This window comes from Ranitomeya imitator, chromosome 3 (assembly GCF_032444005.1).
Source record: "Ranitomeya imitator isolate aRanImi1 chromosome 3, aRanImi1.pri, whole genome shotgun sequence".
Lineage (NCBI taxonomy): Eukaryota > Metazoa > Chordata > Amphibia > Anura > Dendrobatidae > Ranitomeya > Ranitomeya imitator.
The window spans coordinates 434,214,891-434,791,606 of NC_091284.1; the positions used below are offsets into that span (position 1 = coordinate 434,214,891).

Genomic DNA, 576,716 nt, shown 5'->3' on the forward strand with positions numbered 1-576,716 from the left:
ACCACCTGGTTCTTCACTTTAGCCTCTGATGGTGTGGTTAGACTTGAACCCAAGTGGATGCCAGGTGCTACTCCAGGAAAGACCCCGGAGCCATGGCAGCTGACCCCTAAAGGGGCAGGGAAGCAGGCCTGGCCAGGAACTGGATCACAGAGGGATATATGGCTGGAGAACAGAACAAGTACTGGATCAGGAAAGGACAGGATAAGTTCAGAAACACAGGGCGAACTCAGGTACAGGATACCAGGTGCAGATACAGACTGGGCTGGTGGGGGTAGAGGTGTAGGTTCAGACAAAAGGGATCAGACTTTGGACTTGATAGAGGCAGGATGGATTTAGGAACAGGTTATGGCAGGGCGGACAGGAACCAGTTCAGACAGGGCAGGCAGGATCGGGTCCAGACAGAACGGACAGGATCTGGTTTAGACAGGGCAGGTATAGGGACTAGTGATGAGCGAGTATACTCGTTGCTCAGGTCTTCCCGAGCACGCTCGGGTGATCTCCAAGTATTTGTGACTGATCGGAGATTTAGTTTTCCTTGCCACAGCTCCATGATATGCGACTGTTAGACAGCTTGATTACATGTGGGGATTCCCTAGCAACCAGGCATCCCCCACATGTACTCAGGCTGGCTAGCAGCCATATATCATGCAGCTGCCTTGACAAAAACTAAATCTCCGAGCAGTCACAAATACTCAGAGACCACTCAAGCAATGAGTATACTCGCTCATCACTAATAGGGACCTTACAACTTGGTAGCAGGAAACACAGGGAAAACTTAAGTTGCTAAGGAACCTCTCAATATGGGAGGGTGCCTTAAATATTACAAGTCTCCCCGCTATTGGCTGGGGACATATTCAGTAGTGTGAGCAATATCGCTTTAAGAGGCTGGGACTGTGTGCACCCTAAGCACACTTCCATTAGACCTACGTGTCCTGCACAGGTCTTGGAAGGAAACAGACTTCCTGCTGGGAAAAGGAAGGGGACTTGTGTAGGGGTGTCGGTGCTGTTCTAACACCACAAATCCTATTACAGTCCATGCTGGAGTAAGATTTGTGGGGCAGCACACTTTGCTGCTCATCATTTGATGAGTGGGGATTTCCATATGCCCATCCTGCCCTAGGTCCACCCACTTTGTTAGAGCTCTGCAAAATGGCGTGAGAATGCCGAAAGTTGCAAAATTTTAGCAAAGCCTCGAGTTGCGCAAACATTATGCAACTTTTCAAATCTTTTTATGCCAGAATACTAATGTAAAAGCTTTGATAAATTGGGCCCATACAGTAGAGAATAACACAGAAACAGTAGTAATGTAAGAAGAAAGAAAAAAGAGGATGGAGATTTACATACAAGGAATTGGGAGGGCAGGGTAGCTTGTGACTCAGTGTAACACTGTTATAATAATGGTTTGAGAATATGCAATAATACAATTAGTTAATTGCTGACAAAGAAATTAAAGAAGTAGACGTACAGGACCATCTCACTCCATAACAAGATCAAGAGGTCAAGACTGCAAACAGGTCAGTTTCGACAATATACAGTTGTGCTCTAAAGTACCCCGGCAGAATTTTTGCTTCATTGACCTTTTTTCAGAGAATATGAATGATAACACCAAAGTTGTTTCTCCACTAATGGTTGGGTGAAGCCATTTATTGTCAAACTACTGTGTCTTCTCTTTTTAAAGGGACTCTGTCACCTGAATTTGGAGGGAACAATCTTCAGCCATAGGGGCGGAGTGTTCAGGTGTTTGATTCACCCATTCCTTACCCGCTGCCTGCATGCTGGCTGCAATATTGGATTGAAGTTCATTCTCTGTCCTCCGTAGTTCATGCCTGCACAAGGCAATCTTGCAGCCAGAATGCAGCCAGCAGGTAAGGAAAGGGTGAATCAAACACCCGAAAACCCCGCCCCTATGGCTGAAGATTGTTTCCTCCAAATTCAGGTGACAGAGTCCCTTTAAATCATATTGACAACCCAAAACATCCAAATGAACCTGATCAGTTCAAATACCCCATTTCTCAATACCGTGTATTGCCCCCTCCAACATCAATAACAGCTAGAAGTTTTTTGTGATAGTTGTGGATGAGGTTCTTTATTTTCTCAGATGGTAAAGATGCCCACTCTTCTTGGCAAAAAGCCTCCAGTTCTTGTATATTCCTGGACTGCGCTTGAGATCTCCCCAGAGTGGCTCAGTGATATTGAGGTCAGGAGACTGAGATTGCCACTCCAGAACCTTCACTTTGTTCTGCTGTAGCCAATGACAGGTCGACTTGGCCTTGTGTTTTGGATCGTTGTCATGTTGGAACGTCCAAGTACGTCCCATGCGCAGCTTCCTGGCTGATGAGTGCAAATTTACCTCCAGTATTTGCTAATAACGTGCTGCATTCATCTTTCCTTCAACTTTGACCAAATAGTTTCCTGTGCCTTTGTAGCTCACACATCCCAAAACATCAGCGATCCAGCTCTATGCTTTACAGTAGGAAGTGTGTTCCTTTCATCATAGGACGTGTGGACCTCTCTCCACATGTAACATTTATGGTTGTGGCCAAAAAGTTCAATTTTGGTCTCATACTCCAAATTACCTTGTTCCAGAAGTTTTGAGGCTTGTCTCTGTGCTGTTTTGCGTATTGAAGGCGAGATACTTTCTGGCATTTGCGAAGTAATGGCTTTCTTCTGGCGTCTCGACCATGCAACCTATTTTTCTTCAAGTGCCTGCTTATTGTGCATCTTAAAACAGCCATACTGCTAGTTTTCAGAGAGTGTCTTGTATTTGACCTGATGTTATTTGTTTTTTCTTTGCATGCCGAACAATTATCCTGGCAGTTGTGGACAACATTTTTGTTGGTCTACATGACCGTGCTTTTATTTTTACAGAGCCCCTGATTTTCCAGTTGCTAATCACAGTTTGAACACTGTTGACTGCCATTATCAATTCCTTGGATATCTTTTTGTATCACTTTCCTGTTTTATACAGTTCAACTACCTTTTCCCGTAGATCAGCTGACAATTCTTTTGCTTTCCCTATGACTCACAATTGAGAAACATCAGTAGCTGGATGAAAGATGTTAGAGTCTGTCTGGATCCCAGAAACTCACTCAGATTTTAAGAACACACTGATTACAAGCAAAGAGGTCACAGGTGAGGATGTTACCTTTAGTAGCCATTAAAACCCATTTGTGTCAACTTGCATGCATGTTAACAGGCCAAAATCACCAGGGTATGTAAACTTTTGATCAGGGTCATTTGGATGTCTTGGAATGTCATTATGGTTTAACCCCTTTCTGCCCTTGGATGTACTATCCCGTCGAGGTGACATGGGCCCGTATGACCATTGACGGGATAGTAATTCATACGCGATAAGCTGCGCTCACGGGGAGTGTGGCTGATAGCGGCTGGGTGTCAGCTGATCATTACAGCTGACAGGCGGCACTATGTGCCAGGAGCAGTCATGAACTGCTCCCGGCACTTTAACCCCCCAGAATACTGTGATCAAACAAGTTTGCAGCATTCCAGTGGCATAGCATCGCGTAGGGAGGGGGCTCCCTGCGTGCTTCCCTCAGACCCTCAGAACAAAACGATGTGATCGCGTTGTTCCGAGGGTCTCCTCCATGCAGGCCCCTGGATCCAAGATGGCCACGGTGTCCTTCCGGGTCCTGCAGGGAGGTGGCTTGTCAGTGCATGATGAGAGCAGGTGCTAAGAAGCCTCCTACACTGCCTATCAGATCGCTGATCTGACACAGTGCTGTGCAAAGTGTTAGATCAGCGATCTGACTTTATACAGTGATGTTCCACCTGGGACAATGTAAAAAAGTTTGAAAAAAATATATTATACTGTGTAAAAATATATATTTTTTAATTCCTAAATAAAGAAAAAAAATATTGTTCCAATAAATACATTTCTTTATGTAAATAAAAAAACAATAAAAGTACACATATTCAGTATCGCCGCATCCGTAACGAGCCGACCTATAAAGTGGTCCCACTAGTTAACCCTTTTGGTGAACACCGTAAAAGAATAAATAAAAAAACAAGTAAAAAACCAATGCTTTATCATCATACCGTCAAACATAAAGTGGAATAACACGCTATCAAAAAAAGTATGTAAATAAAAATGGTACCGCTGAAAACATCTTGTCCCGTAAAAAACGAGCTACCATTCAGCGTCACCAGCGAAACAATAAAAAAGTTATAGCCCTCAGAATAAAGCGATGCAAAAAGAATTATTTTTTATATAAAATAGTTTTTATTGTATAAAAGTGGCAAAACATAAAACAGATATAAATGAGGTATCGCTGTAATCGTACTAATCCAAAGAATAAAACTGCTTTATCAATTTTACCACATGCGGAACAGTATACCGTATATACTCGAGTATAAGCCGACCCGAGTATAAGCCGACCCCCCTAATTTTGCCACAAAAAACTGGGAAAACTTATTGACTCGAGTATAAGCCTAGGGTAGGAAATGCAGCAGCTACCGGTGAATTTCAAAAATAAAAATAGATGCTCCATACCGTTCATTATTGCCCCATAAGATGCTCCATATAAAGCTGTGCCATATATAATGCTCCATACTGTTCATTATTGCCCCATAGATGTGCCATATAAAGCTGTGCCATATAGTGCGCTGCACCGTTCATCATTGCCCCATAGATGTGCCATATAAAGCTGTGCCATATAGTGCTCTGCACCGTTCATTATTGCCCCATAGCTGTGCCATATAGTGCTCTGCACCTTTCATTATTGCCCCATAGCTGCCATATAGTGCTCTGCACCGTTCATTCTTGCGCCATAGCTGTGCCATATAGTGCTCTGCACCGTTCATTATTGCCCCATAGATGTGCCATATAAAGCTGTGCCATATAGTGCGCTGCACCGTTCATCATTGCCCCATAGATGTGCCATAAAAAAGCTGTGCCATATAGTGCTCTGCACCGTTCATTCTTGCCCCATAGCTGTGCCATCTAGTGCTCTGCACCGTTCATTATTGCCCCATAGCTGCCATATAGTGCTCTGCACCATTCATTATTGTCCCATAGCTGTGCCATATAGTGCTCTGCGCCGTTCATTATTGCCCCATAGCTGTGCCATATAGTGCTCTGCACCATTCATTATTGCCCCATAGCTGTGCCATATAGTGCTCTGCGCCGTTCATTATTGCCCCATAGCTGCCATATAGTGCTCTGCGCCGTTCATTATTGCCCCATAGCTGCCATATAGTGCTCTGCGCCGTTCATTATTGCCCCATAGCTGCCATATAGTGCTCTGCGCCGTTCATTATTGCCCCATAGCTGCCATATAGTGCTCTGCGCTGTTCAGTATTGCCCCATAGCTGCCATATAGTGCTCTGCGCCGTTCAGTATTGCCCCATAGCTGCCATATAGTGCTCTGCGCCGTTCAGTATTGCCCCATAGCTGCCATATAGTGCTCTGCGCCGTTCAGTATTGCCCCATAGCTGCCATATAGTGCTCTGTGCTGTTCAGTATTGCCCCATAGCTGCCATATAGTGCTCTGCGCCATTCAGTTTTGCGCCATAGCTGCCATATAGTGCTCTGCGCCGTTCAGTATTGCCCCATAGCTGCCATATAGTGCTCTGCGCTGTTCAGTATTGCCCCATAGCTGTGCCATATAGTGCTCTGCGCCGTTCAGTATTGCCCCATAGCTGTGCCATAGAAAGCTGTGGCATTGCTGCTGCTGCAATAAAAAAAAAAAATGCCATACTCACCTCGCTGCTTGCAGCTGCCAGCGTCCGGTCCCGGCGTCTCTCCGCACTGACTGATCAGGCAGAGGGCGCCGCGCACACTATATGCATCATCGCACCCTCTGACCTGCACAGTCAGAGCAAGAGGACGCGAAGACAGAGCGGCGCCCGGCGTGTGGAACGGGGACAGGTGAATATGACATACTTACCTGCTCCCGGTGTCCCGCTCCCTCTGCCTGTCACACGGTCTTCGGTGCCGCAGCCTCTTCCTCTATCAGCGGTCACCGGAACCGCTGATTAGAGAAATGAATATGTGGCTCCACCCCTATGGGAGGTGGAGCCGCATATTCATTTCTCTAATGAGCGGTCCCACGTGACCGCGGACAGGAAGAGCTGCAGCACCGAAGACCGTGTGACGGGCAGGGGGAGCGCCAGGATCACTGGGACTAGGTAAGTATACCTCAGTGCCCTCTCCCCCTCACCCGCCGACCCCACCGCTACCGTGACTCGAGTATAAGCCGAGATGGGCACTTTCAGCCCAAAATTTTGGGCTGAAAATCTCGGCTTATACTCGAGTATATACGGTAAACGCCCCATCCAAAAGAAATTCATGAATTGCTGGTTTTTGTTCATTCTGCCTCCAAAAAGTCATAATAAAAATCGATCAAAAAATGTCATGTGTCTGAAAACATCAACTCGTCCCGCAAAAAACAAGACATCACATGACTCTGTGGGCCAAAATATGGAAAAATTATAACTTTCAAAATATGGTGATGCAAAAATTATTTTTTGCAATAAAAAGCGTCTTTTAGTAGAGTGGGATTACCTATGCGACCTACTTTCATTCAGAGAGTTTGGCCCGAGGTTTTGTGAAGCTGTTAAATCAATTTATAAACAGCCACTGTCCAGGATGTCCGTGAACAACGTATTATCTAGACCCTTTGAGATTCAGCGGGAGACACGTCAGGGCTGCCCTTTGTCTCCACTCTTGTTTAACATAGCATTAGACCCTTTCCTGAGAACACTACAGAATGAGGCGAAGTTTGAGGGGGTGGGGGCGGGAGCCACAGCCATAAAAATCTCAGCCTTTGCAGATGATGTTCTTTTATTCATTTCCAACCCAGCGAAGGCAATCCCGGCCATCATGCTTATTTTAGAAAGATTTGGTAAATGCTCTGGATTCAAGGTGAACTATAGTAAATCCGAAGCCTTGGCGATTTTCAGGTCTGGGAGGCTGGGTGATCCCTCATTCCCATTCCACTGGTGTCAGGAATCTATCAAATACTTGGGGATAAGGTTGCCTGCAGACCCATCTATAAACCACTAATCTCCTCCATAATTAACCTCCTTCATTCATGGAAACACTTCACACTGTCATTTTCTGGGAGATGCCATTTAATTAACCCCTTCATGACCCAGCCTATTTTGACCTTAAAGACCTTGCCGTTTTTTGCAATTCTGACCAGTGTCCCTTTATGAGGTAATAACTCAGGAACGCTTCAACGGATCCTAGCGGTTCTGAGATTGTTTTTTCGTGACATATTGGGCTTCATGTTAGTGGTAAATTTAGGTCAATAAATTCTGCGTTTATTTGTGATAAAAACGGAAATTTGGCGAAAATTTTGAAAATTTCGCAATTTTCACATTTTGAATTTTTATTCTGTTAAACCAGAGAGATATGTGACACAAAATAGTTAATAAATAACATTTCCCACATGTTTACTTTACATCAGCACAATTTTGGAAACAAAATTTTTTTTTGTTAGGAAGTTATAAGGGTTAAAATTTGACCAGCGATTTGTCATTTATACAACGAAATTTACAAAACCATTTTTTTTAGGGACCACCTCACATTTGAAGTCAGTTCGAGGGGTCTATATGGCTGAAAATACCCAAAAGTGACACCATTCTAAAAACTGCACCCCTCAAGGTACTCAAAACCACATTCAAGAAGTTTATTAACCCTTCAGGTGCTTCACAGCAGCAGAAGCAACATGGAAGGAAAAAATGAACATTTAACTTTTTAGTCACAAAAATTATCTTTTAGCAACAATTTTTTTATTTTCCCAATGGTAAAAGGAGAAACTGAACCACGAAAGTTGTTGTCCAATTTGTCCTGAGTACGCTGATACCTCATATGTGGGGGTAAACCACTGTTTGGGCGCACGGCAGGGCTTGGAAGGGAAGGAGCGCCATTTGACTTTTTGAATCAAAAATTGGCTCCACTCTTTAGCGGACACCATGTCACGTTTGGAGAGCCCCCGTGTGCCTAAAAATTGGAGCTCCCCCACAAGTGACCCCATTTTGGAAACTAGACGCCCCAAGGAACTTATCTAGATGCATAGTGAGCACTTTGAACCCCCAGGTGCTTCACAAATTAATCCGTAAAAATGAAAAAGTACTTTTTTTTCACAAAAAAATTATTTTAGCCTCAATTTTTTCATTTTCACATGGGCAACAGGATAAAATGGATCCTAAAATGTGTTGGGCAATTTCTCCTGAGTACACCAATACCTCACATGTGGGGGTAAACCACTGTTTGGGCACATGGTAAGGCTCGGAAGGGAAGGAGCGCCATTTGACTTTTTGAATGAAAAATTATTTCCATCGTTAGCGGACACCATGTCGCGTTTGGAGAGCTCCTGTGTGCCTAAACATTGGCGCTCCCCCACAAGTGACCCCATTTTGGAAACTAGACCCCCCAAGGAACTTATTTAGATGCCTAGTGAGCACTTTAAACCCTCAGGTGCTTCACAAATTGATCTGTAAAAATGAAAAAGTACTTTTTTTTCACAAAAAAATTCTTTTCGCCTCAATTTTTTCATTTTCACATGGGCAGTAGGGTAAAATGGATCATAAAATTTGTTGGGCAATTTCTCCCGAGTACGTCGATACCTCATATGTGGGGGTAAACCACTGTTTGGGCACTCGGCAGGGCTCGGAAGGGAAGGCGCGCCATTTGACTTTTTGAATGGAAAATTAGCTCCAATTGTTAGCGGACACCATGTCGCGTTTGGAGAGCCCCTGTGTGCCTAAACATTGGAGCTCCCCCACAAGTGACCCCATTTTGGAAACTAGACCCCCCCAAGGAACTTATCTAGATGCATATTGAGCACTTTAAACCCCCAGGTGCTTCACAGAAGTTTATAACGCAGAGCCATGAAAATAAAAAATAATTTTTCTTTCCTCAAAAATGATTTTTTAGCCTGGAATTTCCTATTTTGCCAAGGATAATAGGAGAAATTGGACCCCAAATATTGGTATACAACAAAAACTTGGTGGCGCAAAATATCAATATGCTAAAAATCCCTGCAGCGACACCAACAGACCTCCACAAATAGTCTGTAAAAATATATGTAAAAACTGTAAAACCAACGTATACACCTAAGTGCATACAGGTACGCGCTGGGTATTAGCAATACAACCGTTACCAAATGACCTAAATAACAATCTGCAACGGTGCAATTAGGGTCATATGCAATCGAATAAATAACACTGTGACATAGATAGCAGACCACTGGAGAAAATAAAGTGCAAGAGTGTATCTACGTCTTCCTACCTCCGGTAATAGGTCCTTGAAGCACAGCAGGGCTGAAGTAATGCCGATATGACTCCAGAAAGTCTCCCCGTGTCCTTCCAATAGATAAGGAGAAAATCCAAGACGAATAACTGCCAACATGCAGGGAAAAAGTCCAAGACGGGTGGCTGCTCCGGCCGGTAGCAGCCACCTAAAGCAGATCTCCGGATAATAGCGTGGTCCGATGAAATCAGAATGCCGCCGCGTGTAGTGAAAGCGGTGCGCAGGACCTGCGTGACGTAACCAGTCACGTGACCGCTTACCCGGACCCGCAAGTGAAAAAAAGAGAAATACGGAGTGCTGTGAGATCAATCAAACCGACGCGTTTCGGAGACAGCTGTCTCCTTCTTCAGGGATGATCTCAGCTCCATAGTCTACGTCCTTATATAGTCTGTCTCCCATATTGCAGATTGCTTCATTGGAAACCAAAAAGTTCCGTGCCACTATTCAAACCTCTTGGCACAATCGTATCCAGGATGAAGATCCATTCGGTTTCTATTCTAGACATCGCTTTAATGTAGTCACCGCCCCTCCAGTGGCGGCGTACCGTGGCTATGCCCGAGACTTTCATCATATGTGTTACTCCTTTATGATGTTCTATAAAATGCTGGGAAAGTGGGTGTCCTAAAAATTGGTTCTTAATGTTCCTCACATGCTCACCAATCCTAGTTTTTAAAGGACGTTTTGTCCTACCCACATATAATTTCCCACAGGGGCACTCTATAATATAGATTACCCCTGTGGTGGAACATGTGATGAAGTCCTTGATTTGGATCTTCTTGTCTCCATTATTAATATTAGTGCATTTATGTGTAATGGTATTTTTGCACATGTTGCATTTATGGCACGGAAAAAATCCTTTGAGTTTGTTATCACAAATGGAGGATTGTACCATGGGGAGGGGCTTCTTCTGTATCGTGGGAGCAATTAGATTTCCCAAATTATGGGATTTTCTATATACAAAACGAGGCTTATGAGAAATAACCTCGCCCAGGATCTTATCATTCTGTAGGATATGCCAGTGTTTACTGACTATCTTTCTCAGGAAATTGGAATTAGTGTTATATCTCGTTATGATAGGAATAAATTCCACATTATTTGTCACATTTTTTGTCTCTCTGGGGACTGGATTGATCAGTTCTTGTCTAGATCTGATCACAGCCTTTTCTTTCGATCTTTCCAACATTCCTTTATCGTAACCCTTTTCTAAAAATTTTTTTGTTAGAGTTGACGACTCTACTTCAAAATCCTGAAGTCTCGAACAATTGCGATAGATCCTGGTAAACTGGCTGTTCGGGATGTTAAGCAGCCAGCTTGGGAGATGACAACTGTCTAAAGGGATATAACTATTCGTATCCGTGGGTTTAATAAAAGTGCATGTTTGAATTCTAAAATCCTCAATAAAAATCTTCAAATCTAAAAAATTGATCTCAGTGGTACTGGTGGTGGAGGTGAACTTTAAAAAATACTGATTTTTATTAATATCTATTAAAAACTGATTAAGAGTATCCCAACCACCAGACCAGATAAAAACAATATCATCAATAAAACGCTTCCAGAGGACCAGGTTCGCGCGCAGGCAGCCTCCTGGGTATATAAACTCTTCTTCCCAACTCCCCACATATAGGTTAGCATAACTGGGCGCGAACCTGGTCCCCATAGCGGTCCCCCACTGCTGGGAGTAGTAGTCCTCCTGGTATATAAAGTAATTATGGGTTAAAATGAAGATCATCAATTCACCTAAAAATTCTATCTGCTCTGGAGGTACTTTAGACAATTTATTTAAAAAATATTGAGCCACCTGACAACCTTTATTATGATCAATAACCGTATAGAGAGAAGTTATGTCCAAGGTGCCCATAATATATCCCTCACGCCAATCAACTGTTTGTAAAAGCTTTAGAACATGTGAGCTGTCTTTGAGGTGAGATGGCAACAGTGGTACAATGGGCTGTAAATGTAGATCAACAAGCTTGGACATATTCGCTGTTAGACACTGAATGCCTGAAACAATAGGCCTACCAGGGGGATTGGTCGCGTCTTTATGTATTTTGGGTAAATAATAAAATACTGCTAATTTAGGTGGTCCGAAATTCATAAATTCAAACTCCTGTTTATTGATGAATCCCAAATCCAAACCTTTTTTTGTAAGAATTTTCATTTCTTTCACATAATTATCAGTGGGATTTTTATTTAGTTTTTTATAAGTACGAGAGTCATCAAGTAAACGGAGAGCTTCCCTATGATAGGCTTCCTGATCCAATATAACCACCCCCCCTCCTTTGTCGGCTGGACGGATGATCAATTCCTTATTTTGTTGCAGGGAGATAATAGCTTTTCTTTCTTTATTTGTTAAATTAAATTTAAACCGTATAGAGAGAAGTTATGTCCAAGGTGCCCATAATATATCCCTCACGCCAATCAACTGTTTGTAAAAGCTTTAGAACATGTGAGCTGTCTTTGAGGTGAGATGGCAACAGTGGTACAATGGGCTGTAAATGTAGATCAACAAGCTTGGACATATTCGCTGTTAGACACTGAATGCCTGAAACAATAGGCCTACCAGGGGGATTGGTCGCGTCTTTATGTATTTTGGGTAAATAATAAAATACTGCTAATTTAGGTGGTCCGAAATTCATAAATTCAAACTCCTGTTTATTGATGAATAATTTAGGTGGTCCGAAATTCATAAATTCAAACTCCTGTTTATTGATGAATAATTTAGGTGGTCCGAAATTCATAAATTCAAACTCCTGTTTATTGATGAATAATTTAGGTGGTCCGAAATTCATTTGTTAAATTTAATTTAACAAATAAAGAAAGAAAAGCTATTATCTCCCTGCAACAAAATAAGGAATTGATCATCCGTCCAGCCGACAAAGGAGGAGGGGTGGTTATATTGGATCAGGAAGCCTATCATAGGGAAGCTCTCCGTTTACTTGATGACTCTCGTACTTATAAAAAACTAAATAAAAATCCCACTGATAATTATGTGAAAGAAATGAAAATTCTTACAAAAAAAGGTTTGGATTTGGGATTCATCAATAAACAGGAGTTTGAATTTATGAATTTCGGACCACCTAAATTAGCAGTATTTTATTATTTACCCAAAATACATAAAGACGCGACCAATCCCCCTGGTAGGCCTATTGTTTCAGGCATTCAGTGTCTAACAGCGAATATGTCCAAGCTTGTTGATCTACATTTACAGCCCATTGTACCACTGTTGCCATCTCACCTCAAAGACAGCTCACATGTTCTAAAGCTTTTACAAACAGTTGATTGGCGTGAGGGATATATTATGGGCACCTTGGACATAACTTCTCTCTATACGGTTATTGATCATAATAAAGGTTGTCAGGTGGCTCAATATTTTTTAAATAAATTGTCTAAAGTACCTCCAGAGCAGATAGAATTTTTAGGTGAATTGATGATCTTCATTTTAACCCATAATTACTTTGTATACCAGGAGGACTACTACTCCCAGCAGTGGGGGACCGCTATGGGGACCAGGTTCGCGCCCAGTTATGCTAACCTATATGTGGGGAGTTGGGAAGAAGAGTTTATATACCCAGGAGGCTGCCTGCGCGCGAACCTGGTCCTCTGGAAGCGTTTTATTGATGATATTGTTTTTATCTGGTCTGGTGGTTGGGATACTCTTAATCAGTTTTTAATAGATATTAATAAAAATCAGTATTTTTTAAAGTTCACCTCCACCACCAGTACCACTGAGATCAATTTTTTAGATTTGAAGATTTTTATTGAGGATTTTAGAATTCAAACATGCACTTTTATTAAACCCACGGATACGAATAGTTATATCCCTTTAGACAGTTGTCATCTCCCAAGCTGGCTGCTTAACATCCCGAACAGCCAGTTTACCAGGATCTATCGCAATTGTTCGAGACTTCAGGATTTTGAAGTAGAGTCGTCAACTCTAACAAAAAATTTTTTAGAAAAGGGTTACGATAAAGGAATGTTGGAAAGATCGAAAGAAAAGGCTGTGATCAGATCTAGACAAGAACTGATCAATCCAGTCCCCAGAGAGACAAAAAATGTGACAAATAATGTGGAATTTATTCCTATCATAACGAGATATAACACTAATTCCAATTTCCTGAGAAAGATAGTCAGTAAACACTGGCATATCCTACAGAATGATAAGATCCTGGGCGAGGTTATTTCTCATAAGCCTCGTTTTGTATATAGAAAATCCCATAATTTGGGAAATCTAATTGCTCCCACGATACAGAAGAAGCCCCTCCCCATGGTACAATCCTCCATTTGTGATAACAAACTCAAAGGATTTTTTCCGTGCCATAAATGCAACATGTGCAAAAATACCATTACACATAAATGCACTAATATTAATAATGGAGACAAGAAGATCCAAATCAAGGACTTCATCACATGTTCCACCACAGGGGTAATCTATATTATAGAGTGCCCCTGTGGGAAATTATATGTGGGTAGGACAAAACGTCCTTTAAAAACTAGGATTGGTGAGCATGTGAGGAACATTAAGAACCAATTTTTAGGACACCCACTTTCCCAGCATTTTATAGAACATCATAAAGGAGTAACACATATGATGAAAGTCTCGGGCATAGCCACGGTACGCCGCCACTGGAGGGGCGGTGACTACATTAAAGCGATGTCTAGAATAGAAACCGAATGGATCTTCATCCTGGATACGATTGTGCCAAGAGGTTTGAATAGTGGCACGGAACTTTTTGGTTTCCAATGAAGCAATCTGCAATATGGGAGACAGACTATATAAGGACGTAGACTATGGAGCTGAGATCATCCCTGAAGAAGGAGACAGCTGTCTCCGAAACGCGTCGGTTTGATTGATCTCACAGCACTCCGTATTTCTCTTTTTTTCACTTGCGGGTCCGGGTAAGCGGTCACGTGACTGGTTACGTCACGCAGGTCCTGCGCACCGCTTTCACTACACGCGGCGGCGTTCTGATTTCATCGGACCACGCTATTATCCGGAGATCTGCTTTAGGTGGCTGCTACCGGCCGGAGCAGCCACCCGTCTTGGACTTTTTCCCTGCATGTTGGCAGTTATTCGTCTTGGATTTCTTCCTTATCTATTGGAAGGACACGGGGAGACTTTCTGGAGTCATATCGGCATTACTTCAGCCCTGCTGTGCTTCAAGGACCTATTACCGGAGGTAGGAAGACGTAGATACACTCTTGCACTTTATTTTCTCCAGTGGTCTGCTATCTATGTCACAGTGTTATTTATTCGATTGCATATGACCCTAATTGCACCGTTGCAGATTGTTATTTAGGTCATTTGGTAACGGTTGTATTGCTAATACCCAGCGCGTACCTGTATGCACTTAGGTGTATACGTTGGTTTTACAGACCCCAAATATTGTTGTCCTGTTTGTCCTGAGTACGCAGATACCCAATATGTGGGGGTAAACCACTGTTTGGGCGCACGGCAGGGCTCGGAAGGGATGGCACGCCATTTGGCTTTTTAAATGGAAAATTAGCTCCAATCATTGGCGGACACCATGTCACGTTTGGAGAGCCCCTGTGTGCCTAAACATTGGAGATCCCCCAGAAATGACACCATTTTGGAAACTAGACCCCCAAAGGAACTAATCTAGATGTGTGGTGAGGACTTTGAACCCCCAAGTGCTTCACAGAAGTTTATAACGCAGAGCCATGAAAAAAAAAAAAATTATTTTCTCAAAAATGATCTTTTAGCCTGCAATTTTTTATTTTCCCAAGGGTAACAGGAGAAATTTGACCCCAAAAGTTGTTGTCCAGTTTCTCCTGAGTACGCTGATACCCCATATGTGAGGGTAAATCACTGTTTGGGCACATGCCGGGGCTCGGAAGTGAAGTAGTGACGTTTTGAAATGCAGACTTTGATGGAATGCTCTGTGGGCGTCACGTTGCGTTTGCAGAGCCCCTGATGTGGCTTAACAGTAGAAACCCCCCACAAGTGACCCCATTTTGGAAACTAGACCCCCAAAGGAACTTATCTAGATGTGTGGTGAGCACTTTGAACCCCCAAGTGCTTCATAGAAGTTTATAATGCAGAGCCGTGAAAATAATAAATACGTTTTCTTTCCTCAAAAATAATTATTTAGCCCAGAATTTTTTATTTTCCCAAGGGTTACAGAAGAAACTGGACCCCAAAAGTTGTTGTCCAGTTTCTCCTGAGTACGCTGATACCCCATATGTGGGGGTAAACCACTGTTTGGGCACATGCCGAGGCTCGGAAGTGAAGTAGTGACGTTTTGAAATGCAGACTTTGATGGAATGCTCTGTGGGCGTCACGTTGCGTTTGCAGAGCCCCTGATGTGGCTTACCAGTAGAAACCCCCCACAAGTGACCGCATTTTGGAAACTAGACCCCGAAAGGAACTTATCTAGATGTGTGGTGAGCACTTTGAACCCCCAAGCGCTTCATAGAAGTTTATAATGCAGAGCCATGAAAATAATAAATACGTTTTCTTTCCTCAAAAATAATTATTTAGCCCAGAATTTTTTAATTTTCCCAAGGGTAACAGGAGAAATTTGACCCCAATATTTGTTGTCCAGTTTCTCCTGAGTATGGTGATACCCCATATGTGGGGGTAAACTACTGTTTGGGCACATGCCGGGGCTTGGAATTGAAGTAGTGACGTTTTGAAATGCAGACTTTGATGGAATGCTCTGCGGGCGTCACGTTGCGTTTGCAGAGCCCCTGATGTGCCTAAACAGTAGAAACCCCCCACAAGTGACCCCATTTTGGAAACTAGACCCCGAAAGGAACTTATCTAGATGTGTGGTGAGCACTTTGAACCCCCAAGTGCTTCATAGAAGTTTATAATGCAGAGCCGTGAAAATAATAAATACGTTTTCTTTCCTCAAAAATAATTATTTAGCCCAGAATTTTTTATTTTCCCAAGGGTTACAGGAGAAATTGGACCCCAAAAGTTGTTGTCCAGTTTCTCCTGAGTACGCTGATACCCCATGAGTGGGGGTAAACCACTGTTTGGGCACACGTCGGGGCTCAGAAGGGAAGTAGTGACTTTTGAAATGCAGACTTTGATGGAATGGTCTGCGGGTGTCACGTTGCGTTTGCAGAGCCCCTGGTGTGCCTAAACAGTAGAAACCCCCACAAGTGACCCCATTTTAGAAATTAGACCCCCAAGGAACTTATCTAGATATGTGGTGAGCACTTTGAACCCCCAAGTGCTTCACAGACGTTTACAACGCAGAGCCGTGAAAATAAAAAATCATTTTTCTTTCCTCAAAAATTATGTTTTAGCAAGCATTTTTTTTGATTCACAAGGGTAACAGGAGAAATTGGACCCCAGTAATTGTTGCGCAGTTTGTCCTGAGTATGCTGGTACCCCATATGTGGGGGTAAACCACTGTTTGGGCACACGTCAGGGCTCGGAAGTGAGGGAGCACCATTTGACTTTTTGAATACGAGATTGGCTGGAATCAATGGTGGCGCCATGTTGCGTTTGGAGACCCCTGATGTGCCTAAACAGTGGTAACCCCTCAATTCTACCTCCAACACTAACCCCAACACACCCCTAACCCTAATCACAACTGTAGCCATAACCCTAATCACAACCCTAACCACAACCCTAATTCCAACCCTAACCCTAAGGCTATGTGCCCACGTTGCGGATTCGTGTGAGATATTTTCGCACCATTTTTGAAAAATCCGCGGGTAAAAGGCACTGCGTTTTACCTGCGGATTTTCCGCCGATTTCCAGTGTTTTTTGTGCGGATTTCACCTGCGGATTCCTATTGAAGAACAGGTGTAAAACGCTGCGGAATCCGCACAAAGAATTGACATGCTGCGGAAAATACAACGCAGCGTTTCCGCGTGGTATTTTCTGCACCATGGGCACAGCGGATTTGGTTTCCATATGTTTACATGGTACTGTAAACCTGATGGAACACTGCTGCGAATCCGCAGCCAAATCCGCACCGTGTGCACATAGCCTAATTCTAAAGGTATGTGCACACGCTGCGGAAAACGCTGCGGATCCGCAGCAGTTTCCCATGAGTTTACAGTTCAATGTAAACCTACGGGAAACAAAAATCGCTGTGCCCATGCTGCGGAAAAACTGCACGGAAACGCAGCGGTTTACATTCCGCAGCATGTCACTTCTTTGTGCGGATTCCGCAGCGGTTTTACAACTGCTCAAATAGAAAATCGCAGTTGTAAAACCGCAGTGAAATGCGCAGAAAAACCGCGGTAAATCCGCCATAAATCCGCAGCGGTTTAGCACTGCGGATTTATCAAATCCGCAGCGGAAAAATCCGCAGAGGACCAGAATACGTGTGCACATACCGAAACCCTAACCCTAGCCCTAACCCTAACCCTACCCCTACCCCTAGCCCTAACCCTAACCCTAACCCTACCCCTACCCCTAGCCCTAACCCTAACCCTACCCCTAGCCCTAACCCTAGCCCTAACCCTACCCCTAACCCTAACCCTACCCCTAACCCTACCCCTAACCCTAACCCTAACCCTATTCTAACATTAGTGGAAAAAAAAAAATTTCTTTATTTTTTTATTGTCCCTACCTATGGGGGTGACAAAGGGGGGGGGTCATTTATTATTTTTTTTATTTTGATCACTGAGATAGATTATATCTCAGTGATCAAAATGCACTTTGGAACGAATCTGCCGGCCGGCAGATTCGGCGGGCGCACTGCGCATGCGCCCGCCATTTTGGAAGATGGCGGCGCCCAGGGAGAAGACGGACGGGACCCCGGCTGGATCGGTAAGTATGATGGGGTGGGGGGGGACCACGGGGGGTGGGGATCGGAGCACGGGGGGGGGAATCGGAGTGCGGGAGGGGTGGAACGGAGAACGGGGGGCGTGGAACGGAGCACGGGGGGGCTGGAACGGAGCACGGGGGGTGGAACGGAGCACCGGGGGGGGTGGATCGGAGTGCAGGGGGGGTGATTGGAGCACGGGGGGGTGATTGGAGCACGGGGGGAGCGGACAAGAGCACGGGGGGGAGCGGAGCACTGGACGGAGGGGAGCCGGAGCAGTGTACCGGCCAGATCGGAGGGCTGGGGGGGCGATCGGAGGGGTGGGGTGGGGGCACACTAGTATTTCCAGCCATGGCCGATGATATTTCAGCATCGGCCATGGCTGGATTGTAATATTTCACCCGTTATAATGGGTGAAATATTACAAATCGCTCTGATTGGCAGTTTCACTTTCAACAGCCAATCAGAGCGATCGTAGCCACGAGGGGGTGAAGCCACCCCCCCTGGGCTAAACTACCACTCCCCCTGTCCCTGCAGATCGGGTGAAATGGGAGTTAACCCTTTCACCCGATCTGCAGGGACGCGATCTTTCCATGACGCCGCATAGGCGTCATGGGTCGGATTGGCACCGACTTTCATGACGCCTACGTGGCGTCAAAGGTCGGGAAGGGGTTAAAATGATAGTATTTCCTAAATTGCTATATGCCTTTCAGACGTTGCCACTTCTCTTGTCCCGGTCGGATCTGGGCTTGTTGAACCTAAACTTTCGAAAATTTATTTGGGGGGTTGGAGGCAGAACATGCATAAGTCTTGCAAGATTACAGGCGACGAGACTGGAGGGTGGTATAAATTTCCCTGACTTGGGAAGATACAACTTAGCGGCTAATTTTAGATACGCAATTGACTGGATCAGGGGTATCTCTCACTTTGCAAATGTTGACTTAGAACAACAATTCTACCCACATATCTCGTTGCCTGCTTTATTACACCTGAGTGGGGAGGATCTCCCAGAAGGAGTTCGGGAGCACCCATCGCTTTGGCAAACGTTGCTAACTTGGCGACTGCAGAAAGATTTGTAAACTAAAATACAATTTATCCCCCTACCAGTCCTTTTTGGGAAATCCTGGGTTCTTGAGGGGCTCTGCACCATCTTTTTATAAACTTTTGGCTTCCCAGGGATGTAGGCAGGTAATAGATCTCATGGATCTTAATTTTTCAATACTGTCCTTCGAAATGGCGTCACAACGCTTCCCACTATTTAGCAACCGACCGTTCCTATTTCTCCAGGCACGCAGCTTGGCACAGAAATGTCAATCGACGGGAGGGGTGGTGGAGGGGAGGTCTAACCTAGATAGGTTTATTCGAAATGCAAAATCCCATCTGGCATCTATAAGCAACATTTACTCAATATTACGTAGAAAATGGGTGGGGGAGGGGAAACCCACCGGAGTGGCAAGATGGCTGAGGGATATGCCATGCCTGGAGGTGGGAGATCTTTTTGAGGCCACTATGGCACAAAGAAAGACTCTGCCATACAGCAGCTATACTGACATGGCACTCTTAATACTACACTGAGCCTACATTACACCTTTCCTGCAATCTAAGATGTCCCCTCACACCACTTATTTGTGCTCTAAATGCAAATCTCGCAATACCGACATATACCATCACCTATGGAGCTGCACTCATATTCAGAGGTTGTGGGGAGAGGTACACAATGAATTGCAGAGAATGTGCGAAGTTAACTTCACGCTTACCCCACAATGGGCTATTTTTAATATTCTAGACGAGGCATCCCACAAAATACCTAGACACGTTAAAGCAACACTTATGATTTGGGCCTCGGCAACCAGGAAAAGCATTTTGCACCAGTGGTTGAGTCCAATGGTCCCTTCGCTGTCTTTCATCCACACTAAAATCCAGTTCATATTCAGGATGGAGTGGCTGGACGCACTGACTAACAGAGAGAAACAATCGGGTAGATTCTTATCCACGTGGGCTACTTTCATCCCTTCGCTTCCTCTAGAGACTAGGGAGAAACTGAGAGTACACTTTGAAAATACTCAATGGTATCTTTTGCAGCGGATAGGTGGCAGATTGGCAGATCGCCAATTCCATAAGACACCTCTATGGTTTCGCGCATGCAGAGTACGGGGTCCTCTGGATTTGTTTATGTGGGGGGCGGGGGAATTGGGGTTACAATATCATTCAATATTGTTATTCTTCCATATGACCTATGATGGTAATGTTTGGTTTGTATTGTATTTACAAAACTTTAATAAAAAGATTTAAAAAAAAAAAAAGCGTCTTTTAGTGTGTGACAGCTGCCAAACATAAAAACCTGCTATAAATAGTAAATCAAAGCCCCCTTTATCACCCCTTTATTTAGGGAAAAATAATAAAATAAAAAAAATGTATTTATTTCCATTTTTCCATTAGGGTTAGGGCAATGGTTAGGGTTGGGGCTAAAGTTAGGGTTAGGGTTGGGGCTAGAGTTGTGGTTTGGATTTGGATTATGTTTATGGTTGGGATTATGGTTGGGAATAGGGATAGGGGTGTGTCAGGGTTAGGGGTGTGGTTAGCGTTATGGTTAGGGTTGGGATTAAGGTTAAGGATGTGTTGGGGTTAGGGGTGTGTTGGGGTTAGAGGTGTGGTTAGGGTTTGGATTATGGTTAGGGGCATGTTCGGGTTAGGAGTGTGGTTAGGGTTATGGTTAGGGTTGAGATTAGGGTTAGGTGTTCTGTCCCCACATGAGGCGAATGGAGGCGTCGTTGACTAATAAGGGTTGTGCAGCGATGTGGTATAATACACAGAGAGTCTTTATGCACAATGTGGTATGAGGTGATGCTGCAGGAGATTTCTTAGCAGAGCAGGGCTGCAGTATGTGAGCAGGAAGAGCGTGGGCACATGGATAGGGATATAAGGATGATTCTGGCTGGGCTTCAAGGCAGTCTTTCGACTGCTCTGTCCCATATGAGGCGAATGGAGGTGTCGTTGACTAATAAGGGTTGCGAGAGATAATCGTACTTTCAGTTTTCCTCGCTATAGGGAAGACAGGACCAATGCTGCTCAGCGTCTGAAGAGATGATGCACACCAGGGATTGTGCAATCCAGACTTGTTTATTTGGAAATCTGGACATACAGCGTATAACTGGTAATACAGTACTTTCTCCAGAAATGCAGGTGTAGACAAGGTACAGTAAGATGTAGCACCAAGTATGACTGCAAGTGTGAGCAGCAAGAGGTCGAAAGACTGATGCCTTCCTAAGCCCGGTTCAAGCGTGTCCTCTCACAACAGCAAGTAAACTGAAAATGAAATGGCTGCCAGAGGAAGAGAAGACTTGACCCCTGAACCGGAAGTGAAAGACATGCCCACAAGAATTAGTGAATAACAAGCTGCCATACGGAAAAGGGCCATTGGGTGGCAGCAGAGTAAAATATGATAACATACATGGAACAGCACATTAGGGGTGTGTTTGGGTTAGGGTTGGAGTTAGAATTGGGGGGTTTCCACTGTTTAGGCACATCAGGGACTATCCAAATGCGACATCGCGTCCGATCTCAATTCCAGACAGTTCTGCGTTGAAAAAGTAAAATGGTGCTCCTTCCCTTCTGAGCTTTGCTGTGTGCCCAACAAGTGGTTTATCCCCACATATTAGGTATCAGCGTACTCAGGACAAATTGGACATCAACTTTTGTGGTACAATCTCTAATGATACCATTGGAAAAATAAAAATTTGGGGCAAAATTATTTTTATGGCTCTACATTATAAACCTCTGTGAAGCACTTGGGAGTTCAAAGTACTCACCACACATCTAGATAAGTTCCTTAGGGGGTCTACTTTCCAAAATTGTGTCACTTGTGGGGGGTTTCCACTCTTTAGGCACATCAGGGGCTCTCCAAACTCGACATGATCCGATCTCAATTCTAGCCAATTTTGCATTGAAAAGTCAAACAGCGCTCCTTCCCTTAAGACCTCTGCCATGCACCCAAACAGTAGTTTACCCCCACATATGGGGTATCTGCATACTCAGGACATATTGTACAACAACTTTTGGGGTCCAATTTCTCCTGTTACCCTTGGTAAAATAGAAGAAATTGGATCTGAATTAAATTTTTTGTGAAAATAAGTTAAATGTTCATTTTTTTAAACATTCCAAAAATTCCAGTAAAGCACCTAAAGGGGGTTAATAAACTTCTTGAATGTGGTTTTGAGCACCTTGAGGGGTGCAGTTTTTAGAATGGTGTCACTTTTTGGAATTTTCTATCATATAGACCCCTCAAAGTGACTTCAAATGTGGTCCCTAAAAAAATGGTGTTGTAAAAATGAGAAAATAGAGAAAATATTTAGGCTTCAAATCATCATTGTGGTTTCTCCAGTTAGCAGGATAAATTGGTTCTTTTTTAGTATTTATATTGAATTTTCATTAGTTTTATGACACTTTTTAAATGACCTTTCTTATACTATTTTTAAAAATTTTTCTCGATAACTGTGGTTATCCAAATGTTTTAGACAGATTTATAAATTGCGACTTTTACCAAATATCAAATGTTTTCAGTGCACCTCACTATAGTCCCTACCAACCCCTAGAGTAAATTTTCTTAAGGAGTTTTCAATTTTATGCATTTGGTACTATAAAGTTACAAAAACTGGTTAAAGATAAAAAAGAGGATTTTGTGCCAAATTTATGAACTGTGTGTGCCATTTTGAAGAATCCGGCCCTTGATGTCAAAATCGCTCCTGTCAAACCAATCTAATCAGTTTTTATGAAGAGGTAAGCTATAGGCTGGACCACGGTGAGTCATTGGACGTGGTATATCTCGATTTTTCCAAAGCGTTTGATACCGTGCCGCACAAGAGGTTGGTACACAAAATGAGAATGCTTGGTCTGGGGGAAAATGTGTGTAAATGGGTTAGTAACTGGCTTAGTGATAGAAAGCAGAGGGTGGTTATAAATGGTATAGTCTCTAACTGGGTCGCTGTGACCAGTGGGGTACCGCAGGGGTCAGTATTGGGACCTGTTCTCTTCAACATATTCATTAATGATCTGGTAGAAGGTTTACACAGTAAAATATCGATATTTGCAGATGATACAAAACTATGTAAAGCAGTTAATACAAGAGAAGATAGCATTCTGCTACAGATGGATCTGGATAAGTTGGAAACTTGGGCTGAAAGGTGGCAGATGAGGTTTAACAATGATAAATGTAAGGTTATACACATGGGAAGAAGGAATCAATATCACCATTACACACTGAATGGGAAACCACTGGGTAAATCTGACAGGGAGAAGGACTTGGGGATCCTAGTTAATGATAAAGTTACCTGGAGCAGCCAGTGCCAGGCAGCAGCTGCCAAGGCAAACAGGATCATGGGGTGCATTAAAAGAGGTCTGGATACACATGATGAGAGCATTATACTGCCTCTGTACAAATCCCTAGTTAGACCACACATGGAGTACTGTGTCCAGTTTTGGGCACCGGTGCTCAGGAAGGATATAATTGAACTAGAGAGAGTACAAAGGAGGGCAACAAAATTAATAAAGGGGATGGGAGAACTACAATACCCAGATAGATTAGCGAAATTAGGATTATTTAGTCTAGAAAAAAGACGACTGAGGGGCGATCTAATAACCATGTATAAGTATATAAGGGGACAATACAAATATCTCGCTGAGGATCTGTTTATACCAAGGAAGGTGACGGGCACAAGGGGGCATTCTTTGCGTCTGGAGGAGAGAAGGTTTTTCCACCAACATAGAAGAGGATTCTTTACTGTTAGGGCAGTAAGAATCTGGAATTGCTTGCCTGAGGAGGTGGTGATGGCGAACTCAGTCGAGGGGTTCAAGAGAGGCCTGGATGTCTTCCTGGAGCAGAACAATATTGTATCATACAATTAGGTTCTGTAGAAGGACGTAGATCTGGGGATTTATTATGATGGAATATAGGCTGAACTGGATGGACAAATGTCTTTTTTCGGCCTTACTAACGATGTTATTATGTATGTTACTATGTTACTATGTTCAGTTAGTCACAATGTACCTTGTCGTAGCCATACGAATATACTGCAATACCTTGTAAACCTGTCTAAATTTAAGACTGACTAAATATTCCAAAAATTCCTGTGAAGCACCTGAAGGGGTTAATAAACTTCTTGAATGTGGTTTTGAGCACCTTGAGGGGTGCAGTTTTTAGAATGGTGTCACTTTTTGGAATTTTCTATCATATAGACCCCTCAAAGTGACTTCAAATGTGATGTGGTCCATAAAAAAATGGTGTTGTGAAAATGAGAAATCCCTGTCAACTTTTAATCCTTATAACTTCCTAACAAAAGAAAATTTTGTTCCAAAATTGTGCTGATATAAAGTAGACATGTGGGAAATGTTACTTATTAAGTATTTTGTGTGACATATGTAAGGAGGTGAAACACCAGAAGTGTCTGGGGGCGGTTACCTTCTCATCTCTGTGCCTGGAACCATTGAGCTGTGCTGCGGGTTCCCCTGGGGGCAGACTTAGAGACTTGGACAGGAAGGAAGCGGGCAGAGAGCGGGAAAGGCACGGGCGCAAGGGACAGAGCAGCGTGAGCAGCGGTCAGAGCAGGGTGCAGCTGCGCTCCGGGAGAGAGAGAGCTCCCGGTCTGAGGACAAATACAGGGAGACTCCCCAGAAAGACTGCATCTTGTGAGTACTTGAATGCGGACTCTGCTGTGACTGGAGAGGGGCAGTTTGAGACCCGTATAGAGACATTGGCCCGTGCAGGGACTTCGACCCCCTGGTCCCCAAGGTATCAGTACAGAGACTGTGATTTCTGGTACAGAGACTTAACAGCACAGAGCCCCTGATTCCTGGTACAGAGACTTAACAGTGCAGAGCCCCTGATTCCTGGCTGTGCTGTAAAAGCTAAAGACTCATAGCCTGTGCATGCCACATTAACTCCCGAAACCCCAGGCAGCAGGCTCCTAGAGACTACTCAGCCCACGGGCAACAGAGGGACGACAAGTGCCGCTGATTCTCGGCGCCTACGTTGGAGAAGACGACCCTTCCAGCAAGTCCTCATCAGACTGATAAGTGTTCTTTTCTCAAGAAATCTTGCTTACTTCTGTTACACTGTTTGACTCCCATATTTTTGCACTGTTTTATTGCTAGTTGTTTTCCATTGCTTCCTCCCTGCGAGGAGAACCTGATTCCTGTTATTAAACCCCTCAACTGTTGGTCTGTCTGTTCCGTGGTGACATACTCAGTACCTGCGTACTATTACATTTGGCGTAGTCGGCAGGATGTCACACGGTAGCGTGGACAGGGCAGACCAAGCAGCTGGGGAAGTTCCCAAGTCTAGCATTTCCCTGGGAGCCATGTTGAATAATTTGCCACGGTTCACTGGGAACAATGTAATGCTGTGGAGTTGGACGGAGCGTATCCGGGGAATGATGAGGATGCATCCCATGACACCAGCCCTGGAGGCAGAAATTGCATTGATGGCCCTGGAGGGGGAGGAATGGGAATCTGTCATGCATAGGTCCCCCCCGGGAGAGATACCCTGGACAAAGTGCTGCGCATACTTGAGGAGACGCATGGGGAACCCACTGACGTAGGGGAACTTCGCATGCGACTGTTTCACCGGGTACAACGGGAGGGGGAGACCGTGACCCAATTCATGAATGCCCTACAAGAGCTTCACACTGCTATCAGACGAAAGGATGGTGTAGGGGTTGGGTAAGTTGATGTGGTGCTCAGAGATCAGTTGGTGACGGGACTGCGTGACGCAATGATGAAACAGGCACTGCGAGAGCGCATGCGAGTAAAGCCAGAGATGATGTTCTCTGAGGTTGGCAGTGAGGCGCGTGTGCGAGAACAAGAACAGGGAGTGACGGGGCTAGTGGGAAGGGTGCAGAGCAGGGAGGTAACCACCAAAGTAGGCAATATCCCCCAGTGGGTGGAGGACCTGAGAATGGAGATTAGACAGGTCCGTGAAGAAATGGCAACCTCCAGAAGAACTCTGGCAGAAGGGCCCGGCCCTCTGGTGCGAGACAGAGAAGCTGCCCCCCAAAGGGAGGGTGAAACTACCAGGAGGAGAAGCCCTCTTACATGCTACAATTGTGGAGAATCCATCCACATTGCTCGATGGTGTCCCCGGCGGAGCCGACCATCCCCGCACCCTCCTTTAAACTAGGTGGCTCTGAGCTTGAGGGGCACCGCTCAGAGCGTGAAGAACAGAGGAGGAGTAGTAAAAGTCCCCACAGCCTTGTTTCCACGTGCCCTTTGGTCTGGGCAGAAATTAATGGAAGAGCAGTGCGGTGCTTGATAGACACCAGCTCACAAGTGACCACCATGTCTGAGAGATATTTCCCCCGTCACTTCACAGAGGCGCTACGGCCCGAATGGGGCCCTGTAATCAAACTTATGGCAGCTAATCACTTGCCCATCCCGGTCGCAGGGGTGGTATGGATGAACATAGAGGTCTGCAGAAAAGACCTCGGATGAAGAGGAGTGGTACTGGTGGATGGAGAGGTAGCTAAAGACCATACCGTGACCCTGGGCGTGAATGTGTTAAAAGACCTCGGAAGCCTGGTTTTTAACGAGTCCCCGAAACAGTTCCTGCAGCAATGGAGTGACCAAACCCCCCAGAGAAGGGTCCTTCAATAACTGATATGGACCGCCCAGGTCCGGGAAGCATACAGCGACGGAAAGGAACTCGGCAAAGTCATCGCCCCTGCCTCAGTCAATCGAGTGTTGCCCCCTGTGTATAAATTGCATTATTCTGAAAATTTCATAAACTACATACATATTCTAGAATACCTGATGTGGTAGAATCGGGCCACCATCCAGTATAATATAATAGTATTTCAAAATTTTTAGATTGGAGAGGTATAAACTAGGTCATGGTCCAGAGATAGGAAAAATGGAAAGACAGTGTGGAATACATGGTGGTGGTGGTGCCTAAGTGACTGGAAGCATTATTCGCTATCCAACCACAAACCGTTCCACACTACTCTGGCTTCAAAAGTGGTGTGCTGGAGTCCCCTAGAAACTGGGACAGGAAGCTCAAGCAGGAAGATGTGGGTCTTTGTTGTGGCCAACTTTCAGCTTGGCCATGGCCTCCTCCCCTGCATGCACCATCAGTATCACGTCCACTTCCCATTCCTTCACCCCTTGCCTTGCCCATTTTAAATGGAATACTGAAATATTTGTAAAGCTCAATACAAATTGATTTATTGGGAGAAAAATTATATGTGATCAGTATGCCTGAAAAGCAAGTATTTGGAGACCAGAGATACACCTAGCGTCTGTTAGGAGTCGAGTTTCCTCTGCTGCACAGGGGGAATCTCGATCCGTCTCCGCTGTGGTCTCCCATTCTCCTCCAGCCGCAGTGGAGTCTGCTCAGCAGGGACGTCGCTCCCAGTGTCTTGCTCGCTCTCACTCTGTACAGAGAGTTACTGCTGCTTCTTCAGCTCCTGCCATTAAAGTCAGTGCTGGTCAGCGGCGAGCGGACTTCCCTGGGACTAAGTCCTTGTTTGCGCACACTTAGCATGCCCAGAACAAGATCTCCCGTTGGAGATCGAGGATCATGTGCTCTGGCTCTGCAGCGCATTCCATTGGTCCTCTTGGCAGGCCCTGGAAGGGCAAAGTTTCTGTGGCCACTTCCTGTCCTGCAATTATATAAACTGCGCATGACCGCACGGCCATGCGCTAGTGTACATTTGAATACGTGTGTTTGTTGTGAGTGCAAGTCGTTCATTAAATACCCCTACCCTATTGTATGACTGTTCGCGTATGGAGTATGGCTGCTATCTAGCGCCCGACAAATCACTCAACGTGTCACACACGTATCAGCGTCTATTGCTGTGACCGCCAGTAGTGCGCTTCCTGACCCACGTCTGGGTGCTTAGTGGTGCCTGCCAGCACGGCACAGTTCGCACTTCGGTGCTCTAATTATAAGATTTGCCTAACACACCCTGTTGCGGTGTTGTGTCAGCAAGTGGTCTAATCGGACTTCAATCCTAGTTGGGGTTAAGTTCGCTGACTGCTTGCTCGCCTTCTATGTGCGGTACCGCGATCCTGTGACGCAACAGGATCGCTTCCTTCACGTTGGGTGAAGTTTAACCCACGCGAGTATACTTATGAGTACCACCATATAGTCCGTCATTACTCAGCAGCAGGTTCCATCTCTGCACGGTGGACCCCGGGCTACGAACGCACCGTACACTATCAGTCTTATTAGTTGGTGCGTTCCGCTAGCCCTAACATTACACTAGCGCCAGGGTCTGGCTAGTGATGACGGACAAACAGCAATCCCTGCGGTATATACAGCAGCTGGAGGGTAGGTTGGCGGCTCTCGAGAGCGCAACCTCAGCTGTGGATGTTACCGCAGTTGCTGTACAGGCTGCCAGCGTGGCTGCAGCAACTTTGTCCATTGCCACCCCTGTTCCGACATTTTCTCGCCTCCCGCTGCCAGAAAAATTTTCTGGTAATAGCAAATTTTGTAGGGGATTCGTGAGTCAGTGCTCTATTCATCTCGAGCTTCTGGCTGCACGTTTCCCCACAGAGCGAGCTAAGGTGGGATATATTGTGTCTCTATTGTCGGACAGGGCGTTGGAATGGGCTACGCCGCTGTGGGAGCGTGGCGATCATGTGGTGCAGAGTGCTCCTCTGTTTTTGAGCACTTTAAAACAGGTCTTTTTAGGACCTCAAGTCACCCATGACACGGCGCTCCAACTGCTGGCATTAACTCAGGGTGAGTCCTTGGTCAGTCATTTTGCCGTCCAATTCCACACTTTAGCATCTGAGCTGGAATGGTCGGATAAAGCTCTTATCCCCATATTTTGGAGGGGCTTGGCTGACCATGTAAAGGACGCTCTGGCCACTAGGGAGATTCCTGCCACACTGGAGGAGTTAATAACAGTCTCCACTCGAATTGACCTCCGTTTTAACGAGCGGAGGTTAGAGCGAGCCCAGTGTAGGCAGAGGTTTCGGCTGGCTCCTACTTTCGCCAAACCTCTGGAATCTCCGGTCCTGGTTCCTGAGTCACATGAGGCCAGGGAAGTGTCACAAGCGGGACCTAAGGCCCGGACCGCTTGTGCACTCAGGGTCTGTCATGTTTGCCAGCAGTCTGGACATTTAGCCACCAGATGTCCTCAGCGGTCGAGGAAACGTCAGCGTCTAGTGGTCGTAGGTGGAGGTACACTAGACACGGCGACGTTTGCCTCTAAATTGTCCTTTAAGGGGACAATTACTATAGGCTCATTCTCCCACTCGGTAGAGCTCTGCGTGGATTCTGGGGCGGAGGGCAATTTTATGTCTTCTGCCTTCGCCCAACGCCACGCAATACCTCTGGTTATGCTAGCTCAACCTGTAACGGTACGAGTGGTGAATGGGTCGACTCTGCCCTCACAGATAACTCACCAGACCATCCCTTTTACTCTGTCCATGTCGCCATCTCATCAGGAGATTATTTCCCTGCTAGTCATTCCAGAGGGAATTGATGAAGTCCTGTTGGGAATACCTTGGCTACGGTACCACTCTCCTCATATCGAGTGGTCCTCAGGCAGAATTCTGGGATGGGGTGAATCTTGTGGGGGTAGGTGTCAGAGGGAGTGCGTTCAGGTACCTACAACTGAGGTACCCGCAGATCTTTCCTCTCTCCCCAAGCAGTATTGGTCGTATGCAGACGTATTCTCCAAAAAGGCGGCGGAGACCCTTCCGCCCCATCGCCCCTATGACTGTCCTATTGACCTCTTGCCTGGTGCTGAGCCTCCCCGGGGTCGAGTCTATCCGCTATCTCTCCCGGAGACGGAGGCAATGTCACAGTACATCCAGGAAAATCTGGCAAGAGGGTTCATCAGGAAGTCAGTGTCACCTGCTGGGGCAGGGTTCTTCTTCGTGCAGAAGTAGAGTGGGGAATTGCGTCCTTAACGCCATCACCGTTAAGAATAAATACCCTTTGCCTTTGATATCTGAACTGTTCGATAGGCTTCGGGGAGCAAGGGTATTTACTAAATTAGATCTGCGGGGTGCTTACAACCTGATTCGCATCCGTGAGGGGGACGAATGGAAGACGGCTTTTAACACCAGGGATGGGCACTATGAATATCTGGTGATGCCCTTTGGGCTCTGTAATGCCCCAGCCGTTTTCCAAGACTTTGTGAACGATTTCTTCCGGGATATGCTTTCCACCTCGGTCGTAGTCTATCTGGATGATATTCTCATCTACTCTCCAGATATTGACTCCCACCGGAGAGATGTTTGCAAAGTCTTCGACCTCCTACGGGCAAACTCCCTCTATGCCAAGTTGGAGAAATGTATGTTTGAGCAGGAGTCCTTACCTTTCCTAGGCTACATCATCTCAGCCCAGGGATTGGCTATGGATCCTGCCAAACTACAGGCTGTGATGGACTGGCAGGAACCCCATTCTCTTAAAGCGGTGCAGCGCTTTATGGGGTTCATCAATTATTATCGCCAGTTCATCCCGCATTTCTCAACTTTGGTAGCTCCCTTGGTTGCCCTCACCAAGAAGGGGGCGAATCCCAAATTGTGGTCTGAGGAGGTCTCCAAGGCTTTTATCTCTATAAAGTCACACTTCGCTAGCGCTCCCATTCTTCATCGCCCCGATGTTGATAAGCCATTTATCATGGAGGTGGATGCCTCTTCTGTTGGTGCTGGAGCAGTCCTCTTCCAAAAGGATGCTCAAGGTCGGAAGCATCCTTGCTTCTTTTTCTCCAAGACCTTCGCACCAGCAGAGAGGAATTATTCCATCGGGGACAGGGAGTTGCTAGCCATGAAGTTGGCTTTCTCGGAGTGGAGACATCTCTTGGAGGGAGCACGTTTTCCCTTCCAAGTCTTCACAGATCACAAAAATTTGGTGTATCTGCAGACAGCTCAGCGGTTGAATTCTCGCCAGGCCAGATGGTCCTTGTTCTTCTCCCGGTTTCATTTCACCCTCCATTTCCTTTCTGGGGAGAAGAACATTCGGGCCGACGCTCTCTCTCGCTCCGTTGTGTCATCTGCGGAGGAGGAGGAGGAGCCTCGGCTTATTGTCCCCACCGAGAGTTTGAGAACCGTGGCCCCGGTTTCGCTGGAGTCTGTGCCCCCGGGCAAGACTTTTGTTCCATCTAGTTTGCGACCGGAGGTTCTCTCTTGGGCGCACTCGTTCAGGGTGGGTGGACATTTTGGTACTAAAAGGACATCAGAGTTACTGGCGAGGACATACTGGTGGCCGCATATGGCTCGTGATGTCGCGGAGTACGTTCGGGCGTGTGTCTCTTGCGCCAGGAACAAGACTCCTCGGCAACGGCCAGCTGGGTTGCTTTATCCTCTGCCCGTGGCTGACAGGCCCTGGGAGATGGTCGGGATGGACTTTGTGGTTGGCTTACCCAAGTCTCGTAATTGCACCATTATCTGGGTGATAACCGATCATTTTTCCAAAATGGTGCATTTGGTGCCTCTTCCACGTCTACCATCTGCACGGGCGTTGGCTGTCTTGTTTATCAAGCATATCTTTCGCTTACACGGTATGCCAGACAAAATTGTTAGTGACCGGGGTCCCCAGTTTGCGTCTCGATTCTGGAGGGAGCTATGTCGTCTACTCAGTATTGAGTTAAATCTCTTTTCGGCATATCATCCCGAGACGAATGGGTTGGTAGAAAGGGCCAACCAGACCTTGGTCACATATCTGCGACATTTTGTTTCTGCCAGACAGGATGACTGGGCATCCTTGCTACCGTGGGCAGAGTTTGCACTTAACAATGCCGTAGCCGACTCTACCGGTCAGACTCCATTCCTCTTAAATTACGGCCAGCATCCGCGTGTTCCTGTGCCCATGCCTGTGTCTTCCGCTGATCCCAGGGTGGCAGACTGGGCTGTGGAGGCACGGGACATTTGGGATCGCACGCAGGATGCCATTCGGGCCTCCAAGGAGAGAATGAGGTTCTCCGCCGATGAACGCCCCGCTCCGACTTTTGCCCCTGGCGACTTGGTGTGGCTCTCCGCCCGTAACATCAGGCTGCGAGTTGAGTCCACTAAGTTTGCTCCTCGCTACTTGGGTCCCTTCAAGGTTCTCGAACAGGTTAATCCTGTGGTCTACCGCTTGGCTCTTCCTCCACGCTTGGGTATCACCGACACCTTTCATGTGTCCCTCTTGAAACCCGTATATATGTCCCAGTTTTCCGAGTCATCTGCCGGGACATCGGGTTTATGGTCCAGAGGACAGGTCTTGGGAGCCTGCTGAAAACATTCGGGCCCCACAGCTCATTGCTGCCTTCGAGCGTAGCGAGGCCCAAGGAGGGGGGGGGCCCTAGGGGGGGGTAATGTTAGGAGTCGAGTTTCCTCTGCTGCACAGGGGGAATCTCGATCTGTCTCCGCTGCGGTCTCCCATTCTCCTCCAGCCGCAGTGGAGTCTGCTCAGCAGGGACGTCGCTCCCAGTGTCTTGCTCGCTCTCACTCTGTACAGAGAGTTACTGCTGCTTCTTCAGCTCCTGCCATTAAAGTCAGTGCTGGTCAGCGGCGAGCGGACTTCCCTGGGACTAAGCCCTTGTTTGCGCACACTGAGCATGCCCAGAGCAAGATCTCCCGTTGGAGATCGAGGATCATGTGCTCTGGCTCTGCAGCGCATTCCATTGGTCCTCTTGGCAGGCCCTGGAAGGGCAAGGTTTCTGTGGCCACTTCCTGTCCTGCAATTATATAAACGGCGCATGACCGCACGGCCATGCGCTAGTGTACATTTGAATACGTGTGTTTGTTGTGAGTGCAAGTTGTTCATTAAATACCCCTACCCTATTGTATGACTGTTCGCGTATGGAGTATGGCTGCTATCTAGCGCCCGACAAATCACTCAACGTGTCACACACGTATCAGCGTCTATTGCTGTGACCGCCAGTGCGGCGCCACGCGCCAGTAGTGCGCTTCCTGACCCACGTCTGGGTGCTTAGTGGTGCCTGCCAGCACGGCACAGTTCGCACTTTGGTGCTCTAATTATAAGATTTGCCTAACACACCCTGTTGCGGTGTTGTGTCAGCAAGTGGTCTAATCGGACTTCAATCCTAGTTGGGGTTAAGTTCGCTGACTGCTTGCTCGCCTTCTATGTGCGGTACCGCGATCCTGTGACGCAACAGGATCGCTTCCTTCACGTTGGGTGAAGTTTAACCCACGCGAGTATACTTATGAGTACTGCCATATAGTCCGTCATTACTCAGCAGCAGGTTCCATCTCAGCACGGTGGACTCCGGGCTACGAACGCACCGTACACTATCAGTCTTATTAGTTGGTGCGTTCCGCTAGCCCTAACAGCGTCTGGCAGAGATAACATACATGTAAAAAATATATATTTCTCCTTCGCCTCATTGGGGGACACAGGACTGGGGGTGTATGCTTCTGCCGCCAGAAGGCTGACACTAAGTAAACTTAAAAAAAAAAAAGTTAGCTCCTCCTCCAACGTATACACCCTGACACTGGCTACCAGAGACTCCAGTTTATGCTTAGTGTCTCAAGGAGGCACATCTCTGGGTCCGGGATTTTTTTTTTGGACCCGACTTTCAACTTTTGGATTGAGGGGGCGACGGACCTTTTTGAGGGTCCGATCTCCCCAAATCATCAACGGGCAAGCACGTGTGATACTGCTCCACGTTTCCTTTCCCGCTACGTGGGATTTTTCTCTGGACTTGGCCCTGACCACCCTGAGGTATCTAGACCCCAGGCTGTACAGGTGCTCCTAGACGTCCGTATGTTCCCCCCTGTTTTCTACACCCCTGCCGGGGGTGTTAGCTGGGGTGGAGGACGGTCCCTCTCCTTATCCTGGGATAATGGAGTTTGGGTGCCTGCACCGTCATTTTTTCCACCCCTCGCTGAGTGTGGTGTGTCAGGGGGGGCTCCTGAGTACCTGTTGCGCTGGCCCTGGGTAGTGCGGTGGTCCGGCTCCGGGTGAGGCTGGCGTCCTTTTTTTGTGGATCGGCGGTGGTCCAGCGCTGAGGCGCCTGCGGCTCTCTGGAGCGGCGCCACGGCATTCGGTCGGCGGCGCCGCAGCGCTCCGGAGCGGCGCCGCGGTGTAGAGAAAATCGGCGCCGCTGTTCCTCCGGAGGCTGCGGCTTTGCCTGGCTCACGGCAGGCGTGGGGCTGTTCATGGAGCCCGGGACTTCCGGGCAGCAGACCGCGCTGCGGGGCTCCGCCCCTTCCGGCGCGTCATGTCCGGTTCCGGTTTCTCCGGCCTCTGAGGGGGAAATTTAGGCCGCGGCTTCGGGCCTGCTCTAGGCTGCGGTTTAGTTTGGCGATCCCTCCCCCACTATAGCCTGCTGGACATATAAGGCAGCACGTTTGGAGATAGTGCTGTCAGGATCCATTTCGGTATTCGTGGGGACACAGGACTGGGGTAAGTGCTTCTCTCTCCAGCTGGACTGAAGCATTCCTTTAGACTCACACGGTTCTTTTTACCGGTTGTGTATCTTGTAATGCCCTTTTTCCGCACGCCCAAAGTAATCGCCTCTGTGAGGCCTGTGACCCTGAACATGTCCAGGAGCCCCCCCCTGCCAGTCCTCCAGTAGTCTCTCCAGCCCCGGTCCCTCAGCCAGATGCTGTGGTAGCTCCACCGGAATGGGTCACGTCTTTGTCACAATCCATGGCGTCCCTTACTGAAGCGATCAAATCACTGCAGACCCCGGCGGTCGGGACCGGTAATCCGCCTGTCTCAGAGAGGGCCTCGGGGTCTCAGGAATCTGCGGCCTGCAGGGGGCGCGCTCTCACTCGACAGACGCATGGAAAGCGGATTCGCAAAGCGTCTCCCAGGCACTCAGGTGCTTCCGCATCCTGGAGTTCCATATCTCGCTCTCCTTCCCCTGCAGAAAGCGGTGAAGTTGAGACTGACTACGAGTCAGAAGGGTCTCTTAATTTTGATAAACCTGGGTTTCAGGAGTCAGTAGACAGCCTAATTGAAGCTGTCAATCAGTCTTTGGGGATAGAAGACGAGCTCGTCTCTTCTTCTGATCATAAGGTCTCATTTAAGCGGTCTAAACGGGCCCATAGGGTTTTTTCCTCTCATCCTGAGTTCGAGGACCTGATTCGACGCAATAGGGAGCACCCGGACAAACGCTTTTCAGGGCAAAGAGCTCTGAAGGCTAGGTATCCTTTTGTTTCGGAACTTTGTAGTGATTGGGCAGAAAATCCTTCTGTAGATCCTCCAGTGTCCCGTTTAGCCTCTAACACGTTACTATCTCTCCCTAATGGCTCATCGATTAAGGATCCTACGGATCGTCTTATAGAGAGCTTTGCTCGTTCCGTCTTTGAGGCCTCAAGCTCAGCACTTTTTCCTTCTTTTGCGGCAACCTGGGTTGCCAGGGCTATGATATCTTGGTCTGACTCGTTATCTAAGGCTCTCCAGGAAGGTAATGTGTCAGCAGAATTGGCTGAAATGTCTTCTCAGGTAGCTATGGCCGGTAGCTATCTGATTAACGCATCTCTGGATGCGGCAGATTGTGCTTCCTCGGCTGCATCTAATGCTATTGCCATCAGAAGGGCCCTTTGGTTAAGGTCCTGGCGGGCTGATTCTACCTCTAAGAAATCCCTTACATCCCTGCCGTATCAGAGTGGTCGTTTGTTCGGAGAAAAGCTGGATCAGCTCATTTCTGACTCCACAGGAGGGAAAAGTAAGTTCCTTCCTCAGCAGAGGGCCAGACAGCCTTTTCGGCGCCATTTTCAGGCTCGCTTTAGAACCTTTCGCTATGTCAGATGGGCCCCAGCATCAAGTTCTCCTGCGCAGGGTCGGCCCAATCAGGACCGAGACGGTCGGACCCCTTATACGGCCAGCCAGGGGGGAAGAATGCGTCCCCAGTCTTCTAGATCTAGAGGATCTAGGACGCAAAGATTTTCGGCCAAGTGACTGGAGGCCTCTTCCGGGCATTTCCAAAAGGGTAGGCGGACGTCTACTTTTATTTTGCCAGGTCTGGCTTCAGGTAATCCACGACCAGTGGGTGGCAGAGCTCATATCTTCAGGTTACAAAATAGAGCTGGTCGGTCTTCCTCCTCCCCGGTTCTTCCCATCCCGTCTTCCCAAGTGCAAATCTCTTCGTCAAAGCTTGTTCAATTCCATAGAGTCTCTCCGTATCAGCGGTGTCATTTCTCCTGTTCCAAAGGAAGAAATATTCCAGGGCTTTTATTCCAATCTTTTTGTAGTGCCCTAAAAGGATGGAGCAGTGAGGCCTATCCTAGATCTCAAACTCTTAAACAAGTTTGTCCGCGTTCGACACTTTCGGATGGAGTCTCTGCGGTCGGTCATCGCCTCTCTGGAAAAGGGAGAATTTTTGGCCTCAGTAGACATTCAGGATGCTTATCTTCATATTCCCATCTTTCCGCTCCATCAAAGATTTCTCCGGTTTGCCGTAAACAATTTACACTTCCAGTTCACGGCATTACCTTTCGGTCTAGCTTCCGCTCCCAGGGTGTTCACAAAAGTCATGTCGACTGTGGTGTCCATTCTGCATTCCCGAGGTATTGTCGTCTTGCCATACCTAGACGATCTGCTGATCAAGGGACCAACATTTCAGTCTTGCAAGGAAAATGTCGACATCACTCTGGACACTCTTTCCCGTCTAGGTTGGTTGGTAAATTTAAGGAAGTCATCTCTACGGCTGTCTCGAAAAATCTCTTTTTTAGGCATGATTTTCGACACCTCTCAAGCCTTAACTATCCTTCCCCAGGACAAGGTCCTAGCCCTTCGGCGGGAAGTGAGGAACCTTCTACAACCATACCCTCATACGATTCTGTCCGGGATGAGGGTGTTAGGAAAGATGGTTGCAACCATAGAGGCGGTTCCGTTTGCACAGTTTCATCTTCGACCCCTCCAACGTGCAATCCTATCAGCATGGAACAAAAATCCTCTCTCTCTCAAACGCAAATTTCGGTTGTCTTTCCAGACCAAACAGGCTCTCGCTTGGTGGCTAAACAGCTCATCTCTACTCAGGGGGAAGCCCTTTCCCCCAACCAATTGGCTAGTGGTCACAACAGATGCCAGTCTCCTGGGTTGGGGAGCAGTGTTCTTCCATCACACAGCTCAGGGACGCTGGTCTCCTCGAGAATCAGAACTCTCCATCAATATCTTAGAGATTCGAGCGGTCCGGCTAGCCTTGTTACGTTTTCACCATCTTCTGGCGGGTCGCCCTGTCCGGATTCAGTCGGACAACGCCACAGCGGTAGCTTATATAAATCACCAGGGGGGCACCCGCAGCAAGGCAGCCATGCAGGAGGTAAAACAGATCCTACTCTGGGCAGAGAGAAATCACTCTGTGATCTCAGCGGTCCACATTCCGGGCGAAGAAAACTGGGCGGCAGATTTCCTAAGCCGTCAGGGTCTAGCCTCCGGGGAATGGTCTCTCCACCCCGAGGTATTTTTGCAGATTTGCCATCTTTGGGGAACTCCAGACGTGGATCTAATGGCGTCCAAGGTGAATGCCAAGGTGCCCAGTTTTGTCTCTCGGTACCGAGATCCCCAGGCTATCGCCGTGGATGCGCTGGTACTGTCTTGGAACCAATTTCATCTCTCCTATCTGTTCCCTCCTCTGGCACTGCTCCCGAGAGTAATCAAGAAGATCAAATCAGAGAGAGTGCCGGCCATCCTGATCGCTCCGGATTGGCCACGACGGACCTGGTATGCAGACCTGGTACAACTTCTAGCCGGGGTTCCTTGGCGGCTCCCCGATCGGCCAGATCTTCTATCTCAAGGGCCGATCTACCACCAGAACTCAGAGGTCCTACGTGTGACGGCCTGGCCGTTGAATCTTGGGTTTTAACTCAGGCTGGTTTTTCTCAAGAAGTAGCTGATACCATGATCAGTGCTCGTAAGTCCGTTTCGGCCCGGATTTATTATCACACTTGGAAGGTGTTTCTTTCCTGGTGTAGAGAACGCGGGCTGCCCCCTCTGCGTTTCTCCGTTCCAAACATTCTAGCCTTCCTTCAAGCAGGCCTGGATTCTGGGCTTGCTCCGAGTACCCTTAAAAGGCAGGTTTCGGCTTTATCAGTACTTTTTCAACGCAGGATTTCTCCTAATCGTCAAGTCAGGACTTTTTTCCAGGGAGTCGCTCATAAGGTTCCTCCTTATAAGACTCCTTTGGAAGCTTGGGACCTTAATCTGGTCTTAAGGGCTTTACAGGACGCTCCTTTTGAGCCTCTTCAAAAGGTTTCTTTGATGTTTCTCTCTTGGAAAGTTGTTTTTTAGTGGCCATAACGTCCATAAGACGGGTATCGGAGCTGGCAGCTCTTTCTTGTCGTCCTCCTTTTTTGCGATTTCATCAGGACAAGGTGGTGCTCAGACCAGCACCGTCCTTTTTGCCGAAGGTTGTTTCATCATTTCACATTAATGAAGATATTGTTCTGCCCTCTTTTTGTCCGGCACCTACGCACCGTGTAGAAAAAGCTCTCCATACGTTGGATCCGGTGAGGGCTCTGAGGAGGTACGTTTCCCGTACGGCCCCCTTTCGCCAGACGGATGCTCTGTTTGTCCTTCCGCAGGGTCGCGGGAAGGGATGCACGGCTTCAAAATCTACCCTGGCCAGATGGATAAGGGCGACCATTCAGGAGGCTTATCGCTCCATGGGCATGACGGTTTCGGCTGAAATCAAGGCTCATTCGACTAGAGCAGTGGGGGCTTCCTGGGCCGTTCGGCACCAGGCCTCAGCAGAACAGGTTTGCAAGGCTGCGACCTGGTCTAGTCTGCATACATTTGTCAAACATTATAATGTCCATTCCCAGACCTCTGCAGATGCAAGTCTGGGTAGAAGAATTCTTCAAGCGGCAGTGGCGCATTTATAGACAAACATTATCTGGATGTCTTTTTCTGGTGAGTGATTTTTCCCACCCAGGGACTGCTTTAGGACATCCCTCAGTCCTGTGTCCCCCAATGAGGCGAAGGAGAAATAGGGATTTTTGGTTACTCACGGTAAAATCCTTTTCTCCAAGACGCTCATTGGGGGACACAGCTCCCTCCCTGGTAGCCTTATGGCTGCTTTGGTTATATCTGATTACATTAGTCAGTAGGATCTTTTCTAGACATAAGGTTTCTGTATTTATGCTGTTATATTATTTTTTGTGTTCTCCTACTGCTTTCTGCACCAAACTGGAGTCTCTGGTAGCCAGTGTCAGGGTGTATACGTTGGAGGAGGAGCTAACTTTTTTTTTTTTAAGTTTACTTAGTGTCAGCCTCCTGGCGGCAGAAGCATACACCCCCAGTCCTGTGTCCCCCAATGAGCGTCTTGGAGAAAAGGATTTTACGGTGAGTAACCAAAAATCCCTATTTTTAAAAAATAATTATTAAACCAAAAATAATGAAGAGACCAAGGCTAGCAGACCAAAAAATACAACGTATGACTGCAAGCCGGATTTTGACACCACTGATACACCAGGCGTCAACCAGAGATAACAGACTGATGAAAATGTGGCCTTCATTTTTTTTTTGCACACCAAACAACTTGGCTATGACACTAAAAGAAAAAATGGAGTACTAAAATTGTAAGATATTTAGCGCAATGATATGTGGTGCATGTGGCATACAACTCACAGTGATAAATATAAGAACTGTAGCTAAAGATTTTTGTGCCAGCTACAGATTTGAGGGGCAGCAAAATGGTGTAAAAAATGTTGTAAGGCACTATAAAATATTACATAGTACCTAGTGATGAGCGAGCACTAAAATGCTCGGGTGCTCATTGCTCGGGTTGAGCAAATTGGAATGCTCAGGTACTCGACCCGAGCAACGAGCCTAATGTAAGTCTATGGGAAACCCGAGTATTTTTATCGCGATCCCCCCTGGGTATCCTTTTAAGGTCTAAAAACGTCTGAAAATGATGGAAACACTGTTTAAGTGACTCAGGAACATTATGGGGATTGCCCCTGGAAGCATCTCTGACTCCTAGGTCACAGCTATAACCAATGTTGTCAGAGTTTCACGCCATTTTTACAGGTGCACCAAAAAACATACAAAAGCTAAACCAAAATGGATTTTACTGGGAAGTATGTTAAGGTACATCCTTTCCAGGGCAATGACTTGTATGTAAGGCAAAATATTTAACCCCAGACCAAAATGTTCCTCCACCACTTGGGCTATGTTCACACGCAGCTTTTTTTTTAATGCGTTTTTTAACTTTAACATTGCTTTCAACCAATACAAATGCATTCACTGGGAAATGTCATTGTCATTTGACAACCCTAGATGGGCATGTGGTGTGTGACAAATAGAGAGACACATCTTGTTTCATTTCTGAAGGAGGGACTCTCAAAGTCACAAAGCCTATTTTTGAGGGGCATCAGGAGGCATTAATATTCTTAAAGGGCCATTATTAAACAGTTGATCTCCTATGCTGTTATTGCCTATGCATTGAATGGCTGGGCTGCCAAGAATTACAATGCACCCCAATACCCCTTTCCCGAGAGGTACAGGAGGGCCTCCTGAAAATTGTTGCATTGAATGCAAGGCCTGCCCTGCTATCAAGTCATATGCACCCCAATAAGCCTTTGAACCCAGATACTGGAAGGCCACAGGAAAGCCCAGTTCACAGTCTTCAGTTGCTCCTGCCATACAGTTTCCTTTTGCATTGAATGCAAGAACCGTCTTGACCCAAATTTGCACGCACCCCAATCCCCCTTGGAAGAAACATGGAGGAGGGCCTTCTAAACAAAACTATCCCATAACCAAGGAGCATGTCTCCTAGACTCGTACTGCCCATAGACTAAGTGTATGGGCTGACCAACATTTCCCCACGGGCGTGACAGTTTTAAAAATTTATTCATGGGTATTATACACACCTTTGCCCAAAAATTAAATGGCTGTAGCAGCATAAAACACGTTCACCATGGTGTTCGAGTGGTGGCGAATGTTGATATGTGGAGGAAGGCATTATTAAAAACTAGGCCCAATGTTAAGGAGCGGATCTGCTAGACAAGTAATTAGCGTTGAGCTACTTTTACTTTTTTCGGATCGAGTCGGGTGTCAAAAGTCGGGTCAGGTGAAATTGGCCGATTATTGCGAAAATTCGGTGGCCGACTGAAACACAAAACCCAATGCAAGTAAATGGGGAATCAAAGTCGGCAGTGAGTGGAGGACAGGAAAACACCTACAGTGCCCATTTTAATGCAAAAAACATCAATTCTTATTACTTAAGCTTGTCAATCTTAATTTACTTTATAATAATAGTTAGGCATTGAAAACTGGGGGTCATTTGGCTAATGTTGTGGGGTGGTAGGGCTGGCTCAAGATTTTCGTGGGTCCAGGAAACGCGGAATACGTCACAGCGGTGGAGCAGGGAGAGGTAAGTATTTCAACTTTGCAAGTGCTGTGATCCAGAGCAAGCAGGGGGGCCCACTCATTGGCACTGGCACAGGGCCCCTCATAGTACGGCGGTGTGTTTGACGGCGGGTGGCACCTCCCACTGGCAGAGACACTTTTGCGTACTATGAAGGGCCCTGTGAAAGTGACGTCGCCAACGAGTATGCCCCCTGTTGTGAATTCCGCTCTTGGGCTCCCTCCGGTGGTTGTAAGTGGCACTTTTGTGAGTTCTGCTCTTGGGCTCCCTCTGGTGGTTTTAAGTGGAATGGCTGCTCCTTGGATTTAGCAGTCTGCAGCTGCTTCCACTGATTGTCTTTCTGCTCGGCTATTTATGCCTGGCTCTTCCCTTCAGCCAGTGCCACTTGTCAATGGTTCCTGGTTGGATTCACATCTCTCTTGGATTTCCCTGATATCCTGACCAGTTCAGCAAAGATAAGTCCTTTCTTTGCTCTTTTCTGTCCACATATTGTGGACTTATTCGTTCTGTGCTTTCTATGTTTTGTCCAGCTTGTCAGTATGGATTAATTCAGTTTAGCTGGAAGCTCTGGGAAGCAGATTTACCCTCCACACCTTTAGTCAGGTGTGGAGATTTTTGTAAACTCTGTGTGGATTTTTGTAGTTTTTAATATTTTTAGTAGTATTCCTTCCTGTCCTATCTATCTAGCTAGACTGGCCTCCTGTGCTACATCCTGGTTTCATTCTAAGTATGTCTTTTCCCTCTCCACTCACAGTCATTACTTGTGGGGGGCTATCTATCCTTTGGGGATTTTCTCTGAGGCAAGATAGTTTTCCTGCTTCTATCTTTAGGGGTAGTTAGTTCTCAGGCTGTGACGAGGTGCCTAGGGAGTGACAGGAGCATCCCACGGCTACTTCTAGTGTTGTGTTGAGCTTAGGGACTGCGGTCAGTACAGGTACCACCTCCTTCAGAGCTCGTCCCATGTTGCTCCTTAACCACCAGTTCATAACAGTACAAGTGGCCAAAGAGCAAAGAAAGGACTTATCTTTGCTGAACTGGTCAGGATATCAGGGAAATCCAAGAGAGATGTGAATCCAACCAGGAACCATTGACAAGTGGCACTGGCTGAAGGGAAGAGCCAGGCATAAATAGCCGAGCAGAAAGACAATCAGTGGAAGCAGCTGCAGACTGCTAAATCCAAGGAGCAGCCATTCCACTTAAAACCACCGGAGGGAGCCCAAGAGCAGAACTCACAAAAGTGCCACTTACAACCACCGGAGGGAGCCCAAGAGCGGAATTCACAACAGCCCCCCCATCTGATGAAGGAACCTGCACTTTCATCTGCACCTTCCTCTTTGTTCCCGTGTAAGGTGGTATAGTATGCGGGAAGGGGAACCTGACTTTCAGCAGGGTCAGATTCTGGCTGTGTAGAGTGCAAGGGGAATGTAGTGGTCTGGGTCAATGTACCAGCAGACTCATCTAGCAGTGGCTGGGCAATGGGCAGGATGAGAAGGAAACACAGATATAGGCCCAAATGATAAAGTAGGCTAAATGTAGTTCAAAATTGGTAACAGGACTAAACAGGCGGCATTGCTTTGTTCAGTGGAAGACAACTGTAATAAGTGGCAGAAACAGTTAGTAGGCCCAAATAATAAAGTAGGCTAAATGCAGTTCAAATTTGGTAACAGGACTAAACAGGCGCCATTGCTTTGTTCAGTGGAGGACAACTGTAATGAGTGGCAGACACAGTTAGTAGGCCCAAATACTAAAGTAGGCTAAATGCAGTTCAAAATTGTTAACAGGACTAAACGGGTGGCATTGCTTTGTTCAGTGGAGGACAGCTGTAATGAGTGGCAGACACAGTTAGTAGGCCCAAATACTAAAGTAAGCTAAATGAAGTTGAAAATTGGTAACAGGACTAAACGGGCAGCATTGCTTTGTTCAGTGGAGGACAACTGTAATGAGTGGCAGACACAGTTAGTAGGCCCAAATAATAAATATCACCAAAAAAAACCCAAGAATGTTGTTCAGGGCTCAGAATGTTTAGTTCAAACATGTAAATTTTATTGATCCATAAGAAAAAACTTTATAAAAAATACATAAAATACAACAATTGTACATGTACCTCCAATCCAAATAGAACAACAACTGACATGTGCTTAATAATGGTACCTGACATGCATATGCCCTTGAAAAAATATAATAATCTATTGTAAATCCAGTTTGTTATATAACAATGCTATGCAGGCTCTAGATTATTGTTGCAGCAGGTGACTGCTTTAAAATCACTGAATCACTAAAGTGCCGATGTGCCTAGGTGCTTATTTATGTGCTGGCATTTGCCGGCCAAAGCACCAATGAGATAATCCTAATATAAATATATAGGTGTCATAAGTACAACACTACTTCTTTGGCTCAATCTCGCTGGAAAGTCCCTTCCTAGTCCTGCACATACTCGGTTAGAATGTTACGATGGTAAGTATAAAAGTTGAAAGCATATTCACCTGCTGAAGCACACTCAGGTAAACCCCTACGCGCGTTTCGATATTATCTTCATCCGGGGGCGTGTAGAATGGAGGGTAAGCTGGGTCTATTTACATCCACCTCTAGCCAATCGCTATCTTACTACTAACATCCAATGGTTATCCCCGTACTGAAAATTACTGCCCACTTCCGGTGTGTAATGTCCGTATCTATAAATAGTATTTCTGCTCCTTGCTATGATGTTTGCTGTAACTACCGATGAGTCTGTGTTATTAATCACCGCGCAACAATCTTTGCTGAGACCGATGTGAAAGTCTGTATATATCGTGCGGCATCTAGATTGGGCACATACGTTGCTTAGCAACATAATGTATGGCACCGCGCAACTGCGGAAGTCTAAAGGAAAAGAAAGACTGTGCTATATTCTAGCAATGAAATGCTAATAAGTAGCCGCTGTATACTACAAAAGGAACTTGATTCATAAAACTTCATCACCATATTGGCAGTAACCTTCAACCTGTACCGCAAAATAGAATACCACACGCTTATAATCCCGGGGACCCAAACAAGCGTTGCTTAGCAACATGAACTACACAGCTCCCAAGTTGGAGAAAACAAGACAAGCTTCATTCTATTAGGTGATGGCAACCGTGGCAGGTAAGGGGCGATGTGTTAATCGAGCTAACATCTTGCCATGCTTCAACATGTGAAGCATAGCCCACCACTCGATACTGAATGATGTTTTTACGCTGTGTGGAAACTATATTGCCTAGGCAACACCTTGCCGCGTATGTGCTATATAATGGTACACTACCCCGAGACTGGTGCCAGTTCCATATACCCTATGGATTTATATTGCTACAATACAGAGATTAGTAAAGGAAAATTATATAGGAGAAATATAATGAAAAGTAGAAAATAATATTTGACAGTGCTATTCTAGAGCTTGTCCCTTGAAGAATCACTATTGGAACAAAAAAAGGGGATATACATTCATATATAACCATATGGTCCATGACTGTGACATGAAAAAAGTGTGTAACCTGTGTAAATACAAAGTGACTGTGTGACATATGAGATAAATATATACGGTTTATGACCCTGGACACAGGGTCAATATCACCATGGTGATTGGTGAACCCATAAATTGGACATGGATGGGTGCAATCGGCGCATGCCCCATGGTGTCCGAGGCTACAGGATCCACACACCATCGGCTGTGGCATAACCCATGACTTGACCCAACTGAGTGGGGGAGGACAAGAGCCCGACCCGTGCCGACGGCAGGAAGATCCGCCCCCTAACCACGCGGGGCATGCGCACCACCCCCCGTCAACCCTAAGGGAAACATTATATGTGATGTATACACTAATGTATGTGAAACTGTATAATATAACTTGCACGTGCTAATTCCAATACATAAGGTTCAGACATGATATGAAGTGCAAAAATATGCAGTGATATATTCATATACAAAAAAAAATAAATAAATAAAATATAACCATTGGATGTTAGTAGTAAGATAGCGATTGGCTAGAGGTGGATGTAAATAGACCCAGCTTACCCTCCATTCTACACGCCCCCGGATGAAGATAATATCGAAACGCGCGTAGGGGTTTACCTGAGTGTGCTTCAGCAGGTGAATATGCTTTCAACTTTTATACTTACCATCGTAACATTCTGACCGAGTATGTGCAGGACTAGGAAGGGACCTTCCAGCGAGATTGAGCCAAAGAAGTAGTGTTGTACTTATCACACCTATATATTTATATTAGGATTATCTCATTGGTGCTTTGGCCGGCAAATGCCAGCACATAAATAAGCACCTAGGCACATCGGCACTTTAGTGATTCAGTGATTTTAAAGCAGTCACCTGCTGCAACAATAATCTAGAGCCTGCATAGCATTGTTATATAACAAACTGGATTTACAATAGATTATTATATTTTTTCAAGGGCATATGCATGTCAGGTACCATTATTAAGCACATGTCAGTTGTTGTTCTATTTGGATTGGAGGTACATGTACAATTGTTGTATTTTATGTATTTTTTATTAAGTTTTTTCTTATGGATCAATAAAATTTACATGTTTGAACTAAACATTCTGAGCCCTGAACAACATTCTTGGGTTTTTTTTGGTGATATCGGATTTCTTCGAATGTGTTCTAGTAACGTTTATATGGACTAATATGTATAAATGCTTGGTTTCTGTTTCTAAACAGATAGTCCACTACAATATAATGGATTACAAGGCCAGGGAATCAGCCTGGCGCAAAAAAGCAACCAATATGTTTAACGTAGGTGCCTCCACATCCAATTTGGATACTTCAGTATCAGACAAGGAAATGTTTAGACAATATAAAAATGGGATGTACAAGAAGACTAGACTTTGGTGGACGAGAACTACCTTGGAAAATTACGTCAGTCAGGAAATAGTGCCCAGGGGACTAAGGGTTCAACTTTACCCCACCTTTGAATTGAAAGACGAAAAACTCATAAAAAGATGGTCTAATGCTGCCACCACCTGTTCCCTTGAATTTTTGAAAATAATTATTGACAGTAATATTCAGGCAATAACAGAGATTGAGAGTGAGTTAGAAAAACTGGAAGAACTCATGAAAAAAGAAATTAAAAAAGAAGCATTGGAGGCATGGTCAAATGACTTTAATAACGATATGGAGAAATGGGACGATGAAATATGCCAGAGAAAAATTAAAAAATATCAAAGAGACGTAAAAGATTATGAGGAAAATAAAATTTATAAATGGCAATGGAAAAAACATAATACTGATACTAAGAGGCAGCGACAATTGTCACTCAGTTCCATGTCCTCCACATCAGAGACTAGCACCACTGCCAATGACTCGGGAACAAAAATGGCTACCAGATTCGGGACACGCGGAAATAACTATAAGGGACAGGCTGACATCTTCCCTAGGACACCGAGACATAGGGAGGATAATTTCAAGGTAATCAACTTATCTCATCATTCCCTTACAGAGACCCAGAACAGGGTTTTGGCGAGAGGATTGACCTTTTCCCCATCCCAATATCTCGACCCATTTACAGTGATCAAGGATCTCCATCTTTTATCAAGGAAGATGATCCTGAGAAGAATGCATTACAGAACAGACTTGGATGACATGCTTCCATCGACTCAGGACAGAGAATTATTGGCCAATCTAGAAGCCCTTGCTGAGGAAAGTGGTTCCACCTCGGTAAGCCAAAAATTTCCAACATCCCTATTAGGGAAATCTAAAAAATTCCCTCCTCTCAGTCTTTGTCCTGCAGTTGAAGTATTCACGAAATTGGTCACCACTGAGATAGAAGAACTAAGCCAGCTAGGTTATGGCAGTTCCAACTGCAGCAAAGACGAGAGAGAGGCAATTAAGACCCTATCTGAGCTTACCGATGTGGTGTTCAAACCCTCAGACAAGGGTGGAAATATAGTCATTTGGCCCAATGCTATGTATGAGAGGCAGGCCATGAAATTGTTAAATGACAAAAATTGTTATCGTAAATTACCTAACAGTCCCATGCATTCTTTTCAGGACCAGTTGGTCGGGATATTGGAGGATGCCTTTCTTAAAGGCATTATCCCCAAAAAATTTGTTGATGTTGTCAAGGACATGCACCCACGGTTACCAACCTTGTATCTAATTCCGAAAACGCATAAGGATATCACCGACCCGCCCGGCAGACCAATAATCTCCGGAAACGGTGGACTATGTGAGATGGTCACCAAAATCATTGACCATTACTTGAAACCCCTGGTGAGTGAATTACCGTCTTACATTCAGGATACAAATTCGGTGTTACGTAGAATTGAGGGTATGCAATTAAATGATACAGCAGTAATGGTGACAGCAGACGTTGAAGCGCTGTACACCTCAATTCGACACGAAGATCGTCTCCGGGCGGTGCGGTGGTTTCTAAATGCTAGTAATATGGATAGGGACATGGTACATCTGCTAATGCAGTTATTGGAATATGCATTGACACATAACATCTTTGTCTTCAAAAACTACGTATACCTACAAACACAAGGCACAGCCATGGGGGCCAGTTGTGCCCCCTCATATGCCAATCTGTACTTGGGAGCCTGGGAACGCGAAATTTTTGTCAGTGAACCAATACCTCATTCCGGCCTGGTTTCAGGCTGGATGAGGTATATTGACGACATATGGTTCATTTGGGAGGGCCCCAGGGACAGATTGGATATGTTCATGAATGGCTTAAATAACAACAATATTAATGTTAAGCTCACATTTACAGTTGGCAGACAGGTCGAGTTTCTAGATCTTAGTATTGGGGCGGATAAAGATGGGTACCTGTATACTAATCTGTATAGGAAACCGACCGCCACAAACTCTTTTCTGTATGCCACATCCTCGCACCCGCAAGCCACCATAAGGGGCATCCCGGTAGGCCAATTTCTGAGGGCCAAAAGGATATGTTCTCGACCAGAGGACTTCCGGGATCAGTCTAGGGACCTAGCTGAACGCTTCCGAGAAAGGGGGTATAGTAAGAGGAGTATTAGGAGGGGGTACAAAAGAGCAACCCAATGTGACCGAGTCAACTTACTGTATGGGGGAGCTAAACAGAAGACTATTGACAACAAAGATTCTGATGAAATAAGGATGATTACCACCTACCATAACAAGTGGCCTAAATTTAGGGAGGTTATAAACAAACACTGGAATGTTCTCTTCACTGACCCAATTTTAAAAAAGTACTGCCAGAAAGACCCCAAATAACAGCACGTAGATCAAAAAATTTGGCCGATACATTGGTACACAGCTTTTACAATCCAAACACCAGGCACACAGGATCCAATACTATGGGCTTCTATCCGTGTGGCCTGTGCAAAGCGTGTACCAACACGGTCAAAACTAAGGTGTTCTCAAATTTTGATGGTACTAAAGAACACAACATCAGAAAGTACATCACTTGCTCTACAAAGGGAGTCATATATCATGCTACGTGCCCTTGTGGCAAAGTTTACATCGGTCTAACCACCCGAGAATTAAAAATACGTATAAGGGAGCATTGCAGAGATATTGTAAAAGCAAAAACCACTGAGGACGAAACAACCCTCAAAACCCTACCCAGACATTTTAGAAAACATCATGCTTGCAGCACTCTGGGGTTAAAGGTAAGGGGGATAGATTCTGTCACAATGGGCATTAGGGGTGGTGACATGAGTCAAATATTGTCACAAATCGAGAGCCGATGGATCTATAGGCTAGGCACTATGGCTCCGCAGGGGCTTAATGAAAGCCTTGGTTTTGGGGCTTTTCTGTAAGGATAATGGGCACATTTTTGTAGTTCTAGAGTCTTGTTACTAATTTCCTTGTTCTGATACGGTTTTATGGGTTAGGTGGGTTTTGTGTGTTAGTTGTTTTAATATTAATGTAGTCTTTTATTGATTTCCACATACTAGCAAACGTTACGCAAATAAGAGCATTCATCCATGGCCACTGGTATCCCGGATGGGGAATGAAAGCCTTTTTTCGGACTTTTTCATCAAGTGAATCCGTTACCAAGCATTCTGGAAAATCAAGGTTTATGAATACAGATGAAACTACCCAATAGACATCATTAATACGGTCCATGGTCTGAATACTGCCTCATAGCACTTTGTCTTTGTCAAGATGTTGTATTATATATTTTTTTTTTATTATTATTTTTTTTTTTTTGTATATGAATATATCACTGCATATTTTTGCACTTCATATCATGTCTGAACCTTATGTATTGGAATTAGCACGTGCAAGTTATATTATACAGTTTCACATACATTAGTGTATACATCACATATAATGTTTCCCTTAGGGTTGACGGGGGGTGGTGCGCATGCCCCGCATGGTTAGGGGGCGGATCGTCCTGCCGTCGGCACGGGTCGGGCTCTTGTCCTCCCCCACTCAGTTGGGTCAGGTCATGGGTTATGCCACAGCCGATGGTGTGTGGATCCTGTAGCCTTGGACACCGTGGGGCATGCGCCGATTGCACCCATCCATGTCCAATTTATGGGTTCACCAATCACCATGGTGATATTGACCCTGTGTCCAGGGTCATAAACCGTATATATTTATCTCATATGTCACACAGTCACTTTGTATTTACACAGGTTACACACTTTTTTCATGTCACAGTCATGGACCATATGGTTATATATGAATGTATATCCCCTTTTTTTGTTCCAATAGTGATTCTTCAAGGGACAAGCTCTAGAATAGCACTGTCAAATATTATTTACTACTTTTCATTATATTTCTCCTATATAATTTTCCTTTACTAATCTCTGTATTGTAGCAATATAAATCCATAGGGTATATGGAACTGGCACCGGTCTCGGGGTAGTGTACCATTATATGGCACATACGCGGCAAGGTGTTGCCTAGGCAATATAGTTTCCACACAGCGTAAAAACATCATTCAGTATCGAGTGGTGGGCTATGCTTCACATGTTGAAGCATGGCAAGATGTTAGCTCGATTAACACATCGCCCCTTACCTGCCACGGTTGCCATCACCTAATAGAATGAAGCTTGTCTTGTTTTCTCCAACTTGGGAGCTGTGTAGTTCATGTTGCTAAGCAACGCTTGTTTGGGTCCCCGGGATTATAAGCGTGTGGTATTCTATTTTGCGGTACAGGTTGAAGGTTACTGCCAATATGGTGATGAAGTTTTATGAATCAAGTTCCTTTTGTAGTATACAGCGGCTACTTATTAGCATTTCATTGCTAGAATATAGCACAGTCTTTCTTTTCCTTTAGACTTCCGCAGTTGCGCGGTGCCATACATTATGTTGCTAAGCAACGTATGTGCCCGATCTAGATGCCGCACGATATATACAGACTTTCACATCGGTCTCAGCAAAGATTGTTGCGCGGTGATTAATACCACAGACTCATCGGTAGTTACAGCAAACATCATAGCAAGGAGCAGAAATACTATTTATAGATACGGACATCACACACCGGAAGTGGGCAGTAATTTTCAGTACGGGGATAACCATTGGATGTTAGTAGTAAGATAGCGATTGGCTAGAGGTGGATGTAAATAGACCCAGCTTACCCTCCATTCTACACGCCCCCGGATGAAGATAATATCGAAACGCGCGTAGGGGTTTACCTGAGTGTGCTTCAGCAGGTGAATATGCTTTCAACTTTTATACTTACCATCGTAACATTCTAACCGAGTATTTGCAGGACTAGGAAGGGACTTTCCAGCGAGATTGAGCCAAAGAAGTAGTGTTGTACTTATGACACCTATATATTTATATTAGGATTATCTCATTGGTGCTTTGGCCGGCAAATGCCAGCACATAAATAAGCACCTAGGCACATCGGCACTTTAGTGATTCAGTGATTTTAAAGCAGTCACCTGCTGCAACAATAATCTAGAGCCTGCATAGCATTGTTATATAACAAACTGGATTTACAATAGATTATTATATTTTTTCAAGGGCATATGCATGTCAGGTACCATTATTAAGCACATGTCAGTTGTTGTTCTATTTGGATTGGAGGTACATGTACAATTGTTGTATTTTATGTATTTTTTATTAAGTTTTTTCTTATGGATCAATAAAATTTACATGTTTGAACTAAACATTCTGAGCCCTGAACAACATTCTTGGGTTTTTTTTGGTGATATCGGATTTCTTCGAATGTGTTCTAGTAACGTTTATATGGACTAATATGTATAAATGCCCAAATAATAAAGTAGGCTAAATGCAGTTCAAAATTGTTAACAGGACTAAACGGGCGGCATTGCTTTGTTCAGTGGAGGACAATTGTAATGAGTGGCAGACACAGTTAGTAGGCCCAAATAATAAAGTAGGCTAAATGCAGTTCAAAATTGGTAACAGGAGTAAACAGTCGGCATTGCTTTGTTCAGCGGAGGACAACTGTAATGAGTGGCAGACACAGTTAGTAGGCCCAAATAATAAAGTAGGCTAAGTGCAGTTCAAAATTGGTAACAGGACTAAACAGGTGGCATAGCTAGGTACTGGGGTTGGCTCCCCTGCTGAGTAGTAGACAGTGGTAGTAGGCGCAAAGTATTAACTGGTCTAAATGGAGGCCAGGGCCCCTGTATATTTTAACTAACATCTATTATTTCAACAAATTTGTATTGGCAGTGCCATTAAAGGATTTAACAGCACAGACTACACAGTGGTGGAGCAGGGAGAAGTAAGTATTGCAAGTTATAGAGCACTGTTCGAGCTGGGGGGAACACTCTCTCGTGGGCGGCGGTACTGGCACAGGGCCCCTCATATTACGACGGTGTGTCTGACGGTTGTGCACCACCACCATCAGAGACACTTCATTGTACTATGAGGGACCCTGTGCCAGTGCCGTCACCCAAGAGTGGGCACACCCACCTGTCCAGGCAAACGACACTCGCACGGGTGCTTGTGCTAGGTGGTGACCAAGGCCCTGTGGGGGGAGTCAGCCCATTTAAGGAGGTATAAAAATGGCCTATGGTGGACATTCAGCAGCTGAAATTGGCGGAATTGGAGAAGTCAGTAAGAGGAGGCCAAAGCAAGACATTTTTCAGGCAAGCTACGTGTCAGCAAGGGAAAGTGGGGCAAAATAATTTGAAATCCATGATTGGTTCATTTTAATGAAGGTTAGATCATAAACATTCTGGGTAGCCAGACGTGTCCTTTTTTCGGTCAGTATTAAACCAGCAGCACTGAAGACTCTTTCTGATAGCACACTAGCAGCAGGGCAAGCGAGCTCCTGTAATGCATATTCTGCCAATTCTGGCCAGGTGTCTATTTTAGATGCCCAGTAATCAAAGGGGAATGACCTGTGAGGGAGAACATCGATAAGGGAGGAAAAGTAGTTCGTAACCATGCTGGACAAATGCTGTCTCCTGTTACTTTGAATCGATGCAGCAGTACCAGTCGTGTCAGCGGTCATTGCGAAATCACTCCACAAACTGGTCATAAAACCCCTCTGTCCAGCACCACTTCGGATTTGTGCACCTCTAACACCTCTGCCATGTTGCCCCCTACAGCTCGTGTGAGAACCATCACCGCCGCTGTGTGCTGGGAATGCCTGAACCAAACGGTCTACAAGAGTTGCTTGTTTGGTAGCCAATATTTTCTCAAGGTTCTCATGTAGCATGATATTTTGTAATTTCCCTTTATATTGTGGATCCAGGAGGCAGGCCAACCAGTAATCATCATCGGTCATCATTTTGATAATGCGGGGGTTCCTTTTTAGGATACGCAAAGCATACTCAGCCATGTGGGCCAATGTTCCAGGTGTCAATTCACTGCTTGTGCTGGGTTGAGGAGCACTTTCTTGCAAATCAACATCAGTTGTGTCCCGCAAAAACCCTGTACCTGATCTTGCAACGCCACCATTTTGTATTGCCCCCTGAGAAGCATCCTCCTCCCATAAATATTCATCCCCATCATCCTCCTCCTCTTCATCTGCCACCTCATCCAGGAGAGTTTCCTGAGCAGACAATGGCTGACTGTCATCAAGGCTTCCCTCCTCCTCGGCTGTAGACGCCAGCTCCTTAATGTGCGTCAAACTTTGCATCAGCAAACGCATTAGTGGGATGCTCATGCTTATGATGGCTTTGTCTGCACTTACCAGCCGTGTGCATTCCTCAAAACACTGAAGGATTTGACAGAGGTCTTTGAGCTTCAACCACTGCACACCAGACAACTCTATGTCTGCCATCCAAGTGCCTGCCCGTGCATGTGTATCCTCCCACAAATTAATTACAGCACACCTCTGTTCGCACAGCCTCTGAACCATGTGCAGTGTGGAGTTCCACCTTGTTGCAACGTCGATTATTAGGCGGTGCTGGGGAAGATTCAGCGATCGCTGATGGTTTATCATACGGCTGGAGTGTACGGGCGACCGGCGGATGTGCGAGCAAAGTCTTTGCACCTTCAGGAGCAGGGCTGGTAACTCCGGATAATTTTTGAGGAAGCACTGCACCACCAGGTTCAAGATGTGAGCCAGGCAAGGTATGTGTTTAAGTTCTGAAAGGGCTATGGCAGGCATAAAATTCCTACCGTTATTACTGACTACCTTGCCTGCCTCAAGATGTACACTGCCTAGGCATGACTGAGTTTGTTGCTGCAAGTACTCGGTTGGTACCTCCGCGGTGTGTCTGTTGTCGCCCAAACACTTAATTTGTAACACAGCCTGCTGACGCTTACCACTAGCTGTTCGATAATGGGACACCTCGTGTGCAACACTGGCAGCTGCGGATGGAGTGGTCGTGCGACTGCGCTCTGTGGACAAGCCTTCGCTTCTGGAGGAGGAGGATGAGGGGTGGCGAACGTCTACAGCCAACTGTTTCCTAGACCGTGGGCTAGGCAGAACTGTCCCACTATGGCTGTCCCATGTGGACACTGCATCCACCACATTAACCCAGTGCGCCGTGATGAACACGTAACGTCCCTGGCCATGCCTACTGGTCCATGCATCTGTTGTGAGGTGCACCTTTCCACTGACTGATTGTCTCAGTGCATGGACAATGCGGTCTTTGACATGCTCGTGGAATGCTGGGATGGCTTTTCTCGCAAAGAAGTGCTGACTTGGTAGGTCATTGCGTGGTACTGCGTAGGCCATCAGGTCTTTGAAAGCTTCGCTTTCAACCAACTGGTAGGGCATCATCTCTAATGAGATTAGTATAGCAATGTGGGTGTTCAAACCCTGTGTCTGCGGATGAGAGGATGAGTACTTTCTTTTCCTAACTAGAATCTCTTGTAGGGTGAGCTGGACTGGAGAGCTGCATGTGGTGGAACTAGCGATGGTGGTGGTGGATATGGCGGATTGAGAGAGGGTTGGTGATGGTATTCTTGATGTTGGCCCACATACAGTGTTTCCTACCAATAACCTTGTGATTCCCTGACTGCTTTGGCCTTGCGACGATATCTCCACATTTGCTGCTGGTGGCTGTCCTAACCAGTGGCCTTACAGTGAGGGAAGCAATGTAGCGTTGCTGACTACCTTCATTCTGAGCAGGTGCATCAACCGTACGGGACATTTGGTTATAAGTCCAGGCTTGCAAGTGCATGCTGGCTAAGTGTCTAAGCATGCACGTTGTATTTAAATTTTGAAGATTCTTCCCTCTGCTAAAGGTCTTTGAGCATTTCTTACAGATAACTTTTGACTGATCATTCGGATCTTGGTTAAAAAATTGCCACACTACACTCTTCCTACTATGGAATACCTTTTCAGGCATTACACGCTGTGCTACTTTCACCGGATGGTCACGCTGTCCTAAAACTGTTTTTGTTTTTGACAAATGTTTTTGGCCTGATACGGGCCTGCCAGATGACAGCTGTTGCAATGTAGATGGCTGCTGCGGATCATCCTCCTCCGCTTCTGAGCTACTGACAGCGGCACCCTCTTCCCCCAATAGCTGCCAATTTGGGTCAACAACTGGGTCATCTATCACCTCCTCTTCAATGTCATGTGTACCTTCCTCTGTGTCACCGTGTAAGGTGCTGTAGCGCTTGGGACGGGGCACCATAGTCTCAGCAGGGTCACATTCTGGCTCAGTACACTGCAAGGGCAATGTAGTGATCTGAGTCAATGGAACAGCATAATAATCTAGCTGTGGCTGTGCATCAGTGCACTCCATGTCCCATTCATCTTATAATGGGCAGTTAACAATTTCCCTTTCTAACCCAGGCACGGTATGAGCAAAGAGCTCCATGGAGTAACCTGTAGTGTCGCCTGATGCATCCTTCACTTTTGGTTTGGGTGAAGGACACAAGGAAACATCTTGTTCCTGATCGGGAGCATCCACTGACGACTCGCTGCTTTTATATTTTGAACTTTCTGAAGAGGAGGCGAAAGAGCTAGAGGCTGAGTCAGCAAGGAAAGCCAAAACTTTTTCCTGCTGCTCTGGCTTTAAAAGCTGTTTTCCTACTCCCAAATAAGGGAGCCTTCGAGGTCTTCTGTAGCCAGACGATGACGCTGGCTCAACACCTCCAGCCTTTGGTGCTATTTTGCTTTTGCCACTACCACCAGATGCACCACCACCACCACCACCATCAGTACCAGCTGGCAACCACCGCCCACGGGCTCTTCCACCAGACTTCCTCATTTTTTGGAAAATCTAACCAAAATAACAACCGTTATATGGTACTGTAAAACAAGGTAGAAGGTGTATATAAACTTGTTGAGAATTGAAATCTCCCTTTATTTGGGGGGGGACTGAACCAAAACTCAGGCCCTGTGCATAAAACAACACAATGTAAGTGGCAGAAAGTGGCTGGCTTATATATGACAAACTAACAGGACTGAAGTATATCCACTTTGTGAGAATTTGAATCTCACTTTTTTGGGGGGAGACTGAACCAAAACTTAGGCCCTGTGCATAAAACAACACAATTTAAGTGGCAGAAAGTGGCTGGCTGATATACGACAAACTAACAGGACTGAAGTATATCCACTTTGTGAAAATTAGAATCTCCCTTTTTTTAGGGGAGACTGAACCTAAACTCAGGCCCAGTGTATATAACAACGCAATCTAAGTGGCAGAAAGTGGCTGGCTGACATACGACAAACTAACAGGACTGAAGTATATCCACATTGTGAGAATTTGAATCTCACTTTTTTGGGGGGAGACTGAACCAAAACTCAGGCCCTGTGCATAAAACAACACAATGTAAGTGGCAGAAAGTGGCTGGCTGATGTACAACAAACTAACAGGACTGCAGTATATCCACTTTGTGAGAATTTGAATCTCACTTTTTTTGGGGGGGGAGACTGAACCAAAACTCAGGCCCAGTGTTTATAACAACGCAATCTACGTGGCAGAAAGTGGCTGGCTGACATACGACAAACTAACAGGACTGAAGTATATCCACTTTGTGAGAATTTGAAACTCACTTTTTTTGGGGGGAGACTGAATCAAAACTTAGGCCCTGTGCATAAAATAACACAATGTAAGTGGCAGAAAGTGGCTGGCTGATATGCGACAAACTTACAGGATTGCTGTATATCCACTTTGTGAGAATTTGAATCTCACTTTTTTGGGGGGAGACTGAACCAAAACTCAGGCCTAGTGTATAAAACAACACAATGTAAGCGGCAGAAAGTGGCTGGAAGATATATGAAAAAATACAAGGACTGTAGTACAATTTCAATCTCCCTACAATGATCTCAGGAAAAGTATGGCAGCAATAAAAGGACTGCTGCACAAAAAAAGTGTGGACAAATAAACAAGATAACTGTGCAGAAAGGAGCAACAGGATTTTTGCTTTTAAAAAAGCAGTTGGTTTGCACAGCGGCGTGCAAACAGCAATGCAGCTATCAGGGAGCCTTATAAGGCAGCCTAATAAGCTACAGAGCTGATGCACAAAAATATAGCCTCCACTGTCCCTGCAAAAAAATGGTGGTGTTGGACAGTGGAAATTGCTACAGCACAAGCAGTTTGGGGGTTAATCTTTCCTCCCTAACTATATCCCTTCTTCTCATGAAGCTGCAGCAACCTCTCCCTATGCTAAGATCGGCAGAAGTAAGATGGCGGCCAGCGTGCACGCCCCTTTATAGCCCCTGTGATGCCGCAGAAAGCAAGCCAATCACTGTCATGCCCTTCTCTAAGATGGTGGGGACCGAGACCTATGTCTTCACGTTGCCCACACTCTGCGTCCTCCTTTATTGGCTGAAAAATGGCGCTGAAAGCGTAATACGAAACGCGACTTTTGCGCACAGATCGCCGACCTCATGGCCGATCCCACACTAGGATCGGGTCGGGTTTTATGAAACCCGAATTTGCCATAAGTCGGCGATTTTTTAATTTGTCCGATCCGTTTCACTCAACCCTTCAAGTAATGCCCATACACATAATGCTTGGCCTGACAAACATTTCCCCATGGGGGTTACAGTTTAAAAAATGTATTCAAGGGTGTCATACACACCCTTGCCCAAAAATGTAATGGCTGTAGCAGCATATAACTCGTTCACCATGGTGTTTGAGTGGCGGCGAATGATATGTGGAGGAAAGCATTATTAAAAGCTAGGCCCAATGTTAAGGAGTGGATCTCCTAGACAAATAATGCCCATACACAAAGGGCTTGGGCTGACAAACATTTCCCCATAGGGGTTACAGTTTAAAAAATGTATTTATGGGTATCATACACACCCTTGCCCAAAAATTGAATGGCTGTAGCAGCATACAACACATTCACCATGGTGTTCGAGTGGCGGTGAATGATGATATGTGGAGGAAGGCAATATTAAAAACTAGGGCCAATGTTAAGCAGTGGGTCTCCTAGACCAGTAATGCCCATACACGAAGTGCTTGAGCTGACAAACATTTCCCCATGGGGGTTACAGTTTAAAAATTGTATTCATGGGTATCATACACACCCTTGCTCAAAAATTGAATGGCTGTAGCAGCATACAACACGCTCACCATGGTGTTCGAGTGGCGGCGAATGATATGTGGAGGAAGGCATTATTTAAAACTAGGCCCAATGTTAAGGAGCGGGTCTCCTAGACAAGTAATGCCCATACACGAAGTGCATGGGCTGACAAATATTTCCCCAAGGGGAAGGGCCGTTTTTAGAGTTTCTGTTGCCCTAGGCACTTTTAGTGCTGCCTCCCCCTCTGGTAAGTATGACACTATCAGCAGTGACTTTGGCAAAAATCGCTGAATTGAAAGTAGCCTTTTGCAGCAGATCGGGCAGTTTTTCCGCATCTGCCACGTAACGGATCACTTACGGCAATACTGCGTTCGGCCTCATTCATTTTCTATGGGATTTGTGGACATTTGCGGCACTTGCCGCGATCCGGCAAATGCGGTATCATACCTCCCAACTTTTGAAGAAGGGAAAGAGGGACAAAGTTTGCGGCACGCTACGCAGCAATTTTTAGGCCACGCCTCTGACCACACCCATTTCACAACTAGTCACACCCATATCCACAACCCAACCACACCCATTTATTACTGCTGATCACACTGTTTCATAAACAATAATTATAAACAAAAAAAGTGGCCACACAGTGCTCCATACTGTATAACAACCCCACATGATGCTCAATACTGTATAATGGCCACACATGATGCATCATACTGTATAATGGCCACACATGATGCTCCATACTGTGTAATGGCCACACAGTGCTCCATACTGTACAATGGCCACACATGATGCTTCATACTGTATAATGGCCCCACATGATGCTAAATACTGTATAATGGCCACACATGATGCTCCATACTGTATAATGGCCACACATGATGCTCCATACTGTGTAATGGCCACACAGTGCTCCATACTGTACAATGGCCACACATGATGCTCAATACTGTATAATGGCCACACATGATGCTAAATACTGTATAATGGCCACACAGTGCTCCATACTGTATAATGACCCCACATGATGCTCCATACTGTATAATGGCCAAACAGTGCTCCATACTGTATAATGACCCCACATGATGCTCCATACTGTATAATGGCCACACATAATGCTCAATACTGTATAATGGCCACACATGATGCTCCATATTGTATAATGGCCACACTGTGCTCTATACTGTATAATGGCCACACATGATGCTCCATACTGTGTAATGGCCACACAGTGCTCCATACTGTATAATGGCCCCACATGATGCTCAATACTGTATAATGGCCACACAGTGCTCCATACTGTATAATGGCCCCACATGATGCTCCATACTGTATAATGGCCACACATAATGCTCAATACTGTATAATGGCCACACATGATGCTCCATACAGTATAATGGCCCCACATGATGCTCCATACTCTATAATGGCCACATATGATGCTCCACACTGCATAATGGCCCCCTCCCTCCCATCTTGTATGCATGGTTCATCTCCCCCTCCCATCTTGTATGCATGGCTCATTTCCCTCCCTCCCATCCTGTATGCATGGCTCATCTCCCCCCTCCCATCCTGTTTGCATGGCTCATCTTCCCCCTCCCATCTTGTATGCATGGCTCATCTCCCCATCCCATCCTGTATGCATGGCTCATCTCCCCCCTACTATCTTGTATGCATGGCTCACCTCCCCCTCCCCCTCCCATCCTGTATGCATGGCTCATCTCCCCCCATCCTGTATGCATGCCTCATCTCCCCCCCATCCTGTATGCATGGCTCATCTCAGCCCCCTCCCATCCTGTATGCATGGCTCATCTCACCCCCCCATCCTGTATGCATGGCTCATCTCGCCCCCCTCCTGTATGCATGGCTCATCTCACCCCCCTCCCATCCTGTATGTATGGCTCATCTCACCCTCCTCCCATCTTGTATGCATGGCTCATCTCACCCCCCTCCTGTATGCATGGCTCATCTCACCCCCCCTCCCATCCTGTATCATGGCTAATCTCACCCCCCCTCCCATCCTGTGGTCGGTCGGGAGTTGACCCCAGACTTTAATTTAAAAAAAAGGAAAAAAAAACTTTCTCAGGTGCCGCCCCTTCCCCCTCATTGTCTTGCCCTAGGCACGTGCCCTCAAGTGCCCAGTGGCAAATACGGCCCTGCAAGGGGGATACATTTTAAAAAAATATACTATGGGCATCATAGACACCCTTGCCAAAAATTGGACTACCTATAGCAGCACAGAACACAGAGTGGTGATCTAGTGGTGGAGAATGAGGAGACATTGCTGAAGGCCTCATTAAAAACTAGGCCCAATGTAAAGGAGTGTGTCTCCTAGACTTGTAATGCCTATACACGCAGTGCATTGGCTGTAAAGCATTTCCCCACGAGGGATACATTTTTTAAAGATGTACTATGGGCATCATTGACACCCTTGCTAAAAATTGGACTGCCTATAGCAGCACAGAACACGTTCAGCATGGTGATCTAGTGGTGGAGAATGAGGAAACATTGCTGAAGGCCTCATTTAAAACTAGGCCCAATGTAAAGGAGTGTGTCTCCTAGACTTCTAATGCCCGTACACGCAGTGCATTGGCTGGCAAACATTTCCCCAAGGGGGATACATTTTTAAAAGATATACTATGGGCATCATTGACACCCTTGCCAAAAATTGAATTGCCTATAGCAGCACAGAACACGTTCAGCATGGTGATCTAGTGGTGGAGAATGAAGAAACATTGTGATAGTACCCCTTGCCTCTGTGCCGCCATGATGGGAGGGTCTGAGAAAACTGTCCCATAACTTTGCCATTGTTCCCCTGCCTGAGCTGGATTGTACTTCTGTCTCTCTCACTTGGACTCCTTGGTTGCACAACAAACTCTGACGTCTGCTGCCAGCGTTCTCACATGGGTATTTTCTAAGTAATTGCGCTACAAGGGCCCTCAGGTACTGCAAGATTTTAGTACACCTCTCTGCCTCTGGCAGAAGAGATTGAAAGTTCTCCTTGTAGCATGGGTCTAGAAGTGTCACCAACCAGTAATTAGTGTCACCAAAAATTTTTATAATGCGAGGGTCACGTGAAACGCAGTGCAACATAAAGTAAGCCATGCATGCCAGACTGCTAACAGGCAAGACTTCCGTGTCCTCACCACCAGGACAACTGACCATGCTGCCCTCCTCCTCATCCTCATCCTCATCCTCATCCTCCTCCTCCCTGTCCTCAGGCCATCCCCGCTGAACAGATGGTATGACAGTTGTGCTTGTAGTACTATCTATAGCGCATGAAAGTAGCTATTGTTATTCCTCCTTCTCCAAATCCTTATTGCCTATCAATCCACGTTGAGAAGACATGAGGCTGGGCTGAATGTAATACCCCTGTATGGTTCTGTGATTCATGTCCTCGTGCTCTGCCTGCAATGCATCATCTTTAATTGTGAGCAGAGAGGTTTTCAGAATGCTGAGAAGGTGGATGGTGATGCTAATTATGGCATCATCGCCGCTCACCATCTTGGTGCAGTCCTCAAAGTTTTGTAGGATGGTACATATGTCTGACATCCATATCCACTCCTGATGTCTTATGTGTGGAGTCTGAACTGAATATTGACGGCCGTGTTGATGTTAGTAGTCAATAACTGCCCTCTTCTGTTCACAAATCCTTTCCAACATATGCAGTGTAGAGTTCCAATGCGTGGGGACATCACACACCAGTTGGAGAGCCGGAAGCTGCAAACACAGCTGAAGCACGGCAAGGGCAGCTGAAGCTGTAGCTGACTTTCCAAAATGGGCAGACAGATGGCGTACTTTCACTTGCAGATTTGGCAGCTCTGGGTAGCTTTTCAGAAAATGTTGAACCACGAGGTTTAGCACATACTGTAGGCCAGGCAAGGTATGTGTGTGAGCTCATCTTGCCTCAGAGCCGCCGCCAGGTTCCGGCCATTGTCACACATGACCATGCCTGGCTGTAGGTTCAGTGGTGTCATTCAAATATCTGACTGCTCTTTCAGCTCTGTCCACAACTCTACTGCATTGTGCTGTTTTTCACCTATGCAGATTAGCTTCAGCACAGCCTGTTCCTGCTTTGCTGAGGCAGTGCTGCAGTGCTTCCAGCTTCTGACTGATGTGTTGATTTCAAAGATGGAGACTGAAGAGGAGGAGGAGGTGCAGGATCTGTAGACTGTGGGGGCAACCCTGATTAATGTAGGGCCCGCAATCCTCGGTGTGGCGAGAACATGTTCCATCCCAAGGTCCGACTGGGTCCCGGCTTCCACTATGTTAACCCAGTGTGCCGTCAGTGAGATGTATCGTCCCTGGCCTCAAGCACTTGTCCACGTGTCCGTGGTTAGGTGGTTTTTCCCAGTAACAGCATTGCTGAGGGCACGGGTAATGTTGTGGGACACATGCTTGTGTATTGCCGGTACGGTACACCGGGAGAAATAGTGGTGACTGGGGACTGAGTACCTTGGGACGGCAGCCGCAATAACGTTACAGAAAGCTTCCGTCTCAATGAGCCTAAAAGGCAACATTTCGAGCGCAAGCAGAAGAGAAATGTTAGAATTTAAGACTGTGGCCTGTGGGGCATTGGCTGGGTATTTCCGCTTGCATTCCAATGACTGGGGTATAGACAACTTAAGGCTGTGCCTGGACAAGGATGTGGACAGGCTTGATGATGGTGCTGCTTGACTGTAGGCAACAACAGGTGCAGGGCTAGAGGCATCTTCACATGCACGCTGGACTGGGGATTGGATTCTACACAAAACAGTGGAAGAAGCAGTGGTGTCACCTGCAGACAGTGTTCCTAAAGCCTGGGGTTTGGCCCACAAAGTCTGGTGCTTTGCTCCCATGTGCCTGATCATGCTGGTGGTGGTCAGGCTGGTAGTTTTGCTACCCCTGCTGATGCGGGCATGGCAGGTGCTGCAAATGGCCTGTTTGGGGTTATCAGCAGAGTCTTTAAAAAATAACCAGACTCGGGAAGATCTAACAGTAGGAATTGGAACTTCCCTCATGTTGGTGTTGTGGTTGCACGCCTTCTGTCTGTGGCCACTACACTGCTTCTTCCTGCCTGTTTAGGTGATATGCCTCCTTCCCCATGTGTGCTGCTGTCCTCGCTCTGCATGTCCTCCTGCCAGGTTGAGTCAGTCACTATGTCATCCACCATCTCGTCTTCCACATCGACACCCTGCTCCTCCTCCTGACTTTCTGGCAATTGTGTCTCATCATCGTCCACCTTTTGTGACACTTTCCCACCTTTGCCTTCGTGTGACCGTGGCTGTTCAAAGTTTTGGGCATTGCTACATGCGATCTCATCTGGTCCCACTTCAAGTTGACTGGTCGAGAGTCCGGAATCTTGAAAGGGAAAACCGAACAGCTCTTTGGAGTGTCCAAGTGTGGGATCAGTTGTCTCAGGGCACTCGGCATGGTGGGAGGAAGGAGGATCAGTGTGAGGAATATCCGGTCAACACTCATGGCTACCCCGACTTGACCGTGTGGAAGATATGGTGGTGGTGGCTAAGTGACTGAAAGCATTATCCGCTATCCAACCAACAACCATTTCACACTGCTCTGGCTTCAATAGTGGTGTGCTGCGGTCCCCTAGAAACTGGGACAGGAAGGTCGGGCCGAAGATGTGGGTCTTTGTTGTGGCCTACTTTCAGCTTGACCACGGCCTTGTTCTCTGCATGCACCATCAGCATCACGTCCACTTCCCCGTCCTTTTGCCCCTTCCCTTGCCCATTTTAAATGGACTACTGCACTATTTCAAAAGCTCAACACAAATGTATTTATTTGGAGCTAAATTATATCTGATCAGTATGCTTGCAAAGCAACGATTTTTCAAAAACAGAAACACCAGGCCTCAGTCTGACATAGAGAAAACCAGAAAAAAACTACCAAAAGTCCAAGATGATACGTATTAAATAACATAAAGTTTATTTATAAATCAGGTAGATCATAACAGAAAAAAAGAGACAATGCAATATATTTAAAAACGGTGTCCATATCTGAAGGGCACAACCAACCAGGAATCACAATACATATATGCTATTGAATAGAAAATATGTATAAAATCTCCAAAGGTATGTGAATAAATAAATAAATATTGATAGCAAATGTGCATGTCAAAAAGAAATTCAATTAGGCATTTAAATACAGTGTAAGTATAAAAGACACCACAAGGTGTCAGTGTGGGTATTCATGAATGAGAGCGACCTAGAGAAAGAGATTACAATAAAGTGTAAATAGTAAAACCCCAGTTGAAAAATTCTTACAGTGATAGTGCAGTCTCGGTTTCCTGGATGGCGCCCTCCCCAACACGCGTTTCGGCACCGGCGCCGTTTCGCTGCTCGCTTCTTCCGGGGGCGAGCAGCGAAATCGCGCCCGTCGGGCGGGAGGGTGAGCACGGTCCCTGAGCACGCACCCAGATTCATTATTGGCTAGTAACACGAATCTCAAGGTAATGGCTGATTTATTTTGACCTATTGGGCACATTTATTTTTGACCTATTTGGGCACACTTATTTATTACAAAGCGGTTGATATAATTGACATTAGGATACCTGGTATGATATATTGATTTATTGATACCGTTATATCAAATCTATTGTGCATTGCCCGCCAGTCTTATTAATTTCTCTGGGTAAATATTGGCTATATATTTAACAAGGTATTAACCCATTGCCATTTTTATCCATTGCCCTCTAAATATATGTTTATATTTACTTTCTTTATTAGTAGCAATTGTTGTTACTTTTTGTGATTTACCTGGCTTATAGGGAATATTGTTTTCTCAGGGTCTTCATTGCCCTATACATTTCCATCATAGTACTTTTGTAATTTTTTTCCGTGCTTTCACCTTCAATTTGGAGATTTTTTGCCCTGTCTGTTTTAAATATTTATTTTTTAATCATATATTAATAAAATTGATCTTTTATTGATTATATTCTGTTGGAATCTCTTCTTGTCTGGTGACAATTAGGCCACTTACAGACATTTGTTGATGTATATTAAGCTGAAGTGTCTAACATATTACGTATTCTGGACATATTGATAAAATCAGCCAAGCAGTCTGAACCCCAAGTCATTCAGCACTCTCTTCTGCTTTTGATGACTCCGCTAGCTGGAGCTCCGTGGAACATCCAACTGGCCCTACCTCAGAAGTGGAAGAGACTGAATGCACTGATGCTCAACCACTTGTTATGTTGGAGGATGAGTACATACCAGGGATAGTGCACACAGTTGGCAGACCGCTGCAGCACGTCCCAGAGGGTGATGAAACACAGGTGCCAACTGCTGTTTCTTTCTGCAGTGTGCAGACTGGCAAGGAGGGTTGGGGTGAGGAGTGGGTAGTAGATGATGTGGGGATGATGAGGTCGTAGACATGTTAGCAGCCATGTCTGCTAACTATAATTCGGCCAGCACAACACTTTTGCACACTTAAAGGCACAGTGCTATTCCCGCCCATGAAGACACAGGGAGCAGAGCGTCCCTGCACAGCTGCTGTTCGAGCGGCCCGGGGCGAAAATACGTTCCTCTGCTCCCCCAGCCAAGGCAGCCCCTGGCCATAATCTAAACTATTTCAGAATATTCTTCAGTGAAAAATTTGATAAACTGCTTTTCTTCTTTCACTTTCTTTTTCATGTTGCGTCGTTTGAGAATCTCAGTGCATGCTGTGTCAGAGAGGCTGTGGTCACTGATGCTCTTTTCAGGGGCTGGACTAGTCCCAGCGTGATGTGCATTGTGTGAGATGCACAGTGACAGTGTTCTCTCTATTGATAGCTCAAATAAGCAATAACGATCTGGCAACAAAGCGCACTGTCAGAATACCCATTGTGCAGAGACAAGTGATGTTTGTGAACTCGCCTCTGAGACTTTTTCTCTCTGTGCTAGCGGTGAGCTCACCGAGGTCACCGCAGTTCATTTGCACCAACTGGGAATGCAGCCTCAGTGACCAGCAGTAACCTCGATGACATCCCAGCTGGTCACTGATGCTGCGCTTGCACAGCTCATTCTTCAATGGTTCTCAGCCTGGATGGTCGCATCTTGGCACAGTGCCTTTTGAAAACTGTTTATCCCTCAGACATGGATTACGGCATGGGACAGAACGACGGACAGGTGATGGATATTGTTGTTTTTCATTTTTGTTTTATTACAGATGAAGGATTCAATGGAATGGGCGTTAGGCGAGTATAACTATGTTTGTTATTTTTAAATTAAAAAGTAAACATGTTTTGTTTTATTTCAAATAAAAGACTTTATAATGGCTGTGTCTTTAATTACCATAAAACTTTAGGATTAATAATGGATAGGAGTCTTACAGATGCCTCTCCACTACTAAGCCGTGACCTTGATTTCCCCGGACAATAAAATAGTGACACCAACCCCACAAATATGAAACCCACTTGCCACTGCTTCTGGGCAAGTGGAAAGAGCTGGGCAAAGGGCCAAAATTAGTGCATCGAATTGATGCGCCTTTTCTGGGAGGCTGCGGGCTGATACTTTTAGGCTGGGAGGACAATATTTATGGCCCCTTCCCAGCCTGAGAATACCAGCCCCCAGCTGTCTGCTTTAGCTTGGCTGGATGTTAAAAATGGGGGTGGACCCCATGCCATTTTTTTAAATTATATATTTAATTAAAAAATACAGAGTGGGGACCCCTCTGTTCTTGATAACCAGCCTTGCTGAAGCTGACAGCTGATGGTTGCAGCCAGAAGCTGTGAGTTTTGCCTGGCTGGTTGTCAAAAATACAGGGGAACCCACGCCGTTGTTTTGTTTTTTAAGTATTCATTTACAGTGCAGGCACCGGCTGATGAATACTCCCATCAGCCGATCCTGCTCTCACTGTTATTAGTGGCAGCAGGCATCTGCTGATGGTGGCAGTAGTCCCATCAGCTGATACCAGTGACAGAGGTAAACTTTATACCTCCGATCACAGCTACGTGCTCACGCTGTCTTTTGACAACGTGTGAATGGCGGCTGCTTGACCGGCGGTGATGATTGTACAACCAATCAAAAGCTGTGTTTGCCGCGCTATCATGCACATTTCCCCATTTCAAAGACATACTAATAGGGAATTTTAATTGTGAGCCCTAATGGAACATGATGGCACTTTATAAGAAAAGCATAATAAATAAATAATATGTACATCTCAGCATTCTTATGTCCAATCAGTGGTGTAAGAAAATTGAAAAATGTGCAAATATATCTCAACTTGAGGCGCACACAAAAATGTCCTTTTCTTTATATGTGTAATTGATAATACAGCAATGAAAAATCTATTCTAAACAGACACATGATATCAATAGTTGAATATTACTTAACATGAAAAAAGGATAGAAACACTTGCGGATACTTTTGTATTCCCTTTATTACATTTTTCAATGGAATTCCAGGTACTTGTGACCACTTATGGATCTCAGTGAATTACAACATTTACATAAAAACATAATTATTAGCAAAAGATTCTGCCCCACACAAGGGTATTAACAGAGAAATTTAAGTGTTTTTGATCCAGACTTACATCGAGTGTTTACTGAACCCCTTTCCCTTATTACAGAATATGCTTCCTCTAGGTATTGTAGAAGATAATTCATTTTTCAGATATATCCAACTATAAAGCTAAAAGTTATCAATCAAGCATGTCACAGTTTGAACCTTTTTTATTGTGCCTTAAAGTGATTTCCTTATTATAGCTTTATTCCATAAATTCATCCTAGTGGCCCCATACCTAACTGAACAAAAAGCAGCCCAAAAGACAAATTATGTTTAGTCCAGTAACATGAGCTGTAAAACAATCATGGCTGATCCTGTGCTAATATCCCACACATAGAACACTGTAGAAAAAGTGAAAATAAATGTCAAGCTGTCAAAAAGGTAAAGGGTTAGAGGAGGATAATATAGTTGTTTTGCTAACCTAGGGATTCAGAAGAAATTTTAGAAGGAAGAAACACACAAAAATAGAACATTTAATTTTTTATGTAGCAGTGCGAGGGTTACACTGATAAATCAAAGGATAGAAGAGGAATTGATGAGAATCCGATCTAACAGGCATCATTTTGCTGTTCAAAAAACTAATTGAAAACTTTTTTAGGTTCTGTAATACGGGTTTGTTTCTTTGGTTTTGTTTTACATCGTTTACTGTCCAGTAAATATTACACTACATGTTTATGGGGTTGTCCATGCATGGGGTGTAAGTATTCAGTTGCTCTATATTACTGCAGACTTGTGAATCCTCACACCACGCACAGTGCATACTGTCAGGATTCTCCGGTGCTAGTGCCAGGAGTGGGCAGTCATGGGACTTGCAAGTATGCGATTTGCATATCTGCAGCCACATTCTGACTAGACATGTCTAGCCTTGCTCAATTCACTTGTAGTGAGATAGGTTATGCATGTCTTATTGGCACGTGAATAGAACCTCACATTTATGAAAACCCAGCCTCATATAACCTTGTGCCAAAAATCAGCAACCATGGGTTCTTCTAAGCAGCTGACTAGCCCATGTGAACCCAGATATAGTTTTTTTGCATGCATTTGTTCTTCCCTGAAGACCCACCAAATGAGAAATGCATTGTCAGGCACATAGGGCTTTGTAAGGCATTATTTCCAGTAGGGCAAGCTGTAGACTGTCCTTGTAAGGGCGGTAGTCTTGGGGACCTGGTGCTGACTAGTGCAGAAAAGGGCACATTAGGGCCAAGCCCGGACCTCTTTTCCCACCTATACCACAAGGTCAGCTGCTGATTGGATATTTGGCCCAAGGACATCATCTCTAACAAGAATTTGGTGAGACAGTTCTATTTTTTAGATATTTACTATAGTACCTATCCAGCAGTCATTCAGAGGCATGGAAAAGAATTTGATTCGTGTAATTCAAAAGTGCTTTGGATTTGTTGACCACTGTCATGATAGCAGACTGGTTTTGTGAATAAGATTCTTACTTGACTCTGTTTTCCACCACTATAGTTTAAATATAGCGAAAAAACTGATAGGAATTTTTGGTGTTTTTTAGAATTTTGTATGGTAGCGATGTTTTTATTCAGATTAATTAAAAGTTGTATTTTGATATTTGCACTGATTTTGCTGCAAAATAATTGATTTAGTGGTACTTACAGGAATCTGGACAGATATGTAGCAGCTGACCCCATTTTTGTAGCTAGTGTCCACCTTGCTAAATAATGTAGACCTCAAAATAGCAGTGCATGCAAGACGACCCAGGAATCTCACAGAACTAGAAGAATTTTCCAAGGAAGAATGGATGAAAATCCCTCAAACAAGAACTGAAAGACTCATGGATGGCTCCAAAAAGTGGATACTTTAAAAGGGAGTGCTACTAGCTGCTAACCATGCAGGGTGCAGAAACTTTTGAATTGGCCCATATTCCTTTCTGTAATTTTTAAAATGCAAAAGATGAAAAAACATATATATTGTCTACCCTCTCCTACTGTTTCATCACCCATCCCCTGCAGACTGTGAGCCCTCGCGGGCAGGGTCCTCCCTCCTTATGTACCCGTGTGCCTGTTATCTGCTCATGTTTAATGTATTTGTCTAGATTTGCCTCGTATTCACATGTAAAGCGCCATGGAATAAATGGCGCTATAAAAATGTATAATAATAATAATAATAATATATTGTTTTGCCTAAAATACAAAGGAAATGTGTCACCTTTAACTTTAGGCCTTTTAGAGATCATTTCATCTTCAACTTACTTAACTGTTCAAAATAACCATAATTTTGACCAGGGGTGCCCAAAACTTTTACGTGCCACTTCAACTAAATTATTAGCGCTGTTCTAATGGATAAACTCAGATCTCGCCTTCTCCGCTTATTACCAGGAGAGGCTTTCCAAGAAGAGAAAAATCTGAAACTTGGAGAAGGCTAAAAACTGCAATTCAAAATCAGAAAAGAATGAAGATTGCAGACTGAACGTTAGCGTAATTTTATCAAAGTAATAATTACTTTAAAAAATAGAAGTGTTAACAATTTATTTTCATTAATTAACAAGATGCCAAGTGAATTAACAAAAAATTCAAATCAATATTTGATGTGATCTCCCTTCAATTTTTTATGTGTAAATATATTTTTATTAAAGAGAAGAGAATTTTACAAGAAAAACAGTAGTTAAAAACTGCGACAATGAGCAAAGTAATTTTTCTTATAATATACAATTCGAGAAGAGTAACACAAAAAACACTCGTTCACAAACCTTGCATAACTCTTACATAAAAGAGAGAAAAGAAAAAAAAAAAAGAAAAATTAGAGGGAGTAAACCCTCTAGAATGACTACGGTAACTTTAACTTATAAACAATAACTCCTTGCCCCCGCAACAGGCGAGGACTTTCAAAACCGTAAATAAAAGAAAGCATACCTAAAATCAGTTCGCCCATGTCCCCAAGAGCGAGACATGCACGCAAATAGTATCATTATAATTATAAAAGTAACTGGTAAATCATGGTACAGACCTATAACACCGAACTGATGGAAGGAGAACAGCTCACCCAGGGGGGAGATAGAAAGAGGAGGAAATAGAGGGGGGATCCCAAGTAGGTGGGGCTCAAGAAAAGAAATATAAAATGAGAATACGAAAAGAAAAGAAAAATAACTTAGTAATCAACTGTAGAATAGACAGGCGTATCAGGTAAACAGGTCCTCCCTTCAATTTTTTAACAACTTTTTGAGTTTTAGATACCACCGCACTGTAACACAAAGCACGTAATACTCTATGGATGACAAATTCAATCAAGAAGCAATATAAGTATTATGAAAACGTAAGTATTTAAAAAAGAGTAGATGATGTACTCCTACACTCATAAAGGCTTTGTGCAAAGCCAAGAAAAGATTATAAGGAGGATCATGCATAGACCCTTGAAGGCACCAACTGTAGTTCCTCATTCAAATATTATAAACAAAATGTATCTGTGGTACTTCTACACTCATAAATTCTCTGCACACAGTGAAAAACCTGCCAAAAACTATCAGCAGGGTCATCCATATACTCTTTAAGGCGCCAACTGTAGTACGTCATTCAAATATTAGGAAAGTGTAGTTGAGTTACTTCTACATCCATAAATGTCCTGCACACTGTGCAAAGGCTGCCAAATATTACAAACCGGTTCATCCTAACACCCTTCAAGGCACCAACTGGCGTGCCTCGTAAAAAAATTAAGCAAGTGTAGTTTTGGCACTTCTACACTTATAAAGGCGTTGCACAAAGTGCAAAGCCAGGAAAAATATAAGGAGAGTTATCTAGTGATCCATAGACCCCTCAAAAGCAATAACTGGTGGACCTCATTTAAATATTTTAAAAGTGTAGTTGATGTGCTCCTACACTCATAAAGGCTTTGCATAAAGTACAAAGCCAGGAAAGAATCATAAGGAGGGTTATCCAGACATCCATAGACCCTCAAAAACCAACAACTAGCAGGCCTCATTTCAAATATTTTCGAAGTGTAGCTGATGTACTCTGTCTCTTACACTCATAAAATCTTTGCATAAAGTGCAAAGCCAGGAAAAAATATAAGGAGGGTTAAATGGTAATTAACTTCAAGTATCTGCTTATTATTCTTCCTCGGGAGGCTGAGGAGACTGCCTTTACCTGCTTCCTGGAGCCTGATTCCCAGGTGCCTGGGCTATAAGTATCCTGATTTCTGGTAGTGCTGGTGCCCCCAACCTGTTGAAATGAGCAATAGCCCCCTGTGTCACCTGCACCATCGCCTGCTCCCGCATAGAACGTGGGGAACCCCAAGGACAGTCAAATCTCTCGGGGTGATAGCAACACCTCGATGAGCCTTTCCCAGGCCCATTCATTTCACAAGAAGGGTTAATCCTGCTCCTTTCTTTGCAGGTCACACCCACCACATACCAACAATGTTGCCCCTTCATTTGAGGAACCTGTCCCTGGTCACAACCATCAGAACTTGCAGCCTTCGAGGCAAAGGTTCAGTCTCTACTGCCTGCTGGTTGAATGAAATGTGATGACAGGTCTTAAACTCCTCTATGGACCCTGTATGTAATGACTTCTCCCTGGGATGCCAACTCTTGGTACCTTGCATCTAGCAGGCCCACTAGCATGACTCCAGCCCTGATCCTGGCCCGCCTCTTTCTTTCTTCTGCCCAGCCTAGGCTACGCAGTTCTGTCACTAGTTGCTGGATCCTGACTTTCCCATTGGCAGTCCACAGGAATGCTAGCCATGAATTCTGCGGACTGGGTTCAGGCCTTCGTGGCTCCCTCCAGCAAAGCAGCCTGTTCTGAACCACAGACTCCTGCCATCTCCGCTATTGCGCCAGCTTGGTCTGGCTCCAATATTCCTCTGGTCACTCCCTCAGGGCTCTCACTGGATTCTGCCATCTTTGTCTCCCTATCGCCTATTAAGCACATAATACTCTATGGATAGCTAATTGAATCCAGAAAAAAAATTTCAATGCCTTTTTGGAGTGTTATATACCACCAAAACTTAACAGAAAGTCCGTAATACTTTGTGGATAACTAATTGAATAAAAAAAAAATATTTTCAACACCTTTTTAGAGTGTTGTATACCATTGAGTATAGGGCTACGCATCAATAATGTCTATTAGGCAAGCAAGGTAGAAGTAATTATTAAAACATAACTTTTAATGATACATTTTAAAATAAGAGGCCCTCGAACTGACGAAACTAAATTATGACATACAAAATAGATAACATGCTCCTGAAGCTGTCCCTAGGTTAAATGCAGAATGTATTGCATAGAAACAGAAAAAGAACAAGGTGAGCTCAAAGTAGGACGGGTAGTATGATGGTTCAGCTTCAGTACCAGTATCAACACTACAGGAGTCTGATTCATTAAACTGTGCACACACAGGCGTGAACAAGTATTCTCTCCCTCCAATAACAACTGGCCCTGAGCTGTACAATGGCATCAGTGTGTCATGTGTGGTGGCGCCTGCTCTTTTATAATCTCTGATGAGGTAATGTGGCCAGTCAATCAAAGTAATTCCACTACCAAAATGGCTACAACATTACAGTGACCGGCAGACAATCCCTGCATGTTTATTGGCTTTGTAACAAGCGCCAAAAACATGCAGGGTGGGGATTTGAGCTTCAAATCCGAGCAACAGTTAATGCTCGCCGAGTGCCAAGCAAATCCAAATTCTCAGTTACTCAAATGATATCCGAGTATCACTGAGCACGTTCGCTGATCCTTACTATCCATAATTGCCACCACCTCGCCTTTTTCCGATGGTTTCATTGCTATTTTGCTTTCATTAGTTAAATCTATTGAAGCTCTGTTTTCAAGAATCGATAGATTATCTTTAGATTTTGATCACAAATTATGCTTCAATCGCTCAATATCAGTTTTGACTAACTGTATATAAGATTCAACAAAATTATTGTTGCAAGGGGGTTGGAAGTTACTTTTGTTGCAGAGTCCAAAATCCCATAGCTTGAATGTAGATGAAGAACCCTTAGCAGTTATTTGTCTTTTATTTGTCTTTATTCCATAGACATACTGATAGGGAATTTAGATTGTGAGCCCCATCGGGGACAGCGATGTGTGCAAACTGTAAAGCGCTGCGGAATATGTTAGCGCTATATAAAAATAAAGATTATTATTATTACAGGATTATCAGCATCACAATACGAAGATAGGCAAAATCTCCTAAAGAAAACATACAAATTATTCTCAAGTTGAAACCAGTCAGGTATATTGGAGGGGCAAAAAGACAGGCCCCCAGATAACACATCAAGATGAATGTTTGTCAAGGGCATGGAGGAAATAATTACCACAAGTTATCTATACTCATGCATCCTTCCTCCTCCCCTCCATTTCTTGCAGTTAATCTTGTAGTCCTCTGTTCCCGGGCTATTCCTCTTCTTCCTCCTGTGTTTCCAACCATTTCTTTGGCATCTCCTTGGTGCATCACCTTCTCCACCATTCTCTTGCATGAAAAACGGGTAGAAGTACCCATACTTTACTCATCTGTTGACTCATAGTCCGCAATTGTAAAACCCAAATCCTAGAGATTCCTATCCTGCAGTTTACGTTGTCTCCGTATCTGAGTAAATCTACCACATCTCTGAATTCATACAGACGGAGTCATTAGTTGCCAATTACATATACAACCAGATTTATAATCCTCCACATCATTAAACCATTTTGTGCATCACTCTGATATTTATGCAAGATATATTTTCGGTGTCATATTGAAGGGATAAATACAGGGTGGGACATTTTTATGGATACACCTAAATAAAATGGGAATGGTTGGTTATATCAACTTCCTGTTTGTGGCACATTAGTATACGGGGGGGAGAGGAACTTTTCAAGATGGGTGGTGACCATGGCGGCCATTTTGAAGTCGACCATTTTGGATCCAACTTTATTTTTTCCAATGGGAAGAGGGTCATGTGACACATACAACTTATTGAGAATTTCAAAAGAAAAACAATGGTGTTCTTGGTTTTAATGTAACTTTATTGTTTCATGAGATATTTACAAGTATATGACCACTTATAAAATGTGTTCAATGTGCTACCCATTGTGTTGTATTGACAATGAAACCCTCTTCTCCCACTCTTGACACCCTAATAGCAACACTGCAGAAAAAATGCTAGCACAGGCTTCAAGTATCCGTTGTTTCAGATGCTGCACATCTCGTATCTTCACAGCATAGACAATTGCCTTCAGATGATGCCAAAGATAAATGTCTAAGGGGGTCAGATTGGGAGACCTTGGTGGCCATTCATCTGGCCCACGATGACCAATCCACATTCCAGAAAACTGTTCATGTAGAAATGCTCGGACCTGACACCCATAATGTGGTTGTGAACCAACCATTCCCATTTTAGGTGTATCCATATAAATGGCCCAGCACTTTGAACACATTTTGTAAGTGGTCCTAAACTTGTAAATAACTCAAGAAAGAATAAAGTTACGTTAAAACCAAGCACACCATTGTTTTTCTTGTGAAATTTCATGTTTCACATGACCCTCTTCCCATTGAAAAAATACAGTTGGATCCAAAATTGTCGACTTCAAAATGGCCGCCATGGTCACCACCCATCTTGAAAAGTTTTCCCCCTCCCATATACTAATGTGCCACAAACAGGGAGTTGATATCACCAACCATTCCCATTTTATTTAGGTGTATCCAGATAAATGGCCCACCCTGTATACCGATTTAAGGGAACAGATTGCTATGTTTTCTGTTCTAAGGTTTCCATTTATAATATATAAAATATAGTAGCTCAGTTCCTCTTATTTTGTAAACCGCGCCCCTAAAGGTATACGCTACCTGTAACGGGTGTCTAATCGGCCTGATTAAACAATTGGTGGTGGTATCTAGTAGTTCTTTTAGTTATTGTGGAGTTGGCAGTGACCGTATCGGGGTATATTATACAACAATCGAGAGTTTGACAATTGCAAAACTAAGGGTTTCGTGTACATGACAACATCTGGGAGTCTTCAAAACTGTATCGGGAAAACCAAAAGGGAGTTTTGGAGGAGAGTTCTCGAACATGTTGGTTACATCAGAAGAAAGCAGGACACCGCACTATGATGATAAATGTTGACGAGGCATTCAAACCTTCCATTTGATCTTCAGTTTCAAGTTCTGGAAGTAGTTTGTCCTCCTGTGAGGGGTGGAAATTGGGATAAACTTCTATTACAAAAAGAATGCAGGTGGATTTATCGTCAACGTTCTTTTAGTCCCTGGGTGTCAACAAATCCCTCTCAGTCACATCTTTTATGGAGGGTTGATTTTGTTTAGTTTTTTTAATCCTCCTGGTAGAGGTGACCAGTTGCTGTGATATTCTGTTGTGTTTTTAATAATACCTATTAGGTTATGCGTATCTAATCATCATCTACACATTTACCCCCTTTTTATGCCAATTTGAAATATGTGTAGGGTTCGATATAAATGATCAATGAATTGCCATATACTTTACAATATGCACGGATGGTTGCAGTTAGATGTTTTCATAGTATATTTATCATCATACTTATGACGTAGTCGCCATTATTGTACTTATAGCATTGTTTTGAGTGCGCTGTAAACAGCCCCGATGTACAAATCATATAGTTAAGGAAGAGTAACCATTTCCTTCTTGAAATGTTGTTGTGAGTACTAACTCCTGCTTAGATGCTGGGGTTTTTGAATTTTGCAAGTTTATGATTATGATTATTTGTCACTTGTATTATTTACCTCCGCTCACATATGCTAATGATTGAGTTTAGCCAGCCTGTTGGGATGATGCGGAAGGTTCATACTGTCTGATTGGTTTAACATGCTCGTCGGGATGGTGCTGAGGTTTTGCATGGTCCTATTGCTATAGTAACTAGTGACGTAATCGTGACATTGGCGACTCTGATAGGACAACGCAATTTTTTAGTAGAACGGTCTGATTGGACTATGCAGACAGGCCTTTTATCTGTTCATTGGCAGGGCAGATCATTTGTGATTGAGCCCCCGCAATGCGATTGGCTAAGGTGTGTCCGGGAATCTGGTGAGGTGGGAAATCCCTACATATATAAAGATGGTGTTTTAGCCACTGAATGTGGCCAGCAATCATGCTGACACATTATCATTACTGTACATCATGAGATTCAATACACTTAGTTCACTTTATTTACTGCTAGCCCCTGATAGCTCAAAGAAGTGATAGATTATGAAACGCATAAGGATAATTCTCTAAGGTGCTGATGTCTAATATACATACAACTAGTCTTGGCACTATCAGTGTACACTACAACTAGTGGCCACTTAAATAGAGGTTTAAGACTAGTGGTTATGTTAAGGATTTTTTAGGGTGTTATTCAGTGACACCAATAGGTGCTCCTGACAATTAGTGGCCGCCACTAGTATTTTGTATGACTATACTTATTTAGTGGTGTTACTTAAGAATTCATCAATAGACATTATTGGAATCAGTAATAATAATAATAATCTAGTTACTGTGATGAATTACCTGCAATAATTATTGCTGCTGTATTTTATACTTACCTAGCTCCGTGACAAAATATGTATATTATATTGCTTGGTGCATTTTGGCTTTAATATAAATAAATATTAAAAGTTATTACTAACTAAATTGCATACTTTTTTCCCATGTTTTGCTTACACGACCCCCCAACAACTGCTCTACTGTGCAAAGAAAAGCAAATACTTTTAAGGGTAAGGAATGTGGGGCAAATAAATCTCAAGTCTTTCAAGCATGAATTGGAGAAAACGTATCATTAATGAAGTGGTATATACAGTTAGGGCCAGAAATATTTGGACAGTGACACAAGTTTTGTTATTTTAGCTGTTTACAAAAACATGTTCAGAAATACAATTATATATATAATATGGGCTGAAAGTGCACACTCCCAGCTGCAATATGATAGTTTCCACATCCAAATCGGAAAAAGGGTTTAGGAATCATAGCTTTGTAATGCATAGCGTCCTCTTTTTCAAGGGACCAAAAGTAATTGGACAATGGACTCTAAGGGCTGCAATTAACTCTGAAGGCGTCTCCCTCGTTAACCTGTAATCAATGAAGTAGTTAAAAGGTCAGGGGTGGATTCCAGGTGTGTGGTTTTGCATTTGGAAGCTGTTGCTGTGAGCAGACAACATGCGGTCAAAGGAACTCTCAATTGAGGTGAAGCAGAACATCCTGAGGCTGAAAAAAAAGAAAAAATCCATCAGAGAGATAGCAGACATGCTTGGAGTAGCAAAATCAACAGTTGGTTACATTCTGAGAAAAAAGGAATTGACTGGTGAGCTTGGGAACTCAAAAAGGCCTGGGCGTCCACGGATGACAACAGTGGTGGATGATCGCCGCATACTTAATTTGGTGAAGAAGAACCCGTTCACAACATCAACTGAAGTCCAGAACACTCTCAGTGAAGTAGGTGTATCTGTCTCTAAGTCAACAGTAAAGAGAAGACTCCATGACAGTAAATACAAAGGGTTCACATCTAGATGCAAACCATTCATCAATACCAAAAATAGACAGGCCAGAGTTAAATTTGCAGAAAAACACCTCAAGAAGCCAGCTCAGTTCTGGAAAAGTATTCTATGGACAGATGAGACAAAGATCAACCTGTACCAGAATGATGGGAAGAAAAAAGTTTGGAGAAGAAAGGGAACGGCACATGATCCAAGGCACACCACATCCTCTGTAAAACATGGTGGAGGCAACGTGATGGCATGGGCATGCATGGCTTTCAATGGCACTGGGTCACTTGTGTTTATTGATGACATAAGAGCAGACAAGAGTAGCCGGATGAATTCTGAAGTGTACCGGGATATACTTTCAGCCCAGATTCAGCCAAATGCTGCAAAGTTGATTGGACGGCGCTTCATAGTACAGATGGACAATGACCCCAAGCATACATCCAAAGCTACCCAGGAGTTCATGAGTGCCAAAAAGTGGAACATTCTGCAATGGCCAAGTCAATCTCCAGATCTAAACCCAATTGAGCATGCATTTCACTTGCTCAAATCCAGACTTAAGACGGAAAGACCCACAAACAAGCAAGACCTGAAGGCTGCGGCTGTAAAGGCCTGGCAAAGCATTAAGAAGGAGGAAACCCAGCGTTTGGTGATGTCCATGGGTTCCAGACTTAAGGCAGTGATTGCCTCCAAAGGATTTGCAACAAAATATTGAAAATAAAAATATTTTGTTTGGGTTATGTTTATTTGTCCAATTACTTTTGACCTCCTAAAATGTGGAGTGTTTGTAAAGAAATGTGTACAATTCCTACATTTTCTATCAGATATTTTTGTTCAACCCTTCAAATTAAACGTTACAATCTGCACTTGAATTCTGTTGTAGAGGTTTCATTTCAAATCCAATGTGGTGGCATGCAGAGCCCAACTCGCGAAAATTGTGTCACTGTCCAAATATTTCTGGCCCTAACTGTATAGTATGATAATGATGATGCAGAGGAAAGCAAATAACATTTTGAATAGTTTACCTGTAGAAGCAGATATCAAAACTACCATTAGTGTGAATTTCATCATGTTGATAGGTTTCAAACTAGCTGAATGCATTAGGTGGACAAGACATAATGTCTCCTAATTGCTTAGAGCCATAAATCGTATGAGCTCAATATGCCTGACAAATTTTCTATAAAGTATCAAGCAAAGCGTATGGCAGTAAAGTAAAAATAGTCACTGAGTCACATTAAAATCGCTGAATGGAAGTTCTGAAAGTATTGGTATAATTTTCTTCACAGCTTGTTGGAAAAAAATATTAAAATACTATCTCCCCATGACAGTGGTTTTCCAAATTCAAACCAGGAGGGAAAAATCTGAACTTCATAACTAAAGTGTAATCTTGAAAGTTTAGTATTATCACTCTAAATCAAGACTTAAATAATTTGGGTCTTTTTTCTTTCCCTGCTGTTTTTTTTTTTTTTATAAATGTTACTCAGTATTTTTTTTACAGGGGTCCTAAATGTGCTCTAAAAGCTAATGCATAGTAAAAAAAAAAATAAAAAAATAAAACAAATGAGAAATGTTAAAGTACTGGTATTAAAGAGAATTTTTCAGCTGGTTTTTACTATATAATGTGAGCGCAGCATAATGAAGGGTAAGATATTCCAATTGCAGAGATGTGTCATTTAGCAGCTTGCTGTACTTTCAATACCATCTGTATTTTATCAGCAGGAGATTATCACTGTCAGACTATTGCAAATCAGACCAGCTAATCTGTGTAATCTCAATCCTTCCACTGATTGGCAGCTAGCAGACAATGTACAGTGTGCACAAAAACAACCACAAAAGAGAGCCGAGTAGCAACAAGCCACAATATGGATAAAAATGAAAACATTTTATTGCACACTTAGAATAAAAACAAGTCATACAAAATATATATAGACACAATATAATTAGACAGAGGAAACATGAAGGTAGCTAGGGAGTGGGTGAGAGGTCAAAACATAAATGGACTTGGGAAAGCTGGATGGAAAAAATACTACAGATATGCCAGGGCAATATTAGATAGAAATCAATAGTAAAATGATAGAAAAATACCCATGTAAAATGGCCATAGCAAAAGTGTATCACCCTTTAGCAAGCTTACCCATGATGAATCCAGACCGAGACAGCACCCCCAGGTAGCCCTTGACGTGCGTTTTGCGTATTCGGCTTTATCAAAGGGGTTTAAGTGTTGTGTCCCATCTCCCTAACTCCATTTATCTAGACAAAATCAAACAGTGCCGCAGATTACAGCACATGTGCTCCGGGATCCAACCGGCCGTAACGGCAATTCTTTCACCGCCGTCATGCTGCACTGTGCATGCGGGCATCAAAAGCCCAATGATGTCAACCGTAAGGAGACATCTGTGAATTCCTTATTACATGCCTCCTCAGCACACACTCGTTCAGTTATTAAGGCCATCCCAGTTCCTCAGGAACAGGCGGCTCTGCTCTACAAAGGCCCACATCGAGAGACAGTCCGCTATTCTTACTGAAAGAATTAAGGCCAGGGGGAACAGTGGTCAGTGTATAAAGGCGGGCTATAGAAGGGCTAGGTCCATTGGAAGGAGTGATTTATTGACACAACTTAAAAGAAAAATGCAAAGTAAGAATTTTGAATTGAGTTTCATCTCCACCTCAAAATGATGGAGATGGTGGGGGAGGAGGAAATGATGGAAGTGGTGGAATGGGCAATGATGGGGGTTGTGGGGGAGGAGGAAATGATGGAGGTGGTGGATTGGGCAATGATGTGGGTGGGGGAGAATGCAATGATGGTGGTGGGGGAGGAGGAAATGATGGAGGTGGTGGAAAGGGCAATAGTGGGGGGTGGAAGGGGAGGAACTGATGGAGGTGGTGGAATGGGTAAGGATGGTGGTGGTGGAAAGGGCAATGATGGTGGGGGAGGAGGAAATGATGGATGTGGGGGAGAAGGCAATGGTGGTGGTAGTGGAAAAGACAATGATGGGAATGGTGGGGAAGGAGGCAATGATGGATGTGGTGGAGGAGAAAACCGTGATGGAGGTGGTGGAAAGGGCAATGATGGAGGTGATTGAGAGGGCAATGATGGGGTGGTAGGGGAGAAAGCAATGATGGAGGTGGTGGAAAGGGCAATGAAAGGGTGATGAAAAATAAAATGATGGGGTGGTATGGGAGAATGCAATGATGGTGGTGGTGGAAAGGACAATGATGGTGGTGGTGGAAAGGGCAATAATGGAGGTGGTGAGGGAGGAGGAAATGGTGGAGGTGGTAGAATGGGCAATGATGGGAGAGGTGGGGGAAAAGACAATGATGGGGCAGTGGGGGAGGAGGAAAATTTAGGCCACACCTCTGACCAACCCATTTCACAACTAGTCACAACCATATCCACGCCCCAACCACACCCATTTGGCACTGCTGATCACACTGTTTCATCTATCTATATAATCGTCTAAGGGGTACTTCCATCTGTCTGTAACGGAATCCCGCGTCGCTGATTGGTCGCGGCCGGCAGGCCATGACCAATCAGCGACAGGCTTAGTTTGGCCATGAATTGGCCCCTCCCTACTCTCCTCCAGTCAGTGCCCTCTCCCTACTCCCCTCCAGTCAGTGCCAGTGTGTCGTGGGTGGGTGGGTGTGTTGTGTGTCGTGGGTGCTATATATTACGTAGGCTGTGTTATATACTGCCTGGCTGCTATATACTACGTGGGCAGTGTTATATACTATGTGTGTTATATACTACGTGGCCTGTGTTATATACTGCGTGGGCTGTGCTATATATTACGTGGGCTGTGCTATATACTACCTGGCTGTGTTATATACTATGTGGGCTGTGTTATATACTATGTGGCCTGTGTTGTATGGTGCGTGGGCTGTGCTATATATTACGTGGCTGCTATATACTATGTGGCTGCTATATACTATGTGGCTGTGCTATATACTACGTGGCTCTGCTAAGCGCGATGTACATACATACATATTCTAGAATACCAGATGCGTGTTATATACTACGTGGGCTGTGCTATATATTACGTGGGCTGTGTTATATACTGCCTGGCTGCTATATACTACGTGGGCAGTGTTCAGGGGTGGATTAAGGGCAGCCAGGGCCCCGGGCTGTTCAGACACTGTGGGCCCCCCTGGTCATGTGACGGGGGTCATGTGATGGGGGTCATGTGACGGGGGTCATGATATACCCGAACCAGATTATTCCAGAAAAATGGCCGGGCCCTACTCTACTGTAACCTATTAAATATTTGTTAAAATCTGCAATACAATTTAGGTATATTTTGACCAATAATATCACATACAAGGAACAAATACCACCGCACCATGACCAGACCACAAATTACAACCACAGTGATCGAATAATATCACATACAAGGAACAAATACCACAGCACCATGTCAAGACCACATATTACCACCGCTTGGTGACCAAATAGCACATACAAGGGACAAATACCACAACACCATTTCCAGACCACATATTACCATCACATAGTGACTGAATACTACCATACTGATCAGTAATAAAAAAAACACAATACTATCACCATAAGTGCCAGTATTCACAGGAGATCTGTACTGCAGTGTCTGTGTAGAGGTAATACAGAGATTGCTGGTGGTATTATACACAGGAGCTCTGTATATAATGTATAGGTAATACAGTGATCACTGGTGACATTGTACACAGGACCGCTGTATATAGTATACAGTGTATAGTGTCAGTGTATAGGTAACACTGACTCACCAGTGACGTCTCTAGGTGAAGTCCTTCATCTTTCATCCAGCACAGACCGCCATCATTTCTTCCAGCCAGGACTCGTTTCTGCAGGAAATAACACAGTTATCTCGAGCTCCGCTTGTAGAACACATTACTTAATTTTTCACAACTTCTACATTACAACACGAAGAAAAAAAGGCGATATAGTGTCAGTCTGCACAGTAACAGGACCGCCCCCCATTTAAAACAGTATACTCAAAAAATAAAATAAATACATCACTGCAGTAATAATATCCCTTAATTAGCCCCTACGGAAATAATATTCCCCACCCTGGCCCCGTGTATCTCATTCCTGGCTCCTGCAATATGTGCGCGCATCCTGCCCTCTTGAGTATCCATTCTACACCATATGATCTCCACATCCTGCCCCATCTGTCTCCATCCTGTCCCATGACAGTGTGTTCAACAATCTGCCCCAGTGTGGCCAGCATATTATCCCCAGTGTGTCCAGCATATTACCTCCAAACAGTGTATCCAGCAATCTGCCCCAGTATGTCCAGCATTGCCCCCAGTGTGTCCTGTCCAGCAATATGCCCCAGTATGTCCAGCAGTCTGCCTCAGTGTGTCCAGCAATCATCTGCCCCAGACTGTGTCCTCCAGCATTGCCCCAGTGTCTCCAGCAATCATCTGCCCCAGACTGTGTCCTCCAGCATTGCCCCAGTCAGTGTCTCCAGCAATCATCTGCCCCAGACTGTGTCCTCCAGCATTGCCCCAGTGTCTCCTGCATTGCAGTGTGTCCAGCAATCATCTGCCCCAGACTGTGTCCTCCAGCATTGTCCCAGTGTCTCCTGCATTGCCCCCCCAGTGTCTCCTGCATTGCCCCAGTGTGTCCAGCAAATGCAAACTGTGTCCTCCAGCATTGCCCCCCCAGTGTCTCCTGCATTGCCCCCCGCATTGCCCCCCCAGTGTCTCCTGCATTGCCCCCCGCATTGCCCCGCCAGTGTCTCCTGCATTGCCCCGCCAGTGTCTCCTGCATTGCCACCCCAGTGTCTCCTGCATTGCCCCCCAGTGTCTCCTGCATTCCCCCCCAGTGTCTCCTGCATTCCCCCCCAGTGTCTCCTGCATTTCCCCCCAGTGTCTCCTGCATTCCCCCCCAGCGTCTCCTGCATTGCCCCCCAGTGTCTCCTGCATTGCCCCCCCAAGTGTGTCCAGCAATACTAGCAAATGCAATCATTTGAGGCCCCCAGTCCCGACTGTGTCCTCCTCCAGCATCATTGCCCCCCCAGACCCAGTGTGTCCAGCAATCATCTGCCCCAGACTGTGTCCTCCAGCATTGCCCCAGTGTCTCCTGCATTGCCCCCCCCAGTGTCTCCTGCATTGCCCCAGTGTGTCCAGCAAATGCAAACTGTGTCCTCCAGCATTGCCCCCCCAGTGTCTCCTGCATTGCCCCCCGCATTGCCCCCCCAGTGTCTCCTGCATTGCCCCCCGCATTGCCCCGCCAGTGTCTCCTGCATTGCCCCGCCAGTGTCTCCTGCATTGCCCCCCCAGTGTCTCCTGCATTGCCCCCCAGTGTCTCCTGCATTCCCCCCAGTGTCTCCTGCATTCCCCCCCAGTGTCTCCTGCATTTCCCCCCAGTGTCTCCTGCATTCCCCCCCAGTGTCTCCTGCATTGCCCCTCCCAGTGTCTCCTGCATTGCCCCCCAAGTGTCTCCTGCAATAGCAAATGCAATCATTTGAGGCCCCCAGTCCCGACTGTGTCCTCCTCCAGCATCATTGCCCCAGTGTGTCCAGCAATCATCTGCCCAGCCAGTCCCCAGACTGTGTCCTCGAGCATTTCCCCCCCAGTGTCTCCTGCATTGCCCCCCCCCCCAGTGTGTCCAGCAATACTAGCAAATGCAATCATTTGAGGCCCCCAGTCCCGACTGTGTCCTCCTCCAGCATCATTGCCCCCCCCAGACCCAGTGTGTCCAGAAATCAGACTGCCCCAGTCCCAGACTGTGTCCTCCTGCTCCCAGCAGTCTGCCCCTGGCCCCCCCATCAGCAGTGTCCGACTCCTCCGCTCCGCCTCCACCGTTATAATTATATCTCCAGGTTATAAAAAAAATAATAAATTCTCCAGTCCTCACCTTACCAGCGATCCAGGCGGTGAGCTCCCTCCAGCAGCGCGCACTCGCCAGCGACTGACAATGACGTCAGACGCCGGCGACGTGTGTGCTGCGCTGCGCCTGCGGCCGACGGCTGTTGTTAACTATTGCCGTGCGGGCGCGCCCGCACGGCAATAGGAAACCGCCGCAGGCAGCGCCGCTAGGGGCCCGGTGAGCAGATGATACGGGGCCCGATGCGGGCCCCCTCTCTCTGCCCACCGGGTCCGGGGGGGCTCCCCGGCACGGCATGGCAGTGAGAGTGACGGCACGCAGGGGCACGGCGGCCGGCCGCACGGGCCCGGCACATAAATCAGGATTCAGGAAGAGGAGGTTAACGCGTCGGCGCGTCGCCACCGCGGCGCTGGCAACACCAATCTGACAGGGGCGGGCGGGCAGCTGATGGGTCACGGCCGGGGGTGCCACTGTGTCACTGACTCACTGTGCTGTCATATGATACGCATAATGCCCTGATGATGGCGGCGGCCGGCGGGCAATCTGTGCGGTAGCCCAGGGCCCCCCCACACCACTGGGCCCTGGGCTACCGCCCAGATTGACCCTCTTATAATCCGCCCCTGGCAGTGTTATATACTGTGTGTGCTATATACTACGTGGCCTGTGTTATATACTGCGTGGACTGTGCTATATATTATGTGGGCTGTGCTATATACTACGTGGCTGTGTTATATACTATGTGGGCTGTGTTATATACTATGTGGCCTGTGTTGTATAGTGCGTGGGCTGTGCTATATATTATGTGGTTGCTATATACTATGTGGCTGCTATATACTATGTGGCTGTGCTATATACTATGTGGCTGTGTTATATACTATGTGGCTGTGTTATATACTACATGGCTGTGTTATATACTACGTGGCTGTGCTAAGCGCGACGTACATACATACATACATATTGTAGAATACCCGATGCGTGTTATATACTACGTGGGCTGTGCTATATATTACGTGGGCTGTGTTATATACTGCCTGGCTGCTATATACTACGTGGGCAGTGTTATATACTACGTGGTTGCTATATACTATGTGGCTGCCATATAATTACGTGGCTGTGCTCTATGCTATGTGGCTGTCTGTGTTACGTGGGCTGTGCTATATAGTATGTGGCTGTTATGTACTATGTGGCTGCTATATACTATGTGGCTGCTATATACTATGTGGCTGCTATATACTACGTAGCTGTGCTATATACCACGTGGCTGTGGTATATATTACGTGGCTGTGGTATATATTACGTGGCTGTGTTATATACTACATGGCTGTGCTATATACTACGTGGCTGTGCTAAGAGCGACGTTCATACACACATATTCTAGAATACCCGATGCGTTAGAATCAGGCCACCATCTAGTAAACAATAATTATAAACAGAAAAAATATGGCCACACAATGCTCCATACAGTATGATGGCCACACATGATGCTCAATACTGTATAATGGCCACACATGATGCTCCATACTGTATAATGGCCTCATATGATGCTCCATTCTGTATAATTGCCCCACATGATGCTTGACCTTGTATAATGGCCCCATATGATGCACCATACTGTATAATGGCCCCAAATGATGCTGCATACAGTATAATGGTCACACATGATGCTCCATACTGTATAATGGCCACAGTGTCCCATGCTGTATAATAGCCCCACATGATGCTGCATACAGTATAATGGCCTCACATGATACTCCATACTGTATAATGGCCCCATAAGATGCTCCATACTGTATAATGGCCCCACAGTGCTCCATACTGTATAATGGCCCCACATGATGCCCCATACTGTATAATGGCCACACAGTGCTCCATACTGTATAATGGCCCCACATGATGCTCAATATGGTATAATGGCCACACATGATGTTCAATACTGTATAATGGCCACACATGATGCTCCATACTGTATAATGGCCACACATGATGCTCTATACTGTATAATGGCCACACATGATGCTTCATACTGTATAATGGCTACACATGATGCTCCATCTATGTACATAATTGTCTAAGGGGTACTTCCGTCTGTCTGTCCTTCTGTCACGGTTATTCATTCGCTGATTGGTCTCGGCAGCTGCCTGTCATGGCTGCCGTGACCAATCAGCAACAGCCACAGTCCGATTAATCCCTCCCCTACTCCTCTGCACTCACTGCCCGGCACCCGCTCCGTAATCCCCTCCACTCACCGCTCACACAGGGTCAATGGCAGCGGTAATGGCCCGCGGTGTAACGCACTCCGTTACCGCTGCTATTAACCCTGTGTGTCCCCAACTATTTACTATTGATGCTGCTTATGCAGCATCAATAGTAAAAATATGTCATGTTAAAAATAATTTAAAAAAAACAAAAAACCTGCTATACTCACCCTTCGCCGCCTTTCTCGCTCCTTGCCACGCTCCCGGGACCGCTCCATTGCAAGCGGCAGCTTCCGGTCCCGTCCCAGGGCTGGTGTGTGACAAGGACCTGCCGTGACGTCACGGTCATGTGACCGCGACGTTATCATAGGTCCTGCTCACACCAGCCCTGGGACCGCAAGCTGCCGCTTGCAATGGAGCGGTCCCGGGAGTGTGGCGAGGAGCGGGAAAGGCGGCGGATGGTGAGTATAGCAGGACTTCCAACGGGCCTTCAGAAGGTGAGTATATGTTTATTTTTTTTTTTAAGTCTCTATACTACGTGGCTCTGTGCTGGGCAATATACTACATGACTGAGCAATATACTACGTGGCTCTGCTATATACTATGTGGCTGGGCAATATACTACGTGACTGGGAAATATACTACATGGCTCTGCTATATACTATGTGGCTGGGCAATATACTATGTGACTGGGCAATATACTACGTGGCTCTGCTATATACTACGTGGCTGGGCAATATACTATGTGGCTGGAAAATGTACTCCGTCGCTAGGCAATATACTACGTGGCTGGGCAATATACTACGTGGCTCTTCTATATACTATGTAGCTGGGCAATATGCTACGTGACTGGGCAATATACTACGTGGCTGGGCAATATACTACGTGACTGGGCAATATACCATACTACGTGGCTCTGCTATATACTATGTGGCTGGGCAATATACTACGTCACTGGGCAATATACTACGTGACTGGGCAATATACTACGTAGCTGGGCAATATACCACGTGACTGGGCAATATACTACGTTGCTGGGCAATATACTACATCGCTGGGCAATATACTACGTGGTACGTGGCTGGGCAATATACTACGTGACTGGGCAATATACTACGTGGCTGGGCAATATACTACGTCGCTGGGCAATATACTATGTCGCTGGGCAATATACTACGTGGTTGGGCAATATACTACGTGACTGGGCAATATACTACGTGGCTGGGCAATATACTACGTCGCTGGGCAATATACTACGTGACTGGGCAATATACTACATGGACATGCATATTCTAGAATACCCGCAGCGTTAGAATCGGGCCACCATCTAGTACTGTATAATGGCCCCACAGTGCTCCATACTGTATAATCGCCCCACATGATGCCCCATACTGTATAATGGCCACACAGTGCTCCATACTGTATAATGGAGCCACATGGTGCTCAATACTGTATAATGGGCACACAGTGCTCCATACTGTATAATGGTCACACAGTGCTCAATACTGTGGCAATGCCAGTGTACCATCAGGGCTGTAGATGTGTCCCAGCAGCTCTGCTTACAATGCAGGCAAAGATTTTACCACCTGTTGCTGTCCACACTGCTGCCTCACAGATCCTGCACATTGCAATGTATCTCAGCTCTGCGAACTCTACATGAACGCAGACAACACCACTATCTACTGGCTCCACTCCATAACTGCTGTAGTATATAAATGATACATATATATATGTATATATATATATATATATATATATATATAATAGAAAAATTGGAACAGCACAATGCTCACCGGTGGGTGCCTGGCCTCCTGGGCAGAATGGTCCACTCATCTGCCCACATGTATACAAAAATCAGCAAGAGAAGGCAGCACTCCAAGTCCTTTTGAAGGTGAAAAAATGTGACGTTTATTGAACCCACATCTCTGTGCGACGTTTCGGCTCACACTGAGCCTTTTTCAAGTGTGAAACAACTGAAAATATGTCTTATATTTTAGGTTCTTCAAAGTAGCCACCTTTTGCTTTGATGACTGCTTTGCACACTCTTGGTATTCTCTTCATGAACTTCAAGAAGTAGTCACCAGAAATGGTCTTCCAACAGTTTTGAAGAAGTTCCCAGAGATGCTTAGCACTTGTTGGCCCTTTTGCCTTCACTCTGCGGTCCAGCTCACCCCAAACCATCTCGATTGGGTTCAGGTCTGGTGACTGTGGAGTCCAGGTCATCTGGCGTGGCACCCCATCATTCTCATTCTTGGTCAAATAGCCCTTACACAGCCTGGAGGTGTGTTTGGGGTCATTGCCCTGTTGAAAAATAAATGATGTTCCAACTAAACGCAAACCGGATGGAATAGCATGCCGCTGCAAGATTCTGTGGTAGCCATGCTGGTTCAGTATGCCTTCAATTTTGAATAAATCCCCAACAGTGTCACAAGCAAAGCACCCCCACACCATCACACCTCTTCCTCCATGCTTCACGGTGGGAACCAGGCATGTAGAGTCCATCCGTTCACCTTTTCTGCATCACACAAAGACACAATGGTTGGAACCAAAGATCTCAAATTTGGACTCATCAGACCAAAGCACAGAGTTCCACTGGTCTAATGTCCATTCCGTGTGTTCTTTAGCCCAAACAAGTCTCTTCTGCTTGTTGCCTGTCCTTAGCAGTGGTTTCTTAGCAGCTATTTTACCATGAAGGCCTGCTGCACAAAGCCTCCTCTTAACAGTTGTTGTAGAGACGTGTCTGCTGCTAGAACTCTGTGTGGCATTGACCTGGTCTCTAATCTGAGCTGCTGTTAACCTGCGATTTCTGAGGCTGGTGACTCTGATAAACTTATCCTCAGAAGCAGATTTGACTCTTGGTCTTCCTTTCTTGGGGCGGTCCTCATGTGAGCCAGTTTCTTTGTAGTGCTTGATGGTTTTTGCAACTGAACTTGGGTACATTTTCAAAGTTTACCCAATTTTTTGGACTGACTGACCTTCATTTCTTAAAGTAATGATGGCCACTCGTTTTTCTTTACTTAGCTGCTTTTTTCTTGCCATAATACAAATTCCAACAGTCTATTCAGTAGGACTATCAGCTGTGTATCCACCAGACTTCTGTACAACACAACTGATGGTCCCAACTCCATTTATAAGGCAAGAAGTCCCACTTATTATACCTGACAGGGCACACCTGTGAAGTGAAAACCATTTCCGGTGACTACCTCTTGAAGCTCGCCAAGAGAATGCCAAGAGTGTACAAAGCAGTAATCACAGCAAAAGGTGGCTACTTTGAAGAACCTAGAATATAAGACATATTTTCCGCTGTCTTACACTTTTTTGTTAAGTATATAATTCCAAGTGTTAATTCATAGTTTTGATGCCTTCAGTGTGAATGTACAATTTTCATAGTCAAATAAATACAGAAAAATCTTTGAATGAGAAGGTGTGTCCAAACTTTTGACTGTTCAGCTGACTGGTAATAATGGTAGGCGTTTGGACCATTCTGGCTAATATAGCTCAATTGGTGTTGCTTGTTTTTAGTTTTTCATTGCCTGTGATCAAATTGCAATATGTGTTACGTGTTTGAGCAGGGATTTCCAGGGCTATTAGGGTGAGCCGCTGTGGAGCGGGGGCGCCATTTGCGTTTGAGATACGGTGCCAACCTCCGCTGTCAGGCAGGGTTTTGGCAGAGGCTACTAGAGCTATTAGGCCTACCCAATATACTTTGCAGGTCAGCTTTTTATAGCTGCCTGGTTTTTGCTTTTTCACATTCTGTTTTTTGGATGGTTTTAACCATTATACTCATTACTCAAATTACTTTTCATAACTTTTCATAACTGAACAGTCCCAGAAATCAGGGTAGGGTGGGGCAAAAAAGTACTAACGTACCCAAATTATCAATAATATGCTAACAATATGGTCACAAAATGGTAACAAATCCAACAACAACCACAAAAATACACATTCCTTGTGAAGAACATATTATTTTAATGTCCAAAATGAAAAGATGGAGGGGGGGAGATGGAGGGGGGAGTGAAAAAATTTACCGTCCACAGTCCCTATTTGCAGAGTCCCTTCCTGGCTGCAGAGGGTGGCACCCTAGATTGAAACGCAAAGTGGCGCCCCCGCTCCACGAAGGCTGCCCCTAAACAAATCCAAACAGGTCTCACTTCAGTAGACACCCAAATATAGATGTTACCTCATAAAGGGACAGTGGTCAGAATTGTAAAAATTGGCCCGGTCATTAATGTGCAATCAGAGAGATATGTCATGAAAAATAGTTAATAAATAACATTTCCCACATGTCTACTTTACATCAGCACAATTTTGGAAACAAATTTTTTTTTTGTTAGGGAGTTATAAGGGTTAAAAGTTGACCAGCAATTTCTCATTTTTACAACACCATTTTTTTTTAGGGACCACATCACATTTGAAGTCATTTTGAGGGGTCTATATGATAGAAAATAATGAAGTGTGACACAATTCTAAAAACTACACCCCTCAAGGTTCTCAAAACCACATTCAAGAAGTTTATTAACCCTTTACGTGCTTCACAGGAACTGAAACAATGTGGAAGGAAAAAATGAACATTTAACTTTTTTTTTGCAAACATCTTAATTCAGAACCATTTTTTTTATTTTCACAAGTGTAAAAACAGAAATGTAACCATAAATTTTGTTATGCAATTTCTCCTGAATACGCCAATACCCCATATGTGGGGGTAAACCACTTTTTGGGCGCACCGCAGAACTTAGAAGTGAAGGAGCGCCGTTTGACTTTTTCAATGCAGAATTGGCTGGAATTGAGATTGGACGCCATGTCACGTTTAGAGAGCCCCTGATGTGCCTAAACAGTGGAAACCCCCCACAAGTGACACCATATTGAAAACTAGACCCCTTAAGGAACTTATCTAGATGTGTGGTGAGCACTTTGAACCCCCAAGTGCTTCACAGAAGTTTATAACGTAGAGCCGTGAAAATAAAAAAATCGCTTTTGTTTACACAAAAATGATCTTTTCGCCCACAAATTTTTATTTTCACAAGGGTAACAGGAGAAATTAGACCACAAAAATTGTTGTGCGATTTCTCCTGAATACGTCGATACCCCATATGTGAGGGTAAACCACTGTTTGGGCGCACCGCAGAGTTTGGAAGAGAAGGAGTGCCGTTTTACTTTTTCAATGTAGAATTGGCTGGAATTGAGATCGGACACCATGTCACGTTTGGAGAGCCCCTGATGTGCCTTAACAGTGGAAACCCCCCACAAGTGACACCATTTTGAAAACTAGACCCCTTAAGGAACTTATCTAGATGTGTGGTGAGCACTTTGAACCCCCATGTGCTTCACAGAAGTTTATAACGTAGAGCCGTGAAAAAAAAAAAATCGCATTTTTTCTACAAAAATGATATTTTTCCCCACAAATTTTTATTTTCACAAGGGTAACAGGAGAAATTAGACCACTAAAGTTGTTGTGCAATTTCTCCTGAGTACGTCGATACCCAATATGTGAGGGTAAACTACTGTTTGGGCGCACCGCAGAGCTTGGAAGAGAAAGAGTGCCGTTTTACTTTTTCAATGTAGAATTGGCTGGAATTGAGATCGGACGCCATGTCGCGTTTGGAGAGCCCCTGATGTGCCTAAACAGTAGAAATCCCCCACAAGTGACCCCATTTTGGAAACTAGACCCCCCATGGAACTTATCTAGATGTGTGGTGAGAACCTTGAATGCCCAAGTGCTTCACAGAAGTTTATAATGCAGAGTCGTGAAAATAAAAAAAAAAATTTTTTCCACAAAAAAGATTTTTTCGCCCCCAAGATTTTATTTTCACAAGGGTAACAAGAGAAATTGGACCCCAAAAGTTGTTGTCCAATTTGTCCTGAGTATGCTGGTATCCCATATGTGGGGGTAAACCACTGTTTGGGCGCACGGCAGAGCTCGGAAGGAAGGAGCGCCGTTTTGGAATGCAGACTTTGATAGAATGGTCTGCGGGCATTATGTTGCGTTTGCAGAGCCCCTGATGTACCTAACCAGTAGAAACCCTCCACAAGTGACCCCATTTTGGAAACTAGACCCCCCAAGGAACTTATCTAGATGTGTGGTGAGAACTTTGAATGCCCAAGTGCTTCACAGAAGTTTAGAATGCAGAGTCGTGAAAATAAAAAATATTTTTTTTCCACAAAAAAGATATTGTAGCCCCCAAGTTTTTATTTTCACAAGGGTAACAGGAAAAATTGGACTGCAATCGTTGTTGTCCAATTTATCCCGAGTACGCTGATGCGCCATATGTGGGGGTAAACCACTGTTTGGGCGCACGGCAGAGCTCGGAAGGGAAGGAGCGCCTTTTTGGAATGCAGACTTTGATAGAATGGTCTGTGGGCATTATGTTGCGATTGCAGAGCCCCTGATGTACCTAAACTGTAGTAACCCCCACAAGTGACCCCATTTTGGAAACTAGACCCCCCAAGGAACTTATCTAGATGTGTGGTGAGAACTTTGAATGCCCAAGTGCTTCACAGAAGTTTAGAATGCAGAGTCGTGAAAATAAAAAATATTTTTTTTTTTCACAAAAAAGATATTGTAGCGACCAAGTTTTTATTTTCACAAGGGTAACAGGAGAAATTGGACCCCAGAAGTTGTTGTCCAATTTATCTCGAGTATGCTGATGCCCCATATGTGGGGTTCCCACTGTTTGGGCGCACGGCAGAGCTCGGAAGGGAAGGAGCGCCGTTTTGGAATGCAGACTTAGATAGAATGGTCTGTGGGCGTTATGTTGCGTTTGCAGAGCCCCTGATGTACCTAAACAGTAGTAACCCCCCACAAGTGACCCCGTTTTGGAAACTAGACCCCCCCAAGGAACTTATATAGATGTGTGGTGAGAACTTTGAATGCCCAAGTGCTTCACAGAAGTTTATAATGCAGAGTCATAAAAATATATATATATATTTTTCCACAAAAAGGATTTTGTAGCCCCCAAGTTTTTATTTTCACAAGGGTAACAAGAGAAATTGGACCCCAGAAGTTGTTGTCCAATTTATCCCGAGTATGCTGATGCCCCATAAGTGGGGTAACCCACTGTTTGGGCGCACGGCAGAGCTCAGAAGGGAGGGAGCACCATTTGACTTTTTGAGCGCAAAATTGGCTATCGTGTTTGGAGACCCCCTGATGTACCTAAACAGTGGAAACCCCCCAATTCTAGCTCCAACCCTAACCCCAACACACCCCTAACCCTAATCCCAACCTGATCCATAATCCTAATCACTAACCCTAACCATAATCACAAACCTTACCCCAAAACAACCCTAATGTCAATCCTAACCATAACCCTAATCAAAACCCTAAATCCAACACACCCCTAATCCTAATGTCAACCCTAACCTCAAACCTAACCCTAATCCCAATACACCCCTAATCACAACCCTAACCTTAACCCTAATCCCAAACCTAACCCTAATCCCAAGCGTAACCCTAATGCCAACCCTAACTCTAATACCAACCCTAATCCAAACCCTAACCCTAATCCCAACTCTAACCCTAACTTTAGCCCCAACCCTAGCCCTAACTTTAGCCCCAACCCCAACCCTAGCCCTAAGGCTACTTTCACACTTGCGTTGTTTGGCATCCGTCGCAATCCGTCGTTTTGGACAAGAAACGGATCCTGCAAATGTGCCCGCAGGATGCGTTTTTTGCCCATAGACTTGTATTGCCGACGGATCGTGACGGATGGCCACACTGTTATGAACAGGTAATTCAGAACCACAATGGACCTTGAAGTTCAGAGCACACAAAGTGACCTGCCAATTACCAAAAACATAGGACGAGCTCTGAGACGTGGGAACTCTGCTGACCGCAATCCCTAATCCAATCACACCACACTAGAGGTAGCCGTGGATTGCGCCTAACGCTCCCTATGCAACTCGGCACAGCCTGAGAAACTAACTAGCCCTGAAGATAGAAAAATAAGCCTACCTTGCCTCAGAGAAATTCCCCAAAGGAAACGGCAGCCCCCCACATATAATGACTGTGAGTAAAGATGAAAATACAAACACAGAGATGAAATAGATTTAGCAAAGTAAGGCCCGACTTACTGAATAGATCGAGGATAGGAAAGATAGCTTTGCGGTCAACACAAAAACCTACAAACAACCACGCAGAGGGGCAAAAAGACCCTCCGCACCGACTAACGGTACGGAGGTGCTCCCTCTGCGTCTCAGAGCTTCCAGCAAGCAAGAAAAACCAATATAGCAAGCTGGACAGAAAATATAGCAAACAAAAGTAACACAAGCAGAACTTAGCTTATGCAGGAAAGACAGGCCACAGGAACGATCCAGGAGGAAGCAAGACCAATACTAGAACATTGACTGGAGGCCAGGATCAAAGCACCAGGTGGAGTTAAATAGAGCAGCACCTAACGACTTAACCTCATCACCTGAGGAAGGAAACTCAGAAGCCGCAGTACCACTCTCATCCACCAAAGGAAGCTCATAGACAGAGCCAGCCGAAGTACCACTCTCGACCACAGGAGGGAGCTTGGCCACAGAATTCACAACAGTACCCCCCCCCCTTGAGGAGGGGTCACCGAACCCTCACCAGTGCCCCCAGGCCGACCAGGATGAGCCACATGAAAGGCACGAACCAGATCGGCAGCATGGATATCAGAGGCAAAGATCCAGGAATTATCTTCCTGACCATAACCTTTCCACTTAACCAGATACTGGAGTTTCCGTCTCGAAACACGAGAATCCAAAATCTTCTCCACTATATACTCCAATTCCCCTTCAACCAAAACCGGAGCAGGAGGATCAATAGATGGAACCACAGGTGCCACGTATCTCCGCAACAATGACCTATGGAACACGTTATGGATGGAAAAAGAAGCTGGAAGAGTCAAACGAAAAGACACAGGATTAAGAACCTCAGAAATCCTATATGGACCAATGAAACGAGGCTTAAATTTAGGAGAGGAAACCTTCATAGGAATATAACGAGATGACAACCAAACCAAATCCCCAACACGAAGTCGGGGACCCACACAGCGCCTGCGGTTAGCGAAACGTTGAGCCTTCTCCTGGGACAAGGTCAAATTGTCCACTACATGAGTCCAAATCTGCTGCAACCTATCCACCACAGTATCCACACCAGGACAGTCCAAAGACTCAACCTGCCCTGAAGAGAAACGAGGGTGGAACCCAGAATTGCAGAAAAACGGCGAAACCAAAGTAGCCGAGCTGGCCCGATTATTAAGGGCGAACTCAGCCAAAGGCAAAAAGGACACCCAATCATCCTGATCAGCAGAAACAAAACATCTCCGATATGTTTCCAAGGTCTGATTGGTTCGTTCAGTCTGGCCATTTGTCTGAGGATGGAAAGCCGAGGAAAAAGACAAATCAATGCCCATCCTAGCACAAAAGGCTCGCCAAAACCTCGAAACAAACTGGGAACCTCTGTCAGAAACGATGTTCTCTGGAATGCCATGTAAACGAACCACATGCTGGAAAAACAATGGCACCAAATCAGAGGAGGAAGGCAATTTAGACAAGGGCACCAAATGGACCATCTTAGAGAAGCGATCACAAACCACCCAAATGACCGACATTCTTTGAGAGACGGGGAGATCCGAAATAAAATCCATAGAGATATGTGTCCAAGGCCTCTTCGGGACCGGCAAGGGCAAAAGCAACCCACTGGCACGAGAACAGCAGGGCTTAGCCCGAGCACAAATCCCACAGGACTGCACAAAAGAACGCGCATCCCGCGACAGAGACGGCCACCAAAAGGATCTAGCCACCAAATCTCTGGTACCAAAGATTCCAGGATGACCAGCCAACACCGAACAATGAACCTCAGAGATAACTTTATTCGTCCACCTATCAGGGACAAACAGTTTCTCCGCTGGGCAACGATCAGGTTTATTAGCCTGAAATTTTTGCAGCACCCGCCGCAAATCAGGGGAGATGGCAGACAAAATTACCCCCTCTTTGAGAATACCCGCCGGCTCAGGCAAACCCGGAGAATCGGGCACAAAACTCCCTGACAGGGCATCCGCCTTCACATTTTTAGAGCCCGGAAGGTACGAAACCACAAAGTCAAAACGGGAGAAAAACAGCGACCAACGAGCATGTCTAGGATTCAACCGTTTGGCAGACTCGAGATAAGTCAAGTTTTTGTGATCAGTCAAGACCACCACGCGATGCTTAGCTCCTTCAAGCCAATGACGCCAGTCCTCGAATGCCCACTTCATGGCTAGCAACTCTCGATTGCCAACATCATAATTTCGCTCAGCAGGCGAAAATTTCCTGGAAAAGAAGGCGCATGGTTTCATCACCGAGCAATCAGAACTTCTCTGCGACAAAACAGCCCCTGCTCCAATTTCGGAAGCATCAACCTCGACCTGGAACGGAAGGGAAACATCTGGTTGGCACAACACAGGGGCAGAAGAAAAACGACGCTTCAACTCCTGAAAAGCTTCCACAGCAGCAGAAGACCAATTGACCACATCAGCACCCTTCTTGGTTAAATCAGTCAACGGTTTAGCAATACTAGAAAAATTAGCGATGAAGCGACGATAAAAATTAGCAAAGCCCAGGAACTTCTGCAGACTCTTCAGACATGTTGGCTGAGTCCAATCATAAATGGCCTGAACTTTAACAGGGTCCATCTCGATAGTAGAAGGGGAAAAAATGAAACCCAAAAATGAAACCTTCTGAACACCAAAGAGACACTTTGACCCCTTCACAAACAAAGAATTAGCACGCAGGACCTGGAACACCATTCTGACATGCTTCACATGAGATTCCCAATCATCCGAGAAGACCAAAATATCATCCAAGTATACAATCAGGAATTTATCCAGGTACTCTCGGACGATGTCATGCATAAAGGACTGAAACACTGATGGAGCATTAGAAAGCCCGAATGGCATAACCAGGTACTCAAAATGGCCTTCGGGCGTATTAAATGCTGTTTTCCATTCATCGCCCCGTTTAATACGCACAAGATTATACGCACCACGAAGAACTATCTTGGTGAACCAACTAGCCCCCTTAATCCGAGCAAACAAATCAGACAGCAGCGGCAAGGGGTACTGAAATTTGACCGTAATTTTATTTAGAAGGCGGTAATCAATACAAGGTCTCAGCGAACCATCCTTCTTGGCCACAAAAAAGAACCCCGCTCCCAATGGCGACGATGACGGGCGAATATGACCCTTCTCCAAAGACTCCTTCACGTAACTCCGCATAGCGGCGCGCTCAGGTACAGATAAATTAAACAGTCGACCCTTAGGAAACTTACTACCAGGAATCAAATCGATAGCACAATCACAATCCCTATGCGGAGGTAGGGCATTGGACTTGGGCTCATCGAATACATCCCGGTAATCAGACAAGAACTCTGGGACCTCAGAAGGGGTGGATGATGAGATAGACAGAAATGGAACATCACCATGTACCCCCTGACAACCCCAGCTAGACACAGACATTGATTTCCAATCTAATACTGGGTTATGGACTTGTAGCCATGGCAACCCCAACACGACCACATCATGCAGATTATGCAACACCAGAAAGCGAATATCCTCCTGGTGCGCAGGAGCCATGCACATGGTCAGTTGGGTCCAATACTGAGGCTTATTCTTGGCCAAAGGCGTAGCATCAATTCCTCTCAATGGAATAGGACACTGCAAGGGCTCCAAGACAAACCTACAGCACCTAGCAAACTCCAAGTCCATCAAATTCAGGGCAGCGCCTGAATCCACAAATGCCATGACAGAATAGGAAGACAAAGAGCAGATCAAAGTAACGGACAAAAGAAATTTCGACTGTCCCGTACCAATGGTGGCGGACCTAGCGAACCGCTTAGTGCGCTTAGGACAATCGGAGATAGCATGAGTGGAATCACCACAGTAGAAACACAGCCCATTCTGACGTCTGTGTTCTTGCCTTTCAGCTCTGGTCAAAGTCCTATCGCACTGCATAGGCTCAGGTTTATGCTCAGATAATACCGCCAAATGGTGCATAGATTTACGCTCACGCAAGCGTCGACCGATCTGAATGGCTAAAGACATAGACTCATTCAGACCAGCAGGCATAGGAAATCCTACCATGACATCCTTAAGGGCTTCAGAGAGACCCTTTCTGAAAATAGCTGCCAGCGCACATTCATTCCATTGAGTGAGCACGGACCACTTTCTAAACTTCTGACAATAAATCTCTATCTCATCCTGACCCTGACACAGAGCCAGCAAATTTTTCTCTGCCTCATCCACTGAATTAGGTTCGTCGTACAGCAATCCGAGCGCTAGAAAAAACGCATCAATATTACATAATGCAGGATCTCCTGGCGCAAGGGAAAATGCCCAGTCTTGAGGGTCGCCACGTAATAAAGAAATAATGATCTTTACTTGTTGAACTGGGTCACCAGAGGAGCGGGGTTTCAAAGCCAGAAATAGTTTACAATTATTTTTAAAATTCAAAAACTTAGCTCTATCTCCAGAAAACAACTCAGGAATAGGAATTTTAGGTTCTAACATAGGATTCTGAACCACTAAATCTTGAATGTTCTGTACACTTATAGTGAGATTATCCATCAAAGAGGACAGACCCTGAATGTCCATGTCCACACCTGTGTTCTGAACCACCCTGATGTAAAGGGGAAAAGAAAGACAGAACACAGTGCAAAGAAAAAAAAATGGTCTCAGAACTCCTCTTTTCCCTCTATTGAGAAACATTAGTACTTTGGTCCTCCAGTACTGCTATGAACAGGTAATTCAGAACCACAATGGACCTTGAAGTTCAGAGCACACAAAGTGACCTGCCAATTACCAAAAACATAGGACGAGCTCTGAGACGTGGGAACTCTGCTGACCGCAATCCCTAATCCTATTACACCACACTAGAGGTAGCCGTGGATTGCGCCTAACGCTCCCTATGCAACTCGGCACAGCCTGAGAAACTAACTAGCCCTGAAGATAGAAAAATAAGCCTACCTTGCCTCAGAGAAATTCCCCAAAGGAAAAGGCAGCCCCCCACATATAATGACTGTGAGTAAAGATGAAAATACAAACACAGAGATTAAATAGATTTAGCAAAGTAAGGCCCGACTTACTGAATAGACCGAGGATAGGAAAGATAGCTTTGCGGTCAACACAAAAACCTACAAACAACCACGCAGAGGGGCAAAAAGACCCTCCGCACCGACTAACGGTACGGAGGTGCTCCCTCTGCGTCTCAGAGCTTCCAGCAAGCAAGAAAAACCAATATAGCAAGCTGGACAGAAAATATAGCAAACAAAAGTAACACAAGCAGAACTTAGCTTATGCAGGAAAGACAGGCCACAGGAACGATCAAGGAGGAAGCAAGACCAATACTAGAACATTGACTGGAGGCCAGGATCAAAGCACCAGGTGGAGTTAAATAGAGCAGCACCTAACGACTTAACCTCATCACCTGAGGAAGGAAACTCAGAAGCCGCAGTACCACTCTCATCCACCAAAGGAAGCTCATAGACAGAACCAGCCGAAGTACCACTCTCGACCACAGGAGGGAGCTTGGCCACAGAATTCACAACACCACACGTCGCGTCCATCGTGCACTGGATCAGTGTTTTGGCGGACCGTCAGCACAAAAAACGTTCAATGTAACGTTTTTTGTACATCGCATCCGCCATTTCTGACCGCGCATGCGTGGCTGTAACTCCGCCCCCTCCTCCCCAGGACATAGATTGGGCAGCGGATGCGTTGAAAAACTTCATCCGCTGCCCACGTTGTGCACAATTTTCACAACGTGCGTCGGTATGTCGGGCCGATGCATTGCGACGGCCCCGTACCGACGTAAGTGTGAAAGAAGCCTAACCCTAAATTTAGCGCCAACCCTAACTCTAAATTTAGCCCCAACCCTAACCCTAAATTTAGCCCCAACCCTAACCCTAAATTTAGCCCTAACCCTAACCCTAGCCCTAACCCTACCCCTAGCCCTACCCCTAGCCCTAACCCTACCCCTAGCCCTAACCCTACCCCTAGCCCTAACCCTAACCCTACCCCTATCCCTAACCCTACCCCTAACCCCAACCCTAACCCTAACCCTACCCCTAACCCTACCCCTAACCCTACCCCTAACCCTAGCCCTAACCCTAACCCTACCCCTACCCCTAACCCTACCCCTAGCCCTAACCCTAATTTTAGCCCCAACTGCTCTTCTCCTGCCGGCCGGCAGATGGAGACAGATGGCGGGCACACTGCACATGCGCCCGCCATTTTCTTTTGCCCAGAAGATGCCGGCAGCCAGGAGGAGCAGCAGGAGGACCCAGGGACACAGGTGAGTATGGCAGGGTCCCCGAATCTTCCTATTTCTCTGTCCTCTGATGTGCGATCACATCAGAGGACAGAGAATTACACTTGGACTTTTTTTTTTTTGTGGTCGCCGGTAAACAGTTAATTACCGGCGATCGCAAAACAGGGGTTGGTAAAACCGACCCCGATCATGCTCTACCCCCGGCAGCCGAGACCCCAAAGATTCTCCCGGTGCCGGCCATTTTGAAGATGGCGGCGCCCACCGGGAGACACGAGGAGCATCGGGGAAGCTAGGTAAGTATTGGGGAGCCACCTGGGACCCCTTTTCTCTGTCCTCCGATGTGCGATCACATCGGAGGACAGAGAAATTAAAAAGAGATCGCGTTTGTTTGTTTTTTTTGCGATCGCCGGTAAACGGTTAATTACCGGCGATCCCAAATGCGGGGTGGGTTAAAAACCCCCCGAATCATGTTCTCTGGGGTCTCGGCTACCCTCGGCAGCCGAGACACCGGAGAAAATCCGACTCTGGGGGGCGCTATTTACTTTTTCCACAGCGTCGTTAATTAACGGCGCTGTGGTTTAAGTACTCTTAGCGGCCGCCGTTAAAAGGTGTATCGGCGGTCGCTAAGGGGTTAAAACTGGCCCTGCATGAAGCGTAAATGCTGCATATTTTCTGCTTCTTATTTTTGCACAGAAACTCTGCTGTGTTTAATTTCTTCAGAGGTTTCTATGTGGAGCCTGAAAAAACATTTGAACACTGCAGTTACTTTTTTAAGTGCAGAATCAAAGCTTTTCTGTACTATAAAAACACATTAAAAAATGTTGCTTCACATGTGCATCGGAAATGTATCAAATAAGGAGGGAAAGGCATAAAAACGTTATCAGAGAAAATTATTATTGTGTAATTTGGCCCTGATGCTGCAGAAATCAAAGAACACACTATTTCTGCAACGTGTGAACATGGCCTTACAGACACACAAGAGGCAGATGAAGCTACATAAAGATGAGAAAGTTCTGGTGGCTCCAACTGTGAATGAATCAACAAAAAATAAATCCACAAGTTCCAACTAGAGATGAGCAGAACGCACAGATGACGTCCCTCTAGTCCTGGCTAACTGACAGCAGCTCCGGGGACACCAGAAGGTAAGAGATTCATGGTCCCCCGTCCAGTCACCAGGTACCACTGATCTGGACGTAAATTGATCCACTCATCTCTAGGCCAAACCATCCCGGATACAGCAGACAGTCCTGGATCTGGATCTACGCTCTGCAGTCTCTGACGTCTGCTGAATTTCCCTCACTACCACCACCCTTCTGACATGTCCTCCTGCCAGGGTAGAAAGAAATGGTAAATGGGCGTGGATTGGGTGTGGTCAGTGGAAGTGATCAAAATTTAACACATCATGTTGCATAATTTGTCCCTTTTTCTGTTCTTCAAAATCTGGGAGATATGGCATAATGATGTGTGTGAGGAAAGCTGTGTGGATATTGCTGTGTATAGGTTGGTTCACGTAATAACTGAATGTGCATCCTCAGACGCACATTCAGTTGAAATCTATTGCCTGGCAGGAACCTATCAAAAGTTAACAGACGCCATCCAATCAGAGGTTGGCAGCAGATGTTGGTGCGTACGTCACCGGCGTATGGTGTCACTGTCATGTGTGTCTGCCGCTTCGAATGGATGAGGAAGAGGATGCCGCTGGACCATGGCCAGGTAAGGAGAAACCTTTCTTTTATGTTTTGCACTGAAAGGCGCAATATGGGGACAGGGTGGAGACACATAGGGCTAAGATGGGAGAACATATGGGACCTGGATGGGAGGACATATGGTGGCAATATGGAAACACATGGGGCCAGGAAACGAGAACATATGGGGGCAGGATGGAGACACATTGGACCAGGATCGGAGAACATATGGGGCAAGATGGAGACATATGGGGCCAGGATGGGAGACCATATTAGGGCAGGATGGAGACACATGGGGCCAAGATTGGAGAACATATGGGGCCACGATGGGAGAACATACAGAATGGGGCAAGATGGGAGATCATATGGGAGCAGGATTGGAGACAAATGGGGCCAGGATAGGAGGATGTATGGGGGCAATATGGAGACGCATGGGTCTAGGATGCGAGATCATATGGGGGCAGGATGGAGACACAGGGGTCTAGGATGGGAGAACATATCAGAGCCGCCATATACAATCAGAGGCTGGCAGCTGACGGTGTGCACGTAGCTGGCGTATGGTGTCACTGCCATGTGCCGACACATCTGCAGTTTCAAATGGACGAGGATGCCGCTAGACCGTGGCCAGGTAAGAAGAAACTTTTTTTTTTTTTTTTTTGTACTGCAAGCTGCAATAAGGGGACAGGGTGGAGAAATATGTGGCTAAGATGGGAAAACATATGGGGTCAGGATGGGAGGACATATGGGGCAATATGGAGACACACGGGGTCAGGATGGGAGAACATATGGAGGTAGGACGGAGAACATATGGGGGCAGGATGGAGACACATTGGACCAGGATGGGAGAACATATGGAGGCAAGATGGAGACACATGGGGCTAGGATGGGAGAACATATGGGGCAGGATTGAAACACATGGGGCCAGGATTGGAGAACATATGGGGCCACGATGGAAGAACATATGAGGCAGGATGGGAGATCATATGGGGCAGGATGGAGACAATGGGGCCAGGATGAGAGGACATATGGGGGCAATATGGTGACACATAGGTCCAGGATAGGAAAACATATGGGCTCAGGATGGAGACACATTGGTCTAGGATGGGAGAACATATGGGTCAGGATGGAGACATATGGGGGCATGATGGAGACACATGGGGCCAGGATGGCAGATCACATAGGGGCAGGATAGGAGTTCATATAGGGGCAGCATGGAGACACATGGGACCAGGATGGGAAAACATATAGGGGCAGGATGGAGATACATGGGGTCAGGATAGGAGAACATATGAGTCAGTATAGAGACATATGGGGCAGGATGGAGACACATAGGGCCAGGATGGGAGTTTATAAAGGGGCAGTATGGAGACACATGGGGCCAGGATGGGAAAACATATAGGGGCAGAATGGAGACATATGGGGCCAGTATGGGAGAACATATGGGGGCCGAATGGAGACACAAGTGGCGAGGATGGAAGAACATGTGGGTGCAGGATGAAGATGCATGGGACCAGAAAAGAGACAAAAGGGGCCAGGAAAGGGGCACATGGGGTCAGGATGGGGGACATTATTACAGGAAGGGGCCATGATATGGGACAATATTACTGTAGGGGCTAATTAAGGGATATGATTACTGTTGTGATGTATTTTATTTTTGAGGATACTGTTTTCAGTGTGGGTGGGGTCCTGTTACTGTGTAGGGAGGAACTATGTTCCTTTTTTCTTAATCTGGTGTAGTGTAGAAGTTGGGGAAAAATTGGGGAATGCACTCTGGAAGCGGTGCTTTAGATAACCGTGTGTTATTTCTTGCAGAGACGAATCCTCGCTGGAAGAAGTGATGGTGATCTGCGCTGGATGAAGAAAAAAAGCGAAGATGAATATCTTCAACTGGAGACATCACTGGTCAGTGACTGTGTTACCTGTACACTTACACTATATACAGAGATCCTGTGTATAATTTCACTGGTGATCCCTCTATTACCTGTACACTAATGCTAGATACAGAGCTCCTGTCACTGGTGCTCACTGTATTACCTTACACTATACACTATATACAGAGCTCCTGTGTGTGATGTCACTGGTGATCCCTGTATTACCTGTACACCGACACTATATTCAGAGCTCCTGTGTGTAATGTCATTGTTCATCCCTGTATTACCTGTACACTATACACTGTACATAGAGCTCCAGTGTATAATTTGACCAGTGATCCTTCTATTACCTTTACACTATACACTATATACAGAGCTTCTGATTGTAATGTCACTGTTGATCCCTGTTTTACTTGTTCACTGATACTACATACAGAGCTCCTGTGTATAAAGGCACTGGTGAGTCATTGTATTACCTGTACACTGACACTACAGTCATGGCCAAAAGTATTGACACCCCTGTCATTCTGTCAGATAATACTCAGTTTCTTCCTGAAAATGATTGCAAACACAAATTATTTGGTATTATTATCTTCATTTAATTTGTCTTAAATGAAAAAACACAAAAAGAATTGTCCTAAAGCCAAATTGGATATAATTCCACACCAAACATAAAAAGGGGGTGGACAAAAGTATTGGCACTGTTCGAAAAATCATGTGATGCTTCTCTAATTTGTGTAATTAACAGCACCTGTAACTTACCTGTGGCACTTAACAGGTATTGGCAATAACTAAATCACACTTGCAGCCAGTTAACATGGAATAAAGTTGACTCAACCTCTGTCCTGTGTCCTTGTGTGTACCGCATTGAGCATGGAGAAAAGAAAGAAGACCAAAGAACTGTCTGAGGACTTGAGAAACTAAATTGTGAGGAAGCATGAGCAATCTCAAAGCTACAGTCCCTCTCCAAAGACCTGAATGTTCCTGTGTCTACCGTGCGCAGTGTCATCAAGAAGTTTAAAGCCCATGGCACTGTGGCTAACCTCCCTAGATGTGGACGGAAAAGAAAAATTGACAAGAGATTTCAACGCAAGATTGTGCGGATGTTAGATAAAGAACCTCGACTAACATCCAAACAAGTTCAAGCTGCCCTGCAGTCCGAGGGTACAACAGTGTCAACCCGTACTATCCATCGGCATCTGAATGAAAAGGGACTGTATGGTGGGAGACCCAGGAAGACCCCACTTCTTACCCCGAGACATAAAAAAGCCAGGCTGGAGTTTGCCAAAACTTACCTGAAAAAGCCTAAAACGTTTTGGAAGAATGTTCTCTAGTCAGATGAGATAAAAGTAGAGCTTTTTGGGCAAAGGCATCAACATAGAGTTTACAGGAGAAAAAAAGAGGCATTCAAAGAAAAGAACACGGTCCCTACAGTCAAACATGGCGGAGGTTCCCTGATGTTTTGGGGTTGCTTTGCTGCCTCTGGCACTGGACTGCTTGACCGTGTGCATGGCATTATGAAGTCTGAAGACTACCAACAAATTTTGCAGCATAATGTAGGGCCCAGTGTAAGAAAGCTGGGTCTCCCTCAGAGGTCATGGGTCTTCCAGCAGGACAATGACCCAAAACACACTTCAAAAAGCACTAGAAAATGGTTTGAGAAAAAGCACTGGAGACTTCTAAGGTGGCCAGCAATGAGTCCAGACCTGAGTCTCATAGAACACCTGTGGAGAGATCTAAAAATGGCAGTTTGGAGAAGGCACCCTTCAAATATCAGGGACCTGGAGCAGTTTGCCAAAGAAGAATGGTCTAAAATTCCAGCAGAGCATTGTAAGAAACCCATTGATGGTTAGTCGCAGTTATTCGGAAGTGGTTGGTCGGAAGTGGTTGGTCGCAGTTATTTTGGCTAAAGGTTGGGCAACCAAGTATTAGGCTGAGGGTGCCAATACATTTGTCTGGCCCATTTTTGGAGTTTTGTGTGAAATGATCAATGTTTTGCTTTTTGCTTCATTCTCTTTTGTGTTTTTTCATTTAAGACAAATTAACCCCTTAGTGACAGAGCCAATTTGGTACTTAATGACCAGGCCAATTTTTGCAATTCTGACCACTGTCACTTTATGAGGTTATAACTCTGGAATGCTTCAACGGATCCCGCTGATTCTGAGATTGTTTTTTCGTGACATATTGTACTTCATGTTAGTGGTAACATTTCTTCGATATTACTTGCGATTATTTATGAAAAAAATGGAAATATGGCGAAAATTTTTAAAATTTTGCAATTTTCAAACTTTGTATTTTTATGCCCTTAAATCAGAGAGATATGTCATAAAAAATAGTTAATAAATAACATTTCCCACATGTCTACTTTACATCAGCACAATTTTGGAAACAAATTTTTTTTTGTTAGGGAGTTATAAGGGTTAAAAGTTGACCAGCAATTTCTCATTTTTACAACACCATTTTTTTTTAGGGACCACATCACATTTGAAGTCATTTTGAGGGGTCTATATGATAGAAAATAATGAAGTGTGACACCATTCTAAAAACTACACCCCTCAAGGTTCTCAAAACCACATTCAAGAAGTTTATTAACCCTTTACGTGCTTCACAGGAACTGAAACAATGTGGAAGGAAAAAATGAACATTTAACTTTTTTTTGCAAACATCTTAATTCAGAACCATTTTTTTTATTTTCACAAGTGTAAAAACAGAAATGTAACCATAAATTTTGTTATGCAATTTCTCCTGAATACGCCAATACCCCATATGTGGGGGTAAACCACTGTTAGGGCGCACCGCAGAACTTAGAAGTGAAGGAGCGCCGTTTGACTTTTTCAATGCAGAATTGGCTGGAATTGAGATCGGACACCATGTCACATTTAGAGAGCCCCTGATGTACCTAAACAGTGGAAACTCCCCACAAGTGACACCATTTTGGAAACTAGACCCCTTAAGGAACTTATCTAGATGTGTGGTGAGCACTTTGAACCCCCAAGTGCTTCACAGAAGTTTATAACGTAGAGCCGTGAAAATAAAAAATCGCTTTTGTTTACACAAAAATGATCTTTTTGCCCACAAATTCTTATTTTCACAAGGGTAACAGGAGAAATTAGACCACAAAAGTTGTTGTGCAATTTCTCCTGAGTACGCTGATACCCAATATGTGGGGGTAAACAACTGTTAGGGCGCACCGCAGAGCTTGGAAGAGAAGGAGTGCCGTTTTACTTTTTCAATGTAGAATTGGCTGGAATTGAGATTGGACGCCATGTCGCGTTTGGAGAGCCCCTGATGTGCCTAAACAGTGGAAACCCCCCACAAGTGACACCATTTTGGAAACTAGACCCCTTAAGGAACTTATCTAGATGTGTGGCGAGCACTTTGAACCCCCATGTGCTTCACAGAAGTTTATAACGTAGAGCCGTGAAAAAAAAAAATTGCATTTTTTCTACAAAAATGATCTTTTTGCCCACAAATTTTTATTTTCACAAGGGTAACAGGAGAAATTAGACCACAAAAGTTGTTGTGCAATTTCTCCTGAGTACGTCGATACCCAATATGTGGGGGTAAACCACTGTTTGGGCGCACCGCAGAGCTTGGAAGAGAAAGAATGCCGTTTTACTTTTTCAATGTAGAATTGGCTGGAATTGAGATCGGACGCCATGTCGCGTTTGGAGAGCCCCTGATGTGCCTAAACAGTAGAAATCCCCCACAAGTGACCCCATTTTGGAAACTAGACCCCCCATGGAACTTATCTAGATGTGTGGTGAGAACCTTGAATGCCCAAGTGCTTCACAGAAGTTTATAATGCAGAGCCGTGAAAATAAAAAAAAAAATTTTTTTCCACAAAAAAGATTTTTTAGCCACCAAATTTTTATTTTCACAAGGGTAACAAGAGAAACTGGACCCCAAAAGTTGTTGTCCAATTTGTCCTGAGTATGCTGGTACCCCATATGTGGGGGTAAACCACTGTTTGGGCGCACGGCAGAGCTTGGAAGGAAGGAGCGCCGTTTTGGAATGCAGACTTTGATAGAATGGTCTGCGGGTATTATGTTGCGTTTGCAGAGCCCCTGATGTACCTAACCAGTAGAAACCCTCCACAAGTGACCCCATTTTGGAAACTAGACCCCCCAAGGAACTTATCTAGATGTGTGGTGAGAACTTTGAATGCCCAAGTGCTTCACAGAAGTTTAGAATGCAGAGTCGTGAAAATAAAAAATATTTTTTTTTCCACAAAAAAGATATTGTAGCCCCCAAGTTTTTATTTTCACAAGGGTAACAGGAGAAATTGGACTGCAATAGTTGTTGTCCAATTTATCCCGAGTACGCTGATGCGCCATATGTGGCGGTAAACCACTGTTTGGGCGCACGGCAGAGCTCGGAAGGGAAGGAGCGCCTTTTTGGAATGCAGACTTTGATAGAATGGTCTGTGGGCATTATGTTGCGATTGCAGAGCCCCTGATGTACCTAAACTGTAGTAACCCCCCACAAGTGACCCAATTTTGGAAACTAGACCCCCCAAGGAACTTATCTAGATGTGTGGTGAGAACTTTGAATGCCCAAGTGCTTCACAGAAGTTTAGAATGCAGAGTCGTGAAAATAAAAAATATTTTTTTTTTCACAAAAAAGATTTTGTAGCCCCCAAGTTTTTATTTTCACAAGGGTAACAAGAGAAATTGGACCCCAGAAGTTGTTGTCCAATTTATCCCGAGTACGCTGATGCCCCATATGTGGGGGTAACCCACTGTTTGGGTGCACGGCAGAGCTCAGAAGGGAGGGAGCACCATTTGACTTTTTGAGCGCAAAATTGGCTGTCGTGTTTGGAGACCCCCTGATGTACCTAAACAGTGGAAACCCCCCAATTCTAGCTCCAACCCTAACCCCAACACACCCCTAACCCTAATCCCAACCTCATCCATAATCCTAATCACTAACCCTAACCATAATCACAACCCTTACCCCAAAACAACCCTAATGTCAACCCTAACCATAACCCTAATCAAAACCCTAAATCCAACACACCCCTAATCCTAATCTCAACCCTAACCTCAAACCTAACCCTAATCCCAATACACCCCTAATCACAACCCTAACCTTAACCCTAATCCCAAACCTAACCCTAATCCCAAGCGTAACCCTAATGCCAACCCTAACCCTAATACGAACCCTAATCCAAACCCTAACCCTAATCCCAGCTCTAACCCTAACTTTAGCCCCAACCCTAGCCCTAACTTTAGCCCCAACCCTAACCCTAGCCCTAGGGCTACTTTCACACTTGCGTCGTTTGGCATTCCGTCGCAATCCGTCGTTTTGGACAAGAAACGGATCCTGCAAATGTGCCCGCAGGATGCGTTTTTTGCCCATAGACTTGTATTGCCGACGGATCGTGACGGATGGCCACACGTCGCGTCCGTCGTGCACTGGATCAGTTGTGTTTTGGCGGAGCGTCGGCACAAAAAAACGTTCAATGAAACGTTTTTTTGTACGTCGCATCCGCCATTTCTGACCGCGCATGCGTGGCCGTAACTCCGCCCCCTCCTCCCCAGGACATAGATTGGGCAGCGGATGTGTTGAAAAACTACAGCTGCTGCCCACGTTGTGCACAATTTTCACAACGTGCGTCGGTATGTCGGGCCGACGCATTGCGACGGCCCCGTACCGACGCAAGTGTGAAAGAAGCCTAACCCTAAGTTTAGCCCCAACCCTAACCCTAAATTTAGCCCCAACCCTAACCCTAAATTTAGCCCCAACCCTAGCCCTACCCCTAACCTAACCCTACCCCTACCCCTAACCTAACCCTACCCCTAACCCTACCCCTAACCCTACCCCTAACCTAACCCTAACCAAACCCTAACCCTACCCCTAACCCTACCCCTAACCCTACCCCTAACCCTAACCTAACCCTACCCCTAACCCTAACCCTAACCTAACCCTACCCCTAACCCTACCCCTAACCTAACCCTAACCTAACCCTAACCCTAACCCTACCCCTAACCCTAACCTAACCCTACCCCTAACCCTAACCTAACCCTACCCCTAACCCTACCCCTAACCCTACCCCTAACCTAACCCTAACCTAACCCTAACCCTAACCCTACCCCTAACCCTAACCCTACCCCTAATTTTAGCCCCAACTGCTGTTCTCCTGCCGGCCGGCAGATGGAGACAGATGGCGGGCGCACTGGGCATGCGTCCGCCATGTTCTGCTGCCGGCGGCCAGGAGGAGCAGCAAGAGGATCCAGGGACCTAGGTGAGTATGCTAGGGTCCCCGAATCCCCCTATTTCTCTGTCCTCTGATGTGCGATCACATCAGAGGACAGAGAATTACACTTTACTTTTTTTTTTTTTGCGGTCGCCGGTAAACGGTTAATTACCGGCGATCGCAAAACAGGGGTCGGTAATACCGACCCCGATCGTGCTCTTTGGGGTCTCGGCTACCCCCGGCAGCCGAGACCCCAAAGATTCTCCCGGTGCCGGCCGGCGGGCGCACTGCGCATGCGCCCGCCATTTTGAAGATGGCGGCGCCCACCGGGAGACACGAGGAGCATCGGGGGAGCTAGGTGAGTATTGGGGGGCCACCTGGGACCCCTTTTCTCTGTCCTCCGATGTGCGATCACATCGGAGGACAGAGAAATTAAAAAGAGATCGCTTTTTTTTTTTTTTTTGCGATCGCCGGTAAACGGTTAATTACCGGCGATCGCAAATGCGGGGTGGGTTAAAAAAACCCCGAATCATGTTCTCTGGGGTCTCGGCTACCCTCGGCAGCCGAGACCCCGGAGAAAATCGGCCTCTGGGGGGCGCTATGGACTTTTTCCACAGCGCCGTTAATTAACGGCGCTGTGGTTTAAGTACCCTTAGCGGCCGCCGTTAAAAGGCGTATCGGCGGTCGCTAAGGGGTTAAATGAAGATAATAATACCAAATAATTTGTGTTTGCAATCATTTTCAGGAATAAAATGAGTATTATCTGACAGAATTGCAGGGGTGTCAATACTTTTGGCCATGACTGTATATACAGTACATAGCTCATGTGTATAAATTCATCAGAGGTCCCTGTATTGCCTGTACACTATATACTATATGCGGAGCTCCTGAGTGTAATGTCACTGTTCTTCCCTGCTTTACCTGTACACTGATACAATATACAGAGCTCCTGTGCATAAAGGCACTGGCAAGTCACTGTATTACCTGTATACTGACACTATACATTGTATATTATGCACAGCGTTCCAGTGTATAAAGGCATTTATGGTAATACTAGATGGTGGCCTGATTCTAACGCATCGGGTATTCTAGAATATGCATGTCCACATAGTATATTGCACAGCCCACGTAGTATATTGCCCAACCACGTAGTATATTGCCCAGTCACATAGTATATTGCCCAGCTATGTAGTATATTGCCCAGCTACGTAGTATATTGCCCAACCACGTAGTATATTGCCCAGCGACGTAGTATATTGCCCAGCCACGTAGTATATTGCCCAGTCACATAGTATATTGCCAAGCTATGTAGTATATTGCCCAGCTACGTAGTATATTGCCCAACCACGTAGTATATTGCCCAGTCACATAGTATATTGCCCAGCTATGTAGTATATTGCCCAGCTACGTAGTATATTGCCCAACCACGTAGTATATTGCCCAGCCATGTAGTATATTGCCCAACCACGTAGTATATTGCCCAGCCACCTAGTATATTACTCAGTCACGTAGTATATTGCCCAGTCACGTAGTATATTGCCCAGCCACGTAGTATATTACCCAGTCACGTAGTATATTGCCCAGTCACGTAGTATATTGTCCAGTCACGTAGTATATTGCCCCGTGACGTAGTATATTGCCCAGCTACGTAGTATATTGCCCAGTGACATAGTATATTGCCCAGCCACGTAGTATATTGCCCAGCCACATAGTATATTGCCCAGCCACGTAGTATTTTGCCCAGTCACGTAGTATATTGCCCAGTCACATAGTATATTGCCCATCTACGTAGTATATTGCCCAGCCACGTAGTATATTGCACAGCGACGTAGTATATTGCCCAGTCACGTAGTATATTGCACAGCGATGTAGTATACAGCACAGAGCCATGTAGTATACAGCACAGACACATGTAGTATATTGCCCAGTCACGTAGTATATTGGCCAGTCATGTAGTATATTGCCCAGCCACGTATGTAACAGGTTAAAAAATAAAAAATAAACATATACTCACCTTCCGAGGGCCCCTTGTAGTCCTGTCGCCTGTGTGCAGTGCACGCGGCAGCTTCCAGTCCCAGGGTTGGTATGAGCGCAGGACCTGTGACGACGTCGCGGTCACATGACCGTGACATCCTGGCAGGTCCTTCTCGCATAGCATCCTTAGCACCGGAACCTGCCGCTTGCACTGCCGAGGACAGGACGCGAAGTCGGAGGGTGAGAATAACCTTTTTTTTTTATTATTCTTATTTGTAACATTAGATCTTTTTACTATTGATGCTGCATACGCAGCATCAATAGTAAAAAGTTGGTCACACAGGGTTAATAGCTGCGTAACCGGAGTGCATTACACCGCGCTCCGGTAACGCTGCCATTAACCCTCTGTTAGGGCTGACTGGAGGGGAGCATGTGCAGCGCCCCAGGGTCCTGGTCATTGCAGTAATGTCATTCTTCCACCAGGGGGGAGTGATATTACGTCTTAAGGCAATAAAGGAGATCTCTTTACCAGGTATCACAAACCACACAACACACTTCACAATCCAGGCCGCAAGGGGGAGCCATGTTTCTATTTATTAGGGCACGCCTCACAATTAGGTAAAACTGGTGGTCTGGATAGGAAGTGAGAGAGAAACGAGCTGGGTTTCACCCAGGCAGCACCAGTCTGGCGGACGCTGGCTGGGCTACACTCAGTAAGCTGCTATCTGAGCTCTGCTCGGATAGTGGGACCCTGACAGGGGTGGGATCTTGTCAGAGGCCTAGACAGAAGGATACGGAGCTGCGCCTGCTTACCAATGCGGCAGCATCCAAAGGAAGAGAAATTGAAAGGAATTGCATTGCTGAGAGAGAGAAACAAAGTCATAGCAAAAGGAGAGAAAACCAGAAGGAGTTCTGCCCTGTAAAAGGCTGCCTCCTTCTGAGGCGCAGAAGCCGGTAGCCGGAACAACGAGGGAGTCATCGTCTCCAAGCCTGGCTCCAGAGAACGGCAGGACAGCTAGTTCCATATTAGTTGCACGACCTTATACCCAGGAGGCATGGTGGCAACTGTGGGGGCCGGGGCGTGGTAGTGTCCCTGTAAAAAGCCTCAGGCCATCAGTCATACGGGCTTGTCCTATTCTATCCATCAGGGGGACAGAGAGAGAAAGAGACATAACATCTAGAACATCTGCAACAGTTGTGAGGACCTTACCGAGACGCACAGCAGGGAGGTACTACAACACTCAGGCGCTAGAAGAAGGCTACTGATTTCCACCTGGATAAGGGGACTCTGGATTTGCCTTCGGACTCTGCCAGCCCTGTGATCTGGTGCTCTGGACTGTGGACACTGAAGCCTTCAGTAAAGGTAAAGAGACTGCAACCTTGTGTCCTCGTTCTTCACTGCGCCTCACACCATCCACCATCTACACTCTGGGAAGCCCTGGGGACATACTTCACCTGTGGGAAGGTATACCATCTAGCTGCTATCACATCACCCCAGCGGACCCCTAAGCAGCGTCAGTCACCCTGACCGAATACCACAGGTGGCGTCACGAACATTATCCCTTTAAAGACCTTTCCCCCTTTTATCAACGGACGCCCCTAGGGCCACGGACCAGGTCAGCCACCGTGACATCTCCCTTGAGAACCGAAGGGCCCGGATCCGTGTACCCCACTGCCCTACTGGGGGCACTCCATATGGAGCGGGCACTGACTGCGGGGAGAAAAGAGCGGCCATATTGCCGCCAAACTGTGGCCGTCGTTGATTGGTCGTGGCAATGGTCGTATCAGACAGACAGACAGAAAGACAAACAGATGGAAGTGACCCTTAGACAATTATATAGTAGATTAGAAATGTATTTATTTATTTTTTTTCAATTAAAGATCAGTATTGTAGTATTCAGTCACTGTGGGGTGGTAGTATGTGATCTGGTCATGGTGTGGCGGTATTTGTCCTCTGTATGTGGTATTATTCTGTCACTATGTGGTGGTACTATGTGGTCTGGTCATGGTGTGACGGTATTTGTAGGTGGATAATGATTTGTATAGGGGAAAGCTGGATACTAGTGATTTGTATGAGGGTAAGCTGGGTGAATAGTGGTTTGTATGGGGGAAAGCTGGGTGAATAGTGATTTGTATGGGGGAAAGCTGTGTGAACAGTGATTTGTATGGGGAAAGTTGGTTGAAGTGATTTGTATGGGGGAAAGCTGGGTGAATACTGATTTGTATGGGGGGAAAGTTGGGTGAGTAGTGATTTGTATGGGGGAAAGCTGCATGGATACTGGTTTGTGTGAATAGTGATTTGTATTGGGGAAAACTGTTTCACATTGTATATGTTCTGCTCTCCACATTCCGTACGGTTACAAGCAAAACATGTATAAGTAGCAGTATTGACCAGCTCTTTAGGCTGCCATCACACATTCAGTATTTGGTCAGTATTTTACATCAGTATTTGTAAGCCAAAACCAGGATGATAAATACAGAAGTGGTGCATATGTTTCTATTATACTTTTCCCCTGATTGTTCCACTCCTGGTTTTGGCTTACACATACTGATGTACACAAGAAAAAGAAAAAAAACGAACTACAAGGATCAACACAGTAATAGAAAAAAACACATGATAATGTATAAAGTAGTCCAAAAAATACTTTATTGGTAACAAATAGAGACAAAAGAAGGAGAAAGAGATGGCAATGTGGCGCTAACCACACACAATGTGTATCAGCCCACACAAACACCACATACACATACCATGAATATATAAATACTCAAATGTACATAATGTAATAAAAGGAGAAAAAGTGACATATATCGAGAATATATACCCTGTAAAAGTGGATATAATAAAGGGGCATATACATGTACATGTACAGGGGGCGCGTTTGCTCGCACTCACCACTATACTCAGGTAAACCATTCCCTCTATATTTACATGTTGTGACCGCTATTTATGCAGCTGCAGGTTACGATATGGTCCGGTCTCACATTGAGCTATGGATACTATTTAGATGTATGATCCATGTGTACTGACTATTTCGACTCCTGGTTTCCTGACGTATCTCTATGTACATGTATATGCCCCTTTATTATATCCACTTTTACGGGGTATATATTCTCGATATATGTCACTTTTTCTCCTTTTTTACATTATGTACATTTGAGTATTTATATATTCACTAGATTGTGGCCCGATTCTAACGCATCGGGTATTCTAGAATATGCATGTCCCCGTAGTATATGGACAATGATCATTCCAGAATTCGCGGCAGACCGTGCCCGTCGCTGATTGGTCGAGGCAACCTTTATGAGATCATCGTCGCCATGGCAACCATTATGACATCTACGTCGATACTGTGCCCGTTGCTGATTGGTCGAGGCCTGGCGGCCTCGACCAATCAGACGCGGGATGTCTACGTCCTTTATGACATCATCGTCGCTGTGCCCGTCGCTGATTGGTCGAGGCCTGGCGGCCTCGACCAATCAGAGACACGGGATTTCTACGTCAATAATGTGCCCGTCGCTGATTGGTCGATTCCTGGCGGCCTCGACCAATCAGAGACGCAGGATTTACAGGACAGACAGAAAGACAGACAGACAGAAAGACAGACAGACGGAAAAACCCTTAGACAATTATATATATAGACTAGATTGTGGCCCGATTCTAACGCATCGGGTATTCTAGAATATGAATGTCCCCGTAGTATATGGACAATGATGATTCCAGAATTCGCGGCAGACTGTGCCCGTCGCTGATTGGTCGAGGCAACCTTTATGACATCATTGTCGCCATGGCAACCATTATGACATCATCGTCGCTGTGCTCGTCGCTGATTGGTCGAGGCCGCGGGATGTCTACGTCCTTTATGACATCATCGTCGATACTGTGCCCGCCGCTGATTGGTCGAGGCCTGGCGGCCTCGACCAATCAGAGACGCGGGGTCTCCAGGACAGACAGACAGACAGAAAAACCCTTAGTCAATTATATATATAGACTAGATTGTGGCCCGATTCTAACGCATCGGGTATTCTAGAATATGCATGTCCCCGTAGTATATGGACAATGATGATTCCAGAATTCGCGGCAGACTGTGCCCGTCGCTGACTGGTCGAGGCAACCTTTATGACATCGTCGCCATGGCAACCATTATGACATCTACGTCAATACTGTGCCCGACGCTGAATCAGAAACGTTGGGTTTCTACGTCCTTTATGACACCATCGTCGCTGTGCCCGTCGCTGACGCGGGATTTCTACGTCGATACTGTGCCCGTCACTGATTGGTCGAGGCCTGGCGGCCTCGACCAATCAGAGACGCGGGATTTCCAGGACAGACAGACAGACAGACAGAAAGACAGACAGACGGAAAAACGCTTAGACAATCTAATATATAAAGCTGAATGTGTGTATGTGTGTATGTGTGTATGTCTGGGATTGACATCTGCACCGTCGCAGCTACAGCCACAAAGTTTAGCACAGTCACACGTCTGGACCCCGAGAGCGTCATAGGCTATGATATGATGCGAAATTTTAACCCCGCGCGTTCCAGTTCACCAAACAATTTTGCCCCTATCTACATAATGGGGAAAAAGTGAAAGGAAAAGAATTGGAGGCGAATTGACAGCTGCCAGATGTGAACAAGGGGGACTTAAAGAGTGAGAGCGATGGCGCCAAAGAGTATATACTGTACAGTTGCTAAGGTGGGGCCCCGACATGGGATACTCACCAACACACGGGGATATGAACACACACACAAAATGTGCCACAAACCACCACGTGCTTGAACACATAAACCACCCTCAGCACACATTTCACCACACATACACCAACCTCGAAACATAAAAGTCGAAACACAAAAGTCGCCGCTCAAAACTCGCCACGCGCAAAACTCGCCACATGCAAAAACTAGGCTCACGCAAAACTCGCCACATGTGCAAAACTCACCTCATGGAAAACTCGCCACACACAAAACTTGCACACATGGAAAAATTGCCACATGCACAAAAGTTGCAACACATGCAAAAGTTGCCTCACACAAAACTTGCACATACTCAAAACGCACCACACATAAAACTGCCACATGCAAAACTCGGCATGCGCAAAACTTGCTGCACACAATATGCTACACTAACCTGTCGCATGCAACTCGACACCAAAAAACTTGCTACACGCATGTCGCCACACAAAACTCATCTCACAAAAGTCGCTACATGCATGTCGCCACATGCAACTCAACACACACAACTTGGCACATTAAACTCGCCCTAAAACACACACAAGTCTGGTATTATCCTTCAAAAACAAAAATCTGATTAATAAGCATACTACAAGAGCAACAAATGTACCATATAGGAAATACGGCAGCTGTCAGTCACATGACCTGTCTATTATGTGTATGTGTGAGCTAATATATACTGCAAGGGGGGAGGGCTTCCTGTTGGCTGGGGATTTATCAGGCTGCCAATTTAGCTTACAAATACTGAGGTAAAAATACTGACCAAATAACGTGTGAACGCGGTCTAATACAGGAGGAGATGACATACAGATATATACTATATACAGGGGAGATGACACACAGATATATACTATATACAGGAGGAGATGACACACAGGTATATACTATATACAGGAGGAGATGACACACAGGTATATACTATATAAAGGAGGAGATGACATACATGTATATACTATATACAGGAGGAGATGACACACTGGTATATACTATATTCAGGGAAAATGACATACAGGTACATACTATTTACAGGGGAGATGACGCACAGGTATAAACTATATACAGGAGGAGATGACACACAGGTATATACTATATATAGGGGAGATGACACAGGTATATACTATATACAGGGGAGATGACACACAGATATATACTATACACAGGGGAGATGACACACACATATATACTATATACAGGGGAGATGACACACAGGTATATACTATATACAGGAGGAGATGACTTACAGGTATATACTATATACAGGAGATGACATACAGTTATATACTATATACAGGAGGAGATGACATACAGGTATATACTATATAAGAGGAGATGACTTACAGGTATATACTTTATATAGAGGAGGAGATTACATACAGGTATATACTATATACAGGAGGAGATGACACACAGGTATATACTATATACAGGATGAGATGACACACAGGTATATACTATATATACGAGGAGATGACATAAAGTATATACTATATACAGGAGGAGATGACATACAGGTATATACTATATAAGAGGAGATGACTTACAGGTATATACTTTATATAGAGGAGGAGATTACATACAGGTATATACTATATACAGGAGAAGATGACACACAGGTATATACTATATACAGGAGAAGATGACTTACAGGTATATACTATATACAGGAGATGACATACAGGTATATACTATATATAAGAGATGACATACAGGTATATACTATATACAGGAGGAGATGACATAAAGGTATATACTATATATAAGAGGAGATGACTTACAGGTATATACTTTATATAGAGGAGGAGATGACATACAGATATATACTTTATACAGGAAGAGATGACATACAGGTATATAGTATATACAGGAGGAGATGACATACAGATATATACTATATACAGGAAGAGATGACATACAGGTATATACTATATACAGGAGGAGATGGCACACACATATATACTATATACAGGGGACATGACACACAGGTATATACTATATACAGGAGGAGATGACATGCAGGTATATACTATATACAGGAGGAGATGACACACAGGTAAATACTATATACAGGAGAGATGACACATGTATATACTATATACAGGAGGAGATGACACACAGATATATACTATATACAGGAGCAGATGACATACAGGTACATACCATATACAGGAGGAGATGACACACAGGTATATATTATATACAGGAGCAGATGACACACAGGTAAATACTATATACAGGAGGAGATGACTTACAGGTATATAATATATACAGGAGGAGATGACACACGTATATACTATATACAGGAGGAGATGACATACAGGTATATACTATATAAAAGAGGGGATGGTATATAGAGGAGGAGATGACATACAGCAGGTATATACTATATGCAGGGGAGATGACATACAGGTATATATATATACAGCAGATGACATACAGGTATATGCTATATATAGGAGGAGATGACATACAGGTATATAGTATATACAGAAGAGATGACATACAGGTATATACTATATACAGGAGGAGATGACATACAGCAGGTATATACTATTTAGAGGGGAGATGACATATAGGTATATACTATATACAGGAGATTACGTACAGGTGTATACTATATATAAGGGAGATGACAAACATGTATATACTGAGGGGAAAATGAGAGGTGTGAGGTGAAAATGAGGGGTGTGAGGTGAAAATGAAAAGGTGTGAGTGCAAAATGAGAGGAGTGAGGGAAAATAGTGGAGTGATCGGAAAATGACAGATGTGAGGTTGAAATTACAAGTGTTAGGGGGGAATGAGAGGAGTGAGGGGGAAAATAAGAAGAGGGAGAGGGAAAATGAGAGATGTAAGGGAGAAAATGAGAGATGTGAGGGGGAAAATGAGAGGCGTGGTGGGAAAATAAGAGAAGTGAGGTGCTATAACTAACCACAGATATTTACTATGCCCAGGCAACGCCAGGCTCTTCAGCTAGTTATATATTCATGGTATGTGTATGTGGTGTTTGTGTGGGCTGATACACATTGTGTGTGGTTAGCGCCACATTGCCATCTCTTGCTCCTTCTTTTGTCCCTATTTGTTACCAATAAAGTGTTTTTTGGACTGCTTTATACATTATCATGTGTTTTTTTCTATTACTGTGTTGATCCTTGTAGTTCGGTTTTTTTCTTTTTCTTGTGTTCCTTATAGTTGCCGAATGGTCTGCCATTTTTTCCTTTTATTTTTTCTTTTCCTCCATCAAGCTTTGTGATATATGGTTGTTTTTACGCTTTCTTTTACATTGCTTGTGTAGTGTGTATTTTCTTACACACTGATGTAAAATACTGACCAACTACTGCTAGTGTGACGGCAGCCTTATTCTGAAGCACGCAGCTTGTGATTTCCCACTGTGAGGAATCAGTGCTTTCCTTCTAGAAGGCCATAGACTCTGCAGCCAGAAGCCGCACTGAGCCTTCCTTCCATTCACTCCGCAGGTTGGCCCGACGTCACGACCCTGTGACGTCACAGAACTCCAGCAGCCCCCCGGAGAAGTGTAGAGACGAGGTCCTGCTCGTGAGCACTTGTGGCCCCGCCCCCGGGCTCCTCCGCCGCTGGCTGCTGGCTGGTATTTCCCTGCAGTCACAGCAGTACCTGCTCACCGGAGGACTAATGTGGAGGGAGCCGGGGACGGGAGCGGGCTGCTGAACCCTCAGCCATGGCCAGACGGAGCTCCCTCTTCATTCGGGTAGTGGAAGGGAAGAACTTACCGGCCAAGGACATGTAAGTAGCTGCGGTGCCCACAGAGGTGCGGAGCAGCTGTCGGCTGGGGACATGGGCAGCGGAGGAGCGGGCTGCAAAGTTCAGGAATGAGTGTCCTCAGCTGGTGACTGGATGAATGCAGGCTGTACAGGGTTGTGTACTGCGCTGCGGACTATGGCAGTGCTATGGAAAGAACACACATTGCATTCTGGAGGGCTGGCAGAACACGTGCCCTGGCTGCCAGGAGGTGCCTACAAGACACTGCCTTGGCACCTGCAGGTCGTGTTTGTAGGTACATGGTAAGAGTGTGCCAGCCTCCTAGCCACTGGCCAGTAAATAGGACTGTGACCTTCCTTGGCTGATGAACACCTCCAAAATGGGGTGCTAACCTAATAGATACAGGGGTCATCTTTGCCCCAGGAGAAGGAAAGCCCAGTTCCAGCACTATCCTTCCATATGATGCACCACAGATATAGTGATTTCATGTATTGAGACATCATGAGCCAAAAAACACATTTATGGTCCATTGTTTCTATAGCGCCAACGTGTTGTGCAGACAGTGCGGCCCCTGTGCCAGCGCTGATCACAAGCTCAGTACATATGGATTGTAGGGTCAGGTTCTGTGCGATTGGGCCAGGAATTTAGTATCCATTATTTCTATAGTATCGGAGTATTCCGCAGTGATCACGCTCCCACCAGCCCCTGCCCCAGTGCTGACCCCAATCTCAGCCCTTTATATGTACAGACAGACTATATAGATGTGTGTAGGGTCATGTCATGAGTGATTGGACCAGGATTCTGCTTATCATCCATTATTTCTATAGTACCGGGGTATTCCGCAGTGATCACTCTCCCACCAGCCCCTCTCCCCAGTGCTGACCCCAATCTCAGCCCTTTATATGTACAGACTATATAGATGTGTGTAGGGTCATGTCATGAGTGACTGGACCAGTATTCTGCTTATTATCCCTAATTTCTATAGTACCAGGGTATTCCGCAGTGATCACGCTCCCACCAGCCCCTCTCTCCAGTGCTGACCCCAATCTCAGCCCTTTATATGTACAGACAGACTATATAGATGTGTGTAGGGTCATGTCATGAGTGACTGGACCAGTATTCTGCTTATTATCCCTAATTTCTATAGTATCGGGGTATTCTGTAGTGACCATGCTCCCACCAGCCCCTGCCCCAGTGCTGACCCCAATCTCAGCCCTTTATATGTACAGACAGACTATATAGATGTGTGTAGGGTCATGTCATGAGTGATTGGACCAGGATTCTGTTTATCATCCATTATTTCTATAGTACCGGGGTATTCCGCAGTGATCACTCTCCCACCAGCCCCTCTCTCCAGTGCTGACCCCAATCTCAGCCCTTTATATGTACAGACAGACTATATAGATGTGTGTAGGGTCATGTCATGAGTGACTGGACCAGTATTCTGCTTATTATCCCTAATTTCTATAGTACCAGGGTATTCCGCAGTGATCACGCTCCCACCAGCCCCTGCCCCAGTGCTGACCCCAATCTCAGCCCTTTATATGTACAGACAGAGTATATAGATGTGTGTAGGGTCATGTCATGAGTGACTGGACCAGTATTCTGCTTATTATCCCTAATTTCTATAGTACCGGGGTATTCCGCAGTGATCACGCTCCCACCAGCCCCTCTCTCCAGTGCTGACCCCAATCTCAGCCCTTTACATGTACAGACAGAGTATATAGATGTGTGTAGGGTCATGTCATGAGTGATTGGACCAGGATTCTGCTTATCATCCATTATTTCTATAGTACCGGGGTATTCCGCAGTGATCACTCTCCCACCAGCCCCTCTCTCCAGTGCTGACCCCAATCTCAGCCCTTTATATGTACAGACAGAGTATATAGATGTGTGTAGGGTCATGTCATGAGTGATTGGACCAGGATTCTGCTTATCATCCATTATTTCTATAGAACCGGGGTATTCCGCAGTGATCACTCTCCCACCAGCCCCTCTCTCCAGTGCTGACCCCAATCTCAGCCCTTTATATGTACAGACAGACTATATAGATGTGTGTAGGGTCATGTCATGAGTGACTGGACCAGTATTCTGCTTATTATCCCTAATTTCTATAGTACCAGGGTATTCCGCAGTGATCACGCTCCCACCAGCCCCTGCCCCAGTGCTGACCCCAATCTCAGCCCTTTATATGTACAGACAGAGTATATAGATGTGTGTAGGGTCATGTCATGAGTGACTGGACCAGTATTCTGCTTATCATCCATTATTTCTATAGTACCGGGGTATTCCGCAGTGATCACGCTCCCACCAGCCCCTCTCTCCAGTGCTGACCCCAATCTCAGCCCTTTACATGTACAGACAGAGTATATAGATGTGTGTAGGGTCATGTCATGAGTGACTGGACCAGTATTCTGCTTATTATCCATTATTTCTATAGTATCGGGGTATTCTGTAGTGACCATGCTCCCACCAGCCCCTGCCCCAGTGCTGACCCCAATCTCAGCCCTTTATATGTACAGACAGAGTATATAGATGTGTGTAGGGTCATGTCATGAGTGACTGGACCAGTATTCTGCTTATTATCCCTAATTTCTATAGTACCAGGGTATTCCGCAGTGATCACGCTCCCACCAGCCCCTGCCCCAGTGCTGACCCCAATCTCAGCCCTTTATATGTACAGACAGACTATATAGATGTGTGTAGGGTCATGTCATGAGTGACTGGACCAGTATTCTGCTTATTATCCCTAATTTCTATAGTATCGGGGTATTCTGTAGTGACCATGCTCCCACCAGCCCCTGCCCCAGTGCTGACCCCAATCTCAGCCCTTTATATGTACAGACAGACTATATAGATGTGTGTAGGGTCATGTCATGAGTGATCGGACCCGGATTCTGCTTATTATCTATTATTTTTACATTGTATTTGTTCCCTTTATTCTCTCCTTTTTAGATCTGGGTATGTGTTAATGATTGCCATCTTAGGCCATAACAGAATGTTATGTTGTTATTTCCATTATTTATATAGAAATTCTTAGTACACTGTGATTGTGATCAGGTCTGACCCTGGACTCTAGAGGCTCTATGGTAATGATGCACTATTTGTATATCTCCAACATAGACTGAACTCCAACCACCAGTCCTTATACAATCCATATACCTTCAACATACTGTACATTATTATTATTATTATTATTATTTATATAGCACCATTGATTCCATGGTGCTGTACATGAGAAGGGGTTACATACAAGTTACAAATATCACATACAGTAAACAAACTAACAATGACGGACTGATACAGAGGGGCGAGGACCCTGCCCTTGCGGGCTTACATTCTACAGGATTATGGGGAAGGAGACAGTAGGTTGAGGGTTGCAGGAGCTCCGGTGTTGGTGAGGCGGTAGCTCCGGTGTTGGTGAGGCGGTAGCTCCGGTGTTGGTGAGGCGGTAGCTTCGATAGTGATGAGGCAGCAGCGGTGTCAGTGCAGGCTGTAGGCTTTCCATGGACATAGAGGCACATTTAGGGGTAATTGTGTTACAACTCATCATTTTAATGCAGGTCCATAATCTTCAATTTGATATTCAATTATATATTAGTAAAATAAAGCAGTGGAATGTATTAGGCCTCCTTCACACGTCCTGATAATTGCGGGACTGGAAAAACCAGTACTGGTGCTATCCATGTGTCTATGTGTGTGATCCATATGGCATCTGTGTGCCGACTGTATGCACCATCTGCGTCATGCTTACTGGAAAGAATGCAGAACTGAAATGACAGATGTTTAGGTATTAGATGTGCAAAGATCGATAGATTTGGAGTAGATACAGTGGGGAAAAATAATTTGATACACTGCCGATTTGCACATTTTCCCACCTAGAAACAATGGATAGATCTGTAATTTTTATCGTAGTGTGATGCAGTGACCCCTGTTACAGGTAGGGGGCGGTGCATGGTCTTCCCAGGATATGCAGGCGTATTGAGGCCGTGAGAGTGCATGGCAGTTTCACGCATAAATATGATGGTGAGACAAAGTCTGGCATTGTTGTGAATGGCCGGTATGTGTGTCGCAGAGGAAGTTGCTCTGCGCTGTCAGCTTAAAGCAATGTTGTTGTTCTGGGACCTGTAGTCCCACAAGTATAGTTGTTGGTATAATTTTGAAGGGAGGCTGGCAGGGCTAGTTATGAGATGGGCGGGTCGAACTAGCCACACACACACTCCCATCTACTGTATGGGAGTGGTTACAACCATATAATGTGACTGAGGTCTGGTCACATGGTCTCTGAGTGTGGACCTGAATGGTTCATGTACTGAAGGTCCTGGAGAGCCTATGTGTTGGGAGTGCTATCTCCCTGAACAGCATATGCTGGGGCTTTGGACCAGGTGGCCTGGGGTGTTGTCCTGAATAGCACCTGGACAAGCCACATGCCTGTGTGTTGGACGGTCCCAGGTGGGATGGACATCCTGAACAGCGCACTGTGGAAGGCCCCTGTGTTGGGAGGTCCTGGGAGTAGGACTAATCCCTGAAGAGCAGAGTGACAGTGGTCCTGGACGGTCTGTGTTGGAAGCTCCTGTGAGTGGAGTCTTCCTGCCTGGAGCACCTGAGAGACCGTGGACCTGGACGGTCTGTGTTGGGGAAGCTACCGTCCTTCGGTGGCTCTGGACTGACTGATGTGTGCCTGCCAGGCAAGTTGGTGAACCCTTTAAGGCAGCTTTCCCAGGAGAGAGGACTGACAAGGAGTCAGCAGGAGGAGCAGTGTTATGATCTGGTGATTAGGGAGCGACATGCGTCTAGCTCTGAGCAGGTGGCAACTATACTGACCGCAGTCCCTAAGCTCAATACAACACTAGAAGTAGCCATGGAATGCTCCTAACTCTGCCTAGGCATCTCGTCACAGCCTAAGAGCTAACTACGCCTAAAGATAGAGGCAGGAAAACTATCTTGCCTCAGAGAAAATCCCCAAAGGATAGATTAGCCCCCCACAAATAATGACTGTGAGAGGAGAAGGAAATGCCATACGTAGTATGAAACAAGATTTAGCACAGGAGGCCACTTCTAGCTAAATATAAATAGTACAGAACAGAACGCTGTGCGGTCAGTAAAAAAAACTAGAAAAAGTCCACCGCAGAGAAATGCAAAAATCTCCACACCTGACTAAAGGTGTGGAGGGCAAACTCTGCTGCCCAGAGCTTCCAGCTTAACTGAATAGATCCATACTGAAAAGCTGGACAAATGAACAAAAACAAAGAAAGTGCTGAACAACAAAGTCGACAACAAGAGAACCGCAAAAGGACAAGCAAGGACTTAGCTTTGATGAACTGGTCAGAGTGTCAGGAAAGTCCTAAGAGCAATGACTCCAGGCAGGAACAATTGACAACTGGCATTGAATGAGGGATAAGGCCAGACTAATATAGCCGAGCCAGAAAGACGATCAGTGAAAACAGCTGCTGAAGCTAAATCCAAGAAGCAGCCATACCACTAAAAACCACAGGAGGGAGCCAAAGAGCAGAACTCACAAAAATGCTACTTACAACCACCGGAGGGAGCCCAAGAGCGGAATTCACAACAGAGCAGGAGCTCCCGTAAGGTACCATAGACTGTTGGTGCTTATGATACTCTATGAACTGTGCGGTCACCCACGGCAACTGGTCAGATAAGGATCAGCGTGTTTAGTGTCGCAAGCTAATGATGTGAATTCTGATGTAAAGACTGTCCATCTGTTGTTGGTTTTGGTGGTTTATGCTATAAGAAAATAAACCCACATAGACTGTTCAAGTGAAAAACCGTGCCCGTGTACATTTATCCCCTTGCCAAGCGAGTATTCCCCTACCTGTTGGTGAGCGAAATGTCACAGTAGGTACACTTCAACTATGAGAGACAGAATCTAAAAATAAAAAAAATAAAAATCACGTATGATATAAGTATTTGATCGCTTACCAATCAGAAAAGAATTCTGGCGAGTGTACTCGTTGCTTGGGTTTTCCCAAGCACGCTCTGGTGACCTCCCGAGTATTTATGACTGCTCAGAGATTTAGTTTTCATCATGGCATCTGAATGATTTACAGCTACTAGACATGCTGAGTACATGTGGGGGTTGCCTGGTTGCTAGGGAATCCCCACTTGTAATTGCAGCGCCCCAGAGTCCTGGTCGTTGCAGTAATGTTATTCTTCCACCAGGGGGAGTGACGTTACGTCTGACGGCAATGAAGGAGATCTTCTGTCCAGGTATCACCACCACAATACACACTTCACACTCCAGGCCACCAGGGAGAGCCATGCTTCTATCTATTTAGAGCAGTCCTCACAGTTAGGTAAAACTGGTAGTCTGGACAGAACATTAGAAGGAGGAGAGGAGAGCAGACAGAAGGTCTGTGGGAGAACGAGGGTTCACGGAGCTGCGCCTGACCCATGTGTGGCAGCATCCAAAGAAAGAGACATTGAAAGGAATTGTGTTGCAGTAAGTAGTGTTGAGCGATACCGTCCGATACTTGAAAGTATCGGTATCGGATAGTATCGGCCGATACCCGAAAAATATCGGATATCGCCGATACCGATATCCGATACCAATACAAATCAATGGGACATCAAGTATCGGAATGTATCCTGATGGTTCCCAGGGTCTGAAGGAGAGGAAACTCTCCTTCAGGCCCTGGGATCCATAGTGAGGTGTAAAATAAAGAATTAAAATAAAACATATTGATATGCTCACCTCTCCGGCGGCCCCTGGACATCACGCTGGTAACCGGCCGGCTTCTTTGTTTAAAATGAGCGCGTTTAGGACCTGCGAATGACGTCGCGGCTTCTGATTGGTCGCGTGCCGCTCATGTGACCGCCACGCGACCAATCAGAAGCCGTGACGTCATTCGCAGGTCCTTAATTCCTAGAATTAGGAGTTTAGTGAATGAGAATGACGTCGCGGCTTCTGATTGGTCGCGTGGCGGTCACATGAGAGGCACGCGACCAATCAGAAGCCGCGACGTCATTCGCAGGTCCTAAACGCGCTCATTTTAAACAAAGAAGCCGGCCGGTTACCAGCGTGATGTCCAGGGGCCGCCGGAAAGGTGAGCATATCAATATATTTTATTTAATTCTTTATTTTACACATCCCTATTGATCCGATACCGATACCCGATACCACAAAAGTATCGGATCTCGGTATCGGAATTCTGATACCGCAAGTATCGGCCGATACCCGATACTTGCGGTTACGGAATGCTCAACACTAGCAGTAAGTGAGAAACAAAGTCATAGCAAAAGGAGAGGAACATCAGGGGGAGATCAGCAAGAAGCAGGTTGCCTCCTTCTGAAGCGCAGTACCGGTAGCCAGAACACTGAGGGAGTAAGGATCTGTATGCTTTACTTCAGAGACTGGCAGGACAGTTGATTCCACGTTGGCTGCCCGACCATATACCCAGGAGGCATGGTGGCAACTTGTAGGGGCCGGGGCGTCTCTAGGGTCCCTATAAAAAGCCTCAGGCCATCAGTCATACGGGTTTGTCCTATCCGTCAGGGGGACAGAGAGGAAGAGACTTAACACCTACAATAGTTGTGAGGACCTTACCGAGTTGCTTAGCAGGGAGGGACTACAACACTCAGGCGCTAGAGGAAGGCTATTGAATTACACCTGGATAAGGGGACTCTGGATTTGCCTTCAGACCGGCCGGACTCTGCCTACCCTGTAGTCCTTATCCTGAACTGTGGATGCTGAAGCCTTCAGTAAAGGTAAAGAGACTGCAACCTTGTGTCCTCGTTATTCAATGCGCCTCACACCATCCATCATCTCACTGGGAAGCCCTGGGGACACACTTCACCTGTGGGAAGGTATACCATTTAGCTGCCATAACATCACCCCAGCGGACCCCTAAGCAGCGTCGGTCACCCTGACCGAATACCACAGGTGGCGTCACGAACACTATCCCTTTAAAGACCTTTCCCCATTTACAACGGACATCCCCTAGGGCCACGGACCGGGTCAGCAACCATGACATCCCTGACGAGAACCGAAGAGCCCGGTACCGAGTAACTCCTAGCCCTTGGGGGCGCTCCAATATTTTGGCGTCACGAACAGGATCTACTTAAGCCTTTTTAGCCCCCAACCCCAAAAGTTGTTGTCCCATTTGTCCTGAGTACGCTGATACCCCATATGTGGGGGGAACCACCGTTTGAGCGCATGGCAGAGCTTGGAAGGGAAGGAGCGTCATTTGGAATGCAGACTTAGATGGATTGGTCTGCAGGCGTCACATTGCGCTTGCAGAGCCCCTAATGTACCTAAACAGTTGAAACCCCCCACAAGTGACCCCATATTGGAAACTAGACCCCCCAAGGAACTTATCTAGATGTGTTGTGAGAACTTTGAACCCCCAAGTGTTTCACTACAGTTTATAACGCAGAGCCGTGAAAATAAAAATCTTTTTTTTTCCACAAAAATTCTTTTTTAGCCCCCAGTTTTGTACTTTCCCAAGGGTAACAGGAGAAATTGGACAACAAAAGTTGTTTTTGTTCAATGTGTCCTGAGTATGCTGATACCCCATATGTTGGGGTAAACCTCTGTTTAGGTGCACGGGAGAGCTCGGAAGGGAAGGAGCACTGTTTTTCTTTTTCAACGCAGAATTGGCTGGAATTGAGATTTGATGCCATGTCGCGTTTGGAGAGCCCCTGATGTGCCTAAACAGTGGAAACCCCCAATTATAACTGAAACCCTAATCCAAACACACTCCTAACCTTATTCCCAACGGTAACCCTAACCACACTCCTAACCCTGACACACCCCTAACCCTAATCCCAACCCTATTCCCAACCATAAATGTAATCCAAACCCTAACCCTAACTTTATCCCCAACCCTAACTGTAGCCTTAACCCTAGCCCCAACCCTAACTCTAACCCTAGCCCTAACCCCAGCCCTAACCCTAATGGGAAAATGGAAACAAATACATTTTTAAAAATTTTTTATTTTTCCCTAACTAAGGGGGTGATGAAGGGGGGGTTGATTTACTTTTATAGCGTGTTTTTTAGTGGATTTTTATGATTGGCAGCCGTCACACACTGAAAGACGCTTTTTATTGCAAAAAATATTTTTTGCGTTACCACATTTTGAGAGCTATAATTTTTCCATATTTGGGTCCACAAAGTCATGTGAGGTCTTGTTTTTTGCGGGACGAGTTGATGTTTTTATTGGTAACATTTTCGGGCACGTGACATTTTTTGATCGCTTTTTATTCCGATTTTTGTGAGGCAGAATGACCAAAAACCAGCTATTTATGAATTTCTTTTGGGGGGAGGCGTTTACACCGTTCCACGTTTGGTAAAATGGATAAAGCAGTTTTATTCTTCGGGTCAGTACGATTACAGCAATAGCTCATTTATATCATTTTTTATGTTTTGCCGCTTTTATACGATAAAAACTATTTTATAGAAAAAATAATTATTTTTGCATTGCTTTATTCTGAGGACTATAACTTTTTTATTTTTTCTTTCATCATGCTGTATGGCGGCTCATTTTTTGCGGGACAAGATGACGTTTTCAGCGGTACCATGGTTATTTATATCCATCTTTTTGATCGCGTGTTATTCCACTTTTTGTTTGGCGGTATGATAATAAAGTGTTGTTTTTTGCCTCGTTTTTTTTTTTTTTTAACGGTGTTCACTGAAAGGGTTAACTAGTGGGACAGTTTTATAGGTCGGGTCGTTACGGACGCGGCGATACTAAATATGTGTACTTTTATTGTTTTTTTTTTTAATTTACAGAAATAAATGGATTTATTGGGAATTTTTTTTTTTGGGGGGGGGGATTTTTTTTTTTTTTTGTACATTCTATTTTTTTTTTTACTTTCTAACATTGTCCCATATAAATAAATGTGATAGATAAAGAAATGTATATATAGGAACAATATATATATATTTTTTTTAGGAATTTTTTTAATTTTTTTTTTACACATGTGAATATTTTTTTTTTATAGTGTAAGATTGCTGATCTGACACTTTGCTGTGTACTGTGTCAGATCAGCGATCTGACAGGCAGTGCAGGGAGGCTTCCCGGCGCCTGCTCTGAGCAGGCGCTGTGAAGCCAGCTCCCTGTAGGACCCGGATGCCGCGGCCATTTTGGAAGCGGTGAGAGACCCTCGCAGCAACGTGATCACATCGCGTTGCTCCAGGGGTCTCAGGGAAGCACGCAGGGAGCCCTCTCCCTGCGCGATGCTTCCCTATACCGCCGGAACAATGCGATCATGTTTGATCGCAGTGTTCCGGGGGTTACTGTGCCTGGGGCGGTCTGTGACCGCTCCCGGCACATAGTGCCGGATGTCAGCTGCGATAGTCAGCTGACACCCGGCCACGATCGGCTGCGCTTCCCCCGTGAGCGCGGCTGATTGCTCTGGACGTATTATTCCGTCCTTGGGAATTAGGGCCTACCCCACATGGACGGAATAGTACGTCCAATGGCAGAAAGGGGTTAATAGTATCCACAAATTAGCAACAGAAACGTTTCGGTCCTAATAATGGACCTTCATCAGTCACCGTTATAGTATATGTAGAGATATGGGTGGACCCATGTGATCACTTATTGTTAGGGGTAGTCAATCCAGGCTATTTGTGAAATTACTGCCTTTATTGTGGTGTGAGTGGTCAGGATAGGGGCTGACAGATCAGACCATGTAGTAGAGTGCTGCCTGCATACTGAGGAGGAATGACCTGTATGAGGGCTAGCCGATCTCCAGAAAGCATGGGTAGTGTGCGCCTGCCTGGATGGCACGGACGAGCGGTGGATACCGCTGATAATGTTGATGATTATGGCTTACAGCCAATAAAAACCCAAAAGTCATTATCTCAGTAAATTAGAATAATTTATAACACCTGCTTGAAAAATGATTTTAAAATTCGAAATATTGGCCTACTGAAATGCACTCAATGTTCGGAGCTAATTTTTCATCAATTACTGCATCAATGCGGCGTGCCATGGAGTCGTTCAGCCTGTGGCACTGCTGAGGGGTTATGGAAGCCCAGGTTGCTTTGATAGCAGCCTTCAGCTTGTCTGTGTTGTGGGGTCTGGTGTCTCTCATCTTCCTCTTGACAATACCCCATAGATTCTCTATGGGGTTAAGGTCAGGCGAGTTTGCTGGCCAATCATGCACAGTGATACTGTTGTACTGTTGTTTTTAAACCAGGTATTGGTACTTTTGGCAGTGTGGATGGGTGCCAAGTCCGGCTGGGGAATTAAATTTCCATCTCCAAAAAGCTCTTCGGCAGAGGAAAGCATGAAGTGCTCTAAAATTTCCTGGTTGATGGCTGCACTGACTTTGGTTTTGATAAAAGCACAGTGGACCTACACCAGCAGATGGCTTGGCTCACAAAATCATCATTGATTGTGGAAACTTAAACACTAGACCTCAAGTAGCTTGGATTGGGTGCCTCTCCACTCTTCCTCCAAACTCTTCGACCTTGATTTCCAAATGAAATGCAAAATTTACTTAATCTGAAAACAGCTTGGAAAACTGAGCAACAGTCCAGTGCTTTATCTCCTTGGCCCAGGTAAGACGCTTTTGGCGTTGTCTATGGGCCATGAGTGGCTTGACACAAGGATTGCGACACTTATAGCCCATGTCCTGGATACGTCTGTGTGTGGTGGCTTTTGATGCAATGACTCCAGCAGCAGTCCACTCCTTGTGAATTGTCACGCTCGCGCCCTGACTGGTGGGCGTGAGCTCGGGGGGTTTGTGGCCCCACTGTGCCACAAACCAGACTACCCTGGAAGGGGCGTGACTATGACAGCTGCCTGGGTTTTCACTGGAGCCTCTGATGGTGAGGACAGGCTTGTGCAGCAGGCAGCTGCCAGGTGCTACTCCAGGGTGGTGTCTGGCTGTGGCTGCTGATCCCACTTGGGAGACAGGAACACCTGGATTGGTGCGGGCAGAAGAGCACGGCTGGAACACAGACGAGTAGGCTGACACGGCTGAGACAGGGCTGGCAGAGACACGGCAGAGAACTCAGGGCTGGCAGAGACACGGCAGGAAACAGGACTGGCTGGGACAGCAGGAACACAGGACTGGAAGGCAGGGCAGGAACGGCAGGACTGGCAGGAACACAGGATTGGGAGGCACTGCAGAGAACACAGGACTGGAAGGCAGGGCAGGAACGGCAGGACTGGCAGGAACACAGGATACACAGGACGGGTTGATGTGGTGTATGAATCAGGCTGCACTCTGATGACACCCGAGTGCAGTCCTATTGTGAGTGTGATGAAGGAACAAGTAGGGACCTGTACACACAGAAGATGCAGGTACGGAAACAAGCCAGAAGGAAAGGAGAATGAAGGAACCGGTAGGGACCTGTTCACACAGGAGGACCAAGTAACAAGTAGAAGGTGGAACTAAGAGAAGAGAAGGAGAAGGCAGAGCCAAGGACGGAGCCGCAAGAGGCGGAGCCAAGGGCGGAGACGCTGGAGGCAGAGCCAAGAGCGGTGAGGCTGGAGGCGGAGCCAAGAGCGGAGACGCTGGAGGCGGAGCCAAGAGCGGAGACGCTGGAGGCGGAGCCAAGAGCGGAGACGCTGGAGGCGGAGCCAAGAGAGGAGACGCTGGAGGCGGAGCCAAGAGAGGAGACGCTGGAGGCGGAGCCAAGAGAGGAGACGCTGGAGGCGGAGCCAAGAGAGGAGACGCTGGAGGCGGAGCCAAGAGCGGAGATGCTGGAGGCGGAGCCAAGAGCGGAGACGCTGGAGGCAGAGCCAAAAGCAGAGACGGAGCCAAGTGCAGAAACACAGAAGGCGGTGCCAGATAGTACCGCAAAGAGCGGAGCCAGATAGAACCGCAAAGAGCGGAGCCACAGAGCAAAGCCAGAGAGTGCGAAGCAAGGTCTGAGTGCAGAGCCGCAAGAGTGCAGAGTGAAAGCAGACAGAAAACACAAGGAAAGAAAGCAGGGAAGAAAGCCACAGACAAGGAGACCGAGAAAAGACAAAGTACAGACAAGGCAATAGAACAAGACACAGGGACAAAGACACAGGGACCAGGATATTCTGCCTCCTGGAGGGCGGACTACAAGAACAAGGCAAAAGCACAGAGAAAAGCTCAGAGGGAATAACTCAGAGCAAGGCCAGGCAAACTCAGCAGCTAAACACTAACTGAGCTAACACATTGCACAGGCCCAGAGCACAGGGTGGAGCTGCACTATATACAGGAGGCCTCTTGGTAATTGGTCAGGAACTGATTGGACAGATGCACCTGATTCCTATAAGAACCAGAGAGTTCAGGCGCCGGCCCCCTATACACATAGCCATGAAGCATGCAGAGAGCAGAGACACAGAACATGGAGCTGGCATTAAAGAGAAAGCACATCATGGCCTGGAGCAGTGGGTAAGATTGTGTGAGAGATGTGAGGCCATGCTGTGATGCCAGCAGAGTTGTTACATGAATCTCCTCCAAATTTTTGAATGGCCTTTTTTAACGATCCTTTCAAGGCGGTGGTTATCCCAGTTGCTTGTGCACCTTTTTCTACAACACTTTTTCCTTCCACTCAACTTTCCATTACTATGCTTGGATACAGCATTCTGTGAACAGCCAGTTTCTATAACAATGACCTTTTGTGGCTTAACCTCCTTGAGGAGTGTGTCAGTGACTGCCTTCTGTACATGTGTCAAGTCAACAGTCTTCCCCATGTTTGTGTAGCCTACTGAAACAGACTAAGGGATCTTTTTAACTCTTAAGATGTTACGGAACTGCATACTACGAAACAATGTCCGTGGGAACCCCATGGAGCCTGACAATCTTTCACAAATGCCTTAGCTAGAGTCTTGGCGCAGGGTAATTTATTTAACGGAACCAGATGACACATCTTACTAAACCGGTCCACAACAACCCAGATGACAGAAAAACCCTCAGACACCGGCAGATCGGTGATAAAATCCATAGCAAGATGTGACCATGGCAAACTAGGAACCTCCAAAGGGCACAGCAACCCTGCAGCTGGGGCATACAAGGCCTTCGACCTAGCGCACACAGTACACTGATGCACCCACTTGATGATTTCTCTTTGCCACCCTGGCCACCAGAAACTTCGACCGATTGACTTTCTAGTTTCCTAAATCCCTGGATGACCCGCCAACCGAGACTCATGACATTCAGCAAACAAAACTCTCCTCAAGGCTCTAGGCACAAATAATTTACCATACGGAGTGTTAGTTGGTGCAGCATTCTGGGCCTCTAGGATGCTACTCTCCAACTCAGAACCCAATGCTGCCACCACCACCCCTCTCTGCAAAATACATTCATCCTTCTCAGTATTAACTACTGGAGAGAAACTACGTGACAAAGCATCCGCTTTAACATTCTTTGTCCCAGGGATACAGTTAGGTCCATATATATTTGGACAGAGACAACATTTTTCTAATTTTGGTTATAGATATTACCACAATGAATTTTAAGCAAAACAATTCAGATGCAGTTGAAGTTCAGAATTTCAGCTTTCATTTGAGGGTATCCACATTAAAATTGGATGAAGGGTTTAGGAGTTTCAGCTCCTTAACATGTGCCACCCTGTTTTTAAAGAGACCAAAAGTAATTGGACAGATTCAATAATTTTAAATAAAATGTTCATTTATAGTACTTGGTTGAAAATCCTTTGTTGGCAATGAAGGCCTGAAGTCTTGAACTCATGAACATCACCAGACGCTGTGATTCCTCCTTTTTGATGCTCTGCCAGGCCTTCACTGGTGGTTTTCAGTTGCTGTTTGTTTGTGGGCCTTTCTGTCTGAAGTTTAGTCTTTAAAAAGTTAAATGCATGCTCAATATGGTTGAGATCAGGTGACTGACTTGGCTATTCAAGAATATTCCACTTTTGTGCTTTAATAAACTCCTGGGTTGCTTTGGCTTTATGTTTTGGGTCATTGTCCATCTGTAGTATGAAATGACGACCAATCATTTTTCCTGCATTTAGCTGGATCTGAGCACACAGTATGTCTCTGAATACCTCAGAATTCATTTGGCTGCTTCTGTCCTGTGTCACATCATCAATAAACACTAGTGACCCAGTGCCACTGGCAGCCATGCATGCCCAAGCCATCACACTGCCTCCGCCGTGTTTTACAGATGATGTGGTATGCTTTGGATCATGAGCTGTACCACGCCTTCGCCAGACTTTTCTCTTTCCATCATTCTGGTAGAGGTTGATCTTGGTTTCATCTGTCCAAAGAATGTTCTTCCAGAACTGTGCTGGCTTTTTTAGAGTTTTTTAGCAAAGTCCAGTCTAGCCTTTTTATTCTTGATGCTTATGAGTGGCTTGCACCGTGCAGTGAACCCTCTGTATTTACTTTCATACAGTCTTCTCTTTATGGTAGATTTGGTTATTGATACGCCGACCTCCTGGAGAGTGTTGTTCACTTGGTTGGCTGTTGTGAAGGGGTTTCTCTTCACCATGGAGATTATTCTGCGATCGTCCACCACTGTTGTCTTCCGTGGGCGCCCAGGTCTTTTTTCATTGATGAGTTCACCAGTGCTTTCTTTCTTTCTCAAGATGTACCAAACTGTAGATTTTGCCACTCCTAATATTGTAGAAATTTCTCGGATGGGTTTTTTTTTGTTTTCGCAGCTTAAGGATGGCTTGTTTCACCTACATGGAGAGCTCCTTTGACCGCAAGTTTACTTCACAGCAAAACCTTCCAAATGCAAGCACCACACCTCAAATCAACTCCAGGCTTTTTATCTTTAATTGAGAATGACATAACAAAGATATTGCCCACACCTGTCCATGAAATAGCCTTAGAGTCAATTGTCCAATTACTTTTGGTCCCTTTAAAAACAGGGTGGCACATGTTAAGGAGCTGAAACTCCTAAAACCTTCATCCAATTTTAATGTGGATACCCTCAAATGAAAGCTGAAAGTCTGAACTTCAACTGCATCTGAATTGTTTTGTTTAAAATTCATTGTGGTAATGTCTATAACCAAAATTAGAAAAATGTTGTCTCTGTCCAAATATATATGGACCTAACTGTATATGTTACTGAGAAATAAAACCGGGCAGAAAACAGTGCCCACCTAGCTTAACGGGCATTCAAACGTTTAGCAGCATCCAGATATATCAGATTCTTATGATCAGTAAAAATCTGTATCGGATGTCTAGCCCCCTCAAAAAAATGTCGCCAATGCTCAAACGTGAGTTTAATAGCCAGCAACTCTCTGTTCTCAGCATCATAGTTGAGCTCAGTCTCCGAATTTTTTTTAGAAAAGAAAGCACAGGGATGTACCCCATCCTCTCCCTCCTGGGACAGAACTGCCCCCACCCCTACTGAAGAGGCATCAATCTCTACCAGAAATGGCTTGATCAAAACAGGAGCAGAGCTAAACCTCTCCTTGAGATGCTCAAAAGCCTTAACAGCCTCAGAGGACTATTGGACAGTATTAGAACCCTTCTTAGTGAGATCAGTTATAGGTTTAGCAATCACAGAAAAATTCTTTATGAATTTTCTGTAATAATTAGCAAACCCTAAAAATCTCTGAACCGACTTCAAACATTCAGGCCTAGGCCACTCCAGCACTGCCTGAACCTTCACCGGGTCCACCTCAAACCCATTACTGGAGACAAGGTACCCCAAAAAACTCATTTTCTGTACCGCAAACTCTCACTTCTCCAATTTAGCAAAGAGTGAGTTTTCGCTCAAAATCTGGAGAGCTTCGCGGACTCTCTGCCAATGCAACTCCAGATCAGGTGAATAGATCAAAATATCATCCAAATAAACAATAACACTCCTACCGATCAACAACCTCAGAATGTCATTAATGAAATTTTGAAAAAACGCAGGTGCATTAGTAAGGCCAAAAGGCATCACCAGACACTCAAAATGACCTTCCGGGGTATTAAAGGCTGTCTTCCATTCATCTCCCTCCTTCACCCGCAGCAAATTATATGCCCCACGAAGGCCAATCTTAAAGAACCACTTTGCTTCTGTTAGTTGGTTAAACAAATCCGGAATTAGTGACAACGGGTAAGGATTGCGCACAGTGATCTTATTAATCTCCCGAAAATGCAGACACGGCCTAAGGCCCCATCCTTCTTTTTGACAAAAAAAGAATCCTACCGCCACAGGGACTTAGAGGGTCTTATATGACCTGCAGATAAACTAGTCTGAAGGTATTCCTTTAAGGCCTCCCTCTCGGGAATCGTCAGATTAAATAAACAACTCTTAGGAAGGGTGGCACCTGGGACAAATTTAATAGCGCAGTCGTAATCTCTATGGGGTGGTAGAGCTTGCGACTCGACCTCCGAAAATACCCTCCAAAAAGACTGAATGTCTTCAGGTAGCTCCTTCTTCACAACAGCAGCAATGTGAACATTACAACAATTACCATAACATCTCTGACCCCAGGACCTTATAGTACTAGACGACCAGTCCCGCAAAGGATTGTGCATTTTTAGGCAGGATGACTGGGCAAGGTAATTTAGCAAGGACAAGCAAGTCTATACACTTCTGATGTTCCATATTCACAATAAGTGGGAACCCGGTAACCTTTCGAGAAATACACCCATGTTACAGAGGAGTGTTATCAATGGCCACAACAGGAATAGGAGATGACAACTGTTTAGAATCAAACTTATATTTGTCTAATAATTGTTGATCAATCAAATTAAGTGCAGAACCACAATCCATCATTACCTGAAAAACAATGGAATGACCATGATATGTGGTATTACCAGAAAAAAAAAACTCCTGCTGACCGTAAAAACGCGATACGAACTGGAGTGTTACTCCTACTGACCTTTTTTTTATTTTATTTCTTTCCTTATGCGAACCTCACATTGCTTAATAAAATGGTCAGCCTTACCACATTACCAGCATAGCCCTTCAGAAAACCTTTTCTCCCGCTCCTGGGAACGAGAGGACATCGCCCCAAGTTGCATCGGTTCCCCACTGTCGACGGGGCCATCCTGAGAGACTGGGTCCAGCATTATAAGAGCCTTCTCTTCATTCTGTCTGTCTCTCAATCTTCTGTCCACATGGATAGCTAACTGCATAGCAATTTCCAAAGTATCAGGTGCAGGCTATGCAATCAGCAAATCTTTAACTCTTTCACTCAAACCTGCTAAAAACTGACTCTTGAGCACTGGGTCATTCCACTTGACCTCTGCGGACCATCGTCTGAACTGGGTGCAATACCTCTCAGCATCAACAGAACCCTGTTTAAGCCATCTGAGCTCTGCCACAGCTGATGTGACCCGATCAGGATCATCATATAACAAAACCATGTCAAACAAGGATCATCAGGATGTAATGAAAATGCCCAGATTTGGGGTTCACTTTGCAATAAAGACATAATAATCCCCACACGATGTAATTCACTCCCTGAGGATCTGGGTCTAAGCCGAAAATATAGTAAGAATGCATTTTTAAATGTAAAAATTCCTGCCGTTTACCAGAATAAAACTCAGGTAATCCTACCTTAGGTTCTTCAGAGCGTGCTCCAGAGTAATTTCTCAAGGGCTGTTGCAGGTTGGCTACTTCCGAAGTTAACCCTTGCAAGCGTTGAGCAAGTTCCTGAACGCTGCACATATTGAAGGAATCCGGGAGACTTTTTTTTTTTTATATGTGTGGCTGGACAAACTGTTCCGGAACTGCAACACAGAACTAGGATAGATGGGGCAAAACTGACCCTGCACTGAGACTAGGCTGATACCCTATGATGGAGTGGGCGACCCATTCCTTGCGAATAGACCCTCCGACGATCCTAGGTTAATCTCAGCGAAGACCTATAGCTAGGGGGAAGGAGGTCCCTGAAAGATCTACCGTAAGTACTGGGTATAAAAACAGGTCACCTCCTAATAGAAAACACAGAGACGGTTGCAACTGAAAACAGAAACAAAAGATAGCAGAAGCGGGGGTCCCAGAACTGCACAATATCAAACACAGAAAGCTATCAAAGCACCTAGCCAGAACTCTAGCGGATTAACACTGTTGTCCAGCAAGGACTGGGAGGCAGGTGCTGGGTAATAACGGGTGATACAATCACCTGACCTAAGACAACCCAGCACCAGGGGGAAAAGACCAGCAGCTAGAAAACCACAACAAGATGGCAGATGGTCAAAAACAAAACAGATTCTAACATAAGAATCATTTGCAGGTGTTTTTTGTTAATTGTTCTAATTTACTGAGATAATGACTTTTGGGTTTTCATTGGCTGTAAGCCATAATCATCAACATTAACAGAAATAAGCACTTGAAATAGATCACTCTGTAATGACTCTATATAATATATGAGTTTCACTTTTTGTATTGAAGAAATGAAATAAATTAACTTTTTGATGATATTCTAATTTTGTGAGAAGCAGCTGTATATATTGAGGATCTGTGTATGTGTGATCATGCTCCAGACATATCTATGATGGTGAACTACAGAGATATGACCAGACCCTGCCATGAGGGATTGGAACAGATATTGATTGAGGATCTGTGTATATGGGATTATACTCCATACTGTATCTGTGAACCCTATGATCATTGCTAACCATTTATTTCATTGTAGACTGTAAATGACTGTTCATTTCTGGACACAAAATCATTATATGAATAACTGTGTGTAAACTAAGATATATATATATATATATATATATATATATATATATATATATACATATATATTTATATATATATTATTATTTATTTATTTTTTATTCTTTTAAAAAAGGTAAGCATTACCCTTACCATTACCATTAAACAAATTGTAATCTCCTAGAAACAGGATGATGTTGTGTAGCTTTCAGCAGTTGGAAGGGTACTGAAAGTGCTAATAGCAATAGAAAGATATGATTTCGAATAGTATAAGGCCATTACCTGTAATTGCCTGTTATCTTGGTACAGAATGCTCACGGAAATAGCAACAGTCCAAATAACCCTAGCAAGCATGGAATCACAAATGTATTATTTCCTACTAAGTGAGATACTGGTGTGTATCTGCAACGGTTATAGCAGCATACAAGTGTTTAGCCCTGCAGCACTATAGGGTTACCTTATTATACAGTATTTGTCCACCCCTGATATAGGCAGGCTTGGTGCTTGTGCATACAACCCTACCTTTCCTAAGAAAGAATAGTATTGGCACTTTTTGACCAATATTCCTCCTTTTATTTGCTAATGTTGTTGTCCTCTTGAAGACAGGAATTACAGCATAATTTTTACACCATCTGTGGCAAGTAGAGAAGAGACTAATGTTAGTGACAGAGGGCCCCATAATTTCCATGCAGGCTGACTCTGGTGTTCATGTGACCCAGAAAAAAAACTTACGGTACTTTATTTGCGTGTACTAGATATTTTTTGTCAAGCATACATCATTGATGGATAGGTCATCAATACATGGGTGTAACCACCAGAATAGAAGGCATAAAGTGCAATCAGTGAAGACTGTGAACAATAGAATGGGGTGTAGAAAAAAACCCCTGCAACCCCAGTTTTTGTTTGAAGTCCCACTGCCACGCTGCTGTGTGCATTATTCATTCTCTGTGATGTGCCAATCACAGCATTATCCCATTGTCTGTATAATTCTTGTGCTGTATCAATACCCACGACTGTACACAATATCTTACTATTGTGACATCACATGTTGCGATGTTGGGCTTGCTGATCATGGTGATCATGGAAAATCCCTTGTTGTATTTTTGCCTGAATATTGCCTGGTATTGAACATCAACCTTATTCAAATGAATGGAGCAGAGTTACAATACCAGACACAACCAATGGGCAAGAGTGTCACTGTTTCTGGTAATAAAGAGTCCCTTTATTAAATCTAAGGGTATGTTTCCACGGTCAGGATTGCATCAGGATTTGACGCAGGGAAAATCTGCAGGTGAGGTCACTGGCAGGTCACCTGCATTTTTGATGCGTTTATACATGCGTTTTTCGTGCGTTTTTCATGCGTATTTTTCACGCGTATTTGTGTGTGTTTTTGTAAGCTAAATAAAGATATACAAAAAAAAGAATTGTAATGTCATTTCTTGTCCAACCTCTTCATTTACATACTCTATTGAAGAATAATGAAATCTGCGTTAGGCCGGGGTCACACTTGCGAGAAACTCACACGAGTCTCTCACCTCAGTACCCGGCACTGCCGCCGGCACTCGAACCGGAGCGTTCAGCTACATAGAAATACATGCAGCCGCACTGTCATGCAGCTGCAGTGCAGTACAGCGCAACCTCCACCAGGGGGAGCCTGGTAGGGAAGCCAGACTGCACAAACAGAGCAACTGAACAGACCCCACCTAGTGGCGAGAGCGAGGTCAGGAAAACCAAGTCAGAGCACAACAGTACAAAAGGATTTAGACAGAATGGATAGTCAGGACATAGCAAGGGATCAGTAAACCAGGACGGGCAAAATACGGTACAATAGGGACAAACTGAAACGGAGTCAAAAAGCCAAGCCAAGAGATCAGAACCAGGGAGTCAAGCAGATATGCAGACAAACAAAGAGACACTGGGAAAGGGCAGGCAGGGGGAGATAACAGACACAGGACAAGTGAGGGTTCACAGTAGTACAAATCAAGGGCTTCCAGAGTCAGGTTCACATGCCAAAGACAGAGCTATAGTTGACACCACCCTCTGGATACCTGGAAGCTAAATAGCAAACCCGAGCCCAGAATAAAGCAGAGCAAAGTTAACCCTTGACATGATCCACCCAGAGAAAGAGCAGACAAGACTAAACACCGGAACGGATCATGACACGCACACTCTGTTCCCGAGTGCAGGCGGCAGTGACGGGTATTAAGGTGCGAGACTCGTGCGAATTTCTGGCAATTGTGACCTCGGCCTTAAACGCAATGACTGTTTAATGTAAAAAGAAATGAAAAAAAAATGACGTGGGCTCCGCGCAATTTTCTGCACCAGAGAGGCAAAGTCAGTGACTGGGGGCCGATGTGTATAGCCTAGGAAGGGGTTAATACCCATGGATCTTCCCAGGCTATGAATATCAGCCCGCAGCTGTACATTTAGCCTTTACTGGCTATTAAAATAGGGGGACCCCCCCAAAATCCACTCCACCACAGCTGTCTACCTCAACGAGTATAGCAAGCCCTTAACGGGATTCTTGTACCATTTGTGCACAATTTCTCTTCATGACCTTCCATATGAGCAAGGTTTGAAAAAGACCAAAGATAGGGTCGAAACGTTACCTTTGCCTTCCTCATTTGACCTGACTGCAGTGAATTTACTGCACTTTTTTGTGATTGAAATAAATCTTTTTCTTTACTAAAGATATGATTGTTTGAGTGTGACTGTTTATCTTTAGGATGTCGTTTGTGGATTAAATCCACTTCCAGTCTGCACCTCCATTGCAGCAAGAGTGCGCGTCTTTCTCTCCTTAATGTATTTTGTCCAAAAAATTTTTGGCTTTTTAGGGAACCTGTAATGAAGATGTATGAAAAATGCCATAGAATAGAGAATATTCTACTTTGAAAAAATACTAGAGAATCAAAAAATGCAACTTGTGTGTGAAAAAGCACCACGAAAAAGGCAGATTTTAATCATTGGCATTTTTCCTTATTGACAGCAAACATCTGGCACCAGTTTTTGACCCCACAAATGCTGTTTTGCAAAACAACCTTGTGTGTAGTGTGTAAAACCATCATTAAAGGGGTTTTCCTGCAAGCTAAGTACATTTTAATTAATAGATCTTGGAATAAAAATAAGATCCACAATTGGATGTGTTAAAACAAATGTTCCTGTGTTGAGATAATCTTCTAAATGTTCTTCAGCTATCTGCTGTGTAATGTCTGTGTCTGACCATACAGGAAGCAGCATCTGCCATCCCATGCAGTAATGTATAATGTCTGTATACTCTCTTTTGTTTCCTACCCTGCTCAGGAGATGTGGTATGATCAAACTATTGTAGTGAAAAATTAAAAATCCAGTAGGACATCTCCATCACCCTCACATTGAACATCTGGGATTAATTGAGGCTGAGAGAAACAAATTATAACTAAGACGAGATAAACTTAATTAAAACAGGGGAAGTGAGAGAGCTGACACTTCCACCTCCATTGAAGTAGAAGCCTACTGCAGTGGGACCAGGTAACTCTAGCAGGGATCTTTGCTGGGAAAAAGACACCAGAGCTGAGATTTGTTTACAAAGAGCAGTGGAAGTACGCTTCCAAACCAAAAAGCTTCCTCAAATAATCTTTGTGAGACACTTTAGAGCCAGTAATCAGTGATGAATATTGGTGGTCTCAATCGATGGGATATTTATGGGAGATATATTTTCATCGTCTTAGCGAAGGCACAACCCTAGCGTATTCCCATGATGACAATATCTACCGCATGAGACCTCCAGGGGCAAAGATATCCTGTAAATTGGGGATTTCATAACATTTTGAAAGACCCAGCACATCCTTCAACCAGCCACCACATAACCTCATCAAGGGGAGGCATGTCGGCGTAATTTTGATCTAATAAAAAACAAATTGGATTTGAACATTTGTCAGTCCAGGAAGGTACAGCTTGCTGTAGTTCTGCCCGTTTTCCTAAGGAGTACCTTCCTCCGCTAAGCTCTGAGCCATTTCTGTGACATCAGGTTTAGTAATTCTATTTCGTTATATCTTTTTATTTTATGTAATTGTATATATATCGTATTGTTGTGTTTCCATTTTGTATTACCTTTATATATTTTTTATAAACCCTGTCTACCGTTCTTGATTAAATATATAAAATTTAATAGCTCTGTTCCTCTTACTCTGTAAACCGCACCCCTGAAGCCATACACTACCTGTAGCAGGCATCCAATCGGCCTGTATAAACGATTGGTGGTGGCAGCTAGTATTGGTTCCTTGGAGACCATACCGGGGTATATACATAGGTATATATACCACATTCTCACAGTGAGTTCCCCAATAACTGGCAATGTAGTCGAAGCAGCTTTAGCTTAATTTGTCACTCAATTGCGAAATTGTCCTGACAATTTGAGGAAGCAGAGTTGCATCCCTTGAGAACTAGTGACAGGTGTGGGATCTACGCGCCAACCCCCACCCCCTGATGATATCCATACAACTGGTGGCAGTGGTGGGATCTATGCAACCCCCACCCCCCACTGTTATCCTTGACATAGGACATGCACATTTATGACCAGGCCAATTTTTACAATTCTGACCATTGTCACTTTATGAGATAATAATAACTCTGGAATGCTTCAACGGTTCCCACTGATTCTGAGATTGTTTTTTCGTGACATATTGTACTTCATAAAGTGGTAAAATTTCTTTAATATAATTTGTGTTTATTTGCGAAAAATACGGAGATTTGGCGAAAGTTTTTATAGTTTAGCAATTTTCCAACTTTGAATTCTTATTCCCTTAAATCGGAGAGATATTTCACACAAAATAGTTGATAGATAACGTTTCCCATATGTCTACTTTACATCAGCACAATTTTTTAAACACAATTTTTTTTGTCAGGAAATTATAAGGTTTTAAAGTTGACCGGTGATTTCTTATTTTTCTAACAAAATTTGCAAAACCATTTTTTTTAGGGACCACCTCATATTTGAAGTGACTTTGAGGGGTTTATATGATAGAAAATTCCCAAAAGTGGCACCATTTTAACCCCTTCCTGACATGCGCCGTACTAGTACTGCTCTGCGGGAACTGAGTTCCCGCAAACCGCAGTACTAGTACGGCAGCACAATCGCACGGCCTCACAGTGAGCGCCGCGGCGATCGCGTGCAGGTGTCAGCTCTATGACAGCTGACACCCCGCAGCAATGTCCACGATCGGCGCTAGCGCCGATCGTAGGCATTTAACCCCTCTGATGCCGCTGTCAATAGTGACAGCGACATAGAGGGGCATCGCACAGGGACGGGGGCACCCTGTGCTTCCCCACTGGAACAACACGATGCGATCGCGTTCTGGTGTTCCGGAAGGTGTTCCCGGGTCCAAGATGGTCGCGGGACTCCTTCCGGGTCATGGAGTGAGGTGGCTAGCCGGCGCCTGCTCAGAGCAGGCGCCGGAAAGCCTCCTGCACTGCCTGTCAGATCGCTGATCTGACACTGTGCATAGCACAGTGTCAGATCAGCGATCTGATCTAATATAGTGATGTCCCACCCTGGGACAATGTTAGAAAGTAAAAAAAAAAAAAATAGAATGTACAAAAAAAAAAAAATCCCCCCCCCCAAAAAAAAATTCCCAATAAATCCATTTATTTCTGTAAATTAAAAAATAACAATAAAAGTACACATATTTGGTATCGCCGCGTCCGTAACAACCTGCTCTATAAAATTATCCCACTAGTTATCCCCTTTAGTGAACACCGCAAAAAAAGAAATAAAAAACGAGGCAAAAAACAACGCTTTATTATCATACCGGCGAACAAAAAGTGGAATAACACGCAATCAAATAGACGGATATAAATAAACATGGTACTGCTAAAAACGACAACTCGTCTCGCAAAAAACAAGACCTCGCATGACTCTGTGGGCCAAAATATGGATAAATTATAGCTCTCAAAATGTGGTGATGCAAAAACTATTTTTTGCAATAAAAAGCGTCTTTTAGTGTGTGACGGCTGCCAATCATAAAAATCCGCCAAAAAAAGCTATAAAAGTAAATCAAACCCCCCTTTATCACCCCCTTAGTTAGGGAAAAATAATAACATTTTAAAAAATGTATTTATTTCCATTTTCCCATTAGGGTTAGAGTTGGGGTTAGGGTTGGTGTTAGGGTTGGGGGTTAGGGTTAGGGTTGGGGCTAAAGTTAGGGTTGGTGTTAGGGTTAGGGTTGGGGCTAAAGTTAGGGTTTGGATTACATTTACAGTTGGGATAAGGGTTGGGATTAGGGTTAGGGGTGTGGTTACGGTTATGGTTGGGATTAGGGTTAGGGGTGTGTTTGGGTTAGGGTTTCAGTTAGAATTGGGGGGTTTCCACTGTTTAGGCACATCAGGGGCTCTCCAAGCGTGACATGGCGTCTGATCTTAATTCCAGCCAATTCTGTGTGGAAAAGCTAAAACAGTGCTCCTTCCCTTCTGAGCTCTCCCGTGCGCCCAAACAGGGTTTTACCCCCACATATGGAGTATCAGCATACTCAGGACAAATTGGACAACACATTTTGGGGTCCAATTTCTCCTTTTACCCTTGGGAAAATACAAAACCGGGGGCTAAAAAATTATTTTTGTGGAAAAAAAAAGGATTTTTTATTTTCACAGCTCTGCGTTATAAACTGTAGTGAAACACTTGGGGGTTCAAAGTTCTCACAACACATCTAGATAAGTTCCTTGAGGGGTCTAGTTTCCAATATGGGGTCACTTGTGGGGGGTTTCAACTGTTTAGGTACATCAGGGGCTCTGCAAATGCAACGTGATGCCTGCAGACCAATCCATCTAAGTCTGCATTCCAAACGGCGCTCCTTCCCTTCCAAGCTCTGCCGTGCGCCGAAACAGTGGTTCTCCCCCACATATGGGGTATCAGCGTACTCAGGAGAAATTGGAAAACAACAATAGTGGTCTAATTTCTCCTGTTACCCTTGGGAAAAAAACATTTTCTGGGCTAAAAGATCATTTTGTGGAAAGAAAAAATGATTTTTTAATTTTCGCGGCTGTACATTTTAAACTTTAGTGAAACAATTGGGGGTTATAAGCGCTCACCACACATCTAGATAAGTTCCTTTAAGGGTCTTCTTTCCACAATGGGGTCACTTGTGGGGGGTTTCCACTGTTTAGACACATCAGGGGCTCTACAAACACGACACGGGTTCCGATCTCAATTCCATCCAATTTTGCATTGAAAAGTCAAACGGCGCTCCTTCCCTTCCAAGCTCTGCCATGCGCTCAAACAGTGGTTTACCCCCATATATGGGGTATCAGCGTACTCAGGACAAATTTAACAACAACTTTTGGGGTCCAATTTGTCCTGTTACCCTTGGGAAAATAAAACATTTGGGGCGAAAATGTCATGTTTTGTGAAAAAAATATGATTTTTTTTTACTGCTCTACATTATAAACTTCAAAGTGCTCCCCACACATCTAGGTTAGTTCCTTAGGGCAGTGATTTTCAACCTTTTTTGAGCCGCGGCACACTTTTTATACTTAAAAAATCCCGAGGCACAACACCAACCAAAATGGCACAAAATGGTGCGTCCAGGTTTGAGATGAAAGTCTGCAGTCATTCTATGTGACTGCAGGCTTCTGAATTCTCACAGCGCAAGCACTGCACACTTTCAGGATTCTCCCTTGCCGGTGGCCAGAGTGGACGGTCATGACAGCACAAGTATGTGATTTGGATACTTCTGCCCACATTCTAACTAGACGTGTCCGGCCTCAGTCAATTCATTTTCATTGAATGAGGCCACACGTGTCTAGTCAGCACGTGACCGCATGTATGTAAATCACCAACATCAGAGAATTATGATAGCAGTGTGCACTGTGAGAATTCAGAAGTCTGCAGTCACATAGTATGACTGCAGACTCATCACAACCTTGGACATCCCCTTTAATGTTCCTAACAATTAAAAATGAGAATTAGTATCACAAAAAAAACACATTTACATCCAGGTACCTGATAGATGACGTTGTTTGTGGAGTCGCTTCTTTCTTTTCATCTTCACCTTGTCCAGATGCCATGACTCTTCTCATCCACCAGCAGAGCTCGTTTCTGCAGACTTCCATCTTCTCCTGTCTTCTGCAGCACATCCCGACACAACACCCTTAAAGATAGCAGTGTTATTATAATGCTCCGGAATAACAATATCTGCCCTAGGCTGAGCCCCTGAGTAAATAATTGCCCCTCACTTTATTCCCAGCACATAATATGACCCTCACTGTCCCTCTTATGGTACATGCCATCCACACTACCCTCTCTCTCTTTTCCATACTTCACACTGCCTTCTCATACGGTGTCCCTCATAGAGAGCCCAGTCTCTCTACTGTGCCCCTTCATTACACTCCTCCTACTTGGCATACTGTCTCCTCCTGGCTGTTACCCTCACACTACTCAGTATCTATTATGTGTCCACTCACACTTTCATCCCCCCATACTGTCTGCACACATTTCTAATAGCCTCCTCCTGTACATCCCCCCCTGCTAACATACCTCTTTGCTCTCTCCATATTTCCTCCTCACACATTCCCCCGACTCCCCATACTGTCCTCACACATCCCATCACCGTTGCTCCCAGAACTGTCAGCACACATTTTTCCCCTCGCTACTGTGTCCACCCCCATCTCCCCACTCACCCCCACAGAATATATCCACTGCCCTTCCGATAGAATAAATCCATCCCCTTCCACAGAATAAATGCACCCTGCCCCACACATGCTAAATAAATTTCAGCCCCCCCCACGTACACACTGAATAAATCCCCCCCACACACTGAATAAATCCCCCCCACACACTGAATAAATCCCCCCACACACTGAATAAATCCCCCCCCACACACTGAATAAATCCCCCCACACACTGAATAAATCCCCCCCACACACTGAATAAATCCCCCCCACACACTAAATAAATCCCCCCACACACTGAATAAATCCCCCCACACACTGAATAAATCCCCCCCACACACTGAATAAATCCCCCCCCACACACTGAATAAATCCCCCCCACACACTGAATAAATCCCCCCACACACTGAATAAATCCCCCCCACACACTGAATAAATCCCCCCACACACTGAATAAATCCCCCCCACACACTGAATAAATCCCCCCCACACACTGAATAAATCCCCCCCACACACTGAATAAATCCCCCCACACACTGAATAAATCCCCCCCACACACTAAATAAATCCCCCCCACACACTGAATAAATCCCCCCCACACACTGAATAAATCCCCCCACACACTGAATAAATCCCCCCCACACACTGAATAAATCCCCCCCACACACTGAATAAATCCCCCCACACACTGAATAAATCCCCCACACACTGAATAAATCCCCCCCACACACTAAATAAATCCCCCCCCACACACTGAATAAATCCCCCCCACACACTGAATAAATCCCCCCACACACTGAATAAATCCCCCCCACACACTGAATAAATCCCCCCACACACTGAATAAATCCCCCCCACACACTGAATAAATCCCCCCCACACACTGAATAAATCCCCCCACACACTGAATAAATCCCCCCCCACACTGAATAAATCCCCCCCACACACTGAATAAATCCCCCCCACACACTGAATAAATCCCCCCACACTTAATAAATCCCCCCACACACTTAATAAATCCCCCCACACACTTAATAAATCCCCCCACATACTCCCCATAAACCCACCCCACGCTGAATCTTTGGTGTCTTCAGCTCCACAGCACAGGAGCACTTACCACCAAGTGTCTTCTGTCTCCTGCGCGCCGGATAGTGACGTCAGCAGCGTGATCACATGACTTGATCACGCTGCTGGCGTCGCTCTGACCCAGCGGTCAGAGCCTCAATTGTACTCGCAGCTGGTAGATGTCTGCGAGTACAATTGATCTCCGGGAGCCGGCGCGCTGCAACTTCTCTGTGCCGGCTGTCAGCTTGACAGTCGGCACAGAGAACAGCTGACTCCCGTTCCCCGCGGCACACCCGACCATGTGTCGCGGCACACTAGTGTGCCGCGGCACACTGGTTGAAAAACACTGCCTTAGGGGGTCTACTTTCCCAAATGGTGTCACTTGTGGGGGGTTTCCACTGTTTAGGCAGATCAGGGGTTCTCCAAATACGACATGGTGTCCGATCTCAATTCCAGCACATTTTGCATTGAAAAGTCAAATGGCGCTCCTTTCTTTCCGAGCTCTGCCATGTGCCCAAACAATGGTTTACCTCAACATATGGGGTATCGGCATACTCAGGACAAATTGTACAACGACTTTTGTGGTCCAATTTCTCCTGTTACCCTTGGTAAAATAAAACAAATTGGAGCTGAAGTAAAAATTTTGTGAAAAAAAGTTAAATGTTCAATTTTTTTTAAACATTCCAAAAATTCTTGTGAAGCACCTTACGAGTTAATAAACTTTTTGAATGTGGTTTTGAGCACCTTGAGGGGTGCAGTTTTTAGAATGGTGTCACTTTTGGGCATTTTCTGTCATATAGACCCCTCTAAGTCACTTCAAGTGTGAGGTGGTCCCTAAAAAAAATGGTTTTGCAAATTTTGTTGTAAATATGAGAAATCGCTGGTCAATTTTTAACCCTTATAGCTTCCTAACAAAAAAATATGTTTCCAAAATTGTGCTAATGTAAAGCAGACATGTGGGTAATATTATTTATTAACTATTTTGAATGATATGGCTCTAATTTAAAGGCATAAAAACTAAAAGCTGAAAACTTGCAAAATCTTCAAATTGAAGAAATTTTACCACTATCATAAAGTACAATATGTCGCTAGAAAACAATCTCAGAATCACCAAGATCCGTTGAAGCGTTTCAGAGTTACAGTATGACCTCATAAAGTGACAGTGGTCAGAAATGAAAAAAATGGCCTGGTCAGGAAGTTGAAAACAGGCTTCGTGGTGAAGGGGTTAAAAACTGCACAACTCAAGGTGCTCAAAACCACATTCAAAAAGTTTATTAACCCTTCATGTGCTTCTCAGGAATTTTTGGAATGTGAAAAAAAAGAACATTTACCGTAACTTTTTTCACAAAAAATTTACTTTACAGTAGATCAAAATTATTTTATTTTCACAAAGGTCACAGGAAAAATTGACCCCAAAATTTGTTGTGCAATTTCTCCTGAGCATGCTTATACCCCATATATGGGGTAAAACCACTGTCTGGGTGCACTGCAGAGCTCAGAAGGGAAGGAGCGGTATTGGACATTTTGAATGCACAATTTGCTGGAATAATTAGGGAATGCCATGTTGCATTTGGAGAGCCCCTGATGTGCCTAAACAATGAAAATCCCCCACAAGTGACAATACAATTTGTACTCCAATTTCTCGCATATGAGGGAGAAAGCTAATGTTTGGGCGTACAGCAGAGCTCAAAAGGGAAGGAGCGTAATTTGACTTTTTGAGCTCACAGGATAAATGTGCGCCAATCCTTACTATAATCTTTGGGAGGCAGAATGAACAAATCAACAGCAGGTGAATAATTGTTTTTCTATTTTTTTTATTCTGTTTTTCATGCGGTAAGTGATTAGGCAACTTTATTCTTCGGGTCGGTGCGATTAAAGCGATACCAGATTTATATCACTTTTTAAAGTTTGGCTGCTGTCACACACTAAAAGACACTTGTTATTGCGCATCACCATTTTGAGAGCTATAATTTTTGTATATTTCAGCCTATGGGGGCTTGTTTCTTGCAGGGGTAGAGTTAACAATTTTATTGGTACTATTTTCAGATTTTTGGGAGGCAGAATGAACAAAAACCAGCAATTCAGGTAAAATTGTTTTGAAGAGTTTACACAATAAAAACTATTTTATAGAAAAAATAATTATTTTTGCATCGCTTTATTTTGAGAGCTGTAATTTTTTTTATTTTTCAGCTGATGGAGCTGTATGATGGCTTGTTTTTTTGCAGGATAAAATCAAGTTTTCAGTGATACCATGTTTATTTATATATTTATCTCGTTTTATTCCACTTTTTGTTTGGCAGTATGATTATAAAGCATTGTTTTTTTGCCTTGTTTTTTATTAATTTCTTTTACGGTGTTCACTAAAGTAGGTTAACTAGAAAGACAATTTTATAGGTCGGATTGTTCCAGACGCAGACATACCAAATATGTGTACTTTTATAGATTATACATTTTTTTTTCATAAAAATATTTATTCATGGGTTCAATATATATATTTTTATATTTTTACATTTTTTTTTAAAAACTTTTATTTTACTTTGTCCTACTATGGGACTTTCATTTTTTGCTTTTATAGCTTGTATAGCATAGCATGGGGATGCATTAGCATCCCTATACTATGCAAACTGTCAGCGCTGCCCTGCAGGCAAACATGCTCTGAGCATGGATCAAGCAACTTTGATAGCTCTAGTGACCTGGATGTCTTCATGATGACATCGGGTTACCCTGGCAACGATCTGAGTCCCACGATAACATCGCGGGGTCTCCAAATCCAAGGGCATAGGGGCTTTCTTTCCTCCTCCCAAAATGCTGCGATCGAGTTGCTGCAGCAGCTAACTGGACGGTCAAAGGCATGGGTGCGCGGTACAGAATTGAAAAGACAAGATGTGGTCAGACTGTAGGATGCTAGCAGGTGCATAGGATGCAGTGACACACAGGAGACAGAGCAAGGGTTAACAGGTTATTTATACAAAACAGTGTTGGAATAAGCAGAGGGGGAAAGGATATGAATTTGCAGATGGGGAAAGACAAATGCAGCAGGTAACAAAAGGTTAACTTATCAGTCTCTGTGCACTGGAGGAAGGTGGCAGGAAGATCCCTCATTGGCACAGTAGGAGGCACGAGATGTCTCCGATCGGGTCCTGCAGAAAAACATTGCACTGTCTCCTTGCAGTGATGAATCTTCCAGGTCCTTCGGCACGTGGTCTCTGGTCTCTTGGTCCAGTCACGCGGTGGAGTAGAGATGGAGGTCCACAGCACAGCGGATGAGGCAGAAAGTTCAGTAGACAAGGCCGCAGTAGAAACACACAGTCCAACTGACACAACCACAGGTGCGGTCCGGTTCTCAACGGGCACCGCAGGGATATGACTAAGCGGTGCCTCCGGTGGTGAGCGGAGCAAATGTATGCCCTCTGTACTGGTCACTACATGGGGCAGATGTCTCTCTGGGCTGTGGGTAGCACGTCTTAGCAGTTTTGCTAGCCGGGTGTGAAGGCGCAGCTAGCTGGCATGGGCCCATCGAGAGGGAGTTAACCGCCTCTCTGTTCACAAGCTTGTTCCCCGCCAAGTGTCCCGTCTTCCCGTGCACACTGCTATTTAAGTCGGACCCGCCCCCATCAGTCAGGTGTCCTGAACAACTCTGGTCAGAAATCTCTTCCCCCCAGAATAATGGTGACAGCCCCGATAGTTCCAGCCCAGATACGCAAGAGTGACCGTTAGCCTGGCTCTCCTCCCTACAAGACGGGCAAGTAGCACAGGGTCAGTAAGAATAGCCAGGGTCAGGAACGGAGAGGTCAGACAGGACGACAAACTAGCCAGGGTCATTAACGAACAGCAAAGTATGAAGACAGGTATACAAATGGACTACTGGGGCAGGAACAAACGTTTGGGCAAGAAGTAGTGGGAGGAGCTGCCAAAAACAACCTGCTGACACAGGATTGGCCGAGGAACCTAATCTCTGCAGAACACAGCAAAGTTGCAGAAACCGGCCACTCCCCCTAAGGCCAGGTGGACACACCACGCAGATGCAGCAGACATGAGAAAATCACATTGTGAGCAGAGTGGTGCTAAGGGGTCCTATGAGTCATGACAGAATAGACTACTAGAAAACAGCAAAATAGGCCACCCGTGAAAACAAGATGAACTATCAGAACGATGGAAATAGAAAATTTATGTTGAAGGAAAGGAATGGATGATGTTCCGAAGCATACCACATGATCTGCTAAACATGGTGGATGCAGTGTTAGGGTATGTGCACACGATGCGGATTTTGCTGCGGATCCGCAGCGTTTCCGCAGCTGCGGATTCGCAGCAGTTTCCCATGAGTTTACAGTACAATGTAAACCTATGGGAAACGAAATCCACAGTGCACATGCTGCGGAAAAAAACGCGTGAAAACGCAACGTTTTATTTTCTGCAGCATGTCAACTCTTTGTGCGGAATCTGCAGCATTTTTACACCTGCTCCAATAGAAAACTGCTGATGTAAAACCGCAGCGGAATCCGCAATAGAAACCGTAATAAATCCGCAGGAAAAACCGCAGCGGTTTTGCACTGCGGATTTATCAAATCCGCTGCGGAAAAATCCACAGAGGAGCTTTCTACGTGTGCGCATACCCTCACAGTATGTGTTATGGCATGGGCATCTGTGTCTGGCAATGTAACCGGATCACTGGTATTTACTGATTATATGGATGCAGATAAATGTAGCAGGATAAAGTGTTTTTATTATCTTTTTCATTTAAAGGGAATCTGTCACCCTAAAATTTGCCTATAAGCTACGGCCACCGGCATCAGGGGCTTATCTACAGCATTCTGTAATGCTGTAGATAAGCCCCCGATGTCACCTGAAAGATAAGAAAAGCAGGCTATATTATACTCACCCAGGGGCGGTCCCGATGAGGTCCTGTCTGATGGGCGTCGCGGTCCGGGTCCAGCGCCTCCCATCTTCATACGATGACGTCCTCTTCTTATCTTTCTGTAGTGGCTCTTGCGCAGGCGTACTTTGTGCGCAGGGCCTCTCTGACCTTTCTCGGCGCCTACACACTGCAGTACTTTGCTCTGCCCTCAACAGGGCAGACAAAGTACACCTGCGTCGGAGCTGCGGCAGGAAGAAGAGGACGTCATCGCATGAAGATGGGAGGCGCTGGACCTGGACCGCGACACCCATCGGACCGGACCGCATCGGAACTGCCCCTGGGTGAGTATAATATAACCTGTTTTCCTCATCTTTCAGGTTACATCAGGGGCTTATCTACAGCATTACAGAATGCTGTAGATAAGCCCCTAATGCCGGTGGCCGCAGCTTATAGGCGAATTTTGGGGTGACAGATTCCCTTTAACCATTTTTAACAAGAAAAATGTAACATTACATTCTGGTGCACATTGTAAAAATCAAGAGAAAGATGTTCAGTCATAAAATTCAATAACTATCTAAGTCATACTTGTAGAATGTGATCTCTACATCACCAGAACATTTTAAAGAAATTACTCATAATAATAGCATAATGATAGCAAGGCAAGGAGTGGGAAGATAGGAAATATCCTCCCAATGCAAAAGAAATAGAGGCAATGAAAAAATGGAAGTGGGAGGTGGAGTGAAGAAAGCTTTATTCAGCTCTACTGTGAGTGGTGCCAGGATTTAAGAAGTATATTGTATGTACCTATAAGTGAAGAATTATGATCCGTCATTGTGATGATCTCGTATCTTGTTAACCCCTTAGTGACAGAGCCAATTTGGTACTTAATGACCAGGCCAATTTTTGCAATTCTGACCACTGTCACTTTATGAGGTTATAACTCTGGAACGCTTCAACGGATCCCGCTGATTCTGAGATTGTTTTTTCGTGACATATTGTACTTCATGTTAGTGGTAACATTTCTTCGATATTACTTGCGATTATTTATGAAAAAAACGGAAATATGGCGAAAATTTTTAAAATTTTGCAATTTTCAAACTTTGTATTTTTATGCCCTTAAATCAGAGAGATATGTCATGAAAAATAGTTAATAAATAACATTTCCCACATGTCTACTTTACATCAGCACAATTTTGGAAACAAAATTTTTTTTTGTTAGGGAGTTATAAGGGTTAAAAGTTGACCAGCAATTTCTCATTTTTACAACACCATTTTTTTTTAGGGACCACATCACATTTGAAGTCATTTTGAGGGGTCTATATGATAGAAAATAATGAAGTGTGACACCATTCTAAAAACTACACCCCTCAAGGTTCTCAAAACCACATTCAAGAAGTTTATTAACCCTTTACGTGCTTCACAGGAACTGAAACAATGTGTAAGGAAAAAATGAACATTTAACTTTTTTTTGCAAACATCTTAATTCAGAACCATTTTTTTTATTTTCACAAGTGTAAAAACAGAAATGTAACCATAAATTTTGTTATGCAATTTCTCCTGAATACGCCAATACCCCATATGTGGGGGTAAACCACTGTTAGGGCGCACCGCAGAACTTAGAAGTGAAGGAGCGCCGTTTGACTTTTTCAATGCAGAATTGGCTGGAATTGAGATCGGACACCATGTCACATTTAGAGAGCCCCTGATGTACCTAAACAGTGGAAACTCCCCACAAGTGACACCATTTTGGAAACTAGACCCCTTAAGGAACTTATCTAGATGTGTGGTGAGCACTTTGAACCCCCAAGTGCTTCACAGAAGTTTATAACGTAGAGCCGTGAAAATAAAAAATCGCTTTTGTTTACACAAAAATGATCTTTTCGCCCACAAATTCTTATTTTCACAAGGGTAACAGGAGAAATTAGACCACAAAAGTTGTTGTGCAATTTCTCCTGAGTACGCTGATACCCAATATGTGGGGGTAAACAACTGTTAGGGCGCACGGCAGAGCTTGGAAGAGAAAGAGTGCCGTTTTACTTTTTCAATGTAGAATTGGCTGGAATTGAGATCGGACGCCATGTCGCGTTTGGAGAGCCCCTGATGTGCCTAAACAGTAGAAATCCCCCACAAGTGACCCCATTTTGGAAACTAGACCCCCCATGGAACTTATCTAGATGTGTGGTGAGAACCTTGAATGCCCAAGTGCTTCACAGAAGTTTATAATGCAGAGCCGTGAAAATAAAAAATATTTTTTTTTTCCACAAAAAAGATTTTTTAGCCACCAAATTTTTATTTTCACAAGGGTAACAAGAGAAATTGGACCCCAAAAGTTGTTGTCCAATTTGTCCTGAGTATGATGGTACCCCATATGTGGGGGTAAACCACTGTTTGGGCGCACAGCAGAGCTCGGAAGGAAGGAGCGCCGTTTTGGAATGCAGACTTTGATAGAATGGTCTGCGGGTATTATGTTGCGTTTGCAGAGCCCCTGATGTACCTAACCAGTAGAAACCCTCCACAAGTGACCCCATTTTGGAAACTAGACCCCCCAAGGAACTTATCTAGATGTGTGGTGAGAACTTTGAATGCCCAAGTGCTTCACAGAAGTTTAGAATGCAGAGTCGTGAAAATAAAAAATATTTTTTTTTCCACAAAAAAGATATTGTAGCCCCCAAGTTTTTATTTTCACAAGGGTAACAGGAGAAATTGGACTGCAATAGTTGTTGTCCAATTTATCCCGAGTACGCTGATGCGCCATATGTGGGGGTAAACCACTGTTTGGGCGCACGGCAGAGCTCGGAAGGGAAGGAGCGCCGTTTTGGAATGCAGACTTTGATAGAATGGTCTGTGGGCATTATGTTGCGATTGCAGAGCCCCTGATGTACCTAAACTGTAGTAACCCCCCACAAGTGACCCCATTTTGGAAACTAGACCCCCCAAGGAACTTATCTAGATGTGTGGTGAGAACTTTGAATGCCCAAGTGCTTCACAGAAGTTTAGAATGCAGAGTCGTGAAAATAAAAAATATTTTTTTTTTCACAAAAAAGATATTGTAGCCCCCAAGTTTTTATTTTCACAAGGGTAACAAGAGAAATTGGACCCCAGAAGTTGTTGTCCAATTTATCCCGAGTACGCTGATGCCCCATATGTGGGGGTAACCCACTGTTTGGGCGCACGGCAGAGCTCAGAAGGGAGGGAGCACCATTTGACTTTTTGAGCGCAAAATTGGCTGTCGTGTTTGGAGACCCCCTGATGTACCTAAACAGTGGAAACCCCCCAATTCTAGCTCCAACCCTAACCCCAACACACCCCTAACCCTAATCCCAACCTGATCCATAATCCTAATCACTAACCCTAACCATAATCACAACCCTTACCCCAAAACAACCCTAATGTCAACCCTAACCATAACCCTAATCAAAACCCTAAATCCAACACACCCCTAATCCTAATCTCAACCCTAACCTCAAACCTAACCCTAATCCCAATACACCCCTAATCACAACCCTAACCTTAACCCTAATCCCAAACCTAACCCTAATCCCAAGCGTAACCCTAATGCCAACCCTAACCCTAATACCAACCCTAATCCAAACCCTAACCCTAATCCCAGCTCTAACCCTAACTTTAGCCCCAACCCTAGGCCTAACTTTAGCCCCAACCCTAAGGCTACTTTCACACTTGCGTCGTTTGGCATTCCGTCGCAATCCGTCGTTTTGGACAAGAAACGGATCCTGCAAATGTGCCCGCAGGATGCGTTTTTTGCCCATAGACTTGTATTGCCGACGGATCGTGACGGATGGCCACACGTCGCGTCCGTCGTGCACTGGATCAGTTGTGTTTTGGCGGAGCGTCGGCACAAAAAAACGTTCAATGAAACGTTTTTTGTACGTCGCATCCGCCATTTCTGACCGCGCATGCGTGGCCGTAACTCCGCCCCCTCCTCCCCAGGACATAGATTGGGCAGCGGATGTGTTGAAAAACTACAGCTGCTGCCCACGTTGTGCACAATTTTCACAACGTGCGTCGGTATGTCGGGCAGACGCATTGCGACGGCCCCGTACCGACGTAAGTGTGAAAGAAGCCTAACCCTAAGTTTAGCCCCAACCCTAACCCTAAATTTAGCCCCAACCCTAAATTTAGCCCCAACCCTAGCCCTAACCCTACCCCTACCCCTAACCCTACTCCTAACCTTTCCCCTAACCCTAATCCTACCCCTTACCCTACCCCTAACCCTAACCCTACCCCTAACCCTACCCCTAACCCTACCCCTAACCCTACTCCTAACCTTTCCCCTAACCCTACCCCTAACCCTAACCCTAACCCTACCCCTAACCCTACCCCTAAACCTAACCCTAACCCTACCCCTAACCCTACCCCTAACCCTACCCCTAACCCTACCCCTAATTTTAGCCCCAACTGCTGTTCTCCTGCCGGCCGGCAGATGGAGACAGATGGCGGGCGCACTGGGCATGCGTCCGCCATGTTCTGCCGGCAGCCAGGAGGTCCCCGAATCAGCTAGGGTCCCCGAATCCCCCTATTCTCTGATATGTGCGATCACATCAGAGGACAGAGAATTACACTTTACTTTTTTTTTTTTTTTTGCGGTCGCCGGTAAACAGTTAATTACCGGCGATCGCAAAACAGGGGTCGGTAATACCGACCCCGATCGTGCTCTTTGGGGTCTCGGCTACCCCTGGCAGCCGAGACCCCAAAGATTCTCCCGATGCCGGCCGGCGGGCGCACTGCGCATGCGCCCGCCATTTTGAAGATGGCGGCGCCCACCGGGAGACACGAGGAGCATCGGGGGAGCTAGGTGAGTATTGGGGGGCCACCTGGGACCCCTTTTCTCTGTCCTCCGATGTGCGATCACATCGGAGGACAGAGAAATTAAAAAGAGATCGCTTTTTTTTTTTTTTTTTGCGATCGCCGGTAAACGGTTAATTACCGGCGATCGCAAATGCGGGGTGGGTTAAAACCCCCCCGAATCATGTTCTCTGGGGTCTCGGCTACCCTCGGCAGCCGAGACCCCGGAGAAAATCGGCCTCTGGGGGGCGCTATGGACTTTTTCCACAGCGCCGTTAATTAACGGCGCTGTGGTTTAAGTACCCTTAGCGGCCGCCGTTAACAGGCGTATCGGCGGTCGCTAAGGGGTTAAATAGCATTTTGTTTGTATAGATCAGGAATACGGGCATAGTGGTTTTTACCAGATAGTGAACCACAGAGCACAAGGGAATATCACAAAGTTGCAGCACCAACAAGGCTGGACTGATTGGCAAACAAAGAAGACATACAACAGAATTGATAGTTCAGGATGAATATTTATTCAAACATAACGTAAAAACAATTCTTCAGATGCAATAGTACAGGGTAGGCCATTTATATGGATACACCTAAATAAAATAGGAATATTTTGTGATATCAGCTTTCTGTTTGTGGCACATTAGTATATGGGAGGGGGAAAACTTTTAAAGATGGGTGGTGACCATGGCGGCCATTTTGAAGTTGGCCACTTTGGATCCAACTTTATTTTTTTCAATTGGAAGAGTGTCATGTGACACATCAAACTTATTGAGAATTTCACAAGTAAAGCAATGGTGTGCTTGGTTTTAATGTAACTTTATTCTTTCATGAGTTATTTACAAGTTTATGACCACTTATAAAATGTGTCCAAAGTGCTGCCCATTGTGTTGAATTGTCAATGCAACCCTCTTCTCCCACTCTTGACACACTGATAGCAACACTGCAGAAGAAATGCTAGCATAGGCTTCCAGTATCCATTATTTCAGATGCTGCACATCTCGTATCTTCACAGCATAGACAATTGCCTTCAGATGACCCCAAAGATAAAAGTCTAATGGGGTCAGATCGGGAGTCTTTGGTGGCCATTCAACTGGCCCACGACGACCAATCCACTTCCAGAAAACTGTTCATGTAGGAATGCTCGGACCTGACACCCATAATGTGGTGGTGCACCATCTTGCTGGAAAAGCTCAGGGAACGTGCCATCTTCAGTGCATAACTGAACAGTTTCTTGGAAAGTGGATTGGTCATTGAATGGCCACCAACGTGTAATGAATGTAAACGGAGGCACAGATAGTAAAGTTCACATTCGTTTATTGAACATTAACGTGGAACCTCTGGATCATGGTCTGGGGGGCTCCGAAGGGGGCGTGAATACGTGAGCCCCAGACACCCATGGTAAGACCTCTCGAACAGGGTCAGAATGGGATACCTGGGGGACACGGGTGCTACCTCCAGTTGGACCCGGGACTCGTGGTAGCTGACCCAGCGGGACAGATGGACAAGCAGGGTAAGTGGGTGACGTAGAGCTAACCGGTGGGTACCGAGGGTATGGGTAGAAGCTGGTTCCAGCGGTACTGACGTTGTCCTGAGGTTCAGGTGACTGAATGGCGACGAGACAGAACTGGAGTAAGCAGATTGGAGATCGTTCTGGAGAGTCAGGTAATGGGCAGCAGATAGTCTGTGGAGACAAACAGTGTAAGCGGAGCACTGACAGAGACTTCAGAAACAGAAGCACATGCTAGTAGGAACCAGAAGATAGCAACTGAGGATACTTGTTGCTCCGAAACTCTCCCTATGGTGGAGGGGCTAGAAATAGTAATCATTAACACACCATTGGTCAGAAGCACCTTTTGGAAAATGCACGCTGTCTCTTTAAGCTTAAGCTTTCATGCGTCTTGGCATGCTTTCCACCAGTCTTTCACACTGCTTCTGGTGCAAACATTTAAGCAGTTCTTCTTTGTGTGATGGCTTGTGACTATCCATCTTCCTCTTGATTACATTCCAGAGGTTTTCAATGGGGTTCAGGTATGGAGATTGGGCTGGTCATGACAGGGATTTGATGTGGTGGTCCTTCATCCACACTTTGATCGACCTTGTTGTGTGGCATGGCACATTGTCCTGCTGGAAAAAACAGTCCTCAGAGTTGGGGAACATTGCCTGAGCAGAAGGAATCAACTGTTTTTCCAGGATAACCTTGTACGCGGCTTGATTTATACGTCCTTCGCAAAGATTAACCTGCCCAATTCCAGCCTTGCTGAAGCATCCCCAGATCAACACCTAGTCGTCTAATGGTTAGACCGAAACCTGGAGAGCTATACAAGCCACAGTGTCTTGCACCCACTGTGAAATTTGCTGGTGATCGGTGATGATCTGGGGATGCTTCAGCAAGGCTAGGATTGGGCAGGTTGTTCTTTGCGAAGGACATATGAATCAAGTCGCATGCAGGATGATGGGACTACTGCTGTCTCATGCTGTCACTGTTGTGTGACAGCAGACATAGTCGGGAGTAGTAGTCCTATCAGACGATGCCTGGCTACACACACACACGCAGACAGACACCCACAGACACAGACTCCCGCAAACGGACACACACAGACGCCCACAGACAGAGACAGAAAGACCCGCAGATATTCTCCGCTCACACATAGTCTCTGCCCACACACATAGTCTCCGCCCACACACTCTTCCTCCTTCCTTTCCACAGCGTTTTTGGCACTCAAATCCGCAGCTAATCCGCAGACCTTTTTACACCTGCAGTTTAGCTGCGGATTTATTTGATTCAGTGTAAGTCAATGGGTGCAGAAACGCTGCAGATCCCCAAAAAGAATTGACATGCTGCGGAAAATAAAATGCTGAGAATCAGTGCGGACTTTTCCGCAGCATGTGTACACCAATTCTGAATTCCCATTGATTAACATTGCTTGAGCTACCCTTTGCGGATTTGGTGCAAACAAATCTGCAACGTGTGCACACAGCCTTAGAATTATAAACAAGCAACAATTGAAGACGGCTACAGTAAAGTACTGGCAAAGCATCTAAAGAGAGAGAAGTCAGTATTTGGTTATGTCAACAGGTCACAGACTTCTGGCAGTCTTGAATGTTTGACTTCCATCCAAGTATTAACATTAATCCTTGTCTTTATAATTATGTTGCTTTATTTAATAATCTTTGTGTCTGTGAAAATGGAGGAAAGAAAAAATGTTCCATACCTTTCCTGAATCCAGTGTCTGATTCTCCGTCTTCCTCCTGCCTCAGCCAGCTCTCTCTGCTTTTCAGTGTGCTACTGTATCAACCCTCCTTGACCCTATAGACTGGCTGAGGTACCAGGACACTGCCTGAGTATTCAGGTAGTTGGTGTCCACATCTCTACTAAGGACAACTTCCATGTACCAGATCCTGTAAGGATTCCGGACTTTCCTGGCGTCTGTTTGCCCTGATCCAAGATGGAGTCTTGGATGTCGCCCTGTCATGGAACTTCCTGTCTGTCCTGACTATTTAAGTCCGGGTCTTGTGTTCACCTGTGCCTGAGTATTTTGTGCTGCTGGCTCTTGAGCATCTGCCTGTTTGCTTGTTAACTCCCTGCTTCTGCTGCTCACTACTCGGTGATCTGCCTCACCCTATCCAGCTACCTCTCGCCTCTGGAACTGCTGCGACGGGCTGCGCACCAGTGGAAGGATCTCCTTTGTTTACAAAACTTTTCCCAGTGTTGTGCCTCTTTGCACAACCACACCAGGTGAGCAAGATTCAAGCTGTGCTTTTCTCTCCAAGAAAGATCTACTCATCTACTACGCTTAGATAGCGCTCTCCCTCTTTCTCCCCTCGTCCTCTCTTTTCTAGGACGTCATTCACATGACGCATCATCTGTGAACAATTGGTCTTCTACTAACAAGTACTGTGCACACGTGTGAGCAAGTTTTGCTGGACTTCATCATTTAAGTACTATGTGCATTCGCACTAATAACCTTATTGGACTTCCTCGTTTAAGTGTCTTGTTTGCTTCCACATCATTTCCTTGCTGGACTGGTTCACATTAGCGGTCGCGCCCCGCTACTCTGTTTGCTGTGATTTTCTATATAGAGCTGAGGACCTCGTTACTATTGCAGGAATATCTGTACTATGTTTTGTTCGCTACTCTGTTTGCTGTGATTTTCTATATAGAGCTGAGGACCTCGTTACAATTGCAGAAATATCTGTTAGTTCTGTTTTTGAGTAAATACATTTTTTGTTGCAACTTTGCTCTCAGACTGGCTTTATCCCATGCTATCAGATTCCGTAGTACCCATATAATTATTACAGATCCTCATGAACCTCCTGACAAACCCATCTCTGCCACAATGCCGGGTCATTCTGCTTTACTGTTGGCCTTGCATCAAACATAGCTGTGCTATATCACTGAATCATCTCTGCCAGCTCTGCATTGGACTGTGTAACAAACTAAGCTCTGCTTTATCACAAAGTTAGCTGTGCTATTTGGGTGCACACTAAGCTTTGCTCCACCAATTGTTCATTACGTAATCTAGTCTATTTCTTGGGATCCTGTGATTTCTGTAGCGCCTCTTGCTGATTTTGTTTCACATCCTTTGCAGCGGTGTATGAGAACTAAGTCCCTGTCCTATTACTTCTGAACCTGGAGTATATGGCATTTTATGAACATTTACAGATGTACTGAACATCAGCTCTCAGACGCCCCAGAAATGGTTCATCTTATAGATGCACCAATTCTGGCACTTAGCCTCGCTCTTCCCAGTCGCCCTGTAGTGGTGGCAAGTGGGGTAATATTTGTGGGGTTGAGGTCACACCCACGGATTAGTAATGGAGAAGCGTCAATAAGACACATATCCATTACTAATCCTATAGTTATATGTAAATAAACACACAGCCAGAATAAAGTCCTTTAATTGAAATAATCACAAAGACTCCTTTATTAATCTTAATTTACCATATTTATTGCATCCCCTAATTCCTGAATCCCTCGATCTCCTGCAACAAAAATAAAATAATAAACCAACATATCATACTCTCTTTCCACCGTAATCCATTTACCGAATGTCCCACGACAATCTTACGTGTAGAACAGTCACATCAGGAGATGTGACCGCTCTACCCAGCCTCCAGTGAAACATTGTCATTTATGAACATTTACAGATGTACTGAATTCACTGTGGTCACATGAATTGAATAAACCGCATATAGTTTTCTGTAATTTGGTTGCTTTTCAGCTTTTCTGTTTATTTTATGTCTATTTCCCTTTACTCCAAGTTTTGTAAATAGGAATATACTAACAGCATATTAACAATGGGAACCAAAGGCATAACATGTTTAGAACCAGAAAACATTAGTAATGAAAAGCAGGGTAATCCTTTGTGCACACATTTCAGGTAAAGGACCCATGTTGTAATATTCTGACAAGAGATCTCCATTTTTGGCACAGTAGAGATGAGGACTGTTAGGTTTTCCTGGAAGCTAGGGCATTTCTGTATAAATTACAGATCAGGTAGAGATAATCTGCATCCAAGGTTATTAATCAAGTGTTTTTGTGTAAAGTGAGAATGTAGTATGAATCAGAATTTAAAACATGAAGTACATTTTTTTCTATGTGATTGCATATGCAGTTTTCTACAGAAAAAGTTGTAATAATAATAATAATAACTTAATAATAATAATTTTATTTCTATAGCACCGACATATTCCGCAGCACTTTACATTTTAAAGGGGACTTGTACAGGCAATAAAATACATTACAGCATAACAATAATCACATAAATCAACAGATACCAAGAGGAATGAGGGCCCTGCCCACAAGCTTACAATCTATGTAATCTATGTAGTTGTAAGAAATGTAAGAACTGGTTATTTATATTTGAGCTGCCGTGAGCCTGCAGGCTACTGGAAGGATCCTTTAAGAAGCATTCTCCTGTACTGCTGGTGGCACGCATTTCTACATTTGAAGCAGCATGGCAAGCTACATTTTAATTTTTAAAGGCGGTAGGCTGGCATCACACTCAGCGTAGGGAAATACGGTCCATATTTTACAGGTGTAATTTGCAGAAATGATCCCAAGACAGGGATCCGTATGTCATCCGTAGGCAGGGTGTGGCTGCGTATTTTGCGCATGTAAACCTCCTTATGTAATCCGTATGGCATCCGTACGGCGAGATTTTCTTGCCGGCTTGCAAAATGGAATGGATGGATAGAATGGATCCATGGGCTCAAATATTTTTGAAAACATACCGTATTTTCCGCTTTGTAAGACGCACTTTATTTCCCCCAAATTTGGGGGGGAAATGGGGGTGCGTCTTACAAAGCGGATATACCACTTACCGTTACAGGCTGGGATGAGGGGGTGTCCACCGCTGCCCACCACTGCTGTCACCTCGCCCGCCACCGCTGTTGCCCCGAGTGATGCTGGAGGCTCTGGTGCTGCGGGGGGCTCTGGCGACATTTTGTAAAAGACCAGAGCCCCCCGGCAGTTCGTCCATGCGTTCCTGTATGACTGACTCCGGGAAAATGGCCGCCGGAATCTCGGGAGATGAGATTTCAGCGCTGAGATCTCATCTCTCGAGATTCCGGCGGCCATTTTCCTGGAGTCAGTCATACAGGAACGCATGGACGAAGTGCCGGGGGGCTCTGGTCTTTCACAAAATGTCGCCAGAGCCCCCCGCAGCACCGGGGACAGCCCTGCAGCATCGGAGCCCCCCTGCAGACCCCCTCATCCCAGCCTGCAGCACTGGAGCCTCCTGCAGCAGCGGAGCCCCCCTGCAGACCCCTTCATCCCAGCCTGCAGCACAGGAGCCCCCTGCAGCACAGAAGCCCCCCTGCAGACCCCCTCATCCCTGCCTCCAGCAACGACCCTGGGACCCTGATCCACCGCAGCCACAACCCCTGGTAAGTAATAAGATGCATGGATTATAAGACACCCCACCAATTTATTAAAAAAAGTTTTTTCCTATTTTTCTCCTCAAAATTTGGGGTGCGTCTTATAATCCGGAGTGTCTTACAAAGCAAAAAATACGGTATATACAGTCTATCTATCTATAGAAAAAATAGGAACAGCATCCAATACTACCTCAATGGTGTGCAAAGCTCTCCCAACCAGCAGTCCAAAAAGCTTCCAGTCATAGTATCAGAAAAAGAAAAGCAGCACAAAAAAATAATACTAAAAGTGGACTTTATTGCCTGAGCGGCGTGGCAATAAAGTCCACTTTTAGTATTATTTTTTTGTGCTGCTTTTCTTTTTCTGATACTATCTATCTATCTAATGTCAGTGAGACACATATATATATATATATATATATATATATATATATATATATATATATATATATATATATATATATATATATATATATATATTTATATTTCATTCAGCGCTAGATACCAGAAAAGCCGGTAATTCAATTGCCGGCTTTTGCTATCTCCTTCCCAAACCTGACACGATGTGAGACATGGTTTACATACAGTAAACCATTTCATATCCCTTTTTTTGCATATTCCTCACTACTAATGTTAGTAGAGTGTGTGTGCAATATTTGGGGGCTCTAGCTGTTAAAATAAAGGGTTAAATTGCGGAAAAAACTGGTGTGGGCTCCCGCGCAATTTTCTCCGTCAGAGTGGAAAAGCCAGTGACTGAGGGCAGATATATTTAGCCTAGAGGGACCATGGCTATTGGCCCCTCCTGGCTAAAAACATCTGCCCCCATCCACTCCAGAAAAGGCGCATCTGTAAGATGCACCTATTCTGGCACTTAGCCACTCTCTTCCCACTCCCAAGTAGCAGTGGGATATGGGGTAATAAGGGGTTAATGCCACCTTGCTATTGTAAGGTGACATTAAGCCTGGTTAAAAATGGAGAGGTGTCAATAAGACACCTATCCATTATTAATCCAATAGTAATAAAGGGTTAAAAAACACACACATTAGGAAAAAAGTATTTTATTGAAATAAAGACAAAGGGTGTTGTAATAGTTTAGTATACCCTCAATCCAAATGACGACCCTCGTTCTGTAACAAAGGAAAAATAAAAAAACAACAATATCCCATACCTTTCCGCCGTTACAGTCATGTCCCACGATGTAAATCCATTTGAAGGGGGGGAACGTAGCATCTTAGACTTGCAGTGCCTCGCCCCCTGCTGGCATAACCTCATATGAACTCTAGCGTGGGAATTTTTCTGAATATTTTCTCACGCTAGAGTTCATATGAGGTTATGCCAGCAGGGGGCGCAGCACCGCAAGTCTACTAAGCTACTGTTCCCCTGCATTCCATTCATTCCCCAGTTTTACTGGTGGGGCGGCTGCATTATATATATGTGGGAAATAGGGGCTGCCCCATAGAGAATCATTGGTCCGTGTGCAATGCGTAGTTTTTGCGCCTCTCATACTTCCGTAAAACTCTGTAATGTGACGCCGGCCTTATGTGCTTTAGACAACACCATTAACTAGGCTTTGTTGATGCAATGGGTCTAGGAAAGGATTTTTAGAAATTTGAGTGATGCGGTCATATGCTGCAGCAGCTAAAATGCAGTGAAACTTTATATAAATGCGCTATAAAGGTGTTTTGGAGTACATTCAATATACACGCAGTCTTTTGTTTTTTAGGGAAACTGATTTTCTTCCACAGTTCAACCTGGGATCATGCTCTTCCTCTTTATTTATACAGTTGCTGTATGAAGTTTATTGTGTTGTAAATGTCTGATAGTTTATCGATTTGTGTTGGAGGATTGTTTAGTGTGAACATCAGCATACATGCACACATATAGAGTGGCAGGTTAAAGGGAATCTGTCACCCCATTTTTTGCCTATAAGCTGCAGCCACTGGCATCAGGGGCTTATCTACAGCATTCTGTAATGCTGTAGATAAGCCATAACCCCCTCCCCCCCTGATGTATCCTAAAAGATAAGAAAAACATGTTAGATTATACTCACCCAGGGGCAGTCCGGTCCGATGGGTGTCGTGGTCTGGGTCTGGCGCCTCCTATCTTCATATGATGACGTCCTCTTCTTGTATTCACGCTGCGGCTCTGGCTCCGGCGTACTTTATCTGCCCTGTTGAGGCAAGTACTACAGTGCGCAGACACTGGGCCTCTCTGACCTTTCCGGCTCCTGCACACTGCAGTACTTTGGTCTGCCCTCAACAGGGCAAATCAGTACACCTACGTCGGAGCCGCAGCGTGAAGACCAGAAGAGGACGTCATGGAATGAAGAGGCGCTGTTCCGGACCTGAGACACCCATCGGAGCAGGACCGCCCCTGGGTGAGTATAATCTAACCTCTTTTTCTTATCTTTCAGGTTATATCGGGGGGCTTATCTACAGCATTACAGAATGCTGTAGATAAGCCTCTAATGGCAGCGGCCGAAGCTTATAGGCGAAAAATGGGGTGACAGATTCCCTTTAAAAAGAGGGCAAAGAGAGAGAGATTGGAAACCTTAGAAGAGCATCACACTTCCGATAAAAAAATATATTGGCAACTGTAATCTACATACAATTCCTGATTCAGCTGCAAGACCTTAGTGACGTGATGTTGATAAGTCCTGTAGTTCTACAGGCAGAATATGGTACATTTACAGGGAATATCCACAATTTAAAAAGGATATATCAGCCTCACGACTGTCTTACTAAATATTAGTATGTCAAAACAGCAGGGGCAGACACAGACTGCAGAGGGCCCCTGTGCAAGAAATATTCCCGGACCCCCCATACCACAACAAAGTTATGTAAACCTTGTATAGGTTGTAATATTTATTACAAGTCTAGAACACAACTATGAAATCTACATAATAAATATCAGTTCCATATTTAACATCTGAATATAACACAAAGCAGTCATACAATTGATACATTCATACCTGGCATATCTGCATGTGCTTATTGTGGCCTATGACTTATCAAACAGCACAGCCTGTTATTACTTTATAAATTGGAGGAGATAATACTATAGTGAGGAGAATTTGATTTTTTTTCTTCAAAAGCTTATTTTTAGCAGGGGAAGTGTTTTAATTGTTACCATTTTGGGATAGATGACATTTTTAAATTCTTATTACAGCATTTTTTGTGATATTTTTTGCAGTCATTTTGATGATCTTGATATTTTTTTTTGGTTTTCAGTGTTTACCGATTGGGTTATTTATATATTTTGATAGATCAGACTTTTCTGAAAAATGTTTAACTTTTCACTATTCATAATTGAAGCTTCAATCGTCTGATTGCTTGTGCTATATACCTCGATGCCACAGCATCGCTGTATATAGTAAAAATCATGGTCTCCTTGAAACCCGGCTACAGGCAGGATTTCAAAGGAGCTCCATAATGACAAGAACGGAGGTCTTCAGCAGACCTTCCGGTGTCATAATAACCTTTGGTGACCCGCAATCACACCATGGGCATGCTGATGTGCGCTTAGAAGGATGGGCCCCTCCAGTGCATGTTAAATGTGGCTGTGAGAGTTTGACAGTGACATTTAACAGGTTAACAATTGTGGGTGGAGTGGCAGGTCCTGGCTGTAACATGCAGCCATTACCTGTCGGGTATGGGGGGAGCACACGTCTTGATCTCTCCCCTACACCCGCTTCCAACTTGCGCTGTACATGCGCAGCAAATGTTGTGAAGGGGTTAAGGGTTGTAACAAAGCTCATTCAAATAATTGTATATTTGGTCAGTATGACCTAATAACCAGTGTACCAGGGGTCATGAGCGAATCTTCATACTGACCTCTGGCCTATGTGAAAGAGATCGCAGCCAAAGACCAGGCTGGTGATGTCACTAGCAGGTCACTGTGCACAGAATATGAGGATATGTCACTTTCCTTAGGTCACCGGCATTAGTGATGAGCGAATGTGCTCAAATAAGGTGTTATCTGAGCATGCTTGTGTGCTGAGGGTCTTCGGCGTGCTTGAATAATATTCTCGACTTCCCACCGCTTCTTGTCTCACGACTGTTCAACAGCTGCAACACATGCAGGGATTGTCTACCAAACAGGGAATCCAGCACGTGTTGCGACTGTCAAAAAGCCACGAATCATGCAGCAGCGGAGACGCAAACATATTATTAGAGAACGCTGAAGATGCTCTATTAGCACTTGAGCATGCTCAGATACCGTCTTATCCATACAAGCTCGCTCATGACTAGTAACCACTACTCCAAACATGGTTCATTTATAAATTGTTGTTTCTTTATTTTTCAAAAACAATACTGTATTGTATGCTTACAAGATTTCCACAAGGCAGCAAAGATGCTGTCAGCCTCGTCCACACTCGTCCTCTGCAGCAGCTTCCCACTCCAAGCTGCGACTCCAGTGCACAGTAGACACTTGCAGATCATCCTGTCAGCCAATCACAGATGTGCTTGTAAGGCAAAGTGTGTGGCTGGCTGAGAGGTAACAATGCACAAATGTCACTGTGCAGTACATATAATCTTCTATATTATACCAGGGGGCGCTCTGTAGATCTCCATCCCATCCCCCTATATAGTGGATCATTTTAATACATTTATTCCCTGCCCTTCTCCTACCTAACCTAGTGATCCCTCCTCACCTCCCCATTTTCATGTATCCCAGTCCTGCAGATCACGGAGAGACGCTGAGAAGAGTGTGCACGCGCACAGCAGCAGCAGCGAATCACAAACAGAGCTGACGCTTCAGTGACTCACTGAGACTCCCTCCCTATCTGTCACCCCTCTCTTTCTGTGTCTGCCGTCACCATAGATACCGCACCACACCAGTGACAGCCGCATAATGAATACTATCAGGTGAGGTGAGGAAGGGGGCCCTTTTGACCATCATATCATATGCGTGCAGCAGAGCTTCTCCTGTTGGCAGTAATACTGCCGCCGGCTGTCATTCACCACATTGCTTTCTCTCTCCTTCGGGTGCCCCCTCCCGCTCGGGGCCCTGCTGCAGTTGCATTGGTTGAACCGGCGGTATGTCCACCCCTGCATAACAGAGCAGGAGCATGTTTTCATCAAAATCCATGTTGTGGTGTTTCGCTGACATTACACGCGGAAATGTGTGAACAAATTTACAACTGTGTGTTACAATTTCATTTACTAAAGTGGGTTGTGCACACATCCCTGTCCAGCTGGTACTGGCAACATAGTGGGACTATTTTTAGACATGTTATGCGCTGTATATCTTGATGTTATTGAACAATATTTTTCTGGACATTGTAGTGTCACAAGGGTGTCATGTCCCCCTGGAAGACCTGGAGTTAGACAGTCATGTCGGGTAATGAATCACAGGAGGTCTTCTTTAGAAATGTGATTTGTGTCCCATATTAAATGGGTTTTGTTTCCTTCGATGCTGAAGAGGTTAATAACCTTTTCTGTGCTGGTCAGAAACATGCATCTCCATTTCAGCTGCTTCTGATCTGGTCATTACCTCTTCCTATAAAACTAGCAAGACTTTGTCCCTGCCAGTGAAAGATTTGTCTTCCTGTGCTGATTGCTAAAGCTAAGTGGTTGGAGTAGAGTTGTTCTAGTAGTGTTCTGTGGTTTGCTGTTGTACGTGTGTGTGTTTATCTCCTGGTCCCTGGTCCCATTTAGTTTATTGCTCCCTGTTCCTATCCTCCTCCCTTTTATTGGTTAGTGCTTTTGTATGTTAGAGGATTTTCTGTTATCCCTGTTTTGTCTTTGTGTCTTGTTTACCTTACATTTCTGTCCCATGCCTCATGGTGTGGGGGATGAGACAGATCAGGGTTTAACAGGCGCATAGTAAGGTCAGAGACTTTGGTATCTCTACCTTTAAAATTACTCATGGGAAGGGTATAATTAGGGTCCCAGTTCTAGGGACAGCTTGTGGTCCCCCTTCCTAACCGAAGACCATCATAGTGTGATAGGCGTGACATGTATACACTAATTATTTAAAAACTATTCTGATGCACTATTTGTCTGGATTCTATATGCACTAATTTTCTGGACTCTGTATGCACTATTTATCTGGACTCTAAATCCATTTTTAATATCATCATTATTATTTATTTTTCAGGGTTACATACAAAATACAAATACATTACAGTAAAGAAACTTAGCAATGAGAGACTGGTGCAGAAAAGAGAAGGCTCAGCTCTTGCGGTTCTACAGTCTACAGGATAATATAGTAGGTTGGGGAGTTGCAGCAGCTCTGGCGTGGTGAGGTGGCAGCTGGGTAATTGCAGGCTGTAAACTTTCTTGAAGAGATGGGTGTTCAAGTTCCATCTGAACATTCTGAATGTGGTGGATAATCAGATGTGTGGGGCACAAAATTCTTGAGGATGAGGGATACTCAGTAGAAGTTTTAAAGGTGATTGGGTGAGGAAGGTGTAAGGTCTTGGGAGGACCGGAAAAATTGTGTGTGGGAAGATAGGAGGTTATTTCAGAGATATACAGAGGAGACAGATTATGGATGGCTTTGAAGGTCAATGTTAGTAGTTTCAACTGGATACATTGGGTAATTGGGAGCCAATGAAGAGGTTTACAGAGGGGAGAAGTGAAGGAGTAGTGAGGTGATTAGTCAGACAGCAGAGTTAAGGACAGACTGGAGAGGTGTGAGGGTGTTGGCAGGGAGGCCACAGAGGAGGATATTGCAGTAGTTAAGGCGGGAGATGATGAGGGCATGCACTAACAGTATAGGGATCCTACACTGATCAAACAATACAATTTCCACAGACATAACATTGATTTTCTCAATACAGTGGCCAATTGTAAGGTCGTTCAAAGGCTGGGATACAGTATAAAACAAGTGAACAGTTCTGAAGTTGGAGTATTGGAAGCAGGTTAAATGAGAAATCTTAAGGATTTGAGCAACTTGCATAAGGGCCAACTTTTGTCAGTCAGATCATTTCCAAAAAAATAACAGGTATAAGGTGTTCCCGATATAAATTGGTTAGTACTTGCTAAAAGACAACTAGTGGCAGAGTCATGGGCCCTCAAGTAAAGGCTAGTCTGTTTCATATCATAAAAAAGGCACTGTAGTACAAGTTACTGAAAAATGTACTACTTTTGTGTTGAATACACCTATTATTTTCAGGTAGCAAAAGAAAAAAAAATGCAGACCCGTTGAAGCGCAAGGACCGCGCGAAACGGCCGTCGTCTCCCCTGCTCGCACGAGCTCCTTTTCTTCTCCCCCGGCCATGAAGTTTTAATTGTGAAGACTCAATAAAATTTGCTACTTTGAAGATTGGTGAGTGCATCCTGCTTTTTTCTTTTGCTACCTGGGACACATATGTTATTTCATGGTTTTGCACCCGATATCTTTTTTGCCATGGCTGTTGCTGACATGATATAGCTTTCTAGTACCGGCTTTCCTGAAGATTATGGATTTAGTTGGGGCAGTGCCGTCCATATGCCGTCCATATGCTATTTTCTCTCTTTTACACCTATCATTTTATTTGCTCTTTTCTAGTAGCATTATTTGGTACAAACTAAATATTATAGGATGTGCATGACTGTATGTGAAAATAGTCACACAATGTTGAAACTATTCATCAACGGGCGTGGTTTGCCAAGGGACAGGAGTGAACGTGCTTTTGCGGGGCTCCTGTTAATTCCTTATTTGCTTATGATTAAGCATACCCAAACGTGGATTATTTGACTCCTCAACACACAAGAATATGCCAGGAACGAGAGGGGAGAAGAAAAAAGCTGGCACACCGACGAAAACTCCCTCATTGGGGCAGAGAAGTCCCCGGGAGAAATACAATGGCGGCAGGCCTCCCTCTGGTGAGGGAAGAAGTAGTCCCGTGAGTCAGAGTAATGGAGCTGTCGGCCGAAATCTGGCAGACCTGCAGCCCCAAAGAACACTGACGACCACCCGGACAGCTGCATGGAAGACCCCTGCCCCGCCTCAACCCTGGTGCAGACTGAGGGAGAACTGGTAAGAAGCAGAGAGACCGCGGAGATCTACTGTGCAGCGATGCGGCGGAGGGATATACCAAATAACCCAGCGACGCGGTGGAGGGATATGCCAAATAACCCAGCGACGCCAGCGACGAGAATCCCTGCTCCCATCAAGACATCGAGGCCAGGTGGAGAAGATGGAAAGGAGCGCCGAAAGATCACCCCTGCACCGCAAGCTGCGGCGACACTGAGGGAGCCGATGGACGATACACCGGCAGCACCGCAGCCCAGCCGCGAAGTGATCTCCCCATCACACCGAAGCATATAAAGGTACGACGCACAGGAGTTCGTACCTGGAAATGAAGGGGGCAGAAAGTGTCAGATGCCAGGAATGGCGGTAGAGGACAGGGAAGTCAGAGCAGCAGCGAGGCCCGCTGGCTGCACTTCACTCCGAGGGAGGGCATTCTAGATACCGCAAACCTCTCCAGTACAGGGGGGAAAACCATTATCTGATAAGAGAAGCGGCAATAACTATAACACACCAGATTGGGACAGACTCCTTCAGGATGGGGCAGAATCAAACCCACAACAGGGGCACCGCCACAGGGATAACCCCCTATCACCACCATTGCTGAGCCATAATGAGGAAGAGATACTATCTCTGGAGCTGGGGATCCAGCTCAACACCACCAATGACTGTTTATCCCCAAAAAATAAACCCAACCTGCGTGGGAATAAATTCCCCTTAATTAGAGAGACAACAGAACAGGCTGCATTGATGTCAGTCTCAGACACTTATTGAGTTGCTCACCTCACGGTTTGCGGAGAAACTTGAGACCCTTACTAGAGGGAAATTTGATGAACAGTCCAACACTGACAATTTTCATTTGGTCCCCGATCCGCCTATGTCACCATTAGATGAGAAATGTGCAGACCCTGGCAACTATATGGACTCTTCAGTCTCCTCTGACCAAGACTACAACGACTCCTTTGACGACTTGGATTCTGAGGGTCTAATATATCCATTCGTCTACTCAGAGGGGTCCAGCGACATTGAGGACTTGAGCGGCTCAGACAATATATCAAAAGCATCAAATAGCGATATGGAACAGGAGCAACCTTGCTCTGAGGTCACTGATTACTCCCTGATAGATAAAATCCCTGCCTCTGATGCCTACCCCTCAGTGAGATTTATGGTCAACCTATGTAAAGCTCTCCTAATATCTATGGACTTAAAAGGAACTAGAACAACTGAGAAAATCTTCAAAAAGCTTTTTAAAGACCTATTTTCACAAATAAATACTGTCCCACTCTCTAACTTTAATAGGACCTCTTACAAACCTCCCAACACCCCAAAAGAATCTAACCCTCCAAGTAAACATCACGAATCGGTGTCTTTTAAAGATATAGGGGGTGCTTCTGTGCGACCGGATCCTCTGGTCAATCTAAAGAATGATATAGCCTCATTCAAGAATAACTTAGCAGACTTTGAGAACTTTAAAAGAAAAAAATAACCTGAAAATCCGAGGCATCCCGGAATCGGTGCGAAAATCTCAGTTGGGAGATTACGTCTCCTCTATGATATCTTACCTGTTCCCGGATGCTAAAGGGAAAAATCTAGTTGTGAAAGCATTCAGGATATGCAGACCACCTTCTCAACCGTCAAATATAGCTGCAGATGTTATTGTCTCATTTTATCCCAACTGGCTAAGAGACTCATTGCTTAACATCGCAAGAGAATCAAAATTCCTCTCTTCTCCATACGGTCACTTGACCTTCTACAGGGATCTGTGTAAGGATACCTTACAAAAACGAAAAATGTTTCAGTACACCACCAATAGACTGCAACAGGCTGGAATACAATATAATTGGTACCAGTTCTCTAGTCTAAGATTCTTCTTTGCGGCAAAATGGCGTACCTTTCCTTCTCCAACAGAGGCGGCGGACTTCTTGAACCGTGCGGGTATAGGTCCTCCCGGATCTCCTTCTGGCCCTACTTCCAAACCCACACCAAATTCTTGTTGAAAATCTTGAGGAATGTTTCTCCATGTAGTCCACGTCACAGCATGTGATTGAACCGAACTTTTTTGCCCAACTAAGTCTGAGGACCATCGACGATGGTCCGGACTTGACAGGCTATCATATAATCCCTACATTTATGTCAAATAATGGTTATACCAGTACTTTACAGGGTCTATTACATTGTTTTAGCTATACTAATTTGTAGTACTACATGTAGCTTTAACTACTGACTTAAACTAATCTGTTAATTCATAGCCTACTGCAACTTTAAAGTTAATTTAATTGTCCGATACTATCTAGTATAAGAGAGCTACACATAACATTTCCCATGTCAACACATATTTTACTCAATTCTTTCTTAAGTATTATTTTTATGCTACACCTATCTTTTAAATTCTTACAGTATTATGTGATTGCTTGTCTCCCCTATTTTCATAGGGGTTCGTTCCCTACTCTCATATCCCTTCCCTTACCCTCATATCCCTTCCCTTACCCTCCTCCCTCTCCTTGTCTACCCTTCCCGGTTAAAATATAAAACCCAATAAAACTTTTGAAAAAGAAACTTATTCATCAACAATAAGCTGTGAAAATGAAAAAGAGAAGCTTTTTCTTTTTGCTTTTTTAACATTTTCTCTGGACTTTCGTTAAAGTAAAAGATTAAATTTATACCAAACAGATTCAAATTAAGAAGCTATATTAAAAAAGACTGGTACGCAGAGGAAACGATACTGTATATACTCGAGTATAAGTCGACCCGAGTATAAGCCGAGGCACCTAATTGTACCTAAAAAAAAAAAAACTGGGAAAACTTAATTACTCGAGTATAAGCCTGGTATGCATTGTCCCCTTATCGCCATCCTGGTATGCACAGGGTCCTCATCCCTATCCTTGTATGCATGGCTCCTTCCTTATCTGTGTATCATGGCTCCATTCCTATCAGTGTATACATGGCTCCATCCCTATCCTTGTATGCATGGCTCTATCCCTATCCTTTTATGCATAGTTCCAGCCCTATCCTTTTATGCATGGCTCCATCCCTATACTTGTTTGCATGGCCCCCATTCCTATCCTTGTATGCATGGCTCCATCCCCATCCTTGTATGCATGGCTCCATCCTTATCTTTGTATGCATGGCTGCATCCATATCCGGGTATGCATGACCTCATTCTTACCCTGGTATGATTGGACCCCATCAAAAAATATAAAAAAATAAACCGTAACACTTACCTTCCTGTGCTCCCTCACCGTCTTGTTCCGGTGCTAGCAGCTGCTTTATGCTTGTAAGCAGCACATGGCAGGGACGTCAGACGCCGCTCACAAGAAGAGCACAAGTGATAGAATACTCACTGCTCCCCACGCCGGAAGTGTAGTGAGTATTAAGTAGCGCGCACAGTGTCAGCCGCTGGACAGTCACATGTGCCGCTACTTAAGAGAAATGAATATTCACCTCTCTCCACTTCCATGGCAATGGAGAGAGGTGAATATTCATTTGTCTTGAGTAGCGTGCACCCGTGATAGTCCGGCAGTTGCAGGAGCCGGCTGCTGCGACTGACACTGTGCACGCTATAACAGAGAAATGAATATTCATTGTCAGTGCAGTGAATATTCATTTCTCTTTAGCAGCAGGCACAGGAGTTAGACGCAACAGCCGGCTCCTGCCTCGTGTGACCCGCTGCTCTGTGGCTGCCCCCCTCCATGTTCTGGACACCTCACTTGAGTATAAGCCGAGGGGGGGCGTTTTCAGCACAAAAAATGTGCTGAAAAACTCGGCTTATACTCTAGTCTATATGCTATGTCTACCTTGTGGGCCACTGGGTAGGAGTGGGCTCCCCAACCTCCTACTTAGCAATAGTTGGTACAATACTTCAGATTCTTTATGTAAAGACAATGGCAGCATCTCATCATTCATTTGACAAACCACCCAGTTCATTTTTACATAGAAACATAGGCAAAATTGTAAACGGGAGTAATGCAATATTAGCATGTAGCAGTGGGGCCCCAGAGTCAATGTTGCTGGTGGGCACTTGGCACTCCAGTTCAACACTGTATACAAGTGTATATAATGCTATTGGTTTTAACATATGTTTAACCCCTTAGCGACCGCCGATACGCCTTTTAACGGCGGCCGCTAAGGGTACTTAAACCACAGCGCCGTTAATTAACGGCGCTGTGGAAAAAGTCCATAGCGCCCCCCAGAGGCCGATTTTCTCCGGGGTCTCGGCTGCTGAGGGTAGCCGAGACCCCAGAGAACATGATTCGGGGGTTTTTTAACCCACCCCGCATTTGCGATCGCCGGTAATTAACCGTTTACCGGCGATCGCAAAAAAAAAAAAAAAAGCGATCTCTTTTTAATTTCTCTGTCCTCCGATGTGATCGCACATCGGAGGACAGAGAAAAGGGGTCCCAGGTGGCCCCCCAATACTCACCTAGCTCCCCCGATGCTCCTCGTGTCTCCCGGTGGGCGCCGCCATCTTCAAAATGGCGGGCGCATGCGCAGTGCGCCCGCCGGCCGGCACCGGGAGAATCTTTGGGGTCTCGGCTGCCGGGGGTAGCCGAGACCCCAAAGAGCACGATCGGGGTCGGTATTACCGACCCCTGTTTTGCGATTGCCGGTAATTAACTGTTTACCGGCGACCGCAAAAAAAAAAAAAAAAAAAGTAAAGTGTAATTCTCTGTCCTCTGATGTGATCGCACATCAGAGGACAGAGAAATAGGGGGATTCGGGGACCCTAGCATACTCACCTAGGTCCCTGGATCCTCTTGCTGCTCCTCCTGGCCGCCGGCAGCAGAACATGGCGGACGCATGCCCAGTGCGCCCGCCATCTGTCTCCATCGGCCGGCCGGCAGGAGAACAGCAGTTGGGGCTAAAATTAGGGGTAGGGGTAGGGTTAGGGTTAGGGGTAGGGGTAGGGTTAGGGGTAGGGGTAGGGTTAGGGGTAGGGGTAGGGTTAGGGCTAGGGTTGGGGCTAAATTTAGGGTTAGGGTTGGGGCTAAATTTAGGGTTAGGGTTGGGGCTAAACTTAGGGTTAGGCTTCTTTCACACTTACGTCGGTACGGGGCCGTCGCAATGCGTCGGCCCGACATACCGACGCACGTTGTGAAAATTGTGCACAAAGTGGGCAGCAGCTGTAGTTTTTCAACACATCCGCTGCCCAATCTATGTCCTGGGGAGGAGGGGGCGGAGTTACGGCCACGCATGCGCGGTCAGAAATGGCGGATGCGACGTACAAAAAAACGTTTCATTGAACGTTTTTTTGTGCCGACGCTCCGCCAAAACACAACTGATCCAGTGCACGACGGACGCGACGTGTGGCCATCCGTCACGATCCGTCGGCAATACAAGTCTATGGGCAAAAAACGCATCCTGCGGGCACATTTGCAGGATCCGTTTCTTGTCCAAAACGACGGATTGCGACGGAATGCCAAACGACGCAAGTGTGAAAGTAGCCCTAGGGCTAGGGTTAGGGTTGGGGCTAAAGTTAGGGCTAGGGTTGGGGCTAAAGTTAGGGTTACAGCTGGGATTAGGGTTAGGGTTTGGATTAGGGTTCGTATTAGGGTTAGGGTTGGCATTAGGGTTACGCTTGGGATTAGGGTTAGTTTTGGGATTAGGGTTAAGGTTAGGGTTGTTATTAGGGGTGTATTGGGATTAGGGTTAGGTTTGAGGTTAGGGTTGAGATTAGGATTAGGGGTGTGTTGGATTTAGGGTTTTGATTAGGGTTATGGTTAGGGTTGACATTAGGGTTGTTTTGGGGTAAGGGTTGTGATTATGGTTAGGGTTAGTGATTAGGATTATGGATGAGGTTGGGATTAGGGTTAGGGGTGTGTTGGGGTTAGGGTTGGAGCTAGAATTAGGGGGTTTCCACTGTTTAGGTACATCAGGGGGTCTCCAAACACGACAGCCAATTTTGCGCTCAAAAAGTCAAATGGTGCTCCCTCCCTTCTGAGCTCTGCCGTGCGCCCAAACAGTGGGTTACCCTTACATATGGGGCATCAGCGTACTCGGGATAAATTGGACAACAACTTCTGGGGTCCAATTTCTCTTGTTACCCTTGTGAAAATAAAAACTTGGGGGCTACAAAATCTTTTTTGTGGAAAAAAAAATATTTTTTATTTTCACGACTCTGCATTCTAAACTTCTGTGAAGCACTTGGGCATTCAAAGTTCTCACCACACATCTAGATAAGTTCCTTGGGGGGTCTAGTTTCCAAAATGGGGTCACTTGTGGGGGGTTACTACAGTTTAGGTACATCAGGGGCTCTGCAATCGCAACATAATGCCCACAGACCATTCTATCAAAGTCTGCATTCCAAAAAGGCGCTCCTTCCCTTCCGAGCTCTGCCGTGCGCCCAAACAGTGGATTACCCCCACATATGGCGCATCAGCGTACTCGGGATAAATTGGACAACAACTATTGCAGTCCAATTTCTCCTGTTACCCTTGTGAAAATAAAAACTTGGGGGCTACAATATCTTTTTTGTGGAAAAAAAAATATTTGTTATTTTCACGACTCTGCATTCTAAACTTCTGTGAAGCACTTGGGCATTCAAAGTTCTCACCACACATCTAGATAAGTTCCTTGGGGGGTCTAGTTTCCAAAATGGGGTCACTTGTGGAGGGTTTCTACTGGTTAGGTACATCAGGGGCTCTGCAAACGCAACATAATACCCGCAGACCATTCTATCAAAGTCTGCATTCCAAAACGGCGCTCCTTCCTTCCGAGCTCTGCCGTGCGCCCAAACAGTGGTTTACCCCCACATATGGGGTACCAGCATACTCAGGACAAATTGGACAACAACTTTTGGGGTCCAATTTCTCTTGTTACCCTTGTGAAAATAAAAATTTGGTGGCTAAAAAATCTTTTTTGTGGAAAAAAAAAATATTTTTTATTTTCACGGCTCTGCATTATAAACTTCTGTGAAGCACTTGGGCATTCAAGGTTCTCACCACACATCTAGATAAGTTCCATGGGGGGGTCTAGTTTCCAAAATGGGGTCACTTGTGGGGGATTTCTACTGTTTAGGCACATCAGGGGCTCTCCAAACGCGACATGGCGTCCGATCTCAATTCCAGCCAATTCTACATTGAAAAAGTAAAACGGCACTCTTTCTCTTCCAAGCTCTGCGGTGCGCCCAAACAGTGGTTTACCCCCACATATTGGGTATCGACGTACTCAGGAGAAATTGCACAACAACTTTAGTGGTCTAATTTCTCCTGTTACCCTTGTGAAAATAAAAATTTGTGGGCGAAAAGATCATTTTTGTAGAAAAAATGCAAATCTTTTTTTTCACGGCTCTACGTTATAAACTTCTGTGAAGCACTTGGGGGTTCAAAGTGCTCACCACACATCTAGATAAGTTCCTTAAGGGGTCTAGTTTCCAAAATGGTGTCACTTGTGGGGAGTTTCCACTGTTTAGGTACATCAGGGGCTCTCTAAATGTGACATGGTGTCCGATCTCAATTCCAGCCAATTCTGCATTGAAAAAGTCAAACGGCGCTCCTTCACTTCTAAGTTCTGCGGTGCGCCCTAACAGTGGTTTACCCCCACATATGGGGTATTGGCGTATTCAGGAGAAATTGCACAACAAAATTTATGGTTACATTTCTGTTTTTACACTTGTGAAAATAAAAAAAATGGTTCTGAATTAAGATGTTTGCAAAAAAAAGTTAAATGTTCATTTTTTCCTTCCACATTGTTTCAGTTCCTGTGAAGCACGTAAAGGGTTAATAAACTTCTTGAATGTGGTTTTGAGAACCTTGAGGGGTGTAGTTTTTAGAATGGTGTCACACTTCATTATTTTCTATCATATAGACCCCTCAAAATGACTTCAAATGTGATGTGGTCCCTAAAAAAAAATGGTGTTGTAAAAATGAGAAATTGCTGGTCAACTTTTAACCCTTATAACTCCCTAACAAAAAAAAATTTTGTTTCCAAAATTGTGCTGATGTAAAGTAGACATGTGGGAAATGTTATTTATTAACTATTTTTCATGACATATCTCTCTGATTTAAGGGCATAAAAATACAAAGTTTGAAAATTGCAAAATTTTAAAAATTTTCGCCATATTTCCATTTTTTTCATAAATAATCGCAAGTAATATCGAAGAAATGTTACCACTAACATGAAGTACAATATGTCACGAAAAAACAATCTCAGAATCAGCGGGATCCGTTGAAGCGTTCCAGAGTTATAACCTCATAAAGTGACAGTGGTCAGAATTGCAAAAATTGGCCTGGTCATTAAGTACCAAATTGGCTCTGTCACTAAGGGGTTAAAGAAATATAAGCACCCTAGTAAATATTTTCAGGGTTATATTTACCACGTATTTTTAATTTAAAGGGTTTTTCCCACAAACAAAGTACATTTTAATAGATCTTGGAATAAGAATAAGTTCTACAATTGGATGTGTTAAAAAAATGTTCCTGTGCTGAGATAATCTTATAAATGTGCCCCTGCTGTGTACTGTGTAATGGCTGTGTCTGACCGTACAGGGACATGGTCTGATCATATCACAGCTCCTGGGCAGGGGGTACGAGAGTATAGAGACAGGACAGCACGGGATCACAGCTGATTCTTTCTGTGAGGCAAAACATTTCCCTGATTGTTTTTAAGCAATTTTTACCTCAAAAAAGCAATCCGCTCTGATCCCATGTGATCCTGACTGTTTTCCCTCTTGTGTCCTCCCCTGCCTAGGAGATGTGATATGATCAGACCATGTTCCTGTACGGTCAAACACAGTCATTACGCAGTACACAACGGGCACATTTATAAGAACATTTTTTTTTAATGTCCAGTTATGGAACATATTATTATTCAAAGATCTTTTGATTATAATGTTGATTAAAATTTACTTTGTGAGAAAACCCTTTAAAGATACAAATGTATATATCTGACTTACTGACCAAACACAGTATGAATATTTGTTCTGCAGTGATCTTTCATCTGTCATTGTACAGTTTCCAGAAAGAAGCTGTGTGTCCTTGTATACGCTCAGCTGAACATTTGCCAGCTTGTGTACACATAAACCCTGAACCAGGGACCTCCAGATGCATTCAGCAGGCTCTCTGCTTTCTCCCAGTTGCACGTTTTGTGCTTATAATATACTAATTTCTGCACCAACAGATTCAGGCTCTGAAGGAACCATAATAATTGATTGTGCTGTAAAGCGACATGAATAGCAATGACTATACATGTCCATTAGGCTCTGGATGGACTTTGCTGTGCTGTATATCTGTGTCAAACTTCTCTTTTACAGCTTGTAGGCTGTTACTGAGTGCACTGATAATGTTAGTGGTAATAAAGATAAAACATACGGTATGTATGATTGTGGCTACATTATGGAGTGGTGTTGCAAAGAACTGCACACATGTATTTAATCATAAATGTCCTATAGGTAATGTGCAGTATTGTTTATGTGAGTCTACATAGGTTTACTTGAGCAGTTGTATCAACTTGCCCACCCCGGCTGCCAACACACTCCATGCTTAGATTTAGTAGGAAGCATAATACAATGTGCTCTGTTGCCGGTTTGACACTGTTGATCTGAGTCGGCAACAGAGAGTGTGCTGGCATTGTGCACATCGCCCAGTGCTCATTGCGCAGGGATCAGCCCAGGAACCAAGTGTCCCCGATGAAGCTTGGTTTCAGCCTCTGCCTCCTGATAGCACTTTATGTGATTATCTCAGCGTTTACTGGGATTTTGAAATGAATCATCATCAAAGAGGAAGTGTGAAAAAATCACAAAAGCAGTTAGATAGTGTAGTTAGAAAAGTATAGGGAATTTTTAATTCAATTATATTAGAAAATAGTTTAGAATATGGCATTAAATAGATAGGAATTTAAGATAAAAATTAATTCGGACTTCGGACCATTAAATACACTACTCAACATTGCAGAACCTAGATCTAAAAGTGATGGAAATCGCAAGATGGTTATACATGTTAATAATATGCAAATGATAAAAAACTGTAAACAAAATATTCAAAACATCTCTATTATTATAGTATAAAGTATGAGTTCCAAGTACAGAAATATATGCACTTACGCACCTTGGCATGCTATCAAAGGTTATTAATGGTTGTCTCAGGAATGTTCTGAACGCTGAATGCACTTGAGCACACAAATCCACATCCCAGATGAGCCCACCTCAAAGCCGCGACATGTCAGCTGTTTTGAACAGCTGACATGTGCCCGCAATGGGCGCGAGCAGAATCGCAATCCGCCCGCACCCATTATCTAGTCAAATGCTGACAGTGGAATTTAACAACCGCTGCCGGCCGCGTGGCCGGAAATACGCGCTCCGCTGACCCCCGTCACGTCATCAGGGGTCATCGCTGCATTGCCATCACAACCAGAGGTCTCCTGAAGACCGCTATGATTGTTGATGATGGATTGCTATGGTGGCCAGCGCTCATAGCATTGCTGTAGTTCAGCTACATAGAGGTGATCTATGCATCACCTCTATGTAGCAGAGCCGATCAGGCTATGCCAGCTTCTAGCCTTCCAGGGAGGCTATTGAAGCAAGCCAAAATTTAAAAAAAAAGTGTTTAAAAATATATAAAAAAAAAAATAAAAACATAGAAGTTCAAATCACCCCCCTTTCGCCCCAATCAAAATAATAAAAAAAAAAATTAAACCTACACATATTTAGTATCGCCAGATCTATCAATAAAAAAAAGGGTTAACCTGATTGCTATATGGCGTAGCGAGAAAAAAAAATCAAAAGGCCAGAATTACGTTTTTTTGGTCGCCACGACATTGCATTGAAATGCAATAACGGGCGATCAAAAGACCGTATCTACACAAAAGTGGTATCTTTAGAAATGTCAGCTCAGCACGCAAAAAATAAGCCCTCACCCAACCCCAGATCACGAAAAATGGAGATGCTACGGGTATCGGAAAATTGCGCATTTTTTTTCTTTTTAGCAAATTTTAGAAACATTTTTTTTACCACTTAGATAAAAGAGAACCTAGACATGTTTGGTATCTGTGAACACGTAATGACCTGGAGAATAATGGTATGTCAGTTTTAGCATTTAGTGAACCTAGCAAAAAAGCCAAACAAAAAACAAGTGTGGGATTGCACTTTTTTTTTGCAATGTCATCATTTTATGTTACAGACATGGTAAAACCAATGATATCGTTCAAAAGTACAACTCATCCCACAAAAAATAAGCCCTCACATGGCCATATTGACGGAAAGACAAAAAAGTTATGTCTCTGGAAAGAAGGTGAGCGAAAAACGAAAAAGCTTCGGGGTTAAAGGGTTAAAATATCCACAGCTTAAAGTGAACCTGTCACCAGTCCACAGGTGAGTATAATAAAGGCTCCCTTTTTTATCTTTCAGGTCGGGTTGGGGGAATATATACAACACTAGATGGTGGCCCGATTCTAACGCATCGGGTATTCTAGAATATGCATGTCCCCGTAGTATATGGACAATGATGATTCCAGAATTCGCGGCAGACTGTGCCCGTCGCTGATTGGTCGAGGCAACCTTTATGACATCATCGTCGCCATGGCAACCATTATGACATCTACGTCGATACTGTGCCCGTCGCTGAATCAGAAACGTGGGATTTCTATCTCCTTTATGACATTTTCGTCGCTGTGCCCGTTGCTGATTGGTCGAGGCCTGACAACCTCGACCAATCAGAGACGCGGGATGTCTACGTCCTTTATGACATCATCGTCGCTGTGCCCGTCTCTGATTGGTCGAGGCCTGGCGGCCTCGACCAATCAGAGACGCGGGATTTCCAGGACAGACAGACAGACAGACAGACAGACGGAAAAACCCTTAGACAATTATATATATAGATTATAGAATGCTGTATATCAGGCCTGAAAGGTGGTGGCCGTAACTCATCTGTCAAACCTGGTGACAGGTTCTCTTTAGGCCGGCGTCACACTCGGCGTAAGACAATACGGTCCGTATTTTACGGCCGTAATACACTGAAAAGTCCCCAAAATAGGGGTCCGTATCTCCTCCGTAGGCAGGGTGTGTCAGCGTATTTTGCGCATGGCATCCTCCGTATGTAATCCGTATGGCATCCGTACTGCGAGATTTTCTCGCAGGCTTGCAAAACCGACATACGGATATACAAGGGATCCATGTGCTCAAAAAATAATAAAAACATATATACTGTCTATATATCTATATATATATATATATGTTAGTGAGACATATATATATATATATATATATATATACATACATATATTAATATTTCATCCAGCGCAAGATAGCTTAAAAGCCGGTAATTCAATTGCCGGCTTTTGCTATCTCCTTCAAAAACTCGACATGATTTGAGACATGATTTGAAGATGCGCCTATTCTGGCACTTGGCCACTCTCTTCCCATTCCCGTGTAGCGGTGGGATATGGGGTAATGAAGGGTTAATGCCACCTTGCTATTGTAAGGTGACATTAAGCCAGATTAATAATGGAGAGGCGTCAATTATGACACCTATCCATAATCTAATTGTATGAAAGAGTTAAAAAAAAACACACACATTATTAAAAAGTATTTTAATAAACACACCGTTTGTTGTAATATTTTATTGTACGCTCAATCCACTGGCTGAAGACCCTCGCTCTGTGACAAAGAAAAAATAATAAACCAACAATATACATACCTTCCGAGGATCTGTAACGTCCCACGTTGTAAATCCATCTGAAGGGGTTAATTTCTTTTACAGCCAGGAACTCTGCTATAATGCAGCTATGCTCCTGACTGTAAAACCCCAGCGAATGAATGGAAACTAGGTCAATGACCTGTAGTTACCTTCATTCGCAGTGAGGCGCCCTCTGCTGGATGTCCTTCGAGCTTGGGAAAAAAATCAGAAAAGTTCCCAGGCTCGAGTTCATATGAGGACAACCAGCAGAGGGCGCCTCACCGCGAATGAAGGTACAATAAAATATTACAACAAACGGTGTTATGATCAGGTGACCTTGGAGCAGCATGAAAACTTTCTCTGGAGTAGGTGGTAACTATACTGACCGCAAACCCTGATCTTAACAGCGCAACTAGAAGTAGCCGTGGGGTGTGCCTAACAAATCCTAGACACCTCGACACAGCCGGAGGACTAAGTACCCCTATAGATGGAAATAGGATTTCTACCTTGCCTCAGAGCAGAACCCCAAAGGATAGGCAGGCCCCCACAAATAATGACTGAGTAGTAGAGGAAAAGACACACGCAGGCAGGAAACAGGAATTAGCAAAAGAAGCCACACTAGTTGAAATAGGAAAGGATATGACAGGATACTAAGCGGTCAGTATTAAAATCCTTCCAAAAATATCCACAGCAGAAATACAAAAACTCCACCATCTAACTAAAGATGTGGAGCGTATATCTGCAACTCCAGAGAATCCAACAAGACTGAGAAAACACTGACACAGTCTAAGCTGGACAAGAGAAACCAAATGAATAGTACAGAATATAAGCACACAGCATGTGTGCCACAGAAAAAGAAACAGACACTTCTCTTTGCTGAATTGGCAGCTAAGCAGGAAAAGCCAGACAGAGATCCAACACTTCCCAAGAAACATCGACAACTGGCAAGGACTAATGAGTCCTGCAAACCTAAATACCCCAGTAAGAATTGCAATCAGCAGATACACCTGTCCAAGACTGCAGCCCAGGGACAACTGCATCACCACCTACAACCACCGGAGGGAGCCCAAAAGCAGAATTCACAACAAAACTGTGTGATTATTTCATTAAAATACTTTTTAATAATGTGTGTGTGTGTTTTAACTCTTTCATACAATTGGATTAATAATGGATAGGTGTCATAATTGACGCCTCTCCATTATTAATCTGGCTTAATGTTACCTTATAATAGCAAGGTGGCATTAACTCTTCATTACCCCATATCCCACCGCTACACGGGAATGGGAAGAGAGTGGCCAAGTGCCAGAATAGGCACATCTTCCAGATGTGCCTTTTCTGGGGTGGCTGGGGGCAGATGTTTTTAGCCAGGGGGGGGGGGGGGGCAATAACCATGGATCCTCTCCAGGCTATTAATATCTGCCCTCAGTCACTGGCTTTACTACTCTGGCGGAGAAAATTGCGCCGGAGCCCACGCCAATTTTTTCCGCCATTTAACCCTTTAATTTAATAGCTAGAACGGCCAAATTTTGCAAATACACACTACTAACAGTAGTGTGGAATATGCAAAAAAAAGGGGGATATGAGATGGTTTACTGTATGTAAACCATGTCTCATATCATGTCGGGTTTTGGAAGGAGATAACAAAAGCCGGCAATTGAATTACCGGCTTTTAAGCTATATAGCGCTGGATGAAATATTAATATATATATACATATATGTGTCTCAATGACATATATATATATATATATATATATATATATATATATACCTATTCTATGTGTACACATTTATTCTACCTATTCTATTGTAAGCTGTCAGTGTGATTTTACTGTACACCGCACTGAATTGCCGGCTTTTCTCGCTAACACCGCTGCGTATTTCTCGCAAGTCACACTGCTGGTCCGTGTGTAATCCGTATTTTTCGGGCCCCCATAGACTTGCATTGGCGATTTTTTTTTTTGCGCAATACGGTGACAAATGCAGCATGCTGCGATTTTCTACGGCCGTAGAAAGCCGTATAATACGGATCAGTAAAATACGGCAGATAGGAGCTGGGGCATAGAGAATAATTGGGCCGTGTGTAATGCGTGTTTTACGGACGTATTTAATGCGCTCATACGTCCGTAAAACTCGCTAGTGTGACGCCGGCCTTAAAGTGACATGAGGTTGTGGATTGAAATCTAATATATGCTGTGGATGTTGTTATCACAAGTCTCACCCATTGCAGTGGTATACAGTCCTGTGAATTCTGCTGCTGCACTATGGCAAAATGTATCCTTGATGTGAATATAGTTAAGTGAGAAATTAAACATTTTTGTGCATTAAAATAAAGGTTTACATCCACATAGTTCCAGAAGTGCACTTCTCCCCGAAGGGAAATTGCTGAAGAGGCTAGCAAGACATGTTTTGGTTTGGGGGGGCTAAGACAGCAGACTAAATACAATATTTTACTTCCCCCAATTTGAAGAAGCTAACGTGAAACGTGCTGCGGGGTCCTGGCTGCCGCATAGTAAATGTTCACTAAGGTCTGTTTGCACTTGCATTTTTTACCCTGCTTCATTTTGAATCATGTCTCCTTATCTACCATCATTATCATGGTTACTGAATGCACCGCACTTTATATTTTTTAAGAGCATACTTACTATCTACTACTATGAAATTTACTGTTTACTATTGACTGCACTTCATTATCCCATTTTGTGAATGTGTTTTGAACAACTATTTTGTACCACTTGATCATACTATATTATTGTTATGGACACATATACTCTTTCTTTTGTAGTAATGTTCTTGTCAGTATACCTGTTCTGGTTGTTGTTATGACTACTTTCATATTAATACCCTGATAGTCACATTGCAGGTGTAAGGGGGTGAAGAGGAAGATGAGCCCAAAGAAGGTTGCTTTCCCTGCTCCTTACCTGGAACCACTTAGTCGGACAGCTGGGTTGTTGGGGGGAGGACTTTCTGCCCTGGACAGAGGAGACCATCTGACTGCTGGGGGCGGAGAGGAAGAGAGAGGAGTGTGGTCAGAAAAGAGCGGGAGAGCAGAGCATGCGAGACAGAGGGGACAGCGCGCCAGAGAGAAAGCAGGCTGCAGCGCCGCGTTCCCCACGAGAGAGTGCTCCCCGTGAGGGCACTGAGGCTGAGATATCCACCATAGTGAAGGCCATATGTGAGGGTGTGGACTCGGAAGCCTCCGTAATCAGAGAAGACTTTTCCCCTGACATTGCAGAGACAGTGACCTGAGCGCGCAGCCCCAGTGACAAGCCAAGACTCCCTGAGTGTGACAAGTAAGGCTACGTTCACATTTGCATTGTGCGGTGCTGCGTCGGCAACGCAACGCACAACGCATGTAAAAATGCATGCAAAACGCAGCTTTTTGTGTCGCATGCGTTCATTTTTTCATGATTTTTGGCGCAGAAAAAACTGCATCATGCAGCGTTTTCTGTTGCGCCAAAAAGACGCATGCGTCACAACGCAAGACAACGCATGTCCATGCGCCCCCCATGTTAAATATAGGGGCGCATGCGTCGCCGCGGCTGCGCCCGACGCAGCCCGCAGAACGCTAATGTGAACGTAGCCTAAGCTGCCCTGTGTGTGTGTGTAGCATCGCTACTGCAGAGAGACTGCCAGCCTAACATACAGAGACTTGTGCAGCAGTGTAACTGTCCTACTTCCTGCTTCCAGTTTCACTCTGAGAAAAGGCTGCAAAAGATTTAACCCCGGAGTCTCCAGTTCTCAGGAGACAGAGCAGAGACAGTGGCCCCTGGTACCCACGGTATTAGTGCAGAGCCCCTGATTCCTGTTGAGAGACTCAATAATAGACTGAGCATCGTTCTCCCAGGATAGGCTGTATTGTTGAAGCAAAAGACTCAGAGCACAGGGGCCCCCGTTTGCCTAGCATCCCCTCTGCCCACCACCTTAACCCCTTAAACCCCAGGTTGCGGGTTCCTAGAGACTACACAGCCCACGGATAACAGAGGGACGACAAGTGCCGCTGTTTCTCGGCGCCTACGTTGGAGAAGACGACCCTACAAGCAAGTCCTCATCAGACTGATAAGTGTTTTCTCAAGAAATTCCGTTTACTACTGTTATACTGTTTGACTGTCTGGAAACTTATACTGCTTCCCATATATTTGCACGGTTATATCATCAGTTTATTTCCTACTGTTTTCTCCCTGCGAGGAGAATCTTACTCCTGTTAATAAATCCCCCTCAACAGTTGGTCTGTCTGCTCCGAGGTGACATACTCTACCCTGCACTCTATTACACAGGCTGCTAGCTCTGTTCCCATCTCCACTTTTTAAACTACTGTATTTTCTGGTGTATAAGACGACTGGGCGTATAAGACGACCCCCAACTTTTCCATATAAAATATGGAATTTGGGATATGCCCGCCATATAAAACGGGGGTCATCTTATACGCCCAGTCATCTTATACGGCGTGTGGTTCCCAGGGTCTGGAGTAGAGGAGACTCTCCTTCAGGCCCTGGGATCCATATTCATGTAAAAAATAAAGAATACAAATAAAAAACATGGATATACTCACCCTCGGACGGACCCTGACTCACAGCGCTGCTAGCGTCTGCCTCCGTTCCTAAGAATGCCGTGAGTGAAGGACCTTCGATGACGTTGCGGTCACATGAGCGGTCAGGTGACCGGTCACCTGACTGCGACGTCATTGAAGGTCCTTCACTCACCGCATTCTAAGGAACGGAGGGAGACGCTTGCACCGCTGTGAGCCAGGGTCCGTCCGAGGGTGAGTATATCCATGTTTTTTATTTGTATTCTTTATTTTTTACATGAATATGGATCCCAGGGCCTGAAGGAGAGTCTCCTCCCCTCCAGACCCTGGGAACCACACGCCGACATCCAGGATCGCTCCCTGCACACACTGTACCCGGAGTATAAGACGACCCCCGACTTTTGGGACAATTTTTTGGGGTCAAAAAGTCGTCTTATACGCCGGAAAATATGGTATTTAATTTTTAACATTATTATCAATAAACATCATATATTTTACTCTTGGGCTTAGTGCTTCATTATCTCTGTAGGTCTTTTGCCAATTTTTTCTGACGTGCCCTATTACGTTCATATTTTGTTGGAATTTGTTAAAACAATATTTGCCCCAGATGAAGTAAACTATTTATTACAAGTTACAAATTTACTATTTAAAGAATGAAAGAATGCTTTTCCCCCCTTCTCTCTGTAACAAAAATCATGCAATCTGTTCACTCTTTAATGTCACCATAACACTAGCTTGCAGGCACAATTCTGTAGAACTGATAACAGGTGTCAGTTTTTCTGTGTTTTATATTACTTTACACTTGCCACTAGGCACATACTGTGTACTGCAGGTTTGATAAAGATGTTCTGCACTTTATGATCGTCACTGTTGGAAACTTCATATAAACAAAGACCACCATGTGATGGCTAGAGTGAGTGTGCTGGATCCTTGAGGGTTAGAAGAGTTGTCAGGCCATTGTCTTTTTTATCCTTCAAAAAAACCCTACCAGTGGTATATGATGTGCACACGGCATCTTTTAGACACTGGCATACTCGCATAGTTTTTGAGGCGGAAAATGCTCTAGGAAAATGCTGTTTGTTTTTCCGCTTCTTATTTGTCATCTTTTTGCCGTTTTTGCTGTGGCTTTACTATCACTGTTTTTTTCACATGTATAATGGTGGCTATTTCCAAGCAAAGCCTACACCCGTAAAAAGATAAAAAAAGATGTAGCAGCAAGTTATTTTTAACATTTACTGAGCCTTTATATATCTTTACTATAAAGATATAGTAATCCAGAACTTGGGAGATTAAAATCTCTAGGAACTATATTCACAGCTTCATAAACACTTTAGATTTTCTGCTTGAAAAAGACATCATATTCACATACCATAATGATGCCAAAAAAAACCCCAGACTGACTTAAATGCTTTGTATAAATCTAGCCTTGTAAGAGACTCATTTCTCATAAGGGTTTTGTTTAAGAACAACGTAGTATACTTCTTACAAATTGTCATCTGTTATAATCAAGAAGGAAATGTATTACCATGGTGCATTAGTACAAGCTCATTTTTATGGAATTCATTTTAGTCTGTCAAATACGGTAAGTCTTGTTTGCTGCTGCTGAAAATTACTGTTTTTATGTCAGGCATGGTAAGAACATGAACAGCAAGCAGCTTATGTATAACTAGATGGTGGCCCGATTCTAACATATCGGGTATTCTAGAATATGTATGCATAGTGTATAGCACAGCCCACGCAGTACATTGCGCAGCCCACGCAGTACATTGCGCAGCCCACGCAGTACATTGCGCAGCCCACGCAGTACATTGCGCAGCCCACGCAGTACACATTGTATATTGCGCAGCCCACGTAGTATATTGCCCAGCCCACGTAGTATATTGCGCAGCCCACATTGTATATTGCGCAGCCCACATAGTATATTGCGCAGGCCACGTAGTATATTGCGCAGCCCACGTAGTATATTGCTCAGCCCACGGAGTATATTGTGCAGTACATTGCGCTGCCCACGCAGTACATTGCGCAGCCTACGCAGTACATTGCGCAGCCCACGCAGTACATGTTGTATATTGCGCAGCCCACGTAGTATATTGCGCAGCCCACATAGTATATTGCGCAGCCCACTGAGTATATTGCGCAGCACACGGACTATATTGCGCAGCCCACGCAGTACATTGCGCAGCCCACGCAGTACATTGCACAGCCTACGCAGTACATTGCGCAGCCCACGCAGTACGCGTAGTATATTGCGCAGCCCACGTAGTATATCGCGCAGCCCACGTAGTATATTGCGCAGCCCACGCAGTACATTGCGCAGCCCACGCAGTACATTGCGCAGCCCACGCAGTACATTGCGCAGCCCACGCAGTACATTGCGCAGCCCACGCAGTACATGTTGTATATTGCGCAGCCCACGTAGTATATTGCCCAGCCCATGTAGTATATTGCGCAGCCCACGTAGTATATTGCGCAGCCCACGTAGTATATTGTGTAGCCCACGGTGTATATTGCGCAGCCCACGTAGTATATTGCACAGCCCACGCAGTACATTGCGCAGCCCACGCAGTACATTGCGCAGCCTACGCAGTACATTGCGCAGCCCACGCAGTACACGTAGTATATTGCGCAGCCCACGTAATATATTGCGCAGCTCACGTAGTATATTGCGCAGCCCACATAGTATATTGCGCAGCCCACGTAGTATATTGCGCAGCCCACACAGTACATTGCGCAGCCCACGCAGTACATTGCGCAGCCCATGCAGTACATTGCGCAGCTCATGCAGTACATTGCGCAGCTCACGCAGTACATGTTGTATATTGCGCAGCCCACGTAGTATATTGCGCAGCCCACGTAGTATATTGCGCAGCCCACGTAGTATATTGCGTAGCCCACGTTGTATATTGCACAGCCCACGCAGTACATTGCGCAGCCCACGCAGTATATAGCAATGTGGGCACCATATCCCTGTTAAAAAAAAGAATGAAAATAAAAAATAGTTATATACTCACCCTCGGTTGCCCCATCCCCCCCCCCCCCCCCCCCGGATCGAAGTGGTTACTGACGCTCCTCGTGCGCTCCGGTCTGAAGAGTGCATTGCGGCCTTGCGAGATGATGACGTAGCGGTCTCGCGAGACCGCACGTCATCATCTCGCGAGACCGCAATGCATGGAGCGGTCACCCGGGCATTGCGAGGAGCGTCGGTAACCGCTTCAATCCGGGGGCCACCGGAGGGTGAGTATATAACTATTTTTTATTTTTTTAAATTATTTTTAACATTAGATCTTTTTACTATTCACGCTGCCATTAACCCTGTGTGAGCGCTGACCGGAGGGGAGTATGCGGGCGCTGGGCACTGACTGCGGGGAGGAAGGAGTGGCCATTTTTCTCCCGGACTGTGCCCGTCGCTGATTGGCCGTGGCTGTTTTGCCGCGACCAATCAGCGACTTGGATTTCCATGACAGACAGAGGCCGCGACCAATGAATATCCGTGACAGAAGGACAGATAGACAGACGGAAGTGACCCTTAGACAATTATATAGTAGATTTGTGCAAGGTTTCATTAACAGAAGGTAGCAAATAACGTGGCGGGTTTGTTTCATAGGTATGTTACACATAGCTCTAACAGATCTCCTGTTTTTATATTTTAAAGGGAACCTGTCACCATGAAAATGCAGTCGAATCTGCAAGCAGCATGTTATAGAGCAGGAGGAGCTGAGCAGATTACATAGTAAGCAGCTTATGTATAACTAGATGGTGGCCCGATTCTAACATATCGGGTATTCTAGAACAGGGGTCCCCAACTCCAGTCCTCAAGGCCCACCAACATGTCATGTTTTCAGGATTTCCTTAGTCTTGCCCAGGTAATAATTGCATCACCTGTGCAATGCAAAGGAAATCCTGAAAACATGACCTGTTGGTGGGCCTTGAGGACTGGAGTTGGGGACCCCTGTTCTAGAATATGTATGCATAGTGTATAGCACAGCCCACGCAGTACATTGCGCAGCCCACGCAGTACATTGCGCAGCCCACGCAGTACATTGCGCAGCCCACGCAGTACATTGCGCAGCCCACGCAGTACACATTGTATATTGCGCAGCCCACGTAGTATATTGCCCAGCCCACGTAGTATATTGCGCAGCCCACATTGTATATTGCGCAGCCCACATTGTATATTGCGCAGCCCACATAGTATATTGTGCAGGCCACGTAGTATATTGCGCAGCCCACGTAGTATATTGCTCAGCCCACGGAGTATATTGTGCAGTACATTGCGCAGCCCATGCAGTACATTGCGCTGCCCACGCAGTACATTGCGCAGCCTACGCAGTACATTGCGCAGCCCACGCAGTACATGTTGTATATTGCGCAGCCCACGTAGTATATTGCGCAGCCCACATAGTATATTGCGCAGCCCACTGAGTATATTGCGCAGCACACGGACTATATTGCACAGCCCACGCAGTACATTGCGCAGCCCACGCAGTACATTGCACAGCCTACGCAGTACATTGCGCAGCCCACGCAGTACGCGTAGTATATTGCGCAGCCCACGTAGTATATTGCGCAGCCCACGTAGTATATTGCGCAGCCCACGCAGTACATTGCGCAGCCCACGCAGTACATTGCGCAGCCCACGCAGTACATTGCGCAGCCCACGCAGTACATGTTGTATATTGCGCAGCCCACGTAGTATATTGCCCAGCCCATGTAGTATATTGTGCAGCCCACGTAGTATATTGCGCAGCCCACGTAGTATATTGTGTAGCCCACGGTGTATATTGTGCAGCCCACGTAGTATATTGCACAGCCCACGCAGTACATTGCGCAGCCCACGCAGTACATTGCGCAGCCTACGCAGTACATTGCGCAGCCCACGCAGTACACGTAGTATATTGCGCAGCCCACGTAATATATTGCGCAGCTCACGTAGTATATTGCGCAGCCCACATAGTATATTGCGCAGCCCACGTAGTATATTGCGCAGCCCACACAGTACATTGCGCAGCCCACGCAGTACATTGCGCAGCCCATGCAGTACATTGCGCAGCTCATGCAGTACATTGCGCAGCTCACGCAGTACATGTTGTATATTGCGCAGCCCACGTAGTATATTGCGCAGCCCACGTAGTATATTGCGCAGCCCACGTAGTATATTGCGTAGCCCACGTTGTATATTGCACAGCCCACGCAGTACATTGCGCAGCCCACGCAGTATATAGCAATGTGGGCACCATATCCCTGTTAAAAAAAAGAATGAAAATAAAAAATAGTTATATACTCACCCTCGGTTGCCCCCCCCCCCCCCGGATCGAAGCGGTTACTGACGCTCCTCGTGCGCTCCGGTCTGAAGAGTGCATTGCGGCCTTGCGAGATGATGACGTAGCGGTCTCGCGAGACCGCACGTCATCATCTCGCGAGACCGCAATGCATGGAGCGGTCACCGGGGCATTGCGAGGAGCGTCGGTAACCGCTTCAATCCGGGGGCCACCGGAGGGTGAGTATATAACTATTTTTTATTTTTTTAAATTATTTTTAACATTAGATCTTTTTACTATTCACGCTGCCATTAACCCTGTGTGAGCGCTGACCGGAGGGGAGTATGCGGGCGCTGGGCACTGACTGCGGGGAGGAAGGAGTGGCCATTTTTCTCCCGGACTGTGCCCGTCGCTGATTGGTCGTGGCTGTTTTGCCGCGACCAATCAGCGACTTGGATTTCCATGACAGACAGAGGCCGCGACCAATGAATATCCGTGACAGAAGGACAGATAGACAGACGGAAGTGACCCTTAGACAATTATATAGTAGATTTGTGCAAGGTTTCATTAACAGAAGGTAGCAAATAACGTGGCGGGTTGTGTCATAGGTATGTTACACATAGCTCTAACAGATCTCCTGTTTTTATATTTTAAAGGGAACCTGTCACCATGAAAATGCAGTCGAATCTGCAAGCAGCATGTTATAGAGCAGGAGGAGCTGAGCAGATTACATAGTTTCATGAGAAAAGATTCAGTATAACCTGTTCTTATTTTCTTCTCTCTGCTCTTTACGGGGTTAAGACAATTCCTAAAAACTATTGTTTCTTAATAACCCCTTCACCCTGAAGCCTGTTTCCATCTTCCTGACCAGGCCAATTTTTACAATTCTGACCACTGTCACTTTGAGGTCATAACTCTGGAACGCTTCAATGTATCCCATTGATACTGAGATTCCCGTATATACTCGAGTATAAACCGAGATTTTCAGCCCATTTTTTGGGGCTGAAAGTCCCCCTCTCGGCTTATACTCGAGTCATACCCAGGTGTCGGTAGGGGAGGGGGAGCGGGGGCTGTCTAATTATGCTCACCTACTCCTGGCACGGTCCCTGCAGGTCCCTGGCGCCCCAGCTTCTTCCTGTACTGAGCGGTCACATGGTACCGCTCATTACAGTTATGAATATGCGGTTCCACCTCTATGGGAGGTGGAGCCGCATATTCATTACTGTAATGAGTGGTAACGGTGACCGCTCAGTACAGGATGAAGCTGCAGCGTCGGGGAAGCAGGGACTGCACAGAGCCAGGAGCAGGTGAGTATAACGGGGAGGGGAGCGCTGCACTACGTGATATTCACCTGCTCCCTGTTCCAGGCGCCGCTCCATCTTCAGCGTCTTCTGCAGTGACGCTCAGGTCAGAGGGCGCGATGACGTGGTTAGTGCGCGCCCTCTGCCTGAACGTCAGTGCAGAAGACGCGGAAGATGGAGCGGCGCCGGAACAAGAAGCAGGTGAATATTGAAAGTGCCAGGGGCCTGAGCGACGGAGAGGTGAGTATGTGATTTTTTTTTTTTTTTTATCGCAGCAACAGCAAATGGGGCAAGTGTTTGTATGGAGCATCTTGTGCGGCCATAACATTTGTGCAGCACTATAATGGGGCAAATGTGTCTGTATGGGGCCATAACGTTTGTGCAGCACTATATGGGGCAAGTGTCTGTATGGGGCCATAATTAACGTTTGTGGAGCACTATATGGGGCAAGTGTCTGTATGGGGCCATAACGTTTGTGCAGCACTGTATGGGGCAAGTGTCTGTATAGGGCCATAACGTTTGTGCAGCACTATAGGGGGCAAGTGTCTGCATGGGGCCATAATGCTTGTGCAGCACTATATGTGGCAAGTGTCTGTATGGGGCCATAATTAATGTTTGTGGAGCATTACGGTATATGGGGCAAGTGTCTGTATGGAGCATCTTATGGGGCCATTATTAACCTTTATGCAGAATTATATGGTCACAGTTTTTTGTGGCAAAATTAGGGGGGTCGGCTTATACTCGGGTCAGCTTATATGCGAGTATATACGGTAGTTTCTGGTGACATACATCTCTGACAAAAAGTAAGAGACCATCACATCAAAACCCTGTCATGGGCAGCCCAATCTCCAGACCTGAACCCCACTGAAAACCTCTGGAATGTAATCAAGAGGATGATGGATAGTCACAAGCCATCAACAAAGAAGTACTGCTTACATTTTTGTGCCAGAAGCAGTGTGAAAGACTGGTGGAAAGCATGCCAAGATGCATGAAAGCTGTGATTAAAAATCATGGTTATTCCCCAAAATATTGATTTATGAACTATTCCTGAGTTAAAACATTAGTATTGTTGTTTCTAAATGATTCTGAACTTGTTTTCTTTTTCGTTTACGTTTTCTTTTTCTTTGCATTATTTGAGGTCTGAAAGCTCTGTTGTTTTTTTTTTTATTTTGACCATTTCTCCTTTTCAGAAAAAAATACAAAATTTATTGCTTGGAAATTCGGAGACATGTTGTCAGAAGTTTATAGAACAAATGAACAATTTACATTTTACTCAAAAATATACCTATGAAGAGAAAAATCTAACAAACTGAACATTTTGCAGTGGTCTCTTAATTTTTCCAGAGCTGTATTTATTTATTTTGTTTGAAGTAAGTTATGCAGCCTGTTTTCAAAATTTAAATGGAAAGCATTTCTCTGATTACCTCTATAAGCAGCTGAGTGAGACGGTCTATATATAATTTTTGTGCATGTCAATAAGGTCGGAGTCACACTAGCATATAATATGGACGAATGCTCTGCGAGAAAACATTCAATGTTAATATATGGGGAAGCTCACATCACTGTCTTTTTTTCTCGGCCGTATTGTACGTGCAAGAGAAATTGCAGCATGCTGCAATATTCCGCGTATGTCGGCTGAGTCTCGCCAATGCAAGTATGGGTGTGAGAAAATATCGCACATCATACGGATTACCAATGTGACATGCGAGAAATATGCAAGCATTTGCCAGGTGACAGGAAATTTCATCAGCCATTATTCAGGAAGCTTTGGCATGCTAATTACCCTGGCAAGCTCTAGAGAAAGCCACCACCAAGTCTCCACAGAGTCCAGCAAGATGGCCAGACATATTAATGTGGAGATGTTGATCGTTCTGGTGCAGGAGAGGCCAGAAATTTGGGATCAACTTGACGCACATTATTCTGAGCGTGGTTGCAAGGATGCAGCATTGAAGCGGCTATGCAGCCAAATGTTTACCACTTATGATGAAAGTCCACATGAGGTGCAGCAGGAAATTAGCACAATCATAAAATAAATTTTGAGTAAAAAAGTTTAAATGAAGCAACAAATGAACCTAACATCATATGTGATGTTGTGATTACTATCCTGCCTGTTTCCCACTTTAGGCTATGTGCACACGTTGCGGAATTGCTGCGGAAATTTTTGCGGCAATTCCGCAACTGCCTGCCACGGGAAATACGCATGCGGAATTGGCATGCGTATTCCCACTAAACACTAGCGTTTTGCAAGGGTAATTAGCTGGCAGAATGCTAGCGTTTTCCAAGCGATCTGTATCATCGCTTGGAAAAATGATTGACAGGATGGTCACACTTGTCAAGCATAGTGTTTGACAAGTGTGACCCACTTTTTACTATTGGTTTTGCCTATGCAGCATCAATAGTAAAAAGGTATAATGTTAAAAATGATAAAAAAAAAAAATCGTGATATTCTCACATTCCAGCGGCCCCCACAGCCTTCCCGATCCTCGCGATGCTCCCGGCAACTCCCGTTCCCAGCGATGCCTTGCAACAATGACCCCAGATGACGTAACATCACGCGAGACCACTATGTCATCACAGGTCATTGTCGCAAGGCATCACTGGGAACGGGAGCATCGCTAAGTCCTTGGCTGGATCTGGGGGCCGCCAGAAGGTGAGCATATAACTATTTTTTATTTTAATTTTTTTTAAGGGCCTGGAGGAGATTCTCCTCTCCTCCACCCTAGGTAACATCCGCACATGATCCGCTTACTTGGCGCATGGTGGGCATAGCCCCATGCGGAAACTAAGTGGATCAATGCATTCCTATGTGTGCGAAAATCTGCTATTCCGCACAAAGAATGAGCATTTTGCGTATTTTTCCGCGATGCGATGCCTCCGCGGAAAAATATGCAGCATTAGCACAACTGTTGTGAATTCTGCTCTTGGGCTCCCTCCGGTGGTTATGAGTGGTAGTGCTGCTGTCTGTGGATCGCAGCATTTATCAGGTGTGTTCACTTTTTGCAATTTGGACTCAGCTATTTAGTCCTGCTTGATCCTTTAGTCAGTGCCAATTGTCCATTGATTCTGGAGGATTCACATCCCTTACTGGTCTCTCCTGTTTGCTGTGCTTTTCAACAAAGATAAGTCCTGGCTTTGTTTCTGCTATCCACATGTTGTGGGCCTTATATAGTTCAGTGCATTTTCATGTTTTGTCTTGTCCAGCTTTGTCTGTGAAGGATTGTTTGCAGCCTAGCTGTGTCTCTGGAGATGCAGATATACCCTCCATGTCTTTAGTCAGATGTGGAGTTTTGTATTTTCTGTGGTGGATATTTTCTAGTGTTTTAATACTGACTGCATAGTTCTCTGTCCTATTCTGTGTTTTTAGCTAGTAAGGCCTCCTTTGCTAATCCTGATTTCAGTCTGCGTTTGTCATTTCCCTCTCCTCTCACAGTCAATATTTGTGGGGGGCTGTCTATCCTTTGGGGATTTTCTCTGAGGCAAGATAGTTTTCCATTTCTATCTTTAGGGGAAGTTAGTCCTTAGTCTGTGTCGAGGTGTCTAGGGAGTGTTAGGTACATCCCACGGCTATTTCTAGTTGCGCTGCTAAGTTCAGGGTCTGCGGTCAGTACAGGTACCACCTTCTCCAGAGTACATCACATGCTGCTCCTAGGCCGCCAGATCATAACACACAACATTGCGAAATGCCATTGAATTCAATGGGTTGTGTTGTGCATGCATTTTCGTGGCGAAAAAACGCAGCAAAAACGCATACAATCCGCAACGTGTGCACATAGCATTACACTTGTCAAGTAGCATGCCACATTAGCTGGTAGAAGGAATAGAAGAAAGGCGTTCCAGCTCCTTTAAAAATTTCAAAAACTTTATTTCTCCATTAAAATGCGAAACAGCAATCCTTGCCTTAGTGCGAAAATGTGAGTGCAGAGTACATGCGACGCGTTTCGATCTAAATGATCTTACTCAATGCATGATGTTTGACAAACTGCAGTGGCTATTAATATACAGATGGACCAATCTCTTCACTAATACAAGTCACATGACTCATTACCACAGGTCCTATACATGTGAACTCCACTGCAGCTGCAAGAGATGACCAAACAAATAAGCCAAGGTAACACAACATACTTAAAAAATGTAGATACACAATAATAAAAACAATAATACAATAAGTAACTAGCAGTAATGATACATGATCTCATTTTTACGATTTAGACCAAATGGGTGTCTTGTTCCCAAATTGAAAATCCAGAAAGCTTCTCTGGTCAGAAGCTGTCTTTTGACATCTCCACCTCGCTGTGATAAATTAATATGCTCTATGCCCTGGATTGTCCTGGATGTCACTTTTTTTCTTTTGAAGCACAACATTTTTTCCTTTGAAAAAATGGTATATGAGCAAAGAACAGGTGTTCCGATGGGGGCTAAATATTCACCCTCATTAGCTAATCTTACTATGTCGCATTGGGAACGTAATTTCATTTATTGTGCAGATAACCCTTTTGCCAGTCTCCTTGTCTGGTACGGTAGATACATTGATGACACCCTTATCATCTGGGGTGGCGATGTGTCTACCGTGCCGGACTTCATGGAGTACATTAATGGGAACGATTATGGCATTAGATTCACCCACAGATGGAACCAAAATGAAATCTCTTTTCTGGATCTTGATCTAATGGGTGTAAACGATGAGATCATCAATAGTAAAACGCATGTTAAACCCATCAGTGGGAACACGGTACTACACGCTAAAAGTAGCCACCCCAAACATACCGTCAAATCGATTCCCGTTGGGGAATACACGCGGCTCAAAAGAAATTGTAGTAAAGATACGGCAAGCAAAGAGGAGTTTTCTTTGTTAAAAACTAAATAAAAAAAAAGAGGGTATCCAGATTGGACCCTCAGCAGAGCACAAAAAATAGTGGATAGTAAGCCCAGAGATAGTGTTTTGACCCATGACAAAGAAAAAAACAAAGAAAAAGAGGCCAGAAAGAAAAAACCGTATGTGTGCTTTCAGTATAGCACTCAATTTCAGGAGATAAAAAATATTATTTTGAAAAGGTTACCTTTATTAAAAGAAGATGATTTTCTCTCTGAAATCCTTAGGGATGGTCTTAACGTTGTGGCGAGAAGGGCGCCCACTATTGGCAACTCTTTATCGCCGAGTTTCTTTTCTTCACAGCCGGTTTCCAAAACCTGGCTTGAATGTAAAGGTTTTTATAAGTGTGGAGTTGCCGCTTGTACCACTTGCCGTAATGCACTGGTAAAAAATATGTTCCAGAACAGAGATAAAACCCAAACCTATCACATAAAAAGTTTCATTAATTGTCACACTAAGAACGTGGTTTATAAAATCGATTGCACTGAATGCAATGCAGCGTATATAGGCTGCACGACCAGAAAGCTGAAGACTAGGATATCTGAACACTTAAGGGACTTAGGAAGAAATGACATCGCTAGTAAAAATATATCAGCTGTCGCCAAGCATTTTAATGTGCACCACGAAGGGAATACACCTACCATGACAATCCAGGGCATAGAGCATATTAATTTATCACAGCGAGGTGGAGATGTCAAAAGACAGCTTCTGACCAGAGAAGCTTTCTGGATTTTCAATTTGGGAACAAGACACCCATTTGGTCTAAATCGTAAAAATGAGATCATGTATCATTACTGCTAGTTACTTATTGTACCTTATTCTCAAAAACGATCCAAAAAACTCGAGGTAAAAGTCCTCAAAATCATATGAAAAAACCTCAGTCTAAAAAGGTATAATTTTATTAGTAAAAGCAAGGCAGACAGACACGCCTACAAAACCCAACACAAAAATACAACCAAAAAACGTGAACAAATGTGTAACAAATAAATAAAAACTAATGGGAAAATCTAGATCACCCTACCTAGGCCGCTAGTATGCCCCTGCCTATCTACGGAGGTAGGCACCCTAGGGGAGAGCGTTATGGCGCCCCCGCTCCTCGATGACTGTCCCTAGGAGCCCTACAAGACCCTACGGCCACTAGTGTAAGCCACTACCCACACACTAAAGGGTCCTCTAGCGCTAGACAGAAAGATACTCTTCTAGGGATGACCTAGTTCCCACTAGTAAAACGCTATATACACACACACATATGGCAATATGAATATCATAGTGGTATAATAATTCACAATGGCCTCAAGATATTAGACACAGTGTAAATACACTTTGAGATGAATGCAGCCGGATCATCTAAGCATATATAAATACTCTATTCTCATGGGCTAACATTTATATAGATGTGGGTGAAGATCAAAATCATACCAGCCAAAATTGGCTCAATATCATGCATGGGTAGTATCTCTGCTACCTCACTCCAATGTCCCCACACTATTTAGACAATGCTAACAGTAGCCCATACATAGCCCCAAAACAAGGCTATGAATACTCATCTGAGCCGCTGTGTACCACCGAACACCATATGAATAACACGCCTCAACGTGTTTCGCCTCTGCAGGCTCATCAGGAGGCCTGATAATCCGATATGTTGTGTCACATCAAAATTGTGGATAGCTGAATGCCCCATGCCGCACTACTCACATTTATATCTGCCGCCAGTATCAGGCACAAGGTGCACCTCCTCCCTACTTCCTGTGGCGTCTGGTAGACTGTATTGCGCATGTCCGCATAAACCATGCGCAGACAGAGCCGCGATTTCGTGCCCCTGCACATAGAATCGCTGTAACGTTACTGCGCATGCGCCCGGAGTTAATCCTCCCATCTCTTCACAGCGTTTGCTCTGAACAGTACGGGGCATGCGTTGCCGGGATACCAGCTATGTCGCTCAGATGTGCTTGATTCCTGCGCATGCCCAGAGAGCCGGACAGGCTTTGCCATCACCACTCATGCTTCAGAACCTTTGGGGAATACAGAGACATTATGTCCCACCGGAGCTTTTTAGTGTTACGCTATGTCACCGCGCACACCCGGCTCCTCTTTACGTCTATTACATATGCATTACCACAACTTGTGGACTCATATAGAGTCGATATAGCCCAAAAAGAACATGTTGGTGACGCGACCACTGTCTCCAAGGATACACCGCCAATGAGGGAGGGGTTGCCGTGCTCTCTACCATGACCGCTATCTATTTCCATAAGTGGAAGGACCGATCCAAAAACCAGATAAAACAATCAGCCGGCATCCTATTAACACAGCATACATCCAAACCTACTGTAGCGATGTCAGTCATCCCCATACATTCGCTTGGATTGGACGGTGACCAGGTCGCTATATGTGTTCTCTGCCAGCGGCTGATACCAGTGTAGGACAATGTGCCAATAATATATCTGGTCCCGGAGGATGTGTCTGATGGCAGACCAAGTGGAAACTAGTGCAGCACATTATGCAAGATACAAAGTACAAAATGTAAACAGAATAATCTCTCAATAGATATTTCCATGGGAATCCATGTGGGACCTCCAAAAGGAGGATCCCCATTGTCAAAATGGTACAGACCTGTCTCTTCCTGAACCCGTATACATTTATTCATTTAGGCTTACCCGACGCATAGGCCAGATGCATATATATATAATTTTTCACTATAGCATTACAACAAAATATACACCAGAGGTGCCTCGGACCACTAGCGAGGCTACAGAAAGCACGCATAGGATATTTGCTCGTTAATCCCCTTGGGTGCTAGGGACTCCATCCTGAAAATCCACTCGCATTCCCTTCTGAGGATCATCTTATCAAGGTTGCCGCCTCTCGGGTTCACCCTAACCACTTCTATAACGGCAAATTTAACTTTTGTTGGATCTTCTCTATGGTAAGCATGCATATGTTTAGCAAGTGGGGTATCCCTGTTATTCCGAATATCACCCATCTGCTCCCCCACTCTCCTCCTGAACTCTCTTTTTGTCTTCCCTACATAGTCCTTAGGGCAGGGGCAGGAGGCTACATAGACCACCCCTGTTGTTTTACAGTTGGAAAAGTCTCGTTGGTAAAAAGTTTTACCAGTGGTGGAGCTCTGAAAACATTTGCATGGTCTCATCCACTTGCAGAGGCTGCAATCACCGCATTTATAGAAACCACAAGGTCTCCTATCCAGCCATGTTCCTCCAGCCTTCGGGCGCTGATATTGGCTATGTACAATTAAGTCCCTAATAGATCTGCCCTTCCTGAAAGTGATATTAGGGCATTCACCTATCACATTTGCAAGGTCCGGGTCAAACTTCAGGACATCCCAGTGTCTAGCAAACACCCTCCTGATGTCCTGATGTTGTGCATCGAACGTGCCAATAATTCTGACAGTATCATCCCCTTCGGTTTTAACTTGTTTCTGTAGCAGACTCGATCGGTCAGCCTTACTGGCTGCCACGAATGCCCTATTCAAAACAGGTCTCGGGTAACCCTTTTCTTTGAACCTATCGAACATGTCCCCTGCTTGGCTTCGGAAGGTATCACTCCTCGAACAGTTCCTCCTGAGCCTGAGGAACTGCCCCTTGGGTATCCCCCTTTTGAGGGGGGTAGGGTGGTGGCTCTCCCAATGTAGCAGATTATTAGTACTCGTAGGCTTTCTGTAAATGCTGGTCGAAATCTCCCCATATGTCTCTTTTCTAATTTTCAAATCCAGGAAGGCTAGTTCAATTTCACTAATCTCCGACGTGAACTTGAGGCCCACCCCATTCACATTAAGAAGCCCCATAAATGTTGTGAACTCTTCTTTGGTACCCGTCCACACCATAAACACATCATCTATATATCTATACCATATAGATATATAATCATGCCACCATTTGTCCTCCCCTCCAAAGACGATAGTTTCCTCCCACCAGCCCAGGGACAAATTAGCATACGATGGGGCGCAGGGACACCCCATCGCTGTGCCCCTGAGCTGGTGGAAGTACTTCCCGTCAAACGTAAACACATTATGGGTCAAGACATACTCAAGTAGGGTAAGCACGAAATTGTTGTGTTCCCTACACCTAACCGATCTTTGTTGTAAAAAATAGCTGACTCCTTCAATTCCTGCTTGATGTGGGATACTACTATAAAGTGCTTCTATATCAATAGACGTTAAGAAAGCATCCTAACCCAGATGGACTCCTTCAAGCTTAAGTAGCAAATCGGATGTGTCTCTTAAGTAGGACGGGATAGATGTAACGAAGGGACGGAGGACCTGATCTATATATAACCCACAATTCTGTGTGAGGGAATCCACCCCGGACACTATGGGTCGTCCTTTCAATGGGTGACAACACTTATGCACTTTGGGAAGTGCGTAAAAGGTTGCCATCAAGGGAAATTTAGATAGCATGAATTCAAATTCACTTCGTGAAATGAGTAGATGTGCAAGGGCCTCTTCCAGAACCGGTCTCAACACATTCTTAAACTTCTCGAGTGGGTTTGTGGTAAGTATCTCATACGTGGTCTTATCCTGCAAAATGGAGTTACAAATAGCGCGATACTCTGGATGATCAAGGATGACCAGATTGCCCCCTTTATCGGAGGGTTTTATAATTATCTGGTCATTCTTTCTCAGACCCTCAAGCGCCCTCCGTTCTCTCTCCGCAAGATTATCTTCCGTTTCCCAACTCAGTTTGCTTAGTTTTTTAAGGTCGCTTTCAACTAATGACGCAAATAAATCAATATTACTCGCATCACATTGTGGTGGCATTCTCTCGCTCTTATTTTTGAGAGTAGTAAATGGGCCTCTCCCTTCATCGGGGGTCCTCTCATTCTCCTGGAGTAGGCCACATAGGGCCTCAAAACCCTCAGATGTGCTTGATTCCTGCGCATCATTTTAACTGTTTCGAGAGGGTGAAAGATCTTAACCTTTTTTGTAGAAAACTTAAGTGGAGAAAATTCTTCAAACACAATACTCGTGAAGAATGTGGGAGGCTAGGGCTTGATCAGGAGGACATGGAGGGTTTTGAGGCCCTATGTGGCCTACTCCAGGAGAATGAGAGGACCCCCGATGAAGGGAGAGGCCCATTTACTACTCTCAAAAATAAGAGCGAGAGAATGCCACCACAATGTGATGCGAGTAATATTGATTTATTTGCGTCATTAGTTGAAAGGGACCTTAAAAAACTAAGCAAACTGAGTTGGGAAACGGAAGATAATCTTGCGGAGAGAGAACGGAGGGCGCTTGAGGGTCTGAGAAATAAGACAGCCCAAACACCATGACCATAGACTTCACCAGAGATTAACACCACACCAGGAATTTAATCATAAAATAAGTTTTTATTACAAAATTCAAGTGACAACATTACATCAAGTATAAAATCAATTATCAGTACGCACCACAGGACATCAAGATATAATATAATAGCAGCAAAACCCAAAAACATATAGATCCCTACTCAAAAAATATTTATATGTACAAAATTATGTATTGTATATCATGTGCAGTATATGGACTGTTAAAGTGCAGAATTTAATAATATGAATCTGTACAACTAAAATCTATGTAAAAAATATATACCGTATATACTCGAGTATAAGCCGAGATTTTCAGCCCAAAATTTTGGGCTGAAAGTGCCCCTCTCGGCTTATACTCGAGTCAAGGTGGGTGCAGGGTCGGCGGGTGAGGGCGCTGAGGCATACTTACCTAGTCCCAGCGATCCTCGTGCTGTCCCTGCCGTCCCACTGGCTTCTGTGCTGCAGTGTCTTCCCCTCTTCAGCAGTCACGTGGGACCGCTCATTACAGAAATGAATAAGCGGCTCCACCTCCCATAGGGGTGGAGCCGCCTATTCATTCCTCTAATCAGCGGTGCCGGTGACCGCTGATAGAGAAAGAAGCTGCGGCACCGAAGACCAGGCAGAGGGACAGCGCGAGGATCGCCAGGACTAGGTAAGTATAGCATATTCACCTGTCCTCGTTCCAGCCGCCGAGCGTCGCTCCATCTTCCCGGCCGGCGCCTCCATCTTCCCGGCGTCTGCGCTCTGACTGTTCAGGCAGAGGGCGCGATGACGCATATAGTGTGCGCGGCGCCCTCTGCCTGATCAGTCAGAGCAGAGACGCCGGGAAGATGGAGGCGCCGGAACGAGACGCCGGGAGCTGCAATCAAGGGAGGTGAGTATGTGTTTTTTGTTTTTTATAGCAGCAGCGGCGGCAGAGATTTATGTGGAGCATCTATGGGGCACAGTGAACGGTGCAGAGCACCGTATATGGCACATCTATGGGGCACAGTGAACGGTGCAGAGCACCGTATATGGCACATCTATGGGGCACAGTGAACGGTGCAGAGCACCGTATATGGCACATCTATGGGGCACAGTGAACGGTGCAGAGCACCGTATATGGCACATCTATGGGGCACAGTGAACGGTGCGGAGCACCGTATATGGCACATCTATGGGGCACAGTGAACGGTGCGGAGCACTGTATATGGCACATCCATGGGGCACAGTGAACGGTGCGGAGCACCGTATATGGCACATCTATGGGGCACAGTGAACGGTGCGGAGCACCGTATATGGCACATCTATGGGGCACAGTGAACGGTGCGGAGCACCGTATATGGCACATCTATGGGGCACAGTGAACAGTGCGGAGCACCGTATATGGCACATCTATGGGGCACAGTGAACGGTGCGGAGCACCGTATATGGCACATCTATGGGGCACAGTGAACGGTGCGGAGCACCGTATATGGCACATCTATGGGGCACAGTGAACGGTGCGGAGCACCGTATATGGCACATCTATGGGGCACAGTGAACGGTGCAGAGCACCGTATATGGCACAGCTATGGGGAAATATGAATGGTGCAGAGCACTGTATGGCACAGCTATGGGGAAATAATGATCTATTTTTATTTTTGAAATTCACCGGTAAATGCTGCATTTCCACCCTAGGCTTATACTCGAGTCAATAAGTTTTCCCAGTTTTTTGTGGCAAAATTAGGGGGGTCGGCTTATACTCGGGTCGGCTTATACTCGAGTATATACGGTATGTAAAAAATAAATAAACTACATACTTGACTATGGTGTTTGTATGCTACAGAGATTAATCATATGTGAATTGTCTATATGTACAAAAAAATGTATATAGAAGAGTAATATATATACGTGCAAAAATAAATATAATAAATATTTATATAACAATATAATGTGAAAAAACGTGAGAAAAATATAAAATGAATAAAAATATCAATATACTATATATGAAAAGATTTTATGAAACAAATGTGATGTGCCAAAGAGACAATAAATATATCTATACTCTGCTTATGCCCTGTATGCACCAATAGGTGCCTATATGCTGTAAACATAAAAGAAAGTGCCACATGCCAAATAAAACAATAACCAGCTGCTTATTATCACACAAAGTGCTTGCGCGCTCAAATGAGCCCAAAAGATCAAACAAAAGTGCTAAGTGCTGTGCTTATAAATATATATGTGCCAAAGAAATTGCTGTGCATATAGCACCATATATTTGTGTTTGTATGGCAACTGTACTGCAAGATATACAAGTAAATACTGAGGGGATCAAAAATATTTATATCATTTTTTCATACCTTGGGTAGCTTAGTCCTGTGGGAACGCACCCCGACGCGCGTTTCGGAAGTATTCCTTCGTCAGAGGGTCCTGCACATGATATACAATACATAATTTTGTACATATAAATATTTTTTGAGTAGGGATCTATATGTTTTTGGGTTTTGCTGCTATTATATTATATCTTGATGTCCTGTGGTGCGTACTGATAATTGATTTTATACTTGATGTAATGTTGTCACTTGAATTTTGTAATAAAAACTTATTTTATGATTAAATTCCTGGTGTGGTGTTAATCTCTGGTGAAGTCTATGGTCATGGTGTTTGGGCTGTCTTAGTCCTTATGGTGGTGGTAATCACACACCTTTTCACAGAGTACCTGAAATCACTATAAAATTGTGGTATATATAGTATGGATATATAATCTGTGATATTCTGTGGTACCTCTGTGTTTTAATAATACATAGGGTCTGAGAAAGAATGACCAGATAATTATAAAACCCTCCGATAAAGGGGGCAATCTGGTCATCCTTGATCATCCAGAGTATCGCGCTATTTGTAACTCCATTTTGCAGGATAAGACCACGTATGAGATACTTACCACAAACCCACTCGAGAAGTTTAAGAATGTGTTGAGACCGGTTCTGGAAGAGGCCCTTGCACATCTACTCATTTCACGAAGTGAATTTGAATTCATGCTACCTAAATTTCCCTTGATGGCAACCTTTTACGCACTTCCCAAAGTGCATAAGGGTTGTCACCCATTGAAAGGACGACCCATAGTGTCCGGGGTGGATTCCCTCACACAGAATTGTGGGTTATATATAGATCAGGTCCTCCGTCCCTTCGTTACATCTATCCAGTCCTACTTAAGAGACACATCCGATTTGCTACTTAAGCTTGAAGGAGTCCATCTGGGTCAGGATGCTTTCTTAACGTCTATTGATATAGAAGCACTTTATAGTAGTATCCCACATCAAGCAGGAATTGAAGGAGTCAGCTATTTTTTACAACAAAGATCGGTTAGGTGTAGGGAACACAACAATTTCGTGCTTACCCTACTTGAGTATGTCTTGACCCATAATGTGTTTACGTTTGACGGGAAGTACTTCCACCAGCTCAGGGGCACAGCGATGGGGTGTCCCTGCGCCCCATCGTATGCTAATTTGTTCCTGGGCTGGTGGGACGAAACTATCGTCTTTGGAGGGGAGGACAAATGGTGGCATGATTATATATCTATATGGTATAGATATATAGATGATGTGTTTATGGTGTGGACGGGTACCAAAGAAGAGTTCACAACATTTATGGGGCTTCTTAATGTGAATGGGCCTCAAGTTCACGTCGGAGATTAGTGAAATTGAACTAGCCTTCCTGGATTTGAAAATTAGAAAAGAGACATATGGGGAGATTTCGACCAGCATTTACAGAAAGCCTACGAGTACTAATAATCTGCTACATTGGGAGAGCCACCACCCTACCCCCCTCAAAAGGGGGATACCCAAGGGGCAGTTCCTCAGGCTCAGGAGGAACTGTTCGAGGAGTGATACCTTCCGAAGCCAAGCAGGGGACATGTTCGATAGGTTCAAAGAAAAGGGTTACCCGAGACCTGTTTTGAATAGGGCATTCGTGGCAGCCAGTAAGGCTGACCGATCGAGTCTGCTACAGAAACAAGTTAAAACCGAAGGGGATGATACTGTCAGAATTATTGGCACGTTCGATGCACAACATCAGGACATCAGGAGGGTGTTTGCTAGACACTGGGATGTCCTGAAGTTTGACCCGGACCTTGCAAATGTGATAGGTGAACGCCCTAATATCACTTTCAGGAAGGGCAGATCTATTAGGGACTTAATTGTACATAGCCAATATCAGCGCCCGAAGGCTGGAGGAACATGGCTGGATAGGAGACCTTGTGGTTTCTATAAATGCGGTGATTGCAGCCTCTGCAAGTGGATGAGACCATGCAAATGTTTTCAGAGCTCCACCACTGGTAAAACTTTTTACCAACGAGACTTTTCCAACTGTAAAACAACAGGGGTGGTCTATGTAGCCTCCTGCCCCTGCCCTAAGGACTATGTAGGGAAGACAAAAAGAGAGTTCAGGAGGAGAGTGGGGGAGCATATGGGTGATATTCAGAATAACAGGGATACCCCACTTGCTAAACGTATGCATGCTTACCATAGAGAAGATCCAAGAAAAGTTAAATTTGCCATTATAGAAGTGGTTAGGGTGAACCCGAGAGGCGGCAACCTTGATAAGATGATCCTCAGAAGGGAATGCGAGTGGATTTTCAGGATGGAGTCCCTAGCACCCAAGGGGATTAACGAGCAAATATCCTATGCGTGCTTTCTGTAGCCTCCCTAGTGGTCCGAGGCACCTCTGGTGTATATTTTGTTGTAATGCTATAGTGAAAAATTATATATATATGCATCTGGCCTATGCGTCGGGTAAGCCTAAATGAATAAATGTATACGGGTTCAGGAAGAGACAGGTCTGTACCATTTTGACAATGGGGATCCTCCTTTTGGAGGTCCCACATGGATTCCCATGGAAATATCTATTGAGAGATTATTCTGTTTACATTTTGTACTTTGTATCTTGCATAATGTGCTGCACTAGTTTCCACATGGTCTGCCATCAGACACATCCTCCGGGACCAGATATATTATTGGCACATTGTCCTACACTGGTATCAGCCGCTGGCAGAGAACACATATAGCGACCTGGTCACCGTCCAATCCAAGCGAATGTATGGGGATGACTGACATCGCTACAGTAGGTTTGGATGTATGCTGTGTTAATAGGATGCCGGCGGATTGTTTTATCTGGTTTTTGGATCGGTCCTTCCACTTATGGAATTAGATAGCGGTCATGGTAGAGAGCACGGCAACCCCTCCCTCATTAGCGGTGTATCCTTGGAGACAGTGGTCGCGTCACCAACATGTTCTTTTTGGGCTATATCGACTCTATATGAGTCCACAAGTTGTGGTAACGCATATGTAATAGACCTAGAGAGGAGCCGGGTGTGCGCGGTGACATAGCGTAACACTAAAAAGTTCCGGTGGGACATAATGTCTCTGTATTCCCCAAAGGTTCTGAAGCATGAGTGGTGATGGCAAAGCCTGTCCGGCTCTCTGGGCATGTGCAGGAATCAAGCACATCTGAGCGACATAGCTGGTATCCCGGCAACGCATGCCCCGTACTGTTCAGAGCAAGCGCTGTGAAGAGATGGGAGGATTAACTCCGGGCGCATGCGCAGTAACGTTACAGCGATTCTATGCGCAGGGGCACGAAATCGCGGCTCTGTCTGCGCATGGTTTATGCGGACATGCGCAATACAGTCTACCAGACGCCACAGGAAGTAGGGAGGAGGTGCACCTTGTGCCTGATACTGGCGGCAGATATAAATGTGAGTAGTGCGGCATGGGGCATTCAGCTATCCACAATTTTGATGTGACACAACATATCGGATTATCAGGCCTCCTGATGAGCCTGCAGAGGCGAAACGCGTTGAGGCGTGTTGTTCATATGGCGTTCGGTGGTACACAGCGGCTCAGATGAGTATTCATAGCCTTGTTTTGGGGCTATGTATGGGCTACTGTTAGCATTGTCTAAATAGTGTGGGGACATTGGAGTGAGGTAGCAGAGATACTACCCATGCATGATATTGAGCCAATTTTGGCTGGTATGATTTTGATCTTCACCCACATCTATATAAATGTTAGCCCATGAGAATAGAGTATTTATATATGCTTAGTTGATCCGGCTGCATTCATCTCAAAGTGTATTTACACTGTGTCTAATATCTTGAGGCCGTTGTGAATTATTATACCACTATGATATTCATATTGCCATATGTGTGTGTGTATATAGCGTTTTACTAGTGGGAACTAGGTCATCCCTAGAAGAGTATCTTTCTGTCTAGCGCTAGAGGACCCTTTAGTGTGTGGGTAGTGGCTTACACTAGTGGCCGTAGGGTCTTGTAGGGCTCCTAGGGACAGTCATCGAGGAGCGGGGGCGCCATAACGCTCTCCCCTAGGGTGCCTACCTCCGCAGATAGGCAGGGGCATACTAGCGGCATAGGCAGGGTGATCTAGATTTTCCCATTAGTTTTTATTTATTTGTTACACATTTGTTCACGTTTTTTGGTTGTATTTTTGTGTTGGGTTTTGTAGGCGTGTCTGTCTGCCTTGCTTTTACTAATAAAATTATACCTTTTTAGACTGAGGTTTTTTCATATAGTTACTTATTGTATTATTGTTTTTATTATTGTGTATCTACATTTTTTAAGTATGTTGTGTTACCTTGGCTTATTTGTTTGTTCATCTCTTGCAGCTGCAGTGGAGTTCACATGTATAGGACCTGTGATAATGAGTCATGTGACTTGTATCAGTGAAGAGATTGGTCCATCTGTATATTAATTGCCACTGCAGTTTGTCAAACATCATGCATTGAGTAAGATCATTTAGATCGAAACGCGTCGCATGTACTCTGCACTCACATTTTCGCACTAAGGCAAGGATTGCTGTTTCGCATTTTAATGGAGAAATAAAGTTTTTGAAATTTTTAAAGGAGCTGGAACGCCTTTCTTCTATTCCTTCTGCTATTCACTCATCCTGGTCCGAGATGAAGCTCCGTGCACCTGCGTGGATCGGTGAGCTGGCTGTGGCTATTTAGTCTTTTTTTTTTTCCAGCACATTAGCTGGTACCCTACATTTGGCTATGCAAACACTGTAATCCAAATGTAAAACATATCTTGTGTTACTTTGCAGTGTTTGATGTGACTAGACGGTGGCGCAGCTGCCGGGATCAGTACCAGCGTGAGCGGCAGCAGTAGGCCAGGAGTGGGGCAGAGGGCACAAAGAAGCGGAAATATCTGTACTATGATTGCTTACATTTTTTTGCTCCTGTTCTGGATCTCCGACCGTAAGTGCATGCATCACTACACATTTGACACGTGGCCTTATGGTACAATATTAATATATTTTTATTTTTATATTTTGTGCTGAAAAACAGAAGTGACTCAAACCTTACTGAGCGGGAGACTCCGAGGTCCACGTCGACCCTGTTGGTGAAGGTGAAGGAGTGGCTGCACCATCTTCACAACAAGCAACCAACCATCACCAGCACGGCCTTCCGCAGGACACGAGGCAACTCAAGAAGAGGAGGACCTTGGGCACAATAGCAGTCCAGCACTGCCGCTTAATACGTCACCCCAGCCTTCAGTAATCCCACGCCGTGGCCGGCGCAGGAGGGAGCTTGCCACCACCGATACAAAATGACAAGTGGACACTGGGGTATTGGACTACCTGTCACGCACCGCCAATGATGACGGTGAGGAGGCCTGTGCACGGAGTCTGGCACGCTATCTGTGAACAATTCTCCGTGAGGTGAGGCTGCGGGCCAGAGGTGTACTCCAAATTGTAATTGATGCATGCACCCCACGCAATAACCCAACTCCAGTATTGGCATACCTTGAAAGATGGCAACTGTCCAGACAAAACCAACTCCAAATGCCTGGAATACCCGAGGAGCAGGCAAGATCAGTCAGTGAACCCCCTCCCACACTGAGTTCTTCACCAGAGCCACATGAAGGCCCAATCCAACATCGGCCACAATATGGGCATTTTTGTGGCGACAGCTGCACCTCCCCAATATGGCCACTCAGGCTAACCTCCCACCATCCCCTCCATCTACATACCATAATTTATGACTGTAAATGTAATGAGTTAAATTTTAGTCTTGGTTAAAACTTGTTGGAGGCCCTGTAATTGTGGTCCAATATGCCATATGATGTTAATATGGTTGTTCGTTTTTTTGAAACATTTTGTAAGTAAACTAAGTTAATTAAATGTGTGTTTTGCGTTTACACTATATAGATGATGTGTTTCATATCAGGTTTTTCACATTATTAGCACAACAAATCACACACTTCAAACATTAACATAATTTTATTTTACAGACATAAAAAAAAATTATAACATAGACACTGCATTGTCTTGCCATGGAGTATATCCCTCCGGTGAAACAAAATAATTAGTAAATACATCCCGCACTTTAAGGCCAGGGGGCGCACAACGTGGATGATGTACATGTGTAGTAGCCTTGATATTATTTCCATCCGCAACATCACCACAATCATTTGCAGTACAGTCATGAATTCTGGTGAAGTTAAGTACTATACACGCTTTTACAACCACATTCACATTTCCTTCACTTAGTTGAGGGACTGAGTGCAGAACCCGCCATTTGGCACAGAGAATACCAAATGCACACTCAACCAGGCATCGTGCGTGGGATAGGCGGAAATTACATATTCTGCGCCGGTGGTCAAGGCTTCTACAGGGAAAGGACCTCATGATGTTGTGGTTTAATTGAAAGGCCTCACCTGCAACCATCACATAAGGCAGAGTAGACCCTGGTAGCTGACGTGGGGATGGAAGGTTAAACTGATTATTGCATAGCCGCCGACCCATTATGGAAGAATTGAAGACTCTGGAGTCTCCAGTTCTTCCATAGGCCCCAATATTTACAGTTATAAACCAATAGCACTACAGAAAAATATTGTTTGTAATTATAATATTGTGAGCCTGAGTGCGGAGGCTTACGTACACGGTGGTGCTTCCCATCCAGGGATCCAATGTAGTTTGGAAACTGGCACGTCTCCTCAAAGCCACGAGCTATTCGCAACCAGTCTTGTTTTTTGGGCTCAGGCATTACTGATTGATGCAGTTGGGACCAAATTTTGGAGCACGTCGAACAGACAATGCCTGAGATGGTGGATTTGCCTATTAAGAACTCCAGATGGAGTGCCGCATAGGAGAGCCCAGTGGATAGGAATCTAGAAGAAACAAACAACAAAATAAAATTAGAATAGGACATATCCATGCATCAGCATACGAGTTTAGGACACCCTAAAATTTTGGGACAGTGCAAGCTAAGCCCAGGCTCAACAAGTGACATCAGTATACAATGCCTAGAGAACATATTTCAATTCCAAACAGCAGGAAATGTGAAAGGCAAAATGTTTGACAAACATTATTTTGAAAAAGAGACCAAACCATTAACATAAAAGGAAAGGAACAGTGTATTTAGCAGCATAGAGGTTTTTTTACATTCCGTAAAGAAGTAAAAGGCGCTCCTCGGCGGAAATAGACTTGCGCATCTCGTTGTGCCTGTAGGTGATCCCAGGGCGCACAGTACCAGAAGAAGGTCAATTGTGGCCATGCTTATCCGACAATACTGGTAGAACTTGTCAGGATGGCTGCGTCGTGAAGAATACAGACGTGGAAATGCCCTTTAGTCACCCGTCGCCTCATAAGTGGATATACCCACATTCGTCTCCGCCTCCTTGGATCCACAATCACTGGGTAAGGCTCCCCAAATCACTGGGACAAGTGTGCAACAAAATCCCGGCATACACATGCCATACAGATGTCACATGCACACTTAGATGCGAGGAAATCGCATTGCAAACTGATTACATACGGATCACCATACGGAGAACATTGCTGTGATTCTCAGGCGAGAGAATCGGACCAATTTTTCATACGTTGCGTCTGACTCTGGCCTAACAGTAAGAAATGTGAGAGACTGGTGAAAATGACCAACTAAGCTGATGATAACCGAATAAATAAAAAATAAATAATAAAAAGGAGAGGAAATAAAACACATTTATGATTAGGGACAAACGAACCCGAACTTTAATGTTCGGAATTTGTACCTAGTGTCCGGTACCAAACCCTGAACACTGCTTACTGTTTGTCCATGTTACTGTTCGGATTCAGCAGACTAATAAAGCTAGCTGAAAGGTTGCAGAACAGCCAATCAACAAGCTTTTTCGGATTGGGCACTTCCAGCACCATCACAGCCATTGTTTATTTATTTCATCCATGCACTGAATGAAGAAGACTGGGATCGTCGTGGGCCCTCCATTTGGATTACTGGAAACCGTTTGTTTTTTGTTTTTTTTAAATGGGAGAAAAGGGAAATTGTTGGTCATTTTTTCTTTTCAAATAAAGATTTTTTTTCCCGCTGTTTTCTTCTATTTTTTCTTGCTGGTTTAGTAATGAGGTGTCTGATAGACTCCTGTCCATTACTAAACTGTGGGCTTGATGTCAGCGGACATTACTGTACACAGCTGACATCAACCCCACAACCTTTATTATCCTGATTGCCACCACACCAGGGCAATCGAGAAGAGCCGAGGCTAAGCGCCAGAAATGGCGCATCCCTTACATTTTTGTGGAGCTGAGGTTGGTCTTACTGAGGGTTGGTCTTACTAGGCTGAGAAGGGGCCAATATCCATGGCCCTTCCCAGCCTATTAATATCAGCTGACAGCTGTCTGCTTTCCCTTAGCTCATAAAAGTATGTGGGCACTCACGTTGTTTTTTTTTTTTTTTTTTTTTTTTTAAACAAGGACAGTAAAAATATACATGCAAGGCACTGCTCTACTATTCCATTTGGACCTCCGCCTCCTGGTGTAAGATTTTTCTTTTATTCTATGTTATTTTAAGTCATTTTTCTATCCACATTTGTTTGCAGGGCAATTTTCCTTCTCTTACCCCCATTTTACTTCCTTTTCCAGTCTGCTAGCCCCTACTACAACCATTTTACAGCACCAAAGTTTGGATCCCCATTGACTTATATGGGGTTTGGGTCCTGGGTCAAGTTCTAGTCAAGTTCTTGTACCCAAAACAAACTTTTTTCTCAAGTTTGTCTGAACCCGAACTTCCATAAGTCTGCTCATCCCTATTTATGATGAATGACAAGTTACAATAAAGTGCATCACATAGAGAATCGTAAGAGTGAGATTGTTTTCTGCGTAAGATCTTAGTCGGGCTGAAATGGACAAAGAACTAGGACTTTCAAAGTGACTGCAATAAAAATAGAAAGAATTCGGGGAAGAAAAACAGCTACACAGCCACCAGTCAATGTTTGTCAAAACCTGTAATCAAGTTACCCCCAAAGATAGTCAAATTAACATCCTCTCTGATCATTTGTAAACCCTGAAACTTACCATTGTGGGTGCTAAGAAAGGGTGTATCTAGCAAGGATAAGGTTTTCCGGTTTCTGATTTTTTTTTTACATTTGTATATTCAATAAGAGTTTCTGAGTTCTTGTTTTGTTTGGCCAACATAAATCTTTGGACTCCCAACCTCACCACCACACTTATCTCATCCCTAACCCATCTCTTAAACCTATCACTAACTTCTGGTACCTTCTCTTCTGCTTTCATGCATGCCACAATCACGCCTATCCTTAAAAAGCCAACCCTCGACCCAACCGCTATGTCCAGCTACCACCCAATATCGCTGCTCCCTTTCGCTTCCTAACTCCTGGAGCTGCACGTCCACGCTGAACTTTCCTCCAACCTCTCATCTAACTTTCTATTTGACAATCTACAATCTGGTTTCCTTCCCCATCATTCCACTGAGACTGCCCTGACCAAAATTACTAACGACCTACTTGCGGACAATACTCTGTACTCTTCCTTCTAGACCTGTTCTCTATTTTCGACACAGTTGACCACTGCCTCCTATTACAGATCCTCTCATTTAGCATCAAAGACCTCGCCCTCTCATACCTTTCCAACTGCACATTCAGCATCTCCCACTCCCACACTACCTCCTCACCCCATCCTCTCTCTGTTCTAGGAACCTTACTCTTCTCCATCTATACACTTGGCCTGGGACAACTCATAAAGTCCCATGGATTCCAGTACCACCTGTATGCTGATGACAATCAGATCTACCTCTCTGGCCCAGACGTCACCTCTCTGCTGTCCAGAATCCCGGAGTGTCTATCAGCCATATCCTCCTTCTCCTCTCGCTTCCTCAAACTCAATGTGGACAAATCTGAACTCATCATCTTTCCTTCATGTCACAGATCTTACCTGATCTATCTATCGCAATTAATGACATCATACTTTCCCCCGTACTGGAAGTCCGCTACCTCAGAGTAAAGGTACCTTCACACTCAGCGACGCTGCAGCGATACCGACAACGATGTCGATCGCTGCAGCGTCGCTGTTTGGTCGCTGGAGAGCTGTCACACAGACAGCTCTCCAGTGACCAACGATGCCGGTAACCAGGGTAAACATCGGGTTACTAAGCGCAGGGCCGCGCTTAGTAACCCGATGTTTACCCTGGTTACCATCGTAAAAGTAAAAAAAACAAACACTACATACTTACATTCCGCTGTCTGTCCCCGGCGCTGTGCTTTCCTGCACTGGCTGTGAGCACAGCGGCCGGAAAGCAGAGCGGTGACGTCACCGCTCTGCTTTCCGGCTGGCCGGCGCTCACAGCCAGTGCAGTAAAGCACAGCGCCGGGGACAGACAGCAGAAGGTAAGTATGTAGTGTTTTTTTTTTTTTACTTTTACGCTGGTAACCAGGGTAAACATCGGGTTACTAAGCGCGGCCCTGTGCTTAGTAACCCGATGTTTACCCTGGTTACCAGTGAAGACATAGCTGAATCGGCGTCACACACGCCGATTCAGCGATGTCTGCAGGGAGTCCAGCGACGAAATAAAGTGCTGGGCTTTCTGCAGCGACCAACGACATCACAGCAGGATCCTGATCGCTGCTGCGTGTCAAACTGAACGATATCGCTAGCCAGGACGCTGCAACGTCACGGATCGCTAGCGATATCGTTCAGTGTGAAGGTACCTTAACCCTTGACTCTGCCTTGTCCTTCAAACCGCACATCCAAGCTCTTTCCACCTCCTGTCGCCTCCAGCTCAAAAATATCTCCAGAATCCGTCTTTTCCTCAACCATCAATCTACTAAAATACTTGTGCATGCCCTCATCTCCTGCCTTGACTACTGCAACATCCTTTTCTGTGGCCTCCCTGCTAACACTCTCACACCTCTCCAGTCCATCCTTAACTCTACTGCCCGACTAATTCATCTCTCCTCGCTACTCCTTTGCTTCCCCCCTCTGCAAATCTCTTCACTGGCTCCCATTCCCTCAGCGCATCCAGTTCAAATTACTAATACTGACCTACAAAGGCATCCATAACCTGTCTCCTCCATATATCTCTGAACTAATCTCCTGTTATCTTCCCTCACGTAATCTCCGGTCCTCCCAAGACCTCCTTCTCTCCTCTACACTTTTTCGCTCCTCACCTAACCGCCTCCAAGATTTCTCCCGAATATCCCCCATCCTCTGGAATTCTGTGCCCCAACATGTCCGACTATCAACCACATTCGGATCATTCAGATGGAACCTTAAAACCCACCTCTTCAAGAAAGCCTACAGCCTGCAATGACCCCGCTACCTCCTCACCACTACCGGAGCTACCGCCTCATCAACACCGGAGTTGCCGCAACCTCCCAACCTACTGTCTCCTTGCCCACCATCCTGTAGAATGTAAGCCCGCATGGGTCCTCTCCCCTCTGTATCATTTTGTTATTGGTAGTCTGTTTACTGTAATTTGTATGTAACCCCTTCCCATGTACAGCACTAGGGAATCAATGGTGCTATATAAATAAATAATAGGCAGAAATGACTTTGCAAGTATGACAGTTCATATAGTCAGATTTTCTAGGTGTTGCAATTAGTAGGCATATTTTATAATTGCCACATGGAAATGAGCCCTGTAATTTATGTTTCTACTAATATATTTGGTTGGTCATGTAAAGTGGCTAATCCGATTTCTTGTACATCTTGCTACCACTTTGGAACAATCAGAAATGAGGGTCTTGAGCCTCGGTTCCATGAGAATTATGTTCCAATTCTTTCACATAATATTGTGAATGTCATTGATTGGTTATTAAAGGTAATGATAAGAGAAATTCCATTACAGTTTTCCTAGATTCTTTGTTTAAAACCTGTCACCAGAAAAAACGCTATTAACCTGCAGATATTGGGTTATTCTGCACATTAATAGCGTTATTAACCTGCCCGGCGCCCACACTTACCTGAATGCTGCGTGGAGAAAATAAATGTAAATCATGGGGGTGGAGCCGGCTGCGGCTCATTTTTCTCCCTGCACTGTTCGGCTAAGTGCGGGAGCTGGGCAGGTTTATAATCAATCTGCAGATTAATCACACATCTGCAGGTTAATAACTTTTTTGGTGACAGGTTGCCTTTAACCCCTTCACGACCTTGCCCTTTTCCGTTTTTGCGTTTTCGTTTTTCGCTCCCCTCCTTCCCAGAGCCATAACTTTTTTATTTTTCCATCAATATGGCCATGTGAGGGCTTGTTTTTTGCGGGACAAGTTGCACTTTTTAACGACACCATTGGTTTTAGAATGTTGTGTACTAGAAAACGGGAAAAAAAATTCTAAGTCCGGTGAAATTGCAAAAAAAAGTGCAATCCCACACTTGTTTTTTGTTTGTTTTTTTTGCTAGATTCACTAAATGCTAAAACTGACCTGCCATTATGTTTCTCCAGGTCATTATGAGTTCATAGACATCAAACATGTCTAGGTTATGTTTTATCTAAGTGGTAAAAAAAAATTCCAAACTTTTCTAAAAAAAAAAAAAAAAGTGCAATTTTCCAATACCCGTAGCGTCTCCACTTTTCGGGATCTGGGGTTAGTTGAGGGCTTATTTTTTGAGTGCCGAGCTGGCGTTTTTAATGATACCATTTTGATGCAGATAAGTTCTTTTGATCGCCCGTTATTACATTTTAATGCAATGTCGTGGCGACCAAAAAACCGTCAATCTGGCGTTTTGAATTTTTTTCTCGCTACATCGTTTAGCGATCAGGTTAATCCTTTTTTTTCTTGATAGATCGGGCAATTCTGAACGCGGCAATACCAAATATGTGAGGGTTTGATTTTTTTTATTGTTTTATTTTGAATGAAGCGAAAGGGGGGTGATTTAAACTTTTATATTATTTTTATTTTTTTCATATTTTTTAAAACATTTTTTTGATGTTTGTATACTAAGATTCAAAGTTTATGAAGCCCAAAATTGTGGATGCCGGAAAGGGAAGAATTTCATGCTGCTGGATAAAGTGTAAGGGTATGTTTCCACGTGCAGGAAACGCTGCGTGTCTGACACTGCATAGAGCCGCAGTGTCAGACACGCAGCGTCCAGATGTTACAGCATAGTGAAGGGGATTGAATGAAATCCCGTCTCCACTATGCGTGGTAACACGCACGCGGCGGCCTTGCGACTCCAGACATGCTGCGCGTCTTTTCAGATCGCAGCATGTCCGTATATCTTGCGGCGACGCTGCGTTGCCGCAAGATATAGCACAGGGCCCTATGCGATGGGTGCGATGATCCCAGATGTGTGCTATGAACACATCCGGCATCATCGCGTCCCAGAAGGGGGCGGGGCTTAGCGCAGAGCGGCAAAGCCGCTCCGACGATACCGCCGGCCATCCTGATAGTGGACACGCAGCCTAAGGGTATGTTTCCACATTCAGGAAACGCTGCGTTTTTGACGCTGCGTTGAGCCGCAGCATCAAAAACACAGTGTCCAGATGTTACAGCATAGTGGAGTGCATTTCATAATATCCACTATGCATTAAAAGACGCATGCGGCATACCCGTGGAAACGCACATGCGGCGCGTCTTTTAAGAATGCAGCATGTCCTTACATTGCTGAAATAACGCAAGGACAGCGCAGGTAACCTGCCAGTGACCTCAGGTGCAGATTTGGTCAGGATTTTACCTGCATAAAATCCTGACCAAATCCTGATGCAATCCTGAATGTGGACACATACCCTAATACTGAACGTGGAAACATACCCAAAGGGTATGTTTCCACGTTCAGGATTGCTTCAGGATTTGGTCAGGATTTTATGCAGGTAAAATCCTGACCAAATCTGCACCTGAGGTCACTGGCAGGTCACCTGTGGTGTTCGGGCGTTTTTTGCTCATTGTAGCAACATGCTGCGTTCTGAAAAAACGCGACGCATGTGCGTTTTCGCGGCAAAAACGCATGCGTTTTTTCCTACATAGTGGAGACGGGATTTCATTAAATCCCCTCCACTATGCTGTAACATCTGGACGCTGCGTTTTTGACGCTGCGGAAAAACGCAGCGTCAAAAACGCAGCGTTTCCTGAACGTGGAAACATACCCTAAGGAATCTCTAACTTATTGATGTCAGCTCAGTGTCAGCTCCAAAAAGGAGAAACAATTCCTTACCACTGAACATCCAGTTATTCCAACATTGAAAATGTTATTTAACATTCATAAATCTTTGGACAATCCACTTAGTAGACCTATTGTTGCTGACACTGACAGTTTAACCCCTTAAGGACCGAGCCACTTTGTACGTTAAAGGGAACCTGTCACCTCAAATTGGCGGGATATTAAAATGATTTGTTACCGGTCCGATGGGCGGCGTATCCTCTTCATTTCTCCACCCCGTCCATCCCTGTTTTCCGCAATATTTTAGGGAATAAGAGTATGCGCCCGCGCACTATGTCCTGGAACACAGCTAAATACAGTACTTCCGGGACATATTGCGAGGGCGCATGCGCAGTAATGCTTTTCGGCTTTGCCCACAATAGGGCAAAGCATACTGCGCGTGCACCACCGAAGACTGCATGGCGCACGCATACTCTTATTCCCTAAAATATTGCAGAAAACAGGGACTGGCGGGGTGGAGAAATAAAGAGGATACGCCGCCCATCGGACTGGTAACAAATCATTTTAATATCCCGCCAGTTTGAGGTGACAGGTTCCCTTTAATGAACAAGCCTAATTTTTTTAAATCTGAAAAGTGTAACTTTTTGTGATAATAACTTAGGAACACTTCAACGGATCCCAGTGATTCATTAGGCAGCATAATTGCATGTTTTATGTGCCAATAATACATTATATTCATGGGTTACCCGCTAGGGTAAAAATAATAATAAATTTGAAAATGGTGCCCTCCGCGCCTGCACAATAGCACCTATCGGTGTCTATAACTGTGATCTGATAGCTGCTACTGCACAGGCGCTGGCGGCGCCATCTTGGAGGAGGAATTTTTGCGCCACTGGCGCAAGCACAGTAGCAGCTATCGAATCACAGGTATAGACACCGATAGCTGCTACTGCGCAGGCGCGGCGGGCACCATTTTCAATTTTTTGCCTGCCTGCAGAAGGTTTTTTTTTTTTTTTTTTTTTTAAATATGTGCAGATGTTCATTATGCAAACTTGGGGGCAGGTCAGTGAGGGATCAGTGACCTGTCAGCAGTCTGCATTATGAATACCTATACCTAATCAGAGCACCACATGAAGACCCCCACAGCCCCGCCCCGGGGCACGAGCATATCATTAAAGGGAACCTGTCACCTGAATTTGGCGGGACCAGTTTTGGGTCATATGGGCGGAGTTTTCGGGTGTTTGATTCACCCTTTCCTTACCTGCTGGCTGCATGCTGGCCGAAATATTGGATTGAAGTTCATTCTCTGTCTTCCATAGTACACGCCTGCGCAAGGTAAGATTACTTTGCGCAGGCATGTACTACGGAGGACAGAGAATGAACTTCAATCCAATATTTCGGCCAGCATGCAGCCAGCAGGTAAGGAAAGGGTGAATCAAACACCTGAAAACTCCGCCCATATGACCCAAAACCAGTCCCGCCAAATTCAGGTGACAGGTTCCCTTTAACTACAAACTGAAAATAAACAATAAAGAACAACCACAAGATTGATTTTATCAACTAAGGTATTTTAATCAGTATAACGGCGCCGACCTGACACTGTCTATAGGTTACTGTGCACAATCCTGCTGACAGGTTCCCTTTAAACCAGAGTTATATCAGACAACATAGTTAATAAATCACAATTCAATATGGCTACATCTGCATAATTGTTTAAACATTTTTTGTTAGGAAGTTAGAAGGTTTCAAAGTTGACAATTCATTTCTCATTTTTCTAACAAAATTTTCAAATACATTGTTTGGGGGGGACCACATCACATTTGAAGTGACTTTGAGAGTCCTATGTGACAGAAAATACCCAATAGTGACACTATTCTAAAAACTGCACCGCTCAAGGTGCTCAAAACCACATTCAAGAAGTTTATTAACCCTTCATGTGCTTCACATGAACTAATGGAATGGGAATGAGAAAAAAAACATTTTTTTTCCACAAAAATGTTACTTTAGCCCCAAATTTAGCTTTTTCACAAGGGTAACAGAAGAAAATGGACCATTCAGTTTGATGTATAATTTCTCCTGAATACGCTGATACCCCATATCTGGTGGAAAACTACTATTTGGGTGCGCCACAGGGGTTTGAAATGAAGGTGCAACATTTAACTTTTGAAGCACAAAATTGGCTAGAATCGGTAGTGGATGCCATGTCGCGGAGAGGCCTTGATGTGCCTAAACAGTGGAAACCCCCCACATGTGACCCCATTTTGGAAACTAGACACCTCAAGGAATTTATTTAGATATGTTGTGAGCATCTTGAACCCCCAGTTGCTTCACAGAAGTTTATAATGTTGAGCCAAGAAAGTAAAAAAAAATCATATTTTTACCACAAAAATGTTGTTTTAGAGAAAATACACCATACAATTTGTTGTACCATTTATCTTGAGTATGCCGATACCCCATGTGTAGTGAAAAACTTCTGTCTGGGTGCAGAGCAGGACTCGGAAGGGAAGGACCACCATATAACTTTTGCAACGTAAAGTTGTCTAGAATTGGAAGGGGACGCCATGTCACATTTGGAGAGCTTCTGATGTGCCTAAACAATAGAAATCACCCAAAAGTGACCCTGTTTTGGAAACTAGACACCACAAGGAATCTAGATATATGGTGAGCACCTTGAACCACCAGGTGCTTCACAGAGGTTTATAACGTTGAGCCGAGAAAATAAAAAATCATGATTTATGGGCTGAGAGCCTGATTCCAGCAATGTGTCACTTCCTAGGCATTGTGTTGCTGATTCATTAAAATCATAGTTTTATCAGCAGAAGATTATCATTACAGGACTGGGTGTCTCATGTCTCCTAGTCAACTGCTCTTTGTAACCACACCCCCAGCACTGATTAGCAGCTTTATGTCAATGTATAGTATAAACATAAACCTGCCAACCAATGGGATGGGAGGGGTTTTGAAGGGCTCAGTACTGCAAGATCTGCAGCAGAGAAAACAGTGATTGTATCAAAATGACAGCATTCAGACCAGCAAGTGACACTTCGCTGAAATCAGAGTCTCAGCTCTTACAACATCTGCTCTCAGATTACATAGCAAAACCTTAGTGACAGATTTGTTTTAAAAGCAATTTGTCAGCAGGTTTTTACTATATAATCTGAGGACAGCATGAGGTACGGGTTAAAACACTGAACTCAGCGATGTATGTGGCTATGTGGTGTTGTTTACGTAGACTGAAGGTTTAATCACCTTGTAATTAACATTGCTGTGACTAGCTGGTTACGTCCTGGTCTGACGCCGCCCTTTTCTGTGCTGAGCACCTCACTGTCTATATATAGAGCCTGGAATGGGCTGGGTTAGCTTCCTCAGCTCTGCTGCATTGCAAAAAATCTAAAAGCTCTGATTTTTTTGTATTATTTATTTTACTCACTTATATAGCCCCATTAGTTCCACAGCGCTTTACAGACATTATCAGCATTGTCCTAATTGGGGCTCACAATCTAAATTCCCTATAAGTATGTCTTTGGAATGTGGGAGGAAACCGGAGTACCCGGAGGAAACCCACGCAAACACGGGGAGAACATGCAAACTCTTTGTGGATATTGCCCTTGGCTGGATTTGAACTGAGAACCACAGAGCTTCAGGGTTGCAGTGCTAACCACTGAGCCACCGTGCTGCAACGATTGTGTCAGAACCACTGCACACAATAAACTAAGTGATACATCGTTGGATTCAGGGTCTCTCAGATGAGCTAGCAAACCCTGCTGACAGATTCCCTTTAACCCCTTAGTGACGGAGCCAAATTTTTTAAATCTGACCAGTGTCACTTTATGTGGTAATGACTCTGCTACGCTTCAACAAATCCCAGCGATTTTGAGATTGTTTTTTCGTGACACATTATACTTTATGATAATGGTAAATTTAGGTCAATATGTTTTGTGATTATTTATAAAAAATATCAAAGATTTGAGAAAATTTTTAAAAAATTAGCAATTTTCTAAATTTGAAAGATTATCCCTTTAACCCAGATGGTCATACTACAGCAAAATATTAATAAATAACATTTCCCACATGTCGGCTTTACATCAGCACCATTTGTAAAATGTTCTTTTATTTTGTTAGCATTTTAGGAGGTTTAAAAATGTAGCAGCAATTTTTCATTTTTTCAAGGAAATTAACAAAATTAATTTTTTTAGGGACTTAACTATGTTTGAAGTGATTTTAGGGTCCCCACATATTGGAAAACCCCCAAATGTGATACCATTTTAAAAACAGCACCCCCTGACATATTGAAAACTGCTGTCAGGTAGTTTATTAACCCTTCAGGTGCTTTACAGGAATTAATACAAAGTGGTATGACAGAAATGAAAATGTGTATTTTTACCACCGTGGGAGGTGGAGCCGCATATTCATGACTGTAATCGACGGCCCCACGTGACTGCATACAGGAGAAGATGCGGCCAGACCAGGAAGCAGCGACAGCCAACGAGGGAGGCGGGTGAGTATTTTCAGAACAGCGGGGGGGCGCACAGGGGGTGGGAGGGCAGGGGGAACATAGATCTTTATTTTAAACACTATTATTCATATCTTCTATGCAGCAAACGCTGCTGCAGGGAAGATATGAATCGCGGATTCAGCACCAGTGGGGGGGGGACAGCGCTTAATGTAGCGCTGTCCCCTGCACGGCACTCGGACTGCACACGGACAACGTCCGTCTGCGGTACGTGTTTTACACGGACCCATTGACTTTAATGGGTCCGTGTAATACGTGCGCTCCCACGAACACTGACATGTCTCCGTGTTTGGCACACAGAGACATGGTCCGCAAAAAATCAATGACATCTGCACAGATACAGTGATTTTTATGTGTCTACGTGTGTCAGTGTCTCCGGTACGTGAGGAAACTGTCACCTCATGTACCGGAGCCACTGACGTGTGAAACCGGCCTCAATGATATGTAAAATTTGCCCATTTCACCATGTTCAGAATGTACTTTTATTTGAGGAAAGATTATCAATAAAAATAGCTAAGAACTGTACATATATTGGGATGATTTTCTAAAGCTATAAATAAGCATAATGCAACACAGTACACCTTTAAAGCAATGTTGCACCTACTATATAATTGTGTAAGGGTCACTTCCGTCTTTCTGTCTGTCCTTCTGTCTGTCACGGATATTCATTGGTCGCGGCCTCTGTCTGTTATGGAATCCAAGTCACTGATTGGTCTCGCCAGCTGCCTGTCATGGCTGCCGAGACCAATCAGCGACGGCCACAGTCCGATTAGTCCCTCCCTACTCCCCTGCAGTCAGCGCCCGATGCCCGCTCCATACTCCCCGCAGTCACTGCTCACACAGGGTTAATGCCAGCAGTAACCGACCGCGTTATGCCACAGGTAACTCACTCCGTTACCGCCACTATTAACCCTGTGTGACCAAGTTTTCACTATTGATGCTGCCTATGCAGCGTCAATAGTAAAAACATCTAATGCTAAAAATAATTAACCCCTTCACTCCTGGAGCTTTTTCCGCTTTTTCATTTTCGTTTTTTGCTCCCCTCCTTCCCAGAGCCATAACTTTTTTATTTTTCCGTCAATATGGCCATGTGAGGGCTTATTTTTTGCGGGACGAGATGTAATTTTGAACGATGCCATTGGTTTTACCATGCCATGTAACAGAAAACAGGAAAAAAAATCCAAGTGTGATGAAATTGCAAAAAAAGTGCAATCTCACACTTGTTTTTTGTTTGGCTTTTTTCCTAGGTTCACCAAATGCTAAAACTAACCTGCCATTATGATTCTCCAGGTCATTACGAGTTCATAGACACCTAACATGTCTAGGTTATTTTTTATCTAAGTGGTGAAAAAAAATTCCAAAGTTTGCTTCAAAAAAAAAATTGTGCGATTTTTTCGATACCCGTAGCATCTCCAATTTTCGTGATTTGGGGTCAGGTGAGGGCTTATTTTTTGCGTGCCGAGCTGGCGTTTTTAATGATACCGTTTTGGTGTAGATACGTTCTTTTGATCGCCCGTTATTGCATTTTAATGCAATGTTGCGGCAACCAAAAAAACGTAATTTTGATGTTTTGATTTTTTTTCTCGCTACGCCATTTAGCGGTCAGGTTAATCCTTTGTTTTTATTGATAGAGCGGGCGATTCTGAACGCGGCGATACCAAATATGTGTATGTTTGATTTTTTTTTATTGTTTTATTTTGATTGGGGCGAAAGGGGGGTGATTTGAACTTTTATATATTTTTTATTTTTTTTATATTTTTAATCACTTTTTTTTTTTAATTTTGGCATGCTTCAATAGCCTCCATAGGAGGCTAGAAGCATGCACAACTCGATCACCTCTGCTACATAGAGGTGATGCACAGATCACCTCTATGTAGCAGAAATGCAGGGTTGCTTTGAACGCCGACCACAGGGTGGCGATCAAAGCAATCGGCCATCAACAACCATAGAGGTCTCAAGGAGACCTCTGGTTGTTATGGCAATGCACCGCTGACCCCCGATCATGTGACGGGGGTCAGCAGTGCGAGCATTGCCGGCCGCGCGGCCGGGAGCGCTAGTTAAATGCCGCTGTCAGCGCTTGACAGCGGCATTTAACTAGTTAATGGGCGCGGGCAGATCGCGATTCCGCTCGCGCTCATTGCGCGCGCATGTCAGCTGTACAAAACAGCTGACATGTCGCGGCTTTGAGGTGGGCTCACCGCCGGAGCCCACCTCAAAGCAGGGGATCTGCCAGCTGACGTACTATTCCGTCAGCTGGCAGAAAGGGGTTATAAAATAAATCATTATATACTCACCTTTCGCGACACTCCGGTGACCGCTCCATGCAAGCGGCAGGTTCCGGTGCCAAGGATGGTATGGGAGAAGGACCTGCCATGATGTCACGGTCATGTGACCGTGATGTCATCACAGGGCCTGTGCGAGAAGGACCTGCCATGACGTCACGGTCATGTGACCATGACGTCATCACAGGTCCTGCACGCCTGCGCGAGAAAGACCTGCCATGACGTCACGGTCATGTGACCACGACGTCATCACAGGTCCTGCGCGCCTGCGCGAGAAGTACCTGCCATGACGTCACGATCATGTGACCGAACTACAATGGGCATGGGAAGGTGAGTATACGTTTATTTTTTATTTTTTAACCTGTGACATACGTGGCTGGGCAATATACTATGACTGGTCAATATACTACGTGGCTGGGCAATATACTACGTGGCTCTGTGCTGTATACTACGTCGCTGTGCAATATACTACGTGGCTCTGTGCTGTATACTACGTGACTGGGCAATATACTACGTGACTGGGCAATATACTACGTGACTGGGCAATATACTATGTCACTGGGCAATATACTACGTGCCTTGGCAATATACTACGTGCCTGGGCAATATACTACATCACTGGGCAATATACTACGTGACTGGGCAATATGCTATGTGACTGGGCAATATACTACATGGCTGGGCAATATAGTACGTGGCTGGGCAATATACTACGTGGCTGGGCAATATACTACGTGGCTGGGCAATATACTACATGTCTGGGCAATATACTACCTCACTGGACAATATACTACGTGGCTGGGCAATATACTACGTGGCTGGGCAATGTACTACGTGACTGGGCAATATACTATGTGGCTGGGCAATATACTACATGACTGGGCAATATACTACCTCACTGGACAATATACTACGTGGCTGGGCAATATACTACGTGGCTGGGCAATGTACTACGTCCCTGGGTAATATAGTACGTGGCTGGGCAATATACTACGTGACTGGGCAATATACTACGTGGTTGGGCAATATACTACGTGGCTGGGCAATATACTACGTGACTGGGCAATATACTACGTGGTTGGGCAATATACTACGTGGCTGGGCAATATACTACGTGGGCTGTGCAATATACTACGTGGCTGGGCAATATACTACGTGGCTGGGCAATATACTACGTGGGCTGCGCAATATACTACGTGGACATGCATATTCTAGAATACCTGATGCGTTAGAATCGGGCCACCATCTAGTATTTTCATAAACATCCAATACCTATAATAATATCATTCCCAAGTGTTACATTTAGCATTCAGCCAAACAGAAACTGAACACAGTGGCAGGTAGTGAAGAAGCAGACAGTCACACAGTTTCTGATTTGTGAGCTTTCTGCTAAGTTGCTACCCTTTCCCAAGGAATCTCATTAAATCTACGCTGTGTTGTTCAAACAATGTGAGTCTTACAGCCTTGCCAAAGGTAGAATTTACATAGTTCCCACGCTATTGTTCAGGTGTAAGTACCATAAACTGCATACAGAGAGGAAAAATTATGTTCTGTGGCTTGACATCCTTATCACATCTCTTAGTTACTGGGAGACATTGCTTATGTGGTTTCTTAAAGGGAATCTGTCCCCCGAGGACGTATCTGACCTATTAGTATACAGGTGATATTATCTAGTCACCGAATTTTTAAAATATTAGAGACACCCAAAATTTTAACCAATCACCGAATGATACTCAAATCATATATTAAAACATAACCTTTAATAGATTTCAATATAAAATCTCAATAGAGAATCACATATAGTTTCTTAGTACACACCCCATAAAAAGAGATGGGTACATATTTTATATGAAGAAAGAGGGAAGAAGCACTTCACCCTAGTAGGTTACTATACTGACCCTTCCTACCAGCGGAGGTTGGCACCCTAAACCTGCGCACTGGTACCCCCACTCAAAGTAGACTCTCCCTCCCTTTCCCTAGAAAACCCTATAAATAGATAGGGTGCACAGAAAATCACAATAGTACCATATGAAGTCGAATAGTGCCCAACCTCTGATACACCATATAGTACGTGCAATATATCAGAGAGGGGTTAGCAATATACCAACATCAAAAAATAGAGATTGTAAAAAAAAAGAGATATATTTTAGGGTATGTATTCCCTCCAAGACTTTTGCCAGGAACAATGGGAACAGTATCCTTCAAAATCATAGATGTACAGATACAAATATCCCAAAGACTCCATCGTAGGCAATTATTGTGCCATATTTTATATATACAAATTGTACAGATTGCACCTTGCCCAAAGAAAGAATTATCCCCTTATAATAATAGTAAATAGTATACAAATCCTAATAAAAGGTAAAATACCGCGCTACAAGGGTCTAAAAGGTGCTACTGGTACTAGTACATAGGCTGGTCCCTAATACGCCCCTTCCAACACGGGTGCTGCACGTTGGGGCAGATGTAGTGAGCTAATGTAAATTAAGATGCCGACTGGCAGTGCCCCCACCTATAGTTTAAAATGTACCGCAATCAGTGTGTAAACCACATCCGCAGGCTAGGATTTATAAATAATAAATAACATACCGTGACAGGGAGTCGACTCCCATGTATGAGTCGACTCCCTGTCACGGTATGTTATTTATTATTTATAAATCCTAGCCTGCGGATGTGGTTTACACACTGATTGCGGTACATTTTAAACTATAGGTGGGGGCACTGCCAGTCGGCATCTTAATTTACATTAGCCCACTACATCTGCCCCAACGTGCAGCACCCGTGTTGGAAGGGGCGTATTAGGGACCAGCCTATGTACTAGTACCAGTAGCACCTTTTAGACCCTTGTAGCGCGGTATTTTACCTTTTATTAGGATTTGTATACTATTTACTATTATTATAAGGGGATAATTCTTTCTTTGGGCAAGGTGCAATCTGTACAATTTGTATATATAAAATGTGGCACAATAATTGCCTTCGATGGAGTCTTTGGGATATTTGATCTGGCAAATGTGGTATCATACCTCCCAACTTTTGAAGAAGGGAAAGAGGGGCTAAGTTTGCGGCGCGCATAGCGGCAAATTTTAGGCCATGCCTCTGACCACACCCATTTCACAACTAGTCACACCTATATCCACGCCCCAACCACACCCATTTAATACTGCTGATCACACTGTTTCATAAACAATAATTATAAACAAAAAAAAATGGCCACACAGTGCTCCATACTGTATAACGAACCTACATGATGCTCAATACTGTATAATGGCCACACAGTGCTCCATACTGTATAATGGCCCCACATGATGCTCAATACTGTATATTGGCCACACAGTGCTCTATACTGTATAATGGCCACACATGATGCTCAATACTGTATAATGGCCCCACCTGGTGCTCCATACTGTATAATGGCCACACCGTGCACCATATTGTATAATGACCACACAGTGCTCCATACTGTATAATGACCACACAGTGCTCTATACTGTATAATGGCCCCACATGATGCTCAATACTGTATAATGGCCACACATGATGCTCCATACTGTATAATGGCCACACATGATGCTCCATATTGTATAATGCCCCCCTCCCAACTTGTATGCATGGCTTATCTCCCCCCCATCCTGTATGCATGGCTCATCTCCCCCTCCCATCCTGTATGCATGGCTCATCTCCCCCCTCCCATCCTGTGTGCATGGCTCATCTCACACCCCTCCTCCCATCCTGTATGCATGGCTCATCTCTCCCCCCCTTCCATCCTGTATGCATGGCTCATCTCACCCCCCTCTCATCCTGTATGCATGGCTCATCTCACCCCCTCCTCCCATCCTTTATGCATGGCTCATCTCCCCCCTCCCATCCTGTATGCATGGCTCATCTCACCCCCCTCCCATCCTGTATGCATGGCTCATCTCACCCCCCTCCTCCCATCCTGTATGCATGGCTCATCTCCCCCCCTCCCATCCTGTATGCATGGCTCATCTCACCCCCCCTCCCATCCTGTATGCATGGCTCATCTCACCCCCCTCCCATCCTGTATGCATGGCTCATACGATACGATACGATACGATACACTTTATTGATCCCGTGGGAAATTATGGTATCACAGCAGCACAACTTAAATCATAAAAATCATAAAGGAATTACATAGTTGACATGACAGTTTCTTGACAGAAGAACATTATACATTAGAATAGGACATACACAACGAGTGAACTGAAATGTAGAGAAATAAGTAGACTATCACCTTGGTGGTTTAACCCTAATGTTATTGTTGTACATTCCCATGGCAGTTGGCACAAACGATTTCCTATATTTTTCCTTCTTACACCTCAGAAGTATTAGCCGGTTACTGAAGGTGCTCTTCTGTCTCATGAATAGCTCATATAATGGATGTGCATTATTGTTCATAATTGCCATACACTTTTTCAGAGTTCTTCTCTCCACTACCTCCCCAAAAGAGTCCAGATTGCAGCCCACAGCAGAACTTGCCTTCTTAATAATCTTATTCAGCTTATTAGCATCAGAGGCCCGCACACTACTACCCCAGCACGTGATTGCAAAAAAGATGGCACTTGCCACTACAGATTGGTAGAACATTTCTAACATTTTGCTGCACACATTAAAAGACCTCAGTTTCCTTAGGAAATACAATCTGCTCATCCCCTTCTTGTAGACAAACTCTGAGTGGCATCTCCAGTCCAGTTTGCTATCCAAATGGACCCCCAAATATTTGTAACTCTCCACCTGCTCGACCTCCTGACCAGCAATAGTGATCGGTAAGCATTCCAACTTAATCCTGCTATAGTTGGCCACCAACTCCTTGGTTTTCTTAACATTTAGTTGCAGATAGTTACCATTGCACCAATCCACGAAATTCGACACCACCCTTCTGTATTCCTCATCCCCCTGATCTCCCCTAATGCATCCCACAACCACGGAGTCATCCGAAAATTTTTGAAGGTGGCAAAGTTCAGATTTATACTGAAAGTCTGAAGTATACAGTGTGAATAGAGAGGGTGCAAGCACCGTTCCCTGGCTCATCTCACCCCTCCTCCCATCCTGTATGCATGGCTCATCTCCTCCCTCCCATCCTGTATGCATGGCTCATCTCACTCCCCCTCCTCCCATCCTGTATGCATGGCTCATCTCACCCCCCTCCCATCCTGTATGCATGGCTCATCTCACCCCCCCATCCTGCATGCATGGCTCATCCCCCCTCCCATCCTGTATGCATGACTCATCTCCCCCCTCCCATCCTGTATGCATGGCTCTCCTCACCCCCCCTCCTCCCATCCTGTATGCATGGCTCATCTCGCCCTCCCCTCCCATCCTGTATGCATGGCTCATCTCACCCCCCTCCCATCCCTGTATTCATGGCTCATCTCGCACCCCTCCCATCCTGTATGCATGGCTCATCTCCCCTCCTGTATGCATGGCTCGGCTCCCCGCTCCCATCTTGCATGGCTCAGCTCCCCGTCCTCCATCATCCTCCCCCCCCTCCTCCCTGGCTGTCATACTCACCTTTCCCTCTCCGCACCGAACATCCCTCCATCTCTGTCCCGGCGCAGCACATTCTTCCTGCCTGAGCGGTCACGTGATACCGCTCATTAAGGTCATGAATATGGATCCATATTCTTCACCTTAATGAGCGGTATCACGTGACCGCTCACACAGGACGAGCTGCCGGCGCTGAGACCAGGCATCGCTGGAGTAGCTTGAGTGTGACCTCTTCAAGGAAGTAGGGAGGCAGGCGGGCGGGCAGGGGAGCGGTCGGTCGGGAAATGACCCCGGACTTTAATAATAATAAAAAAAAACTTGCTCAGGTGCCGCCGCCCCCAGCATCGTCCCTCCCTAGGCACGTGCCCTCAAGTGTCAGCAACACCAATACACTTAGCTAGACAGCCATCTGGCACAGAAAAGGTATTACTACTGTTTGCCAAGTCGGTACTTGTGTTGCTAGTAGTTGGTTTGTCTTATCTTTTTTTCCCCTTTTTTTCTCTTAATATCAGAAAGATTCTTAGGTATACAGTGCAAATGTTTACTAACACATTTGGATATGCCTACCAGAATCTATAATTATAAAAAGTGTGCACATTTGGATATTTTTAAAGCTTATTTCAGACATATTGCCAAATGTAGTGTATACATAACCAGAAGTATACATTATTGAATCGAGATAAAAAAAGAAAATGAAGCTGTTTAATTTCAAAATGAGGTTTCATGAGCATTTCTAAAGAGTTCATGGTGACACTTAAAATATTTATGTGCTTCTTTGTGTCCGTAGTGAATGTGTTGTATGATATGAATAGACGTACTGTAAGCTTTGGTATGAAGCGCCAGATATTCCATTCTAGTGTAAGCAAGCACTTATGAATATCTAATATGTTTTTATCATCTAAATATATTATTGGCATTTATTTTGCTGCTGTAACAGATGTTAGTTTTGTCTGTTTCTTTCCTTTAGCATAACAATTATTACCTTTCAGATGCCAGAGTCATTTTCCAATACTAGCTGCAATTGTTGAACATATGCTTCATGGACAATAATTTAGAATGTGATTATCTACATAGCCATCTGTTTTCACTGATAACATAGGCTCAAAACCTAAATCAGAATGAAACTTGGCTCAGGCATTGAAAATCCGCATCCTTTAGTTTAAAAAAAAAAAATCACAGTAAGATAATTCTGTAGTTTTAGTAGGAGTACAATAGTGATATCTAAAACCAGCACACCAAGTCATGACATTTAAAGCCAGTGACATTTTCATTAAGATTAATCTGTACGCTAAATACTTTTGGGTGATTGTATTCTATGTTTACTTACCTTTAGACCAGAACCTTATCCAAAGCTGGGGCTAGACATTTCTATATTCAGGACAAACATATACCTAACACATGGGTGACGATGCACACCAAGTATTTAACTAAATGTGTCCCCCCCTTATAAAAAAAAGATTATGCAACATATACCGTATACTGGATCACACACAGATATACTTTTATAATACTGCTACTGTATATGCAGTTATAGTACTGCTATACTTCACACATAATGTACTGCACATACAGTATATAATACTGTATACAATACAAACATTTATACCTACATGTAGTACACATGCAGTTGAAACCAGAAATGTACATACACTATATAAAAAGACACATATACATGTTTTTCTCCATATTTGACATGAAATCAGAATAAACCTTTCCCGTTTTAGGTCAATTAGGATTACCATAATTATTAATATTTGCCAAATGCCAGAATAATGAGAGAGAGAGGATGTTTTAAGGCATTTTTATTACTTACTGCAAAGTCAAAAGTTTATGTACACTAAGATTACTATGCCTTTAAACAATTCTGGACTGCCCATATGATGATGTCATGTGTTTGGAAGCTTCTGATAGGTTTTTTTGCAACATCTGAGTTAACTAGAGACACACATGTGGATGTATTTTAATGCACACCTGAAACACACTGCTTTATGTAGGATAATGGGAAAGTCTCAAGAAATCAGCCAAGGTATCAGGAAGAAAATTGTGGACTTGCGTAAGTCTGGCTCATCCTTGGGTACAATTTCCTGAATTACAATTACCTGAAGGTGCCTCATTCATTTGTACAAACAATTATATGCAAGTACAAACAAGGTGGGAATGTCCAGCCATCATACCGTTCAGGAAGGAGACGGGTTCTGTGTCGCAGAGATGAACGTGATTTGATCAGACATGTGCATACCAAGGACAAAAGCAAGAGACCTTGTGAAAATGATGAAGGAAGCTGGTAAGGTTGTGTCAATATCCACAGTAAAACGAGTACTGTATCAACAAGGGCTGAAAGGCCACTCTGCCACAAAAAAGCCCTTACTCCAAAAGAAACATAAAAAAGCCAGATTAACGTTTGCATATTTACACAGGAACAAAGACCTTAATTTTTGGAGACATGTCCTGTGGTCTGATGAAACTAAAATTGAACTTTTTGGGGATAATGACCATGGTTACGTTTGGAAGAAAAAGGGAGAAGATTGGAAGCCTAAGAACACCATCCCAACTGTGAAACATGGGGGTGGCAGCATCATGTTGCGGGGTTGTTTTGTTGAGACTGAGGCACTTCACAAAATAGATGGCATCATGAGAGAAGAAGATTATGTGGCAATACTGAAGCAACATCTTAACACATCAGCTAGAAAGTTAAAGCTTGGGTCTTCCAAATGAACAATCACCCAAAGTATACTGCCAAAATGGTAACAAAGTGGCTTAAGTATAGCAAAGTCAATGTTTTGGAGTTACCATCACAAATCCCTGATCTCAATCCTATTGAAAATGTATGCGTAAACCTAAAAAGGCAGGTGAGAGAGCAAGGCGACCTACAAAGCTGGATCAGTTTGTGGAAGGATATCCCAAACGATAGACCCAACTCATTCAGTTTAAGGGCAATGGTACCAAATACTAATGAAAAGTATATAAACTTTTGACTTTGCAGTAAGTAATAAAAATGCCTTAAAACATTCTCTCATTTTTTTTTCATTTGACAAATATTAATAATTATGGTAATCCTAACTGACCTAAAACAGAAAAGGTTTATTCCGATTTCATGTCAGATATTAAGAAAAACATGTATATGTGTCTTTTATATAGTGTATGTAAACTTCTGGTTTCAACTGTACACTGTGTGCAGAATTATTAGGCAAGTTTTTGATCACATGATACTTTTTATACATGTTGTCCTACTCCAAGCTGTTCAGACGTGAGAGCCAACTACCAATTAAGTAAATCAGGTGATGTGCATTTCTGTAATGAGGAGGGTTGTTGTCTAATGACATCAAAACCTTATATAGGGAGTGCTTAATTATTAGGCAACTTCCTTTCCTTTGGCAAAATGGGTCAGAAGAGAGATTTGACGGGCTCTGAAAAGTCCAAAATTGTGAGATGTCTTGCAGAGGGCTGCAGCAATCTTGAAATTGCCAAACTTTTGAAGCGTGATCACCGAACAATCAAGCGTTTCATGGCAAATAGCCAACAGGGACGCAAAAAGCATGTTGGGCAAAAAAGGCGCAAAAGAATTGTCCATGAATTGAGGGAAATCAAGCGTGAAGCTGCAAAGATGCCATTTGCCACCAGTTTTGCCATATTTCATAGCTGCTACGTTACTGGAGTAACAAAAAAAAATACTCAGGAACATGGCCAATGTAAGGAAGGCTGAAAAACGACCACCTTTGAACAAGAAACATAAGGTAAAACGTCAAGACTGGGCCAAGAAATATCTTAAGACTGACTTTTCAAAGGTTTTATGGACTGGTGAAATGAGAGTGACTCTTGATGGGCCAGATGGATGGGCCATAGGCTGGATCAGTAAAGGGCAGAGAGCTCCACTCCGACTCAGACGCCAGCAAGGTGGAGGCGGGGTACTGTTATGGGCTGGTTTCATCAAAGATGAACTTGTGGGAACTTTTCGGGTTGAGGATGGAGTGAAGCTCAACTTCCAGACCTACTGCCAGTTTCTGGAAGACAACTTCTTCAAGCAGTGGTACAGGAAGAAGTCGGTATCGTTCAAGAAAAAGATGATTTTCATGCAGGACAATGCTCCATCACACCTCCAACTACTCCATGCCTCAAATGCCCCATGCCTCCAACTACTCCACAGCGTGGCTGACCAGTAAAGGTCTCAAAGAAGAAAAAATAATAACATGGCCCCCTTGTTCACCTGATCTGAACCCCATAGAGAACCTGTGGTCCCTCATAAAATGTGAGATCTACAGGGAGGGAAAACAGTACACCTCACGGAACAGTGTCTGGGAGGCTGTGGTGGCTGCAGCACGTAATGTTGATCGTAAACAGATCAAGCACCTGACAGAATCTATGGATGGAAGGCTGTTGAGTGTCATCATAAAGAAAGGTGGCTATATTGGTCACTAATTTTTGGGGGTTTTGTTTTTTCATGTCAGTAATGTTTATTTCTTAATTTTTTGCAGTTATATTGGTTTACCTGGTGAAAATAAACAAGTGGGATGGGAATATATTTGTTTTTTTTTAAGTTGCCAAATAATTCTGCACAGTAATAGTTACCTGCACAAACAGATATCCTCCTAAGGCTGGTTTCACATTTGCGTTTTTTGCCGCAGCGTTTGTACCGCATATAAACGCATGCGTCGTGTTTTTCTATATTTCTTTTTGTCGCTTGCGGCTTGGCGCGGAGATGCAACATGTAGTATTTTTAGAGGCGTCTATTTGCCGCCAGGAAATGCATGCGTTCGATTGCGCACGGTTTGCGTAAAAAAAGCATTGCTGTCTATGTAAACGCCTGCGTTTTTAAGCACATGCGTTTTTGAACGCATGCGTTTCAATAGAGAAAAACAAGTCTAGACACTGATAAGCCACCCCGCACCATCAAGGTGATAAAGGGATCCAAATCCTAACCCTAAGCCACCATCAAGGTGATAAAGGGATCCAAACCCTAACTCTCACCCTAACCCTTACCCTAACCCTAGCCCTAACCCTAACCCTAGCCCTAACCCTAAGCCACCATCAAGGTGATAAAGGGATCCAAACCCTAACTCTAACCCTAGCCCTAACCCTAAGCCACCATCAAGGTGATAAAGGGATCCTAGCCCTAACCCTAATGGGAAAATGGAAATAAATACATTTTTTTAATTTTTCCCTAACTAAGGAGTTGATAAAGGGGGTTTGATTTCTATTTATAAGGGGTTTTCTAGTGGATTTTTATGATTGGCAGCTGTCACACACTGAAAGACGCTTTTTATTCCAAAAAATATTTTTTGCGTTACCACATTTTGAGAGCTACAATTTTTCCATATTTTGGTCCACAGAGTCATGTGAGGTCTCGTTTTTTGCGGGACGAGTTGACATTTTTATTGGTAACATTTTCGGGCACGTGACATTTTTGATTGCTTTTTATTCCGATTTTTGTGAAGCAGAATGAACAAAAACCAGCTTGTGAAATTTCTCATCATGCGTACCAAAAGTGCAAACGCAGGAAAAAACGCATGTAAACGCGTACAAACGCGGCGTTTTTTTAACCGCATGCGACAACGCATGCGTCTAAAAAATGCAGCGTTTGTACGTGTTTACATGCGTTTTTTTCACCTCTCGCGGAGGCGTTTTAAACGCTGCGGATTTAAACGCAAATGTGAAACCAGCCTAAGATAGCCAAATCTAAAAAAAAGCCCACTCCAACTTACAAAAATAGTAAGCTTTGATATTTATGAGTCTTTTGGGTTGATTGAGATCATAGTTGTTGATCATTAATAAAAATCCTCTAAAATACAACTTGCCTAATTATTCTGCACACAGTGTATATATATACATACGTACACACTTATAAAGTATATGGAAATATTGATATATCTTACACATCTATAAATATGTTTGTATTACATGCAACACAACTACACACATACAGTATATTTATTAGTATGTGTGTGTATATATACAGTGGGTGATATAAGTGTTGAACACGGCACCAATGTTCTAAGTAAATATATTTCTAAAGATTCTACATTAAATTCACACCAGATGTCAGTAACAATCAATCCAATCCACACAGGCAAATAAATCAAACTATAGATCTCCACAAATTACATTATGTGTAATAATTAGAAATAGCAAATAAAAAAAGTATTGAATACATAAAGTAAGAGAGGTACAAAAGACCATTGTAAGCCATGACACCAACTAAAATCTATCAGTAATTAGAAAGCATCTGATGGCCTAAAAAAAACGGGTCTCGTTACCAAGGTGCCGCACAAGAAACATCTCATGATGGGTAAAACCAGTGAGCTGTCTTTAGACCTTCACAACCTTATTGCTGAAAACATACTGATGGCATTGGTTACAGAAGAATAAAGGTTCCAGTGAGCACTGTTAGGGCCATAATCGGAAATGGAAGGAACATCATTTCACCATAAACCGGCCACGACCAGGAGCCCCCTGTTGTGGCCAGTTTATGGAGAAATTATGTATTTGCCCATTTTCTTTTTTGTAATTTTTAAAATGTAAAAAATCTTTAACTTCAGCCCTTTTAGAGATAGTTTCATCTTCAACTTGCTTAACTGTTCACAATAACATTAATTTTGACCAGGGCTGCTCAAAGTTTTACTTTCCACTGTAATTACTTAGAAAATTGGTGATGTGTTCAATACTTATTTCACCAGCTGTATGCAAAGTCTTGTCTAAAGTCCACTTTAAGGGAGGATATTAGCGAAGGAAATGAGGATGTCGAGTCCATATGGGTCGAAATTCATGGAGGGAAAAATGGTAACAAAATTCTCATTGGGGTCTGTTACAAACCCCCAAATATAACAGAAACCATGGAAAGTCTACTTCTAAAGCAGATAGATGAAGCTGCAACCCATGATGAGGTCCTGGTTATGGGGGACTTTAACTACCCGGATATTAACTGGGAAACAGAAACCTGTGAAACCCATAAAGGCAACAGGTTTCTGCTAATAACCAAGAAAAATTATCTTTCACAATTGGTGCAGAATCCAACCAGAGGAGCAGCACTTTTAGACCTAATACTATCTAATAGACCTGACAGAATAACAAATCTGCAGGTGGTCGGGCATCTAGGAAATAGCGACCACAATATTGTACAGTTTCACCTGTCTTTCACTAGGGGGACTTGTCAGGGAGTCACAAAAACACTGAACTTTAGGAAGGCAAAGTTTGACCAGCTTAGAGATGCCCTTAATCTGGTAGACTGGGACAATATCCTCAGAAATAAGAATACAGATAATAAATGGGAAATGTTTAAGAACATCCTAAATAGGCAGTGTAAGCGGTTTATACCTTGTGGGAATAAAAGGACTAGAAATAGGAAAAACCCAATGTGGCTAAACAAAGAAGTAAGACAGGCAATTAACAGTAAAAAGAAAGCATTTGCACTACTAAAGCAGGATGGCACCATTGAAGCTCTAAAAAACTATAGGGAGAAAAATACTTTATCTAAAAAACTAATTAAAGCTGCCAAAAAGGAAACAGAGAAGCACATTGCTAAGGAGAGTAAAACTAATCCCAAACTGTTCTTCAACTATATCAATAGTAAAAGAATAAAAACTGAAAATGTAGGCCCCTTAAAAAATAGTGAGGAAAGAATGGTTGTAGATGACGAGGAAAAAGCTAACATATTAAACACCTTCTTCTCCACGGTATTCACGGTGGAAAATGAAATGCTAGGTGAAATCCCAAGAAACAATGAAAACCCTATATTAAGGGTCACCAATCTAACCCAAGAAGAGGTGCGAAACCGGCTAAATAAGATTAAAATAGATAAATCTCCGGGTCCGGATGGCATACACCCACGAGTACTAAGAGAACTAAGTAATGTAATAGATAAACCATTATTTCTTATTTTTAGGGACTCTATAGCGACGGGGTCTGTTCCGCAGGATTGGCGCATAGCAAATGTGGTGCCAATATTCAAAAAGGGCTCTAAAAGTGAACCTGGAAATTATAGGCCAGTAAGTCTAACCTCTATTGTTGGTAAAATATTTGAAGGGTTTCTGAGGGATGTTATTCTGGATTATCTCAATGAGAATAACTGTTTAACTCCATATCAGCATGGGTTTATGAGAAATCGCTCCTGTCAAACCAATCTAATCAGTTTTTATGAAGAGGTAAGCTATAGGCTGGACCACGGTGAGTCATTGGACGTGGTATATCTCGATTTTTCCAAAGCGTTTGATACCGTGCCGCACAAGAGGTTGGTACACAAAATGAGAATGCTTGGTCTGGGGGAAATTGTGTGTAAATGGGTTAGTAACTGGCTTAGTGATAGAAAGCAGAGGGTGGTTATAAATGGTATAGTCTCTAACTGGGTCGCTGTGACCAGTGGGGTACCGCAGGGGTCAGTATTGGGACCTGTTCTCTTCAACATATTCATTAATGATCTGGTAGAAGGTTTACACAGTAAAATATCGATATTTGCAGATGATACAAAACTATGTAAAGCAGTTAATACAAGAGAAGATAGTATTCTGCTACAGATGGATCTGGATAAGTTGGAAACTTGGGCTGAAAGGTGGCAGATGAGGTTTAACAATGATAAATGTAAGGTTATACAAATGGGAAGAAGGAATCAATGTCACCATTACACACTGAATGGGAAACCACTGGGTAAATCTGACAGGGAGAAGGACTTCGGGATCCTAGTTAATGATAAACTTACCTGGAGCAGCCAGTGCCAGGCAGCAGCTGCTAAGGCAAACAGGATCATGGGGTGCATTAAAAGAGGTCTGGATACACATGATGAGAGCATTATACTGCCTCTGTACAAATCCCTAGTTAGACCGCACATGGAGTACTGTGTCCAGTTTTGGGCACCGGTGCTCAGGAAGGATATAAAGGAACTAGAGAGAGTACAAAGGAGGGCAACAAAATTAATAAAGGGGATGGGAGAACTACAATACCCAGATAGATTAGCGAAATTAGGATTATTTAGTCTAGAAAAAAGACGACTGAGGGGCGATCTAATAACCATGTATAAGTATATAAGGGGACAATACAAATATCTCGCTGAGGATCTGTTTATACCAAGGAAGGTGACGGGCACAAGGGGGCATTCTTTGCGTCTGGAGGAGAGAAGGTTTTTCCACCAACATAGAAGAGGATTCTTTACTGTTAGGGCAGTGAGAATCTGGAATTGCTTGCCTGAGGAGGTGGTGATGGCGAACTCAGTCGAGGGGTTCAAGAGAGGCCTGGATGTCTTCCTGGAGCAGAACAATATTGTATCATACAATTAGGTTCTGTAGAAGGACGTAGATCTGGGGATTTATTATGATGGAATATAGGCTGAACTGGATGGACAAATGTCTTTTTTCGGCCTTACTAACTATGTTACTATGTTACTATGTTACATATATAAATATATATTATACATACACAGTCACATTACACAGGTATTCAGGTTCACATTACTTTCTTAGCTGCAGAAGTGTCACATGAGCAGAGGACAGCTACAACAGCCTAAGAGTGTATGAAACATCCGCGTGCTGTCCGTATACAAGACAGGTAGCATACATACAGCATACTCACCAATAGTGTTGAGCATTCCGATACCGCAAGTATCGGGTATCGGCCGATACTTGTGGTATCGGAATTCCGATACAGAGTTCCGATATTTTTGCGATATCGGGAATCGGTATCGGATCCATATTAATGTGTAAAATAAAGAATTAAAATAAAAAATATTGATATGCTTACCTCTCCGGAGGCCCCTGGACATCACCGCTGGTAACCGGCAGCCTTCTTTGTTTAAAATGAGCGCGTTTAGGGACTTCCATGACGTCACGGCTTCTGATTGGTCGCGTGCCGCTCATGTGACCGCCACGAGACCAATCAGAAGCCGCAACGTCATTCTCAGGTCCTAAATTCCTAGAATGAGGAGTTTAGGACCTGAGAATGATGTCGCGGCTTCTGATTGGTTGCGTGGCGGTCACATGAGCGGCACGCGACCAATCAGAAGCCGCGACGTCATTCTCAGGTCCTAAACGCGCTCATTTTAAACAAAGAAGCCTGCCGGTTACCAGCGGTGATGTCCAGGGGCCTCCGGAGAGGTAATTATATCAATATTTTTTATTTCAATTCTTTATTTTACACATTAATATGGATCCCAGGGCCTGAAGGAGAGTTTCCTCTCCTTCAGACCCTGGGAACCATCAGGATACCTTCCGATACTTGGTGTCCCATTGACTTGTATTGGTATCGGGTATCGGTATCGGCGATATTCGATACTTTTCGGGTATCGGCCGATACTATCCGATACTTTCAAGTATCGGACGGTATCGCTCAACACTACTCACCAATGCAAGTCAATGTTTTAGTTCACATGAACATTTTTTTACATGTAGACCAATTGTCCCCATGTAATAAATCACACTTTGATCCATGATACAGATCAGACTCGCCCTTTGTAAGTCAATGGCTGCTCCAATGTAAAAAAAAGATTGCCTTAAAGATGTAAAACAAAAAACAGCCATAAAGGTGGCATACAGATGTAAACAATGGCTACACAAATTGCATGACAACAATAAGGATGAGAAATTGTTTTTTTTTCTGGATAAAAAACTGACAATTTATTATACATTATTGTGAATTAGCAGATCAATTGTCTTTGTGTCTCTTTCATATTAGAATTTTTATGATGATAACTTTAGCAATTTTAATTTCCGGCTATATGTTTTCTTTGGGCCTTAGTCACTGATAAGAACTGTTGAAAAACTGGATGCAGTACAAAGTAACATATTCTCTTCATTGTAGTAATGTAAGATCCTATTTTTTGAGATTAGACATAAGAGGGTATTTTTTTGCAGATTGTTATAATTTCTCACTTGATTTATGTTGTTTTTATTTTCAATAGGATGAGACTCACTGTCTGAATTTAAAGTATAACATTTGATCCTCTAATTCTGAACTTGGGGAAATTAGGTTTTTTTAAGTTTCAATCCTTTAGATAGGATGTTGAAATATGAGTGCGAAAACAAATGTTGTTTTTTTTGTTTGTTTTTTTTAAACCCCACATTCAGGAAACAGATGCATCCATGCTATTTCTGCATCAGAGGAAATTAATGACTGGAAATTAACTTAACTGAGATTGCTAGCGCTCAGCTGGGAAATCACATTGCTTTCCTTTTCAAATAAGATAAATGGAGCCAAAGTGGTATTTTGCAGTTTTCTTAGCTATTGTAAATACACTTTTGGTGACATCCTGAATGGTAGATAAATATGCATTGTTAAGGTTTAAAGTGGATTGAGTTCATACTTTTCATTTCATTCCTTACATTTTTATATACAAAAGCTGTATATTTTAAATGATGCTCATAGAGCGAGAACGGATGTCCTCTAACTAAACAGTGACAGGTTTGTTTACTTCCTATGTAAGGACATTACATAAGTAGTGAATACATTTTTATCCTTCTGAAAAGAATCAGGCAATGCTATCAAAGGGAACCTGTCACCAGGTTTTCCCCATATAAAGTACAGTCATAGTTTTTATTATACTTACGGACGAGGTGGTCTGATTTGGTTTGGCACCTCCTTTCTTCTTGCGGTCGTCATCCTCCTTTCCTTAACCCCTTCAGGACCTTGGGATTTTTCGTTTTTCCATGTTCGTTTTTCACTCCTCTCCTTCCCAGAGCCATAACTTTTTTATTTTTCCGTCAATTTGGCCATGTGAGGGCTTATTTTTTGCGGGACGAGTTGTACTTTTGAACGACATCATTGGTTTTAGCATGTCGTGTACTAGAAAACGGGAAAAAAATTCCAAGTGCGGTGAAATTGCAAAAAAAGTACAGTCCCACACTGGTTTTTTGTTTGGCTTTTTTGCTAGGTTCACTAAATGCTAAAACTGACCTGCCATTATGATTCTCCAGGTCAGTACGAGTTCATAGACACCTAACATGACTTGGTTGTTTTTTACCTAAGTGGTGAAAAAAAATTCCCAAAAAAAAATATTGCGCCATTTTCCGATACCCGTAGCGTCTCCATTTTTTCGTGATCTGGGGTCGGTTGAGGGCTTATTTTTTGCATGCCGAGATGACATTTTTAACCCCTTCATGACCAGGGGATTTTTCGTTTTTCCGTGTTCGTTTTTCGCTCCCCTCCTTCCCAGAGCCATAACTTTTTTATTTTTCCGTCAATTTGGCCATGTGAGGGCTTATTTTTTGCGGGACGAGTTGTACTTTTGAACGACATCATTGGTTTTAGCATGTCGTGTACTAGAAAACGGGAAAAAAATTCCAAGTGCGGTGAAATTGCAAAAAAAGTGCAATGCCACATTGGTTTTTTGTTTGGCTTTTTTGCTAGGTTCACTAAATGCTAAAAATGACCTGCCATTATGATTCTCCAGGTCATTACGAGTTCATAGACACCAAACATGACTAGGTTATTTTTTATCTAAGTGGTGAAAAAAAATTCCAAACTTTGCTAAAAAAAAAAAAAAAAAAATTGCGCCATTTTCCGATACTCGTAGCGTCTCCATTTTTCGTGATCTGGGGTCGGTTGAGGGCTTATTTTTTGCGTGCCGAGATGACGTTTTTAATGATAGCATTTCGGTGCAGATACGTTCTTTTGATCGCCCGTTATTGCATTTTAATGCAATGTCGCGGCAACCAAAAAAACGTAATTCTGGCGTTTCGAGTTTTTTTCCCGCTACGCTGTTTAGCGATCAGGTTAATACTTTTTTTTATTTGATAGATCGGGCAATTCTGAGCGCGGCGATACCAAATATGCGTAGATTTGATATTTTTTTTATTGATTTATTTTGATTGGGGCGAAAGGGGGGTGATTTAAACTTTTATGTTTTTTTTATTTTTTTCACATTTTTTTAAACTTTTTTTTTTATCTTTTGCCATGCTTCAATAGCCTCCATGGGAGGCTAGAAGCAGGGACAGCACGATCGGCTCTGCTACATAGCAGCGATCTGCTGATCGCTGCTATGTAGCAGAATTGCACGTGTGCTGTGAGCGCCGACCACAGGGTGGCGCTCACAGCGACGGGCAATCAGTAACCATAGAGGTCTCAAGGACCTCTATGGCTACAATGGAGACGCATCGCCGACCCCCGGACATGTGACGGGGGTCGGCGATGACGTCATTTCCGGCCGCCCGGCCGGAAGCGGTAGTTAAATGCCGCTGTCTGCGTTTGACAGCGGCATTTAACTAGTTAATAGGTGCGGGCAGATCGCGATTCTGCCCGCGCCTATTACGGGCACATGTCAGCTGTTCAAAACAGCTGACATGTCCCGGCTTTGGTGCGGGCTCACCGCGGAGCCCTGCATCAAAGCAGGGGAGCCGGCATCGGACGGTATAGTACGTCCGATGCCGGTAAGGGGTTAATGATAGCATTTTGGTACAGATACGTTCTTTTGATCGCCCGTTATTGCATTTTAATGCAATGTTGCGGCGACCAAAAAAATGTAATGCTGGCGTTTCGAATTTTTTTCTCGCTACGCTGTTTAGCGATCAGGTTAATGCTTTTTTTAATTGATAGATCGGGCGATTCTGAGCGCGGCGATACCAAATATGCATAGATTTGATTTTTTTTTATTGATTTATTTTGATTGGGGCAAAAGGGGGGTGATTTAAACTTTTATATTTTTTTTATTTTTTTCACATTTTTTTTAACATTTTTTTTTTACTTTTGCCATGCTTCAATAGCCTCCATGGGAGGCTAGAAGCAGGCAAAGCACGATCGCCTCTGCTACATAGCAGCAATCTGCTGTTCGCTGCTATGTAGCTGAAAATCAGGTGTGCTGTGAGCGCCGACCACAGGGTGGTGATCACAGCTGCCGGCGATCAGTAACCACAGAGGTCTCAAGGACCTCTATGGTTACAATTCTGAAGCATCGCCGACCCCCGATCATGTGATGGGGGTCGGCGATGACGTCATTTCCGGCCGCCCGGCCGGAAGCAGTAGTTAAATGCCGCTGTCTGCGTTTGACAGCGGCATTTAACTAGTTAATAGGCGCAGGCAGATCGCGATTCTGCTCGCGCCTATTACGGGCACATGTCAGCTGTTCAAAACAGCTGACATGTCCCGGCTTTGAGGCGGGCTCACCGCCGGAGCCCGTATCAAAGCAGGGGATCTGACCTCGGACGTACTATCCCGTCCGAGGTCAGAAAGGGGTTAAAGGGTATTTGTCAGCAGGGTTTTGCTATCGGTGTAATATGAGAAAACAGCTTGATGTATGGACTGAGAACCTGATTCCCGGGATGTATCACTTAGGCTTCATTCACACTTCCGTCGTTTGGCGTCCATCGCAATGCGTCGTTTTGGGAAAAAAATGTATCCTGCAAATGTGCAAGTGACTCATCCCTGAAATCAGGCTCTGTCCTTACATTATGCTGCATTCAGATTAAATATCAAAAAGCTGCTGACAGATTCCATTTAAGGGCCTTTTACACAGAGCGATTATAAAGCAGAAGAACATTAGATCATTCAAATGTTCCCAATTTTTGGCCATGGGAAGCGAGCATACTAATTGATAACTCCCTGGTCATTGATCACATTTTTTCTATGAGACCTAAAAATTATCTTTAGTCAGCATTGCATCCCCTCATGTAACCGGCATCTGCTAGTTGTTAGTACTAAAAATATGACAAGAGGTGGAAAGATCATATGATTATCTTATGGTAACAAGTTGCTTATATTGTCGATTGGCGCTCATTTTCCTGTGTATCCTCTGATTTAAGGGTCCCCTGTTCATAAACTTACAACACGTTGACCTGCTGCTCCTCATTTGTAATCTCTGAGGGAATCTTGCAGCATGTAATCAAGATCTCTGCAGCATTGCCATGGGGAAAAATCACATGGTGCCTCTTCTGAAAAAAAGAGGACTTAAACTCTATAGCTCCACCTGTTGGAAGTAGCGATCCTACAAGTCACAATCAACTCTTTAACGAGTCGTGTAATATGACTTAGGATAAAAGCCAAATCAGTATCTCAATTCGCAGACACGGTGTTTCGCGCTGTTGGTCCTCATCAGTGCGAAGCATGAGAACTGATTTGGCTAGGTGAGATGCTCTGGACTGGGGTCTAAAGGGTAACGTTTCTCCTTATGGAGAGTGACATATCATCTCTGGCTTGTCAAGGTAAGGAGGCTTATTCGCCGTGCAATGCTCCTCTGGGAAATATAATATGCAAATTGCCTTTTCTGGAAAAAAAGAGGACTTAAACTCTACAGCGCCACCTATTGGAAATAGCGATCCTACAAGTCACAATCAACTCTTTAACGAGTCGTGCAATATGACTTAGGATAAAAGCCAAATCAGAATCTCAATTCGCAGACACGGTGTTTCGGGCTGTTGGCCCTCGTCAGTGCGAAGCATGAGAACTAAATTGGCAATTTGCATATTATATTTCCCAGAGGAGCATTGCATGGTGAATAAGCCTCCTTACCTTGACAAGCCAGTGATGGTATGTTACTCTCCATAAGGAGAAACGATACCCCTTAGACCCCATGGTGCCTATTAAAATCAATGGAATGTGCAAATTTGTTGAGTCCTCCAGAGCATGAGACTTTCTTTACAACCGTGTTGTTTTTTGAGCTGGCTAATAGAGGTGATTCCTAAAAGGGGAACTCTTTCTCTTAATGGAATATTCCATAATTGCGAACTATCCCTCGAATTTCCCTGGGATATCCACTATTTGGATCAGAAGTCTCCAACATCTAGCACGTACATTATTCCAATGCAGTGCATACTTGTATATGATACCCATGTGTGCATCTAATATAATAGAAAAATTGTTAGATTTTTTTCAGAAACATGGCATTCTCGTCCATGGTCTGTGTCTTGTATTACTTCAACTCAATATTCAACATTGAATTTGAGCAGTTGCATCAGGATGTAGCTATTTGCTGCCACCATGAAACTCCGGTCTGATTACAGAACGTTTCTACCCTCCCACATTATTTTAAAACAACATGTACCCACCTTGCAAAAGCATCCACCACAAAACCTTATGCACACCTGGACTCATAGCATGCTGCGGAAAATATTCTGCTGCAAAAGGTATGTGTTAAGAAGGGCAAGTGGTCTGGTTCAAATCAAAATGGAGACTATCTGACACTGTATGGCTCATTGGACCTTTGCATAGATAGAACACTCTGCTTGGCATAATGAATCTCAGCAACCAAGGGTGATGATCTCATACAGAGCCATGTTTGCTGGAAAGTCAATACACAGTTAAATTAGTCAAATATACAGCAATATGACAAGACTAGTATGTAGACAGATGAAGAGGGAATGTATTTGTGCTTTCAGTGCGTATCATCACCATCATGGATTAATAGTTTATCATTTTCATATGCTATATAGCCTCTTAAAGGGGTTGCCCAATAGTTTACGATAAAAAAGAAGCTTATTTTAAAATAACTGCTGTTTTTTTTTATTACAGGCTGCAAGCTGGGATGTGCCATATTGGCACATGATCACTGCTGCCAATCAGTAAATATGGAACGTGACCATGAAGGCCACTGATAAGCAGCAACAGTCTTGTGCCAATTTAGCATATCATTGTTGGCTGCCTGTAAGCAAAGACCACCAGGCATCGGCAAAATGTATGTGCTCAAGCATCTTGGATTGAAGAGGTGGAAGTACTGGGTTTTTGTATGTTTTTCTGTTTACTACGACATCTGTGGATCTTTTTTTTTTTCAAACTATTGGACAATCTCTTTAAGATGGTACCATTGGGCGCAAATTGATTGTTTTAGGTTAGGACTTGTTCATCTTGGGCCAGAGCTGTGAGTATGAGAATAGGTAACAGCTCTCGGCTTATGTGTATCACTGCCACAGAGTCATACCTGAGTAATACAAAAATGTAAATTTAAAAGGTACTATTAAAGGGGTTGACCACCACTAGGACAACACCTTCGCATTCCTCAGGTTTGGCCCCATTAAAATAAAACAAAAACCTATCCTCACCTCCCAAGTCGTCGATGTTAAGGCAGGGTCAGCATTTGTGTTCCCAGGACTCACATGCAAATGTTATGACACATGAGTCCTGCCTCTAATCACCGCTGGCATCACTGTCCCCCCCTTTGGACAAATCAAACATCAATAGGAAATCAGAGAACAGCCACAGCCCTGACTTCCCGTTTATGTTCAATTTGTCTGAAGGCGAGGACAATGAAGTTGTCGTTGATTGATGCAGGGCTCGTGTACCGTCACAACCTCACGTGAATGCCGGGAATGTGAGTGCCAACACCACTGGAATGGCGCTGGCACGGGAGGTGAGTATAGGTGTTTTTATTTTACTGGGGCCAAACATGAGGAATGAGAAGGGGTTGTGACTAGTCAATTCCTGGTTGGTAATTATACTAATAAGGATGGACTTTTTTGACTTACAGTTTATGACTGATCTATTTTCTGTTTCTAGAACAGGCAGCAGTGATCCATACTGCATTGTGAAGATTGACGATGAGACAATTATCAGGTGAAACACTTCATTTTCTCCTTTCTATTTGCATTTCTGCCTTTTCGTTCTTAGAAATGTATCTAAAGAGACTTCATATTTGACATTTGCCAAATGCCCCAGACAATGTAAATGGCTGCCATCCAATTCTAACATTTGACTTTGGCTGTAAAAGTATATTGTTCATAGTATAAGAAGTGCTTCCAACTCCCCCGCTTGTGTCCACTTGGGATTAATAAAACAGACGTTGTTTATAGGAGTCCTACTAGGAACATAACAAGAAAGCTATATATATAGATGTTTTAATCCCCCAGCTTACAAAAGTAGAAAATAAACCTAGAATTGTCATATTGCTCTTCATTCTGTGTGCCTGGTAACATTTGAATCACAGAGGATTTCATACATGATAATCTGACAGTCTTGTTGCTGTGTCAGAATATTGCAGGGCTATTGGAAACTATGGGAATTAATGAGCAGATCTTTAAATGGCTAATGTGTAGACGACATCCATCCAATCAGGAGCCCAAGGCTAGGAGAAAGGTTAGTCAGGGAATATGGCTACCTAGGACGAAGCTCTTCAGATCATGCAGTAAGTGTATTCTCATATTAGAAACTAGATGGTGGCCCGATTCTAACGCATAGGGTATTCCAGAATATGGATGTCCACGTAGTATATTGCACAGCCCACGTAGTATATTGCCCAGTCACGTAGTATATTGCCCAGCCACGTAGTATATTGCCCAGCTACGTAGTATATTGCCCAGCTACGTAGTATATTGCCCAGTGACGTAGTATATTGCCCAGCCACGTAGTATATTGCACAGCGACGTAGTATATTGCCCAGCCATGTAGTATATTGCCCAGCCACGTAGTATATTGCCCAGCCACATAGTATATTGCCCAGCCACGTAGTATATTGCACAGCGACGTAGTATACAGCACAGACACGTAGTATATAGCCCAGCTACATAGTATACTGCCCAGTCACGTAGTGTATTGCCCAGCCACGTAGTGTATTGCCCAGCCACGTAGTATAGTGCCCAGCCATGTAGTATATTGCTTAGCCACGTAGTATATTGCCCAATCATGTAGTATATTGCCCAGTGACGTAGTATATTGCCCAGCCACGTAGTATATTGCCCAGCCACGTAGTATATTGCCCAGCCACGTAGTATATTGCCCAGTCATGTAGTATATTACCCAGTGACGTAGTATATTGCCCAGCCACGTAGTATATTGCCCAGCCACGTAGTATATTGCCCAGCCACGTAGTATATTGCCCAGCCACATAGTATATTGCCCAGCCACATAGTATATTGCCCAGTGACGTAGTATATTGCCCAGCCACGTAGTATATTGCCCAGCCACGTACTATATTGCACAGCGACGTAGTATACAGCACAGAGCCATGTAGTATACAGCACAGACACGTAGTATACTGCCCAGTCACGTAGTATATTGGCCAGTCACGTAATATATTGTCCAGCTACGTAGTATATTGCCCAGCCAGGTATGTAACAGGTTAAAAAATAAAAAGAAACATATACTCACCCTCCGAGGGCCCCCTGTAGTCCTATCGCCTGTGTGTGGTGCACGCGGCAGCTTCCGGTCCCAGGGTTGGTATGAGCTCAGGACCTGTGATGACTTCGCGGTCACATGACCGTGACGTCCTGGCAGGTCCTTCTCGCATAGCATCCTTAGCACAAGAACCTGCCGCTTGCACTGCCGAGGACTGGACGACACGTCGGAGGGTGAGAATAACGTTTTTTTTTATTATTATTATTATTATTATTATTTGTAACAGTAGATCTTTTTACTATTGATGCTGCATACGCAGCATCAATAGTAAAAAGTTGGTCACACAGGGTTAATAGCTGCGTAACCGGAGTGCGTTACACCGCACTCCGGTAACGCTGGCATTAACCCTGTGTGAGGGCTGACTGGATGACTGGAGGGGAGTATGGAGCGGGCACTGACTGCGGGGAGGAAAGAGCGGCCATATTGCCGCCGGACTGTGGCCGTCGCTGATTGGTCGTGGCAATGGTCGTGGGTATTTTGCCACGACCAATCAGCGACTTGGATTCCATGATAGACAGAGGCCGCGACCAATGAATATCCGTGACAGAAAGAAAGACAGACAGACAGAAAGACGGAAGTGACCCTTAGACAATTATATAGTAGATGTGGGCTGTCAGGTAACACGCCACCAGATTCCAAGGCTCGCCCACCAATATAGTAGGCCCACCTCAGAGTGTTCCTGACTGAAACGAGCTGTACGCAGCGTCCAATCCACAGCGCAACATACCCTAACAGTTGAAACATATATTTTTAGGGGTGATTCTTCAGGCTGCAACCTGTCCTGACACATGACTAGAACTGATTGCAGCTTGAAATATGTGATGACGCCCATTTCCATCACATTCTCAGGATTAAAGCATTAGTTGTTCAAGTTGACAGATATTCTACTGCTTAAAAAACCATAAGGAGTAGTTTTTTAAATGAAGAGATACTTCTCAGTAAATATGCATTTCATTGTTAAAAAAAAAAACATTTAAAACAAGACTTGTTTTATATCTAGAATATCTTAGTATTCTGTCAGTGTTATGAAAAGTCCACAGTAAAGCAAAAGTGAATATAGAAAATCTCTAATAATGAGAAATATAATCCTCTTATTTTTAATGGTAAAGCACATTCAAGTGACTTATTTTTACAGATTATTCTAAGTACACAATTTGTTTTTCCTTAGGACAGCAACTGTTTGGAAAACCCTTACACCGTTTTGGGGAGAAGAATACAAGGTCCACTTACCACCAAATTTCCATTCGGTATCCTTCTATGTTATGGATGAAGATGCACTTAGGTAATGCATGAATAATGGAAGACATCACATTTTTCAGCATTCATTGTAAATTATTTAACTAGATTGTGTGTTCATAAGATCATTTTCCCACACTATTAAAAACCAACTAGGTAATATACGCTAGTAAAATACAACTATTCTCTTTCACTCCCGGGCTTCTTTTACATGGAGAAGATTTAATCAGTATGTTTCATCAGTATTTTATAGTAGTGCATAAAAAAGTATAAGTATGAATTTACATGTTGCAGAATTGCAACAAATTTTCAATGCTTGTTTAAAAACAACTAATATCTATTTAAAATTAAATAAAATCTATTTAGATTTTTGCTATGTGACCTGACAGCACCATGAGGTAGGGACAGAAACTCTGATTCCAGTGATGTATTACTTAGTTTACTGGGTACAGCTGTATATCTCGTCCACACCACAGCTTCCTGTGCACACTGTGTAGTGGCAGAGAGTTACTAGTGCTGGGAAAGTGGTTGGACTAGGCAGCATGAGGCTTGGTGTCCTGCAGTAATAATCTCCTGCTAATAAAACACTGAATATATTGAAAAAGCAAAATACAGCCCATTAAGTGACACATTGCTTTAAAGGGAACCTGTCACCCCCAAAATCGAAGATGAGCTAAGCCCACCAGCATCAGGGGCTTATCTACAGCATTCTGGAATGCTGTAGATAAGCCCCCGATATATCCTGACAGATGAGAAAAAGAGGTTAGATTATACTCACCCAGGGGCGTTCCCGCTGCGGTCCGGTCCGATGGGCGTAGCGGTCCGGTTCGGGGCCTCCCATCTTCTTACGATGATGTCCTCTTCTTGTCTTCACGCTCCGGCGCAGGCGTACTTTGTCTGCCCTGTTGAGGGCAGAGCAAAGTACTGCAGTGCGCAGGCGCCGGGAAAGGTCAGAGAAGCCCGGCGCCTGCGCACTGCAGTATTTTGCTCTGCCCTCAACAGGGCAGACAAAGTACGCCGGAGCCGGAGCCGCAGCGTGAAGACAAGAAGAGGGCGTCATCGTAAGAAGATGGGAGGTCCTGGACCAGACTGCGACGCCCATCGGACCGGACCGCAGCAGGACCGCCCCTGGGTGAGTATAATCTAACCTCTTTTTCTCATCTTTCAGGATACAGCACATCAGGGCTTATCTACAGCATTATAGAATGCTGTAGATAAGCCCCTGATGCCTGTGGGCTTAGCTCACCTTCGATTTTGGGGGTGTCAGGTTCCCTTTAATCAGGGACTCTGATCCTATATTATGGTGCTCTCAGATTATGCAGCAAAAAAGTTGTGACTGATTCCCTTTAAGGGCATGATGCATTTTCTTACCTGCAGCAAGTCAATTCTGCTATGATTTTGTTGTGGCTATTAGATTGGCCAGAAATATTTTTATAAACCGCTGTTAATCACAGAAAATATTTTACGGGAATCTGTCGCCAGGTCTTTGCTATCCCATCCCATGAAAGCAGCATGCTGTAGGGGCATAGACCCTCATTGCAGTAATGTGTCACTTGCTGTTCTACTTGCTGTTATTTTGATAAAATCACTATTTTATCTGCTACAGATCTAGCATTTCTCTGAATGTTGAGCTCTGTTTAACTACACCCACACCACTCATTCGCAGCATTATGACCATATACAGTGTACATAGAAAGACAGTGGTGTGGGCGGGGTTATACAGAGCTCATGAATATCACAATAGGCTTAGTTGTCCTATAGTGATAATCTCCTGCTGATAAGATAGTTATTGTATCACAACTGCAGCAAGCAAGCAAGCAAGTTACGCATAGCATCAATCAAGGTCTCTGTCTCCACATCATATTGCTCTTAGATTAGGTCACAGACAACTGCTGACAGATTGCCTTTAAAAGGCTAATACTATAACAGTCCCCTGTCACGCCTGCTCCAACATGTCCCTAGTACACCTCCGGACCAACTTTTCCTACTCCAATAATAATGTTAATGTGACGTGACCACTGCAGTCACTCACTGTCCACAGTGGAGACCTCAGTGATATTATCACAGCACAACTTGGTTGCAAAGGTCATGTGTCACCAGCGTCGGACTGGAGCATCTGGGCCCACCAGAGAAAATCATTCTTGGGGCCCATTATGTAGCTACATAGAAATAAATACAAGACCACCAACTATGCGGTAAAACACGCTAATATCAGAGTATAATTTAAGGTAGTACACATCTTAGTGATATAGCAGGGGTTGGGGTAGCCCCCTCATAGAATATAATGTAGTCTCCTCATATAATATAATGCAGACCCTCTCATAGAATATAATGTAGCCCCCCTCATAGAATATAATGTAGCCCCCCTCATAGAATATAATATAGCCCCCTCATAGAATATAATGCAGCACCCCTCAGAGAGTATAATGAAGCCCACTCGTAGAGTATAATGAAGCCCCATCATAGGGTATAATGCAGCCCCCTAATATAGTATAAAGCAGCCGCCCATAGAGTATAATGCAGCCCCTTCATAGGGTATAATGCTTCCTCCCATAGAATATAAGGTAGCCTTCTCATAGGGTAAATGCAGCCCCCCTCATATAGCATAATGCAGCCCCCCAGTGGTTCATGCAGCTTTACATGAACACCCGAGCCTTACACTATGGCTGGTCCGAATAACTAAAGCAATTGTTACCATCTACCTCTCGTGTCTCCCCTTTTCCTCATAGTTTGTAAGCTTGCGAGCAGGGCCCTCATTCCTCTTGGTATCTATTTTGAACTGTGATTTCTGTTATGCTGTAATGTCTATTGTCTAAACTACAACAGGAGGAAAAAAAAGGAGGACAAAACCTCCACTATTCTAGAAAAAACACCACAGAAAAACAGGCAAAGGTGCTTACCTGTCTAGGCCTCAAATCAAATGCACTCTCATGGTGCAGTGGGCCCAAATAAAGATGGCGACTACACAGGTGTGATAATACCAAATAAGACAGCCAGCCGACAATCAGGGAATGGCTGCTTGGCACACCAGTGCAAATAAATAATCTGCAGCAGTGTTCACACAGAGTATGCACAGCAACTGGATCCTAGCCAATTAGTAACGCCATGTGGCGGGCTGACCAGCGCTAACTGTAATGCGTCCCGTGTGAACAGAGGCCACAACTTACAAAGCCATCAGAGCCCAACTGCACCTCAAAAAGTAAAAGTAAAAAAAAGTGCACAAGAACATATCAAAATATGTAAGGTATTAGTTAATATTATGGCCACAATACATAAGCTGGCAACCCACGTCAAGGGTCCTCACGCTTGCCAGTCCTAGTCTGACATCAAAAACTACAACAGGAGGAAAAAAAAGGAGGAAAAAACCTCCACTATTCTAGAAAAACACCACAGAAAAACAGGCAAAGGTGCTTACCTGTCCAGGCCATCTTTACTTGGACCCACTGCACCATGAGAGTGCATTTGATTTGAGGCCTAGACAGGTAAGCACCTTTGCCTGTTTTTCTGTGATGTCTATTGTCTGTACAAGTCCCCTCTATAATTTGTAAAGCGCTGCGGAATATGTTGGCGCTATATAAATAAAATTATTATTATTATTATAATGTAGACCTTCATAGAGTATAACGCAGTACCTCCTCCATAGAATATAATTTAGCCCCCTTATAGGGTATAATGCAGCCCCCTCATAGGGTATAATGCAGTCCCTCATAGAATATATTGTAGCCCCCTCAAATAGTATAATGCAGCCCACACATAGAATATAATGCAGCTCCCTCATAAGGTATAATGCAGCCCGCTCATAGAATATAATGTAACCTCCTCATAAAGTATAATGTAGCCCACTCATAGGGTATAATACAGCCCCCTCATAGGGTATAATGCACCCCCCAGAATATAATGTAGCCCTCTCATAGGGTGTAATGCAGCCCCCATAGAATATAATGCAGCCCCCTCATATGGTATAATGCAGCCCCCTCATATACAGGGTAGGCCATTTATATGGATACACCTAAATAAAATGAGAATGGTTGGTGATATCAACTTCCTGTTTGTAGCACATTAGTATATGGGAGGGGGAACATTTTTCAAGATGGGTGGTGACCATGGTGGCCATTTTGAAGTCAGCCATTTTGGATCCAACTTTATTTTTTTCAATAGGAAGAGTGTCATGTGACACATCAAACTTATTGAGAATTCCACAAGTACAACCCCTGGCAAAAATTATGGAATCACAGGCCTGGGAGGATGTTCATTCAGTTGTTTAATTTTGTAGAAAAAAGCAGATCACAAACATGGCACAAAACTAAAGTTATTTCAAATGGCAACTTTTTGGCTTTAAAAAGCACTAAAAGAAATCTAGAGCAAGAAATGTGGTAGTCAGTAATGGTTACTTGTTTAACCAAGCATAGGGAAAAATTATGGAATCACTCAATTCTGACTTAAAAATTATGGAATCACCCTGTAAATTTTCATACCCAAAAATAGCACCTGCATCAAATTAGATATGCCTGTTAGTCTGCATCTAAAAATGAGTGATCACACCTTGGAGAGCTGTTGCACCAAGTGGACTGACATAAATTATGGCTCCAACATGAAAGATGTTAATTGAAACAAAGGAGAGGATTACCAAACTCTTAAAAGAGGGTAAATCATCACGCAATGTTGCAAAAGATGTTGGTTGTTCACAGTCAGCTGTGTATAAAATCTGGACCAAATACAAACAACATGGGAAGGTTGTTAAAGGCAAACATACTGGTAGCCCCAGGAATACATCAAAGTGTCAAGACTGGAAACTTAAAGCAATATGTCTCCAAAACAGGAAATGGCAACAAAACAAATGAGGAAAGAATGGGTGAAAACTGGAATCAACGTCTGTGACCGAACTGTAACAAACCGCCTAAAGGAAATGGGATTTACATACAGAAAAGCTAAAGGAAAGCCATCATTAACACCTAAACAGAAAAAAGCAAGTTTACATTGGGCTAAGGAAAAGCAATCGTGGACTGTGGATGACTGGATGAAAGTCATATTCAGTGATGAATCGCAGATCTGCATTGGGCAAGGTGATGATGCTGGAACTTTTGTTTGGTGCCGTTCCAGTGAGATTTATAAAGCTGACTGCCTGAAGAGAACATGCAAATTTCCACAGTCATTGATGATATGGGGCTGCATGTCAGGTAAAGGTGTCGGGGTCGTCACGACAATATCCTTCCTTCACCAGTCATTCCAAATTAGATTATGTGAGCATTGGTACCGGATAAGAATGAGTCAGACAAAGGCTGGTTCAAACTCAGTGCATGCTCGTGTGTCTACAAGGTGTAGCAACGTCACAGCAACTGACTTTATTTCCTGATACACAACATTATATGGTCTATTGGGGGAAGATGTGCAGAGGGCGGGGTTAGGCGGGGTTTAAGCAATATATGTCTAGTATTCAGTCTCTCTGGTTGGTTCTGACGTCATCTGATGGATCCTCCTGTCTCCACGTCACTTTAAGTTTCGACTTCAGCAGAAATGATACTTAGCTTCTGGAATGTGAAATTTGCTTCTTTAGCAGAAGCAAAACTAGGGCAAAGGTGAATACTGGCAGCCATGTTAAATACAGTTACATTTGCATTAGCAAGCAAAGGGAAAAACTTATTGTTTCACAGCATAAGAATATAAAAGTACAAAAGTGTATAAAGAAAATATATTTTCACCTTGACAAAGGCACTGGGGAGATGGCTGTCATTACATCTTCAATAAATGTACAAGTTTATGTTGATATTTTAGACACTTTTCTTATCCCATCAATTGACTGGATGTTTTTTTTTTTTTTTTTTTATTAAATAGATTTTTATTGAAAGCGAATATGAACAATACAATTTATGCATTTTCCAGTATATTACAAAATTTTTACATTTTCCAAACCCCCAACAATCCCAACAAAACCCAAACCTCCCCCTCCCCTGACAGCTCATACCCAGTTATACTTTGTTACCAGTATTGATGGCTCTTTGAGCCATTTGAATCACTTATGTCCGCTTGTTCTTTAGCACTCTCTTCCTTTCAGAGGCCCTCATCCTCCCATTTCCCATACCTACTATCCCAGCTCGAGCCACGGAGACCACATTTTATCAAATGTTTCTATTTTCCCACGTCTTTTGTATACCCCCCTTTCCAAATTGAGACCATGTTTAACATATTTCAGGAATTCACCCCTTGTAGGCGGCTCATCCTTGATCCAGTTCCTTGCTATTACCTTCCTTGCCATATATAATAGCCTAGCTATTGCTATCTTCCAGGTGTTATCCACTCTAATTTCCTCTACATGTCCCAGTATACACACTATCGGATCTCTCGGCACTCTGCATTTATACGCCCCTTCCACACGGCTCATTACCACCAACCAGAAAGCAACCAGTCTTGGACATGTCCACATCATGTGGTATATTCCTGCATTCTCAGTCTTACATCTCGGGCATTCAGAGTCCGCACGCAACCCCGCTCTGTGCAACACTTCCGGTGATTTATAGACTCTGTGCAAGATGTACAGCTGCGATAGTCTATACGGCTCGCTCAGTGACACTCGTGGAACCCACTCCAACACCGACTCCCAGGTTTCATCCTCCATTGGGCCTAAATCTCTTTCCCATTTCGCTCTCGCTTTTAGAGGGAAGTCTAGTAAATATGCATGTAGAAGGTCCTTATAAAGGGTGGTAATGACTCCCCTTGTGGACCCTTCCCCACATACGTATTCCAGAACTATGTCCTCCTGGATCTCAATACCACCGCCCTTGTTTTGCGCTTTAAAGGCATGTTTCATCTGAGCATATTGATACTCCCCAGTCGGTCTCAATCCAAACTCTCCCTGCAGCTGCGAAAAGGACTTTAATCCTTGTTGTTGAATTATCTGAGCCACCAAGTGGATTCCTTTGGCCTGCCACTCCACCAGCACTCCAAGAGCCGCAAACTCAACCAAATTATTATTAAGCCATATCGGTGTAAATTTAGTCAGCCCCGTAACCCCCCGAATATGTCGCAGTCTGGTCCATAATTTATGTATCAAAAACATAGTTGGGTATAATTTCCCCAATACTCCCAAGGAGCCATCCTCCAGACACTGCGCCACCGGTCTTCGGTTTGTCACCCTCTCCATCAAGTGTTGTACCGCACTGGTAGACGCTCCCCGCGCCCAGCCCTTCAAATGCTGGCTCTGGGCTGCAAGAAAATATAACTCAGGATTGGGTAAAGCCAATCCTCCATCTTCCTTGGGTCGCTGAAGCGTCTCCAGGCGGATACGTGGGTACCGCCTCCCCCATATCAGGCTTCTAAAAAGAGCATTAATCTGCCGGAATTTCCCACGTGGAATCCAAACTGGCGCATTATGTAGGACGTAAAGTAATTTGGGCATCAGAACCATTTTAATGAGATTAACCCTACCCACCACCGATAGGTGTAATTTATTCCACGCATCCACTTTTGCTTTAAGGGCGCCCATGAGAGGAGTCAAATTCCTATACAAAAACTCTGTAACTGGCATCGAGATCCATATTCCCAGGTATTTGAAAAGGGATGCCACCTTAAGCCGCCCCTCTCCCAATGGCTCACTTCTGCTCTCCTCCACCCCATCCACCTCGAAGAGGACCGATTTATCCCAATTTATCCTCAATCCCGACAAGGCTCCAAATTTCCCAATGATCTCGATAGCCCCATTCAAGGCTTCATCCGGGTCCGCCAGGAACAGTAAAATGTCATCTGCATATAACGCGATCTTCTCCTCAACACTCCCATATCTGAACCCAGGAACCTCATCCGATTGTCGGATCTTAGCGGCCAGTGGCTCCACAGCTAAGGCAAACAGAAGGGGCGACAGTGGGCAACCCTGCCTCGTACCTCTGGCCAACTTTATAGGCTGAGAAAGTTCCCCATTCACTCTAATTCTAGCTGTTGGTAGTGAATATAACAGTTGAGTCCATGCCACAAATTGCGGACCAATACCCATACACTTCAACACCCGCCAGAGATATCCCCACTCCACACTGTCAAACGCCTTATGGGCATCCAAGGATGCAATAACCCTTCGGCCACAGTTGTCAGACTTCAGCTGTAGGTTCATATGCAGCCTCCGCAGATTAACCGCTGTAGACCTGTCAGGCATAAAACCAGACTGATCCGGATGTACAAGGCTAGCAATGACGCTGGACAAACGGGTAGCTAACACCTTGGCCAAGAGTTTGACATCGATGGTTAACAGAGAGATTGGTCGATACGACTCAGGCTTCCCCAGATCCTTATCCTCCTTCGGAATAACCACTATAATAGCCTCCCTCATAGATGCTGGGAGATACCCTTGGCATCCAGCCTCCTCCAGTACTAACTTTAATCTGGGAATCAGCACTTCCTCCAAACTTTTATAGATTTCGGCTGGTAACCCATCAACCCCAGGTGCCTTCCCATTAGCCATAGACTTCAGCGCCCGACTCAGTTCCTCCTCGGTGATAGGGGCATCGAGGCTCACCCCATCCTCCTCACTCAATTTCGGAAGACCCAGACTCTCAAGGAAAGTCTCCGTATCTCCGGCTGACTCATTGACCCTGGAGGAATACAAGTCCGCGTAAAAGTCCGCAAAGACCTTTATAATTTCAGGTGTTTCAGATACCCTGCTCCCCCCATCTGAAACCAACGAATGTACATACGAGGTACCACGCTGAGCCGCGGCTACCACCGATAGCATGTGTCCCACTGTTTCTCCCTCCTGAAAATAAGCCACCCTCTGAAACTCCCGCTTCCTTTCAGCTTTTCCCAGCAGAATCTTTTCCATACAATTTTGCGCTGTTCTCAACCTTTTCTCTGCCTCAGAAGTCCCCAGCACTACCATCTCGTCCTCTGCGGCTTTCAGCTCCTCCAACGCCACTCTCTCCGCTTCCCTCGTCTTCCTCTTACACCTACTAATGTCTCTAAATAGTAACCCTCTCAGGTACGCTTTCATTGCATCCCAAACAGTTAGAGCATCTGTACTCCCATCATTTAAAGCAAAGAATTCCGTCACCTCCTTCCCTATACCGTCCAAATCAATACTCTGTAACCAGTTAGGATGGATCTTCCATTCTCTCCCACTTGCGGTCCGTGTCCCCAACAACCTAACCTCCACCTCAATTGGACTGTGATCCGAAAGGGCCCTCGGCAGATAACGCACCTCTCCCACCATTGTGTCCAACAGGCGGTTACCCAGCGCCATATCAATTCTGGATAGCGTAGCATGAGCCGGCGAGTAGCACGAGTACCCTCTCTCCCCAACATGTCTAACTCTCCATAGATCAATCATGCCTATTTCACGCACATAGGTACCAAATGTTGTAGTGTGCCCCTCCGACCTGTTCTGGGTGTTCTTATTTTTATCCCAAAAGTCATCACAGATATTGTTCAAATCCCCAATAATTAAGAGTGGTAGTGGTTCCCATCGTTGCACCCTCTCCAACACCTCCCTGATCTTCTTACTTGAATATGGAGGTGGAATATACATTGCCGCCACACACAATCTCACTCCATACAATATACATTGTATCACCACATACTGACCCTCAGCATCCACACATACTTTCACCTCTTCATACTGCACTCCCACCGGCACCAACACTGACACACCTCTTGAGTACGTCGAAAAGGTAGAATGATACCCTTTCTGTATCCAACGTCTATTCAGTACATCCACTTTCTCCTGTATCAAGTGCGTCTCTAGCAAGCATATCATAGAAGCCCGCTGATCCTTCGCATACTGCAAGCTCGCAGCTCTCCTAGATTTATCCGCCAGACCTCTCACATTCCAACTCAAAATCTTAAAGCGGTCTCCTATTATGTGACTCATCATCTTTAGTTATGTCTTTACTTCCCGTTCTGAGCTGTCTAACTTCCCTCCCCACCCTTACCCCTACCCCCCCTCCCCCACACCCCCCAATACTATACATTCTGCCTCTTATCAAGAGTGGGGCACCATCACCCATTGCGAACACTCTTGTTAACGTAACCTTCTCCTTCCGCCTCCCGCTACCGTTTATAACAGAATTCGGCGCAATTCTTAGAAGAACAATATAATTCAACCTGTATTAAATTACAACTGCAAGAAACTAAATAAACTTTTAGTACGCTGCACACCCTTCCTCCCTCGTACTTCTCCGCCGCATCAGCACACCCAGTACATTCCCTGAATAATACCCAGCTCCACCCTCCAACCTTCACATTTCAATTACCAGTGTACTGTCAGTCCATCTCTTTTTCCCCTTTTTGAAAGAATTATAATACCTCCCGACTAACCCACCCCACATTTTCAATCTCCTTTCCCTTTAAGCTTTTTAGCATTAAGATCTATCCACTGGGTAGCGTCCTCCGGCGTCTGGAAAAAATGAATCTTATCCAGCGCTACCACTCTCAGTCGTGCCGGAAACATCATGGAGTATTGCACTCCCAGTTCTCTCAGCCGTCTCTTGATACCCGTGAACATCATCCGTTGTTTCTGTACCAGGGCGGAATAGTCAGGGTAAATAGCAACTCTTTGACCTCCAATTGTCAGATCCGTCATGTCTCTAGCTTTCCTCAGGATAATGTCTCTGTCTCTGTAGTTTAGGATTTTGGCAAGCATGGTACGGGGATTTGCTCCAGGGACAGGTGGTTTCGGTGGGACCCTGTGGGCTCTTTCTACCGCAAATACTTTTGTCAGTGCTGCATCACCAAAGGTCTCAAGGAGCCAGCTTTCAATATACTCCGTGGGATTCCTCCCCTCAATTTTTTCAGGGACACCCACTATACGAATGTTATTTCTTCTGGACCTGTTCTCCAGATCCTCATTTTTTGCAGCCAGCTCCGATATTGCCTGAGTAAACTTCCTCTCCGCTTTCTGCAGCTGCACTATATGGTCTTCTGCCGTGCTCACTCTTTCCTCCACAGCCCCCACACGTTTGTCAATCTTCTGCAGGGCTGCATTTATCTGGGCTGTATCCCCCTTGACCTCCTGTAGCTGCTGGGTGAGGGATTGTTTGCATGATGATACCAGTGCAAAGACATCTCTAAGGGTGGGCTCTGCTCCTGACTCCTTATCTTCAGATCCCCCTACTACCACCGCCATGTCACCATCCCTGCTCCCCTGTTGTACCTCCTGCTCCTCTGCTGGGCTTTCCTCCTCTCCTTCTGTGTCTGTGTCTGCTCCGGCATCCTCCTCTGCTTTTCCTGTGTTCCCTGCGGCCTCCACTCTAGCAAACTGCTGGAGCTTTGCCGCCGCCGACATTCTCTTCTGGCATGCCGCGTTGTCCTTCTCCGCCTTCTCTCTGGCGTCGGCGCCATCTTGGCTGATCCCAGCCTCGCCGGCTCCTGCATCTCTTTACCTCCTCCTGGTCATATTTGTTGACCTCGAGGCCGCCTCTATTCACCGCCGCACTCCCGGGACTTTCCTGCAGCCGGTAAGCGCCTTGAATCGCCGCTCAGCTGCGGCTTATAAGGATAAATTGTGCGTTAGCAGCGGGAGCGCTCTGTCACACGTCCGCTCACATGGACGTTCAGGCCACGCCCCAATTGACTGGATGTTTGGAGATGATGAAATCATTTTTCAAGATGATAATGCATCCTGCCATAGAGCAAAAACTGTGAAAACATTCCTTCAAAAAAGACACATAAGGTCAATGTCATAGCCTGCAAATAGTCCGGATCTCAATCCAATTGAAAATCTTTGGTGGAAGTTGAAGAAAATGGTCCATGACAAGACTCCAACCTGCAAAGCTGATCTGGCAACAGCATTCAGAGAAAGTTGGAGCCAGATTGATGATGAAGAGTACTGTTTGATACTCATTAAGTCCATGCCTCAGAGACTGCAAGCTGTTATAAAAGCCAGAGGTGGTGCAACAAAATACTAGTGATGTGTAGGAGTGTTTTTTTTGTTTGTTTGTTTTTCATGATTCCATAATTTTTTCCCCGGAATTGAGTGATTCCATAATTTTTTTCCCAATGCTTGGTTAAAAAAAGTAACCATTACTGACTACCACATTTTTTGTTCTTGATTTCTTTTAGTGTTTTTTAAAGCCAGAAATTTGCCATTTGAAATGACTTTAGTTTTGTGCCATGTCTGTGATCTGCTTTTTTTCTACAAAATTAAACAACTGAATAAACATCCTCCAAGGCCAGTGATTCCATAATTTTTGCCAGGGGTTGTAAAACAATGGTGTGCTTGATTTTAATGTAACTTTATTCTTTCATGAGTTATTTACAAGTTTATGACCACTTATAAAATGTGTCCAAAGTGCTGCCCATTGTGTTGGATTGTCAATGCAACCCTCTTCTCCCACTCTTCACACACGGATAGCAGGAGAAATGCTAGCACAGGCTTCCAGTATCCGTTGTTTCAGATGCTGCACATCTCGTATCTTCACAGCATAGACAATTGCCTTCAGATGACCCCAAAGGTAAAAGTCTAAGGGGGTCAGAACGGGAGACTTTGGTGGCCATTCACCTGGCCCACGACGACCAATCCACTTTCCAGGAAACTGTTCATGTAGGAATGCTCGGACCTGACGCTCAAGACGGTGCACCACCACATTATGGCAGTGGTAGTTGAAAAATGGGCCAAATTCCTTAACCCCTTCCTGTTATAATAGATGAAATGTGGATTACATCCGCGCTGCTGCGACAAATAATAGATCCGGATATACTTGTAAAATGTTCGGGTGGTTTATTCAACACGTTTCGAAGCTCATGGCTTCTTCTTCAGGAAGTTTCCACACAAAGATATATCTTTATTGATATATCTTTGTGTGGAAACTTCCTGAAGAAGAAGCCATGAGCTTCGAAACGCGTATATCTGGATCTATTATTTGTCGCAGCAGCACGGATGTAATCCACATTTCATCTATTATAACGGTTCTGAGAGGTCGCAGCGCCGACCTGTGGATCTGCAGCAGCTGACAAACTACACGCTAGTACTGTGTACTACCAGGTGAGCAGTTCTCTCACAATTGATCAGAAACAATCCTGGGGATAAGACCCTATTTGCGCTTTTTTTGTCTCCTATCTTTCAATACTAGTTAACCCCTTCCTGACATGCGCCGTACTAGTACTGCTCTGCAGGAACTACGCGCGGTGACCGGGTGAGGATGGCTGCTGTTTCTGACAGCAGACCATCCTGGTACGTCACCACCTGGGGCTGATCCGCCCACCCCCCGCGTCGGCTATCGCTGTGATTGGCTGGTGAACTCTCACCAGCCAATCACAGCAAAGCTGACAATAAAGTTGTAAAAGAAAATAAAGGCATGTGACAGGCTGTGATTGGTGATCTGTGACGTAGCACCAATCACAGCCGTCATCACAGTAGGTGGGGTGATCACCACGTCACCTCACCTGATTAACCCCTATGGCACTGATTGGCTGATCAATAGCTTCTAGCCACTCAGCGCCAAAGGGGTTAATTTAAAATAGCGATCACCGCCCTGCACGCCGTCTAAGCCCCTCTGTGTCACCTGAGAGAAAGAATCCATTGGTGGCCAGCCAGTGCGATCATCCCTGCGATCTCCTGCCTCCTGTGCTGATCTCCTGCGATCTGCTCTCTGCTGCCATCTGCCTGCTGTGTGACTCCTGTGATCACAGCAGCAGCACCTCCCCCACCCCTTTCCCCTCCCCCATCCCTGTTCCAGTACCCCCTCCTTCTCCCTCCAATTGATTTTTTTGCGCACTTTTTTGCGCTTCTTTTCCTGTGCGCGGCGTCCCTTGCAGAGCATTCGTGCTCTTCCTGTGTCTGCAGCGCTTTGATCAAAATCGCTGCTGATCAGAGACTGCGCCACAGGACTTTTTCTTTTTTTAGCTAGTTAGCGTAGCAGACTTCGCAGTCTAAGCAAAGTCCGATTTTTTTTTTTTAGAAAAAATAATAGTCGTAGTTAATACAGTGTAATTTAAGACTCAGCAAAGTACCGTATCCAGCGTCAGTGTTTGACATCCCCTTTCCCATCCCCCATCCCTGTTCCAGTACCCCCTCTCCTCCCTCCAATTGATTTTTTGCGCACTTTTTTGCGCTTTTTTTCCTGTGCGCAGCATCCCCCGCAGAGCATTAGTGCTTTTCCTGTGTCCGCAGCGCTTTCATCAGTATCGCTGCTGATCAGAGACTGCTCCACGGGAATTTTTCTTCTTTTAGCTTGTTAGCGTAGCGGACTTCGCAGTCTAAGCGAAGTCCGATTTTATTTTATTTTTTAGAAAAAATAATAATCATAGTTAGTACAGTGTAGTTTCTGACTCAGCAAAGTACCGTAGCCAGCGTCAGTGTATGATGTCCCCTTTCCCATCCCCCATCCCTGTTCTAGTACCCTCCTCCCCCTCCCTCCAATTGATTTTTTTGCGCACTTTTTTGCGCGTTTTTCCTGTATGCGGCATCCCGCGCAGAGCATTCGTGCTCTTCCTGTGTCTGCAGCACTTTGATCAGTATCGCTGCTGATCAGAGACTGCACCATGGGAATTTTTCTTTTTTAGCTATTTAGTGTAGTGGACTTCGCAGTCTATAAGTGGTTTAAAAAAAAGTTTAGAAAAAAATAATAATCGTAGTTAGTATAGTGTAGTTTTAGACGTAGCAAAGTAGTGTAGCCGGCGTCAGGTGTTTGGTGACGTCCCCCCCGTACAATTTTTAGAAAAAAATAATAGTAGTTAGTACAGCATAGTTTTAGACATAGCAAGGTAGCGTAGCCGGTGTCACATCGTTAGTGACGACGGATCTTCTTTTAGAGAAAAAACATTGTACAGCGTAGTTTTAGTGGTAGCGTGTTAGTACAGCCGGCGTCACAGCATTAGTGACGTCCGATCTTGTTTTAGAAAAAAAAAAAGTACAGAGTAGTTTTATAGGTAGGGAGGTAGCTTTTTATTTTCTTGCATAAAAAGTGCATTATGGGAACGTATGTCACATTTTTGGTGATGTCCATTTTTCTTTTGTAAAAGAAAAGAATTAGTTGCATCAATTAACTTTTTAGCGAGTGCATTAGGGGAGCGAACGTCACATTGTTGGTGATGTCCGTTTTTCTTTTGTAAAAAAGAATTTGCGTCTGATAAAGTTATAGGGAGAGCATTAGTGTAGTGAACATCTGTTTTTCTTTATACAAACTTTTTTTTAAATGTGATTTTTCTTTCCATTTTTTCTTCTACATTTTACCTCTCTACTTCTTTTTTTCTCTCTGTTTTGTTATAATAAAGAGTACCCTATACACAAGCCCCACACATTACACGTGTAAAAGCACCACTTACATACACATCCCCGGGGTTGGGAAAGAAATAAAAATGGCCCATTCGTCAACAAGGCGCTATTCACCAGAGGAGGCTTACGCCATCCTTGCATCCGACACGGATACAGCCAGTGAGGAAGATCCCACATTCCTCTATTCCTCCTACTACTCCTCATCCTCCTCATCTGGTGATTGACTTCTTCAAATTCTTTTTCAGTGAGGAAATAATAAGTCTTATGGTGGCCCAGACGAACCTGTATGCCCAGTAATTTTTCACCCAAAATCCCACGTCATCATATGCCAGATGGACCCCCGTAAATGCAGCAGAGATGATGACATTTTGGGGAATTGTGCTGCATATGGGCATAATAAAAAAAAAAGAGATTCGGCAATACTGGAGTACTGATATTCTCTACAGTACACCGGTATTCTGCATGGCCATGAAAAGGACATGATTTGAAGGGATCCAAAGATTTTTGCATTATAGTGATAATGCGCAGTGTCCTCCCCGAGACGATCCTAACTTTGATCGTCTATATAAAATTCGGCCAGTGGTTGAACACTTCATCAAAAAATTTGCTGAAGCGTACATACCCCAGAGGGACATCGCTATTGATGAATCTCTCGTTCACTTCAAAGGGAGGCTAAAATTCTGACAATACCTGCCCAGTAAGAGGTCCACTTACGGAATAAAGCTGTACAAACTGTGCGAGAGTACCTCAGGGTACACCCACAGATTTAGGGTCTACGAGGGGAAGGACACCCAAATTAACCCCCATGAAAGTCCCCCCATCCTGGGGGTGAGTGCGAAAATTGTGTGGGAATTGCTGCACCCACTGCTGGATAAGGGTTATCACCTCTATATTGATAACTTTTCCACCAGCGTCCTACTCTTCAAGGCCTTCTCTGCCAGAGGAACAGCTGCATGTGGCAGCGTGAGAAAAAATCAGCGAGGCCTCCCTAAGCCGCTAATTGGGCAAATGCTGAGAAAAGGGGAAAGCAGAGTCCAGTGCAGCGACAGCATGCTAGTGGTCAAGTATAAGGACAAAAGGGATGTCCTTATCCTGACCACCATACACCGTGACAACAGCACCCTTGTCACTGTTCGTGGGACCACAACACAAGTCCGAAAGCCAGATTGTATCTTTGGATTACAATCGGTACATGGGGTGTGTGGATGTTTCAGATCAGGTCCTCCAACTATACAGTGCCATGCGAAAAGCCAAGGTATGGTACAAAAAATTGGCCGTGCACATTGTACAGATGGCACTGTACAATGCTTTTGTGCTGTTCCGATCTGCAGGCAATACGGGGTCCTTCCTTCAGTTTCAGTAGGAAGTCATCAAGGCCCTAATGTTTGGCACTCGGGGAGGTGAGGGCCCCAGTACTTCTGAATCTGATAGTGCCCGTATTGTCCCAGGTCAACATTTCCCAGGACAGGTTCCCCAAGCAGCGAGGACAGGCCGATCACAAAAACGGTGCAGAGTATGCTCCAAGAGGGGAATCCGAAAGGACACAACTTACCATTGTGAAACCTGCCCTGAGAAACCTGGCCTTTGCATTAAGGATTGTTTCAATGCGCACCACATGTCCACAAATTAATAAAATTAGTTTATACTCTTTTGACACAACACATCTATAATCTGATGGACTGAGAATGGAGCGCCCCCAGACACAGGGCCATGAGTTCTCGGTACCGGGCCTCTCTGGTTCGGTTCTGAGGCTGTCACGGTGGCTAGACCCGGTCCGTGACCCTGCTAAGGGGCGTCCAATAAAGGGATTTGTACAGTCTGTCAATAGTTCGTGACGCCACCTGTGGTGTTCGGTCAGGGTGACCGACGCTGCTGTGGGGTCCACTGGGGTGATGGAATGGCAGCTGGATGGTATAACTTCCCACAGGTGAAGTATGTCCCCAGGGCTTCCCAGTAAGATGGATGGTGATGGTGTAAGGCGCAATCAATAACGAGGACACAAGGTTACAGTCTCTTTACCTCTTTACTGAAGGCTTCAGGATCCTAAATCCAGAGTACGTTCAACAGGGCTCTCTGAGACCGGCCGGTCCGATGGGCACATCCAGAGTTTCCCTCGCAGATGGAAATCGTTGCCTACCAATAGCGCCTGTATGTTGTAGTCCTACCCTGCTGAGCACTCGGAATAGTCCTCACAACTGCTGTTCTCGTTCGTTCGTTCTCTACAGCTCTCTCTCTCTCGTTCTTTGGTTCCAGATGTTACTAGTTTCTAACGTCCCCCAGGTATGTTATGGATAGGACGCCACCCGTTTGACGAGAAGGCTTGGAGGTCTTCCGGGACCCTAGAGACGCCCCTCTCCCAATGTTGCCCCCTATGTCTTCGTAGGTGTGAAAGGTAGACAGCCAACCTATAATCAACTGTCCAGCGGAATTTAAAGTAAGGCCTGAAGTCAGTTACTCCTACGGTGATCCGGCCACCGACTACGCGCCTCAGTAAGATGTTGCCTTCCTCTCTCGGCACGACTCTTACTGGCTCTCCTTTGTGCTGATCTCGTTTACACTGTTCCACAATATTCTTCCCCTCTTGTCTCTCTCTTAGGATACCGCCGCAAGGTGTGCAGGCGCGGTTCCGTTACATTCTGTTCTGTCGCTAGGCACCTGCCAGGTTCCCACGCCTGACAGGGACCCCCCTGTGCCTTCTCCTTGCAACACCCCCTGCCACGGGATGTTGCCTGGTTCCAACCCAGTCAGCTTCTAACTAACTTCCTCCCCAGCCCCTAGTTTTACCAGTGTGAGGAGTGGCCCAATAAATAAAGCCTTTTGCTCCCCCTAGTGGCCGGAGTGTGAAGTGTAATGTGTTCTGGTGATACCTGGTCAGGATAACTCTTTAGTGCCATCAGACGTACCGCTGCTCCCCTTAGTGGCAGAGCGCTATACTGCAACGACCAGGTCTCTGGGGCGCTCCAAGAACATCTTACACATACCGCCACATTATAAATTCATACACTAAAACCAAAAGCATTATAGTTATTACTATAAAACTATGCCTCTAGATAAATTCCTTCAGAGGTGTAGTTTCCAAAATGGGGTCAGTTGTGGAGGATTTCCACTGTTAAGGCACATCAGGGGCTCTGCCAATGCAACATGATGTCCGCAGACCATTCCATCAAAGTCTGCAATCCAAAACATCACTCCTTCCATTCTGAGACCTGCAGTGCGCACAAACCGTGGTTTTACCCCACATATGGGGTATCGGTGTATTCAGGAGAAAATGTGCAACAACTTTAGTGGTCTATTTTCTCCTGTTACCTTTGTGAAAATAAAAAAATTGGGGCTGAAAATCATTTTTGTAGAAAAAGTGTGATTTTTTTTTATTTTCATGATTCAACGTTATCATTTGCTGTGAGACACTTGGAGGTTTATGGTGCTCACGACATATCTAAATCAATTCCTTGGGAGGTCTAGTTTCCCAAATCGGGTAAGTTTTGGGAGATTTCCACTGTTTAGGCATATCAGGGGCTCTGCAAATGCAACATGATGTCCGCAGACCATTCCATCAAAGTCTGCAATCCAAAACGTCACTCCTTCCATTCTGAGCCCTGCCGTGCACACAAACAGTGGTTTTCCCCCACATATGGGGTATTGACATACTCAGGAAAAAATGTGCAACAACTTTAGTGGTTTATTTTCTCCCATTACCTTTGTAAAAATAAAAAAAATTGGGGCTAAAAGATCATTTTTGTGGAAAAAATGTGATTTTTTTTTTCATGGCTCTACGTTATAAACTTCTGTGAAGCACCTGGGGGTACAAAGTGCTCACCACACATCTAGATAAGTTCGTTAAAGGGTCTAGTTTCCAAAATGGGGTCACTTGTGGGGGTTTTCCAATGTTTAGGCAGATCAGGGGCTCTTGAAATGCGACATGGTGTCCACTCTCAATTCTAGCCAATTTTGCATTCAAAAAGTCAAAAGGTGCTCCTTCCCTTCTGAACCCTGCTGTGCGCCCAAACAGTGGCTTTCCCCCACATATGGGGTATTGGCTTATTCAGGAGAAATTGCTCAACAATTTTTGTGGATCATTTTCTCCTTTTACACTTGTGAAAATAAAAAAAATCATTGCTAAAAGATACTTTTTGTGGAAAAATTTGATTTTTTTTTCACGACTCTACGTTATAAACTTCTGTGAAGCACCTGGGGGTTCAAAGTGCTCACCACACAGCTACATAAGTTTGCTAAAGTGTCTAGTTTCCAAAATGGGGTCACTTGTGGGGGTTTTCCAATGTTTAGGCACATTAGGGGCTCATCAAACGCCACATGGCATCCACTCTCATTTCCAGACAATTTTACATTCAAAAAGTCAAAAGGTGCTCCTTCCCTTCCGAGCCCTGCTGTGCACCCAAACAGTGGTTTTCCCCCACATATGGGGTATCGGCGTATTCAGGAGAAATTGCTGAATACTTTTAGATGACCATTTTCTCCTTTTACCCTTGTGAAAATAAAAAATCATTGCTAAAAGTTCATTTTCGTAGAAAAATGGGATTTTTTCTTTCATGGTTCTACGTTAATTCTTTCATGGTTCTACGTTATAAACTTTTGTGAAGCACCTGGGGGTTCAAAGTGATCACCACACAGCTACATAACTTCGTTAAAGGGTCTAGTTTCCAAAATGGGGTCACTTGTGGGGGTTTTCCAATGTGTAGGAATATCAGGGGCTCTTCAAACGCGACGTGGCATCCACTCTCAATTCCAGCCAATTTTGCATTCAAAAAGTCAAAAGGCGCTCCTTCCCTTCCGAGCCCTGCTGTGCGCCCAAACAGTGGTTTTCCCCCACATATGGTGTATCGGTGTATTCAGGAGAAATTGCTCAACAACTTTAGTACATCATTTTCTCCTTTTACACTTGTGAAAATAAACTAATTGTTGCCGAATGATCATTTTTGTGACTTAAAAGTTAAATGTTAATTTTTTCCATCCACATTGCTTCAGCTCCTGTGAAGCACCTGAAGGGTTAATAAACTTCTTGAATGTGGTTTTGAGTACCTTGAAGGGTGCAGTTATTGGAATGGTGTCACTTTTGGGTATTTTCTGTCATACAGACCTTTCAAAGTGACTTCAAGTGTGAGGTGGTCCCTAAAAAAATGGTTTCCTAAATTTAATTGAAAAAATGAAAAATCGCAGGTCAACTTTTAACCCTTATAGCTTCCTGACAAAAAAATATTTTGGTTCCAAAATTGTGCTGATATATAGTACACATGTGGGAAACGTTATTTATGAACTAATTTTTGTGACATATCTCTCTGATTTAAGGGCATAAAAATTCAAAGTTCAAAAATTGCTACATTTTCAAAATTTTCACCAATTTTCCATTTTTTTCACAAATAACTATAAGTCATATTGAAGAAATGTTATCACTGTCACTAGGATCCGTTGAAGCATTTCAGAGTTATGACTTCATAAAGTGACAGTGGTCAGAATTGAAAAAAATGGCCTGGTCAGGAAGTTGAAAACAGGCTTGGGGGTGAAGGGGTTAAAGAAGCACCCTCTTAGTGAACAAGACTTCCTTCTTTGAGACTGGTGTATAAATCGACAGGCTTAATGAATCAGACCCATAGTGCTTATTTTCATTATGGCCAAATAAGAATAGAGCAGCAGCCTACAGATAACAGAAATAGAAATACAGTTAAAAATCTGACTTTCTTTTTTTTGTAGCCGTGATGACGTGATTGGGAAGGTCTGCTTAACACGTAATGTTCTGGCTGAATATCCCAAAGGTATGTATTGTGTGTCTTTTATGCTTTATAGCATGTTTGATCTATTTTATTGCTTTATTTCTATTCTATTCTAAACATATTCAGGTCTCAGTGGGAGAGAATGATCACTTCAGAAAGTGAATTAGTTCAGTTATTTTCCAGAAAAATGCGATAGAAATTGGAGCTTTAATTACCAGTATGAGGAAAGTGCTGCAAGAGGATGCTATATTTATAGTGTATGAAATAAATGAGAACATTTCATTATGTGAAATAAGACTTCTATTAATTTACAACATACTTTAAAAAGCATTGTACATTTTTTTCATTTGATTTTAATGTGCTGTACATATGAGAGTTTAGCGTGGTCATCAAGCTTCAGAATCACTTCAAGTATATTGATATATTAACCCCTTAGCGACCGCCGATACGCCTTTTAACGGCGGCCGCTAAGGGTACTTAAACCACAGCGCCGTTAATTAACGGCGCTGTGGAAAAAGTCCATAGCGCCCCCCAGAGGCCGATTTTCTCCGGGGTCTCGGCTGCCGAGGGTAGCCGAGACCCCAGAGAACATGATTCGGGGGGTTTTTAACCCACCCCGCATTTGCGATCGCCGGTAATTAACCGTTTACCGGCGATCGCAAAAAAAAAAAAAAAAAAGCGATCTCTTTTTAATTTCTCTGTCCTCCGATGTGATCGCACATCGGAGGACAGAGAAAAGGGGTCCCAGGTGGCCCCCCAATACTCACCTAGCTCCCCCGATGCTCCTCGTGTCTCCCGGTGGGCGCCGCCATCTTCAAAATGGCGGGCGCATGCGCAGTGCGCCCGCCGACCGGCACCGGGAGAATCTTTGGGGTCTCGGCTGCCGGGGGTAGCCGAGACCCCAAAGAGCACGATCGGGGTCGGTATTACCGACCCCTGTTTTGCGATCGCCGGTAATTAACTGTTTACCGGCGACCGCAAAAAAAAAAAAAAAAAGTAAAGTGTAATTCTCTGTCCTCTGATGTGATCGCACATCAGAGGACAGAGAAATAGGGGGATTCGGGGACCCTAGCATACTCACCTAGGTCCCTGGATCCTCTTGCTGCTCCTCCTGGCCGCCGGCAGCAGAACATGGCGGACGCATGCCCAGTGCGCCCGCCATCTGTCTCCATCTGCCGGCCGGCAGGAGAACAGCAGTTGGGGCTAAAATTAGGGGTAGGGTTAGGGGTAGGGTTAGGGGTAGGGTTAGGGGTAGGGTTAGGTTAGGGTTAGGTTAGGGGTAGGGTTAGGGTTAGGTTAGGGTTAGGGGTAGGGTTAGGTTAGGGTTAGGGGTAGGGTTAGGGTTAGGGTTAGGGGTAGGGTTAGGTTAGGGGTAGGGTTAGGGGTAGGGTTAGGTTAGGGTTAGGGGTAGGGTTAGGGATAGGGTTAGGGTTAGGGGTATGGTTAGGTTAGGGTTAGGGGTAGGGTTAGGGGTAGGGTTAGGTTAGGGTTAGGGGTAGGGGTAGGGTTAGGTTAGGGGTAGGGCTAGGGTTGGGGCTAAATTTAGGGTTAGGGTTGGGGCTAAATTTAGGGTTAGGGTTGGGGCTAAACTTAGGGTTAGGCTTCTTTCACACTTACGTCGGTACGGGGCCGTCGCAATGCGTCGGCCCGACATACCGACGCACGTTGTGAAAATTGTGCACAACGTGGGCAGCAGCTGTAGTTTTTCAACACATCCGCTGCCCAATCTATGTCCTGGGGAGGAGGGGGCGGAGTTACGGCCACGCATGCGCGGTCAGAAATGGCGGATGCGACGTACAAAAAAACGTTTCATTGAACGTTTTTTTGTGCCGACTCTCCGCCAAAACACAACTGATCCAGTGCACGACGGACGCGACGTGTGGCCATCCGTCACGATCCGTCGGCAATACAAGTCTATGGGCAAAAAACGCATCCTGCGGGCACATTTGCAGGATCCGTTTCTTGTCCAAAACGACGGATTGCGACGGAATGCCAAACGACGCAAGTGTGAAAGTAGCCCTAGGGCTAGGGTTAGGGTTGGGGCTAAAGTTAGGGCTAGGGTTGGGGCTAAAGTTAGGGTTAGAGCTGGGATTAGGGTTAGGGTTTGGATTAGGGTTCGTATTAGGGTTAGGGTTGGCATTAGGGTTACGCTTGGGATTAGGGTTAGGTTTGGGATTAGGGTTAAGGTTAGGGTTGTGATTAGGGGTGTATTGGGATTAGGGTTAGGTTTGAGGTTAGGGTTGAGATTAGGATTAGGGGTGTGTTGGATTTAGGGTTTTGATTAGGGTTATGGTTAGGGTTGACATTAGGGTTGTTTTGGGGTAAGGGTTGTGATTATGGTTAGGGTTAGTGATTAGGATTATGGATGAGGTTGGGATTAGGGTTAGGGGTGTGTTGGGGTTAGGGTTGGAGCTAGAATTGGGGGGTTTCCACTGTTTAGGTACATCAGGGGGTCTCCAAACATGACAGCCAATTTTGCGCTCAAAAAGTCAAATGGTGCTCCCTCCCTTCTGAGCTCTGCCGTGCGCCCAAACAGTGGGTTACCCCCACATATGGGGCATCAGCGTACTCGGGATAAATTGGACAACAATTTCTGGGGTCCAATTTCTCTTGTTACCCTTGTGAAAATAAAAACTTGGGGGCTACAAAATCTTTTTTGTGAAAAAAAAAATATTTTTTATTTTCACGACTCTGCATTCTAAACTTCTGTGAAGCACTTGGGCATTCAAAGTTCTCACCACACATCTAGATAAGTTCCTTGGGGGGTCTAGTTTCCAAAATGGGGTCACTTGTGGGGGGTTACTACAGTTTAGGTACATCAGGGGCTCTGCAATCGCAACATAATGCCCACAGACCATTCTATCAAAGTCTGCATTCCAAAAAGGCGCTCCTTCCCTTCCGAGCTCTGCCGTGCGCCCAAACAGTGGTTTACCGCCACATATGGCGCATCAGCGTACTCGGGATAAATTGGACAACAACTATTGCAGTCCAATTTCTCCTGTTACCCTTGTGAAAATAAAAACTTGGGGGCTACAATATCTTTTTTGTGGAAAAAAAAATATTTTTTATTTTCACGACTCTGCATTCTAAACTTCTGTGAAGCACTTGGGCATTCAAAGTTCTCACCACACATCTAGATAAGTTCCTTGGGGGGTCTAGTTTCCAAAATGGGGTCACTTGTGGAGGGTTTCTACTGGTTAGGTACATCAGGGGCTCTGCAAACGCAACATAATACCCGCAGACCATTCTATCAAAGTCTGCATTCCAAAACGGCGCTCCTTCCTTCCGAGCTCTGCCGTGCGCCCAAACAGTGGTTTACCCCCACATATGGGGTACCAGCATACTCAGGACAAATTGGACAACAACTTTTGGGGTCCAGTTTCTCTTGTTACCCTTGTGAAAATAAAAATTTGGTGGCTAAAAAATCTTTTTTTGTGGAAAAAAAAATATTTTTTATTTTCACGGCTCTGCATTATAAACTTCTGTGAAGCACTTGGGCATTCAAGGTTCTCACCACACATCTAGATAAGTTCCATGGGGGGTCTAGTTTCCAAAATGGGGTCACTTGTGGGGGATTTCTACTGTTTAGGCACATCAGGGGCTCTCCAAACGCGACATGGCGTCCGATCTCAATTCCAGCCAATTCTACATTGAAAAAGTAAAACGGCACTCTTTCTCTTCCAAGCTCTGCGGTGCGCCCAAACAGTGGTTTACCCCCACATATTGGGTATCGACGTACTCAGGAGAAATTGCACAACAACTTTTGTGGTCTAATTTCTCCTGTTACCCTTGTGAAAATAAGAATTTGTGGGCAAAAAGATCATTTTTGTGTAAACAAAAGCGATTTTTTATTATCACGGCTCTACGTTATAAACTTCTGTGAAGCACTTGGGGGTTCAAAGTGCTCACCACACATCTAGATAAGTTCCTTAAGGGGTCTAGTTTCCAAAATGGTGTCACTTGTGGGGAGTTTCCACTGTTTAGGCACATCAGGGGCTCTCTAAATGTGACATGGTGTCCGATCTCAATTCCAGCCAATTCTGCATTGAAAAAGTCAAACGGCGCTCCTTCACTTCTAAGTTCTGCGGTGCGCCCTAACAGTGGTTTACCCCCACATATGGGGTATTGGCGTATTCAGGAGAAATTGCATAACAAAATTTATGGTTACATTTCTGTTTTTACACTTGTGAAAATAAAAAAAATGGTTCTGAATTAAGATGTTTGCAAAAAAAAGTTAAATGTTCATTTTTTCCTTCCACATTGTTTCAGTTCCTGTGAAGCACGTAAAGGGTTAATAAACTTCTTGAATGTGGTTTTGAGAACCTTGAGGGGTGTAGTTTTTAGAATGGTGTCACACTTCATTATTTTCTATCATATAGACCCCTCAAAATGACTTCAAATGTGATGTGGTCCCTAAAAAAAAATGGTGTTGTAAAAATGAGAAATTGCTGGTCAACTTTTAACCCTTATAACTCCCTAACAAAAAAAAATTTTGTTTCCAAAATTGTGCTGATGTAAAGTAGACATGTGGGAAATGTTATTTATTAACTATTTTTTATGACATATCTCTCTGATTTAAGGGCATAAAAATACAAAGTTTGAAAATTGCAAAATTTTAAAAATTTTCGCCATATTTCCGTTTTTTTCATAAATAATCGCAAGTAATATCGAAGAAATGTTACCACTAACATGAAGTACAATATGTCACGAAAAAACAATCTCAGAATCAGCGGGATCCGTTGAAGCGTTCCAGAGTTATAACCTCATAAAGTGACAGTGGTCAGAATTGCAAAAATTGGCCTGGTCATTAAGTACCAAATTGGCTCTGTCACTAAGGGGTTAAATACCGCACCTGCTTAAGACACTTCAAAAGAAAACTAATCTTCTGCTGTACTGACTGTAATCAACATAGTATTAGTTTAATTAGCTGATCTGTCCCCTAAATTGTCCTAAAAGTTTATCCTTACTTTAGCAGGCTTCATTATTGGTACCGTTTAAATGTTCTGTATTACTGATCTCATAGACTCGTACAGAATTACAATTTATATTAGAGCTTTTACCGCATGTGGAAATAATGTTCACCATCATTATAAATAATGCATGTCTTTAAGACAACCTACACTGAAAGGTATTAGTCATTATCCCCTGACTCAGTTGTACATGCTTGGTATGTCAGTAGGGGATAAGCATTATGATATACAGTGGGGCAAAAAAGTATTTAGTCAGTCAGCAATAGTGCAAGTTCCACCACTTAAAAAGATGAGAGGCGTCTGTAATTTACATCATAGGTAGACCTCAACTATGGGAGACAAACTGAGAAAAAAAAATCCAGAAAATCACATTGTCTGTTTTTTTAACATTTTATTTGCATATTATGGTGGAAAATAAGTATTTGGTCAGAAACAAAATTTAATCTCAATACTTTGTAATATATCCTTTGTTGGCAATGACAGAGGTCAAACGTTTTCTGTAAGTCTTCACAAGGTTGCCACACACTGTTGTTGGTATGTTGGCCCATTCCTCCATGCAGATCTCCTCTAGAGCAGTGATGTTTTTGGCTTTTCGCTTGGCAACACGGACTTTCAACTCCCTCCAAAGGTTTTCTATAGGGTTGAGATCTGGAGACTGGCTAGGCCACTCCAGGACCTTGAAATGCTTCTTACGAAGTCACTCCTTCGTTGCCCTGGCGGTGTGCTTTGGATCATTGTCATGTTGAAAGACCCAGCCACGTTTCATCTTCAATGCCCTTGCTGATGGAAGGAGGTTTGCACTCAAAATCTCACGATACATGGCCCCATTCATACTTTCATGTACCCGGATCAGTCGTCCTGGCCCCTTTGCAGAGAAACAGCCCCAAAGCATGATGTTTCCACCACCATGCTTTACAGTAGGTATGGTGTTTGATGGATGCAACTCAGTAGTCTTTTTCCTCCAAACACGACAAGTTGTGTTTCTACCAAACAGTTCCAGTTTGGTTTCATCAGACCATAGGACATTCTCCCCAAACTCCTCTGGATCATCCAAATGCTCTCTAGCAAACTTCAGACGGGCCCGGACATGTACTGGCTTAAGCAGTGGGACACGTCTGGCACTGCAGGATCTGAGTCCATGGTGGCATAGTGTGTTACTTATGGTAGGCCTTGTTACATTGGTCCCAGCTCTCTGCAGTTCATTCACTAGGTCCCCCCCGCGTGGTTCTGGGATTTTTGCTCACCGTTCTTGTGATCATTCTGACCCCACGGGGTGGGATTTTGCGTGGAGCCCCAGATCGAGGGAGATTATCAGTGGTCTTGTATGTCTTCCATTTTCTAATTATTGCTCCCACTGTTGATTTCTTCACTCCAAGCTGGTTGGCTATTGCAGATTCGGTCTTCCCAGCCTGGTGCAGGGCTACAATTTTGTTTCTGGTGTCCTTTGACAGCTCTTTGGTCTTCACCATAGTGGAGTTTGGAGTCAGACTGTTTGAGGGTGTGCACAGGTGTCTTTTTATACTGATAAAAAGTTTAAACAGGTGCCATTACTACAGGTAATGAGTGGAGGAAAGAGGAGACTCTTAAAGAAGAAGTTACAGGTCTGTGAGAGCCAGAAATCTTGATTGTTTGTTTCTGACCAAATACTTATTTTCCACCATAATATGCAAAAATAATGATAAAAAAACAGACAATGTGATTTTCTGGATTTTTTTTTCTCAGTTTGTCTCCCATAGTTGAGGTCTACCTATGATGTAAATTACAGACGCCTCTCATCTTTTTAAGTGGTGGAACTTGCACTATTGCTGACTGACTAAATACTTTTTTGCCCCACTGTATTTGCAGAACCAGTGGTCGGGGATCAAGATTTCCCCAAGATTCCTTTCCAATAGACTCCCGGAAGTTACATTGGCTAAGTTTACTTATTCCTGTTTTGTGGGCTTGATTTTTATGGAATGATCAGTAGGTTTGGTAGCAAAGCCTGTTATTCCCCAGACTGTTTGTTTTCTGTAGCTCCAAGTGTTGAGCTGATTCATAACTGGGTTTTGAAAGGTGTGTAGTGTGGGCAGTTTAGTTAGAGGAAAATAGATGGGGGCTGGAACAAAGCGCAGCTGGGAGGAGGCCCCCCATGACTGCTTTGAGCCGGGCGGTCTTTTTAAATGATGCTCCGGCTGGGGATAGGAGAATGGAAAGGGGGGAGGGTTTAGAAGGGGGAGGTAGTAGGGAAAGTGCGGGAAAACCGCCATTCCCTACCTTAATCCAGAAGAAGGAAGAAGCGCAGGATGGCGTCGGCGGAGTCCATGCTGGCCCAGCTCCAAGAGATGGCCAGATCCAGAAGAGGGGGCTGGCTTGAGGCCCAGCTGGCCTCCATCATTGGTGCCGCAGGAGGATCCGGGCAGAGCTCACAGGGCAGGAGGACCAGGCCCCCAGAGAGACTATCTCCGGATCTCCCGGCGCGTGGCAGGCGCAGGCTCCGGAGCCCCTCCAGGGACCCTGCGGGCGGTGAGTCCAGCGGCGCTGCTTCCCCCGGCCGCTCCCGCTCCGGCAGGAATCCAGGCACCCGGCCTGCACGCACCGGGCGTCAGACTCAGGACACCGCCGCTGCTGCCGGGAGCGCCGGACCGGAAGTGCGGCCTGCGCGATCCAGGCAGAGCGCAGCCGCAGCTTCCTCCGCTCCTGGCAGGTCCTCAGCTAGCAGCGGGCGTGCGGCCGCCGCTCCACCAGCTCCATCTGGTGTCCCGGCGTCCAGGGGCAGAGCGGCTGCCGCTTCCCCTGCCCCCACCAGATCCACAGCGCCCAGGGGGCGCGCGGCGGCAGGAAGAGGGAGAACAACGCTGCCAGGAAGAGCAGCCCAGCCAGGCAGAGCGACACAGCCAGGAGGAGCAGCAAGAGGAGCAGCAAGTCCAGGAGGAGCAGCACGGCCAGGACGAGCAGCGGCAGCAACAACCAGGAATCCGGCCCCTTTACCTGCGGCAGGCACCCACAGCCCATCACCTCCCAGGGTGCCTGCTGGGATGACCACAAGGAGTACACAGGCGGCGGACGGTCAGCGGTCAGGAGATCTTCTACGTCCCGCCTGTACGGAACGGCGCAGCGGAGGGAGAGATGCAGGCAGCAGTGTCGAGCTGCCTGCTATGGAGCGAAGATCGTTACACGACCAGGCGGGCTCGCCCGGGTTGGAACGCGGGGCCGGTCGCGGTCGCCCAGGAGATCTCCGGAACATAGAGCAGCGTTTACCCGTTACCCATCGGACGGTGAGGTGGCGGGGGATACTGACGGCGGACGGAGGAGTGGATCGGTACGGCAGCTACAGTACGCTCGGGTCCCCCCTGGTGACGAGGAGGCCAGGGGCGCGGGCCTGGGGCAGAGAGGGCTAGCGGCGCAGCAGTTCCAGCACGCTCGGGTCCCCCCTGGTGACGAGGAGGCCAGGGGCGCTGGCCCAGGGCATCGACGCGGTGAGGAGGTGTCGGAGTCCAGCGGTGATCTTCAATGGAGGTCGGAGCGACAGGGATCCGGAGGTCCGGCTGGCGGGGACACAGCACCCGCGCAGCATTGTGAGTATGAGTCTACGTCTGGTTTGTCGCCCGCAGGGGCCGGGTTGCAGGAAGCTAGGGGAGGTCGGGTGGCGGTGTGTGAGGAACGGCAGAGGAGTGGGCCGATTGTGGCAGAGGTGCCAGGTATGCAGGATTTATTGCAGGGTGTGTCACAAATTTTGCGTAGATTGGAGGGGGGGTCGGCAACTGGGGTTGCTGCATCGCCGGTGGAGGCGTGGTTGGCTGGGCGAGGGGTGGTACCCCCGTCGGGAAGTGGGTTGGTAAGCCCTAGTCGGGTATTGGAGGTGGCATCGGCAGGTGTATCTGTTTCGGTTCAGACAGAGAAGGAGAAAGGCGATACGGTCAAATTAGATGACAGAGCGAAAGGGGAAGTTTATGTGTGCTTTGAAGGGCCGTTGGGAGCGCATTTAAAAAAGGAGGTGAAGGAGAAGATTTGGAGAGACGAGTATGTGGAAATTTTTTCCTTGCTCCCGTTGGAGAAGTTTAACTTGGATAAAGGGAAAAAAGACGATAGCAAAAAGGAGGAGGAAGAAAAGCGGAGGTGGCGGTTAATCCCGCAGACATTTGTGAATTGGTTACAGGCATTCGCAATATTGGCGAGCGTAGTGGGGGAGAAGGCGCCCGAGAATTGCTCGGGTTTGTTTTGCTATCTAGACTCGATTGGGGAGGCGCATCGTACATACGGCGGTCAGACGTGGCTGCGGTATGATGAGCAGTTTAGGCAGAGAAAAGCGGTGAGGCCGGAAATTAGGTGGGACCAGAAGGATATAGGCCTTTGGCTGAAGGTTATGGCCCCAGCTAGACATGGGCAGTCCTTTCATGGGTCCGGGGGTGGTGGCAGCCAGCAGGCGGGACACGGAAGCAGTAGTCAGGGTGCACAGGGAGCAAAGGAAAAATCTGGAACCTGCTGGCAGTTTAATGACGGGCAGTGTAAATACGGTAACACCTGTAAATTTAAGCATGTGTGTTCCCACTGTAACGGAAGTTCACACGGGGCTTCAAAGTGTTTCAGGAAGGGAAAAGGAAAGCCAGTTGTGGGTGCCGGTCAAGGGGGAGAGCCCGGTGAGGCTTCACGAGATGGCCCCCTATCTAAATAGGTACCCTGATCAGGTGAAGGCAGGTATTATTTTTAATGGTTTTGCAGATGGTTTTAGGATTCCTCCCCCGAGTCACGAGGTTCCTTTTTCAATTAAGAATTTGCGGTCGGCAATGTTGCATGCCGAAGTCGTTGATGTTAAACTCAAGAAAGAAGTGGAGTTGGGAAGGATGTCTGGGCCGTTTTTGAACCCGCCGACTGAGGGTATGGTGGTTTCCCCCTTGGGGGTGGTGCCTAAGAAAGAGCCGAATAAGTTTCGGTTGATTCAACATTTGTCGTATCCAAAGGGTCGGTCGGTAAATAATGGTATCGCCCAAGAGCTGTGCTCTGTTGAATATACATCATTCGATGCAGCGGTGCAGTGGGTGAGAAGGCATGGCCCGGGGGCGCTGTTGGCAAAGACGGATATTGAATCGGCCTTCCGTTTGCTTCCGGTGCATCCGGACAGTGTTCCGTTATTAGGTTGTTTTTGGAATGGTGGTTACTATTTGGACAGATGTTTGCCAATGGGCTGCGCCATTTCTTGTTCGTTGTTTGAGACATTTAGTACGTTTCTGGAGTGGGTGATTAGGGACATGGCGGGAGTTCAGTCGGTTATCCATTATTTGGATGATTTTTTGTTTATTGGGCCGCCTGATTCCGCTGTGTGTCGTAATACGTTAACGGCTATGTTTTGGGTCGCAGAGCTTTTTGGAGTTCCATTAGCGGCGGATAAGACAGAAGGTCCCAGCACGGCGTTGAGTTTTTTGGGAATTTTAATTGACTCCGAAAAAATGGAGTGTCGGTTGCCGGAGGATAAGTTGGCCATGCTGCAGCAGGAGGTTGAAAGAGCTAGAAGAAAGCGGAAGTTGACTTTGAAAGAGTTGCAGTCTCTTTTGGGTAGATTGAATTTTGCATGTCGGATCATACCCATGGGCAGGATATTTTGTCGCAGGTTGTCGGTTGCGACGGCAGGCGTGAAGGAGCCGCACCATTTTATTCGCCTGAGCAAAGAACACAAAGATGACTTGCTAGTGTGGCAACGTTTCCTGTGCAATTACAACGGGCGGTCATTGATTCAGCAGGAGGTCTTGACAAACTTTGATTGCGAGATATTCACGGATGCAGCCGGTTCGGCTGGTTACGGGGCCTATTGCGGTGGTCGTTGGTGTGCTGGACGGTGGCCAAGCCAGTGGAGAGACTTGGGCCTTACAAAAAACCTGGTCCTGTTGGAATTGTTTCCTATTGTGGTAGCGTTTTCCATTTGGGGGGAAATGTTTGCTAACAGAAGGATTCGTTTTCATTGCGATAACATGAGCGTTGTGTCGGTAATTAACAGTTTGTCGGCCTCATCTCCCCCGGTGATTAAGTTGGTGAGGGAGTTGGTTTTTCGGTGCTTGGAGCTGAACGCTTGTATTTCGGCGGTGCATGTGCCGGGTGTGCAGAACTCAATAGCAGATGCATTGTCTCGTTTCCAGTGGGACCGTTTTCGGGAATTGGTGCCGGACGCGGAGATCTCGGGAGATGAATGCCCTTTGCATCTCTGGAGCGTGATTATGGACGAGCGGGCCGGTTGATTCAGGAGTCTGTTACGAGCCAAACATGGGCATCATATGAAGCATCTTGGCGGGTATGGCAAAGTTGGGTGTCGGTGTGGGGCCAGTTGGTGTCTGAAGAAGACAGGATGTTGGCAGTATTATTCTTGATCGGGAAGGCGGCTGAAGAAGGTTGGTCAGTTTTGAAGGTTAATAAATTTGTTGCTGGATTGGCTTTTGCTTTTAAGTTGCAGGGGTTGGTGGACGCGACAAAACATTTTTTTGGTCAGACAGGCACTTAGGGGTTTTAGGAGAGGTAATCAGACGATTGACCATCGCCGCCCCATTTCGTTTAGCCTTTTAGAACGGTTGGGTGGAGTCTTGGAGATTATTTGTGGTTCGGGTTTTGAGTTGGCATTGTTCCGCCTTGCCTTTTCATTAGCATTTTTTGGGGCCATGCGCGTTGGGGAACTGGTGTCTGCGTCCAAAGTTAGAGCTGGGGGTTTGTTGGCGGAGGATGTGGAAGTTTGGACGGGGGGTATCGTTTTTTGGATTCGGCGTTCAAAGACTGACCAAATTGGGAGAGGGAGACGTGTTGTGCTGGGGAGGGTTAACGGGTCTCTGATGTGTCCTAGAGGTTGTCTGGAAGCATACTGGCAGTTATGGTCAGGCAGATCTGGCCCTTTGTTGTGTCACGCAGAGGGGTCATTTTTGTCACGCTTTCAGTTCATTGCAGTGTTAAGAAGGGGCTTGCAGGAGTTGGGCCTTTCTCCGGATATGTTTGGGTCGCATTCATTTCGTATCGGGGCGGCATCAGAAGCTGATAGTTTGGGTTTGGGCGCGGAAGATATTTGTAGAATTGGCAGGTGGACTTCCAATCGTTACTTAAGTTACGTCCGTCATTAATTCAGTGGTGTGATTATGATTTTGTATTTGACCCCAGTGTTTTTTCTTCATGCATCTTGTTGCAGGTATGTCCCCTTACTTAGCCTGGATCTTCGGACATTCGTTCGTTCATTGGGGGGCGCTGCGGGCCGAGGTCAGGCCGGACGGTAGGCAACTGGGCTTTAGTAGGCGTCAAGTTGTCATTCGGTGGTTGGGATATAGGGGGATGGTGTGGGGCAGGGCCCTTCCTGAATTTTCTAAGGCGGTTCGGTTAGATAGACAACCTGACATTTTAATTGTGCATTTGGGGGGGAATGACTTGGGTGTGCGGCCTGTTAGGGAATTGATTAGGGACATACGGTTCGATTTGTTGAGGTTGCAGGTATCATTTCCTGGGGTGTTGATTGTGTGGTCAGATATTGTGCCTAGAAAACGGTGGAGGGGGGCTAGATCTTTGAAGGGTATTAATAGGGCTAGGGTCAAGTTGAACAGGGCAATAGCGGGTTTTGTTTCTAGGAACGGGGGGATTAGTGTTAGACATTTTGAATTGGAGTCAGGGCTTGGTAACTACTGGTTGGAAGACGGAGTCCACTTAAACGCAATTGGGATTGATTTGTGGACTTTAGCATTGCAAGAAGGAGTTGAACGGGCGTTGGTGGCGTTGGGGCACTCACGAGCCTGAGGTGGTCAGGGCTGTTCGTGTGTGGTGGGGGGGTGGGGGTTCTTGGAGTTGACGCTGATTGGTTGGGGGAAGGAATTGGAGCATAATTACAGGCAATTTAAAATGTGGTGGGGTTGGATCTGGCATTTTGGTATGGGCTCTGGACGGGGTTTTACCCTGGGAGCTGTTGGTGGTTTTTTCTCTTCCCGGAACGGGATGTACGGTGCCCTCGAGCTGGTTTTCACGGCTGAGGGTAATATGGTGGTCGATCTTATCTTGTGGGTTTTGCCAGATCTTTTTAGCTCCAAGAACCCTCCCCTCGAATTTATACTGTTGTATTTATGTTATGTTAATTTTGTTAATAAAAGTTGGCCGCTGTGGCCAAAATATCCAAAAGAATAATTGGTTATGTTTTATTTAAGGAAAGGTTGGGTCGGTGGGCAGTTTTTGGTGGTTAGGTTACATACGTAGGAAAAGACCGTACTCGGCATACGCGGTCAAGATGGGGGCTGGACAAAGCGCAGCTGGGGGGAGGAGGCCCCCCATGACTGCTTTGAGCCGGGCGGTCTTTTTAAATGATGCTCTGGCTGGGGATAGGAGAATGGAAAGGGGGGAGGGGTTTAGAAGGGGGAGATAGTAGGGAAAGTGCGGGAAAACCGCCATTCCCTACCTTAATCCAGAAGAAGGAAGACCCACCCACCCTCCCTTGTAGCCTTGTGCTTGGGGTTTTTTGTTTAACGAGGGGGGGAGGGAATTGTGGGGCAGAGTTTATATATTGATATGGCGAGGGAAGTTATATAAAAAAAAAAAAAAAAAAAAAGACATTTTTGGGTTTACACTTTGTATGCGGGTGTTTGGTCATTATTTGCATTTTATTCATTTATTGTCACAGTGGCAGTGGGGGGGTGGGGGTTCTTGGAGTTGACGCTGATTGGTTGGGGGAAGGAATTGGAGCATAATTACAGGCAATTTAAAATGTGGTGGGGTTGGATCTGGCATTTTGGTATGGGCTCTGGACGGGGTTTTACCCTGGGAGCTGTTGGTGGTTTTTTCTCTTCCCGGAACGGGATGTACGGTGCCCTCGAGCTGGTTTTCACGGCTGAGGGTAATATGGTGGTCGATCTTATCTTGTGGGTTTTGCCAGATCTTTTTAGCTCCAAGAACCCTCCCCTTGAATTTATACTGTTGTATTTATGTTATGTTAATTTTGTTAATAAAAGTTGGCCGCTGTGGCCAAAATATCCAAAAGAATAATTGGTTATGTTTTATTTAAGGAAAGGTTGGGTCGGTGGGCAGTTTTTGGTGGTTAGGTTACATACGTAGGAAAAGACCGTACTCGGCATACGCGGTCATGTCTGAAGAAACACAAGTTGTCATTCAAGTAGGGAATATATACAAATATGGTTCCATAGGAAAAGTCCTCTCCCCACACACACAAAAACTGGCTGAACAAGTGGGGTCATTTCTCCTAACTTTTAAAAATAGGGAAATGGACATGTTTTGTGGCGCGTACATAGTAATTATGCCCCTGATAAAAACCCTTAGTGTTCTCACTCACTACTTTACCCCTTTTATGACCCTTATAGCTTATGATGCCCCCCACAGACAAACAGTATGATTTCCCCCAATGAAATTCTCTTCCACAATTTCACCCCACAATCCCTCCCACATGCACAGTATGATGATCCCACAGTGCCTTCTGCAAAGTATGATGCTCCACAGTGCTCCCCACAAGTTATGATGCTGGCAAATCTCCCCACACCCTATTTTGTCCACAGAGTGACCAACACAGAATACTCTCCACAGTCTAAAGTGCCCGACACAGTATTATGTACCCCAAGTATTGCTCCCTTAGCCCCTAATTCAGTATCATTGCACCCATACTGTATGATGCAGAGCCGGACTGGCCATTTGGCAATTCTGGCAAATGCCAGAAGGGCCTCTCTGGTTGTGGGCCACCTTGTCTGCTTTGCTGTTAAAAGAATCTATGTTCTCAAGACACCCATACTGTTAAAAGTTGTGACGGAGGTATCATTAGAAATATATGTCTTGTAGTAAATCTTGCTTTCCTCCATGCAGGGTAATATTAGTAATCCATCTGGTTCTTGGGGACAGGGACAGCATGGGCCTGTCGGATTTCAAATGCCAGATCTGAATTTCAGTCCCAGTCCGTACCTGGTATGATGGACTCCACAGCACCCCACACAATATGATGGTCTACATATGCCTCCATAGAGAAATAAGTCTACACCCACTCAGTCCTCACACACACTATGATATCCCCACAGTAGCATATCCCCCACAGATTATGATGACTCCCACAAACCCCCATTCAGTATGAGACCCCACAGCCTCATACTCAGTATGATGACTTTTACAGCCATCTCACACAGTATGATGCCCCATACCCAGTTTGCTAGCCCCCACAGCTCCATAATTAGATGTCCCCACAGCCCCCACACACCATATAATGGCCCCCACAACCCCCCATTCAATGTGATGGCTGCCACAACCTCCCACTTATTAGATTGCCCTCAAAATCAATCACAATAATAATAATAATCTTTTTATTTATATAGCGCCAACATATTCCACAGCGCTATACAGTTTGCACACATTATCATTGCTGTCTCCATTGGGGTTCACAATCTTAAGTTCACTATCAGTATGTCTGGAATGTGGGAGGAAATCGGAGATCCCGGAGGAAACCCACGCAAACAAGGGGAGAACATACAAACTCCTTGCAGATGTTGTCCTTGGTGGGATTTGAACTCAGGATGAAGCCTCCCACAAGTACTGAGATAAAATAAAAATACCTAGCCAAATTCCCCTGGTACACTGCTTCAATCTTTGCAGCATGTGGACGGAGACTTCAAGCAGTAGGCTCGATCTAGTGACTAAGATTAAAAGGCTGAATGGTATAAATGTGGCTGAATGTGGCCAGTAAGTGACCACAAATCGGCTTGCATTCCCAAAACATCATGACATTATAGGCAAACACATGTCACGACATGACGTGAAATGCATCTGCCCCACGTCATGGCATAACTGGGTCTAGTCAGCACAATTTCTTCTAATACAAATAGAAGTTCCCACTCTACCCAATTCAAATTTGGTCAGGTTTGCCCATCCTGAGGCTTTTACATAGTACTTGTTCTGCTTGGATTTCCAATACATTTCAATATATTACATATATGCTTTTTTGTAACAATGGAGTCCCATATAGTTGATGAATAACTAAATGTGGGAGAAATAGAGCAGTTTCTAGTTGGTTTTCTATGTGGGAGCTGTGAGTCATTCCATATAGTTATGTATGATTCTTATAGTCTTCATTTTAATATCAGTTCAAGTATTGTTCTGGATTTCTGTTTTCATTAGTTGCTTTTCTTTAGACGCAGGGAACATGTAATTTCAGATAGGAAGTAACAACAGGATCTCCACATGACATTTGTTTGATTTCTTCTGTTAGCAAGATGTGGCTCAGACAGAAGCAGTCAGTTGCAAGGAGATAGTGCGAATCTTATGGAAGTGTAAAGTGGTAGACTGGCAAGTAGGAATGAAAGGTTAATGAGATGGGGGAGTATAAAAGTCTGTGGAGGTAATGAGGTGTCCTGTATGTTTTGCTTTGGTAATTACTTTATGACCATATAGCTGCAAGGATATTTTTGTTTCAATCTGTGTTTATTTTTGCAGGCTCTATTGAGCAGTATAATGAAAGCTAATTGCTTGTAAAGTACTTTTTCTTCATTGTTAGTTCATAGGAAACACATCAAAGAATAACAAACAATATAGATGTGTAGGAGGCCTGAAAAAGGCAGGGATTGCTATAGAACAGTGGTTCCTAATTTTTTTTTATCTTGAGAGGCACATTCAGTCAGGAGCCTCATTCTATGCAAAGAAATTCTAGAAGCCATATGGTGACTAATGGTGGAAAATTGGTCTTTAGAGAGTTATCACTGGTTTTTAAAAGGTTATTCTGGCTTGGCTCACTGCCGTATCGGGAAGGCAAACATTACTAGTGAGATAATGTCATGTCTACAGTTAGCTGCCGAAGATGCACACATTCTGTGACGTATTGTGATATCACCAGTACCACCTACCTCCCTAAGGAAATGGAGCCGGTTAACGGTTACGGATATCCAAATGGCACAGAACTTACAATGAGCTCAAATTCAAGTTTCAAAAAATTCTTTCAGCTCTGCTAACCTCTGTATTGGGAGATGACCAGAGGGTGATGCCACATCTATAGATACCGGGCGGGACATATTTGTTATTAGCAGGTGTTGCACACCTTCCCTGATAAATAGAACAGATGAACAATACCTGCTGATCACACACGCGTCCAAGGAGGTATCTGTGGACATAACGCACCACTCTCCTCCCAGTACAGAAGTGAGTGGAGCCAGAGTAATAATTTAACATTTAATGGTAGTTATGTAAAATCACCATTCTTATGACCTGCCTTCTTCTTACTAAATAACTATTACTTGAATGTGAAAAAAAGAGTAGGTTTGTGGAGCCATGTGTATTCTTTGTGCATTCTCATACCTAGGAGTAGAGGTATTTGGCAGTTTGATGCAGTCAGTCGGGGATTGGCCTGGGCACCTGCAGTGATGAGGAAGACAACACTTCAAAGCTAGGAAGAGGCAGAGACAGCCGCACACGCTGAGTGGGATGGCGTCACCAACAAGGAGGAGGAGGCAGTGGCAATGCTTCTACTTTATGGCTTTTACATGGCTCCCATCCTCCATTCTTACTCCATCAGTTTGTGTCTGACATATCCAACACCAAGGACCTTGTTAGAGTCAGAAAAGATCAGTGGCCCAAACCCTGAAAATGTTTTGATGCTATGATCCTCCCAACTCCCCAAAAGAAAAATTCAACACTATAGATAACACAGAACACAAAACTACAGGTAACGTAACCAGTGTCCAGATGTTAATTGCAGTCCTATGTAATGCCACAGATAACACAATGAGAACTGTACCTCTGTAATAATAACAATAAGATACAGACATGGTGAGTGTCTCTTCGAGGTGACTGTGGAGAAGCCACTGGGGAGCTGGGAGAAGGAGAAAAGCCTGAATGCATGCCCCACCACAATGCTTTAAACAAATTGATATCACATGATGAAGGCTCTGGTCCAGATTAAAAAAACAATTTATTTTTGAAAATCCTAAAATAAAAGGTAGTAATTTATAATTACCACATCATCACTAATTCTGCTGGCAGCGTACCAACATAACCTCTAATGCTTTCCATTTTTTGCAGTCTAAGGCTACTTTCATACATCAGGTTTTTTGCATCAGGCACAATCCGACGAATTTTTTTAAAAATGGATCCGTTTTATTCCGCCGGATCCCTTTTTTTCTCATAGAGTTGTATTAGCGCCGGATTGCGCCTGATGTCCCAACGTTTCATACATTTTTTGCCGGATCCGTCAAAAATTAGTTTTCCGGTGGACGGAGAAAACGTCCAGAGCAACGTTTTTTTCTGTCCGGTGGAAAACCGCACAACTGACCCGTCAAAAAACGTATGAAACACAGGTATAAATGGCCTAATCAGGCGACCTGATCCAGTTTTTAACAGAAATCTCTCCTCTCTCTCTCTTGAACAGAAAGTCACTGTATTCCCAGGTGAAAAACCAAAAACGTATCCAGCAGAAAAACGGATCCGTCGCATCAGTTTTTCACAATTTGCGACGGATCCTTTTTTTTATAAAATGAGCCAGATTGTGCCTGAAACAAAAAACCTGATGTGTGAAAGTTGCCTTAGGCTACTTTCACACTAGCGTCGGAATCTCCCCGTCGCAATGCGTCAGGGAGAGATTCCGACGCTAGCGTTTAACGCATTGCACAATGGAGGCAGCGGATGCATTTCTCCGGCGCATCCGCTGCCCCATTGTAAGGTGCGGGGAGGTGGGGGCGGAGTTCCGTCAGGAGCAAAAAACGTTACATGTAGCGTTTTTTGCTCCCGACGGTCCGCAGAAGCACGACGCATCCTTCGCTCGACGGATGCGACGTGTGGCAATCCGTCGCAAATGCGTCGTCAATACAAGTCTATGGGGAAAAAACGCATCCTGCAAGCACTTTTGCAGGATGCGTTTTTTCTGCAAAACGACGCATTGTGACGGATTGCAGAAAACGCTAGTGTGAAAGTAGCCTTAGTCATTATGTAGACCCAGCCCAATTTTCAAAAAAGGGAGACCTAATGAGATTCTGGATATTGCACTTATGAAGTGCGCAAGTCCTGGATCTAAGTACTTAGTGATACCCCTGGTTTATGTTATGCCTTTATGTATTATATATAGGCTTTTATTTTCTGTATTTATATAGTACACAGGTACATTACATATTGCTCCACTTTTGGGGAGAGCTCCTTGGTCACTGGTCAATACTGTGTGCGGATGATAAACCTGATCCTCCACCGATCATACAGCATGGAGCATCGGACTCACAATCACTAAATAGCTGCTTGTAATGTTACTGGGCTGCCTCCTGTCATTAATGATCCGATTTATCTGACAGGCATCAGATAGATTTCTAAGGTAGTTCGTCGCATCCTGCTCTGGAATGGAGACCCCAATGCCTCTTCCTTTGATCTAGCCCCGTGTACATATGCCATTTTGCATGGACTAGAAGTAGGAGCAGAGAGTTGAAAAAAGACTATTCGGGAGGAGGAGCCACACAGGATAGAGATGCATGCCGCCACAAAATTAGCTTGTGCGCGTGCACTGAGCTTGTGTAAAATTAAATAAACTTAATTTTAAATTGCCAAAAACGCAGTATCAGAGATTGGAGGTGAATCAAAATGGCTTGCCATGATCTGGCTCACAATAAAGCACCAAGATAACAGATCGCTGTGAGCCACAAAGCAAGGGCATGCAATTCATAGTGCCTAAAGAGCCATGGGCTGGGGACCCCTGCTATAGAATATATTAGTGAGGTTTAAATGAGATTTTTCTTATTGATAGAACATGCAGTTTTACCACCAGTTTGTTAGAAAGTTGCTTGGATTTGAAATCCAATATGGCAGCTTTTTCTCATTAAAAAAAACTTTTGCAAAAATGATTGCATTAACAAGCAGAAAAAAAAATTAACGCCATGATACAAATCGATCTTAGTAAATTATGTTGGATCCAACATGTTTTTTTTTTTTTTTTAGATTTCTGTTTTTTTATTTACGTGGAAGAATAGTACAGCAGACTATATTTTTCTTACCTTTGAGTTGGAAATGAAACCCAACTAAACAAAGCCTAGCTCTAGGTAGGATGTACATGGTGTTACACTTCTGGAAAGTTAGAAAGTTTCTGGCATTTACTATGTCCTGTAAGCTGCTGTCATAAAACCAAACTAAAGAGAAGTAACAAAGAACAGACTTTATTCCCAGAATGTTACACATTGCCAGATCCTGTTTGCTTTATTGAGCAGTGTTCCGTGTTTTTAAGACACTTTGTTCGTAGTGGTTGCCTGAAAAGGTTAATCTGTCAAATACAATACATATTGTAACATTCTACAAATAGGTGTCTGTAAAGTCCTAGAAGCAAAGCAATGTCCATTTGGTATGTTTTTTAACATTTCACATGGCACATAACAGTGAATTTGACCCTGATATTTTAAGGTACACATACAGTTAGGTCCATATATATTTGGACAAAGACAACATTTTTCTAATTTTGGTTAAAGAGATTACCACAATGAATTTTAAACAAAACAATTCAGATGCAGTTGAAGCTCAGACTTTCAGCTTTCATTTGAGGGTATCCACATTAAAATTGGATGAAGGGTTTAGGAGTTTCAGCTCCTTAACATGTGCCACCCTGTTTTTAAAGGGACCAAAAGTAATTGGACAATTGACTCCAAGGCTATTTCATGGACAGGTGTGGGCAATCCCTTCATTATATCATTCTCAATTAAGCAGATAAAAGTCCTGGAGTTGATTTGAGGTGTGGTGCTGCATTTGGAAGGTTTTTCTGTGAAGTAAACATGTGGTCAAAGGAGCTCTCCATGCAGGTGAAACAAGCCACCCTTAAGCTTCGAAAACAGAAAAAAACCATCTGAGAAATTGCTACAATATTAGGAGTGGCAGAACCTACAGTTTGGTACATTCTGAGAAAGAAAGAAAGCACTGGTGAACTCACTAATGCGAAAAGACCTGGGCGCCCATGGAAGACAACAGTGGTGGATGATCACAGAATAATCTCCATAGTGAAGTGAAACCCCTTCACAACAGCCAACCATGTGAACAATACTCTCCAGGAGGTATGCGTATCAATATCCAAATCTACCATGAAGAGAATACTGCATGAAAGTAAATACAAAGGGTTCACTGCACGGTGCAAACCACTCATAAGCATCAAGAATAGAAAGGCTAGACTGAACTTTGCTAAAAAACATCTAAAAAAGCCAGCACAGTTCTGGAAGAACTTTTTTTGGACAGATGAAACCAAGATCAACCTCTACCAGAATGATGGAAAGAGAAAAGTATGGCGAAGCCGTGGTACAGCTCATGATCCAAAGCATACCACATCATCTGTAAAACACGGCGGAGGCAGTGTGATGGCGTGGGCATGGATGGCTGCCAGTGGCACTGGGTCACTAGTGTTTATTGATGATGTGACACAGGACAGAAGCAGCCGAATGAATTCTGAGGTATTCAGAGGCATACTGTGTGCTCAGATCCAGCCAAATGCAGCAAAACTGATTTGTCGTCATTTCATACTACAGATTGACAATGACCCAAAACATAAAGCCAAAGCAACCCAGGAGTTTATTAAAGCAAAGAAGTGGAATATTCTTGAAGGCCAAGTCAGTCACCTGATCTCAACCCAATTGAGCATGCATTTCACTTGTTAAAGACTAAACTTCAGACAGAAAGGCACACAAACAAACAGCAACTGAAAACCACCGCAGTGAAGGCCTGGCAGAGCATCAAAAAGGAGGAAGCACAGCATCTGGTGATGTCCATGAGTTCAAGACTTCAGGCAGTCATTGCCAGCAAAGGGTTTTCAACCAAGACTAAAAATGAACATTTTATTTAAAATTATTAAATCTGTCCAATTACTTTTGGCCCCTTTAAAAACAGGGTGGCACATGTTAAGGATCTGAAACTCCTAAACCCTTCATCCAATTTTAATGTGGATACCCTCAAATGAAAGCTGAAAGTCTGAACTTCAACTGCATCTCAATTGTTTTGTTTAAAATTCATTGTGGTAATGTCTATAACCAAAATTAGAAAAATGTTGTCTCTGTCCAAATATATATGGACCTAACTGTATTGCAAAGTACTGTATCAAGACAGTAATAATTGCATTTCTTATTCAAGGGAGACATACAAAAATTAAAAAAGAATTCTTGGCAGTGATCATCCTTATTTAGGAGGCTTGCCTCATGATCTAATGCATGAGCGCCCGTCTCCCCAACCATCCAGTTTACTCCAGAGCACTCCTGACTGACAGTTTGGACCAGTGACATTGTTGCATTTCAGATGCTACAAGTAAAGGCTGCTTTGCAGAGTGGCACTGAAGTTGACTGGACCTGCAGCTAAGGCCCCTTTCACACATCAGTTTTTTGCTATCAGTCGCAATCCGGCGAATTTTGAAAAAAAACGAATTTGGCGACTGATGCCGCCGGATCCGTTCTTTTCTCATACATTTGTATTAGCGACGGATGGCCTCGCTTTTCATCTGTCTTTCGCCGGATCCGAAGAAAATTTTTGTCCGGTGGCTGTAGACGACGGCCAAAGTAACGTTTTTTGTGTACGTCGAAAAATTGGATAGTGACGGATCCGTCGCCGTCCATCGTTTGCTCGAATGGAAGCCTATGGCGCCGTCCCCGTCAAATGACGGAATCCGGCAATGGATTCCGTTTTTTTCAACTGAGCATGCTCAGATTTATTTAGGATCCAATTAGCCAGATCCGCTAGGTGGATTCTTTGAAAAACGAATCCGTCGCATCAGTTTTTCACAATCTGCGACGGATCCGATGATCCGTTGAGCCAACGGATGGTGACTGATGTGTGAAAGGGGCCTATAAGAGCACTCTAGCTATACAAGATCTATTGTAGAGGATTTCTTAACACTCTGAATATTTGGCAGCTGAACATTTACCAAACATGGCAATGAGCAGTGAACTAAATTAAAAATCACTCCGGTCTTGAGAATGGAGATATTTTTAAAGGGGACTTTTCAGCATAAAAAAAAGAACAGTGATTTACCTGCAGACTGTCAGTGGAAAGTTGGCAACTCTTAATAGGACTTTAACGAACAAGCTTTGGGCTAGCCACTCTGTCTACCAGTTCCTAGAGCGTGTCCTGGCTTTTACCCATTCAAAGGTGCTGGAATGATATAGCCTGCACTGCCATCAATAGATGATAAGAAAACAGGAGGAAACCAAAGATGAATTGCTGTGGTTTATTGGTCAACAAGTTTCGAAGTTTCAAACTTCTTCATCGGGACAAAATAATGGAAATCAATGGCTTTCATTCATTAACACCTATAGCGATTTAGACTTACACAAGGGCACCTGCATTGGGTCTACAGAGTAGCTACAAGCCAGTGGAGCGAGCTGCCAGGAACACAATCATCAGACAGTAGAATTGTGTAAGCATAAGCTGAGGTCAGAAACGGGAAATAAATAGACAACAAGAGCTGATTAACTGGGGTAAACCATAGAAAGTATAAACTATAACTGACAACCCACTGCAGTATACTAGTAGATTCAGTAGGATGCGGTGATGTCCCACAGGCAACAGCTGGGAGCGGATTATGCCTACTGGACAGTGTGTACTGCTAAACTGGGCAGCACTATAGTTCCCAGAAGAATGGCTACTGGGAGAAAATTAGAATATAGTATCCCTGCAGCCTCTCGCTAACAATCATTGGAGCAGTACATTACGTTATGACAGTTCTGTAACCACTCCAATCACTCTGTCTACTCCTTGACTGACATCCCGCTTTGCATGGTGTGCTTATAGGATATCAGTCAATCAGCTGGGGAACGATTACAGTGAGCCAACCGTGTAGTGATCACAGATTGTTATTACAAGCACTTTGAAATTTTTCCCATATAAAAACATGAGAATAACCCTTTAAAAAGAATCCCTTACTTATCACCATGCTCAGTACTCATTACATAATTTTTACACATCTAGACATCCATAATATATGTTTAATTATAATTATTTAAATTATCATCTCAAATTTTAATTGAAACCTTAGAATATATTCACCTACAGTAAAGCTGCTCCCACTTCTTCCCTCAAGTGAGCCTCACCGCAACTAGCAGTGCATGCAGTATTGTGCAAAATATACAGTAACCTATCCTGTATAACATAGATGGCAGACGTCGCCCCAAGGGCCAAATCTGGCCCACAGTGTAATTATATTTGGCCTCCGGGAAAATACCAAATATCGACTGGAGCTGTCTCTCCGATAGACACCTCATACACGGCTAATACTGCATATCCCTTGTTTCAAGTCCGGCACGCTCCCTGGTTACTACAAGTATGTTTATAATATGCCCCACAGTAATGCACTCCCCAGCTATGACGCACTTCCTGACCACCATTCACCTGAGCTGGAAGCTCCTTCCTCTTCTCCCTACATCAGCACTTCCAGGGCCGGACTGGCCATTTGGCAATTCTGGCAAATGCCAGAAGGGCCTCTCTGGTCGTGGGCTGCCTTGTCTGCTATGTTGTTAACAGAATCGGTGTTCTCAAGACACTCATACTATTAAGAGTTGTGATGGAGCACAAAGTCACTGACACCATCACGTACCCCAGCAGGCAACGGGTATCGTTAGAAATATTGGTGTTGTAGTAGTTCTTGCTTTCCTCCATCCAGGGTAATATTAGTAATATATTCCATCTGGTGCTTGGGGACGGGGACAGCATGGGCCTGTGTGATTTTAAATGCCAGATCTGAATTTCAGTCCCTGTCCGTACCTGAGCACTTCCCTTGTGCTCTCCAATACATCTCAGCGCATAAAGAGCCTATTACCCACTATCTCCTCTACAACCTGGGCACAGCTATGCTATTAAGCCTGTGCTCTCATGCCATCATTTATTTTATTGCTCTATTTGGTTGTATATTCTTTTTTTTTTTTTTTGTACATTGTAATAATTTCTCTATGTATTGAGATTTTCCCCTTTTTGTTCGTTCCCTGTATTCCTGTGAAGCATCTGAAGTGTTAACAAATTTCCCAACAACAGTTTTGAATACTTTTAGAATATAGTAAATTTTATTGATTAATGCTTTTGTGTAGCATGACTACCTGGTTATAATTCAAAGTTTGATATTGCTAATTTTTCAAATTTTTCTCCAAATATCTGATAACTTCATCAATAAAAGCAAAACATAGCAAACTAAATTTACAACTAACATAAAATACATTATGTCATAAAAAACAGTTTCAGAATCACTGGGGTATATTGAAGTGTTTCAGAGTTTACACCACATAAAGCAACACATCAGAGTTTAAATGCTATATATTGCTGGTCGGTTTATGGATCAGAATGATCAATAAAATAGACAATCACACACTCATGGTGACGTACTGCTTATATTGGTTTCATGGTCATGAAGATTCTGGTGAGTCACTAAGCAAACTGAAGTAAAAAATATGCATGAATCTGGATTCACACCATTTAGAGAATTTTACACCTTAGTTTAAATATTCGTGTGCACTTTCTATGAAAAGCACAAAAACCACTTTTGTATCAGTATCTGGTGTATGCCGTTTAATAGTCCACTCACTACTTTATGGAAACTCGCATTATAAGAAACATTGCATTCATATAATGATCATATAACTGTTGTTATAAATGTCATGACATTTTTCCTTAGGATTTAATGGGTGGCAGAATCTAACAGAAATTGATCCTGATGAAGAAGTTCAAGGGGAAATTCATCTTAAGATTGAAATATTTGGCAATGATTTGTCCAGAAAACTTCGGTGTACAGTGTTTGAGGCAAGGTAAGATGGGAGGATAGATGGTATGATTGATGATATATTTATTACTTTACACAACTAACAATAAAAAGACTCCAAAACGAAATTTATTTTTTTCACTAGTGACGGCAACCAACGAGTGAAATGTTTCAGCAGGATCTGTTCATTACAGCTGGACTCCTATGGCATTCCCAAAGCATAGCTCATCATGATATAAATGTAAATCAAATTGTTGTAAGGGGACAGCATAACTCACCATAATGTACATGTATGTCAGTTGTGGGAAGGGGTTAGAGAGACTGAGATTAGAACTAGTGTCACTCACACAGCTTCTATCTTCATCCCATGATGACTATTCTTATGAGGGTTGTTACATTACAACCTGTGTTATTTTTAGAATCCAATTTGTATGTGATGCATTAACACTAAATAGTCTAAGTTGGTGAAGTGAGAAAAATATAGGCATAAATTATATTTATGGGATCAAATTAGTAAAAATTGGCATGTGCTTATGTATTCATTCCTTTTGCTATGAGGCCTTTAAAAATGTCTGGTGCAAACAATTACCTTCATAAGTCACATGCTTAGTGAAAGGAAGTCCACTTGTGTGCAATCTAAGTGTCACATTGCCTGTCAGTATTTACACACCTTTCCTGAAAGGTCACAGAGGCTGCAACACCAATGAGCAAGAGACACCACTAACCAAACAACACTACGAAGACCAAGGAGAGCTCCAAATATTTCAGGGACAAAGTTGTTGAGAAGTACAAGTCAGGGCTCGGTTATAATAAAAATTCCAACCTCTGATGATCTCCCAGAGCACCATCAAATCCATTGTCATCAAATGGAAAGAACGTGGTACCACAAATAATCTGCCAAGAGAGGGCCATCCACCACAACTCTCAATTTGGGCAAGGAGGGCATTAATAAGGCAACACAGAGACCAAAGGTAACTCTGAAGGACCTACAGAGTTTCCAAGCAGAGACTGGAGTATCTGTCTATGCGACTACAATAAGCTGTACACTCCGTAGAGGGGGCCTATATGGAAGAGTGGCCAAAAAAGCTCTTGAACACAAAAATTGTAAGTCTCTTCTTGAGTTTGTCAAATGACATGTGGGAGACTCCCCAAATGTATGGGGAAGGTGCTTTGGTCAGATGAGACCAAAATTTAACTTTTTGGCAACCAAGGTAAACAGTATGTTTGCCACCAAACCAACTCAGCTCATCACCCCAAGAACACCATCCCCACAGTGATAGATGGTGGTGGCAGCAGCATGCTGTGGGGATGTTTTTAATCAGCAGCGACAGGAAAAATAGTCCCAGTTGAGAGGAAGATGGATGGTGTCAAATACAGGGATGTTCTTGAGCAAAACCTGTTTCGGTCTGTCAGTGATTTCAGACTGTGACAGATGTTCACCTTCCAACAAGACAATGGCACAAAGCATACTGCTAAAGCAACACTCGAATGGTCTAAGGAAAAACTTAAATATTTTAGAGTGGCCTAGCCAAAGCCCAGACCTTAATCAAATTGAGAATCTGTGGTCAGACTTGAAGATTCCTGTTCAGCAGAGGAAACCATCTACTTGAAGGAGCTTTTGCAGTTTTGCCGTGAGGTCTGGGCACAAATCCCCGTGTCAAGATGTGTAAAGTTCATAGAAATTTATCCAAAGCAACTTGCAGCTGTAATTTCCACAAAAGGAGGCTCTACAAAGTACTAACTTTAGGGAGGTGAATAGTTCCGCACACTGAAGTTTTTACTAATTTTGTCTTATTTGTTGTTTGATTTAAAATAAAAAAAGCCAAAATCTTTACGGTTGTGGGCATGTACATTACATGAACTGATGCAAACCATCAAATCAAATTGTGAAATTCCAGAATATGAGGTGGCAAAACACGAAAATTGCTAAGGGAGTGAATACTTTTTATGATGCATAAAATAAATGTGAACAAAATAATCTTAACAAAGGGACACAACACCTCTAAGAGCTTGTACACACACTATGTTTTTTCTGTGTGTTTTTCAAGGGTAAAAAGCTATGCACTGTACTGTATCAGCAAAGTAAATGAGAACTCTGAAATCTCATGCACATTCTGCGTATTTTTTCTTTGTGGAATTGAACCATCAACATGGCTTTTCAAATGTGCAGCATGTCCATTCTTAGAGCATTTGGAATGAGCTGGAAAAACTAAGGGTAAAATCTAAGTAAACATGAATAAAAAATGCATGTAAAAACACACCAAAACTGCCCACAGTGTTTTGCCTCCCACAACTGGTTTTGGGAATGAAAAATCTGCTGTAAATACTCAATGTGCATACTTTAAAGAAACCCTTCCGTGAAGTTTTTTATTTACTAAATTTGTGTATATGTGCATATAATGTAGTGTGTGTGTGTTGATATACTCATCTACTGCCGCTGTCTCCGGTGTCCAGTGCCATTCTGCTCTTCTTCTCAGTGATATCACCGTTCTGCTGTCTCTCTGGGTCATACTGTGCCCTGCGTGACCCAGAAGTGACTTTTACAGTGTAAGCCTTTGGAGTGTCAGAACAAGGCACCAAAAGCTTACATTGTGCAACAGACTTTTGGGTTACGCATAGAGCATAGCATGAACTGGATAGTTTGAATAGTGGTCACTTCACTGAGAAGAGAAGCAGAGCGGCACCTTTAATATATCAGTATGTCGTCATTTATAGGAGCCGCTGGCTGCTGTGCAGATGACAATTCATACACCATTATCTTCATACATATTATGAACAGTGAAGAAAAAAACCAATGTGAAGTGATTTACCGCTAATATTTTAGCCATACTACATAAAACTTTCAGCTTTCACTGAATATAACATTTGTGTGGAATCATTCTGTGGAATTGAAAGCGGATGTGTGGTGTTTTCTCTTGTGACCTAGAAAATAAGATATAATTTCACGAAGCACTGTGAAGCATCATTCATCCGGTCATTGTGGCGCACAGGTCACCTTAGATTAAATGTCAGGGAAAACAATGAAGACAATTCAGATCAGACCTTTAATGCCTTTTAATTCCCAAGTGAAATACATTGACATTTATTTCCTTAAAAGCTATAACATATCGAATGTTATTCCTTCATAATCTCCATTATGTTGGATGTTGCATAATGATGAGTAGTGAAAAGTGTTCTTTATTACTGTTGCATGAAAGGTTGTACGATCAGGACTGTCTGATACCCTCATAGGAAATAGTTTTAAAGCCACAAAAAGTTAGCTACAGTCAGTACGACCTTAGAGTCAAGGTTGGACTGGCCTACAGGAGAATCCTCCGTTGGGCCCCTGTGCCAGAGTGGGCCACCACCCTCTTACATGAGCAGTACTTGGCATGATATACTTGAATTACTACAGGTCCTTCTCAAAAAATTAGCATATAGTGTTAAATTTCATTATTTACCATAATGTAATGATTACAATTAAACTTTCATATATTATAGATTCATTATCCACCAACTGAAATTTGTCAGGTCTTTTATTGTTTTAATACTGATGATTTTGGCATACGACTCCTGATAACCCAAAAAACCTGTCTCAATAAATTAGCATATCAAGAAAAGGTTCTCTAAACGACCTATTACCCTAATCTTCTGAATCAACTAATTAACTCTAAACACATGCAAAAGATACCTGAGGCTTTTATAAACTCCCTGCCTGGTTCATTACTCAAAACCCCCATCATGGGTAAGACTAGCGACCTGACAGATGTCAAGAAGGCCATCATTGACACCCTCAAGCAAGAGGGTAAGACCCAGAAAGAAATTTCTCAACAAATAGGCTGTTCCCAGAGTGCTGTATCAAGGCACCTCAATGGTAAGTCTGTTGGAAGGAAACAATATGGCAGAAAACGCTGTACAACGAGAAGAGGAGACCGGACCCTGAGGAAGATTATGGAGAAGGACCGATTCCAGACCTTGGGGAACCTGAGGAAGCAGTGGACTGAGTCTGGTGTGGAAACATCCAGAGCCACCGTGCACAGGCGTGTGCAGGAAATGGGCTACAGGTGCCGCATTCCCCAGGTAAAGCCACTTTTGAACCATAAACAGCGGCAGAGGCGCCTGACCTGGGCTACAGAGAAGCAGAACTGGACTGTTGCTAAGTGGTCCCAAGTACTTTTTTCTGATGAAAGCAAATTTTGCATGTCATTCGGAAATCAAGGTGCCAGAGTCTGGAGGCAGACTGGGGAGAAGGAAATGCCAAAATGCCTGAAGTCCAGTGTCAAGTACCCACAGTCAGTGATGGTGTGGGGTGCCATGTCAGCTGCTGGTGTTGGTCCACTGTGTTTCATCAAGGGCAGGGTCAATGCAGCTAGCTATCAGGAGATTTTGGAGCACTTCATGCTTCCATCGGCTGAAATGCTTTATGGAGATGAAGATTTCATTTTTCAGCACGATCTGGCACCTGCTCACAGTGCCAAAACCACTGGTAAATGGTTTACTGACCATGGTATTACTGTGCTCAATTGGCCTGCCAACTCTCCTGACCTGAACCCCATAGAGAATCTGTGGGATATTGTGAAGAGAAAGTTGAGAGACGCAAGACCCAACACTCTGGATGAGCTTAAGGCCGCTATTGAAGCATCCTGGGCCTCCATAACATCTCAGCAGTGTCACAGGCTGATTGCCTCCATGCCACGCCGCATTGAAGCAGTCATTTCTGCCAAAGGATTCCCGACCAAGTATTGAGTGCATAACTGAACATTATTATTTGATGGTTTTTTTGTTTGTTATTAAAAAACACTTTTATTTGATTGGATGGGTGAAATATGCTAATTTATTGAGACAGGTTTTTTGGGCTATCAGGAGTCGTATGCTAAAATCATCAGTATAAGGGCCCCTTTCCATTTGTGAGGAAAACGGACGAGTGCAATCCGATAAAAAATCGGATTGCACTCGGACCAATGTTAATCAATATGTGACACTCCATTTGCGATTTTTTTCCCAGCCGAAATCGGACTGAGAAAAATCTGTGTCGGCTGAGAAAAAAATCGCAGCATGCTGCGTATTGCTGAGATTCTCGGACGAGACTCGCCAATGCAAGTCAATGGGTGCGAGAAAAAAAACGCACAGCACTCGCACCATGCGAGTGCTGTCCGATTTTTACGCACCCGTGTCCTTAGAAAAGCCGGCAATTCAGCGCAGAGTACAGTAAAATCACACTGACAGGTTAGATGAGAGTAGATATATACACATAGAATAGGTATATATACATATATATATGTCAGGGAGACACCTATATATATATATTTATATTTAATGCAGCGTGAGATAGCTTTAAAGCTGGTAATTCAATTACCGGCTTTTGCTTTCTCCTTCACAAACCCGACATGATATGAGACCTGGTTTACATACAGTAAACCATCTCATATCACCATTTTTTTTGCATATTCTACACTACTAATGTTAGTAGTGTGTATATGCAAAATTTGGGCGTTCTAGCTATTATATTTAAGGGTTAAATGGCGGAAAAAATTGGCGTGGGCTCCCGCACAATTTTCTCCGCCAGAGTAGTAAAGCCAGTGACTGAGGGCAGATATTAATAGCCTGGAGAGGGTCCATGGTTATTGGCCCCCCCCTGGCTAAAAATATCTGCCCCCAGCCACCCCAGAAAAGGCACATCTGGAAGATGCGCCTATTCTGGCACTTGGCCACTCTCTTCCCATTCCCGTGTAGCGGTGGGATATGGGGTAATGAAGGGTTAATGCCACCTTGCTATTGTAAGGTGACATTAAGTCTAATTAATAATGGAGAGGCATCAATTATGACACCTATCCATTATTAATCCAATTGAATGAAAGGGTTAAATAAAACACAAACACATTATTTAAAATTATTTTAATGAAATAAAAACAATGGTTGTTGGAGTATTTTATTCTACGCCCAATCCAATCACTGAAGACCCTCGTTCTGTGAAAGAAAAAACATAATAAACCAACAATATACTTACCCTCCGCAGATCTGTAACGTCCAACGATGTAAATCCTTCTGAAGGGGTTAAAACATTTTGCAGCAAGGAGGTTTGCTAATGCAGGCTGCTTCTCGCTGCAAAACCCCTGGGAATGAGTCTAAATATAGATCAATGAGCTATATTTAGCTTCATTTGCGGTGAGGCGCCCTCTGCTGGCTGTTTATAGATCGTGGGAACTTGCCTAGAAAGCCTGGGAGCTTTCTAGGAAATTTCCCACGATCTATGAACAGCCAGCAGAGGGCGCATCACCGCAAATGAAGCTAAATATAGCCCATTGATCTATATTTAGACTCATTCCCAGGGGTTTTGCAGCGAGGAGTAGCATTGCATTAGCAAAGCTCCTGGCTGCAAAATGTTTTAACCCCTTCAGAAGGATTTACATCGTTGGACTTTACAGATCTGTGGAAGGTAAGTATATTGTTGGTTTATTATTTTTTTTTTTGTCACAGAACGAGGGTCTTCACTGAGTGGATTTGGTGTTAAATAAAAAATTACAACAACCTTTGTTTTTATTTCATTAAAATTAATTTTTAATAATGTGTGTGTGTATTTTTTTAACCCTTTCTTTCAATTGGATTAATAATGGATAGGTGTCATAATTGACGCCTCTCCATTATTAATTAGGCTTAATGTCACCTTACAATTGCAAGGTGCCATTAACCCTTCATTACCCCATATCCCACCACTACACGGGAATGGGAAGAGAGTGGCCAAGTGCCAGAATAGGCGCATCTTCCAGATGTGCCTTTTCTGGGGTGGCTGGGGGCAGGTGTTTTTAGCCAGGGGGGGGCCAATAACCGTGGACCCTCTCCAGGCTATTAATATCTGCCCTCAGTCACTGGCTTTACTACTCTGGCGGAGAAAATTGTGCGGGAGCCCACGCCAATTTTTTTCCGCCATTTAACCCTTAAATATAATAGCTAGAACGCCCAAATTTTGCATATACACACTACTAACATTAGTAGTGTGGAATATGCAAAAAATGGTGATATGAGATGGTTTACTGTATGTAAACCAGGTCTCATATCATGTCGGGTTTGTGAAGGAGAAAGCAAAAGCCGGTAAATGAATTACCAGCTTTAAAGCTATCTAGCGCTGCATTAAATATAAATATATATATATAGGTGTAAAAATCGGACAGCAATACGGATGTCATACGGATGTTGCGATAAAAAAATCGCATGACACTCGCATGACACTCGCATGGCACTCGCATGGCACTCGCAGACGTTACATCAGTTTTTTCGGTCCGTAAATCGGACCGTTTTTTTCTCACACAAGTGGAAAGGGGCCCTTAAAACAATAAAAGACCTGACAAATTTCAGTTGGTGGATAATGAATCTATAATATATGAAAGTTTAATTGTAATCATTACATTATGGTAAATAATGAAATTTAACACTATATGCTAATTTTTTGAGAAGGACCGACCTGTATGTAAACACAACATTTAATAATCTACCTAGTTCATTGTTATATAAATTTGTGATTAATGATAATGACACATTTTCATGTAGCTGAAAAGTGGGATCCTGGAGTCGGTAACTTGTAGGCCCTTGGCACCCCAGTCTGACACTGCTTAGATTGCATGGTGCTCTGTGGAAAATGGTGTACCCTACACTATTGTTTTTTTACTCAGCTTCCCAAAGACACCTGTATAACATCAATAGCCACAGGCTCATTCAAGCAGTCTACTGCAAACCATAGACCAGCATCTAGACTCTGTAAGTGTGTATGTGATGTAATGCTGCTGGACCGCATCAGGATCTATTTTGATCTATTAAATAGAATCAGACCATAAAAGGCAAATAGAGGAGTTAAAAAGGTGAGAAAACACAGATGAGGTAGGTAAGTGGCACAGCCAAATACAATCAAGGAAAAGGTATACAAAAATGGGTGCCCAGTGACGTAGTATATTGCCCAGCCACGTAGTATATTGCCCAGTCACGTAGTATATTGCCCAGTGACTTAGTATATTGCCCAGCCACGTAGTATATTGCCCAGTTACGTAGTATATTGCCCAGTGATATAGTATACAGCACAGAGCCACGTAGTATATTGCACAGCGACGTAGTATACAGCACAGAGTCACGTAGTATATTGGACAGCGATGTAGTATACAGCACAGAGCCACGTAGTATATTGCCCAGCCACGTAGTATATTGCCCAGTTACTTAGTATATTGCCCAGCTGCGTAGCATATTGCCCAGCCACGTATGTCACAGGTTAAAAAATAAAAAATAAACATATACTCACCTTCCGAGGGAGCCCTTGTAGTCATGTCGCCTGTGTGCGGTGCACCCGTCAGCTTCCGGTCTTAGGGTTGGTAGCGCAGGACCCGTGATGACATCGCGGTCACATGACCATGACGCCACGGCAGGTCCTTCTCGCGCAGGCGCGCAGGGCCTGTGATGAGGTCGCAGTCACATGACCCTGACATCATGGCAGGTCCTTGTCGCATACCATCCTTGCCACCGGAACCTGCCGCTTGCATGGAGCGGTTATCGGAGCGTCGTTGGGAGCAGGACAGGAGGCGGAAGGTGAGTATATAATGATTTTTTTATTATTTTTAACATTAAATCCTTTTACTATTGACGCTGCATAGGCGTCATCAATAGTAAAAACTTGGTCACACAGGGTTAATAGCGGCGGTAACGGAGTGAGTTACCTGCGGCATAACGCGGTCCGTTACCGCTGGCATTAACCCTGTGTGAGCGGTGACTGCGGGGAGTATGGAGCGGGCGCTGGGCACTAACTGCAGGGGAGTAGGGAGGGACTAATCGGACTGTGGCCGTCGCTGATTGGTCACGGCAGCCATGACAGGCAGCTGGCGAGACCAATCAGCGACTTGGATTCCATGACATGTAGAGGAGCTGCGGAGACACCATCACGTGTTTCTCAACACAGGCAGTGAATAGCCAGGCCTTTTCCCGGGAAGGAACAACCAAGGGAAGGGCAGCATCCAATAAAGGAAAACATCCAATAAAGGAAAACCACCTATGCCAAGCATGGTATCCATCCACAGACAGCTGTTTCGGGGTTTTTGCCCCTCATCAGTGTGGAGTAGGAAACTGGCTATCAGGAGCAGTGCCTAGTAGAAAGTCTATAAAGGCACGGATGATTGACCTCGTGGAGACCAAAACATCCAACACTGCGGAGACACCATCACGTGTTTCTCAACGCAGTGATCCAGAACACTGCCCCCAAATATGCAAATGCATGTAGAGGAGCTGCGGAGACACCATCACGTGTTTCTCAACGCAGGCAGTGAATAACCAGGCCTTTCCCCGAGAAGGAACAATCAAGGGAAGGGCAGCATCCAATAAAGGAACACATCCAATAAAGGAAAACCACCTATGCCAAGCATGGTATCCATCCACAGACAGCTGTTTCAGGGTTTTTGCCCCTCATCAGTGTGGAGTAGGAAACTAGCTATCAGGAGTAGTGCCTAGTAGAAAGTCTATAAAGGCACGGATGATTGACCTCGTGGAGACCAAAACATCCAACACCGCGGAGACACCATCACGTGTTTCTCAACGCAGTGATCCAGAACACTGCCCCCAAATATGCAAAGGTGGTTTTCCTTTATTGGATGTTTTCCTGTATTGGATGCTGCCCTTCCCTTGGTTGTTCCTTCCCGGGGAAAGGCCTGGCTATTCACTGCCTGCGTTGAGAAACACGTGATGGTGTCTCCGCAGCTCCTCTACATGCATTTGCATATTTGGGGGCAGTGTTCTGGATCACTGCGTTGAGAAACACGTGATGGTGTCTCCGCGGTGTTGGATGTTTTGGTCTCCACGAGGTCAATCATCCGTGCCTTTATAGACTTTCTATTAGGCACTGCTCCTGATAGCCAGTTTCCTACTCCACACTGATGAGGGGCAAAAACCCTGAAACAGCTGTCTGTGGATGGATACCATGCTTGGCATAGGTGGTTTTCCTTTATTGGATGTTTTCCTTTATTGGATGCTGCCCTTCCTTTGGTTGTTCCTTCCCGGGGAAAGGCCTGGCTATTCACTGCCTGCGTTGAGAAACACGTGATGGTGTCTCCGCAGCTCCTCTACATGCATTTGCATATTTGGGGGCAGTGTTCTGGATCACTGCGTTGAGAAACACGTGATGGTGTCTCCGCGGTGTTGGATGTTTTGGTCTCCACGAGGTCAATCATCCGTGCCTTTATTGGATTCCATGACAGACAGAGGCCGCGACCAATGAATATGCGGGACAGACAGACAGACGGAAGTGACCCTTAGACAATTATATAGTAGACTGTCACGGGGGTACTGGGTAGACTACAGCTGATTACCCGGGCCCCTGCGAATGACTATTTAAAGGCCATGGGCGTGACCCAGCCTCCAACCAGATTACCAGCTAGATTAACCCCGGATAACCTGGATAAAATCTAGCCGGCGCCACTGAGTGTATAGTGGACAAGAGTGGAATTACCGCAGTCTGTCGGACGCCCTAGTGTGAATAGCGTCCGACATGACAGTACCTGTGCCTTCTATGAGGGACCCCAGGGCCCTCACAACTTATAGGACCCGGCTTGTCTGGATGGCGGCGGTGAAACATACTGACCAGCCGGTCCGCATGTATGTCCGAAGCTGGTACCCAAGACCTCTCCTCCGGCCCATAACCACGCCAGTGTACCAGGTACTGTAATGTGTGGTGCACTATACGAGAGACAACCACCTTGGAAACTTCAAACTCCAAATTGCCATCCACCAAGACTGGAGGTGGCATCGGCGCCGCGTCCACGGAACCCAACACCTTCTTTAAAAGAGATCTGTGAAACACGTTGTGTATTTTATATACCGTAGGAAGCTCCAATCGGTAGGCTACCGGGTTAATGATGGCGGCGACCCTAAATGGACCAATAAACCTTGGACCCAATTTCAGGGATGGTACTTTGAGTTTTATGTTTTTTGTGGACAACCACACCCAATCACCCACACTCAGGTCCAGACCTGGCACACGTCTACTGTCAGCCACTCGTCTGTACCTTGCACCCACGCACAGCAAGCGCTGTTTCACTCTCCTCCAAACGGATGACAGTTGTGCTCCTAGCTGGTCCTCCTCCGTAACGACAGCAGAGCCACCCTGACGCAGAGTACAAAATCGAGGATGGTGCCCGTAAGCACAAAAGAACGGGGACTCCCCAGACGATTCCTGGCCGTGATTATTAATGGCAAACTCAGCAAAAGGAAGGAACGTTGACCACTCCTCCTGGTTGTCAGAAACAAAGCAGCGTAAGTACTGCTCCAAATTCTGGTTCATACTCTCGGTCTGACCATTTGACTGAGGATGAAATGCCGAAGAATGCGACAACTTGATCCCCAGCCGTGAGCAAAATGCTTTCCAAAACTTTGCCACAAACTGAGTACCCCTATCAGACACTATGTCAGACGGGACCCCGTGAAGTCTGACCACCTCCTGCACAAAAGCCTGAGCCAGAGTCTTCGCCTTAGGCAACGAAGGCAAGGACACAAAGTGTGACATCTTTGAGAACCGATCAACAACCACCAAGATGACCGTGTTCCCAGCTGAGGAGGGTAGGTCTGTAAAAAAATCCATGGAGATCTCTGTCCATGGCCTACTGGGTACCCCTAGAGGATGTAATGAGCCAGCAGGATGGGAGCGAGGCGTCTTAGCCCTAGCACACGTGGTACATGCTGACACGTACGAGACCACGTCCTGTTGGATTTTGGGCCACCAAAACTGACGCAACACCAACTCCAAGGTACCCCTAACCCCTGGATGGCCAGCCAGAACAGCATCATGATGCTCACCCAACACCTTTAGGCGAAGATGAAGCGGTACAAATGATTTGTTAATGGGAAGCTCTGTCGTGAGAGCCGAGACCACTACACCCTTTTGGAGGATGGGTACCGGATCTTCCCGAGGTTCTCCCCCCGGAAAACACCTGGATAAAGCATCTGCCTTAGTGTTCTTAGACCCCGGACGGTACATGACAAAAAAGTTGAATCGCGTGAAAAACAATGCCCAGCGAGCCTGCCTGGGGGACAGACGCTTGGCTGACTCTAAATAAAGCAGATTTTTATGGTCGGTGATAACTGTAACCTGGTGGACCGACCCCTCCAAGAAGTGTCGCCATTCCTCAAAAGCCAACTTGATAGCCAACAACTCCCTGTTGCTGATATCGTAGTTATGTTCGGCGGGCGACAGCTTCTTGGAAAAGTAGGCGCATGGACGCAACTCGCCCAAGCCTTGTGATAGCACCGCCCCCACTCCAACCTCAGACGCATCGACTTCCACGGTAAATGGTTTTTATACGTCCGGTTGCCCCTGAATGGGGGCCGAAGCAAAACTGTTCTTCAGGAACTCGAATGCGCGCACAGCAGCCTCAGGCCAGGCGGAGAAATTGGTACCCTTTTTCGTCATGTCAGTAAGCGGTTTAGCAATGATAGAAAAATCTTTGATAAATTTTCTATAATAATTAGAAAATCCAAGGAACCGCTGGAGTGCTTTTAGTTTATCAGGCCGTTCCCAATGCAGCACCGCTTGCACCTTAGCGGCGTCCATTTTAAACCCTGAAGCAGACACAATATAACCCAAGAAAGGTAACTCCTGAACCGAAAATACACATTTCTCAAGTTTTGCATAGAGCTTATTTTCTCTGAGTAGCTGTAACACCTGCCTCACATGCTCTAAATGAGTATCACGGTCGCATGAATATATGAGAATGTCATCTAGGTACACAATAACGAATTTCCCCAGTACATGCGAGAACACATCATTTATGAAATGTTGAAATACAGCAGGCGCGTTTGTCAACCCAAATGGCATCACCAAATTTTCAAAATGACCCTCAGGAGTATTGAAAGCCGTCTTCCACTCATCACCTTGACGGACTCTTATGAGGTTGTACGCCCCCCTGAGGTCAAGCTTGGAAAACCACTTAGCACCAGCTACCTGGTTGAACAAATCAGGTATCAGTGGCATAGGGTATGGATCACGAACCGTAATCTGGTTTAGCTCCCTAAAATCCAGACACGGGCATAGTCCGCCATCTTTCTTCTTAACGAAGAAGAACCCCGCTGCCACCGGCGAGGACGAAGGCCTGATGTGCCCTTTGCTCAAACTCTCAGCAATGTAGTCTTTTAAAGCTTGCCTCTCAGGAACAGAGATGTTAAACATCCTAGCTTTTGGCAATTTGGCCCCTGGTTTAAATCTAATAGTACAGTCATAGGGTCGATGTGGTGGCAATTCTGAGCAACCCTTCTCAGAGAACACATCTGTGAAATCCAGCAGTGACTCAGGAATGCTAGGAGTCACAGCGGACACACATGTGGCCAGGCAATTCTCCTTGCAGAATCCGCTCCACTGAATTATATCCTGAGTTTTCCAGTCAATCACCGGGGTGTGCATAGACAACCATGGAAAACCCTGAACCATTTGAGCAGGAAGATTACTGAGCACCCTACATGTAACTTGCTCAGAATGTAGGACCCCAATGTGGAGTTTAACCTCAGCCACAAACTCAGTAATCTTCCCCTGTGGGAGTGGAGTAGCATTGATGGTGACCACCCGGATAGGATGAGGAAGTTTATTGACCGTGAACCCGGCCGTGCGCGCAAACTCCTCATCAATGAGATTAGTGGCGGAACCACTATCCACAAAAACAGTGATTGGCAGCTCTCTGCCAGCGATCATAACTCTGGCAGGGAGCATACATTGAGAGACCCCCATGGAGGATATGCATAATCTCAGATTGGCCTCCTCCACACCCCCTCATCTTAGAAGTTTTCCGCCACTGCGCTTTTCTTAGAAAACAGAGGACAAGCATTTACATAATGCCCTTTTTTACCACAGCAAAACAGGCTCCCTGCTTCCTGAGTGAGGAGACTAGATGATGTGCCACCCCTGTAAATTTGCATAGGCTCCGTGGGCTCACCTGCAGCAACCTCACGTGCACCTACGCCCTCCCCCATAAGCGGCGTCTCTTGCACCCCCTGACGCAAACGGCAATCAATGCGGACAACAAGACTCATGGCAGACTCTATAGAAGCAGGAGTCTCATACATCAGGAGGGCTTGTTTAACCCTTCTCGAAACCCCATGTACAAACTGACTCCGCAGCGCAGAGTCATTCCATTGTGTGTCCACCGCCCAGCGGCAAAATTCAGAACAGTAATCCTCCGCCATACGCTCCCCCTGGCGGATAGCGCGTATTTTAGACTCTGCTAGAGCCATTCTGTCAGGATCATCATATATGAGTCCAAGAGCAGAAAAAAAAATCTCCACTGAGTTAAATGCAGCTGAATCAGGTGGTAATGAAAATGCCCATGCCTGAGGGTCTCCGTTCAGTAATGACAATACCAGGCCCACACGCTGAGCCTCATTACCTGAGGAAACCGGGCGCATATGAAAATATAATTTGCAAGCTTCCCGAAAAACAACAAATTTGCTACGTTCCCCAGTAAACCTCTCAGGTAAAGGGATCTTTGGCTCTGCAACTCTACCTGCAGTTTCAGCTTGCACATTAGATACTACAAGACCCTGTTGCTGAACTGCCCCCTTCAACTCAGTGACCTGTAAGGACAGCGCCTCCCACTGGCGGGTTATGGATGTCATGGGATCCATGGCATCCAAAATTTATTTAGGACGATTATAATGTCACGGGGGTACTGGGTAGACTACAGCTGATTACCCGGGCCCCTGCAATATCCCTCAGACTAGGGAAAACCCTGTCTGTCCCTCTCCCAGAATTTACACTGATGTGTGCTTGTCTGGGCCGCCAGGCCTGACCCTGACTCCTTTTTCAGTCCTATGCTGAAACCTCCACCCGCCACCCAGTGATAAGACCACAAACCAACCTCCACAGAAAGCACAGACAGGGTAAACTAAAAAAACGCACCACGCCGCAGACACATAGGAAAACACTATAATGTGCACAGGGCAAAACAAACACAAATATAGGAAGGCGAAATATGTCAAAGGATAATACACCACCAGATACGATATTCCTTCTCCTAGACCACCACTCCAGACCGAGATCACCAGGCACAAGATACAAGCTATAATCGTCGACGCCCAAAGTCCAGAATGACTATTTAAAGGCCACGGGCGTGACCCAGCCTCCAACCAGATTACCAGCTAGATTAACCCCGGATAACCTGGATAAAATCTAGCCGGCGTCACTGAGCGTATAGTGGACAAGAGTGGAATTACCGCTGTCTGTCGGACGCCCTAGTGTGAATAGCGTCCGACATGACAGTAGACTAGATGGTGGCCCGATTCTAACGCATCGGGTATTCTAGAATATGCATGTCCACGTAGTATATTACACAGCCACGCAGTATATTGCCCAGCCACGTAGTATATTGCCCAGCCACGTAGTATATTGCCCAGCCCATGTAGTATATTGCCCAGCCACGTAGTATATTGCCCAGCCACGTAGTATATTGCCCAGTCACGTAGTATATTGCTCAACCACGTAGTATATTGCCCAGCCACATAGTATATTGCCCAGCCACGTAGTATATTGCACAGTCACGTAGTATATTGCCCAGCCACATAGTATATTGCCCAACCACGTAGTATATTGCCCAGCCACGTAGTATATTGCACAGCGACGTAATATATTGCCCAGCGACGTAGTATATTGCCCAGCAACGTAGTATATTGCCCAGCCACGTAGTATATTGCACAGACATGTAGTATATTGCCCAGTCATCTAGTATATTGCCCAACCACGTAGTATATTGCCCAGCCACGTAGTATATTGGCCAGTTACGTAGTATATTGCCCAGTTACGTAGTATATTGCGCAGCCACATAGTATATTGCCCAGTGACGTAGTATATTGCCCAGTGACGTAGTATAGAGCACAGAGCCACGTAGTATATTGCCCAGTTACGTAGTATATTGCACAGCAACGTAGTATACAGCACAGAGCCATGTAGTATATTAACCAGTCACGTAGTATATTGCCCAGTGACATAGTATACAGCACAGAGCCACGTAGTATATTGCACAGCGAAGTAGTATACAGCACAGAGCCAAGTAGTATATTGGCCAGTCTCGTAGTATATTGCACAGCGAAGTAGTATATTGCCCAGCCAGGTTTGTCACAGTTTAAAAAATAAAAAATAAACATATACTCACCTTTCCGAGGGCCCCTTGTAGTCCACGGCAGCTTCCGGTCCCAGGGTTGGTATTAGCGCAGGACCTGTGATGACGTCGTGGTCACATGACTGTGACGTCATGGCAGGTCTTTCTAGCGCAGGCGCGCAGGGCCTGTGATGACGTTGCGGTCACATGACCGTGACGTCATGGCAGGTCCTTCTCGCGCAGGCGCGCAGGGCCTGTGATGACGTTGCGGTCACATGACCGTGACGTCATGGCAGGTCCTTCTCCCATACCATCTTTGCCACTGGAATCTGCAACAGAAGATGGCGGCCGGCGCGAGTGACTACGGAGGGTGAGTATAGCAGGTTTTTTTTTTAATTATTATTTTTACCATTACATTTTTTACTATTGGTGCCACATAGGCAGCGTCAATAGTAAAAAGTTGGGGACACACAGGGTTAATAGCGGCGGTAACGGAGTGTGTTACCCGTGGCATAATGCGGTCCGTTACCGCCGGCATTAACCCTGTGTTAGCGGTGACCGTAGGGGAGTATGCGGGCGACAGGCACTGACTTCGGGGAGTAAGGAGCGGCCATTTTCGCATACTCATCGCAGGTTGGTGTTAATGCTGTTGTCAGGGTAATGATCACATGATCATGAGTGGAGGAAGTTCCATTCCGGAGCACTGTCAAGTCAGACCTCTTCTTCCCCATTGGTCTATGGCACTATAAAAAAGGTACATTACCAATGTCTAACCACCCCTGGACAAAGCATTTCATTGCGAAACTTGTGTCGGGTGTGGTGAACGCCTGGATTTCTGTTTACTTTGCTGGTAATGACAATTGTATTTAGAGTTGAGCAAATTTCTTCGGGTCCACGTTTATTTGGCAAGCTACAGCGCTTACCAAATAAGCTACAGAGGGAACCCGAATTCTTGGAGTGAGCCAGCTGTTCGACTTCGCAGCTGCATGTGTCGTGGCTGTGTCACTGTTGCAGCACATGCATGGAAAGCCTGTGTATGTATATATATACCGTATATATATATGTATATGTGTGTGTATGTGTGTGTATATATATATATATATATATATATATATATATATATATATATATAGTGCCTTGCGAAAGTATTTGGCCCCCTGGAACTTTTCAACCTTTTCCCAGATATGCTTCAAACATAAAGGTACCAAATGTAAATTTTTGGTGAAGAATAAGTGGAACACAATTATGAAGTTGAATGAAATTTATTGGTTATTTACATTTTTTTGTGGAAAATCAAAAACTGAAAAGTGGGGCGTGCAATATTATTCGGTCCCTTTAACTTAATACTTTGTTGTGCCACCTTTTGCTGCGATTACAGCTGCAAGTTGCTTGGGGTATGTGTCTATCAATATTGCATATCGAGAGACTGAAAATCTTGCCCATTCTTCCTGTCAATCGACATCGATCTGGGGCACCATGCAAAATCTCACCTCGTGGGATATCCTTGATCAGGAGGAAGGTGATAGATCAAACTAAAACTATAGGGAGAACTTGTTAATGATCTCAAGGCAGCTGGGACCACAGACACCAAGAAAACCATTGGTAACACATTACGCCGTAAAGGATTAAAATCCTGCAGTGCCCGCAAGGTCTCCCTGCTCAAGAGGGCACACATGCAGGCACGTCTGAAGTTTACCAATGAACACCTGGATGATTCTGTGAGTGATTGGGAGAAGGTGCTGTGGTCAGATGAGATAAAAATTGAGGTCTTTGGCATTAACCCAACTCGCCGTATTTGGAGGAAGTGAAATGCTGCCTATGACCCAAAGAACACCATCCTCACTATCAAGCATAGAGGAGGAAACATGTTTTGGGGGTGCTTCTCTACTAAGGGCACAGGACTACTTCACTGCATCAATGGGAGAACAGAAGGAGCCATGTACCGTAAAATCCTGAGTGACAACCTTCTTCCCTCGGCCAGGACATTAAAAATGGTCGTGGCTGGGTCTTCCAGCAAGACAATCAAATAAACAAGGCAGCACACTGTAGCGCTAAAACATATAAACATGAAACCTGAAAGTTGAACTGCATTACTGCACTGGAAATATGAAAAATGAGAGCGTTTAGCGCATCAATTGGCCAATTTATGTGTACCTGGTAGCCATATTTGGGCATCTCGTATACCAGGTCCTAGACTTTCCTTTCCTCGCTGAGAATAAACGTCTTCATCTGAATGGGTACCTATGAAACCTCTTCTTATACTAAATTTCTCTCTCTCTAAGGAGGGGTAATAGACCTGCTGCGATTAAAACACCTGTGACTAAGAGGCGGAGTGCTCGGTCAGAAGGCTAGTGAATACAAATTGTAAAAAACTGACTGTCACATCCAAACATAGATCAAGTGTGAACTGGTGCTGCACCCCAAACATAGATCACGTGTGAACAGGTGCTGCACCTGTTCACAATTGATCTATGTTTGGATGTGACGGTCAGTTTTTCAAATTTGTTTCCAGCAAGATAATGACTCAAAACATACAGCCAAGTCAACAAATGAGTGGCTCAAAAAGAAGCATATTAAGGTCATGGAGTGGCCTGGCCAGTCTCCATACCTTATAGAAAACATATGAAGTGAGTTGAAGCTCTGAGTTGCCAAGCGATAGCCTCAAAAACTTAATGATTTAGAGACGATCTACAAAGAGGAGTCGACCAAAATTCCTCCTGACGCGCGCAAACCTCATCATCAACTATGTCTGACTACTGTGCTTGCCAACAAGGGTTTTGCCACCAAGTGTTAAGTCTTGCTTGCCAGAGGGATCAAATACTTATTTCTCACTGCAAAATGCAAATACATTTACATAATTTATACAATGTGATTTTCTGGATTTTATTTTCGATATTCTATACCTCAATATTTAAAGTAACCTACTCTTAAAATTGTTCATGTCTTTGTCAGTGGGCAAACTTACAAAATCAGCAACGGAACAAATACATATTTCACCCACTGTGTATACATATATATATATATATGTATATATATGTATATATATATATATATATGTGTGTATATATACAGTACAGACCAAAAGTTTGGACACACCTTCTCATTTAAAGATTTTTCTGTATTTTCATTACTATGAAAATTGTAAATTCACACTGAAGGCATCAAAACTATGAATTAACACATGTGGAATTATATACTTAACAAAAAAGTGTGAAACAACTGAAAATATGTCTTATATTCCAGGTTCTAGCCACCTTTTGCTTTGATGACTCCTTTGCACACTCTTGGCATTCTCTAGATGAGCTTCAAGAGGTAGTCACCGGAAATGGTCCTCCAACAATCTTGAAGGAGTTCCCAGAGATGCTTAGCACTTGTTGGCCCTTTTGCCTTCACTCTGCGTCCAGCTCACCACCAAACCATCTCGATTGGGTTCAGGTCTGGTGACTGTGGAGGCCAGGTCATCGGGCGTAGCACCCCATCACTCTCCTTCTTGGTCAAATAGTCCTTACACAGCCTGGAGGTGTGTTTGGAGTCATTGTCCTGTTGAAAAATAAATTATGGTCCAACTAAACGCAAACCGGATGGAATAGCATGCCGCTGCAAGATGCTGTGGTAGCCATACTGGTTCAGTATGACTTCAATTTTGAAAAAAAAAAACAACAGTGTCACCAGCAAAGCACCCCCACACCATCACACCTCCTCCTCCATGCTTCACGGTGGGAACCAGGCATGTAAAGTCCATCCGTTCACCTTTTCTGCGTCGCACAAAGACACAGTGGTGGGAACCAAAGATCTCAAATTTGGACTCATCAGACCAAAGCACAGATTTCCACTAGTCTAATGTCCATTCCTTGTGTTCTTTGCCCAAACAAGTCTCTTCTGCTTGTTGCTTGCCCTTAGCAGTGGTTTCCTAGCAGCTATTTTACCATGAAGGCCTGCTGCACAAAGTCTCCTCTTAACAGTTGAACCTAGAATATAAGACATGTTTTCAGTTGTTTCACACTTTTTTGTGGACGTATACTATATACTGCACTCACACACTGGATGTATACTGCATACAGCACTCACACACTGGACATTTACTGCATACAGCACTCACACACTGGACGTAAACTGCATACAGCACTCACTGGATGTATACTGCATACAGCACTCACACACTGGATGTATACTGCATACAGCACTCACACACTGGACGTATACTAGATACAGCACTCACACACTGGATGTATACTGCGTACAGCACTCACACAATGGCCGTATACTGGATAGAGCACTCACTGATGTATACTGCATACATCACTCACACACTGGATGTATACTGCATACAGCACTCACACACTGGAAGTATACTAGATACAGCACTCACACACTGAATGTATACTGCATACAGCACTCACACTGGACGTATACTGGATACAGCACTCACTGACGTATACTGCATACAGAACTCATACACTGGACGTATACTACATACTGCACTCACACACTGGATGTATACTGCATACAGCACTCACACACTGGATGTATACTGCATACAGCACTCACACACTGGACGTATACTGGATATAGCACTCACTGAAGTATAATGCATAGAGCACTCACACACTGGACGTATACTGCATACAGCACTCACTGACGTATAGTGCATACAGAACTCACACACTGGACGTATACTACATACTGCACTCACACACTGGATGTATACTGCATACAGCACTCACACACTGGAAGTATACTAGATACAGCACTCACACACTGAATGTATACTGCATACAGCACTCACACTGGACGTATACTGGATACAGCACTCACTGACGTATACTGCATACAGAACACACACTGGATGTATACTACATACTGCACTCACACACTGGATGTATACTGCATACAGCACTCACACTGGATGTATACTGCATACAGCACTCACACTGGACGTATACTGCATAAAGCACTCACACACTGGATGTATACTGCATACAGCACTCACACTGGATGTATACTGCATACAGCACTCACACACTGGATGTATACTGCATACAGCACTCACACACTGGACGTATACTGGATATAGCACTCACTGAAGTATAATGCATAGAGCACTCACACACTGGACGTATACTGCATACAGCATTCACTGACGTATACTGCATACAGAACTCACACACTGGACGTATACTACATACTACACTCACACACTGGATGTATACTGCATACAGCACTCACACACTGGACGTATACTGCATACAGTACTCACACACTGGACGTATACTGCATACAGTACTCACACACTGGACGTATACTGCATACAGTACTCACACACTGGACGTATGCTGCATACAGCATTCAAACACTGGATGTATACTGCATACAGCACTTACACACTGGATGTATACTGCATACAGCACTCACACACTGGATGTATACTGCATACAGAACTCACACTGGATGTATACTGCATACAGCACTCACACACTGGGCGTATACTGCATACAGCATTCACACACTGGATGTATACTGCATACAGCACTCACACACTGGATGTATACTGCATACTGCACTCACACACTGAACTTGTACTGGATACAGCACTCACTGACGTTTACTGTATACAGCACTCACACACTGGATGTTTACTGCATACAGCACTCACACACTGGACGTATACTGCATAAAGCATTCACACACTGGATGTATACTGCATACAGCACTCACACTGGACGTATACTGGATACAGCACTCACTGACTTATACTGCATACAGCACTCACACACTGGACGTATACTGCATACAGCACTCACACACTGGATGCATACTGCATACAGCACTCACACACTGGATGCATACTGCATACAGCATTCACACACTGGACGTATACTGCATGCAGCACTCACACACTGGACGTATACTGGATACAGCACTCACTGACTTATACTGCATACAGCACTCACACACTGGACATATACTGCATACAGCACTCACACACTGGATGCATACTGCATACAGCATTCACACACTGGATGTATACTGCATACAGCACTCACACACTGGACGTATACTGCATACAGCACTCACACACTGGATGTATACTGCATACAGCACTCACACACTGGACGTATACTGCATACAGCACTCACACACTGGATGTATACTGCATACATCACTCACACACTGGATGTATACTGCATACAGCACTCACACACTGGATGTATACTGCATACAGCACTCACACACTAGATGTATACTGCATACAGCACTCACACACTGGATGTGTCAACCAAAATATGAAAACTCTACAGGTCTCGGAAAATGGCGACACAATAATTTTTTTTTTTTAAAAGTCTGTTTTTTTTTTCATCACTAAAGTTTGAAAAAATAGGCATGTTTTGGTATTGTGAAAACTAGATATGTATACTTCGCGCTGATATACCCAATATACATACACACAAATAGGTGTATTGTAATAATATATTAGATTAAATGATAATCCATGTCTGAAAAATATAGTCCAAGTGCTAAGGTCTGTAGCTTAAATCTTAATCAGTAGTCAGTACCTTTAGAGGTGAAAGTAGATCATGTCACATGCCGTGGGTTCCCAAAGTTCCGGGATGGCATCAACGTGGTCTTCAGCAGAGTATTTGAACGGAGGGCTGCCCCGGCCGGTGGCGGCTCCTCCGTGCACCGAACCTTCAGTCGGGGGTGGAAACACTCCGTCTTAGGCCGACCGTGCCGTGTAGTGCAAGCGATGTGAGCGGCGCGTCTAGGACCTACGTGACGTAGTGAGTCAGGTGACCGCCCCACGTGACTACAAAGTTCAGTACGGATCGCGGTAAGGACCAACACAGCCTACGCGTTTCAAAAACAACTGTTTTCGTCCTCAGGGCTGGTCCTATTCCGACTTCAGGGTCCTTATATAGCATCCGCGATCTTGCTTAACCCCTTCCCGACCCATGACGCCACGTAGGCGTCATGAAAGTCGGTGCCATTCCGACCCATGACGCCTATGCGGCGTCATGGAAAGATCGCGTCCCTGCAGATCGGGTGAAAGGGTTAACTCCCATTTCACCCGATCTGCAGGGACAGGGGGAGTGGTAGTTTAGCCCAGGGGGGGTGGCTTCACCCCCTCGTGGCTACGATCGCTCTGATTGGCTGTTGAAAGTGAAACTGCCAATCAGAGCGATTTGTAATATTTCACCCATTATAACAGGTGAAATATTACAATCCAGCCATGGCCGATGCTGAAATATCATCGGCCATGGCTGGAAATACTAGTGTGCCCCCACCCCACCCCTCCGATCGCCCCCCCACCCCCCCGATCTGGCCGGTACACTGCTCCGGCTCCCCTCCGCCCTGTGCTCCGCTCCACCCCGTGCTCGTGTCCGCTCCCCCCGTGCTCCAATCACCCCCCCGTGCTCCAATCACCCCCCCTGCACTCCGATCCACCCCCCCCCGTGCTCCGTTCCACCCCCCCGTGCTCCATTCCAGCCCCCCCGTGCTCCGTTCCACGCCCCCCGCGCTCCGTTCCACCCCTCCCGCGCTCCGATTCCCCCCCCCGTGCTCCGATCCCCCCCCCGTGGTCCCCCCCCACCCTATCATACTTACCGATCCAGCCGTTGTCCCGTCCGTCTTCTCCCGGGCGCCGCCATCTTCCAAAATGGCGGGCGCATGCGCAGTGCGCCCGCCGAATCTGCCGGCCGGCAGATTCGTTCCAAAGTGCATTTTGATCACTGAGATATAATCTATCTCAGTGATCAAAATAAAAAAATAATAAATGACCCCCCCCTTTGTCACCCCCATAGGTAGGGACAATAAAAAAATAAAGAAATTTTTTTTTTCCACTAATGTTAGAATAGGGTTAGGGGTAGGGTTAGGGGTAGGGTTAGGGTTAAGGTTAGGGGTAGGGGTAGGGTTAGGGTTAGGGGTAGGGCTAGGGGTAGGGTTAGGGGTAGGGTTAGGGGTAGGGTTAGGGCTAGGGTTAGGGTTAGGGCTAGGGTTAGGGCTAGGGTTAGGGTTAGGAATGTGCACACGTATTCTGGTCCTCTGCGGATTTTTCCGCTGCGGATTTGATAAATCCGCAGTGCTAAACCGCTGCGGATTTATGGCGGATTTACCGCGTTTTTTTCTGCGCATTTCACTGCGGTTTTACAATTGCGATTTTCTATTGGAGCAGTTGTAAAACCGCTGCGGAATCCGCACAAAGAAGTGACATGCTGCGGAATGTAAACCGCTGCGTTTCCGTGCAGTTTTTCCGCAGCATGTGTACAGCGATTTTTGTTTCCCATAGGTTTACATTGAAATGTAAACTCATGGGAATCTGCTGCGGATCCGCAGCGTTTTCCGCAGCGTGTGCACATACCTTTAGAATTAAGCTATGTGCACACGGTGCGGATATGGCTGCGGATTCGCAGCAGTGTTCCATCAGGTTTACAGTACCATGTAAACATATGAAAAACCAAATCCGCTGTGCCCATGGTGCGGAAAATACCGCGCGGAAACGCTGCGTTGTATTTTCCGCAGCATGTCAATTCTTTGTGCGGATTCCGCAGCGTTTTACACCTGTTCCTCAATAGGAATCCGCAGGTGAAATCCGCACAAAAAACACTGGAAATCCGCGGAAAATCCGCAGGTAAAACACAGTGCCTTTTACCCGCAGATTTTTCAAAAATGGTGCGGAAATATCTCACACGAATCCGCAACGTGGGCACATAGCCTTAGGGTTAGGGTTGGAATTAGGGTTGTGGTTAGGGTTAGGGGTGTGTTGGGGTTAGTGTTGTGGTTAGGGGTGTGTTGGGGTTAGGGTTGTGATTAGGATTATGGCTACAGTTGGGATTAGGGTTAGGGGTGTGTTGGGGTTAGTGTTGGAGTTAGAATTGAGGGGTTTCCACTGTTTAGGCACATCAGGGGTCTCCAAACGCAACATGGCGCCACCATTGATTCCAGCCAATCTCGTATTCAAAAAGTCAAATGGTGCTCCCTCACTTCCGAGCCCTGACGTGTGCCCAAACAGTGGTTTACCCCCACATATGGGGTACCAGCATACTCAGGACAAACTGCGCAACAATTACTGGGGTCCAATTTCTCCTGTTACCCTTGTGAATCTAAAAAAATGCTTGCTAAAACATAATTTTTGAGGAAAGAAAAATGATTTTTTATTTTCACGGCTCTGCGTTGTAAACGTCTGTGAAGCACTTGGGGGTTCAAAGTGCTCACCACATATCTAGATAAGTTCCTTGGGGGGTCTAGTTTCTAAAATGGGGTCACTTGTGGGGGGTTTCTACTGTTTAGGCACACCAGGGGCTCTGCAAACGCAACGTGACACCCGCAGACCATTCCATCAAAGTCTGCATTTCAAAAGTCACTACTTCCCTTCTGAGCCCCGACGTGTGCCCAAACAGTGGTTTACCCCCACATATGGGGTATCAGCGTACTCAGGAGAAACTGGACAACAACTTTTGGGGTCCAATTTCTCCTGTAACCCTTGGGAAAATAAAAAATTCTGGGCTAAATAATTATTTTTGAGGAAAGAAAACGTATTTATTATTTTCACGGCTCTGCATTATAAACTTCTATGAAGCACTTGGGGGTTCAAAGTGCTCACCACACATCTAGATAAGTTCCTTTCAGGGTCTAGTTTCCAAAATGGGGTCACTTGTGGGGGGTTTCTACTGTTTAGGCACATCAGGGGCTCTGCAAACGCAACGTGACGCCCGCAGAGCATTCCATCAAAGTCTGCATTTCAAAACGTCACTACTTCAATTCCAAGCCCCGGCATGTGCCCAAACAGTAGTTTACCCCCACATATGGGGTATCACCGTACTCAGGAGAAACTGGACAACAAATATTGGGGTCAAATTTCTCCTGTTACCCTTGGGAAAATTAAAAAATTCTGGGCTAAATAATTATTTTTGAGGAAAGAAAACGTATTTATTATTTTCACGGCTCTGCATTATAAACTTCTATGAAGCACTTGGGGGTTCAAAGTGCTCACCACACATCTAGATAAGTTCCTTTGGGGGTCTAGTTTCCAAAATGGGGTCACTTGTGGGGGGTTTCTACTGTTAAGCCACATCAGGGGCTCTGCAAATGCAACGTGACGCCCACAGAGCATTCCATCAAAGTCTGCATTTCAAAACGTCACTACTTCACTTCCGAGCCCCGGCATGTGCCCAAACAGTGATTTACCCCCACATATGGGGTATCAGCGTACTCAGGAGAAACTGGACAACAACTTTTGGGGTCAAATTTCTCCTGTTACCCTTGGGAAAATAAAAAATTGCAGGCTAAAAGATCATTTTTGAGAAAATAATTTTTTTTTTTATTTTCATGGCTCTGCGTTATAAACTTCTGTGAAGCACTTGGGGGTTCAAAGTCCTCACCACACATCTAGATTAGTTCCTTTGGGGGTCTAGTTTCTAAAATGGTGTCATTTCTGGGGGATCTCCAATGTTTAGGCACACAGGGGCTCTCCAAACGTGACATGGTGTCCGCTAATGATTGGAGCTAATTTTCCATTTAAAAAGCCAAATGGCGTGCCATCCCTTCCGAGCCCTGCCGTGCGCCCAAACAGTGGTTTACCCCCACATATGGGGTATCAGCGTACTCAGGACAAACTGGACAATAATATTTGGGGTCCAATTTCTCCTATTATCCTTGGCAAAATAGGAAATTCCAGGCTAAAAAATCATTTTTGAGGAAAGAAAAATTATTTTTTATTTTCATGGCTCTGCGTTATAAACTTCTGTGAAGCACCTGGGGGTTTAAAGTGCTCAATATGCATCTAGATAAGTTGCTTGGGGGGTCTAGTTTCCAAAATGGGGTCACTTGTGGGGGAGCTCCAATGTTTAGGCACACAGGGGCTCTCCAAACGCGACATGGTGTCCGCTAACAATTGGAGCTAATTTTCCATTCAAAAAGTCAAATGGCGCGCCTTCTCTTCCGAGCCCTGCCGAGTGCCCAAACAGTGGTTTACCCCCACATATGAGGTATCGGCGTACTCGGGAGAAATTGCCCAACAAATTTTATGATCCATTTTATCCTACTGCCCATGTGAAAATGAAAAAATTGAGGCGAAAAGAATTTTTTTGTGAAAAAAAATTACTTTTTCATTTTTACAGATCAATTTGTGAAGCACCTGAGGGTTTAAAGTGCTCACTAGGCATCTAAATTAGTTCCTTGGGGGGTCTAGTTTCCAAAATGGGGTCACTTGTGGGGGAGCGCCAATGTTTAGGCACACAGGAGCTATCCAAACGCGACATGGTGTCCGCTAACGATGGAAATAATTTTTCATTCAAAAAGTCAAATGGCGCTCCTTCCCTTCCGAGCCTTACCATGTGCCCAAACAGTGGTTTACCTCCACATGTGAGGTATTGGTGTACTCAGGAGAAATTGCCCAACACATTTTAGGATCCATTTTATCCTGTTGCCCATGTGAAAATGAAAAAATTGAGGCTAAAAGAATTTTTTTGCGAAAAAAAAGTACTTTTTCATTTTTACGGATCAATTTGTGAAGCACCTGGGGGTTCAAAGTGCTCACTATGCATCTAGATAAGTTCCTTGGGGCGTCTAGTTTCCAAAATGGGGTCACTTGTGGGGGAGCTCCAATTTTTAGGCACACGGGGGCTCTCCAAACGTTACATGGTGTCCGCTAAAGAGTGGAGCCAATTTTTGATTCAAAAAGTCAAATGGCGCTCCTTCCCTTCCAAGCCCTGCCGTGCGCCAAAACAGTGGTTTACCCCCACATATGAGGTATCAGCGTACTCAGGACAAATTGGACAACAACTGTCGTGGTTCAGTTTCTCCTTTTACCATTGGGAAAATAAAAAAATTGTTGCTAAAAGATAATTTTTGTGACTAAAAAGTTAAATGTTCATTTTTTCCTTCCATGTTGCTTCTGCTTCTGTGAAGCACCTGAAGGGTTAATAAACTTCTTGAATGTGGTTTTGAGTACCTTGAGGGGTGCAGTTTTTAGAATGGTGTCACTTTTGGGTATTTTCAGCCATATAGACCCCTCAAACTGACTTCAAATGTGAGGTGGTCCCTAAAAAAAATGGTTTTGTAAATTTCGTTGTAAAAATGACAAATCGCTGGTCGAATTTTAACCCTTATAACTTCCTAACAAAAAAAAATTTTGTTTCCAAAATTGTGCTGATGTAAAGTAAACATGTGGGAAACGTTATTTATTAACTATTTTGTGTCACATATCTCTCTGGTTTAACAGAATAAAAATTCAAAATGTGAAAATTGCGAAATTTTCGCCAAATTTCCGTGTTTATCACAAATAAACGCAGAATTTATTGACCTAAATTTACCACTAACATGAAGCCCAATATGTCACGAAAAAACAATCTCAGAACCGCTAGGATCCGTTGAAGCGTTCCTGAGTTATTACCTCATAAAGGGACACTGGTCAGAATTGCAAAAAACGGCAAGGTCTTTAAGGTCAAAATAGGCTGGGTCTTGAAGGGGTTAATAAAAGCCAAACAGCTCCACTCCACAATTGAGTCCCCTGGGAGTCAAAGTGTCTAATAGGAAAATCCATTTACTTTCGATCCTGGACATGGATTTTATATAATTGCCACCTCTCCAGTGTGGATGCACAACTTCAACACCAGAAATTTCCATGGTTTGAACCACTCCTCCATGTACTTCTATAAAATGCTTGGATAATATTATTATTATCCATTATTATCCAAGCATTTTATAGAAGTACATGGAGGAGTGGTTCAAACCATGGAAATTTCTGGTGTTGAAGTTGTGCATCCACACTGGAGAGGTGGCAATTATATAAAATCCACGTCCAGGATCGAAAGTAAATGGATTTTCCTATTAGACACTTTGACTCCCAGGGGACTCAATTGTGGAGTGGAGCTGTTTGGCTTTTATTAAGCAAGATCGCGGATGCTATATAAGGACCCTGAAGTCGGAATAGGACCAGCCCTGAGGAAGAAAACAGTTGTTTTCGAAACGCGTAGGCTGTGTTGGTCCTTACCGCGATCCGTACTGAACTTTTTAGTCACGTGGGGCGGTCACCTGACTCACTACGTCACGTAGGTCCTAGACGCGCCGCTCACATCGCTCGCACTACACGGCGCGGTCGGCCTAAGATGGAGTGTTTCCACCCCCGACTGAAGGTTCGGTGCACGGAGGAGCCGCCACCGGCCGGGGCAGCCCTCCGTTCAAATACTCTGCTGAAGACCACGTTGATGCCATCCCAGAACTTTGCGAACCCACGGCATGTGACATGATCTACTTTCACCTCTAAAGGTACTGACTACTGATTAAGGAGATTTAAGCTACAGACCTTAGCGCTTGGACTATATTTTTCAGACATGGATTATCATTTAATCTAATATATTATTACAATACACCTATTTGTGTGTATGTATATTGGGTATATCAGCGCGAAGTATACATATCTAGTTTTCACTGTTTGGTATCCCCTACAATCTTGTGGTGATTGTTTATATTTCGCGGCAGATACTTCATACCCTGCACCAAAAACCAGCGCTGCTTTCTCCCCCCTTTTTTATATTTTGTAGATGTTTTGGTATTGTCTTAATTGTACTGATGAGGTTTTTACCACAAAATGTACACTGTAAAGAATTGGGGACGATTATGTCAGATTATGTCAGAGTTTGATCCGAGTGTGAATGTATTGGACACCGTTCCCTCCTGGTTCTCCTCCTATCTCTCTGACCGATCCTTCACTGTATGTTTTGCTGGTTCCTCCTCCTCTCACCTTCCCCTTACTGTTGGGGTTCCTCAAGGATCAGTCCTAGGCCCCCTACTCTTCTCGTTGTATACTGCCCCTATTGGACAAACAATCAGTAGATTTGGTTTCCAGTACCATCTCTATGCTGACGACACCCAATTATACACTTCTGCTCCCGATATCACACCGACCTTTTTAGAAAACACCAGTGATTGTCTTACCGCTGTCTCTAACATCATGTCCTCCCTCTATCTGAAACTAAACCTGTCAAAAACTGAACTCCTCGTGTTCTCTCCCTCTACTAACCTACCTTTGCCTGACATTGCCATCTCCGTGTGCGGTTCCACCATTACTCCAAAGCAACATGCCCGCTGCCTTGGGGTCATCCTTGATTCTGACCTTTCATTCACCCCCTACATCCGATCACTGGCTCGCTCTTCTTACCTGCATCTCAAAAACATTTCTAGAATTCGCCCTTTTCTTAATTTCGACTCTGCAAAAACTCTGACTGTTTCACTTATTCATTCTCGTCTGGACTATTGTAACTCTCTACTAATCGGTCTCCCTCTTGCAAAACTCTCCCCGCTCCAATCTGTCCTGAATGCTGCAGCCAGGATCATATTCCTCACCAACCGTTACACCGATGCCTCTATCCTGTGCCAGTCATTACACTGGCTACCCATCCACTCCAGAATCCAGTACAAAACTACTACCCTCATCCACAAAGCACTCCATGGCTCAGCACCACCCTACATCTCCTCCCTGGTATCAGTCTACCACCCTACCCGTGCCCTTCGCTCCGCTAATGACCTCAGGTTAGCATCCTCAATAATCAGAACCTCCCACTCCCGTCTCCAAGACTTTACACGTGCTGCGCCGATTCTTTGGAATGCACTACCTAGGTTAATACGATTAATCCCCAATCCCCACAGTTTTAAGCGTGCCCTAAAAACTCATTTGTTCAGACTGGCCTACCGCCTCAATGCATTAACCTAACGATCCCTGTGTGGCCTATTTTTATAATAAAAAAAAAAAAAAAAGGTTCCTCGCATCATGTTCTCATACACTTTATGCAGTATTAGCCCTCTGTGTCTGTACTGCTACATACTTAGGCAGGTAACTGGTTCATGCAGCTTTACATGAACACCTGAGCCTTACACTATAGCTGGTCCGAATAACTAAAGCAATTGTTACCATCCACCTCTCGTGTCTCCTCTTTTCCCCATAGTTTGTAAGCTTGCGAGCAGGGCCCTCACTCCTCCTGGTATCTGTTTTGAACTGTATTTCTGTTATGCTGTAATGTCTATTGTCTGTACAAGTCCCCTCTATAATTTGTAAAGCGCTGCGGAATATGTTGGCGCTATATAAATAAAATTATTATTATTATTATTATTATTGTGCTCCGATTCTCTCACATGAGAGAATCACAGCTCCTCCATTGCTGGCATCCTCCTTAATGGGACTGTACTCGGATGACATCCAACCGAGTTCAGTCCGATTATTCGCATGCACCCATAGACTTCTATGGGTGTGTGCGATCCGATACTTGGATGCACTTGCAGCATGCTGGGATTGTTTTCTCATGCCGAATCGAGATGATAAAATAATCACAGATCTGCACTGCCCCACAGTATAACATTGGGCCGAGTGCTATCCGATAAAACATCAGATAACATCGGTCGTGTTATACGCTTGTGTGAGCGAGCCCTATCTGTTGTAAATAAATAACTCATTTTTCATTTACCCTGCAGAGATTTAGCAAGAAAAGATCGGAATGGAGCATCAGACCCCTTTGTAAGGGTACAGTACAATGGCAAAATACAAGAGAGCACGGTACATTTATAATATTACATATTTATTTGTCATGTTTGTATCTACGGTACTTTTTTGTCCAGTTTACTAACCCATAGAGATATTGTATTGTAGCTCCCTCTAATGCTAAGTTGCTGTCAGTGTCGGGGGCACGTTTACAGACACCACTCTCAATACACAGGGCGGTGACTAATCCCGCTCAGGCGCTGCCCCTGTGACTGAAACCCAAATACTACCCAGGGGAATAAAATTAATTTCCTTCTGGTACCGGGGGACTAAGTGCCGGTGCCGGTTAATGGCATTTTTTCACATAACAGGTTCCCTTTAAAGAGGACCTTTCATCAAAATTTTCATGTTGACCTAGACACAAGATGCAACAGGCATTGCAGTACAAATCAAATTTTTTTTTTAAATTATTTCGCCTCTCCGATGCAAGATATTAGCTTTCAAAGTATTTGGCGCATAAACCGTTTATTCCAATTGTGCATTACAAGGGAGATTTCACTGGCAGCATGTATTTTCTCCTTTTTTTGATGCTGACCAATCATAAGCCAGAAGCAACACGCTGCGGGAAGAATAACATGCCCCCACAAGAGCTTCGAACAAGCTCAGCGTGAGACATGTGTTGACAAACAGTTTGCTCTCCTCACTTCTGTGTTATGACTTGTGCTGGAGTGCAGCAGACCTGAATGTGATTAACTGACAGCTCTCAGCTATGGCAGTCAGTATGGGGGGAAGGGGCAGTGCTGTAGAGTTGAGTCTTGATACAACATTTCTAGTAGCTCTCCTCTCATAGTGCTGCCAGCTCTGCCAATCATAAGCAGGTGCCCACACACAAGGGGAGAAAGAGGAAAAAGAAAAGAACACCTCCCCACTATAGTTTAGAACAGGCTCTGTGTGAGACATAAGGACACTGTCTACTCTTATCACTGCAGAGGGGTAAAGTGCTGGAGCACAGCAGACCTGAGTGTGACAAACAGCTTTCAGCTTTCATCTCCAGCAGCCCATGTGGGGAAGAGGCAGTGTAGCAGTGTTGCTAGAACTACACTTGCTTTGGCAATGCTAATGTGTGTTTGTTCCTGCCAATAAAACTTATTTGAGTTTCAACTGAGCGCTAAAGTTTTTTAAAGAGACTCAATTTCAGTTGTAATGCTCCTCCTCCTCCCAGACTGACTGCTGGAGATTAAAATCTATAAACTGTCAGTTAGGCAGGTTTCACACTTGCGTTTTGATATGCAGCGTTTTAAACGCAAACGCATTTAAACGCATTTGGTGCAAAAACGCGTTTAAACGCTGCGTTTTTTAGGCGCATGCGTTTTTGCATGTTTTAACGCAAACGCGGCGTTTTGACACGTTTACAAGCGTTTTTTCCTGCGTTTGCGTTTTTGAAACGCATGATGAGAAGTGTGTGACAGCTGCCAATCATCAAAATCAACTAGAAAACCCACTATAAACAGAAATACCTAGGGTTAGGGTTAGGATCCCTAGTAACCCTAACCCTAATTCTAAAACACAAACTCTAACCCAAACTCTAACTCTAACACAAACTCTAACACAAACTCTAACACAAACTCTAACCCTAACCCTAAAACACAAACTCTAACCCTTACCCAAACTCTAACCCTAACTCTAACACAAACTCTAACACAAACTCTTAACACAAACTGTAACACAAACTCTAACACAAACTCTAACATAAACTCTAACACAAATTCTAACACAAACTCTAACACAAACTCTAACCCTAACACAAACCCTAACCCAAACTCTAACCCAAACTCTAACTCAAACTCTAACCCTAACCCTAACACAAACTCTAACCCTTACCCAAACTCTAACCCTAACACAAACTCTAACACAAACTCTAACACAAACTCTAACACAAACCCTAACGCAAACCCTAACCCAAACTCTAACACAAACTCTAACACAAACCCTAACTCTAACCCTAACCCTAGCCCTAACCCTAGGGATCCTAACCCTAACCCTTGTGTTAGAGTTTGTGTTAGAATTTGTGTTAGAGTTTGGGTTAGAGTTTGGGTTAGGGTTTGTGTTAGGGTTAGGGTTAGAGTTAGGGTTAGGGTGTTTTCTTGTGTTTTTCTATAAAAACGCATAAAAACGCATGCGTTTACATAGACATCAATACTTTTTTTGCCGCGAAAAATTGCATGCGTTTTTTTGCGGCAAAAAAACGCTGCTAAAATTACTACATGTTGCATTTCTGCAACACAACGCATGCAGAGAAAAAACGCATGCTTTGCAAAAACGCGTCAAAACGCATGCAAAAAACACATGCATTTTTAATGTTAAATATAGGGAAAAAGCTCATGCTTTTTTGCCTTTTTTACCGCAAAAACGCAAAAAAAAAAAAACGCAAATGTGAAAACAGCCTTAGTCACACTCAAGTCTGCTGGACTCCAGCCCGTGTCATCACTCTACAATGAGGAGATCAGACTGTTTATCATGGTTATGGGGGCATGTTCTTCTGTCCCCAATGTGTTGCTGCCTGCTTATGATTGATTAGCATCAGAAAGCGGTAGAAGTACATGCCCCCCAGTGAAATTCCTCTGTTAGTGCCCCCTTGGATTATTTAGGTTTTAAATACTGTACTTTGATCGCTCATATCTTCACATCAGAGAGACGACATAAAAAAAAAAATAATAAAAATGTTTTATTCTGTTCTGCAGCACCTATTACATGTTTTTTCCAGTTCAACCTGAGAAATTTGTTGAAAGATCCTTTTTAAACAAAGGGTAGTGTGGAATGACCACCTATGAAGTAGCCAGAAGCTGAATCTTTGTCGGATGAGAAGCTCAGTCTTTTGCTTCTTCACAAGGCTTTACTTACTGTATGTATAGTGCCATCTGTAAACTGCAAATAGCAATGATGAAGTTATCATATTGGAAGCTGGATCTCCTTACAGCAAAGAACTGATCGTGAAGGTTCTGCAGAAGGTAACACCATTTGGCACTGACGTTGGAGCCAGTCACTTGCCACTAAGCTCTATTTCTTTTGAATTGAATCACACAAAAACACTTACATTGATCTTACTGATAATATATTGTGTGTATTGTCGTAGGAAAAAGACAGCGCGATAGCACAACGATGCTTTTCTTGTCCTGATGAAGAAGTCTGTAGTACTTTGAAAAGTGTAGACTTCATAAAGAATAACCGCATGTACTTTCTGTCTGGATTTGGATTTATTATATGGGATACTAGTAGCACAGATTATCCACGAACCCTCCTTATCTGTATACGTCATAACAAAAAATATTTATGTTGTATTTTAACCCCATTAACGACATTTTATTTACTGAGACATTCAATGTTGGGTTCTGTGAATGATATTAACTAAGAAGATGAGCCTACAGTGATGTATGAACTCGGCAGATGACAACTGTACTATACAATTAGAACTTGCCTTTAACAGCAGCTCGCAGCTGTTAGACCCTTAAATACCACCATCGATCTCTGACAGCGGCTACTAAAGTGTGTATCCAGGGGATATGTCAAGCTATGAGCCAATCGGACCCCGGTGACGGGATGGTGGGGTGCTGATGAGTTGCCATGGTAGCCAGGAGCCTGCCAGAATCCCTTGTGCCTGCCATGACTGTGTTCCTTTGAAGGCAAACCTGTGTCTTGGCTTCATAGGAGACAGTGATTTTTACTATACACTGCTTAACGTGGCATTGCAGTATATAGCACAAGCGGTCATATGATTGCAAGCTCGAGTCCCCTAAGGACATATAAAAGGTTGAAAAATGTTTTGATAGAAAAAATATAAAAATGTGAATCTCTTCCTTTCCCTCTATAAATAAACATATTTTATTTTGCTACATTTGTATAAATTAAATCTAGCAAAATATAAAAGTAATGAGAACAAGACTCAAATCAAAATATAATAATACTTTATTGGTTCACAATGTAATTATACAATTTGTTAAAAACATATAAAGTTTGAGAATAACATACCGTACATGATACGAAAAAAACAAGATAAGAAGGCGTGCTGCAATGTATTTAAATGGTTACATGATCTGTCAAACTAACTGTATAACATATACTGTACATCATATACTTCATATACTAATCGCATTATATAAAAAAGGTCCATGATTATAGGAGCTAATTGAGCAAAATGCATGTGAACAGCAAGTATATGGAAAAAATTGACAATCTCACAATTGGAGAAAAGTGCATAGTGCGATTTAAACAACCATGTCAGAGGAACATAAAGCATGTCATATTAATTCATAATATTGATCAATATGATGTATAGAAGTCCAAGATTAATCATCACATGGTTATATATAAACCAGTGGGAATAATGATTCATTAAATCTCATATAGATGCTGCATTCCTCCACACAGTACACAAGATAATAATCTACCAAATGGAAAATATTGCTAAGTGCAATAATAATTGACCCATTGGAGAAAAGTGCAAAGTATATGAGTTACAGTGTGGAGGAAATATGCAGCATACTGTATGTAGAAAGATTCAATATGAACAATAACCTCTGTGGCTGGACTATCATGTACAAATAAATCATGTTACCATACAACATAAACACCAGACACCTTCGACGTGCGTTTCGCATTGACTTCCTCAGAAGGCTCCTTTCTAAAAAAAAAAAAAAAAAGCACTGTTCTCAAGTGATTGTTTGCAGAAAGTCTGTGTGTAGAGGTCAACTTTGTTTGCTTTTTACTCTACTGTTAACAGGTTTTTGAAAGCGACTTAAGGTACCGTCACACTAAGCGACGCTGCAGCGATACCGTCAACGATCCGGATCGCTGTAGCGTCGCTGTTTGGTCGCTGGAGAGCTGTCACACAGACCGCTCTCCAGCGACCAACGATGCCGGTAACCAGGGTAAACATCAGGTTACTAAGCGCAGGGCCGCGCTTAGTTACCCAATGTTTACCCTGGTTACCATCGTTAAAGTAAAAAAACAACCACTACATACTTACCTTCAGCTGTCTGTCCCCGGCGCTCTGCTTCTCTGCTCTGGCTGTGAGCACAGCGGCCGGAAAGCAGAGCGGTGACGTCACCGCTCTGCTTTCCGGCTGCCCGGCGCTCACAGCCAGAGCAGAGAAGCACAGCGCCGGGGACAGACAGCGGTAGGTAAGTATGTAGTGGTTGTTTTTTTTACTTTAACGATGGTAACCAGGGTAAACATCGGGTTACTAAGCGCGGCCCTGCGCTTAGTAACCCGATGTTTACCCTGGTTACCAGCGAAGACATCGCTGAATCGGCGTCACACACGCCAATTCAGTGATGTCTGCAGGGAGTCCAGCGACGAAACAAAGTTCTGGACTTTCTGCCCCGACCAGCGATATCACAGCAGGGGCCTGATCGCTGCTGCGTGTCACACTGGACGATATCGCTAGCCAGGACGCTGCAACGTCACGGATCGCTAGCGATATCGTCCAGTGTGACGGTACCTTTAGACAAAAATATTTTTGAAATTTGCTCCTTTATTATTTATATGGAGTTAATCATTTCATATGGGTTTTGTAAACTAATGATTACAATTTTATGAGTGAAGAGGAGATGAAAAAAAACTGGACAGAAAATGATTGATCTTTCTCCACTCCAGATAATTGTTTATGAAAGTTTAATGTTTTATTGATTAAAGATCACGGTTAATGATAAACTCCCTGAACAGTGTTAGGGTACCGTTACACTATACGATTTACCAACGATCACGACCAGCGATACGACCTGGCCGTGATCGTTGGTAAGTCGTAGTGTGGTCGCTGGAGAGCTGTCACACAGTCAGCTCTCCAGCGATCAACGATGCCGAGGTCCCTGGGTAACCAGGGTAAACATCGGGTTACTAAGCGCAGGACCGCGCTTAGTAACCCGATGTTTACCCTGGTTACCAGCATAAAAAAAAGAAACAGTACATACTTACATTCCGGTGTCTGTCCCTTGCCGTCTGCTTCCCGCACTCACTGACTGCCGGCCGTAAAGTGAAAGCACAGCACAGCGGTGACGTCACCGCTGTGCTCTGCTTTCACTTTACGGCCGGCAGTCAGTGAGTGCGGGAAGCAGACGGCAAGGGACCTGACGGACACCGGAATGTAAGTATGTACTGTTTGTTTGTTTTTTACATTTACGCTGGTAACCAGGGTAAACATCGGGTTACTAAGCGCGGTCCTGCGCTTAGTAACCCGATGTTTACCCTGGTTACAAGCGAACGCATCGCTAGATCGGTGTCACACACACCGATCTAGCGATGACAGCGGGAGATCCAGCGACGAAAGAAAGTTCCAAACGATCTGCTACGACGTACGATTCTCAGCAGGATCCCTGATCGCTGCTGCGTGTCAGACACAGCGATATCGTATGGATATCGCTGGAACATCACGAATCGTACCGTCGTAGCGATCAAAATGGCACTGTGTGACGGTACCCTTAGTCCTGGACATGAATCATCCAGAAGCCCATAGAAATACTCATCACTGCACTTAGACAATGATTGGTCAAGAATAATTATTACATTATTTTTTTCTTATTTCAGACATACAATTTTCCAAGTCAAAAACATGTACTTTTACAATTCTGAATTATATTATATTTTTCTTATTTCAAACTTATGTTTTTTCAAGTCAACGACATGTACTTCTCCAATTCTGAATTTTATGTTCACAGGTTGTGAAGAAGTCGTGCTATCCCCGATGGAACGAAGTGTTTGAGTTTGATTTGGATGAATCTTTCAGTGAAAAGTTAACAATAGAGGTTTGGGACTGGGACCTTGTCAGTAAAAATGATTTTCTTGGCAAGGTAAGCTAGATCAAATGGCTCAATAAATAATTCTTTCTGTTTGATTATAAATGCCCTCATTCTCAGAGTAGTGATTTTTGTTGTCTTACTGCTCTTTCTTGCTTTCTGGGAAATGAATACCGGTAGTAGCAGCGGAGGTGCTGATACCTTTATTGGACTCAGTAATCACATGATTTCTAAGTTCCTTCCAGAATAGTCAATCTGCTGAATCTGCCAGATCAGTTTTGCCGGTGACAAGTGTTGCCACTGTGGACTTTTTAACTGGGACTACTATGAATTCTCTACTTATTGCATAGTATTTTACATGTCTGATTTAACCCAAAGTGCGTTGGAGTGAAATTTTATTTATCTTTTGCTATCCAGAAACTGTTGTAAATTAAAGTATATCAGTCAGACTAATGGAGGTTCCCCTTCCCAGCTTAGGCCCACACACTTTTTTCTACATTTTTGAAAAAGTGCTGATGACAGTAAAAAGTTTAACATTTTGCTTAACAGAATTTATGAATTTTATACACCAAACGTTACTTTGTATATGTGTGCCCTGAAGCCTTTAATGACATTTGAGAAACATATTCCAAAAAAATTTAATTTTAAAAACTGAATTAAAAAAATATAAACCGTATATGGGAACAAAATGTTAAAAAAATGTAGTCTCATGTTAGTGATTACCTTTTGTTAATAAAAGTGCACTAAGTTTCAGTCTGCATTCTTCATTCCCACATTCATGTTCAGACCTCCTGGTACAGTTTGTAGCATAATCCAAGTTTAGTTTAGTTTCCTACTGTAAGTGTGTCCATCCCTGTAATATAAATTGGATATGAATTCTCTGTGTGCATCCACTAATTAGCTCAGATATAATAAGCACAGATAAAATTTTGTATTTGTTCTTCTTCAGGTGCTTTATTACTTTTATCTAGACTGTTTTCTTTGTCCTCTCTGAAACTGTACATTCTTTCTTCCCTCTCCACACTGTCTAACGCTGAAGGAAAGGGGAGTGCAAAGAGAGCAGTCAGAAATAGAAACAGGGGGTCTGACTTATTTGTATCAGTTTTGAACAAACACTAAGCTCGATAAAACTTGGCTCACCCCCTTTGACACAGCTTCTCCAGCTGCATTTTCATGTGGTGGATTCCATCTTTCCCACACCCTTTCCCCCCAGCAGCAAGCATGGAGAAGGTGTTGATTTTCTCATGTCAGATAACTGCTCCTTCACCCAAATCCGTTAATCTGCCTTCTTTCAAGGTACACTGTGTGCGCATCTACTCTCCCTCCATCTAGCTGTCATTTATCGCACCCCAGGGCCAGCCACCACCTTCCTTGACCACTTCACTACCTGGCAACTTTATTTCCTTTCCGCTGACATCCCTTTTATCATCATGGCTGACTTCAACATCCACATTGACACATACCACTCAGTGGTCTCTAAGCTTCTATCACTTCCTCCTTCGGACCTGCTCAGTGGTTTTCCGCAGCCACTCACAAAGATGGCCACACAGTGGACCTCATCTTCACCTGCCTCTTTTCCCTATCTAGCTTTTCTAACTGACCTCTCCCTCTGTCTGACCACAGCCTACTTACATTCTGTTCCCTCTCCATTTGCACAATCCCCACTCCACAAACTTGCACACCCTCACAGAAATCTTAAACACCTTGACCTACACTCACTCCCTAAATTCCTTCGCCCTCTTACACACATAACTTTCTTACACAATGCAGGTACTGCTGCTGCATTATGTAATACCACAACAGCTGTAGCTCTCGAATCATTAGCCCCCCTCACACATACCAAAGCTCGCACACTCAACAGGCAACCCTGGTAGACCAGTCTGACTAAAGAAATGAGGTGGGCTTCCAGGGTTGCTGAGCAGAGATAGAAAAGATCCCACCCCAATGAGCACCTCAATGCATTCAAACAGTCCCTCCCTACTTCCAAGTCCACGCTCACTGCAGCAAAACAAACATACTACTCATCTCTCATATCTTTCCTGTCTCACAACCCTAAACAGCTATTCATCACTTTAATTTCTCTTCTCCGTCCCCCAGCGCCTCCTCCCTCTCCTCTCATCTCAGCAGAAGACTTTGCTTCATTCTTCAAGAAGACCAATAACATCAGAGAAAGCTTTGGCCTACAGCCCCTCCTCATAATTACTCAGCCCTGCTCCTCCAAAACCAGCTTATCCACATCTCATAGAGACCCACAGCTTTCAGTATCATCTCTATGCTGGTAACACACAGCTCTACCTCTCTGGACCCATTATCACCTCCTTACTAACTAGAATCTCACAATGTCTGTCCGCTATTTCATCTTTCTTCTCTGCTAGATTTCTAAAACTTAACATGGATAAAACAGAATTCATCATCTTTCCACCGTCTCACTCAACCCTCCCAACAGACGTATCCCTCAAAGTCAAAGATTGCCAAATCTCCCAAGTCCTGCAAGCTCACTGTCTCAGGGGAACCCTTGACTCTGATCTCTCCTTCTTCAAAGCACATATCCAAGCCCTTTCTACTTCCTGCCGACTGCAACTCAAAACTATTTCCCGAATCTGCACATTCCCCAACGAAGAATCTGCAAAAGTGCTAGTGCATGCTCTCATCATCTCCTGCCTCAACTACTGCAACCTCCTGCTTTGTGGCCTCCCCTTTAACACTCTTTCACCCCTTCATTCTATCCTAAACTATGCTGCCCAACAAATCTACCTGTCTCTGCGCTATTCCCAGCTTTTCCTCTCTGTTAATCCCTTCACTGGCTCCCCATTGCACAGAGACTCCATTTCAAAATTGTTACATTGGCATGCAAAGCCATCCACAACCTATCTCCTCCATAGATCTGTGACATAGTCTCCCGGTACTTACCTGCACGCAACCTCCGATCCTCACGAAATCTCCTTCTCTACTCCTCTCTTTCTTCTTCCCATTGTCATGGTCAGGGCATGGTTAATGTCCTGTCAGGGTTCATTTTGCTAGCTTCTTTTCCAAAATGGGAGGGGTATTTATACTCGCTCCAAACCTAGTTTCTCTGTCAGCTATAGATTCTTTCTCTGTCTGTATGCGTGACTCCTGGAGTGTCTGCCCGGCTTGAATAGCGTTGTCTTGCTTTCTGAGCTTTACCAAGTTTGTGTTCCTGGCTACTGAACTCTGGCTTTGCTTCTGACGATCCCCTGTCTCTCCGTTTTGGTACCTCGTAATCTCCTGGCTATGACTTCTGCTTGTTTGATTATTCTTTTGTGCTTGTCCCTTCTCTGTTTCCCCGGTGTCTGGCTCCGCCCCCCTTTCCTCCTCCCACTCTGTCACATGGTCTAAGGTCCTGTTCATTACCTGTACACACTGTTTCATGTCAAAGGTCCCGTGGGTTCAGGATAGCAACTTGGCGTCTTGTTCAGCTGCTGTGTGCAGCTTCCCCTGCAGCATACATACCTGGGCGCCGTGACATTATAGCTGACCTTACCCTCTTTTTCCCTGGTGGGAGGGGTGTTGGTATGCCATGAATCCTGTACACGTACTCACGGGGCAGATTAATGAGCTCTCCCAGTTGTTGCAGAAGCTGTCTGTGGAACAGCATGCCCTGGTCCACTCGCACCAGTAGGTGCAGAGAGATGTGGCGAGGTGCTTTACAGATGTCTGTTTCCTTGCACTCCTGGGAAGGGGGCACCACTGATGTATCCCTGGTTGACCCCGAACCACCTGTAAAGTTACCCGATTCTTTTTCTGGGGATAAAAAGTTGTTCAGGGTCTTTAAGGAGGGATGCATGCTGTTTTTTGAGTTGCATCCCCGGGCCTCGGGAAATGAAAGACCCCGTTAAAGTTGTGGCTGTTGATTCATCCCCTGTTACCCGGGATGGAATTTGTTTCAGGACTGATGTTTTTTCTCTGAAAGTGGGTTCCACTCACGTGGAAAAATTAAGTTGCTTTGTAATGAATAATCTACCTGCAGGACTGGTACTGGGAATGGCCTGGCTGCAACGCCACAATCCTGTCATTGACTGGGTGATAGGGGAGATCACTCAATGGAGATGTAAGGGTAATGGTCCGTGTTGTAACCTGGGACCTCTTGTTAACCCAATTAAGTCTGTATCTGTGTCGTCTGTCGGTCTGGAGGGTATTCCGGAGTACCTGAAAGACTTCGAAGACGTGTTTTCCGAAAGTGAGGCTGACGCGCTTCCACCACATCGACCCGGTGATTGTGCAATTGATTTAATCCCGGGAGCCAAATTACCCAATGCTCGTCTGTACAATTTGTCTGGGCCTGAGCGCCAGTCTATGAAAGAGTACATCACAGAGAGCCTCCGCATGGGGCATATTCGGCCCTCTGCCTCACCCGTTGCAGCGGGGTTTTTCTTTGTCAAGAAAAAAGATGGTGGTTTGCGACCGTGCCTCGACTTTCGAGAACTAAATAAGATTACTGTAAAAAACACATATCCTCTTCCTCTGATTCCTGATTTATGTAATCAACTCACTGGGGCCAAGTGGTTTTCCAAGCTTGACTTACGAGGGGCTTATAACCTAATAAGTATCAGAGAGGGGGATGAATGGAAAACAGCATTTCTGTTGGTCATGCCCTTCGGTCTCACCAACGCTCCTGCTGTTTTCCAGAGTTTCATTAATGTTGTGTTTTCTGACCTGATTGGGCGTTATGTTGTCATTTACCTGGATGACATCTTGATATACTCAGAGGACAGTCAGTCACACTTATACCATCTTCATTCGGTTCTTGTGAGACTCAGGGAGAACCATTTATATGCTAAGCTGGAGAAGTGCTCGTTCTTTATGCAAGAACTGTCTTTTGTGGGATTAATTGTATCTGGGAAGGGATTCCGCATGGATCCTGGGAAGGTTCAGGCCATTTCTGATTGGGTGCAACCTCAGGACCTGAAGGGGTTGCAACGATTTCTGGGCTTCGCTAATTATTATAGGAAGTTCATTAAAGGATTTTCGCAGGTAGTGAAACCCTTGACGGACCTCACACTCAAAGGGTCGGATGTAAAAAATTGGTCCGTGGCCGCAAAAAATTCCTTTCTGACACTGAAGAAATGTTTCACTTCAGCACCCGTGTTGCTACAACCCGATCCATCGAGACCTTTTATCGTGGAGGTTGATGCCTCGGAGGTGGGGTGGGAGCAGTGTTGTCTCAGGGCCCGACCACCCTTACTAACCTTAAACCATGTGCCTTTTCTCTAAAAAATTCTCTTCGGCCGAGAGAAATTATGATGTCGGCAACAGAGAATTGTTAGCAATTAAATTGGCCTTCGAAGAATGGAGGCATTTTCTGGAGGGGGCTGTGTTCTGATCCGGTGACCTTGGGGCCGCATGGAACTTTCTCTGGAGTTGGTGGAAACTAAACTGACCGCAAATCCTGGACTTAACACCGCAACTAGAAGTAGCCGTGGGGTGTGCCTAACAAATCCTAGACACCTCGACACAGCCGGAGGACTAAATACCCCTATAGATGGAAATAGGAATACTACCTTGCCTCAGAGCAGAACCCCAAAGGATAGGCAGCCCCCCACAAATATTGACTGTGAGTAGTAGAGGAAAAGACACACGCAGGCAGGAAACAGGATTTAGCAAAAGAGGCCACTCTAGCTAAAATAGGAAAGGATAGGACAGAACACTATGCGGTCAGTATTAAAACCCTTCCAAAAATATCCACAGCAGAAAATACAAAAAAACTCCACCATCTAACTAAAGATGTGGAGCGTATATCTGCAACTCCAGAGAATCCAGCAAGACTGAGAAAACACTGACACAATCTAAGCTGGACAAGAGAAAACAAATGAATAGCACAGAATTATTAAGCACACAGCATGTGTGCCACAGAAACAAAAACCAGACACTTATCTTTGCTGAAATGGCAGCAAGGCAGGAGGAACCAGACAAAGATCCAAAACCTCCCAGAACCATGGACAACTGGCAAGGACTAATGAATCCAGCACACCTAAATACCCCAGTCAGAGCTGCAATCAGCAGATAGACCTGACCAGGACTGCAACTCAGGGACAACTGCATTACCACCTACAACCACTGGAGGGAGCCCGAAAGCAGAATTCACAACAGTACCCCCCCCTTGAGGAGGGGTCATCGAACCCTCACCAGGGCCCCCAGGACGATCAGGACGAGCCAGATGAAAGGCACGGACCAAATCAGCAGCATGGACATCAGAGGCAAAGACCCAAGAATTATCCTCCTGGCCATAACCCTTCCATTTGACAAGGTACTGAAGCCTCCGCCTCGAAAAGCGAGAATCCAAAATCTTCTCAACAACATATTCAAAATCCCCATCAACCAACACAGGGGCCGGAGGATCAACAGAGGGAACAACGGGCACCACATATTTCCGCAATAAAGATCTATGGAAGACATTAGGGATAGCAAAAAAGGCCGGAAGCACCAATCGAAAAGACACCAGATTAATAATCTCAGAAATCCTAAAAGGACCAATAAACCGAGGCTTAAACTTAGGGGAAGAAACCTTCATAGGAACATGATGGGAAGACAACCAGACCAGATCCCCAACCCAAAGCCGGGAACCAACACACCGACGACGGTTAGCAAATCGTTGAGCCTCCTCCTGAGACAACACCAAATTGTCCACCACATGAGCCCAAATCTGCTGCAACCTGTCAACCACAGAATCCACACCAGGAGAGTCAGAAGGCTCAGCCTGCCCAGAAGAAAAACGAGGATGAAAACCAAAATTACAAAAGAAAGGCGAAACCAAAGTAGCTGAACTAGCCCGATTATTAAGGGCAATCTCAGCCAATGGCAAGAAGGCCACCCAATCATCCTGATCAGCAGACACAAAGCATCTCAAATAAGTCTCCAAAGTCTGATTAGTTCGCTCCGTCTGGCCATTTGTCTGAAGATGAAATGCAGAAGAAAAAGACAAATCAATGCCCAGCATAGCACAAAAGGCCCGCCAAAACCTAGAAACAAACTGGGAACCTCTGTCGGACACAATATTCTCCGGAATACCATGCAAACTAACCACATGCTGAAATAACAACGGAACCAAATCTGAAGAGGAAGGCAATTTAGGCAAAGGCACCAAATGAACCATCTTAGAGAACCGGTCACAAACAACCCAGATAACAGACATCTTCTGGGAAACCGGAAGATCAGAAATAAAATCCACAGAAATATGCGTCCAGGGCCTCTCAGGGACTGGCAATGGCAAACCAACCCACTAGCACGGGAACAACAAGGCTTGGCCCGCGCACAAGTCCCACAGGACTGCACAAAAGAACGCACATCACGTGACAAAGAAGGCCACCAAAAGGACCTACCAACCAAATCTCTGGTACCAAAAATACCAGGATGACCAGCCAACACAGAACAGTGAACCTCAGAAATCACTCTACTAGTCCATCTGTCAGGAACAAACAGCTTCCCCACAGGACAACGATCAGGTTTGTCAGCTTGAAATTTCTGAAGAACCCGTCGTAAATCAGGGGAAATGGCAGAAAGGACCACCCCTTCTTTCAGAATGGCGACCGGTTCAAGGAACTCAGGAGAATCAGGCAAAAAACTCCTAGAGAGGGCATCAGCCTTAATATTCTTAGAACCCGGAAGATACGAAACTACGAAATCAAAACGGGAAAAAAACAAGGACCATCGAGCCTGTCTAGGATTCAGACGTTTGGCAGACTCGAGGTAAATCAGATTCTTATGATCGGTCAAGACCACAATACGGTGCTTAGCTCCCTCAAGCCAATGTCGCCACTTCTCAAACGCCCACTTCATAGCCAACAACTCACGATTGCCGACATCATAATTGCGTTCAGCAGGCGAAAACTTACGGGAAAAGAAGGCACACGGTTTCATCAAGGAACCAACAGAATCCCTCTGAGACAAAACGGCCCCTGCCCCAATCTCAGAAGCGTCAATCTCAACCTGAAACGGAAGAGAAACATCCGGTTGGCGCAACACTGGAGCAGAAGTAAATCGGCGTTTAAGCTCCTGAAAAGCAGAGACCGCCGCAGAGGACCAATTCGCCACATCAGCGCCTTTCTTCGTCAAATCGGTCAAGGGTTTAACCACGCCAGAGAAGTTAGCAATGAAACGGCGATAAAACTTTGCAAAACCCAAAAATTTCTGAATGCTCTTCACGGATGTGGGTTGAATCCAATCATGAATGGCCTGAACCTTAACCGGATCCATCTCCATAAATGAGGGAGAAAAAATGAAGCCCAAAAAAGAAACCTTCTGCACCCCAAAGAGACACTTAGACCCCTTCACAAACAAAGCATTGTCATGAAGGATCTGAAATACCATCCTGACCTGTTGCACATGAGACTCACAATCATCGGAAAAAATCAAAATATCGTCCAAATATACAATCAAGAATTTATCAAGATACGTCCGGAAGATATCATGCATGAAGGACTGAAAAACAGATGGAGCATTAGTGAACCCGAATGGCATCACAAGGTATTCAAAATGACCTTCGGGCGTATTAAACGCAGTTTTCCATTCATCACCCTGCTTAATACGAACAAGATTATATGCCCCCCGAAGGTCAATCTTAGTAAACCAACTAGCCCCCTTAATCCTAGCAAACAAATCAGAAAGCAAAGGTAAAGGGTATTGAAACTTGACCGTGATCTTATTCAAGAGGCGATAATCAATACAGGGTCTCAAGGAGTCATCCTTCTTAGCAACAAAAAAAAATCCCGCTCCCAACGGTGAAGAAGATGGCCGAATATGCCCTTTCACCAAAGACTCCTTAATATAATTCCGCATGGCGGTATGTTCAGGCACAGACAGGTTGAAAAGTCGGCCCTTAGGAAACTTACAGCCTGGAATCAAGTCAATAGCACAATCACAGTCCCTGTGCGGTGGAAGGGAACTGGACTTGAGCTCATGGAATACATCCTGAAAATCAGGCAAAAACTTAGGAATTTCAGAAGAGGAAGAAGAGGAGATTGACATCAAAGGAACATCATTATGAATCCCCTGACAACCCCAACTAGTCACAGACATAGACTTCCAGTCCAACACAGGATTATGTACCTGCAACCATGGAAAACCCAGCACGATAGCATCATGCAAATTATGCAACACCAGAAATCGACAATCTTCCTGATGGGCTGGCGCCATGCGCATGGTCACCTGTGTCCAAAACTGGGGCTTATTTTTGGCCAAAGGTGTAGCATCAATGCCCCTTAAAGGAATAGGGTTCTGCAAAGGCTGCAAGGGAAAACTACAACGCCTGGCAAACTCAAAGTCCATTAAGTTCAAGGCGGCGCCTGAATCCACAAACGCCATGACCGAAAATGATGACAATGAGCAGATCAAGGACACAGATAACAGAAATTTAGGTTGTACAGTACTGATGGTAAATGAACTGGCGATCCTCTTTGTCCGCTTAGGGCAGACAGAAGTGACATGAGAAGCGTCTGTTAGGACTGGCGGAACGCACCCAGAAAGATGATATAGATGCGTTCGCAGTCCGAGGTCCACCGTGGAGGTGAAAACCCGCTGCTAGTAAATTGCAGACTATATGGCGGTACACTAAAGTAAACACACGTGGGTTCAACCTCACCCAGCGTGAAGGAAGCAATCCTGTTGCGTCACAGGACCGCGGTACCGCACCTAAAGCACGAGCAAGCAGTCAGCGTACTTAACCCCAACTGGGATTGAAGTCCGATTAGACCCTTGCTGGCACTACACCGCAACTGGGTGTGTAAGGAAACTAATTAGAAATATATAAATGCACAGGAGTGCGAGCAATGCCGCACTGACGGACGCCACCAACCACACAGGCTTGTGTATGGAAAGCGCTAGGCAAGCGCACGGCGCCGTACAGGCGAACACAGCAAGAGGACGTTGTAATGTGTGTATCGTGCAGATGGTTAGTCGGGCGCTAGATAGCTACCAACATCCGCGAGCAGACAACAACTCTAGGGAGGGATATTTAGGAGCTTTCATCCATCGACATACATCCATCTACACACACACATATATAATTATGAGACAATACTAGCGCATGGCCGTGCGGTCATGCGCAGTTTATATAGTTGCAGCACAGGAAGTGGCTACAGAACTTTTGCCCTTCCAAGACCTGCCAAGAGGACCAATGGGATGTGCCGCAGAGCCTGAGCACCTGACCCTCGATCTCCAACGGGAGATCTTGCCCTGGGCATGCTCAGTATGTGCAGACAAGGACTTAGTCCCAGAGAAGTCCGCTTGCTGCTGACCAGTACTGGCTTTAATGGCAGAAGCTGGAGAAGCAGCAGTAACTCTTAGAACAGAGTGAGATTGAGCAAGACGCTGGGACCGACGTCTTTGCTGAGCAGACTCCACTGCGGCTGGAACAGAATGGGAGACCGCAGTGGAGATGGCTCGAGATTCCCCCTGTGCAGAAGCGGGAACTCGACCTCTAACAGCGTCGCCACAATAATAACACAACCTATTCTGACGTCTGAAACCTTGTTGTTCCGTTCTAGACAGAATCCTATCACACTGCATTGGTTCAGGAATTTGCTCTGAGGACAACGCCACAGCGCGCACAGTTCTGCGTTCCCGCAAGCGCCGGTCAATCTGAATGGCCAGAGACATAGAATCACTCAGACTGAAAGGCGTGGGAAACCCTACCATAACATCTTTAACAGATTCAGAAAGACCCTTTCTGAAAATTACCGCCAAAGCATCATCATTCCATTTAGTCAACACAAACCATTTTCTAAATTTCTGACAATACAATTCTGCCGCCTCTTGACCCTGAGACAGGGCCAACAAGGTCTTCTCCGCTTGATCCACAGAATTAGGTTCATCATATAATAATCCCAAAGCCTGAAAAAAGGAGTCTGCATTAAGCAAAGCCGGATTCCCAGATTCCAGGGAAAATGCCCAATCCTGTGGATCGCTACGCAGCAGGGAGATGACGATTTTAACCTGCTGAATGGAATCACCAGAGCATCGAGGTCTCAGAGCAAAAAAAAGTTTACAGTTGGTTTTAAAACTTAAAAATTTGGACCTGTCACCAAAAAACAAATCAGGAGTAGGAATCTTCGGCTCTAAAACTGGAGTCTGAACAATATAATCAGAAATACCCTGAACCCTAGCAGCAAGCTGGTCCACACGAGAAGCTAATTCCTGAATATCCATGCTAGCACAAGACTCCTCAGCCACCCAGAGAAAAAGAGGGAAGAGAAGACAAAGCAGACTGCAGAACAAAAATGGCTCAACACCTTTCTTCCCTTCTTCTGAGATGCATTTAACTCATTATTGGCCAGTTGTACTGTTCTTATCCGGTGACCTTGGAGCCGCATGGAACTTTCTCTGGAGTTGGTGGAAACTAAACTGACCGCAAATCCTGAACTTAACAACGCAACTAGAAGTAGCCGTGGGGTGTGCCTAACAAATCCTAGACACCTCGACACAGCCGGAGGAATAAATACCCCTATAGATGGAAATAGGAATACTACCTTGCCTCAGAGCAGAACCCCAAAGGATAGGCAGCCCCCCACAAATATTGACTGTGAGTAGTAGAGGAAAAGACACACGCAGGCAGGAAACAGGATTTAGCAAAAGAGGCCACTCTAGCTAAAATAGGAAAGGATAGGACAGAACACTATGCGGTCAGTAGTAAAACCCTTCCAAAAATATCCACAGCAGAAAATACAAAAAAACTCCACCATCTAACTAAAGATGTGGAGCGTATATCTGCAACTCCAGAGAATCCAGCAAGACTGAGAAAACACTGACACAATCTAAGCTGGACAAGAGAAAACAAATGAATAGCACAGAATTATTAAGCACACAGCATGTGTGCCACAGAAACAAAAACCAGACACTTATCTTTGCTGAAATGGCAGCAAAGCAGGAGGAACCAGACAAAGATCCAAAACCTCCCAGAACCATGGACAACTGGCAAGGACTAATGAATCCAGCACACCTAAATACCCCAGTCAGAGCTGCAATCAGCAGATACACCTGACCAGGACTGCAACTCAGGGACAACTGCATTACCACCTACAACCACTGGAGGGAGCCCAAAAGTAGAATTCACAACAGGGCTGTTCATCCCGTTACGGTCATCACTGATCATAAAAATTTGGCCTATATTGAGTCCGCTAAAAGACTGACCCCCAGACAGGCTCGGTGGGCACTTTTTTTTTCTCGGTTTCATTTTACCATTACGTTCCGACCAGGGTCTAAAAATGTAAAGGCGGATGCCTTATCCCGAAGTTTTGATTCTGTGTCCCCTCCTGAACCTCCTTCCTCCATTCTTCAACCTGGAGTGGTTGTGGCTGAAGTCTCATCTGAGTTACAGAGGGAGATTTTGGATGCACAAGCACAAGCTCCCAGGAATAAACCCCAAGGTAAACTGTTTGTACCCGATCATTTCTGTCTCACACTTCTGCAAGAATTTCATGACTCTGTGTTGAGTGCACACCCTGGGATTGCAGCTACCCGGGGGGCAGTAGCTAGGAACTTTTGGTGGCCTTCTATGGGTTCTGATATCAAAAAGTTTGTGAATTCTTGTGGGGTGTGTGCTCGTTCTAAGAGCTCTCTGGTCCGGCCGGCCGAGGAATTGGCACCTTTGCCAATTCTGGATAAACCCTGGACACACCTGTCCATGGATTTTATCACTAATCTTCCGTCTTCCAAGGGCAACTCTGTAGTTTGGGTTGTGGTTGATAGGTTTTCGAAGCAAGCCCATTTTGTGCCGTTACCTGCGTTGCCTGCTGCTGAAACCTTGGCTCACTTTTTTATTCAGCATATAGTTTGGTTGCATGGAGACCCTGTGAATGTGATATCTGACAGGGGTGTGCAGTTTGTGGCCAGGTTTTGGAGGGCTTTTTGTAAGAAGTTGGGGGTTACGTTGTCATTCTCTTCTGCTTATCACCCGGAATCCAACGGACAGACTGAACGCACCAACCAGTCGTTTGAACAGATTTTGAGATTCCTGGCCTCTTCCAGACAGGAGGACTGGTGTGAGGTTTTACCCATGGCTGAATTTGCGTTCAATTGTCGTATTAATCAGTCTACTGGCAAATCTCCCTTTCAAGTCAATTATGGGTTTGTTCCGCAGTTTGGAGATTTTTCCCGCATGGATTCTGGTTGCCCTGGTGCCGAGGGTTTGGTGCAACAGTTAAGAACCCTTTGGAGGGAGGTTCAAGCGAATATCTCCAAAGCCCAAAAGAGGTACAAACATTTTGTGGACAGGAGGAGGGGGTCAGTTCTCACACTAACTGTGGGGGAGAAGGTGTGGCTGTCTACCCGTAATATCAAACTTAAGATTCCCTCCATGAAGTTGGGCCCCAGGTTTATAGGTCCATACAAGATTATTGAGGTGATCAACCCAGTGGCCTATAGGTTACAGTTGCCCACCTCTTTCAAAATTTATAATGTCTTCCACAGGTCCCTATTAAAACCTGTGGGGACGGTTAGAGAAGATTCTTCATCTAATGTTCTGCCAGTATTGGTAGAGGGTCAGCTGGAGTGCGAGGTAGGGCGCATCATTGATTCACGGTGGGTGCGTCGAAGGCTTCATTACCTAATACATTGGAAAGGGTTTTCTATTGAGGATAGGTCATGGGTTCTGGCCAGTTCTGTGCATGCTGATCGACTGGTGCGGGCTTTTCATGCAAGATACCCTAAAAAGCCTGGAGGTCCAGTGGCCCCCCGTTAAGGGGGGTACTGTCATGGTCAGGACATGGTTAATGTCCTGTCAGGGTTAATTTTGCTAGCCTCTTTTCCAAAATGGGAGGGGTATTTATACTCGCTCCTAACCTAGTTTCTCTGTCAGCTATAGATGCTTTTTCTGTCTGTATGTGTGACTCCTGGAGTGTGTGCCTGGCTTGCATAGCATTGTCTTGCTTTCCGAGCTTTACCCTATTTGTGTTCCTGGCTACTGAACTCTGGCTTTGCTTCTGACGATCCCCTGTCTCTCCGTTTTGGTACCTCGTAATCTCCTGGCTATGACTTCTGCTTGTTTGATTATTCTTTAGTGCTTGTCCCTTCTCTGTTTCCCCGGTGTCTGGCTCCGCCCCCTTTCCTCCTCCCAATCTGTCACATGGTCTAAGGTCCTGTTCATTACCTGTACACTCTGTTTCATGTCAAAGGTCCCGTGGGTTCAGGTTAGTAACTTGGCGTCTTGCTCAGCTGCTGCGTGCAGCTTCCCCTGCAGCATAGATACCCGGGCGCCGTGACACCTATAATCGTATACAAGATTTTTCATCCTACTCTGGAACGCTCGATCCCAACAGAAGCATACAGTCTAGATCACGCAAAGTCATTCTTGCCCTCTACTCTTCTTTGGTCAGACCTCATTTGGAATACTGTGTCCAGTTTTGGGCACCACATTTTAAAAAAGACATCAACAAACTGGAGCAGGTTCAGAGAAGAGCGTCCAGAATGGTGACCGGTCTGCAAACCATGTCCTATCAGTAACGGTTACAGATTTTGGGATTGTTTAGCTTGCAAAAAAGAAGACTGAGAGGAGACTTCATAGCTGTCTACAAATATCTCAAGGTCTGTCACATTGTAGAAGGATCATCTTTATTCTCATTTGCACAAAGAAAAACCAGAAGCAATGGGATGAAACTGAATGGGAGGAGGCACAGATTAGATATAAGAGAAAACTTTTAGACAGATAGGGTGATCAATAAGTTGAACAAGCTGCCACGAAAGGTGGTGAGTTCTCCTTCCATGGAAGTTTTCAAACAGAGGCTCGACAGACATGTATCTGGGATGATTTAGTGAATCCTGCTTTGAGCAGGGGGTTGGACCAGATGACCCAGGAGGTCCCTTCCAACTCTACCATTCTATGATTCTATGAATATATCATACTCTTGCCTACCTTGGAAGCCCAACCAGCCCTATTCTCACCGACTGTATTCTCACCCATCCCTTGTAGATTGTGATCCCTCGCAGGTAGGATTCTCTCTCCTCCGGTACCAGTCGGTGACTCATTTTGTTCAAGATTATTGTACTTGTTTTTTGTTATGTACAGCTCTGGCAAAAATTAAGAGACCACTCCAAAATGTTCAGTTTGTCTGATTTTTCTCTTTATAGGTATATTTTTGAGTAAAATGTGAATTGTTCTTTTAGTCTAGAAACTTCTGACAACATATCTCCGAATTTCCAAGCAATAAATTTTGTATTTTCTTTCTGACAAATAAAAATGGTCAAAATAAAAAAAACCCTGTGCTTTCAGACCTCAAATAATGCAAAGAAAACAAGTTCATAATCATTTAGAAACAACAATACTAATGTTTTAACTCCGGAAGAGTTCAGAAATCAATATTTTGTGGAATAACCATGATTTTTAATCACAGCTTTCATGCATGCTTTTTACCAGTCTTTCACACTGCTTCTGGCGCAAAAATTTAAGCAGTTCTTTATTGTTTGATGGCTTGTGACTATCCATCATCCTCTTGATTACATTCCAGAGGTATTCAATGGTTTTCATGTCTGGAGATTGGGCTGCCCATGACAGGGTTTTCATGTGGCGGTCACTTAATTTTTGCCAGAGCTGTTTACTCCTTTTTTACCTATAAACACCATGAAATAAATGGTTCTATAATAATAGTAATAATAATAATAATAATAATAATAATAATAAAAGGACTTACCGACACTGGAGAAGGAAAATGGTAGAAACATTTTAATGAAGATTATTTAGAAAGTTGCTTAACTTCACAGGAAATAAAAGAACAAACAATTATAGTCTGAAGGTGTACAAAGTCTTAAACTACTTTCTAGATTGCCCATAGACTATGAACATCCAGGCAGGCATACATTACTCTGCCATAACATTTTAAAAGGTCAATGCCGTTTAAAGAAGCCCTCCCATCAAACTTTTTATCCTCTTAAAGGGGTTGTCCGGTCTAAATTGATAAGTCTGTAGTCACTTTATGACTGCAGACTTATGAATTCCCCCAACGTATGCACGGTTTCTGAGCTGGGACCGGCGGGTACATATGTGTTACTCCCGGCCAGGGGTCGTCAGATGGGCATGGCCTCGTTCCAAACACTTGTATTATATTGTAATTATCAATTTAGACCAAGCAACCCCTTTAATATATTGCAATCATCATAATACTGTATATGTCACTTTGTACTTATTGCTCAATTTGCATTTCTACTAAGCTAATTCTTCTCTTTTACATTAGGTCTATGACATCATGTGATTAAAAACTACTAGCTGAATCCTTCTAAGGCCTCTTTCACACTTCCGTCTTTCAGCTCCCGTCACAATCCGTCAATTTTTGAGAATGCAGGATCAAAAATTTTTTCTCATAGACTTGTATTAGCGACCGATTGTGACGGATGGCCTTCCGTTTCATCCGTTGTGCACTGGATCCTGCGTAAAAAAACGGTCCGTCAGGCAGAGAAAACGTTCAGAGGAACGTTTTTTCTGCACGTTGGAAAATCGGCCAGTGATGCATCCTGCGTTGCATCGCTGCCTGTGAAAAGCAGGAATCCAGCGACGGGTCCCGTCTTTTCAAACTGAGCATGCGTGGAAGAATTTCCCGTCAGGGAAATTCTCTCTCACTCGCTCTTTTTCTTTTTACTATTGATGCTTCCTATGCAGTATCAATAGTAACAAGATATAATGTTAAAAATAATAAAAAAAAATAAAAAATCGCAATACTCTCACCTACCGATGTCCCGTGCAGCGTCACCGATGCTCCCGGCAGATAGCGTTCCTAGTAATACATTGCGAAATCTCACGATAAGTCGCGGTCTTCTCGCGAGATTTTGCAATGTATTACTTGGAACGGTAGCTGCCGGGAGCATCGCTGCGCGGGACGTCGGTAGGTGAGGATACTGCGATTTTTTAATTTTTTTTAACTTGGTTTGTGTTGTGTATGCATTTTTGCAGCGGGAAAGCGCTGCGAAGACGCATACACAACAGGTGCACATAGCCTCGACGGGTCCGTCAGAAAGACGGGCCCAGTGCACACGTTTTCCACAATCTGCACAGGATCCGTCATTTCAACGTCTTGACGGATCCTGTGCCGATTTGGAAGACAGAAATGTGAAAGAAGCCTAAGCTCTATATATAAACAGGAGGTAAATTTTCCCTGTATAAGTCACTGCAAAAGTCCCTGGCAGGGGGGAGGATGGAGCAGCTGGATCAGAAGTTGAAGAGGGGAATTATAAATGCAGGGACAAGACACTTCCTGTTTCCATATAGAGCAGAGAAAAGAGAAGAATTAGCTGGGTAGAAAGGCAAAATGAGCAATTGTAATTACTCAGTGCTGTATAATATGATGATTACAATATAATGGGATAAAAACTTTGATGGGAGTGCTTCCGTAAGCAGCTTGCACAATATTGTGAATCTGGGAGGTCGAGAAGCCAGCTGTCAAACAGCTGTCAAACACAACCAGACTTCCCGGACAGAAGATAAACATGGTTTATTAACACATTTGCCTTCTCAATCTCTATATTGACGATTTTCTTCATACACATAATAATGCGTGTTATAGCTAAATTAGTGACGAAATGTATAATTGGTGGAGAAAGGTTGAATTTAATGGTCTTAGGTCTTTTTCAACTTACGTAACTATGTAACTATGTATACATAATGCTGCACCAACACATATGTATTTAGATTAGGAAACAGTAGCTCTTACCATGCTTCCTCCTTTGCATACCAGTGAATAAGTGATTGCTAGGTGTAGGTAGGGAGCAGGATCTGCTGGGTCCTAGGAGACTCAGTTAGCTCTGCTATGCAGGCAGGAGACTAAAATTCCCTGGTAACTTGGGCTAATGTACTATCCCCAGTTACAGGGGAAATCAGGAATAAAAATAATGTATTAACATGTTAAAATACCCCCACAGTCCCCAAAGTAGAAGAAAAAATGTTTTATCCAGATTATAAGGATGGAAATTAGGATTGCAGTCGGATATTTAGCCCACATGCACATGTTGAGTATTTGGTGAATATTTTACCTCAATATATTTGTACTCCAAAACCAGGGGTGGGTGAAAAATGCAGAAGGGTGCACATTTTTATATTATACAGGATGGGCCATTTATATGGATACACCTAAATAAAATGGGAATGGTTGGTGATATCAACTTTCTGTTTCTGGCACATTAGTATATGGGAGGGGGAAAACATTTCAAGATGGGTAGTGACTATGGCGGCCATTTTGATGTCAGCCATTTTGGATCCAACTTTATTTTTTCCAATGGGAAGAGGGTCATGTGACACATCAAACTCATTGAGAATTTCACAAGAAAAACAATGGTGTGTTTGGTTTTAATGTAACGTTATTATTTCATTAGTTATTAACAAGTTTATGACTACTTATAAAATGTGTTCAAAGTGCTGCCCATTGTGTTGGATTGTCAATACAACCCTCTTCTCCCACTCTTGACACACTGATAGCAACACCGCAGAAGAAATGCTAGCACAGGCTTCCAGTATCCATTGTTTCAGATGCTGCACATCTCGTATCGTAAGGCAATTATCTATGCTGTGAAGATACGAGATGTGCAGAATCTGAAACAATGGATAGGATTGCTATAGAGGCAAATCAGAACCCCCGCTCGATTGCAAAAGACAGAAATATTTAGCAGACTCTGGAGTTGTGGTATATTGTTCTACTGTTCAGAGACAAGTGCACAAATATGGCCCTCATGGAAGAATCATCAGAAGAAAACTTCTCCTGCGTCTTAACTATAAAATTCAGTGTCACAAGTATGCAAAAGAACATTTAAGCAAGCCTGATGCATTTTGGAAACAAGCCCTGTGTACAGATGAGGTTAAAATAGAACTCTGTGGCCATAATGAGCAAAGTTATGTGTGGAGAAACAAAAAGCACAGAATTTCAAGAAAAGAATATCTCACCAAACATTAACCATATGGGTTGACTTCCCCTGACGAAGGCACGTTGCCGAAATGCGCATTGGGGCTGTGGTATCACCATTTGAGTGTTGGTAAGCTCTATCTGAACTTATTTTGCAACTTACTGCATGTATCATCTTGGTTATGTATTGAGGATCTATGGACTTTAGCATCAGGGGCCTTCTTTGGTTTAAATGACGGCACTATTGTTTATATGCAGCCTGTAACTCACTTTTAACCCCGTAGTCTACAATCCATATACATACTACCTAACCTATGCACTGGGGACCAATGGATCTGAGTATTGGGGGCCTATAAAGGTACCACTGATTGTATATAGTCCGTAATTTACGTTATACCCCGGAGCCCATGATCCATGTACTGATATATTGTCCTGCAGTTTGTTATACATATTTTTGTGACCATTTTACCCATCCAATGGTGATGCCTCTTTTGTTTCTTTGGCTCACCTTAGCACTGTTGGCTATTTTTTAATCTTTGTTTTTATACAATTCAATAAAGTTTTCTACCATTGTTCAGAAATGCGTGTTTTTCTGTATGTTTACTTTGCATTTTGCGTAGAACTAGTTTCCATCTTTTTTTATTTGGATACAGTTAGATCTTTGTAGTCAGTTTTCAAACTATTGTGCTACATAGTTTAGTGTATCCTATAGCAGGAATAACTATTGGTTATTAACCATATGGGGTAGATCAATCATGCTTTGGGGTTGTGTTGCAGCCAATGGCACTGGGAACATTTCACGGGCAGAGGGAAGAATGGATTCAATGAAATTTCAACAAATTATTGATGCAAACATAACACCATCTGTAAAAAGTTGAAGATGAAAAGAGGATGACTTCTACAAATGGATAATTATTACTGACTAGATTGTGGCCCGATTCTAACGCATCAGGTATTCTAGAATATGCATGTTCCCGTAGTATATGGACAATGATGATTCCAGAATTCGCGGCAGACTGTGCCCGTCGCTGATTGGTCGAGGCAACCTTTATGACATCATCGTCGCCATGGCAACCATTATGATATCTACATCGATACTGTGCCCGTTGCTGAATCAGAAACGTGGGATTTCTATGTCCTTTATGACATCATCGTCGCTGTGCCCGTCGCTGATTGGTCGAGGCCTGGCAGCCTCGACCAATCAGAGATGTGGGATTTCCTGGACAGACAGACAGAAAGACAGACAGACAGACGGAAAAACCCTTAGACAATTATATATATAGATGAGCGAATATACTCGTTACTCGAGATTTCTCGAGCATGCTTGGGGGTCCTCCGAGTATTTTTTAGTGCTCGGAGATTTAGTTTTTCTTGCCGCAGCTGAATGATTTACTTCTGTTAGCCAGCATAAATACATGTGGGGATTCCCTAGCAACCAGGCAACCCCCACATGTACTTATACTGGCTAACAGATGTAAATCATTCATCTGCGGCCAAAAAAACTAAATCTCCGAGCACTAAAAAATACTCGGAGGACCCCCGAGCATGCTCGAGAAATCTCGAGTAACGAGTATATTCGCTCATCACTAATAATTATCCTAAATACACTTAAAACTTCAGAATAGACTACCTCAAAAGGCAGAAACTGAAGGTTTTTACAATGACCCTCACAGTCCCCTCATCTGAACATCATTGAAAATCTGTGGCTAGACCTCAAAATAGCAGTAAGATAACTAAATAAAATAGCATGTAAGATAACACAGAAATCTTACAGAACTGGAAACTTTTTCCAAGGAAGAATGGATGAAATATGTATAAAATATATTTTTTTTCTCCTAAAATACAAAGGAAATGTGTCTATTTAACTTTAGGTCTTTGGGAGAACATTTCATCTTCAACTTGCTTAACTGTTCTCAATAGCAGTAATTTTTGACCAGGAGTGCCCAAACTTTTGCATGCCACTGTATTTATGGTCGAGTGTCAAGTATACCGGAAGATTAGAAATCTGGAAAGTGGAAACGTTCTTTTATAAGGAGCTATTTAATCTATTTCTCTGACACCCTTATCAGAAATTAAACATGGGCATGCTACTAACCCAGAGGCTAAAGATAGAATCAGAAGCGTTGATCAGTCTTCATTAAATCACCTTAGTTCCAGAAAAACTGCTGCTATAAATGAAGAAGAACAAGAAATAATTGGCTATTTAACAATGTTTTGTTCCTGTAGAACAGAAATGGGTTTGGTATAGCGCTTCAAGAGAAATTAAAAATGATTAGAAAAGGGAAAGTGATTTCTCAGCCGGTGAATTTCACAATGCGGTGCGGCTGCTTTTGTGCATCACCAGCGGGGGGTTAGCTGCTTCTTATTGCTGTTCTAGCTAGAGAAAATGAGATGTTATTTTTAGACATGTGTCTATCCAGTAATATTGCTATTTTCTTTTCCCTGTTCAATGTACGTTTGTCTGATACTGAATAGGACCATTGTACCAGCACGCAGATTTTATGATACTCACCTGTGCATACAAAATTGTAATAATTACCTGAAAGCTAATAAATGCAAGGTCATTTCGGTGGCATATGTAATCTCACTGAATAGATACAGTACATGATAAATAACCAGTTTTATTTAAAATTGTTATACTTTTCTGTTTTCAGATGAATACACATGAAATTTAACTCAGACCTAGCATATAACGGTATTCATGAATCAAATAGTCCCTTAACTCCAGGGTTTACAATTTGCCTTTGGTTTGGCTTTCTTTAACCCCTTCATGACCTTGGGATTTTTCGTTTTTCCGTGTTCATTTTTCACTCCCCTCCTTCCCAGAGCCATAACTTTTTTATTTTTCCGTCAATTTGGCCATGTGAGGACTTATTTTTTGCGGAACGAGTTGTACTTTTGAACGACATCATTGGTTTTAGCATGTCGTGTACTAGAAAACGGGAAAAAAATTCCAAATGCAGTGAAATTGCAAAAAAAGTGCAGTCCCACACTTGTTTTTTGTTTGGCTTTTTTGCTAGGTTCACTAAATGCTAAAACTGACCTGACATTATGATTCTCCAGGTCAGTACGAGTTCATAGACACCTAACATGACTAGGTTATTTTTTACCCAAGTGGTGAAAAAAAATTCCAAACTTTGCTAAAAAAAAAAAAAAAAAAATTTGCGCCATTTTCCGATACTCGTAGCGTCTCCATTTTTCATGATCTGGGGTCGGTTGAGGGCTTAGTTTTTCCATGCCGAGATTACGTTTTTAATGATAGCATTTTGGTACAGATACGTTCTTTTGATCGCCCGTTATTGCATTTTAATGCAATGTTGCGGCGACCAAGAAAACGTAATTCTGGCGTTTCAAATTTTTTTCTTGCTACGCCGTTTAGCGATCAGGTTAATGCTTTTTTTAAATTAATAGATCGGGCGATTCTGAACGCGGTGATACCAAATATGTGTAGATTTAATTTTTTTTTTTTTATTTATTTTGATTGGGGCGAAAGGGGGGATGATTTAAACTGTTATATTTTTTTTATTTTTTTCACATTTTTTTTTACTTTTTTTTTTTACTTTTGCCATGCTTCAATAGCCTCCATGGGAGGCTAGAAGCAGGCAGAGCACGATCGGCTCTGCTACATAGCAGCGATCTGATGTTCGCTGCTATGTAGCAGAAAATCAGGTGTGCTGTGAGCGCCGACCACAGGGTGGCGCTCACAGCTACAGGCGATCAGTAACCATAGAGGTCTCAAGGACCTCTATGGTTACAATGTACAAGCATCGGCGACCTCCGATCATGTGACGGGGGTCGGCGATGCCGTCATTTCCGGCCACCCGGATGCGGTAGTTAAATGCCGCTGTCTGCGTTTGACAGCGGCATTTAACTAGTTAATAGGTGCGGGCAGATCGCGATTCTACCCGTGCCTATTACGGGCACATGTGAGTTGTTCAAAACAGCTGACATGTCCTGGCTTTGATGCGGGCTCACCGCCGGAGCCCGCATCAAAGAGGGGCTTCTGACCTTGGACATACTATTCCGTCCGAGGTCAGAAAGGGGTTAAAGGGTACCTGTCACCCCCAAAATCGAAGGTGAGCTAAGCCCACCGGCATCAGGGGCTTATCTACAGCATTCTGGAATGCTGTAGATAAGCCCCCTATGTAACCTGAAAGATGAGAAAAAGAGGTTAGATTATACTCACCTGGGTGGGCGGTCCGAACCGATAGGTGTCGCGGTCCGGTCCGGGGCCTCCCATCTTTTTACGGTGACGTCCTCTTGTTTTCACGCTGCGGCTCCGGCACAGGCGTACTTTGTCTGCCCTGTTGAGGGCAGAGCAAAGCACTGCAGTGCGCAGGCCTCTCTGACCTTTCCCGGTACCTGCACACTGCAGTACTTTGCTCTGCCCTCAACACAAGGCAGACAAAGTACGGAGCCGCAGCGTGAAGACAAGAAGAGGACGTCATCATAAGAAGATGAGAGGTGCTGGACCGAACCACGACACCCATCGGATCGGACCGCCCACCCAGGTGAGTATAAAAATCTAACCTCTTTTTCTCATCTTTCAGGATACATTGGGGGCTTATCTACAGCATTAGAGAATGCTGTAGATAAGCCCCTGATGCTGTTGGGCTTACCTCACCTTCGATTTTGGGGGTGACAGGTTCCCTTTAAAATAAAGATCCTTTCTCATTTTGTTATCCAACTGCACAAAATTTTGCACTTTTTTTAAGCAGTCATATAATGTTGATCCACATTTTTGTACACTTTTTTCACTTGTTTTTGTTTTCTTTTTCTTAAAGATTTAAAAACATAGTTTAGTGGGAAGACTTCTTAGACCCAGTTAACACCTTGCATCAAAGTATGACCAGGCCACATGTATCTCTCCAATTCAGCAGGCAGATATTGTAAGTGAGGAACAAGTTTTACATAGTTAGGCTGGAATCACACACAACGTATAAAAAATTGGTCCGTTTTACACGGTTGAGATACACAGAAATGTTCATGAAGAGTGATCCGTGTGTCATCCGTATTCAAAGCGAGGTTGCGATTTTTTTCTCCAAAAAGTATCAATGTGTCATTTGTATGGCGAGATTTGAAAAATGGACATATAATGGATCCATGGGCTCAAATATTCTTGAAAACATATATACAGTCTATATATACGGTATATATATATATATATATATATATATATATATATATATATACATATATATATGTGTGTCATTGACACACACACATATATACATGTATATATATATTTATATTTCATACAGTGCTAGATAGCAAAAAAGCCGGTAATTCAATTGCCGGCTTTTGCTAAATACTTACCGAACCCAACAGGATATGAGACATGGTTTACATACAGTAAACCATTGCATATCCATTATATTTTTATATATCCCTCGCTAATAATGTTAATAGTGTGTGTGTGCAAAATTTGTGAGCTCTACGTGTTAAAATAAAGGGTTAATTCACAGAAAAATCTGGCGTGGGCTCCCGCGCAATTTTCTCCATCAGAGAGGGAAAGCCAGTGACTGAGGGCAGATATTAATAGCCTAGAGAGGGACCATGGTTATTGGCCCCCTGGCTAAAAAAATCTGTCCCCAGCCACCCCGGAAAAGGCACATCTCTCTTCCCACTGCCCAGTGGCATTGGCATATGGGGTAATAAGGGGTTAATATCTCCTTGCTATTGTAAGGTGACATTAAGCCTGGTTAATAATGGAGGTTTCGGTAATGATTTAGCAAAAGCCGACAATTGAAGTACCGGCTTTTCTGCTATCTAGCTCTGTGTGATATATAAATAAATATATATATGTGTCTCACTGACACACACATATATATATATACTAGCTATTGAACCCGTTCTACGCCCGGGTGGCGAGCATTTATATTAGTATATGGTCTCCATCCTGTCATGTGCTGCACCATCCTGCGTCCCCATCCTGACATGTGCTGCTCCCATCCTGCGTCCCCATCCTGTCATGTGCTGCTCCATCCTGCGCCCCCGTCCTGTCATGTGCTGTTCCCATCCTGCACCCCCATTCTGTCATGTGCTGCTCCCATCCTGCGCCCCCATTCTGTCATGGGCTGTTCCCATCCTGCACCCCCATCCTGTCATGTGCTGCTCCCATCCTGCGCCCCCATTCTGTCATGGGCTGCTCCCATTCTGCACCCCCATCCTGTCATGTGCTGCTCCATCCTGCGTCCCCATCCTGTCATATGCTCCCATCCTGCGTCCCCATCCTGTCATGTGCTCCCATCCTGCGTCCCCATCCTGTCATTTGCTCCCATCCTGCACCCCCATCCTGTCATGTGCTCCCATCCTGCACCCTCATCCTGTCATGTGCTCCCATCCTGCACCCCCATCCTGTCATGTGCTCCCATCCTGCACCCCCATCCTGTCATGTGTGCGCCCCCATTCTGTCATATGCTGCTCCCATCGTGCACCCCCATTCTGTCATGTGCTGCTCCCATGGTGCGTAACCATTCTGTCATGTGCTGTTGCCATCCTGTGCCCCCATTCTGTTGTAATGTGCTGCACCCATTCTGCCTGTTCCTGTTTCCATTCTGCCATATGTTGCTCCCATCTTTCTCTCTCCGGCTCTACTGCCCGAGTGCGGGTGGCTGTGCTGGGGGCGGCTGTGTGTGGCTGTGCTGGGGGCGGCTGTGCGTGGCTGTGCTGGGGGCAGCTGTGCTGGGGGCGCTGTGTGTGGCTGTGCTGGGGGCGGCTGTGCGTGGCTGTGTTGGGGGCGCTGTGTGTGGCTGTGCTGGGGGAGGCTGTGCGTGGCTGTGCATGGGGCGGCTGTGCGTGGCTGTGCATGGGGCGGCTGTGCTGGGGGCTGCTGTGCGTGGCTGTGCTGGGGGCGGCTATGCATGGCTATGCTGGGGGTGGCTGTGCGTGGCTGTGCTGGGGGCGGCTGTGCTTGGCTGTGCTGGGTGCGGCTGTGCGTGGCTGTGCTGGCGGCGGCTGTGCGTGGCTGTGCTGGGGGCGGCTGTGCGTGGCTGTGCTGGGGGCGGCTGTGCGTGGCTGTGCTGGGGGCGGCTGTGCGTGGCTGTGCTGGGGGTGGCTGTGCGTGGCTGTGCTGGGGGCGGCTGTGTGTGGCTGTGCTGGGGGCGGCTGTGCGTGGCTGTGCTGGGGGCGGCTGTGGCTGTGCTGGGGGCGGCTGTGCTTGGCTGTGCTGGGTGCGGCTGTGCGTGGCTGTGCTGGCGGCGGCTGTGCGTGGCTGTGCTGGGGCGGCTGTGCGTGGCTGTGCTGGGGGCGGCTGTGCGTGGCTGTGCTGGGGGCGGCTGTGCGTGGCTGTGCTGGGGGCGGCTGTGCGTGGCTGTGCTGGGGGCGGCTGTGCGTGGCTGTGCTGGGGGTGGCTGTGCGTGGCTGTGGCTGTGCTGGGGGCGGCTGTGTGTGGCTGTGCTGGGGGCGGCTGTGCGTGGCTGTGGCTGTGCTGGGGGCGGCTGTGGCTGTGCTGGGGGCGACTGTGCGTGGCTGTGCTGGGGGCGGCTGTGCGTGGCTGTGCTGGGGGCGGCTGTGTGTGGCTGTGGCTGTGCTGGGGGCGGCTGTGCGTGGCTGTGCTGGGGGTGGCTGTACGTGGCTGTGGCTGTGCTGGGGGCGGCTGTGCGTGGCTGTGCTGGGGGCGGCTGTGCATGGCTGTGGCTGTGCTGGGGCGGCTGTGCGAGGCTGTGGCTGTGCGTGGCTGTGCTGGGGGCGGCTGTGCATGGCTGTGGCTGTGCTGGGGGCGGCTGTGCGTGGCTGTGGCTGTGCTGGGGGCGGCTGTGCGTGGCTGTAGCTGTGCTGGAGGTGACTGTGCTGGGGCGGCTGTGCGTGGCTGTGGCTGTGCTGGGGGCGGCTGTGCGTGGCTGTGCTGGGGTGGCTGTGCTGGGGCGGCTGTGCGTGGCTGTGCTGGAGGCGGCTGTGCTGGGGGTGGCTGTGCGTGGCTGTGGCTGTGCTGGGGGAGGCTGTGCTGGGGGTGGCTGTGCGTGGCTGTGGCTGTGCTGGGGGCGGCTGTGGCTGTGCTGGGGTGGCTGTGCGTGGCTGTGCTGGGGCGGCTGTGCGTGGCTGTGCTGGGGCGGCTGTGCGTGGCTGTGCTGGGGCGGCTGTGCGTGGCTGTAGCTGTGGCTGTGCTGGGGCGGCTGTGCTGGGGGCGGCTGTGCGTGGCTGTGGCTGTGCTGGGGGCGGCTGTGCTGGGGGCGGCTGTGCGTGGCTGTGCTGGGGTGGCTGTGCGTGGCTGTGCTGGGGCGGCTGTGCGTGGCTGTGGCTGTGCTGGGGTGGCTGTGCGTGGCTGTGCTGGGGCGGCTGTGCGTGGCTGTGGCTGTGCTGGGGGCGGCTGTGCGTGGCTGTGCTGGGGGCGGCTGTGCGTGGCTGTGCTGGGGTGGCTGTGCGTGGCTGTGCTGGGGCGGCTGTGTGTGGCTGTGCTGGGGGCGGCTGTGCGTGGCTGTAGCTGTGGCTGTGCTGGGGCGGCTGTGCTGGGGGCGGCTGTGCGTGGCTGTGGCTGTGCTGGGGGCGGCTGTGTGTGGCTGTGGCTGTGCTGGGGTGGCTGTGCGTGGCTGTGCTGGGGTGGCTGTGCGTGCCTGTGCTGGGGGCGGCTGTGCTGGGGGCGGCTGTGCGTGGCTGTGGCTGTGCGTGGCTGTGCTGGGGTGGCTGTGCGTGGCTGTGCTGGGGCGGCTGTGCGTGCCTGTGCTGGGGGCGGCTGTGCTGGGGGCGGCTGTGCGTGGCTGTGGCTGTGCTGGGGTGGCTGTGCGTGGCTGTGCTGGGGCGGCTGTGCGTGGCTGTGCTGGGGCGGCTGTGCGTGGCTGTGCTGGGGGCGGCTGTGCGTGGCTGTGCTGGGGCGGCTGTGCGTGCCTGTGCTGGGGGCGGCTGTGCTGGAGGCGGCTGTGCGTGGCTGTGGCTGTGCTGGGGTGGCTGTGCTGGGGCGGCTGTGCGTGGCTGTGCTGGGTCGGCTGTGCTGGACGTGTAAAACACGTACCGCACACGGAGATTGTCCATGTGCAGTCCTTGTGCCGTGCAGGAGACAGCGCTACATTAAGCGCTGTCCCCCCCACTGGTGCTGAAGCCGCGATTCATATGTCCCCTGCGGCAGCGTTTGCTGCAGGGAACACATGAATATTAGTGTTTAAAATGCAGATCCAGGTCCCCCCTCCCACCCCCGGTGCGCCCCCCCCCCCCCCCCCCGCTGTGATTAAAATACTCACCTAGCTTCCGGATCCCCTGTCGCAGCGTCCTCTTCTGGCCGCAGCCTCTCCTGTATGCGGTCACGTGGGGCCGCCGATTAAAATCATGAATATGCGGCTCCGCCTCCCAAAGGGGCAGAGCCGCATATTCAGTACTGTAATCGGCGGCCCCACGTGATCGCATATAGGAGAGGCTGCGGCCAGAAGAGGATGCTGCTGCGAGGGATCCGGAAGCTAGGTGAGTATTTTAATCACAGCGGGGGGGTGGGCGGGGGGGAAGGCACACGGGGGGGGGGTGCACAGGAGGTGGGAGGGGGGTGCGCTCAGGGGGTGGGAGGGGGGTCTGTGCGTCGCGCTTGCGCAGTCTATAAAGGCTTCGGACAGAGTGACGCTCCCACCGTTATATTATAGATATACATATACAGTGGGGCAAAAAAGTATTTAGTCAGTCAGCAATAGTGCAAGTTCCACCACTTAAAAAGATGAGAGGCGTCTGTAATTTACATCATAGGTAGACCTCAACTATGGGAGACAAACTGAGAAAAAAAAATCCAGAAAATCACATTGTCTATTTTTTTATCATTTTATTTGCATATTATGGTGGAAAATAAGTATTTGGTCAGAAACAAACAATCAAGATTTCTGGCTCTCACAGACCTGTAACTTCTTCATTAAGAGTCTCCTCTTTCCTCCACTCATTACCTGTAGTAATGGCACCTGTTTAAACTTGTTATCAGTATAAAAAGACACCTGTGCACACCCTCAAACAGTCTGACTCCAAACTCCACTATGGTGAAGACCAAAGAGCTGTCAAAGGACACCAGAAACAAAATTGTAGCCCTGCACCAGGAGGGGAAGACTGAATCTGCAATAGCCAACCAGCTTGGAGTGAAGAAATCAACAGTGGGAGCAATAATTAGAAAATGGAAGACATACAAGACCACTGATAATCTCCCTCGATCTGGGCTCCACGCAAAATCCCACCCCGTGGGGTCAGAATGATCACAAGAACGGTGAGCAAAACTCCCAGAACCACGTGGGGGACCTAGTGAATGAACTGCAGAGAGCTGGGACCAATGTAACAAGGCCTACCATAAGTAACACACTACGCCACCATGGACTCAGATCCTGCAGTGCCAGACGTGTCCCACTGCTTAAGCCAGTACAAGTCTGGGCCCGTCTGAAGTTTGCTAGAGAGCATTTGGATGATCCAGAGGAGTTTTGGGAGAATGTCCTATGGTCTGATGAAACCAAACTGGAACTGTTTGGTAGAAACACAACTTGTCGTGTTTGGAGGAAAAAGAATACTGTGTTGCATCCATCAAACACCATACCTACTGTAAAGCATGGTGGTGGAAACATCATGCTTTGGGGCTGTTTCTCTGCAAAGGGGCCAGGACGACTGATCCGGGTACATGAAAGAATGAATGGGGCCATGTATCGTGAGATTTTGAGTGCAAACCTCCTTCCATCAGCAAGGGCATTGAAGATGAAACGTGGCTGGGTCTTTCAACATGACAATGATCCAAAGCACACCGCCAGGGCAACGAAGGAGTGGCTTCGTAAGAAGCATTTCAAGGTCCTGGAGTGGCCTAGCCAGTCTCCAGATCTCAACCCTATAGAAAACCTTTGGAGGGAGTTGAAAGTCCGTGTTGCCAAGCGAAAAGCCAAAAACATCACTGCTCTAGAGGAGATCTGCATGGAGGAATGGGCCAACATGCCAACAACAGTGTGTGGCAACCTTGTGAAGACTTACAGAAAACGTTTGACCTCTGTCATTGCCAACAAAGGATATATTACAAAGTATTGAGATGAAATTTTGTTTCTGACCAAATACTTATTTTCCACCATAATATGCAAATAAATTGTTAAAAAAAAAGACAATGTGATTTTCTGGATTTTTTTTCTCAGTTTGTCTCCCATAGTAGAGGTCTACCTATGATGTAAATTACAGACGCCTCTCATCTTTTTAAGTGGTGGAACTTGCACTATTGCTGACTGACTAAATACTTTTTTGCCCCACTGTATATATAGATATACATATATATATATATATACACCTATTCTATGTGTAGACATTTATTTTAGCTATTCTATTCTAACCTGTCAGTGTTATTTTACTGTACACTGCACTGAATTGCCGGCTTTTCTATAGAACACTGGTGCGTATTTCTCACAAGTCACACTGATGGTCCGTGTGGTGTGCGAGCTTTCCTCGCCCTGATAGACTTACATTGGCGGATTTTTGGAGGAATACGCTGACAATCGCAGCATGCTGTGATTTTCTCAGCCCGTGAAATACGGCCGAGAAATATACGGCTGATGGGAGCTGCCCTATAGAGAAACATTGGTCCCAGTGCAATGTGTTGTTTTTGCGGCTCTCAGTCATCCGTATTTCTCTCTAGTGTGACCCCAGCGTTAAGCTTTGATAGTTTCAATAAATTTCAATAGCCAAATCTTACATTATACAGTTCTAATGGTGGCGTAACAAATTCGGTTTCAGAGGTTGCGACTGCCAACAGGCCAATGTGGGTGGGGGGCCCGCCGACGCCAGCGCAAACTTCATCTGGCTGTGAATCCTCTGATGCACATTCAACAGAAATGTTTTGTGGCACAGAGATCCGTCGGGTCCGTGAGCGGCAATGCACGCTGCTCTCTAATCAGAGGCCCACAGCTTATGACGGCATGCAGGTGACTGGGGATGCATGGCAGTGACGTCATGTGCTCCCCTCGCTTGCATGCTGAAGTCAGCTGCCAGCTCAGAAAAGTACACTGTGCGGCATGGGAGCAGAGGTAAGGTGAGTATGATTATTTATTTTTTTCTATAAAAATAAACCAAAAGACCACTCCATGGGAAGAATGTCCCCTCACATATGAGGTAGGGAAAGAGGTGTTCAACTTACTTTTTTTTGTTGTGCATGCAAGGCACAACACTGATGCTAAGCTGTGAATGATGGCAGTCCTAGAGCGTTGCAGCACCTCTAATGTAGTGATAACTGATGAAAGATGGGCAGTGGAGATGCACAGGGCACCAATCTCTGAGTCAGGAACTACCCAGGTCAGATAAGAAAATCAATTTATTCAACACACAGTACATTTCTGGGACAATCCGTCCCCTTCATCAGTCCAAAACACACATCTAAGACCACTGTTGCATTTCTACAGAAGAAATTGGTGATTCAGTGGCCAAGTATGTCTCCTCATCTGAACTCAATTGAACACCTATGGGTAATTCTACAGAGTCAAGTTGTCATCACTCTCTGTCCAGCATCCAGGCTCTAAGAGAGGTTGTTCTTACAGAATTGAAAAATATAGATGTAACTAGATGGTGGCCCGATTCTAACGCATCGGGTATTCTAGAATATGCATGTCCACGTAGTATATTGCCAGCCACGTAGTATATTGCCCAACCACGTAGTATATTGCCCAGCCACGTAGTATATTGCCCAACCACGTAGTATATTGCCCAGCCACGTAGTATATTGCCCAACCACGAAGTATATTGCCCAGCCACGTAGTATATTGCCCAGTGATGTAGTATATTGCCCAGCCACATAGTATATTGCCCAGCCACATAGTATATTGCCCAGCCTCGAAGTATATTGCCCAGTCACGTAGTATACAGCACAGAGCCATGTAGTATACAGCACAGACACGTAGTATATTGCCCAGCCACATACTATATTGCCCAGTCACGTAGTATATTGCCCAGTCCGCGTAGTATATTGCACAACCCACGCAGTACCACGCACGCAGTGTATAACACAGCCCACATAGTGTATAACACAGGTCACGTAGTGTATAACACAGGCCATGTAGTGTATAACACAAGCCACGTAGTGTATAACACAGGCCACATAGTGTATAACACAGGCCACGTAGTGTATAACACAGGCCACATAGTGTATAACACAGGCCACGTAGTGTATAGCACAGGCCATGTAGTGTATAGCACAGCCCGCGCAGTACATTGCACAGCCCGCGCAGCACATTGCACAGCCCGCGCAGTACATTGCACAGCCCGCGCAGTATATTGCCCAGCCACGTAGTATATTGCCCAGTCACGTAGTATATTGCCCAGCCAAGTAGTATATTGCCCAGCCACATAGTAGTATATAATACAGCCCACGTAATATATTGCACAGCCCACGCAGTATATAGCAATGTGGGCACCATATCCCTGTTAAAAAAAGAATTAAAATAAAAAATAGTTATATTCTCACCCTCCGTTGGCCCCCGGATCGAAGCGGTTACCGACGCTCCTCGCGCGCTCCAGTCTGAAGAGTGCATTGCGGTCTCGCGATGAGTATATACACGGTGAGTATATAACTATTTTTTATTTTTTTTAATTATTTTTAACCTTAGATGTTTTTACTATTGATGTTGTATAGGCAGCATGAATAGTAAAAAGTTGGTCACACAGGGTTAATAGCAGCGTTAACCGAGTGCGTTACACAGTGGTCAATGCTGCCATTAACCCTGTGTGAGCGCTGACTGGAGGCGAGTACGGAGCGGGCACTGACTGCGGGGAGGAAGGAGCGGCCATTTTTCTGCCGGACTGTGCCCGTCGCTGATTGGTCGTGGCTGTTTTGCCATGACCAATCAGCGACTTGGATTTCCATGACAGACAGAGGCCGTGACTAATGAATATCCGTGACAGACAGACACAAAGACACAGACAGACGGAAGTGACCCTTAGACAATTATATAGTAGACTAGATTGTGGCCCGATTCTAACGCATCGGGTATTCTAGAATATGCATGTCCCCGTAGAATATGGACAATGATGATTCCAGAATTCGCGGCAGACTGTGCCCGTCGCTGATTGGCCGAGGCAACCTTTATGACATCATCGTCGCCATGGCAACCATTATGACATCTACGTCGATACTGTGCCCATCGCTGAATCAGAAACGCGGGATATCTACGTCCTTTATGACATCATCGTCGCTGTGCCCGTCGCTGATTGGTCGAGGCCTGGCAGCCTCGACCAATCAGAGATGTGGGATTTCCTGGACAGACAGACAGAAAGACAGACAGACAGACGGAAAAACCCTTAGACAATTATATATATAGATGAGCGAATATACTCGTTACTCGAGATTTCTCGAGCATGCTTGGGGGTCCTTCGAGTATTTTTTAGTGCTCGGAGATTTAGTTTTTCTTGCCGCAGCTGAATGATTTACTTCTGTTAGCCAGCATAAATACATGTGGGGATTCCCTAGCAACCAGGCAACCCCCACATGTACTTATACTGGCTAACAGATGTAAATCATTCAGCTGCGGCCAAAAAAACTATCAGATACGCGGGATTTCTACATCGATGCTGTGCCCGTCGCTGATTGGTCGCATCGGGTATTCTAGAATATGATTCCAGATGATGATTCCAGAATTCGCGGCAGACTGTGCCCGTTGCTGATTGGTCGAGGCAACCTTTATGACATCATCGTCGCCATGGCAACGATTATGACATCATCGTCGCTGTGCCCGTTGCTGATTGGTCGAGGCCTGGCGGCCTCGACCAATCAGAGACGCGGGATTTCTACGTCGATGCTGTGCCGATCTCTGATTCAGAGAGCAGGGATTTCCAGGACAGACAGACAGACAGACAGAAAGACAGACAGAAAGACAGACAGACAGACGGAAAAACCCTTAGACAATTATATATATAGATATGTCACTAACTTGTTCATTCCATAACAGGAAGACTTAATGTTGTCATACGAAATACTAGATGAAGTAGTTTTTGATGTGTGGGGTTTTTATTTTTGCACTAATTTGAGTATAACTGAAAATTCTGTAATGAAAGTTATATTATTAACCTTACTTTTAAGTTATAGGTTAGAAAATGTTCAATGAAATTCAGTCTTATCAAAATGTTGGAAAATGTTCTTGTGTTGAGCGAGATATTTAGTAAAATATCACTTTTCAGACAGGCTGTTCTCATTTATGCTTAGCACTCAGTGGCGTAACTAGACTCTGATTTGGATCGGTACACCCCCCCATCCTGGTATATATACAGTACATGTTCTCCATCCTGGCCCAATCCTAGTGTGTAGATAGATAGATAGATAGATAGATAGATATGCCCTCCTTCCTGGTATATATGTCCCTCATCCCTCATCCCAGTCCCATCCTGGTATATATATATATATGTGGCCCGATTCTAACGCATCGGGTATTCTAGAATATGCATGTACCCGTAGTATATGGACAATGATGATTCCAGAATTCGTGGCAGACTGTGCCCGTCGCTGATTAGTCGAGACAACCTTTATGACATCATCATCGCCATGGCAACCATTATGACATCTACGTCGATACTGTGCCCATTGCTGATTGGTCGAGGCCTGGCGGCCTCGACCAATCAGAGACGCGGGATGTCTATGTCCTTTATGATATCATCGTCGCTGTGCCCGTCGCTGATTGGTCGAGGCCTGGCGGCCTTTTTCAATATAGAGCATTACATCAGGGAATTCATGATACCATCAATGAAATGTAGCTCCTCGACACCAGGAGCACTCATGTAGCTCCACATAAGGACACTGCCACCACCATGTATCACTGTAGGCACCATGCATTTTTCTTGTTCTCTTCACCTTTGCGCGCCATTCAGTTTGAAACCATCATTTCCAAAAATGTCTCATCACTCCAGAGTAGAGTTCCAGTAGTCTTTCTATTTTTCAACACTGGCCTTGTCCAATTGTAGGCAAGCTTTTATGTGCATGGATTTTAGGAGAGGCTTCCTGTGTGAACAACACTCATGCATGCTATTACTCTGCAGTGTACGCTCTATTGTGTCACGGGAAACAGTCACCGTACTAACTTTTGCAACATGGTTTTGAATGAATTTGTTAGGAAAAAATTGTTGTGTGTGAAAAATAACAAATCTTGTTTGCAATCAATGGCCCGCATTTGTGGGAGTATTTTGTTGAATGGTATCCATAGAAAATGTTGGTTCTGAAAGGAAACTAAAGGTTTTCTGACAAATCTGTTGGGCTGCACTCCTTTATGCAATGATGTAGCTGTTCTTTGTACGATGCTTTGTAATTGATGCTAAATTAATTTATAGCACTATAGGGTATGACTATAGAGGAAGTCCGGGAAGAGTTCTGCTGCTCCATTCTAAATGTGGATAACGGGGATAAAAGTGTCCCATTTTGCCAATGAGTGTGAGTCCCAGCAGTTGCACCCCCCTCATTTATAATTTATCAACTATCCTTCACTGGAAATCCCTTTTAATTGAAAATCATTGACCTACTATACAATACAGTGGATCCCACAATCCAGGTTATTTTTTGCTCAAAGGGTTAAAAATTGCTTCCTGAACCCACACGTAACTATTGAAAATCCCTAGTATTTTAGGTCGTGCTATCTTTTTTGTGGTTCTTTTTTGAAATCGCTATCATTGTACTGTTTCCTACTGACTTTAGTAGGAAAAACACACTCGAATTAAAAATATGTAATGTTTACTATATTTTATTTAATTGTGTAAGCCACTATTTATTTGTGTGAAACACAAAACCTAAATTAATATAATTAATTTAGGTAATGATCAACTTAAATGGACTTCAGCAAGACTTACAAGAAGAGGGATGGTTCAGACTGAGTCCTGGAAAGTCCAAAGCCAGTGTAGATGAGTAAGTTGATGTTAGCAAACTATTTTTTAATTATTTTTTTTTTTTATTGACAATGTCTCTTTGCAATGTGGATTTTTGAAGATATATTGTTTTCCTTCACTTTAGGTTATAATTGCATAAGTAAAACTGTCTATTGAGTCACGTAGTGCTTGGAAAAATCAGCCAAGAAAATGTCAGCCCCTTAGAAAACCTTAAGTAGCACTTAAACAGTTCATGCGGCATTGAAAATCCTTACATTAGGTTCTTTTTATTGCGTATTCATTTACTTTCTAACAATAAGGTATTTAGAGAAAATAGAAGGGTCTCTGAAATTTGCAACCTGTGTTAAGTAAGGATTCTGTACTTTATAACAAAGCATTGTGGAATCCAGTAGAGAAGATTGATTCTTGGTGCGTTAATCCCCTTAGTATGAGACATTTTAACTTTTAGTTGAAGTGATTATGGGGTGATGTTTTGTGACGTTCCAGGCAATGGGAGATCTTTTTCTTTTTGCGTAGTTCAGGAAGACCCCCCTGCTGTGTTTCTATTTTGCATCATTTTTGTAAGTGGCACCTAAAAGTACATGCTGAGCCCTGATGGAGTCACATTGAAAAATAAAGTTATCCATGCCAATTGTAAATAAACTATAGCTGCAAAGTTTGTTAGTTTATGATAGGATCAGAAATGTATAGACTTAATACCTGCAATAGAATAAGTAATACTTTACAAAAGCACACATACAATTTTTGTACCAGCAAAGAGGTTTTCCAAACAAAATGTCTTGTGTAGACCCCTGTTAAACAAAAATATCACCTATGCATGATAATTGTATGATCGCTGGGCTCCCGATCATAGGGGCCCCCTTTGATCACAAGTCCAGGGTCGGCCTTTGTGAATGGAACCACAGTGAGCATGTGCAACCTGTGTTCCATTCATTGTCCATAGGACTTGTGGTTGCATATACTCTCTAGCATTGCAATCACACAAGGGAGTTTAGGGCTCCGTTCTTGGGATCAGTAGTGGTCTTAGCTAGACACTTAACAATCGTATATTTATCATCTTTCCTGTGGATATGTTATGGAACAACATCTTTAAGTCTAAGGTATTGGCTAGAGCTGATGACTACATAACTTGCCTGTAGCTACCTCTCCTGTGATAGGGGATTGTGTGATCTAGAATGAAGCCACCAATACATTTTCTGCTTAGTGGCCATGACTAATCTTGAATCATGCTTCACAAATGTGATGGTTTCTTGAGCATATACATGAAGGATCTGATTAGTCAAGACCGGCGTTGTTCACGCTGTTCTTGATGAGACGGCATACTAGGTTTAGATGCTCCTAATTTATGATTAGAAAGATACAGAAATATAGATAAATAGATAGATAGCTAGATAGACAGACAATATATCCAGATACTGTACTCACAGAAATTAATGTCGCTTCTATTTAGGGGAAACCTTGGTTCTCTTCAGCTACAAGTGCGACTGCGTGATGAGACTGTTCTACCATCAGATTACTACAAACCTCTGGTGCAGTTGCTGTGTCAAGAGGTTAAAACATCTCATAAGGTAATAAAAATACTATAGAAATAGCAAAAGTAACGTTCAATTCGATTTTAGTATTAGATTTCTGTTAAGTTTATTGTTAGAGGATGTCTAAGTTCAGTTATTGGCATAAAGGTAAGTTGTTGCAGATTCTAGTTTATGTGTGTTTTAAAGGGAAACTGTCAGCTCCCCCCCCCCCAGGCGTTTTTAACTAAAAGAGCCACCTTGTGCAGCAGTAATGCTGCATTCTGACAAGGTGGCTCTTTTAGTTCTGGGTGTTGTAACTGCCGAAATAATCAGTTTTGTAATTTGTCCTAAATACCTTTTCTTCAGTCAAGGAGGCAGGCCTTTCCCCCCTGCTGCAGACGCCACACACCCTTCACTCAAATCTTCTTGGCGCCAGGCGCCGCCTCCTCACCGCTGTTTTGAAATGAGCCGGCGCCTGCGCTCTTTTCTCCTGCCTTGAGCAGGCGCAGTGAGCGCTGCCCGTCTGTCCTCATATGCAGTCCAGCTGACTGCACCTGTGAAGACGCCCCGCAGTGTCTTCTTATTCATACTGCGTATACTTCCCGTATTTTCATTGTTTAGGCACATCAAGGGCTCTCCAAATGCGACATGGCTCCTGCTAATGATTCCATCAAATGTTGCATTCAAAAAGTCAAATGAGCCCTGCCATGCTCCAAAACAGTAGTTTTCCCCCACATATGGGGTATCACCATACTCAGGAGAAATTGCACAACAAACTCTATGCTGCAATTTTTCCTGATACCCTTGTGAAAATGCAAAATTTGGGGCTAAAAACATTTTAGCGTGACAAAATGTATTTTTTAATTTCAGGGCTCAACGTTACAAATTTATGTGAAGCACCTAGGGGTTCAAGGTGCTCACCACACATCTAGATAAGTTTCCTGGGGGGTCTAGTTTCCAAAATAGGGTCAATTGTGAGCGTTTTCCACAGTTTAAGCTCATCAGGGGCTCTCCAAATACAACATGGCGTCCACTAATTATTCCAGCAAATTTTATATTCAAAAAGTCAAATGGCGTTCCTTCCCTTCCGATCCCTGCTGTGTGCCAAAACAGTAATATTCCTCAACTCTTGTGAAAATGCAAAATTTGGGGCTGACAAAAAAGAACATTTTTGTGGGGAAAATGTGATTTTTTTTTCATTTCAAGGCTCAACGTTATAAACTTCTCTAAAGCACCTGGGGGGGTCAAAATGATCACCACACATCTAGATAAGTTACTCGAGGGGTCTAGTTTCCACAATGGGGTCAATTGTGAGCAGTTTCCACTGTTTAGGCACATCAGGGGCGAGATGGTGTCCACTAATTATTTCAACAAATTTTACATTCAAAAAGTCAAATGGCACTCCTTCCCTTCAGAGCAAAACAGTACACATATGGCTTACTCAGGAGAAATTGTACAACAAATTTTAGGGTTCCATTTTTTCCTGTTACCTTTGTGAAAATAAAAAAATGTGGGTCTAAAGTAACATTTTTGTGAAAAAAGTTAAATGTTCATTTTTGCCTTCCACATTCCATTAATTCCTGTGAAGCATCTTAAGTGAAGGATTGTATACTTCTAAGAATGTGGTTTTCAACACCTTGAAGGAGGCAGACTTTAGAATGGTGTCACTTGTTGGTATTTTATGTCATATAGACTAACAGCTAAATCTAATGGTCACTACTCCATGCTAATTCTCTTGGATCTCTCTGCAGCATTTGATACTGTGGATCATCAGCTCCTCCTCACTATGCTCCGCTCCATCGGCCTCAAGGACACCGTTCTCTCCTGGTTCTCCTCCTATCTCTCTGACCGATCCTTCACTGTATGTTTCGCTGGTTCCTCCTCCTCTCACCTTCCCCTTACTGTTGGGGTTCCTCAAGGATCAGTCCTAGGCCCCCTCCTCTTCTCTTTGTATACTGCCCCTATTGGACAAACAATCAGTAGATTTGGCTTCCAGTACCATCTCTATGCTGACGACACCCAACTATACACTTCTTCTCCTGATCTCACGCCTGCCTTATTAGAAAACACCAGTGATTGTCTTACCGCTGTCTCTAGCATCATGTCCTCCCTCTATCTGAAACTAAACCTGTCAAAAACTGAACTCCTCGTGTTTTCTCCCTCTACTAACCTACCTTTGCCTGACATTGCCATCTCCGTTTGCGGTTCCACCATTACTCCAAAGCAACATGCCCGCTGCCTTGGGGTCATCCTTGATTCTGACCTTTCATTCACCCCCCACATCCGATCACTGGCTCGCTCTTCTTACCTGCATCTCAAAAACATTTCTAGAATTCGCCCTTTTCTTACTTTCGACTCTGCAAAAACTCTTACTGTTTCACTTATTCATTCTCGTCTGGACTATTGTAACTCTCTACTAATCGGCCTCCCTCTTACCAAACTCTCCCCGCTCCAATCTGTCCTGAATGCTGCTGCCAGGATCATATTCCTCACCAACCGTTACACCGATGCCTCTACCTTGTGCCAGTCATTACACTGGTTACCCATCCACTCAAGAATCCAGTACAAAACTACTACCCTCATCCACAAAGCACTCCATGGCTCAGCACCACCCTACATCTCCTCTCTGGTCTCAGTCTACCACCCTACCCGTGCCCTCCGCTCCGCTGATGACCTCAGGTTAGCATCCTCAATAATCAGAACCTCCCACTCCCGTCTCCAAGACTTTACACGTGCTGCGCCGATTCTTTGGAATGCACTACCTAGGATAATACGATTAATCCCCAATCCCCACAGTTTTAAGCGTGCCCTAAAAACTCATTTGTTCAGACTGGCCTACCGCCTCAATGCATTAACCTAACGATCCCTGTGTGGCCTATATTAAAAAAAAAAAAAAAAATTAATTAACTGGTTCATGCAGCTTTACATGAACACCCAAGCCTTACACTATGGCTGGTCCGAATAACTATAGCAATTGTTACCATCCACCTCTCGTGTCTCCCCTTTTCCTCATAGTTTGTAAGCTTACGAGCAGGGCCCTCACTCCTCTTGGTATCTGTTTTGAACTGTATTTCTGTTATGCTGTAATGTCTATTGTATGTACAAGTCCCCTCTATAATTTGTAAAGCGCTGCGGAATATGTTGGCGCTATATAAATAAAAATTATTATTATTATTATTATATAGACCCCTCAAAGTCACTTCAAATGTGATGTGGTCCCTAAAAGAATGGTTTTGTAAATTTGGAAAAATGAGAAATCGCTGGTCAACTTTTAACCAATATAACTTCCTTACAAAAAAAAATGTTTCAAAAATTGTGCTGATATAAAGTAGAGATTTGGGAAATATTATTTATTAACTATTTTGTGTGACATAAGTGTCTGGCTTAAGGGCACAAAAATCAAAGTTTGAAAATTGCTAAATTTTCCAAGTTGTCACCAAATTTCTTATATTTTCACAAATAAATGCAAGTACTTCGAACAAATTTTATCACTATCATGAAGTACAACATGTCATGAGAAAACATTCTCAGAATCGATGGAACCTGTTGAAGTGTTCCAGAGTTATTATCACATAACTTGACACTGGTCAGAAATTGTAAAATTTGGCCTGGTCTGGAAGGTGAAAACAGGCTTTGAGGTAAAGAGGTTAAATTGATATTCAGAGGATGGTATAGATCTGAAGCCTATGTCACTCCAGCTCTACACCCCGCCAAATGCCTCCTCTTCCTTCTTGACAGATTGCTCCTTTGCCTGAAGTCACGCAACATAAAGGCTATCAGTGCAGGAAAGGGTCAGCAGGGGTGGAGCTGGAGTACTGTCTTCTGTGATTACAAGCAATGGTGAGTGTGGGAGGAAAGCATAGTTGTGCATCATTACAAACACTTCTTTGCATCTATCCCAGGCATCCAGAATTAATTCCCTGAGAGCTTGCACAGATCTAGAGTGGTGTATGCATCTCTTATCTCACAGCACAGCTCTCCAACCTTCTTCCCCTACACTGTCAGTGCTGTGAGATGAAAGCAACAGCGTGTTACATACATCACGCTGTGTTTCTGCTAGCTATCAGGGCATTATCCCTCGATGCCTGTGATAGATGCAGAAAGGTGTTTGTAATGACACACAGTTCTTCTATCTTCTCGCTGTCTACTTATGATTAGTCACGATCATGTACGGGGAAATAGTAAATGCTCTCAGTGACAAATCTTTAACACTCCTGTGGTCATATAAACTTCAAAAGCTTTTATCCCACAAAGGAGATGAGAAATTTAAAATATACAAAACAACAAAAATACAGTTTTTTTACTTTGTGCCACTATTTCATGATGTGGTCAATTTTATATGCTGGTGAAAAGTCCACTTTCAACACCACAATCATTGATCACTATATATGGGATAGAGGCAGCGGCATGTCCTGGTGATAACACAACTGGACACATGATTACCTGGATGACAGTGGAAGTAGGCTACTGTTGGTCTAACTGTACCTAACAATGATAATGGCTATTGTGACAAAGTTGATATTTTGTAATTGGCAATGCTTTGCAGTTCCATCAACACTGGAAAAGTAAAGCCAAAAAAAGTGTTAATATGTCCCAGTGACCTTATTTGAACTGTGAGCAAAATCACCTAAAAAAGGCCCCTGCTATTTATTATCATATTCATCACTAACCCTGTCCATTAAAGTAGACAAGTAATACATCTAAATACATTATTTTTTGGATTACATAATTTTTTCTTCCAAATTTGGGAGGAAAATGGAGGTGCATCTTACAAAACAAAGTGAGCTTATTGGGGAGCGGCAGCAGTAGAGCGGGGCGATAGTGGGATCTCAGAAAGTGTTGGCGATGGTGAGTGGAGTCCATTATCCCTGTTATACTGTTAGGACTGGAAAAGACTCCAAAGGGTGAACCCACAGGACCAAGACAGCGAACCTCCCCAGGGCGAGTAGACCAGGTAAACCACCCCCAATACAGGGAGCGTTAGTAGCAGGCCTAGGGGAGACTACTGCTATGGCAGCTGGTACCCAAGAAAGGAAGAATGGTAAAGTGGAGAGACAAACTGGAATGCTAGGCGAGGACGCTGGAACACGGACAAGGGTAAGACAGCAGACTGGAACGGCAGGAACTCAGATACACTGGAGGAATGGAGGAAATGGGTGATCAGGACGGAATGCCAGGCGAAGATACAGGAACACGGACGAGGGTAAGAGAGCAGACTGGAACGGCAGGAACTCAGGTATACTGGAGGGACGGAGGTAATGGATGACCAGGACTAAAAGAAAAACCAGAAGAGGGACATGGGTCAGGCACAAGACAATCCACAAGGTAGAACGGAGGGATGACAGGAGAGTACGCTGGGAGACGAGAGGGCCAGAGACACTTGCAATATACAAATAATAATCAGGCACCGCCAGGTGGAAGAGGCAGCCTGATAAGCAGAGTGGCAGCATACCTTTTGGGTCTGAGTCCTCCAGGGGAGTAGAGCAGAGTAGAAGGAGCGGCATAAATCAAAGAGATGAGGGTGCGCGTGCGCCGTGAAATCCAGTGCGCGCGCACACCCGACCAGAAGCAGAAGCCGGCTGCTAGAGCAGAAGAGAAGACGCCGAAGAAGAAGCGGGATCGCGCTGGGACGCCGTGGAGCGGTAAGTATGAAAGGGCACCTGGGAAGGCGGTGATGACGGCGTAACATTCCCTATGATATTCCTGCAGTGGGCTTTGGAAAAATGGCCACTGGAGGCGGCACATGCGCAGATTGAGATAGTTTTCCCGAAGCTCACTGCAGGGATATCACTGAGAAAGTGTACTCCACTCACCAGTGCCGACACCAGGCACCGCAGCATCACCCTGCTTCTGCTGCTGACTACTATAGGTCCCATACCTTAAAGTGAACCTGTCAGCAGGATTATGGACAGTAACCTATACACAGTGTCAGGTAGGCACCGTTATACTGATTAAAATGATACCTGGGGTGATGAAATCCATCTTGTGGTTGTTGTTTTATCTATATTTTCAGTTTTTCGTTAATTATATGCTCGTGTCCTGAGGCGATCTGTGGGGGCTTCATGTGGTGCTCTGATTAGGTATTGATAGTGCTCCCTGCTGACAGGTCACTGATCCCTCAGGACCTGCCCCCTAGTTTATATTATGAATGTCTCTATATACTTAAAAAAAAAAAAAAACCTTCTGCAGGCAGGCGTCAGCAGTGGCATCTGCCGTGCAGCATAATCGCATGTTTAGTGTGCCAGTAATACATTTTCTTCATGTTATTCAGCTTGGAGAAAAAAATATCAATTTGAAAATGGTGCCCGCCACACCTGCGCAGTAGTTGCTATCGCTGTTTATAACATTGATCCAATAGCCGCTACTGCGCATGCGCCAGCGGCGCCATCTTACTGGAGAATCAAACATAATTTCTCCTCTTAGATGGCGCCGCCCGCACCTGCGCACTAGCAGCTCGGAAATAGGAATTTTCAGGTTTTTTTTCTCCAAGCTGAGTAACATGAAGAACATATATTATTGGCACACTAAACATGCGATTATGCTGCAAGCAGGTACCACGGCCGGCAGGAGAAGGTTTTGTTTTTTTTAAGTGTATACAGATATTCACTATGCAAACTAGGACCTGGCAACGAGAATCGCCTTAACGTGGCTGCCAGGTACACATGAATTGGCCAATTTATGTGCAAAGCATTCTCAATTTTTTGTATTTCTAGTGCAGTAATGCAAATCAATTTTCATATTTTATGTTTGCATTCTATAGCGCTACAGAGTGCTGCCTTATCTGTTTCATTGTATATGAGTTGGCGACTCTAGATAAGCACCTGTTCAGAACTGATTTATATTTGGGTGTTTCAGTCAGTTTTTTTATATTATTATGCAAACTAGGGGGCAGTCACTGAGGGATCAGTGACCTGTCAGCAGTCTGCATTATGAATACCTAAGTAGAGCACCACATGAAGACCCCCCACAGGCCGCCTTAGGGCACAAGCATATCATTAGCACAAAACTTAAAATAAAGATAAAAGAACAGCAACAAGATGGATTTAATCAACCAAGGTATCATTTTAATCAGTATAATGGCGCCGACCTGACAATGTCTGTAGGTTACTGTGCACAATCCTGCTGACAGGTTCACTTTAAGTGGTATTCGCACTTTCTAGACACATTGTATCCTGTATAGCTTAAGCATTGACTCCTATATTCTTCTATGGCAATCCGTATATCTGAAGAAAAGCTGAACTGAGACTGAAACGTCATATATGATCACTGTGGATTGCAAATAAATCATCTTTTTTATACATCATTTGAGTGCCAAGTTCTCCATAGTTATTATATGACGGATTGGGCTCCTACTTGTGCACCTGCTGTCAGGAGTGCCATGCTCTGCTACTACTTATGGTCCGGTGCATCTTATAATCCGCAAAATACGGTAATCGGTATATAATGTCAAAAAGTAATTGAAAAAATCAGCTACACCATGGTAGGCCTATTTCATTATCCGAAAAACTTCTTGACTGTTAACAAAACATTTTTTGCTTTACTACAAGCTTAAAATTTTTTTTATAAGAAAGGAAAATAAAATTTCCATGTATAAAATTATACAAAAATAAACATAGGTGTTAACTATTTGCATTAGATTATAATCAACAGATCCCTCTGGTTTTGAAAGTTTCAGTGGGATTTATACAGCCACATGTTTTAGAATTCATATTACTTGACATTGAGCACCATTCAGTGTAATTGAACCTAATAGAATTAGTGGCTCATAGAATCACCTACTGAGTGTGATGAGTACAGGACTCCGCCATTATCCCCACTGCCAATGGGTTAAAAGTTTACATACAAAATCCTGTGTTATGTGGTGGCATCTGGACAAACAAGACTTACCTGGGGTCGAATTCCCACATTTGGTGCTTCTTTCCCTTATTGTCTGGGGCGAGTTAATAACCGCATACGTATTACCGTAGATCGCTATTGCTGTATAATAATTTCCTGCATGTTTTGATTTAACCAAATCCTTAATGTAACTTGTTTTAACTAGGAAAAAAGTGGACATTTAATAACTTTGATCGATGAGACCACATCGGCTGAATGTAGACAAGAAGTGGCGGCCAACCTAGTAAAAATCTTTTTGGGGCAAGGGCTAGCGAAGGAGTTCTTGGATCTGCTTTTCAGACTAGAACTCGACAAAACAAGTAAGTGGAATTTATTTTAATGGTGCCCTTTTGCAGTTGTGAAAAAAAGATTGTGTTGTAAAGAATTTTATCCATTTGAAACACTTATTTTGGAGTACTGGTGCACATCCAAAGTCACAGACCTGCATTTATGTGAGTGTCTCCTCATAATCATATCTGCTGACTTCCTGCAATTTAATGATTAAGGTTATCAAGAAGTCTGAGACGCATTGAAAGAAGTATACAGGCACACAGAGGAATTATAAACACTATTCAGTAAGGAATCTGTAGCCAAGATAATAGGTAAAACCATCATAAAAATTGAGTTTTTTTATGAGTGTATTTTTGCCCACAGTTGCATTCACAATTCTGCTTTTTGCTAAAAAATAATAATTAAACTTCTAAAATACACTTGAAAAAGCTTAAAGCACCACCCCAGCATTTTTGTTATTTCAGCGCTGGAGTGGTGTCATTAATAAAACCCTATTATCATAATTACCAGCCGCCGTCTTCAGCTCTTCCCGGCGCCGCTTCAGTCCTGCGCTGCCATTTTGTGACTGCAACTTCTGACTGACTGAAAGTCAGAGGTAATAGGCGTAAGCTCTCAATGCAAGTCCATGAGATCCTTGTTCTGGCCCTCAAAGACTTGCATTGAATTGTGACTTTCAGACCCATCCGGGAGATCACAGTCTGCTGGAGACCGACTGGAGTGGTGCTGGTAGCAGAGGAACACAGCAACGGGTAAGTATAATACTAGGTGCCGGGAATTTAGAGTAGTGGCAGCACTCCACCCCTGCATGAATAGAAAACTATTGAGCGATGCTTTAAAGGAATTTCATCAAGTTTGGATGTTATTCTCTATCTGTGGGGTAAAAGATGTCTTCCCATTGGTTAGGAGTCTGACTGCTGTGACCCCTGCCTATCCCAGAACCCAAGCTCAAAAGAGCCCCATGTGAATGGAGTGCTGGTCAATCATGTACACCGTACACGGCAGCAACATTTATCCTTAATGGGATTATTGAAGATAGCGGCAATGCGTATGATCAATCACGACTCCATTTACACGCCCTCTTTCTTGGAATCAGTAGAAGTCCCAGCAGTCGGACCCCCAGTGACTGGGAAGTTAATCCCTATACAATGAAAAGAAGATAACTTCCAAACTAGAGAATACCCCTTTAACTGAGCTAGTGATGTAATCCTTGTTCTGTATAGTGCATGGTGTGAGGAATGTTAAAAACAAATCACAATCGTAAATGTTGCCACACCAAGGACTGTTGGGATATTCCAGCTCTGAAGCTTGCAGTTCTTTGGCCATTATTCTGGATTATTCAGGCTGTTAGTCAGGATCGTAACAAGATATGTATTAGATTGTATACATATAAAAAAAAAACAAGTTTGTAGCTGCTGTCTCATATAATAAATCTTTCGTTTTAATTTACCGGTATCTTCTACTTACAACAGGTGAACCAAACACATTATTCAGAAGTAACTCTTTGGCTTCTAAGTCTATGGAATCATTTCTTAAGGTAAGCTGTCTATTTCTCTTCAGTTTGTATCGTATTTTCCTAAAGTGTGACAACTCACAATGAATATCCCTTTTATCATCTTGATTTTTTTGTCAAATTCATTACTTTATACATTTTTATAGTAGTCAAAGCTCAGTTTTCCTTGAAGGGAGCTAAGCAACTTCTACATATACTATGCACAATTATTACAATTCTGGCTAATTGCAGCTGCCTCTTTGGGAAATTATGACCCTTCTACACACTGTATTATTTTTGAATTCCATGGCTGGTAGCCAACCCCAATCTCAGAGTAGTTGCTGAAGGCTGTCAGAATGCATCACTTATATTTTGTGTTTCAGTGGGTTTCTAACAGTATATCAATTTCTGCAACTTTGCTGCTGGTAACATACTCCTGTCCATTACTGTAAATTTATGGGTGCCATTTACTGCAAAGTTACTTTACAAAATTAACTACATACAGTACAGACCAAAAGTTTGGACACACCATCTCATTTAAAGATTTTTCTGTATTTTCATGACTATTAAAATTGTACATTCACACTGAAGGCATCAAAACTATGAATTAACACATGTGGAATTATATACTTAACAAAAAAGTGTGAAACAACTGAAAATATGCCTTATATTCTAGGTTCTTCAAAGTAGCCACCTTTTGCTTTGATGACTGCTTTTTGCACACTCTTGGCATTCTCTTGATGAGCTTCAAGAGGTAGTCACCGGGAATAGTCTTCCAACAATCTTGAAGGAGTTGACAGAGATGCTTAGCACTTGTTGGCCCTTTTGCCTTCACTCTGCGGTCCAGCTCACCCCAAACCATCTCGATTGGGTTCAGGTCTGGTGACTGTGGAGGCCAGGTCATCTGGCGTAGTACCCCATCACTCTCTTTCTTGGTCAGATAGCCCTTACACAACCTGGAGGTGTGTTTATGGTCATTGTGCTATTGAAAAATAAATGATGGTCCAACTAAACGCAAACCTGATGGAATAGCATGCTGCTGCAAGATGCTGTGGTAGCCATGCTGGTTCAGTATGCCTTCAATTTTGAATAAATCCCCAACAATGTCACCAGCAAAGCACCCCCACACCATCACACCTCCTCCTCCATGTTTCACGATGGGAACCAGGCATGTAGAGTCCATCCGTTCCCCTTTTCTGCGAAGCACAAAGACAAGGTGGTTGGAACCAAAGATCTCAAATTGGGACTCATCAGACCAAAGCACAGATTTCCACTGGTCTAATGTCCATTCCTTGTGTTCTTTAGCCCAAACAAGTCTCTTCTGCTTGTTGCCTGTCCTTAGCAGTGGTTTCCTAGCAGCTATTTTACCATGAAGGCCTGATGCACAAAGTCTCCTCTTAACAGTTATTGTAGAGATGTGTCTGCTCCTAGAACTCTGTGTGGCATTGACCTGGTCTCTAATCTGAGCTGCTGTTAACCTGCGATTTCTGAGGCTGGTGACTTGGATAAACTTATCCTCAGAAGCAGAGGTGACTCTTGGTCTTCCTTTACTGGGGCGGTCCCAGAGGCGTAGCTAGAGCTTTTGCCGCCCGGGGCTGTTCCCGAGTTTGGCGCCCCCCCCCTTCCCCCCCCTGGGCTCAATACACACAAAGGTTACCAAAAATAGTAAGGACAACGCGCATAGAAACAAAACTCTTTATTGTTGCAGAGCCCCGCGTATACGGCAGAAGGCGCAGAGCCCCGCGTATACGGCAGAAGGCGCAGAGCCCCGCGTATACGGCAGAAGGCGCAGAGCCCCGCGTATACGGCAGAAGGCGCAGAGCCCCGCGTATACGGCAGAAGGCGCAGAGCCCCGCGTATACGGCAGAAGGCGCAGAGCCCCGCACATACGGCAGAAGGCGCAGAGCCCCGCGTATACGGTAGAAGGCGCAGAGCCCCACATATATGGCAGAAGGTGCAGAGCCCCGCACATACGGCAGAAGGTGCAGAGCCCCACATATATGGCAGAAGGTGCAGAGCCCCGCGTATACGGCAGAAGGCGCAGAGCCCCACATATATGGCAGAAGGTGCAGAGCCCCGCACATACGGCAGAAGGTGCAGAGCCCCACATATATGGCAGAAGGTGCAGAGCCCCGCACATACGGCAGAAGGCGCAGAGCCCCACATATATGGCAGAAGGCGCAGAGCCCCGCGTATACGGCAGAAGGCGCAGAGCCCCACATATATGGCAGAAGGTGCAGAGCCCCGCACATACGGCAGAAGGTGCAGAGCCCCGCGTATACGGCAGAAGGCGCAGAGCCCCGCGTATACGGCAGAAGGCGCAGAGCCCCGCGTATATGGCAGAAGGCGCAGAGCCCCGCGTATACGGCAGAAGGCGCAGAGCCCCGCGTATACGGCAGAAGGCGCAGAGCCCCGCGTATATGGCAGAAGGCGCAGAGCCCCGCGTATACGTCAGAAGGCGCAGAGCCCCGCGTATACGGCTGAAGGCGCAGAGCCCCGCGTATACGGCAGACGGCGCAGAGCCCCGCACATACGGCAGAAGCCGCAGAGCCCCGCGTATACGGCAGAAGGCGCAGAGCCCCACGTATATGGCAGAAGGCGCAGAGCCCTGCGTAGACGGCAGAAGGCGCAGAGCCCCGCGTATATGGCAGAAGGTGCAGAGCCCCGCGCATACGGCAGAAGGCGCAGAGCCCCGCACATACGGCAGAAGGAGCAGAGACCCGCGTATACGGCAGAAGGTGCAGAGCCCAGTGTATACGGCAGACGGCGCAGAGCCCCAGTGACAGACGGCGCAGAGCCCAGTCGCTGGGCTCTGCGCCGTCTGCCGTATATACTGGGCTGGCCCAGTGTATACGGCAGACGGCGCAGAGCCCAGTGTATACGGCAGAAGGTGCAGAGCCCAGTGTATACGGCAGAAGGTGCAGAGCCCAGTCGGTGTATACGGCAGAAGGTGCAGAGCCCAGTCAGTGTATACGGTAGAAGGTGCAGAGCCCAGTGTATACGGCAGAAGGTGCAGAGCCCAGTCGGTGTATACGGCAGAAGGTGCAGAGCCCAGTCAGTTTATATGGCAGAAGGCGCAGAGTCCAGTGTATACGGCAGACGGCGCAGAGCCCAGTGTATACGGCAGAAGGTGCAGAGCCCAGTCAGTGTATACGGCAGAAGGTGCAGAGCCCAGTGTATACGGCAGAAGGTGCAGAGCCCAGTCGGTGTATACGGCAGAAGGTGCAGAGCCCAGTCAGTTTATATGGCAGAAGGTGCAGAGTCCAGTGTATACGGCAGACGGCGCAGAGCCCAGTGTATACGGCAGAAGGTGCAGAGCCCAGTCAGTGTATACGGCAGAAGGTGCAGAGCCCAGTGTATACGGCAGAAGGTGCAGAGCCCAGTGTATACGGCAGAAGGTGCAGAGCCCAGTCAGTGTATACGGCAGAAGGTGCAGAGCCCAGTGTATACGGCAGAAGGTGCAGAGCCCAGTCAGTGTATACGGCAGAAGGTGCAGAGCCAGCCCAGTGTATACGGCAGAAGGTGCAGAGCGAGGTGGTTCCCCTATAACAAACACCTAGCCGAACTTCTTACCAGAACATTCTCATGTACTGTACACTCATACTGTACATACATCGGTACAACTACATACTGTAACTGCGCACTACATAACCCTGCCTTACCATCATACAGCACAGCACAGTTAGTACACAGCACAGCGAGTACACTGAGCACATACAGCTCAGCCTACAGTGTGACTCCTCCCACACACGTGACTGATCACAGGTATGAACGTCAGGAAAGGTCTTTTGGCTCAGTCCATTCTGACTGGGGGGGGGGGGGTGTTACAGTGTCCTGGGCTATGGAGATGTGTGCACGTACTGTGCTGAGGAGCATGCACGCCGCGGCCACCCCCACAAGACTTTCCACTCTTTAAAGACACCATACTCCGCCCCTTTTCATCTGCAACGTCTCATTGATGCAGATTGCAGAAACGACTCCGAGCACTAGTGGTGATGGAGTCGGAGGAGCGTCACAGCTTTGGACTACGATACGCCGCCCCCCGCATTGTGCCGCCCGGGGCGGCCCGCCCCCCCCCCCCCTTCCTACGCCAGTGGGCGGTCCTCATGTGAGCCAGTTTCTTTGTAGCGCTTGATGGTTCTTGCCACTGCACTTGGGGACACTTTCAAAGTTTTCCCAATTTTTCGGACTGACTGACCTTCATTTCTTAAAGTAATGATGGCCATTCGTTTTTCTTTACTTAGCTGCTTTTTTCTTGCCATAATACAAATTCTAAAAGTCTATTCAGTAGGACTATCAGCTGTGTATCCACCAGACTTCTGCACAACACAACTGATGGTCCCAACCCCATTTATAAGGCAAGAAATCCCACTTATGAAACCTGACAGGGCACAGCTATGAAGTGAAAACCATTCCCGGTAACTACCTCCTGAAGCTCATCAAGAGAATGCCAAGAGTGTGCAAAGCAGTAATAAAAGTAAAAGGTGGCTACTTTGAAGAACCTAGAAAATAAGTCATAATTTCAGTTGTTTAACACTTTTTGTTAAGAGAGGCCTGGATGTCTTCCTGGAGCAGAACAATATTGAACAATATTGTATCATACAATTATTAGGTTCTGTAGAAGGACGTAGATCTGGGGATTTATTATGATGGAATATAGGCTGAACTGGATGGACAAATGTCTTTTTTCGGCCTTACTAACTATGTTACTATGTTACTATGTTACTATGTTAAGTACCGTATATACTCGAATATAAGCTGACCCGAGTATAAGCCGACCCCCTAATTTTGCCACAAAAACACTGGGAAAACTTAAAGACTCAAGTATAAGCCTAGGGTGGAAAATGCAGCAACTACTGGTAAATTTCAAAAATTAAAATAGATACCAACAAAAGTAAAATTAATTGAGACATCAGTAGTTTAAGTGTTTTGAATATCCATATTGAATCAGGAGCCCAATATAATGCTCCATACAGTCCATAATGGCCCCATAAGATGCTCCATACAAAATACGCCCCATATAATGCTCCATACAGATTATGATGGGCTCCATAAGATGCTCCATATTAAAATATGCCCCATATAATGCTGCACAAATGTTGATTATAACCCCATAAGATGCTCCATAGACACATTTGCCCCATATAATGCTCCACAAATGTGGATTATGGCCCCATAAGATACTCCATACAGCTATTTGCCCCATATAATGCTGCACATGGCCCCATAAGATGCTCAGTAGAGATATTTGCCCCATATAATGCTGCACAGGGCCCCATACAGATATTTGCCCCATATAATGCTGCACATGGCCCCAAAGAGATATTTGCCCCATATAACGCTGCACATGGCCCCATAAGATGCTCTATACAGATATTTGCCCCATATAATGTTGCACATGGCCCCATACAGATATTTGCCCCATATAATGCTGCACATGGCCCCATAAGATGCTCCATACAGATATTTGCCCCATATAATGCTGCACATGGCTCCATATAGATATTTGCCCCATATAATGCTGCACATGGCTCCATATAGATATTTGCCCCATATAATGCTGCACATGGCCCCATAAGATGCTCCATACAGATATTTGCCCCATATAATGCTGCACATGGCCCCATACAGATATTTGCCCCATATAATGCTGCACATGGCCCCCATAAGATGCTCCATAGAGATATCTGCCCCATATAATGCTGCACATGGCCCCATACAGATATTTGCCCCATATAATGCTGCACATAGCCCCTTAAGATGCTCCATACAGATATTTGCCCCATATAATGCTGCACAAGGCCCCATAAGATGCTCCATACAGATATTTGCCCCCATATGCTGTTGCTGCGATTAAAAAAATAAAAAATGACATAGTGCCCCAGGCACTTGCTATATTAACCTGCTCCACATTCCACCGCCAACCGCCGCTGTGTCTTCCCAGTCCTCTGCACTGAGGTTCAGGTAGAGGGCGGCGTGCACTAATTGCGTCATCGTGCCCTCTGACCTGAGCGTCACAGCAGAGGACGTGGAAGACGCAGCGGCGCCGACGGTGGAACGGGGAGCAGGTGAATATTGTGCACTGTGTTATACTCACCTGCTCCTGGCGCGTCCCTGCACGTCTTTTCCCAGGCGCCGGCAGCTTCTTCCTGTAGTGAGCGGTCACATGGTATCGCTCATTACAGTAATGAATATGCGGCTCCACGCCTATGGGAATGGAGTTGGGTCCATATTCATTATGGACCCGGTATTTGTTATGTCCTTGTTAATTTGAGATGTTATTTGCTTCATAGGTGGCTGGAACCCAATATCTACACAGTGTGGTTGGACCAACAATAAATCGTATCTTTGAAGAGAAAAAATATATTGAACTTGACCCCAGTAAAGTAGAGATAAAAGAAGCAGGGTAAGTTGTGCAAAAAGAGATTTTAGAAATGAGTGTAAAATGGGGTTAACAGGGTTCGTCTGGTATAATACTTTATCACCTATCTAAAAAATAGGTGATAAGTTGCTGATTGCTGGGAATCACTGATCAGAGAATGGGAATTTAGAGACTTCATGTGAATGGAAGGATGGTCAAGCATGCACAACATCACTTCATTCATTATGTATTGACAGCTAAATAGCAAAGCTCCATTCTCAGGATTGGTGGGGTATCAGTGGTCCAACCCCCAGTGGTCCACAATTTATCACTTAATGGACAACTCTTGTTAAATTCTACATACAAAATACAACATATACTACTTACCAATGCCATTATTTCAATGTCAGAGCTGTGTATCCCGGTAATGATGAGACACTGTAATGTTACTTAAGTGCTTCAGTCATTCTCAGTTCCATTAGATGGAATAGCTCTGTCTGATGAAATCAGCTGCAGACGACCAGGGGCCTGATGGGCTGCAGCACTCGTGTGACATTATTATAATACAACAATATTAAAACAATGGTAATAAAACAATACTCCAACATTGGTGCACTTCCTCTTTCTGATTTACAGGCACTCTGTATCTCCTCTGTGATCCTGGAGGACCGTGACCCGGAAGTCCTTCAGCACTCCATGTATTTAAGGCGATTCCTTCCTCTGTTCCTTGCCTGTCTGTCATTTGTGCTTCTGTGACTCAGGTCCACCTTTGTCTTTGCACTGCCTGTTCTGAGTCTCCGCTCTGTCCAGCCAGTTCAGCTTCTCTGCCTTTCCCAGGCTTCCTTGTCTCCTCGTCTAGTCCAGCCTTCCCAGTGTCCGCTCCATACTCTGTTAGGGTATGTGCACACGTCAGGATTTCTGGCAGAAATTTTCCTGACAAAAACCTGACATTTCTGCCAGAAATCTGCATGCGTTTTTTTTGCGTTTTTTGCGCGTTTTTGATGCGTTTTTTCTTGCATTTTTTCCAAATGCAAATGACCCATAAGGAGTGGTGGACTCCCTAGTCTTGTAGAAACAAGAGAACAATTCCAGAACCAGAAACACATGGGCTACTTACACAATGAACAAGTCTGTAGGAACCTGTTCACACACCACAGTAATAAGCAAGTGCCAGTCAAAAGATGGAAAAAACTGGGTATTTAGTTGATACATTTTTTTTTGCAAAAAAATGTATACTAAGCTGCTCCACCAATCGTCAAGGTATGCCCATATAGAGCAGTCCTACCTAATGTATATAATCCCTATCTGATGTATTTAAAAACCTGATCATCTGTATAGTACCTGTATAAGCAGGGTTCAGAGAGGGAATTTCTCATGTGGACATGCTGGATGGAACAGCTTTGATGCAAATGACCCATAAGGAGTGGTGGACTCCCTAGTCTTGTAGAAAGAGGACAATTACAGAATCAGAAACACATGGGCTACTTGCACAATGAACAAGTCTGTAGGAACCTGTTCACACACCACCAAGAAACTTGAAGACACAAAAGAGCACAGTGAGGTCAAAAATACTCTGCTGTAAAAAAAATCACAGTAATTAGCAAGTGCCAGTCAAAAGATGGAAAAACAGGGTATTTAGTTGATATGGTTTTTTTTTGCAAAAAAAGTATACTAAGCTGCTCCACTAATCATACAGACTTGTTCATTGTGCAAGTATCCCATGTGTTTCTGGTTCTGTAATTGTTCTCTTGTTTCTACAAGACTAGGGAGTCCACCACTCCTTATGGGTCATTTGCATCAAAGCTGTTCCATCCAGCATGTCCACATGAAAATCCTCTCTCTGAACCCTGCTTATACAGGTACTATACAGATGATCAGGTTTAAATACATCAGATAGGGATTATATACATTAGGTAGGACTGCTCTATATGGGTATACCTTGACGATTGGTGGAGCAGCTTAGAATACATTTTTTTGCACAAAAACGTATCAACTAAGTACCCTGTTTTTCCATCTTTTGACTGGCACTTGCTTATTACTGTGATTTTTTTTACAGCAGTGAGTTTTTTTACTGAGCAGTGTGAGTATTTTTGACCTCACTTTGCTCTTTTGTGTCTTCAAGTTTCTTGGTGGTGTGTGAACAGGTTCCTACAGACTTGTTCATTGTGCAAGTAGCCCATGTGTTTCTGGTTCTAGAATTAAGAGGTAGCAGCGCCCTCCTGCAATTCCAGCTTCAAAACAGTCCTTACAAGCTCCAAAGCAAAGTGCTTGTAAGCGCTGTTCATTTTCTGCTGTCTAGCAGAGGCGGTTGGTCTCCAAAACAACGAGCTATGAACAAAAGACAAATAGTATCTTAAAAAATGGCTGAAAAAATTAATAAGCAGTAAATTGCAAAATTGATTGTTTTTAAAAGCCTTATCAAAAAATCTCAACTAATGAACATGGGAATAAACCTTTACAAGAGTTTTCTACTTCTGTGATTTCAGAACAGTGTGTAAATGATCAGGACTTCCTGAGATTCACATTGTGAAGACACATTCTGACCTGCTAGGAAACAGTGGTGCATTACTTCTGCATCATCGACCTGTGCATACATAGAAATGTAACAGAGCGGAGTTTGTTTTTGTCGCAGAGCATCATTTTAATATGACATGCATTACTGGTCTCTAGGAGTCTTATTGCATAAAGTTCTGCGTAAACCTTAACAATGAGCTAAGGTTGCATGTTTCACCTTCTGCTGACTGTTTGGAAAATATCAAGAGGAAAGTGAAGTACATTTCTTGAAGGTCTTAATCTAACAGCAAAGCTTATTAAGTCTGCCAGTAAATTACTAAACACGTCCAATAAACTGAGGTTTTGCCCATCCTTAACCTGCAGTTGACTTCATGTAAATTGTGTTATGCTGCTAAAGCATTATTTATTAGGAAATGTGTTAGTGTGGCCTGACAATGCTTTATATACTGCAGCTTCCGGTAAAAGGTTCTGATTTATTAGGTAGTTGGATGTTGTGTTGTGAAGTTGCACGTAGCTTGTATCTAAAAATACCTTGCTTCTTCTAATTAATAATGACCATTAACAAAAATCATTACCGTAGTTATTATTATTATTGTCCCGCCCGACGGTGACTGTAATAGGAAATGTATCCAATTAAGGGCAGAGTTTTTCTGCAATCTTTATATATAAATATCCACGCTCACAAAAATTACTTAGGGGAGTTAGGAATAATAGTTCTAATGTGAAGGCATCAGCTATTTGGAATACACAAAATATCCAAGTCGCTTTGCAATATATTTATTGTAGCAGGAGCCACTCTCTGCAGGTTTCATACTGCCAACATCACACAGTACATTTCTGCACAGCACTTTCTGGGCTGGCTCCAGGATTTCATAGGCCCCAGGCAAAAGAGTCTCAATGGGCTCCTTTAACACATACCGCAATTCATGATGCACAGATACGGCAGAGAAATATAGGGATAGTACAATGCCAAAGATGTAACTTTCTTACTGTCACGGCCACTCCATCTGCGGCCGTGCCTGCTGCCGGGACCACCGCCGCTCCCCCCGCTCATACTTACGCGCTGCGGCGCGCTCCTCCTGCAGGCGCGCGTCCTCTCCTTCATTCTTCTCCGCTCCCTGGTTCTCGTCGGGTGCGCGTGCGCACCGCCCACTCCAGCACTTCCTCTTTCTGATTTACAGGTACACTGTATCTCCTCTCTGATCCTGGAGGACCGGGCCCTGGAAGTCCTTCAGCACTCCATGTATTTAAGGCGATTCCTTCCTCAGCTCCTTTCCTGTCTGTCATTTGTGCTTCTGTGACTCAGGTCCACCTTTGTCTTTGCACTGCCTTTTCTGAGTCTCCGCTCTGTCCAGCCAGTTCAGCTTCTCTGTCTTTCCCAGGCTTCCTTGTCTCCTCGTCCAGTCCAGCCTTCCCAGTGTCCTTTCCGTACTCTGTTAGTCTGGTGTCTCTGTCCTGTCCTGCTTCCTTTGTGTCTTCCCCTTCCCAGTGCTCCTTTGGTCTCGCCTGTGCTCAGTTCTTACCAAACTGTACTTCATCTTACCCCTCTCTGTCCGTCCTACGCCCAGCTTCTCTATTTTGTACCTCGTACTACCTGTCTCTGGGTTCCAACTTCTACGGCAATAGTCTCCCTTTGGTCTGCCCCTAACGCTCCCTGCATAGGGGGTGGTCTACCTGGTCAGCTCACCCTTGGGAGGTTCGTTGTTGTGGATCTGCGAGTCCACTACAGGTGTTCCAAAAGATCTCACACTTACATTACAAGAGTGAAATCAATTGCTCAGAAACCGGACAGTATAGTCCTCTATACAGTATTATGGGCACTACATAGAACTCCAAGCAGAATAATGAGCCCCATATGTTGGTTCATGCAGAATAATTAGCCCCATATATTGCTCCATACAGTATTATGGGCCCTACATAGTGCTCCATTCAGAATAATGAGCCCCATATATTGCTCCTTACAGACATAAAGTATAATGAGCCCCATATATTGCTCCATACAGTATAATGAGCCCAATATAATGTTCCATATAGTATAATGAGCCCCATATAATGTTCTATACAGTATATGATGGGCCTTATATAATGCTTCAAACAGAATAGCCCCCATATAATGCTCCATACAGTATATAATGGGTACTATATAATGCTCCAATATATGTTCAGCCCCATATATTACGTCAAACAGATTGGGCCTCATATTATGCTCCATATATAATTGGCCCCATAAGATGCTACATATGTAATTGGCCCCATATGATGCTCCATATATGATGGTCCCCATATACTGCTCCATATGTAATTGGCCCCATAAGATGCTCCTTGTGTCATTACCCCATAAGATGCTCCATATGTATTTGGCCCAATAAGATGCTTCATATGTAATTGGCCCCATAAGATGCTCCAGACATTAATAAAATATGAAATACTCACCTCTACTCGCTGGCCGCTGCTTTGCTCTAGACTCCTCAGTGCTGGCATCTTCCGGCTGTCTGCATTATGGCTGCTCAGGCAGCGGGCGCACACTAGTCACGTCATTGCGTCCTCTGACCTGAACGTCACAGTCAGAGGATGCGGAAGACGCTGCAGCGGTGGAACAGGGAGAGGTTAGTATCCCAAGTGCCAGGGCCCTGCACTGGCACAAGCACCAGGCCCCCATGGCGCACCAGTGTCTTCGACGGCGAGTGGGCCCCTCTGCCTGCTCAGAGCCCCTTCACTTGCCCGGGTGTGTTGGGTGCTGACGCCAGCCCTGAAAACTTTCATCTTGGCTCTGAGCGGAAGCAGCTCAATCAATGTGCAGTTCAGTGTAGCAGGAGCCACTCTCTGCAGTTGGATGATGTGGCATTCTTCTCCACTCTACTCCTCCAAGTGCTTCGATATACAGCATGACCTGAATGGAGGCGAAGGTGCCATTGATCCAGAAGGTGAGTGTTCTCCACAACCACTCCCTTTGTGTTTAGGCTGCAGGAAGTGCTTGGCACAGGAGCCACTAAGAACTGACCCCCTGGTGCTTGCTAACACCCAAATAATGCTATACATTTCTGTACATTGTGTCATGCATTTGGGTTCAAACCCTTGACCTATGCTTTGTGGTCGGCGTCTCTGTCTGCCGAACCTCAGCAGATATACCTTTTCTCTGGCTGTTTAATTTCTGTTATCCTTGCTTCAGTCTTTTCAGGGTAACAGGTGTTTTCATTTACTCATTTGTCTGCCCCATCACCTTTTGGGTGTGGTTTTATATACTTTCTCCCTGCTGGTATTTCCTGCTGGTGATAGTCTCATTTGGATGTCCAGTCATACTGTAGTAATGTAGTTTAAGCCAGACAGCGAAAGGTTTATTTCTCTGTTGTTTATGTTCTTTACCCCGCACGTATTGTTATGTACCTGCACAGGATGGTTCCGCCTCCATCCTGGTCATGTCAGGGTTAATTTTAGTTCGCCTCTCTTTAGTTCTGGGGTGGGTATTTAATGTTGGCAGTTCCTGGATTTAGTGTTTGTGATACTTCCGTATTCTCGGTTTGTGGTTGCTGACCCAGGTTACTTGCCCGTTAACGTTGTTCCTCTATGCTTGTGTGCTTTGCTGTGTATGACCTGGTTCGTCCCCTGACTCTTGCCTCTGTATCCTGCTTTGTACTGCTCTGTCCTTTCCAGTTATCTGGCCCCTTGGCTTGTCTCCATTTACTCTTTGTCTTATCCCTAGGTACTACGCTCTCGTTTGGCTTTTGACGCTCGGCTTTCCTTGACCACGTTTTACTTTCTGTGTCTTGCACTCCGTGCACTCAGTTACCTTCCCTGCACTCACGCGCAGTGACTCCGCCCCCTGATCATGTGACTGCTCAGTGCCAGGTCCTGAACTCACTGCTTAGTGTCAGGTCTTTGCACACAGCGTGCCTTTTTCCTGCACTCCTTGCGCTCGTTCCCTTGCCCCTGATAGGGCCCACTAGCAAGCACCAGTGACACCATTGGTGTTATCACACCTATCTTCTGTTTCATTTTAGGAAGTAGGCGGCATAATGTCTAGCAGTACGTATTTAATCCTTTATTTTGTATTTCGTGGTTTGTTTTACTCACTCTGGGATCTCTTTCTATTCCAGCACACTTTCCCTTCTGTAGGTAATTTGCACTCTGTTCTGCCCTCTGTTTTTTTAGTAGGAACATTAACCCCTCTCTGACCTTAGACGTACTATCCCGTCGAGGTGCTCTGGGCCTATCTGACCCTCGACGGGATAGTACGTCATAGCGATCGGCCGCGCTCACGGGGGGAGCATGGCCGATCGCGGCCGGGTGTCAGCTGCCTATCACAGCTGACATCCGGCGCTATGTGCCAGGAGCGGTCACGGACTGCCCCCGGCACATTAACCCCCGGCACACCGCGATCAAACATGATCGCGGTGTGCCGGCGGTATAGGGAAGCATCGCGCAGGGAGGGGGCTCCCTGCGGGCTTCCCTGAGACCCCCAGAGCAACGCGATGTGATCCATTTTCTCCTTTTACCCTTGGTAAAATAAAACAAATTGGAGCTGAAGTAAATTTTTTGTGAAAAAAAATTTAAATGTTCATTTTGATTTAAACATTCCAAAAATTCCTGTGAAACACCTGAAGGGTTAATAAACTTCTTGAATGTGGTTTTGAGCACCTTGAGGGGTGCAGTTTTTAGAATGGTGTCACACTTGGGTATTTTCTATCATATAGACCCCTCAAAATGACTTCAAATGAGATGTGGTCCCTAAAAAAATGGTGTTGTAAAAATGAGAAATTGCTGGTCAACTTTTAACCCTTATAACTCCCTAACAAAAAAAAATTTTGGTTCCAAAATTGTGCTGATGTAAAGTAGACATGTGGGATATGTTTCTTATTAAGTACTTTGTGTGACATATCTCTGTGATTTAATTGCATAAAAATTCAAAGTTGGAAAATTGCAAAATTTTCAAAATTTTTGCCAAATTTCCATTTTTTTCACAAATAAACGCAGGTAATATCAAAGAAATTTTACCACTATCATGAAGTACAATATGTCACGAGAAAACAGTGTCAGAATCACCAGGATCCGTTGAAGCGTTCCAGAGTTATAACCTCATAAAGGGACAGTGGTCAGAATTGTAAAAATTGGCCTGGTCATTGACGTGCAAACCACCCTTGGGGGTAAAGGGGTTAAAGGGAACCTGTCACCAGTTTTGTCATAAAGCAGCTAAAGCGTGATATGTCGCATGGCAATTTGGGACGTTATCCATGTCAGGAGGACAGTGAGCAGAAGTCGGGGGGAGGGATGCCCATTAGCTGGACTGAGAAGATTTCCATACAGCGCGGGAGAAGTTAAAAAAGGTTTTCAGGAGTATACAACGAGAGTCAGGGGGTTCTATAAGGATTTAGGGAATGCATAGCAGACGTTGAATAAGGTGATATTTTTAGCTACTATTTCACAAAACTGGTGACAGGTTCCCTTTAAGCGCTTGACTGCCTTTCGGGCAGCGTAGGTCAGAATTATTATTTAGTCTGTAGTTAGGGCTATCTCAGCTCACGCAGGAACCACTATGGACTATGGGGTAAGGATCTCTAGTCTGTACAGGAACCGAAAGGGTCAGTTGCAGTTATCAGTGTGTTACCTATCTTCCTGAGTGAGTTGCTACACAATCAAAACACATTGCTTTGTTGTGGGCAGTGAGTGCAGCAAGAATCGGTGTGCTTACAAGCCGGAGACGACCACTCTCCTCTGCTTTATACTGCCGACATCATAATGTACATTCATGTATAGTGCTTCATTGTTGACAGTGAATGAAGCAGGAGCGACTACCGACTAGCCACAGGTTGATAAGCAGGAGCAGCAGCTAAGCCAAACACACAGGTTAGTGTAGCGCGAGCCCCACAAGGCACATTGGAGTGAGTTTGGATGGACGGCTTCCTTATCACTCCCCACATTTTACTTGATAGTGCCCAAATTACTCTGTACATTCGATGTGGGCGCAGAATGCAGCAGGAGCCACTCTCTGCTACACTGGTGAGTGGGTGGTGCGGCATCATTCTCCCCAAGCCCTTATTCTCTTAGCTGGTAAGTGGGTGGCATGGCATCTTCTACAGTATAAACAATTAGGTGTCAAGTTCCCTCCAATTGGCCCACATATATAAAAGTATTAGCATGTCATTTGGTCATCCAACCACGTGGTGGCAGTATTTCAGTTAAAAATCATCACAGGACATGCTAAAACATATATGGGTAAGTTCACACACGGCATTTTTGCAGCATTTTTTTTTCTGCAGCAAAACCAGATCATCTTGGCAGGAAAGAAGCTGCGCCAAAAACACGCAGTTTTTGGTGCTTTTTTTCCATGCGTTTTTTTTTCTCTTTGTGCATGCCAATAAAGATGAGTACACACAGAGAAAAAAAAACAACTTCCTGTAGATAGAATGAATAGATAGAATGAATAGATAGAATAGACAGATTAATAGAATAGATAGATTGATACAGTCATGGCCAAAAGTATTCACACCCCTGCAATTCTGTCAGATAATACTCCGTTTCTTCCTGAAAATGATTGCAATCACAAATTCTTTGGTATTATTATCTTCATTTAATTTGTCTTAAATGAAAAAAAGCACAAAAAGAATTGTCCCAAAGCCAAATTGGATATAATTCCACACCAAACATAAAAAAGGGGGTGGACAAAAGAATTGGCACCGTTCGAAAAATCATGTGATGCTTCTCTAATTTGTGTAATTAACAGCACCTGTAACTTACCCGTGGCACTTAACAGGTTTTGGCAATAACTAAATGACACTTGCAACCAGTTAACATGGATTCAATTTGACTCAAACTCTGTCCTGTGTCCTTGTGTGTACCACATTGAGCATGGAGAAAAGAAAGAAGACCAAAGAACTGTCTGAGGACTTGAGAAACCAAATTGTGAGGAAGCATGAGAAATCTCAAGGCTACAAGTCCATCTCCAAAGACCTGAATGTTCCTGTGTCTACCGTGCGCAGTGTCAACAAGAAGTTAAAGCCCATGGCACTGTGGCTAACCTCCCTAGATGTGGACGGAAAAGAAAAATTTACAAGAGATTTCAACGCAAGATTGTGCGGATGTTGGATAATGAACCTAGACTAACATCCAAACAAGTTCAAGCTGCCCTGCAGTCCGAGGGTACAACAGTGTCAACCCGTACTATCCGTCGGCGTCTGAATGAAAAGGGACTGTATGGTAGGAGACCCAGGAAGACCCCACTTCTTACCCTGAGACATAAAAAAGCCTGGCTAGAGTTTGCCAAAACTTACCTGAAAAAGCCTAAAACGTTTTGGAAGAATGTTCTCTGGTCAGATGAGACAAAAGTAGAGCTTTCTGGGCAAAGGCATCAACATAACGTTTACAGGAGAAAAAAAGAGGCATTCAAAGAAAAGAACACGGTCCCTACAGTCAAACATGGCGGAGATTCCATGATGTTTTGGGGTTGCTTTGCTGCCTCTGGCATTGAACTGCTTGACCGGTTGCTTGCCATTATGAAGTCTGAAGACTACCAACAAATTTTGCAGCATAATGTAGGGCCCAGTGTGAGAAAGCTGGGTCTCCCTCAGAGGTCATGGGTCTTCCAGCAGGACAATGACCCAAAACACACTTCAAAAAGCACTAGAAAATGGTTTGAGAGAAAGCACTGGAGACTTCTAAGGTGGCCAGCAATGAGTCCAGACCTGAATCCCATAGAACACCTGTGGAGAGATCTAAAAATGGCAGTTTGGAGAAGGCACCCTTCAAATATCAGGGACCTGGAGCAGTTTGCCAAAGAAGAATGGTCTAAAATTCCAGCAGAGCATTGTAAGAAACTCATTGATGGTTACCGGAAGCGGTTGGTCGCAGTTATTTTGGCTAAAGGTTGTGCAACCAAGTATTAGGCTGAGGGTGCCAATATTTTTGTCTGGCCCATTTTTGGAGTTTTGTGTGAAATGATCAATGTTTTGCTTTTTGCTTCATTCTTTTTTGTGTTTTTTCATTTAAGGGGACACTGTCACCTGAATTTGGAGGGAACAATCTTCAGCCATGGAGGCGGGGTTTTTGGGTTTTTGATTCACCCTTTCCTTACCCGCTGGCTGCATGCCGGCTGCAATATTGGATTGAAGTTCATTCTCAGTCCTCCATAGTACACGCCTGCGCAAGGCAAGATTGCCTTGTGCAGGCATGTACTACGGAGGACAGAGAATGAACTTCAATCCAATATTGCAGCCAGCATGCAGCCAGCGGGTAAGGAAAGGGTGAATCAAAAACCCCGCCTCCATGGCTGAAGATTGTTCCCTCCAAATTCAGGTGACAGTGTCCCTTTAAGACAAATTAAATGAAAATAATAATACCAAAGAATTTGTGATTCCAATCATTTTCAGGAAGAAACTGAGTATTATCTGACAGAATTGCAGGGGTGTCAATACTTTTGGCCATGACTGTAGATAGATACATTACCTACGTTATCCTTTTCCCACGGTGCAGAGGTTACCTCAGGTCAGGCTGTGAGGGAGCGCAGGCTCAGTGATGTCACCGCTAGTTACGGAGCCTGCGCCCGCTGCGTCTCATTCATTCCCCAGTAGCTTACAGCCGGGCGGGGTCCCATTAGCAGCGCTCCCGGTTATAAGCTTTATCTCCCCCAGATACTGCGTGGGACGCTCGTTATATCGGACTGTGACGGATCAGGGAGTATACTGTTGGTTTATTATTTTATTTTTATATTACAGAAGATCGATGGCTTTGCTTGGAATGGCAGAATAATAAAAAGATTGCAAAACTGTGTGGTGTTTTATTTCATTAAAAGACTTTTTTCTGCATGTGTGTGTGTTTATTTAACCCTTTAATTACTATAGGATTCCTAATGGATAGGTGTCTTATTGACGCCTCTCCATTACTAAGCTGGCTTAATGTCACCTTTCAATAGGAAGGTGACATAAACCCTTATTACCCTGCTTGCCACCGCTACAGGGCAAGTGGGAAGAGGTGGGCAAAGCACCAGAATTGGCACATCTGATAGATGTGCCTTTTCTGGGCAGCAGTGGGCTGCTATTTTTAGGCTGGGGGGTCCTATATCAATGGCCCCTTACCAGCCTGAGTATACCAGCCCCCAGCTTTAGCAAGGCTGGTTGTCAAAAATGGGGGGGAACCCAAGCCGTTTTTTTAAACTATCTATTTAAATAATTTAAAAAAAAGTGTGAGGACCCCTCTAATCTTGATAACTAGCCTTGTTGAAGCTGACAGCTGGGGGTTGCAGCCGCCAGCTGTGAGTTTTGTCTTGCTGGTTATCAAAAATAAAGGGGAACCCACGCCGTTTTTTAAAAAAAATTATTTATTTATAGCACAGGGGCTGCAGATGAAATCCCCATCCACCACTCTTGCTGTTACTGTAATTAGCAGCTGTAGGTGTCACATGATGGGAGCTGTAGTCCCATCAGCTGACACCAGTGATCGGAGGTGAAGTTTACACCTCCGATCACAGCGGAGCTCTCCGCTGTCTTCTGACAGCATGGGAAGCTCGGCTCTCTGGCTAGCGGGGATGATTTCACCGCCGATCAGAAGCGGTGTTTGCTGCGCTGTCATGCATATAACAGCGTGTCACATACTGTATTGTTGGACCCCTCATTCAAGTGAATGGGGTTCGGTTCTGCTCTGCTGGATGACAGGCTGCATGAACGCATCATGCAGCCTGCCATCTAGATGTAGCAGAGCCGAGTGTGACGTCACATCTGGCTGTCCTTGACTTTTCTACAGCAAATACGTTGCAAGTAAACCTGCGTATTTGCAGCATTTTTTCACCATCCATTCAAGTCAATGGGTGGAAAACGCTGAAAAACGCTGGAATAACGCTGAAAGAAGTGACATGCTCTATGTCCAAAAAACGCAGCAAAGCACAAAATACTGACCAGACAAAAAAAATGTGTGTGCATGAGATTTCTGAAATCTCATAGGCTTAGCTGGTATTGTAAAAAACAGCTGAAAATTAGCATAAAAAAACGCAGGAAAATTCCCTGTGTGAACTTACTCTACATCAGTTTCTTTTTGTCCTAGGCAAAATACCAGTGAAACAGAGGTGCATGTATTTGCCACAGCACATGGAGAAAGACACAAAACTTTCTCTTTTGGACTTTGAATCTAATGTTCAATCAAAAATTAATTTGGTATATTGTGATACTATTTAATCGATGTAAATACTTTTATGCCCAAAAATGACAAAAGTATTCTCGGGGTGATACGTTTATTGGCTAACAAGAAAAACTTTATATAAAGCTTGCAAATATATTTTTTTTCTGGTCAGCCAATAAAGGTGTCACTCTGAGAATACTTTTGTCATTTTTGGGCATAAAAGTATTTACATTATCTCTTATTCTACAAATGCTAAAATTATACAATACTCCTAGATTTAAAAAAAAAATCGATTATATGGTCTAAAATATAGTGACATCTGAATATATTCTTGATATGTGCTTCCTGCATATCTAATACCTAAACTGCTGAAATACCCTTCGGCCACCTTGAAAAGGTATTTTTGTGATTTTATAGGGCTGCAGATATTTCTTTCTATACGTCACAAGAGTTTGGGTGGCGCAGACGGCTTGTGGATCATTATTTTTCAGACCAAGACTATGGATAAATATGATAACTTTTTCAACGCCAAACGTGGCCCTTAAACAGGGTCATTGTCATGACGGAACAGCAGAAGGCCATCTTATAGAATAATAGCATATCACAAGTATAGGCTGATGTTTTTCAGTGGTAAAGGTCTTATCTTTGCGGTTACCTGCACAGCCGGTTGGCCTGAATCATCACTGTGCAATCAGAACTGTCCATGCTGTTACTTGATGTAGCATACAATTCCATAGCGCGTCATTGAGCAGGAGGTCCAACCAAAATCATGAAAAACAGCTCTCACCTAGTACTGCTCATACAGACTGGAAGGATTCTCTTCAGAAATTCTAATCTGTTCATTATTCTGTCAAATGGTACATTATTATTATAATAGTGGAACGCTTCACAGATTATACTACTCAACCTGACGTTGGGCATGAGGAACTCAGGTTCTCTCCAGAAGCTCAGCCGTGGAAACAGAATGCCTACATCGTTGTTGTGCTGACATTGCTTCTGACATACAGTGATATCAGATCTGGCTCATGAAATCACTTAGGTTACATATTTGTATCATTGTATGAATCTGCAGGCAATGTCATCATGCAAATCAGATGCAAAGTGCATTTTGTGTTATCGGTGTATGTCAAGAAGCTTTCCTCTAGAAAGGAGAAAACTGACTCTGTAGTGCCACATAGGTCAGCAAGGGTCCTTCACACGTCGGTGATTTTTCTTGTACGCAAAAGACCAGTCCAAGTTTCATCAGTGTTTTCGATCAGAGTTTCATCAGAGCTTGGTCAGCATGTCAGTTTTTACCCTCAGAATTTCGTCAGTTTTTGGTCTTGCTCCTACCACCATACATTGTCTCATGCAAGAGAATTGGGCCGATTATGCTAATGACACTCAGCTCAAACTCTGCCAGAGTTTGATCCAAGTCTCACCTTACTGTGATCAGATTCTCTCGCATTAGAGAATCTCATCGCAGCTGCTGAGAAGACGGATAACTTAATTTCTCCATTACCTCTGTGCGCGTACATCAGACATTACATCCTCCCCTGCCCAGGAGATGTGATATGATCAGACCATGTTCCTGCACGGTCAGACACAGCCATTACACAGTACATAGCCGGGGGCACATTTATAAGATTATCTCAGCACAGGAACATTTTTTTAACACATCCAATTGTGGAACTTATTATTATTCCAAGAACTATTGATTAAAATAGGGACAACCCCTTTAAATGTAAAATGATTCTGGTACATAACTTTTATTTCTAGCTGTGTATTTCAGATGTTGTTTTTCTCTTCTCAGGTGCTCAGGTTTACATCGGATCCAGACGGAGAGTGAAATAATCCTTCAGAGCGCCCAGCATCTTCAGTCTTATCTTACTGAACTCCTAATAGCAATAGCCAAGTCAGTGAAGATCTGTCCTGTAACCATACGGGCCACATTTCGGCAACTGTTCAAGAGGGTGGAGGAACGCTTTCCAGAAAATAAACACATGGTTTGTTTAAGATGCATTATTTATGCACTATTACACACTGAATATTGTCTTTGGGGTCATCCGCTGTCCTTGAGGTGCTACTTTGATCTTATTAGTATATGTGGAGTTTTATCCTGTTCAGAAGTCACAGCTAATGGTCACAAGCTCTCAATGTAAGTCTATGAGAACCTTCTAATGGCCTCCTTCTGGCTCTCATAGACTTACATAGAGAAGTGACTTCCAGTCAACCCAGCAAACATTGGAGAGATCCAGCAGGTCACAACACCTGCAGAAGACAACCAAAGCGGTGCCGAGAACATCAGAAGCCGTCAGCCAGTAACTATATTACTATGGGCAGGGAACATAGATCAATGATACACTCCGGGGGTGAAATAGTAAGGAAAAAAAATGCTGGAGTGGCGCTTTAAGTGGAAAAAAAAACCTTGCCATTTGTTAAAAGAAAAACCTACAAAGAAAAGAAGTCAATGCCCAATCAAATCAAATACAAACAACCTTTATTGACTCAAAAATGACAATAAACACACATATACAGTAGATTAAAAGGAAAACGCATGCAGGGTATGATAAGTCACTCAGAAAAATAGTAATACAGATCTTTCCTGGATATAATCCAAATAAGGTGACGCAGACATAATACTCATGTGAGTTATAGACAGCTATAGAACGCAAAATTGAAGACCACAATACAAAGGAAGCTGACTAAAATGATATCTTGATCTGTGATCTGATGTCTTATTCCAAAGAAATGCACATTTTTCTTATCTGTAAATGAGCTGTTCAGGACTATGGGAAGGACGCTGATCTGTATGAGAATCTGCCTCCAGAGCTTTATTATAAATAAAAGGGGAGTTATCAAGATTCCATGGTATCACTTTATTCCCGTTCCTATGGCCTACATACCCATATACACAGCTCAGGAGGGTTGATCCTACTGACAGATTCCCTTTTCAGCTGTTGTCTCCCTCTCTGTGTTAGGCTGCCATCACACTAGCAGTATTTGGTCAGTATTTGACCTCAGTATGTGTAAGCCAAAATCAGGAGTGGGTGATAAATACAGAAGTGGTGCATATGTTTCTATTATACTTTTGCTCTGTTTGTTCCACTCCTGGTTTTGGCTACAAATACTCAGGTAAAATACTGACCAAATACTGCCAGTGTGATGGCAGCCTTAGCGTTGCGTCCTTCTGAATCACTGCTAATTCATTGATATAGAATGTGCTTAGTTTAGCTGTTGTAATGAGCCAGTCAGCCAGCCCCCTTCATTCTCATCATCCAGAGGAGGGAGGAAGCTCTCTGTTTTTTTTTTAGTCAAAATGAAACATGAATCGGAAAAGCTGAACTGTGAGACAGTGTCTGGAATAAGGGCTTCGGGCAGTATGAATGAAAGAAGATATATTGTTAAATTGTGTTCAATTTCTTTTGGGCTATGGCTAAATATTTTTTTTTTATTCTTGAACAACCACATTAATCCTTTCATGGTTGGGGGTTGTTCTGGGCCGCCGAAGTCTCAAATACTGCATTCTCAATATTTTTTGGGGGGTAGACACATAGGGATTCTTATTGTTCCAAATTGAAACTGATGTTCTTTTATTTAAGGTTTTGCATAGATAAAATAATTTTTTATCTTACTTTATTTTACATTGTATTGCTTTTTATATACCCATAGACCCAAGATTTTTGCGACAAATACTATAACTGATTTTCATTTGTCTGTAAGGGGTTGGGCGGTCAATGTGACAGCCTCATAGTGCTGGTTGTATTTTATAGATGATCGGGTACTTTGTAAACATTTTCAAGGATTTCTTTAAACAATAGCCAGCCATAATGCTACTAACCTCTATTCGTCCTGTGTGTTTTTCAGAATGTGAAGTTCATTGCGGTGACAAGTTTCTTGTGTCTTCGGTTTTTCTCCCCTGCAATAATGTCACCTAAGCTCTTCCATCTCAGAGAAAAGCACGCTGATTCTCGCACAAGTCGGACATTGCTTCTCTTAGCTAAGGTGACAAAGCTTTATGTATGTGTGGTTTGCAATTGCAAAGAGAAAAATGGGAAGGTCCAACACAGGTTCCATTGCAGTTGTTTTGCCACCGAAAGTAGCACCTAATTCGATTCTTGATTATTTTTCCTGAGAGCAAATCAAGACCATTTTGGGTTACAGAGGAAAATATTTAAAATGCAATCTGCCCCATCCAATCATCATAAATGCATCACATGTTGCCCATCACATGTACCTTAACCTTTTCTTCTATTTTGTATTTCTTTTTCCATATATAAATCATTGATTCAAATTTTTTTCAGACAAAATAAGTATGAGTGGAAATATGACCCAACTAAAAGTACTAACGTCTATACTGTACAAAAGTACTGATGGCTCGCCATAAATGCAAGCTGTTCGGTTCGTAGCCCAAGAATAGCATATTATCCATTACTGATATACGATTATAGAATATATCATACAGAAATAGTGAGGCAACATGAGCTGATGGAGCTACCAGCATATGTGTCCATTTTTTGCTTCCTGTATCTATTTCCATTTTTTGATAGACCCTCTATAAGGCCGGTTTCACACGTCAGTGGCTCCGGTACGTGAGGTGACAGTTTCATCACGTATCGGAGACACTGACTCACGTAGACACATTAAAATCAATGTGTCTCTGCACATGTCAGCGTGTTTTCACGGACTGTGTGTCCGTTTGAAAAACACGGAGACATGTCAGAGTTTGTGGGAGCGCACGTATCACACGGACCCATTAAAGTCAATGGGTCCATGTAAAACACGTACCGCACACGGATGCTGTCCGTGTGCAGTCCGTGTGCCGTGCAGGAGACAGCGCTACAGTAAGCGCTGTCCCCCCAGCTTGTGGTGCTGAAGCCCCATTCATTTCTTCTCTCCAGCAAGTGTTCGCTGGAGCGAAGGAATGAAAAATCTTTTTTTTTTTTTTTTTTTTGCGGTGTAAATAAAGTTCCCTGTAACCAACCCCCTCCCACCCTCTGTGCGCCCGCCCGCTGGAAAGAAAATACTCACCCGGCTCCCTCGAAGCTTCCTCTCAGCGTTGCAGCTCTTCCTGTATGAGAGGTCACGTGGTGCCGCTTATTACAGTGATGAATATGCGGCTCCACCTCCCATAGGGGTGGAGCCGCATATTCATCACTGTAATGGGCGGCACCACGTGACCGCTCATACAGGACAAGCAGCGACTGAGAGGAAGCGCCGAGGGAGCTGGGTAAGTATTTTAATGACGGCGGGCGCACAGGGGGTGGGAGGGGGGAGATTACCGGGAACTTTATTTTAAACACAAAAAAATAAAAAAAACAATGATTTTTCATTCCTTCTCTCCAGTGAACGCTGCTGGGAAGAAGGAATGAATTCTGGATTCAGCACCCAAAGCAGGGGGCAGCGCTTAACTCTAGCGCTGTCTCCTGCACAGTGCATGTGGTACCCAGTCGGCACACGGACGGCACACGGCTGCCGCACGTGTGCCACACTGATGTGCCACGTGAGCACACGGACACGGATAACTCCGGTACCGATTTTTCCGGTCCCGGAATTATCCGGACGTGTGGGACAGGCCTAAGTCTTCATAAGAACTTAAAATCGGTTCTTGTCTAACACATTTCCTACTTCTTATTAATCCTATACTTTGCATTATAGGCTGTTCAGAACGTTGGTAATATGGATGCTCCAGCAAGCAGAGCGAAGGAGTCCTGGATGGCTCCACTGCAGCCAACCATCCAACAAGGAGTTTCTCAGCTAAAGGAATTTATCATCAAACTTATAGACATTGAGGAGAAGGAAGGTAACAAGGGAACTCAACACCTCATTTTACTGGGAACTCAACACCTCATTGTACTGATACTGAATCCTATCAGTGCTAGGTTGTCACTATTAAAATCACTATATGTACACTGTTGAAAAAAAGCTTGCACTATAGTTTCAAACCCTTGTATCCAGATCAATACCAAATGTTCCCGCTGAATCCAAATCCATAGCCCCAATATCACACTGTGGCAGCCTTCTTGGCAAAAAGAGTATGTGCACACAAGGTCTATAAGCCAGCCAGTGGAGGTGCCAACATTTTCCTAGGGTCTTTTTCATGAAGTGGCTTCACTGGCAGTTTTTACATCGCTTTTATGGCACCTCCTCTGCCTGCATCTTTCTAGTGGAAGCAGCCTGGAGAAGGAACATGTTGCTTCTTTTGAATGCTTCACGGTTCACTGAAGCGGTTAAAAGAAGTGACAAAAGACAGGACATGTGCACAGTAATGCCGTTATTATATTGCTGTGCAGTATGTAAATTTTTATGCTGTAGTTTTGCATTGCTTTTTTAGGTAGAATCCATTTGAAAAAGATGTCCTGTGCACATCTATATATATAACTAGACGATGGCCAGATTCTAATGCATCGGGTATTCTAGAATATGCATGTCCACGTAGTATATTGCCCAGTCACGTAGTATATTGCCCAGCCACGTAGTATATTGCCCAGCGACGTAGTATATTGCACAGCGACGTAGTATACAGCAGACACGTAGTATATTGCCCAGCCACGTAGTATATTGCCCAGTGACGTAGTATACAGCACAGAGCCACGTAGTATATTGCCCAGTCACGTAGTATATTACCCAGTCACGTAGTATATTGCCCAGCTACGTAGTATATTGCCCAGCCACGTAGTATATTGCCCAGTCACATAGTATATTGCCCAGTCACGAAGTATATTGCCCAGCCACGTAGTATATTGTCCAGCCATGTAGTATATTGCCCAGCTACGTAGTATACAGCACAGAGCCACGTAGTATACTGCCCAGTCACGTAGTATATAGCACAGCCCACGCAGTATATAACAGTGGCCAAGTAATATATAGCACAGCCCACGGAGTATATAACACTGCCTATGTAGTATACAGCACAGAGCCACGCAGTATGTAACACAGCCCACGTAGTATACAGCAGTGTGGGCACCATATCCCTGTTAAAAAAATAATTAAATAAAAAATAGTTATATACTCACCTCCTGGGATCCAGAGGAGCTCCAGCGATAGGCGCACGGCTGCCGCCATCTTCCGTTCCCAGGATGCATTGCAAAATTACCCAGATGACTTAGCGGTCTCGCGAGACCGCTAAGTCTTCTGGGTAATTTTGCAATGCATCGCTGGGAACGGAAGATGGCGGCAGGCGCGAGCGGCTCAGCGGACAACGGAGGGTGAGTATAGCAGGTTTTTTGTTTTTTTATTATTTTTAACATTACAAATTTTACTATTGATGACGCATAGGCAGCATCAATAGTAAAAGATTGGGGACATACAGGGTTAATAGCGGCAGTAACAGAGTGCGTTACCCGCGGCATAACGCGGTCCGTTACCGCCGGCATTAATCCTGTGTGAGCGGTGAGTAGAGGGGAGTATGCGGGTGCCGGGCAGTGACTGTGGGAAATAAGGAGCGGCCATTTTCTTCCGGACTGTGCCCATCGCTGATTGGTCATGGCTGTTTTGCAACGACCAATCAGCAACTTGGATTTCCAGGACAGACAGAGGCTGCGACCAATGAATATCCATGACAGACAGACAGAAAGACAGACAGACGGAAGTGACCCTTAGACAATTATATAGTAAATTGTCTAAGGTCTGTTTGTCTTTAACCGAAATCCCGCGTCGCTGATTGGTCGCGCCCAGCCGGCCTCGACCAATCAGCGTTCATAAATAAACTACATACATATACTAGAACGAGAATACCATGAAGGACAGTCTGTGAGGGAGAGAATAACATGGAGGACAGTCTGTCAGGGAAAGAATGACATGGAGAACAGTCTGTGAGGGAGAGAATAATATGGAGGACAGTCTGTGAGGGAGAGAATAACATGGAGCACAGTGTGTGAGGGAGAGAATAACATGGAGGACAGTCTGTGAGGGAGAGAATAACATGGAGGAAAGTCTGTGAGGGAGAGAATAATATGGAGGACAGTGTGTGAGGGAGAGAATAACATGGAGGACAGTCTGTGAGGGAGAGAATAACATGGAGAACAGTCTGTGAGGGAGAGAATAACATGGAAGACAGTCTGTGAGGGAGAGAATAACATGGAGAACAGTCTGTGAGGGAGAGAATAACATGGAGGACAGTGTGTGAGGGAGAAAATAACATGGAGGACTGTCTGTGAGGGAGAGAATAACATGGAGGTCAGTCTGTGAGGGCGAGAATAACATGAAGTACAGTCTGTGAGGGAGAGAATAATATGGAGGACAGTGTGTGAGGGAGAGAATAACATGAAGGACAGTGTATGAGGGAGAAAATAACATGGAGGACAGTCTGTGAGAGAGAGAATAACATAGGCGCAGTCCGGCTGCGAATTGGTGTGGGATTTGAACCACGCTTCGCTGATTGGTCGCGCCCGGCCGGCCAAGACCAATCAGAGATATTGGCTCGAGATTTAAACCACTCTACGCTGATTGGTCGGGCCTTGCCGGCCGCGACCAATCAGTGATATTGGCGTGGGATTTAAACACCGCTTCACTGAATGTATATATTTTACCCAGAAAATACTGTGTATTCATTGCATTATTCTTAAATCTTCATAAATAAACTACATACATATTCTAGAATACCCTATGCGTTGACTCTGTTTTGCATTTCGATTCAAGTAAAATATATCCCAATATACTTTGATTTAAATAGATTTTTATTAACAATATAAAGAAGAACATCAGAATGCCATTTACATTGCAATATATCACATACACATTTTCTTATTTAATAAACCCCAACATTACCCCAACTACCCCCCTCCCCCCTAAGACAGCTCAATCCCAATCTTCACCCCACTGAGGCCTTCTCTGCCTCGTGCAATTTATCCTTATCCAGGTCTTAAGGAACTCGACGTCTATACTCCTCAATTCAATTCAAGCCAAGGAGACCACATCTTATTAAACATTTCTATTTTCCCCCTTTTTTTGTACACCCCCTTTTCCAATTTTAGACCATGTTGAACATATTGGAGAAATTCCCTTCTCGCAGGTGGTTCCGCATTTATCCAATTTCGTGCTATTACTTTCCTGGCCATGTATAGTAGCCTAGCGATTGCAATCTTCCAAGTATTGTCAACTCCAATTTCTTCCACATATCCCAGCACGCATACTATCGGGTCTCTAAGAACTCTACACTTATACGCTACTTCAACCCGGCTCAAAACCACCACCCAAAAAGCAGCCAGCCTAGGAGACATCCACATCATGTGATATATTCCTGCATTCTCACTCGCACACCTCGGGCACTCAGAGTTGGCACGCAATCCCGCTTTGTATAGCACTTCCGGAGATTTATATACTCTATGCAGAATATATAGCTGCGAGAGTCTATATGGTTCACTCAAGGATAGTCGCGGAACCCACTCCATCACCGATTCCCAGGTTTCATTCTCCATCGGCCCCACGTCCCTCTCCCACTTAGCTCTCGCCTTTATAGGGAAATCTAGCAAAAACGTGTGCATAAGGTCCTTATACAGAGTGGAAATAACTCCCCTTGTAGTCCCGTCACCACACACATACTCCAACACTATATCATCTTGAACACTGATATCAACCTTTTTATTCTGAGCTCTAAAGGCATGTCTCATCTGCGCATACTGATATTCCCCTGTGGATCGCAGACCAAATTCTACCTGCAATTGGGAAAAGGACTTCAATGCCTACTGCTGGATTATCTGGTGAACAAAGCAAATTCCCTTATTCTGCCATTCCATCAGTCCCCCCAAGGCCTCAAATTCCTTTAAATTGTTGTTAGACCATATCGGTGTGAATCTAGTCAACCCTGTAACCCCGCGAATCTGCCTTAGTCTATTCCATAATTTGCGAATCAGGAACAGGGTTGGGTATACTCTCCCCAAAGCGCCCAAGGAGCCATCCTCCAAACACCTGACCACCGGTCGTCGGTCCGTCACCTCTTCCATTAGATGTTGTACTGCACTGGATGACGCCCCTCGCGCCCAGCCCTTCAAATGCTGGCTCTGGGCCGCAAGGAAGTATATTTCCGGGTTGGGCAAAGCCAATCCACCATCTTCCTTGGGTCGCTGAAGCGTCTCCAGGCTAATACGTGGATATTGTCTTCCCCATATCAAACTTCTAAAGAGGGCATTAATCTGCCTGAACTTCCCCCGAGGGACCCAAATTGGTGCGTTATGTAGAACATATAGAATTTTTGGCATCAGGACCATTTTAATAAGGTTTACCCTACCGACGACCGATAGATGTAGTTTATTCCAGGCATCTACCTTCGCCTTGAGTACCCCCATAACAGGAGTCAAATTCCTTTGCAGGAACTCCTCAATTGGCACCGAAATCCATATTCCAAGGTATTTAAATTGGGAAACCACCTTTAGCCTCTCATCCCCAACATCCTCACTCACATTCTCTCCAACGTCATCCACCCTAAAAAGAACCGACTTATCCCAATTAATTGTTAGTCCCGACACAGTACCAAATCTCTCAACAATTTCAATGGCCCCTCTTAGTGAATCGTCTGGATCCGCCAGGAACAGCAAAACATCATCCGCATATAACGCTATTTTTTCCTCTACTTTCCCATACCTAAACCCAGGGACCCTATCAGACTGCCGAATCTTAGCAGCAAGAGGTTCTACAGCCAACACGAACAGGAGGGGTGAGAGCGGGCATCCCTGCCTAGTGCCCCTAGCCAGCTCTATAGGTCGAGACAGCTCCCCGTTTACTCTAATTCTAGCCGACGGTAATGAATACAACAGCTGTATCCAGGCCACAAACTGCGGACCAAACCCCATACGTTCCAGCACCTGCCAGAGGTATCCCCATTCAACACTGTCAAACGCCTTATGCGCATCTAGCGATGCAATCACTCTTCGACCACAGTTATCAGACTCTACCTGCAGATTCACATATAGCCTCTGCAAATTGATCGCCGTTGATCTATCAGGCATAAAGCCAGATTGGTCAGAGTGCACCAGACTCGCAATAACACTAGAGAGGCGGAGAGCCAACACTTTGGCCAGAAGCTTGACATCAATAGTTAGTAAAGAAATTGGGCGGTAAGACTCCGGTTTCCCCAAGTCCTTATCCTCCTTTGGAATAACCACTATTATGGCCTCTCTCATAGAGGCTGGCAAGCACCCACAGGACCTCGCTTCCTCCAGTACCATTTTTAATCTAGGAATCAACACTTCTGCCAAACCTTTATAGATCTCAGCGGGTAGCCCATCAATCCCAGGCGCCTTCCCATTAGTCATAGACATCAATGCCCGACTCAATTCCTCCTCAGTGATAGGGGCCTCAAGGCTCTCCCTATCTGCCTCATTCAGTCTCGGCAGATCCAGACCCTCCAAGAAAGTCAATGTGTCCTCGACCGATTCACCAACCCGAGAGGAATACAAATCTGCATAGAAGTCCGCGAAGGCCCTCAAGATTTCAGGCGTTTCCGTTATTCTACCTCCACTTGCAGATTCCAAAGAGTGTATATATGAAGACCCTCTCTGAGCAGCAGCCACTACCGACAGCATATGTCCCACTGTTTCTCCCTCCTGATAAAACAATACCCTTTGGAAATCCCGTTTCCTCTCAGCTTTGCCTAACAGAATTTTTTCCAAATGATTTTTTGGAATGGTTGTAGATGACGAGGAAAAAGCTAACATATTAAACACCTTCTTCTCCACGGTATTCACGGTGGAAAATGAAATGCTAGGTGAAATCCCAAGAAACAATGAAAACCCTATATTACGGGTCACCAATCTAACCCAAGAAGAGGTGCGAAACCGGCTAAATAAGATTAAAATAGATAAATCTCCGGGTCCGGATGGCATACACCCACGAGTACTAAGAGAACTAAGTAATGTAATAGATAAACCATTATTTCTTATTTTTAGTGACTCTATAGCGACAGGGTCTGTTCCGCAGGACTGGCGCATAGCAAATGTGGTGCCAATATTCAAAAAGGGCTCTAAAAGTGAACCTGGAAATTATAGGCCAGTAAGTCTAACCTCTATTGTTGGTAAAATATTTGAAGGGTTTCTGAGGGATGTTATTCTGGATTATCTCAATGAGAATAACTGTGTAACTCCATATCAGCATGGGTTTATGAGAAATCGCTCCTGTCAAACCAATCTAATCAGTTTTTATGAAGAGGTAAGCTATAGACTGGACCACGGTGAGTCATTGGACGTGGTATATCTCGATTTTTCCAAAGCGTTTGATACCGTGCCACACAAGAGGTTGGTACACAAAATGAGAATGCTTGGTCTGGGGGAAAATGTGTGTAAATGGGTTAGTAACTGGCTTAGTGATAGAAAGCAGAGGGTGGTTATAAATGGTATAGTCTCTAACTGGGTCGCTGTGACCAGTGGGGTACCGCAGGGGTCAGTATTGGGACCTGTTCTCTTCAACATATTCATTAATGATCTGGTAGAAGGTTTACACAGTAAAATATCGATATTTGCAGATGATACAAAACTATGTAAAGCAGTTAATACAAGAGAAGATAGTATTCTGCTACAGATGGATCTGGATAAGTTGGAAACTTGGGCTGAAAGGTGGCAGATGAGGTTTAACAATGATAAATGTAAGGTTATACACATGGGAAGAGGGAATCAATATCACCATTACCCACTGAACGGGAAACCACTGGGTAAATCTGACAGGGAGAAGGACTTGGGGATCCTAGTTAATGATAAACTTACCTGGAGCAGCCAGTGCCAGGCAGCAGCTGCCAAGGCAAACAGGATCATGGGGTGCATTAAAAGAGGTCTGGATACACATGATGAGAGCATTATACTGCCTCTGTACAAATCCCTAGTTAGACCGCACATGGAGTACTGTGTCCAGTTTTGGGCACCGGTGCTCAGGAAGGATATAATGGAACTAGAGAGAGTACAAAGGAGGGCAACAAAATTAATAAAGGGGATGGGAGAACTACAATACCCAGATAGATTAGCGAAATTAGGATTATTTAGTCTAGAAAAAAGACGACTGAGGGGCGATCTAATAACCATGTATAAGTATATAAGGGGACAATACAAATATCTCGCTGAGGATCTGTTTATACCAAGGAAGGTGACGGGCACAAGGGGGCATTCTTTGCGTCTGGAGGAGAGAAGGTTTTTCCACCAACATAGAAGAGGATTCTTTACTGTTAGGGCAGTGAGAATCTGGAATTGCTTGCCTGAGGAGGTGGTGATGGCGAACTCAGTCGAGGGGTTCAAGAGAGGCCTGGATGTCTTCCTGGAGCAGAACAATATTGTATCATACAATTATTAGGTTCTGTAGAAGGACGTAGATCTGGGTATTTATTATGATGGAATATAGGCTGAACTGGATGGACAAATGTCTTTTTTCGGCCTTACTAACTATGTTACTATGTTACTATGATTTTGTGCGTTTTTCATCCTTCTCTCTGCCTCAGGGGTTCCCAGTGTGGCCATCCCGTCTTCTGCTTCCTTCAACTCCTCAATTGCCACTTTTTCTGCCTCCCTCGTCCTCCGCTTACACCTACTAATGTCCCTAAACAGTAGTCCCCTCAGATACGCCTTCATTGCATCCCAGATTGTAAGAGCATCAGTGCTTCCATCATTTAAGAGAAAGAATTCCGCCACCTCCCGTCCTATACTTTCCAACTCAATGCTCTGTAACCAATTGGGATGAATCTTCCATTCTCTCCCACTTGTCGAACGTGCCCCCTCCAATCTAACCTCTACTTCAATTGGACTATGGTCTGACAGGACCCTTTTGCAGATATCTCACCTCCCCAACCAACGTGTCCAAAATCCTGTTACCCAGAGCCATATCAATCCTAGAGAGCGTGGCATGCGCTGGTGAATAACATGAGTACCCTCTCTCTCCAATATGTCTGACCCTCCAAAGATCAATCATACCTATCTCCTGTATATAGGTGCCAAATGTTGTTATGTGTCCCTCCGACCTATTCTGAGTATTTTTATTTTTGTCCCAATATTCATCACAGATGTTGTTTAGATCCCCGATAATTATTAACGGTGTCGGTCCCCATCTTTCCACTCGCTCCATTACTTCTCTAATTTTCCTGCTAGAGTAGGGGGGCGGAATATACATCGCGGCAACACACAACATCACTCCATACAATATACACTGTATTAGTACGTACTGCCCATCCACATCCACATATACCTTCAACTCCTCATACTGAACTCCCGCTGGAACCAAGATTGAGACTCCTCTTGCATACGTGGAGAAGGTAGAATGATATCCCTTCTGGATCCACCGTCTATTCAGGACATCCACCTTTTCCCTTACCAAATGCGTCTCCAGCAAGCAAATCATTGAGGCCCGTTGGTCTCTTACATGTTGCAAACACGCGGCACGTCTGGATTTCTCCCCTAGGCCTCTCACATTCCAGCACAAAATCTTAAAACGGGTCCCCATCACTTGGCTCATCTTCACTCAAAGTATCATCTTTTTTGAGCATGAGCTGTCTAACTTCCCTCCCCCCCTCCCATCTCCCCCTCCCACCCTTCCCCCCCTCACATCTAACCATTCCACCTCTTTTCAAGAGTGGGGCATCATCGCCCATAGCGAACACTCCGTTTGGCATTACCTTCCCAACCCTCCTCCCACCACTGTACATAACAGGATTTCAGACATTTTGAAAAATAACGTGTCTCAAAGTATTTTAACGTAGAATTATTTACACACGCAAGAAACCTGCATACACTTAAAATATGCCGCTTACCCTTCCTCCCTCCTTCCCAGCAGCCATTACACTCTCCCTTTAACTTTAACTGAGTATAATCCAGCTCCCTTCTTCACCACCCATACCCCCTAGTTTGTCAATCACATGACTCTATGCCCACTGACAAATAGATAACCAAAATCAGACTCTTCCCACAGTTTCAGTCTCCTTTTCCTTTGAGCTTTTTAGCATTGATATCGATCCACTGGGTAGCTTCCTCCGGCTTCTGAAAAAAGTGAATTTTATCAAACGCCACCACCCTCAGTCTTGCTGGAAACATCATGGAGTACTGCACTCCCAGCTCCCTCGGCGTCTCTTTATACCCGTGAACATCATCCGTTGTCTCTGCACCAAAGTAGAATAGTCTGGGTAGATAGCAATCTTTTGGCCTTCAACTGTCAGATCCGTCATGTCTCTGGCCTTCCTCAGGGTAATGTTTCTGTCTCTATAATTTAGAATTTTGGCGAGCATGGTACGGGGATTCACTCCAGGGACAGGTGGTTTCGGTGGGACCCTATGCGCTCTCTCTACCGCGAACACTTTTGTTAGCGCCATATCTCCAAAAGTCTCTAACAGCCAGTTTTCAATATATTCCGTTGGATTCCTCCCTTCAGCTTTTTCAGGGATGCCCACTATGCGAATATTGTTTCTTCTGGACCTGTTCTCAAGGTCCTCATTTTTCGCCGCCAATTCAGCTATTGCTTGAGTGAACTTTTTCTCTGCTTTTTGCAGCTGCACTATATGGTCTTCTGCAGTGCTCACTCTCTCCTCTACCTCCCCCACACGTTTGTCAATCTTCTGCATGGCTGCGTTTATCTGGGCTGTGTCTCCCTTAACCTCCTGTATCTGTAAGGTCAGAGACTGTTTACATGAAGAAACCAGCGCAAAAACGTCTCTTAAGGTAGGCTCAGCTTCTGGCGCCAATTCCTCGGGTCCCCCTTCTGCCACCGCCATTTTACTCTCCTTTCTCCCCTTTTGTACCTCATGTTCTCCTGCTGGGCTCTCCTCCTCCTCCTCCTCTTCGGTATCAGCTCCGGCTCCCTCCTCTGCGGCCTCCGCTCTCGCAAACTGCTTATCCCAATATACTTATGATGTCTACAGTCCTGCTCCTTAAAAAGGGAGTCTGTCAGCCCAGAATGACTGAACATACCAAGTAAGTCGCCTGGTGCACCCTTGTCGTGGCCAAACATTTATGTGGAACTTCCCACCTACTTATATTCTTTCAATCTCCATCTCTTTATTTCACTGACAGAATTGGCTGGCTTCATAGAGTTAGAGGAGGGTAGAAATACAGGTGCTTCTCACAAAATTAGAGTACCATCAAAAAGTTAATTTATTTCAATTCTTCAATACAGAATCATTACAAACAGAGTGATCTATTTCAAGTGTTTATTTCTGTTAATGTTGATGATTATGGCTTACAGCCAATGAAAACCAAAAATCATTATCTCAGTAAATTAGAATACTTTATAGCACCAGCTTGAAAAATTATTTTAAAATCTGAAATGTTGGCCTACTAAAATGTATGTTCAGTAAATGCACTCAATACTTAGTCGGGGCTCCTTTTGCATCAATTACTGCAGCAATGCGCTGGGGAATGGAGGCGATCAGCCTGTGGCACTGCTGAGGTGTTATGGAAGCCCAGGTTGCTTTGATAACAGCCTTCAGCTCATCTGCATTGTTGAGTCTGGTGTCTCTCATCTTCCTCTTGACAATACCCCATAGATTCTCTATGGGGCTAAGGTCAGGCGAGTTTGCTGGCCAATCAAGCTCAGTGATACTCTTGTTTTTAATTCAGGTATTGGTACTTTTGGCAGTGTGGATAGGTTCCAAGGCCTGCTGGAGAATGAAATTTCCATCTCTAAAAAGCTTGTTGGCAGAGGGAAGCATGAAGTGCTCTAAAATTTGCTGGTAGATTGCTGCGCTGACTTTGGTATTGATAAATCACAGTGGATCTACACCAGCAGATGGCATGGCTCCTCAAACCATCACTGATTTTGGAAACTTCACACTTGACCTCAAGCAGCTTGGATTATGTGCCTCTCCACTCTTCCTCCAGACTCTGGGACCTTGATTTCCAAATGAAATGCAAAATTTACTTTCATCTGAAAACAACATCTTGGACCACTGAGCAACATCCAGTTCTTTTTTTCCTTGTCCCAGGTAAGATGCTTCTGGCATTGTCTATTGGTCATGAGTGGTTTGACACAAGGAATGCGACACTTGTACCTCATGTTCTGGATATGTCTGTATGTGGTGGCTCTTGAAGCAATGACTCCAGCAGCAGTCCACTCCTTGTGAATCTCCCCCAAATTTTTGAATGGTCAATTCTTAACAATCCCTTCAAGGTTGCAGTTATCCTGGTTGCTTGCTCACCTTTTTCTACCACACTTTTTCCTTCCACTCAACTTTCCAGTAATATGCTTGGATACTGCACTCTGTGAACAGCCAGCAACTTTAGCAATGACCTTTTGTGGCTTACCCTCCTTGTGGAGTGTGTCAATTACTGCCTTCTGAACATCTGTCAAGTCAGCACAAGTCAGCAGTCTTCCCCATGATTGTGGAGCCTACTGAAACAGACTAAAGGACCTTTTTAAACACCAATGAAGTCTTTGCAGGTGTTTTTGTATTGAAGAATTGAAATAAATTATCTTTTTGATGATATTCTTATTTTGTGAGAAGCACCTGTATAATACAGCCCCCCATAGTAAATAATGCAGCCCCCCTCATAGAATATAATGCAGCTCACCCCCCCTAGAATATAATGTAGCCCCCCACCCTCCCCCCCATAGAATATAATCCAGCCACACAGTCCAGTACTCACTAACTGATAGATTTAAAACAAAAAACACAATACTCACCTCTCCTCTTCATTCCCTGTGCTGCTCCAGGCTCTGCTCTGGTATCAGCAGCTGCATTGCCCGACACAGCGGGTACATGATGAAGTGACGTCATTGCGCACCCACAGTGTCAGAGCGAGGCAGAGGGGAATGATAGAAGAGGGAGCGTCATCTGACCCCCTCTCTTTCATCATTGCTTTCACCTGTATCGGCGTCTATGATGCCGATACAGTTGAATGCGGCTCACAGTTGGGGGGTCGGCGCTGGCACCGGGCAGGCCCCCCTGACTCATGGGCCTCATAGCAGCTACGTGGCATGCCACTATTAGCAGCATGCTACTGGCTGGGGCCTTGGGGGAGCGGGGACCCTAGGCATCTACCTAGCCTCCCTGCCGCTAACGCCAGCCCTGCCTATCCCAATAAGTAGTAGGTGTAATAATAATAATATTAGCAAATATCTCCATTTAGAAATGTAGTATAGTTCCTCTGATTCGCTATCTCGCTTACCCCATGTGTAGGGCATTTCAGTAGCTTAGGTATCCATGGTTATGCCTTCTCATATAGTGACAGTTAGTTAACTGTTAGTGTTCATAACCATGGACACCCAGGCTACTCCAAGCCCTGCACATGGGGTAAGCGACATAGCGGATCAGAAGAACTATGGTATATTTGTAATTGGAGGTATTTGCTAATATTATTATTACATATTGGAATAGGATCTTGGAGATAGGAATACCCATTTAAGCTCATATTGTTTCTATTTTAGAGCTTGATCTGCAGAAGGCACTAAATCTTCAGAGCCTGACGGTCAAAGAAGGTCAACTGATGGTCTACAAAACTAAATGTAAAGGATACCTGCTCTCATCTACTTTCAAAAAGCTCTTCCTCTCATTAACGGTTGACGCATTAAGTTTTGCAAAAACTCAATTTTCCAAGGTTAGAACATTTTGTGGATTTTATTCTGTTTTTCTTAATCCTAAATCAATGGTCCTATGTATGATGTTTATAAAATGACCCTACAGCAAATCTAGAATTAAAATGCCCAGTGTTAAAGAATCTATGCAAATTAGCTTTAATTTTGACCTCATCTTTTGAGATGCTTGGAACCAGATTCTAAATTGACATACTTTTTCCCATATATGCAATTTTTTAAGGAAGTTCATATATTAATGGTCATGGAACTTAGCAGATCACCACAGGTCCATCTCCAAAGACCCCAGCTGATTTTACCAGGGAAAGTCGCTATTGAACACTGATTTCTCTGCAGCAACCACTACATGGCAAATGTAGTACATGTAAATGGCCGTTTAGCTAATATTTGGAACAAATGCCTGCTAGGAGCTCTCCACTTTGGCTCATAGAGGGGGTCCTAAGCTGAAGTCCATGTGCTTAAATAGGGCATCAGTCAAGATGAGATTACCCATTCAAGTCATTGCTTTCACTCCTATAACTTCTTTGCAAGCCGTTCAGCAATCAAGGTAGTTTACCCTGTACTCAATGCAATGCTTAATTTATGCTATTTCTCTCTGTTTGGGTGCAGAAAAGTTCATTTATACCTCTATCAAGAGTCCGAGCCCTGGAGAAAGTGGAAGAGAAAAGCTTCGGAAATTCAAATGTAATGCAAATTATTTACACAGATGAGAATGGCGGCCTGGAAGCGTTATATTTGCAGTGTAAGGTACTGATAATATTATCAATATAGAACAATAAATTTTCATTCTGCCTAACTATTAATCATTGACAATGAGAGGGCTCAACAGAAGATTTATTATTTTTAAAGGCTTTATTTTCTATTTTTTAACGCAATGAAAGTATTAACAATAGCAACCATTAGAATCAATAAGAAACATCAATGTCTAATGAAGCCAGTTCAATGTGTGACTTTAGATCAATATAAATATACTGTACTTGCATAGAAAAAATCAACAACAACCAAAGAACCATATCAATACACTCAATACATACAACCTGGCGTAGTTTCACATCCCCCCTTGTCCTCACGGGTCCAGAGAGGCACAGGGAGTGAGAGAATGTGGCCCACGCAGTCACTGACGTGGCACCACACTCGCTCACAACCCTGGCAGGCTGAGAGGCCCCTTTCACTAGCACCAGTGAAACAGAGCGCTGCCTACCCGGTAGAACTGCCACCAGTTCCTCGATAGATATAAGCCCAGTCCGTTAACGGGATTATATCGGGCCGGAAACCAGCCCTGGTAGCATGAACAGATAAACCAACAAACGGATGTGTGGATTTGTGGATCAAGATAAAAACGCAGTTCAAGGTTAAATTATTTAAATGCAATCTGTCCCCCCTGGGATGTATATGACCTATTAATATGGGCATACAGATAATAGAAATGTTACACTAGCCTTACCTGTATGCCTCATATTAATAGTCTTGATGCTGAAAAATGTTATATTCTTCTTTATTTTAATGACTTCTTCCAGGCTCCAGGGCGTGTGGTGCCTGGAAGAAATCCCTGCCTTCTGTCTTCATTGTAATACTTACCCCCTGCCATCAGCATCAGTTATGGCCCCGGAATCCTGTGCCTGCACTCCCTCAGAAATACATACTTCATCCTCCCTTCTATGGACACTGCATTCAGGGATCTTCTTTGCAGGCGCCGGCGAGTCACTGTGACCTCCGGCGTGTGCGCCAATAATATGATCTCCCCACTTCCTCCCTGCACAGTCATTGCTTGGAACCATATGTACATGGCGATGACTATGCAGGGAGGAAGTGCGGAGAGCACCTTATCGGCGCGCATACCAGAGGTCACTGGAGCGGAAGTTGCCGGTGCCTGCACAGCAGATCCCTGTATGCAGTGCCCACAGAAGCGAGGATGAGGTATGTATTTCTTAGGGAGTGCAGGGAACAAATGCAGGATTCTGGGGTCGTAACTGACATGCATGGGAGGTGGTAGTATTATAATGAAGACGGGGCAGGGATTTCTTCCATGCACCGCACGCCCCAGAGCCTGGAACAAATCATTTACATAAAGACAGACTATAACATTTCTCAGCAACAAGACCGCTAATATCAGACATACAGGTACAGTAGGACTAGTATAACAATTCTATTACCTGTATACCCATATTAATAGGTCAGATACGTCCCAGGGGTGACAGATTCTCTTTAAAGGAAACCTGTCACCCCCTCAGGCGTTTGTAACTAAAAGAGCCACCTTGTACAGCACAAATGCTGCATTCTGACAAGGTGGCTCTTTTAGTTATGCTCCCTGCACACGTTGAAATAAACGTTTATAAAATGTGCCCCCTCATACCCTGAAATCGCCAGGGAGGCAGGTCTTTCCTTACTAAGCCAGATGCCTCCCAGCCGTCACTTCGGGCCTGTGTGCGCCAGGCGCCGCCTCCTCTTGCTTCATTATCGTCCCCGGTGCCTGCGTTGTAATTACGAAGGGCAGCGCAACTGCGCATGCCGAAAAAAACTTACAGCGCAGGTGCCGGGAACGATAATGAAGCAAGAGGAGGCGGCGCCCGGCGCACACAGGCTCGAAGTGACGGCTGGGAGGCATCTGGCTTAGTAAAGAAAGACCTGCCTCCCTGGCGATTTCAGGGTATGAGGGGGCGTATTTTATAAACGTTTATTTCAGCTTGTGCAGGGAGCATAACTAAAAGAGCCACCTTGTCAGAATGCAGCATATGTGCTGCACAAGATGGCTCTTTTAGTTACAAACGCCTGAGGGGGGTGACAGGTTCCCTATAATCAGTTTTTTGGGCACACTAGACAATACGCTATATACACAATGGTTATACATATACAATGGTCAGCTATGCAAATACAGATAGTGGTAGGACAAAAGATATAAGCAGAATATATACGTCAATTATCAGTAGCTGCCACATGGAACCCTGGTGGTTCCCTCTGTTCCTTGACTTCTCCTATGAAAGAATAGGGGCAGTACTTAAACCCCCTCCCCTTGCCTCTGTCAGCTAAAAATTCCCAAAACCTAAGAGGAGTCATAATTCCTTAATAGACGAACCTAGGGAGGCAGTTTTGGTGCCATCCAATCCAGCCCGTGCCCCTGCTTCGTTTTGAAGTTCTACAGACTTCATCAGGACAAGAAAGCTTTCTTGTCCTGGTAAAGAAGTCTCTAGTGCTTCAAAACATGTTTACTATATAAAGAAAACCTCATGTACTTTCTGTGTGGATTTGGATTTATTATCTGGGTTACCAGCAGCACTGATTATCCACAGATCCTCCTTATCTGTGATCAATAATTGTTTACAGATTGACAGTCATTTAATAGCCTATTTACTCATGCAGACTGGGCTTCAGATGTGCACTGAACACATAGGACAAGACAAACAATACGTAAAACCTCCTTATATTTCTTTTTAGACAATATAGGACAATTAAACAAAAAGGTATATCATTTAAAGGGACTCTGTCACCTGAATTTGGCGGGACTGGTTTTGGGTCATATGGGCGGAGTTTTCGGGTGTTTGATTCACCCTTTCCTTACCCGCTGGCTGCATGCTGGCTGCAATATTGGATTGAAGTTCATTCTCTGTCCTCCATAGTACACGCCTGTGCAAAGCAATCTTGCCTTGCGCAGGCGTGTACTATGGAGGACAGAGAATGAACTTCAATCCAATATTGCAGCCAGCATGCAGCCAGCGGGTAAGGAAAGGGTGAATCAAACACCCGAAAACTCCACCCATATGACCCAATACCAGTCCCGCCAAATTCAGGTGACAGAGTCCCTTTAAATAGGGAGATTAGATACTTTCTTTCTTGCAGTGTGTGTCTAGTGTACTTAGCCATCCACACACTGCGCCTCGACACGTTTCCACTCCACACTATAAACCTGGCATTTAATGGATGGATATCTACTATTTCAGTTCTCCGTGGGCCTCCTGAAGAACATTTTTCCTAGAGGGGAATTGAGGTCCAGTCAGATAAGAGAATCCACGTCTTCTCGCTCCCTTCTGGGTAGTCACGAGACTTCAAGCACTGTGTGGATGATGTAGAGACTTCATCCACTTCCACCCAGATAGAATAGGTGGTGTTTCAAGGGCCTTGGGTGGTGCAGATTGCAATCTGGATTCTCCAATCAGACCGGTCCACACAACTTACAAACAGCATAGGACCTGCATAAATCACTTTTTCAGAGGTATTCAGGAGCGCCTATTGTGATATAAAGGGTTGTAGAAACCCCAATTACATGATTTTAAAGGTGATGGGTAGGGGCCAAAACATGCAGCATTGTTAACTCATTCTTCATTGTTCACCCCCTTGGCATTTTTTCGTGTTTTACTATCTCACAACCTGCATTTTCACAGGTTTTTTTGAGGGTTTGCCTCAGTTCATGTATAGAACATGCCTACAGCTGTTAATATTTGTTTATTCCTTTTATTGACATTCTGGTTATCATGTAAGATTACGTGTTCACAAAAGCATTCCTTTAACCCCTTGCTTGTATTTCAGTGCGTTAATGAGCTAAATCAGTGGCTCTCTGCATTGAGAAAGATCTGTGTTAACAACAGTGATATGCTAGGCTCCTATCATCCTGGTGTCTACAAAGGAGAGAAGTGGAGCTGCTGCCACCAGAAGGACAAAGGAGGTATTGCATCATCCATAAATAATATTGTGTTTTTAGCGCGTGTAATAGAGTGCAGGGTTGAGTATGTCACCACGGAACAGACAGACCAACTGTTGGGGGCAATGTATTAACAGGAGTAAGATTCTCCTCGCAGGGAGTAAACAGGGGGCTAATAGAGATAAAGCAAACAGTAAACAGTTAAGCGGAATCGTAACGGTTAACGAATGTTCTTGTAACTTATCAATCCAGGGAGGTCCTGACTGGAGGGTCCTTATTCCAACGTGGGTACAGTCACCAGCAGTGCTTGAGATCCTGAAGTCTCTCCTCTGTCTCTTGGGAACTGGAGACTCCGGGGTTAAGTCTTTTCTTCCAGTGAAGCTGAAAGAAGGAAGTAACTCAGCCACTCTGCTGCCAGTCTCTGTATATCAGGCTGGCAGGCTTTCTGCAGTTGTAATGCTACACACACACTGAGCAGTTTACTTGTCACACTCAGGGGTTCTGGCTTGTCACTGCGGTCACCGGGGCTGCGCGCTCAGGTCACTGTCAGGAGATGCATCTTTTCAGATTACGAAGGCTGCCAAGTCCACACTCTCACATCCTGCCTTCACTATGGTGGGTATCTCAGCCTCAGTGCCCTCACGGGGAGCACTACCTTTTGGGGAGCACGGCGCTGCAGCCTGCCCTCTCTTTGGCGCGCTGTCCTCTCTCTACTCTCCAGCTCTTATCTGACCACACCCCTCTCTCTTTTCCCTCTCCTCCCAGCAGTCACCTGGTCCCCTCTGTCCAGGGCAGAAAGTCTTCCCCCCAACAACCCAGCTGTCTGAATAAGTGGTTCCAGGCAAGGAGCAGGGAAAGCAACCTCCTTACACGCGCATAAGAGTTTTTACACTTAGAGATGTTTTTAGTGTCTATATATACATCCTCATACTACCTTATATACAATTTTTATCTTGTGCTACCTCTCCTCAAACAATATAAATGGGAAAACTACCCCAAAACTGCTTCAAGTTGAGCAGCTGTCCATGGCAACCTATCAGAATTCACTTCTCATTTCTCAAAGGCCTTTTTGAAAATGAAACTATAAACCTGATTGACCGTCATGGGCACTTTTGTTTTAGTCAATTTTTTATATATATTGAAACTATTGCTGTCAGCAGTGAAGTTGGATCGCCTCCACGTCAGGGCAATGGGGTACTCGGACCTTTGGTTCTCGTCAGGGATGTCACGGTGGCCTGACCCGGTCCGCGGCCCTTTGAGGGGCGTCCAATAAAAGAGCGAAAGTTACTGTAATAGGATAATGTTCGTGACGCGACCTGTGGTATTCGGTCACGGTGACCGACGCTGCTTAAGGGTCCGCTGGGGTGATGTTATGGCAGCTAGATGGTATACCTTCCCACAGGTGAAGTGTATCCCCAGGGCTTCCCAGAGTGTAGATGGTGAATGGTGGATGCTGTAAGGTGCAGTGAATAACGAGGACACAAGGTTGCAGTCTCTTTATCTTTACTGAAGGCTTCAGCGTCCACAGTCCAGAGCTCCAGATCACAGGGCAGGCAGAGTCCGGCCGGTCTGAAGGCAATTCCAGAGTCCCCTTATCCAGGTGGAAATCAGTAGCCTTCCTCTAGCGCCTGAGTGTTGTAGTACCTCCCTGCTGAGCTTCTCGGTGAGGTCCTCACAACTGATATTGGTGTTCTAGATGTTCTATCTCTTTCTCTCTGTCCCCCAGATGGTATGGATAGGACAAACCCGTATGACTGATGGCCTGAGGCTTTTTACAGGGACCCTACGATGCCCCAGCCCCCACAAGTTCCCACCGTGCCTCCTGGGTATGGTGCCTCCTGGGTATGGGTCGGGCAACTAATATGGAACTAGCTGTTCTGCCAGTCTCTGAAGCAAGGCTTGGAGACGATTGCTCCCTCGGTGTTCTGGCTGCCGGCTTCTGCGCCTCAGAATGAGGCAGCCTTTTACAGGGCAGAACTCCATCTGGTTTTCTCTCCTTTCGCTATGACTTTGTTTCTCACTCTCAGCAACGCAATTCCCTTTGTGTTCTTTCTTAGGATGCTACTGCACGTGGGGCAGGTGCAGCTCCGTAACCTTCTGGCTAGGCCTCTGACAGGATCCAACCCATGTCAGGGACCACTCTGTCTGCAGCTGTTTGATGTTCCTCCTTTCCCCTGTCTGCCTGACAGGTGCTGCCTGGGTGAAGCCCAGTCAGCTTCTCTCTAACTTCCTATCCAAGCCACCAGTTTTACCCAACTGTGAGGAGTGCCCTAATAGATAGGAGCATAGCTCCCCCTGGTGGACTGGAGTGTGAAGTGTGTTGTGTGGTTTATGATACCTGGTAAGGTGATCTCCTTTATTGCCATCAGACGTAACATCACTCCCCCCTGGTGGAAGAATGACATTACTGCAATGACCAGGACCCTGGGGAGCTGCACTATCAACTAATCTAAATTAAATAACATATGACTTATATGGGATAATATGGTAACCACAAAAATACCAGAATATTCATGGGATGAGGGTTCATAGGGAGCCTTCTTCCGGAGATATGTATTGATCTATGCGTTTATGTGGAAATCCCATAAATGTCTATAATATGGTTATCCTATCCAAGGTGTTATGCAGAATTATACACTCATGACAGCTTTATTGTAAAACTATCGTGTCTGTAGTGTTGCAGCTCGGCTTCAGTCAGGTCAGTTCATCTGACCCATATAACCCATGGGCAGGTATGGAAATGTTTCTGGAAGAAATACGCCTTGTTTTTCTAATTCTGGCCAGCCCCTTCAAAGGAGTATTCCCCAAATCACAGCATGTTCTACTATTAATGCACATATGTATTTATTCATTTGTGCCAATCTCATTTTTAAAATGAACCTGGCACGATGTACTTGTAATCTGATCAGAGAACAGCATGGTATAAAGCTTGGTGTGAATGAATCATATGCAGGTTTATTGGAAAATATTCATTATAACTTGGTATTTGTAAGCATATGAGTCCAGTGGGCGGTTCTACTCAGTGATTGCCAGCTATCTCTGCAGGCACAGTCATACAGGGAAGACTGTCAATCACTGAATAGGGCCGACTCGCATGCTTACAAACAAAAGGGATTTAATGATTAAATTGCAAGGTTTACTGAAATTTTCCCCTAATCCGATCAGCTACTCCTGCTCTATGACATCCTGCCCGTAGATGAGATACCATTTTTAACATGACAGGTTCCCTTTAAATATGCCCTATTTTGCACATATTACCCCCCAAAATGCATCTTTAGGCTTTATTTATCCTCCAGAACTAATTTGATCCATCTTTTTGTTGGTCCACTGCTTTTGGTCAGTCATGCGCAGTGCAGTCTCAGCTGTCTTTCAGCATAGCTCTGCTGTGCATCTTCCACCAACATAATGTATTCTACTTTCAGAATACACTCTATTCCTCTGTACACTGTATCCTGTACACTACTCCACCATACCGATTTTATTTTTTGCCGTACTCAATATAGCTGCATGTGAGTTTTTACATTATTGATCTATTAGTTGGTTTGTAGCAGAGATCAACAGTTCTGCCTTCTGCTCTGCCTCCACAACACAGCTTGAGATGACCATTGCAGAGACCATGCTTTCATGATTATCTTCTGCGATATGCACCATCAGAGGGGCATTTGCAGTTTGTATCCGTGATCTGTCTGCAGTAGATAGTTTTGTAAGATAGCAGCCATGATTTTCTAATTCTGCATAACCCCTTTGAATGGGTAACCCCATCCTAAACTTTTACAGCACATTCACATTTCTGGACCAGGACATATCTCCAGGAGTAGGCTCCCTCTGAATATAACTTAGCTTGATGACGTGCGACATATCTGTGGTGGAGGTACAGCTGAGTGAACATAGCCTAGCAGAGCTGTGCTGGAAGTCAGCGCTTTTTTACATATTCCTCAGTCAGCTTCCAGCACAGCTCTGAGACATAAACCCAGAGAGGTGGGTCACACAGGAGAGGGACAGAAGGGTCTGCAACACTGAAGGGAAGCATTATGCTGCTGGGAAATGTTGTTTTAGCTGTATAAGAATTGGACTACCCATTTGAGGCTGGATGAACAGAGGGGCATATTAAGATAACAAAAAAGACAAAGGTACAAGGAACAATCTGTGTGCTCAATTTGGTCTCTATATTATCAATAAGTATGCATTTACTATGCTTTGTGAAATATAATGCGATTATGGGAATAACCCTTTAATTGTTAGACCGGACCAGGTACTGTTCATGTAAGCTGTCTGCTTTATTTTCAGTTGCTGGCTGTGACAAAACTCGACATGAAGTCACATTACAGGAATGGAACGATCTCTTAAATCCTGATCTAGAAGCACAGCTTATTTTCAGACATTTGATTGGCGTGAGAGAGTTAATGAGGTAAATTGTCTGTTTGCCATCCATATGCCAGTACGGGAATGTTTCAGTGTTATACATGGTCACAATAAGGTGAAGCTTATAACACACACACTAAGAAATATTTCTGATGGAATGTTGTTTTGTTGCACAACCATGCACGCTTTAAGCTACTTTCACACTAACGTCGTTTGGGATACGTCGCAATGCGTCATTTTGGGGAAAAAACGCATCCTGCAAAGTTGTCTGCAGTATGCGTTTTTTCCCCATAGACTAACATTAGCGATGCATTGCGGCGCATTGCCGTCGTGCGACGGTTGCGTCGTGTTGTGGCGGACCATCTGAACAAAAAACGTTGTTTGCAACGTTTTTTTGAGCGCCGTGTCTGCCATTTCCGACTGCGCATGCGCGGTCAGAACTCCGCCCCCACCTCCCCGCAACTCACAATGGGGCAGTGGATGCGTTGGAAAAATGTATCCGCTGCCCCCGTTGGGTGGCGCTTCCACAGTTTGCGTCGGTACATCGGCCCGACACACTGCGACGGGCCGAGTACGACGCTAGTGTGAAAGTAGCCTTAAAGGGGTTCTCTAGGACTGTAATAAAAAAAGGCCCCCATCACATAAATCAAACGGTAGCCCGTTGTGCTCATGTGTCAAGATGGGCTGCAGTGTGAAGAATACTGCTCCTGAAACCTCTGTCAAATGATAAGTGCTTTATCATAAGCACACATGCCTCCATGAGCCGAGAAGAGGTGAAGTGTGTGACACAATTAGAAATATACCTTCACCTCAGTTGACTAGACATGGAGGAGTGAGGCTGGGTAAAAAAATCCTTAGTGCTCAGTCAGCTGAAAAAAAATGTATTTCTTCTGTCACACACTTCTCAGCTAATGGACTTGTGTGTGCTTTCGATTCAGCTCCTGTCAATTGACACACAGGTCTCTGGAGCAGTGTTTCTTCAGACTGCAACCCATCTTAACATATCAGTAGGATGGGCTACGTTTGAATCATTCTTGGGGAATTCTTTTGAGACCACATTCACACATACAGTATTTGGTCAGTATTTTACCGCAGTATTTGTAGCCAAAACCAGGAGTGGGTGATAAATGCAGAAGTGGTGAAGTGTTTCTATTATACTTTTCCTCCGATCGTTCCACTCCAGATTTTGGCTTACAGATACTGAGGTAAAATACTGACCAAATACCGAACGTGTGAACGTGGCCTAACAATGAAAGTGATTTATCTGCATCCATTGACGGTACCTGTTGCGGTTCTATATAGTGGAGTACAGAGATTCGTCCTGACCAGACGTGGAATACTCAAAGAAAAAATAGTGGTTTCCAGCTCCATTAAAAACATTTTGTGTATTCAAAAAAATGTTAAAATGACAATTCCATGGAAGGAAAGGAGGTAATTAAAAATTTTATGAACAAGTGCAGCAATAAATGTTTTTATTGGAGCTGGAAACTGCTACTTTTGCTTCACTTGCATGTCAATGTGGTTTATGGTTGCATTGTACGGTATCCGCGCATCTGCATATAAATATTGCTTCAACATTTGGCTTCATACATACCCCCCTTCTTTCTGGACTATGGACTGTTAGGAACACCCGAACTTTGCACAGAAAGTGTGTCCTCACTGTCGCCATGTCATTTACTGACAGTTATGAGAAATATTTGGAATAACAGTATGTTGAATTTCTAACAGAACAAATCAAAAATTTCTTTACAAGACCTAAAGTGAAAGTCCTTGTTTGGTAGGATATTACACTCTGACTGTACGTAAACATGGAAAGAGGCCCTGCACTTACCCCAGGTGTGGGACCCTATCACTGCTCCCAAAGGTGAGGAGTAGAGTTGAGCGACTTTAACTTTTTTCAGATCGAGTCGGGTTTCGCGAAACCCGACTTTGTGTCAAAAGTCAGGTCGGGTGAAATCGGCCGATTATTTCGAAAAGTCGGGGGCCGACCGAAACACGAAACCCAATGCAAGTCAATGGGGAATCAAAGTCGGCAGTGAGTGGAGGACAGGAAAACACCTACAGTGCCCATTTTAATGCCAAAAACATCAATTCTTATTTCTTAAGCTTGTCAATCTTAATTTATTGTATAATAATAGTTAGGCATTGAAAACAGGGGGTCATTTGGTTAAAGTTGTGGGGGGTAGGGCTGGCTCAAGATTTTCGTGGGCCCAGGAAACGCGGAATACATCACGGCGGTGGAGCAGGGAGAGGCAAGTATTTCAACTTTGCAAGTGCTGTGATCCTGAGCAAGCACTTGGCACTGAGCCCCTCATAGTACGGCGGTGTGTTTGAGGGCAGGTGGCGGCTCCCACTGCTAGAGACACTTTTGCGTACTATGAGGGGCCCTGTGCCAGTGACGTCACCAACGAGTATGCCCCCCCACCTGATGAAGGAACCTGCACTTTCATCTGCACCTTCCTCTTTATCCTCGTGTATAGTATGCGGGAAGGGGAACCGGACTTTCAGCAGGGTCAGATTCAGGCTGTGTAGAGTGCAAGTGGAATGTAGTGGTCTGGGTCAATGTACCAGCAGACTCATCTAGCAGTGGCTGGGCAATGGGCAGGATGAGGAGGAAACACAGATATAGGCCCAAATAATAAAGTGGGCTAAATGCAGTTCAAAATTGGTAACAGGACTAAACAGGCGGCATAGCTTTGTTCAGTGGAGGACAACTGTAATGAGTGGCGCAGACACAGTCAGTAGGCCCAAAATAAAAAAGTAGGCTAAATGCAGTTCAAAATTGGTAACAGGACTAAACAGGCGGCATAGCTATGTACTGGGGTGGGCTCCTCTGCTGAGTAGCAGACAGTGGTAGTAGGCGCAAAGTATTAACTGGTCTAAATGGAGGCCAGGGCCCCTGTATATTTTAACTATCATCTATCAACAAATTTGTATTGGGAGTGCCATTGAAGGATTTAAGAGCACAGACTACACAGTGGTGGAGGAGGGAGAGGTAAGTATTGCAAGTGGTAGAGCACTGTTCGAGCTGGGGGGGAACACTCTCTCGTGCGCGGCGGTACTGGCACTGGGCCCCTCATATTACGACAGTGTGTCTGACAGTTGTGCACCACCACCGTCAGAGGCACTTCATTGTACTATGAGGGACCCTGTGCCAGTGCCGTCGCCCAAGAGTGGGCACACCCACATGTCCAGGCAAACGGCACTCGCACGGGTGCTTGCGCCAAGTGGTGAACACGGCCCTGTGGGGGGAGTCAGCCCATTTAGGGAGGTATAAAAATGGCCTATGGTGGACATTCAGCAGCTGCAAATGGAGGACTTGGAGCAGCCAGTAAGAGGAGGCCAAAAGCAAGACATTTTTCAGGCAAGCTACGTGTCTGCAGGGGAAGGTGGGGCAAAATAATTTGAAATCCATGATTGGTTCATTTTAATGAAGGTTAGATCATCAGCATTCTGGGTAGCCAGACGTGTCCTTTTTTCAGTCAGTATTGAACCAGCAGCACTGAAGACTCTTTCTGATCGCACACTAGAAGCTGGGCAAGCGAGCTCCTGTAATGCATATTCTGCCAATTCAGGCCAGGTGTCTATTTTAGATGCCCAGTAATCAAAGGGGAATGACCTGTGAGGGAGAACATCGATAAGGGAGGAAAAATAGTTGGTAACCATACTGGACAAATACTGTCTCCTGTCACTTTGAATTGATGCAGCAGTACCTGTCGTGTCAGCGGTCATTGCAAAATCACTCCACAACCTGGTCATAAAACCCCTCTGTCCAACGCCACTTCTGATTTGTGCACCTCTAACACCTCTGCCATGTTGCCCCCTACGGCTTGTGTGAGAACCATCACCGGCGCTGTGTGCTGGGAATACCTGAACCAAACGGTCTACAAGAGCTGCTTGTTTGGTAGCCAATATTTGCTCAAGGTTCTCATGTGGCATGATATTTTATTAGGCTATATATATTAGGCTGATATATTCTTAGGCCCAGTGTATATAACAACGCAATCTAAGTGGCAGAAAGTGGCTGGCTGACATACGACAAACTAACAGGACTGCAGTATATCCACTTTGTGAGAATTTGAATCTCACTTTTTTTGGGGGGAGACTGAACCAAAACTCAGGCCCTGTGCATAAAACAACACACTGTAAGTGGCAGAAAGTGGTTGGAAGATATATGAAAAAATACAAGGACTGTAGTACAATTTCAATCTCCCTACAATGATCTCAGGAAAAGTATGGCAGCAATAAAAAGGACTGCTGCACACAAAAGTGTGGACAAATAAACAAGATAACTGTGCAGAAAGGAGCAACAGGATTTTTGCTTTTAAAAAAGCAGTTGGTTTGCACAGCGGCATACAAACAGCAATGCAGCTATCAGGGAGCCTTATAAAGCAGCCTAATAAGCTACAGAGCTGATACACAAAAATATAGCCTCCACTGTCCCTGCAAAGAAAAGGTGGTGTTGGACAGTGGAAATCGCTACAGCACAAGCAGTTTGGGGGTTAATCTTCCCTCCCTAACTATATCCCTTCTTCTGATGCAACTGCGGCAACCTCTCCCTATGCTACGATCGGCAGAAGTAAGATGGCGGTCAGCGTGCACGCCCCTTTATAGCCCCTGTGACGCCACAGAAAGCAAGCCAATCACTGCCATGCCCTTCTCTAAGATGGTGGGGACCGAGACCTATGTCATCACGCTGCCCACAATCTGCATCCTCCTTCATTGGCTGAAAAATGGCGCTGAACGCTTCATACAAAACGCGACTTTGGCGCGAAGATGAAACCCGACGTTGCCGAAAGTCGGCGATTTTTTAATTTGTCCGATCCGTTTCGCTCATCCCTAGTGAGGAGGTTTGGAACACCAGCCTTACTCTTCTGTTATAGCCTAAGCTGTCCCCTGCCCCAGGAGGCCTGGGACAGAAATGCTAGTATATAAACACATAAGATAAATAGGAATGACAAAAAGCAACTAACATACAAAACACTTACCAAAGGTAGAGAGGTATCAAGGGAAGGGTAGGAAAGTACAAGCCAAATGGGAGAGGACAATGAGGAAAGAAGAGAAAGTCCGGCCAGATTTTATAGGGAGAAGAAATAACCAGGTCAGAAACAGCTGTGAGATGGAGCTGCAAGTTTCTAACCAGCATAAAAAGGGTGGTTAACCTCTTCAGCACTAAAGGAAACTAAATCCATTGAATATGAAACACTAACACACAGACTAAATGAAAGATCTGCGATTCATGATACGTAGCAATTTTGAAACCCTAGATCTCCCAGGATGATGTGACCCGCTCGTGACATAGGATTACCAATAGGACACAGATCCCTGAAAAATTACATCTTCGGACAAGTCACAAGTCTCCTTTTAAAAACTGCTTCTTAAAGTGACTTGTTCCCTGGGGAAGGTGGGGGGGGGGGGGGGGGGGGGGAGAGCCGTGTATTGTAACATCTAAATCATGCCAATCCTGCTTATCCTGTGCTGTAGGAGTGGAAAGGGAGATAGACGTGGTTTAGACTTACCACTACAGTTCCAATGCTGCTGCTTGGAAGCAGGAAAGCTGATTTGAGCAGAACAAGCAGAAGAATACAAAAGGTATCAGGTAGTACCTAAGAAACGTATAGTCACTTTTCAGTTCCAGGGAGGAGGGTCAGCACATTTTTGCAATCTGAGAGCAGCATGACGTAGGGGTCGAGAGCTTGATTGCATGAATGTATCACTTTACTGATCTGTTTGGTGCAGTTTTGATACATTTGATCATTGCAGCTTTCGGTGTACATTGTATACTGTCAGTCAGCTGCCAATCAGTAGTAGGGGCTAGGTTACACAGATTACCTGGACTGCATAGCATTAGACACTTAGTCATGCAGGGATAATCTCCTGTTAATAAAAAGCAGCAAGTGACATCCCTGGAATTAGGGTCTCTCTCCCTACATTATGCTGCTTTCAGATTACATAGCAAAAACCTGCAGACAGATTCCCTTTAGCTATACAGTTCTCCATATCAAACATTACATAAGAAGCTTCTTTAGTATAACATGGCCAGAAAGCATTTTCAGGTTGGTCTGGCGAGAACAATACTATACACATTACTCTAATATTGACCGAAAGTCTAGTGGTGTGAAGGGGCCTTCCGGCTCATGTCGGGGAAGAGAAGGATCCAGCACGTGCAATTTGTGATCCTTTTGTTCTCCGAGGGATAAGCTGCATCCAGAGGAGTCTAACCGGAGAGCTCTCTGATAGCTGAGCGTTGCTGTATTCCCTAAGCCGGCATCAATGTGTATGGGGGAGCTGGAAGAGATACCCATTGCCTGACCGGTTGTTTGGCCATTGTGTATGGGAGGCTTAAATCTGTCTGCAGATATGAGGTGACTTTTGGTTGCACGTTAATCTGATGGCATTGAAAACGTGATCATGCACAGCGGTCCGATGTTTCCTATGGTGTGCGACTGCGCTGTTCAGAAATAAAACAAAGAGAAAAACAATCCCGAGCAAACCTTTATCTAATGATAGGCCTAATATTACAATAAACATTCTTGTATCTGCAGGGAAAAGCACTTGGAACTAACAAAACATGATAACAGCAGCAAATCTCACCTAACAGGTAATGTGATTTTATGCAGATTGTCCATGGGATTGCACCAGCTGTATTCACAGATCTTCTGCCTTGTTAAACGCCTTCCTACCGGGCCAACTTTCATTCTTGTGCTTCCATTTGTTCCGCTCTTACTTCCAAGAGCCATAACTTTTTTTTAATTTTTTTGTGCACATCAACGTAAGAAGGATTGTATTTTTGCGGGACGAGTTGTACTTTTGAATGACACCATTTTATCATATTATATACTCCATGCACTTGTATGGTATGATTTTTATGGTCTTTACAAGGGGGCTTGGGTAAGAAGATAATAACACACTGTAGACCCCAAAGAATCCTGTGAGCCATGGCCCTTTGGTAAACACCATAAAAACTAGCACTAAAGAGGTCCGTATCTCTGAAACCGTATGTGAGAAAAAAAAAACAACTAAAAACTAAGGGGAGCAGCAGGAATTAAGCAACAGCAAAAACTGGCCACCTTAGACCTGGTGACACCCGTACAATAAGATTTGATAACATGATATACAAGCAAGATTTTAAGACAATATTTTTATGTTTACCAGGAAAAAAAAAAACTTGACTCCTGCTTTATCCACGCACCAATTGACAGCTCTTCCATTATGAGTTTACATATACAGTGGCTTGACTCACTTGGCTTTTTTGATCTGTTGCTACCACACAACCAGGAATTTCACTGTTTATATGAACTGATGCAAATTCTAAAAAAAAATAAAGAACATGCCTATAACTGTGAAAATTTGTGTGCAACAAATAGGAACAAAATAACTGGAAACTTAAGTGTACATAACTGTTCACGCCCCCTAAAGTCAGTACTTTGTGAAGCCTCCTTTTGCTGAAATTACACAAGTCTCTATGAGCTTTCCACATCTTGCCATTGGGACTTTTACCCTTTCCTCAAGGCAAAACTGCTCCAGCTTCTTCAAGTTAGATGGGTCCCTCTGGTGAATGGCAATCTTCAAGTCTGACCACAGATTATCAATTGTATTAAGGTCTGGGCTTTGGCTAAGCCACGCCAAAACATTTACGTTTCCCCTTCAACCACTCGAGTGTTGCTTTAGCAGTATGCTTTGGGTCATCGTCTTATTGAAAAGTGAACCTCTCAGTCTCAAATCACTGACAAACAGGTTTTGCTTAAGAATATCCCTGTATTTCGCACCATCCATCTTCCCCCCAACTCACACCATTTCCCATCCCTCGTGCCAAAAAACATCTCCACAGCATGATGCTGCCACTACATTTCACTGTGGGGATGATGTTTTGGGGGTGATGAGCTGTGTTGGTTTGGTGCATTTATCTTGTTGGCCAGAAAGTTAGATTTTGGTCTCTTCTGACCGCACCTTCCTCCATAAATATGGGAGTCTCCCATGTCTTTTGGCAAACTCAAAATGATCCTTCCATTTTTGTGTGTAAGCAAAGGCTTTTTTTCTGCCCACTGTTCCATAAAGACCACCTCTATGGAGTGTAGGACTTATTGTCATATGGACATATACTCCAGGGTCTTCTTGGGAACTCTGCGTTTCCTTCAGGGTTACCTTTGGTCTCTGTGCTGCCTCTCTGATTAATGCCCTCCTTGCTTGGGCTGACAGTTTTGGTGGGCGACCCTCTCTTTCCAGGTTTTATGTTGGTACCATGTTATTTCCATTTGATTATAATAGATTTGATAGTACTGCGGGGGATCATCAGCCATTGGGATATTATTATATATCCCAACCCCGACTTGTACTTCTCAACAACTTTGTCTCTGACTTATTTGGAGCTCTCCTTGGTCTACAAGGTGTTTGGTTACTGGTGCCTTTTCCTTAATGGTGTTGCAGCCTCTGTGGCCTTCCTTTCACTAAGCATGTGACTTATGAAGGTAATTGCATGCACCATAATTTTTTTAGGGGCTTCATAGCAAAAAGGGTGAATACTTTTGCAAGCCATTGTATGAAGAGTCGTAAATCAAGCTTTGAGAACATGTAAGCTGCTCGTTGCATGAAAATCCTGAAGGAAATTTATATATAAGTTTCATCTTGTTGCCCTATGATACGATACCATAACAGATCTAACAGCTTTTCTTCTCTTCCATGCCTTGAACTCCTAATTTTAGGCCAGCTGCTGCTCTCTTAGCTCCAGGGGCCACAAGCAGGAGCATTGCAGGAATCGGCAGCTTTCTACGTTTTCCCATCTATCTGCTGATATTCTAGTAGTCGGTCACTGAGCACTATTTGCTGCCTGGAGTTACAGAGAGGGGGCTGTGAGAACATCAGTATTCAAAAATCTTACTATTATTTACACATTTTTATTTGTTTTTTTCCTTCAGATCCTGCTAGAAAGGACAGCGCTACCGAGCTTTTCCACATACTCAAGGACCTCGAAACTGCTCATGATTCTTTCCTTGCTGATTCGCCACATTTTGCTGATCAGGAGAAAAAGTACTTGCTGGAAATGTAAATATTCCCCCTGTAACTATAGTAAGGCTGTATCTAGAATTCTACCCGTGGTTTATTAGGACAGAGCAGGTAATGCTGCTGAGAACATATACATCAAGTCATGTAACATTAACCGAAAATATAGTGAAAGCAGAAAGGCCAGTTTGTCGTCATTTATAAAGTATGGCACTATATACCCTGCATAACCCTTTTTTTAGGTTTTAAATAGGTCTTGCTCCACTGTGTAATCTTTCACTGTTGGGACAGCCATGTCACATTCACAATAGCAAGCTGTATGTAACACAATCCTTTTTATATTAAAACTGAATGCCAAATACTGATCATCTTGTTTGTTTGTTTTTTACATCCTCCATTAATATTTATAGGATTTAAAATAATGGATTTAAAATTCAAAAACCTTCAGAAAGTTAAAAAAAAAACAGTTAAAAAATGGATTCAACTAGGTAATTTCAGCATCTGCTGCGTTTAGAGGAGTCTAAAGCAGCCCTGGGAAAACTGTGGCCCACGGATGACATCCAGCCCTCTGGAGGGCATGTGAAACGCACACTTTTCCAATCTTCTCTTGTTATGGTGTGCAGCATCAAACCTGACCATACTTTTGCACTGTCTCAGGGTATCCGGTGAGCGCCGTTTGGCACAATTCTTGGAAAGCCAGGTCTTAGAATCCTAGGTAATTCCTTTAATAATGTTTCAGATCTGCCAACAATCCTCACTATCTGTATTTTCTGTCTAATTCTGTGTTGCATTAATATAATTCCTGCCAAAATCAAAAATTTCCATCAGTGAAAAGGTCACAATTATAATTTGGCGTACCGCAGCATGTGGATGAGATGAACTCCCATTCACTGCGCTTCTACTATATATAATATGCAATGGACTATGGACACTTTTGATTGGTCTTTAAAATGAAATGTGGCATCAATAAGTAAAAGCAGAATTTTATCTTGGAAAACTAAACCACATGTATGACAGAATACAGGTGGCACCAAGTTTCACTGTCAGGAGTCATTTAACATAAATTTTTATAAAGACCTTAATCAAAATTATTTTATATTGCCAGTAGAGAACACTGATCCTCTCTGCAGCCCATCTGACGTGTTCTTGTTTGCATTAAAAGGAATCTGTGAGCAGGTTTTGTGTCATGTAATTTGAGAGCAGCATGATGTAGGGGCAGAGAGCCTGATTCCAGGAATGTGTCACTTACTAGGCTATGCAATTTCAATAAAATCTGTATTTATCAGCAGATTATCACTAGAGGACTAATTGTCCAGTGCCATGTAGTCCTCCAGCTCTATGTAACCCCCACCACTGATTGGCAGCTTTCTGACTATGCACAGTGTACACAGAAATCTGCAAATCAGTGCTGTGGGCAGGGTTATACAGAGCTCAGCATTAAGAGAACGGCTAGATCTGCAGGAGATAAAACAGGGATTATAACAAAACTGCACCAGGCAGATCAATAAATTATACATCACTGGAATCAGGGTCTCTGTTCCTACAATACCTTGCTGTCAGATTACATATGGTAGTAAAACCTGCTGACAGAAAGAAATGGAATAACCATTTAAATGGAATCTGACTGTCGGGACTTGAATATTAAGACACTCTCACAGATCATGAGGATCAAGCACTATGGCCCCTTTATTCTCAGAAATAGTGGGGTACAACTAGCTGGATCAGATAGCGATAGCATATTTTAGTCATATGTAATCACTTTGTGTAACGGGAATAATTAAAGAAGATAGGTCAACAGATTTATACAATACAAACTGCATATAAGTAAAACTGTAGACCTGATGAGGCTGATGTACTTTACTTTAAATCTGTCAAGATGGCTGTATAATCCTTTATGAAAGCTAAAATGCTAATTGCAAAAATCAGAGAGGAAAACATATACAGCTATTCTGAAGGATTACCAAAGTACATACAGCAGCATCATCTGGTCTAAGATCTTTCTAGTATTCTATACAGTTAGTATTGTGAAATCTGGCAACCAATGTGCTTAAAAACATATTATAAGCAACGCATTACTGAATAAAACAGGCCAGGCAGTTCTCATTGCAGACCATTGGTGTACTTACAGTCCGGTATAATACCGCAGCATTACTAAGCCCACAGACATTTCCCAAGCCATGGGTGCTGTATATTACAGAAAGCACCCCCAAAACATTAATTTACATTTATTGGCTGATTTAGTTACCATTTAGTGCATTTTATCAATCTAGTACTTCAATTTTGTCAGTTTCAAAAGGAACGCTTCAACCAAACATAGCGCTATAAAGAAAACAGATGTTAGCACAATGCTACCTGTGAATGGCACCGCTTCATATTTCATCTTCTCAGGGAAATCTATATTTGGTTTTTTTTTTGTGTTTTCCACAAACCTAAACGTCAAATGCTTAAAGTGATTGGTGTAAAGCTACAAGTCTGCAGTCACTATGAGTCTGCAGACTTGTGAATCATCACACTGTGCACATTGCATGGTGTAAGGATTCTCCAGTGATGGCATCGAGACTGGGCGGTCACGTGACCACAAATATGTGATATGCATGCTCTAGGCCACATTCCAACTAGATGGGCGCAGCCTCGATCAATGCAAATGTATTGAGCAAGGCTGGAAACAGTCTAGTCTGGATGGGACCGGGAGTATGTATATCGTATACTTGTGGTCACATGACCGCAGTTTCTAGCGCCAAAGATTCTTCACAGAGCGCAGTGGGCACAATGTGAGGATTCACAAGTCTGCAGTCACAGAGTAACTGCAGACTTGTAGCTTTAGACCAGACAACCCCCTTTAAATATGAGGATCTGCTTGTCTCCAGAAATAATATCACTCTGGTCTAGATTTGCTGCCATTCAAATTCAAAGTCCATCCATGGACCAATAAGTGTCCGTTTCTGAAAAAGGCAGTATTTTTTTTTCTTTTTTTTTTTTAAATCATTGACAACCTATGAAACAAAATGGAGTCAATGAAAACTAAAATGTAAGCGTTATTCTTGCAGGACTTGTATCAGGGGCCATTTAATTACCAAAGTACACAAAACGTCTTATTTGGCATCAGAAAATTGCTGGAATTGGTAGAGGAGAAAATATAATTTTAGATGTGAATTTCTTTTTCTAACTGAAACAAAATTTCTTTCCAAAGTTTATAAATCGAAAATATTCTTGTACAACTTTTAACCGAGATACCGCGTAAGTTGAAGTTGTTGCTTTAGTCATTAAGTGATCAGTTATGAAACATTCTTACATTATAAAACCAGAACAGAAAAAAAAAAGAAAACAGAAAAGGTTTCCCATAAGTCCAAACAAAATTGCATTACTTTCCCAGATCGCAAAATGAAAAGTTCAATGCAATCGTCAGTATCCATCACTAAAATCCCAAAAAGGACACTTCACCGAGTCAACAGTATTTTGCATTGTGCAGGAATGACTAAGGTTATATTTTAGCAAAGTTGCTTTCCAGGAAACCACAAGAAAAGGAAACAGTTAATTTTCCTGGAGAAGTTCCTCAATCTCCTTGTCCCAGTTCTCGTCCTTCAGTTTGTCGGAGCCAGAGACTACTTCATATTCCTGCACCACTTCCTGCAGTTCCTTTATCCAGTCTTCCGATTCCTCTGAAAGAAACAAAAATCACATTTAGGATGGTTTCAGTCACAAAGCCAGAAAAGTAGATTTATTGGGAAATCTAAAAAGGACTTGTACTTCCCACTAAAAAAAAAGCTGCATCAAAAACTGCAGAGGTATTTTCCCAAAAAAGCTAGTTGGTGAGACCCCCACAGATCCAGAAATCTATGGATCATTACTGGTCCATTTGTGTCGGTGACTTGGGAACCCCTGTTATCAAAATAAAAGGGGGTCCCACTGGTCATTCATTTATCACTTATTTTGTATACTAGATGGCAGCCCGATTCTAAAGAATCGGGAGTCTAGAATCCATATATACTTTATTTATTCAAATGTAAGAATAATACAATTAATAAATAATAGTAAGAAAGAACAAAAATAATAGGCAGTATATGGAGAAAACACCAAACAAAAGTTCAAAATTGGTGTGAAAATGTCACTGAACCACTTCACAACTAAATATATATAGTTTTGGTAAATGGTATTATCATTTTTTTGACGAAATTCGGCAGGAGCTTGAAGAGCAACGTCACTGGGCCCGCCTCCACGCAGTAGAAACTTGCTGTGAGGTAAAAATTCAAAAATCACACCAAAATGGCGGGCGGAGTGTGTCACAGTACGGCACGTTTCTGATTGGTCGCTCGCAGCAGGCGGCAACCAATCAGACACTGGACACTGTTGACGTCACTTATCTCCGGACATTAGCTCCGGACATTAGCTCCGGACATTAGCTCCGGACAAAGCCACGGAAGTTGGCACAAATTGCAGGAAGTAGTATTCTAGGCAATTATATATTAGATAGGTGATATCAGGAAGGATATAATGGCACTAGTGCGAGTACAAAGGAGGGTAACAAAATTAATAAAGGGGATGGGTGAACTACAATACCCAGATAGATTAGCGAAATTAGGATTATTTAGTCTAGAAAAAAAAGACGACTGAGGGGCGATCTAATAACCATGTATAAGTATATAAGTGGACAATACAAATATCTCTCCGAGAATCTGTTTATACCAAGGTGACGGGCACAAGGGGGCATTCTTTGCGTCTGGAGGAGAGAAGGTTTTTCCACCAACATAGAAGAGGATTCTTTACTCTTAGGGCAGTGAGAATCTGGAATTGCTTGCCTGAGGAGGTGGTGATGGCGAACTCAGTCGAGGGGTTCAAGAGAGGCCTGGATGTCTTCCTGGAGCAGAACAATATTGTATCATACAATTATTAGGTTCTGTAGAAGGACGTAGATCTGGGGATTTATTATGATGGAATATAGGCTGAACTGGATGGACAAATGTCTTTTTTCAGCCTTGCTAACTATGTTACTGCATTGTTTATGGGAAAACCCCTTTAAGGAATACTTTTAAATGAAAAGAGATTGAGAGTGCACACTTCACGTGATATCTACATGTAACTACAAAACTCATTTGGTGTAGTATGCCTTTAACAATAGTGAGACCACTTGCACTTGACAGTGAGGCAGCAGCGTGGCAACATTTTGTGCATTTTACAGTGTGGAGATTAGCGTGGATTTTTTTTCATCTAACCATTTGGAACACTACCACTTATATGAGCCCAGCCTTAGAGTACAGCAGATGGAGTTTACCAGCAGGTAGGCCTAATTTACTTAAAGGGGTTGTCCGGCCTCTGTGACTGCAGATTTGTGAATCCTGTTAGGGTCAAGTGACCACAAGTATGCAATTTTCATACTTCCGGCCACATTCCGACTAGACTTGTTTGGCCTTGCAAGGAGCGAGGGTGCACTCGACTAGTCAGCATGTGACTCCATGCATATAAATCGCATACTTGCAGTCACACGCCTGTCGCTGGAGAATCCTCAGAGAGCGTGTGATGCGAGGATTCACAAGTCTGCAGTTACATAGTGAATGTACCCTTGTACCCCAAAGCCAAACAACCCCATTAATTTCTGGACATGCCTCAAAAACAAACAAAAAAAAAGGGATCACGGTTAGCTTGCCAATTGTTTTGTGGCCGAAAACAGAATCTTGTCTTCTGGAAACTAATCCCTGTGTGTAACTGACGGCGTTACATCCGGAGGCTATTGATTATAGCAGTAACTTAATAACGCCACATTGGAAAGCTACCAGATTACAAGACACTTACTGAGAAGTGTCGGAGCATTCTTACCATCAATCTAATTAAAGGGCTAAGTTCACCATCAGAATGTATTGCATATTCACACAACAGGCCTTATAGGTATGTGTCTCCCACCTGGGCCCCGCACTTATCTACAGACCAGTGGTGGCTTGTTGGCAGATTTAGGAGGGGTCATTCTTCATACAGACGCCAATGGAGAGGACAGCACTACACTGACATTAATATGAATCAGAAGAGATGATCTGACTGTGGATGAGGGTCACACAGATCCCCTTCTCTACCAACAGGCGCAATTTTGACACTAGTGATTATACCACAAATGTTTAACATGAGAATACGCCATCCACAGCCATAAATGAAAGGTTTTTACCTTCTGCTGTGTCAACGTCATCTTTTTTGTCAAGAACAAACTGTTCCATTTCTTTCCTCAGGTCTTCTTGGTCTATGTTGCAAGAGTCAAAAGCTTCACTCACAAACTCTGACATTCCAGGGCTGGTAGAGATCTCCTCTTCTTCCTGAGTAGTAAGGACGCAGAATCATAGTTAGACACATTGATAGCATTCTCATTGGACATGTATAAAGAAATGGTTTCCCGTCTGCAAAAGTCCCTGCAAATCAGGTGTCAAAGTAACATCCTCATGGACACCAGGACGCACGCTTTCCCAGCAGGACATTGCCAAAAGCATCACACTGGCTCCAATTGCTTACCTTCTTCCCATAGTACATGCTGGTGCCTTCACATCTCGTAGTAAGCCTAAGGGTTAAAGCTTCTCTTTGTGGACAGTATCAAGTTTGTGTACAGGGACTTATCGGCCATGTAATGCTCCCGGAAAAAAAAAAAAAAATTGTACAAATAGCTTCTTCCCAGAGAAGACAGCAGGGTCTCTAGTGCCACCCGTTGCAAGCAGCAATCCTAAAAGTCAATATCTATCCTTTAAGAAGCCTTGTCACAGACCTCCCATCCAGTCATCCTTTTTCCTGCTTAGCATACAGCTGCTTTAGGGTCTTTTTTTTTCCTTTTTCCCTGATCAGTGCAAAGATTCTGATTTGGGTTTATATCCCGAGTCGTGTGGTGACACTACAGACCCTGGTCTCCCTACGAAGAGGCTACACCAAAGGATCAGGCCTCCTCCTTTCATCGCTCCTTAGTCCAGTTCCAATGCTCATTGTAGGTGCTTTTGGCTGTGGACAGTGACCACCATTTGTACTGTGACCAATCGACAGCTAGGTAGTCCTATGGACAGCACGCTATGATACACTGTGTGGTCCCACACCCATCATAGTATCTTTTTTTAACCATTTATTGTACAGTGGCAGTTTGGCAGTATGCCCTATTCTGCACCCTATTCTAACACCCATACAATACATACTTAGGGCAATGTCATTATAAAAGTACAAGGATAAAATAATAGAATATTGCAGGTTATGGGCATTCGTTTCTGTGATGATCCAGGGAACCAGTCTGATTGCCGTATGGAGTCGGGAAGGAGTGTTTCCCCTAATAGGGAGCCATTAGCATCTGCCCCATGGGGCTTTCTGTTGCCTTCCTCTGGATCAACATGTTAGGCTATAGATTGAACTCTATGTACTTATGTCTACCTTCATCCTACAAAATTATGAAGCCGGACACCTTAGGGACTAAGTCTATGATTTACATAATTTCCACTATTTATTACTACATGAACCAGAATAGTCCATGGATTAATGGGCACAAATACTAAAACACCCCAAAGGCTACACAGGAGGCTTCTTTTGGTTAGTTAGCTCCAGCCCCAGCAGAAGTCTTCTGACTGCTGCATTACTTGTTTAGCTTCTCCCCCATTCTTATTACAAAGCTGCTCGGCCAAAAGGTGACTTTTACAGGCCACTGTTTGGGAGAGAAACTATGAGAAAAGCATCACAATAAAAGAGTAAAATCCACAAGAACACATTTTGTGTGAATGAAGAGAAGGTGATCATTACCTCCTGAGACTTGTGTGGGGACTTGATGGCTACCGGTGGAGTCTTTGGTCTTACAGTTTCTAGAAAAGATTGAAGAAGTCCTTAGAAACTTGTGTGTGACATTCGGTGACATGTTCAATAGCTTATGAGAATACAAGAACACCTTAAACTATACAGTAAGTGCCGGATGGTGTTCACCACCTGAACATAAAGTAAAGCAGCCATATCTCCATTATATAAAACTATACTGTTATTTACCTATACGTAATTATTACTCTCTCCTCCACAGACTCTCCAATACACAAGCAGAATTAAATTACACGGATCGGCCATGTTTACCAGTGGTCAGAACAGATAAATTCAAAGCTAAAGCTCAGAAGACTACCCACCATTTGTCTGTGGCTGCCCGTTATATTTAAGATTATATTTTTACACCCAGGGTGTGATATCCCGACATGCAGAGTGGGATTGCATAACCCACTGCAGCCCCCATTATTTGGCAAAGCGTGAGATTTTGTGCTTTTAACTAAAACAATGCAGTCGCCTTATATACACAGCAGTTAAAGTTCGATAATATCGCTATAGCGGTGACAAGTCTGTGCTATGTATACCATGCGGCAATACGGTTTTAGAGCTATGTGCTATACATAGCAGTGCCACGGGCCGGCGTTCACAGGATGATTGTAATGACAGGTATGGGGGTCATCAGCAGACTCCCGGGCTATCAGGTCAACCCATCGGCACCCCGTGATCACATCACAGACACGTCGATAGGAGCATGGAATGATGCGCGCCCCTCTCAGAGATTGAGAGAACGGCTCCAACTGTGACTGTTAGAGGCACATGATGGCTGAATAAATCAGGGAAAGTTGCGGGCTCAGGTAGCGAACCCTTATCAAAGCCTGGCGAACAAGGTATGGTGTAAATATACATCATATGTCATGAAGGGGTAAATTATAAGTTATCTGGCCGCCCTTCAATATGCCTACTGATAACAATATAAGAGTAAGATCATTTGCAGTATGTAGTAGCTGGCATGATGAAATGTTAATCTTAGGATCATAATTTCAGGAGCGTAATAATGGACCACTAGACTATATAATGACTGGTAAGCAGCACATCCTTGAAGAGTCTGCAGCTCTACAACAGTCAAGACATCATCATCTAACATCGTTTTACACAAAATGTCTATGGAACGTAATAGTAGAAACAACTATTCTGTCCACTGTTCTCGCTCATTCATCTACCAGATGCAAACATTTGTTTTACCTTCTAAGCCTTCATCACTTTGCTTGCCGTTTGACTTGTCAGAGTTGCCAGCTGATTGCTGGGCAGCCAGTGCCGTCAGCTGGGCAGACTGCTTTATCAGAGACACCCGGTAAAAATAATTCCTCCAAAATACATCTTCTTTCACGCTGAAAAGAAAAAACATCTTACACTAAAAACATACAACAATCTTTAGATTTGGTCAAACTATAAAACAGTAAATTAAAATAAATGCAGATAATCATAGCTCAGTTTTGACGATGCGGCGACCAGCGTAGGACGCAGCTGGTAGCAATTTCTTTTTTTCTCCGCATCGTCAAAACGACGCATGCGGAAGCATCCGCATACAGCCGCACGACCTGCGTACCTAATGTTAAAGATAAATACGCAGGCAGCATGCAGAAGTAGGCGGAGCTAGCTGTGGAGGTGCGGCCGAGGCTTCACCAAGGAAGTCCGCAGCTCCTCAAAACACTAGTGTGAAACTAGCCTTAGAGCCATTAATTTATAAGAAAACTATAAAATAAGAAAAACCTTGAAAAGAGTTTGAAATGAAAAGGCCATACTTTCAGAATAGGCTCTCACGAGTGTGTACAGGAGGAACAACACTATATCTGGCCATTAAATGAATGTATGCGGCATTTCATCAGTTCTCCTCTGTGCTGGTTATATCTCTATTCATCAGTTAACTGGAAACTGATGGATGGGTATGAGCTGCTTTTATCTCTGTCACCCAGAGCACAGCACACAGAGTGATTCCTGCTCTTCATTGCCTAGTTGTCACACAGATAGAAGCAGCAGTATGAAGGCCATTATACAGCTGTACTGGTCAGTGTAGCTGTGAATCCTGCTCTGGGGTGAGGTAAATGATTTTTTAGGTGTCTCTCACTGCCTGTTTTTTCACTGTGCTCCCCTCTCAATAGGATACACCTCATTTTATATTCTAACAGCTCACTGTGGCGGCAGTCCGTTTTGTGTTGACCAAGACTGATTTAAAAGAGAACTGGACAGCAGATACGTGCTCCCGGAACCACGTGCAGCACATATAAGACACTGACTGTATAATTTTAGTCATGTATGATTGCAGCATTTCATAAAAAACAAAACAAACATGCTTTGGTTCAGGCAAGGATCTGCTGTCAGGTTCCCTATAAGGCTGTTTTTTAAGACCAGAAGGTATGGCAGGAGGCAGGGGAATATTTGAGAAAAACATGAAGATATCTGCACTACTGCAGCACCTGTGGCCAAGACACCTGATCTTGTCAGTTCAATGCCGATTCAACCCATCCCCCGTGCTCTCTGGTGCCGACCCAGATATAGTGAAACAAACCATGCATAGTCTGTGGAAAAAAGAAAGGAATGCGGGTGGCACTCACCATCTCAATTAAAAGTCCACTTTATTTAAGTTGCTTAAAACATCAGAGGCAGGAGAGTCCTGTGTGCTTCTACGGGTCCTCACCATGCATAGAAGGGCATGGTGCGCGAAACGGCCAACGTCCTTTGAGCTCCACACACGACTCTCCTGCCTCTGATGTTTTAAGCAACTTAAATAAATTGGACTTTTAATTGGGATGGTGAGTGCCACCCGCATTCCTTCTTTTCACTAAGGAGGCAGGGGAAGAAGTGCATAAGTGGATAAAGAAACAGATTTCTCTGCTAAGATTTATTAATAAAATACTATTAAAATCACCTGCGGTATTGATTTACGAGAAGTATGTTGCAAGCACAGTGTCAGTGAAGATCAATTATATTTTAAATTGATGGACATCAGCTGCTTAACCATCTTAGACCTTAGGGTACCGTCACACAGTGCAATTTTGATCGCTACGACGGCACGATTCGTGACGTTCGAGCGATATAGTTACGATATCGCAGTGTCTGACACGCTCCTGCGATCAGGGACCCCGCTGAGAATCGTACGTCGTAGCAGATCGTTTGAAACTTTCTTTCGTCGTCTAGTGTCCCGCTGTGGCGGCATGATCGCATGGTGTAACATATATCGTATACGATGGGCGCATAGTAACCAACGGCTTCTACATCGCACATACGTCATGAAATTATCGCTCCAGCGTCGTAGATTGCAAAGTGTGACAGCAGTCTACGACGCTGGAGTGATATTGTTACGATGCTGGAGCGTCACGGATCGTACCGTTGTAGCGATGAAAATTGCACTGTGTGACGGTACCCTCTCACACACGCATTTTTTTGGGTAGGCTTTTTCTCAGGTAGGCACTAGGCAGCGTTCACACAGACGTTTTTTAGTCTAACAAGGCAAGGTTTATTAGCTCCATACCCCCTGGAGGGATTTTAAACACAAAACAGCCCTGTTCCGGCACAAAGGTAAACTTGGCAGGAAAGTACAATACATATGGCAAGGCAATACTCCGGCAGGTATACGTCCACCCACACACAGGTCAGCATGAAATCAGAGTATCCCTTGTGCTGATTAGCATTTCGAATGGTACTTTAAAGGGAGTGAATGGAGTCAGCTGGCTAGGTGACTGTTACACACCGTGTAGACTTATTGCCAAACATTCAGAACACTCACAGTTTTGGAACCAGATCAAATCTCATACGATTCAGCAGCTCATCTTCCTGAAGCATTACAAGGGCAACAGGGTACATCTGCTCAAAGTCAAAATTAAAATGGACACCAGCTGGGGGGTCTCTGAGGAAGTTTCTCCTGTCCTTAAAAATGAGAGAAAACACAGTTATAAAACATTCTGTACAACACAAATCAGATCCATAGAAAGTGCTCACTGCAACAGACTGGAAAACGTGCTCATATGGACAGATGTTTACTCTATTAATTAGCAGGATAATAGACTGCAGAATTGATGGATGCTACTAAAGCCTTACTCCAGCACCGAACTCTTCCAGAGAAGGCGAGCAGCACTCGGTAGATGCATGGCAGGATGTGTGCACAGCCGGCAGCTAGAATGGAGCCCTATACATACAGGTGGAGTATACACAGGGAGTGTCCCCAGAAATATACACAACACACAGGGCTCAGACGCAGCACAGAGCAGACATTTGAACTGTGCCTAAACACTGGACTACAACATTCATTAAAAAGACAACTCTCACCGCTGACAAGGCCAAGATTTGCTGCTGAATGGTCTCTTCCTCACTATAGCCCACCCAGGGAGGAACTGCAGCTTCTATTAAAAAGAACAAAAAGTTACTTCAATATTTTTTGTCTGTAAATTAACAGACTAATAGCAAATATTGAGAATAAAGATGTTGTGCAGTAGTTCTTAATGGACATTAACAGTTGCACATATTTAGCTCTAACCAGTGGGAGCACAAAAAACATTGACACATTATGTGTAATGCGCGGGGCTGTTCCGCAGAGATCTCGGCCAGAACTATAGGCTCTGAACAGCTTGTACATAAGTCTAACTTTAGACCACGGTCACACTAGCAGTATTTGGAGAGTTGTTTACCTCAGTATCTGTAAGCCAAAACCAGGAGTGGAGCAATCAGAGGAAAAGTATAATAGAAACACGTCACCACTTCTGGTTTGGGCTTACAACTACTGATGTAAAAAAACTCATCAAATACTGACGTGTGAACGTGGTCCTACACCTCCCATCTGACTTCTTCACACATAGAATAAGACATAGGGCAACAATTCTCTTCTACTCTACCCAAGTTTAAAAGCGAGATGAATAAATAGGTGATGGGATGGAGCAATCAACTTTTTAACCAAGCCAAGGGAGTACAGAGGACCTTCCTACTATAGAATTGTCTAAGGTCCACTTCCGTCTGTCGAGGAAATCCCGCGACCAACTTTTAACTATGCAGCATCAATAGTAAAAACATATGTTAAAAAATAATAATAAAAAAAAAATAATCATATTCTCACCTTCCGGCATCTGCCGCAGCCTGTCCAGCTTCTCGCGATGCTCCGGTCCCAAAAATGCATTGCGGCAATGACCCCAAATGATGTAGCGGTCTCGCGAGACCGCTACATCATCACGTGTTATTGCCACAAAGCATCACTGGGAACGGAGCGTTGCGAGGAGCATCGCTAAAGACCTGGGCTGGATCCGGGGGCCGACGGAAGGGGAGTATATAACTTTTTTAATTTTAATTCTTTTTTTAACAGGGATATGGTGCCCACATTGCTACATACTGCGTGGGCTGTGCTACATACTGCGTGGGCTGTGCTACATACTGCGTGGGCTGTGCTACATACTGCGTGGGCTGTGCTACATACTGCGTGGGCTGTGCTACATACTGCGTGGGCTGTGCTACATACTGCGTGGGCTGTGCTACATACTGCGTGGGCTGTGCTACATACTGCGTGGGCTGTGCTACATACTGCGTGGGCTGTGCTACATACTGCGTGGGCTGTGCTACATACTGCGTGGGCTGTGCTACATACTGCGTGGGCTGTGCTACATACTGCGTGGGCTGTGCTACATACTGCGTGGAAATCTTCATAAATAAACTACATACATATTCTAGAATACCCGATGCATTAGAATCGGGCCACCATCTAGTATTAGCATATTTGAATAATGAAAGATTTCAGACAAATGTTGAAACAGACCTGGACACTAAAGGTATGATTTTAATTAGCGCTACACAGTGCTGTGCTTTGTTTGAACAGTCATTGTGTGCAGACTGTGGAAGGGATAATATATACAGTATATCCCCCACATGTATGCCACATGAATTCAGAAGCCCGCTCTTCCATCATGTCATCTACAAAGAAAGGTCCAGCCACGTGCTAGTAGAACAAGTTTAATCAGGATGGAGTGGATGTACCTTAGCCAGTGGACAATATACTGATGACCTCATCCCCCACACCTGGGGTTGAACACCTCTTCTTGGCTGGACGTAAATCCCAAGAGACATGTGCTTTTGGCTCTCCCTTGCTGCTGGAACTCCATGATTGGACATATGGGCTGAGAATCTGTAACCTTTTACTTACTAGGCCTTAGGGATAGAGTGATAGACGGGAGGGCTGATATGGCATGTGTGAATTGGGTACCGTAATTCTGGCAGTTAATCTTGGGTTCTGAATGTGTGATATATTGTTGGGATATTACTGTATTATTCTTGCAGTGTGTGTGTGTGTGTGTGTGTGTGTGTGTGTGTGTGTGTGTGTGTGTGTGTGCGTGCGTATACACGCACACTGCTCAAACTCAACAAAATAGTGAAAAATCAAATTACAGGCTGATCCAACTTCAGTGGAAATGCCTCATGACAAGGAAAAGATGCTCAGTATTGAGTGTGGCCTCCACGTGCCTGTATGACCTCCCTACAATGCCTGGGCATGCTCCTGATGAGACGGCGGATGGTCTCCTGAGGGATCTCCTACCAGACCTGGACTAAAGCATCCGCCAACTCCTGGACAGTCTGTGGTGCAACGTGACTTTGGTGGATGGTGCGAGACATGATGTCCCAGATGAGCTCAATAGGATCCAGGTCTGGGGAACGGGCGAGCCAGTCCATAGCTTCAATGCCTTCATCTTGCAGGAACTGAGGACACACTCCAGCCACATGAGGTCTGGCATTGTCCTGCATTAAGAGGAACCCAGGGCCAATCGCACCAGCATATGGACTCACAAGGGGTATGAGGATCTAATATCGGAACCTAATGGCAGTCAGGCTACCTATGGAGGGCTGTGCGGCCCTCCAAAGAAATGCCACCCTACACCATTACTGACCCACTGCCAAACCGGACATGCTGAAGGATGTTGCAGGCAGCAGATCGCTCTCCACGGTGTCTCCAGACTCTGTCACGTGCTCAGTGTCAACCTGCTTTCATCTGTGAAGAGCATAGGGCGCCAGTCGCGAATTTGACAATCCTGGTGTTCTGTGGCAAATGTCAAGCATCCTGAATGGTGTGGGGCTGGGAGCACAACCCCCATCTGTGGACGTTGGGCACTCAGACCATCCTCATGGAGTCAGTTTCTAACAGTTTGTGCAGACAGCAAACCTTCTTGCCACAGCTCGCAATGATGTGCTATCCTGAATGAGCTGCACTACCTGAGCCACTTATGTGGGTTGTAGAGTCCGTCTCATGCTATCACGAGTGTGAAAGCACAACCAACATTCAAAAGTGACAAAAACATCAGCCAGAAAGCATTGGTACTGAGATGTGGTCTGTGGTCCCCACCTGCAGAACCACTCCTTTATAGGGGGTGTCTTGATAATTGCCAATAATTTCCATCTGTTGTCTATTCCATTTGCACTACAGCATGTGAAATTGATTGTCAAACAGTGTTGCTTCCTAAGTGGACAGTTTGATTTCACAGAAGTTTGATTTACTTGGAGTTATATTCTGCTGTTTAAGTGTTCCCTTTATTTTTTTGAGCAGTATAGAGTACTAGATGGTGGCCCAATTCTAACGCATCAGGTATTCTAGAATATGCATGTCTGCACAGTATATTGCACTATATTGCCCAGTGACTTAGTATATTGCCCAGTGACTTAGTATATTGCCCAGTGACTTAGTATATTGCCCAGTCACGTACCATATTGCCCAGCCACGTACCATATTGCCCAGCCACGTACCATATTGCCCAGCCACGTACCATATTGCCCAGCCACGTACCATATTGCCCAGCCACGTACCATATTGCCCAGCCACGTACCATATTGCCCAGCCACGTACCATATTGCCCAGCCACGTACCATATTGCCCAGCCACGTACCATATTGCCCAGCCACGTACCATATTGCCCAGCCACGTACCATATTGCCCAGCCACGTACCATATTGCCCAGCCACGTACCATATTGCCCAGCCACGTACTATATTGCCCAGCCACGTACTATATTGCCCAGCCACGTACTATATTGCCCAGCCACGTACTATATTGCCCAGCCACATACTATATTGCCCAGCCACGTACTATATTGCCCAGCCACGTATGTCACAGGTTAAAAAATAAACATATACTCACCTTCCGAGGGAGCCCTTGTAGTCATGTCGCCTGTGTGCGGTGCACTCGGCAGCTTCCGGTCCCAGGGTTGGTAGCGCAGAACCCGTGATGACGTCACGGTCACATGACCGTGACGTCATGGCAGGTCCTTCTCACGCAGGACCTGTGATGAGGTCGCGGTCACATGACCGTGACGTCATGGCAGGTCCTTGTCGCATACCATCCTTGCCACCAGAACCTGCCGCTTGCATGGAGAGGTTACCGGAGCGTGGCGAGGAGCGGGAAAGGCGGCGGAAGGTGAGTATATAATGATTTTTTATTTTTTTTTTTTAATTATTTTTAACATTAGATCCTTTTACTATTGACGCTGCATAGGACGCATCAATAGTAAAAACTTGGTCACAGAGGGTTAATAGCAGCGGTAACGGAGTGAATTACCCACGGCATAACGCGGTCCGTTACCGCCGGCATTAACCCTGTGTGAGCAGTGACCGGAGGGGAGTATGCGGGCGCCGGGCACTGACTGCGGGGAGTAAGGAGCGGCCATTTTCTTCCGGACTGTGCCCGTCGCTGATTGGTCGCGGCAAAACATCTATGACCAATCAGCGACTTGGATTTCCTTGACAGACAGAGGCCGCGACCAATGAATATCTGTGACAGACAGACTGAAGTGACCCTTAGACAATTATATAGTAGACTAGCTGAAGAGCCCGGCGTTGCCTGGGCATAGTAAATATCTGTGGTTAGTTATAGCACCTCACTTCTCTTATTTTCCCATCACGCCTCTCATTTTCCCAATCACATCTCTCATTTTCTCCCTCACTCCTCTCATTCCCCCCTAACACTTGTCATTTCAACCTCACATCTGTCATTTTCTGATCACTCCACTATTTTTCCTCACTTCTCTCATTTTGCACTCACACCTTTTCATTTTCACCTCACACCTCTCATTTTCACCTCATCACCTCAGTATATACATGTTTGTCATCTCCCTTATATATAGTATACATCTGTATGTCATCTCCTGTATATAGTATATACCTGTATGTCATCTCCCCTGTATATAGTATATACCTGCTGTGTGTCATCTCCCCTATATATAGTATATACCTGAATGTCATCTCCTTCTATATATAGTATATACCTGTATGTCATCTCCTCCTGTATATAGTATATACCTGTGTGTCATCTCCCCTGTATATAGTATATACCTGTGTGTCATCTCCCCTGTATATAGAATATATCTGAGTGTCATCTCCTCCTGCATATAGTATATACCTGCATGTCATCTTCTATATATAGCATATACCTGTATGTCATCTCCTCCTGTATATAGTATATACCTGTATGTCATCTCCTCCTGTATATACATGTACCTATATGTCATCTCCTCCTCTATATAGTATATACCTGTGTGTCATCTCTCCTGTATATAGTATATATCTGTGTGTCATCTCCCCTGTATATAGTATATACCTGTGTGTCATCTCCTCCTGTATTAGACCTCGTTCACACGTTATTTGCTCAGTATTTTTACCTCAGTATTTGTAAGCTAAATTGGCAGCCTGATAAATCCCCAGCCAACAGGAAGCCCTCCCCCTGGCAGTATATATTAGCTCACACATACACATAATAGACAGGTCATGTGACTGACAGCTGCCGTATTTCCTATATGGTGCAATTGTTGTAGTTTGTCTGCTTATTAATCAGATTTTTATTTTTGAAGGATAATACCAGACTTGTGTGTGTTTTAGGGCGAGTTTCATTTGTCAAGTTGTGTGTGTTGAGTTGCGTGTGGCGACATGCATGTAGCGACTTTTGTGAGATGAGTTTTGTGTAGCAACATGCGTGTAGCAACTTTTTGTGTGTCGAGTTACATGTGACAGGTTAGTGTAGCAAGTTGTGTGCAGCAAGTTTTGCGCATGGCGAGTTTTGCGCGTTGCGAGTATTATGTGTGGTGCCTTTTGAGTATGTGCAAGTTTTGTGTGAGGCAACTTTTGCATGTGTTGCAACTTTTGTGCATGTGGCAATTTTTCCGCGTGTGCAAGTTTTGCGTGTGGCGAGTTTTTCATGAGGAGAATTTTGCACTTGTGGCGAGTTTTGCAAGAGCCTAGTTTTTGCATGTGGCAAGTTCTGCGCGTGGCGAGTTTTGAGTGGCGACTTTTGTGTTTTGACTTTTATGTGGCGAGGTTGGTGTATTTGTGGTGAAATGTGTGCTGAGGGTAATATGTGTTCAAGCACGTGGTAGTGTGTGGCGCATTTTGTGTGTGTTCATATCCCCGTGTGTGGTGAGTATCCCATGTCGAGGCCCCACCTTAGCAACTGTACGGTATATACTCTTTGGCGCCATCGCTCTCATTCTTTAAGTCCCCCTTGTTCACATCTGGCAGCTGTCAATTTGCCTCCTACACTTTTCCTTTCATTTTTTCCCATTATGTAGATAGGGGCAAAATTGTTTGGTGAATTGGAAAGCGCGGGGTTAAAATTTCACCTCACAACATAGCCTATGACGCTCTCGGGGTCCAGACGTGTGACTGTGCAAAATTTTGTTGCTGTAGCTGCGACGCTTCCAACACTTTTCCTTTCACTTTTTCCCCATTACGTAGATAGGGGCAAAATTGTTTGGTGAATTGGAAAGCGCGGGGTTAATATTTCACCTCACAACATAGCCTATGACGCTCTCGGGGTCCAGACGTGTGACTGTGCAAAATTTTGTGGCTGTAGCTGCGACGGTGCAGATGCCAATCCCGGACATACACACACACACACACACACACACACACACACACACATTCAGCTTTATATAGTAGATATATGAATGTGGACTGTAGACTTGTGTGTGTAATACAGTTATATGAAAAAGTTTGGGCACCCCTATTAATCTTAAGCTTAATGTTTTATAAAAATTGTTTTTTTTTGCAACAGCTATTTCAGTTTCATATATCTAATAACTGTTGGACACAGTAATGTTTCTGCCTTGAAATGAGGTTTATTGTACTAACAGAAAATGTGCAATCTGCATTCAAACAATATTTGACAGGTGCATAAGTATGGGCACCCTTATTTTCTTGTTTTAAATACTCCTACCTACTTTTTACTGACTTACTAAAGCACCTTTTTTTGTTTTCTAACCTCTGAGATTTGAACTTCATAGCCAGGTGTATGCAATCATGAGAAAAGCTACTCAAAGTGGCCACTTGCAAGTTGTTCTCCTGTTTGAATCTCCTCTGAAGAGTGGCATCATGGGCTCCTCAAAACAACTGTATAATGATCTGAAAACAAAGATTATTCAACATAATTGTTCAGGGGAAGGATAAAAAAAGCTGTCTCAGAGATGTAACCTGTCAATTTTCACTGTGAGGAACATAGTAAGGAAATGGAAGAACACAGGTACAGTTCTTGTTAAGGCCAGAAGTGGCAGGCCAAGAAAAACATCAGAAAGGCAGAGAAGAAGAATGGTGAGATCAGTCAAGGACAATCCTCAGACCACCTCCAGAGAGCTGCAGTATCAACTTGCTGCAGATGGTGTCACTGTGCATCGGTCAACTATACAACGAACTTTGCACAAGGAGAAGCTGTATGGGAGAGTGATGCGAAATAAGCCGTTTCTGCAAGCACGCCACAAACTGAGTCGGCTGAGGTATGCAAAAGCACATTTGGAGAAGCCAATTTCTTTTTGGAAGAAGGTCCTGTGGACTGATGAAACCAAGATTGAGTTGTTTGGTCATACAAAAAGGCGTTATGCATGGCGGCCAAAAAACACAGCATTCCAGAAAAACACTTGCTACCCACAGTAAAATTTGGTGGAGGTTCCATCATGCTTTGGGGCTGTGTGGCCAATGCCGGCACCAGGAATCTTGTTAAAGTTGAGGGACGCATGGATTCCTCTCAGTATCAGCAGATTCTTGACAATAATGTTCATGAATCAGTGACAAAGTTGAAGTTACGCAGGGGATGGATCTTTCAGCAAGAGAATGATCAAAAATACCACTCCAAATCTACTCAGGCATTCATGCAGAGGAACAATTACACTGTTCTGGAATGGCCATCCCAGTCCCCAGACCTGAATATCATTGAACATCTGTGGGATCATTTGAAGAGGGCTGTCCATGCTCGGCGACCATCAAACTTAACTGAACTGGAATTGTTTTGTAAAGAGGAATGGTCAAAAAATACCTTCATCCAGGACCTAGGAACTCATTAAAAGCTACAGGAAGCAACTAGAGGCTGTTATTTTTGCAAAAGGAGGATCTACTAAATATTAATGTCACTTTTCTGGTGGGGTGCCCATACTTATGCACCTGTCAAATTTTGTTTGAATGCAGATTGCACATTTTCTGTTAGTACAATAAACCTCATTTCAAGGCAGAAACATTACTGTGTCCAACAGTTATTAGATATATGAAACTGAAATAGCTGTTGCAAAAAAAACAATTTTTATAAAACATTAAGCTTAAGATTAATAGGGGTGCCCAAACTTTTTCATAGAACTGTAAATATCCTTTACTGATGCACTGTTTTGTCTCAGTTAGTATATAGTGTAAGGAACAAATAATGTTAAGGCACTACTAAGTGGATAATAATTATTAATAGTCAAGTTCGACGATAATAGTTAATACCAGACCTCAATAGAGCTCCCCTTTAATAACTATAATTTAGTATTTTAGGAGGGAGAATCATCCTTTATCAATGGCGAGCCAGCCAGGACCATTATCACAGACAGACTCCCGCTTAACCCTCAAGGACTGGGCGATTTTTAAATTTGTCCTCCCTTTATTTCACGAGCCATAACATTTTTATTTTTCCGTCGACAAAACTGTTTGAGGACTTTTTTTTTGCTAGCCAAGTTGGACTTTTGAATGACATGAACCATTTAAAGGGAACCTGTCACCTGAATTTGGCGGGACCAGTTTTGGGTCATATGGGCGGAGTTTTCAGGTGTTTGATTCACCCTTTCCTTACCCGCTGGCTGCAATATTGGATTGAAGTTCATTCTCTGTCCTCCATAGTACACGCCTGCACAAGGCAAGATTGCTTTGCACAGGCGTGTACTATGGAGGACAGAGAATGAACTTCAATCCAATATTGCAGCCAGCATGCAGCCAGCGGGTAAGCAAAGGGTGAATCAAACACCCGAAAACTCCGCCCATATGACCCAAAACCAGTCCCGCCAAATTCAGGTGACAGAGTCCCTTTAATCATATGATGTCATGGAAAACGGGGGAAAAAAAAATTCCAAGTGTGGCAAAAGAAAAAAAAAGAAAAAGAAGAAAACCTTGATTCCAGAATCATTTTTGTAGGCTCTTTTTTTTTTTTTTTTTTACAGCATTTATTTAATGGTAAAATGACCCGGCAGTATGATTTTACAGGTCAGTTCACTTACATAGAGACCAAGCATGCATCGTGTTTCTTTCACTTAAGTGGAGAAAAAAAAAAATCAGAAATTTGTTACATTTTTTGCTTGTGATGCAGTTTTCAATTTTAAGGACATGGAGCTGTGAGAGGGCTTGTTTTTTGTGCCACAAGCCTAGGTTTTTATTATTTTTTTGTGCTATTGCGGTGGGCGAAAAAACGCAATTCTGGCATTTTTATTATTTTTCTCGTTATACAATTTACTGATCTAATTTATTTTATATTATATTTTGACAGATCTTTTACGAACGCTGCGACACCATTCATGTATTTTTTTTTATTTCTTATTTTTTAATGGGGGAAAAGTGGTGCGATTTGAACTTATATTTTTAAAAACGTTTTTCTCCTTCGCCTCATTGGGGGACACAGACCGTGGGTGTATGCTGCTGTCACTAGGAGGCTGACACTAAGTGATACAAAGAAAGTTCGCTCCTCCCCTGCAGTATACACCCTCCTGCTGGCTCTCAGCTAACCAGTTCTTGCTTAGTGTCCATGGGAGGCACACGGACGGGTCTGCTATTCAGACCCAAAACTCTTTCTTATTTTATTTTTACCTTTTACATTTTTTATTTTATTTTTCCACGGACGAATGGGGCGACGGATCCTTTCAAGGTGCTGATCTCCCCGAACCATCAACAGGCGAGCATGGAGAGAGTGTCACCTCTCCTTATCCATCACCAGGCTTCCCTGTGGCCCACCTCCCTGAGGTAACGCTCCGGCCGGCTTCAAAAATTTAGCCCTCGGCTTCGGCCGATGTGTAGGCCACACCCTGGAAGCCGCACCATGGTGCCCTAAGGCGGCTCTGCCCGCCTTTCTGGCGCTTCTCGCCTGGCACGGAAGCGCTCAGTTTTTCTCAGCCACTACAATTCCCCTCACTTCTACCGCTGGTATCACTCCCGTCGGCTGCAGAAGTTTAGGTCCCGGCGTGGGCCTATGCATGGAAGTCTCGAGGCTCCGCCCACATCGTGCATGTGGCTCCGCCCCCAAGTTGGCGCTTCTCGCTCTCTGCGAGATTTTATCACGTCTGCAACTCCCGGTGGCCATCTTGGTCCACCCGGCCGGCTCACACAGGGGTGACGACTCTGCAACAATTCCCTGGTCTTAAAGGCACATGACCAGTATTCCCTGTTCTTAAAAGGCACATGACCAATCCGAACCTGGTCACCCTAAATGAGCTCAGGAGCCCTCCGCCGCTGATCCCAGTTTATCCCAGAGTACCTAGTTGCCTAAGTGGACTTCGTCACTGACCGCAATCCATGGTTTCTCTGACCAAGAGATTGAATCCCTCCATGATCCCTCTGTGGCTCGGAGTGCTCGCAGGACAAATATACACGTTTCCTCTCCTACATGGGAGCCGTCAGCTAGCAGGGGCCGCAAGTATTCTAGAAACGTACAGACGTCTAGAAACTTACAGGCATCTAGAAAACTTAAGTTTTCATTTCCTGATCTCTCTCCCCAATGATTTGCTGAAAAGAATTGTATGTTTCCTACAGACCCAACCAGCAGTGGAAGGGTTGTCCAGGACAGTCTAGATCTAAGGGATCTTGGTTCCAAAAAAGGGGAACGAAAAGTAAGACCGATCCTGGATCTCAAACTTCTAACAACCTTTGACAAGGTCCTCCTTCTTCAGATAAAGTAATGGCTGAGCGGAGGAACTCTAACAGAAAAAGGTGGAGTTTCTGGCATCAATCGACATTCGGGATGCTTACCCTCACATTCCTATTTTTCCCCCCTCTTCAAAAATTCCTACGCTTTTCCATTCGTGAACAGCATTTTCAAGTCACGACCTTGTCCTTCGGCCTTGCTACCGCACCCAGAGTGTTCGCAAGGATCATGGCAGCTGTCATGTTCCTATTGCACCCTAGAGGCGTGGTCGTCCTCCCTGTTTGATCAACTGTCTAGCCGCTCTTCCAGGACTACGCTGAGTCGTTTATATCACTTGTGATACCCTCTCACCTGGGTGGCAGCTAAACGTAGACAAGTTCTCCTCATTTCCAGCCCTGCAGATATCCTTTTTGAGGATTATCCTGAACACTTCCAGAAGGATGGTAATTCTCCCTCGAGCCAAGGTCATGGCCCTTCAACAGGGAGCTTGCGCACTTGATCACTCATCCCCTTATTTCATTCAATTTGCTAGGAGGGTTCTGAGGAAAAATGTTGACGACAATGGAAGTAGTTTCCTTCGCTCCGCTCATTTTCAGCAAGTCAAACAGTCATTCAGACGGTAGTCTCTGAGCTCCTTCATCCAGGGCCTTTCTCCCAGTTCAATGGTTATTAGTAACTACCAATGCCAGTCTTCTTCTCCTGATCATTGCTCTGGAGATCCGAACGGTAGTCCTACAGCAGGTCCACTGCCTTCTGGCGGGTCACCCCATCCGAATTCAGTTGGATAATGCCACGGCTAGTATCTTTCCGCCTTATTGCAACAAAACTGCAAGTAGGGACTTTCTCGCAGAGAGTTTTCACACGTAGTTTTTCCCTATCGCATACCGTTAGATCATTGGGACCTTAATGGTCCTGGGAGTCTTACAGTAGACTCCTTTTGATCCAGACAGACTTTACTATCAGGGAAGGTTGCCCTTTTTTCTCTGCGATATCCTCCTCCTGAAGAGTCTTCGGAGCTAGCTGCTCTGTTCTTTCAGACTTTTTTCCATAAATACCTTCAAGACAAGGTTGTCCTCAGGCCATCCCCATCCCTTGTTACCAAGGTGGTATTGTATTACCACTGTTATGAGGGCATCGTTCTTCCCTCATCTCTTTCGGCACCAGTCCACAAAATGGAATGAGTTCCCCATATTCTGGACGAAGTGAGTGCTCTGAGTAGGCATGTCTCGAGGACGGCGTCCTTCCAAAGGTTGGACGCTTTATTTGGGCTCCCTGACGGTAAGAGGAAGGCTTCCTGACTTTTACAGGAAGGGTTTAGCCGTTTCATCGGCCATGTTAGCCGGATGGATTTGTTTCACCATCCAGGAGTCCTTCCGTGTTAGATGTCAGCCTATCTCCCTGTCTATCGAGGGTTCTAGGCACCAGGCGTCGGCAAAGCACGCCTGCAAGCTTGCGGATTCATCCAGTCCACATGCATTCTTGAAGCACTATAATTTCCACACATGTGAGTCTGGACAGGCGGACTCTGCAGGCCACGGTGGCGCACTTGTAAGTAGCGGTTACACAGGGCCGGATCTGATGTTGTCCCCACGCAGGGATTGCCTTGGGACGTCCCACGGTCTGTGTCCCCCAATGAGGCAAAGGAGAAATAGGGATTTTTGTGTACTCACCGTTAAATCCTTTTCTCCGAGCCATTTATTGGGGGACACAGCTCCCACCCTATTATAAGCTTGTGCTTGTTTTATAATTTGACATGCTATACTCTCATATATAATGTGACATGCTATACGCTCATAGATTGTTATTGATCTTCTACTGCTTTTGCACCGCACTGGTTAACTGAGAGCCAGCAGGAGGGTGTATACTGCAGGGGGGGGAGCTAACTTTTTTTGCATCACTTAGTGTCAGCCTCCTAGTGGCAGCGGCATACACCCACGGTCTGTGTCCCCCAATGAATGGCTCGGAGAAAAGGATTTTACGGTGAGTACACAAAGATCCCTATTTTTATTTCTCACTGAATTCATTATTTCCCTTATGGAACTTGAACCAGTGATCATCCGATCTCTTGTGCTACATACAGCAATATCACAGAATTGCTGTATGTAGCAAAAACCATGGTCTCCTATGAACACAACCCACAGGCAGTCTTACCGTCATGACAAGCACAGGGGTCTACACCAGACCCATCGTGGTGCCCTGGAATCACGTCACAGGATAGTCAATGGGCACATAGAACTGCACACCCCCCACACCTTGCCAGCTCACTGTAAGTTCCACTATCACAGACTGATAGTGGCATTTGACAAGTTAACAATAGTTGTTGGATATCTGCATCACCCACGGCTGTTATAGCCAGATGATGGCTGATTATCAAAGCCATTATCTACCGGCAATGATGTGGACTCTGCTTCCAAGCTCACATCAAAGTTAGGGAGACAACATTTGACACACAATAGGTCGTTTAGAGGTTAATTCGGCTTTTGAAATAATAATCAGCGATATGATGCCCCCACACAGACCGCTCCAAAGTATGATGTCCCCACACAGTGCCACAAACAGTAATATATCCCCAAAAACCACCTCCCCGAGTATGATGGCCTCCCACATAGCAAGATTTTCCTCACAGGTCTCCCTCAATGACCATAATGTCACCACAGATCCCCACACACAGAACAATGTCCCCAGTGTCTCACAAGTACTGACAATATAAGAAAATAAAAGTAGGGGTTGATGAGGGTGATTGATCATTGTGAATTACAGACAATCCCATGTTAAGTTAGAATGGCTATATATGCGAGTCCCTCATCGGATTTACAAAAAGCGGAACGTACACATTAAAATCTTTCAAATACTACGGCGAAGGTAAATAGGATGTACAAACAGAATCAGGCAGGAGGAACAAGAGACATGACCACGTGCCATTTAGTACAATAACAAGAACATAAAGGCAAGGAATGAAGATGTGAAAGGTGTCCCTGCAGAGCCAGGTAAAAGCGGTCAGGCATGGGCAGATGTGATTCTGTATGACAGGACATACCTGTTTTTTTATTTGACTTCTCCTGTACAAATTTGTCCTGTTCTTTCTGGAATTCACCAATGATGGTCTGTAAATACAAATCAATAGATTCCCATGAATGGCAGTGATCAGAGTATTTAACGGCTGAGACACTACAGATTAGCAGCAGATGAATATAAACTACACGTGGACGAGGTTTTCAACACCCTGTCCACATTAGTGAGACATGTCACAGATCAAAAAAACAAATAATCATCATGTTGGGGGCTTCAGGTTTATTAACCTTTTGGATTGACTGAAAGCGTTGTAGTTGTTCAATAATAAAACGAGTTATCAAAAATACAAATTGCCTAATAATTGTGCATGCCGAGTATTTCCACTCCTCCGATGTTGGCACGGCGTCTACCGATGGTCAAGTGATCACTGCAGCCAATCAGCAGCCGTTACAGGAGAGGTGATTAACATATAAAACAGCTAGGACTGCACCAATCTATGCCTCCCAAAGTATGCTCACGAGTCCCCTGTCCCATTATTTGTCTACAGAAGTTGTGGTTTCACACACTCACTACTCTACTGTCACAACTGGGCGAGGGGAGGGAGTCTGAAAAACCAGATGTCCAGAAATCATACCTTCATCTATAACCTGTGGATAGGCCCTCGTTCGCAGCCTATCAACCAATGTTTATGTCACATATGTGCACAGATCATTATGGGCTTGCCAAATTCCAAAAAGATCATTCTTTTGGCATACCTTTAGGTTTCAATTTGCTGGAACCCAACTGGAGGCTTCGAGCAGCCGTGTAAGCAGTGCCTTTTAGATGCACTTATATGGAACAAGCAATATACATAAGTGCACAAGGAATCATTTATGGAGGCAGAAAAAATGACATGTTTTCGAGTGAGAAGTGCTTTAGGAAGCAGGGCTTTTTTCAGCCTTTCTGCAGTCCAAGGCTAGGGGACATAGCCTACTTCCCGCTAGTAGACCTGCAGTGAAGGAGACATTATTAGGGAGCAGGCCATGCCCCCTCACCTCAGACTACAGACAGGGAGACTATTAGAGGGCTGATGTGACAGCAGCTGCTCCTCACTACTCACCCCATCCGTCTTTGGACATTACAGCAGTGTGCAGCTCCATGCTGTTACTATCAGCCAGCCTCCTGAACAAAGCTCTATCCCAAAGAACAGGGGGCCTGGCCATACCACCTCTTCTGGCTGTTACAGGGGAAAGTGAACACTGGTGTGTGATGTACTGTCCCAGAGGGAGCAGTGAAGAGCATCTGCCATCACATGGAATTACAAATGTTATAAAGATAATAAAAGTGCACTTGGTATCTCATCTTGATACATTATGAGGGCAAGGAAAGTACAAACTTTTTTTTGTATCTCCCTGGACTACCGCTTTAAGGGCAGATTTCATCAGGAGACACTTCAAAGGACTGACATGTACTTTCTTTTTATAGTAACAGGAGTTTTCAAAACAGGAAAAATGCTCGAAAGACTGAGCATATGGACAGCAAAGTGGGTTTACAATAGAAATTAATAGTAGGAGACTTTAAAAATAACTCTTCAAGCAACTTTTGAGCTTTCTTTTTTTGAGAGGACCAGCTAAAAAAAAAAAGAAACCTAGTCAAAAACCTCAGCGTCAGGACCTTAAGGATACGTTCATACTTTATTTTTTTTTTTTTCCAGGAAGATTTGGGGTCCACTCCAACAACTCAACTACCTGAAAAAAAGTTGCCAAAAATGTTCAAAAGAATGAACATATATATATCTATGTAAAGACGACTTGCTCTTCATATGTTCAGCCTTTTGAGCTTCTCTTAACTAATCCAGGTTTGCAAAATACACAGAGTAGATAAAATAAGTGGCCTGGCCATTCTTCAGGCAATTTCCATGCTGAAGACACTATGTACCTTACAATAGAAGTCATTGGGAAGGTTGAAAAGAAGCCAAAAAGACTCCTGAGCGTCACACACACACTTTTTTATTATTTAATGAAAAAATAAGTCTGGAAAAGAACTGAAAAAGAAAAAGAGATGCTGTGGAATCTATTAACAAAAAAAGTTTCAGGTTCACAAAACTCTAGAAAAGAGGGGCATTTCCTAAAGAGTCTATCAGTTTAAAAACTGACGTTTTTGGCTGCCTGATGAAGGCACAGTGTAAACATCCCCTTAGTCTTGGAGGATTAATTATGTGAAAAAAAAAAAAAGAGAGAAAAATAGCACATTGGAACTTCAGCGCCAGAGATGTAGAAAATATCTACCGGCCAAGACACAGAATCCCTTGAGATATAAGAGAAGTGTTGATAAATGGTGAAGCCCACATGATTAACAATAAGCTGAACTGGAAGGAGAGGATGCCTGAATGTGTCATCAGATCTGATGCCATGTGAGATGTCACAATGCCCAACCTTCATAGGAGGTACAGAGGTCACTACAAATCAGGCACTCAGACAAGCCGTTCTCAGGCCGTAGATCAACAATGATCAACTATACAAGTCTATGGTTTACCGGCCCGTTTACGCAGGCCCACGAGTACTGACGGGAACGGAACACTCAATCATTATGGTGTCCACACACAGCATCATGTCATTGGCAGTACACCTCCAGATTACTACGGTTAATGTTTTTAAATGAGCCAATCACCCAAGAAATGAGCAACACATGGGCAGGTGAAGGCACTTTTCTGCCCAAATAAGAGATGAGCACTCAGGTTTCATCTTTCCGGAACATAGCAATGTTCCTTCACACTGAGGATAAAACCAGATACTAAAGAAAGGGGTGAACAAGCCCTTACAGGTACAAGAAACATAACCCTTCAAACCTTATCAATGATGCCATCAATTTTTCCTTCTTCAACAGACTTCTTGATAGTATGAGCAGTTTCAGTAACCGATTCAGAGATCTTCTTCGTTGCGACTGAAGCCAGGCTTAAGATATAACCTGGAAAAGAGGCAAATTATGGAGCTTATGTATTGGCGGGATTTCTTTTTGTTTAGTGACGACACGCGACGTACGAATAAAGTTGGTTATAACAAGTGACAAGACATCATCCATCTATTGTCTCCCGGTATTCAAAGCAGAACATGACAGATGGAAAACCAGCTGGACCTGGAGGTTTTTCACTGGTCCCGCACCGGTGTCCATTTCTCCTGTAGCGAATCTGCTTTGTTCTTGTTGGTCATCCAGGAGCACAATATGGCGACCTGCTGTGATGGTGAGCAGACGTTGAGCACTGTGCTGCTGTCATTGTTCAGTGCAGGTATACAGCTGGTTTTCCATCTGTATACCTGCACCGGACAATGACAGCGGCACAGGGACTGTCAGCGCAGAATGACTGTCCAAACTAAGTACAGGCGCTCAGTGCGTCACAACATGGCCAATCATTTATATACACCGTAACATCTACTTGTTTCCCTCTTTCTCCAACCCACCTCTTTGATTGACAGCTCTGGCATCATACAGCCATAGAAGGGCGGAGATAGGCTACGTTCACATTAGCGTTTCCCGACGCAGCGTTGGGAAACGCTGCGGCGACGCATGCGTCATGTGCCCCTATATTTAACATGGGGGACGCATGGACATGCGTTGTGCGACGCATGCGTTTTTTTTGCCGCAAGCGTTGGGCGCAGAAAACGCAACAAGTTGCATTTTTCTTGCGTCCAAATTTCGGCAAAAAACGACGCATGCGTCGCAAAACGCTGCGTTTTTATTTGCGTTGTGTTGCCGACGCAGCGGCGCACAACGCAAATGTGAACGTAGCTATAGATGGAAACCCAGCAGGTGTAATAAATGATTGGCACTGCCAAGGAACACCGGGCGCCTCTACTTGGCTTGAACAGTCATTGTGCGCTGACTGCGGCCCTTTAACAACTAACTACTAATTTACCCATTTAAAAAGATGAGACAACCACTTTGAGAAGAAAAAAAAAAAAGTACAACTTAAAAACAACTTCAACAATAAAAGATGCTTTATTATGGGGGTATAAAAACAAATAAAAAAAAAAAACAAAAAAGCCAGAACTGCAAAATAAATAGAAAAAAAAAAAAAAAAAGTATGACTTTCAGAACTTAACCCCTTAGTGACCAGGACAGATTTTGCAAATCTGACTACGCGGCAATAACGCGGTGCAGTCGGTTCCAACATTTCCCAGTGATTTTGAGAATGTTCTTCTTGTGATACGGTAAGTTTAGGTCGACAAGCTTGGAGTTTATTTGTAAAAATATTAGAAGCTTGACAAAAATGTAAACAATGTGGCAATTTACACATTTTTAATGTTTCTACCTATAATGGTGTGAGCATTAATTGGCCCCGGATCACTATGGAAAGCATCAGGACCACAATTATGATCCCATAAGATCAAAGAGGGAGCCCCCACGCTCTATTAATCATAATGATGCTGCTAGCATTACTGACAGCCATGAATGATGTCAGCAATGGATGTGGCTGTAGTGGACAGCTGACCGCTGCTCATGTTAACCCATGTGATGGGGCAGAGGTGCTCCATTCATTGTCCAGGGGACTGCTGGAATTAGCGGAGTGCGGTGCTCAGCTTTCTCCGGGGTCCCACAGCGGATGAGCAGCTCCGATCCACCCATGACAATAAGGATCTCCGCAGTCAGTGAGGGGGAAAGCTCTGCAGCCCCTTACAGTGGTGCTCTTAGCCCCCTTATGTGGCTGTGCACCATTGTCCAGGATTGGGGTCCCGGAGGCCTCTCCCCCGGATAATGGCACGGTACGATCTACCGCTGCCGGTGACTACAGATAACGGCAGCAGCCAGATCACCGGAACCCAGCACAGCAGCCATGACAGCCCGGCCACTTACTGCTGAAGCTTGTGGCCTGTCTGCGCAGCACGTCCTCCGCGTCATCCAGTGCCGTCCTTTCGGGCTCTGTGCCGTCTCCCTTCTCCGTGCTTGCGGATTCCTCGCCCGTGTCCTGTATCGGTTGAATCTTTTCTTCCACAGACTGTGGTTCCGGGTCCAAGCCCAGCCAACTTCCCAGGCCACGAAACATAATGGAGTCCGCTTACAGCCCCCCGGTGTTGACACTAGGCAGTTACCGACGAATAACTCCTTGTTGTTACCGTTTACCGTCAAAACTTCCTCGTTTCTACCTTCTACGTCACCAGCAGCCTGTCCAACCAATGGCGACAGTCGCTGTAGTCACGTGACACCGTCGGAGCCGTCCACAAAACAGCTCTAACCATCCAATCACTGAGCTTTAGCCATGACCACGCCCACACTCCGCCCTCTTACTTGCTGTCCTGTCACATGCGCGTTGCCTTGTGCAGTGAAGTGTTGTGCGCGTGTGCAGAGGTTAAAGGGAACCTGTCACCCCGAAAATCGTGGCTGAGGTAAGCCCACCGGCATCAGGGGCTTATCTACAGCATTCTGTAATGCTGTAGATAAGCCCCTGATGTTACCTGAAAGAGGAGAAAAAGACGTTATATTATACTCACCCAGGGGCGGTCCCGCTGCGGTCTGGTCAGATGGGCGTCTCTGGTCCGCTGCGGCGCCTCCTATCTTCTTTCCATGGTGTCCTCTTCTGATCTTCAGCCACGGCTCCGGCGCAGGCGTACTTTGCTCTGCCCTGTTGAGGGCAGAGGACAGTACTGCAGTGCGCAGGCGCCGGAAAGGTCAGAGGCCCAGCGCCTGCGCACTGCAGTACTTTGTCTGCCCTCAACAGGGCAGAGCAAAGTACGCCTGCGCCGGAGCCGTGGCTGAAGATCAGAAGAGGACACCATGGAAAGAAGATGGGAGGCGCCGCAGCGGACCGGAGACGTCCATCTGACCAGACCGCAGCGGGACCGCCCCTGGGTGAGTATAATATAACGTCTTTTTCTCCTCTTTCAGGTAACATCAGGGGCTTATCTACAGCATTACAGAATGCTGTAGATAAGCCCCTGATGCCGGTGGGCTTACCTCACCTGCGATTTTCGATATGACAGGTTCCCTTTAATCTGTCAGCCATTGTAAAGAGAATCAGAGGCTACACGACCTGGATGTTATTATTATTTATTGTTATAGCGCCATTTATTCCATGGCGCTTTACATGTGAGGAGGGGTATACATAATAAAAACAAGTACAATAATCTTGAACAATACAGGTCACAACTGGTACAAGAGGAGAGAGGACCCTGCCCGCGAGGGCTCACAATCTACAAGGGATGGGTGAGGCTACAGTAGGCGAGGATAGAGCTGGTCATGCAGCGGTTTGGTCGATCGGTGGTTACTGCAGGTTGTAGGCTTGCCGGAAGAGGTGGGTCTTCATGTTCCTTTTGAAGGTTTCGATGGTAGGCGAGAGTCTGATATGTTGTGGTAGAGGGTTCCAGAGTAGGGGGGATGCACGAGAGAAATCTTGTATGCGATTGTGGGAAGAGGAGATAAGAGGGGAGTAGAGAAGGAGATCTTGTGAGGATTGGCGGTTGCGTGCAGGTAAGTACCGGGAGACGAGGTCACAGATGTATGGAGGAGACAGGTTGTGGATGGCTTTGTACGTCATGGTTAGGGTTTTGTACTGGAGTCTCTGGGCAATGGGGAGCCAGTGAAGGGATTGACAGAGGGGAGAAGCTGGGGAATAGCGGGGGGACAGGTGGATTAGTCGGGCAGCAGAGTTTAGAATAGATTGGAGGGGTGCGAGAGTGTTAGAGGGGAGGCCACAGAGCAGGAGGTTGCAGTAGTCGAGGTGAGAGATGATGAGGGCATGGACTAGGGTTTTTGCAGATTCTTGGTTGAGGAATGAACGGATTCGTGAAATATTTTTGAGTTGAAGTCGGCAGGAAGTGGAAAGGGCTTGGATATGTGGTTCGAACGAGAGATCAGCGTCAAGGATTACCCTGAGGCAGCGAGCTTGTGGGACTGGGGAGAGTGGGCAGCCATTTACAGCAATGGATAGGTTCGCTGGGGGGGTCACGTGAGATGGAGGAAAGATGATGAATTCTGTTTTGTCCATGTTAAGTTTCAGAAAACTAGTGGAGAAGAAGGATGAAATAGTGGACCGACATTGAGGGATTCTGGTTAGTAGGGAGGTGATATCTGGTCAAGAGATGTAGATCTGTGTCTCATCAGCATAGAGATGATACTGAAAGTCATGAGATTCTATGAGCTGTCCCAGGCCAAAGGTGTAAATGGAGAAGAGCAGGGGCCCAAGGACTGAACCTTGTGGGACTCCGACAGATAGGGGGCATGGTGAGGAGGTGGTGTGTGAGTGGGAGACGCTGAATGTCCGGTCTGATAGGTATGATGAGATCCAGGATAGGGCCAAGTCTGTGATGCCAAGGGATGAGAGGGTCTATAATAATAGGGAATGGTCCACTGTGTCAAAGGCAGCCGACAGGTCCAGGAGGAGGAGGACAGAGTAGTGTCGCTTGCTCTTGGCGGTTAAGAGGTCAGTGGTGACCTTAGTAAGGGCAGTTTCAGTGGAGTGGTGTGACCGGAAACCAGATTGTAAGCGGTCGAAGAGGGAGCAGGAAGAGAGATGGGAGGACAGTTCAAGGTAGACGTGTTGTTCCAGTAGCTTGGAGGCATAGGGGAGAAGTGATATAGGTTGATGGCTAGATACAGAGGATGGGTCAAGAGAGGGCTTTTTGAGGATAGGTGTGATGGAAGCATGTTTAAAGCTTGAGGGGAAAACACCAGTTGTTAGCGATAGGTTGAAGAGATGGGTTAGGGTTGGGATGAAGACTGTGGTGAGGTTTGGGATGAAGTGGGATGGGATCGGGTCAAGTGCACAGGTGGTGAGATGTGATCTTGAGAGTAGAGTGGAGAGTCGATCTTCAGTAATGGTGGAGAAGTTGGTTTTGGAGGTGGAGGGCTGGGAAGTCGGGAGGAAGGGCTCTGGGGGTTGTTGACCAAAACTGTCTCTGATGTTATCAATCTTCTGCTTGAAAAATGAGGCAAAGTCTTCAGCTGAGATGAGTGGGGAGGGAGGAGGTGCTGGGGGATGGAGGAGAGAATTGAAGGTGTTGAATAACTGTTTAGGGTTGTGAGACAGGGAGGATATGAGAGATGAGAAGTAGGTTTGTTTAGCTGTGGCGAATGTGGTCTTGAAAGTAGTGAGGGACTGTTTGAATGCGATGAAGTGCTTGTTGGAGTGGGATCTTTTCCATCTGCGCTCAGCAGCCCTGGAAGCTCGCCTCTGTTCTTTGATCAGGCTGGTGTGCCAGGGCTGTCTCTTGATTTTGCGAGCTTTGGTATGTGTAAGTGGGGCAGCAGATTCCAAAGCTACATCTATTGTGGTGTTATATACAGCGGCAGCGTCATCCGCATTGTGTAACAAACATATCTGTGAGAGGGAGGAGGGATTCAGAGAATGAGTGTAGGTCAAGGTGTTTAAGATTTCTGCGAGGGTGTGAAAGTTTGTGGAGTGGGGATTGTAGACATGGAGTGGAGAGGGAAGAGAATGTGAGAAGGTTGTGGCCAGAGAGAGGAAGAGGTGAGTTAGATAGGGAGCAGAGGCGGGTGAAGATGAGGTCCAGTGTGTGGCCATCTTTGTGGGTGGCTGTAGAAGTCCATTGAGTGAGGCTGAAGGAGGAAGTGAGAGATAGAAGTTTAGTGGCAGCTGAAAGGAAAGTGTCAATAGGGATGTTGAAGTCGCCCATGATGATAGTATGGATGCCCGCGGAAAGGAAATGAAGTAGCCAGGTGGTGAAGTGGTCAAAGAAGGTGGTGGCTGGCCCTGGGGGGCAATAGGTGACAGCCAGTTGGAGATTGGAGAGGGAGTAGATGCGCACAGAGTGCACCTCAAAGGAAGGGAGGGTAACAGAGGTTGGCAGTGGGATTGGGGTGAAGGAGCAGGTATCTGACAGGAGAAAGCCAACACCTCCGCCATGTTTGCGGCTGGGGCAGGGTGTGTGAGAAAGGTGGAAGCCACCATACAAAAGTGCAGCAGGAGAGGCTGTGTCAGAAGGGGTGAGCCAGGTTTCGGTGATGGCGAGGAAGGAAAGTTTGGTAGTAACAAAAAGATCATGGATGTAGGAAAGCTTGTTGCAGAGTGAGCGTTCCACAGAGCTCCTGTTAGTGGGACTGGGGAAGTGGGCTCTGGGTGAATGGGTATAAGGTTAGAGAGGTTATGGAAGGTTGTGATAGAGTGTGGATGGGAGGTAGAAATGACTGTGGGAATGTGGTGAGGAGGACCAGGATTTGGAGAGATATCACCAGCAGTGAGAAGGAGCAGAGAAAGTGTTAGCAGGAGAGGGCATGAGGGGGCTGTCTGTGTTTGGAGACAGAGGATTGTATGTTAAGGAACAGTTTTGAGGAGGAGGTGAGATGGATGGGGAGGATTGAAGAAGAGATGAACAGTTCCTTACTTGGTGTAGGGATCAGGGGAGTTAGCAGAAAGTGAAGGATTATGGGGGTGAAAGTGACAACAAACAGAAACATTGTTTACAGTGACTGGCCAGTTACCGTCAGTTTTCTTCTGGTTCAATTCTGGTTTTAATTCTACATAATGTTCACACTTCTAGGACACACGTATAGGAATCACACTGCAGACTGAAGTCTATGCAGACTTGAGCTATGCAATATATGTACAACTAAGTGCATTCAGGTGTGAAGCAGAGAGGAGTGGTCTCTGTTCATCTTGGTCAGAGAATTAACCCCTTAGTGACAGAGCCAATTTGGTACTTAAAGGGAACCTGTCACCCCGAAAATCGCGGGTGAGGTAATCCCACCGGCATCAGGGGCTTATCTACAGCATTCTGTAATGCTGTAGATAAGCCCCCGATGTTACCTGAAAAAGGAGAAAAAGACGTTAGATTATACTCACCCAGGGGCGGTCCCGCTGCTGGTCAGGTCGGATGGGCGTCTCCGGTCCGCTGCGGCGCCTCCTATCTTCTTTCCATGACGTCCTCTTCTGATCTTCAGCCACGGCTCCGGCGCAGGCGTAGTTTGCTCTGCCCTCTTGAGGGCAGACAAAGTACTGCAGTGCGCAGGCGCCGGGCCTCTGACCTTTCCGGCGCCTGCGCACTGCAGTACTATCCTCTGCCCTCAAGAGGGCAGAGCAAAGTACGCCTGCGCCAGAGCCGTGGCTGAAGATCAGAAGAGGACGTCATGGAAAGAAGATAGGAGGCGCCGCAGCGGACCGGAGACGCCCATCCGACCTGACCAGCAGCGGGACCGCCCCTGGGTAAGTATAATATAACGTCTATCTCTCCTTTTTCAGGTAACATCGGGGGCTTATCTACAGCATTACAGAATGCTGTAGATAAGCCCCTGATGCCGGTGGGCTTACCTTACCCGCAATTTTCGGGGTGACAGGTTCCCTTTAATGACCGAGCCAATTTTTACAATTCTGACCACTGTCACTTTATGAGGTTATAACTCTGGAACGCTTCAACGGATCCCGCTGATTCTGAGAATGTTTTTTCGTAACATATTGTACTTCATGGTAGTGGTAACATTTCTTCGATATTACTTGCGATTATTTATGAAAAAAACGGAAATATGGCGAAAAGTTTTAAAATTTTGCAATTTTCAAACTTTGTATTTTTATGCCCTTAAATTAGAGAGATATGTCACGAAAAATAGTGAATAAATAACATTTCTCACATGTCTACTTTACATCAGCACAATTTTGGAAACAAAATTTTTTTTTTGATACGGAGTTATAAGGGTTAAAAGTTGACCAGCAATTTCTCATTTTTACAACACCATTTTTTTTTAGGGACCACATCACATTTGAAGTTATTTTGAGGGGTCTATATGATAGAAAATAACGAAGTGTGACACCATTCTAAAAACTACACCGCTCAAGGTTCTCAAAACCACATTCAAGAAGTTTATTAACCCTTTACGTGCTTCACAGGAACTGAAACAATGTGGAAGGAAAAAATGAACATTTAACTTTTTTTGCAAACATTTTAATTCAGAACCATTTTTTTTATTTTCACAAGTGTAAAAACAGAAATGTAACCATAAATTTTGTTATGCAATTTCTCCTGAATACGCCAATACCCCACATGTGGGGGTAAACCACTTTTTGGGCGCACAGCAGAACTTGGAAGTGAAGGAGCGCCGTTTGACTTTTTCAATGCAGAATTGGCTGGAATTGAGATTGGACGCCATGTCACGTTTAGAGAGCCCCTGATGTGCCTAAACAGTGGAAACCCCCCACAAGTGACACCATTTTGGAAACTAGACCCCTGAAGGAACTTATTTAGATGTGTGGTGAGCACTTTGAACCCCCAAGAGCTTCACAGAAGTTTATAACGTAGAGCCGTGAAAATAAAAAATCGCATTTGTTTACACAAAAATGATCTTTTCGCCCACAAATTCTTAGTTTCACAAGGGTAACAGGAGAAATTAGACCACAAAAGTTGTTGTGTGATTTCTCCTGAATACGTCGATACCCCATATGTGAGGGTAAACCACTGTTTGGGCGCATCGCAGAGCTTGGAAGAGAAGGAGCGCCGTTTTACTTTTTCAATGTAGAATTGACTGGAATTGAGATCGGACGCCATGTCGCGTTTGGAGAGCCCCTGATGTGCCTAAACAGTGGAAACCCCCCACAAGTGACCCCATTTTGGAAACTAGACACCTTAAGGTACTTATTTAGATGTGTGGTGAGCACTTTAAACCCCCAGGTGCTTCACAGCAGTTTATAACGTAGAGCCGTGAAAATAAAAAAAATCACATTTTTTCTACAAAAATGATCTTTTTGCCCCCAAATGTTTATTTTCACAAGGGTAACAGGAGAAATTAGACCACAAAAGTTGTTGTGCAATTTCTCCTGAGTACGTCAATACCCCATATGTGGGGGTAAACCACTGTTTGGGCGCACTGCAGAGCTTGGAAGAGAAGGAGTGCCGTTTTACTTTTTCAATGTAGAATTGGCTGGAAATGAGATCAGACGCCATGTTGCGTTTGGAGAGCCCTGATGTGCCTAAACAGTAGAAACCCCCCACAAGTGACCCCATTTTGGAAACTAGACCCCCCATGGAACTTATCTAGATGTGTGGTGAGAACTTTGAATGCCCAAGTGCTTCACAGAAGTTTATAATGCATAGTCGTGAAAATAAAAAATATTTTTTTTCCCACAAAAAAGATTTTTTAGCCCCCAAGTTTTTATTTTCACAAGGGTAACAAGATAAATCGGACCCCAAAAGTTGTTGTCCAATTTGTCGTGAGTGTGCTGGTACCCCATATGTGGGGGTAAACCACTGTTTGGGCGCACGGCAGAGCTCGGAAGGAAGGAGCGCCGTTTTGGAATGCAGACTTTGATAGAATGGTCTGCGAGCGTTATGTTGCGTTTGCAGAGCCTCTGATGAACCTAAACAGTAGAAACCCTCCACAAGTGACCCCATTTTGGAAACTAGACCCCCCAATGAACTTATCTAGATGTGTGGTGAGAACTTTGAATGCCCAAGTGCTTCACAGAAGTTTAGAATGCAGAGTCGTGAAAATAAAAAATATTTTTTTTTTCCACAAAAAAAGATATTGTAGCCCCAAAGTTTTTATTTTCACAAGGGTAACAGGAGAAATTGGACCGCAATAGTTGTTGTCCAATTTATCCCGAGTACACTGATGTGCCATATGTGGGGGTAACCCACTGTTTGGGCGCACGGCAGAGCTCAGAAGGGAGGGAGCACTATTTGACTTTTTGAGCGCAAAATTGGCTGTCGTGTTTGGAGACCCCCTGATGTACCTAAACAGTGGAAACCCCCCAATTCTAGCTCCAACCCTAACCCCAACACACCCCTAATCCTAATCTCAACCCTAACCTCAAACCTAACCCTAATCCCAATACACCCCTAATCACAACCCTAACCTTAACCCTAATCCCAAACCTAACCCTAATCCCAAGCGTAACCCTAACCCTAATACCAACCCTAATCCAAACCCTAACCCTAATCCCAACTCTAACCCAAAATTTAGCCCTAACCCTAGCCCTAACTTTAGCCCCAACCCTAGCCCTAAGGCTACTTTCACACTTGCGTTTGGCATCCGTCGCTATCCGTCATTTTGCACAAAAAACGGATCCTGCAAATGTGCCCGCAGGATGCGTTTTTTGCCCATAGACTTGTATTGCCGGCGGATCGCAACGGATGGCCACACGTCGCGTCCGTCGTGCACTGGATCAGTTGTGTTTTGGCGGACCGTCGGCACAAAAAAAAAACGTTCAATGTAACATTTTTTGTACGTCACGTCTGCCATTTCTGACCGCGCATGCATGGCCGTAACTCCGCCCCCTCCTCCCCAGGACATAGATTGGGCAGTGGATGCGTTGAAAAACTACATCCGCTGCCCACGTTGTGCACAATTTTCACAACGTGCGTCGGTATGTCGGGCCTACGCATTGCGACGGCCCCATACCGACGTAAGTGTGAAAGAACCCTAACCCTAAATTTAGCCCCAACCCTAACAATAAATTTAGCCCCAACCCTAACCCTAGCCCTAACCCTAATTTTAGCCCCAACTGCTCTTCTCCTGCCGGCCGGCAGATGGCGATAGATGGCGGGCGCACTGCGCATGCGCCCGCCATTTTCTTTTCCCCTGAAGACGCCGGCGGCCAGGAGGAGCAGCAGGAGGACCCAGGGACACCGGTGAGTATGATCGGGTCCCCGAATCCCCCTATTTCTCTGTCCTCTGATGTGGGATCACATCAGAGGGCAGAGAATTACACTTTGCTTTTTTTTTTTTATGCGGTCGCCGGTAAACAGTTAATTACCGGCGATCACAAAACAGGGGTCGGTAAAACCGACCCCGATCATGTTCTTTGGGATCTCGGCCACCCCCGGCAGCCGAGACCCCAAAGATCCTCCCGATGCCGGCCGGCGGGAGCACTGCGCATGCGTCCGCCATTTTTTTGCTGGAAGAAGATAGCGGCGCCCATCAGGAGCCACGAGGAGCACCGAGGGAGACAGGTAAGTATCGGGGGGCTATTGGGGACCCAATTTCTCTGTCCTCTGATGTGCGATCACATCGGAGGACAGAGAAATTAAAAGGGAAATTGCGTTTTTTTTTTTGCGATCGCCGGTAAACGGTTAATTACCGGCGATCGCAAAAGCGGGGTCGGTAAAAAAAACCCCGAATCATGTTCTCTGGGGTCTCGGCTACCCCCGGCAGCCGAGACCCCGAAGAAAATCCGACTCTGGGGGGCGCTATTTACTTTTTCCACAGCGCCGTTAATTAACGGCGCTGTGGTTTAAGTACCCTTAGCGGCCGCCGTTAAAAGGCGTATCGGCGGTCGTTAAGGGGTTAAGAGTGTACCAGATGCATACAATCAAGCCTGAGTAAACAAGGTCATAAATAACACAGGGTAAGCTGGGGTTAGCTGAAAGGCATACCATCTGAAAGCTAGGAGCAGAGGGAAGTCTATGTGCAAAGCTGGGTGATGTACTGTGTGCACTTCATAGACAGACAGCAGGAGAGCTGGGTGGATGAACATACCTATAGGAAGAATAGACATGCTGGTTAGATTGCGATGGTGGCAGATAGCAGGGCACAGTCTGTATACAGAATGTTACCAAGACTCTGCAATAGGATCAGATACTAAGTGACAAATTACCAGTCAGCACATATTAACTGTGATTCCATGGCGTAATGTAGCATCAGACAGCCGCCATAATTACCTCGTTAGGCTATGTTCACATGCAGCGTTTTTTTTCAACTTTTTTGTTGCCTTTTTTATGCACGTTACCAGCAAAGGCTATCAGATTTCAGAAAACTCATTCACTCGCTTGTTTTTTCCTGACTGAATTTGAAAGTTTTTTTTTTTTTTTAAATCAGCAGCATGTCACTTCTTGCAGTGGTTTTTTTTCACCCATAGAAAGCAATGAGAAATTGAAAAAACACTGCAAAAACGCAACTGTGTTTTTTGCAGTGTTTTTGGTGATTTTTTTAAATTTAGTGTAGACAAAGAACACATGCAATCTGCACCCAAAAAAATGAACCAAAACGGGCTTTCTGAACAGCATTTTACTACCAAGAGAGCAGGTTTTGATTGAGAAAAACCGCTGAATAAATGCCTGGTGTGAACTTATCCTTAATATTACGGTATTAGTTACCTACTATGGCCACGGTCACACTAGCAGTATTTGGTCAGTATTTTACATCAGTATTTGTAAGCCAAAACCAGGAGTGGAACAATTAGAGGAAAAGTATAATAGAAACATATGCACCACTTCTGTATTTATCATCTCCTTGTTTTGGCTTACAGATACTGAGGTAAAAAACTGACCAGATACTGAAGGTGTGACTGTGGCCTTATGTTATTTATTGGGTGGTCTTCAGCTGAAATTTGAGGACAAATCTGGTTACCAGCTGCAACATAAATTGCAAGGCTTGATAAAAAGATGTCTGTCCACTTCAGACCATTCTCCTGCAGTGCAGGGGGGACACACAGAGGTTGCCCCTACGCAAGAACGGTAATTAATCCCAATGCGCACCGTTATGTGTCTGTGATAGAAGCTGCTTGTTGCGTTGAGGGAAGAAGTGTGCGGCAGCCCCTTGTGCAGCTGGGCCAATGATATGTCTGCCCCTGATCCAGTGGAAAAATTACCTCAGTGAACTAAGGTCCAGTTTTTTACATTTTCAGGAGAAAAATCCCATGCTGTTTTTCTTTCTTAAAGGGAACCCATCAGCAGGATTGTGCACAGTAACCTACAGACTGTGTCAGATCAGCGCCGTTATACTGATTACAGTAATGAAAAAGAAATCCAAAGAGTCTATATATACATTACTAATGGCACTTCCACTAACTCTTGACAATCAATGGCGGACTAACATTAAATTAACCGCATGAAGAGATCCATCATGATAAAACACAATACTTTTATTAAACATCAATAAAAACAAACATATAACAAGACTTTTGTGATACATATAACAAAGTGTCCAGTGGGAGGAGAAATATCTGGCACTATAGGTACATATATATAATGGTGAGTATCAACAGGTAATCATCTGCTGTGGTAAGTCTTACTAACCATATAGCCAAGCAACTTAGGTATGAGATGGTGAATCGCTGACATATAAGAATCAACCAAGGAACGGGGAAATATGAGTATATACGAGGGGGCTATTCATACCACTCAATGCCTCTGTATTAACCTTATACCCGTACCATATACGCAGACAGCTGCACCCACACCATAAATGCTGCTAACGTAGCGACCAAAAGACAGAAGAATAGAAAAATGTAATATAATATTACCAGATTGTGCACAGATATCCGGCTCCCACGAGCGCCCCGACGCGCGTTTCGCCCTAGCTTCTTCCGGGGGCGTGATTAGTGTGAACTAAAACCATCCTTATATATCACCCACCACCAATAGCAATCCGGAAATTAATGAGAAGGCGTGACCAAAGATAGAATGCAAGCGTCCCCCTGGCATAGCGGCGCATGCGGCGCCTGGCTGCCCCGGAGATAGAAACAAGCACTTCCGGGATCGCGCTTACTGGAACGCAAGCTGAATCGCAAGCGTCTCCAGGATAGAGCGCTCCCGGAAGGCACGGAGTAACAGCCATAGGGCGCATGCGCACAGCGAGGGGAATGAAAATAGCAGCAGCCTAAGTATAGCGATCAGAGAATACACCCGTATGGTCCTAATATATGTTAGCAGGTTCCACCTCAATCGGTGGATTTTATAAATATAAGACATATATACAAAAATAGTATCATAAGAAGTCTAAATAGACGTGACATGAAGTCACAACTAATCAAACTTTTAAATAATCTGTATATGTGTACTAATATACAGTAAACCAGAACATAAAAGATGAAAAATAAATAAATTAATGAATGAATAGTAAAAGTGAATAAAAATTATTTTTATTATTAAAGTGCCATTAGCGGTGATGTCCCAAAAGGGAAATTAGTGTCACTTATATAATATCATAACTATATAGTAAGTTATAGGATTAGGGTATCAATAATACGTGAAATTAAAGATAATGTGATGAAAGGAAAAGGGGTGTGAGAGTGAAAAATGTGACAAAAAAGGGGGGGTGATAAGAGAATAATTTATTAAATATACAGAAAACATATTGCAATCTCATACAAGGTGCTAAAGTGCTGGGCCTGTAATTAATACAGTATAGTCCAAACGGGGACAATAATATACAAATATGGTCTTAAATATTTAGAAAATACACTAAAAGTGTTGAGAAAAATATTTTATACAGACGGGGACCCTATTTATAGCACCTATACCTATAAATATATACAGCCTATAAAGGCAAAAATAAACTACATATAATGTACATGCGAGAAGAACACCCTATAAATATGATATAGACATATTCCTTATACAAGACATACGGGGAAATACATAATTCTCTATTCCTTGTTACAATTTCTTGTTCTTCTCGGTGGCTATCTTCAAGATTCTAGAAGGTAGAGATATACCTCCACAGGCTGTGGGGGACAAATAAATGGTCATCGTATAACACATCCTCTCCAATTTATCTACCGTATATACTCGAGTATAAGCCGACCCGAGTATAAGCCGACCCCCCTAATTTTGCCACAAAAAACTGGGAAAACTTATTGACTCGAGTATAAGCCTAGGGTGGAAATGCAGCATTTACCGGTGAATTTCAAAAATAAAAATAGATCATTATTTCCCCATAGCTGTGCCATATAGTGCTCTACACCATTCATATTTCCCCATAGCTGTGCCCCATATAGTGCTCTGCACCGTTCACTGTGCCCCCTAGCTGTGCCATATACAGTGCTCTGCACCGTTCACTGTGCCCCATAGCTGTGCCATATACGGTGCTCTGCACCGTTCATTGTGCCCCCTAGCTGTGCCATATACGGTGCTCTGCACCGTTCATTGTGCCCCATAGCTGTGCCTTATACGGTGCTCTGCACCGTTCACTGTGCCCCATAGGTGTGCCATATACAGTGCTCTGCACCGTTCACTGTGCCCCCTAGCTGCGCCTTATACGGTGCTCTGCACCGTTCACTGTGCCCCATTGCTGTGCCTTATACGGTGCTCTGCACCGTTCACTGTGCCCCATTGCTGTGCCTTATACGGTGCTCTGCACCGTTCACTGTGCCCCCTAGCTGTGCCTTATACGGTGCTCTGCACCGTTCATTGTGCCCCATAGCTGTGCCTTATACGGTGCTCTGCACCGTTCATTGTGCCCCATAGCTGTGCCTTATACGGTGCTCTGCACCGTTCATTGTGCCCCATAGCTGTGCCTTATACGGTGCTCTGCACCGTTCACTGTGCCCCATAGATGTGCCTTATACGGTGCTCTGCACCGTTCATTGTGCCCCCTAGCTGTGCCTTATACGGTGCTCTGCACCGTTCATTGTGCCCCATAGATGCTCCACATTAATCTGTGCTGCCGCTGCTACTGCTGCAATAAAAAAAAAAAAACACATACTCACCTCCCTTGATTGCAGCTCCCGGCGTCTCGTTCCGGCGCCTCCATCTTCCCGGCGTCTCTGCTCTGACTGATCAGGCAGAGGGCGCCGCGCACACTATATGCGTCATCGCGCCCTCTGCCTGATCAGTCAGAGAGCGCAGACGCCGGGAAGATGGAGGCGCCGGCCGGGAAGATGGATCGGCGCCCGGCGGCTGGAACGAGGACAGGTGAATATAACATACTCACCTAGTCCTGGCGATCCTCGCGCTGTCCCCTCCTGTCTTCGGCGCTGCAGCTTCTTTCTCTATCAGCGGTCACCGGCACCGCTGATTAGAGAAATGAATACGTGGCTCCGCCCCTATGGGAGGTGGAGCCGCTTATTCATTTCTGTAATGAGCGGTCCCACGTGACCGCTGAAGAGAGGAAGAAGCTGCAGCGCCGAAGCCCGTGGGACGGCAGGGACAGCGCGAGGATCGCTGGGACTAGGTAAGTATACCTCAGCGCCCTCACCCCCTCACCTGCCGACCCCACCGCTACCGTGACTCGAGTATAAGCCGAGGGGGGCACTTTCAGCCCTAAAATTTGGGCTGAAAATCTCGGCTTATACTCGAGTATATACGGTAATTAAAAAAAATTTTTTGCCTTTATAGGCTGTATATATTTATAGGTGCAATAAATAGGGTCCCCGTCTGTATAAAATATTTTTCTCAACACTTTTAGTGTATTTTCTACATTTTTAAGACCATATTTGTATATTATTGTCCCCGTTTGGACTATACTGTATTAATTACAGGCCCAGCACTTTAGCACCTTGTATGAGATTGCAATATGTTTTCTGTATATTTAATAAATTATTCTCTTATCACCCCCCCTTTTTTTGTCACATTTTTCACTCACACCCCTTTTCCTTTCATCACATTATCTTTAATTTCACGTATTATTGATACCCTAATCCTATAACTTACTATATAGTTATGATATTATATAAGTGACACTAATTTCCCTTTTGGGACATCACCGCTAATGGCACTTTAATAATAAAAATAATTTTTATTCACTTTTACTATTCATTCATTAATTTATTTATTTTTCATCTTTTATGTTCTGGTTTACTGTATATTAGTACACATATACAGATTATTTAAAAGTTTGATTGATTAGTTGTGACTTCATGTCACGTCTATTTAGACTTCTTATGATACTATTTTTGTATATATGTCTTATATTTATAAAATCCACCGATTGAGGTGGAACCTGCTAACATACAGTTAGGGCCAGAAATATTTGGACAGTGACACAATTTTCGCGAGTTGGGCTCTGCATGCCACCACATTGGATTTGAAATGAAACCTCTACAACAGAATTCAAGTGCAGATTGTAACGTTTAATTTGAAGGGTTGAACAAAAATATCTGATAGAAAATGTAGGAATTGTACACATTTCTTTACAAACACTCCACATTTTAGGAGGTCAAAAGTAATTGGACAAATAAACATAACCCAAACAAAATATTTTTTATTTTCAATATTTTGTTGCAAATCCTTTGGAGGCAATCACTGCCTTAAGTCTGGAACCCATAGACATCACCAAACGCTGGGTTTCCTCCTTCTTAATGCTTTGCCAGGCCTTTACAGCCGCAGCCTTCAGGTCTTGCTTGTTTGTGGGTCTTTCCGTCTTAAGTCTGGATTTGAGCAAGTGAAATGCATGCTCAATTGGGTTTAGATCTGGAGATTGACTTGGCCATTGCAGAATTTTCCACTTTTTGGCACTCGAACTCCTGGGTAGCTTTGGCTGTATGCTTGGGGTCATTGTCCATCTGTACTATGAAGCGCCGTCCAATCAACTTTGCAGCATTTGGCTGAATCTGGGCTGAAAGTATATCCCGGTACACTTCAGAATTCATCCGGCTACTCTTGTCTGCTCTTATGTCATCAATAAACACAAGTGACCCAGTGCCATTGAAAGCCATGCATGCCCATGCCATCACGTTGCCTCCACCATGTTTTACAGAGGATGTGGTGTGCCTTGGATCATGTGCCGTTCCCTTTCTTCTCCAAACTTTTTTCTTCCCATCATTCTGGTACAGGTTGATCTTTGTCTCATCTGTCCATAGAATACTTTTCCAGAACTGAGCTGGCTTCTTGAGGTGTTTTTCTGCAAATTTAACTCTGGCCTGTCTATTTTTGGTATTGATGAATGGTTTGCATCTAGATGTGAACCCTTTGTATTTACTGTCATGGAGTCTTCTCTTTACTGTTGACTTAGAGACAGATACACCTACTTCACTGAGAGTGTTCTGGACTTCAGTTGATGTTGTGAACGGGTTCTTCTTCACCAAATTAAGTATGCGGCGATCATCCACCACTGTTGTCATCCGTGGACGCCCAGGCCTTTTTGAGTTCCCAAGCTCACCAGTCAATTCCTTTTTTCTCAGAATGTACCCAACTGTTGATTTTGCTACTCCAAGCATGTCTGCTATCTCTCTGATGGATTTTTTCTTTTTTTTCAGCCTCAGGATGTTCTGCTTCCCCTCAATTGAGAGTTCCTTTGACCGCATGTTGTCTGCTCACAGCAACAGCTTCCAAATGCAAAACCACACACCTGGAATCCACCCCTGACCTTTTAACTACTTCATTGATTACAGGTTAACGAGGGAGACGCCTTCAGAGTTAATTGCAGCCCTTAGAGTCCATTGTCCAATTACTTTTGGTCCCTTGAAAAAGAGGACGCTATGCATTACAGAGCTATGATTCCTAAACCCTTTCTCCGATTTGGATGGGGAAACTATCATATTGCAGCTGGGAGTGTGCACTTTCAGCCCATATTATATATATAATTGTATTTCTGAACATGTTTTTGTAAACAGCTAAAATAACAAAACTTGTGTCACTGTCCAAATATTTCTGGCCCTAACTGTATATTAGGACCATACGGGTGTATTCTCTGATCGCTATACTTAGGCTGCTGCTATTTTCATTCCAGTGAGCGCGATCCCGGAAGTGCTTGTTTCTATCTCCGGGGCAGCCAGGCGCCGCATGCGCCGCTATGCCAGGGGGACGCTTGCATTCTATCTTTGGTCACGCCTTCTCATTAATTTCCGGATTGCTATTGGTGGTGGGTGATATATAAGGATGGTTTTAGTTCACACTAATCACGCCCCCGGAAGAAGCTAGGGCGAAACGCGCGTCGGGGCGCTCGTGGGAGCCGGATATCTGTGCACAATCTGGTAATATTATATTACATTTTTCTATTCTTCTGTCTTTTGGTCGCTACGTTAGCAGCATTTATGGTGTGGGTGCAGCTGTCTGCGTATATGGTACGGGTATAAGGTTAATACAGAGGCATTGAGTGGTATGAATAGCCCCCTCGTATATACTCATATTTCCCCGTTCCTTGGTTGATTCTTATATGTCAGCGATTCACCATCTCATACCTAAGTTGCTTGGCTATATGGTTAGTAAGACTTACCACAGCAGATGATTACCTGTTGATACTCACCATTATATATATGTACCTATAGTGCCAGATATTTCTCCTCCCACTGGACACTTTGTTATATGTATCACAAAAGTCTTGTTATAGGTTTGTTTTTATTGATGTTTAATACAAGTATTGTGTTTTATCATGATGGAGCTCTTCATGCGGTTAATTTAATGTTAGGGTACCGTCACACTATACGATTTACCTACGATCACGACCAGCGATATGACCTGGCCGTGATCGTAGGTAAATCGTAGTGTGGTCGCTGGGGAGCTGTCACACAGACAGCTCTCCAGCGACCAACGATGCCGAGGTCCCTGGGTAACCAGGGTAAACATCGGGTAACTAAGCGCAGGACCGCGCTTAGTTACCCGATGTTTACCCTGGTTACAAGCGTTAAACTAAAAAAAAACAAACAGCACATACTTACATCTGGTGTCCGTCACGTCCCTTGCAGTCTGCTTCCCGCACTCAGTGACTGCCGGCCATAAAGTGAAAGTGAAAGCACAGCCGCTGTGCTCTGCTTTCACTTTACGGCCGGCAGTCACAGTGCGGGAAGCAGAGACGGCAAGGGACCTGACGGACACCAGAATGTAAGTATGTGCTGTTTGTTTTTTTTTTAGTTTAACGCTTGTAACCAGGGTAAACATCGGGTAACTAAGCGCGGTCCTGCGCTTAGTTACCCGATGTTTACCCTGGTTACAAGCGAACGCATCGCTGGATCGCATCGCTAGATCGCTAGATCGGTGTCACACACACCGATCTAGCGATGACAGCGGGAGATCCAGTGATGAAAGAAAGTTCCATACGATCTGCTACAACGTACGATTCTCAGCAGGATCCCTGATCGCTGCTGCGTGTCAGACACAGCGATATCGTAACGATATCGCTGGAACGTCACGAATCGTACCGTCGTAGCGATCGAAATGTTATAGTGTGACGGTACCCTAAGTCCGCCATTGATTGTCAAATGATTACAGTAATGTAGCAGTAGGTTTGTCGCCGTCTATGGTCAGACCTGTCACCAGTCACACAAGACAGAGACTCTGCGTCTTAGGCTAGGTTCACATTGCGTTAGTCCAAAGAAACAAGAAAAAAAAAGCAGCAGCACTCCAAATATTGGTGAAAAAACAACTTTAGTCCTTTATTGCATAATAAAAATCAAGGATAAGGTATTGCGGGTAAACAAGTGCAGATTATGCAGGCAAATGAAACAGGACGACGGCCGTTTCGCGCAATAAGCGCTTCCACGGGTCCAGATGCAGAGAATGGTAAGCCAGTTCTTTTAAACACACACGTGATCACATTTGCATACAATTAAAAATCATGAAAAACACATGGCGGTGTCAGCATAACATACAACAATGTGCATTTAAAAAACTGTTCCTCAGAACAGCATGATACAGAATGACAAAACATTCGAACATTGAATGCAAATACAAAGCTTGTTTAGAGGTCATAAAACCAGTCTATGACAAGTAATCTGAAAAACAAAAGAAAAAACATCAAGAAACATAAAAAAAAAAATTCTACAGATAACATGACTAATTAATCCAACCTCTCATTCAGTCCCAATGGACCTTGGGCATTAGCTTTAATAATCCACTTTCTTCACACCTCAAAAGGATTTTATTATGATCCCCCGTCCCCGCTTGGTGGCAATTTAACCACTTCCAAGCCTGCAAAACGCAGGCAGCGCGGGTTACTATCATGTTTTTCCTGAATGTGCTTAATGAATCTAGGAGAGCCTTTGCCCGTTGTGACTGAATGAAAATGTTCACAGAATCTAATGAAGACAGATCTTATAGTCTTACCTATATAATAGAAGGAACATGGACAAAAAAATTATATACACCACATATTTGGTTTTACATGTGATCAAGTCTCTTACATGATGATATATAGAGCCAATTTGTAACAATTTACCTGTTTGATGATAAGAACAGAAGTTGCAATCCCCACAGCGAAAATTGCCTTATGGGGTATTAGTAGACAGCCAGTTAGTATTGCGTTGAGAAATACGGTGTTTCACTTACATATCAGTTAGATTAGTCGTCCGTCTATAAGAGAGGCGTGGAGCAATTTCACCGCCTTTGTGCAAGACCACATCTGAAGCCAAAACGTGCCAATGCTTGCGTATGGACGAATAAATCGCCTGATCAAGAGAGGTATGATCAAAACAAAAGTTAAAAATCTTTTGCAAACTTCCGGAACGCATTGAGGAGTGACCTGATTTCTTACTCAACAATGCGGATTGCGTTACTTTTTTAACACATTGTTCAGACGCATTCAGCAAATTTTTTGGATAACCTCTTGCCTCAAACCGCGTTTTTAAATTGTCCAATTGCTGTTGAAACACACTTTCATCATTATTTATTTTCCTTAAACGCAACATCTGGCTGTAAAGCATACTTTTTTTCGTATAATGCGGGTGGGCAGAGTCATAATGTAAGCATAAAAGATGTGGCACTCACCCCAAGATTGCCGAAAAAACAATGTCCTTTATTTCGCTTTATGCAGCATTAGACATCTGTGGAGAGGCGGCAGGTGAAGGGGAGGGGTGCGGGGAGAGGAGAACGGACGACGGCCGTTTCGCACAAATGTGCTTCCACGGGTCCAGGTGCAAAATCAAACATGTAATTTCCTTTTTAAGGGAGTAGACAATTCAGTGAAAAAACATATAAAAGTGCAAATAACGATAACATTTTTGCAAATAGCAATAAAATTTACATTTTGCAATAGAAATGAGTACATCATATTACAGACATGGAATCAAACAATAATATTTATAAAAATAAAGCCATATCAAGTTTGTCATTAAGTCCTATTGGACCTTGCGCATTTGTTTTTAATATCCACCTCGCTTCGTGTTGGAGAAGGACTTTATTTCGATTGCCGCCCTGATGTGGGGTTTTTACCACTTCTAGACCCGCAAATCTTAACACATTAGGATTTGCATTATGGCTTTCTTGTATATGTTTAATTAAATGTAAGGAACCTTTCCTTGAGGAAATTGACTTATAATATTCCCTAAATCTTGTGACTAATGGGCGGATCGTCTTACCGATATAATAAAATACAATGTATGGGTACCACGATGGGTACGCCCGTCGCGTGCGTTTTTGCAAACCTATTCCTAGTGGCCTTTGAAGAGAAGTACATAACATCCATCACTAATCCATATCTGAAACACATGCGATTATATTTAAGATTCACAGATGACATTTTTATTATCTGGGATGGTTCAAAATGTATGTTTGACAGTTTTGTTTCCCATTTAAATGACATAAATGAGGATATATCCTGTTTTCGTGAAAATAAATTAGAATTCCTGGATGTAAAAATTGATATATCCAATGGTAAACTTGTTACAAAAGTCTTTAAAAAGCCGACGGCAACTAACAATTTGCTACATTTTAATAGTGCGCATCCATTTCGTATAAGAAAATGTATCCCCTATAGTCAGATGGTACGCTTCAGAAAAATAAATAATGACGAGGAAATTCTTAAAGAACAAATTGCTGAACTCAAAACATGCTTCTTGAATAGAAATTACCCACCGCAGTTATTAGCCGAGGCCGAATCTAGGGTTTATAAACTCTCACAAAGAGATTTGTTAAAAAATAGTAAAAAAGAAAGACGAGCCGGAAATAAACGCAAAGACCAACAGAGATTTACGTTCGCATTCACACATAGTCCAATGGACAATGAGGTATACGCTGCCATTAGAAAGAACTGGCACGTTTTACAAAATGATAGAGATCTATCGGAAATAACGTTAAATCAACCCCAATTTGCGTATAGACGCACAAAAAATTTAGGAGACCTTCTTGTCCATAATCGGCTTTTACCAGAAAATCACAACTGGTTAGACAAATCTCAGCCTCAGGGAAATTATAAATGCGGCAACTGGAGTTTTTGTCATCTTCATCTTGTGAATAATCCCATACGAGTGGGTCCGGTAACGCATACAGTCCACGACTTTATTTTGTGAAAAAGCAAATATATAGTTTATGTAATTTTCTGTCCATGTCTATTTTATTACATCGGTAAGACGATCCGCCCATTAGTCACAAGATTTAGGGAACATTATAAGTCAATTCCCTCAGGGAAAGGTTCCTTACGTTTAATTAACCCCTTAAGCCCCGAGGGTGGTTTGCACGTTAATGACCGTGCCAATTTTTACAATTCTGACCACTGTCCCTTTATGAGGTTATAACTCTGGAACGCTTCAACGGTTCTTTGCAATTCTGACACTTCTCTTGTGATATATTGTACTTCATGATAGTTGTAAAATTTATTCGATATAATGTGCGCGTATTTGTGAAAAAAACTGAAATTTGGCAAAAATTTTCCAACTTTGAATTTTTATGCCCTTAAATCACAGAGATATGTCACACAAAATAATTAATAAGTAACATTTCCCACATGTCTACTTTACATCAGCACAATTTTGGAACCAAAATTTTTTTTAGTTAGGGAGTTATAAGAGTTAAAATTTGACCAGCAATTTCTCATTTTTACAACACCATATTTTTTTTAGGGACCACATCTCATTTGAAGTCATTTTGAGGGGTCTATATGATAGAAAATACCCAAGTGTGACACCATTCTAAAAACTGCACCCCTCAAGGTGCTCAAAACCACATTCAAGAAGTTTATTAACCCTTCAGGTGTTTTACAGGAATTTTTGGAATGTTTAAATAAAAATGAACATTTAACTTTTTTTCATAAACAATTTACTTCAGCTCCAATTTGTTTTATTTTACCAAGGGTAACAGGAGAAATGGACCCCAAAAGTTGTTGTACAATTTGTACTGAGTATGCTAATACCCCATATGTGGGGGTCAACCACTGTTTGGGCGCATGGCAGAGCTCGGAAGGGAAGGAGCGCCATTTGACTTTTCAATGCAAAATTGACTGGAATTGAGATGGGACGCCATGTTGCATTTGGAGAGCCTCTGATGTGCCTAAATATTGAAACCCCCCACAAGTGACACCATTTTGGAAAGTAGACCCCCTAAGGAACTTATCTAGATGTGTGGTGAGCACTTTGACCCACCAAGTGCTTCACAGATGTTTATAATGCAGAGCCGTAAAAATAAAAAATCATATTTTTTCACAAAAATGATCTTTTCGCCCCCCAATTTTTTATTTTCCCAAGGGCAAGAGAAGAAATTGGACCCCAAAAGTTGTTGTGCAATTTGTTGTGAGTACGCTGATACCCGATATGTGGGGGTGAACAACTGTTTGGGTGCATGGCAGAGCTCTGAAGGGAAGGAGCGCCATTTGACTTTTCAATGCAAAATTGACTGGAATTGAGATGGGACACCATGTCGCGTTTGGAGAGCCCCTGATGTACCTAAACATTAACACCCCCCACAAGTGACACTATTTTGGAAAGTAGACCCCCTAAGGAACTTATCTATATGTGTTTTGAGAGCTTTGAACCCCCAAGTGTTTCACTACAGTTTATAATGCAGACCCGTGAAAATAAATATTCTTTTTTTTTTTTTTTTTTTTCACAAAAATGATTTTTTAGCCCCCAGTTTTGAATTTTCACAAGGATAACAGGATAAATTGGACCCCAAAAGTTGTTGTACAATTTGTCTCGAGTACGCCGATACCCCATATGTGGGCGTAAACCCCTGTTTGGGCGCACGGGAGAGCTCGGAAGGGAAGGAGCACTGCTTTACTTTTTCAACGCAGAATTGGCTGGAATTGAGATCAGACGCCATGCCGCATTTGGAGAGCCTCTGATATGCCTAAACAGTGGAAACCCCCAATTCTAACTGAAACCCTAATCCAAACATACCCCTAACCCTAATCCCAACAGTAATGCTAACCACACCCCTAACTCTAATCCAAACCCTAATCCCAACCGTAAATGTAATCCAAACCCTAACTTTAGCCCCAACCCTAACAATACCTTTAGCCCCAACCCTAACCATGACTTTAACTCCAACCCTAGCCCCAACCCTAACCCTAACGGGAAAATGGAAATAAATACATTTTTTTTAATTTTATTATTTTTCCCTAACTAAGAGGTTGATGAAGGGGGGTTTGATTTACTTTTATAGCGTTTTTTTTATACCGGATTTTATGATTGGCAGCTGTCACACACTAAAAGATGCTTTTTATAGCAAAAAAGTTTTTGCATCTCCACATTTTGAGACCTATAATTTTTCCATATTTTGGTCCACAGAGTCATGTGAGGTCTAGTTTTTTGCTGGACAAGTTGACATTTTTATTGGTAACATTTTCTGACACGTGACAGTTTTTGATCGCTTTTTATTCCGATTTTTGTGAGGCAGAATGACCAAAAACCAGCTATTCATGAATTTCTTTTGGAGGAGGCGTTTATACCGTTCCGCATTTGGTAAAATGGATAAAGCAGTTTTATTCTTCGGGTCAGTACGTTTACAGCGATACCCCATTTATATCATTTTTTTATGTTTTGGCCCTTTTATACGATAAAAACTATTTTATAGAAAAAATAATTATTTTGGCATCGCTTTATTCTCAGGACTATAACTTTTTTATTTTTTTGCTGATGATGCTGTATGGCGGCTCGTTTTTTGCGGGACAAGATGACGTTTTCAGCAGTACCATGGTTATTTATATGTCTTTTTGATCGCGTGTTATTCCACTTTTTGTTCGGCGGTATGATAAAGCGTTGTTTTTTGCCTATTTTTTTTTTCTTACGGTGTTCACTGAAGGGGTTAACTAGTGGGATAGTTTTATAGATTGGGTCGTTACGGACGCGGCGATACTAGATATGTGTACTTTTATTGTTTTTTTTCTATTTAAAAAAATGTATTTATGGGAATAATATATATATATTTTTTTTCTTTATTTAGGAATTTTTTTTTAATACATGTGGACATTTTTTTTTTTACTTTTTGACTTTGCCCCAGGGGGGACATCACAGATCACTGATCTGACAGTTTGCACAGCACTCTGTCAGATCAGTGATCTGACTTACAGGGCTGCAGGCTTACCAAGCGCCTGCTCTGAGCAGGCAGTTGGTAAGCCACCTCCCTCCCTGCAGGACCCGGATGCCGTGGCCATCTTGGATCCGGGCCTGCTGCAGGGAGGGAGGTAAGGAGACCCTCGCAGCAACGCGATCACATCGCGTTGCTGCGGGGGTCTCAGGGAAGCCCGCAGGGAGCCCCCTCCCTGCGCGATGCTTCCCTATACCGCCGGCACATCGCGATCATGTTTGATCGCAGTGTGCCGGATGTCAGCTGCGATAGGCAGCTGACACCCGGCTGCGATCAGCCGCGCTCCCCCCGTGAGCGTGGCCGATCGCATGACGTACTATCCCGTCACTGGGGATTAAGTCCCAGGGCACCTTGACGGGATAGTACGTCATATGGGATTAAGGGGTTAAACATATACAAGAAAGCCATAATACTCAATCCAAAACAAAGTCTAAAATTGCCATGAAACGCAAAAAGACTTTATACACAATGCACTATGATATTTAAACCAATAATATTTTATTAATGATACACACAATAAAATGACAACGGTAATAAACCAGAGAAAACCTCCAATGTAGTAGATAAACTATACACAGCCGAACGGTAGTAACCATTATACAAACGGCTCAATAGAGATAGGTGATAAAAAATGATGGGGATCTATTAAACTATCACTGCCATGTGGCATGTACAGTGGGGCAAAAAAGTATTTAGTCAGTCAGCAATAGTGCAAGTTCCACCACTTAAAAAGATGAGAGGCGTCTGTAATTTACATCATAGGTAGACCTCAACTATGGGAGACAAACTGAGAAAAAAAATCCAGAAAATCACATTGTCTTTTTTTAACATTTTTTTTGCATATTATGGTGGAAAATAAGTATTTGGTCAGAAACAAATAATCAAGATTTCTGGCTCTCACAGACCTGTAACTTCTTCTTTAAGAGTCTCCTCTTTCCTCCACTCATTACCTGTAGTAATGGCACCTGTTTAAACTTGTTATCAGTATAAAAAGACACCTGTGCACACCCTCAAACAGTCTGACTCCAAACTCCACTATGGTGAAGACCAAAGAGCTGTCAAAGGACACCAGAAACAAAATTGTAGCCCTGCACCAGGCTGGGAAGACTGAATCTGCAATAGCCAACCAGCTTGGAGTGAAGAAATCAACAGTGGGAGCAATAATTAGAAAATGGAAGACATACAAGACCACTGATAATCTCCCTCGATCTGGGGCTCCACGTAAAATCCCACCCCGTGGGGTCAGAATGATCACAAGAACGGTGAGCAAAAATCCCAGAACCACGCGGGGGGACCTAGTGAATGAACTGCAGAGAGCTGGGACCAATGTAACAAGGCCTAACATAAGTAACACACTACGCCACCATGGACTCAGATCCTGCAGTGCAAGACGTGTCCCACTGCTTAAGCCAGTACATGTCCGGGCCCGTCTGAAGTTTGCTAGAGAGCATTTGGATGATCCAGAGGAGTTTTGGGAGAATGTCCTATGGTCTGATGAAACCAAACTGGAACTGTTTGGTAGAAACACAACTTGTCGCGTTTGGAGGAAAAAGAATACTGAGTTGCATCCATCAAACGCCATACCTACTGTTAAGCATGGTGGTGGAAACATCATGCTTTGGGGCTGTTTCTCTGTAAAGGGGCCAGGACGACTGATCCGGGTACATGAAAGAATGAATGGGGCCATGTAGCGTGAGATTTTGAGTGCAAACCTCCTTCCATCAGCAAGGGCATTGAAGATGAAACGTGGCTGGGTCTTTCAACATGACAATGATCCAAAGCACACCGCCAGGGCAACGAAGGAGTGGCTTCGTAAGAAGCATTTCAAGGTCCTGGAGTGGCCTAGCCAGTCTCCAGATCTCAACCCTATAGAAAACCTTTGGAGGGAGTTGAAAGTCCGTGTTGCCAAGCGAAAAGCCAAAAACATCACTGCTCTAGAGGAGATCTGCAGGGAGGAATGGGCCAACATACCAACAACAATGTGTGGCAACCTTGTGAAGACTTACAGAAAACGTCATTGCCAACAAAGGATATATTACAAAGTATTGAGATGAAATTTTGTTTCTGACCAAATACTTATTTTCCACCATAATATGCAAATAAAATGTTAAAAAAACAGACAATGTGATTTTCTGGATTTTTTTTTCTCAGTTTGTCTCCCATAGTTGAGGTCTACCTATGATGTAAATTACAGACGCCTCTCATCTTTTTAAGTGGTGGAACTTGCACTATTGCTGACTGACTAAATACTTTTTTGCCCCACTGTATATATTCGCACTCACCACCCTCAAAAATACACCTGTCACAGTTCTACTGCAGGACAAGAAAATATACAATAGAGCAAGCTATTGGTAAACTTACATAGTGTGTAATGATGTCCATGTGTCTGTTCCTTTACCCCGACGCGCGTTTCGTAACACTTCCTCAGGGGGGCGTCCCATGGGGCAGTGATAGTTTAACAGAGCCCCATCAATTTTTATCACCTGTCTCTATTGAGCCGTTTGTATGATGGTTACTACCGTTCGGCTGTGTATAGTTTATTTGGTATAGGCAGGCCTTTTGTCTGGGCATTATGCTATTGATTGCTTACGTGTGTCAAGCCTGATGTTATGTGAATAGTCCGCTCTGCTACAATGGAGGTTTTCTCTCGTTTATTACCGTTGTCATTTTAGTGTGGATCATTAATAAAATATTATTGGTTTAAATATCATTGTGCATTGTGTATAAAGTCTTTTTGCGTTTCATGGCAATTTTAGACTTTGTTTTGGATTGAGTATTGTGAGTTTTACACAATGATACAATAGGGATCATTTTATTGGTTGATTAAAGATAGCCATAATGCAAATCCTAATGTGTTAAGATTTGCGGGTCTAGAAGTGGTAAAAACCCCACATCAGGGCAGCAATCGAAATAAAGTCCTTCTCCAACACGAAGCGAGGTGGATATTAAAAACAAATGCGCAAGGTCCAATAGGACTTAATGACAAACTTGATATAGCTATATTTTTATAAATATTATTGTTTGATTCCATGTCTGTAATATGATGTATTCATTTCTATTGCAAAATGTAAATTTTTATTGCTATTTGCAAAAATGTTATCATTATCTGCACTTTTATACGTTTTTTCACTGAATTGTCTACTCCCTTAAAAAGGAAATTACATGTTTGATTTTGCACCTGGACCCGTGGAAGCACATTTGTGCGAAACGGCCGTCGTCCGTTCTCCTCTCCCCATACCTTCACCTGCCGCCTCTCCACAGAGGTCTAATGCCGCATAAAGCGAAATGAAGGACATTGTTTTTTCAGCAATCTTGGGGTCAGTGCCACATCTTTTATGCTTGCATAATTTGTAACTCTACTGTTCTGACATATGTAGAGCACCACCCATGGATGCACTAAATGTTGTGTTCCAAGTCTGAAGGAAAGCCGGTCCCATATATTTTATAGCCTGTGAAGACTGCTAGTTACCTGGCGCCGCTCAGTTCTGAATCTTGAGAGTCATAATGTAGCAGCGAGTTGGAAGCTGTAGGTTTTCTATGGACTTTTGTTATGATAGCATCATCTTTAATATTTATATCAATGTCAAGAAAACACAAATTGTAACGTCCAAAATTAGAAGTAAAGTGCATATTTTCATCATTGGTATTATTTAAATATGCCACAAATTTTTCGAATTTAGAAATATCACCATCCCAGATAAATATATCGTCCACATAACGTAATTAGAATTTTATATGCTTCAAGAAGGGATTCTTTATACCAGTAATAAACTTTTCCTCAAAGGCTGTCAAGAATAATTTGATGAAAACGCATGCTACGGGCGTAACCATTGCGGTACCGACCACTTGTAGGTACCACTGATACAGAAATTTGAATGCGTTGCGAGTTAATACAAAATCAAGCCCCTCTAACATAAAAGAAACAAATGTGGACGATTTATTTGAATTGTGTAAAATTCTCTCTACCGCTGCTATACCAAGATTGTGCGGGATTCTGGTGTATAGACTCTCTATGTCTATATAAGTTAAAGAAAAATTAGGTTGCCATTCAATTGACTGTAAAATCCTGAGAAAGTCACCAGAATCGCGCACAAAAGAGGGAACATTGCGTTAGTGCAGTCCGTTCAACGCATACGTTAAACGGACTGCGTTAACGCAACTGCAGAAAAAGATCGCGTTTATGCGATCGCGCTAGCGCAGATGCTCTATCTGTGCTAGCGGTGACGGACCCGAAAATACTGCAGACTACGTCCGAGGGTCCACCACAGAATGACGGCACATTGCTAACGCATGCCGATTATGACATGTGTTAGCGATGCGCTACGTAATTGCAGTTAATGGGTGCACTAACGCATCCGTTACATAGCGTTAGTGCCGCTATGTAACGTATCCCATCAGCGCATTGCCATTAATGCAATGTGAACCCAGCCATACCTGGAGGCGCACGACCAGGATATAGGGATCGAGGTCCAGCGTCAGTTGTGTGCTCCTCCTCCTGTGATCTGCAGGGAGGATCCATAGGAACGACCCAGTAGCTGGAGGTGCAGAGCCCTGGAAGAAAACCGCACGCGATCAGCATGGCGCCGAGATGTGAACGCCGGCCTCACTTCCGGTGTGCGCGGCTGCAGGGGAGGAGGACGCCGGGGGAGCTCAGGGAGGACCCCTGCTGCACATCACCACCCCGCTTTACCTCCCAAAGAGTCGCGGGAGGGGCGGGAAAGGGGTCCCGAGTCACAGCGCATGGAGACGGGAGCAGTCATCTGGAGGAGGAGAGGGGAAACCTCCGACCGCCCGGCTTCTAAGGTAACGCTTTTAAAGGGAACCTGTCACCTGAATTTGGCGGGACCGGTTTTCGGTCATATGGGCGGAGTTTTCAGGTGTTTGATTCACCCTTTCCTTACCCGCTGGCTGCATGCTGGCCGCAAAAATTGGATTGAAGTTCATTCTCTGTCCTCCGTAGTACACGCCTGCTCAAGGCAAGGTTCCCTTTAAGAGCTCCGCTCGCTGGCCGTGGCAGCAGCTGGATGGACCTCTTCATGCTCCTTTGGGGGGACAGAAAAAAACACTGGAGACAGCAGGAAGGGGAGGGTTATTTAACCTCTTTGTGTTTCCTGTCCCCCATTAGGGCAGGGAGACATCCTCCAAGGCGACTATCGTGAAAGGTGACTGGAGAAATACAACTTGCCTAATAATTCTGCACACAGTGTAAATGAAGATACAGATGGGATAAGAAGGGGAATACTTTTAGTTACCGTTAGTTGTATTTTGTGGCAGAGGAACATGTGCGTGAACATGGGAGTGGCTTCCTAACATTAATAGGGAACCTGTTAAAAAAAAAAAAAATTATCCCACCCCTGGACATGCCCCACATTATACTAGCTCCGCTGTCCATTCTATAAAGGAAGAAGGTAGGAACAGAATAATTCAGAGATACTACCAATACATATGGGCAGAGTCACCTAGGAAAAGGCCTTGACACCACCGCTCTGCAGTGGACAAATAATCATAGTGATGAGTGGTTGATATTAAAATACAGAAGTACAGGTTGTAGCTGCAGCCAGAAAGTGTGACCTAATTATGAGCCAACTCTTTAATAAAAAAAATTGGAAGTAAAACTCAAACAAAATAAAGCTTATTTTTTTTAATTAAATTAACTTAAACAAAACACCACACACAAACACTGTTCACAGTTCCCCACAGAACAGAGAAATGTTGAAGCTGCAACAAGTTATAGCAAGAAAGTCTCCAGATTCATTCAATTCCCTCTTGTTTATCCTTAATGGCTACCTGCAGAAATAGACATGGCAAAGTATGAGTAATTTCATAAAACAATTAAACTAGTTCATGGAGTAGGCAGCGTAGCCATGCATGACTGGAACCCACTTAACTACAACCAATACTGTCAATTTCCACATTTCAAGTTACCAATTATCAGCGCATTCATAACTGAATACAATGGAGGGGATGCAGGGGTGCATTCGTGCACTTGTATTCGTGTATTTTTATTCAAAGTACTTTTTTTTCTAAGTACTCGGCAGTTATAACATGGCAGAATATAATCAAGCATCTCTTCTCTCTTCATACAGGTAAACAGATCATTCATTCTCTGAGCTGAAATATCCTGCATGTCTATTGCTCCAGTCCCTGACAGCAAGCAGCTTGAATGGTAAACAGATCATTCATTCTCTGAGCTGAAATATCCTGCATGTCTATTGCTCCAGTCCCTGACAGCAAGCAGCTTGAATGGTAAACAGATCATTCATTCTCTGAGCTGAAATATCCTGCATGTCTATTGCTCCAGTCCCTGACAGCAAGCAGCTTGAATGGTAAACAGATCATTCATTCTCTGAGCTGAAATATCCTGCATGTCTATTGCTCCAGTCCCTGACAGCAAGCAGCTTGAATGGTAAACAGATCATTCATTCTCTGAGCTGAAATATCCTGCATGTCTATTGCTCCAGTCCCTGACAGCAAGCAGCTTGAATGGTAAACAGATCATTCATTCTCTGAGCTGAAATATCCTGCATGTCTATTGCTCCAGTCCCTGACAGCAAGCAGCTTGAATGGTAAACAGATCATTCATTCTCTGAGCTGAAATATCCTGCATGTCTATTGCTCCAGTCCCTGACAGCAAGCAGCTTGAATGGTAAACAGATCATTCATTCTCTGAGCTGAAATATCCTGCATGTCTATTGCTCCAGTCCCTGACAGCAAGCAGCTTGAATGGTAAACAGATCATTCATTCTCTGAGCTGAAATATCCTGCATGTCTATTGCTCCAGTCCCTGACAGCAAGCAGCTTGAATGGTAAACAGATCATTCATTCTCTGAGCTGAAATATCCTGCATGTCTATTGCTCCAGTCCCTGACAGCAAGCAGCTTGAATGGTAAACAGATCATTCATTCTCTGAGCTGAAATATCCTGCATGTCTATTGCTCCAGTCCCTGACAGCAAGCAGCTTGAATGGTAAACAGATCATTCATTCTCTGAGCTGAAATATCCTGCATGTCTATTGCTCCAGTCCCTGACAGCAAGCAGCTTGAATGGTAAACAGATCATTCATTCTCTGAGCTGAAATATCCTGCATGTCTATTGCTCCAGTCCCTGACAGCAAGCAGCTTGAATGGTAAACAGATCATTCATTCTCTGAGCTGAAATATCCTGCATGTCTATTGCTCCAGTCCCTGACAGCAAGCAGCTTGAATGGTAAACAGATCATTCATTCTCTGAGCTGAAATATCCTGCATGTCTATTGCTCCAGTCCCTGACAGCAAGCAGCTTGAATGGTAAACAGATCATTCATTCTCTGAGCTGAAATATCCTGCATGTCTATTGCTCCAGTCCCTGACAGCAAGCAGCTTGAATGGTAAACAGATCATTCATTCTCTGAGCTGAAATATCCTGCATGTCTATTGCTCCAGTCCCTGACAGCAAGCAGCTTGAATGGTAAACAGATCATTCATTCTCTGAGCTGAAATATCCTGCATGTCTATTGCTCCAGTCCCTGACAGCAAGCAGCTTGAATGGTAAACAGATCATTCATTCTCTGAGCTGAAATATCCTGCATGTCTATTGCTCCAGTCCCTGACAGCAAGCAGCTTGAATGGTAAACAGATCATTCATTCTCTGAGCTGAAATATCCTGCATGTCTATTGCTCCAGTCCCTGACAGCAAGCAGCTTGAATGGTATCTGAGTCATTCCATCTTCGGCATTGAATCCTGCATATATCTATATATATTAGTCATCCTATTATGCATTTTTTGTGTTTATAGATATTTAATCTGACTTTGCATGTCCTTACTCAGCGAGATCACATAACTGTTTCAAAGTGGTCTATGATCCATGTAGACCTGGACATTTGTTTATCTGATCACTACATTTATTGTGTCCTGTTGTCTCAACTGAGTTTGATTGATTGCTAACGAGCTTTAACACAAAAAAAAAAAAAAAAAAATAGGAAGATCTAAGGGCTAGCCTTCTATAAATGTAGACTTAGCTTGGGGAAGCATTCATGCAGGGGTGCATTCGTGCACTTGTATTCGTGTATTTTTATTCAAAGTACTTTTTTTTTCTAAGTACTCGGCAGTTATAACATGGCAGTTAGACAGGGCAGGACACAGGTAAGACAATCTAAATCTATTCCCTATTCACTTGAAACAACACAAATACTCACCATATTTATTTGCATATTCTATATCCTGGCTGCTGCATTCACTCACATTCACCGCCCTTGCATTAACTCTCTACACTCCATCCATATCGGCCCCTCTGTCCTTGCCTCTCCTATGTATAGCACTCATGCTCTGTTCACATTGCTTAGCAGCGCAGATCCATTCAGTCCCACCATCCAACACAAGAGACGCTCTCACAAATCACTTAACCATCTGCTCACTCTTTCGATCCTCCTCCTCCTAGTTGCTGGAGACATCTCTCCAAACCCCGGCCCCCCATGTTATAGCCAGTCAAACCTCCCAATTGCTACACCCAGAAACCCCTCTAACCTTATTAATATTCCCTGCATGCCTTCTGTCTCTTTGAATTGTGCCCTTTGGAATTCTCGCTCTGTGTGTAATAAACTCTCCTTCATCCATGACTTCTTCCTTTCTAATTCTCTTAATCTCCTGGCTCTTACTGAAACCTGGATCCAGCAGTCAGACACCACCGCTGCTGCTGCTCTTTCATATGGTGCACTACACTTTTCTCATACCCCAAGATCGGACAACAGAGCAGGTGGAGGCGTTGGTCTGCTCCTTTCACCAAAATGTACTTTCCAAGTTATCCCCCAAGTACCCTCACTTGTCTTCCCTTCCTTTGAGGTCCATGTGGTCAGACTCTACGTCCCCTTCTCCATGCGAGTGGTGGTGGTGTATCGTCCTCCCGGCCCCTCTCATCAGTTCCTGGATCACTTTGCCACCTGGCTTCCACACTTTCTTTCCTGTGACACCCCCACCCTTATCATGGGTGATTTCAACATCCCTATTGCCTCTCCCCTCTCCCCATCTGCTTCTCACCTTTTGGCTCTAACCTCCTCTTTCGGCCTCTCGCAGCATACTAACTCGCCAACACATGAAGATGGAAACTCCCTTGACTTGGTCTTCTCCCGGCTTTGCTCAGTGGATGATTTCACAAACTCCCCTCTCCCACTCTCTGACCACCACCTTCTTTCATTCTCTATCAAGAACTGCCATCCCGCTCAGGTCACCCCCACTTTCCACACTTATAGAAACATACAGGCCATTAACACCCAGGAACTTGTGAAGAACTTGCAGTCCTCATTGGCCCCAATCTCCTCCATCTCATGTCCTGATTCTGCTCTGAAGCATTACAATGAAACCCTGCAAAGTGCCCTGGATGAAGCTGCTCCTCCTATACATAAAACAACTCGGCACAGACGGCAACAACCGTGGCACACGCTGCAAACACGTTTCCTGCAGCGGTGCTCCAGGTGCGCAGAACGTCTGTGGAGAAAATCTAATCTACCCGAAGATTTCATCCATTATAAGTTCATGCTAAAGACATACAATTCTGCCCTTCACCTCTCCAAACAAACCTACTTCAACACCCTCATCACCTCCCTGTCCAATAACCCTAAACGTCTCTTTGACACGTTCCAGTCCCTACTCAACCCAAGAGCGCAGGCCCCAACCACGGATCTCCGTGCTGACAATCTGGCCAATTACTTCAAAGAAAAAATTGACCATATTCGACAGGAAATCATCTCCCAATCTCTTCATACCATGCACTGTCCTCCCTCCCCCACTGCATCTAGTTCACTCTCTGACTTTGAACCAGTTACAGAAGAAGAAGTAAGCAGGCTCCTTGCATCTTCTCGCCCGACCACTTGCACCAGTGACCCCATTCCGTCACATTTCCTCCAGTCCCTTTCCCCGGCTGTCACCTCTCACCTAACAAAAATATTCAACCTTTCCCTCACTTCCGGTATTTTTCCCTCCTCATTTAAGCATGCCATCATACATCCATTACTTAAAAAACCATCCCTCGACCAAAACTGTGCCGCTAATTATAGACCTGTCTCTAATCTTCCCTTCATCTCTAAACTCCTCGAACGCCTGGTCCACTCCCGTCTTACCCGCTATCTCTCAGATAACTCTCTTCTCGACCCTCTTCAATCTGGTTTCCGCTCTTTACACTCTACTGAAACTGCCCTCACTAAAGTCTCTAATGACCTACTAACAGCTAAATCTAATGGTCACTACTCCATGCTAATTCTCTTGGATCTCTCTGCAGCATTTGATACTGTGGATCATCAGCTCCTCCTCACTATGCTCCGCTCCATCGGCCTCAAGGACACCGTTCTCTCCTGGTTCTCCTCCTATCTCTCTGACCGATCCTTCACTGTATGTTTCGCTGGTTCCTCCTCCTCTCACCTTCCCCTTACTGTTGGGGTTCCTCAAGGATCAGTCCTAGGCCCCCTCCTCTTCTCTTTGTATACTGCCCCTATTGGACAAACAATCAGTAGATTTGGCTTCCAGTACCATCTCTATGCTGACGACACCCAACTATACACTTCTTCTCCTGATCTCACGCCTGCCTTATTAGAAAACACCAGTGATTGTCTTACCGCTGTCTCTAGCATCATGTCCTCCCTCTATCTGAAACTAAACCTGTCAAAAACTGAACTCCTCGTGTTTTCTCCCTCTACTAACCTACCTTTGCCTGACATTGCCATCTCCGTTTGCGGTTCCACCATTACTCCAAAGCAACATGCCCGCTGCCTTGGGGTCATCCTTGATTCTGACCTTTCATTCACCCCCCACATCCGATCACTGGCTCGCTCTTCTTACCTGCATCTCAAAAACATTTCTAGAATTCGCCCTTTTCTTACTTTCGACTCTGCAAAAACTCTTACTGTTTCACTTATTCATTCTCGTCTGGACTATTGTAACTCTCTACTAATCGGCCTCCCTCTTACCAAACTCTCCCCGCTCCAATCTGTCCTGAATGCTGCTGCCAGGATCATATTCCTCACCAACCGTTACACCGATGCCTCTACCTTGTGCCAGTCATTACACTGGTTACCCATCCACTCAAGAATCCAGTACAAAACTACTACCCTCATCCACAAAGCACTCCATGGCTCAGCACCACCCTACATCTCCTCTCTGGTCTCAGTCTACCACCCTACCCGTGCCCTCCGCTCCGCTGATGACCTCAGGTTAGCATCCTCAATAATCAGAACCTCCCACTCCCGTCTCCAAGACTTTACACGTGCTGCGCCGATTCTTTGGAATGCACTACCTAGGATAATACGATTAATCCCCAATCCCCACAGTTTTAAGCGTGCCCTAAAAACTCATTTGTTCAGACTGGCCTACCGCCTCAATGCATTAACCTAACGATCCCTGTGTGGCCTATATTAAAAAAAAAAAAAAAAATTAATTAACTGGTTCATGCAGCTTTACATGAACACCCAAGCCTTACACTATGGCTGGTCCGAATAACTATAGCAATTGTTACCATCCACCTCTCGTGTCTCCCCTTTTCCTCATAGTATGTAAGCTTACGAGCAGGGCCCTCACTCCTCTTGGTATCTGTTTTGAACTGTATTTCTGTTATGCTGTAATGCCTATTGTATGTACAAGTCCCCTCTATAATTTGTAAAGCGCTGCGGAATATGTTGGCGCTATATAAATAAAAATTATTATTATTATTATTATTATTTATCAAGCTAAATGTGCCAAACATCTTTCCTGACTTACACCATATACCACTTTCTGTACCTTGCCCTCCAACAGACATTATCTAGTTAAAGAGGGATATGGTGAACTAGAGAGTGTATTGTCTAATGCGTAACGTGCCAAAAATGAGAATTTCTAGTGCAAAGCTAACCAATGTGTTTAACCTCTTTCCGACATTGGGCATAATAGTACGCCGATGTCAGATGTCCTCCCTTTGATGTGGGCTCTGGCGATGAGCCCACATCTTTCCGGGACATGTCAGCTGTTTTGAACAGCTGACACGTGCCCGCAATAGCCGCGGGTGGAATCGCGATCCAGTTAAATGCCGCTGTCAAACTGACAGCATCATTTAAATAGTTTGTCAGGGCCGGCTTGCTGTGAGCTCCACCCAATGGTTGGCACTCATAGCAAGTGAGTAAATCTGCAATATAGAGGCGATCTAAACATTGCCTCTATATAGTAGAGCCGATCGGGTTGTGTCAGCTTCTAGTCTCCCATGTTTTTAACCCCTTCACCCCCGGAGCTTTTTCTGTTTTTTCATTTCGTTTTTCGCTCCCCTCCTTCCCAGAGCCATAACTTTTTTAATTTTCCGTCAATATGGCCATGTGAGGGCTTATTTTTTGCGGGACGAGATGTACTTTTGAACGATACCATTGGTTTTACCATGCCATGTAATAGAAAACGGGAAAAAAATTCCAAGTGTGAAGAAATTGCAAAAAAAGTGCAATATCACACTTGTTTTTTGTTTGGCTTTTTTGCTAGGTTCACCAAATGCTAACACTGACCAGACATTATGATTCTCCAGGTCATTACGAGTTCATAGACACCTAACATATCTAGGTTATTTTTTTTCTAAGTGGTGAAAAAAAATTCCAAAGTTTGCTAAAAAAAAAGAAAAAAAAAATTGCGCGATTTTACGATACCCGTAGCGTCTCCAATTTTCGTGATCTGGGGTCAGGTGAAGGCTTATTTTTTGCGTGCCGAGATGACGTTTTTAATAACACCATTTTGGTGTAGATACGTTCTTTTGACCGCCCGTTATTGCATTTTAATGCAATGTCGCGGCGACCAAAAAAACGTAATTTTGGCGTTTTGATTTTTTTTCTCGCTACGCCATTTAGCGGTCAGGTTAATCCTTTGTTTTTATTGATAGATCGGGCGATTCTGAAAGCGGCAAAACCAAATGTGTATGTTTGATTTTTCTTTTTAATTGTTTTATTTTGATTGGGGCGAAAGGGGGGTGATTTGAACTTTTATATATTTTTTTTATATTTTTAAACACTTTTTTTTTTTTTTTTTTAATTTTGGCATGCTTCAATAGCCTCTATAGGAGGCTAGAAGCATGCACTACACGATCGCCTCTGCTACATAGAGGTGAAGTACAGATCACCTCTATGTAGCAGAAATGCAGGTGTACTTTGAACGCCGACCACAGGGTGGCGATCAAAGCAATCGGCCATCAACAACCATAGAGGTCTCAAGGAGACCTCTGGTTGTTATGGCAATGCACCGCTGACCCCCGTTCATGTGACGGGGGTCAGCGGTGCGAGCAGCTCCGGCCACGCGGCCGGGAGCGCTAGTTAAATGCCGCTGTCAGCGCTTGACGGCGGCATTTAACTAGTTAATGGGCGTGGGCGGATCGCGATTCCACTCGCGCTCATTGCGCGCACATGTCAGCTGTACAAAACTTCCTTATAATGGGAAAGTAGCCTGACACATCTAAATACTAACTATGCCTAAATCAGGACATGTGTAGATATGTGGATCAATGTATACTGGCATTTTGATCAGAGATTTTTGCATTTTTTAGTTATGGTAATGGTTATGGTAATCCGATAAGTTTTCTTTCTCTCTGAAGAGACAATTTGCATATTTCCCAGAGGAGCATTGCGGCTTTAAGTCTCCTCACCTCGACATGCTTATCATGTCACTCTCCACAAGGAGAAACGATACTTCTTGGATCCCGGTCAGACGCCTCTCAATCAGCCAAACCAGATCTCCACTTTGCACTGATGAGGGGCAGTACTCCAAAACACAGTGTCTGCAAATTGAGATTCTGGTTTGGCTATTATCCTAAGTCATGTGACAAGGCTCGTTAAAGGGTCGACATTGACTGTTAGGGTACCGTCACACTAAGCGACGCTGCAGCGATACCGACAACGATGTCGATCGCTGCAGCGTCGCTGTTTGGTCGCTGGAGAGCTGTCACACAGACAGCTCTCCAGCGACCAACGATCCTGAAGTCCCCGGGTAACCAGGGTAAACATCGGGTTACTAAGCGCAGGCCGCGCTTAGTAACCCGATGTTTACCCTGGTTACCGTTGTAAATGTAAAAAAAACAAACACTACATACTTACCTTCCCGGTGTCTGGTCAGGTCCCTCGCCTTCAGCTTCCAGCACTGACTGAGCGCCGGCCGTAAAGTACAGCGGTGACGTCACCGCTGTGCTCTGCTTTACGGCTGGCCGGCGCTCACCAGTCAGTGCGGGAAGCTGACGGCGGGGGACATGACCAGACACCGGGAATGTAAGTATGTAGTGTTTGTTTTTTAACATTTACAACGGTAACCAGGGTAAACATCGGGTTACTAAGCGCGGCCCTGCGCTTAGTAACCCGATGTTTACCCTGGTTACCAGTGACGACATCGCTGAATCGGCGTCACACACGCCGATTCAGCGATGTCAGCGGGAGATCCAGCGACAAAATAAAGTGCTGGACTTTCCCCAGCGACCAACGATCTCCCAGCAGGGGCCTGATCGTTGGTTGCTGTCACACATAACGATTTAGTTAACGATATCGTTGCTACGTCACAAAAAGCAACGATATCGTTAACGATATCGTTATGTGTGACGGTACCCTTAGGATTGCTACTTCCAATAGGTGGCACTAGAGTTTTAGTCTTCTTCCTCTCTGAAGAGACAATTTGCTTTAGTTATGGTAAAAATGTGAGTGAGATTTTTGGAACCACATGCTACCTATTTTTTCTTTTCCTTGCGGAATTGCACTCAAGTGTTTCATTCAAATCTGAAGCATGCTAATTCTTTAAGTGTTTTACAACATTGTTTGCCCATTCAAATTCATAGTGAAAAAACGCAGTAAAAATGAATCAAATGCACATGTATTGCTGTAAAAAAAACAAAAAAAATATTCTAGCACATCAGTACTTACTCTAAATCTTTCTTCCAACAGAGACAACTCACTAATCAAGTCTGTAATAGCGTTAGTAAATGCTTCCTGAGGACTGTATTCAGGCGTTGTCTGAACTCTTATAATAATTTTATGTTCCAGCGGATGTGGTACTTTGTATCCAGCAAAGAGGACCTGGGGATCTTTCAACAGTTGCCTGCAAAATAACAGAAAAGAGCACGCACACTTAATCAAGTTAATACAAATACGGTTTTCTAAGATGGATTTTATATCAGTAGTGCTCTTCAAGTGCCATCACTGATGTACTAGAAGCAATGACACGGGCTAAGTATCGTATATTAAAAATGTCTCGAGATCCTATCTTCTGGAGCACCCACACCCCTGCCTTTCTCCTTGATGAAGAAACTGTGTGCTCCTGATGACAGAGTTTGGGCCAGCAGCGTTACTGAGCCCTAGCACAAACTGCACAGAGATACTGAAGATGGCCTGTAAGCTTCACAATCAGATGTAAAATATAGAATTTAAAAGCCCTCCATTCTTGAAAATGGAAACATATTTTACTAAGAGGCAAGTTACAAAGTTGCTTGTTTTTACAAGTTCTTTGCCATTTTATCCATTTAATATGATGAGACAACCCCACGCAACCTAAATCAGAGCAGTGGACACCCAAAATAACCATTGGCTCATTTCACCTTGTGTAGGCCACAGGAGTTCCCTTTCAGCAGCTGCCAATGGAACATACTGTACATCATTGTACCTTATTTTATACTGCACAGAAAGGTATAATTCACTATGCTTTTCTATGAAGAGGAAAGCGATGAGCAGTACATGCCTACAGTGGCATACATCGGAGACTTCCATTGGACATATTGGGGAATCACTCCAACTAATACCTTCGGCATAAATTTGGAATGCAAAATAGCCTTAAATATACAAGTAGTTTTCATCAGATTATTTTTGTATAGCAGCATGAATTAAGACTTACGATTTAATTATATTTCCAATTGTGTGGTCCTCCTTGTTTATGGTAAACAGACAGGCATTAGGCACTTTTGTGTCCTTCGTAATTGTTATCCTACACAAAAAATAAACAGCTTTAAAATTTATTGGCATTTTATCACATATACAAAAATGTAATCAGATTGTCATACTATAAGCAATGGAGTGATTGGGATATCTACTATATAATTGTCTAAGGGTCACTTCCGTCTTTCTGTCTGTCCTTCTGCTTGTCACGGATATTCATTGGTCGCGGCCTCTGTCTGTCATGGAATCAAAGTGGCTGATTGGTCGTGGCAAAACGCCCACGACCATTGCCACGACCAATCAGCGACGGGCGCAGTCCGGCGGCAACATGGCCGCTCCTTCCTCCCCACAGTCAGTGCCCGCTCCATACTCCCCTCCAGTCAGCGCTCACACAGGGTAAATGGCAGCGCTAATGGACCGCGTTATGCCACGGTGTAACGTACTCCATTAACCCTGTGTGACCAACTTTTTTACTATTGATGCTGCCTATGCGGCTTTAATAGTTAAAAGATCTAATGTTAAAAATAATAAAAAATCATCATATACTCACATTCCGGAGCCTTTCCCGCTCCTCGCGACACTCCGGTGACCGGTCCATGCAAGCGGCAGGTTCTGGTGGCAAAGATGGTATGCGACAAGGACCTGCCATGACGTCACGGTCATGTGACCGCGACGACATCACAGGTCCTGCGCCCATACCAACCCTGGGACCGGAAGCTGCCGCGTGCACCACACGCAGGACCAGGACTTCAATGGAGGGTGAGTATATGTTTATTTTAAGTCTGTATACTACATGGCTCTGTGCGGTATACTCCATCGCTGGGCAATATACTGCGTGGGCTGGGCAATATACTACGTGGGCTGGGCAATATACTACGTGGGCTGGGCAATATACTACGTGGGCTGGGCAATATACTACGTGGGCTGGGCAATATACTACGTGGGCTGGGCAATATACTATGTGGGCCGGGCAATATACTACGTGGCTGGGCAATATACTACGTGGGCTGGGCAATATACTACGTGGCTGGGCAATATACTACGTGGGCTGGGCAATATACTACGTGGGCTGGGCAATATACTACGTGGGCTGGGCAATATACTACGTGGGCTGGGCAATATACTACGTGGGCTGGGCAATATACTACGTGGGCTGGGCAATATACTACGTGGGCTGGGCAATATACTATGTGGGCCGGGCAATATACTACGTGGCTGGGCAATATACTACGTGGGCTGGGCAATATACTACGTGGCTGGGCAATATACTACGTGGGCTGGGCAATATACTACGTGGGCTGGGCAATATACTACGTGGGCTGGGCAATATACTACGTGGGCTGGGCAATATACTATGTGGGCCGGGCAATATACTATGTGGGCCGCTGGGCAATATACTACGTGGCTGGGCAATATACTACGTGGCTGGGCAATATACTACGTGGCTGGGCAATATACTACGTGGACATGCATATTCTAGAATACCCGATGCGTTAGAATTGGGCCACCATCTAGTCACATATAAAAGACTTGTCTTCTAGGAACATGACATTAAAGCTTGACATTTGTATTAGCCCGAAATGTGTAATAATTTATGTGCACGGACGAGATGGCAAAGAAAAGTATTTTTAAGTTCATTATCTAATGAGTGCCAGATTCATCATTCATTAATAGGAAATATAAACTGCGCATGTCCAAGCTGGGTTTATATGGCTTTTTATTGACTTGACCCTTGATTACATTTACCATTGGGAATATAACTTAAATCTTATATCCAGTGGCCAAAATCTTGCAGTTCTTGCACGAGTTTGCTATACTAGCATCAACTCGAGGCATTTATAGTACATAAAGTTACAGTAAGGGTATGTTCACACGTTCAGGATTTCCATCCTTTTTTTTTCAGGACAGTTTTTTTAAAAAACTGCAGCTCTTGGCAGAAAACGCAGGTCCTTTTTTTGTCCTTTTTTTGATGCGTTTTTTGATGCGTTTTTTTATCCTTTTTTTACTGTGTGTTTCCTAGGAAGCTTTTTAGGGCTAAAATGGCTGAAAATACCCTACCCCTAACCCTACCCCTAACCCTACCCCTACCCCTATTCTAACCTTAGTGAAAAAAAAAAAAAAAAAAAAATTCTTAATTTTTTTATTGTCCCTACCAATGGGGGTGACAAAGTGGGGGGGGGGTGTAATTTACTATTTTTTTATTTTGATCACTGAGATAGGTTATATCTCAGTGATCAAAATGCACTTTGGAGCGAATCTGCCGGCCGGCAGATTCGGCGGGCGCACTGCGCATGCGCCCGCCATTTTGCAAGATGGCGGCGCCCAGGGAGAAGACGGCCGGACGGACACCGGGACGCCGGGTAAGTATAAGGGGGGGAGATTAGGGCACGGGGGGGGGCATCGGAGCACTGGGGGGGGGGGCATCGGAGCACGGGGGGGCGGGATCGGAGCACGGGGGGGCAGCCACACTCCGCCCACGCACTTCCGCCCGCTCCCCCGCACTTCCTGCTGCAGCGGTTCTGCACATCAAATCGCAGTAAAACCCGCAGATATATTTTTGATCTGCGGGTTTTACTGCGATTTTGACCTCACAATGGAGGTCTATGGGTGCAGAACCGCTGCGGTTCAGGAAGAAGAATTGACATGCTCCTTCTTTTTTCCGGGAGCTATTCAGCGCGGCTTTTTTTTTACAATTTCCGGACCATGTGCACAGTGTGTCCTGTTTTCCATAGGGTACAGTGTACTGTACCCTGCATGGAAAACAGCTGCGGAACCGCAGCCGCAAAACCGCCGCGGTTCCGCGGTAAAAAACGCACTGTGTGAACATGGCCTAAATGGCTGCCCACTCTCCCCAGTCCCACAAGCTCGCTGTCTCGGGGTAATACTCGACACTGATCTCTCCTTCAAACCACATATCCAAGCCCTTTCCACTTCCTGCCGCCTTCAACTCAAAAATATTTCACGGATCCGTTCATTCCTCAACCAAAAATCTGCAAAAACCCTAGTTCATGCCCTCATCATCTCCCACCTCGACTACTGTAACCTCCTGCTCTGTGGCCTCCCCTCTAACACTCTCGAACCCCTCCAATCTATTCTAAACTCAGCTGCCAGACTAATCCACCTGTCCCCCCACTATTCCCCGGCCTCTCCCCTCTGTCAATCCCTTCACTGGGTCCCCATTGCCCAGAGACTCCACTACAAAACCCTAACCATGACATACAAAGCCATCCACAACCTGTCTCCTCCATACATCTGTGACCTCGTCTCCCGGTACTTACCTACACGCAACCTCCGATCCTCACAAGATCTCCTACTCTACTCCCCCCTTATCTCCTCTTCCCACAATCACATACAAGATTTCTCTCGCGCATCACCCCTACTCTGGAACCCTCTACCACAACACATCAGACTCTCGCCTACCATCGAAACCTTCAAAAAGAACCTGAAGACCTTCCTCTTACAACAAGCCTACAACCTGCAGTAACCACCGATAGACCAAACCACTGCACGACCAGCTCTATCCTCATCTACTGTATCCTCACTTATCCCTTGTAGATTGTGAGCCCTCACGGGCAGGGTCCTCTATCCTCCTGTACCAGCTGTGACTTGTATTGTTCAAGATTATTGTACCTGTTTTTATTAGGTATACCCCTCCTCACATGTAAAGCGTCATGGAATAAATGGCGCTATAATAAATAATAATAATGTACACAATGTGGAGTTTCTACAGTATCCCAGCAGCAAAATCCGCATGTTACAAACTCAGATATTATGGAGAATTTCACCCTATAACACTGCAAAGGGCAAAGTCCATGATGAATTCAGCAAATGCTGTGAATTTTAAAATAGTCATTGTAGGTCAATTTAAATACAGAAGATGTATGCAACACACGTAGATGACATTTTTAAAATCGGATACATCTCAGGTCCCATCCCTGATACGAACTCAGGAGCGGAGCTTGACATTTTCACAATCAGCATCTGCATTCAACAGCAGAGTGTGGAGCTGAGCTCCTGCTGTGGCCGTTAGTCCCGTAAGTGCTGCTTTTAACCTCTGGCAGCAGCATTTAAAGCTGCTTAAAAAAAAACTGCCATGTCAGGAAGGGGTTAAACAGGACTCATCGCTGGGTCAAAAGTGGCCAGTACTCTAATTTTAGCCCTGCAACTTCCCTGATTTTTTTTATTTTAATCTTTGCCATTGTGAATTTGCTTTTTTGTTTTCCATATATTTGCTGCTAATTCATCAATGGTGACTTTTTAAAAAGCCTCAAACTTTTGGTATAAATGTACTTCATTGGCGTGATTTTATTTTATATACAGGAGAATTTTCAGCGCAAATATTAGACATTTTAATGGAACCTGTGAATGTTTGCTGTGAAAAGCTGCAAAACAGGTAAAAGACAAAAATAAAAACACAGTTACATCGTGTGTCGGCACCGAGGCTCTCGGGACATTATGTCACGCGATCCCTGAGGCCAATCTGTGCTGGCTTCAGTCTCCTCTCCTAGTCACAAACAAGACATCCCAAAGTAGTGAGAACAGCCGCAGCTCTCCCTTCCTCTGGAGGTCAGCTGCATCCTTAGGAGAGTGAAGGCTGCACTGATTGGCTGCAGGGATCATGTGACATAATGTCCCGAGAGTCCCAGTGCCGACAATGCTGGAACGGCTCCTATGGAGAGTAGAAGAGTTATTTAATTAGTGGACAACCCCTTTAACCCCTTAATGACCGCCAATACGTCTTTTAACTGACCTGAGATATAAGAGAATAGCCTCCCCATACAGATGACAATCCAGCATCTGTTGGTTGTGCACTATAGCTGACAACTTGCTGTATCAGCCACGATCAGTATTTGCACCATCTAAATCTGTTTAACCCCTTAGATGCTGCTGTCAATAGTGACTACATCATTATAAATGGTTAACAGAGTGTGGGGGCTTCTTCTTTGTCACAATTGGTGCCCTCAGATCATGACTGTGTAGTCCTGATGTTTGCCATGGCAATTCATGACCAAATAGCGGCCTTAGAGTCTGCCGGCTGTAGTAATCTGTTTAGAAGTTAGAGACATTTAGGTGGTAAAAATACACATTTTCATTTCTGTCATACCACTTTGCATTAATTCCTGTAAAGCACCTGAAGGGTTAATAAACTACCTGACAGCAGTTTTCAATATGTCTAGGGATGCTGTTTTTAAAATGGTATCATGTTTGTGGGTTTCCCAATATATGGGACCCCTAAAGTCACTTCAAACTTGGATAAGTCCCTAAAAAAATAAATTTTGTAAATGTCTTTGAAAAAATGAAAAATTGCTGCTACATTTTTAAACCTCCTAAAATGCTAACAAAATAAAATAACATTTTACAAATGATGCTGATGTAAAGCAGAGATGTGGGAAATGTTATTTATTAATGGTTTGCTGTTGTATGACTATCTGGATTAAAGGGATAATCATTCAAATTTAGAAAATTGCTAATTTTTTAACATTTTTCTCAAATTTTTGATATTTTTTATAAATAAACACAAAAAATGTTGAACAAAATTTACCATTATCATAAAGTATAATGTGTCACGAAAAAACAATCTCAAAATCACTGGGATTTGTTGAAGCGTTGCAGAGTTATTACCACATAAAGTGACACTGGTCAGATTTCAAAAATTTGGCTCCGTCACTAAGGGGTTAAAAGAAAGAAATGAAACATTTGGGCCAATGTTTCCATTTGTTATGGAGTCAAGCAGCACATTTCCGGCAGCATTTCTGCACCTACCCAGTTACTTTTTATTTTCTTTCCCATTTTAATTGCATTTTTTCAGCCAAGTCTTGAGTCTCTTTTTGGTCATGTTGCAAATAAAGCGGCTTTGTTCTGGATACTTCCTGTTACTTCGCTTTGATAAATCTTATTGATAAAGTCATGTACGGGTTAAGTGCCTTTATAGTGCATTTCTGTTGTGGAAACACAATAAAAACCCTCGTTTCTTTTGTACCTGCGGATTTTCCTCATCTCATACAGGTCAATGAGGAAAACCTAAGAATCAAAAGGCATATTAACCGTGAGAATAAGGGACAAGCTGCACTAGAAGGCTCGTCAGGCCAAGGACCAGCAACAAAACGATGGAAATAAACAAAAAATACTGAAGAGGAGGAAAATAACTGGCCCAGTCCTGGAAGGGTTAAAAAGCTGGGAACTTGGCTCCAGTCAAGCTTTTTTTTCCCCAGAACCGAAGGGCAGAGAGTTCCCCGCTTCTGGGGTGAGTGACACATAACGACAGCGCTCACTTTCCGGTAACTCACTTTTTTTCGCCCTCAAACAGTAGGAACGACTCAAAGGCCGGCGGCGCGTTCATCTTGGTGCCAAGCGCTTGTTTCCCTCCTCGCTAGGGACGTCCACAGCACGGCGCACCGCTTCATACGTCACCGGAGCGCGGTGACGTCACGTCCGGTTTTACCATAGCGTCTATGAGGCAGCCATTTTTGTGAAGCCCTTCCTATTACAACGCAATAGGAAGACTCCAGCGACACAGACACTATAGTGTGCTACTAGAAGTTTATTGTATTTGCGTGCTGGCATTACAGTGTAAAATTGATTATTATAAGGTAAGGAAAGACAAATAGGTTCGTGAGGTGTAAGCTGCCGAATTGTAACCAGCGTAGTTTTAGTATCATGGTTGCCCTTTTAAGAAATGGCTTCCAAGGTGCTTCCGCCTTCCTGCACGGCCGGTCACGTGTGCTGAGGCTGCAGCGCTCAGTAGTGTTGCCCTTCGTCTGATTGGCTGCTGGCTTGCGGGGTTCTGAGTGTGAGCGCTGCGCCAGGGACTTCTCTGCTGGCGATAGCGCGGCACTTCCAAGACTGCGTCACACTATGTCGTGCCAGGTAGAGGCAGCAAGTGACGGCGCGGAGGACGGCTCTGAGCAGGTAATGGCTGCTGTCCCGGCGGCGGGCACACGAGGACGAGCTCGGGCTATGCACACACCTGTCGTCCTCCATACACTTCTCATCGTGCGGACTGTACACGTGGTTGGGAGCTGTGACAGCAGGGTGGTGGACTCTACACTGCCCCAGGAACTAGCATGTGGGGTTTCTCACATTTTGGGGGTGACAAGCACTTGGCGTGCCCTGGTATCGTCACCAGTTCTCCACAAAGAATCGCTTGTGATTAGCGCAGACCCCCCTGTAAGGCACATCGTGGCACGGTGTAATGTTCTGCCCAAGAGATAGTGGCCTCGTCACTATGGGGGTCTTCCAGGGGTAAAGAGTCGCTTGCGATAAGCCCAGACCCTCCCGTAAGGCATATAACGGCACGGTGTAATGTTCTGCCCAAGAGATAGTGGCCTCGTCACTATGGGGGTCTTCCAGGGGTAAAGAGTCGCTTGCGATAAGCCCAGACCCTCCCGTAAGGCATATAACGGCACGGTGTAATGTTCTGCCCAAGAGATAGTGGCCTCGTCACTATGGGGGTCTTCCAGGGGTAAAGAGTCGCTTGCGATAAGCCCAGACCCTCCCGTAAGGCATATAACGGCACGGTGTAATGTTCTGCCCAAGAGATAGTGGCCTCGTCACTATGGGGGTCTTCCAGGGGTAAAGAGTCGCTTGCGATAAGCCCAGACCCTCCTGCAAGGCACATAGCAGCACGTGTAATGTTCTGCCGAAGCGATAGTGACATCTTTACTATGGGGGTCTTCCAGGGGTAAAGAATCGCTTGTGATAAGCCCAGACCCTCCCGTAAGGCACATCGCGGCACGGTGTAATGTTCTGCCCAAGAGATAGTGGCCTCGTCACTATGGGGGTCTTCCAGGGGTAAAAGAGCTGCAGGAAACATTAGAAAAAAGAGGAAAAAATGCCTTGCCTGTTAAAGGAGATGTCTATTACTTTAAGACCACCACTGGGCCCATGGTGGTCTTAAAGAAAGCCCTACATACTGTTCTTCCAGTCCACTGCTGTCGCCCTCACATGAAGAGTGATTAAACACGTACATGAAGAAGCTGTCATCAGTATGGGGTCCATGTGTCTGTTTTTACCATCAGTGTACGGTCTGTGTCCGGTTTTACCGTCAGTGTGTCATCAGGGTAGTTCACGGATAGAAGTCAATGCGTCTCCTATCCTCTTTACTGCTGATCACAGATGGCACATGTGCTGTACCTGTCTATCACAGACCTATAGACTTCTTTTGACTCTTCATCAATGAAGCTGGGAAAAAAACAGACATGTGAACAGCCCTGTAGACTATAATGGGTATGTTTTGTATTTATAACAGAAACGTATGCAACACAGACTTGTGAATGAGGCCTAATAGACTGGCTCAAGCGCCCTTTATTTTTCTGTGGTCACATGACATCTTATGTGGGAAGAGAGGGCTAGTGGAGCCATGGGCAGTGGTGTAAAGGAATGAGTAGAGTATGTGTTTTGATTGGCTACAGCAGTCACATGACATCCTGTGCCAGGAGATGAAGAAACGACTGGTGGAATCAATGTCTTGTACCAAATATGCCGTTGTCACTTGGCCAGTGATTGGCTTGGCTTCATGCCAGAAACAGAAATGCTGATGGAGTCTAGTAGATCAGTGGGGATGGGGTGAGGTTGTGCAGGTGTGTAATAGTTGTCTTTTCATGTTAGAACATTTCCTGCAGCAAGTTTCACTTCTTTATACTCGTACACAATTGCAGTGGTCCGAACCCACCGATTAATGTGTATATTGGCCTCCCAGCTGTCCACTGGCGTGGCATGTTGGAGTTCGGTTGCCTGATCCTTTTGTTTGGCAGAAGGAAGTGGCTGCCAGATGATTCAGTGACTGGATCTCTCATTGAAAAGACAAGCACACATACGAGCCGAGAGATCCAGCATATGGTGCAGTCAGGGGAGAAGTGTCAGCTGAACTATCTAATGGTTATGGACAGAGTAATTCTTAGACAACCCCTTTAAGCACACTGCACAAGGTGTTAAGTGGACGTCACAATGGATGTGAGCAGGCATTGGCCCACACCGGTACATGATGTGAGTGTGAGACATTGTTTCATCGCATTTAATGCATATGATGACATGGTGAGCTAATCGTAATCAAAACTGCAATATTCTGTGTTTTGAGCACATAGAATCTTAGCCATGAAGTATTAGTGCTGACTTGTGTACTTATGGCTTATCTGGTAGATACAGTGCCTACAAGTAGTATTCAACCCCCTGCAGATTTAGCAGGTTTAATAAGATGCAAATAAGTTAGAGCCTTCAAACTTCAAACAAGAGCAGGATTTATTAACAGATGCATAAATCTTACAAACCAAAAAGTTTTGTTGCTCAGTTAAATTTTTATAAATTTTAAACATAAAAGTGTGGGTCAATTATTATTCAACCCCTAGGTTTAATATTTTGTGGAATAACCTTTGTTTGCAATTACAGCTAATAATCGTCTTTTATAAGACCTGATCAGGCCAGCACAGGTCTCTGGAGTTATCTTGGCCTACTCCTCCATGCAGATCTTCTCCAAGTTATCTAGGTTCTTTGGGTGTCTCATGTGGACTTTAATCTTGAGCTCCTTCCACAAGTTTTCAATTGGGTTAAGGTCAGGAGACTGACTAGGCCACTGCAACACCTTGATTTTTTTTGCCTCTTGAACCAGGCCTTGGTTTTCTTGGCAGTGTGCTTTGGGTCATTGTCTTGTTGGAAGATGAAATGACGACCCATCTTAAGATCCTTGATGGAGGAGCGGAGGTTCTTGGCCAAAATCTCCAGGTAGGCCGTGCTATCCATCTTCCCATGGATGCGGACCAGATGGCCAGGCCCCTTGGCTGAGAAACAGCCCCACAGCATGATGCTGCCACCACCATGCTTGACTGTAGGGATGGTATTCTTGGGGTCGTATGCAGTGCCATCCAGTCTCCAAACGTCACGTCTGTGGTTGGCACCAAAGATCTCGATCTTGGTCTCATCAGACCAGAGAACCTTGAACCAGTCAGTCTCAGAGTCCTCCAAGTGATCATGAGCAAACTGTAGACGAGCCTTGACATGACGCTTTGAAAGTAAAGGTACCTTACGGGCTCGTCTGGAACGGAGACCATTGCGGTGGAGTACGTTACTTATGGTATTGACTGAAACCAATGTCCCCACTGCCATGAGATCTTCCCGTAGCTCCTTCCTTGTTGTCCTTGGGTTAGCCTTGACTCTTCGGACAAGCCTGGCCTCGGCACGGGAGGAAACTTTCAAAGGCTGTCCAGGCCGTGGAAGGCTAACAGTAGTTCCATAAGCCTTCCACTTCCAGATGATGCTCCCAACAGTGGAGACAGGTAGGCCCAACTCCTTGGAAAGGGTTTTGTACCCCTTGCCAGCCTTGTGACCCTCCACGATCTTGTCTCTGATGGCCTTGGAATGCTCCTTTGTCTTTCCCATGTTGACCATGTATGAGTGCTGTTCACAAGTTTGGGGAGGGTCTTAAATAGTCAGAAAAGGCTGGAAAAAGAGATAATTAATCCAAACATGTGAAGCTCATTGTTCTTTGTGCCTGAACTACTTCTTAATACTTTAGGGGAACCAAACAGAATTCTGGTGGGTTGAGGGGTTGAATAATAAATGACCCTCTGAAAAGACTTTTCACAATTTAAAAAAAAAAAAAATAAACAAAGAAATAACATTCTTTCTTTATCGCCTCTCATTGGGGGACACAGGAACCATGGGTGTATGCTGCTGCCACTAGGAGGCTGACACTATGCAAATAAAAAAGTTAGCTCCTCCTCTGCAGTGTACACCCCACCGACTGGCATTATACTCTTCAGTTTAGCTTAGTGTCAGTAGGAGGTGGACATGGGTCTTTCATTAGACCCTTATCTACCTCAATGTGCGTCGTTTCCTTTACAGGTTTTTTCCGGATGGGATACAGGGTGAACAGTCACACCTGTAGTCCCACAAAGCGGACTATGAGAACGGCGTGTACTGCCACCCCGTATCCTCATAGATCCTTCACCAGACCAAGATCCTAGCACACAAGCGTGCTCAGAAGTCCGGTCCTGGCTCCGTCCCCCACCCACTCGCCTACCAGAGCCTGACGGTCGGAGGAGACGAGGACGTCCATCAGCTCCTTGGACGTTTCAAACCCTTTCAAGGTTAGTACCGGCGTGGGATGTTTGGGTGAGTATTTTCCCCCTTCCCATCCCGGATCTTTGTTAGGGGGGGTTCTTGTTAGGGGCTCCCTGTCGCCTTTCTTCTTCCCTTTTACAAAGGGCCTTCTGTCTTCAGCGAGGGGCCCCCTTTTTAGGCCACCGCGCTCTATCCCCCCAGCACTTTCCGCGGCGCATTACCAGCGCTGCGGTTCTTACTCTGGGCACATCTTCTGGCGCCGCAGCTCAGCTTCCTCAGCGCGGCAGCCCTGCGGGCTGTCGTGCCGCGTCTCCCTGCGGCGCATTGCTCTGGCGCCGCAGGAGGTGGTGTTCTGCGGCGCCCTTCAGCGTCGCAGCCCTGCAGGCTGTCGCGCCGCGTCTCCCTGCGGCGCATTGCTCTGGCGCCGCAGGAGGTGGTGTTCTGCGGCGCCCTTCAGCGTCGCAGCCCTGCAGGCTGTCGCGCCGCGTCTCCCTGCGGCACATTGCTGGCGCCGCAGGTGGGTGTTTTTTCTGCGGCGCCCTTCAGCGGCGCAGCCTAAGCAGGCTGCGGCGCCTGCGGCGCCAGCCTTCCTCACGCCGCGTTGTTCCGGCGCTTTATTTCGGCGCCGCGGCTCTTTTTCTCGGCCGCCGGTTCCAAATTTAGGCCCCGGCTTCGGCCGGGGCCTACTTCCGGTTTTCGGCCTCTTCATTTCCGCTCCTGCGGGCGGGCTTTTTCCCGCCCGACATACTGCGTCCTGCCCACCGGCGCCTCTGCGTCTGGCTCCGCCCCCCCTTCCTCGTGGGACTCTCAGCCGGTGTGCGCCGCTTCACACAGCTGCAGCAGCCCTCGCAGTGCCTCACGCAGCGCGCCACGCTTCTTCTGTGGGCTCAGCATCGCAACTCAGGGAAGTTCTCCACCAGAGGACAAGTGGGACATTCCAGGACCGGGTCCGTGAGTAGCTGCACTGCAGACTGACACCCTTCTCTGCCCCACTGTCCCCTAACCCACTGGCATCTTCAGGGGTCTCTCAAAATGTCTTCTAAAGGGGGCTGTTCTCGCCCCCCTACCTCTTCATCTTCTGCCTTAGTCACGTACTTTGCATGTTCATCCTGTAACAGCAAACTTCCCTCAGGTCAGTCCTCCCCGCTGTGTCAGTCCTGCAGCAACCCGATTGTTCCCACCGCCCAGGATCCCCCGGCTGTTCCACCCGAGAGTGATCCCCCCATCCCAGGCTGGGCCGCCTCTGTCACAATCGGTGGCCGATTTGACACGGGTGTCTCAAACCCTGGTGTCCGTCCTGGATCGGTTACCTCTGCAGACCCCTGCAGTGGCCAGCGGGTCGCAGGAACCGCCGCCCGAGCCCTCCTTGATAAGCCACAAAAGGTCCAGACAGGAACGTCGGTCTGAGTCCTCTTCTCGTTCCATCTCGCCGCACGGCCCTCCCCCGCGGTTGGTGTCCCACCGATCCTCCTCCCCTGAGTCAGGCGAGGCATTATCTGATGCGCCCTCAGAGGATATTTCGGAGCTGGATCCTAACCAAATCGCCACCATGAGTGAGACGGTCCAGAACCTCATTGGGGCTATAAACCAGACCTGTGGCATCAAGGATCCCTCTACGGAACCCGCAGATCAGGCGGTTTCGTTTAGACGGGCCAAACCACCTTCAAAATTTTTCGCTCCTCATCCTGAATTCGAGGAAATCTTGTTCAGAGAGAGAGAGAATCCGACCAGACGTTTTCAGAGGGGAAAACGCCTGGGGGTGTTGTATCCTTTTTCACCAGAACTTACCGCCAATTGGACGGTCTCTCCCTCGGTGGATCCCCCTGTTTCCAGGCTGTCCACCAACACGGTGCTTCCACTGTCCGGCGGAGCATCTCTGAAGGATTCTAACGATAGAGTTATAGAATCCTTCGCGAAATCTGCTTTTGAAGCGGCTTCAGCAGCTCTATGTCCAGCTTTTGCTTCCACTTGGGCTTCAAAATCCATCTCAAAATGGGCCAAGGATCTACGGCGAGGTATCCTGGACGGGGCGCCTCCCGCGCAATTAGCGGAACTTGCCAACTAGATTTCCCACGCTGGTGAATACCTGGTTTCCGCCTCCCTGGATGTCGCGTCTTGTGCGGCTCAGGCTTCCAGCAATGCCGTTGCCATCCGCCGGACCGTTTGGCTCAAGGCCTGGCAGGCGGACTTGTCCTCCAAAAAGTCCCTCACTAGTCTGCCCTTCCAGGGCTCTCATCTCTTTGGTTCCCAACTGGACCAAATCATTAAGGACGCCACCGGGGGTACAAGTTCTCTTCTCCCCCAGGCTAAGCCTCGTCGCCCTCCTCCTAGACGGCAGTTTCGTTCTTTTCGGCCTTTTCGTCGCTTCGCTGCATCAAACTCCTTTTCCCAGCAGCAACAGAGGCCACAGGCACGTCAAGAGAAGAAGGCGGTGTCCTTCAGGCCCACTCCGTCCTGGCGTCCTCGTTTTTCCCAGGGTAGATCATCCAGGCCCAGGACTGGAAGATCCACCTCCGCATGACTCTTGGCAGGACTCCAGCCCAACTCCCAGGTTGGGCGGCCGTCTTCTCCGTTTCAGGGACGTCTGGATCTCCGCAGTAGAGGATGCATGGGTCAGGGAAGTTGTATCCTCGGGATACAAGATAGAGTTCGCCTCCCGACCCAGGGATCGTTTCTTCCAATCCCGTCCTCCAAGAGATCCCGCTCTAGTGCCGGGCTTCTTCGCAGCCATCGCTTCTCTGCTCGAATCCGGGGTAATCGTCCCCGTCCCAGAAAAGGAACGGTACACGGGTTTCTACTCGAACCTTTTTGTGGTACCGAAAAAAGACGGCAAGGTTCGTCCCATTCTGGACCTCAAATTGCTGAACAGGAGGGTTCGCCTGAGACACTTCAGGATGGAATCCCTTCATTCAGTAATTGTTTCCATGGAGGCTCAGGAATTTCTATGCTCTATAGATATCCAGAACGCCTACCTACACGTTCCGATATTTCCCGGACATCTCCGTTTCCTGCGATTCGCAGTGCAACGAGATCATTTTCAGTTCGTCGCCCTGCCGTTCGGTCTCGCAACCGCGCCAAGGGTGTTCACGAAGATCATGGCGGCGCTGATGGCCATCTTGAGAGTCAGAGGTTTGGTCCTGTTTCCATACCTCGACGACATCCTCATCAAGGCTCCGTCCTTTGCTCAGGCCCACGAAAGCCTGTCCATTGTTCTCGACTCCTTAGCCCGTTTCGGGTGGCTGGTCAACCGGAAGAAGTCCTGCCTTATTCCTTCTCAGCGCATCATCTTTTTGGGCATGCTTTTCGACACTCGTCAGACCAGAGTCTTCCTTCCCAAGGACAAGAGATCCACTCTTTGTCGGGACATACGCTTGCTCCAGGGTCCTCGGCCTCCCTCCCTCCGATCGGCAATGAAGGTTCTGGGGAGGATGGTAGCTACCTTGGAAGTGATTCCCTTCGCCCAATTCCATCCACGACCCCTTCAGCAAGCCATTCTGTCTCAGTGGGACAGGTCTGTCTTCTCCCTGGATCGGCCGTTCAGACTCTCTTCTCGGGTCAAGCGGTCTCTCAACTGGTGGCTGACGTCACCTCTCATCTCCCAGGGCAGGTCCTTCCTTCCAGTCCACTGGAAGGTGGTGACTACGGACGCCAGCCTGATCGGCTGGGGTGCGGTTTTTCGCCACCTGACTGTTCAGGGCCGTTGGTCGCCGCAGGAGTCTTCTCTGCCGATCAACGTCCTCGAAATTCGGGCCATCTTTCTGTCCCTCCGCCACTGGGAAAGGATCCTCAGGGGCCTTCCAGTCCGGATCCAGACGGACAACGCCACGGCTGTGGCATATGTCAACCATCAGGGGGGGACCCGGAGCTCCTTAGCTCTTGCCGAGGTATCCAAGATCCTCCTTTGGGCAGAGGCGACGGTTCCAGTGATATCCGCGGTGCATATCCCTGGCGTGGACAACTGGGCCGCCGACTTCCTCAGCCGCGAGGGTCTCGCGGCAGGGGAATGGTCCTTGCATCCGGAGGTCTTCCATCAGATTTGTCTTCGATGGGGGACTCCGGATGTGGATCTCACGGCATCCCGAATGAACAGGAAGGTTCCGCAGTTCGTCTCCAGGTCTCGCGATCCCCTCGCAGTGGGCGTCGATGCTCTGGCCATTCCTTGGTCACAGTTCGAGCTGCCCTACCTGTTCCCACCCCTTCCATTACTTCCCAAACTGTTGAAGAAGATCAAAGCGGAAGGGGTGCCGGTCATCCTGATCGCCCCGGATTGGCCCAGGAGAGCTTGGTTCGCGGAGCTCGTCAACCTTCTCGCGGACGCTCCCTGGCGCCTTCCAGACAGGCCCGATCTGCTGTCCCAGGGTCCGATCTGCCACCCGAGTTCTCGGTCGCTCAGTTTAACGGCGTGGCTGTTGAGACCGCGGTTCTAAGAGCGTCCGGCCTTTCGAACCGGGTGATTCACACCATGATTCAAGCTCGGAAGCCTTCGTCTTCCAGGATCTACTACCGCACCTGGAAGGCTTCCGTTGGTGCGAGTCCAACCGCGTTCCGCCTATGGTTTTTTCCCTGCCTTCGCTTTTGGCCTTTCTTCAGGCAGGACTGGATTCGGGCCTGGCTCTTAGCTCCCTGAAGGGTCAGGTCTCTGCGCTTTCCATCCTCTTTCAGAAGTCCTTGGCCTCTCGGCCTCAGGTTAAGACCTTCTTTCAAGGAGTAGCCCACGCTGTCTCGCCGTACAGGGCCCCTGTGGACGCATGGGACTTAAACCTGGTACTGGACATTCTGAGGGTTTCTCCCTTTGAGCCTCTTAGGGAGATTCCTCTATCGGTTCTTTCTTGGAAGGTGACCCTTCTTGTGGCCATCACGTCTATTCGCCGCGTTTCCGAGTTGGCAGCCGTGTCTTGCCGTCCTCCGTTTTTGGTCATCCACCAGGACAAGGTGGTCTTCAGGCCTCCACCTTCCTTCCTTCCTAAGGTGGTTTCCACCTTCCACCTCAATGAGGACATCGTTCTTCCTTCCTTTTGTCCAGCTCCGACCCATCCTCTGGAGCGATCGTTGAACAAGCTAGACCTTGTCAGGGCAGTGAGGATCTATCTGGATAGAACATCCTCCTTCCGGAAGACGGATTCTTTTTTCGTCATTCCTGATGGCACAGCCGGCTTCCAAAGCGACTATTGCTCGATGGATCAGAATGGCAATTTTGGAGGCTTACCGGGTCAAGAACAGAGTGCCCCCTTCTGGGATTAAGGCTCACTCTACCCGGGCAGTCGGCGCCTCCTGGGCGGTGCACCACAGGGCTTCCGCCCTACAGCTTTGCAAAGCGGCAACTTGGTCTTCCATCCACACGTTCGCCAAATTTTACAAGGTCCATACCTACGCTTCGGCGGACGCCAGCCTAGGCAGAAGGATCTTGCAGGCGGCAGTGGTGAGTCCTCTGACCTGATGGAAGTCTGTTTTTCCCGCCCTTGGGACTGCTTTGGGACGTCCCATGGTTCCTGTGTCCCCCAATGAGAGGCGATAAAGAAAACAGGATTTTTGGTTGCTTACCGTAAAATCTGTTTCTTGAAGCCTCCATTGGGGGACACAGCTCCCTCCCAATGTTTCTGTTATATGTTCTCTGACTGTTCTCAGTTTACAGTTCTCAAGTTTGTGGTTATGGTTCTTCAACCTTGTTCATTATCTCCTACTGCTTTCTCACTAACTGAAGAGTATAATGCCAGTCGGTGGGGTGTACACTGCAGAGGAGGAGCTAACTTTTTTATTTGCATAGTGTCAGCCTCCTAGTGGCAGCAGCATACACCCATGGTTCCTGTGTCCCCCAATGGAGGCTTCAAGAAACAGATTTTACGGTAAGCAACCAAAAATCCTGTTTTTTTGCTGCAGTGCATTTCACACTTCCAGGCTGATCTACAGTCCAAATGTCACAATGCCAAGTTAATTCCAAATGTGTAAACCTGCTAAATCTGCAGGGGGTTGAATACTACTTGTAGGCACTGTATGCCCTAGTGTATGTGTTAAGAAAAACCCATAACCCCTGGGCCATTTCCGTTTTTTTGTTTTCATTTTTCCTTCTCCTTCTTCCCATAGCCATAACTTTTTTTTTTTTTTTTTTCCCTTCAATATAGCCATGTGAGGACTTGTTTTTTGTGGGACGAGTTGTGGTTTTGAACAACATCATTGATTTTACCATATAATGTACTGTAAAACTGAAGGGAAAAAAATCCAAGCGCAGTGAAATTGCAAATAAAGTGCAATTCCACAATTTTTTGTTTTTACCATGTTCCCTAAATGCAAAAATTGACCTGCCATTATGATTATCCAGGTCATTACGAGTTTGTAGATACCAAATATGTATAGGTTCTTTTTTTATTTAAGTGGTGAAGAGTAATCTAAAGGTTGTTTAAAAAAAAAAAAAAAAAAAAACACATTTGAACTTTTATTTTTTTTAATAACTTTTTATTTTTTTACACTTTTTATCTGCTTCAATAGTCTTATTAGGAGACTTGTAGCTGTGACCGTCTGATCACTTGTGCTACACATGGCAGGACTTCAGCCCCCGTATGTGTAGCAGATCTGCAATGACAACCACGTTGTTCTCCTGCAGAACTCTGGGTTTCTTGTCAACCCATCGGCACCCTGCAATCATGTGACAGGGGTGCCGATGGGCAGAGTTAGTGATGCGTTTCCGGCCCAATCATGTTAAATGCATGTCAGAGATTGGAATTTAAGATGTTAACAGCCGCAGGTGGATCACGATTCCACCCATGGCTGTTAGGGACACTTGACAGCTGACCTAATCAGCTGTTATGTGCCGGAAAATGTGTGGGCTCAGCACATATGTTGTGAAGGGGTTTACAGGTTTGTTACAGGTTTGAAATATTGATGTTCATCAGTATTAAATTGTGGGGGTCTGACTCCCAGCACTCCCACAGTGAGCTATTTGGTTGTGCAAGCTCTACAGTTTTTCAATGTCTACGTCGTGCCATTTTGGTAGGGGCGATGCAGAGTGGGACATCACTTCAATACCCTGCCTGCCACTATTGAGTAGACAACAGGTATGTGGACAATGTGACTATTGAAGAGACTTCACCTTACAATAGGCCATTGATGCTCTAAGAACAGGAAACGCCTTTACAGGAGTTTGTTCATTTAGATACTTTCTTATTTAAAGCAGAAATCAGCCCCACATTCAGCTTCTCCAATCCCCCAGTGATTAGCTGTTCCTGCCCGGGTAAGCAGCATCTGACCAGACATGTCCCACTGCCCCGGAGCTTTAGTATTTCATGGCAGCTATTTGAAGGAATGTCCTGCCATGTAATCCATGACTTTGTACAGAAATGGTACTGAATGTATCCCCTTACAGGGTCCGTTCAGTATGTTTATGGAATAATTTAAAATTGCTCCTTTCACAAGTGAGTGTGTTCTTGTAAGTTCACTGATGGTTAAAACAATTGGGTTCCTTTCCCTTGACTGCTGAGTCACAGTAGAATCCTCTCTGCCTGGAAAACCTGTGTCTGCTGACATTGGAGCAGTGAGGAGCTTTAACCCCTTAGCGACCGCCGATACGCCTTTTAACGGCGGCCGCTAAGGGTACTTAAACCACAGCGCCGTTAATTAACGGCGCTGTGGAAAAAGTAAATAGCGCCCCCCAGAGTCGGATTTTCTCCGGGGTCTCGGCTGCCGGGGGTAGCCGAGACCCCAGAGAACATGATTCGGGGGGTTTTTAACCCACCCCGCATTTGCGATCGCCAGTAATTAACCATTTACCGGCGATCGCAAAAAAAAAACCAAAAACCGCGATCTCTTTTTAATTTCTCTATCCTCCGATGTGATCACATGTGCAGTGCGCCTGCCATCTGTCTCCATCTGCCGGCCGGCAAGAGAAGAGCAGTTGGGGCTAAAATTAGGGTTAGGGGTAGGGTTAGGGCTAGGGTTAGGGGTAGGGCTAGGGTTAGGGCTAAATTTAGGGTTAGGGTTGGCGCTAAATTTAGGGTTAGGCTTCTTTCACACTTACGTCGGTACGGGGCCGTCGCAATGCATCGGCCCGACATACCGACGCACGTTGTGAAAATTGTGCACAACGTGGGCAGCGGATGTAGTTTTTCAACGCATCCGCTGCCCAATCTATGTCTTGGGGAGAAGGGGGCGGAGTTACGGCCACGCATGCGCGGTCAGAAATGGCGGATGCGACGTACAAAAAAACGTTACATTGAACGTTTTTTTGTGCTGACGGTCTGCCAAAACACTGATCCAGTGCACTACGGACGCGACGTGTGGTCATCCGTCACGATCCGTCGGCAATACAAGTCTATGGGCAAAAAACGCACCCTGCGGGCACATTTGCAGGATCCGTTTCTTGTCCAAAATGACGGATTGCGACGGATGCCAAACAACGCAAGTGTGAAAGTAGCCTTAGGGTTAGGGTTGGGGCTAAAGTTAGGGTTAGAGTTGGGATTAGGTTTAGGGTTTGGATTAGGGTTGGTATTAGGGTTAGGGTTGGCATTAGGGTTACGCTTGGGATTAGGGTTAGGTTTGGGATTAGGGTTAAGGTTAGGGTTGTGATTAGGGGTGTATTGGGATTAGGGTTAGGTTTGAGGTTAGTGTTGAGATTAGGATTAGGGGTGTGTTGGATTTAGGATTTTGATTAGGGTTATGGTTAGGGTTGACATTAGGGTTGTTTTGGGGTAAGGGTTGGGATTATCGTTAGGGTTAGTGATTAGGATTATGGATCGGGTTGGGATTAGGGTTAGGGGTGTGTTGGGGTTAGGGTTGGAGCTAGAATTGGGGGGTTTCCACTGTTTAGGTACATCAGGGGGACTCCAAACACGACAGCCAATTTTGCGCTCAAAAAGTTAAATGGTGCTCCCTCCCTTCTGAGCTCTGCCGTGCGCCCAAACAGTGGGTTACCCCCACATATTTGGCATCAGCATATTCGGGATAAATTGGACAACAAGTTCTGGGGTCCAATTTCTCTTGTTACCCTTGTGAAAATAAAAACTTGGGGGCTACAAAATCCTTTCTGTGGAAAAAAAAAAAAAAAAATATATATATATATATATATATATATATATATATATATATATATATATATATATATATATATATATATATATATTTTTATGACTCTGCATTATAAACTTCTGTGAAGCACTTGGGCATTCAAAGTTCTCACCACACATCTAGATAAGTTCCTTGGGGGGTCTAGTTTCCAAAATGGGGTCACTTGTGGGGGGTTACTACAGTTTAGGTACATCAGGGGCTCTGCAATCGCAACATAATGCCCACAGACCATTCTATCAAAGTCTGCATTCCAAAAAGGCGCTCCTTCCCTTCCGAGCTCTGCCGTGCGCCCAAACAGTGGTTTACCCCCACATATGGTGCATCAGCGTACTCGGGATAAATTGTGCAACAACTATTGCAGTCAAATTTCTCCTGTTACCCTTGTGAAAATAAAAACTTGGGGGCTACAATATCTTTTTTGTGGAAAAAAGCACGGCGGCGCAACGCTAATGTGAACGTAGCCTAAACGTGACATGGTGTCCGATCTCAATTCCAGCCAATTCTGCATTGCAAAAGTCAAACGGCGCTCCTTCACTTCCAAGTTCTGCGGTGCGCCCAAAAAGTGGTTTACCCTCACATATGGGGTATTGGCGTATTCAGGAGAAATTGCATAACAAAATTTATGGTTACATTTCTGTTTTTACACTTGTGAAAATAAAAAAAATGGTTCTGAATTAAGATGTTTGCAAAAAAAAGTTAAATGTTCATTTTTTCCTTCCACATTGTTTCAGTTCCTGTGAAGCACGTAAAGGGTTAATAAACTTCTTGAATGTGGTTTTGAGAACCTTGAGGGGTGTAGTTTTTAGAATGGTGTCACACTTCATTATTTTCTATCATATAGACCCCTCAAAATGACTTCAAATGTGATGTGGTCCCTAAAAAAAAATGGTGTTGTAAAAATGAGAAATTGCTGGTCAACTTTTAACCCTTATAACTCCATAACAAAAAAAAATTTTGTTTCCAAAATTGTGCTGATGTAAAGTAGACATGTGGGAAATGTTATTTATTAACTATTTTTCGTGACATATCTCTCTGATTTAAGGGCATAAAAATACAAAGTTTGAAAATTGCAAAATTTTAAAAATTTTCGCCATATTTCCGTTTTTTTCATAAATAATCGCAAGTAATATCGAAGAAATGTTTCACTAACATGAAGTACAATATGTCACGAAAAAACAATCTCAGAATCAGCGGAATCCATTGAAGCGTTCCAGAGTTATAACCTCATAAAGTGACAGTGGTCAGAATTGCAAAAATTGGCCCGGTCATTAAGTACCAAATTGGCTCTGTCACTAAGGGGTTAATGCACCTTCCTGAAAAACATCAGACTTGATAATGTCCAGGACTGGACTAAAGGTACCGTCACACTCAGTGACGCTGCAGCGATATAGACAACGATCCAACCTAAACTAGATCGCTGGAGCGTCGCTGTTTAGGTCGCTGTAGAGACGTCAAACACAGCAGCTCCAGAACGATGCAGGAGCGATCCAGTGACTTAACAGCGACTCACTTATCATTCTCGCTCCATGTAAAAACTTTGCTGGCGTCGTTGCTTTTGATGTCAAACATGACGATACACGCCGATCTAGCGACCAAATAAAGTTCTGGACTTCTAGCTCCCGACCAGCGATAGAACAGCGGGATCCAGATCGCTGCCGCGTGTCAAACACAACGAGATCGCTATCCAGGACGCTGCAACGTCACAGATTGTTGTCGTTCTCGTTGCAAAGTTGCTGAGTGTGACAGTACCTTAAAGGTACCTTCACACTGAGCAACTTTCCAACGAGAACGACAGCGATCCGTGACGTTGCAGCGTCCTGGATAGCGATCTCGTTGTGTTTGACACACAGCAGCGATCAGGATCCTGCTGTGACATCGCTGGTCGTAGCTAGAAGGCCAGAACTTTATTTGGTCGTCAGGTCGGCGTGATTCGTCATGTTTGACAGCAAAAGCAACGATACCTGCTATGTTTTTTCATGGAGCGAACAACCAGCGAGAACGATAAGTACGTCACTGTATCGCTCCTGCATCGTTCTGCTGTTGCCGTGTTTGACGTCTCCTAGCGACCTAAATAGCGACGCTGCAGCGATCGGATCGTTCTCTATATCGCTGCAGCGTCGCTTAATGTGACGGTACCTAACTCTCACAGCTAGATTTCCAATTTGCATGAAAAAGGCCTTTCGCAGCTACAGTGACTTTACAGTATCTATTAGGGAATGGGAATTTATGTTGCTTCCTATTATGTGTCAGTGAACCTGCCCTTAAAAGAGTGTTCTCAAGTTAGGGGATAGCTTTTCAATTGCCGGGGGTGCAACTGGTGTGGCAATCATGGTCCCAAGAACCAGGGCTTTGAACAGGCCCAGTTGAATGGAGCAGAGGTCGATCATGCGCACCGCCTTACCATTCATTCTAATAGGAGTGCTGAAGATCAACTGAGCGCTACGCTCAGCAATCACCGGTGCTCCCTTTAAGAATAAATGGAGCGGCAGTGTGCATGATCGACCCACGCTCCATTCAGCTTTGGCTCTTTAGATCCCCAGTTCTCGATATTGGTGGGGGCCATGACGGTTGGACCCCAAGTGATCAGAAAATTCTCTTCCTCCGGATAGGGGATACATTTTTAGAGTACAGAACACCCCATAAAAAAAACTCCAATTAAAAATGTTATCCCATTAATATATTGCAGTCCTTATTTTACATAGCACTGTGTACGTAGAATTGCTATGAATTGCTATTTTTTCCTTTCTACCCAGCTATTTCTTCCCTTTTCCATTAGCTCTATGACCTCACGTGATTAAAAACTGCCAGTCTGAATCCTTCTAAGGCCGGTTTCACATTTGCGGTTGTGTCCGCAGTGTTTCATCCGCAAAAATCCGCATGCATTGTGTATTCCTATATTTAACATTAGGAGCGCAAGGGTCTGCGTTTGATCGCATTTGGCCGCGTTTGACGACGCATGCGGCGTTTCGTAGTCTGCGTTTTGGCGCAGTAAACGCTACATGTAGTAATTTTGGAGGCGTCAATTTGCCGCCTAGAAACGTATGCGGTTGTTAGTGGCACAAATGCGCCAAAAAAAACGCATTGCAGTCTGTGAGCGCATGCGTCCGCAAGCACATGTGTTTGCTTGCGTTCGTGAACGCATGCTTTGCTCCAGAGAAAAACATGTCTAGACACTGATAAGCCACCCCCCACATACAAGGTGATAACTGGAGGGAGTGGACAGTTGCAGGTCACTACGCACCAGACAGAGAAGCAGAGCAGACAGACCAAAGCACCTTGGAGGAAACAAGCCTGTGAACAATGTGAGTATATCCTAGCCAATGCCTTTATTTTCTATTTTCTGTTTCTACATGTCCTAATTTCTGCCCTTTCTTTCTGCATGCATCAGAATGTCTTCTTCTGATGAGGAGCAATGTTCTGGGCCTTCTGAAGTAGAACATGTCAGTGAAGTGAGTACTCACCTCGTCAGATTGGTAAGTATTCACTGTCACATCTACACATATGACATTTTTTTTTTCATTTCTTTAGAGTTGTTCTTCTACTGAGGCAGAGGCTGGGCAGGAGCAGCGGAGTCACGGTCGGGTGGCAAGGCGGCAGCGTGTACGTATACAAGGCTGACAGTTTACTGTATCCTCACTTTAGTATTCTTGAATCTTCCTTTCTTTACTTTCCTTTCCTCTTTCTTTACATTTTTCTTCTGGACTCCTTTTGTATCTTGAAATTCCTTATTCATACCATTTCTCATCCTCTGTTTTCTTTCTTTTCCTTATGTTAATATATCCAACATTAATGTCTTTATTTAATTTTTATGTTCCAGAACGGGATGAAGACCTCATAGAAAATGACCTCCTCATCTCCCTGGTCCAGGAGCGAGTCCCGTTGTGGGACACCCGGGTTCCACAGCACTCGGACAATGTGATGATCCGGCGCCTATGGAATGAGGTGGCTAAAGCGATGTGGGATGGCTGGGACAACGCCCCTACTCGGGTCCGAAATGCATTTTGTAAGTATTGCAATGCAGTGAAGCAGCAGAGACCTTGGTCGTGCTCACATAACTGTGTGTGATGAGAGAAACTCTCAGGAGTTTCTCTCATCACACACAGTTGTGTGAGCATGGCCAAAAGTACATTGTGTAACCATAATTTTTTGCATTTTCAACAGTGCAGGAAGTCAAAACACGTTGGCGTTCGATGAATGACCGCTTCAACAAGGAGCTGCGTCAAGAGATCCGTGGTTCAGGAGCAAGGATCCGAAAGTACAAATTCTCTCGTGCATTAGGTTGTGTTATATTGCCATAATCTGTATGTTTCTATTCCACAGGATTTGGCGTTAATTTTTGGTATTAATTTTTTTTCCTTTTTTCACAGCACATGGAGCAGCACTGTTGGCCCAGGTTCTGGAGCGGTCCTTCATGAGACAGCCACGGACCCGTCCCAGCCATCCTCCAGCGCTGCAGCAAGTGGGCCTGCCACACTACCTGGAGACCAGGAAGCTGGTGCATCAGGTGTTCCCCTTTCCCAGTCCTCTGCCTCTGCCCCTTTTTTTTTTGGGGGGGGGGGGGGGCTCATCCCGGCAGCGGCAGAGGGCAGCGGACAGGTCCCTCATGCCCGAGTTTTTGCACTTGAGCTCGGTTTTTCACGAAGGACTCAAGGCTTTGGGTGACCGAATGGATATTTCCCTTAGCCACATGATTACACGTATCCAGGAGGTCACCAAAAGCCTTGACCAAGTAAAAGCCGACCTGTGCCTTCACTGTCACGATTAACCTAAATGCCGACCTCTGCTGCATACCACTGCACGGCCACCTCTATTCCTAGCACTGCCGGACACCAGTACAGCTCCACCTCCATGCCGAGTGCTGTAGGACAGCCCACCGCCACCACCATGACAACCGCTGGTCCTGCTTGGACCTCCTCCACTGACACGACGATGCAGCAGCAGGACCCTGGCATGGCCTTCCGTACTGCCACCACCACGATGCAGCAGCAGGACCCTGGCATGGCCTTCCAACCGCAACCATTCAGCTGCAGCAGCAGCGGGACAGAGACTGACCGTTCGGCCACTATGACAAGGCTGCAAGAAAAGAGCCTGCCGAGGCTCTCCAGACCGCAGCGCCGATCCGAAAAAGGGAAAAAGAAACAGCGGACTATCTCTATTCCTCCCCCCTCACCACCCAATGTGTCTGTAATGTCAGGTTTGTCTCACCCTTCCAGTGTGTCTCAGCCCTCTCATGTGTCGAGCTCCATCCCCGATCTGCCAGACCCCAGTAAATTGATTGCCCCTTCTCCTGCCACCCCTGCGTCGTCCACAGTGAGTCAAGCTTCACAGCTACATACCCCCCGTCTCCATCACTCTACCCCAAGCAGGCGCAGTTAATTTTTTTTATAGTTGTTAAAAATAAATAAATAATGTTTTTTGCCCCCAAAAAGGTTTGGTTAATTGTGTATTTCGCCGCCGGCAACACACCGTGCGCCAAATAAAAAACTGCGCCACACACTTTATTTTTTGGCCACATCATAGCGCCAGTAGTTTGCAAATACAGCACTTCAGATTTGTGTGTCTTTAGTATAGAGATATGAGGTGGGCCAAAAAATTTATACTTGTATTTTCTCCATAATCTCTTCCTTCTGCTTAGTCTGTGACTAGTGTTGCAGACTGAAGAGAAAATGGTGGCAATACAATGCAGAACTATACTCAACAGGTCAGGTGTCCAAAAACTCATTAGTTAGGACACCTGACCTGGTGAGTAGAGAACTGCCTGGTATAACCTCCATTTTCTCTTCTGTGTACGTAATCTATTTCACACAAAGTGAAGGGACGATGGCGGTCATACACGTCATATCAATAGTCACCTGGACATGTGTCAGAAATAGTGAATTCATGAGGCTGTTATATGTGCATCATGAATTCATTATTTCTGACACCTGACTTGATGAATATAGATCTGTTTTGTAGGACAGTCATTGTCTCTTCAGTCTGTGTCCAATGGATACTGCAGAACAGAATCAGGACGCAATGACGTCAACAACCTTACCACTAAAACAACATGGCTGCCGTCACACTAGCAGTATGTGGTCAGTATTTTATATTAGTATTTGTAAGCCCAAACAAGGAGTGGAACAATTAGAGGAAAATTGTAATTACATATCTAACACCTCAGCCTTTATCACCCACTCCAGGTTTTGCATTACAAATACTGATATTATATACAGACCAAATACTGCTAGCAGGGCTGTGGATTCGGTAAGCCACAGTTGCGACTCCGACTCCTGGATTTTATCAGGTTCCGACTCCGACTCCTTCATAAATGGCCAATTCGTAACAATAAATTTACTGTTGTAAAATATTAACATTGTGCTTATTCAGTTTCTCACCATCATATAAGTAATCAGACCACTTAGAGCAAAAACTATATTTATTAGAATACAATTGAATATAGCAAATAACTTTTATAAACTTTTCTAAACTCTTGTAAGTAAATATGCAATAAACACTGTTATGCAGTTAATAAGAAGAAATCTGTAAATTTGTCCCCAGAAGAAGTATTGCCTCTGTCAGATCCTCCTTCATGGATGCCCTCAAATCTGATCTAATTATTTTGAGAGCAGAGAACAACCTCTCTGCACTAACTTGGGTTGGTGGCAAAGCAGTAACCACTCGGGCAACATCTCTCACAATGTCAGGATACAGGGGAATCGCTTGTTGCACTGTTATTTTTGATGAACGGTCAAATTTCTCAATTTCTTTTAGTGCACATGAAAAATTCTGCTGAAATGTACTGGCTGTGTTCTTATCTGCTTATCACTGTTGTTCATAGTTTGATAGAACATATATATTTGAGTAACATTTATAAAATTCATATGAAAGTTCAATTATGAAATATTAATAAATTTTTTTTAAAGCTGGAGTCAGTACATTTCTACCGACTCCGGCTCCAACCAAAACTAACTCCGACTCTGACTCCACAGCCCTGACTGCTAGTGTGAGAACAGCCTTGGTTTGTAAAAGAAATATATAGGAGACACGGTCAAGACACCAAAAATTAAAGTTTAACGAAAAATCTTAGTAACATTAAGAAAATAACTGGTACAGATAAAATCACAACAGGACATTTACACAACATTAGTTAAGTAAAAAGGGCAGCACACTGCAGCGCCAAAACATGCAAACTTGAAAACACGAAATTTGAACTGCATTACTGCACTAGAAATATGAAAAATGAGAGCTTTTAGCGCATAAAAATGGCCATATTTATGTGTACCTCGTAGCCACTTTACGGCATCTCTCTTATACGAGGTCTTACGCTTGACCTACCTCGCTGAGAATAAACGTCTCCATCTGAATGGGTACATGTGAAACCTCTTCTTGGACTCAAATTCTCTCTCTCTGTGGAGGGGTATTAGACCTACTATAATTAAAACACCTGTGGCTAGGAGGCGGGAGTGCACGATCAGAAGGCTAGAGAATACATTTCAAAAACCTGACCTGCACATCCAAACATAGACTGAGTGTGAACAGGTGCTGAACCCAGAGTCGCCAACTCGTATATAGTTAAGTAAAAAGGGCAGCACACTGCAGCGCCAAAACATGCAAACTTGAAAACACGAAATTTGAACTGCATTACTGCACTAGAAATATGAAAAATGAGAGCTTTTAGCGCATAAAAATGGCCATATTTATGTGTACCTCGTAGCCACTTTACGGCATCTCTCTTATACGAGGTCCTACGCTTGACCTACCTCGCTGAGAATAAACGTCTCCATCTGAATGGGTACATGTGAAACCTCTTCTTGGACTCAAATTCTCTCTCTCTGTGGAGGGGTATTAGACCTACTATAATTAAAACACCTGTGGCTAGGAGGCGGGAGTGCACGATTTTGAAATTTACACAACATTGTCCTGCCATGACAGACGTCCAATATCCGAATAAAAAAAGGCAGCAAATTGGTCCCGCATGTGGCCAATTTCAGCTGTTGACCGCAGTGGGTGATGCTGGTAATCGGGCAGTGGGTGTGCAACTGGTTCATCAAGTTCAATGTTGGGCCGTTCCTTAGCCATTGTGTAATTGTGCTGAACCACACAGGCTTTGACCACCTCGTCGATTGTATCCATTTTTAGATTAATGGCTGATGCAAGAATGCGCCATTTTGAGACTAGAATACCAAAGGTACATTCAACTGTTCTTCGGGCCCTGGTCAGTCTGTAGTTAAAAATCCTTTGTGTGGTTCAAGTCCCGACTAGAATATGGCTTCAGTAGGTTTTCACACATCTGAGAGGCCTCATCCCCAACCATAACAAATGGCATTGGTGGACCTTGAGTGTTGGGGAGAGATCGTAGCAGTGGAAAATTAAAATTTTTGCCATACACACGGCGGCCCATATCAGAGTTCTTAAAAGTCTGGGAATCGTTGCCAAGGCCAAAAGCTCCAATGTCCACGGCGATGAAGCGACAGTCATCATCGGCTATTGCCATGAGCACAACTGAAAAATATTTCTTATAATTGAAGTACTCCGATCCTGTTCTGGCTGGTTTGATAATGCGGATGTGCTTTCCATCCACCGCTCCCAAACAGTTGGAGAAATCGCACACACTCCAGAATTAGTCCGCAATTCCAATCCACATGTCCAAGGTGGGTAGGGGTATAAACTCATCCCGGAGTACATTCCACAGAGCCTGGCAGGTGTCCGCAACTATTCCGGACAGGGTGGATATTCCAAGTCAGTATTGGAAGTGGAGGGATGATAAACTCCGGTTGCCAGAAATCTGGAAGAAAAAAAGAAATAAAAAACAATTACAATCAATTCTATTTATGGTGTTGTCATGCTAAAGACATGTCTGAACACACAACATTAGCACTGGCATTGGTACAGATTTGTTACGTACCTTAATGTAACCAGCAGATGTTCCTCTGGTGGAATCGCTCTACGGAGCTGGGTGTCCGGTTTCCGTATGGCTCCTTGGATACGAGCAAGCAAATCCCGGAACGAGCCTTGCGACATCCTTGTATATTCCGGGAATTTGTCCGGGTTGGCATTAAGCTCGCCATACAGCGTGTGATAGGCTCCACGTCTCTCACGTAATTCAATAATGGGGTGTCTCCAAAAACGCCTACGACATCTCCTTTTCCATCTTTCGCGATTTCTGTCTTGCTTCCAAGCAAACGCACAGGCAAGAAACAGCTTGATGCTTAATTCCAGGTTGAAATAAAAGCTCTCCATGCGAAGATCTATCATGACACAGGATACAGGAGCAAAATCGGAAGATTTCAGCTGTTCAAGGGTCTATATAAAGATATCCCATAATACACGCCCTCTGTAGTCACATTGGCGGTGTCTGGTTATCTAGATTTTTCTCCTGTAAAATTTGTCACCATGGACTCCAAAAACGCAACGCAGGAAAAAACGCATACAAACGCAGCGTTTCTTTAACCGCATGCGTTTACGCGTGCGTCTAAAAAATGCCGCATTTATATGCGTTTTTTCCTGCACTTGCAGATGCGGATTAAATGGTGCGGATTCTTACGCAAATGTGAAACTAGCCTTACGGTACCTTCACACTCAGCGACGCTGCAGCGATACCGACAACGATGTCGATCGCTGCAGCGTCGCTGTTTGGTCGCTGGAGAGCTGTCACACAGACAGCTCTCCAGCGACCAACAATGCCGGTAACCAGGGTAAACATCGGGTTACTAAGCGCAGGGCCGCGCTTAGTAACCCGATGTTTACCCTGGTTACCATCGTAAAAGTTAAAAAAAACAAACACTACATACTTACCTTCCGCTGTCTGTCCCCGCCCGGCGCTGTGCTTTCCTGCACTGACTGTGAGCACAGCGGCCGGAAAGCAGAGCAGTGACGTCACCGCTGTGCTTTCCGGCTGGCCAGCGCTCACAGCCAGTGCAGAGAAGCACAGCGCTGGGGACAGACAGCGGAAGGTAAGTATGTAGTGTTTGTTTTTTTAACTTTTACGCTGGTAACCAGGGTAAACATCGGGTTACTAAGCGCGGCCCTGCGCTTAGTAACCTGATGTTTACCCTGGTTACCAGTGAAGACATCGCTGAATCGGCGTCACACACGCTGTTTCAGCGATGTCTGCAGGGAGTCCAGCAACGAAATAAAGTGCTGTACTTTCTGCAGCGACCAACGATGTCACAGCAGGATCCAGATCGCTGCTGCCTGTCAAACTGAACGATATTGCTAGCCAGGACGCTGCAACGTCACAGATCGCTAGCGATATCGTTCAGTGTGAAGGTACCTTTAGTCAGACCCATATACTTTTATATCTCATGAACCTACAACTCTCAGTATCTCCTTAACAATGGTAAAGATTTGCTGGGAGGTTATATCAGTCATTACCAGATTGTGGACCATACAGGAACCACAGCACTAGCACTGATAAGACATAGTCAGTACCAACAAGTAAACCTTTACATCCAGATACCTTATAGATGACCTCTTATCTGATTGAGTCTTTTCGTCTCCAACTTGTCAGACACCATGATGACTTTTCACATCCACAACTCTTCTCTGCAGACTTCCCTCTTCTCCGGTCTTCTGCAGCACATCCCGACACTGTGCCCTTTAAAAATAAGTGTTATTAAAATGTCCTCTGCATAAAAATATGTCCTTATGATTACCTAAATAAGCCTCCTATAGTATATGTCCTCCACACTTTCTCGCCTTAATGAGCTATACCTGCCACACTGCCATTATCAGCTATAACCACTACACTATCTGCCCTTATGAACCACTTCCTATACCAGGGGTGGGGAACCTCGGGCCCCAGGGCCATTTACGGCCGTCGATGACCTTTTATCAGGCCCCCGAGCAGATTCTCAGGGACCACATTCTTGGGCAGGGAGGTGTATTTTGATTATAACAAGCTCATTAATTTCTTCTTGCTCTGTTAGCACACACACGCAGTGTTTACTACTGAACACTGAAGGGCATGCAATGAAAGATTACGTCCTGAAACCATGGCCAGAGTCGGGATGTACTTTGTGGGCAGAGTTTGTACGGCCCCCGAAGGATGGTATAAATATCCAAATGGCCTTGGCAGAAAAAAACATTCCCCACCCCTGTCCTATACCATGCTTGCCCCGTGTCTAGTTTTCCCTTACACTCTCTATATCGCCACACTGTATCCCCACAATGTCAGTTTCTCTCTATACTGTGCCCTCATTTCACATTGCCATCTCTCCATAGCCATTCTGTGCCTCCTCTTCACACTATGCCCTCATACTGCCCACCACGTTGTCCTCTCAAACAATAACCACTCCTCACAATGTTCCCTCACGGCCGGTTTCACACGTCAGTGGCTCCGGTACGTGAGGTGACAGTTTCCTCACGTACCGGAGACACTGACTCACGTAGACACATTAAAATCAATGTGTCTCTGCACATGTCAGCGTGTTTTCACGGACCGTGTGTCCATTTGGAAAACACGGAGACATGTCAGTGTTCGTGGGAGCGCACGTATTACACGGACCACTTAAAGTCAATGGGTCCGTGTAAAACACATACCGCACACGGATGTTGTCCGTGTGCCGTGCAGGAGACAGCGCTTACAGTAGCGTGTGGTGCTGAAGCCCCATTCATTTCTTCTCTCCAGCAGCATTCGCTGGAAAGAAGGAATGAATAATCTTTATTTTAAAAACAAAAATAAAAAAAAATAAAAAGTTGCCGGTAATCTGCCCCCTCCCACCCCCTGTGCGCCCGCCCGCTGGCATTAAAATACTTAACCCAGCTCCCTCGGCGCTTGCATCCTCTCAGCGTCGCTGCTTGTCCTGTATGAGCGGTCACGTGGTGCCGCACATTACAGTGATGAATATGCGGCTCCACCTCCCTTAGGGGTGGAGCCACATATTCATCACTGTAATGGGCGGCACCACGTGACCGCTCATACAGGAGAAGCTGCGGCGAGGACAGGAAGCAGTGAGGGAGCCGGGTAAGTATTTTATTAACAGCGGGGGGGAGTGGGGGTTGGGTACAGGGATCTTTTTTTTAAACACCCCAAAAAATAAGATTTTTCATATCTTCTCTCCAGCGAACGCTGCTTGAGAAAATAAATGAATGGCGGCTTCAGCACCAGATGCAGGGGACAGCGCTTAACTGTAGCGCTGTCTCCTGCACGGTGCGTGTGGTACCCAGTTGGCACACGGATGCCACACTGATGTGCCACACTGATGTGCCACGTGACCACACGGACACGGATAATTCCGGTGCCGATTTATTTTTTTTCCGGTACTGGAATTATCTGGACGTGTGAGACTGGCCTACAGCAGTGTTCCCCAACTCCGGCCCTCAAGAGCCACCAACAGGTAATGTTTTCAAGATTTCCTTAGTATTGCCCAGGTGATAATTTCATCACCTTCACAGACAATAATTCCATCACCTGTGAAATCCTGAAAACAAGACCTGTTGGTGGCTCTTGAGGACTGGATTTGGGGAACACTGCCTTACATGGTATGATGGTGACCACAGTCACCATACAATGTGATATCCATAACATCCCCTAATATACAGTATGATGTACTCCCCAGCCCAGTATACAGTGATGCCTCCCACATATCCTATATAGTTTGTGTCTCCTCAGCCCATGAATAATGTTCCCCACAGATATATTATTTAATGTCCCCGCAATCCCTCTTGTCATGAATCTGGCAGCCAGTCCCACATACAGAGGGGAACATAAGTATTCGATACACTGCCCATTTTGCAAGTTTGCTCATCTACAAAGAATGGAGAGGTCTGTAATTTATATCATGGGTACACTTCAACTGTGAGAGAATCTGGAAATTTAAACCAGAAAATCACATTGTATGAAATAGAAACTAATTGTATGATTTTTACATAATGTGATTTTCTGGTTTCTATTTTTAGATTGTCTCTCAAAGTGAAGTGTACCCACGATAATATTTACAGACCTCTCCATTCTTTGTAGATGAGCAAACTTGCAAAATCGGCAGTATTTCAAATACTTATTTTCCCCACTATATGTCCCCCATTTATTGGCAAAAAAAGGCTTATACTAGCCTAATTCCCAGCTCCCAGTATTGCGCCATCGCAGTCTCGTCTTTCTTCTTGTGCGGATGTGGATGCTGGATGGCGCAATGACGGAATCATATTGTGGCCGTCTCCAACATCCGGCCTGTGCTCTGCTGTGGTGGAGTTCCCGGCAGTGCAGGGAGCTGATTACTGCTCATCTGCTCCTGTGCTAGGCGGCGCGGCTCTGCTATAAATTGGGTGCAAGGAGAGAGCAACAGCCAGGGCGCTGGGCAGAGTGGGGTGGGTGGTGTGAGTGACATCGCTCACTTATGTGCCTGCCCTTGGTGGCTGCTTATCCTGCCTATCCCTTTTCCTGGCCCTGATAGAAACGTACATATTTATAGGTTGAAAATGTGTCAGATTTTTTTTCAGGAAGTCCCGTTTTTTGGGTGTGTTTTTTTTTTTTTTTTTGCATCTTTTCATGGATCAATAAAGCTTTTTTGAAGGGGGGATGGGATTTTATACACCCTTTTCTTTCCCCACACTCAAGTCATGTGATTTGAAAGTCTTATATGGGATTTCAGTAATTTACCATAATTCTTATAAGCTAGGAATGGGCGGACCCAAACAGTAAAGTTCAGGGTCCATACTGAACACCTAGTGTCCGTGCACGGATCCTGAACAGGGACTTCTTCTTGAAGTCTGTGCTACCATTCAGGTTCGGCAGGTCGAATAAAGTTTGTTGAAAGGCTTCGCCGATGTGGGCACTTCCAGCTCAATCACAGCCATGACAAGTATTGGCATGACTGTAATTGGCTGAGGCACACTGTTTAACAAAAGAAAAGAAAAAAGTCCAGTACCCTATAATTTTGCTAAGCAGCTCCAGTAAAGCTGACTGCTGCACCCCCAGCTGTCAGCTTTATATTGGCTGATTATTAAAAATAGAGGGGTCCCACACATTTTTTGACAACCTGCCAACTAAAGCAGACAGCTGGGGGCTGGTATTCTCAGACTGGGAAGGGAACATGGATATTGGCAGTCCCCAGCTTAAAAATAGCAGCATGCAGCCACCCCAGAAAAGGCGCATCTATTGGAAGCACTAATCTGGTGCTTTGCCTGGCTCTTCCCACTTGTCCTGATGCAATGGCAAGCGGGGCAATATTTGTGGGGTTGATGTCAGCTGACATCAAGCCCAGGGGTTAGTAATGGAGAGGCATATATAAGACGCTCCCTTTACTAACCCCATAGTGAAAATTAAATACACACACAGAAACTCCTTTATTTAAAATAAACACAATTCATCCTCTTTTTTTTTTTCCCCCATTAATGTAAAAATAATAAAACCATATTCCTCACCTGTCCAACAACAATCAATTTGTTCAACGAAGAGGCCAACTCTGCTTCATTTGGATTAATGGCTCCTTAGGATAGGTCCGCAATTTCAGTTCAGTGTGGGGTCTTACCCCTAGAACCCCTACCAGTTAGCTGTTCTAAACTCCAGCTGTGCTGGATGTTAGCAAATTGAATGGAACTCTGCTCAATGTATACTGTTCACTGCCAGGTACTGCAGAACAGCTCCTACTCTATTAATTAGAAGTTATCTTGCAGTAGGTGTCAGCGACCGCTTGAGTAGGAGCTGTTCTGCACTACCTGGCAGCAGGCACTTTAATAGGAGCTGTTCTTTCCTTGTGTGGGAAGGAGCTGTTCTGCAGTACCTGGCAGTGGCTGCTACACAATTAAAACGCACTGTGCAGCTCCATTCAATGTGTTCATGGTATTTCCTGGCTTCCTTAGTTTGAGTTGATAGGTGGGGCTACAAGGTGTTGGACCCCAACGAATCTGATATTGGTGACCTGTCTTAAGGATAGGTCCTCAATATCTGGTGATCAGACCATGAAGAAAATGTCTTTCCACTTTTTAACAGTGTTTTTATAATTGTTGTTAAAACTCCCTTATTTCTCTTGGATTGTGTGTGTAAAAACTACATGTAATTGCCAGTCTCATGAACAGAAAATGACTTTTGAAATGGAGACTTTATTGGCTTATTTTCGCTTACTGTCTTTAGGCATCTATTCTTCAGAGGTACCCACTGGAAATAACCGCTAACATCCAGTCTGATATTCTAGTGTGCTACCGTTCTCTTATTTTTAAAAAAGCCTTTCCCCTTACAATAGTAATTATACAAATTGATTAAGTAGTTTAAGCATTTACCATAAATGTCCCAAAGTCGGAGGTCTTACCACTTGAAAACGTACTGGGCTGTCTTCTTTTGGCACCACTTGGCTTTCGTAAATGGTGTTGATCATGTGCACTCATTCTTGATGGCACCATTGGAGATACAGTAGCTGACTGTTGTGCTCAGGTTGTCTTTCAGTCCCATAACAAGGAATGGAGCTGTAGTGCACATGCTTTACCTCCTCCCCAATTCTTGGGATCGGAAGTTATGAGACCACTTCCAAACTTGAGAATACCCCTTTTTAAGTGGAACAATTGTTTCAGGAAAACCTTCCTAGAATGTGCCTTTCTACTGATCTCACTCCCTCCTAATTCATAGAACTTTGAGCCCCAACTGTTTTATATTTTTAATGGCAAAACCTGTTTTAACTAAATACACATTTTACCTTTTGAATTGACAGTTTTTAGACTGATCAGTTCTAGAGTTGAAGGAAGCAAATTTCTCTGATAGGAGACTATGTAATATATCCTTTTCATGTGCGTTATTGATTAAAAAAAATTTAAAATTACGCAAAAAAATTTTTTGTGTTCACAGTAGCCATAATTCCAGTTGTATTTTCTCTTGAAAATTGAATCGTATGCTTGGGTCTAAAGAAAGCTTTGTATTCATGACTCCATTTGTCCTTCTAATCTCTATAATGCATTATATATCCTAATTATTATTATTTTTTTTTTCCCAAAATAATTTTGCTTAACATGCTCCATGTTTCCTATGATTGTGAAGATTACACTGAATGAAGTGATGACCGCTGTAAAGTCCTACACTAGATAACCTCAGATAATCCTAATTTGTTGCGCCATCTGGCTCTCGAGATTATGTGGAATTTACTGCGCACTCTGATCTGTTCTTACTTCAAGGACAAAACTATTCAACTTCATCGTAACCCAAATGTCAGTATCTCTTTTCCTATACCCTGTGTGCACGCTAGAATAGATGTGCCTGCTCACTGTGCAATAGGTTACTCTTGGTAGGGTGGTGTCATTGCGATTCCAGAAATGGAACCACCAGTTTGGGATATTATGCATGTGACAATACCAACAGATATAAGATAGGTTTCGTTTTTTTTGGTGACCTATGGCTTTTAAAATTCGACATAAAGTTCTTACAGCTATTGCCTACATGGGATTATTTGAAAAATACAACATGGATGAGCTTTCATTCCTGTGACAAATCCTTCAGTGCATTCCCTGAAAGTCCTGCAGTGCTGTTATGTGAATGTCAAAAAATCCCTAAAAACCCTAGACTGCCTTTACTTTTAGGCCTGACATTCATAAGAGAGGTAGAGAAACCACATTGAATACTTCAAATCCCAACTGTCAGTGATGATCTTGTTAAGTAATATATATGGTTCAGCTGTTACATCTAGGATAGGAAAGTTTGTAGATGCAGCTCACCCCATCCAATATACAGGTGCTTCTCACAAAATTAGAATATCAAAAAGTTAATTTATTTCAGTTCTTCAATACAAAAAGTGAAACTCCTATATAATATATAGTCATTACAAACAGAGTGATCTATTTCAAGTGTTTATTTCTGTTAATGTTTGATTACGGCTTACAGCTAATGAAAATCCAAGAGTCATCATCTCAGTAAATTAGAATACTTTATAACACGAGCTTTAGAAATGATTTTAAAATCTGAAATGTTGGCCTACTAAAATGTGTGTTGAGTAAATGCATTCACTACTTGTTTGGGGCTCCTTTTGCATCAATTGCTGCATCAATGTGGCGTGGCATGGAGGCGATCAGTCTGTGGAACTTCTGAGGTGTTATGGAAGCCCCTTTTGCTTTGATAGCAACCTTCAGCCCGTCTACATTGTTGGGTCTGGTGTCTCTCATCTTCCATAAATGACAATCTTGACATAGATTCTCTATGGGGTTAAGGTCAGGCGAGTTTGCTGGCCAATCAAGCACGGTGATACTGTTGTGTTTCAACCAGATATTGGTACTTTTGGCAGTATGGACAGGTGTCAAGTCCTGCTGGAGAATGACCTATAATAATAATAATAATTATCATAATCTTATTTATATAGCGCCAAAATATTCCGCAGCGCTTTACAAATTATAGAGGGGACTTGTACAGACAATAGACATTACAGTATAACAGAAATCACAGTTCAAAATAGATACCAAGAGGAATGGGGGCCCTGCTCGCAAGCTTACAAACTATGAGGAAAAGGGGAGACACTAGAGGTGGATGGTAACAATTGCTTTAGTTATTCGGACGAGCCATAGTGTAAGGCTCAGGTGTTCATGTAAAGCTGCATGAACCAGTTAACTGCCTAAGTATGTAGCAGTACAGAAACAGAGGGCTAATAACTGCATAAAGTGTATGAGAACATGTTGCGAGGAACCTGATTGTTTTTTTTGGAATGGGCCACACAGGGATAGTTAGGTTAATGCGTTGAGGCGGTAGGCCAATCTGAACAAATTAGTTTTTAGGGCACGCTTAAAACTGTGGGAATTGGGGATTAGTCGTATTAACCTAGGTAGTGCATTCCAAAGGATAGGCGCAGTACGTGTAAAGTCTTGGAGACGGGAGTGGGAGGTTCTGATTATTGAGGATGCTAACCTGAGGTCATTAGCGGAGGGCTCGGGTAGGGTGGTAGACTGGTACCAGAGAGGAGATGTAGGGTGGTGCTGAGCCATGGAGTGCTTTGTCGATGAGGGTAGTAGTTTTGTACTGGATTCTTGAGTGAATGGGTAACCAGTGTAATGACTGGCACAAGGTAGAGGCATCGGTGTAACGGTTGGTAAGGAATATGATCCTGGCTGCAGCATTCAGGACAGATTGGAGCTGGGAGAGTTTGGTAAGAGGCAGGCCGATTAGTAGAGAGTTACAATAGTCCAGACAAGAATGAATAAGTGAAACAGTAAGAGTTTCTGCAGAGTCGAAAGTAAGAAAAGGGCGAATTCTAGAAATATTTTTGAAATGCATATAAGAAGAGCGAACCAGTGATCGGATGTGGGGGGTGAATGAAAGCTCGGAATCAAGTATGACCCCAAAGCAGCGGGCATGTTGCTTTGGAGTAATGATGGACCCGCACACGGAGATGGCAATGTCAGGCAAAGTTAGGTTAATAGAGGGAGAAAACACGAGGAGTTCAGTTTTTGACAGGTTCAGTTTCAGATAGAGGGAGGACATGATGTTAGAGACAGCGGTAAGACAATCACTGTTGTTTACTAAATAGGTCGGCGTGATAACAGGAGAAGTGTATAAAAAGCGGGAGATGACAAAAAGAAGTTTCCTAATTTGTTTGGATCCTACCGTCGTCCCTTTTAATAAGAAGAGATTTGGCCGGGGAAGGAAGTGTGCCTTTTCACCCGTTAGAGATCGGTCTAGATGGGATGATTGACGTAGACGAGGTACAAGATTTATGTTCCGTCTTTCCTCAAAGGAAAGGAAGAAGGAAGACATATGACTAGCAATCCTGGTGGGGGCTAGACTGTTACATTTCTGTTCAGAATGGTGAGAGATCACAAATAGTGTTTTGTACCCAAACACTGTATCTCAGGGTCTCACACTTGAGTTTATTCGTACCCCACGGGATAGTTTTAAATTGACTCCTATATGCTCTTCTCCCCTTAAACAGTCGACTTTAGAAGAAGAGGTGTTGTCTCTTGGTTCTAAGAATGTCCTTATAGAAGTTCCAAAATCTGATAGAGGAAAGGGATGTTATTCTCCCCTGTTTCTTATTGAGAAGCCTGAAAAGACATATAGGACCATCATAAATCTTAGACGCCTTAATAGTTACCTGGTCAAACATACCTTCAAGATGGAATCTATCAATACAACAATAAAGATGCTGTTTAAAGATTGTTTCATGGTAGTAGTGGATTTAAAAGATATTTATTATCATGTGCCCATTCATGCAGATTTCCAACAATTCCTAAGGGTAGCAGTATTAATGGGGGGAGTAGTTCACCATTTTCAGTACAGGGCACTTCCCTTCGGTATAACTTCTGCCCCTAGAGTATTTACTAAAATTATTGCACATTTACAGGAATCTAATCTTATTGTTCCCTACCTTGATGATTTCCTCATAGCAGGGAATTCAATGGATCACTGTTTGTCTCAATTAGAAATAGCTAGGGTTAAATTGGAGCACCTTGGTTGGAGTTGGATAATTACGGTAATTACAAGAGAAGCAATAGTGTGTGATAATCAGGGAGGAGGAAACTATTCCAAGAGGATTTGGGACTCTGCCTTCATATACATTGGGTGTGTTGGTCCCTTATAGTGAGGTCCATTTGGGGCCTGTCCTTGTCAGGACAGGAGTTACACAGGGGCTACAGGATAGACATGTGAATTTCAGCCCTGCCTCCTTTCACAAACCTGGATCTCTACTGTGTCGTGCGGAAGTATACAGTGTCCGGCAGCTTGGGTGAGATCAAACCATTACATTTTATATTGAGCACTGGTTCACCTGAGCACTCTATATTTTCTTTTTTGTTTGTGTCCTGTTGGGTGTGCATTTTTTAGTATTTATCATTAAAGGTTATACTCTTGGATAATTAATTATGAGAAATCTCTGTTGCAGCCCCTAAAAATTCAAAAGTTTTTAGGATTGTTAGGATTAGATTCAGATACACAACAGTGTCTTCTCCCTATTGAGAAATTAGATCAAATTCAGCGCCATGTATTAGGGCAATCAATACACCCTCCATGACCCTTCGACAAGCTATGTCCCTGCTAGGGTCCATCACATCATGCATCCCAGCGGTCAGATGGGCTCAATTTCATACTAGACCCCTACAGAAAGATGTTTTGATTAATGACAAGTCTTGAGGGGAGCCTTACGGAAAAAAATAACCTTGAGGCCGGTATCTCTTGAATCCCTAAGGTGGTGGCTAGATAGAGATAATTTATCGGCAGGGGTTCCCTGGGTAACAGATATAACCCGGGCGATACCTACTAGGGTTGAGCGACTTTTGTTTTTATAGGATCGGGTCGGATTTCACGAAACCCGACTTTTTCAAAAGTCGGGTCGAGTGAAATCGGCCGATCCTATAGAAAAGTCGGGGTCGGCCGAAGCACGAAACCCAATGCAGTGCATTGGGTTTCTAATGGTTCCCAGGGTCTGAAGGAGAGGAAACTCTCCTTCAGGCCCTGTGATCCATATTAATGTGTAAAATAAAGAATAAAAATAAAAAATATTGCTATACTCACCCTCGGACGCACCCTGGTTGTAACCGGGAGCCTTCCTTCCTAAGAATGAGCGCCTGAAGGACCTTTCGATGACGTCGCGGCTTGTGATTGGTCGCGTGAGCGGTCACATGACCAATCACAAGCCGCGACGTCATCGAAATGTCCTTCAAGCGCTGATTCTTAGGAAGGAAGGCTGCGGGTTAGAACCAGGGCGCGTCCGAGGGTGAGTATATACCTGTTAGGAATATACTCACCCTCGGACGCGCCCTGGTTCTAACCCCCAGCCTTCCTTCCTAAGAATCAACGCTTGAAGGACCTTTCGATGACGTCGCGGCTTGTGATTGGCCGCGTGACGCCCATGTGACCGCTCACGCGACCAATCACAAGCCGCGACGTCATCGAAAGGTCCTTCAAGCGCTGATTCTTAGGAAGGAAGGCTCCCGGTTACAACCAGGGCGCGTCCGAGGGTGAGTATAGCAATATTTTTTATTTTTATTCTTTATTTTACACTTAAATCGGAATTCCGATACCCAATCCCGGTATCTTAAACATATCGGGAATCGGTATCGGAATTCCGATACCAGATTCAGAAGATCGCCGACCTCATGGCCGACCCCACACAGGGGTCGGGTTTCATGAAACCCGACTTTGCCAAAAGTCGGCGACTTCTGAATCTGGCCGACCCGTTTCGCTCAACCCTAATACCTACAGATGCCAGCCCCTCAGGGTGGGGGGCCCACATGGGTGACATTGTGGTTCAGGGACAATGGGAACCATACAGAATGTCTTCATCCACCCAAAGGGAATTAATGACGATTGAGTTAGCAGTTAAAAAAACTCCTCATATATCTGCAGGGACACCACATCAGGATCCTCTTGGACAACCTGGTGGCAGTGGCCTATATAAATCATCAAGGTGGAACACGTTCCGAGGCTCTGATGCAGGTCACTGATTGCCTATTCCAAACGGTGGAGACAAATTTTCAATCTTTGACTGCTCTTCACATCAAGGGGAAAGCAAACGTAAAAGCAGACTTTCTCAGCCGCATTATACTAAGACAAGGGGAATGGTCTCTAAATGGAGACGTCTTCAATCAGATTGTCCGCCGATGGGGTCAGCCAGTGGTGGACCTATTTGCCACAAGAGACAACAAAAAAAGTAAAAACATTTTGTTCTTTGAATCCCAGGGAGAGTCCTCTGGTGGTGGATGCATTCCTAATAAAATGGGATTTTCCTTTGGCTTACGCCTTCCCACCATTGAACCTGTTACCAATAGTGGTGAGGAAAATCAGGGAAGATCGTGCGAAGGTCATTCTGATTGCTCCTTTCTGGCCCAGGAGAACCTGGTTCGCATGGCTTAGGACAATGTCGGTAGGCGATCCCTGGGTACTACCAGATATCCCGAATTTGCTTTTCCATGGACCGATATGCCATCCACAAGTGAAGGGACGCCATTTGACGGCTTGGAGTTTGAGCAGTCATTATTAAAAGACAAAGGCTTCTCCCCAAATTTGGGAGATGCCCTTCTAAAAAGTAGAAAACAGATAAAAACTAAAATCTACTCTAGAACCTGGAGAAAGTTCTTGGCCTTCTCAGATTTTAACATCAAAGAAGGGGTACCGATACGCCAAATATTAGAATTTCTGCAGAGGGGGTTAGAATTAAATCTTTCTGCAAGTACAGAGTGCAGGTATCAGCCCTTGGTGCCCTGTTCTCTTGTAATATTGCCAATAATTATTGGGTGTTGAGGTTCGTTAAGGCAGTCGATAGAGCTAAACCTTTGCATAAAAACAAGGCGGTACACCTAAATCTAGTCCTTTCATCTCTAATAAAAGACCCCTTTGAGTCCTTACATCAGTGTTCCCCAACTCCGGTCCTCAAGAGCCACCAACAGGTCTTGTTTTCAGGATTTCCTTAGTATTTCACAGGTGATTGAATTATTGCCTGTCCAGGTGATGTAATTATCACCTGTGCAATACTAAGGAAATCCTGAAAACATGACCTGTTGGTGGCTCTTGAGGACCGGAGTTGGGGAACACTGCCTTACATGAAGCCCCTATCAAAATGTTGTCCCTTAAAACAGCTTTTCTGGTAGCTATAACATCGGCTCACAGAATAGGAGACATCCAGGCACTTTCCAGACTACCCCCGTATACAGAATTCTTACAGGATAGGGTGATTCTCAGGCCGGACCCAGTTTACTTACCAAAAGTAGCATCCCAATTTCACAGATCACAGGAGATAGTTCTACCATCCTTTATCCCTAATCCTTCTAACCCTAAAAGGTACCGTCACACTAGACGATATCGCTAGCGATTCGTGACGTTGCAGCGTCCTCGCTAGCGATATCGTCCAGTGTGACACGCAGCAGCGATCAGGCCCCTGCTGTGCTGTCGCTGGTCGGGGAAGAAAGTCCAGAACTTTATTTCGTCGCTGGACTCCCCGCAGACATCGCTGAATCGGTGTGTGTGACACCGATTCAGCGATGTCTTCACTGGTAACCAGGGTAAACATCGGGTAACTAAGCGCAGGGCCGCGCTTAGTAACCCGATATTTACCCTGGTTACCATCGTAAAAAAACAAACAGTACATACTTACATTCAGCTGTCTGTCCCTTGCCGTCTGTTTCCTGCACTGACTGCTGGCCGCAAAGTGAAAGTGAAAGCACAGCACAGCGGTGACTCACCGCTGTGGCTGTGCTCTGCTTTCACTTTACGGCCAGCAGTCAGTGCAGGAAACAGACGGCAAGGGACAGACAGCTGAATGTAAGTATGTACTGTTTGTTTTTTTACGATGGTAACCAGGGTAAACATCGGGTTACTAAGCGCGGCCCTACTCTTAGTAACCCGATGTTTACCCTGGTTACCGGGGACCTCGGGATCGTTGGTCGCTGGAGAGCGGTCTGTGTGACAGCTCTCCAGCGACCAAGCAGCGACGCTGCAGCGATCCGGATCGCTGTCGGTATCGCTGCAGCGTCGCTAAGTGTGACGGTACCTAAAGAAAAACAACTCCATACATTAGATGTTAGGAGATGCCTTCTAAATATATCTCAGTCACTAATGACTGGAAGAAAGATAATGCACTATTCTTATCCTTCCAAGGTCCTAGGAAAGGGGTTAGAGCATCAAAATACACACTAGCTAAATGGATTAGGGAGGCTATCTCTCTGGCTTATACAGCAGATGGGGGTACGGCTCCGCAGAATCTGAGGGCGCATTCCACCCGAGCCATGGCATCATCCTGGGCGGAAAGGTCTGGAGTGTCAATCGACCAGATACGTAAGGCGGCCACGTGGTCATCCCCTTCAACCTTTTTCAAACACTATCGGTTGGACTTGGGGTTCTCTTCAGATCTCACCTTCGGGTTAAGGGTGCTGCAGGCTATAGTCCCTCCCTAAGGTGGCTTACATCTCTGTAAAATTCTCGTGGTGCTCTCATGGGAGTCCGAATAAAGCATTAAGCTACTTACCGGTAGCGGCATTTTTCGGAGGCCCATGACAGCACCCTTAGTTTCCTCCCTATTCACGTGGGGGGTTGCACTTCCTTAAAATGTAAAAAAAAATTCTCACAGGTGATATCCGGATTGTTACTTTATTAAAGATATTGTATATAATATTGTGTATGCTTGCCATTAACTGCGATAGTCCTCTCCGGCTCTGTAATACAGCTGATATGTGGGAGAGGTGCCGCCCTTTTGTATCTGTAGGTTTCCTGTTCCTAATGGGCGGATCCCCTCTCTCGTGGTGCTGTCATGGGCCTCCGAAAAATGCCGCTACCGGTAAGTAGCTTAATGCTTTCCCATGATTGTGGAGCCTACTGAAGGACTAAGAGACTTTTTAAAACACGTAGGAAGCCTTTGCAAGTGTTTTTTGTTAATTATTCTAATTTACTGAGATAATTTTGGGTTTTCATTGGCTGTGTAAGCCATAATTGTCAACATAAACAGAAATAAACACTTGAAATACCGTATATACTCGAGCATAAGCCGACCCGAGTATAAGCCGATCCCCCTAATTTTGCCACAAAAAACTGGGAAAACTTATTCACTCGAGTATAAGCCTAGGGTGGGAAATGCAGCAGCTACCGGTGAATTTCAAAAATAAAAATACCGTATATACTCTAGTATACGCCGAGATTTCCAGCCCAAAATTTTGGGCTGAAAGTGCCCCTCTCGGCTTATACTCGAGTCACGGTGGTCGGCAGGTGAGGGGGAGAGGGCGCTGAGGCATACTCACCTAGTCCCGGCGGTCCTGACGCTCCCTCTGCCCATCCCACGGTCTTCGGTGCTGCAGCTCTTCCCCTGTTCAGCGGTCACGTGGGACCGCTGATTAGAGAAATGAATATGCGGCTCCACCTCCCATAGGGGTGGAGCCGCATATTCATTTCTCTAATCGGCGGTGCCGGTGACCGCTGATAGAGGAAGAGGCTGCGGCACCGAAGATCGTGTGATAGGCAGAGGGAGCGGGACGCCGGGAGCAGGTAAGTATGTAATATTCACCTGTCCGCGTTCCACCCGCCGGGCGCCGCTCTGTCTTCGCGTCCTCTTGCTCTGACTGTTCAGGTTAGAGGGAGCGATGACGCATATAGTGTGCGCGGCGCCCTCTGCCTGATCAGTCAGTGCGGAGAGACGCCGGGACGAGACGCTGGGAGCTGCAAGCAGCGAGGTGAGTATGGCATTTTTTTTTTTTTATTGCAGCAGCAATGGCACAGCTTTATATGGCACAGCTATGGGGCAATAATGAACGGCGCAGAGCACTATATGGCAGCTATGGGGCAATAATGAACGGTGCAGAGCACTATATGGCAGAGCTATGGGGCAATAATGAACGGTGCAGAGCACTATATGGCACATCTATGGGGCAATAATGAACGGTGCAGAGTACTATATGGCAGCTATGGGGCAGTAATGAACGGCGCAGAGCACTATATGGCACAGCTATGGGGCAATAATGAACGGTGCAGAGCACTATATGGCACAGTTATGGGGCAAGAATGAACGGTGCAGAGCACTATATGGCACAGCTATGGGGCAATAATGAACGGCGCAGAGCACTATATGGCACAGCTATGGGGCAATAATGAACGGCGCAGAGCACTATATGGCAGCTATGGGGCAATAATGAACGGTGCAGAGCACTATATGGCAGAGCTATGGGGCAATAATGAACGGTGCAGAGCACTATATGGCAGAGCTATGAGGCAATAATGGACGGTGCAGAGCACTATATGGCACAGCTATGGGGCAATAATGAACGGTGCAGAGTACTATATGGCAGCTATGGGGCAGTAATGAACGGCGCAGAGCACTATATGGCACAGCTATGGGTCAATAATGAACGGCGCAGAGTACTATATGGCACAGTTATGGGGCAATAATGAACGGCGCAGAGCACTATATGGCACAGCTATGGGGCAATAATGAACGGCGTAGAGCACTATATGGCACAGCTATGGGGCAATAATGAACGGTGCAGAGCACTATATGGCAGCTATGGGGCAATAATGAACGGCGCAGAGCACTATATGGCAGCTATGGGGCAATAATGAATGGTGCAGAGCACTATATGGCAGCTATGGGGCAATAATGAACGGCGCAGAGCACTATATGGCACAGCTATGGGGCAATAATGAATGGTGCAGAGCACTATATGGCAGCTATGGGGCAATAATGAACGGTGCAGAGCACTATATGGCACAGCTATGGGGCAATAATGAACGGCGCAGAGCACTATATGGCACAGCTATGGGGCAATAATGAACGGTGCAGAGCACTATATGGCACAGTTATGGGGCAAGAATGAACGGTGCAGAGCACTATATGGCACAGCTATGGGGCAATAATGAACGGCGCAGAGCACTATATGGCACAGCTATGGGGCAACAATGAACGGTGCAGAGCACTATATGGCATAGCTATGGGGCAATAATGAACGGTGCAGAGCACTATATGGCACAGCTATGGGGCAATAATGAACGGTGCAGAGCACTATATGGCACAGCTATGGGGCAATAATGAACGGTGCAGAGCACTATATGGCACAGCTATGGGGCCATAATGAACAGTATGGAGCATCTATTTTTATTTTTGAAATTCACAGGTAGCTGCTGCATTTTCCACTCTAGGCTTATACTCGAGTCAATAAGTTTTCCCAGTTTTTTGTGCCAAAATTAGGGGGGTCGGCTTATACTCCGGTCGGCTTATACTCGAGTATATACGGGTAGATGCTCCATACCGTTCATTATTGCCCCATAAGATGCTCCATATAAAGCTGTGCCACATATAATGCTGCATACCGTTCATTATTGCCCCATAGATGCTCCATAGAAAGCTGTGCCATATATAATGCTCTGCACCGTTCATTATGACCCCATAGATGCTCCATATAAAGCTGTGCCACATATAATGCTCTGCACCGTTCATTATGGCCCCATAGATGCTACATAGAAAGCTATGCCATAAATAATGCTCTGCACCGTTCATTATGGCCCCATAGATGCTACATAGAAAGCTATGCCATAAATAATGCTCTGCACCGTTCATTATGGCCCCATAGATGCTACATAGAAAGCTGTGCCATATATAATGCTCTGCACTGTTCATTATGGCCTCATAGATGCTCCACATAAAGCTGTGCAATATAGAATGCTCTGCACCGTTCATTATGGCCCCATAAATGCTCCATAGAAAGCTATGCCATAAATAATGCTCTGCACTGTTAATTATGGCCCCATAGATGCTACATAGAAAGCTATGCCATAAATAATGCTCTGCACCGTTCATTATGGCCCCATAGATGCTACATAGAAAGCTATGCCATAAATAATGCTCTGCACCGTTCATTATGGCCCCATAGATGCTCCACATAAAGCTGTGCCCCACATATAATGCTCTGCACCATTCATTATGGCCCCATAGATGCTCCATAGAAATCTGTGTCATATAGAATGCTCTGCACCGTTGATTATTGCCCCATAGATGCTCCATAGAAAGCTGTGCCATATATATTGCTCTGCACCGTTGATTATGGCCCCGTAGATGCTTCATATTTAATGCTGCTGCAATAAAAAAAAAAAATCACATACTCACCTCTCTTCGCTCAGGACGCCGGCGCTTTCAGTATTTACCTGCTCCTCGTGAGGCTCCGTCTCCAGCACTGACGCTCAGCAGAGGGCGCGCACTGACTACGTCACCGCGCCCTCTAACCTGAGCGTCACTGCTAGAGGTCGCTGCAGACGGAGCCGCACCGGAGCGAGGAACAGGTAAATATCGCGCAGTGCAGCGCTCCTCCTCCCCGTATACTTACCTGCTCCTGGCACTGCATCCCTGCTTCTTCCACCGCTGCATCTTCTTCCTGTATTGAGCGGTCACAGTTACCGCTCATTTTCAGTCATGAATATGTGGCTCCACCTCTATGGGAGGTGGAGCCGCATATTCATTGCTGTAATGAGCGGTACCATGTGACCACTCAGTACAGGAAGAAGCTGCAGCGCCGGGAGAAGCAGGGATTGAGCCGGGAGTAGGTAAGTATAATTAGACAGCCCCCGTTCCCCCTCTGCTGCCGACCCCCGGGTATGACTCGAGTATAAGCCGAGAGGGGGACTTTCAGCCCAAAAAATGGGCTGAAAATCTCGGCTTATACTCGAGTATATACAGTACATCACTGTTTGTAATGACTCAACAAAATATGAGTTTCCCTTTTTGTATTGAAGAACTGAAATTAAGTTTCTGATGATATTCTAATTTTGTGAGAAGTACTTGTACATGTATACAGCTCTGGCAAAAATTAAGAGACCACTGCAAATTGTTCAGTTTGTCTGATTTTTCTTTATAGGTATATTTTTGAGTAAAATGTAAATTGCTCTTTTATTCTATATACTACTGACAACATGTCTTCAAATTTCCAAGCTCTACATTTTTTTTGTAATCTCAGAAAATAAGAAATGGTCAAATTAACAAAAAAAATGCAGTTCTTGCAGACCTCAAATAATGCAAAGAAAACAAGTTCATAATCTTTTAGAAACAATAATACTAATGTTTTAACTCGGGAAGAGTTCAGAAATCAATATTTTGTGGAATAACCATGATTTTTAGTCACAGCTTTCATGCGTCTTGGCATGCTTTCCACCAGTCTTTCACACTGCTTTTGGGTGACCTTATGCGACTCCTGGTTCAAAAATTTAAGCAGTTCTTTGTTTTGATGGCTCGTGACTATCCATCTTCCTCTTGATTACATTCCAGAGGATTTCAGTGGGGTTCAGGTCTGGTGATTGGGCTAGTTATAACAGGGATTTGATGTGGTGGTCCTTCATCCACACCTTGATTGACCTAGCTGTGCGGCATGGCGCATTGTCCTGCTGGAAAAAACAGTCCTCAGAGTTGGGGAACATGGCCTGAGCAGAAGGAATCAACTGTTTTTCCAGGATAATCTTGTATGCGGCTTGATTCATACATCCTTCGCAAGGATTAACATGCCCAATTCCAGCCTTGCTGAAGTATCCCCAGATCCACATGATCCTCCACCAAATTTCACAGTGGGTGCAAAGACACTGTGGCTTGTACGCCTCTCCAGGTCTCCGTCTAACCATTAGACAATCAAGTGTTGTGCAAAACTGATATTAGACTCATCAGAGAAGATTACTTTACTCCAGTCCTCTATGGTCCAATACTTACGGTCTTTGGCAAACATCAGCCTGGCTCTCCTTTGCTCCTCATTGATGATAGGCTTTTTTCTAGCTTTACATGACTTGAGCCCTGCCTCGAGGAGCCTGTTACGAACTGTTCTTGCCGTGCATTTCACCCCTACTGCCATTCCTTTTGTAGGTCACTTGATGTTATCCTGCGGTTGCTGAGTGACAGTCGAATAAGATGACGGTCATCCCGGTCAGTGGAGAGTCGTTTTCGCCCTCTGACAGTCTGTAGCTTCGTTGTCCCCAATGTCTGCTGCTTGACCTTGTTGTAATGGCCTGCCGTCTTAGAAATTTTAAGGATGGAGGCAACATGACGCTCACTGTGTCTCTCTGTTATTAAAGCCAGAATTGAGACCTTCCTTTCCTCTCTCAAGACTTTTCTTTTCAACTCCTTTGGCATGGTTGTTATATTTTTCCATTCCTATTACTTTTGGGATATTACTAGCACTTGTTTTGCCATCCAGCTTGTCCTATTGCAAGAGGACTTTGAACACCACAGCAGGTTTTTTTTTATACTTTCCTTCATTAAATAACATTTGGTTCAGGTGATTACCTAATCAGAAGCACATGTAGAGTAGCTGATTTTTTTTCTAAAACTGTGCAGTAGTTTCTTAATTTTTGCCAGAGCTGTATACCATTTGGGCTATGTTGAATATTTGCTGTTTGGGCCTTATTATATACACGTTGTGGTAGATTGGCTCACTCAGCTACTCAGAGGTAGTCACAGGAACACTTTGTTTAAGTTTTCAATTTAGGTAACTAAACATGGCCCTTTGGGAATAATGAGAAAACAAAAATGGCATACAATCTGGTGTGTGTGTGTGGCTCCAGGGTTTGCCCACTCGGTAAAAAAAAAAACAGCGGGTTCAACTGAAGGAGTCCAGAGGCTCCACATTTACCTTCTGGACCACTCTCTGGGCTGGAGATATGTTGAACAGCCTCCCACCCACTCTTCAGCTGTTCACCAAAACCTAGCCCTATTATGGCCGATTAACCCCTCACCGCACATGACGTGCTTGAGCATACTTCTGGGTTGATAGCTCTGAGACTATAAAGGCACAGATGATTGGCCTCGGGGAGACCAAAACATCCAACACCGCGGAGACACCATCACGTGTTTCTCAACGCAGTGATTCCAGAACACTGCCCCCATCCCTTATGGGAAATATGCAGATGCATGTAAAGAAGCTGCGGAGACACCATCACGTGTTTCTCGACGCAAGCAGTGAATAGCCAGGCCTTTCCCCGGGAAGGAACAACCACGGGAAGGGCAGCATCCTATGAAGGAAAGCCACCTATGCCAAGCATGGTATCCATCCACAGACAGCTGTTTCGGGGTTTTTGCCCCTCATCAGTGTGGAGTAGGAATCTGGCTATTAGGAGCAGTGCCTAGTAAAAAGGCTATAAAGGCACAGATGATTGGCCTCGGGGAGACCAAAACATCCAACACCGCGGAGACACCATCACGTGTTTCTCAACGCAGTGATTCCAGAACACTGCCCCCATCCCTTATGGAAAATATGCAGATGCATGTAAAGAAGCTGCGGAGACACCAATCATCTGTGCCTTTATAGCCTTTTTACTAGGCACTGCTCCTAATAGCCAGATTCCTACTCCACACTGATGAGGGGCAAAAACCCCGAAACAGCTGTCTGTGGATGGATACCATACTTGGCATAGGTGGCTTTCCTTCATAGGATGCTGCCCTTCCCGTGGTTGTTCCTTCCCGGGGAAAGGCCTGGCTATTCACTGCTTGCGTCGAGAAACACGTGATGGTGTCTCCGCAGCTTCTTTACATGATAGCTCTGAGACTAACATCCTTAGTGACACATCTCCCCTCCAGTATTTTACTAGTAGTGACCTTTTCTCAACATATCGAACGTTTAGGCCATGTTATATGTTGGCTGTTTAGGCCTTATTATAGGTGGAATGTAAAAGTTTGGGCACCCCTGTGCAAAATTACTGTTATTGTGAACCGTCAAGCAAGTTGCAGATGAAGTGATCTCTAAAAGTGCTGAAATTAAATGACACATTTCCATTGTAGTGTATGCAAAAAAAAAAAAAAAATATATATATACAGTGGGGCAAAAAAGTATTTAGTCAGTCAGCAATAGTGCAAGTTCCACCACTTAAAAAGATGAGAGGCGTCTGTAATTTACATCATAGGTAGACCTCAACTATGGGAGACAAACTGAGAAAAAAAAATCCAGAAAATCACATTGTCTGTTTTTTTAACAATTTATTTGCATATTATGGTGGAAAATAAGTATTTGGTCAGAAACAAAATTTCATCTCAATACTTTGTAATATATCCTTTGTTGGCAATGACAGAGGTCAAAGGTTTTCTGTAAGCCTTCACAAGGTTGCCACACACTGTTGTTGGTATGTTGGCCCATTCCTCCATGCAGATCTCCTCTAGAGCAGTGATGTTTTTGGCTTTTCGCTTGGCAACACGGACTTTCAACTCCCTCCAAAGGTTTTCTATGGGGTTGAGATCTGGAGACTGGCTAGGCCACTCCAGGACCTTGAAATGCTTCTTACGAAGCCACTCCTTCGTTGCCCTGGCGGTGTGCTTTGGATCATTGTCATGTTGAAAGACCCAGCCACGTTTCATCTTCAATGCCCTTGCTGATGGAAGGAGGTTTGCACTCAAAATCTCACGATACATGGTCCCATTCATTCCTTCATGTACCCGGATCAGTCGTCCTGGCCCCTTTGCAGAGAAACAGCCCCAAAGCATGATGTTTCCACCACCATGCTTTACAGTAGGTATGGTGTTTGATGGATGCAACTCCGTATTCTTTTTCCTCCAAACACGACAAGTTGTGTTTCTACCAAACAGTTCCAGTTTGGTTTCATCAGACCATAGGACATTCTCCCAAAACTCCTCTGGATCATCCAAATGCTCTCTAGCAAACTTCAGACGGGCCCGGACATGTACTGGCTTAAGCAGTGGGACACGTCTGGCACTGCAGGATCTGAATCCATGGTGGCGTAGTGTGTTACTTATGGTAGGCCTTGTTACATTGGTCCCAGCTCTCTGCAGTTCATTCACTAGGTCCCCCCGCGTGGTTCTGGGATTTTTGCTCACCGTTCTTGTGATCATTCTGACCCCACGGGGTGGGATTTTGCGTGGAGCAACAGATCGAGGGAGATTATCAGTGGTCTTGTATGTCGTCCATTTTCTAATTATTGCTCCCACTGTTGATTTCTTCACTCCAAGATGGTTGGCTATTGCAGATTCAGTCTTCCCAGCCTGGTGCAGGGCTACAATTTTGTTTCTGGTGTCCTTTGACAGCTCTTTGGTCTTCACCATAGTGGAGTTTGGAGTCAGACTGTTTGAGGGTGTGCACAGGTGTCTTTTTATACTGATAACAAGTTTAAACAGGTGCCATTACTACAGGTAATGAGTGGAGGAAAGAGGAGACTCTTAAAGAAGAAGTTACAGGTCTGTGAGAGCCAGAAATCTTGATTGTTTGTTTCTGACCAAATACTTATTTTCCACCATAATATGCAAATAAATTGTTAAAAAAAACAGACAATGTGATTTTCTGGATTTTTTTTTCTCAGTTTGTCTCCCATAGTTGAGGTCTACCTGTGATGTAAATTACAGATGCCTCTCATCTTTTTAAGTGGTGGAACTTGCACTATTGCTGACTGACTAAATACTTTTTTGCCCCACTGTATATATATATATATATATATATATATATATATATATATATATATATATATATATATATGTGTATGTATATGTATATATATATTTTTTTCATTGTTTACATATTAAAAATTACTAAAATGAAAATGCAGGGTGCCCAAACGTTTGCATCATCCCATTTTCCTTTTTGTAATTTTTAATATTGTAAAAAGATTACTTTTTTTTGCCTAAAATACAAAGGAAATGTGTCATCCTTAACCTTCGTCCAGCTGAGTAGGTACAATTGTAACTATTCCGTCACCTGACCGCGACGTCATCGAAGGTCCTTCACTCTCTGCATTCTCAGGAACGGAGGCAGACGCTAGCAGCGCTGTGAGCCAGGGGCCGTCCGAGGTTGAGTATATCCATGTTTTTTATTCTTTATTTTTTACATGAATATGGATCCCAGGGCCTGAAGGAGAGTCTCCTCTCCTCCAGACCCTGAGAACCACACGCCGACATACAGGATCGCTCCCTGCACACACCGTACCCGGCGTATAAGACGACCCCTGACTTTTGGGACAATTTTTAGGGGTCAAAAAGTCGTCTTATACGGTAAGTACTTTTGGCAGGGGTGTCATGTGTCAGACCCAGGCTGATCAGACATTATTCGCCTATCCTAATGATAGGCCATCAACGTAAAAGTAGCAGACAACCTAAATTTAGGCCTTTTAGAGATTATTTCATTTTCAACTTTTTCTTAACTGTTCAGAATAAGAGTAATTTTTACCAAGGGTGCTCAAACTTTTACATGCCACTGCATACACATGTATATTGTATATACTGTTTGGGCCATATTTACAGTTTAGCATATACTATAATACAATTATATGAGGAAACAAATCCCAGACCAGAAGATGAAATGGTGTTTTGATTGGCAAGTCTTCACGAGTAAAACTATGGAAGCAATGTGCAATTACGGTACTTGTGTGAAAAGAAGACGACTTAACCGGGTTACAGTTTTATTTCTGGCCTAACGCTCTTCAGTTTCCACCCTCCAATTAGCATCACCCAGTATTCTATTAATAATAATTATATGCTGTTGACACTTTATTGCTTCAAGCGTGTTACTGTAAAAGCAGGACTGGCTTTGTATATCCAATACAAAGGTTATTGTCTTCTACGTTCCATAATACTTCCATAATTTCTTTTTGTAACTTGATAAAACTTCTAACAAATGAACGTTTCTTTCGGTTTCTTAGATTGCGTAATTTTGAACCTGATTGACGCTTCATGAAACTCTCCATAATCTTGTAGGCAACATACAAATGTGCATAGTGAGAAACATAAAGGCGTACTTTTCCGAGGACCCCTAAAGGCGAGATTTGCTTGGTATCGTACATACAGTGCTAAAATGTGACCATGTATTGCCCTCCACTCATGGGTGCAGTCCATGCTCTCAAAGCCAACGTCCCAGCACACAGGTTTATGGGTTCCTGATGTAACCACATGCACTACTGTATGCAATACCTTACGATTTCTGCTCAGTTTTTTCACAAATCCTGAGAGATTACCTAGGACCAAGAAAGTGAATGAGATTCTTGAAGTCTGGAGCACACGTTGCTTATTATTTCCTTGCAGATTAGCAGCAGACCTAAATCTGCAACATGTCAATTCTCTAGTTGTTTTTGCTGAAGATTTCACCCATACAAAAACGCATGTTAAAAAAACAACATATTTTTGTTTTAAGCTTTTTTCCTGCCAACACAGCAGCATAATTTTCTGCTATCAATCCTTGGCGTGTACACACATTCTAACCCTGATTGGTAACTATTGCTTTTTACTATGACAGTAGTCTGCTAAAGCATGTTTTATTAGCAGTGTACGGAGTGCAGAGAGCTTGGTTCATGTTTGAGGTCATGTCTGGTGATTGCCTAAGCCAGATCTTGCTCTGTGAGCTGGTCTGCATGTTGCAATCGGGATGACTCAGTTCTGCTTTATTCCCTGTTCTTCTCTTCATACAAGGGTGACCTAATGAAACGTGAGAGCCCCAGCAGCATGTATGACATTGCAGTTTTTTTATCCTTGTCTTCATCAGGGTCATTCGCTAGCTCTGAGCACTTTCAGTAAACTTGTACGTGCCTGTGGGTATCTGTTTTTACTTGCAAATACTCAGCAAAATTTGACATTATGCTAACTGCATTTCCTAACATGCCCTTCTCTGGTTGATTTCTGGGAATGCTCGGACTTTGAATGCAACCTTTGATCTTGTTTTCATCCCTCAATCAGCTATGACAGTCATCTAGCCTAAATTAATCATACTTTTTCCCCTAATTGTTGTTGTTGTTTTTTTTTTTTTAATATCCCCCCCCATACTTAAAGAAGCAACCCTAACAAAGTTTTTATCCTCTTAGTATATTGCAGTCATCATCTTATACACCACTGTGCACTTATAGTTGCTCATTTTGCCTTTCTACCCAGCTAATTGTTCTCTTTTCCATTAGGTCTATGAGATCATGTGATTAAAAACTGACTAGCTGAACCCTTCTAAGCTCTATGGAGAAACAGGAGGTCAATTTTCCCTGCATGAGTCATAAGGGACAGCAAAAGTCTGGCAGAGGGAGGCGCAGAGCAGCTGGGTCAGGAGTTGAAGAGGGAAATTATTAATGCGGGGAAGAGACTTCCTGTTTCTACGTAGAGCAGAAAAGAGATTAACTGGGTAGAAAGGCAAAATGAGCAATTGTAAGTGCACAATGCTATATAATATGACGACTGCAATAGATTAAGAGGATAAGAACTTTGATGACGAGTGCTTCTTTAATACTTTCATTCCTTTTCAAATAGGTCACCCCATGTAAATAAGCATTGCTGTGTTTTCAGTTATTGATTCTGCCATCATCCCCAGTCTCGTTTTCATTAACTACGGTACCTTATTTCTTCTGAACGGCTCCAACGTCATGGCCGTGTCATAGGAAAACCACACCTGCAATAGTGACAGCTAGCTCCTTGGGCACTGAAGTTGGGGTTACATCCCCAGTTTCACTTTCGGTCTGCGCATGCTCCAGAAACCGCTGGTGTTCAGAGGCTTTGTGAACGCTATGAGCTAGGCATGCTCACAAGATGACTACTGGCAGGGATGTGTTGGACATGCTGGATTTCAGCATGCCTGATCAATTGCTCCTGCAGGAGTGTTCTGGTAGCACCTTATTGTCCGCCCAGTGAAACATGTACACTTATAATAGTTTGTGGAAATATCTGTCTACTGAACACGCTTTCAGCCGTTAGTTATTTCATGTGCGTGGCCAGCTCAAAATTCACAGCAGATATAACCATAGCCATAGTTTAACTACATACAATAATGCGGGCATTTTCTTAAGTGACTTTAGTTGATCATCTTCAAATAATCTCAATACATCATAATTCACCGTTCTTTTTCTATCACCTCTTCTTTCTCTCCTTGGGCTTTTGGCATCATTTTATGAAGGACATTGCATTTGAGATTCTTCTTCATGCAAGGCACATGTGGTTAACATTTATTTATTTTTTGGGATTTAGGACTTGGAACCCATTAGTAGTACAGGGCCTTGGCTGCAGATCACTGGAGTATTCTATTGCTGGTTGTTTATAAGCATTTTTTTTTCTCTTAGCTTGATGGTGTGTATTTATACTGTGCTTAAACCTTTGTTTACACCTGTCAAAACTGTAAAAATCCTGCCAGTTGCACTACAGGGGGTAAAATAACAACAAAGAAAATCACCTTTTAACCCCTTAAAGGGACCCCACAGTCACTGTCAGGTCCATGCTGTTATACTGATTAAAATGATAGCTTGCTTCATGAAATCCGTCTTGTAGTTGATGTTTAACCCCTTTAACTCCGAGGGTGGTTTGCACGTTAATGACCAGTCCATTTTTTACAGTTCTGACCACTGTCCCTTTGATTTAATAACTCTGGAACGCTTCAATGGATCTCCATGATTCTGAGATTGTTTTCTCGTGACATATTGTACTTCATGTTAGTGGTAAAATTTCTTTGATGTTACCTGCATTCAAGTGTGGACAAAAAATGAAATTTTGGCGAAAATTTTGCATTTTCCAACTTTAAATTTTCTTGCCCTTAAATCACACAGATGTCACACAATATACTTAATAAGTAACATTTCCCACATGTCTACTTTACATTCGCACATGATCTCTGTGACCTGTCCCCTAGTTAACATGATGAATATATATGCATACTGAAAAAAAAAAAAAAAAACTTCTGCAGACAGGTGCCAACCGTGGCATCGGAGCTGCAGTATAAGAGCATATTTATCGTGTTTATAATTACGGTAATGTGGTTGAAGCTACGCTGATTATATTTTGAATATGTATGTTTGTGAGTGTATGTGCATATATATATGTGTGTGTGTATATAAAAATGGATTTTTTTTTTTATACGATCAGGATAACATAAATTATATTTATTATTAACACCATACATATGCAGATTATGCTGCAGTGCGTGTGGCACGTACCTGCAGAAGGGTTTTATTCCCACCCCCCCAGTATGTACATATATACAGTACAGACCAAACGTTTGGACACACCTTCTCATTTAAAGATTTTTCTGTGTTTTCATTACTATGAAAATTGTACAGTCACACTGAAGGCATCAAAACTATGAATTAACACATGTGGAATTATATACTTAACAAAAAAGTGTGAAACAACTGAAAATATGTCTTATATTCTAGGTTCTTCAAAGTAGCCACCTTTTGCTTTGATGACTACTTTGCACACTCTTGGCATTCTCTTGATGAGCTTCAAGAGGTAGTTACCGGGAAAGGTCTTCCAATAATCTTGAAGGAGTTCCCAGAGATGCTTAGCACTTGTTGGCCCTTTTGCCTTCACTCTGCGGTCCAGCTCACCCCAAACCATCTCGATTGGGTTCAGGTCTGGTGACTGTGGAGGCCAGGTCATCTGGCATAGCACCCAATCACTCTCCTTCTTGGTCAAATAGCCCTTACACAGCCTGGAGGTGTGTTTGGGGTCATTGTCCTGTTGAAAAATAAATGATGGTCCAGCTAAACACAAACCGGATGGAATAGCATGCCGCTGCAAGATGCTGTGGTAGCCATGCTGGTTCAGTATGCCTTCAATTTTGAATCAATCCCCAAAAGTCTCACCAGTATAGCACCATCACACCTCCTCCATGCTTCACGGTCGGAACCAGGCATGTAGAGTCCACCCTTCCACCTTTTCTGCGTCGCACAAAGACAAGGTGGTTGGAACCAAACATCTCAGATTTGGACTCATCAGACCAAAGCACAGATTTCCACTGGTCTAATGTCCATTCCTTGTGTTCTTTAGCCCAAACAAGTCTCTTCTGCTTGTTGCCTGTCCTTAGCAGTGGTTTCCTAGCAGCTATTTTACCATGAAGGCCTGCTGCACAAAGTCTCCTCCTAACAGTTGTTGTAGAGATGTGTCTGCTGCTAGAACTCTGTGTGGCATTGACCTGGTCTCTAATCTGAGCTGCTGTTAACCTGCGATTTCTGAGGCTGGTGACTCGGATAAACTTATCCTCAGTAGCAGAAGTGACTCTTGGTCTTCCTTTCCTGGGCGGTCCTCATGTGAGCCAGTTTCTTTGTAGCGCTTGATGGTTTTTGCAACTGCACTTTGGGACACTTGCAAAGTTTTCCCAATCTTTCGGACTGACTGACCTTCATTTCTTAAAGTAATGATGGCCACTCGTTTTTCTTTACTTAGCTGCTTTTTTCTTGCCATAATACAAATTCTAACAGTCTATTCACTAGGACTATCAGCTGTGTATCCACCAGACTTCTGCACAACACAACTGATGGTCCCAACCCCATTTATAAGGCAAGAAATCCAACTTATTAAACCTGACAGGGCACACCTGTGAAGTGAAAACCATTTCCGGTGACTACCTCTTGAAGCTCATCAAGATAATGCCAAGAGTGTGCAAAGCAGTCATCAAAGCAAAAGGTGGCTACTTTGAAGAACCTAGAATATAAGACATATTTTTAGTTGTTTCACACTTTTTTGTTAAGTATTTAATTCCACATGTGTTAATTCATAGTTTTGATGCCTTCACTGTGAATTTACAATTTTCACAGTCATGAAAATACAGAAAAATCTTTAAATGAGGTGTGTCCAGACGTTTGCTCTGTACTGTAGATATATCGATAGATAATACAATGCCCGATGTTTAGTAATAAATATAATAAAATGGTACATAAAGAATTAAATAAAGACGCACACACACAAAATCTGCGTTGGCCGGGGTCACACTTGCGAGAAACTTGCATGAGTCTCGCACCTCAATACCCTGCACTGCAGCCGGCACTCGGACCGGAGTGTTGAGCTGCATAGAAATACATGCAGCCGCACACTCCGTCCCGAGTGCCGGCGACAGTGGCTGGTATTGAGATGCGAGACTCGTGCGAGTTTTTCGCAAGTGTGACCCGGCCTTAAACGCAATATCTGTTTCATTTAAAAAAAAAAAAAGAGGGGGGCTATTAAAATAGGGGTCCCCCCCCCAAAAAGACATGGGTCCCCCTATAATTAATAGCCAGAAAGGCTACGCAACCAGCTGCTGGCTGATATTCAAGCCTAGGAAGGGGCCATGGATAATGCCCCCCCGGCTACAAGCATTAGCACACAGCCTCCCCTGAAATGGCGCATCTCTTGGCCTCTTTTCCCACTGCCCTGTGTTGGTGGCATATGGGGTAATAAGGGGTTACTGTCACCTTTGTATAGTAAGGTGACATCAAGCCGGTTAGTAATGGAGAGGCGCCAGTAAGACACCTATTCATTACTAATCTTATAGTAGTGAAAGAGTTAAAAAAAAAAGAGCCAGAAAAAAGCATTTTAATATTCTTAATATCACCATACTTACAATCACGCCTAATTCCTCGAAGCCATCGATCTCCTGCAAAAAATAATAAACCAACTGTATACTCCCTGTCTGACGTAGTCCAATTAATAACGAGTGTCCCACGACGATCTCCCCTATAGAACAGTGACATCGGGTGATGTCACTGCTCTATAGGGCCTCCAGTGATACACTGACAGGAGACAATCGCTCCAGCAGTGCATCACTGAAGAGGTTACCTTAGTTCATTCTCTCGTTGTATGGCAATGCTGCGTGGGAATTTTCTCACACAGTGTTGCCGGTGAGAGAATGAACTAAAAGTAACCTCTCTAGTATAGGTTGGTTTATTATGTTATTTTTATTACAGGAGAATCGAGGGCTTCGGGGACTAGGTGTTTGGTAAGTATGTACTGTATGTTATGTGTTGTATGTTATGTGTATGTTAAATGTTCTGTATGTTTTTTTGTGTTTGTTTTTTTGCCCGAGAAATGTTGGCCGAGCGCAGTCGCCGGGTAGGTAACGGGAACACAGGAGGTGGCGCACAGACACAAGAGGGGGAGAAAACATACCTCTGGCGCAAAATAGAGATATGGCGGGCAATTTATAAAAGTCGGCATTTCTGCGTTCCTAGGGATAAGAAACATAAGTCACTTTCACAGCATGCAGCCTTAGTGCTGCTGAAGGTGGCTGTTTTACTTAAAAATGCCCTGGCGGGGGGGGGGGGGGGGGGGGGGTTGACAGGTTCCCTTTAATTTAAAAAGTACGGCATGGGGACCCCTCTATTCTTGATAACCAGCCTTGCTGACAGCTGAGGGTTGCAGCCCTCAGCTGTGAGTTTTGCCTGGATTGTTATCAAAAATGGGGAACCCACACGTTTTTTTTTTTTTTTTTTAATTTATTTACAGCACAGGAGCAACTGCTGGATACTCCAATCAGTCGCTCCTGCTCTCGCTGTTATTAGCGGCTGTAGGTGTCAGATGATGGGAGCAGTTGTCCCATTAGCTGACACCAGCGACCATAGGTAAACTGTACACTCCGATCACAGCTGAGCGCTCCCGCTGTCTTCTGACAGCATGGGAGCCGCGGCTCTCTGACCGACGGGGAGGATTACCCCGCCGATCAGAAGCTGTGTTTGCTGCGCTGTCATGCATATAACAGCGTGTCACATACTGTATTGTCAGGCCCCCCATTCAAGTGAATGGGGTTCAGGTCCGCTCTGCTGGATGACAGGTTGTATGGATGCATCATGCAGCCTGCCATCTAGAGGTAGCGGAGCAGAGTGTGATGTCACATCCAGCTGTCCTTGACTTTTCTGCAGCAAATGCACTACAAAAAAGTCAACTTGCGTGTTTGCAGCGATTTTTCACCATCCATTCAAGCCAATGGGTGGAAAACGCTGAAA

The 576,716-nt window shown here is 44.6% G+C and overlaps 4 protein-coding genes and 1 long non-coding RNA gene across 10 annotated transcripts in view; 3 read left to right on the forward strand and 2 right to left on the reverse strand.

Annotated features, from left to right (window-relative positions):
* Positions 1–121,120: 121,120 nt before the first annotated feature.
* LOC138670188 (ras GTPase-activating protein 4-like) lies at positions 121,121–445,403 on the forward strand. Of its 5 annotated transcripts, XM_069757303.1 has the most exons (22): positions 121,371–121,515; positions 174,374–174,526; positions 255,126–255,182; positions 257,908–258,021; positions 278,872–278,933; positions 304,416–304,545; positions 336,041–336,122; positions 342,758–342,889; positions 378,363–378,454; positions 379,886–380,003; positions 387,988–388,141; positions 389,582–389,646; positions 395,895–396,007; positions 410,370–410,562; positions 412,424–412,561; positions 414,215–414,359; positions 426,881–427,050; positions 427,655–427,792; positions 431,567–431,702; positions 435,966–436,086; positions 442,586–442,641; positions 444,956–445,403. In XM_069757303.1, exons 4-22 carry the CDS (start codon positions 258,002–258,004, stop codon positions 445,084–445,086), a joined length of 2,196 nt encoding a protein of 731 aa, XP_069613404.1. In that variant the 5' UTR covers positions 121,371–121,515; positions 174,374–174,526; positions 255,126–255,182; positions 257,908–258,001; the 3' UTR covers positions 445,087–445,403. The 5 variants fall into 5 exon arrangements, with proteins under 5 accessions (XP_069613401.1, XP_069613404.1, XP_069613403.1 ...); XM_069757300.1 differs by lacking the exon at positions 174,374–174,526 and having other exon boundaries at positions 121,121–121,515; XM_069757302.1 differs by lacking the exon at positions 174,374–174,526 and having other exon boundaries at positions 121,378–121,515; positions 257,913–258,021.
* A 1,299-nt stretch (positions 445,404–446,702) lies between these two features.
* On the reverse strand, positions 446,703–476,126 carry SYAP1 (synapse associated protein 1). The gene is made up of 9 exons (XM_069757305.1): positions 475,786–476,126; positions 473,783–473,901; positions 470,981–471,047; positions 457,113–457,186; positions 456,574–456,713; positions 454,032–454,177; positions 452,784–452,842; positions 451,192–451,336; positions 446,703–448,699 (listed from the first exon to the last, which is right to left on the reverse strand). Exons 1-9 carry the CDS (start codon positions 475,973–475,975, stop codon positions 448,572–448,574), a joined length of 1,068 nt encoding a protein of 355 aa, XP_069613406.1. The 5' UTR covers positions 475,976–476,126; the 3' UTR covers positions 446,703–448,571.
* A 29,263-nt stretch (positions 476,127–505,389) lies between these two features.
* On the reverse strand, positions 505,390–522,048 carry LOC138670196 (DNA-directed RNA polymerase II subunit RPB11-a). The gene is made up of 4 exons (XM_069757314.1): positions 521,923–522,048; positions 515,595–515,684; positions 514,631–514,805; positions 505,390–505,550 (listed from the first exon to the last, which is right to left on the reverse strand). The coding sequence occupies exons 1-4, from the start codon at positions 521,973–521,975 to the stop codon at positions 505,515–505,517; spliced, it is 354 nt and encodes a 117-aa protein (XP_069613415.1). The 5' UTR covers positions 521,976–522,048; the 3' UTR covers positions 505,390–505,514.
* Positions 522,049–522,378: 330 nt separating this feature from the next.
* Positions 522,379–576,716, forward strand: part of TXLNG (taxilin gamma) — a 94,773-nt gene continuing 40,435 nt past the window's right edge. For both annotated transcript variants that reach the window (XM_069757306.1, XM_069757307.1), the window contains exon 1: positions 522,379–522,544. In XM_069757306.1, coding sequence (XP_069613407.1) covers positions 522,491–522,544 — 54 coding nt within the window. In that variant the 5' untranslated portion in view covers positions 522,379–522,490. The remainder of the gene's footprint in view (positions 522,545–576,716) is intronic.
* LOC138672138 (uncharacterized) lies at positions 537,910–541,162 on the forward strand. Its single transcript, XR_011319602.1, has 3 exons — positions 537,910–539,344; positions 539,562–539,747; positions 539,906–541,162. It is a non-coding gene; the product is annotated as an uncharacterized lncRNA (long non-coding RNA).

Coding starts and splice junctions, on each gene's coding strand:
- LOC138670196 (XM_069757314.1), bottom strand. CDS start 521,975: ATGAACGCGCCGCCGGCCTTTGAGTCGTTCCTACTGTTTGAGGGCGAA. Junction 515,685..521,922: donor CTGTTTGAGGGCGAAAAAAA/GTGAGTTACCGG, acceptor TTTTTTGTGTAG/GATAACAATTACGAAGGACA. Junction 514,806..515,594: donor ATTGGAAATATAATTAAATC/GTAAGTCTTAAT, acceptor GTTATTTTGCAG/GCAACTGTTGAAAGATCCCC.
- SYAP1 (XM_069757305.1), bottom strand. CDS start 475,975: ATGTTTCGTGGCCTGGGAAGTTGGCTGGGCTTGGACCCGGAACCACAG. Junction 471,048..473,782: donor TTGATGGCATCATTGATAAG/GTTTGAAGGGTT, acceptor TTGTATTTACAG/ACCATCATTGGTGAATTCCA. Junction 454,178..456,573: donor TTTGATCTGGTTCCAAAACT/GTGAGTGTTCTG, acceptor TTTTCTTTTCAG/CGTGAAAGAAGATGTATTTT.
- LOC138670188 (XM_069757300.1), top strand. CDS start 121,451: ATGGCCAGACGGAGCTCCCTCTTCATTCGGGTAGTGGAAGGGAAGAAC. Junction 378,455..379,885: donor TCCAAAGCCAGTGTAGATGA/GTAAGTTGATGT, acceptor GCTTCTATTTAG/GGGAAACCTTGGTTCTCTTC. Junction 427,051..427,654: donor CAAAAACTCAATTTTCCAAG/GTTAGAACATTT, acceptor GTTTGGGTGCAG/AAAAGTTCATTTATACCTCT.